The sequence below is a fragment of the Leuciscus leuciscus genome (assembly GCF_965113295.1).
Source record: "Leuciscus leuciscus genome assembly, chromosome: 3".
In the NCBI taxonomy this organism is placed as follows: domain Eukaryota; kingdom Metazoa; phylum Chordata; class Actinopteri; order Cypriniformes; family Leuciscidae; genus Leuciscus; species Leuciscus leuciscus.
Window position 1 is genome coordinate 19205855 of NC_138727.1, and position 570477 is coordinate 19776331.

Below are 570477 nucleotides of genomic sequence, written 5' to 3' on the forward strand. Positions count from 1 at the left end.
TGTCAATATGTGTGTACTGTATGTACAGTAAGGGAAGTATGGTCAAAATTTCACCTGTAGTAAGTCAGTCTGGTCCCTATGGAATTACTACAACCTTTGAAACTTGAAAAAAAAACATTATAGGTGAATTACAGTAATATTTTCATATCAATATGTATACTGTACATACAGTAAGGGAAGTATGGTCAAACTTTCACCTGTAGTAAGTCAGTCTGGTCCCTATGGAATTACTACAACTTTTGAAACTTGAAAAAACCCACTATAGGTGAAGTACAGTAATATTTTCATATCAATATGTGTACTGTACGTACAGTAAGGGAGGTATTGTCAAAATTGCACCTGTAGTAAGTCAGTCTGGTCCCTATGGAATTACTACAACCTTTGAAACTCAAAAAAACACTTTAAGGTGAATTACAGTAATATTTTATTGTCAATATGTGTGTACTGTATGTACAGTAAGGGAAGTATGGTCAAAATTTCACCTGTAGTAAGTCAGTCTGGTCCCTAGGGAATTACTACAACCTTTGAAACTTGAAAAAACACTTTAGGGTGAATTACAGTAATATTTTATTGTCAATATGTGTGTACTGTAAGTACAGTAAGGGAAGTATGGTCAAAATTTCACCTGTAGTAAGTCAGTCTGGTCCCTAGGGAATTACTACAACATTTGAAACATGAAAAAACACTTTAGGGTGAATTACAGTAATATTATATTGACAATATTTGTGTACTGTACATACAGTAAGGGAGGTATGGTCAAAATTTCACCTGTAGTAAGTCAATCTGGTCACTAGGGAATTACTACAACCTTTGAAACTTAAAAAAAAACACTTTAGGGTGAATTACAGTAATATTTTAATGTCAATCTGTGTGTACTGTACGTACAGTAAGGGAGGTATGGTCAAAATTGCACCTGTAGTAAGTCAGTCTGGTCCCTATGGAATTACTACAACCTTTGAAACTCAAAAAAAACACTTTAGGGTGAATTACAGTAATATTTATTGTCAATATGTGTGTACTGTACATACAGTAAGGGAAGTATGGTCAAAATTTCACCTGTAGTAAGTCAGTCTGGTCCCTAGGGAATTACTACAACCTTTGAAACTTGAAAAAACACTTTAGGGTGAATTACAGTAATATTTTATTGTCAATATGTGTGTACTGTAAGTACAGTAAGGGAAGTATGGTCAAAATTTCACCTGTAGTAAGTCAGTCTGGTCCCTAGGGAATTACTACAACATTTGAAACTTGAAAAAAACCCACTATAGGTGAGTTACAGTAATATTTTCATGTCAATATGTGTACTGTACGTACAGTAAGGGAGGTATGGTCAAAATTTCACCTGTAGTAAGTCAGTCTGGTCACTATGGAATTAGTATAACCTTTGAAACTTGAAAAAAACCCACTATAAGTGAGTTACAGTAATATTTTCATATCAATATGTGTACTGTACGTACAGTAAGGTAGGTATGGTCAAAATGTCACCTGTAGTAAGTCAGTCTGGTCCCTATGGAATTACTACAACCTTTGAAACTTGAAAAAAAAAAATTATAGGTGAATTACAGTAATATTTTCATATCAATATGTATACTGTACATACAGTAAGGGAAGTATGGTCAAACTTTCACCTGTAGTAAGTCAGTCTGGTCCCTATGGAATTACTACAACTTTTGAAACTTGAAAAAACCCACTATAGGTGAATTACAGTAATATTTTCATATCAATATTTGTACTGTACATACAGTAAGGGAGGTATGGTCAAAATTGCACCTGTAGTAAGTCAGTCTGGTCCCTATGGAATTACTACAACCTTTGAAACTCAAAAAAACACTTTAAGGTGAATTACAGTAATATTTTCAGATCAATATGTATACTGTACATACAGTAAGGGAAGTATGGTCAAACTTTCACCTGTAGTAAGTCAGTCTGGTCCCTATGGAATTACTACAACTTTTGAAACTTGAAAAAATCCACTATAGGTGAATTACAGTAATATTTTCATATCAATATGTGTACTGTACGTACAGTAAGGGAGGTATGGTCAAAATTGCACCTGTAGTAAGTCAGTCTGGTCCCTATGGAATTACTACAACTTTTGAAACTTGAAAAAATCCACTATAGGTGAATTACAGTAATATTTTCATATCAATATGTGTACTGTACGTACAGTAAGGGAGGTATGGTCAAAATTGCACCTGTAGTAAGTCAGTCTGGTCCCTATGGAATTACTACAACCTTTGAAACTCAAAAAAACACTTTAGGGTGAATTACAGTCATATTTTATTGTCAATATGTGTGTACTGTACATACAGTAAGGGAAGTATGGTCAAAATGTCACCTGTAGTAAGTCAGTCTGGTCCCTAGGGAATTACTACAACATTTGAAACTTGAAAAAACACTTTAGGGTGAATTACAGTAATATTTTATTGTCAATATGTGTGTACTGTAAGTACAGTAAGGGAAGTATGGTCAAAATTTCACCTGTAGTAAGTCAGTCTGGTCCCTATGGAATTACTACAACCTTTGAAACTTGAAAAAAAAACATTATAGGTGAATTACAGTAATATTTTCATATCAATATGTATACTGTACATACAGTAAGGGAAGTATGGTCAAACTTTCACCTGTAGTAAGTCAGTCTGGTCCCTATGGAATTACTACAACTTTTGAAACTTGAAAAAATCCACTATAGGTGAATTACAGTAATATTTTCATATCAATATGTGTACTGTATGTACAGTAAGGGAGGTATGGTCAAAATTTCACCTGTAGTAAGTCAGTCTGGTCCCTTTGGAATTACTACAACCTTTGAAACATGAAAAAAACACTTTAGGTTGAATTACAGTAATCTTTTATTGTCAATATGTTTGTACTGTATGTACAGTAAGGGAGGTATGGTCAAAATTTCACCTGTAGTAAGTCAGTCTGGTCCTTATGGAATTACTACAACCTTTGAAACTTAAAAAAAAACACTTTAGGTGAATTACAGTAATATTTTATTGTCAATCTGTGTGTACTGTATGTACAGTAAGGGAGGTATGGTCAAAATTTCACCTGTAGTAAGTCAGTCTGGTCACTAGGGAATTACTACAACCTTTGAAACTTAAAAAAACACTTTAGGGTGAATTACAGTAATATTTTATTGTCAATATCTGTGTACTGTATGTACAGTAAGGGAGGTATGGTCAAAATTCCACCTGTAGTAAGTCAGTCTGGTCCCTATGGAATTACTACAACCTTTGAAACTTGAAAAAAAACCACTATAGGTGAGTTACAGTAATATTTTCATATCAATATGTGTACTGTACATACAGTAAGGGAGGTATGGTCAAAATTTCACCTGTAGTAAGTCAGTCTGGTCCCTATGGAATTACTACAGCCTTTGAAACTTAAAAAAAAAAATCCACTATAGGTGAATTACAATAATATTTTCATGTCAATATGTGTACTGTACATACAGTAAGGGAGGTATGGTCAAAATTTCACCTAAAGTAAGTCAGTCTGGTCCCTAGGGAATTACTACAACCTTTGAAACATGAAAAAAAAAAAAAAACACTTTGGTGAATGACAGTAATATTTTATTGTCAATATTTGTGTACTGTTCAATTGTAATGTAGCCTACTAATTGTAATGTACTAATTCCTTAGTGACCAGACTGACTTACTAGAGTAAGAGAGGTATTGGCAAAATGTCACTGGTACATCGGTGTTAATAGTAACCAACTGTAAGCTTTGGAATTTGAACTTGTCTGTTTTTTAAGTGTTAAAAATTATACGTTTTAACGCGGTTGGTGTAATTTGCAGACGTTCCCTCGAGCATTATGAGCCGTGACAGCGCGTTGAAGCACTCTCATGTATAAATATGCAGCTATAATGCACGTAAGATAATTTTTAACGAATATTTCATGCCAACATAAATTGATTGACTACTGTTAAAAGTAATATTGTTCTTGAAATATCTGTAAGACTGCTGACTTTATAGAGCAGTGACATAGAAAAACGAATGTCTGGCGAATATCGAACCTAAAACTAACTTTACCCCGCTGAACGGAGCTAAAAAATAAAAAAGAAAAAAAAATCTAAATAACCAAGCTTCTTTAGCTTCAGTTTTGAAAATGAGCGCTCCGCTGCAGCACAGTAACCTCTCACACACCGTTTTCTTTTATTTTATTTGGCGCAGCGATGCAGCATGACTATTTCATGACATTCTATTTAAATGTGTTTTTAAGGAGGAATCGCATCTAGCCTTACCCTAGAGTTGCTTCACCCTCCGCCTATGCCTGCATGCTCAGATGCTACGCCACTGGTTGAAACACTGATCCCGATTACATGATATAGGTTTACATTTCAGTACGTTTTACTGGTTCTTTCAACATACCCTCTGATGTTCATTCATGATTATTTTTTACTGTAACTAGTAGTAAATAGGAAGAGATGATCTGTTCGCTAGAAATCAGGCTATGCATTATGAGCGCCAAAACGGAATTTCTTGTTTGAATTTCCTAATAAAACTTTTTCGTAATAAACCATTTGAAAGCTGATACTTTGTTTCATCAAAAGTAACTAGATTGTGTCTGTCTATGGCAAGCCGTTTAGCTTAAATCGTACCCAGCGTTACTCGTAGTAATTGCATTTTTACTAGTAAGAATTCAATTAGAGAGCTCTACAATTCAATTACAGAGCTCTGCAATTATACATATCTTTTCGTTTTTTTACTAGTAAGAATTACATTTACAGAGCTCTCTAATTGTAATTGTTACTAGTAATAATTGAATTGTAGAGCTCTCTAATTGGAATTGTTACTAATAATAATTGAATTAGAGAGCTCTCTAATTGTAATTCTTACTAATTCAATTGTAGAGCTCCGTAATTAAAAATGGAAGTCAATGGAGACATATGACCAGTAAAAATTCATTTGGAGAGCTCTCTAATTGTAATTGCTACTAGTAAGAAGTGAATTGTAGAGCTCTCAAATTTAATTCTTACCAGTAAAATGCAATTACGACAAGCAACGCTGGGTACAATTTAAGCTAAAATGGCTTGCCATATCTGTCTGCATGTTGTCCATGTCCTCATTGCTCAGTATGTCTTCACTGTGTGGCGAGAGCACGTGAGTATCACACTGAATCCAAGTGGCAGGGAGTCGAAATTGGGCACAACATTTTCTAAGGAAATTTGTACACAAGATGAACTTACACGTTTTATTTTATTTTTTTTACAAATGTTACCTTGACATCAGCGTCTTGAACTCGCTAATTAGCACAATCAGTAAAGATGAAGATAAACTGCACACAATTTGAATCTGTTAGCGAGTAGTCTACCGCTCTTGCAAACAAACCTATTTATGCTCTGTACAATGTCTTTCTTGACAGAGGTTATTCACTTGTGTAAATTTGTCAATCCCTGAATTTTTCTTTTCTTTTTCCAGTTATCATTGTATGCTTGCTTAAATATTTTAGCATGAAGTACAGAAAGCTACTTTAAGTACAGAAAGCTAAATTGTAATGTTGGTTTGCATACCCCAAATTGTCAATTGTGTCAGGGACACTCTGACATAAAAAATACAAAAACACTCCTTTTATGAATTTTGGCTACCATATCTATAAATAAAGTTTACCATACTTTTTATTTTTATTTTTTTATGTTCCCATCAAAGTCAAAATCAAACCTAGACCCTTGTGATACAGGCATACAATTTGACAATGTTCAGATTTCTTATGATCGCATCTCATTCACGTTTAGTGCATAAAACCGATTGAGCGGTCTCTAATTTAATAATGCGCTGATTCTCCCCAGCACTGCACATTTTGAGTGTCTGCTTTGTCTGAGCGTTGGAGTCTCTACTAAAGAGCTGATAAACTGAATCAGGTGTATTTGATTATTTATCCGAGCTGAGCTATAGTGACCTCTAGCGGACACGCAATATATTGCATGTGATTTGTTCATGCCAAATACATTTGCACCTAATTTTGAGTATTTTCAAGCTTGGTTCTCAACTAAAACAATTTAATAAATAATTAAAAATAAAATGAACTTTAACTGAAATACAGTTAATGTTTAATACATTGTTTCAATTGAGACTAGCCTACTTTAACCAAACTAAAACTAACTAAAATGAAAATGAAAACAAAAAATTAAAATTAAATCTAATTTAAAATATACACAAAAAGTATAATAGTATATAAATGACACAAAAATAACAGTTTTCAAGTTTCTTATATATTAATTCTTATATCTTAGCTTCCCTGGATTTGCACGCCTTTACAAAAAACAATTTTTTGAAACCTTTCTTTATTGGTACAAAATGCCATTTTATTGTTTGAGTTCATCACACACGTCATACGACACTCATTCCATTTTAGCTGAGATATAACATGATATTACAGAAATGATAGCATCAACTACTAAAACAAAACAAAACAAAACAACTGAATCAAACAGAATTTGTCTGTTTTTGAGTCTGTCTGTCTGTCACACTGTAGTTGACTCGAACCAAGAAATCAACTTTTCTTTGTATTTTCACTGCTTGCCCTGAGTGTAATCTATGGGGTAATGCTTTGAGCCGGCTTTTATGAATCATATATAGTGAATTCCCCCCAATTTCAGTTTTGAGCTCAGCTTAACACATCCTAGTAATTATCCATAATATTATTATAATATCCATATAAGTATTAAGTATTATATAAATATTATCCATAATAATATTACGCTCCGCCCACATTCAGATCTACATACACTAAGGTAAAGGGTAAAAGCACAATGGTGAAATCTCAACAACGCTTTTGATGACACTTTAAATGGAAATGAATATTTTTCCCTCCTCTATCTACTGTTATCTCTTGCATCTCCTAAAAGAAAAGAAAAATGTATTTAGTTCTGGAACACTTGATAGATATGGAGCTCACAATAAACAAACAAAAAGATAAAAAGATAGATACAAACACCCCAAAACACTTCTTTCCAACCAAAAGGATAATATAATTTCTAAATTACTCTCCCTTCATATGCAGATTCCGCCCCTTCAGTTTATAAAGTGACATCATTACATGATCACATAAGAGGTCCATTCATGTTTAACAATCACCGACAAAAAAGCTCTCATTAGAAAAGAAGCCACTTTTCCATTCATAAAGTGAACATTTAAAGTGGATGCCTTGATATGTCTGCAGGCAGCAATCTAATTTTATTTTGGAATATCATCGAATAGTTCCACTTGGAAGAGTAATTTATTTCTCCCATAGATGAGGCAGCTTCCTTTTAGCTTCAGGAACTGTGCTATTAAACTACAAAACATGAAGTTTAGAGACATCCTGTCAAAATAATCACTGCAACTGACAAAAACAAACAAACTCACCTGCCCAAAGTTACACACACACACAAAAAAATCATCTATCATAGACACTAGAAGTAAATATAGTCACTTAGCTATTGACCACTCAGACCAGTCTTTTTCACTAGAGCAAAGGTGAAAATTGACTATGACAGCTAAAAATAGATATTTCCCCCTCCAAATATTAGGTAAATAACCCCTCCCCTAGGATTTATATAGTAAGAAATTCCATAAGATCTACAAAATATAGCAATGCCATCTTTAAAAAATAGTTTTGCTTCTTTAAATATTTTGAATACATTCATGACTATTGGTAGTGCCTTTATGAACGGTGGCTTCGCTTGTTCCATTGTCATGGTTGCTGTCCTCTGTCGTCACTGGTCAGTATCTAGTTTGGTATTCGTGGTGCCATCTGTTGAAATCATTGTAGAACAGAACAATGCTACCAGACGCCATTCCAGTGATGATGCATCTGCAAAGGGTGATGAAGTCAAAGAGATTCAGGAAGAAAGAGACGTGTCAGTAAGAAACAGATAAATATTACTTAAATATATTGATTGCAGAGTTCATTTAGAGAAGAGCAAAGATAATTGTAACACATTTTGCTATTTTTTCCCCCCCCCATTTAGAATAGATCTTTGGCATTTTGTCTCAAACATCTTTGATATGTCAGCGATCATTACCCAATTATACAACATAATCAAGTCTGGTACAAAAAGCTGAAACTAAAAGTTCACAAAGGCAGACGAAACAGTAAATGAAAAGGCTTTCAAATGTCAGTGTATGTATTTTAATGTGTCATTCTATTCTCAATCAGTAGACACATCCAAGCTAGACTACATTCCAGACAGATGTTATTATTATAAGTATAATTTTTTTAAACTTTACTCAAGTTCCATTTTCTTTTTTACTGGAGCCTTTTTCTGGAGGAAGCTGTTACATTTATAAAAATGGGAACATTGTTGATTCTTTGAAATGTATCTACTGTACCAAATGAGACCAGAAAAAAAAAACATACACTAATATTCAAAAGTTTGGGGCCAGTAAGAAGGAGGATATATTATTCAGCAATAATGCATTAAATTGGTCACAAGTGACAGTAAAGACATTTAAATTCATTTTAAATAAAGTCTCATATATACATATATATACACATTTACATACATACACATATAAACACACACACACACACACACACACACACACACCTATACATCTATATCTATATATCTCTCTCTATATATATATATACACACACACACACACATATATATGTGTGTATGTGTATGTGTATATATATATATATATATACATATATATATATATATATATATATATATATATATATCTATATCTATCAAATTCAAAATAAACCGTGACATACTATACCCAAAAATTCTTCATAAAGTGGACTACCAGTAACATTTATAAAAGATTAGGACTATAATTTATTCAAACACTTTGACCTGACCATGTTTTGCTTAAAGGACAAGTTCGGTATTTTACACTTAAAGCCCTGTTTTCAGATTGTTTCTGATGAAATACAATGGTTAAGATTGAAATTTGGACAAGTGCTGCTGGCCCGAGAATTTTCGGTTTCTGTGGTAGCACCCCCCCACCTCCACAATGGTTGCATAGGTGCACTGGAAAAATCCTTCCTAAAACGCATTAAACTTTCGTTTACAAAGACGTGAAACTCACCGAGTGGTCAGGGGTGTTCACTGATATGCTCACACAAAGATCGCCGCAAAAGATGCTTTCCAACAGGTTTTATCGTAGTTTTTGTCCAACTCCATTGACTTGGAGTAGGACCAAAACTACGATAAAACCTGTTTTACAGATGTTCACCTGTTTTTTTTAAATACCAAACTTGTCCTTTAAGTGTTGTTTTTTTCTTTAATTGCTAATGCGACCTTTTTATGCCACAGACTGAACAAAATTAAGCATTGTTTGGTAATTGGTTGACCTAAATTGGTATAATCAAATTGTGTACTTAAATTTAACAGCTGACAGCTTCAACCTAATTCATTTGTGAGACAGTCTAACAGAAGGATGGCCAAAACCAGTGAAATATCAACTGATCTGATAACTGAGTTAGTCATATTTTATTACCATTTTCTAAACTATAGCGAAAAAAACTGTGATAATGTGAGAAATGTTGAAGGTGTCTGAATAAATTTTGGTTTGACTTTGACTAAGATTGAATTGTACATTTATAGACATAACACAGTATATTGAGTGTTACGATTATGCTTGCTCTCCCCAATGTCATGTATAGTCTAGTAAAGGAACAGGAACCAAGTTGGTGTCTATGTACAGTATGCTACCTTTGGTCATGTGACATAGCCATAGAGCGTATTCCAGCATCACATCCTGGGTAAGTGAAGAGTTGTTTGAGATCATGAATCTGCCACAAGCTGAGAACTCCTGAATCTCCTCCAGACAGCAGATACTGTCCGTCTTTACTTAGCAGCATCGCCTGGAGCACAAAACATAGAGGACACTCAGTGTGTTATATAAAAACAGTCTGTTTGTCACAGTCACTCACACACACACACACACACACACACACACACACACACACACACACACACACACACACACACACACACACACAGTCAGTATTACTATTTTCTGCTTTTCATTTTCCAAGTCAAAGTGGATGGTTCATGTATCCGAGTACGTTTTGCTTTGTTAAATTCCAGATGAAACAGAAGTCACGCAAAATGTTTTTTTCACAGATGATAGCTTCACAGTAAATATATTAAAAAAAATCTATCAGTCACAACAGCCTCACTTTAAAATGTATTAAAGGCAATTAAGCACTCAAAAGGACCCCTGACCTTTTAGCGGTCTTTCAAATTTCACGATGATAAATAACACTGATAAGCATTTGATGGGTGGTTTAAATATGCTTTTTTTTGTTTGTTCTCGGCTCAGTGAATAAGCTCTTTGTAGCCGATGATGAACGTCTGGAGCATCCGGCTGGCCGGTGATTACAGGGGTTTACTGACACCCCTGTGGACCTTAGAGTGAGTGTGCCCTGCCTCATCCAATCAAAAGCCACACAACCCCCGATCTTTCCCAGCATGCACGGGGCCAACCTGGCGAACAGTTTGTTTCTTAAACCGCTGTAGCGGTGGTATCCTGCGGCGAAGGGCAGACAGAGTATGAGATTTATTCTGTTCATCTGGTTTTCCTGTGTGCACATGGGCTATGTAACACTTTAGAGGTCCCACGAGAAACACAGATAATACAGAACAGCAAACACACTGGGCTCTTTCATTCCCCACACGTGCACGCACACGTCACACTCCTTAAGAGCAGTCTTAAATGAGTTCAATAAAATGGTGAGAAAATGGGAAGCGTGAGACGAGCAGCAGCGGCAGATCTTAAAGTGACAGCAGCCAATAATGCTGTCTGTCATTAATGTTGATCAAAGAACAAAGGTAACAGAAAACTACTCACTGCTCTTGACTAAAGAACTTTTGTAGCTTTAATAAGGATTCATCTACATTTAATTTAATTTATGCAGTGAAAACTGTTTAATAACTTTATTCAATTTCTGTATATTTCCTACCTGTTAGACAGGTAGGAAGGGCACAGGTAAATATGACATTTATTATGGGTTTATGTGAGGATTGTTTTGAGTCTACTTAAATTAAAAGTTGTTAATACATTTTTATTTTTTATTTTATTGGTAACTTTCAATTACACTGTAATGTTGAATGGCTATAATTAATGATAAAAAATAAAATAAAATAAAAATCAGTTTCATTGAGGCATCAGTAGCTGTATTTGTATCAGTGATACTGGCCTTCATTCATAAAAAAAGATGCCATTAAATGTTTGTACATTAATGTTTCTAAATTAATTAGGAGATTAACTGTACAATTATTTTGTTTTATTACATTATAAAATCTATTAAAAATGTATAAAAACTTAAGTGTGCGATTTGTGATTAATCTAGTTATTGACAGCATTAATATACACATATATATATATATATATATATATATATATATATATATATACATATATACACACACACATTATATAAACACAAACTTTTATGTTAGATGCGATAAATCGCAATTAATTGATTTGACAGCACTACTAAATATATAAGCTTGAATATTTACATTAACCAGTTATTTTCTTTTATGGGGTTTATGTACAGATCCAGATTTAATCGACCGGAGAACTTTGGCTTCCTGTAGTGCAGACCTAGTTGTCATAAGAGCTGTATTTCAGTAACTTTTCACTTAAAACTCAATTTACTCAAATGCTTGTTTTCTTCAGGAACAATTTTGTATATTGATTTCCACGGCCTAAGTTGAAACCATTTTTAAATTAGTTTTTTTGGTCAATTCAGTTATCCGAAGAAAAAAATTATCAATATCATCATCATTCGTAATGGCTGATGGTTAAATTATTATTATACAGTTACATAAATTATAATATAGCTAAAGTAAATTATAACTGAAAGGTTGAACTGTTCTTTGTTATTTTTCATAAAACTGAGGTTGGAGTTTCACGTTCAAAAATCTTTGACAAATCAACTCTGCTACTCCAAAAATTAAAGAGCCCTCTGCTGCACTTACTGGGGAATTTTTTTTAATTTTTTTTGGAATAATAATGTCAATGTACTAATGCTTTTTGTGCAGCAGTGGACATTTACTCCAAGTCTCATCAGACTTTTCTAGACCATGTTACAGTATACCCAGAGTTATATTAGTATGGGTTATATATACCCAATTATTATGATTTACAAGTTGTTTTCCTCATGGGGACAAAAACATGTCCCCATAAGGTCAAAATTGACTGGTATTACTATTGTTTTGGGACATTTGGTCCAAAAAAAAAAAAAAAAAACCCCACACACACAGACACAGAGACAGAGACAGAGACAGACACAGACACAGACACAGACACACACACACACACACACACACACACACACACACACACACACACACACACACACACACACACACACACACACACACACACACACACACACACACACACACACACACACACACACACACACACACACACACACACACACACACACACACACACACACACACACACAGTCCTGGGTGAAATACCCAGAATCAATCACAGAGACTGTTCTGCTAGATCGCTGTCCAGCAGACTTCAGACGTTACAGCAGCTGGGATCTGAGTGCATTTGCGTGCATGTGACCTCTTTTGATTTGTTTTGGATGTATCTGAGATGTGTGTAATTAGGTTTCAGGTTACACTGTGGCAAAACTTAAGCATTTTATTTCAGTCGTGGTATGAAGCAGAGGCTCAGGACAGACATATGGGATCGGAATTTTACATAAGGGAAGAATCACCAGAGACTGTCTCAACTATGTCTCAATTAATGACAGCCAGAGAATAAAGCGATTCTTCAAAGTTATGCACGCGTTTCGTTTTTCCTTTATTGTCCAAAAGTCCTTAATATGAATCATCCCAAAATCCTGCGATTTGAACAGATTCAAACTCCACCCTGTGACTCACTCTGAGATTGGATAATAATGTTGTCTGGTCACTGCTGCAACAGGAATTAAGTCTTCTGTTCTAATGTGCCTTATTACTTCAAAGATGTCTGAGAAAATATATAAGTACATAATCCAGCATCCACGGTGGTCCCTCTGGACCATGTCTGGAAAAGGATCTGTGAGAAGCAGAGATGTCCAGGTTGCAGAGCGGGCTGGGTCAGAATCATAAATCAGTGCTCTCCTCCAGGGCCGCCATTCCAGAATCCAAGATGGCTGCCGTGACTCAGATATCTGACTTAAAGTCAAGCTGTGATTTTAAACAACAGGGTTGTGTTGGATGATGCCCCACTGTTTTTTCTCTCTCTCCTGATCTGCTGATCTGTCTGTGTTAGGTCAGGATATGTCTGGCACAAGTAAAGACTGGATTTATGAAGACTTTAATGCAGCCTATTGCGTATGTGCAGACGGCTCGGGAAATGTCTGTTAAAATGGTTACTAACAGACATACGCTCAGTTGTGGGCTCCAGAGAGCCATTCATGTATTATTTCTACTTGTCCAAATTAATGTTCTGTCAGACCATCAGCATGAAGACTCACTTTAACCACAGCAACAAACTGTCCCAGCAACCCACTTACTCAAACACAAAACCACATACACCCTCTTCTCCACAAACACACACTGTCACAAAGATGACACTCCATCTGGCATGAGAGGAGCTTACTGTGTCACAGTGTGTGTGTTGAGGTCAGAGATGGGCAAGAGAAGTTGAGTACTTGAAAATGATGGTAATAATTGATCAGGGATAATATTTCTGTGACTTCATGTTTATTTTTTGATTCACTAAAACTAAAACTTGCCAAACTTTTTGACTGGTGACATTTAATACGATTTGTTAGAAGGGGACAGTGTTTGAATTGATTATCATTCTGTTTCAGTGAATGACAGAAATGGCAATTATTCCTGTGATGGCAAAGCCAATTTTTCAGTCTTCAGTGTCGCACGATCCTTCAGATTTGGTGCTCAAGAAACATTTCTTATATCATATCTTAACATTATTAATGTTGAAAACCGCGTCTTAATATTGTGGAAACAATGATAGCTTTTTTCAGGGTTCTTTGACGAACAGAAAGTTCAAAAGAACAGCATTTATTTGAAATAGAAATTTGAAACATTACAAATGTATTAACTGTCACTTCTGATAAACTGAATGTGTCCTTGCTGAATAAAAGCAGTCATTTCTTTAAAAAGCCCAAACCTTTGAACAGTAGTGTACAATGATCACTGCAAACCTTTGAACAGTAGTGTACAATGATCACTGCAAACCTTTGAACAGTAGTGTACAATGATCACTGCAAACCTTTGAACAGTAGTGTACAATGATCAATGCAAACCTTTGAACAGTAGTGTACAATGATCACTGCAAACCTTTGAACAGTAGTGTACAATGATCACTGCAAACCTTTGAACAGTAGTGTACAATGATCACTGCAAATTTATCTTTAAAATATTAGTACACACATGTACAAAATAAATCCAGGATCATGATTCTATAATATGACAGACTAATCCTCCATTATGTCATATTGGTTGAATAATAAAGAAGTGTGTTAAAGAGCAGAGCCACCCTTCTTCTCCGTCACTGCAGACTCTGTTTATTGAAAACAAATGGAACCTGGACACAATGAGGAAACTAATCAAGCTCGGAGCAGCAGAGAGCAGAGGAGCACGTAACAGAGCCGGCCTGTTAAATGGGATGCAGGTGTGGGTATGTGTGTGCAGGACAGAGAGAGAGAGAGAGAGAGAGAGAGAGAGAGAGAGAGAGAGAGAGAGAGAGAGAGAGAGAGAGAGAGAGAGAGAGAGAGAGAGAGAGAGAGAGAGAGGGAGGGAGAGGGAGGGGGAGGGGGGAGGGGGAGAGGGAGGGGGGGGGGGGGGGGAACGACGCAGAGCTCTGTGAATTTTCCCAGGCCCCGAGGAAAGAGAAAGTGATGGAGCGGGAATGAGAGCTGGCCGATTTTAGAAGCTCTGCCTGCCAATGACAAATGTGTCCTTTAATGTAGGAGGCCTTGCCATTGGCCCTTCCTCTCTCTTGCTCACTCTCATACACACATGCAAGTTGAGTGGCATTTCGTAGCCCTGCAGATCAAAGGGCAGATTCGGACCCTTAGGGTTCAGAAACCAAGAGAAAGAGAGATGGAGAGAGGAAAGAGCGAGGCCTATAGGCAGATCATGCCAGCGTTTAATCACATCCCCAGACAGCTGACATGATAAAACACAGAGGCTGAGAACAGAAATGGAAAGAGAGAAAGAAAGAGGGACAAATGGACATGCGAGAGCTGCCCAACTTGTTGGCCTTGCTTCCTATTACGCATAATTGTACAGAGTGGAGTTTATGCTCATGTTTACCTTGATGTTGTCTTCCACCTCCATATGTCCCAGTAGTTTCCCGTTGATGCTGAACACACAGAAGTGGCCCTTGTCATAATAAATGACACAGTGACCCTCAGTGGAGGACATAACCAAACGTGGCCGCACACAGCCGTCTGGACCCTCCAGAGTTCTCAACAGGTCACCGTTCATAGAGTGGACAAGACATGGACCCTCTGTTGTCACACACATACAGAAACATGAGGGTCAAATTAGACACAATTACAGTGTGTTGCTGCACCAAATTGTATATGTTATTTGGGACCTAAAAAGGTCTGTCGATTTTAACATTTTTAATATTTCTTCATCCCCTGACACATTTGTTATTTCTATCTGGGAAGCCATGTTTAGGATAGATATCTCAAGAATTATGATTGATAGCCTCATAGGAATGATACATATAGACAGTCATGTTCCTGTCAAGTACAAATGGTTAAGTGCCTACTCAAGGCACAAATATTTTCATAATTGGCCCCAAAAGTTGGAAGGAAGAAAACAATCTAGAGATTGTGGTACAGGGGCCTTAATTACACTCATAAAAACACTAAAGATAAATACTTATAAATGCGTTTTGAATTAACATCTTTAAGCGTCTTTAAATAACATTGTCAATTTTGTAATGCTCTGTCATGATCAAAATGTGAGACATTAACATTTTATTCAAGTATGGTATTATATTAAGCTAATTTTGAGGAACTCGTTTGAAAATGATGAATATGTAGGACAATTTTGTAAAGTGGCACTGAAGTAGATTTAAATGTGCACTGCTCCCATGCAAAAGACAACTTTCGTAGTAAAATAACTAAAAGCAAAATTAACTAATACATACATAAGATGAATTAACTATTTAAAATCAATACAATTTAAAATTGTATCGCAATAATTTTTTTTTAAAATTAATTACCAAATTAATTCTATAAGCAGCACTGTATCTGCTCAGTGTTTGCGTTTGCTTTACCTCTGCAGCCACTGATGACCAGTCCCAGCTCTGCACACACACTCGCACACGTCACCTCACAATCATGACCGGTCAGGATCGCCCGAGGAGTCACAAACTCTGCTGGAGAGACATACACAGAGTTAATCAAAAATAGTTCATAAAATCGCAAAAAGGAGCACAAATAATAATTACAATCAGAAAACTGTACTCTATATTAAAGAACATACAGTAATAACTTCACTTAGTAACACGACCGTCAATTTCAAAGTTTAAATTAGGTTTTTATTTGTTGTCTACCCTGTGATAATGTAATAAGAGTGTGTAATTACTGCAGTCAGACACTTATACTGTACCTGTGTTACAGTGTGTGCACACTCTTGCTCTCTTCTGCCATCTACGTGTCCTATTTCAATCAGTCTAATGAGCTCTGCTGGATTTAATTGTGCACTTTCTGTCTCTATCACTCACACAAACACCTGCCTTTCAGTGTGGTTCATGGTAATGTCAAAAATAAAAGTTAATGAACTAATGAATTGTCACTTTTTACCTGGACACAAAGAAGTTGTACATTTAATTTATTTAACTCAGTCTCTCTCTCTCTCTCACACACACACACACACACACACACACACACACACACACACACACACACACACACACACACACACACACACACACACACACACACACACACACAGAGTGTAGATGTATAGGTTTCATTAGGTGGCAAACTTCCTAAATGTCTCAGCTTTGAGTTATACCCTACAACTCTGGGGATTAAAGCCTGATGTCGGATTGTGCCCTGAAAAGATCAATAAAACTGATATATTGGTGTATCGTTTAACCTCCCCGTCATCGGCCACCATTTGGTTCGTATTAGGACAACATCTGATTACAATCTAATACCTATATACTGTATACTATTTATCTGTACTGCAAATATGCACTAGAGAGTATCATTTACTCATAGAAAGAAAGAGAGAAAATGAATACATAAACAGGAGACAATTCTAGAATTGCCTTTTTTTTGGGGGGGGATTTGCAAATGAAACAGCATCAGATTGGATTAGTTATAAAAAGCAGGCTTCATGACAGTGCTATGCATGATTTGGTCATTAGATGGCAGTGTGGTCAACAGAATCAATTCAACAATTCTTCACAGTACACTGCTTGGGAAAGCCTGGGTATGGATATAAACAACTCTGTGTTTGAAATCATACTGTAACTTCATTCCTGTCTGAAACGAAGAACTGTGTCAGAATGAAAGAAATGAACAAATAGCAAAAATAAAATGTCATTATTGCTGACCAGCAATTGCTATTTAGCTCTAAAAATCCACTGCAGAATCTACAGCACCACTGCAAAAGAAAATATATTTTACAGGAGTTGTGGGATTGCAGCATTGTCTTTGCTGGCTGCACACAAAAGCAGACATACAGACTTGTGAACAAATTACTCTTATGAGCGGATTCTTTTAATTAATTGCTCACAAACATTCACTTATGGTGGCTGATTGTTTTGAATCATTCTATCAAATCACTGACTGAATTAACATGACTCACTTACAGAACCACAAATCATGTTTGACTCAAAAAGTAACAAGAACTTGTGAAACTTGAATCCATATTATTACTGATGGGTTGATTAAAATGTAATATTTAAATTTTAAAAAATAAGTCATTAAACAAAATAATTAGTAAAAAAATTAAATATGTTACCAAAATCATAATAATAAATAGTAGTTTGGACCAATTATGGAAGTTTGAACAAATTCCTGCAAAGTTTATTGATCGTGACGTGACTGAATTTTTTTTATTTTATTTTTAGCTTTTGAACTTTCATTCCTTCACCCACATAATAACATTACTGGAAAATATGTCCTGCACCATTCTACATGTGATATCCAGAGATTCAGTTTGATTTCACTTTAGATGAAAGTCTGACTCGTAGGCTCTTTAATGTCACTGATGGCAACCATCTACTACAGTCATACTTATCTTTAGATGCTCATTACCTAAATCAAAATTAGTCATAAATCCTGCCCCATTTGTAAGAGAGCACTTAACAGCATGTAGAGCATCCAAAAACTCCAAATTAGCAAAGGGGAAGTGTGTGTTTTTGCGAGAGTGTGCGCGTAGAGGGCTTTGATCAGCACCGCAGCCATATGGCTAGTGTGCGCAGGGGAAGCCCATGGCATTTTTCACTTTTATTGAGTGTTCTCTTGCTCTCTCAGATAGATGGGACTGAACTCTCCTGAGCCGGAGACCTCCGAGTCACATTTACTGTCTCCCTCTGTGGCCCTCTGGCCTCCACTTTCACTCACTCACACACACACACACACACACACACACACAGTCAGGCCGATTCCATTTATGGTGTGATACTAGCCTGAAACTCAATCTTCTGAGCAGAGACCTGCTGTGGTCAGATGAAACTAGTTGTAGCTTCTGAGAGTGAGCCGTAAATCATTACACTGGCCTTGACAGAGACACACTGGAATGTGTGTGTATGAACAATGAGCTTTTAACACTGTTGCGTTGCATTGATATCATCACCTGCATGAAAGCTTTTCCTATGAGTGTTTTCTAAGCTCTGGTTGGGGATTTGGGTTCTGAACGTTACCCTGATCTTGACCTCTCTATGTGAGGAACATGAGGAACTCTAGAGACTCTTTTGAAATTATTTGCTCAGACATATTATGGAGCCTTCATTAAAAGAACCGTTCATCCAAAAATGAAAATGACATGTGGAACGCAAAAGGAGTTATCTAGCAGGATTGTCCAATTTGCTTGTTTCTAGACAATAAAACTGACACGAATGGTCAGTAAATTATGACATCATTTTCATTTTTGAATCACACACATCTGTACGTGACTAAACATTTAAAACTTACTCCCAGGGTTCTCTCCAATGCTGCTGTGCTTGCCGTTCCAGTACCAGAGCAGTAGTGTGGCGTCTCTGGAGCCGGAGAGAACGTAACAGTCTCCACCAATGTAGGACTCTGAGCGAGCCAGACAGGTCACCACATCAAGATGCCCAAACACAATCTGTGTCAGTTTACCTGTAAACACACAACACAGCAAGGTAAACCACTTATTGCATGTGTGTGGTGTTGGCTATGTACAAAGCACTATATAATAAAAAAATATATATATACACACAGATACAGTGGTGGCCAAAATGATTAGAACGGTAAGATTTTTTAATGTTTTAAAATAAGTCTCTTCTGCTCACCAAGGCTTCATTTATTTGATCCAAAATACAGCAAAAACAGTAATATTGTGATAAATGTTTAATATTTTTACAATTTAAAATAACTGTTTTTCTATTTGAATATATTTTAAAATGCAAATTATTTCTGTGTTGGTAAAGCTGAATTTTCAGCATAGTGTCGCATGTGTCGTATGTTTTTCCTTCAGAAATCATCCTAATATTATGATTTGATGCTCAAGAAACATTTATTATTATTATCATCAATGTTGAAAACAGAATGTTCAAAAGAACAGCATTTATCTGAAATAGAAAATGAAATTAATAATTTAATTCATTCATTAAAATGCATTAAATTGATCAAAAGTGACAGTATAGACATTTATTATGTTGCAAAAGCCTTCTATTTCAGATAAATGCTGTTTTTGTTTTGTTTTTTACATAATGATCCCAAAAATCATTTAAAACCACCATCTGAAGAGATCAAATTTAAATTAGAGAACCACCCTTAATATGGTGAAAGACTCTCAGCATTTCTTTCGGCTAGATTGATCTTTAATAAATAAAAAAAAACAAGAAGAGGCTGATAAATGGAGGTGGACAGGAAGCTGAATGCAAGGCAGAGGAAGTGTCACATTTGATCCAATTCAGTCTGAGATATCAATGTCTAAGGAGCTGATGATTATATACAACCAGAGTTTTCTTTTAAAACAATTTATATTATGACTTTGATCCTGGAGAATTTGTGTTCGTTTAGTTTGATCTTCATGAGGCCAGCAGTTTCCAGTGCAGTACTCCCTGCAGGGTGCGAGTGAATGACTCTACTGAGATGTTGCTGTCTGCTGAGCCGTTTACATACGCCAGATGAGCTCACACACTCCCCAGTTCTTACTGCACTTTAAATATTTGCTTTTGGAAAGCTGCATGTGCATGCTAACATCTGTGTGAATGCATAAGACAAACAAACATCAAGCATTTGAGGGACAAGGTGTGCAATTTCTGTCTGCTTGTCTGTCTGTCTGTCTATCTATCTATCTATCTATCTATCTATCTATCTATTAGGGCTGGGTATCGATTCAGATGTTACAATTCGATTCGATTTCGATTCGCAAGCTCTAATTCGATTCGATTTCGATTCTCGATTCGATTTTCGATTTCGATTCTCGATTCGATTTTTCCCATTTCGATTCTAAATTAATTTCGATTCGACTCACTCAATGAATATTAAATACAAATCCTATATTTATTAAAAAAAGAAAAAGAAAAGAAAAAAAAGTGAACAAGTTTTCAACTGTTTAATTAATAAAAAGAAATTAAGAGCTACAAACCTGTATATTAAACTCTTTTTATTTTAGGTACATTTGGGTACATTAAAACAGAACCCAACTCTATATTTCAAATGCATACAATGAATAGACAGGATTTTGATGCAAGATGAAAAATTGATGCTGAAAATTGGACAAGTCAGAACAGTCGCATGTCTTGATCAAACAGGTTAACAATCCTCACATAAACCCACATATAAAAACGTTGCATATAATATAATATGTGCCCTTCCTGTCTAACAGCTAGGCCATACAGAAATTGAATAAAATTATCAAACAGTCTGTGTTGCATTAATTATAAATTATATATTGACTAATCAAAGTTACAAAAGTTCTTTATTCAAGAGCAGTGAGTGTTTTTCTCTGTTCTCTTTGTTCTTTGATTAACTTAAATGACAGAGATAATTAGTGGCTACAGTGTACTGTCCCTTTAAGACCAGCCGCTGTTGACAGAGACGCGGAACTCACACGCGGACTCATTCTCTCACGAGGCACAACTCTTCACGTTCGTCATAAGACTGCTCTTATGTTATAAAGATACTCGACAAAAATACGTTTTGGCATAATTGTGTGTGTTCTTCGTTCAAGCGCAAAAGATAATTCTATTCTGTGCTGTCTTGTGCGCACGCACGATATCATCGCAAGTTTTTCTGTCACAGTCACGACAGCATTTTGGCAGCATTTTGGTCATATAGCCTAATTGCGTATAGGCTTGTCATAGCGATTGCGATATGATTAAACGTGCAGCACTAATTGAGGTTATTTTATGATTTAGATAAAACTACCATAAAATCTCACAGCATTAGCTATAAAATTGAGTTTGCAAGCCTATGAACAGTGGAGGAAAACTAATACATAAAGATGGAAAAAAATCGATTCTTGGCGTTTGAGAATCGATTTTGAATCGACCACATTTTAAAAAACGATTAATCGAAAAATCGATTTTTTTGCCCAGCCCTACTATCTATCTATCTATCTATCTATCTATCTATCTATCTATCTATCTATCTATCTATCTATCTATCTATCTATCTATCTATCTATCTATCTATCTATCTATCTATCTATCTATCTATCTATCTATCCATCTATCTATCCATCTATCTATCTATAAACCCATTTACTGTATGTGTTTGTGTGTGTAGAGCGTGTGAGTGTGGTGCGATTCTATTGAAATTCAAGTTCCGCTTGCGTGACTTGCGTTCTGAGCCTCATCTTCCCGCGAGACGGAGTCATGGTCCATCCGTGAGATGAGAAAGCTATCTGAGCCCCGGGGCAATGGAGTTGTAATGCAGTCTGCAGGCTCATTTGTGACTTTTGACCCTTTTCTTTTGTGTACTGCAGGGTGTCTCCATAGACAACCGAGGTGGTGGGGGGTCGTCACGGTTACCTGTATCAGTGGAGTATACGCGGAAGCTCTTGTCCCAGAAACCACACAGCAGGATGAAGCGGTTGTCAGCTGTGATGACGAAACACTGAGCGTTTACCTGGATGCTCTGATCTAACAGATCTGAGATCTGCCTTCTGTGAGTGCCCACATTATTGGCTGTAAAAAGATAAAGAGTCACTGGTTAAAGAGTCACTTTGTTATACAAGTACTAACATAACTTTGCTAGTTAGAGAATTACAGGGTAAGAAAGAGAGAAATAAAAACTTAGTAAAAGAAAGAGATTAACAAGGAAGTAAAGACAGCCACAGAATTGTGGAGACATTAACAGAGGGAGTCATATGGTGACCCTAAAGGTCTATTTCAATGTCTGGTAAGTGAATTTCTGACAACCTCTCCAGAGATTATAAAGATGTAAAGCCATTTGCATGAGAAAATATGACATTTATTGTTAACTGTGCGTGACCGAATGTAATTTGTGAATGAGTACATAAAACAGCAGAAGACAGAACAGTAAAATACCTGTCACATTTTCCTCTGCCATAAACGTTTGAAAAACAGACCCTTTTTGCAAAAGAAAGACTAAAATAATCATAAAGAAAATATGTGACCAAAATGCTGTAAATTACATGTATTTTCTTAAACACATAAGACAGAGACAGTGAGAGAGAGAGAGAGAGAGATGGAAGAGGCCAGACTACACAGAGTCAGGTGTGTGAGGCCCAGACACACTCGTGACACACACCAGCACGGCGTCTGTGCTGGAGCGAGCGGACAGATTATCAACAGCACAGTCATGCAGAATTTACTGTGTTTAAATGTGTGAGCTGTGTGGAATGCAGTCCATCTAAATACATACATGACGATGGGAGAAGGAGTGAAAGAAAATGAGCTATGAAAGAGGTCTCTCCCCACACAGAGAGACAGGAGGGAGAAGGGAGGGTGATTTGTTGTCTTTGATAAATCTTTTAAGTAAAAAAAAAAAAAAAAAAGTAAACATCCTGCTTTAGTAAAACATTTCCTACTATAGCTGTGCTAATTTCATATATCTTGTATCACTTTGATATAATTTAAATTTAAATCAATATTTATATATTTGGTAGGTAAAAATGCAAACAAGACCCTAAAGCCATGATCCAACACATAGTGGAAAACATTACCAGAAGAGTAAAAGCTGTTAAAGCAGCAATGATAAATAAGATGAACTATATGAAATTAAACGTTTTGGTGTCTACATACTTTACCTATGTATTGTATTGTTTTATATTATACATTCCTTACACACATACTTATAGTATATGTTATATTATAATATAGCTCTTATACATTTATAAAATTATTTATACTTATTTACTCAAAATATCTGTAAACAGAAATTGTGCATTAGAACTATTGACTACTTAGAATCTGTTGACTATTTGTAAAAAATTATTCTGGAAGCGGCCCAAGTGGACACATTATCAGATTCAGATCATTTCAAAACACTTTAATAATGGATGGTTAATTGCTCTGGTTGAAACTGAAATACAGTTGTTTCATATGAATTTCAAAGAATTTCAAAATGATTTTGGATTGCTGAAGGCTTAACTTCAGATTTAAAACCAACAGAGGTGGAGGTGTAGAGAAAGGTACAGGTGAGTGGAATGAGGACACACACCATGAAGTGACAAACAGATGAATTAGGCAAGATATATGTTACTGTATGATAATAAGAGCAGCAGGGGAGCTGCATCTTATATTCATATAAGATGAATAGGAGCAGGGAGAAAACCTTCAGAGAGGCTTCAGCCATATGTTATCACACATCTTCCCTCTCTCATCCCTCTCTCCTCTTTTTCTCCCTCATCAACAGGTCGGAGAGATGAGAGGAGGACATATTGTCCTGACAGCGTGTGCCACGCGGCTTCAATCAGACATTATTACACCATTCATATTCATTCAGTCTGACAGGACAGAGAGACAGAGAAAGAAAGAGAGAGAGAGCTGATGATGTACAGGCTAAGCCACAGCTCATTGCTTTCCAATTTGCATGCAAATGCTGAACTGAAGCTGAATGGCGGCTGGGTGAAAAACAGCACTCATCTCCTCTCAAGGGCCGGGCCCTCGCAACTCACAACAGCCTATCACAAATCATTTTACTGACGATTGACAAGCCACAGACCTATCAAAGGGTCAATCTCCACTGGTAACTGGTACTGCTGGTCCTGCACAGAAGAGCTTTGATGACCTGAGAGAAAGAGAGAGAACCAATGAAAAATAGATTTAATATTCATACCATCAGGATGGTAAATAATACACACAGTAGCTAGGACTACACCGAGTTTATTCACGTGTCTTTACATTGGGATGTGAAGAACAGAGGATTTTTTTTTTTTTTTGCATTTTCAGTTTATTGATATTCATGTTTGATACCCTGTTAAAAAGGGTTTTCTGGAAGTTAATAGCATTTTTTTGTACATAAAAACACTAATTTAAAATGAATCCATCCCAGAATACTGATCCCAAAAATCAATTAAAACCACCATCTGAAGAGATCAAGTTTAAATTAGAGAACCACCCTTTCTCTTAATATGGTGAAAGACCCTCAGCATTTCTTTCGGTTAGATTGATCTTTAATAAATAAAAAAAACAAGAAGAGGCTGATAAATGGAGGTGGACAGGAAGCTGAATGCAAGGCAGAGGAAGTGTCACATTTGATCCAATTCAGTCTGAGATATCAATGTCTAAGGAGCTGATGATTATATACAACCAGAGTTTAGAGGGATCAAACTACTGAAGTTTGCATTATAAGGGGCCCTATTTTAACGATCTGAAACGCAAGTATCAAACGCGAAACGCAAATACTTTGTGGGTGGATCTCGCTGCGGGCGAGAGTAAATTACTCTTGCGCCCGACGCAAATCTAAATCAGAGCGTCATCTCACATTCCCTTTAAAAGCAGGCACGCTTGTTCCGTGGCGGCTTGCTATTATAACGGCGGATTTGCCAGGCGCACGCCAGGAGCGGTTCACAGCCGAGGAGACTGACGTTCTCGTAAGGGCTGTAAAAGACAGAGAAGTGACATTGAATGGGGATGGGAGAAACCCACCCAAATTAGCTTCGGTTAAACAGGCGTATAATAATTTGGGTAAATGTGTAAGCTAGATTTCTGCCTATTTTTTCTCATCTTCATGGACACCACAATGATTTCCCTCGTGTGGAATATTTTTCCTTGTAATTATGTACGGTTTGCAAAAATGGCAACTGCTGCGTCTGTGTAGATTAGATAAGCAAAGTGTATAAGCGTTGTGCACACGCTACATTATGGCCAAGCATGCGCCCTTAAAATAGCATCTGAATTGTTTTCTGGAACTGCAAAATAGCACCAGGGAACGTTTGCACCAGAACACGCCTCCTCTTTTCGCTGAACCGCCCCTGGGAGCACAAGTTCATTCCCTAATTTACCGACGTGTGTCTGTGGAGGGAAAAGTCCGCTGCGCGTATGAGATAGGGTTGCGTAATCTGGTTAACATAATAACTAACCAGTATCAGGGGTGTAAATTAAATCATAGACTGATTCATTACTGTTCACCAAACACCTTGCTGTCTGATTGTTCTTACTCACCGGTGAGACCGTGCCACTTGTTGACGGCGAAGAGGCGGTTGGCAGTGACGGTGATGACCGCTGGGTTGGTCAGGCCTGACTGTGTGTTGGCGGCCACGTGGGTGACAGGCGAGTTGGACGGGAACTTGAGGACCATGATGACATCCTGCTGCATCTGCTCTGTGAACATCAGTGGGGTCTGCAGAAGGAGATACTGTTGAGTCCATTACCGCCATCATCAGCAGGGAGTGAGGGAGTGTAGAGGAAAAGAGAGTGATGGTGGGAGAGAGGAAGAGAGAGGAAGAGAGGAGAGGAAGAGAAGTAGGAAGAAAGGAAATTAGGCAGCGAAAGACAGAACGGTGTAAAAAAGCACAAAAGCTGAGATTGAGGACAGAGGTAATTAGAGTAAGGCAACACAATATAATAACTGGATTGTTATTAGGGTTGGGAATTGAGAATCTTGGTCAGAACAGGTAAAAAAAAAAAAAAAAAAAAACATTTTCATGATCCAGTTCAGGAATGTCTGTATTTTGTGGATGGAACAAAGCAAAATGATTTGCGAAATCGGCATCAATATTATTTATTTCAAACTTTTTTGTTGAAATCTAAAATTATCTCATGACTTAACAGTTTAGCAGGCTTATGAGGGTTGTGTATGTAATGATAATTATTTTCCAGAAATGTTTTATTTTCCCCTTAAAAGAGTAGTATTTTGCCACCGTGGGTAAAAAAATTAATAAAAATAATCTGATCATATCTATATGATTGCATCGGCACAGACCTAGAAGCTGATTATTACTCATATTAGTCATGTTCTGCTATATCATTCCCGATAAGCCATATTTTTTTGTACACTAATGAAGTGCATGAACAGTTCAAATATGATTCTGAAATAAGTAAAAGTCCCCCTGTGGTGAAAATCAAGTTTTTTTTTTAATGTTGTTTATATGTCTATGTGGTATTTAAACATTCTCTAAGAGAAACCATGTGCAAATTCATAACACCATTGCTGAGTATTTTCTCTTTAAAACTGCAGTGATCTAAAGACAGTCTCAAAAACGCGGTTTGAAATCGCTGGTTTTTCTTACGTCATAAACTACCTTGTAACCAATCACGCCAACATGCCGGCGGGCTTTAGCATATCATTAACTATGACCGCTCTGAAGCAGGGGAGTCTCAAGAAGAGCCAGATTATCCCCGTATAATTTTCTGTTGATATGAAAAATCGGGTACTTTTAGCAATATATCGGGTGAATTATGTAAATGATGTATATTACGATGTTAAGATGAACTATATGCCTTTCTCCATTGACGTTCTGAGTTATCAAAAGCCTTTCTAAGGATCCTGATTGTTAGAAGGCAGCTGTTTGGCTCTGAGGTGGCAAATAGGAACATGGTTTGTGTAACATTAGCAACACATTATTAGCTGTTTGATAAAGTAGTCAAGAAAAAGGCTAATCATATTAATTACTGTTATGTGTCCGACGTTGTAAAGAGCGATACTATCGTGCAGCATTTACTTCAGAAAAGTTGACAGAGCGAGTGGATCTCTGAGCTAGTGTGAGTGAGTGGAGGCGGGGCTAATTAGCATCTTCATGGTTCTGCATATACTAAATGAAGCAAGGGTGTAGAGTTACATTCGAATCGAGCTATTTAAAGGCATACTTATTTTTTTTCACAGAAAAAAAAAAAAACATTTAAATGTGTCATTTTGGTGATCAAAGATGAGTTTTAAGGGATACAATTATTGACTACAGGGGGACTTTAAAGCTAGAGAAAAGAGGTCAGACAGAGAGATCAAAGCAGATACACACTGTCGTTTCACAAAAAAATCAATGATAGATTTGACATTCTTGGACCTTAGAGAATTCCAAAAATGCTTCTGCCAGGCAAGTTACATTTCCCGGGTAATGAGTACAAGATAAACAGAAGGAAAACAGTTTGTAAAGACAAAGTTGCAAAAGATCAGAGCAGATTTCAAATTAATCTGAACTTTCCTTTAGACTGCCACAATGTATTGCAACCTCCATTAGTAACATTATAATCTGCTTTATCTCGCGTTCCATTCTACAATACAGCAGATGAAGAGAAGCTAAAAAAGGTATGATTACTTGGCAGCAAAGTCAACCAACCATCAAGTTGACTTCCTCAGTGAGGCAGGGCTGTGTTTGTAGAAGCAGGAGATAGTGCTCAGACTGGGCAGCTGCAATGTCACTCTCAGTGAGCAATCTGATTGGCTGCTGCTTTATGATATTTATTTACAGCACAGTTAAATCATACATTTTAGTATGTCTCTCACTCAATGTCACAATTAAATTGTACCCTATTCCAGTCCAACTGTTGTCATTATGTCTGTGATGTCTAATCCTGACGTGTGTGTGATTTTTAGACACAGTATGGAGACACGGGGCTAATTGGTGTGCCTGCAGTAAATTAGACAGACAGCTAGGGCCTTAAACAGTGTTCAGCCTGTGAGTGCCATTAAACAGAGGATCTACCCTCATTAACCTACTGGAGACACGGAAGAGGGAGAGAAAGAAGTGCAGGCAGAGAGTGAACGAGATAGATGAAAGGATTACCGAGAGTACATAAACAGGATCACATGAAAATTTAATGTTAATTTTCAAAAAAGAAGTGTCTTGTCATACCATCTCTCTTATTTCAGAATCCTGCTTTTGATGCCTTTTTTTTCTCCATTAAATTATTTCATTAGTAATTTTAAAGAACAAAAAAAAGATAATAAGCCTGTGCAAAAAATGCTTATTTGTAAAAAAAAAAAAAAAAAAAAGGTACAGTAAGCATTGGGTAAGATCATGTATAAGTATCATGTAAGATCACAGAAGCTTATAGAAACATTTACGATTTGAGCACTTCTGACATCAGAGAATTTTACCGGGTTCCCACACCTTTTGACCAATGAATTTCCATTGCTTGCATGATTGCACTCACAATCATAAACAAACAATTCTACCCTTTGCATCAGATCTCCAGTTCAGAGTGATGTTTATTTAGCCTTTCACAGTCAGTTTTAGACTCTTTGCGTGGGATTATTATGAAGTTGTGTGTTCAAAGGCTGTTCAAATTAAGTGTCAGCGTTATGTAAAGTCAGAAACCTGGTTCTGAGCCTATAACTATATCTGCATGCGGACATTTAAAGGAGAGTGTGTGAGTTTGTTTCCACACAGGCAGACAGGGGCTGTCATCGCCACAGAAACACACAGCTAATGGGGGCTTCTAGGCCGTCACCCACAGTCTCTCAGTTTCTAGACTAAAGACCCTATCACCTCAGAGCTCTCCGCTCAACTATAGGACTTTTCCCACTTCTGGGACCCTTTCTCACGCTGGGGGCACACTGAAAGAGGACAGGAGTGAGGAGAGGGGAAGTAAAGCACAAAACAATAAATGGGTCGATTTAAACAAGTCAAACTGTCTATATTTCTTCCTACCCAAACTAAAATGTATTATTTTATTTTAGATCAACATAAAAACAAAGTGGCTGGAGCTGCTAGTGCTAATACAGTAGCATTTATAAAGAATGGGATTTGTATCAACTGAAGAGATGTTATAGGGTGATTACAATGGGCACAATCTAGTTTTATGAAATCTAGAATTGCTTTGGCAGTTTTTCAAAATAAGTTGCTGTTTTAAACACAACTTGGTGTTTAGAAGGACATTATCCTGCCCTCCAGCCTCATAGTTTAGCTAGAATGTATCAGAGGCCAATGTGGAGTGTTTTTTTTTTTTTTTTACAAACCAGAAAACCTTTCCACCCTTCTGTGGTGGAAATGCATACCCTGGTAATCCAGAGTTTTCGTGAGAGCACAAGTTGAATTTTCTCAGCGAGTTTCTCTGGTGTCGAGTAATGATGCTCATTAAATATGCCCCTCGATCTGAGCTGTACCAATCACATCGGGTTATCTGATATAGGCGGGCCAGAGGCGAGCTAAACAGATGACAACAGCGCTGTGACATTGAAGTCACTAGTAAACATTGCAAGATGGCTATGGATGAACACCAGTTGTTTGAAACGGCTTTGGCCGCTACAATGAACGAGTTAGACATGGCTTTTTATCTAAAACAGGAACAGAAGACGCCGCTCAAATCGTTCCTTTGCAAGAAGGGCGTTTTTGATGTTTTGCTGACCGGATACGGTAAGAGTCTAATCTACCAGTTAGCTCCGCTGGTAGCTAAGCGTATGGGGTTTATTGTTGTGATTGGGCGTAGTGTTATCCAATTGCGTGCAGTGAGATTTTCAAATGCATGCTTGGTGCCGCCCCTCGAGCTGGGCAATTTTCATTAGTGACGCCAGACCATTAATCTTTTAGATTTAGGTCTGGATTTCCAGGCTAGGAAAGAGACTGTATGCAAATCTGTTTGTTATAGTGTTTTAAAAACATCAAAGAGAGAGAGAGAGAGAGAGAGACACAATGTTTTCATTGTTCCATGTAGCTTTTTTTTTTTTTACTGTTTTTAAATTAGTTTTTATTTTCATATTATCGATTTTGTCATTTTTATTATTTAAAAAAATATTTCTATATGACTTTTTATAAAAAAATTTAGACTATGTAAATGTCTGCTGCATAAACTTTTGTAGACAGGTTAATACATTTGTAATGGTCTGCATGTCAAATTAGACAGTGAGAGTATTTTTGTGTGTGTGTGTTACTCACCACCTGCATGGCAGAGCTGCGTGGCATGTGGGGCTCAATTAGCAGCTGGCAGGGTGTCTGTCCAAAACTTCTGATTTGAGACTCCACAGCCTGAGAAAGACAGAGAGTGAGCATTATGGAGGTTTGGTGGCACTAATGAAGAGATATAGGACTATAAACGTCACCTTGAGACAGTGGCTAACTTGCCCTGGACAATATCAACTAATACAGACCCAAAGTAATGTGTGTGTGTGTCTGTGTGCGAGTATGTGTGTCTGTGTGTGTGTGTGTGTGTGTGTGTGTGTGTGTGTGTGTGTGTGTGTGTGTGTGTGTGTGTGTGTGTGTATGTGTGTGTGTGGGGAAAAAAGTGAAAAAAAGAAATAATTTGGAAATAATGATCATAATAAGGGGAAAGGGCATTACAGGAGCTGGATAGAAGTACATTTCTCTTTGTGAGAGTGTTAAAGCAGATAAAAGTGTGTATGGAAGAAGAGAGAGAGAGAGAGAGAGAGAGAGAGAGACTAGAGAGGGGATCTTGACCATGAAAAGAGAGTGAGCACGACACTGACAAATAAAAGGCAGAAATAGAAGTTTCACATCTATCTTTTAGGGTTGCTTTGCTGTAGCTAAAAATATTTTACAGCATGTTTAACATCATTTTAACATTACTAAATGGACACAGTGAAGAACATTTAATTATTATTAAATTATTAAAGTAATTAAAAACATTAAAATTGCTGTGATATTCGTGAAATTACTTAATTTTCTATTGATGCCCAAATCATTGTTAATACATTGTGACTATTTGATAGCCCGGCCCTACTACATTAGTGCAAGTATCCCTCAAATGGGATTTCCATGAATCAATAGAGAAACTGTCCCGATCCGACGCTAAAGAGAGAGAGAGAGAGAGGTATGCCAGAAATGTCCCAGCTCTCGTCTGACTGCTCTGGCTCTAACTGTATTCATGAAAGCATCAGGAAGTCAGGAGGCTTTCCACGTCCCTCTCATTGTATTTCTTCCCTGTTCCACCTCTCTCTTTTTCCACTCTGCTCAGACTACCCTTCTTTACATCAATCCTTTCTGTCTGTTTCTAACTCTCATTCTGCTCTTCATCGCTCTTTCTTCATTCCGCTCTCCCGCTTTGATCTGGTTCGGCCCACTCTGCTGGTAACAATAGACTTCACCACACAAACTCTTCTTTATATAGTGTAAATCCACTAGTGATCTCATTAGAGGCACTGATGGAACACAGATGACAGGACTACTGTGTCTGGAAATACCATTGTAAAGAAGCGGGGTTCAGAGGAGGCCATGCAAGGGAAGACACCTCGTTTCAATTATATGATTGGTTGATTTCAACTTAAAAGCAATGGAATTTGACACACTGTGTGGCAACAGTTCTTCCTTTCTTGACCAAGTATTTGGTGCTAGGCAAAACCACATTGCGTACCCTATTCACAGTATAAGATCTTTCAGTCTTTTTGTCAGTCAGATCATTGTTTGTTTAAGGCTTTAATCTCACTAATGTTGATTCATAGTCCTTAGTAAGAGTAGATGGCATATTTAATTTGGGGAACAAAAACAAAGATATGAGGGATATTCCATATACAGTATACTGTTCTGCACCTAGTTGTCAATTGTTAAGAAAATGCACATACAATGGGGTCCAAAAGTCTACACTGGAAATCATCAGGGATTCAAAATCTAAACATTGAATATATTAAAATAATGTAATTTTACTATACAAATTATATTATGTTATTTTATTATTAATGAATTAAATTATATTATAAAAATAAAAAAATTGTGGGAGAATCGTGATCTCTTTTATAAAAAATATATAATTCTCAATTTATCCTGACTTTTTCGTCGAATAAAAGACATTTTCAAGTCATATATTTCATAATTGAGGATTTAATAGTGTTAAAATATCATCTTGTCTCGTTCTCGTGAACCCAATATCGTGAATCATCTCGTCTCGTGAACTAAGTGTATCGTCACACCCCTAGACTTTACTCCACATTAAAAAGTAAAGAATTTTCTACATATTTATCCATTCCATTCAATCCCTAAGTAAGTTTCTCAAACATACACCAAGATCTGAAACAGATCATCTAGGTTCATGTAACGCTGTGAACTAATGACATTCAGCAGTGTGGCATAGAAGTTAGCGTCGCAAACCAAATGAAGGTCGAGTGTGTCACACTGGGACAGTTTGTTTAAGCTAATATGAGGATGCGTCTTGCCCAGGCACCTGCCCCATCTTCATTAAATCCTCTCTTGACATTTACTACCACAGTAGAATGAGGCAGTTCTCAGGTCAGAGCGTCCAGCCAATGAGGAGAGAACGTTATATGGGTGCTAGCCATGCTAGAGGGGCCAATCTCTTTAGGGGCACTAGTGCGTATCTGATGAGGTCTCTTTATATTCTACACATTTAAATGGTGAAAATACCCCGTATGTATGCATTGGACACACACACACACACACACACACACACACACACACACACACACACACACACACACACACACACACACACACACACACACACACACACACACACACACACACACACACAGTCATGCTTCATGAGTCACCTGATTTACTCTAACCCTTGACAAGGTAATTTAGCTGTACAACAAGCTGTGGCCAAATTTCTTATTTTGCATAATGAGGTTCCTATGAATACTTAGAAGATTTTATCTAAGAAGGGGGGATTCTCCCAAAATGTAAGCCTTTTAAAGGTCAGATTAGTATCGGACTTAAGTACAGGGTTCGTACACATTTTTACCATTAAATTTCCATGACTTTTCCAAGACTTTTCCATGACTTAAAGGTAAATATTCATGACATAGTTTTCCATAAAACATCTGTGTATACATGTTAATTAACTCCTTGTGGGCGGGTAACGTTAGTAGCGGATGAAAAATCTAAATGTGCTTGAAGAGCTCTTTTCCAAAATGCGATAAACGCCATAAAAAAATAAATAAAAAAAAACGAGATTGTTAACAGATCATTAGAAGTCCTCAAAATTAGTCAAACTAATCTTATATTCTCTCTCTCTCTCAATTTTAATTGTTTATTAATAAACAAGTATTTTCTGTGTCGACTGCAAAGACGAAGTTGACTGACTCGCGATCTTCTTAGTAGTGAACACGCCGGAGAGAAATGCACATTTCATACGGATTAGGCTACATCGTTTTATTTTGTTTTGAATTGTTCTGTTTAAAAGTAGATATTTCTGTAGATAATAGATATAGGCCTATTTCAGTTTTGTTTAGGTCTGTGAGGCGAGTAGGCTACCTTTTACGCTGAGTTTCGGTTCATGGATGATCCAGTTCACTCCGGCGCCTCTGTGTCGTGATTATCTATTTTCTGCTATTTACTTTTTATTTAGGCTATTAAGCAATTGGTTAATGAAACATTTTAAAATCAAGATACAATTAATACAAAACGAAATTCGTTTAGGAAGGCTTTGTGCTTTCTGTTTGAGGTCTCTGTGTAAGTTTTAAAGTCTTTTGGTGCCGCTCTCAGAGGACTCATTACCGTAATGGAGAACGGTCACGTAACATTGTTTTTTCCTCATAAATGTGAACACGGAAAATAAAAGACCAAATAAATTTTTTAAAAGAAAAAAATCATATATATTTTAAATGTTTAACAAAGAGGCAAAAAGTCATAAACAAAAATCAGAAAATTTGTCGATATTTTTTTCTTTTTCGCACAGCATTTGGTGTAGCCTACAGTTCAAATTTAAATGTTGGCGTTCAACTTTGCGTTTTAAAAATAGCCTACTTACAACAACCCTTCATTTTTCGTTTGGGGGTTAAAGGAAAAACGAGTGGACACAAAAGAACACGGACCTTTTGGACAGAAAGAATACATGAAAGCCAGGGTTCCTTATTAAATTCATAAAAGAAACAATACAGGGATAGCCTACTCTCAAAGAAATGCCACAATCAAGGGAGAAACATGAAGAAACTTAGCATATAGCCTATGTGCCGTTCGCATAAGGGTCTTTCCCTGACATTAATACTTGGATAAGACATTAATAATAATAATTTGTAGGGCGGTGGGTGAGATATAAACCTACTAACGTCCTCCGTTGCCATGATTTTTGGAATGACTGATCGCAAAAAAAAAAAAAAAGTTTTAGTCGGTTAATGGAAACGCCATCCTTTTGCAATAGTTATTTATCGATATTTAGAAGAAAAAAAAAGTTTTGCTCAAATCTGTAATGGAAAGGCACATACGAAGCTATATGAAAATGCAAAGCAGCTTATTTTAATTTGAAGCACTGAGCTGATGACAGCAACACAAGAGCCACACAGGTGTGGCTACTTAGTCGCTGTCCTCAGTGCCGTAGAAAAGCGCTGAATGAGTTCCCCTTCATGTCCGTTTCAGCGCTTTTCTGCGGCACTGAGGACAGCGACTAAAACTAGATGGGCCAAAAGAAATGGGTCCCCTTTCATGTCCGTTTCAGCGCTTTTAGTTAATGGAAACGCGTCATTTCGCCTCTGACGCGCGTAAATTTCTAGACACGTCAGGCGCGAATTTGACGCGCTATTCGCGTCCGGTGTGAACGCACAGTAAAACGAAAAAAGTATTGCAATTTGTTTCCCCAATTTTATTAATTAAACAAATTCAAGTACACAGATATTTTGAAAAACAAATTTCCATGACTTTTCCAAAACTTTATGAGTTTATTCATTTTCCAAAACTTTTCCAGGCCTGGAAATTGCCATTTTAAAAATCCATGACTTTTCCAGGTTTTTCATGACCGTACGAACCCTGTAAGTAAAAGTGAGACTTGATTTGAAGGAAAAGGACTGTGTTTATGTGTGTGTATTTAATTCAGGTGCAAAGGGAGCTCTTTGTGCCTGTCATGTGTGTGTTGTGGCAGGGCAAAGACAGGAAGTAATCACCGTCTGAGTAAACATGGCCCAGTCTCCTGAATGACCCTAATCTGCCATGAGACATTCCACACGCCCCATGGTCTACACACAAACACACACACACACACACACACACACACACACACTGGGTTCAACATACATAGATCGACGCAATTACACACGCAGCTTGCCATCAAAAAACCCAAACTCAGCTGCTCAGACTGACAAATCCCAGTCCTGCCCAAACCAGACCTGATATGCAAGATACAAAACTAAAACTAGAATAAGAACCCAGCAGTTGGTTTCCCAACGACACAATTTGAGAAGATCCAGAGCCGGTGCCATACTTGCTGTTTCCAGACAAACACACACACACACACACGCTGTTCTAAGAGCCATGCTAAACTACACCCTGCTCGTTTATTTTCCTAATTTAGCTCTACAAACCGGCTTTGACGTGAGGTCAAGGTCCAAAAGGAACTTTTTGCCACAACTGCCAATGGTGACTGAATTGACAAAATGAATGTTTTTTTTTTTTTTACCATTTTTACCAGCCATGAATGTTTTTTTTCTTTTTTTTCTTGCATAATAGTGAGAAACAGCACATTGGCTGTGTCCAGACTTCAGGTAAAATTGGCCCAAATCTGATTATTTAAATTTTTTTGCTCATGTGAACAGCAGTGTTAGATCTTTTCAATTCTGATTTGTGGTTCTAAACTGAATACAGATCTGAATTTTTTACATGTGACCTCAGTGTGAGCAGTCATTTTGGGATTCATTGACTTTTACATCACTACAGATCAACATTCGTTGTAATTTCATGCTGGAATTCACATATTGGTTATTCTTTGGTTTAAGTTTTTGACTTTTTCAACTTTAATTCATTATATGCTGGAAATCTTGAGTTCATGAGAGATATATGATGTCCAATTTGTGAACAAACTGTTCTTTTGAATGAGATCTTGTCAATGAATCAGTTGATCCAGTTCAGAAAACAGGTATGAATGATTTGTTCAAGAACCAGACTGATTCATTTCTCAAGCAACTAATGCAATAATCCGGATGCAGCAGTTATAAACCCACTGGAGGCGAAGATTTTCATGGAATAATGATCTAAATTTTAGTTTATCACACAAAGCTGTCATATAGCCTATATCTTCAAAGAATGTATAGCTTAAAGTCAAGTCAAGTCAAGTTTATTTGTATAGCGCTTTTCACAATACAGATTGTATCAAAGCAGCTTCACAGTATTAAATTAAAATAATACAACAAAGTTTGTTTCTAGAGGAATTTATTGATTGATAAAATTAAATTAAATATCCCCAAAATATCCCCAACTGAGCAAGCCAAAGGCAACAGTGGCAAGGAACCGAAAAACTCCATCAAGTGACCTAATGGTGTCCTAAAACTCCATCAGGTGACCTAATGGAGAAAAAAAAACTTGGGAGAACCCAGGCTCAGTCGGGGGCCAGTTCTCAGGCTCTGGCATTTATGAGCTAGAGGCCGGATTGTAGTTTGAACTGTAGGATTATATGAATGCCTGGCTGAAGAGATGCGACTTTAATCTAGTTTTAAACTGGGAGAGCGAGTCTGAGCAACGAACAGTATCAGGAAGTCTATTCCAGAGTTTTGGAGCCAAATGTGAAAATGCTCTCCCTCCTTTGGTGGTTCTGGATATCCTAGGTATGACCAAAAGCCCTGAATTTAGTGATCTTAAAGAGCGCGATGGATTATAGGGCGATAGAAGATCCGTTAAATAGACTGGAGCTAAGCCGTTTAGGGCTTTATAAGTCAGTAGCAATACCTTGTAATTAATACGGAGCTTTATAGGTAACCAATGCAGTGATGATAAAATCGGTGTTATATGATCATATTTTCTTGATCTCGTAAGAACTCTAGCGGAGGCATTTTGGACTAACTGTAGCTTGTTTATTGAGGATGCAGGACAACCAGCTAATAAAGTATTACAGTAATCTAGTCTCAAGGTCATGAATGCATGAACTAACTTTTCTGCATCAGAAACTGATAGCATATTACGTAGCTTAGCAATGTTTCTAAGGTGGAAAAAGGCTGTTTTTGTAACATATGAAATATGATTTTCAAAAGACAGGTTGCAATCGAGTTTAACACCCAGGTCTTTTACTGTAGAGGATAAAGTAACAGGACATCCTATGATGTTAAAGTTGTATTGTGCGAGGTTTTGTGGGCGGTTTTTTGAACCGATAAGTATTACCTCTGTCTTGTCTGGATTTAATAAAAGAAAATTACGCGTCATCCAATCTTTTATATCTTTAACACACTCTGTCAATTTGGAAAATTTAGCCTTTTCATCCGGCCGTGATGAAATATATATTTGAGTGTCATCAGCATAACAATGGAAACTAATTCCATGTTTCCTTATAATATTTCCAAGTGGCATCATATATATTGAAAATAACAGAGGGCCTAACACAGATCCCTGCGGCACTCCATAGTTTACTGGAGTTATGATCGATTTTTCTCCATTTAAATAGACAAAATGGTAGCGGTCAGATAGGTATGATTTGAACCAGCTTAGTGCTTGTCCTTGAACACCAGTATAATTTTGTAGTCAATCTAAGAGTAATGTGTGATCTATAGTATCGAACGCAGCACTAAGATCAAGTAAAACTAGTATTGAGATACAGCCTTGGTCAGAAGCTAAAAGTAAATAACTTGTGATTTTAACGAGCGCAGTTTCAGTGCTATGATGCGGTCTGAATCCAGACTGAAACTTTTCATAGATATCATTTTGTTGCAAGAAAGAGCCCAGTTGAGCGGACACCACTTTTTCTAATATTTTAGTCATAAATGGAAGATTTGAAATGGGTCTATAATTTGCTAGATTATTATGATCTAATTGTGGTTTCTTAATGAGAGGTTTTATAACTGCCAGTTTAAATGTTCTTGGAACATGACCTAAAGATAAAGACGAGTTAATAATATTAAACAATGAGAAATATGAACAACTTTTACACCTTTATTTTTTGTGATCTATCGAAGATAGAAAGTCATACAGGTTTGAAATTGCATGAAGGTGAGGAAATGATGACAACTTTCACTACACTGTGAATTATCCCTATTATCTATGTACTGTATGTATGTATTGATTGATTTATTAATTTTACCACACAATATCTTTTTTGCGCAAAAAACAAAACAAACTATTTTTACTAATGCTTGGTGTATTAATTTTAGACCCTGCATGGGGTGCAGCTAAGAATAATGATGTCTTCAAGGTAAAATAATGAAATGGTGGCATATAAAATACAGCACAAAAAAATTATACATACTCATTCGAAGACTGTGTGGCTCACCAGTTCTGTTCTGAAATGCATTCTCTCTCTCTCTTCTCTTATGCCTTAGATCCTGTTATGTTTTTTCATTTTTTTTTTCAAGCGTGTTTATTACAGTTTGATTGCAGACACAGCCATGTGAATTTATCGATCTCCAAATGGCCTGTGAATGGTAGAGTGGCAGTCAGGCGTAAGGATTCCCATTTAACCTCTGCTTATTAAACAGGAAGTGTGCAGGGTAATGGCCTGAACTGGAGAGATGACTGGAGCAGATAGGCAATGAATCTGCATCAGATAGAGGGATGAAGAAACAGATAGAGGATTAAGGGCATAGAGGGTGGAAAGGAATGAAAGATGGACAGAATGAATGGCTAAAGGAATGTCTAGATGGGGAAGGATGAACATATAAAAGAAAGGAAGCATGCAGTGAAGGAAGGAAAGACCATTAAAGGGATAGCAAGAACACCTAGATGGGAATAAGGTGAGTCGAGTCATTAATCAGCCTCAGTCACTGAGCATGAAGGGCAGAAGACTAGAACCCACTCCGACACCGAGGACTGCCCCAGTGCACACATTCACACCCACACAACTGCTTCACTGCAGGAAAAGAATGGCACTGTGTGACCTCTGCAGCAGAGATGCTATATTAAGGCGGAGAACGTGTAAGGCTGAGGAGAACTTGATGTGTGGATATAGGCAGATTCGAGATCGAGGTGCAGTTAGCTGCTTAATTCACTGTATGATGCTTTCAATTGCTGCCCTGGGATAAAGCAACCTGTATCTGCTGGTCTAGAATCATTTTCTCCAAACAAAATTCAAATGGTCGTACATGTATTATTTACTCAAAGGTGTATTATTTATTCAACGGTGTAATTTAAAAAAGATTTTAAATTTAATTATGGTAGCATTAAAAAGTAGTCTGAAGTACTAGTACATTGCAAAAAACAAAAACAACAACAAAAAAAGAACACATATGCCTGCTCTTGAGTCGATTAAAAATAAGTGTAAAAATGAGTGTTGTTTTGTATAGGATGCTCAAGTTGCACGATCTAAATGTGAACCTTACTGACTTCACAGCTTTACTCTGCAGTTGACACGTATTCCACCTATGATGTCATACTTAATTTGACGAATGAAACTGAGGCTGTGAAGGGACGGAAGTCAAGTGCATTAATCTTAAGATCCTTGGTGTCTTTTAGCTGACAAAACAATTCAAATACATACACTGGAAATTTGTGCAGACACGTTGCACCACCTGAGCGATCAACACAGAGGCATACAACAGTACCACAATTGCTGTACTTTCGTTTCTTACATCAATGTTTTCATTTGCGTCCTAATAAATATGCCATCTACTTTGACCAAAGTCTATATAAATCAGGGGTTTAATACAATCTGGCTCAAAGTCCTATTAGGCTCACATCCAGGACAATAATGCAAGGAACAACCAACTAACAATGTCCTTTAATAATGGATTACAGACCACCATGCCAGGTTCAGTAACACCAACATCCTGCTCGTCTGGGATGATGTAAAGCAGATAGTCTTGAATGGTAAATGTTCTTTATGCTAGCACTGGATGCTGTGTGTACTGTGTACAATACATTTCACAGCTAAAGCAAATTAACACTTTTTTTGCTGTGGTACTGTAAATTCAGAAGCAGAGGAGAAAAGATTTCAAATATTTATAACAGTATTCTGGCAAGAGAATGTAGAGATTCAAGAGGAGTTATCCATCATGAAAGTCATTAATAAGAACTGGTCCTCGGTTCAGACCTACTGTCTAAGTCTCAGATCTCAGATCAGGTAGTGCTGTTCCTGAGGGAAAGGCAGTACCTGGACCTGTTTGAAGGACATCTGTAGCTGTCAGTGGGGCAGTTAGTGAGCTAGATCTGTCTGAACTGGTCTGTGCTTCTGTGTGGCAGCTCCCAGAGAGAAAGAGATGAATAATAAATGAGTGTGGGAGACAGAGAGGTAAGGAAACACAGAAAGAGAGATTCCTATTGAGTCTGTAGTATGTCTTCAGGTCTCACGGTAACAGCTAAACAAATGTTTTGTAAGTGTCTGTTGAAGCTCAAACCTGTTTACAATAGCTCTGTTCCAAAGCATATTGTGCTGACTCGCTGCCTACTGACTATAGAGGCAGCTGTCTTCTAAAGATGCTATCACATTAGCGAAATTTTGCACAAAAAAGGGTCAATTGTCTTTGTCAATGGTGTAGTGATGTATGAAGCACAGCTCTCACAGAATCACTATCAAACCAAGCAGCTTTCTTTTGGTCAATGGCAATGCTGCAAATTTGTGCAACCATCTTTAAATTGTTGAGTTGGAAAATGTTTCACCCTCACACGAAATTCACAATCATTCAGAATTCAGGATTCCTACTGATGACTGGATTTCGCCTGCAAAAAAATAGCCGTACAACTGTAAACGGGACCCTATCCTAACTGTCATGGTACCATATAAGCGCTTTACATAAGAAATAACACCAGAAATTCTATATTCACATTTAATTTTAATCGAGAAAGCATGTCGCATTAATCAGCATGAAATGAAAATTCACTATTTTGTGAATGCATGTTATAGATCTTACTGTAAGTGATTAATTCAAGTGTTTAATTTTTTTTCTTAAACTTGTAATGTATAAGAAAAGCTCATAACTTGATATTCTGTATTTAATTTGTCTAAAACTTGTCCCTCCACAATCAACTGCAAGCTTGTATTCATTTATGAGTGCAATGCCCACACCTCAATTACCAATCAAAAATTGATCAACAGAATCAAGTCCCGAACCAATATTTTTTTCTTTTTCTATAAACTGTTACACTTGTACATAATAATATGGAAGAAAAGATCTGTCACCACTTCGGTTTCATCACAACTTTAAATTACATTGTACACTCAAAAATATGTTAATTACACATAATTATTGTTTTCAATATATAATGAAATATAGGTTTTTTAATTTATAATAAAAATTTCTCCTGCTTTAGTCCTCTATCTTGGATTTATTTTTTCATGGAAGTCATTGCAATGCATTCTAGGATTGGCTCCTCGGCCAAAGTGAAGTAATCTTAGAATACAATTAAGACTACTTTTTGGAACATTCTATGAGTCAGGTGATGGTTTAAAAATGCAATAAAAATGGGTCAGAACAGAACAAATGTGTCAAGATGGCAATGAAGTAAACAGAGAGAGAGAGAGAGAGAGAGAGAGAGAGAGAGAGAGAGAGAGAGAGAGAGAGAGAGAGAGAGAGAGAGAGAGAGAGAGAGAGAGAGAGATGTGTCCACGTGTCTGAAAGAATATGTGTAAGAGAAAGAAACACACTCACCTCTCTGAGCATGGGGTCAGATATGGAGCTCAGGTTGACCGCTCCTTCATAAGTCAGGTAGTAGAAGACATTGAGAGCTCTGATGGCCTCAGGTCCCTGCTGCTTGTATCCGAATATCAGATCAATCCACTGATGCAGCTGACAGGACACAAACTCACTCTCCAGAGCCTATACAAACACACAGGAGATAAAACTAATGTCATTCAAGCTCAGTGAAACAACAAGATTGAGAAAACACACTGGCCAAAAGAACTAAAGCTAAATTGAGGGTAGTTAGTAGGGCTGCTCGATTATGGAAAAAATCATAATCACGATTATTTTGGTCAATATTGAAATCACGATTATGTAACACGATTATTTCACATGACTGGGAACGTGTTGCATTTATTAAAAAGACACTGTAACACTTTACAATAATGTTAATTAGTTAACATTAGTTAATGTATTAACTAACATGAACTAACAATGAGAAAAACATTTGTTACAGTATTTATTAATCTTTTTTAATGCTAGTTAATAAAAATACAGCTGTTCATTGTTTGTTCATGTTAGTTTACAGTGCATTAACTAATGTTAACAAATACAACCTTTCATTTTAATAACGTATTAGTAAATGGTGAAATTAATATTAACTAAGATGCTGTAGAATTATTGTTCATTATTAGTTAATCTTAACAAAGGTAAGTTAGTTATAATGCTAATTAATGAACCTTATTGTAAAGTGTCACCAAACACACCTTTCAACAATTCTTAAAAAATCGAAATTTGAACATTGATTGTACTTTTTGAACTATTAAAATAAATAATGTAACAGATAATAGGCTCCTTCAATGAGTATTTTAATAATTCCCGCAGATCTAGCACTTATAATGCGGGAAATTCCCCCACAAACATTGATTCACTTTAGCATGTAGATTGTATGAGTATCTTAAATGAATCCACAAAGATTATAAAATCAAATCAATAATTTAAAAACTTTCTCCAAGACGCAATTGTGTTCAGCGCGTGAGTGTTCAGCGGTGCTGCGTCTCTCTCTCTCTCTCTCTCTCTCTGTCTCTCAAAATGCGCTGGACAAGGCAAGCGTCGAAACTACACTCTCGCGTTTATGAGTCGGGACATGATGGAATTGTCACTTGTACAATCGGGCCAGCATTGCATCGTAACTAAAGTTTATCATTTTCACTTCTTTTTAAGTCTTATCAGTTTAAACATTCAAGCTGAGAGAGTTTACGGCATAGGGAAGGGCGGATGTGCGCGTGTCATTCAGAACACAAGACAAAATAAGAGCGTTCTTTCAAAACAGAAAATGGCAAAATAATCGTTTTTACTCGATTATACTATTTTGGTGATTGTTGGGAGCAAAAATCGAAATTGAAATCGAAATTCAATTAATTGCACAGCCCTAGTAGTTAGTGAATAAGACGCACTGAAATACCATGTGGCATGACTGCTTAGTGAATTCACCACAGATTGTGACATATTTGTTATTTGTTATATATATATTTTTTTTCACATGCCCAACAACTCATGGAGAGTTCCTCAGAGAACGTAACCAAGTAGCATGGGTAACGGGATCTGTCAAAATGTGCTTTCAACAGTCACAAATGACATAATACACACAAATTACAAGCATATGCTTCCAGGACAGAACCACTGGAGCAAAGCAGATCGTCTTACATGAGCAGGACGAGATATCTTTGCTCCTTTGTTTAGTCTCATCCTCTGCGTGCCATGGGGCGTCTGAGAGCGTTGTTGTTTTCAGAGCTATGATTGTTCTTCGACTGTCAAAACATCGAAACACAAGCTGTTTCTCTCTTCATTAGCCGCCAAAGGAGGGCCTCCGTTTATGACTGCTCATAAAAAACAGCAATTGTGTTAATTTGCTCAAAGCTGTGTGGGCACAAAGGCCTCTAAACGAGCCCAAATGAGTATGAGAAGAGCCTTGATTGTCATTGCTGCCTTGTGTCACATTAATTTCGAGACAAACATTAGGCTCTGCATTTAAACAGCAATTTATATTATTTAAACGCTTACCGGAAGGGTCTTAGCATCACTCATTTAAATGTGAATTCGCTGACAGCTAATTTCGCTTAATTTGCACTCCAAGCTTTCTTAATTAGAACTTTAAATCAGAAGGGCAATGAGAGATGCTGTAAAATGGGGCATTTTGCAATACGACAACAGGTTTGACAGCAGACTGGTTCAGCTCTTGTGCAGTAATAACTTCATGAGTGATATTACAAGATAGCAAAAAGTTCAGAGATGAAACCTAAAACCTAATTTCTTGAGAAATTAAATATTCTGTTTGTTTGTTTTTAGCTTGCACAGTGTGTATGCTATGGAAATTCACACAAAGGTGAGAAATAATTGCTTAGTTTATAATCAGGACGGTACTCACTACTGCTCACTCTATATGGAAATTCTATACTTTATACTACACTACTATTGTAAATAATTTTAAGGTTACATATTTTTAAATAAAAAAAGAAATATAATAAAATAAAATATAAACAAAACATTTAATACATGTAATATTTGATAAAGGGTTTAATATTTTTCTCTTTCATTGTCTTACTACCAATGCACAGCATCTATATCACAAGCACTTGCCTAAAACATGCAGATTTATTCCAGTTAATCTATTTGTCTACAATTTTATTAAAAAGAACCTGTTCCTCTGAGTCTTTGGATGGATTTATTTAGTTTATTATGTGGATGGATTGACCCCGCATTGTTCCACGACTTGTCTGTTTCCAAACTTAATACAGGGGTTGATGGGCATTTAATGTGGGCCTCCATCTTGTGTCAATCAGCGAGGGGAAACAAAGAGGGGGACAATGTTATTGGACACCAACTCTCCAGAGGACTACCTTTATGTTAATCAAGGAACTCTAAAATCAGGAATGAGATGGGAACCCCGCTCAGGGAGACCTGACCTCATCAGAGATGCAGAGAGCGTTTGGTAGGGTCTCCTGAGGCAGGGGTGTCACTCTGAACCCATGCTCTTTCATCAAAAAAGGAGGGGGAGATGTGTACCTACAACATTAGATTCCTTTTTAAAAATGACTACACCATTCACGTTAACCCAGAGGGCATGTCCGTATATAAAATAAATGTAAGTGTTTTTGCAGTAAAATGTCAGGTTAAGATGTTTAATATGACAGAAGACTCTTTTTTATAAATGTGTCTGTCTCTTACAAAGCCAAAGACAAGCAAACATTTTTTTTTTACCAGTTCACAAAACAAAAACAAAAAGCCCAAACCAAGCTTTTCTTTTTTCTTTTTCTTTTACTGATTGGCCAGTTTACAAAACAAAACACGTTTTAAAGATTTCTAAAGGATCGGAAACAATATTAATAAATGTGTGGCGTGTTCTGCCAGTGCAGGTTTTTAAAATAATAGTTTTAACAGGTATGACAATTCTGTAATTATTTACTCATTCCGCTGTCGTTTCAAAATTGTATATCTGTTGTAGAATAGACAAATATAAATATTTTTTATGAATTGTCATTCAGAACTTGCTATATAATGACAAAGAACACAAAACAGTCTCATAAAACTATTAAAAAAAAAACTTTTGGGATGACATGAAGATTATCAATGGACTTTTTTTTTTTACTGTTCATCATAAAATGCTATCTTATGCCTAACGCTTAAGCCTTTGACAACTTTTATAATATTTTTATGGTCCTTCTGGAGCTTGACAGCTTTGGTCACTATGAACTACTGTTCATATGATTATTAAAAAAAAAAATCCACACGGAAAAATATCAGTATACGGGTCTGGAATGACACGAGGGAGAGTAAATAATAAAAATCTTAATTTTTTTGGGTGAACTATTGCTTTAAATTCATGTATATGTACAAAAGAGGCCCAGGAGTGTGTAAGATGCAGCTCATTAAGACTGCTCATATCTGGAGAGCATTATTGATGTGCCAATTAGTAGATGCAGTATGTCCCATAAAATCCACTGGGAATCATCAGCATTATGGAAATGTGTGTGTATGTGTTTGTGTGTGTAGAGGTACTGCCGACTGTGGGGTGAGGTTTCACAGCTGCTGGATACAAAAAATGGATTACATTTTATTTCAGCACTGCTTTTGTACAAAGGAGAAATGCTACTGTAAACGCAACAAAGAATACATTTGAGCTTGGCTGAAAACAAAAAGCACTTTGAAAAAAATTGTTATGGAATAAATAAAGCAAATATCGTAAATTTAACGCAAACACAAATGACACCGGAAACTAGCAGATTTAGTAACTTATAATACCACCTCACATTTGGCAAAAACTGACAAACTGTAAAGGTAAAAAGCATATTTGTGTAATGGTACCATGATCTATTCTCTTCTCTGAAGGAACCAAATTACGACCAAGTCTCAACTCTGGGAGTATCTGAAAGTTATGGAAATGTCATTTCCAAAAACTACTTCAAACTTTAGTTTTATGTGCAAACTGACAAGCTCACAGAGACATAAAACAGGATTGAAGACTTTGTTATAACAGATCTTACATTTTTTCCCCTATTTTTATTTTTTACAGAGAAACCCTACAGTACACATAGTACTGTTGGACACTAATGATACTTTCAAACATGTCTTTTTACGAGATGGATCTTTCTGAGCTCTTTATGACTTTCATTGACCATTTCCCTGTCTTTAGCAGCCCTTTAAAAGCATTTTAAGGACTTAGAGGTAACCTGTCTGTGGCCATGTTAAAATGTCACATAACAAATCAATCTGGCTGTTTTGCATTAGAATACAGGGCTGTCAAGGGAGAAGGAGTGAGATGGCGAACACACGAGCAGACGGGATTATTTCATTGGCAGCTGGATCGTGCAGTATTGATTAAGAGAGATTATAGTGGCACTAATCACGCATGTGGACTGTGCAATGAGACTATGACACAGTGACAGACAATGCAAATGAAACCCATGAGTCTAATACGGAACAGATTGTGAAACTCAAACTGTGAAATGTTGTTTCAACTCAAATCAATATTTCATGTCTATTTATTTATTTATTTATTTGAGGAGTAGTCGGATAATAAGGATATCATACAGTTAGTTGATCTCTAACGCAAAAGTATTCCATTCTGGGCTAAGACAAGGGACCTGATGTATAAACCTTGTGTACGCACAAAAAAGGCATTGAAATGTGTGTACGCAATTTTCCACGCACATATTGGGATTTATAAAAAAATAAACTAGGTGTAAATGTGCGCACTGTACGGACACTCTAGACTGTGCGTACACACTCTTTTACTGGAGTGAGCGAAGTAATGAAGCAAAACAGTATGATTTAAACTCTGTTTTACATCTGATATGATCATATCATTATTGGAGTTAAGCACGGATATTTCATGAAATCTTTTTCCAGAAGTTACAATATTTTAATATGAATTTAAATAGAAATATTTGTAGTGGATGCACTGCTTTTGAACACTTTTCCTGTGGAATGCTGTGTTTTAATGTTTTAACTACAGCGAGGATTGCTTGGTGCATGATAATTCCGCTTTGAATTGTGTTCTAAATAGCAGAACTCATGTTCTGAGAAAATATTTGCGTGCGAATAATGATCAATGATGCGCAATAACTCCGTCTAAGCAGATGGCTTAGCAGCATAGACAGAAGGCCTATAACGACCGACACTGAAGGACTCGCTCGGTGATCGAACGGTCCATTGGCCAGTTTGAATAAATTCGAGTGTGCTGCTGGTGTCCTGCACAGACAGACAGTAGCCGAATGATAACCATTTTTGGGGTCTTCCCAATATTGTGAAAAATACTATTCTATTTGAAGGATAGAATTTGAAGGAAACTGTAAGATATGCACGTTAAAAACCATAAATAAGTAAACCATCTTAAAATGTATGTTTACCTTACAGAAAAAATTGCATACATTTGATTTAAATTTTAATTAAAATAGCCTCCTATTTGGCCAGTGGAAAAGATTCTGGCGTATACATGGTTTTATAAATCTGAAAAATGTTGTGCATACGCAAAATCTAGCTTTTGTGTGTACGCACACTTTTAGGATAAAATCTACGGAAAGTTTTATACATGAGTCCCCTGATCACATTGTCAGCATTTATTTTACAATAGCTACCAGGTGATTGTACTGACGACAGTATAAATAAACTTATACCGTTCTTTATCTACAAATGACTTTTTCCACAGTACACAAGCAAATTCCTGCAAACTGTAAACCGTAATTGTTATTGAGGACACCTGTAATGATAATCGTCCACCAAAGGGGATAAGCAATATCAGAAGAAATGGCGATATGGGTGTGACTATACTGCATTTCTGAAATACCATCACACATACCCGATCTATCGGGATGTTCCCAAAGCCGAATACCTCATTTGGAAAGGCATAAATAATTACTTTAAAATGAATAACGAATTCAATCGAATAATAGAAAATGCAGTCATTCCTTGTTCTTGCTAGAAAACAGGTGAGCATGACAGCAGCACACAATATTAATCAACTAAGATAATCAACTAAAATGACAATGTAATAGTTAGTGTGTAATAGTGAGTGAATGCGTAAAATCTATGAATGAAACAGTCCATCCTCACTGTCCATTCTCAGCCATTAGGCTGGTTATTCACAGCAAACCTGCGTACGTCAGTGGTTGTATGTACTGTGTTACCGGAACTGAAAATAAACCGGCTAACCGTTCAACAACCAAAATTAGATGTTTTTTCTAGAACGTGCAGTCTACAAAATGACTGACCTGGAACCCCTGATTCAAGATCAAAATCACGGATAAGCTCTGGAAGTTATTACTTCACCTCCCCATATAAAACTAATTCCGTCTGAATAGGCCTAAAAACGAACCTATAATTAGAGGTAGCAGAACAAGACCCTTCATCCCAGAATGCATCTGGCTGAGGTGCAGTGGAGAGGGAATTATTTGGATAGCTGTTCAAGAGTGGCAGGGCCTCTCAAATGACTGATTCACTCTGGTTAGAGTGTGAGACAAGCATGTGTGTGTGTGTCCATGGCACACAAAGAATGATTAGAATAGATGGCTGTGTTAATTAACTTCTACTCTGAGCTCCTTAAGTCTATAGAGAGTAACTGATCAGGTAATGATGTATTCTTATTCTGTGAGTGAGAGTGTAGGAGAGTGTGTGTGGTAAATATTACACTGGGAGAAATAAGAGTATAATTTCAGTACTCCTGTTTATTTCAAACAATGGTAAAGCTTTAAAATAAGGTTCAATTTGCATTAGTTAATACATTAAAAACTAACAATGAACAACACTTATTTGTATGTTAAATAAATATGTTAATTTATATTATTTCATAATACATCAACTGTTGTTAATGTAAACCTTGAAATGTTAAAAATGTATTAGCAAATTAAATTAAATTTAATTAGAAATTAACATTATCAATGAACAATGCTTTTGCAGCATTTATTAATTTAGGCTAGTTCATGATATCTATAGCATCTATAATCTTAACGAACCGAACCTTTAGCCAAACAGTCAATGGAACACTGAGCTCTACAAACTAATTAGAAACAAATAAATAATAAATAATACATAAATAGCTAAATAAGCAAATATATATACATTTATTATATAAGATTGGAAAGAGCACTTTTTAAGGACTAGTTATTTACGGTCTCATGACTATAATCCCAATAATTCAGTTTAAAACTAGATTCTGTTTGGGGTCAAACTGCTGCTAAAATATTTAACCATTTCAGTTCCACTTTCACTCATGAAAATTAATTTCCCTTTAAAGTTCAGTTACTGTCTTTGATCGGTCATCAATAAGCACATATACATTAAAAAAATAGAGACTGTACACTTTGATGACCTTTCCTATTTCCAGTGGAATGCATTATTAACCCTAGAAAAGCCCAGGCCAATGTCATACATGAGTATATCATTCTCTGCCTATTACGGCTGGGGTACATGTAAGGTGACCCTGAGAATCCCCAGAAGTTTAACAGGACAGAGTCATATGAAGCAGCAGTAAATTAAGATGCTCTGCTGTTGGTGTGAATGTTGATATCTAGGGTCAGTGATTTCCATGATGGATGCCCTAAACTTGTCGTCCTTGTCGGGGCTGGTTTGAAATGCAGACGGGGTGAGAGTGATTGTGTGTGTATGCTTGAGAGAGAGGCCAATGAGTTTCACCCATGCTGAAAATTAATTTCTCCATTTATTCACAGGACATGCTTGAGTGAATGACTGTGAAGGAGAAATCCAAGGCTAAGGTGCATTTCTTCCTATCCCACAACAAACAAACGTGCTAGCACGCACATCAACAGGCTGGTCTTTCAAACCGGAGAAGAGAGGAACTTCAGGAGTCTTGTAAAGTGGGTGAGTGTGTCAGCTGCAGTGGATCACAGTATTTCACAGGCTCCACTCTACTCCCTACATTACATCACACAAGAGGAGGAATCATCATGACAACACAAGCAGATACTGTGCAGACACATGCACTCTATTCCACTATCAGAAGCTGAAATGGTAAAGGAAACAAACATAGTGCGAAGCGGAGGGCAGATTCTGAGAAATATCTGTCTTCATGTCATCTATGCAAAACCGATTAGTAAGAAAGTAGTCATTTAGCTCACACCTTGATTTAAACTGTACACAGTGAAAGGTTTACACTTTATTTAAACACTAAAATGAGTATTTTATACTTGTGGTCAAGTGGATTTGGAGTCTCTGTCAGTGTTACTTTAGTAGTATTTATATTATATTATCGTGTTTATTAATATTTTGAATTAGCTTTTATTTTTATATTTTCAGGTTACACTTTAATTATTTTTATTCTAATATTCATAAAAAAAAAAGTATGTTCTTTTGTTATATTCTTTCTCATTTCTGTTAGTTATTCTATTATTTTTATATTGGTAATTCAGTTTTAGTTTTATTTCCTGTAGTAATTTTATGCATCATGTAAAGGCCAATCCAAGCTTGGTTGTTTACAACTGTGGTTGGTAGTTGGTAGGCAAAATAACCCAGCACTGAGGAAAAAATGCCCACATTTGGTTGGTGACATCATTTTCCCAGCCTGTTAGTATTGACAGTTAAGGTACAGTAGCCACATCAGCACTAGCGATGACAGCGTGAGCTGAGATGGATTAAGACATGGCTATAGATGTGTTTGAACAGAAAAGAATGCGTGAGGAGATGAGAGGAGAATGCAAACACTGATGACCTCTGACACAGCAGACGTCTGTGGTCTTCATATGGAGACATGCAGCCTGTAGACGGGCTGTGGGAAACACAGGAGTTTCGTGACAAAGTTCGCTATAAGACATGACTCAGACTCATCCTCTCAGTTTAGATGTCTGCTGCTACACGTGTTCGGCTCTTGTGATGAAACTTAAATCAAAGGCAGTACCAAACCTCAAGCTCAACTCAAAGATGGTCATGTGATATCACCATTATATTGAATATTAGAATATTATGTTGACCTTCAGTTCCCACACAAGGCAACAACACTTAATGGACTCACCCAAAATCCCAGCACACTTTAGTAAGTGCAAAAAGCTGTCATCATATAAATCTGACAAACTTCAGGACGCTGCGTTCACGGGTGTATGTCGGTCTTGTGCATGTTTTTGCTCAACTTAAAATGACACTTGTCTCTCAGCAAAGTGTGAGCTTGATTTAATGCCGAATCAGTTATCGGTCCCAGCTGGCATGCACAAAAAACTAAAAAACTAAATTGGTGTAGGACTTATTTTTAAAGTATTTTCACTCAGAAATTGCTAGTAAATTTCACAAATAATTACAAAGAAACAGCACGTAACACTATGAATTCAACTTCAAAAATAATTTTTATAGTGTAGACTTCAACATAGTCTAACACTAAAAAAGCTTGTAAAACACTAGACTGTTCATTTCACAAATGTTCTAACAGAATAATACAAATATTGTCATCCAAATAGTTAGCAAACACAAATACTTGACTATGTGACACAGTACCTCTGTTCCAAAACCTATTGAGCCAACACTGGCAGCATCCTAACTGTAAGAGAAACTCATATGTGACTGATGTGGACATTCTAAACAGAAAACAACTCTACATGCCACACAACTAACATTTACATATCAAGTAAGATGACATAAATATTAAGTTGTAACCAAGAGTAGACGTCGTTGTACCACAGCATCATGTCCTGGTTTTGGAGCATATCAAATTCTTTTCATCACTCCGCCAATTTCCTACACTCAGCAAATACACCCTGACATTTGTGAAAGCAAACATGCATGCATCTACAAGCTCTGTGATTCTTTACAACAGTCCCCTGTCACTGCCCCACTCTTCAGATCATAAGGGCATGTGCACATGCTCTCTGTGGATGATCAATTGTCATCAGCATTAATTTCCTCAGTATAATATGACTTGAGTCTGGTGGCGTGGAGCTCAGGAAAAAAACTAGGTAGGTTTCTTTGAGCGTCTTGGAGATGTTGCCGCAATTCTTCTGGATTTAGTCAGTCTCAGTTTTTTTCTGTTTCTTCATGTAATCGCAGACAGACTTGATGATAGTGAGATCAGATCTCTGTGTGGAGCATACCGGCTGTTGTCAGACTCCACTTGCATACAAAAATCGAACTGGATTATTACAATAAAGGGATACTTCACCTCTGGAAAGATGAATGTGTATTTAAAATAGGTCATTTATGTAGAAGAAATGTGAAGACATTTTTGAATTTGGAGCTTTCTAGATTGAGAAAAGCCAGAAAATGTGCTTCGCTGCCCTAGGAGGCCACTCCCAAGCCACGCCTCCCGGTTAGAGAGCGCAGTTGAAAACAACAAGGTTAGGCTACTAGTGAGTCTCCGTGACGAGTTTGCCCGGGATATCGAGATCGTCCAAAATGTCCGGGATTCGGCTTTTGTGTTCTACAGTCGCCATTCATCATGTTTACTGTGGCGAGCAGGACGAGGCTGAGAGCCGCGGGAGAAAGGCGCGAGGCCGGTGGCGTCATTACTGAGATGCGCCGGTCTCCTATCTCTCACGGAGGAGCGGGAATTTTCTTAGCAATGTTAAAACGCACATCAGCCGATCACTTGTTTAGCATTCATGTAAACACTACATTCAGATTCACCAATCGGAATGAATTCAGTTCGATTGAAACAAAAGGTGTGCATGTAAACAATTAATGGCGACTGCAGAAAGCAAAAGCCAAATCCCGGACATTTTGGACGATCTCGACGGCCGGACATGTCCGGGAAACAGAGGATGGTAACCCCTACTACTCAGCTTTCTCCTACTACTCAGCTTTCTCCACAGAACAAGAGCCTGCTAGCTTAGCTTCCAAAGAAAGACGGCTGAAACTATGTGTACATTCTGTGAGTGAGATCCCACCCTCTATGGGCGGGTTGAAAACATGCGGGGCAGCCCCTCCTACTGGCTGTAGTCTTTAGCCTCTTGCCAGAAAATCCTCCGATGACGCAAAATGACGATTTTTGCGTCATCGGAGGATTTTTTCCAGACAAAAAATACATAAATCTGTCATCTCAGGGGGATATGAGGGTGGAAAGCACGGTAATTCGAAAATACTACAGGTTTTCTACTAATACAAAGCTTATTGCTAAATCCTGAAGTATCCCTTTAATGGCAAAATGAATGTTTGGAAATGTAAACTGATATTTCCTTCTGACACACTAGAGCAAAAGATATAAATAACGCTTAAAACCATTTTTTTTTGTGAAAATACTAACGTGTACAGTACTGTATATATACAGACTGGGAAAATAAACTGGGAACTATTATTATGATGTAAAGTTTATGTTTGCAGACTTAATATCAGTTCAGTTACCAACTAGTTGCTCATATTTAAAATGTATACAGTTGTAATCAAAAAAAGTATGCAACCCCCACTGCAAATGTTATGACCTCCATCAAATGAGATTTATAATCAGACACCAGCTTCTGGCAGCGTTTCTGAGGAATCTTAACCCATTTGTCATGAGCAATGGCCTCCAGTTCAGTAATATTCTTGAGTTTGCGGGCTGCAACCGCCTCCTGTTCCTTGTTTGTGAACGGCGATGATATCTTCTCTTAAATTGTTGGACCATTCTTTTGATATCATTTGACATAATCTTTTGATGTCCATTCTGATATTTCTAACATGCATGATATTTCAAACGTGACACTCAACAAACCTAGCCAAATCAGATATTTTGTGTGTTCTAACTCAAGCACACCTGGTGCAACTAATGAAGCCCTTGATTAGTTGCATCAGGTGTGCTTGAGACGACACCTGTTTTGCAGATTTGTGCTGTTAATTTTGAGACTGCAGTAGTCATTAAAAGTTGCATTTTCAGTTGAATTTGAGGAAACCACTTGAAACATTTGTTGTGTTGAGCTATTTCAATTACTTTTGTTTGATTTGTTCATTGCAAACAGCTGAAAGTCTGTAAAGTATTTCGATTACAACTGTATGTCTGCTGCAATAAATGAATCAATTAACAATGACAAAAAGTAAAATAAGAAGATTTGCACTTAGTGAACTGAAGCGTATATTTGCTTCCTGTGTTTTGCAGTAGTGGTACACTATGTACTGTATGGCAACTACTTCTCATACTAGATGATCTTTTAATGACGGTGAAGCTTAAAATGACAGACAGTTTAATGCATATCCCACACTGGTTTGTGATAAAACATGAATATGAATGACATGCTTCTTAACATCTATGTTATTCGATTCTGTAATTTGCCAACTAACAAAAGGCATTTGGCAACTAAATGTTTTTAACGGTCTCAAGTCATTTTTAGTCTAAAGCCTTGGAGTGGTTACTAGCTGTGATATGAGTTTAGTTAAAAGGTATAAAACATGCAGTTTACACAATTTGTACTGCAATAAGACCAGTATGGTACTTTTCCAGTAAATGGTCATGCCTGTAAATAGCTGATGCAATACTAAACAGTTAAATCCAATATAACACAAATATTAACACCTTTCTCACTCTACTGCCACTTACAGTTAATCAACATCAATGTCAACACATGATAAGCAAGTACTAGTATGTTAGTTAGCATCACTAACCACAGTTGTCCTCTAGGCTGAAAACATCTCCCTTATAATTCTTGAGGATCTTTTTGAGGTTTATGGAGAGCAACCTGGTCCAAGGTCAATGCACAGTTAAGTCTACAATCACCTGCCACTGCTACGGTTATATCTGGGTGAATATGTGATGAAGGATTAGTCATGTATTGTGGAATGTTCTTTAGCATGACAGTGGCCAGAGCAGACTTGTTATCTGGCGGGTGGGATCAAGTTCTTAACCTCTCCCTCGACCCTGTGGTAAAAACAACAATCGCTGCTGATGTGAGTGTCGCGTGACATCAGAAAGGGAGGGAAGGCTATGAGAAGAGAGGGAAATATTTTTATTTCAGCAGGGGTCTGTTTAAAATACCCATTTAATCCAAAAGACATCCTTAAACTTATGTATTTACAATGCTCATGAATCCTGCCCAGTGTGAGCACCGTTTAACATAACAGGACCCAGGGAAAAGACAGCTTGTAGAGAGTAGGGGAAACACATCATTTGGGAAACTTGCTTAAAAACATTATTTTTCATTATATTTAATTATATTTACGATTAGTGCTTCAGAAATTACACATTACAGCTTCAAAGGTGCACTCAGTGTTTTGAGTTTTATGTTATGCTGGTCAATATGGTACTGTAGTAATCTTGGATCTATCTACTGACATCACATGACATGGATTCAGCATCAAGCAAAAGTAGAAAATAGTTTTCAGATATTGATGTAATTTTAACCAGCCATAATTAATTAATTCTGTGAGCAAAGGTGTCCAACAACATGGGGTTACTAAGTTAAAGTGAGTAGTGTTCAATTTGTCATATGATGTTAACATGTTGACCTGCTCCATGTAATACTGGAAATGACTAATCAGCAGTGGCATAAAAACGCTACTGAATTCACAGCATAAAATATACAGTATGACCACTGTTGAACAATTCTAGAATAAATGTATATTTTGACCTAAAGCTTTTTAGCGAATCAAAACCACATAGCACAACCAGTGTAGTCTGATTCCAGAACAAATTACTCTTATGACCAATGCATTAGCCAATGACAACAAATAAGACAGTTCAATAAATGAATAAGTGAATGAAGGAATTAATGAAAGATTCAAATTTTTTACTGTTTATTTATTTTTTGTTTTTTTATATATAGTAAGGGCTAGTTACTGGATTGCAATTATGACACCTCTAACATCTGTTAAAAGTAATTAAAAAGCTTTTAAAATTAATGAATTACATTTATTTATAATATTTATATCTGGTCCATTCTGATATCATACTTTGGCAACAGACAGCTGAGGACAATAAATGCAATACAAAATATATTTGCTTCTGAATCAATAATGGAACCAATAAGAAAGCAGAATTGTTAGGAAACTGAATCTTTAGGGACATATTTCTGGGATCATTTTAGGTTGAAGCATATTAAGACTAGATCAGTTATCTTTTATAGTTATTCAGTGGAACTGTTAACAACTTAAATGGATGGTTGCAATATACAAATTCTGATTTATTCATTTAATTAAACCTTTTAAGTTGCAAACATTATTTTGTTGAGTTCTGTCGAAGTAATATTGTTGATCATTAGATTAACTTAATATTGTGTGTGATGTAAACTCAAATTTCTGCGTTGATTTAAAAAAAAGTTGTAGCAACTTAATAAAATTGTCTTGATAACTTGAAATTGGGCAGTGGATTTCTAGTTCCAGCATGCTTTGCATAGGACTAGATATGGAGAATTAATGTTGAAATTAAGCGTTAAATTATTTTACATTTTGTTTTGTTTTAGTGAAAGGAAAGACCTGTTAGTGTTTAATGTTGTTTGACATTTAAATGAGTTTCTACTATATTGAAGTTTTGTGGTTACCATTGTGCTGAAAAATAGATACATGAATGTAAACTACATTGACCATAAGCAATGACTGCACTAATGCCAGTGACAAATAAACTTGTTCATTAAACTTACATGCAAAATAAGTTACGTTTAGCATGTTCTATACTTGCTGTGGATTTTAACTGAATGAAATTATTAAGAAATTATTAAGTTCCTCTAATGTAGTTTGTTGGTTGAAAGTAATTTCATTAAAAGTTGTCATAACTCGAAAAAATTTACGCAAAAAGTGTTATTTTTTAGTTTTTTTGTATGAGCCAACAGATTATTTTGCATTATGTTGAGGAAATTATTTAGCTGTTCAGAGGATACATAGGCGCTCACAAAAACAGTATGTACCAATGGTGAGTGCAGTTATTTCTGCAAGCATGCATTTAGCGTGACTTGTGCAGATTGCAGTTTAATTAGCTGTTAATCATCTATACAACATAAATGACCAAGTGTGTGCACCATGCTGTTTTCTGGCCATTAGTGACAGATGAGCTAAAGAGTGTAGCAGGCCATTAGCTCTCTGCTGCATGTGTCTGTCTCTGACTGAGTCTGCGCCCTCATTACAAATGTAGCCCATTGTAGCAGAGTAGAACAGCTGACATCCCCTAATGCCAGCTATAAGTCATCAGCGGTGCTCATGCCCACTTTACACACACACACACACACATAACACACACACACACACACACACACACACACACACACACACACACACACACACACACACACACACACACACACACACACACACACACACACACACACACACACACACACACGCACGCAAGCACGCACGCACACACAAGAGAGACGGAGAAGATCATGTTAATGAGAGGTTTCTGGGATGTAAATAACTGCTGACAGAGAGCGGTAAGAGATCAGAGCATTTTTTTGGATTATGAAAAGATCAACTGAAAAATCGAATTACTGGGAAAGAGGATAAAACCTGTGACTTTACTTGCAGAAGAGTGTCTGCTGAGCTTCACTAACAAGATTCAACACAACATTTGTAGACACCACAGCTAAGCGTAGAGCACATGGAACCTTATGATTCATACTTTTTTTCTTGCAAAAACAAACAGTCAATAACAAGGACTGTTCAAAAGAGAAAGATCAAATTGTCTTCATAAGTAACACAAGCGAAAACATATCATATGTAGACTGATACAAATGTACCTAGGTCAGAATTTATTCTCATGAGCACAAAACTCCTTAAAACTGCCCCTGCAATATCAACAATCCTTTTAACACTTCTATATTTTTGTATAATATTATCACATTGTGGACAATGATTTAATGGCTAACTTATTTTATAAAATGAGGATAAAATTAATAATACAGTAAATAATTAGTAGATGTGTCACTACTTTGGCCACTTTGAAGGGTGAGTTCACCCCAAAATTAATTCTGTCATCTTTTACTCACTTTTTATTTATCTTCAGAACAGAAATGAAGATAGTTTTAATATTTTCTCATTATTTTTGTCCATCCATTGAAAGTACAAAAATACACAATTTAAAGTAATTAATATGAGTCAAGCAGTTTAATGTAAGTTGCTTGACATGCAAGAAGAAACCTTGTGTGTTTTTGTGTGTCAGGTAAGCACCTTAGAACTTCTGTGTTTACTATATTTGATGTGCTTTATCTATGTGTGTTGATCAATATTGATTTATGAATAAAAACCTAAATTAAATCTGTTCAACACAGATTTGAAGTTATGCGTCACTTCAGCACACTTTGATCATACTGCTTGATTCATATGGAATACTTTTACAATGTCTATTTGTACTTTGGTTTTGGCAGTGTGAGGTTATATATTATTACAAAAATATAATATGATTTTTTTTTAATGTTTTGAAAGAAGTTGAATATGCTCATAAGCATTTACTTGAACAAAGTACTTTAAAAATGTAATAATTTGAAATATTGTTCCAATTTAGAATCACACTTTCTTTTTTTAATTTCTTGTAAAATGTAGTTTATTCTTGTGATAGCAAAGCTGAAGGATCTCATGTCATGTAGACATATTACAGGCTACAATCTGCCCCTGCATTTAGTTTAGATTGTGTCAGAAGATGTAATGCACTGTACAGAAGCACTTCCATGCACTTAGTTGGCAGGCAGAGTCTGTGATATAAGGCCAATTAATACAGTACGGGTGTTGCTCACAACAGTACAATTATTTTCCTATAGCACATTCACACATCAAATAGCATCTGATAGTGATCAAACAGCTAAAGTCTGTGCAACCCTACACGCAGAGTGTGTATATCTGTGTGCAAGTCAGAACAGTTTCATTGGATGAGGGGGTTTGTGTGTACTTGTTTAACTTACACTGTGAGGACCAAATGTCTCCACAAAAATAGTAAAACCTGAGATCACGTGACCAGCCAGCGGTCCCCATGAGGGAAATGGATTAATAAACATACTAAATTATGATTATTTGAAAATGTAAAAATGCAAAAAGGTTTCTGTGATTGGTAGGTTTAGGAGTAGGGTTAGTGTAAGGGGATAGAATATACAGTTTGTACAGTATAAAAATCATTATGTCTTTAGTCCCCATAAAGATACCGGAACCTAACGTGTGTGTGTGTGTGTGTGTGTGTGTGTGTGAGAGAGAGAGAGACAGAAAGAACTGAATGAAAGCATCAGACTAATATCAGTGTTGTAATTATCACCATAAAACAGGTCACAGGACTTTCAGTGGATGGACAAAAAAAGATAAGAGAATTTTGAAAATATCATAATTTGTGTTAAGACTGGGTTTAGATCAACATGAAAGTGAGTAAATGATCTCAGAATTGTAATTTTTTGGTAAACTAACCCTTCAAGTGTATCTGTTTGGAAAGTGGGAAAAAGTTGATTCAGCAAAAAGAAAAATTGTCAAGCTTTTAGAAGACAATTTTACAACACTAATAATGTTAGAACACTAATAATGAACTTTGCTTGTCAAGTTCATGTAATGTAATATGTTATAATGGTCAATGTACAGCACTGTAGGTTAACAGGGATGGTATTTCCATTACATGCCTGCCCATTTACTTCACTCGATTCCTGCTGTTCAGATCAATAGTAAATCTTCACACTGGACCAAGTCAATCAATCCGTGTTGTGTCTCTCTGTGTTGCTCTATACATTGAGCTTAATTGAGTGTTAGTAAAAATGATATAAATCCTGATACAGGAAAGTGAGGAAATGGAAGCTCATTACAGATGCATCAGCTGTATCACCTATCATTTGCATATTGTAAGGTACAGTGTATAACAGAAATTGATAGGATAATAGGTAGTACTGAGAAGTTGGTATCACACTGATCTAAGAGCAGTTTTGAGGTAAGAATAGTCAGAACAGTTGAACGCAGGGTGGGATTAGTGCTGGCTAGCTGTGGTAGTACAGTAGCTGCCCATACAGGAGAAATATTTTTTTTTACTAACTCTTTTGTTTGAATATACTGTCAAATATAATGCATTCCTGTGATGGCAAAGCTGAATATTCAGCATCATTTTCAGCATCATTACTCCAGTCTTCAGTGTCATGATCTTTCAGAAATCACTCTAATAGGCTGATTCATTGATTAAGTAACATATCTTATTATAATAAATGTTGAAACCAGCTGTGCCTCAATATTTTTGAGGAAAACATGATTTCCAGGATTCTATGATGAATAGAAAACTGTCAATAATATCCCTGCTAATATTTATTTCACTGAATTTTAAATGAAAATAATAATAATAATAATAATATTCAGAATATTGGCATCCAATGGTCTTCTTCACAGTCACACCCATATTTAAACGTAGCTGTCACTCCTAAAACTTTTCACTGTGTACATGACCTAATTTGCTAACATAGTGAAAGCAAAAGCAACACAATATCAAGACAGTAAAATAAACTAGAGCAGGGGAATGTACAGATACTGCTGAGGATGACAGCTTATCCTGAAGATATAAGAGCTTTGACAATAAAGGATCTCATGTCACCATTAATCTGCACTTATTAAAGGTTACAAGCTGCCCATGCAGTTAGTTTAGATTGAACACTTGACACACTGCACAGAAGCATTGGCATGCTATTTAAGTCTGTGATATAAAGCTAATTAATGCAGCACCGGTGCTGCTCAAAACAGTGCAATCAGTACGCCTGTGACTACTAATGTCCTATAGCACATACACACATCAAAGAGCAACCAGCACTTCACCTGATAGTGATCAAACAACTAAAGTCTGTGCAACCCAACACAAGGACTTAGTGAAAGTGTGTGAACATCTATGTGCATGTCAGAACAGTGACATTAGATGAGGGGGTTGTGGTTGTGTGTGCGACAGAGAGAGAGAGAGAGACACACACACACACAGAAAGAGATGATTAATGGGAGAGTCAGATTGATATCAGAGTTGTAATTATCAGCATAAAACAGGTCACAGCGTTAGCACACACACACACACACACACACACACACACACATATGGATACAAAGAGAAAGACACTCTGGCCATAGCAACTTGCAATCATCACTTTAACCGCAATTTAATAAGGGAGATAAAGAAAGATGGAGAGAGACAGAGAGAAAGAAAAGAGATGGAGACACAAAGAGTGAACGTACGAGTCGGTTGATGCGTACGAAATCCTCAGGACTCTTGGCCCAAGGCGGCAGCTCCACATCTGACACCACCGTCCCATCATCCATCACTCCCAGATTGTAATTATTGGAGTTGACAAACATCTCTGGGAGGTAATAGAACTCAGGGATCAATTCCTGTGAGAGAGACAAAAAAATATATATATATATATATATTTTTAACAACACATTTCACATTATTAAATTATGAAATAATTAGATTAGGGCTGGCAATCGATTAAAAAAATGTTATCTTAATTATTCTCAAAGGTTTTGGTAGCTGATGCATTAACTTTAGCTAATTTTTAAAGAAAGAATAAAATAAAATAAAAAACTGTAAATATGTATAAAAATATAATTAAAGTTGTTTTTATGTCTCAAAAAAAAAAAAAAAAAAAAGTGTCAGGGGATGACCCAAACTCAGAATAGTCTCTGTCTGTCAATCATTTAGCATGTTCGGGTTTTCTGACATCATATTTACAACGTATTTAATTAATTGCATGCCTTAATGCAATAATTTTAACAACCCTAAATTAGCTATACTTCACACACTTAAAAAATTTAAAAAATGTATTTATTAAATCAAATGTAATAATTCATTCCAAACAAGAAAGTAAACAGGAAAGAAATGTTGTTTACTGCCTAATACAGATGTATCCAGTTTCAAGTATTTCAAAACATACTAGATAGCTATACAATATAACATCAGGACTGGAGGAATCAGTTATTCCTTATTTGAATCTTTAGCCTTTAATCTGTGCCACGCTGCCACTCTGAATGAATGATCCGGTTGGAACTATTCCAGTTTTATATTTTAAAATCTTTACAGAAAGTGCGACTGCACGTCATCCTAATAAAGAACATCAAAACAGCAGTGCAGAGGTACACTGCAGTCAAAGCATGGCAAATATCACTAAACCGCTTTCTTCCTTTATGACAAGCTTGGGCGTCACATTGTTTTAAAAAGTGGTGAGGAAAGTTAGTGACATAATGAAATCACAAGGTTAAAGCTTTTGAATATTATTCAGGTTTTACAGAAAGAATTTAACAATCTTTTACTGTGTAACTAAAGTGTTTTCTGATCAATTCAAGTGCTCAAAAATAGCACGTCATTTAGCACGTCAACTTAATTCCAACATCTGACCCTGTCAATTCATAATAAGACAGAAATAGAGTTAAAGTTATGGGTAAAAATATCGGCCATCAAATTAAAATGGTTAACTTGTACTTGGTATCACCCTCAATTTCTATTTCATTCCACTCTTCTATTCATCTGTCTCTCTGCATCTTATTATACCTTATACATTCATATACACACTCACATATACACACTCGAGCTGAAAGTGTTAAGTTAGTACTAGGAGCATAAACAAGCTCTTGCTCTGCAGAAACACAAGTCCCCTGGGAGAACCATCTAACTGACAGTCTATCACACACTCTGTATCACAGACTGGTATCTGAACTTACTGAATCTACTGTTCTCTAGGATGGGTCCATGCAAAGGTTAGAGCAGTGGTTCTCAAACGTTTTTGGTCGCGCCCCCCTTTAAACCTTTAAAAAAATCTGGCGCATATATATATGAATAATATATATATATATATATATATATATATATATAAAAGCGGAAAGTTTTTTTTTTTTTACATTGAAAAACGTGCAATGAAAAACAGGAAAAGTTTCAATTTGTCATGTCATTGAATCATAACAGTAAGAGAGAATAATAGACCAGAACCTGAACTTTTAATTTAAATAAACAACAACATTTAAATAGTTAAGTGATGCTTTGGATGGTCACTATATAAAAGCGCCAATATATAGCAGCTTTGGAGAGTGCCTCACGAGCTCAGCTTCTTGTTGGTCTTCTCACCGGAACGCTCACAACGCGTTCACAATAGCAGCTTGTGATTCGGTCCGCTGAAGAGGTGTTTTTCTATGGCGAGCAACTTCTATGTTGGGCTTGTTCCAACGGTCTGAAGAAGAACGATTCAGTGTAATTGCCGTTCGTTGCCGCTTTATAAAGGCAGAGCACTAAGCGCTTTCACGCACTTGAACGGCATAGTAACGTAGCGACTGTTTTTTTTGCTGATCTCCCGTGCCCCCCCTGCAGTAACCTTGGGCCCCCCCTGGGGGGCGCGCCCCACACTTTGAGAACCACTGGGTTAGAGCATAACCACATGGTTAATGTTTCAATGTAGAAGAATAACATTTTAGGCCTAAATTTAAACATTCTTATAAGAACAAATTAAAATGTTTCTGCAAGCAGCAATTATCAGGGCCAAGCGCAAAGATGACAACAAACCAACATGACAAAGCCAACATGTCTGGGAGTGTCAGACCAACTGCAACAATGAGCAATTAAAGACATTTTAAGATGATTTTATGCATAATTATACAGTCACTAAAAATATGATTTAATGATTCATCACTTTTGACCAATAGGTGGCGCAGTTACGAAATTGATGTGGTGTGGTCAGAGTGAGGTGACAATGACACATACAAAGTTTGGTGTCAATATGTCAATGCATTGCAGAGATAAAGCCGGAATAGTCATTTTGGCATCATGCCTTAACTTTCATCTATCGACACAAAATCCATAACATTTTGTCGGCACGGTCTGGAGATGATACAATTCGATTTTGGTGAAAATCAGACAAACGGTCAAAAGTTAGAAAAAGTAGCTTTTAAAAGAAAATAAAGATGACGGACAGGAAGTTTGGCTGCCTATGGCAAAATTGGTATCTATGTTTTTGGCATAACCCACGTAATCTATTAAGAACACTGTCATTACAATAGGCACATTTATTCAAAAGTTATAAGCATTTTTGGAAAACTTTTTTTTGCCCGAAACTTTTTGAGTACCTTCAAGGCATGGTACCGATGACTCATACAGAGTTTCATAACGATATGCTAATGCATTCATAAAGTATAGCATTTTATATTACAATACTGTATTGAAGTCAAAGGCAATTTCATATTTTGGTCTATTATAGTGCCAACAAGAGGCACAGTCCCACTATTGTTTTTATGTGTCCTCAGAGTGAGCCCATACATGTATGTGTCAAATTTGTTGAAAATATCTCATTTCGTTTCTCATTCTCATTTCATTTCATGCGTTCATAAAATACAGCATTTTGGTACAAAATTCTAAATGGCCGACACCTAAAATGGTCGATATGGAAAAAAACGTTTGATTTTTGGACAAACTGTTCAGAAGTTATAAGCAAAAATAGTCATTTTTCATATATCCGGACCAGTAGGTGGCGCTGCACCAAAACGCAACATGTAGCCTCAGGTCATGCTTGTGAAAACATGTACCAAGCTTAGTCTGAATACGATAAAGTGTTGCGGAGATACAGACTTACGTCTGTTTTCGCAAGCACTACGTAAAATTAGTTTGCACAGTATTCGAGAACGGTTTGACGAATTGACATGAATTCCTTAACTTTTTGTCTGCATGGTGTGAAGATGATCTGGTTAAATTTTCATATCCGAGCAACCTCCTGGGAAGAGTTCGAAAAAGTAGGTTTTTCATGATGGAAAGAATTTCTAGCCCTAATGGTTCAAAAGTTATTAGCATAAACATGAGTGAAATTTTGGACAGTTGGTGGCGCTAGAGGGATTGGGTTAGAGACTCCAAATTTGCTATGGTGACTGTTCAGACTATCCTGTATCTGTGTGCCAAATTTCATAACTTTCCCGCAAGCGGTTCTATGGGCTGTCATAGACTCCCAGAGCGGAGGAATAAGAAGAAGAAGAAGAAGAACGCCAGCAATTACAATGTCAGTAAACTATACATATTTAATATAACATAATACAGATAGAGACCCTCAATTTGAATGCTATGTATCTACAACACAGCTCCTCAGTGCATTTCTAGTGGCCAATTAGGTGAGCAAAACAAATGGTGGAAGTTCAAAACTAGCCTCCTGCCTTGCTTCTTTTTGGTCCTCTCTTTAAAACCGAAGTCTTTAAAACAAAAAGGTCACAATTTTACAATGGCACCAGGCGCCCTAAGGTTCATGTATGGAGTCTGGCGTAAATTTGGCGTCTTCACTGGCGGCACAAAGACCCAAAGCCACTTAACCAGTGGTGGGGGAGAGAGAGAGCGAGATCGGGGGTACGGGAGGTGCTATTATGTGCAATGGCCCTTGAGCAGAACTGGTCAGAGGGCAAAACCTGTGATCCAAAATCCTGTCCTGCTGTGGGTCAATAGAGAAGGGTGCCCCTGGGCCCCCTCTGATTCCCCTGAGGGGAAACTTTCAGTGTCCGCATTGCTTTCAGCCTAGTGCACAGGGGTCAAGGGATGGAGGTTAAAGGTCAGGCCAGAGTTTGCCTGGCTAGAGACAGACAGGATCATGGCTTTACGCCATTATAGCTCTCTTTAGCCTGGACACAAAAACTGCTAAAGGCTTTTCACCCCTTAGTAGAATGAGGGGGTGTTTCTAAATGTGGGGGACTGCTGTGCTTTTTGTTTTGTTTTTTTAAGTAAAAGGGATAACAGCATGGCAAATTGATACATTATTACATTTGAAGGCCCTTTGCTTCTCATTTGCACCTATCAGACCTTTTTTGCAAGGTTGAGCAGGGTAACGCATGTTTGAAATGTTCCACAGCTTCAAAGTCAAATAAACTGGTGGTAATTTTGAGGTTTTTAGTCAAGTCCTTAACTCAGTTTTGATGTGTGCCAATCCTGTTACGCTGATCCACAGTGACAACCTTACGCAGAAACCAAACTGGGTTTCGAGTAAGCTTTCGATATCAAGTGTGACCATGTAATGTGAGCCACATGTCTTTTTATCAAATGAGTGCAATCAGCCCCCGAAAAAAGGCCAGCATGCAACGAGCGTGCTAACAAAATGGCTGTCTGTTGTAATGAATATTTCAAGAGGTCTGGACATTTGCTGAAGTCAATGCAGAGCACTTTGAGGGCCTCTGAGGGGCTACAGTGCGCAGTTGGGATTGCTGTCTGACTTTGGTTTGGGGCCGAACAACAAAAGGTTCAGCTGAGGGTTAGAGTGTTATGAAGGGTTTCGCAAGGGAGAGTGTAAGGGAGGAAAGGGGGGAAGTTTGAATTCAAGATTAGTTTAAAGCTTTGATCAAGGACCCTTGACGCTTTCATGGTAGCATGACAAGGATTGCTTGTGACCGTACATGTGCTAGGGCCAGTTTTTATGGAGAGGTGATGGGGGCAGCCGGGCAGAGAGCTGCAGTGTCTCCATGACAACTGCCCTCACACCAAGTCCCAGCAAGCTCCGGTTACCAAGAGGAAGTCAACTCACTAGAGAAACGTCTAATCATGTAATAGTCTCCACATTTGTGAAAAAACTAAATATCAGTGGAAGACGAAAACCAAATCCAGGCCAGGGACCGGCTGATCCCCGGCTGAGAAGAAATAAGCACAGCTTTGTGCATGTGTATAAATATGGATGAGTTAACAATAAAATTACACTTAAAGTAAAAATGTGAAGCATTTCTATGGTAATATGACAATTCATCCATACTGTATGCATGTGCGTCGACATGCACATACATGGACGTACCTTCACGTCAGATGTGTCCCTCTGGCAGTTTCTCCAGGCTCTGGACACTGAGGAGAAAGTGCGATCTGCATGGTCAAATTTCCCACCTTGGAAATTCAGGAAGAATGTTGTGAAAGGCTCCTGAGAATAAGAGAGAGAAAAAAAAAAATCTTACTTTCCACACACATTAATGCTAAAACGAGTATTAAAAACTCATGTTAGGACCTAAAACAACTACAGGGCAAATTCCACTGAACAAAGATCATGTATTTAATAACTACGAGTCTACTTTGATCAATATTTAGCCTACAATTTGAACATTTTTCAATGTGCAACCCAGTCAGTATCTCCTACTTAGCATAGATTCCTGCTGTTCATAACAAAGCCCTATACAATATGATCCTAATTTGTGTGCACTAAATGACGACATCCTCTCCAAAAAAAAAGGACCTGAATGCTAAAGAAACCTGTTATTAACCCCAGGCAGACAGTAAAGCCTTTACAAGTGCATTATTTGTTCTTTTCTAATCATGCTTAATCTTGTTTGTGCAGAATCAATAGGTGGTTCTTTTGAAACAATACCTCCCCGATGAGAAGGACGCAATTAGAGTGAATAGCACCCCGGTAGGCTACACCATGAAAGAAAAATATCCTAATTACGCAGAAGCTTTTGGGTGTTTGACTGAATTTAACGCCCTCCTTTTCTCTGTCAAGAGCCTCGATATCATGAGGTTGCTGATTTGTGCTATGGTACATGAATTAGGGTGTTTGGTGAAGTGGATTTGGGATAAGCCTGATAATAATGAGATGGGATCAATACAATGGGCCAACAGGGAATGGCAATGAAAGTGAAAAACTGTAACAATTACAGAGATGGCCAGAAATGGGTTAGTGACCTCTAGCCCTCTCTCTTTGTGTGCAGAATTTATAAGGAATATGTGAATAGACTATATATTAAAAATAAATGTGAAAAATAAAACACAGACATAATTAAAATGAAGAGTAACTGACACTGTACAAAGGCTTTGAGAGTTGTAGAAGATTATGGGACTTCATTAATGTAAAACTAATATACTGTAGAACTGCTTGTATTGTACTAAACTATGCTTGCTCAAAATATTGTTATAAACCATGAAGTATTTTTCCTCCAGAGTGTCATGTCTTTGTTCTTTGCAGATATTAGAACACAAAAGATGAAGGGAAGATGAGCGATGTGTTCTGAGTTTGTTAGTATGCAGATAAGGCCTACATTTCAATATAACAATAAATCAACCTGACTGAGCACACACACATGCCCAATTATAAACAACAATTAGTTGCAATGTGTTTCACAACCGATCACATGATGAATGTTTAGCATTTTACTGCAGCATGAAGAGCACAGAGTCGCTGTCTGTTTTAAAACCCTTTAAAAGTGGCAAATCATTTGGACGATTATGATCATGTCCCATTTATTCGTCCTACACAAACAGATTATGAACGTTAAAGGAACGTTAAAATAAACGTTAAAGGAAGTCAAATAATGCACTGACAAATGGGACACTGACAGGCTTTTCTCTCTGATGCTATAAAAAAAGATTTAAAAACTGTTACTGGAGCATTTTGTTTTGTGCAGTTTGGTTTTTGTTAGTTGGAAAAACGGTTGTGCTTGATATCTGCATGTGACAGTGTGTGTGTGTGTGTGTGTGTGTGTGTGTGTGTGTGTGTGTGTGTGTGTGTGTGTGTGTGTGTGTGTGTGTGTGTGTGTGTGTGTGTGTGTGTGTGTGAGAGAGAGAGATCGGGTGTGCTTGTTTTTCTATCCTGGTGGGGACTTCAACCTGAAAGCACACTGACTCATGGGGACCATTGAGGTCCCCATAAGCAAACAAGCTTATAAATCAATGGAATATGATATAAATCATATGTTTTTGTTTTTTTGAAAATGTAAAAATGCAGAAAGGTTTCTGTGATGGGTAGGTTTAGGGTTAGTGTAAGGGGATAGAATATACAGTTTGTACAGTATAAAAGACAATACGTATATGGAAAGTCCCCACAAAGATAGCGAACCAGACTGTCTGTGTGTATGTTGTGTGTGCAACTTACAGTCCTGAGTAGCCACATCTGAGTAAAGCTGGAGGTGGAATAGTGTGTGCCGTAGTGGAATTTGGGCACCTGATCATCCTCCCATGATTCAAAACGTTCTGAGAAGAATGCAGCTCTCTTTGGGTTGAGTGCACCAATGGGCTGTAATGAGAAAAGACAACATTCAAGAAACAAAGCAATATACTGAGAAGTTGTATGTAAGAACAAGGACTTCAGGCATTAAATATGAGAAAATTAATGTTGGCGTGGGGGTAAAATAATAATTGAATAATGACAATAATTTATGTAAATTAATTTACTGCAGCTGTTAAGTTTAATCAATAATAGATTAATAAATAATAGGTTATTTTAAAGATCAATATCTGTGTGAAGCTGTGAATAATTACCTATATACACCTTTACACATTACCTATATTTACTATATTTCAAACAGTAAATGATGCATAATTACAAGCAACTAATCCAAACTAAACCCTAATCCCAACTCTACAGTAAGTACATGTTGCTAATAAATATTACTCAGTTATACTTAGCTGTATAATTAAACTGTAACAAAGAAACCTTAAAATAAAGTGTGACCAAAAGAATTGTGCCCATTTCCATTTCCATTGAGGGCAAAGCAGAATTGCGTCAGTGTCACGTGATCCTTTGGAAATTACTCTAATATGCTGATTTGGCTCTCAGAAAACATTTCTTATTATTTTTAATGTTGAATACGGATGTACTGCTTAATATTTCTATGTAAACAGTGATAAAAAAATAATAAAGAGAAATGAGAAATAGAAAGTTCAAAAGAAAAAAAAAATCTGTGTGATTTTATGCATCCTTGCTAAATAATTAATTTTGAAAAGTAAGTGTACATTTGTGAATTCTTAATGGTGTTAACCATTAATAATAAAAGTTATTTTCATAGTAAGGCAAGGGAGTTCATGAGGAAGTATGTGGCATTCCTATATGACTAATACTAATATAATCCTGTCCTGCATTGGGTTGTATCAAAAGTATTGATTAGCTAGTTTAATTTATTATTGATCTGAAGAAACCCAGCATATGGAAGCAGGCCATTATTTAAATGCTCATTTATATGTATTGTTAATACCCTGCTGAGTCTTTATTACTCTTGAAAATGACTGCAGCTCTCTGTCCGTCTCTCATTCCTTAGTTTGATCAATAGTAACGGAATGATGAAGCTCCTTGAAATGAGAGTGGGCAGGACAGATTGACCATCTCAATCTCTTTCTCATATCATAGCTCTATAATGAGGGCCCTCAGCTGGTTTTCTATTGATCACAATGGTGTTAGGACAATATGGGTGTGAAACCTGCGGTTGTATCTTTTAATGCTCCACTGTGCATATGTGTCCATGTGTGCCGGCATTTATGTGAGATTTACCACTGTGCAACAAGGCCAAGGGCTGTGGGTCTCATTTAAAAATAGAGGTTAATTATATTCCACTAATTCTAATATAATCGTGATTAAACTATGTCTTGGATTTAATTGGGATTTAAAAAGGAGCACGGTTTAATCAACATTTGATTGTAAATCATTAAAGCTTGTAATAATTGCCACTGAAATGTAATAGACTCATGCTGCATGGACTCAAATGCAATCCGTGTGTGTCTGTGTGTGTGTGCGTTAAAGTGGAATGCAGCCCTGGGCTGACAATGACACACGGTCTGCTCTCTTGTGGCAACTACGGTGAGAACACATACTGAATTAAACATTGCGCGATTTAACTGATTGATTGCGGTAATAACAGGACCCTCATTAAAGAAAGAAAAGGGTGAGCGGGATAAAAAACATCTCTGTCATAGCTCAGAGTGTGCGTGAGTGAGAGTGTGTTTCTATGTGAATGTGTAAATTTGTGTGCATGTATATGAGTGTGTGTTCGTGCGAGCCCCTCGTGTTGTTTACGGCAGTAAATTACCGTCGGAGGCTCTCCAGTACAATAGGGTTTCATGACAGTGTCGTTCATCAGGGTTATCCCCATACCCCAGCGCAGTGTGATGGAGTGAACGCACACCACCGATCCTAATACGCTCTGGCAGCACTGCTGAATATTTCTCTAGTGACGGCTCAAATAAATGAGCTGCCCCAATGTTTTTAATTAGACTGCAAATCTGAACAGACTGCCAGTAGCTATCAGTATGCGGACTTCACCGGGCTGATCAAAATTCAGGCTTTCGAGGGGAATTCATGAATTGCGACTGATAGCTTTGTTTATTTGCGAACAATTTATTCAAATCAGGTAATAGCACAAACAAATTAGACAAAATAGGCCAAAAAAATGTGCACCCACTGTGATGTAAGCACCTATATCGGCTCTTTAAATGCCAGAAGTGTGCTTCACTACATGGGTGTATCCAGGGTTCTAACATTTCTCAATCATTGGTAAAAAATTACTACTGCAATGATGAAAATGTATACAAACCATTCTTTTAAACTTCCGCAGGTTGTAACAGTGCCGGGTAAATTGCGGAAGGCAAACATCACAGATATTTCCAAATAAATCCCAATATTTCATAGAAATAATGATAGTGACTTAACTTAAGCACTGAATATTAAAATATATATATATAACAAAAAAATTTTTTTATCACTGAAAGTGTTTTTTTGTACTGAAACAGCATTTAAAAGTGCCATAATATGCTATAATACTAGATTAACCAATCCACTATGCTAAATGGCTAAACAAGCAGTTTATCATCTACTTTCTCAATAAAATAAATGTGAGTGAATAAATAAATAAACAAATGAAACTTTGGCATCAGAATTAGTAAGTTTCTATATATGGAGGAAAGCCTGAAGCATGTATTAGAGAAGGTGTGAATGTGTATCTAGAGCTCAGTTGAAAGGGTGTAAATGCTATGATGCAAATCAATATGCCATTAACTACATCACTGTGAGGGTGTAGAAACAGGTCAATATATTCAGGTGTTATTTATGTTAATGTACAAATATAAAATTATGCCTTAGCCAGGACACCTTTTCTTTTTTTTCTGTTACTCCACTAGTATAGGATGTTACCCATGATATATTTCTTAATATACTGGATTAAATAATACATTTACAATTTAACAATGGAAATCATATTATTTAAGTTTTCTGTTATCACAATATCACAATTAAAGTCGGCATTAAATGGAAATTCACCCTATTTTCTAAATGCATCTGAATGTTCTCATTGTGAACGATTCAGCCATGCATGTTTAATTTTTTTAACTTGTTATTTTTAATCAGTCATAACTTCTCCAATCATTTAGTCCACTTAAATCAAGTTCCTTTCTCACAATCAACTGCAAATTCGAATTCAGATCTGCCTCCATCCAATCGACAACTGATGAACAGAGCCAAGTCTCCACCCTACCTTTTTTTCTTCACGATAGTACGTTTCACTTGGATGTACATAAGGTTGGGTAAAAAAACGCAGTTACTTCCGTAACACACACGACTTTAAGTGAACAAGGGAGTGCTATTTTTGTTGCCATTTACTATCTATTCCATTAGGTGAGCAGCTCACTCAGTTGTGTCAGTTTTGTTCTTTCTGGCTGCAGTGATAACTCCAGCTGTACCAGATGTCATGAAAAGGTTAGAGTTTATGATAAGAAAGCCAGCAGGGTCACAACGATGAGACAAAAGGAACATAAATTCATGAAGCACATTCTTCTGCCCGCAGGAAAGACAGTGCGTGTCACACAGCGTCTATGGCAATTTCACCCCGCTATGTAAAAGGTCCCACATGACCTGTTTCTATCAAAGCAGAGCTGGGATGTGGCATACGCAGACGACAAGCGAGAGCGGGAGGGGTTAAGGACAAAAAGAGCAAAGACGCACAGCTTATACAAGGTTCAGATGGCCTTCACAGGCGAGGCTGTGATGTCATGGTCCACTGGCCATACACTGATATTGCCTGTGTCAACAGCATGAATAAAGCAGTTGTAATAAAGATTGTTGAGATTTGCTGTTGTTCGCTACAGAGGGAGGGGTGGCAGATGAGGGGGCTGCTCTTGCTCGGCCTCCGTTTCTCCCTAAGGCTTGAAAGCTTGACTGAACATAAAGGCAAGGCTGTCAAAACTCGAGAGAGAGTTTGAGGGAGGGAGGGAAAGAGAGAGAAACAAAGGCGAGGGTGATGTATGATGGTTTATAGGTCTGTTGTCTTTTAACCTAGTGGGTAGAAGCCATTGCAAAGAAACGGCACAGGGGAAGAACAAATTAATAAAAAAATAAAAAGATATGCTCCAAGCTGTGTGCTGGCCATTTTTATATCAATATGGTACAAAATTATCCTATTCAAATCAATATGATAAACGAGGTAGGTCAAAAGTAATCAAAAAGTAATCAAAAAGTAGTCCGATTCTATTACCTTAAATGTGTAAATGTAATGAATTATGTTACTAAAAACTAATTTTACTAAAACTAAAATTCGTGTAATGTAATTTGGAATCAGTAACCAATTTATAATATACTCAGCCTTGCATATGAACACCAGTAAAACGCAAATTATTTACATATGAACAACTTTACAGATGTACAAATGTGTATGAATCCTTATTTATGAATATTAAAATAGTGGCATTATGATTCTATTGTATTTAACTGTCATAGCAATGGTATTATGTTTTCAGTCGCATTTATTAAACGCAGTTTACTCATCTATTTAATATGAAATGTTACAATTTTGTTCTGTTCTGTGTAACTTCTGCTGCAAACTTGTTTCGAATGATTTACATAATGTTAAACAACACTACACTTTAAAACCTTAAAACGAATAGCATTACAATATACCATTTAATGGCAATTGTTTAACCATTATTTATCATGAATTATTTATTTCTTAACACTAAGGGCATTTTCTCAGTATAGTATAAAACCATAAAATGCAACATAAATTTCACAAATCACTCAATCACACAATCACTCTATCACACTATTCTGTGTTCTGGAACAGACCCAAATTCAAGCCTTTATTCAGTGATCTTTATCTCCATTCTCAGCAGCGACCGTAAATGTCAAATCCCGCACTCCTTGTAAATTAAAAAATTGCTGCCTCAAGAAGCTTTACGATATGTTTTACGACAGTGATATCAAACGCTCACTGGCTCTCATCGTCTTCGTCACAGATTGCGACATGTTTTGATTGATGTGCATTTAAATGAGAAATGCGAGCCTTCACAGAGTGGATCGGGATAAGATTTTCAGCAATTAATAACTTAAATTCTGCTCTGTACCTCACACAAAACTATTGTATACCGCCAGAGAGGACTGCGACTGTAACACATCGTCATTTTGGCTACTTTTGTTACCGCTTTTGACATTTTTGCACTAAACGAATTATTGTGATTAAATTTGTCTGTTATGCTTCTCTTTATAACTGTACATATTTTTAAGAAATGGTTATGGGTAGGTTTAGAGAGATAGGAGTGGGATTAGCAGTTCAAAATATATTTTAAATGCTGTTTTGTTACTGAAATTTTCATTTTCCTACACATTTCTGTCCATTACATTTTTTATATTCTTTATATAGTCTCTATAAAATGGTTATGTTTTGGGGTAGGGTTACGGGATGAATCTATAAAATGGTAGAAGGGAAATTAAACAAATATTTATGATATTAAAGATTAGTAAATATTTTGTTTCTTTAGCTGTAAGTACACAATAACGCTTAAGTTTAAATACTGTCAATACATAAATATTGTACGTTTCAGAATCTATCCAAACGTACAAAAATTTATGTTTTGTTCCTGTAAAAGTTGTGTATTAATACCTACGTATTAACAATGAGCCCAGGCTGCCACTCTAACAGAGGAAAACTTAGCTTACTACACATACACATATATTTTATACGATAGATGGATATGAGATAGATTAGTCTATTCACAAAGTTGATTAATTTTTATACTATCCACTAGACAATATTGAAAATATTATAATTCTATATATTAAATATTGCAATATATATATATATATATATATATATATATATATATATATATATATATATATATATAGTATAGTATAGTATAGTATAGTATAGCCTAGTATAGTATAGTATAGTATAGTACCATATAGTACCTGAAAGAAACATGGTGCTTGCCGGATCTGAATTGGTAAAACAACGCAGAAGATACAGATAGCATCATACATATAAACCTCCACTGTAGAGCAATACGTGAGCAATGATCTCAGACTGAAGACAGTAAGGGTGACTTCTGAAACATCACGGTTGTTTTTCCACAGAAATGTATCTTCCATTATCTCTCAGTCCTTTGTTTTCCTGCCTCTTATAACTGATTTATTCTGCCATTTTGGGTCAGAGTGGACACTCGTTCGATCATCTGAGCTCTAAAAGTAATCCTCTGTCCTCCCTCCATTGGCCACCATTACATGAAATTGATGGTCATTTTTGAGGCAGTGACTGGCAAGATTTCACAAGCACTTTTAAAGTGGAGTTTGAGGCGTTTTAAAACACAACTTTTGTCCTACAACTCAATTACCCAAATGGTGTAATGCAAGTAAAGAGCATTCTTTTGGAGGAGTGCCCCCCAGCACTTGACATGAAATATTTATCAGGTCTAAACTGAGAAAGGAGCTCTTGTAGACACTGCTTTAAGATACAAACATAAGTGAAATGCATTTAATTAAAATGATAATAACCATCATCATCAGGACAAAACAGATCAGACTGAAATAGCATGTTCTGACTAATCCTGGTTAATCACTGTCACTTCAGCAAAGCAGCTATTAGTAGTTCAGAGGTAAACCCGCTACACAACAATCGATTGCAATTAGACCAAGGTCAGGACCACGGAATGATCAACCAGGGGAACAACCTCGATTCACTGGCACAAGAATTTTAGTCTGAGTCCTGATTCAGGAGAACACTGTACTTGTTTGAATAGCTGCAATGTGGATTAGGGGAAAGGCAACCAAAATTTAGGCCGGGACACACCAAGCGAGTGTGCGTCGGCGAGCATCTGTCGGGCTAGTTTTCGAAGTGTGTTCCACACATCGGCGGCAGTTTGCCTGATTCAGCATGTTGAATCTGCGTTGGGGCCGTCGGTGAGAGTGGGACCTGATTGGTTGTTCAGTTTAGCGAACGAGTCAGTGCACGAGAATTAAAGCGAACGTAATGAAAGAGAGCAAGTAAGTCAAGACGTTCTAATGTTATGTTATCCAACCCAACCCAGACATTCCAGAAGGTGAATATTTTTTTTAACAACATGAGAAGCTTAAAATGAAGAAAATGATCAACATTACTGATATTCAAAATGGTAAGCAAGCGCTGATCCTTTTTTCGGTTTCTCCTTTTGAATGACGAATATAGACTATTGATACCAGATATAGACAGTTAATTCCTTACACGCAGGTTCAGAATGCACGTACTAGTTTGCTTTGCAGTCAGTTGTAGTCTATGTTGTTTGTTCAAGCGCAGCTTTTTGGTCCAGATGCAGTCGACGCGAGGCGACAACATCGTCGGTTTTCGTTGCCGCTAGTTCTTTGAAGATGGCTTGGTGTGTCCCAGGCTATAGATTTACAGTGTTGTATTATAATGTAAGACACAGCATATCTAATCTTATGTATCATATGTATGATTACACATTTATTATACAGTGGGGTCCATACTAAACCTCTGGAATACAAAAAAGGATTTTGAAGTATTTAAAACTAATTTTATGACAAAATATATATATTAAGAGAGATTAATGCAAGTAGACACTTTAGTCGAATTAAAAACAAAATCTGTTTCAAAATCTGTCAATATCCTTGCCAATATAACAATTTATTTTTCTTTTTTTAATTAAAGTAAACACTACTGGGTAAAATAAGCAGCAATTCAAAAATATATAATTTTATTCATTTAAACAAATTTTTTTTTTACTTTAAATTAATCAAAGAATCCTGAAATAAATGTATCTCAGTTTCCACAAAAATATTAGGCAACCATTTTCAATATCGATAATCAGAAATATTACTTGAACACCATATCAGCATATTATAATGATTTCTGAAAGATCATGTAACACTGAGACTGGAGAAAGGATGCTGAAAATGAAAATTGAAAACTGAAAAATAATAGTCTTGGTGATAGTAATAGTCTTGGTCATCCTTGGTGAGCACAAGATACTTACCGACTAGATAAGATACTAAGAACACTTACTGACTCCAAACTTTTGAACGTTAGTGTACATCTCATTTGCAGTCATTGAATTGTAGCAATTTTACTATATATGTATATCAGGATTATATCAAACATTGAGCCACCCTACTCTTCAGTATAAGCATCGACGTGTCTGGCCACTAAATCTCTGTATTTAAAAGAAATTAGTGTAAGAACAGTGCGTGTAATTGATACTGTTGAATCAGGAAGAAAAAAAGAAAAGAAAAAAAAACGTTAGCGGCCAAGGATATAAATCCTCCTGAGCTGCCTTCAAATGGTGTGATACAATTTAAGATACCTATGTATTGAGCGAGAGACTGAGAGAGACAAAGGCAGGTCTGGTGTTCCCAGCAGCGAGCTGTGTCAGTCTGTCTGTGTGGTTAGCTCAAGTACTACTATGCTCATTAATTAGCTCCTTAGGGAGGCTGGCTGGCTAACGGGAATGGGGGAGGAGGTGAGAGGCGGGATGTAGGGGGCTTCTGAGGGCTTGATTGAGGGGGAGAGGGGAGGAGGAGAGACACGGACCCATTATCTGACTTGTCTGCGGTTGAGGGTGCCTGGCATGAGGTGACGCGCACGCGGCCGCAAACGCTTTACTACATGTACGGTCAGACTCACAGCGATGAGTCTACAGCGGCAGTCATTCCCTCCCTCGCTAGACAGTTACGTCTGTCTATCAGGCTCAGCTTCATCGTTAAAGCTGCCGGACGGGGTTTTCACTCAAATACTCCCGTGTATTTGTGTTTTCAAAACTTTACTTCAGACATGTCCTTCAGTCTACAGGAGTTCTCTGAGGTTTGGGTTGTTGGCTTAGACTGTTTGTGTGTGTGTCTATGTGGTCATGTGTTTACCTTGGACAGATCTCTGTAGTTACTGGGCAGGGTGAGATCGAGATCTTCACTGTCGTAGTTGGTGATTACCCAGGGGAACACAGGATACTGGTTCAGATCATTAAATGTACGACCTGAAACACAAGGAGTGTCAAAACACATTTCCTTGAGTCTTGTTACCTTTATCATGACCATGATTTCACTTCGTCATCATGTCCCTTAATTACAGTCCTTTAAATAGAATCACTGAAACACTAAATTATTATGCGAAGTTGTAAATGATACAAAGATTATTTTACGTTTTACAAGAAAAACTATTTCATATTTTCTACTTTAAAATTTCACATTTAATTAAATGCGTTACTTGTCGTTTCTTTGTAATTGTCAATTATAATTAATTTACTAGCAATTTCTAAATGTGAAAATTGTTTCTACACCCATTATTTTTCAGTGTACCATGACTGGAGAAACGGGGCTTTTAGAGACGGGGCCTTTAGTATTTGTCCAAATTCCTTTCCAGTCTTTATTAGTTGTCTAACTCTTTGTCCTAAAGACATGAGGATATTCCATTTGCAGGGCTTTGGTCCAATGAGGTTTCAGTGGGGGTGAGACAATGTGGCCCAACACAGCAAAACAGAAACTCAGATTAACATGGAAGAGTTCCCTTTTGTTGCTTGTTGTGTCATACGGAGGTGTTATTCATTCATTAGTACATTAGCTGAGTTGATGTTTGGAGAATGTATGATGGTTAGCATTCAGATATCATTGATTTTTACCTGAAATGGTGTTGAGGAACATGAGGTACTCAAAGTTGGAGATCTCTCGTCTTTGCCAACGCTGGGTCATGTTGGAGGCCTTGTAGAGCTGTTTCGGACTGGCCAGAGAAATCCGTCTATCAGAGAAAGAAAAAACACATTCAGAAATTCAAAGAGTAATCTGAAATGTACACATCTTTGCCAATCAGTTGATTTACAATATACCATTTAATGGCATTACAATACATTTCAACTAAGAAATCAAAATAAAGTATTTGTTTAAAAAAAAATTATTTTGTTGTTTATATTGAATCCCATGTCACAGGCTTACAAAAAAATGGCACAGAGTAATTGTGTCAGTTACTTCAGAATTTTGTGATTGGCTTAAACATTTTTTACATGTACTTCACAGCAATGTAACCTTGTTCGTGCTCAAACAGTTATGAAACACTTCTCAAATCCTATGGCTATGTTCCCACAATACATCAATTCGGGACTTTTACAGCATTTTGCTGGATTAAGAAGATGTAACACAGCTAGAAAAGTTTCATTTCAACAACGGATTCCATTCACATAAAACCTCTAAATAGAAAAATACCTTTAAATCTATGGGAAATGGCTTTCATACAACATTAGCATAAATAATAGACACAATATGATTAGATTTTTTGCTCCTATGAAAATACCTACCATAAGAAGCCAATATTCAAATTCTACAGGACTGATACAAACAGTGAAACATTCCAGTACTGTTATATGAAATACCGCTGAGCCAATCAGAATAAAAAAAAAAAAAAAAAAAAAACTCTTCTAGAATTCTGAATGCAGTATATCCTACATCCAAATTCAGACATGAACACAGACACACAATGGCATCATGGGTAATGTGGGAACCTGTTAAATGAACATGCACAGTGCAAGCAAATATGTGGACACTAAAATAAATGACTCTCCATCCAATTAAAACAAAGCGAAATTAGAGAATTCATCACTGTCACCCAGCGTGATTACAGTCATTAGGCCTCTCTGAAGTTTCCACTGCCCTTTGCCCCTCCTAACACAGAGCGAAAGGGAAATGCCACACGAATGTTAGCAGAAGGGTATAAGTGAATTCATGGCGGGAGAGGGCGGTTTGTAATGGTCAATAGCCACACAAAAACCTCTGACCAGTTAAGAGCCACCGAGAGACATGTGAGGAATCAATATCCACTATATAATGTTACCCATTATGTTACCCTATAGTTATGTAGTTTCAGTGAATGTTAATAAGAACACTGATTTAGAAGGATATTGTTATGGAATTTCATAAATCTAAATCAACTTTTCTTTGGCTGAACTACAACAGCAGCAGTGTGTGTGTGTCTGTGTGTGTGTGTGTGTGTGTGTGTGTTTGTGTGCGTTTCCTGTGTTCCCAGTCTGCCCTGCAGGCTCTGCACTGGCCCCTGTATTTATTTCTCAGTTGGGGAGATAAATAAATGATGTGAATTGTGTTTGTGTGGAGGTAATTAGGCAGTGTTACAGCCACCCCCACACCATACACACATTAACACACAAACAAGCAGTGTTAGGCCAGATACATACTAAAGTCCGCAAACGTTGAAGCAAATGCTTGGCCAACAGATTTGCAAGTGCAGAACTGAGCGACCATGAGCAAAGATGGCAGAAAGTAGGGCTGTGTGGTAATTCAAAATCACAAAAGTGTGAGCACACGCAATTTCTAAACTGCAGAAAACATGATTTTTCCACTAGCTCCCTCAATGTACAACATCAATAGAGTGGGTTTAGCGTTACGACTTCGAAGAAAGCACAGAAACAGGGAAGGTGAATTCAAGGAAGGATAAGGACTTGGATTTTGGATACAGGAGAGATGATGTATCATGGAGCCAGGTAATTTGCAAGGCCTGTTAAACTATAGTTACGGCAAAACTGAGAAAACGCTATTCATATAGAATGCTTTTTTGCGGTTAAAAAATACAAGGCGCAGGGGTCTAGAGACAAGTTGAACGCATGTCAAAAGACGCAAGCGCAACGGTTAAAGACATCCGTCTAGAGCATGTTTAAAAACACATTCTGAACCAGGGGAACACAAATATAGCATAATACAGGCATTTGCAAACTGCACAACATATGAAAAGAGTTCAAAATGGCATAAAGAAATAACTGATGCTGTCACATATTATGTATGCAAAGATATGATGCACACAAATATCGTCAATAAAGCCGGATTCCAAATAAAATGATACAGTGCTGGTCAGAATTATTTGCCCCCTTGGTAAATATGATCAAAAATGGCTGTAAAAAATAAATCTGCATTGTTAATCCTTTTGATATTTTATTAGAAAAGTTTAGCAAAAATCTAACCTTTCATTGAAGTAAAAGAATTGAAAGTGGGGGGAAATCACATTATGAAATAAATGTTTTTCTCCAAAACACATTGGGAACAATTATTTACCCCCTTTTATTAAATACTTTTTGCAACCTCCTTTTTCCAAGATAACAGCTCTGAGTCTTCTCCTATAATGCCTGATGAGTTTGGAGAACACCTGACAAGAGATCACAGACCATTCCTCCATACAGAATCTCTCCAGATCCTTCAGATTCCCAGATCCATGTTGGCGCTTCTTCTCTTCAGTTCAGCCCACTCATTTTCTATAGGGTTCAGTGTTTGCTCTGTCTGTTCAGTGTCTTTCATCTAATCATAGAATCCGTCCTGTTTGAAGTTTCAGTAGAGTCAGTTACTTTTAAAACATTCTATGGACAGATAAAAAAATTAAAATAAAATAAAAACACTTGGCAGCAAACACTTAAGATGGGTTTGGTGCACTCAGGGATAAAAAAGTACCCCATGTGTAAAATGAAATACTCTCTATCTTTAATGCTGTGGGCCTAATTTTCTGCCAGAGGTCCAGGACATCTTGTTCAGATACATGGCTTCATGGATTCGATCAAATACCAACAGATAAAAAATAATAACCTGACAACCTCTGCTAGAAATCTTATAATGGGCTATGTTTGGATCTTCCAACAGGGCAGTGATCCAAAAACAAACATCAAAATCAAAACAAAAATGTGTCACTGAGCACAAAACCAAGCATCTGCAATGAACATCCCAGTCTCTGACCTGAACCCTACAGAAAATGAGGGGGCTGAACTCAAGAGAAGAAGCGCCAACATGGATCTGGGAATCTAAAGGATCTGGAGAGATTCTGTATGGAGGAATGGTCTCTGATCTCTTGTCAGGTGTTCTCCAAACTCATCAGGCATTATAGGAGAAGACTATAAAAGACTATAGGAAAAAGGAGGTTGCAAAAAGTATTTCATAAAAGGGGGTAAATAATTGTCCCCAATGTGTTATGGAGAAAAACCTTTATTTCATAATGTGATCCCCCCCCCCCGCCCCGCTTTCAATTCTTTTACTTCAATAAAAGGATTTTTGCATTTTTTCTAAATAAAATATCAAAAGGATAAACAATGCAGATTTATTTTTTACAGCCATCTTTGATCATATTTACCAAGGGGGCAAACAATTCTGACCAGCACTGTACATACAAGTATGTAAGGAAATACTGTTTCAAAATCGTGGTTAAAATTGAAATCGCAATTTTGATCAAAACATCATGATAGTATTTTTTGTCCATATCGCACAGCTTATCACATACGTCCGGGAGGTCCCGCACAAGTTGTGCAAGTGTCAGTGAGATGAATGTGAATGGATAGCTTTCAGCAGGTATTATAAAAGAGCTGAAATACAGAACATACCTGGTCTGAGGAAGGCCAAAATTCGTGCCGACTCCAACTCTGGGGAGACAGTGTACCACCTTTTTCACTGTAGCCGCATCTGGGAAGTTGAACATGATCGCCGCTGTAGGGAGGAGTGAGAATTTAACACACTTCATTCACTGTGTGTAAATAAATAGTAGAATTTCTGTTGAACTGTTTTAAAGGAGTCATGTTAAAAAAAAATATATATATATTTTAAGAGGTCAACTTAATGTTAGAAAAGTTTTTAGTTTTTTCAATAAATTAATTGTTTTTTGGAACTCTGGAGTTTTAAAACATGTTTTCTATAGTGTAATGATCTCCTCAAAAAATACATTTTGATGAGCCCTTTAAGATTTTCCAGAACAGCAAGTGATCAGAGCTTACTCCTGTTGGCCATGAAGACTTCCAGCGCTGTGTTCTGTAGCAGATAGCGGCGAGAGAAAATCGCTCTGATCTCTGTGAACTGCCATTTCCCATGCAAACCCTCTGTGTAGGCTAAAATCTGTTTAGGAGACACAAAGACAATTGATCAAAGAAATATAAAAAATAAAGGGAATATGAGCAAGAAAACAGCAGGGCAGAGGGAAGGTTTTAGTTCATTTATCACCCACAGCTCATGCTCAGGGTTGCAGTGCAGGATTAATGTGTATTATTGATCAGTCCTCATGAAAAAGAGATGCTTTAAGCGCTAAAATGAGCCCCATTCAGACACACACTAAAGAGGAGCAGGAAGGCCACAGTTCACTAAAAGGTAATCAGTACCAAGAGAACTGGAAATCTATCAGTATTTGCCCTTCAAGTTGGTGTGAGCCAGAAATGGTTTTATCATGTGTTGCTGCTCCACAATCATCATACTTCATTGTTCAGAAAATAAAAGAAATGTTCAAAACAATTGTTCAGAAAGCACAAGAAATGTTGAAAACAAAATGCTAGAAAAATATTATTATTAATTTATACATTTCTACATATAAATTGTACATTCATTTATATAAAAAATACAAATGCATAAATAGTGTTCAGTTCGATTTTTAAAAATCAGGGACAGATAATACACTTATTTTTTCTTTTTGCTGACGTCACGTTACAATATGTTACTGCAGATTTGTTCTGGTTCTTGGTGGAAGCAACCAAATTAGGCTTCCAACTATCACAGATAGCCCTGATCCTGGTTATTTGCTGAGACGATAGAGAGAAAGACGACTGTAGTGTAATTTTGCATTCACAGATGCTCAGCTGTGCCAAACACTCTAGTCTTATCTTAAGACTCTACTTATCTGTTTCTTTACCTCCACATGCTCAATATTTTCTCACATTTCTAATTTAGCTTTATTACAGACTGGTTGTTAGGACAGAAGAGGATAAAGAGACCACCACACCTGATCTGTGGGGCTCTGATTAGGGCGGATAAACAGCTGAGTTTATCAGGCATTCAGATCTTCCAGTAGCAAGGCTAACACTGATATGCACTCATTAATGAGAGAAAGGGAAGAGGATGGAAGAAGAGAGAAAGAGAGGGCATCAGCTGTGCTGTGTGCTGAGAGCAATGTCACTGCTCCTGTCTGCTCTGCAGACTCACTTCAAAGTCTCCGGAGTTCAATTAAATGTGGATTAAGGTCGTTCCACCGCCCCGGTAACGCTGCCGTTCGCCACCGCAAACTCCCTGACAAGCGGCATGCGAGACGGCCCTGCTCTCCTATTTATCTTCCTCATCTCCCCTCTGTCAGGCAGTTGGTATGGAAACCGCACCATTAATGTGATATCTGATGCACTACCTAACCAAGGTATCATGGAGAAGTTTGAGCATGGAGGAGTTTATTACAGCTGAGAGATTACGTACAGGGTCATAAAGATGTAATCCACTTGCACAAGTCTAATCGAGGAACTTCATCTGAAGGATCTGTCTGTTTGCATTGTGTATTAGCAGCAGCTGCAATGGACTGGTAATGAAATTAACCCCATGTAAGGAGTGTTAATGCTGCAAGAGTCCCCCAACCACCCACACACCCACACACCACTCAACACAACAGCATAATATAACACACACTTCACGACCTGATCATTACCTGCCATTCTAAATGGAAGGAGTGAAAAGAGTCAAAGAAAATATAAACTATTAAGCATGGGTATTAAGTGGTTGTTTAGAGGCCTAGGTCAAAAGAGCCCACCTTCAAGTAGGGATGGACCAGTATTCAAATTCTAGCCAATACAGCTGACAAATATTCAGAGAATTCGGAAAAATAGTTTCCACAAAATTCTAAACCGTTTTTAACATTGATTATAATAATTATATATACCAAATCAGCAGTTACTGATTGCTGGTTTCAAATCAGTGTTGTGATGCTTTAATTTATAATAGTGTACTTAAAAGGTTAAATCTTTGTCATAGTCTTGTTTGTCTTGTATTTTTTAAAGTAGCTCATTGCTAATTATTTTCAGATGAAAGTCACTTGAAAGGGGCATCTGGAGATGAACATCAGCCCATAAAATCTTGCTGACTAAAAAGATGACCTTTAACCTGTGCTTCATTCCATCTCTATAGCAGAAGAACTTCAATAGTTCACACTTTATCTTACTCCTGTCTACTCAAACCCAAAGGAATAAAGCATTGATGCAGTGCCTTGGCTTGACATGACATGCTGTAGATTGATATGACAGTCTGTTGTGCATCTAATATCATATTTTGTCTTCTTGTACCTTGTACCTCATGTACTAGCCTTGTAATTAACTCTCTCGGTTTTCTTGATTGTTGACCGAAAATCTCCCTCTCCAAAAAAGTTGCACACTATAATATTTAGTTGGAACGCCTTTAGCTTTGATTACAGTGTCCATTTCTGGTGGCATTGATGCATAAGGTTGTCGAAACATCATATCATCTATTTCAATCAAGAGTTGCATTAAGCTTTGGCCAAGATGTTGCATTGACAATGGGAGAGGTCTAACCACTCTGTAAAGTCTACTCCAGCACATCCCAAAGACTTTCAATGGAGTTATGGCCTCTGTGGTGGCCAAATCATGTGTGAAAATGATTCCTCTTGCTCCCTGTGAAAACCACTTTCACAATTTGAGCCCATTGAATCTTGGCATTGTCCTCCTGGAATATGGCAAGTAAATACATCTTCCAAAAGGGCTGTTTAAGAAATGAAAAGCTACACACTGCATCAGTTAGGGTTAAAAGAATTGTTGCCAAACATATGCAAACAGTGCCTTTTTTTGTCATTTAGATGTTTAAAGCCACTTTAAAAGACTTTTCTACAGATATAAATTAATTGTTTATTCCATTTTGTCTATAGTCTATACTATACTGTCTATACTCCCATTTATGCCAAAACACATAAAAACTAAAATAATTCTAATTTCAAGGCCATGATACTGACGCCAAACGGACAACAAAAGGTTGAAGTCGAAATGGGAATGTGTATGTATGTGTGTGTCATTTCAAACCGCTCAACCTGTTAGGATCAAGAGGCAGCAAGTCATTTCTGAGTGCTGTCATTTGTCTCTGTCAGCCGCTGAAACGAGTCTGAGATGAAGAGGGACACATCTCTCAAACAGACATTCTGCCCTCTGCCAAAGGACCCTGTGCGCGCAAACGACATCCTCCAAGCGACACACACACCAGGGACCAGCGCTCGAGAGCATGTGCTCCGTCTCTGACAGAATTGAATGAAATCTAATTGAAAATACCCCCCCACCCCACGCCAAAAAAAGAAGGGGGGGGGGGGGGTAGTGGGAGAGAAAAAAGCTAAGATAGCAAGTGTGAGACAGAGAGCGAGTGAACTATCCAGCGCTCTCTCAGAAAGATAAATGAGTCTCTGAATAGCAGTCTCTGTTGGGCAAAGTGTGCACTTGTGTTTGAGCCGTGATAAGGGCGTTCGCAGTGAGGAAAAGGAAACGGCTCTCCTGCCGCTGACAGAATCCCCATCCTCACTTATAAAATGTGTAATAAACGAGCATTATAACGCTCAATTTGAAGCTTGGCAACCGATGGCATACAATTACATGTGTGTGAGAGAGTGCACTCATACTCTCAGATGTTGGCTTTTAATGTGCCAATGCATCTGCAGAGCAAAATGAGATGATTGAAGTTCAATTTGTATGCTGTTATTAAGTGTTTCCGCCTGGCTGAGTGTGTTAAAGATTGCGAATGGGACATTTATTATTACCTTTTGGTCAAATGAAGTGGCCTGGGCGATAAGGTGATGAAATTAATGAGGAGGAGGAAGTGGGTGATCCATCAACATCAACATTCAAAGCCGAGTGCACTGCAGATGCAATATTGGAAAACTTGATAGAATTCATGGGAATAAAAGGGAGGAGATATTGGAGAGGGCCTGCTGTTTCTAACACATCTGACCATGTAAATAAGAAGCTGTAGTGTGGACGCGCACACACACACACACACACACACACACACACACACACACACACACACACACACACACACACACACACACACACACACACACACACACACACGTATAGCATCAAGCTTACATCACTCACAGAACACAATCACAATCTGAGAGATATAGAAAATAACTTTAAGGTATTTGTATGAGACCGAGGGCAAATGTAACACTCAAAATGTCGTCAGTCACAGATAAGCTAAAGTGATGACACTTATTCAGCACATGCAAGTTCTCAAGTATATATTATTGGTTTCACTTTGTGAGAAATTATATGCAAAAAAAGAAAAAGAAAAGCGATTTTGGAGATTCCCAGTATTTTCTTCTATCTAACATTTTGATGCCTTTCAATATAAACTATTTTATATTTTATCTCAAGGTTGCTGTAGACAATTCAACTCTAAACTAGTAACCGTACTGATGTTATTGTGGATTTGATGTTACAGACAATTTTCAATTATGAAATAGAAGTTGCATGGCTAAATTAAAAGACTGAATCTAATTTACATTTTTCAATCTATTTGAAGACTGTTCTTGACTTTTCAGCTGTTCTTGAGTAATGAGACTAAGCACTACATCACTGTTTAAAATATCTGATCTGAGGGAATTATAAACCATGCTAATTGGTCCTCTCTTAGAAAATCCAATTCATTCGAGTGAACTGGTTCATTCAATAGATTACCAAAATATCACTGATTCATGTCCCTGTACTAGGTCTAATGTTTTTGATTTGGTTATGTAAATTGAGTGTATGTTTTATTTTATTTTTTAAAATAAATTTACCTGCACCATTTTGATACTGTCATCCTATTTAAGATTAATTCAAAACTCACAATTTTTTCGCGCCAGTAAAAATAGAGCTCCGATGAAAACAAATTATATAATTTTGTTACATATTTACATAATTACATTATTTCGAAAAACAGACTGTTCCTTAAATAACTTCAGTATATTTAGCTGTTCTTTGTTTGTTGCTAATTTCATATTTTACGGTTGCAACATACCTATACCAAACATAGCATGTAAAATTGTATCCCATCAATCCCAATAATCTTGTCCCATCAGTGAATAAGCTGATTTCATCCATAGGACTACATGGGGCTGCAATAGAGTTTTTAAAAGCCAAGGCATATGGATAGCGCCACGTGATTAGGTGGTTCAAGAATGTGCCCCTACGATGAGATCTGAGAATCATGGGATTGTACAAGCACGGTTTCTCTTTCAAAGTATAACACAAATCTGAAAACATCAGTGAAGCTGCTTACAAGCTGTATTTTTTTAACCATATATCAAAGATTAGCTGTTGTTATCTTCAAAACATTGTAAAATCAACGTGCAGTGTCAAATATTCCACTGAGAGAACATAAATTCCATGTTATCCTCCTACTTAAATCCTCAAGTCAACTCATAGAAGGAAAGTAATAGCAAACTGACAATATTAAAATGTCCTTGACATGTTACACCAGTAAATCAGCTCAAGGGATAACAAAAATACTATAAACTATAAACCAGTAAAACATTAGCAGTCAGCCACTTAAGATTTATAGAAAAGTATTTAGCAAATACACATACATATTTATATGTGTGGTAGCTGAAGTATTTAGTTCTTAAAGTATTCAGGCTTAAAGTCAAATAAGGATTAGAACTTCCTTTGTTCCTCACCACTCCGTTTGCCAACAGGTTAGCCTTTTAACTTGCTGAGAGAGAGAAAGAAAGAGAGAGTGAGGGAGGAAATCTTGTGTGGATTTAGAAAAATGTCAAGAGCTATGGGGTTAATTGGAGGAGAAGTGAATCCTTTAGTGCACTTACTCATTAAACATTTGGCCTTTATGTAGAAGCTTGTGGGGGGTGACGGGGAGGACACACAAAACGCACTGTAGGGACTCCAGTAAGGTGAAAGTTAACACCCATTTAATGGTTTAAATGGACAAATTAGGGTGTTTTCGGTTCATAAAAATACAGTAGGACTGTTTCAGAGGTAAAATGCAAAATTGCTGAAATGCTGAATCGCTCCAAATGGCAAATGGGCATACAGCTTCAAACAGGCCATTTTCAAGACGGTTTAATAACAAAGACAGAAAAGTCTGACCATCAACTGATGGAAGGTAGATATGCTATATTTTGAGGAAATTTTTTTGAAATATGATCAAGAGGAGAGGGATTGGATCCCTCCTCCTTTTCTAACTGACATCCATTCAAAGACTTTCTCCATCCTCAGAGATTTAAAGCGCTTTAACCCCAGGGCAAAGGAGGGCAGCTTGGCTCACCAAGGAGCTAGATGGAAGAAAGACAGGATAAGGGTGACATAAGTGTGAAGAAGAGGAGCGTGAAATTTGGCAGACATTCACAAACCAACTGTTTCGCTCCAAGCGCCTATCTGATGCTGAAGACTGAAGCAACCAGAGAGAGAGAACAGCTATGTTGAAGAGCTGTTGATGAAGGGTACTGCTAACAGACTCCAATTATTTGTAGAGTCATGTCAGGGAACAGTGGGCCGGGGGTACTGCAAACACTGCATTTGTGAACACTAAGTTGGAGAGTGTTGTGAACTAACATCCCAAACACCTCTGACAAGCATGAAGAAAATCATGTCGACAGACTTCCCTGTGGTTCAGTCCTTTTTCGAACTCCAAAGCATTCATACAGAGGAGAAACAGCCAGGCCAGGTTTAGATCCCGCCGCATCGTCCACCACTTTCACTCCAGTCCGTTGTCACGCCGTTCCTTACTGTGTCTAAGCCAGGATGGCAGAGAAGTGAAGTCCCCCTAATCCTTCTATTGTCCCGGGCCTAATTGGATTTAGAGGAGTAAGGTGGGGTAGAGGGTAAAATATGTGAACCCTTTTTAGGGTGCCTAAAGGGGGACTTTCGTTTTTTCATGGCCTGAAAAGGAGGAATCCTCCAGGGATTTAAGGGATTGAAAGGTGACAGAAGCTGGATTATGTTTTTTATGACTGTGTCTTTAAGCAGGTAAACAGGGAAGCCCATTACATGGGAAAAGTGCAGGCAGGGGTTAATGTTGGGATAGCCAATTCCTAAGTATCTGTAATAAGTTGGTCATTTCAGTGGGTTTTGTTGCTGTGAGATCTCTCCAGAGAAAACTCCTGATGCTTATGACGAAAAATGCATTTCAACAAGTAATACAGGTATACCTAAACATGGAGCCTACAAAGCAACAGCAACGTGGTCTTCTTGCTGCTGGTTCCTGATTCCGAGTGAGCTCTAAACATTTATACTCTTCTATCTAAAGTATACTGTGGCTTAGGCTTTATTTGGAAAATGTTACTAAAACATTGTTTATTTTCTTCACTTAAGAAGTATCTATATATCTATATCTACAGTATATCTATATATCTCTTTCTATCTCTTTCTCTCTATACTGTATATTTCTCTATAAATATCAAATATGTCAAATATCTGCACTTTTGAAATCTGTGATTAATCGCAATTAACTCTGAAATTGCAATTAATTGTTGTTAAATATTTTACTTGACTGACAGCACTACAAAAACATACAAACGTCCAATAATAAATGCATTCACTGAGATCCAAGAAAAACTTGCTAGAGAAAAAAAAATGTCAACGAGAGGATATGACAAGAAATAGAATAAAAGAAATGATGAAATCTGGGGGGGAAATGGGACACAAACAATATAACACGGCATATATTATTAATGGGATGATTACATTGTCACGTAAACATGACAATTACATTGTCACGTAAACATGACAATTACATTGTCACCATTCGTTTCACAATTCGCTGAAAAAACGAGCACCGGCTTCCGAAAAATGTTGGTCAAAAAGACGTATATATGTGCTGTCTTGAAGTCAAATTGGCTGTTCCATGTCAATCCATTCAAAACAGAAAGTTGCAATGAATGTCCTCATGACTCATGGCAACAGATCTGGAAAGGCCAAGCCAAAAAGCCTACAACTAGATTATTTGACCTTTGTCTTTATCGTCAAATGTTATTGGTGTGGAGCACAGTAATTCAGACTCATTTACACTGCTAGTAAACTGAATCAGATGATGCTTGATCGAACTGTCACCTAAAAGAACCTGTCATGGACGACTGGCCTTATTGGGTCCCCATGGAGACGCCATTTCAACCAGACTGGATGCATCATTAACCAAGACTGAGGAGGCGACAAGAGTGGAATTCAAGAGTTCTGGATCTTATAAAAAAAAAAATATATATATATAGGATAACCCTATGTATGGTATTTAAACTTGATTTATTAACATGGACAGCTATACCATAGTTAGGGAGAGTAAACATGCAACAACAACAACAAAAAAGTGAAAAACAAATTCATAATATTAATAATAATCAGCAGTAGGAGAGGACAAAGGTGTGTGGCTCTAATCTCAGACAAACATGCTCACTCCATAAGGAGTCTCATCCATCTGGCTAGCAGCATATTCAGTGACATTTGTCAGTGACTGCTCTGCTGAGTAAATGATGGAGAGCAGATCAATCAGGGGACTGGGAGGCCCCAAACCTTCACCCTGTCGGCAGAGGAAGATGGAGCAGCTAGACTCAGGTGCAGGAAACCCACCTTCCGTCTGGTGAAAAGGGGCCACTGATAATGGGCTGCTATTGTATAATATACCCAGTCTGCTGGTACTTGTGCTCAGTTAATCTGCTGGTACTTTATGCTTTTGGTAGGGTCATGTATTTGTATATTTCAAGTCTAAGTAACACTTGATATTTATTCTTTAGCTATCAAGACAGGTTCACAAGTCTTTTTAAAGCATCCATATCAAGTCTCTGGTCAAGTGCCAAGTCAAGTCTAAAGATTTTCAAGTCCAAGTCAGGTCTCAAAACTCTTTTGTTAATAGTTCTATATATGCTGAAGTTGATAAGTCAAATAATTTCACTCTGACTTGAAATATATTCACACACTACCATTCTTTTGAAAGAAGTCTCTTATGCTCACCAAGGATGCATTTATTTGATCAAATACAGCTGAAATAGTAATATTGTGAAATATTATTACAATTTAAAATAATTGTTTTCTACTGTAATATATAATAATATATTCCTGTGATGGACAAACTGAATTTTCAGCAGCTAATACTCCAGTCTTCAGTGTCACATGATCCTCCAGATATCATTCTGATTTGTTGATTTCAATGTTGAAAACATTTTGCTACTTAATATTTGTATGGGAACCGTGGTGAATTTTTTTTCAGGATTCTGTAATAAATAAATAAAAAGTTTTTCAAAACTGCATTTGTTTGAAATAGGAATCTTTTGTAACATTGTAAATGTCTTAACCATCAATTTAATGTGTCCTTGCAGAATAAAAGTATTCATTTCTTATTAAAGTCTTATTAAAGTATTAAAGTCTTCAGTCAATTCTTATAAGTCTGACAAGTCTTAAGTCAATTTTTGCCAATGGAGTCAGAAGTTCCATGATTACGCCCCAATTCTCAGACTATACATAAGGAATGAATATTAAAATAATTGTTCTATAATCAACAACATGCCACACACACTATCAAAACATCTTAACTCAGAATATCCTTTCAACTAAAAGTCAAACCCAAATCACAGACCAACGTATCTTTTGCAGGACACAGTCAGTGTAAAACTCATCCTGACCTTCACCAGTAGCTCTAGAGTAGCACAATACATCTCTCTGAAACATCTCTTTAGAATGATGTCCATCCCAGATCATAAAAGTGCCACCAGGGAAAGAAGGCCACAATAGAAACAGACAATAAATTCAATGAAGGATGCAAGTTGAAAGCATGAGGGCAGCTCTCCTTGACTTTGAGATCCTTCTGTCACAAATCTGTTTCTTCCCTGTTCTTAGCATTCAATTATCATTGCTGTATCAGTAGACAGAATCAGTGAACTGTTTCATACCAGATGACTTCATTGCAGGAGTAACCTCAGAGAGACTGGGAGGTATCAGTCCCATGGAATGGGACAGGAAAGAGCAGCTTCTGTTTAAATCACTCATAAGAGATGAGAACTAGTGATATCCAGGTCATGATGTGCAATTCTTGATTATTTTAGTGTGATTCGAAACTTTTTCATTCATCTGCACTGGACCTCAGTGCTTTGTACAATTTTATTCTTGGAATTTGGTCAATTAGATAATGTTCAAAGTTATTTGGTCAATAACTTAATTCAAACTTGCTTTGAATGATGGTAAAAACACATCCAAATATAATTTCAGTATTTTGAAAACTGTGAAGAAGAGGAGACCTAAACGTGCTTCTATTTAGCATTTTTCTAAATTAAAACATTTTCCCCATTACAAATTATATCAGAATAACTCAAGCTAACACACAAAGATGAATATTTCTCACAAATTTAACATCACACCTTTTTTTCAACATCTTATCTCCAGGCTTTAATTGGGATACAGAATCCCAGATTTTCAAAGTGGTCTCAGACTTTTGGTAACTACTGTGTAGATGGGCATAAGGCACTCTATACACACACACAGAGAGAGAGAGAGAGAGAGAGAGAGAGAGAGAGATCCCCTCATCATTCAACTCACTGTACGACTCATTAATTTATCGACTCCAGCAGGACACCGTGTGCAAATGCTGATATGAGCAACAGTCATGGCTGCTCTCCTCCAGCTCATTGATAGTGACAGAGGTGCTATGGTTGGCTGTTTGCCTCTGTGCAAACTACTTGCGCCTAACTGAAAAATCAATAAAATCTCTGGACAACCTGACACTGATCAGCAGCAGTCGAAGGTCGTCTGTGGCAACCAAATGAGGAGGGAGGGTGTGTGTGTGGAGCGATGAGCCACTCCAGGATGTTTGTAGGACAAGCGTAACAATACTTTCACTACGTAACACCCCTCCCACCTTCCCTCCTCTCCTCCTACCCAATTAGGTGTGAACGGAGCTTGTCCTTCAGAAGAAACTCGACTGCCTGAAGCGAAAAGCAATGTACGAATCTGGGAGGATGTTTTATATAAAGCAAACATGTGGGAAGTCAAGGATTAAACAATATAAAACATGGAATTCATTACTGTTCAATCTGGTGGCATTTCAAGTGAAACATATACTCATGAAATTGGCTCCAAAAAGTATGCATAAACACACTTTGAACGTATGGATTACACTGTACTATAAAACAAAATATCAAACCAACTGGTGTCAAGGTGATTTTTATCAAGTCAGTTCTCCTTCAGTTCACACAGGTGTCCTGATTTGTATAAATATATCTAGTATAACAATACTGATTTAAATGTATTGTTTTTCAACAATACTTCTAATACAATTTATTTTTTTATTTTTTGTAAAATCTTTTACTTGAAAAATATGTCTGTGCTATCATTACAAACAATAAAAACTGATATTTTGTCATAGAATGAAGTGACATTCATACATGCAAAAGTTAAAGCACCCTAGAAAATTTTACTTCAGAGTACCACACATTCATTTTTACTATTCCTGCGGATGCATACTGTGTTTAGTAAATGTTCAGTATTCCAGCAGCACTGGATACTGCATCCTACAGTGCCACACACACTCGATTTAGCATCCCATTTCTAGGTTGATTAATGAACCGGGATTAATAATTTGATCATTATACAAAAATTGAATTATAAATGCTAAATAGCTGCTATTTCCAAGATGATAACTGGACTCACGCAACAGAAATGTAGCGCAGTACTATTGGGAAAACATTTACTGCAGATTCAGTTTAGAGCTTGACTGAAAAACTCTTTTTCCAAATAAATTTGGTTCTAGAAAAAATTTATTGGGGTGTGGGGGGGTGGGGGCCCAGCAATATATTACACTGAGAGCAGTAGAGAACCATTGGTACAACATAGAGGAGTGTCTGATCAGGAAAATCCTAAAACACATCAAATGCAGACGGTGAATGTGAGGGGCACAGAGAGACACCCATCTGCTCCATGACCTCACCAGATCTCCCTGGCAGATGCGGAAAGGCCTGCCAAGCAATTAGTACCACTGGTTGACTTGTTTGGGGCCGTCTCCTAGGGGCAAATGCAGCTGGGGCCGTCTGTATGTGTGTGAAACGCGGGTAAGACGGTGTGCCTTTTTGGCCTGCTGCCTCTCACGTTTCCATTGTGGGGCAGAAAAAGACTACAGGCTAAAAGCATCTGTAACTGACATCCTAGCCCTCTTATCATTGACATGAAAGAGCAAAACATGCTAACTTCAGCCGAGAAGGAATGAAAAAATGCTGCACTTTTTTTCTCTTTTCTCCTAAATGAGCCTGGAGGACAATGTAGTCATGTTTTTATTCACCAAGGATGTCTTTACACTTTACGGCACAGGAATACTACATCTTTAAGGATATACCAGAACTGCAGAGTAAATTTGACCAGAGTAAATTTGACAAAGCATGATGGGACGACAGGGAGATGAACGTTTTGGCTCTGTGTGGACAGTATCTGCCACCCCAACATTTTTCCTGTTTAAATATGCCCTGAAATCTATACTTTGTGGAAAAACCAAAAGAGCTTGTCTTAGTTTTGAAGGTGCCCCTGAAGTTATCCGGATCAGTGTTTTTCTTTTTTCTTTGATCAGCCAACACTATCTGTCTCTTTTCTAACTAGGTCAGATGACCTGGAAATCACGTTAGCCTCTTCAAGATGTAGAGACACAAGGAATGAGAAAAAGAGAGTCTTATCAGACACTGTCCAGTGTTGTAGAGAGGATCAGAGTGGAGTCATCAGATCAAAGAGGAGTGGCTCCACTCTACCGTGCCTCTCTCATCTTCTCGTTCAGTCTGCTCACTAAGACCAAAGCTCTTTTGGTCTCCAGATAATACGGAATGTTTTCAAAAAAAGAGATAAAGAGCCCAAAAGCATTTCTTCTTGTGTTGGAGCTTATTTAAACGGTTCTATTCAGATCTGCTAAGTGTACATTAGGTTCAAGAACACTTTTCGGCACTTTAGCGTTAGCAGAATCAGAAATTCTACCACTTGCTGAGCTTTCAGTGAATCAAAGCCTTGCTAAGATATATAAGTGCCTTTGACATGTATAAAACGATTCAAAGGAAGGAAAGGAAGTTAAATGAAAATCATAAAAAAGAAAAGTCTTGAATCATTTCATGGTATTTACGCTAAAATTTGCTTAGCTATTTAATAAACAATCATTTGTTTAATGCATAATTAAATAAAGGAAAATAGTAAGGGCAATTCAAATTTTCTGTGTGAATGGGTGCAACAACTAGTCAATCAAATATGTAATGTTGAAGATGATATAAATGTTTGTAAAATAGAAATAGAAATAAGATCGGTGTCAATTTTTTGCAGTTTATGTAAATAAAACCAATGCGTCCACATGCCAAACTCTGATTAATGAAATTATAGGAAACTATTACTATAATAATAGCCTCTCACCTTCAGACAGAAAAGATCACCTTGAATTTAATTGTTTATCACTTTAATTGTTGAATTGGCCAAAACACTTTTTCAAAAGACGAGATAAACAAATCCATTAAAAAAAGTAATTAAGGAAAGTGATTAATTTGCTTAATTCTTGAATAAGCAAAATTGCACTGCACTAAGGTAAGTTCATTTCAAAGTATGTAAAAGTGTGTTAACCCAGTTAACCCCAATTGATTTTAGACAAACATTTAATTTCACGATTAGCCTATTTAGAGCAGAAATTGGGAGCAAGTATTCACTTTTTTTTTTTTGTAAAAAAATGTAGCCTACAGTACAGGTTACAAAACTGAAATTAGACGTCACATGATTTATTTAACATGTAGCATTCTACAATTCCACTTATTTAACTGCTAAAGTTGTTTCTTTACCATTACAGAACAAGGGGATTTACGAAAGAATGAACGATATGGTGACTGGAGAATCAATTACTTGTTGCACATTATTTTATTCCAACATAAAGGTCTATAGGCCTAAGAACTAAACTTATAAAAATGATGTAAAATCCACTAGCCTGCATTCACGTCGCTGTAGAAATATTAATAATCATCCCCTGGCGTCTGATTTCGTGATGTTGTTTCACTTGGTTAAGGAGCAAAAACAATGTTTGTGTAATTAAATAAAACACCGTGAAGTTTCTTTAACGAAAGAACATTCGCTCAGCGTGACTCTAACAAACAGTGTTTTACTCGAGCGAAAAATAAAACACCCCGCGGGCTTTCAGATGGGCTTAACAACACAAACTCTTGACATTCGCTTCTCTCACTGTAAAAACACACTCAGTCGCGACGGATCGATAGTTTGAATGGCATCATTTAGTGCGTTGCATCCTACAGCACGCAGCGCTGTATCTGCAGACTTCCTCGTAAGCCTGTCGTTAAGACAACTGTGATGAGAGCTGAACTCATACAACATGAAGTCTGGCTTGATAAGAGACTTCAATTACCACGCCAAACAATCTCTCCTCTCTAAATTATTCATCTTAACACGCTATGCTTTGGAAGAGATGCTGCTCAGATTCACTTGACTCCTGAGAAAAGAGCAACGGTGGAGATAAACAGATGGAAACAAAACAGTTATTTTTAAAGTTATTTTAATGACAGCAATGAATATAGCGAGCGAACGGAAAGCCGCGGCAATGAAGGTAATTAAATGCAAAACGAATAGAGAGATACTACGCACAAAAAAAAGAAAAATGACACAAAATTTCTTGCATAAAAAAATACAGAGAAAAACTAAGTAAAGAAATTTGTTTCTTTAAAAAAGTTAAAAAGTAGGCTACGAACCCAGCTTTAACTGCAAGCCATATTTTTTTATTTCTTTTAATTTAATTTTCTTTGTTCCTTTCTGTTCTAAAAACGTGCTTTTATTCTCCTTATATCAAGTGCATGTAGAAGTTAAATCGTAAATATATTCTGTAAATAACACATGTGCAGGTTGCTTATAGCCTACATCCGCACTGGAGCGTTTCTAAACCCCAATTCATTACAGCAGCTCACTGTCATCTAATTACAATAACACTGAATAACCCGAACGACACATCAAACGCTAAAAACGTTATATTATGTTTATTATATTTTACTGACCATAGTCGCTAATCGAGAAATTAAAAAAATAGTTTTAAAACAGAGTCTATAACACCCGCATAAAATGTTGCAATTATAAATATGAACATACCGGAGAATTAGAAAAGTTAACCAATCTAGATCATTGTGCTATCGGCATTATTACAATATTACAGAAGCTACACCTCAACGACCATGCGACCATGAGCACACACACATGCATATTTGATCTTTCTGAGAATAGGGTGAAATGGCGGTGGACGAATGCAACAGCAGTGCGCGGTCAACAACCTTACAGTGGCAAAAACAAGCTCTCTCTCTCTCTCTCTTTTACACAAATCTTTCAGCAGCCAAATCTTAAAGACCAAAATTGAATTCAAAGAAATCAAAAATAAATAACAATCGCACCAAACAAGCAAGCAAGCATTCAAAATGTAGCATATTTTCAGCCAATATACTACGATCAAATGTAGGCTACATACGGTGAGATAACAATCACCAAACATGTAAAATCGTTGTAATGTAGGTTAAAGTAAGTAAAAGGTGAAATGTGTGCTCTTAATGTTGTCTGTGTAGCCTAACCTGGAGGCGCCGTATCTCGAGCGCTGGATGTTCAGGAGGAGAGAGTCTCTCCAGCGCACCGAGGCTGTGATTGGCCAACAGCACTGACAGCTCCCCCGCTGATTGGCCAGGAACAGATGCCCGTCCCCCTTTCACTCCAGCTAGAGGACCATTCATAAACTAAACAATTCCAACACTCACGGCTGAGTCTGGACAACTGCACACTGGCGCACAGTTTTCATGCGCAAACACAAGTGAAAAAGATGATGACATGACGCGCGGAGATTTATACTTCAACTGATACTGGCAACAACTTGAACCTTAAAACCTTTTCAAGTCGAGTTGGAAAAGTCGCACTGCGTTGCATCCATCCGTTTCCTGGTCCACATTTGACGTCTATCCGCTGTGGGCGCAAACTTCATCACTTCGTCCTTTTTTTCTTTTTGCTGGGAGTTGTGCCTCTGGCTCCACCGGTAAGCATTGGATCCATCGGCGTACTGCGAAACTCCGGTCTACAGTCCGGATCTGTGCCCCAATATGATTGCAACGCAAGCAAAGCTGGTTTACCAGCTCAATAAATATTACAACGAAAGATGCCAGACGCGCAAAGCGGCCATCGCCAAGACCATACGAGAGGTGTGTAAGGTGGTGTCGGATGTGCTGAAGGAGGTGGAGGTCCAGGAGCCCCGTTTCATCAGCTCCTTGAGCGAGATAGACGCGCGTTATGAGGGCATGGAGGTCATCGCACCCAACGAGTTTGAAGTCGTGCTTTACTTGAACCAGATGGGAGTCTTCAACTTCGTGGATGACGGCTCTCTGCCGGGCTGCGCGGTTCTCAAACTCAGCGACGGCCGTAAGAGGAGCATGTCCCTGTGGGTGGAGTTCATCACCGCCTCCGGTTATCTGTCGGCGCGAAAGATCCGCTCCCGCTTCCAAACGCTTGTGGCCCAGGCCGTGGATAAATGCAGCTACCGGGACGTGGTTAAGATGGTGGCGGACACGAGCGAAGTGAAACTGCGCATTCGGGAGAGATACGTGGTGCAAATCACCCCGGCCTTCAAGTGCACGGGCATCTGGCCTAGAAGTGCAGCTCAGTGGCCCATGCCTCACATCCCGTGGCCCGGGCCGAACCGGGTGGCGGAGGTGAAAGCGGAGGGTTTTAACCTCCTCTCTAAAGAGTGCTACTCGTTAACGGGGAAACAGAGCTCGGCGGAAAGCGACGCCTGGGTTTTGCAGTTCGCCGAGGCCGAGAACAGGCTTCTGATGTCGGGCTGTAGAAAGAAATGCCTCTCTGTTCTAAAGACTCTCCGTGACCGACACCTCGAGCTGCCGGGACAGCCGCTCAATAACTACCACATGAAGACCCTGCTGCTGTACGAGTGCGAGAAACACCCGCGGGAGACTGACTGGGACGAGTCGTGCCTCGGCGACCGTCTGAACGGTATTCTGCTGCAGCTCATCTCCTGTCTGCAGTGCCGCCGGTGCCCACATTACTTCTTACCCAATCTAGACCTGTTTCAGGGTAAACCACACTCAGCCCTGGAGACAGCGGCCAAACAGACCTGGAGACTGGCCAGAGAAATCCTTACCAACGCTAAAAGTTTGGATAAACTGTAAGATGCAAAAGGAGGACATTTATTGTTGGTGAATATTAACGGACGTTTGAGATCACAACACTGAAAGTGGAGAGAATGTGATCGTGGTGCTCCCTGAATAATGAAACCAAGAAAATGAAAGATTAAAATAAAACTTAAGATGGCAAAACTTAGCATTTGCTTTTGCCAACGGGACATTACAGGAGAGAGAAATGAAGGTACATTTTAAACTAAGTGTAATGATTTTGTTGTTTGTTTGAACTGTTTTCACATAGTGAAAATTTTATTTAAATATATGCACAAGATCTTTAATTGCGAATTACAAAATGTAGCGTGCCAAGTTCAATTTTTTTCATGATGTGATCAAAAATTGAAACGTGTAATAAAATCATGACACGATGAAATTTAAACTTGGCAATTTGTCATTACTTAATTCAAAAACAAAAACTCTTGTCATTAATGGGACTGCAATACATAAGCATAAGACGAATGCATAATTAAGCGTATAGTTTTGTGATTTGTCTTCGCTATAAACAAAAGTAATATTAGGACAGTGTGTATTTGTGAACTGGCCTTTCAATTTAACTCGTAGAAAACGAAACTGAGAAAATACGCGTGGCCTGTTGCTCTGAGATAAACCGGAGATTTATTAAATAGACACTAGCAACAAAATAAAGATTAGTTTAGCGTAAAAAATGGAAATAACGGAGAGCAATTTGTAAAACAGCCAAGACCACGTAAACTGCTAAATAAAATGTACAAAATAAAACGTAAACAACCGATCTCTCACTATACAACAACAGTAGGCCTACTTAATTTCACTGATTAAAAACCAAATATGCATCACATACAATATAAAAAGGTTTAAATAAAGACTGCTTTTTTTAAAAACTTTTTTTCCTCGACTGAATTAATAATAATAATAATAATAGGCTCATTCTTGGGAGTTAATTAGTTCACTCTGGAAATCCCTGGAGGGAAAAAAATAAACTTATATTTTATTATTGATTATAAAAATAACAGCAGCTTATTAAAATTAAAAAGCCTTCTGGAAGAAATACTTAGACAATGTTTGCAACAAACAAACAAATAAATAAATAATCTACTAAAACAGATATGCTGTTTAATTTTGGAAAAGTAACTATTTTAGCTCACAATTCTGTTAAACAACAAATTCTTATTAAATCTATTTTTTAAGAAAACAACTTTATTGAAAACAATATATTTGAAGTACATAAACATAAAAGGACATTAAGGAAATACTGAAAGTTGATATAGCCTACTTTGTTCATAAACAGGCAAAACAAAAGTCCAAGCAAATACAGCATTCAGAATAATTTATTCCTCTTCAAGCATTCAGTATAGTAAGAATTTTCGTTGGCACAACACAGTTATAAGCCAATGGTGATGGCAAGTAAAACTTCAATAGCCTTGACCCATGTTATGAACAGTTGAAACATGCAACATGCTATGAGGAAAGAGAGCACTCTTTTCTGTCTTTGTGTTATGATAAATGATAAGATGACCACAAATAGCCAATACTCACAAACTCTGCATGGAAAAGGTACAGTAGTTTAACCACTGATGTTGCGAATACACATTAAAGGACCTTGGTTATACTATGGCTGGTCACACATTTTTAGTGTGCACATCTCATGGGACATTTGGAGTCATTTTGGATGAGAAACCTCTTACCTTGGGATCAATGTCCTTAAAACTTGGGTCTTCTTCATCCACCTCAAAGTATAACTCTAGTGCCGTGATGGACAGTGTGCCTTTTACCACTACAGCGGGTGCAACCAGCTGTGCGCTGGTGCTCAGGTTAACAGGCCCTACAGATCACAGAAGAGCACAGCGGTTAGTGTGTGTGTGTGTGTGTGTGTGTGTGTGTGCGCCTCCCCCACCCTCTACATGCCCTTGGCATAGAAACCATTTCAAAGGAGTACAAAGTGTTTACTTGAACACATAAACTCAACAAGGGCGCATATTGACTTCCTGATAGAACATCTTTAGTTTTAATAAGCTTGGTGGGAAAAGTCTCCAAAGTAAAGCTACAGTCATTTTAGAATAATAAGGCTGAAGTCAAATGATAACTTCAAAAGCACTGTAAGACATGATTTAGGGTGATTTAGGCTCAATCTTTTTTAGCATGCACAATTTTAAATAATAATAATGATAATAATAATAATGAATAATAATAATAATATTAATAATAATAATAAAATCTTACCAATGTAAATTAAGTAATGCTGCCTATATAACTTCATAATATTACAACTTTCTTAATACAGTTTAGCAACTGAACCATGAAAAGAACAATGAAGATTTATTAAATGTAAACTAATAGCTAAAGCATTCATTATTAATTTAGACTATTTAACAATTAATCAAGAACGATTTAATTAAAATATATTTTTAAAAAGCAGACTCATTTAAAAAAAAAAAAAAAAAAAAAAAAAAAAAGGATTATCCCGCACAATGACATATTTAAGCGCTTCATCTGTCATTGAAATAGTAGCCTATAGTCTAGATGTCAAAAAAGCGCTGAAATCCGCTGTCAATCAGCGCTCATTGATTGCGGGCTTTGGGTTTAATCTGTCATCAATCTTAATTTATGCCAGCATGACAATGTTGAAGGGTTGCTCTGGGGAATTTCTGCCTCTCTGCATGCGCAAAGCATCGGATTTGCGCTTGCAAACTGCCGTTGCAGTCAGCACGACCAGAAGCCCGTGTTTGATTTCCCCAAGCACCCTTCAATTCACAGACGCATGGCATGATCAGATAAGTTCATCAGTATGTAATACGGCTGAGAAATAACATGTTTTTTCCTCCCTTCGAAACCGGAACACGTTTCAATTAGCCTACACCGGAATCAAACAGCTTGCTAAGTAGATGATCGGCAACGACGCGAATCTCCACGATTATTTGCACTTTATTTGATAGAGATGTCTTTTATTAGGCATATAGGGCAGACAAACAGCCCAAATGAGATCAAACATTTATAAACGCGTTACTGACGAAAACAACACGAGTCAAAATAGATAAAATAAAATCCGATTTAGGCTATGCTCGGATGAACAGATTATTAATGTGTAGGCTAGCTACACTTTTGCAATTTTGCAAGTTCCGCATCAAACCACTTAGGGCCTAACCAACTAAAAAATATAATTGTATTAATATAGCCTAATTAAATCTCATGCTTTTCGTACTTTAAATTCAACAATGTTAAAAGCTTAAAGTAGTAATTAAAATCTTTTTTTTGTCTTTTTTTGTTGTTGTTGAGATATCTATTTTTACTTCACCATTGAAAAATATAAGCGTGTTTTTTTTTTTTTCTTTCGGAAGAAACACAATTTCTGCGTTTGGCCGACAGCGAGAAGACACAAATACAAGTGTGTTGTTTGGCTAATAATGTAGAACAAATTTAAGCATAATTTTCGTTTATATTTTAACACATCTATTTAAACCAGCGTAGTCCAAATAATTTGATTATTAGTTGTTTTAAAGCAGGGATTTATACCCTAGCTCACAGCAGACTCCTGTCATGACTGTGGGCCTTCGAGCGCTGTTCAGCCCTCACTCAAATCTAACCCGATCACAGGCAGCTAATGAGAGGACTGCCTCAGATAATGGTGTGATCCCCCTATTAACGGTTGAAGAGAAGGGGGGTGACACTGCTGGAGCGCAACGAAACAAACCAGAACGCTGCCGTTATCAACGGTGCTGGCTAAGAGCGCGCGCCCAGCATAGAGAACTTCATTTATTTGACCAGGATCGTTCTATAACGTGCGCATGCCGTTGATGACAGGAGCGTTCTAGTTTGTGCGTCGCTAGGCGGCTGTTCTTTACCTGTGAGGTTCTCCAACTCTTTCTCCTCCAAGGATGAGAGAGTGTCGTCGTCCTCCAACAGCAGCTCACTCTCTGAGTTCTGCTTCCCCAGCACTGAACTCCTGATGGACTGTTTGCCTTTCAGCACGTCCTCCTCTGGAGCTGCACAAAACAAAACATCACATTCCTTCAAGCGTAACCGCGCAAAAACTTTAAACGACTGTCAGTTTACGTGTACTCAGGTAAGTTGACGGCACAAAAGCTTAAAATTGCCTATAGGCATATGATTATTTTATATTTTATATCAAAACTCTAAACACTGAATAAATAGCCTATACGTTTTAAACACTATTAATAGGGTGTAATATATATATATATATATATATATTCTTCTGTCCTAAATGGCATCAAGTTAACATGACAACAACACCATATACGAGCCGCTATTTTAATTTATTTGTAATTTTTTTGTGTGGATGATGGATCTGATAACATTTAACATATAACATCACTTGCATTATTTTAATAGTCAGAATATTAAAACAGCTCATTTGCATAATGACGGTGAATTGTCATGGAGAAATTCATAGTGTAGGCCTATTTGATTAAAATAAGTCGATTTGCATAAACGATGTAGCTGAAATTTCACAATATCAGACGGTTATTTAGAACACAGTTCTTTTTCTTTCAAAATAGTCATTTTACCTGACAATTAAGACATAAAAAAAAAATGTCATGATATACTTTATGATTCAATTAGTAAAGAAAATTTACAAAGGATGTGCTTGATTATGTTATAGAATCTAATAACTAATATCTGATAAGAGATCTAATTGTTAACATTAAGTCGTTTTGAATTGCAATTAAACTGAAAGCCCATTTCCAGACATATATTCTGCTCCATATGCCAAGCTTCCCCCTGACAAAAATCAGGAGAGGCCCTGACTGATTTCAACAGAACATGACTTGAGGTTCCGCATAGATTATTTAAGAAAAATTGTAATCTGTAAACATTTACAGAACACTGCATTCCCAAGTGAGGGGCAAAAATGGGTCTACAGTAGAAACAAAGGCAATCCTTCATCTATGTAAACAGAGAGAGGTGACGGCCTACTGGAGCTACACAGAGTCCAGTCCAGAACTGTGTGGATGCAGAGCCATGTGACCTCTGACCCCTGTCTCCAGATACATCACCTGAGGGGGTTTGCATTTGCACTTGAAGCAAAACCCTGAGACAACTCTTTATAAATAGAGCCCTAAACCATTAGAAAAGCAGAGCAAAGAAATCTCTTGTCATGGAAAGTATGCTGGCGCACTGATATTTAGAACGGTCTTCCTGTAATTAACTCTCCCCAGAGAATTTGTAGTTAGCAGCAGTGAAATTACTACCAGCTTCCTAATACATACCACATGCCCGTGTGCTCACAGCAGACCGAGTGGACACAAGGATGTGACAGAAAAAAAAAATGGTGTTACTTCTGTGCATTCAGCCACAATAACATTTAATCATATTTACTATTGTGTCTGAAGCTAGTTGAAATGCAGTCACTTCTTCCCAATTCTTTCTTTGTGAGACAGTACAGGCCAAACTGCTAAAAATGTTGAATACACATAACCCAAAATAAAACTATACAGTATATATTATTTCAAATCACAATTTTCAAGGAAACGTTGTTTTAATGTAATAACTTGATGAGTGCTACTAACACTGATGAGAAGCATAGGTAAGAAAGCGTAGAGAGAAGAACAAATATTAGCATGAAGATATCAGACAGTAAAAGAATAAAGAAAGAAAAAACATGAAAATGAATCACAATAATAAGATAAGTAGATTTGGAAGTCTAGCAATTATTTTAAAACAAATCTGTCTTTTTTTAAGCATTTCCTTTGAAGTCTACTTTTGACTTTGAAATTATACGAGACCTCTGTTGTCGCATTATCCATGCATTCTGCACATCCACTTAAATAATGCTGTCCAATCAAACTTTGGATCCCTAGTAGACAAAAAAAAAAGTTAAAAAAAAAAAGTTAAAAAAAAAATGGACTGAAGAACAAATTTACCAGTGCCCTGAACGAGTCAAAAACCCATGTTGTAAGATTACATTCATACATCAGCTTTACTTAAATAGCTCATTCATTCCCCTCATTCAGCAAATGCTAATGTAAATACGTGCAGTTGCGTTACACTTTTAAGCTCTGTTTCCCTTTTCCGTGCAGGTTCAAATGCTCATTTATATGCAACTACGGAGGCAAAGCAATTAAATTGTCAGAATTAACAAATTTGTTTTTAACACAAGTGCAGCCAGGAGTGAAGTCAGGAGGTGCTTATTGATCACAGGAACAGAGACATTAGTCTTCAGGTATTTACACTCGCCCAACACCGTAGGCCCCACCTGGCCAAATCAATCTCCAGAAAAGATGGTGCTTTCCAGCCATAAATACATATCTTACCAAACTACCACTGTTTCCTGGCTGGCGATGAATGATCGCAATTGTGCGTGCCAAAAGGAGAAGTTTAGATATGATGATATATTCTGAGTGATGAAAACGAAAATAATTTGCAAGCAAGCCTTTCTATATTCATCAAGAAGAAATGCTGTTTCTTTCAAATGCTCGGGCATGTCTGTTATAAAATAAAATAAAATAAAATAAAAGATTATATACTGCTATGCCTTACAAGTCCAAATGTTACATTTTTATACCAACTAAATTCTAAGTATAGAGCAAAACCCCTATCAGAATACCGGATTGCTGAAAATGACTTAAAATAGTTTCTTAAAAAATAAATAAATAAATCATGACTTTCTTCCACATGTCATGAAGATAATCACAGCCAGATATGACCCTTGTGCACTGTTTGAAAACTTGAGATCTTGCCCGAGACTTTCATTTCACTTCCGCAACAAATTTAGGGTCAGCAGAAAAGACACAAGCTTTCTATGGAGGAGAGGGGCAGACAAACATCAATGTTATGAGCAGCAATGCTATTTAACTGCTAAAGTATCTTACAGTTGTCCATTCCCTTTCCCACACTCCCAACTTATTATGATTTTAGAATCATTTACTTTGTTAAAATACTAAATTATTTAGGAAATATGCTCTTGAGTCATAATAGCTGTTTTTGTGTTTGTCCAGTATAGGTTTTTAGGTAAAGTTAAAGACAATTAATATATGCACATAAATACTTGATGGACGGATTGATTGTTTCCTGTGGTGGATGGACACTGGGGAAGAGTATAATGAAGGGTTTTAAGAGCTCAAAGTTTTAGGTTCCATTTCAAAGACGATTCAAAGTGTTCCTTAAGGAACACTTGAACTTAACCAAGTCCGAAGTTAGCGAAAGAAAAAGGGAAGAATACAGAGAAGAAAACGTAGAGGACGAAGCAAAAAGAGAGAAATCATTGGTTCCCCTCAGGGCCCTCCATCCAGCTGCATATTATGACCATTAGGGCGGCACATCGGTCTCCGAGGATGCTGGGATTCTGAGCACTTATTGCTTTTAGATCACATTCTTATTGACTTCTGTCACATTGGTCGTTTGTCTTGAGGACCTGTGTCATTCTAAGGGGGGACTAAGCAGTGACATATTGGAGACATTTTTTTTTCCTCAGAAATGGCCCCGTTTCCGAGGGGTGCAATAGGTTAAGCTGCTCAAGTCTAAGTACTGAATAGCAATGATTGTAAAGCCTGCTATCGCTAGGTGTGGCTAAAAACTCATCAAGAAAAAAAAAAGAAAAAATTGTTAAGGAGTCTGTAAAACATTTTAACTCTCATATGCTGTATGCATTGCTGCAGTGAATGAAGGGACATGGCAGGGCTCCTTTTTAACAACCAAAAATCAGATGCACTTACTGAACATTTAAATACGAGGTGAATGTGTTGTACAGAGAAGCAATAATAACAACATTAAATGAGGCTAGGAAAGGGAACACGAGCCCCTGATGAGTTTAATAACCTCAACTTTACTTTTGATAGCATGGTAAACACCAATCTAAAATGAATATCTCATTAAATTGTTATCAATATGTGGAGTTCATTATGGATTAAGATGCATATTTCAAATGAGATGACTTATTAAACAAAGAAAATATAATGAGAAATATATTATGAATAAATTATGCACATTTCATATAAATCTAGTCATTTCAGTGTGGAAAACTAAAGGCACTTGTTTTTAATTCCTTTTCTTAAACAAGAGAATAATTAAAGATGCATTCATCTATTTTTTCTGTATTAGATGCAAAAGGAAACTACATTTGCAACAATATTTTGCCTACATATGCATGTTCTGCAGTTAACAAATATCTTTTCATGCTAAAAATGATATCTTTTATCTAAATATTTTTTCTTTTAGTCCACCAAGTTTATCCTATTTATCCCTAGTGCAATTTAACTCAGACATTCAAAAAGTGTTTTTCAACATTAATAACAAAAAATTTTTTTTTTTTTTTCTTCATAATTTGTCCCTTGCTGTCATGTAAACTATAGCTGTAATACGTCTCAGATTTTATGATGCATTTTACTAGATACTGTCTGCGACAATCGACAAAAAGAGTACAAACCAGTGTTGGGGAGTCACTAACTATACCTGGTGACGCAACAAACTTGCTAGTTTCTTAACAGTATAGCTTTTCCAGTAACAAGCTTTACTTTATCCTAAGTTACTTTACACATGTTAGTGGAGTAGCATGATAAAACACTACATAATGTTTTCACATTGTTTTGCTCTTTATTTAGCTTTTATTTTGAACCAGTAGAAATGGTTCATTGATTCATATCTCTGCACAAAAGTAATTTTGTGTCTCCCATGCTGTCACCCCAATTCTAATACATTTGTTAATCAATCTAAAAAACAAAACAAAAAAAAACAACCTTGTTTTTGAACCAGAGAAATACAGCTATGAATTATATAATACTTATGTATTTTAGGGCAATCCCCCCTTAAATAGATTAAACATAATTCATTATTTGCTGTTGGTAGCACATAGTGCAAAATAAACTACAAACTACTACTCTTTTGAAATAGTTAACTTCATTAAAAGATGAGTAGCTTGTAACACTGCTGCACACACATCTAACCCAAGCCCTTTGCCACTAGCTCTCCCATTAACTTCACAACTTCACTTACCTATAATACCAGCAGCTGACATGCATGGGAAGGAAGGAACACAGTGACAATTTAAGAACAATTAGCGATACTTAAATATCCAAGCTAATGAGAGGAACTGCACGTGGAAAATAAACAAATTAGTAGCAAATTACTGTCATAATATCTGAGAGACAAATGCCTCAGGACAGTGGGAGAATGTAATGTAATTGTGTCTCTTTTTTAAAGAGGCTTGTTGCACTATAAAGGTTTTACGGTGATTTTAGCTTTAATTTTTACAGCCGTGTACCTGTTATCACGGGTTAAAGCATTACAGCTCGACAGACTGGGCTGCATTTGTGTGTGAAATAGTGTAAGCGCATGATACTATGTGACTATGCATCACCCACCATGCTCTGCTGCAGCCTTGAGCGTGGCCTCAGAGTGTGTGGAACCAAACGGGTTCCTGATGAAGCGCCGACGTCTCCTCAGGTCATCCTCCCAGTAGTCCAGGCGCCAGAACTCCCGTGGTCTGCTGCCGAGAGGAAGAGAGAGAGGGAAAAAGAGAGAGAGAGAGAGAGAGAGAGAGAGAGAGAGAGAGAGAGAGAGAGAGAGAGAGAGAGAGAGAGAGAGAGAGAGAGGGGCACATATGTTAGCAATTAGCCAATGCAGTGAGAAGTGGCACAGGCAGCGCTGCATAATACCGGCCTTGTTTTGCTGCAACATTCTTCAGCGCAAAGTGCACAAACTAGAGAATTGCTATGATTAGATTCTAATAATTATGGTTAATAATAAAAATATACCTGGACTTTGAAAATATTTGTTGCCAAATACCAAAAATGTGTATTCTTCATTCAGTTTTTAGAGATTGTTTTAAGGGTCTATTTTGTTTAAATTGTCATACTGTACATATTAAAAGAACATTAATGTCCACCATTTTATTAAATATCTAAACTTTTTAGAATTTTTTTTTTTTTTTTTTATTGCTTGTGTATACTATTGTATTTGGGTGTGCTATGGTCTATTGTTAACTATCCCAGCAACATTAACATTATGTGATCAGATAGATACATATAGTGGGCCCCAAAACATTTAAAATATATTTTGATGTAAAAGTATTTTAATGTAAAATAAAAGAATCATGGTGTAAGACAACAAAACAAAATGTAAAATAATATAATGAATCCTAATAATAATATTATTATATTATATAATATTTTAACCTAGAGGCAATTATTCATATATATATATATGAATGATATAATGAATATGGGGGGGGGGAGATGCAGACAAACTCCAGAAATGTTTGTCCTTGGGAGTAACACTGAAGAGGAGACCCAGATTTTTGCCTCAAGAAGGTGAGATGAGAGCTAAATACATCACAATGAGAATCAGCCTGCTGACACAGCAATCCAGCACACTCACAGAGAGAGAGAGAGAGAGAGAGAGAGAGAGAGAGAGAGAGAGAGAGAGAGAGAGAGAGAGAGAGAGAGAATAAGGCAGTGCTGTGTTTCCAGCCTCATTTTTGAGCCCAGCAGGACACCTTAAAGCAGGACTGCAGAGAAGAGGGAGCACATTTGACTCAATGTCCTTCGCCTTCAGACATTTTTCTCTCCAATTTGCACCTCTTACTACTGTAAAGAAAAATTCGGTTCATCCTTCCTCTCCATCTCTTTCTTTTTTCCCCCATCATCTGCTTTTGTGTTTTCTCTCGGTGTGTGTGAACAGGTTCACTTTTAATGAGTCAGGCGAACAGTTATAACATATTACCCCATTTAGATTCAAAGGACTTTAATTAAAATAATCTCTTCAAATATTCATTATGTTTAGCCCCCTGAGATACAAGGAAAATACATTTCCCGTACCATAAATGAGTTTAATCTTCAAAAGCTTGTTTAATTTGAAATAGAAATAACTAATTTCAGGTTAGGGGAGGGAGTGTAATTTGTTAGATCAAATTAAAGTCTTTTTTCTGCTTTAATGCACAACGGCGTGATAAATTAATTACACGCATGCACACAAAAGAAAAACTGATTTTGAACATAAAGAAAAAACGATGTGTGATTAAGGTAGAATGCGATAAAATAATGCTACAGTGAATCTTATTGGGCTCAAAAATGAAGATCAATGATCATATGCCATCCACAGATCCAAGAGCGGGCTGGCGGATCCTCAGAGATCCAGCGAGCGATAGGGGCTTGGTGGGGGAACGACAGCAAATGGCTTTAGCAGTGGCTCTGTAGCCGTCCTCCGGCTGATTTACTGTAGGAGCGGTGAAATATAACTCTCTAAGTCCATTCTGTTCTGTGGAAGTGAGAAGAAGTTTTATCGTGCAACAGGGCCTCCACACCCAGGCCAAATAAATCAGGATAACGGCCACTTAAGAGTCCTCCCCAGTGCTCACCTTCTTTTTTTATGCCCGCATACTTTAACAATCGCCAGAAAACAAGCTATTATGACCTAAAATACCAAAGAACTGGAAAAAAGGAGAGAAAGAAAGTATTGAAAGAAGGAGTTGAGAAAATAGATAAATCATTTAGTGGTATTGCAAGTCTTCTCAGAATTAATGATTCTAGGAGAAATAAAAACAGACAGAAATACTTCTGGAAATAGTTATGGCATGCAAAATACACATTTTAAAATCCCATTTAAAATGACTTCTCCGGTGTATGGGGCCAAGAAGGTTTGGTGTACCCGAGCAGTGCAGGTTTTTTCTCAGAAGTGTGATCGATCCGCTCCACTGCAAGAGGCTCAAAACAAATCCCATCTCGTAAAACTGAAGAGAGCGCTTAAAACGCGAAAATAAAAACAAGTCTACACTTCGCTTGAAAAGCTCACCGGCTCGCCTAATAAGAGACATTAATAACTGATTTATTTAAGACAGGAAAGGAGATGTAATGCAAAGGGAGATGTGAGTTTTCCAGGAGAAGCACAGCTCCTTAGAGACCATTTACGGCTCAGGCAGACAGCAGTGCCTTTCTGTTAAATGTTTCAAAGGAAATGTTTACACACAGACATGAGTACAACCCAAAAAAAAAAAAAAAAAGTCCTTAGAGTCACAACGGATATGTGGGCAAGGAATGAGGATCTACTGTAGCAAGTACAGGCACAAAACACCCAGAAAATGCTGTCAAAATATTGCATGACTCCAGTCTCAACGGTCCACCTCATCACTAATGAATGAGATTGAAGTACAAATAGCAGAATTACAACATATAACAGCAATACAATAACCAGGGCCTGAACATTTCCCCCCTTAAAAGTGTATCCAACAGACCTGTTTTTCTCAATTCTGACCACTAATTCTGTTCTGATGGAACTAAATATATATTATGTTCCTACTTTGCTTTATATTATGTTCCCAGTGTGATGCAGTTAAGTGTTGGACTATATTTATATTATTGTTCTATGCAATTATACTTTTAACTTATAGAACATGTTGTAAAGTATATCAAGAACTAAAACATCATAAATAAAACTTTTATTTAAATATATTTATTCTGAACCATTGAAAGGATTTCAGTTTTACTATGTCAATCACTATTTGCGGATACCATAAAAAAAATTAAAAATAAAAACAATTTTGTGACCTCTTATTAAAAAAAGACAAACAATGATTTATTTCATTAGGTATGTTTCCATCCACCTATTGTGATGCACATTTTGGGATATCGCATCAAAAAATGCTGGATGAAAATGCCCAAATGCCCCAAAAAAAAGGTGGAAAAAAGTGAATTAAAAACGTATGTGCTCGTTTGAGTCAGATACATTTTTTATCCGATAAGAAAACATGCACATAAACAACGATGGAAACACATTTACCGAATAAATTCCTTGATGCGCATAAAAAAAAAGTGACTTTGCGCGATGGGATGACATAACTGGACTAACCAGCAGAACAATCTTTTTGCACAGTATCTGAAATGCCAGAGAAAAGTCTGTCGTCAAAGTAGTTCAGTGTAATTCCCTACGAGAACTCTCTTACATGACTGTGTTGCCAAACAGCAGCATCTGCTTCCAAAAGCAAAATAACACGTTTATTGTATATCGTCTGTGCACTTTGAGAAACAAGTAATTTATTATATACAAAAAAATATTACATACAGTGGCTTCTCCTACTTTTCTTGGTGATATTTAGCGCAAGTTTATCAGGAAGTGACGATTTTGTTCTCTTCGACTCACTGGATGGAAACAGTGCTTTATTCACAAATGTTTTATGCGATATTCCAATTCTGAGCATTAGGTTAAATTCGCAACTTTGGATGGAAACATAGCTATTGTAATTTACAAATACAGCGCACTCCTAAATTAATGTTTACTAGTAAACACGTTGAAGATTAGCTGAAAGGAAATTTTTACCTCCATAAAAAAAATAAAAAAAAATGGCCTCGTATCATAGGGCTCCAGTCGCACACTGGACGAAAAGCATTGTGCCGCACCCCAGACGTCTCACAGGTTATCACACACAGGGTGCGTCATTCCCTTGTGTTCTCAAGTTCAAGACAGCAGTCTGATCTAATCACTAGGGTTTAGAATCGAAAATCGAATCGGATACTTGTTATACAATTAAAATTTTCGATTCCACTTATCGATTACTGTGTGCACATTTTAATGTGGTTTCAACCATTCAAGCACAATAAGACACAAAAAAGAACTCAACTGTTTTCATCCAGAGCGCGTGCACAAAAAGCTACATCTCATATAGTGCATGAATACTGAATTGGATTCTCTTTTGTGTCTCTTGCATTTGAAAGCACAAATACACACAAAATGATGTCAAAATATCCTCGTAAACACAGTTGGTTATGACTGTTGTAATGTAAACAGTTGAGAAAGAAAACGTGTAACAGTATACTGCATCTGTACATTAGGTATTAAAGTGACAGTAGCCTAATAAACCTGCTGCTGTGTTTCATTACTGTTAATCAAAAAACAAAAGAAAAATCCCTCTCTGATCTTGACTAAATAAATTGTGTAACTTTAAGGATTCATCTATATTTTATTTATAAAAAGAAAACTATGCAGTGTTATTTTACATTTGATTTCAATTCCTGAAATATGTTCAGTTGTATTTATTCAGTTGCGTTTACAGTTGTTTTAAATTCATATTAGTTAGTCTAGTTTATTAGTTAGTTGTTCTTTAGGCTGCTGATTTTTGTTCATGGTATGCAGCTGCAACAGAATGTTTTGCAAACAGACAAAATAATTATGTTTGATATCTAAATGTTGGACTTTTTTTTACCATATTTGAAATCAAAACTGGGAATCGATATGAATCGGAATAGCTAAGCAGAATCGGAATTGGAATCGAAATTGCTAAAATTCAAATGATACCAAACTCTACTAATCACTAGTATACAGGCAAAAGTTCACTTCAAGAATTAACAACGTGCAGTCTTCCAGCCTAGGGTTAAGTCAGTTTGTACAAATATTTTGAACAGGCTCCCAAGTCTCGAGTGGTGGGACCGGTGTGCGTACCCTCAGAGGAATCAATGTGAACTCATAAAACCATTGTGGTGTTTCGTTTCTGAACGAATCAGCGTTTTTTTTTTATGATCCAATAATTCAATGATCCATACAGAAATTCAGTCACTTGCTTCATTCCCGAATGAATAAGCCATCTGAACAAATCGGATGAATTAAGTGAGTGAGTTGCCGCCACCTTAATTTTATATTTAAAGTAGCATTTCATAAAAAAATAAAATAAAAATCTTTTAACATTAATCTCAGCATTATTTAGGCAGTTGTAATTGCATTGTAAATTCATCTAAATAGATGCAGCTTCTGTGCCACTTCTGCATTGCAAAAATGGAAAGGTAAAATGCCACTGGAAATAAATTTAAGGTAGCAAATATCACACATTATTGAAAAAGTTAATTTATGTCACTGCTGTGAAATAACCACCACACAGAATATGAAGTATATGAAAAGCTTTGGGAGTCAGCTGACCACCGCACAAAAACACACAATTATTGTTTTCGACAAAAACATTTTGTTATCAAAATCGCACACCCCTTGTTGGGAAGTGAGAAAAATGGCAAATATTGGTAATATTCAAATGCTTTAAAAATATTGCTGCAATTTTCTACAGTGATAACAAAAAATTTGGAACCTTTTAACCGTGGGAACAATAATAATTTATATAATTATAATTTATATAATTTACCTACATGTTATAGTGAATAATTCGGCTCAGGAATTATTACAAGTATACGCAATATTCACAATCCCATGGCAAAATTCAGGCCTGACTAACTCTGCAGACACATTTCCATTAAACAACAGGAAGAAACAGTGGTAAGAGAGAGACAGAAAGTTGGGTTCACTCCATATTGTCCCGTCTGTCTGAGAACAGATTTCCCTCTATCTAAGTAGCAGCGAGGTGTTTGCATGTGATAGTTTCCTCCATGTAAATAGCCACTCCATCATTCTGGCTTCCAGTGTTCATTAATTAAAATGATTACCGAAGGCACAGAGCAGATCCAAGGAGCTCCTATCCTGTCAGTCTCTGAGAGAGCAGAGATACAGAGAGGATCAATCTGTCTGCAATACAACACCATGCCGGCCACTGCAATTAGTCGAGCAGCTGGAAACGCATTCACAGCCTCCACTGCCGCCCAGACACTGTGACAATAGAGCCCTAATGAAGGCCAAGGAAGTGTGTGCGTGTGTGTAATTCAACCACTATCAATCCCAGCAGCAGAATCAGCTGCACATTCCACGCAGCAAGTGTTTTCACAGCATTAATGAATTATTCATCCATCCTCCCCATCCATCCATCCCTCCTTCCAAAAGGGGTTTCTAACAGGAATTACGACAGCGCCTTCTCAAGACAACGACAATTACAAAACACAATAGGCCTCTAGAACCGGGCACGTATCCGCGCCGCACGGGCGCAATTAGTAATTAGTACGCTCGTAAAACAACCATGACGGAAACAGACCTGTAAATGGCAGCGGGGACTTGAAATGTCTTATTGCATATGCTGAAAGCAACACTTGAGACCCTTCTCCAAACGTGCTTAATGTAAACCACATTTGGCGAGAATTTAACACAAGCAGGGACTTTTATAAGCGCCTGTTAGGTGTAATTGAGGTCTTTCTTCTCACCCAGTACCAGAATAAGTGCTGGGTCGCTGGCAGTAAATCTGAACCGGTTTACCAACAGAGATGATGAACGGGGGACGAATCGTAATGCAGTTTAATACAGATGGCGACCCATTGAGTTAATGAATAAGGGAAATAGAATGGAGAGCGAGCAGTAAACAGTGGGACAGAGAGAATCAACAGAGAAGAGGGTCATGTTTTATAATCTCCTCTTTAAAGCTTCAATTGCGCTCCTAAATTGTAGGTTTGCATAAAACAAGCCACACTTCAAGTCTACTTGACTCGAGGGAGGTGTCATAATAAACAAAGCATTTAATTGGGCCATGTGTTGAGAATTTCAGAGTGTGTGTGTGTGTGCGTGTGGGATTAATGAGGTGTTTTTTGGAAGTTGCTGAAACAGAGAGGCTGGCTTGTGCCGCCACACTTCAGAGAGGCATCAGTCTCACACTCCAGCAGCGTTATAAAAGCCTGCGAGGGTTTCGCTGCAAACACAGGCTCTAAATTACACACAGGAACAAGTATACCCACATATGCCCACTCAAGAACAACAGGCCTGGAGGCTTGAAAATACTTTTTCAGCACATGGCCGAGAACACACAATATTACCAGGTCTTTTTACGGTATTGTACACACACACACATCACATTGTTTGTTTGGAAACATGGGGAATATATATATAATTCCTTGACAATATAATGATGCATAATCCTTATGTAGATTTGTTAGAGCTTCTTGAATGTAACAGAAGAAAAAGAATAGAAAAAGAATAGTCATTGCATTCAATGCAGAACAATGCATTCTTTGGGATGAAAATGACTCACACCAAAATGGCATTGATTAAATACTTGACAGTGAATAATGAAATTAGACTCCAGATCACCTTCCATGCATCCAGAAATTCTTCAAAATGTCATTTCTCTATGAGGTCCATGCTGCTTATCTTTACTGGAAAAGCATCCAGACGCTCGATAACAAAATGCTGCTTTTGTCAGTGTGCCTGTGAAAGTTTGACTGCACTCCTATGATGATATCATATTGTTCTTTTTTTGACAATGACAAATGATTGCCATCTATCAGCATGAAGAAAAACACATCAATCACTAATCTATTTGTACCTGTGTGGCCTGTTATGAGTTTAAACCCATTAAAAATATTGAAAGCTGCCGCAAGATGCAAGATTATTTACATAAAGGGCAAAATGATCCTGCAAGAGTGATGATGGTTTCTTAACCGTCTATCTGTTCAAAAGCAATACATATGTGCAGGCGTGTGTATTCTGGGCAGATATTACATTGGAGTTCATTTCTGGCATGGAGATTATGTAAATGGCAATGATGTGACCTTTAGCATAACAAACGGGCCAGATGGAGCACAAGTTTCATACATCACTCCTGCATGGGGCATTTTAGAGACAACTTGCAGTCATTTATAACCTTTTCCTGTGGATTAATGCAGTTACAGTCAGTGTGAACACATCTCTCTATGTGCCTTTTTCATTAATGCCTGCAATTGCCACTGCTCAAATTGCTCTGTATCGCTGAGATTATTTCATACGATTTGCATAAGCCATGTGTTTATGAAAACTGAATGGATGAATTGAATATTTGTCATGCAGAAGAAGGGCAAGTGCAGGTCTCTCCGTCAAAGGACAGGCAATCGGTAGTTGTGTGGCCGCCTGGAGTCTCAAATTAAACTGAGAGAGGAAATCAGGTTGACTGTGTCTGATTAAGGTGGCCATGTCTATGCAGAGCAAGGGAAATCATCTGTGTTCCTCGGTGGCATTGATGTTGACTTTGTGCAGTATATGCTAATGTCTCTTCTAAAGGTAGACAAGGTCAAGAGCAGCACATGATAATGACATCAGTGACAGCATCTGTGCTACACGTTAAGTGAGAACAAATGGCTTTTTTACTGCATTTTACTGGTTTGTATTTATTCATGTATTGCTTACTATGTGGTATTTTAATTTGCATTTCATACATTTATCAGGGCCCAAGCTTCTTTCAACAATAATTAAAAGTAGATAGATTTATAAAAATAAAATCCCAGACCAAAGAGGGAGTGATAATGAAACGTTCAAACTTTAATCAATTTACTCTATTGCAAATTCTTTAATACTAATGGTTCATTCAACAATTGTGGTGGCAATATGCATGTATACAAAACAAATTCATTAGTTATATCTTATTATATTGTGTGTGTATATATATATATATATATATATATATATATATATATATATATATCTCAATATTTCATTTATATTTAAGTACTGAATGCAATACGCAATGAATTTAACAATGATTAACAAATATTACAAATAAACAGTATTAATTTTGTTGACAAATAATGTCATTTTCGTCAACGACTTTTTCACTGATGAAAACGAGACAATAACTAAAAACTAGTTTTTGATGACAAACTATAAAGAAAATTCTATTGACTAACAGGATCTACTGACTTTTCCGTCAATGAATAAGTATGAGATGAAAATGTTAGGGAGGGATTATTTGGGTAGAGATTCAATCACAATGAGTCTGCGTGGCAGGGAGGTTAGATGCGCACATTTGAATGGTAACGTACTGATCTACCCAGAGAGTTAATAGCATACAACTGCTGCATGTATTATAAAACGTTTAAAAAAGCCAACATATGTGAGAAAGAGAAAAACAGACGTGTATAAATTTCACATTTTAAGTAAAGGAAAACAAGACCTTTTGTAAAAATTAAGACTGCACAATGGTCCTGGACAGCGGAAGAAATTGACAAAAGTTTATCATGCATTTGCACGTGTTTTGCCAAATTAAACAATAAAGCAGTTTTAAACTATTTAAGTGCAGGAAGACGCGAAAGAGAACTCAATTTGGGACGCACACATCTGATACAGATAGCCGCCTCTCTGACGAGAGCTGAATTGAGTTCTCTTTCGCATCTTCTTGCTTCAAAGGAAGATCTGCCTGTTTTGGCGAGTATTCGCTTAAACAGTCGGTTATGTCTTAAAGGCACAATATGTAAGTTGCTCCGCTAGAGGCTACTTATTCAAAACAATAACAAAGGCATAGCTTGATGACACCGTGAATGAGCGTGGAATCATGGGAGGTGTCGTCTTCACCTCCACAGCAGATAGAAAGCAATTCGAAGGGACCCAGGCAGAAATCATATTCACGGATAAGCTAATGTATTAAAGTTTTATTAACGTTACTGTGGTATGAAGCAGAGCCTGGGACATTTTGCGTTGCTGTTTTTATTATGTGTTGCCGCAGTCGGTCGTTGCCACTTCTTTTGTTTTGTTGTTTGTTTATTTTACGATTAAAGATACGTTTACGTTACGTCTTCTTCCCTGAACTTGAACTTGATATTAGAATATCATATTAATAAAAGCTGGATGACTTGTGTTGCTAAATGGCATGCAGTTCATTTTAAAATATATTGTATGGTGGAGAGAATGCTGCATTACTGGTACTACAAATATAGCTCTTTCTGATTATGCTATGTTAGCCACTTGGCAAAATAATGTGGTCTCTGAGGCATGGTACAAACATGTTACTCGCAGTAAATCAAGAAAACAAGAAATTCAATCAATAAGACTAACCTGTTAAAGGTATCCAAACAGTTTCTCATCTGTCTAATATAACACACAATATATTTAAGCTTCTTTGGTGTTTTCGGTTTATACGGTAGTAAAACCGGAAATCGAGGGTAACAGAGATATGATGTCATTGACAGGCGACGCAATGACACGGGCTTCTACACTGGTTAAAATGGCTGATTTCTCTGAATTTAAACGTTATTGGGAACATTTGGATTAATGCAAGTACAAAGCCAACAAAACATTTAACATTGTTCTAGTGGGATTTGGATTTTAAAAGTGACAGTAGCTTAATTCTGCTGCTCTCTGGGTCCTTCATGTTAATTCGAACAACAAAAGACAGAGAAAATCACTCACTGCTCTTGACTGAATAACTTTAGAAGCTTTAATAAGGGTTTATACATGGAAGACTATGCACTGTTATTTTACATTTGATTACTTTATTCACTTTCTGTAGGTAGTTTTTCTTACCTGATAACTACTGTTAGACCTACCTGACAAACTTAAAGCACTGTTAATTTAAATAGTATCTTTGTCCTATTGTATGTATTTGTTATTATTTATTTATTTATTTATTTACTGACTGATTTTATTTACAATAGATTTAGTCGATTAAGACTAGACATACAATTCAGATGACTAAAATAAGACTAAAACTAAATGGCAATTTAATCATAATTCTATAACAAAAAATACACCACAATTTGCTGTAAAATGAACACTGAAGCTAACTGGTAGTACAACATACCATTCAAAGGTTTGGGGTCTTTCTGGATGTCTTTCAAAAATACAGTACAACTATATATTCTTACAATTTAAAAAAAACGTTTTTCTAGTTTTCTATTTTAAAATATTTTAACATTAAAATATAATATAATTTATTCATGATTTTAAAAAGCAAGAGTGGAGAAGTCAGAAAACTGTAAAAGAAAGAAGAAAAAAGAGAACGTCAGAGAAGGAGGGAATAAAAAGGGGAGACTACAGAGTGAAAGCAGAAAGAGAAAGAAAGTGAGAGAGAAATATATGGGTGAGATGGGTAACGGATGCCCCATCGTGCTCCAGGGCGGGAGTGAGAATTTTATGTGTCCCTCTTTCTGCTTTCGCTGCAAAAACAAACTGCTGGGTCACAAAGATAAAGGAGATTTTTTTGGTAAATGGTGAAAATGTTGAAATAAATGACCCGACTGGAGCTGCGTGTAATTACTGTGGCCCAGAGAGTAACAATCTATCACAGTGGTGAGGGGGTGACAGAGTGCTAAGGGGTTAGTCAAAGGAGATAGCCTCTGACTAACTACTGGACCCCAGCAATCGATACTTTCCTGATGTTGTTCCCTGGGAGAGAGCGAGACAGAAAGAAGGAGAGGGGGAGAAAAGGCCTTAAAAATTTCCCAAATGGCTTTTCATTCAAATATTGATCAGGGCCTCCTATCGTGACCTTGCTCTGTCACGGCAGTATACTTTCTTAAGGGCATTTGAAACTCATAAATCTGAGTTGTTACAGAGGAAAAGTGCACATGGTGCTGTGTGTAATGGCTCTTGCTGCAGCAGAGGCGCATTCAGTACTTTATGTAGGGACATTCCATTATAAGGTCTCCTCAGAGATGAGGATGATGGGAAGGGCTGAGGGACAGATTAGAGCCCCTGAGTGTCCAGCATCACTGTCTCAATAGCCAACAATTCTGGTCAATACACACAAGCATTTTTTTTCACTCCTGAATATTTAATCGAAAAATATATTTTTCCAGATATGCATTTCTTTGAATTGCAAGGACACCTAAACTGAGTGGATGTCAAAGTATTATACAGTAACCGTAAAATAGCCTGGACAATATGATCTGCACCCTAGATATTTAGTAGCACAACTTTTAGACGACAGATCTATAATTAAGCGCTTCCTGTTGTTATGGTTATGTTATGTTTCATTGTATTTCCTTTGCGACCTAATTTTCCAGTGTGTTTGATTTAGTCATTAGATTCACCTGTTGCCCATCTATTAGCTCATTAGTTCATTTTGTTAGCTCTGTGTATTTATACCCAGTGTTCTCCCTCATTCTCTGTCTGTTCTTGTCTATGTTATGTGTTAGTGGATGTTTCCTGTCTGATCTCCAGAGTTTGTCATTAAATACCATTATTACTATTCTCCTTCGTCTTCGTGAGTTTTACACTACCAACCCGTGACACCTGTAGCTATCAATGACATTCCCAGACCTTTCTACTGGCATTTAGTTTGGTCAAAGACAGAAGGCAGAGACAGTCCACTCATACATATATGAATGACAGAAATTCAAACACTCCATATGGCAGCTATAAGAATGCAAGTCCTGCATTCCAATAGATTTTGGTCGTTCCCCATTCATGTAGATAAAGCCTGTACTTGCATGGCTGAAAATGGGCATTACAAATATGGTTGTCAAGTGAACTAATTTGCCATAAAGCAGAGGCTGGTAACCTATGACACATGTGCCAACATTGGCTCGTGGAGGTGTACGCCACTTATATTCGTGACGCAGACCAAGTCTGCAACGCTGTACTTTCAATTAATCACGTTGTCCCGCTGCACAATCTAGTGGATGACAGCTTATTCTGCTGTATTTACTTTTAGAACAAGTAGGTGCCGTTATTATTATATTCAACTTAATATCAAGGGTCTCTAATATTCCAAACACAAGGACAGTGATGTGCAAACTACCACATTCAGTGGAGTGGGTCATATTGGCTATTTAAAATCTAATTTAAACCTGAAAATAAAACTTTTTCAATGTAAAAAAAAGTTCAAAACAAATATTACGAAAAATGAATCCAAAATATTAAAGATTCTAAATCAAGTTTGTAATTTATCATGGTATGCTTGGATAACATGGATTATCAGGTTTCAGCTATGATGTTTCTTATACAGTATATTACATTTCTTCAGATTTGAAAAAAATAGAGTGTGAATCATTTTCATATTAAAATAAATTTTAATATTCATGAATATCCCAAAAATGATAGTAATTATAATTATTTACAATTACAATCATTGAGAGTACTTTGGACACTGGTTCACAAAATGATGTTAAACGGCAGGGGCCGAATTCTCAAATCTTTGAAAGTTAAGCAATTCATAAGAAAAATTCAAAGTTTGTAATAATGTTCCTAAGTGCAATTCCTGAAAAATAAATAAATAATCACTAAAGTAGTTCTCAAATATTTTTGTTTTTTTTGTTTATTATTTTCATAAGAGGAAAATGGCTGGTTTTGTGGTTATCTGATTGTATGCTGGTTCTTGCCAAAAATTAACTTATGAACTCCATAAGTAAACAAGAAAAAATACTTAAAGGCCATCTTTGTGCACTGCCTGCAGATTAATAATAATAATAATAATAAGCATACACATTATTTTTATTTTTTTTGTAACGACTAGCTTGACAAGAGTTCAGCACTCTGCATTGCTTCACGCATACTAATAATCTTTGTTTACATTATCGATCACTGGTGTCACTATAGAGTACTCTTGCACATCCCTAGTAATAGTAATATGTATAATACTGATATGTAGCTAGTGTTATATTGTAATGTTTACTTACAACTATTAATTTGAAACAACCCAATAAATTCATTAAACATCTTACCTTCATGGATTTAAGACAAGTTAGAGGTTATCCTAACCATTAAGAAGCCATTTATTATGATTTTAAAGAAGAATTTGAGTCTAAACAATCTTCAGAAAAAAAAAGAACAGTCAGGAGGAATTTTATTCTTAAGAATGTTTTCTGAATCTGGCCCCAGAATGTATAACTAGCTTAACCAGAAAAAATTACTTTGTCAACCTACTTGACCAAAAAAGATTCATTGGTGAACTGCAATGACTAGATAGACTAGCACTAACCAGCAGGGTAAAATAGCACTACTTCTTCATTTCCAGTGGAACACTGATGTGACTGCTGAACTCTGGGAATTCTGGAGTATGTGGAGTGTCATGCTAACATATGGACAACATCAGCGCTACGGGAGCCGTTAATATGTCCTTCTTTGACACTTTGTTACTATTTCTTACAGTCTGGGCCACTGTTGTGTATAAACAGTCAGAGCTAAATGTTTTCATTAGGACATATTTTAATCCATTTCCATAACGCAAAAGAGGAGAGCTAGTAGAAGCCATTTTTGCATAATTTATATGATATATCCCGTGGAATCTGTAGCTGTCAAACCTTTACATGCTCTCTGGAGATTTACAGATATACTGAGAAGACATTGCAAGCTGTCAAGCTTAAGGCATGGAAATGGCGCCAATTCATTGGCTTAGAAAAGCTCTGCATGTGAAAAACTTGCATGTGTTAAGAGTCACACACAGATGATAGATATTCTACATAGCTAATCCATGTTTACAGATAACATCTCAAATAAGAGGTTGTATGTCTAGGTGTATCATGCCAGTTTTGTTTGAAAGGGTTTCAGATTCCTTCGGAAGAAAGACTAATTTGTTTCCATCATAGATGAGGAAGGGAGGATAAGAAGGGAGAAAAGAGAGTGGAACAGCTGCTCTCTCTCTCTATCTGGCCCACAGTCATGTGGGATGTTTGTACATGGCTTCTCAAGTGTTTATAGCCAAACCGAGCCATTAATGGTACTTGTTAAACAGCTTATGAAGAAATGTAAATAAAAGCAGGACATGTATATGTTATGACATACTGTAATCTGCTAAGCATTTTGCCTTATCTTTGCCAGGACCACGCAGGCCAAGTTGATAAAATCATTTATAGTTTGTCACCAGGAGTCTCTGTAGATTATTTATTGTGGACAAGATACTGACATTGGCAAATTTTCTCATGATACTCTGAATTCCGCTTGTATAACGAATTTTCTGTGTTCAAGGAATAGTTCACCTAAAAATGAAATTTCAGTTACCCTCACGTTGTCAAACCCATATTCATCTTGCATGGAACACAACATTTTGAAGTATGCACCAGTTAATTTGGATGGATGGATGGATGGATGGATGACCACTGCACAGCTTTATACATAAACTTATAATCCACATCTTCAAGAACATGCATTGGTTAAAAAAAAAATGATCTGAGCCCTATGAACCCTGGTACATGCACTTACTCTTGTCTTGACTAAACGCAGTTGAAGAGAAAGTGATGGTCAGACAAAACTGAGGCCCTCACAGCTAAAAATGAAACTAACAGGGTACTCGAGATCACTCTGCTCTGATGTACACACACAGTCTATTACTACAAAGAACCAGTGCATTTAGCATCCATTTCCTTCTTTGTATAGCTCTGGTAACATTAGGAAGTAAACAGAGGAAATAATAAGACTTTACTGAGCGCCCTGATCCGATCTTTGGAAGACAGGGCAAGAGGATAATCACAGTAAAATATACACGGCAGCACTATTACTCTACAGCTGCATTAAGCATATACTGGTAAAGAGATTGAACTTCTAAAAGGCCCAATAAACCAGGACAAATGCAGTTGTAAAATGGTTGTAATCTTAGTGGGTGGGAACAAACAGTGTGTCATACATTCGGGACCTAGATAGGGAGATATTATGGAAGATACATCATATGGGATGAAACCATGCTGCAGCTGTAGCATATGACATTGCAGCATGACATTCTGTACTTTATCTAAAACTATTTTAAATAATAATGATTATTATACTTATAGTTATTATAAAAATTTTAACTAGTACTGTTACCATTTACTAAGCATTTAAATGAAGGGAATTAATATATATTTTTAAATTAAAAAAGAAAGAAAAGCTGAAAAGTCACAGTACCTGCAGTAAAATATACTTTCCTTTACACAGACATTAGAATGTTTACTGAAGTAACTTGTGACTCTGAATGGTGGAGTAATAACTGCTGAAAATTCAGCTTTACCACCACAGGGATAAATTACATTTAAAATGTTTTAATATTGAAAATGCCAACTCTGAATCTATATATTGTAATCATTATGATCACAACTTGTAATAATTGTTTAAATGAGATAATTTTTTCATGCCTAATTTAATACATGATGTTAGCTAACTGTATGATTTGTACTGTACATTTTTGACATATGGACATTACTTATTTGACACAGTCACCTCTGATAACCGATTACTATTAATTGTACTGTAGAAACATGAATTTTTCTGTAAAGCTGCTTGGAAATATGTATTGTGAAATACGCTGTAAAAATAAATGTCAATTGAATTAAAATTGTAATAATATTTTACAATACTACTATTTTTACTGTATTTTTTATCAATAAAATTAGAGGCATTATTAGAGCCTCTTTCAAAAAAAATCTTACCAAACCCAAAACATTTGTACGGTAGTTTATATGAATCATTTTGATTAATTCAAATCATTAATCAGCATTTAATGTAATTATTTTTTTAAATTATTACTTTTATTTAAATTTATTTATTTAAATTAATTGATTGACAGACCTGATTTAGTGCTCTGGAAAAAAGAAATCACATTAAAAACGTTAAAAAAAAAGTTGTGTTGCTTAATATTTTTGTGGAAACTGTGATTCTTAGGGCGCTTTCACACTGGCAGTTTAGTGCGGACCGGGGCACGGTTCGCATGAAAAATCGCTAATGTGAACGCTGTCATCGGACCCGGGTGCGCACTAGAGTACCGAACCCGAGACTACCTGGAGGGTCTCTCACTATGTTGTGCATAATAGCACCAAAAAAACAGACAAATTACAGCTATGCTCAGTCGAGTTGTATTATCCATGCATTTTCCGTGTGCGTTTGCGATGACGTAAGATCACTGCAAACGCACCTGGGTACGATACAACTAATTGAGTGTGAAACCAGACCAATGCTGCGGGGGGCGCCGGGAACTAGCACACTCGGGTTCGGACCGCAGCAAACGAACCCAGTGGAAAAACGCCCTTAAATGGATAGAAAGCATTCACTGAGAACAAACTGACCGCCAAAACAGTAGTGCACAGTCGTTTTGAATGGTAGTGCATAACAATATTTACTGAGAAAAACCTCTAAATGAACATAATTCAAAGACATTATTCTGGCAAACAAGTGAAACATTGCAGAAATGATAAAAAAATTGCTTTAAAAGTAAATTGTGATTCAACTTCCAGGTACACCTACCAGCTGGGAGGGACCCAATCAGATTCCTGACCTCAACTCAATTGAGATGCTTTGGCATTTACACCAGGTGCAGGTTTGTGTCCAGTTGAAACAACCATTAAGTCAAGACATTAATTGTATATGGTATATATAATATAGTCTCCACTGTTACACAATAGTAATTAGAGATAACCCTGTTTAGAATAAAAGGTTGAGTGAATCCACCCAATATTTTGTTAACCGCACTGATTCTCCTCTCTTTTTAGCGTGTATCTTCTGTAAAATGTGATTCGTGGATGAAAGCCAGAGCGCGGCGGGCTACATGCGTGATGGCGTGTGGTGGGAGAGAGGTGACGGAGTGCTTGTGTAGTTTTGGCGAGCAGGACAGCAGGGTGCTTTCATAGCAGCCTGAGCATCATTAACCAGTAGGGATGATGTATGACTTGCATTACCTACACCAAATGTGATGACATTAATGAAGCATCTCAAACAGCACCAAATGAGAACCTAAGGTGTGTGTGTGCGTGTGTGTGTGTGCGTGTGTGTGTGTGTGTGAGAGAGAGAGAGAGAGAGAGAGAGAGAGAGAGAGAGAGAGAGAGAGAGAGAGAGACTTGTATATGATTAAAGGGGCGGTCACACTACACATTTCGTACCATTGACTTCCATTCATACGCATGCAAATGCGTCAGACCGGAAACGCAAGCGAATGTGAAAAGTTTCGCATTTCACTGCATTCCAAAGCACAAGTTTGGTGAACTCTGACCTGCGAATTCGCATCACATGAAGAATTAAAAGCTGAATTAAAAGAACGACATTTTGCAGTTTAGTCGAGTAGTCTGTATATTTTGTACATTGTGGGTGTATGACTATTATTTGTTGAATACTATTATATGATGAATTCATGTTTATAAAAAATTATGCTTTTCAAAGCAGCTTTAGAGTGATAACAGGAAATTAATGTTTTGGCTGTACAGGAGCTCTAGAAGAAGTACGTTTTTAATTGATTCATTTCCGTTGTAAAAATCTTTAGTTATTAACTTAGGGGCCGCTTACACGGCACCGTTTTCAACTGAAAACAGAAAACTTTTAATGCGTTCTGGTTGTGATGTCATATCACGACCGCTGTCATGTCCAAAGAAATTTTGCATGCTCAAAGTCTAGTATGACCACGGCTTGAAGGGGCAGAATCATATTGCATGTGATAGAATTCAGCACTCCCATGAGAACACGATTATTTGTGTTCATGGGACAGAGAATGAGGAAGATAAGTAGAATGTTCCTTAATATTATATATTTAATATAGTGGTCCTCAAATGGTTTTGTTTCAGGACTCAAAATTTGGACATCAAGTGTTGGCCCAACACACTACCATTTTTTTTTCATACAAAACGTCAGACATAAAATGTATTAATATATGAATGAATGAACCGCATAGGTCAAACAATATGCCAAATTACTAACATTTACCAAATGACAGCTACATTTGGTGATATAAACCAAATTTAGAGTTTAATAGTCATTAACATCAACAATAAAATTAGAAATGGCCCAATCCTGTCACTAGCTACAGATTTACAGATTCACTTAAGGTTTTAACTAAGAAAGATACTGAATCACTTTTTGGGTTTTGCCCCAAAAAAGACAGAAATGTCTTGGATGTTAAAAATGTGTGTTAAAATACCTTACCTAAAAATATATAAATAGCCACACAGTTTGCCATTTTACCTAGAGTATCTGCTGAGCAAACAAGCCTTTGTGAGCATGTTACAATGTCCATGTGTTCCTCTGCTCCTGATAGGCTAGGCATGAAATGACAAAGCACAGGATAAAATAGTAATGGTAATATTGATAGTTTGTCCATTACAGGTCAGCTAACTGTCCTCCGGAACAGTTACAAAGCTGTTAGTTTCGATTTCACAAGGCCGATCAATACGTGGGCATACTGTTTCAATTTTGCCTGCATTGATTTTCTCTATAACACCACAACCCTGCCGCATTCATCTCTTTGAAAGAAGGGAAGATTTGATTTACTGAAGAAAAATTGGAGCGCACATCACAAAGGTTTCTGCCGGCGTGGGCTCCTGACACAGAAAAGATGGATGTCCCCAGGCAGGGGTGCCTCCAGCCCCGAGGAGCTCCATTAGAGATCACTGGAGCTGCTGCTGGAAATGACTCGCATTAGAGGAGAGAGAAAGAATGAGAGCGAGAGAGAGGGTGTGATGGTGGGAAAAGATGAGAAAGGAAAGTGAGAAAAAATATTAAGAAAAGAGAGAGTGTGAAAGAAAGAAGAAAATAAGCAGGAATCTCAAAAACAACTGCCGCTTTTCACAAAGAGAATACAAAACGGAGTGAAACACTTACAATTATGTTATTTTTGGTCTTTTTCAACAAATGCTCAGGAAATGTGGCACAAAATAGATGAAGTTTTGCATTCTATATGAAGTTCCCCATTTGTGCAACCCATGTATTTAATGTGTACATTGTTAAAAGCACTAATTGTTGAGGTTGTTATCTTCAGGCAAAATGTATATATAAAAAAAAAATATATATTGGGGAGCAAATGTTGGTTTGTCATTACTGACCCACTTATCTTTACTATAAAGTAAAGAAAAATAATATTCGTACAATAACTTGGATAACAGGGTAGAAAAGTTTGAGTTGAGTTTGATGAATGCAGAAAACACCACAATTTGTGTAAAAAATAAGAAAATAATGTTACTTCTTGGGTGCATTAATGTTAATAAAAATCATAAAAAATGTTCATGGATAATGCTGTAACAGGATTGTACACAGCTAAACTATGCATTCTCTAAATGTTTGAGAAAAAAAAAGAGACACCAAAGTTTACCTTATTTGTTGAAAAGTGTCAACTATTAAACCATAGATTGTGTTTCATATCTGTGATAAACACTGCAGAAATATTCCCTTCCTTCACGCTGTCTATTCTGTACTTCATTTGCTTCTATCTTCCTCATCTTCTCCCTGACAGTGTTTGAGGGCGTGGAACTGCTCTGAGCGCAGTAGCAGAGTGAATTTCCATGCTACATTAGTCCTACTATCAGAATGCAATGAAGGAGAATATGAGAGGAAGACTCATCTGTCCTGCGAGACTCCCACTCCCACTCCTCCTCCTCTTCCTCCTCTCGATCATCTCTCTTTCGGCCAGCCACTTTACTGGTGTGTCATCTACATGAGAGATCATCTGTCTTTTGACCCAAATAAACATGACCACAAGAAAAAGAAAAAAAGAGAGGGAGAGAGAAAGAGCGGAATGACAGGCGGCCAAAAGAAAGAAAAAAAATGAATGCTGTCAGCAGCCTCATTTGTGGGCACCGTGTTCATTTTGTCTGGTTTTGGCAGACGCTAGCGCCACATGTTCACCTGCGTCACCAGACAAGAGGGTGGTAATAGATGGACAGGTGGATGCAGCTGTCTGTCAATCTGAGATCCAATCAAAAAAAATCAAAAGGACCATGGACAGTGCAGAATGGGACCGTCCCAGATCAGCAAGTGGAATTTATGTGAATGTGTGTTGGTATATATGTGCCTATTCCTTTGTTTGCCGAAGTGCAAAGCCCCATGGACCTCTCTGACAATGCCTCCACGAACGAGAGAGGGAGGGAGCACGTGAGGAATGAGAGCAGGAGAGAGAGAAAATCACCTAACACCTCAACTCTCCTGAGGACGGGGCTGCTGTAAGCTGGATATTAAGACACAAATTGCATTCAGGCGGGTCAGTAGGTGTCAGATGATATTAGATGCCTGCCATGAGGAAACAACAACTACCATCAGCCAGGGAGGAAAATAATATTTTCATTTTCAGCCTTTTATTGAATGGAAACTTTGGGGAATACGTCTTTATAGGGGGGAGCTAGCGGGCTTGCAAATTTAACACTCCCAACAAAAGGGTGTAATCATGGCAGCTGAGTGCCCTTTGAGGGATCTGATTTCATTTTCATGAAGGTGAAAAACAAGATTTCGCTATGTCTATGTGTGTGTCTGTGTGTGTGTGTGTGTGTGTGTGTGTGTGTGTGTTGTCTCAACGCTTCAATGCTGTTGTTTTCTTTTGGTATCTATAACAGTGAAAGTGTGTCATTTCTAATGGTTTTACAGCAAAACCAATACAAACAAGTGGCGATCTCTAAATATGGTAAACGTTGGTGTCCCATGACTTTAAAAAAAGCATTAGAAGCACAAATCCTATGGCTTTATTGTGGGATATCCTCTAGCAGAATATCATCTGAATTTGGCCTGTTCTTCCAAGGTCTTGATGTTCTTGACATCCTGTATCCAACAACTAATATTACACCGCATCATTTTGACACAATCTGTGGAAATTACATTTACTTTATTGTTGTAAAAATTTGGAAAAAGTTTATTCATTTAAAAAATGTATCTGTATTCCACATCTTGCATAAACGTTTTTTTGTTGTTGTTGCAAAAACAAAACAAAAATTAACATCTGCTTCGAAATGCTATACCCCCCCCCCCCCCTTACAAACTAAATTGTTTAATGTATACAAATTTTGCAAACCTGTTATCCATTGCAGTTTTTTTTTTTTTTTTTACAAACATTGTGTAATTCTAGTGATTATTCAATGTTGATCACAATAAATATTTAACAGTTTTAATAGCTTTTTTTGTGGTAATTTCCAAGTGAATTACTCCCTCCCACCTTTAGAAACCATGATAGGAACAGAAATTAACTAAATGTAGACGTGCAGCTGCAAGTTGCATTGTGTGTGTGTGTGTGTGTCCCTTCTTTTACTTCCAGATGTTGTTCTCTCTTCTGTAGTTACCGATCCCCAGCTCTCCAGCATTTTTGCCCATGACCTTCTGGGTAATTGAGCAGAAGTATTGATGTAACAGCAGGGTCTGATTGTGATTTATTAAACACACTCTGAGACTGTGCCAGCGTCACCATGCGCCCATCGCATGCTATTACAAAAGTCATCAATAGCCAAGCTACATAAAGGCTAGTAATGGGGAGAGAGCCAAGAGAGAGAACAGAGCACTCTGCCATTACATGACTGCAGAATACTGAGAAGAGAGAGAGAGAGAGAGAGAGAGAGAGAGAGAGAGAGAGAGAGAGAGAGAGAGAGAGAGAGAGAGAGAGAGAGAACAGAATCTCAATACAAAAAAACACAGACAGGTCTCCAAATCTCCAGAGAACACATTTTGTTAGGAACACAAAGGACAAAAAGAAAGAAAGAAAGAAAGAAAGAAAGAAAGAAAGAAAGAAAGAAAGAAAGAAAGAAAGAAAGAAAGAAAGAAAGAAAGAAAGAAAGAAAGAAAGAAAGAAATTGACCTACAGAGCCAATGAGCCTCTCAGGCAAGCAAACTGGATTAGAGAAAACCAGTGCATGTCGGCATCATTAACGGATATTTCTGTGTTTACAGAAATAAATATGGCTCCTTATGTTTCCTTCAGTAATGGCCAGGTAAAATATGCTGGCTTTCATCCCATTCCAACAGCAATGCATCATACACAGAAACTGAAGCAATAAGACATAACCCAGGCTCAGAACCATGACTATAGGACTCCATTAGAGCCCATAATGGGCGGAAACATCGGTTTAGCCTATCATGAGAGAGGTAAATACTACAAGGTCTAATGATTATGGATGATTTGGTGTGGGGTACAGTAGGATGCAGGTATACTATAAAACAGAGGTGAGCTGGAAAAAAAAGGAAAGAAAGACGACACCCATCACTATAGACAGACCAAAGTCTGTTCAATGACTGTTTGGTGCATGCACAAAAAAAGGATATATCATGATATATTGACAATAACCGTGATACCTTAACGCTGTTTGATACCCGTTATAAAACGAGAAAAGTAGTAGTAGTTGTTTTTTGGATTCCGTGAAAAAGTCTGCATGAATAGCAAATTAATTGTATCGTTATGTTCTGCTTTCCTACAGTCAATTTGAGTGTGATTTACTGGCCAAAAAAAGACAACAAAAAAATAAAGTTAAAGAAAACTATGTCTGATAGCATGTTTTATTTATTTATTAAAATGTTCTATAGATATCATAATAATATCATTAGTGTGAATTCTTTTGACCATGATAATTGCATAGTGAAAATCTGATATAGTGACAGCCCTAGTGCTGACAGAAATCAGCAGTTCCAATCTGATTAGTTGGCTTTACTCCAAGTTCTGATAAGGAAGTCAGTCCGGTTGGAAAGTCATGTTAATCAGAGTGATATAAATATGCTTTTGAGGAAAAACTAAGCACTAGATCATTGGTGGTCTACATTGGTAATCTATTTCAGATAATCCCACCCCGAAACAGCAGGTAAAAACTGTGTTTGGTCGCTGTGACAAGTGTGCTATCAGACTTGCAACTAAAAGTCAAGCTAGACAAGTCTAGTTTCATATACTTCTGTAGAATTACAAGTGTAATTTTGAGACAATGAAGAGTAAGGTTGGGAATAAATATATATAAATAAAGTGTGGGAAGTTTAAACATCCGAAGTGCGTGCACAGAAAGCCATGTCTCAGACAGTGTGAATACTCTTTCTCTCTACTTCTCTTCAAAAAGATTATGGAGGAGGAAATGGTTGGGGAGACGCGGGGAGCAAGGTTTGTGTGTTCTGCAAAGAGAGTTGGAGGTAAATAAATAATTTGGCAATGTGTTGCTAATAAAGCAAAGGTTTGTGCTTTGTTTCTGTTTGATATAATTGTAAAGCTGAAATTTCTTGCTGATATTCTGGTCTATAACTCCTCCCCAAACTTGCCCTGTATCTTGCTCTCATTGGCTGTAGGTCTTCACCAATGTCATTTTCAGTCAGAACACACATTTCACACAGCAGGATTTTGAATCGCAGACAGGTCCAGATATTTAGCATGCCAAATATCTCACGGGTCTATCGCGTCTTTGATAATGTAGGCTACACTGCGTGATTGTCACTCGCGTGAACAAGCACAGATTTGCCTCCCATTTCGGGTTTTGTCTGCGATATCGCAAAATCTGCCAGCGAGTGAAAATCGGGGCTAAAATCGTGCAGCGTTAACATAGCATTAAGTGAATGTAAACTAAACAGTTAAGAAAGAAAACGCATGTGTACAGTATCAGTATATTGGATCTGTGCATTATTCTTAAAGTGACAGCATCCTAATAATCCTGCTGTTGTTTGTGAATTTTGAAATTTTGTTGTCATAACTTTCATGGTCGGTAAAAAATATGTGGCAAAAAGATAGTTTTAGGCCCTGTATAAACAGTATATTCACAACTTTAGTCTTCTTTGTCTCAAAAATGAAGTAAAAGCTATAGTGTCATCAAAGCTGTTAGAAGAAAATTTGGTTCATCAAAGTTAAATGACTGAGATTGTACCTGAAAGCAGAGCAGCCCCAAGCACCGTGCTTGTCTGTGAGGATGTTTACAATCTTCTGTATGAGCTGGGTGGACGTGACGTGATCCCGGTACTTGGCGGCCCTGATCAGGTGATCGCACATCTTCTCCTCATCACGTTTCTCAGCGGCATACTGAGCACATTGAGACTGCAGACAGAAGAAAACAGCCCTTGTGAGTCATCACGCTCTTATATGCATTCATTCTTTTTATCAGTGAACATATTAAACCTTTAATTCAAATGATGTATCCTTCTTTAAAAGCTACTATACATAAAATGTACAGTATAATACCCATCACATACAAACATACAAAAGTTACTTGGAGGCACAAGTGTACTCCTGTGCTACATTTACCTGAGAAGAATACTGTCCATCTGACCGGGTGTAGAAAACAAAGCACACTATATCATTAGAGTGTGTGTTGACGCCTGAGTGTGTGAACGTGCGTGTGTGTGTGTGTGTGTGTGGTAACTCCATACACACAGGAAACAAATGGAACTCTGGGTCATTTCCAGCCCGTTGTCACAGTGATTAATAACACTGGACATGTATTTGCTAATGCCTTTGGGCTACGCTAAAAAATGTAGAAACTACCCATAATACACGAGGAGACATTTTTCTTTGTCAGAATTTGTTATCAGAAAGCCCTTTGAACTCAAATGCAATCCTTAAACAAAGCACCTCACACTGTAAATATCACGTTGATAAAACTTAAGTTATTTTTTATCTCTTCCTACCAAAGTAGAAAGAGTAAATGAATAAGCCATCCTTTGTGAAAACCAATGTCCCAATCAGAATCAATAAATCACGAGATCAGCAACAAAACTGGTGAAATGCTGGTACAAATTCAACCCAGAATAATGAAAACGGCCCACAAAGCACAAAACAACACAGCTTCATTTTTCCTCTGTGCCTCTTATCTGATTCTGATGCAACGTCTAGCAAACAGCAATCAAGTGGAAAGGTTACAGCACCCACTAGAGCTTGTTTTAATGTAATTCCCTTTGCTTCATCCATTGCGTGTTATGGCCCTAAATTAAATTAGCCTTGGACAGCACCCATCTCAGACAACAAATACAGTAAAGGCAGCGGTCTGGTGTGGCAGTGGCGGCATACGCAGAAGCCTGCCTCTGCAAAGTTAGCGGTAAACGCTCCAAAGTGCCTTCTAATGGGCCCTCCTCTCCAATTTGAGCATCGACTCTTCATGTATGACAGAAAATCCATAGAGATAAATCACATTAGGGAGGCTTCCCTCTCCTAATTATCAATCTGTGTCTCATTTCGCTGTTCTTAACTCTGCAGTGACCTTAAAGCCACGAGAAGAGGATGGCAGCATAAAAGAGAGATAAAAGGTAAAGGGTGAATGTTTAAATGTGAACCTATTTGGATGTCTGGCGTAACAAAAGAGTGTGAATAAAAGAACGGAAAGAAAGACAACGATTTGTCTCTGCTCAGCGTAGAAGGTCACGTCTGGGTAAGAAATGGAGAATTCTAGATGGGTAACATTCGTTTTGATGAAAGAAAAAGAATAAGAGTGCACAATAAAACATGTTTTGAACACAATAAAAAGTGCACAGAGATTATCAATGACTATTATGCAACTGAGAACTTTTTTTAAATATTATAATTGTAATATTATATTATAATATTATTTTTGAGACATTCTTAAATTTAATCTCTGAAGCACATGTGTGAAATTTGTAGTATTAATCGAAATATAAGTTTGATCTAAATGTGCTTTCTGAGCCTTATCAGAATAGTTTCAGAGACAAAAAGAGCAATCATCCATATTTGTTTCAGTGTTCCCTTCAACTAGTGATTAACACATTATTAATTAGCTGTCATGAGTTCAAACACTTTGGCATAAACAGGCACTTTATCAACTAGTGTCAACGGCACCAAATCCCTGAGCTCCATAATGGGCTTTGTAATTTTCATGAACTTCCTGACAAATGGTTTCCTTGCAGCTGAAATTACAGGCTGAATTATAGGAAACATTCAGGTGAAATACATAGCGGTGACATTATCATCACGTTTGGGGCTGTAATTCTGTAGTGACATCATAAGACTTTGGAAACCCTACAAGGTGAACTTAATTCAAAAGGTCTTGCAGATGTTTGGCACTCTACTGAAGGGGGAACCACAATCTCCAGTCACAGTGCAGTTGAAGTACAAACCATAGCGGCAGAAACAAAACCATGAAAGTAATGTGTTTATGACTTCAGACAGAGTAATAATCCACATCTCCAAATGTTCTGTGTTCTGGGGAACTGAATCGGACAGGGTCAGCACTCATTTCCTTCAATGGACTACACCCACGACATACCCATTAGAGCCATATTATTACAAAGAAAAAAACTGTATTGTCTACAATAGTCTCAAACTATTTAGTCAGCATTACAATAAAGGTCAAAATAAAGTGTAACAAAAGTAAGCCACTGATTATATTATAAAATGATATATATTATAAAATATTTAAATGTATTTATTCCAAATACATACAAAAATATTTTCAATTAAAAAATGTATAATGAAATTTAACATGATTATGTTTAACAGTTTTTTTTTTGTTTGTTTTTTATCTGTGTGATTTTTTTAAACTTACACACACAAGTCATTATACAGTAGCAGATCATCTATTTACTGTATATCATGGGTGATTTATTATTAAACCAATCCTGGTCATGACATTTAACAAAAATAGTAATTTAAGTTTACTTGCATGTTAAATTTGAAATTATAATCGTGGGTATAATCGAGGAAGTTGAACTTTTAGGGTAGGGTATGTAGGTAAGTAGGGTATTGCCCCCTCATGTCTTCAGAGAAAAGTTAATTGGTTTCTGAAATATTCTGAATGTGTGTGTTGCTGCATCAATGGCAATAAGTGACGGTATAAAGTCCAGGCCTATTGTGGTATAGTCCAGTGGAACAAAAATCACTCTTAAATAATCTCTTCTATTCAGATTCTATTCTATAGCTAACCAAAGCACAATGAAATAATGACGACTCTCCTATTTGCCAATGTAAGCAGATCCCAGCATTTCTCTGTAACAACATATGAACAATCATGGACGGCAGACTTAAACAGGGTAGCAAGGTTAAACAAAATAATCATCATCTGCCAGGGACCAGAACTCATTATGTTCCATCAGCCATGTGAATTAGTTAGTGTGACACAACATGGCCAGGCGTGCATGTAAGTCCACACATTACATTCACTGTGAAGGGTTTGTGGTGTTCTTCGAGAGCGGGTCTAAGCAGTGAAAACAGTGGGGATCTTGTTAAACTGCTTGATTTGCACTCTGTTGACAGTGAAGTACACAGCACCGTGGCTATCATCTTTCTCTCCTCGCCAGTCCCTCCCTCAGGGTTTCATTTACACCAGGAAACTGTCCTACTGATGCCTCTGTCCTTGCAGCAGCTGAGGGAATGCAAATACAGTGCGGAGGATATGCACGCATCGTTCAGAGAAACAAAATGAAAAATGAAAAAAGTGCGTGTACCATGTCATTCGGCCAATCAAATCCGAGAGATTTTCATTGCACTTGATCTTTTGACCCACTTTCTTTCAGAATTTAAAGTCACCACATAAAAATTATAGCCAGGGGAATTCAGACAAAAGCAACCCAGGAAAGCAAAAAGTGACAACCAAGAAAAATGAAGGCTTAAAAGTACAATAGCGAACAAAAGTCACAGAATGACAAAGGCTGACAGGCACTTCAATTCCGGAGCGATACTGCTGTCAGCCAACGCCTCTCTGTATTGATTTCCCTCCATCCCTTGTTCCCTCAGCGATAGATGGAGCAGGAATCTAGTGTGAAGCAACTATAGAGAGAGAGAGAACAAATGTTGCCACCACCACCCCCTCCTTTTCCAGAGTCAGGGTGACCATCAAGGTTAACACAGGTGCAACAACTTATCAAAGTATCTCTGGCTTCTCTCTTCCCCTTTTCTCCTTCCTTCATTTCGTGCTTTTAATGGACTAGTCACAATGTGTAGATGGCAGATTCTTCATCTTTCCTCCCACCCCCTCTCTAAAAAAAAAAAAAGCATTTCTTTGGTTCCATTACTCTACACGGGCCACGGGCAGCTGACTCCTGCAACTTCAAGGTCACGGCGTGTGAGAAATTGTAGGAATTAACTGTCCTTTTGAGGTGAAAAATAGTCAAATGAAGGAGATGTGCAGCGAGTGAAAAATGAACATGTCTGCTGGCAGTCGGCGAGGAGGAGGTGTGGATGAATGTGAATACAGGATAATGTTTTTACTTCTGGTAAATAAAGGAAATGCATATGGTCCTGAACCCATTGAACAACAGACTATAAACAGAGTGCCACTGTTGGGAAGGTGATAACAGGTCAAATAAACAGTCTGAAATGATATCTTCACAAGCATGAAAAAATAAATATACATTAATATTATTAGTAAGATTTGGGATTTTGCTCATATAATAATAATGTGTTTAAAGAAAGGCAACAAATGAATTATTGAACTCATACTAGTAAAACCTATGATGTTGACTTTGTTAAATAATGTTCTTGGTGTTTCCTTTCTGTGACAGGGCGACCCAGAAAGAAGCTATGAGGGTTTACGCTGAATTAAATACCAGATACAGCTTCTTGTGTAACCAAAACACCAATAATATCCAGGAGATAATAATAATTATAATTCATAATATGGGACTTTTAATTATAAACAAGCCTGAAATACACAGTAACTCTTATTTTGAAATGTCTTTACTACTTCCAGTTGCTAATTCAAACAGATGAGGGAGATAAAATACGCACCCTTACAACCATCTGCAACATTGTAATGCAACATTACAAAATATACTCCGTGAAGTGAATATTGTCACAATTCATTAGCAGTAGATCATAAGCAATCACTTGGAATAAGTGTGCAGTATTCATTGATTGTGAACTGCTCCAAAACTGTGAGCCTGTAGAAAGTGCAACAACACAGTGTTTTTAATTGGAACTTGCAGTGCTCACATTTATTTAAATCAAAGTCATCTGAATTTTAATAATCACATTAGGCCGTATTACGATTCCTTTTTTCGTCCACAAATTTAAGACCTCTTAAAATGACAATTAAGACTTTTGTTGTTCCAGTTAATATATTTAAGACTGTTTATGACCTTAAATTTGATCAAACTGAACTTAAGCATCACAATAATGCAATGTCTGAATGATCTTTTCTCAGCAAATATTGATTAATCAATCAATCAAACTGCATATCAATTAATTCATTTTATTAGAAATTCTGTGTGTCTAAGCCCTCAGTGTTCTCAGTGTGAGAGTGTAGTGAGAACTACTGGAAGCAGAAGGGCTCAATTCATGAGTGTGTCATACACGACATACAGTATAATGACCTGCTGCACTGCTATCACCTGGGGAATTAATTAAAGAAAAAAGGAAAGAAAGAGGGAAAGAGAGAAGTAGTATGTACGTTGAGTGTATTCCACAAAGCCATTATTTGAGGTGAAGAAAGCATTTAAGGAGAAGCTAAAGGATAGCTGCTGTCTTATCAAAGGGCACAAGTGTAAGCTTATTGAAGCTCTAAGTACACATAATTTAGATTTGCTTTTGTTTGGCTAGTACAGATAACTGTCAGAGGCTGGAGGATTAGTGAACATGCACGCTGGAATAATACGAGGTCATGAGTCTCATTTCGAAGTTGATGTCATTAACTCCTGTTCTCCTCTTACAGGAACACAGACACTAAACGCTAATGAAGTGACCCATCACCTCTTTTCACACACACTTCAGTCGGGAGTCAACTCAATTACACTGCATCACTTCAAGATCAAGTCAAAGCTAACAAAAAAAAAAAAAAAAAAAAAAAAAAAAAAAAGAGCAAGAGAGTGAAAGAGAAAACAATGACCTCGTTCTATCACATCTGAAAGATCTGGCCTTGTGGCCCAGTATCCTCCACATTTCATTTCTAATAAAGAAAGACTCTCATTAAAAAAGGAAGTCACTCTCTCTCTCTAAATCTGTCCTTTCTTTTCTCCCTCGCAGGTATCGGCCGCCATCGTACAGTTGTTACCGGAAAAATCTTTTCCGTATTAGAGATCCTATTAGAAAGAGAACACTAAAAGATAATTGGATTTCCAGCGGTTATCTCTGTGTCCGTCAGGACCCTGCTGTCCCTGTAATCTCACTCTCAAGGGGTAAAGATAACTCAATCCCAGAGAGGATGGATGAGTGTGTATGTGTGTGTGTGTGACACAGAGACATGAGGGGAGCGGGGGAGTGTATAAAGGCATATGTTATCCATCTAAGTAATAAAAATGTGTCTAAATCACTGGTATCCACCATCATCTCTTCTGGTGGATTTGAACCCTGACAGAGAACAAACATAAATTTATTTTTATTTCCTAAATAATTCAAAGGCTACAGAATGCACTGGAACAAAGGCTGTCTTCAATGCTGCCACCTTTTTCCAAAGACCCATTCCTCAAGTGAACAATACACTATACATAGAAGTCCATGCTTCACATACAAGCATGCTATTATTGAGTAATGTTCAATAAAATTGACTGTTTTCAGACCTGTAGTTTGTTTGCTTTGTTCTGAAACAGATATTAAACTGTCTTAATATTGCATTTTCTCCATGGTTCAGTTTACGTGAACCATAGATTCCCTATCAATTTATCCATGTATGTTTATCATAGGAATATTGGTAATATTTGGTCCCTGAATGAACTGAAATGGAACCGGATCCGAGTGTGGTGTTCAAATATGCCTAGTAAGGGAGAAAACACATCTGAATCAAATCCCCCATGAAAATTAAGTGTGAAAACACTAATACATTATCTAGATGGGACTCATTTTCTAAATGATGTTTGAGTTACATTTATTAACAGAGGAACTGTGATTTCATGTACTGATTCAGACAAGATTGGGATTTACATAGCTTTTAGTAAAATGGAAGTGTCCACTGTCTGGATGTGGCCATTACAGAGACTCGTGTGCTCTGGATGCATAACGAAACCCAATGAAATAAATCAAAATTATTCAACCCCCATTGCAAATCAGGTTTATTGACAAAATTTACAGACTTTCAGCTGTTTGCAATGAACAAATCAAACAAAAGTAATTTAAATAGCTCAATACAACAAATGTTTCAAGTGGTTTCCACAAATTAAACTGAAAATGCAAAATTATTCAACCCCCTGAATAGAATCCCTCACAACAGCACAAATCTGCAAAACAGGTGTTGTCTCATTCTCGAGCACCTGATGATACTAATCACGGGCTTCATTAGTTCCACCAGGTGTGCTTGAGCTAGAACACATGAAATATCTGAACTGGCTAGGTTTGTTGAGTGTCACGTTTGACTGCATGTTAGAAATATGGCTAAGTCAAAAAAAGGAAGCTATCAACGACTGCAACCAGATTTCTGAGAAGGAAGGTTCAGAAAAACCCTTGAGTGACTGCAAAAGACCAGCAGCAAGACTTGGTGGCAACAGGCACTGAGGTTTCAGCTTGCACAGTAAGGCGCGTACTAAACGCAGATGGCTTCCATGACAGAACTCCAAGACTACACCACTACTGACCCAAAAGAACAAGAAAAGTCAGCACCAATTTGCTCAAAATCATATAAATAAGACAGAAGTTTTGGGATTCTGTTCTGTGGAGCGATGAAACTAACACTGGAACTTTTTGGCCCTATGGATCAGCGGTATGTCTGGAGGAAGAAGAATGAAGCAGATAAGCATGGCGGTGGCTCGGTGATGCTCTGGGGCTGCTTTGCATCCTCTGGCACTGGAAACCTGCAGCTGGTAGAAGGCAAGATGGATTCATTGAAGTATATCAGGAAATCCTAGGAGAAAACGTCATGCCGTCAAGTGAGAAAGTTGAAGCTTGGGCATCATTGGACCTTCCAACAGGACAATGATCCCAAGCATACCTCAAATTCCACCAAGGCTTGGTTGCGGAAGAAGTCCTGGAAGATTCTACAGTGGCCATCAAGTCAACTGACTTGAACCCCATAGAATATATCTGGTGGGATTTGAAGGCGGCGGTTGCACCACGTAAACCCAACAATATTACTGAACTGGTGGCCATTGCTCATTAGAAATTAAGTTAAGATTCCTCAGAAACGCTGCCAGAAGTTGGTGTCTGGTTATAAATCTCGTTTGCAGCAAGTCAGGATACAAACAGCAAAATGGTGTTCTACTAAGAACTAATGATGCTTACTAATTTTGAGATTGAAGAAGTCATTAAACGTTGCATTTTCAGTTGAATTTGGGGAAAACACTTGAAACATTTGTTGTGTTAAGCTATTTCAATTACTTTTGTTTGATTTGTTCATTGCAAACAGCCGAAGGTCTGTCAATTTTACAAATAAACCTGATTTGCAATGGGGGTTGAATAATTTTGATTACAACTATACAGGATTCATTATAACATTAGGTATATAACAAAGGGAAGGAATTTTGACAGAGTTCAAACCTGTCACTAATATAACAGTGGTAAAGCTGAGTAGTTTGTGATAGTCGGTCAGTCCTTCCATTCATGTTTTTGTTTTTTTACAGATGCTATCATTACCTGAATTTTTATTTTACTCAAAGTTGTAAATCATGAAAGAAGGTATACAATGCAGTAAATCTTAACATAAATTTGTATTCCACAAATGAAATTTAAAATAAATGAGAAGCGACGTGGAAAAAAATAATACACCATAAATGAAGACATTTCTACCGGGCAGGATTAGATTTCTCAGAGGACCCCTGAGTTAGCCAAAAAAACAAAAAAACAAAAAAAAACATGCAATTTTCTTTGTTATTTTTACCTATGTTGAATGGGAAAAAAACAGATGTGAAACACAAATTTCCCTAAATTACTCAAGGAATTAACAAGCCCTGTTCAAATATTGCTGAAGTGGCATAACTGTTGATCACCGTCAACTAACAGGTAGCCTAAATTATCCTCATTCTGAATGTAGTCAAGGCTGCAGCATTAGACACAGTAATTCATGAATGAAACCATGTTAAGAACAAAAAAACAAAACTTTCCAACCATTCTGGTTCTCATATGTCTCATATTTCATGTTGTTCCCTTAAACATCCAAATCCTGTGTAAACTACTCTTCAGGATGGAGAAGCAGTGCTATTCCCCCAGGGGCATCTTTCACTGGCCTGTTATTTTTATTGTGGCTGTGCAAAATGAAACCAGTGGCCCAGGGAAGATGGCAAGAGCCGGAATGGAGGAAAATCAATACAGCAATATCAGTGCTGCACTTATCAGAGGCTTACTGCTTTTCAGGGGTCACAGAGGAGCAACTAGATCTAAGTGAAGGGTTTCAATACTGAGATAGATTCTTGAGAAATTTGTCCTATTTACAGACTGAGAAGACATGCAGTAAGAAAAAAAAAGAAGAAAAAATTAATGAATAATCAAACTTTGACAACTTTCTCCAGATGTATCCACTTTTCAGAGAAATTTTGGTACACAATTTAGGATTTTTCTACAGACACCCTGCAGTGTTTCCCCTACCATTGTTTTGGGGGGGACGGCCCGTGTTTAACTTGACAAATATATTAATGTTGATTTCGATACGTCTCAATGTAATAATAATACTAACACTAATACAAATAAATTATGATCAAAACTTTATTTTTTAAGGAATAAAAAAAAAAATTCTTACATGTTTTAATTTTAACAGTAAAGCTCATTGTGCAGCACGTTGTTTGACAAAAAGTTTGTTTGATTTCATGATTAAAAGATATTTCATTAATGTTTTATATCTTATTAGATTACCAGAAAAAACACAACACGGAATTTGTGTAAAAAAACATTTCATAGAATTTTTTAAAAATGTTGTACAAGTTTAATAATAGTTTATAATAAAAGTTTCTTAATTTTAATTAATTAGACATGATTTTTGATCACAAAAAATTTGACACTATTCGTAACACGCTCGCTCCGCAACACTAATTTCGGGGGATCGACCACCACCCACCCCCCCTTAAAAAAAATCCTAGGGGAAACACTGCCCTGGATATACGTATGAGACAGACCTACAGTTTGGGAAGCACTTAAAAAAAAAAATATATATATATATATATCCATCACATTTAACTCTGACCCAACTAACCGTGCCCTACAGTAATTTGCCCTTCCCTCCACAAATTACTGTACATGTAGCCAATGTTCTCCTTTAGAAAATTCCCAGTTATCTGCCTGCCTCTCCAACAACAACTTCTCTTATTAAAGCAGAGTTTGGGTCAATGGAGCTCCACAGTGTATGGTTTTCGTCATGGAACGCTTCTGACTTTAGACTCTGAGTGACAAAATATGGCATAATTGCACCTGACAGTGCTGGCCAAGTCATGTGAAACAGTCTGATTGAATAACCCTGCTCCACAGAGAACAACATTATGGGAGATTTCAGGTGGAGAATTAAATAATACCATGGCCTTTTATTCATGTAATGTTGAGGGAATATTTTTTTTACCTCATTTTAAAATGGATAGATTTAGCTGAAGAGTGTAACATCTCAATGTATTTTTAGCATTTTTTTATTAGCATCCAACTAATGTGCCTGACATTGATCACTTGTGCGCCCCCCCCACCCACTTTGGCAGAATATACAGCAGTATTTCTGAGAATAATACATTCTCCACCGTGCGGTGAGTGAGGCTGGAAAAGCAGAAAGAATCGGACCAGAGGGGCCAATTAGAGTAAAAAAGGAAAGCCAAGCATGTCCCCAGAGTGCGGCCGTCTTCCACTGAGCGTCTGGGAGAATTTGGCCAATCCTGGGAATTTGGGGCAGCGGGAATGATGAGAAAGGGTGTTCCGAGGTTCCTTCTAAATGTCACTGTGATGTAAGGAATCTTGTTTAGGGCAGGGTATATTCAACCAATACTGCCAGCTCTCAGCTGTTGTACAAGGCACATGCCTGCAGGCACTTTGTAGTGTTGAGTGTTACTGCTGTAATGGCTGTGTCATTAAATCTGTTGTCATTTGTGAGATTCCAGCCCATATGAACACATGGATACCAGCAGCACAAATAATCTAAAAACATTGATAAGATTTTTTTTTGACCCAATCAAATCATCATATTAGAATGATTTCTGAAGGATCATGCGACACTACTGTAAACCCCAATGTTGTCATTAATAAATAAATCAAGTTATCATAACTTAACATTACTTAAAATAGCAAGTAATGCAAAAAATAGGCAGTAATTTTTTTGTTCATCGTGAATTTGCTGATGCAGGCAGCAGGCCAGATGCACTGACACTGCAAAAAAAACAGTAGTTTCGGGTTTAAATCTGAGATTAGACATTTCAGTGAAACTAATGGTGTATCACCAGAGCCGGCCCGTCCATCACGTATGGACATTTCAGGCCTCGCATTTGGAGTTGAATCACACGAGACTTTCAATTCCTGAAAGTCCCGCTCCTGCTCCATTCAAATCTTGGATTTCAAATCCGGTATTTTCTGTGAGATTTACATCAGACGAAGGTAAGTGTGAATTTTCATAAAATCAGTGTAAATAACATGTTTACCATAACACAACGGCAACGTTTTTCAATGTCATATTTTTTATGAACCGTATTTTCTAGCCCACTGCCTTCAGTTACTGCATGCGCTGACAGCGTCCTGTGTTTTCTTTTCAGACATTTATATCAGACGACGGTAAGTGCAAATTCATAAAACCTTTTTAAATAGAGTATTTACCAAAACATAAGATTAAGTGTTGTCGATTTAAATTGAGTGTGCTTATGTTGTAAAATTAGTCTAGCTATCTTAGCTAGTTTGGTAACTGCCTACTGGTACGTTACTTAGTAATTGCTACATACATTTCTAAGAAGTTAGTCATTAGTTATTCATGTTTATTAATTAATGTTAGCCTAGCTAGCGTGCTTGAGTTGTTAACGTATTCTCCTTTGACAAATCAGCAGACACTTCTCAACTGTCCTCAGAGGCTGCAAATACAGCACTGAAAGAAGAACTACAGCTGACTTTTGATTCATGTGAGGCAGACAAGGCAGAAAAGGTGTGTTTTAAGTCAAGTCAAGTCAAGTTTATTTGTATAGCGCTTTTCACAATACAGATTGTATCAAAGCAGCTTCACAGTATTAAATTAAAATAATACAACAAAGTTTGTTTCAAGAGGAATTTATTGATTGATAAAATTAAATTAAATATCCCCAAAATATCCCCAACTGAGCAAGCCAAAGGCAACAGTGGCAAGGAACCGAAAAACTCCATCAAGTGACCTAATGGTGTCCTAAAACTCCATCAGGTGACCTAATGGAGAAAAAAAAACCTTGGGAGAACCCAGGCTCAGTCGGGGGCCAGTTCTCCTCTGGCATTTATGAGCTAGAGGCCGGATTGTAGTTTGAACTGTAGGATTATATGAATGCCTGGCTGAAGAGATGCGACTTTAATCTAGTTTTCAACTGGGAGAGCGAGTCTGAGCAACGAACAGTATCAGGAAGACTATTCCAGAGTTTTGGAGCCAAATGTGAAAATGCTCTCCCTCCTTTGGTGGTTCTGGATATCCTAGGTATGACCAAAAGCCCTGAATTTAGTGATCTTAAAGAGCGCGATGGATTATAGGGCGATAGAAGATCCGTTAACTAGACTGGAGCTAAGCCGTTTAGGGCTTTATAAGTCAGTAGCAATACCTTGTAATTAATATGGAACTTTATAGGTAACCAATGCAGTGATGATAAAATCAGTGTTATATGATCATATTTTCTTGATCTCGTAAGAACTCTAGCGGCGGCATTTTGGACTAACTGTAGCTTGTTTATTGAGGATGCAGGACAACCAGCTAATAAAGCATTACAGTAATCCAGTCTCGAGGTCATGAATGCATGAACTAACTTTTCTGCATCAGAAACTGATAGCATATTACGTAGCTTAGCAATGGTGGAAAAAGGCTGTTTTTGTATATCACACACACACACACACACACACACACACACACACACACACACACACACACACACACACACACACACACACACACACACACACACAAATAAAAAAATAAAAAAATAAAAAATTCATGGACATGATTTGAAAAGGTTAAATAAAAAGAAATAGTCACACTTGTGCTCCTCGTGGTCAAAAACGTCCACATTGGAAATGAATGGGAGACAAATTTCATCTAGTGAAAACTTTTGGTACTGCGGCCAAACAAAATCTTACTGAAAGTAATTTTTTTGAGATTCAATCTCAAATATGGAACACAACTTGTTTAGATTTATGGCTTTGATTTTCTTTTGCAGTTTTAGAGTAAAACATGTTTTTGAATATATATATTTCAATCATTTTTTGGGGGGAAAATGGTATTTTTGTGCATTTTTCACAACAATAAATGTATAATTCTGTAACATTTTTAAGTTCACCTTTTTTTTACCATTTTCATTTCAGCAATAATCTGCCAAGTGTTGTCTTTGAAAAGAGATCAAACATAAGTCGGTGGTCAAATGCATTCAAGATTTAAGTTGGAAATTTAATTTTCAGGTCTATGCTCAAAGTAAATAAATGGATTATAAATACAGCGTAAATATAATTTAGTACCATTAAATCCCCTAAAAAAGAAAACAATATTAAATAAACATTATCGAACTAAAATATAGTACATTAATTTCATTGAAATAAAAAAGAAATTTTTTGTCATTTTTGACCAAAAGAGCACCACAGGTTTTAAAATATATTAAAATAGAAAACTGTTATATGAAATTGTAATAATTGTTATATGAAATTGTAATAATATTACTGTTTTTGCTATATTTGCCTTGGTAAATAATTTGTCTTAATAATGTATTATATATTATACTATCAAAAAATAAACAAGCAGTCAGTACATCAAATAAGGATTTTTCTCAAAATTAACATTCCAAAAATGTTCCGGTTCTCGGCTCATTTCGAGTTGGACAAAACCTGTGGTTTATTGAGTGAGTCATTAAAAAAATTCAGTGAGTAAATCAGTCTGATTCACAATGATTTGCCTATTGGCTCAACTGATTCATTAGAAAGTATTGATGAAATTAAGCAGTTTGTTCGCAACTGTACTGTTTGGTTTTTTTTTTTTTTTTTTGCTTATTCGGTGAGGACAATGTAATAAAGTTGTAATGGTCCAAGATTCAGCAGATTTAGCAGTGGGACAATGCCTCTTTTGAATAACGGTGCAAGAAACACTGAATTGTTTTGTGCTATCTAGTATCTAGTCCAGTGTTTCTCAACTGTTGGGTCACAAGACCGCTTTGAGCGGGACACGGAGTGTGCAGACAAAGAAACAACATCATCATATTTTTTTCTTAATCGAGACATTTATTTTGAAAGACATCCATGAAAGCTGTTGACACATTTAAGTAAAGCGTGCCTGAGAAAAACGCGTTGTCCTGATTCAGTATCTGTGGTCCGATGAGATGTTGTCAGGCTATATGTCAGTTTAATTTTTCTAACGTTTTTTTATTTAATTTTGTATGACTGGTGGCTAACTAACTTTATTGTATTAACACAAACTAGTTTGGGACTGCTATTTAATAGCCTTACCTTATACTGTTTAATCATCATTCAGTATTAGTCATATTCTTACAATTTATGCGTATGTTAAGTAAAGTGGAACAGTACTTGTCGGTGTCAACCATTCTTGTGAAATAAATTTGCTTAGTTTTAAAAGCAAATTGAATATAATTTGTATAATTGTATACAGTTTATATTTGAATTAGGTCAAATAAAAACAAAATGGATCCCGGCCTAATGACCATGGGAAAATGTGGGTCCCATGGTCAAACCAGTTGAGAACCACTGATCTAGTGCTCACAACTAGAAAAAAAAAAAAATCAACTCCTGTTCCTGCAGTGTCGAATAATGTGATTCTGATTCTTTGAGCTGATAATGACAACTGGAGGATCACGTGTGGGAGTCAGAACTCTTGTTTTCTAAAAACAATGAGAAGTTGGGCACAGCTGCCAAAATTTGTGTATAGGCCAATCACATACAAAACATGACCCTAACAAAGCAGACTACTGCAGAACCTCTCACAGACATGATACATGATCGCTTTCCCCGATTTTACATGTTTACTTTTAATACTGTACTTCAAATGTTTTCCTCTTATAGTTTCAGTTCAGAGACCCTGCCTTGAACCTTTCTGAAAGCATAACGTTTTACAACTGGAGGGTAGGAGATGTTGAACAGAGCAGAGCCCACTCCGCCTTTACACTGTCACATCCTGCCCCCAGTGCCAGACAGAACCAGAGGGAGGGATGGGAAACGAAAGGAAGATAGAAATGAAGGTGCTGTGTTCCTGTCACTGGTGAAATTCTCCCACAAAGGGAGCACAACAGGCAGAACATGAGTCCAAGGGGAATCGTGGGGGGAAAAGGAGCAGGTAGACCGAAATGGAGAATGATGGAAGGAATGAGAAAGCGAGACTGCAGTGATAAAAGAGGTGATGTGTGTGCGTGTTTGGCGGGGCAGCGGTGGAGGAATGCCCCATGGCTGTGCTATAAGGAATAAATCAACTGTGCTGCTATGTTTTGGTAAGATACATGCCAAACGCAATCTCTCTAGCCAAAGCTTGAAACCTTCTTGCATATAAGTTGTGTTTGAAAAGAAAACATTTGTACTCCCTCACGTTGGCAGCTTTTCAGTTCTGACAGACAAAACTTTCTTTTTTTAATATCCTCACAGGGGCTTAACAATTTCATTAAATCTTACAACAGTTTTTTAAAATTGTAAATCAACCCTGAAAACAGAATACACCAGCATGAAGTGAAAGTGGCTTGTTTGTACAATATGTCAAGAAAATTTAGTAATTGCTTCACTCAGCTGCAGCAGAAGTCTTCAAGATCCCATGAAATGAATTGACTTGCATTTTTTTTTTTTTTTACAATTTTTTCTTTTTTCCTGAGTTGATGTATTTCCCGTTGAAACAGTAAGTTGGGGCAGAACATATTGAAGGGATTGTCATTTTTATACACTACCATTCAAAAGTTTGGAAGCAAAGTAAAAGTTTAAAGACTTTTACTGTGTTTCCAAAAAAAAAACCATTTCAAATAAATGTTGTTCTTTTGAATATTTCTATTAATCAAAGAATCATGAACTAAATGTATCAAGTTTTCCACAAAATATTATGAAGAACAACTGTTTTCAACATTGATAAAAATAAGAAATGCCTCAAATCTGCATATTAGAATGATTTCTGGAGGATCATGTGGAGTAAAAATTTTGCTTTGCCATCACAGGAATAAATTACATTTTAAAATATAGTAAAAAATTCTTTTTATAAAATACATCATTTAAAATATAATATTTCACAATATTAGTGCTTTTAATGTATTTAATGTAAACCATCCTCAAACTTTTGAACAGTAGTGTACATAGCCAATAGTTCACACTAATTGCTATTGCTAGTCAGAGGAAAGTGGTATTAGAAGGGAGAGAAAATATCATTTTAGACATAATTTGATTGGATAAAAGCTTCACAAATACAACATGAGTCATCAGTATTTTTGGCCCATTTAAAGGACAAGTTCGGTATTTTACACTTAAAGCCCTGTTTTCAGATCGTTTCTGATGAAATACAATGGTTAAGATTGAACTTTGGACAAATGCTGCTGTCCCGAGAATTTTAGGTTTCTGTGGTAGCACCCCCCCACCTCCACAATGGTTGCATAGGTGCACTGGAATAATCCTTCCTAAAACGCATTAAACTTTCGTTTACAAAGATGTGAAACTCACCGAGTGGTCAGGGGTGTTCACTGATATGCTCACACAAAAATCGCTGCAAAAGATGCTTTCCAACAGGTTTTATCGTAGTTTTTCATCCTATACAAGTCAATGGAGTTGGACAAAAACTACGATAAAACCTGTTGGAAAGCATCTTTTGCAGCGATTTTTGTGTGAGCATATCAGTGAACACCCCTGACCACTCGGTGAGTTTCACGTCTTTGTAAACGAAAGTTTAATGGAGCATTTGTCCAAATTTCAATCTTAACCATTGTATTTCATCAGAAACGATCTGAAAACAGGGCTTTAAGTGTAAAATACCGAACTTGTCCTTTAATAGTGTAGGAAGCATGGGCAATATTTAGTGGTGTGTCCATCAAGTCATTTCATGGGGTCTTTAACTATTCGAAAATTTCATTGACTGCAGACAGGAACATATGTAGAGAGAGAGAGAGAGTGTGAGTGTGTGTGTGTGTGTGTGTGTGTGTGTGTGTGTGTGTGTGTGTGTGTGTGTGTGTGTGTGTGTGTGTGTGTGTGTGTGTGTGTGTGTGTGTTTTCACCTCAAACTCAGCATGTTTGTGGATGTCCTCTGCTCTCTGGCGGCTCAGAATGAACTCGGCCTCATTAGCTACACGCACCAGATGGTCCTTCATGGTGTGGCTCAGCAGTCTGCACATCAAAAACACATTGAACATTAAGAACATCACAGGATTCTGTCTGAATTATTTTCAATAATTATGCAGTTTGTGTTGGTAGGATAACTGAATCCAAGTTAGGATTTCATACAGATACGAGCAAACTAAATTGGAAAACAAATCACAGATGAATTTTTCCATTTATTAAAAAATGTGCTGATCGAGAGATGCAACAGACGCATTTACAGACCTATAATGAAATTATGATACAAATAAGCCAATAACTATTTTCATATTATGGCTGATATTATAAATATATAAATTATAGTTAATTGAGGCATTAGATTATAATGTACAGCATGTAAATATAAGATGATAAACAACCAATATTGGCCGATACAATAAATATTAATAATAATAATAATCTCTGCCAATATTGGTGATAAATGATGTTGTATTGGTGTATCGTGCATCCATAATAAAGAATACTGTATATAAATTCCAATGTATAATGATGTTCACATCAAATGAAAGATAGTAAAAATATCCTACAAAATAGTGAAAGGATATCTTCCACATCTCTCAACTGTTAATCTGTGAAATAAATGTTGCTGATTTAATAACACAGTTGTTAGTCCATCAAAGTGTAAATAGTAAGCTAAACCAACTTAACTACACCATGTAAAACAAGCAGAAAATCATATTTAGCACGGCAGCTAAAAACCACCCCCACTAAAACAACCAGCGATTGATTTGTAAATGATACGCATCTAACAAGATACGGATGTAGGGGGTGTGGAGAAGGGGCACGTCTCACCCCAGCTCATGTTTCTACATATGTAAGAACAGCCTTCTTTGGATAAACACAAACACACACACACACAGTTTCTTATCACAGGACATCTGATGATTATAGGGGCTGATGGGAGATCAGATGTATCCTGCTTTTACTGCTACTGTTTGTCAACCCTCATCAAAACCTGAAGCTGTTCTTTCCATCTCAGAGTCTTGTTTGTGAATCAGCTTAGTTTTTTCTGTCCACGGTGCCCTGGGTTAGCACAGACAGGGAGGAACCTGATCTTGAAACAGCACATTTACACCCCGGGCAGATTTGTGAACAACACAAGCCATGGCCTAATAAAACATTCCCCCCAGGGACAGAGATGAGTATCTCAGCAGGTCAGGAGGCTCAGGCCTCTGCAAAGTGGAAGAATAACAGGCGGAGGGTGGAGGGCTGAAACTCGAGCCTGGTGTGTCAGCGGCGGGCAGCGGGGGAGCGGACGTGCCAGGGACTCGGCAGTGACCCTCTCCCACCCCTCTCACCCCGACTGCCATCAATAACACAGTCCACTCTCTGTGACTGCCCTTCATTCTATCACCCTTTTGCTTTCCTTTCTTTCTTTATCTGTTTTCACTTACTTTATGGTATGACAATCTAGAGAAACAAACAAAAGATTAGATTATCGATTATACAATGGTAATATCATGGCGTGAGACACGCTTTCACGTTGCCCAAGTAAATCTCACGCCAAATGAAACCGTTTTAAATTAGACCGGTTGGAGTATGACTTTAAGAGTCGTGATAGCGATACGAAAGCTGTGTTTTCAAATCGCTCTTGAGGTATTTTGATGTCATATGCCATTCGGTCTGCGCAGCACTGCATGAAGTCGAATACACGTATTGACAAGGTAAGGGATTTAATTAAACCAATGAAGACCTGCAACCTCTTGATTGGACCAGTCTGTACCAATCACATTTTCTCCACACCGTGCAAGGTCACTGCTGACCCCAACCTGTGCGACGATCACTGATGTTTAGGCGGCATTGTGAAACGTAGTATTTGTGCACACAAAGCAGATTTACACCTCTAAGAACTATTATACTGGAGTTGTTCATTTTAACCGTTAATAATAACACCAGCTGACAACTGTTAACAATCTCCCTGTATGTTTACAGCATTGGTTGAGATTTTTTTTCCATGAGAAAAAATAATGTAGCTATTGTACCTGATATTTATCCAAATGAACTGATATTGAATAAAGATCGTAATCCTATCGCAAGCTTATGAATTGAAATCGTTCCCAGAAAGCCGCATCTCAGACAGTGCGCGAATACTGAATTGAGCTCTCTTTCACGTCTTCTTGAACGAACAAATTTGTACAAAATTGTTTTAAAAAAAAGTTATTCAGTCAAGAACAGTGAGTGATATTCTTGTCATTTGTTATTTGATTCACATTAACGGGTTAGTTCATCCAAAAATGAACATTCTGTCGTTAATTGCTCACCCTCATGTCGTTCCAAACCCGTAAGCCTTAGTTTATCTTCGGAACACAAATTAAGGCATTTTTGATCAAATCTGAGAGCTTTCCGACGCTGTTCACGTTGCAACTAAAGTGCATCGCTTCCGGGTTCTACATCAGAAAGCCGTCTTCTGCGTCAGAACCACATCCATGCGTCGTGGTACTCACGTGAACAGCGTCAGAGACTTTAAGGGTCACTTTAAGGCTGGATGCACGGACCGAATATACTGATACACATCTGGTTTTCACTCAGCTGTTTACGTTCATTTAACACATAACTGACTGTGTTTATGTGAATACTCCACACAATGGGCATTTTGACAATTATGTGCATAATGTGACCATTCAAGCACAAATAGCAGCAAAAGAGAACTCAATTTGGGATGCTGTCTGAGAGAGGTGGCTTTCTGTGTGAGCGCCTTGAATCTGTGTCAGTCAACATGAGCAATGCATTGAGATCTTTTTTCATGACTTACTACGCTTAACATGACGCACGTCCTGCTTTTCTTCTGCTACGCTGATATATTTACACACCAAGATATGAACGATATAGCAAAATCTCTAACGACAGACATTTTATATCGTCGCCATGATATATATCGTCATATCGTCCAGCCCATAGACTGTAAAAAAAGATGGACAACACATTCACTCTCTTCCATTGTAGTAAGTGAAGCCGCCTGTGTCCCAACATGGCGCTGACATCTTGAGTCTCGAGTCTTCACAGTAGTGAGCGCGAAGTGGGGCCGCGATATCAAGGCCCCGCCCACACTCCCGTAGGATCGGTTTGCACCGGTTAGTACAGTTTATGTAGGTGTTAAATAAACAGTTATGGAAATGCAATCTCCTCCCCAAGATCCCGAAAAAAGTCAGTTGGAGCCTCAGTGACTACTTCACTTAGAGAAGCTGTCAATCATGACGTCACATCCCCGTTGTTATAGCATCAAATAACTAACTAAAACCAAACTTATTTAAAGAATGAACACTTGAACTAACATCAGTGTGATAAAAACTGCCTAAAATGAAAGAAACCATCTTTGGAAAAAAATTATTTAAAGTGTAATTTGATTGTTTAGTTTGTCTCACGTTTATTACATTACATAGAGAGGGCGGGGTTTATGACCTATACTGCATCCAGCCACCTAGGGGCGATCGAGGAAGGACTATGCTTGGTCCAGCCCTAACTGTATGTATGATTTGATAATTGGTGGTAGTGTCACTGTTTTCTGAATCAAAAAGCTTTTCAGTAGCGAAGCTCTTTTGTTAATCAAGTAGTGCGGTAGCATCCACACAAGCTATATTTTCCCAAGCATTTCTGAAGCTCAAGCTCAAATCGGAAATACAACTGCTAAGGATCACTGATCCTGGATCAGTAAGTGACGCCACCACTATACACGGACCTCTGTTGGCTGTGTAGCCGACGGATGTACTTCCGTATGACGGTGACTACTACTTCGTATTTTACGGCAGTTGACAACCAGCTTTTTGGTACATTTCCGCCACCCTCTGCTCCCGACGGTGACATCACGTAACAATCCAGGTGCTGACATGTGAGAAATGTACTTGATGGAAAGATGCACAAACTGTCGACACCAAGTTTTGTTATAGTTATGGTTTTATATAGCTATATGGATTTATATAGTTATAGTTTTGTTATTGTTTTTGTAGCCAAATTGGTTTGGAACAGTTGTTGAATAAACAATTGAACTGAACAATTATGCCTGCCTATCTGTTTGACTGAGTTTTATTGATCACTGAGATAGCATTGACTTGGAATGAAGTTGGTTGGTACTTTTGCCATGTTGCTGTAGCTTAGCTTGCTACGTTTCTCAGGGGGGTAGCTTCAGTGCAGAGAAGCTTTCTTTAATGTAGAGTAACTGCTAGCTTAGCTCACTACATTTTCCAAGTAGCTTGCCCAACACTGGTATTTGTTTACAGTAATTTCTTTTCTTTGGGCTTCAAGAATTCAACTTGACTTTGGGAAAGCACTGTGACTAAATCAGTATTGATCATTATAATTTTAGTGCAGTAGGCATTATAATGACATATTTGATGTGCACTTTAGAGCTAGGATTACAGTGATATATCCATGACAGGGGCTGGTGTGCCAGATGTTGTCTAAACCTTGACCCTACTTTCCAAAAGAAAAGCGTATGTTTGAAAAAGAGCTGTAAAGATGGCCAGCAGTTAAGGTGGAAGAGCCTCAGTGCATCACAGCATTCATTAACATTTCTGGAGAGCTCATCAGCACGGCAGCATTCATTAACATTAATTTCCATTGCTAAGTTAGAAATGAGAGCCATCTGAAAGATCTAAGGGCTTGAAATTGAAGACAGATCCTTCCATCCCAAAGGGAGTCTGAGTAAAAGAGTCCAAAAGATGAGACATAAACCTGTCTGAAAACAGCAAGATACAAGAAAGATTTCCCAAGAGGTGGACAAGAAACTAAGGCGCTGCTGCCCTCTCAGAAACACATGGGAACAAGCCAAGTTATTGACAGACGCCTCGAACTCCAGGTCACCCTGTTGATCCCCTTTCCACATTACATTGATTACCTCCAAAACAAGATCGGATCGTACACACTCAACATAGCGTTGTAGGCCAGAAGATAATGAGGAGGTGGCTAAGAAAGGGTCAGAGGATGGGTTTAGATAATTACCTGCCCTCGTTCACAAGCTCGATGAAGGCCAAACCCGCATTCTTTTGGATGGAATTCTGCCACTCCTGTGGAGAGAAATAAAAAAGACTTTACACACAGTGTATACAACAAGCAGAGATAGGAAGGTTGGGTTTAGTCAGAATAAACATCAGCATAATGCTATTAATATGTAAGGATTAAAATGAACCCCGACATCATCAACAAACTTCATACAGAGGAAGTGATCACTGGGAAGGATGGAAGAAAGCAAAACGGGCATCTAACATGTTTATAATGTATCTTCAATGTTCAAGATTGCCTTTAACATTGCACAGTCCTCAAAAACTTTAACAGGTCTCAGCCGGTTGTTGTAAAAGGTGTTAGTCTAAACAACTCCTAAAACCACAGCTTTCAGTGATGTTTAATAGCCTAGGAGCGAGACCAAATCATTGACATTTTTCACAGCTGCGCCAACCTTTCAACACTTCCCTGTGATCGTCTCAAGAATAATAATAACAACCAGGTCATGAGTATGTACAAAGTCGCTTGTGTATTCTCGAGGGCTCTTTTCAAGACTGTATCATGGAGACAGGAGGGTAACGGTCCGACTCTAATGTCTCATTTGTTTCGGCCAACAGAGAGTGCTTCTAAGTAGAGGTGCAACACAAGCAATCATATCATAATGATGATGATTTATTTTTTAATACCCTGCAATATTTCTGAGGTCATAAATGAAAATGAAACCGGGCAAATCTACTTGCTTATTAAGAAGGAAATGTTTCACCATCCTCTGAGAGAATAAAAGTGAGCCTGAAACCAAAATAAACAAAAATTTTAAATGGCAATATGTGTACGCCTTTATATATTGCAGAGGCTTTGTTCACTATAACAGCTGTTAATACCCAGATTATATGCATTTTACTTTGTAATCTCCAGCATAAATATTTGAGGAAGCATATTCAAGTAAATCTTACATCAGTTTTCCGACAGCAAGCTAAGTTTGGTTACTCATTACTCACCATTAATTTACCAAACCATCTACAGTATATACATAATTTCAACAGAGCCAATACAGCAAACCAATAATAAAGTTGAAGGAAAAGATTGTAAATTCTGTACCACTCACATTACCAAATAGAATTGCTAAATTATTTTCAAACAGGAACTATTGGACACTCTCCCCATCTACAATTGGCCAAGTCCAGTCTCAACCAAACAGCATTGAGCAAACCAACAGAAGTTCTGAGAGTACCACAGTTAAAATTTTCGGAGAAATTTGGGTAAAAACGGAATAATTGTTTTTATTTATTTTAATTCCATATCGACTGATTCAATTTTGGGTGTTACTGTGTACATTGTATAAGATGGAAAGACAGGGAAAATAAAAAAGTTGAAGGGTGAAAGGAAAATTGGGCAGGATGAAGGGAAAACGGGAAGGTGTTTTTTCAGACCAAACAGCCAACTAAAGTTCATTAGATACATTTTTTGGGAGAAACAGCATATGTACTAGGATCTTTTGTTAGGAAAAAACACACTTTAGCGGCTGTCATCAACCAAGCACACAAATACATTTTCACTACAAAGATAAATGAATGTTCGATGGGTGAGGGAAAGGCATTATTCTTTAATTAAAGGAAGCAATGACCCCAATCAAAAAGCCTTAACGATCAGTGCTGTGCGTTAGGGACAAGGCTGACAGTTATTGGATTTCAACCAGTCATTGTGATAGGACCCTGATACGGTTTTATGGTATCCAATGCTGTTTCCATTCTGACCTGATGAGTGGATACAGGCAGCCATTTGTGACCTTTCAACTCTGACCCTGAACTAAGAGAGGTGCTTCTACAACCCAGCCACCTCTGTCCCGGTCCTGTCGTTACAGCAACCACTCACGCTAGATTCATGTCATCAAGACCAGGATTGTGTCCTAAGATAGAACATGACTTTATCAGCCACACAAACAGTGCCTGGGAAAGTTTGTATTGTAAAGATAAACTTGTAATGATAGCCACTGTGATTCAGACCAGTCATAAGACACTTCATCAAGAACATTTATAATTGACCCGTTTCCTCCAGTCTTGATAAAACAACAAAGACTAGCATATAGGGAACACTTGATCAAGGTCAAATCTATCCAAACACACTTGTGTTTCACTTTTATTGATGCTCATGTATATAAACAAGCTATCCAAGATTGAGACTTCTGGTACACTGATTCTGGACGTGCAACTCAAAACGTCTAACATAGTGCAAAAACTCAATAACATTAACTGAATAACATCAACTATTCAAATAAAAATTATCTAAACATCCCTTAAACATCCTTATTTATTTTTATATAAAATAGTATAATAAATTATTATCATAATCATCATCAAGAAATATTAAGTAGATAAATGATGAAAAAATATGAACAGTCAATTCTGACAAACCCTGCACATAATATGCATACAAATTAATGTGTTGACATAATGCTGCATGAGCCATTATTTTTTATTACATTATATTATTAGTCAAATTGATTAATCATGATTAATAGCATCTAATATAAAAGTTTTTGTTCAATTAATGTGTGTATAATTTATATATACTAAATATATTATGTATATGCACATATATTATATAAACAAAAACGTTTGTTAGATACAATTAATAGTCATTTGTATTATATTATATTATATTATATTATATTTAGTTATATTACATATATCAGTTATATCGTCCTTATTTTTGAGCGATGAAGAGATCTATGTTATGCGAGTCTGTGATGAAAACAGAAGTTTGTAATACAGAGTGAAGGGAATGCTGAAGGGAGAGAGACGCTATTACAAAGAACTTGGTGGCATCTGTGTCAGGATAGTGTGAGCATGTGAACACATTCGTAAACAAAATCAGTGTAATCTGTGCTCATAAAAAACATATTACATAACATTTCCCTTATACTTTAAATGAATAGATTTTTTTTTTTATAAAAAAAACAAAAGTAATTTTCTTCTGAGACACACAAACATGTTTTAGATTTCCATAGAGAAGTCATCCAATGAGGCATTCTTTTGTTTAGTTTTGCCATGATAATTACCGTGGCGCTGCATTCCTAATCACTGCTGATTAAGAGAACGCAATTACCCTCAAACTAAAACACAACTGAAACACAAATGAAACAACGCAGACCTACAATGTAATGTTTTGCCTCATCCACAATGGCAAGACAAGGAAATGTGCATGGCGTTTGGCTTCGTTCATTGAAAATAAACAAGTCGCTCTACAGTTTCCAACCCATCAGTTATAATCACAAGTATTTGTTTGTTTTCTGCCGGCTGGGGGATTGAGGCTCAGATGAAACAAAAAAATTATCCGTCACATGTAAGAGCGCTGTTTCAGATCATAACGAGCAGAAGTTTACGTTACGGCTTGTCCACAGAGCACAGGGCGATTTATAACAGAAAAGTGGCTACTGTACAGCTTTGAACGACGGAAAGAGATTCTAGATTTAAAATGTCAGTGTTGTATTACTTACAGGGAAAACACTTAACTTTCCAAACAAAAAAATTATGTTTCCACAAAGTATCTATTTTTGCAATGTTATGTGGTCTTAAAATCAACACTGACAAACTCCAGCATGTTCAGAATTATGCAGCTAGAATCCTGATAGACAAGTAATCTCGTTAGGTTTTGTGCGTATTTTAAGATACATTTACTTGCATATAAGGTTTTGTGTGGTTGGCTCCACAGTATCTGTCTTTTAATTTAATATTGTAACCTAGGCTATATGTTCCTATCTATCCATTGCACTTGCATCTATTAGGAAAAGGACATTTTCTTTTAAATTTACTACCTACATTTTTTTTTAATTGACCTCTGTGTTCTTTAAAATCTGATCTTAAAGCTTCATTTTATAGTTTTGTATTTTATCATTAAAATTTTTGTAGATTTGATTTAATTATTGTTATTATTTGTGGAATAGTTGTGTTTGTTGTTTTGTATTTGTTTTTTATTATAATTGGTTACACCTTACATTATTATAACATTATTGTATGTCAGCATATACTTAAAATTATTATTTTAAAAGACAAAATATCCTCCTTTGTATCTTCAGAAAACCATTTTGTGTAATTAATCATTTTAATATTATAGATTTTTTTTATTATATTTTTATTATTATTGATTTTTTTAATATTGCCCTTCAATGAGGTGTATTATTATTATTATTGACATTTTCTTGATTATCTCTTATTATTTTTACTTTCAATTTTAATATTGTCCTTCAAGGTAGCTTAATGTTGCAGTGCTAAAACTTCCACTTGTTAAGGTCCACTTCAATCAACTCATCGTAATATCAAAATGGCATCTGACAGCAGGTCCAGACAGCTTAATTTACTGATGTGACAAGCAGAACGCTCTACAAGTCCTGTGCATGTTCTCAGATGTTATCTCTTCTAAAGCAAACACACAATCCCAAACGGCCAAGGGCCTGTGTTTCTGTGAGGACACTCCACACAAGGAGACTTTACAAGGGGAGCAAATATTTACTCTGACTACATTTAAAGACCATAGAGGATTGTGGTTAAACAGATGTGATTAGAAGCTTCCTTACAATGAGCTGGGCTTGGAGGTGTCAAAAGATTTCTAAAAACATTTATAAAAAAAAAAGTTAAAGTGCTTTTTTCCCCTTCTCTCTATTGAAGGTTTAGGAGGAGGGTGATGACTGAAATAATCTGACTTGACAGGAATGATAATAGCATACATAAATCTTGTTGCTTTCCTTTCTGGGCTATAGAAACAATGATTATTATATATTCGGCACATGGTGAGAATGCACACAGTGATAATATGATTTTGATTTTGTAAATACACATATCCATGTATGTAAATAGTGACACAAAGAGAGTATGTTAGGAAGGAGATTCTGAATGAGGTATACCAGATCAACATCAAGCTACTATAAGGATCTTCAACAGTTAAAGGAAAAAGCTAGCATGAAGGACCGTTAGTCCATCGGTACCATTTAAAAGAAAAAAACAATTTGCCTCAATAACATGTCTCTTTCCCAGCCAACTATATTGCAGTCAGAGAGTGAATTAAAAGTCACTCAAGTCGTAAGCTTTCCTCATGCCGTTCCCTCTCACTTCCTGTCAGGAAGAGCCCCGTCTCCGGACGCATAGCTCGCATCGGCAGGGCGCCGGCAGAATTAAGTGCCAGTTGGTGTTAGTGTGTTTTCTCTGGGCCTCAACGGAACCCTGTGTTCAAAGAATGCTGAGAGCAATGTTATCCACCGGCACGGAGACCCTCGTGGGTCGTTGTCTGGGGTGGAGGAGGGAGGAGGAGGGAGAGGGGGAAAGACAACACGTGGCCTGGGCCTGCGCTTGAACCTTACGTACATGTTATGCCTCTCAGCGGGGTCCAGGTTTGACTGTGAGATGGGGAGGGAGAAAGATTCAACCTCAGGTTCAACCACATTCCTCTTCAGTTCTGCGACGTTTATGGAACTTGCAAAGTTAAAAATGGCAGGACTAAACGAGACGAAACAGTCTGCACTGAACTTCAAGCGCCTATGTCCCTGAATAGCTTTTCATTTTAAAAGGCCAGTTTTAAGTCCTAAACCAATTCTTTGAAGTAGTCAATCATGGTCACTTGGTCAGAAAGCCTGCTGGCCTGAGCTCACTAACTTGCACCCTGATGTGTGCAGATGTTTTTACTGTGGTGTTTATACATTTATATTTGTTTCTTGTTCTGTTCGAAAGGTAACAATATAATGTGACAGTGTTTTTCTCTAATATTTTCCCTGAAAAAAAAAAAAAAGAAGGTAATTCTGCTTTATTGGGCATCATTTGTTAAAAGGAGCAAAACCAATGCCTCTTAGTGGTGCACCGGTCAGGAAATTTAAGGCAGATACTGATGACAGATATTTTAACACTAATATCAGCACTGACACAAATATTTAACACTAAGATTGTTCTTATTCAAAAATTTGAGAAATATTACAAGTTCCAAAACTGCTCAAGTGAGAAATCATTAGTGTCTATGAATTGTTTTTAGTCTTAGTCTTGTTTTTAGTGTGTGTGTGTGTGTGTGTGTGTGTGTGTGTGTGCGTGCAATGTAAGCCACTAATTAGTAAGAGACAGTGTAAAGAGTCAGTGCAGGTATCGAAGGTCTGTTATTGCTCTACATAAATATAGCTCTGTATATAAACATACATCTCAATTAACATGAATCTCTGTAGATCTATGAAAAAAAAATGAAAAAAAATCAGAATAGCGCTGGGCTGAGAGACACAAAGTGAGCATGAGCTGTTTGCCTGTGCCGACTGACTTTACATCAAGTATAGTTTGATTTAAATATTCTTCTTTTTTTTTTTTTTCATCAATTTGCAGTATGTTTATCCTCTCCATCTCTAACTGTGCAGCGAGTAAGAAGAATTACGGCAATGACTCTTAAAAACAGTCACTTTCCAATTCATACTCATTAATAGCTATATTTTCAAAACAAACTGGCATAATCAAATGAATTACAGTCTCATATGAATCTATAAAGTAGAGAATGCTTACAGTTGCCAATTATTTACCCTTAATAAACCTTTGCGGTATAAAAAAAAACATTTGCCCAGAATTTAAGCAGGATGGGCTGAACGCGATCACAGGATTAAGACACATATCTGTTTTATAATACTCAAAGCTAATAAAAAAAAATATATAATAATTCACTGCAACAATTACATTAGAACTATTATAAGAACTTTTACACTGAAGCTTCTTGGCCTGGAGTTAGTGCGCAGTTGAGAAATGATGAAGAGATCCAGTGAACAGTCACTGCTGAGGCCTTCACTGGACAGTCGACCGATCGATTCCTCTTACTTTCGCTCTCCCTGTGAGTATTGATCCCAGAGTCACTGTGACTCCAGGGGGTTAAACTCTTGAGCCACTGGCCACTCTCCATCCTCTTCCTAAAGGTCAGAGGTTAAGAAATGCCAAGTGCTCAGGGGGAAGTCAGTGTCTCCAGTACGTATTGACTGACGAAGGTGCCCATCTGTTTAACAGGTTAACTCTACATTAAAGACTCCCTGGTCAGGATCATCAACAATATCAGGACAGCAGATGTGAAATGCTGAAGATCAAAGTATAGAGAGAACCAAATGATTTCTTTAAACAGCTTATGATAAAAAAAAAAAAAAAAAGAGAACCCAGGAAATAGGGAATACCAAAGCAGGCCCAGCCTTTCGCAAACATGCACATGAATATACTGTTTCTTGCTCTTGCACCTTAGCCCTTCCATCGTGTGAGGCATTCAGAAGATAAATGTCTTAAAGAATAGATGACCTGACACAAGGTCTGAGCGGTAATGGGTGATATAGGGAAACACGGCTGCCTGAGTCCCATATATATCTGACAGACACACAGCTATCAGGAGGCCACTGTCAAGCAGATGGATGAGATGATTTCCAAACCAACGCCGATCTGAGAGCAGTTTGCAATTGCTTCTCTGATGCTTATATAAAGTATCATTTAACAAAAGATTCTTTTTATGTATATTTTTAGCTGGACAAGCTTATTTACAATCAAATCCACAAGCTTCTACTCCTCGTCAGAGTGTTTCAATGCAGGCAGCATTATTTATTGAAAAGCTGAAACCTTTTTAAGTGATATTCTCCAGTACAACAGCAGGTGGTATATCTTCTTCAGTGAAGCGGTGTGTATGTGTGATCGTTGTCAAAGAGAATTAGGTCGAGTGAAACATAAGGCTTTTACGTGGATGCCTTGAATGGCAAGATGAGGACACTCAAAGATGATCTTCATGTAATATGCAGGGCCTAATCTGAAGCCCTATCACTCGCAATTTCCTGAACGGAGTGGATGCTTTGATAGCTGTTGTTTTACGCTCATCCTTCCTCTCTCATCCCAGCCACATTCATTCTTCTGTAGCCTTCTGCTCTCCTCTCTCTGCTCGAAAGTATTTAAGGAATATTCTGGGTTCAATGCAATTTGAGCTTAATCAACAGCATTTGTAGCATAATTTTACCACACAAAATAATTTATTCATAATTAATACTACCAATAAAATATGAATGGTAAACTGTCAATTTGTAAAGGGTATAAAGAACTTGGTTAAACATAACTTGGTACACGTCATGTCTTTTGCATGCTCAATTTCGTTATTTTAAATGTAGACACGCGACAAGCGTGCTCAAATAGAGAGTGACGCAGTCTCGACGCTCATGCGTTGTAACACACTTGTTTTTCCCAGGTGCATATACACCGCAGCAAGACGGAAAAATCTCAACTTTTCAGAATGCCGCAAGTGCACCGCAGGTCATGTGACAAGAACCAACCAATCAGCTTCGGCCTTTCCGTAACAACATCGAAACCTCGGCCAAGATGGATGAACATCTGGTCATAGTGCAGCTGGCGAGTTTTTTATTTCTCATCTCCATAAATATTAACTAGTAGTAGAGCTAATGCAAGGGGCGGAAATCCATTTATCCTTTGCTGAAACTTCTTCGTCTTCATGATTACTTAGCAACAGCAGACACCACGGGAGTGCAAGCGTTTTTAGACAAGACGTGAACAGCCACTAAAGCAGTTTTCGCACATAAATTTAAAAAATATATAAAAATGTGTATTATTTCGGCTGTAAAGATGTTGTGGCAAACTAAGTGATTCTATTACTTCATTTCATTGTTAACACAAGTCTTGTTGCAATATTACACTTGTGACTATAAACATATATTGCCTTGCATTTTATTTTTTTCATTGAGCACTTATTGTAACCATGATTCCTGTAACATGTTGATTCCTCAACATTCTTATTATTTACTTTTAACTAAGGAATAAATCAAAATGATTTTCTGTTAACTGACATTATGCCACAAATGTCACTGACTGAACATTAATTTAAATAACACAAGAGTTTGAAAAACACCCTCACTGCTTTTGCTCCTGCTTTTTAATAGCAAAAGGACAGACAGAAAAATAAATGCTGGCAAAAATGATTTGCTTGCATTAATCATTAATAATAATAAAGCAAAATATTATAGTATCATCCATTATAGCATTATATATATTTATTTATATATATATATATATATATATACACAGTATTATTAGAGGATTTCAGATAATATGCTGGACCTAATCAATATATAGCCTATATATACACGCACACACATCCATCCATCCATATTATTATAAGCATTACCAGAACAATAATACAGAAATAACGAGGATGTCAACACTTATTCATTACAGTCATTGTGATGTGTTTGCAGTATTAGATACTTTTTCACATGCATATTTTAAAAGAACAAAGGGCTGAAAGAATGGGAAAAAATTACAATAAAAAAATCAATTAAAAGTCGCATGTTTAATACAGCTTTATATAACAACTATCAATAACACAGACAAGTGAAAAGCAATAAACCACAACAGGCTTATAGAAGATGATGAAAATTGATCCTGTGTTGAGGATAAAGGGATTCATTTCAGAGAGATGCAATAAAATTGCAGTTAAGGATCGCTATCTAACAGAAGAGCAACCCTCCTGATCCTGAGTGATTAAAAACTAGTCTGTGACCCCAACCTTTGACCTCTAGCCCCAAACCTACTCCATCTTATACCATAGATATTAATTAGAAAATGTGTGCAGACGGTACCATATCCGGCTGGATTCTATTTTGGGATAAGAAGGAAATGTAAGCAAAAGTAAACGAATCCATCAACATCCTCCCTTTCTCATTGCCTATTCAGTCAACAAAAGGACTGCTTCACTTCCTGTCTACAACAGCACTTCCTGTGCAGGGATGTCGTGTCCTCATTAAACACAGGATCAATCAGAGACCCTAAAGTTCCTCTTGATTCTTCTTCCAAATAAGAGAAAGAAAAAAATCTGCCACGTTCATAAAACAAAATTATTCCCCTACAAAAGACTGTGTAATTACCTGTGGGGTAAACAGGGCTCACGACCTCATTTGAGCTTTGCCGCCTTTTCCCACCATTTCTCCCCCACAATAAAAGTACATTTGCATCATTTGAAAGAATTTAGTTCAGATGATTTATTGAAGTAATCAGCAGCAACGCAGCCCTTTCATTGCAGCACAGGGCCTGCAATGCGCCGCCACTGGAACGGGTTTTGGGCCAGAGGCTTTTTTTCAGTGGAGGCAGGCAGAACCCAAATTCTCCCCTTTGATTAGATTAGCATTACACAACAGCGTGACAGATATGACAAATAGGTGCATTAGAGCGTGTCATTTATTCCCTCTTTTCTAGATGCTTGGGTTCACGGAGGGACCCCCACCTCACGCCTCACTTCTGCAAATATATGCGGCCCCTGACGCCCCGGCTGATGCCTGATCTCTCTGGATTACCTTTAGGGAGGGTTATAGGAGGACGAGAAGTGCTTTATTTTTGTAAATAAAAGCAATACAAAACGATACAAGGAGTGCTTGTGTATGTGTGCTACTCATTTGTATGTAAACACCATGATACATTCTCACCTTGCTAATACTGAATAATTCAACAATCGCTTTACTTGAGAAAAATTATAGTCACTGAAAATCTGTAGTAGCCCTGTCTTAATGTGAGTGTCTGTGTGTGTCTGAGTGTGTGTGTGTGTGTGTGTGTGTGTGTGTGTGTGTGTGTGTGTGTGTGTGTGTGTGTGTGTGTGTGTGTGTGTGCGTGTGTGTGTGTGTGTGTGTGTGTGTCAACAGAATATCACACACTTCAGTGACTCTCCTCCTCTAAGGGCACCCTATGGCTACCTCCATTAGCCCCAATCATAAACACTCAATCGGGTGCATATTATGCACACATGCTCAATCTCTCACCACAAACGCAATTCTATAACCACATCACTGATTTCCTCTTAATAAAGACTGACAAATGCACCAACAAGTGAAGCTGTGGGTTTTAGTTTTTAAGAAACATGCCTATATGCTAGAACTTTTCAGATTTTAAGCTATTTTATTGATAAATTACAGAACAGTGTTGACAATACATTTCTGTGCTACTGAATGTTTGTGTGTGTGCGATCTGCACATGATGTGTGAGCTACTGTCTATGTGTGTGTGTTACAATGCAGAAGCTCATTAGTTGAGAAAGGCGATTAATGTGTGTCCAATAATCGGTTTCAAAACCTGGATTTACCTGTTCAATTTTGAGCTTCCAGATGGTATAATCAAACATATCTTGTGGAGTGCTCTCGGACTATGCATTTATTTGTCATTTTAACTGGTGGAAATGGAGCGTAAAAGTGGACTTCAAAGATTTCTCATCCTGTTGCGCCATCTATAGCCCATGACCAGCGACTAGTCGTGGCAGAGCATTAAAGTCAACTAGTCTGTGTAACCCCTAATATATACACAATTGTATTTATTCATAAATACTTTTCCTGAAGTACAGATGTCTTCGAATATCTCCAAAGGGAGGATTCAGATCATTTTGGGACAAAAACACACACAAACGAACGAACAGAGCTCTGCTATCAATCCTTCATCCTACCTGCCTTAAAAAACCCGATGGGGAGGCAGATCGATCACAAAACACTATCAATGTTGCATTATCCTCTGTGACTGGCTATATGACCAAGACCTTTACACTGGGTCAAGACCCCTGACCTTTGAACTCACATCAACAGCATTAAGAAGGGAACCGTGGCCATTTTTCTGGACTTTTGTCTATACTCAGAGCTTAGTAAGACAGGATTCGGGCTGGCAGTGTGAAGATAACACTGCAACGATGGATTTATTAACAGTAAAGAGAAAGACAGAGAGGGGAAGGTGGAAAAACCTTGAAGAGAGATGGAGGAATGACTTACCTGGGAACACAGCAGCATGACCAGTTCAACCACAGAACTGCTGGACTTCATACACACAAGACCTGCAAACAAATCAAATAAACATTTCATTTTTTTGTTTCAGCAGGCAAAACTTTTAACCATTAATGATGAAGATTTTGGAACTCAACATTACTGATCTTAAATTTTGATTGGTTGAAATATGTCTGTAGATAAATAGCAGAGAAAATAAATCACAAATAAGCTACAAATATGTTTTATTGATTCCATAGCAGTCCTCCTGTGGTCTCAGTAATTTTAGTATTATAGCCAGAGATTTATTTTTCTTATACAGTAGGTTTCAGAATATTTTAGACTTGAGTGCTGAATGAGGAATAACGTCAGCCAGTCATTATCACAAAATAAACCACAACAGGGAGACCTCCACCCTGACACAGGAGGATAATGACTATCTAATGGTACAGTATCCTTATTAATCAGCACAGTAAGCTTATTAATCAGCTACAAAACACATGGATATTGAAGGAGGGACAGAATACATGTTTCTAAGATGAGTGGTTAGTTATACACTGCTGCCATGGTAATGGTTATTATTCAGAAATATTTGATGGCTAAATACTGCAACTGACCAAGATTATAATCAAGAATATAATGATAATTGCATGCCACTGTAAAAAGACTGCTAATAATTAAAAAAAATTATTCAGTTCTATACGATTTCTAATTTCTAATTAAGTACTATTACGGGAAATGTTTTATTTATTTAATTCTTCACACCGGTGACTATTTTGCTGACACATGAACATTTGTGAGTAGCCTAATTCTGCACCATCTTGCGGGGTCAAAGAGTATTGATGAACTTAATGAACCTACATGATGCTACTGTAAACTAATACATGTTTGAGCTTGTATTACATGAGACTAAATATGGTGAGCATATGTTCTATTGATCTGAAATACAGCTTTAAAGAACTACATACACGAGAGAGAGAGATTTAACATGAAAGCTAAAGGTGAGAACAAACAGGAAGCTGGAGGAAGAGGAAGGAAGGAAGCATTTTTTGTTTGAATTGGCTCTCTAAAGTCACCCCGCAGCTATTAATCAGCGTTTCATTTCTCTGGGTGGCAGTGGACAGTCCAACACTAGTATGAGTGTGCTGACCTCTGACCCTGTGCTCTATAAAAGAACACAGCTATTATAATCAGTGAGTTAAAAGATACTTTCAGCCCCCATTTACAGCTTAAATCTGGTTAGAGGTGAGAGAGGGGGTGTGGGTGCTTTTTTAATATATTGGGAGTGATGAGATCTCTCTGTGTTAGTATGTGGTGTTGTGAACCTCACTTCAAACCGTAACAAGAGTGCAGGCCTTTAGTGGTACTGAAACTATTAATACAACTGAGATGCATTTGTGTGAAATATTCTGCAAATATCAGTAAAAAGAGCAGAAGAGTCGCTCACTGGTGCCCTCGATGAGTAGCTCCTGTCCGTGACTGCCCAGCAGTGTTCGAGAGAGGAACGGTGCGAAATCCACAAAAATTTCTCGGAGTAAAGGAGCTGCCTTCTCCAGAGCATGTTCCAATCTCTCTGAGATACTGAAAACACATACACAAACACACTTTAAAAAAGTGAACAGACTATGAAATACCAGATAAATATCAAATAAAATATATATTTCTGGAGAAAAAACGAAAAAAAGACCTCATGCTGGGGGCGGAGCTCTGGGTCACTGGGGGTAAGGCAGGGACAGATGGCAGGTTGGAGCTTGTGGAGGTTCCTCCTGCAGAGAATACAACCAGTAAAATACGCATTACAAATACATACACACTAAACAATACAGAGATCCAATAAGCTAGAACAAGCACATCTTCCATGAATAAATCTTCACTAATTCTACAGATTAAAGCTGGGTGATATGACAGACAGATAATCGTTTTGACATTTATTATTTATTATTATTATTATATACTATATGCCACTGTAGCCAATTGCAGTAGAAATACAGTAAAATCTAAGAATTACAGTAAATCTAATGTTTCTTTTTTTAAAAGGACACAACAACAACAAGAATGCATTACATTTATCAAAAGCAACATTTATAATGTTACAAAAGATTACTATTTCAGCTATTTTTTACTTTCAACTCAAAGAATCTGGGGTAAAAATGTATAAAGGTTCCCGCAAAAGTATTAAGCAGCAAAAACAACATTGATAACAATTAAAAATGTTTATTGAGCACCAAATCTGCATTAGAATGGTTTTTGAAAGATCATGTGACACTGAAGACTGAAGTTAAGGCTGCTGAAAATTCAGCTTTCCCATTACGGAAATAAATTACATTTTAAAATCTATTAAACTAGAAACCAGTTATTTTAAATTGTAATAATGTTTCACAATATTACTGTTTTACTGTGTGTTTGATCAGATAAATGCAACCTTGGCGAGACTTCTAAAAAAAAAAACAACAAAAAAAAACTTTTGAACATGACCAATTCTGAGTGATAATGCACTCAGAGTTCAAATGAGATCAGAGTTGAATCATAAATGTATCACTCGATACCGACAGTTTGAAGTGATGACCTTAGAAATAAGCTCAGCAAACATCTAATACCATTTAGGCTACTGAAGTTTATATAGCAAAAACACTTTATATAGCAACTTTATAGAGCAACTTAAGCAAAATCATTGTGAATGTACTGATAATTTTCATATTGTCCATCCCAACTAACAACCTAGTAAAAATCACCCTTTCCTGCAGCTATCTACACGGTCATATAAAGGAAAAGAGAGAAGATATGCGTTGAAGCCCTGAAACCATGTGAAATGAGCTTTAGCTGAATGATTGCTCTGCTTTGGTTAGCATTCATGTAAAATAAGCATTAGAGCAGCTCTTACACTCCCCCTGATAAAACAGCCCATAAATTCATTAGCCCTGTGTGTGGCTGTGATTAGTGTACGAGTAATTATATGTCAATAAATTTAATCTTGCCCTGCAAGTGTCACATTTTGGGCTAGTAAAGGTCTTGGCACGATCACCCTTTCTCTCACAGGATATCACACCACAATAAATCTGCATGCACTAATAACGCTATACACACACACACACACACACACACACACACACACACACACACACGTGGAGTCTCAGGGCAGGGATAACTCTAGCAGGATGACAGGCAGCATCGTGGAATGTTTCTGGCTGTGGGGACAGCGGCTCTTAAAGCACCAACATGTGCTTGTGCGGAGATGAAGTAGCCACTTCAAACAGCCCGGAGAAAATTAGCTTATCACTATTCAGCTGGGACCTGCCCCTATCCTCGTACACACATACACATGAGAACCATAAAGACACAGACAAGCTTACAACCTCAAGCATGAGATATAGGCCCATGAGTGCGCTAGTTCAAAGACAAGAAAAGCAAAAGGGAGCTAAAAACAATCCCTTCATGCACAAAGGATCATGTGTGCATGCAGATGTTGATTTCACTATATTAGAAAGGACATAGATGCAATGGTTTTAGACAGAGGTGATGACGTTGGCTACAATTCAAATCCAACCTTTAATCATTACACAAACTTGTTGATATGATTAGATTTACTGAAAAACATGATTTGGACGATGTATCAGGATTTTAAATTGTGAAGACCACTTCAGATGACCTTAAGTTGGTCTAACTAAATCTGTGAGGGCTGTTTTTTTTTTCTGATCATTCAATGCATTAACTAACACAATGAGCAATACATTTATTAATCTTTGTTAGCCTTAGTTAATAAAAATACAATGGTTCGTTGTTAGTCCATGTTAGCTCAGGTCCATGAAATAATATAAACAGATACACTTTTGATTTTAACAATGTACTGTATTAGTAAATGTTGAAATTATCATCAGCTAAGATTAATAAAAAAATAAAAAAATGTAAAAGCATTTTTCATTGTTACTTCATATTAACTAATGTTAACAAATTGAACCTTATTATAAAGGGTTACCAATTACATTTTAAAAGATATTAAAATAGAAAACAGTTATTTTAAATTGTAACTATTTCACAATATTACTGTTTTTACTGTATTATGATTAAATAAATGCTTGGTGAGCATAAGACTTTTCTTGAACAATAGTGTATATTTATACTTTATTTATAGAGGATTTGTTTTGCTCTAGAAACTTTCCAGATATCACAAAACCATCCAAAAAAAGAAGAAATGAGAAAATCTGGTCCTGGAACATCTTTAAATCATTAAAACGACTAAATTAGTAGTTGGGTTATAATCTCATGTCTGATTAATTGTAATATACAGTACAGTGATTGTAAAGGACAATCACAAACACAGAACTGATTCATATTAATATCCTATACTGGGATTGAGATATACATTTCTATAACTGAGGAAACAGCACTTGGTTAATGTGTAGGTAACAGTGTAGACATGATCATTGATGAAGACGTCCCCTCTTACCTGGGGCGGACTCTGTGCTTTGAACAGTATCTCCTGCGGACACCACCGACACACTGTCGACTGGAGTTCCACCTGAGGATGCAGCAGTGGCTGATGGGACGGATGCGGCTGTGGAGACTGTGCTCATTCCTGGTGAGGGAACCCCGCCCGCTTTCTTGGGTGCAACAACAACACTCCTGTGAAAGAAGACAAAAGATTGCCATATCAAATAAATGCTGTCTTTTTTAAAACTTTCTATTCACAAAAAAAAAATCCTTTACTGTCAATAAAATAATCTAATAAATGCCGCCTTGGTGAGCATTAAATACTTCTTTCAAAAACATAAAAAAAATTAAAAACCTCTAACTTTTGAACATTAATATTATATATATATATATATATATATATATATGTATGTAAAAAAAATATATTCTTAATTTTTTCTTTTTTGTGGGTAGAATGGAATAGTTTTAAAGAATTTGATCCTTAGATTAGTCTTTTTTAATGTTTCACAAACAGCAGTGGAAAATTGACTCTGCTCTGGTAAATACACAGAGCAAGAGAATCAAGTACTCAGTCAAAAAACCATTAGCTCTTGTTCCATCGTCGGCCCTGTAACGATGAGACTGATGATGTCGGCTAAATATGCCGCACATAATGTGATTTAGTATAAAAAGCCGCCCAGCTCACAGAACACAAGAAGCCCATTTACCGTGTTAGTGTAATTAGAGCCCTGTTTCCCTGACATAGAATATTCCATAATGGCAGCATCTATCTTCCGACCAATCAATGGCCTCCCAGCTCCTGTCACTCAGAGCTCTAAACTTTGTGATTGATTAAAGTTGGCGGTGTGTTATGGTCTAGTAGCTCCTGCGTGTCGCTGTACAGTGTCATATCTTATGATAATCCCATAAACAAGTTGATTTGTGGTTAGGTGAAGACTGAATAATACAAAATACAGGTTCATCCTAAAGTTGTGGAGTGTGCACACAGTCTCAGTCAAACAATTGGACACACTTGACTGAATGTATAATTTCCCATCATCTTAAAAATGATATGATCTCATTATTTATGCTTACATGCTTGAAATTATTTTTCTAGACATGTATAATATTCAGTTATATTTTGATATGATTCTCATCTGGACCAGAGTTTCTACTGAGATATTAGAGCATGTTACAAGAGAAAAGTGAAAAAAGTGCAGCCAGAAACCTTATTTATTAGGTGTGCAATTGTGAAAAATATTTTCCATTCACAATTCAGACATTGAGTTGTTTTGAACTATGAATAGTACTGTACATGTGATTTAATAATAACAAAAATAAGTCAAATGAAACATAAAAGCTCATTTATTATAGTTGCTTTTCCATGCTTCCCAAAACAACATGGGGCATTCATGGAATTTGTTCTTGGAAAGCATTCTTTCGTCCCATACTTACACAGTGGGAGCAAGCATTCTGGTATCTTAGCTATGGACATTTCCATTTGGGTCTAAATTTATGCCTCTTTTGCAGGTGAAGTGATGCTATCAGAAGGCTATCGTGGCTATCTATCTATAAGGATATCCATCGTGCTCCTCATCCTGCCGTTTACCAATTGGCTGGATAGGATTTTTAAATTAACAAAGTTGTTTACTAGGACATATACGGTTGTTGCCCTATTGCATACTAGATTGTCTTGTAATGTTTTAGCACAACATACGCACACATCCAAACAATGCAAGTATCAAGGACGTAATAGCAAACAAATTAGAATGCATTAAAAGAGAAACTTGAAGAAAAAACAGCATAGCCAGAAACCTTATTTAAGTGTGCAATTGCAAACATTGTGTGTTCACAATCCAGACATTTTTGATTTGACATTGGGAATTCCTAAGTCAAAAAACTGTATTTACCAGCAGTTTTTTTGAATACATGTATTGTTTTATGTGGGCAAGAAAGTGAAGGAAATCAGCCAACAAGTAACTAGCATACATAGATAGGCCTATTCAAGACATTAGATAGGCCTATACGACCAAGGTTTCTTCACATGAGGCTGGTTAAGAAATTGTCTCTAGACTAAAATATGAAATGGTTTTGATTTGTTTGTCTATTTGTGTTATAACACAATTGTGTTTTCACAATTATTCAAAAATGTTACATAAATAATAGGGTGTGTCCAAAGATTTAACTACTGTACCTCCAATGACAAATTATTTTGTTAAAAAATGAAAAGTCTCATTAAAGAAAAGAATGCATGTTGATGTAAACCAGGGTGGAAACTTAAGTAACCACGGTAACACTTCCATAATAACATATGGTAAAAAGTTATAATACAAAGAACGCATCCGTATTTAAGAGCTTTCATAATGATGTCATGGCTCTCTGTTGCACTCTACATTGTCTAGAGGTAAAAATGGAAATGGTTCATATCAGCTGAAAGCCCTGACAGTGCTCTGGCCTTTCACAGCGGCTAGTGTTCAGTTTATCAGTGCTGACAGAAGGGGTAATGCTACGCAGTCACCAGCTCCTCTCCAGAACACATCCATAGAGACGCTACAGACTGAGGAGGCACGCTAGCATCAGATAAGAGCCGTCTAGGACAGACTGCTTCAAACGTACCGCTGGAAGTTGCCTAGAAGCTAAAGCACAGGAATGAGAGTTCTCACACCATTTCTACACTTCTGATGTCTCCTTGACTTGAAAATAGTCCAAGAAAACGAAAGAGGAATTTGTAAACTGGAAGGCTTGCGGTATCATGCTCATGACATCAGCATTTGCTCTACAACAGTTCACTGTTCCAAAAACTCTATTAGAGCACATTCCTGTTCTCTCTCAAGTGCATGTTTAGCGCTGACCGCTGGTGGGATGGTGGGGGTGGACGGCTGCTGACGGAGGGGGGGTGAGCGGCTGCAGATCCATCTGCTCAAAGGCGCAGGTTTTAAATTATTCAGCACACCATTAGCCACACTTAGCCCCAACTCACTACTGCTGTCAATTAATCAGAGCTGCCAGGTGTATACCACCAGACGAGAGGCCAGTGCTGACCAGCGTCCATGGAGTTTGGATTCCAGATGCTGAATTATTTAGCAGTTTTAACCAACACTCTTGGAGACGACATGTAAACAGCATGTTTCCCGTAATCTGCCCGAATGTGAGATCGGGTGTGAGGAAATGTGTGCGAGAACCTGATCTTACAGGACATGAATCAACATTTTGTGCTGATGTTCAACAAGGGCTGAACAATCAGCTTCCTCACGCAGAATAAAAATAAAATGCTGCTTTAAATTAGCCCTGCTGGTTGTAAGCTTAATACTGTGTTGTTTTATTGTTTAAGGAAAATAAAGTACCTACAAAGAGGTCCCACTTTATATTAAGTGGCTTTAACTACTATGTGCTAACATTGAAATTAATCATTTGTTTTTACATTGTACTTTTATTTAAAAAGTACCTGAATATAATTACAGCTGTAATTAATTTATGTAATTACATTTGTAAATTACACTGTTGACCCTTCCCTTACACCTTAACCCACCCTTAAACCTACCCATACCACCACACCTGTCCCTAACCTTACCCGTATTCCACCTCAATAGCAGCAAAAGCGTTTTAAAATACAACATGAACACAATAAGTACATTGTACCTACTTTTCAATGTAAGTACATAGTACTTAAAGCCACTTAATATAAAGTGGGAGCCAAACGGATAAATAACCATGTTAGTTAGACATCCAATGTGGTGACAATCTAGTTATAACTGGATTACCTTGAGAGTGTACGTTTTAATTAAAATATAAAAATATCATAATTTTTCATCTAATTTTTATAGTTGGAAAAAAAACTGTTGTCAAGAACATCAGTAATTTTCGCTATCTCTGTGACATCCTAACCCTTTCTCCACCCATATTTATTTGGTGATGTGTAAATCAAATTTTGTCCAACAAGTCATTATGACACCATTCACTGGTTTCTGGATCCTATCAGCAAATATTTGCAGACTTCATGTCAAAACAAAAGCGGGGTAAGAAAGACGTATGATGAAATCAGGATGTCGTTGATAGTAAATAAATGTAACGTCTGTTTTACCCTTGACCCCAGTCCTGTTTTATCTGGGAGACCCTGTATTTTTTCCATATATAACACTCGTAAATCCCCAGGGATTCAATCACACCATCCTGGGTGTTCTGACATACACTCTGTTAAGCAAGCATGCATGCATGCTGGCACAGAGTATAACTTCAGTGAAGCTCTGTGTACATAGTATGAATGGAGTTAAATGCAGCAACACTAATCACACTTCTGTAGAGGGAACAGCGGGAGAATTAATCGCTCTGGGTTTGAAATATTTGGTTTGTATTTTTTTGGTAACTTATTCATATGTGTGGTGGAAGAGTGCAATGGAAAACATCTCAAAATAGTAAAATCAAAAAAAAAAAAAAAACCTTGCCTCAAAATGATATAGAGAGAGCTGTAACTAGAGAGAGAAGCGAGAATGGAGAACAGGACAAGTGAGTGTGTGTTGAAGAGGGAAAGTGTGTAAATGGACTTGGAGAACAGCAGACTCAGATCTGGAGTCATCCAGATAACTCGGCACCTCTCTGCTGGGGGGAATCCTAAGAGGAGATAAGACTTTCTCTTGCACTCTGGAGTAAAATAACTGGGAAGAAGCAGATGAGCATGGCCCAGTTGGATCAAAGGCAGGTGTTGGGAAAAGCCCAGGGTATATTGTTAGATGATTCTCACCCCATGCACCATGAGTTTCACCTCCTCCCCTCTGGTTTTCATTAATTTTTATGTGTGTGTGTGTGTGTGTGTGTGTGAAGATCTTAGGTTGTTTTATATGTTGGTATTGTTTGTATGTGATTGTTTTATGCTTGTATGCTGCAACCCAATTGCCCTTGGGAAATTAAAAAAGATGAACTGAACTGAACACTCAGGTAAATGGGAAGTTGACATGTCCTATCATTACACTACATTTAAAATAATTTTAAACAGCATTTTGATCATTATTTTATTATGCAGACAGATTTAATAACTTCTCTAATAACTTAGCTACATATGTGAACAAAAAAATGTGTCATTTAAATTATTACACATATATTAATTCAATTAATTACATTTAATTTAAATACTTTTCAAATGTAATTTTTCATCTTAGTAGTATTTAAAGTGAATTCTTAGAAGCAAAAAGTTGCAAGCAAGCCAAAGCACCTAGAACATACACATACTGTACTTTCAGATCGATTTAAATTATTTTGAATCTAAAATACAGATGTTGAAAAAAAGCAAAAGAATGGAAAAAGGAACACAGGTGTTGAACTAGAACAAAATTATTAACTGAATTGGTGTTAGACCAAAAAAAAAAAAAAAAAAAAAAGTATGAGTAAAGGCTTGTTCACACCAAGACAAATACTCAGTAGAAAATTCGGTATAACATTTTAATCTGAATCAATGGATGTCAATGCATCCATTTACATTCCGTCAATAATACAGAATTTCTTTTTATAGAGGTTTTCTAATTTATTTTCCATCGCACTACGAAAAAACCGACCAACCAATAAGATTGACACTTTTGGTCACATGTTCAGAGCTGCTGCTGTTAGATAGAACTATGACTAACGACAGTAAATAGCAGGGGGAGAATATGGAACCTGCATAAAATGTTTAAAAAACTGTTTTAAAAAAATCTGTTTTTTATTTAAGTCAAGTAAACTTATTTTACTGTGTTTTTACAATTTATTTGTCCAATTTATTTGAATAGACAAAATTTTAAGTTACCTCAACTTTTGGGAGTAAGTAAAACAAAACAAAAAACATGCTAAAAAGAAACTAAATATAATGAATTGAGTTTTTTTTTTTTTTTTTTTACAGTGTACAATAAACCATAAACACCACAGCAAATCCAAAAATCCGGATGGCTGTTTGAAAACGTAAATAATGTTTGACTTTCTTCTCTGTGACAAGCAGAAATACAACTTTTGGTTTGTCAACAACAACTGCTTGTCTATATTCACCACCTACTGTCAGAGAGTGAATTTGCATTTTCCGCATTCAGAAATTATTTGTGTTGTTGTGAACAGGACTTGGTTTGACCAAAGACCTGATGGAGGACCAAGTCCTTTCAAAATGTCTTTATTTCTCAGAGGTGGTGGCAGAAGCGAGCTGCAGTGAATGCTGGGAGCTTTGAGCTCATCCTCTGCGGGAGCCAGCATAATCCCTGTCCTGATACCAGCAGCGCTGTGATACCTGACAGTGCATTCCTCAGATAAAACACAAGGCCAGATCAGAGGGATGTCTCACAGATGCCCAGAGCAAAAAGAAAAGAGAAGAGATGTGAGAGAGTAGGTGGTAAACAGAAAGAAGATGGCATGGCATACTGCTGTCTATTTCCAACACAAAAGCAAAATCTCCCTTTTGTATTTCTTCAGTCTCTCCTTTTTTCTTTTTTGTAATAAACCCTCTCTGGTTATGTCAGACTTACACACAGACAATGCAGCAAATAAAAACCAGACACTGTAGACGTCCGCCAACACATAGCAATGGATCTGGTTTCCCAAAGCACCCCACCCTCCCCATAGAGCAGCAGTTACACTAAACTCTTTAAAAAACAGACAAGAGATGCAAAGGAAGAAAGAAAAAAACCTCACAAAACCACTTATATACAATACCGTTCAAAATGTTGGTGCAAAATACTATTTTTAAAGAAATGAATACTTATATTTAGCAAGAATTCGTTAAATTGAAATTGAAAAGTTATAGTAACAGTTATCTACTGTTCATTGATAATAATAAGAAATGTTTCTTGAGCAGCAAATCAGTATATTAGACTGATTTTGAAGTATCATGTGACACTGAAGACTGGAGTAATGGCTTTGCCAGTCTTCCAGCTTTGCCATCACAAGAATAAATTATATATTAAATTATATTAAAACAGAAAGTTATGTAAATTATAAAACATTTCATAATATATCTGTTTTACTCTATTTTTGATCAAATAAATTCAGCCTTGGTGAAAATAAGAGACTTCTTTCACCCAAAAAAACATTGTACCAACCATGAACAGCGGTGTATACTCAGAATTCCTCTAAAAATTAACACCTTACAATTCGTTAGGCAAGAGAATTATGAGGAATTTAATTATTCCGGGACAGATGGCTGGGTAATTTGAAAATCGGACTACACAGTTCATGCTATATGTTCACTGCAGATTTAGCTAAAATATTTTATATAATACAAGTTTCAGAACTGTTGACAGAACTGAAAGTCATGATATTAAAGAGAGAGAGAGAGAGAGAGAGAGAGAGAGAGAGAGAGAGAGAGAGAGAGAGAGAGAGAGACGTACTGAATAAAATTCAATTCTGTTTATAAAACTACACGTCACGAAAATGTAATATTCATATTTTCAGTCTTGTTAAATATGAGACAAACAGTAGCATAACTGTAGTGTTTTTGTTGTTGTTCTTTTAACAATAACCATTTCTGCCCTAACATACAGACACAAATCCACTGGTGGAGGAATGGACAAGTGGATGTGTATGTGTCTCCTGAGGCCCATTTTGATGGGCTCTGCTCTTGTAAGGCTGTTTGTTTGTGTGTAAAACGGCACACTTTCCCAGCAGAAGTCAGACACTCTGTGAGGGTGTCCATCATAAAATACACACAGACCGCTGCCACAGCACACTCTGAGAGAAAACACCTTTTTTTCTTCTTTTTTTTACATGAACGCAGAACAAAATGTGTGGACAAAGAACAACGGATATAAAATAAATAAATAAATAAATTAAACCGGAGTAGAAGCTTTTGTGCCTATAGCAAAGCATTTACATCAGTGTGCACAGATTGGCCAGTGAGCATTCATTCTGATGGCCACTCACCTGTCAAAGGAGTGGAACTGGACGGACGGGTCACGGGTGGCATCACCCACTGCACCCAGAAACCCAGGCGGTATAAGGCTGGGGTCCACCATAATGTCGCCAGAGGGTGCACTAACGAGACTTCTCAAAATATCCTTGACATTGACGTTTTTTCCTTTGCTGTCTCTATTAGTGACCTCAGAGCCTCTCCTGACTTCAGAGGACAAAGTAGACAAGGCTTCAGATACAGCGTCCGGGCCGGTTCGTGTCTCAGCATCACTGGGGATGGCTGAAGTCTTCTCACCCTCAATGCTAGAGTCTCGACGATGAGGAGACAAACCGTTCTCGAGATCAGACTGAACACTCTCTGAAATAAAAAGTAAAAACACACTAGTCCACTCATCAAAACACAGAAAACATGTGTATCTGTTCTGTAGGTTCTCTGGGTTTAATCTTGCAGCAGTGATGTGTGTGGGTTCAGGTGGTCACCTGTGCTCCTGATAGACTGTGAGCGCTGGGCATTTCTTTTGTCATTGTGTGGCTCCAGTATATCTCGATATTTGGATACCATGAGTACAGAGATGAAGTAGACCACTGCCAGGGCCAAGAACTGAGCCTGTTTACTGTCCTCCTAAAGTACAGCACACAGCAAAACAAATTAAAATTAATTTAGAATATTTAAAAAATGAGCTAAACTAGCAATGCATGAAAGCATTAGCATTAAAGCATTAGCAAAAATGAAGTATTAGCTGAATTGAAGAGATGTTGAATATAAGTACTGTGTGAAGAGACTCACTATGTCTCTGAACACTACAGCACGGAGACGATTGATGTCCATGTCCTGCAGAAGACGGTCTAAATCACTGATAGGAGACATCCCTCCTGTCACAATGTCCACAGGACTCTGCAACACACACAAACTCAGTTCACACAGTCTCATTCAGTCTGTCAGCTAGGGCTGGGTATCGTTCAAAAAATGTTGATATCCATACCGATACCGATACAATGACTTCGATACCAGTTCCTAAACAATACTTTTTTCGATACCAATTTTATGAACAGATAATGGTTATAGCAGAGGCTGTACCATTAATGTGAAGAGGGGGGGAAAAAACAAGAACTGAACTGTAAACTGTCAATCCAGCTAACCTTAAAGGAGAACTCCGGTCAATTTGAACATTGAGCTCATTTTTTTGTAAATTTGGAGTGCTGTCAGTACAGAGAACAACGACAAAAATCGGTGTTGCCTACACCGTGTTATCCTCTTTTTAAAATTTGCACCCTGTTGACTTCAATGGGGCAAATTTTAAACCTGCTTTTAGCCTCTTAACATCCTTGATGTGTCATTACAAGTGCCCAGCCATTGTGAGTGATTCCTTCAGAGTGAACGCGGTGAATCTGACTGCAGTAGATATGAAAGATATTAATAAAAATGATATTAATTCAGCCAGCGCACATACCTGTATTTACATCCTGTTTTCGGTCGAAGTCCACAGTAGTCGATTGTCGAGTTCACGCGCGTGATAACCTATGCGCGTGAACTCGACAATCGACTACTGTGGACTTTTTTTTTTATACTCGATGGTATCGAGGTAATTCGGTCGGTGCCTAAAAAGTATCGAACTCGATACCCAGCTCTACTGTCAGCTCAGCACAAATACATTTTCCCACTGCTCTAATATTTGATATCAGTTGGATTTTATAAAAATAGGGAGTCTTTTGTTTTGCTGTTCCACATTTAGACAGCGCTGAGGCACAGGGGCATTAATGCAACAGTTTCGGAAAGATTCTAAATAATAGATGAGCTGTGAGTGTGGAGTGTAGTTTTTTTTTTTTTTTTTTTTACTGGAACTGTAAGAAATCAAACCTATTTAAAATTACCATCTAGACAGTAGAGAAAGAGAGAGGTATCCGTGGCATGATGTTGAACTTGCCTGTGCTGGTATAGACTTGGCGGCTCCCAGAAGGCTTTGCTGTCCACGGCTGCTCTCTGCACCAGACTTACCCAGAGTGTGCTGCTGACATTCCAGACAGTTTCTCACAGCCATCGCACACACTGAGGTGGAGAAAGAGTGTATGAGAGAGGGACAGACAGAGAGAGACTGTGAGAGAGCGGCAACTGAGAAGTAGAAATACAGGGAAAAAGACAACCTCGTAGAGATGAAAGGGTACCAGAATGAAAAGATATATAGACTAAAAGAAACATGACATATCAGAAGGTCATAGCATGACGATGAAAAGGGGCTTAAAACACCACCTTATGAGTGAACCACTGAAAACTGGAGCCATAAGTATATGAAGAAAATGTACATTTTTAAGAAGCTAACAGTGTTTTGTGTGTTGCTATGTCGTAGCTTGGGTGTTCTGGATGGTTTCTAGGGAGTCGCATGATGGTTGAAAGGAGGTTGCTTACTGTCAGAGTCAAAAAAGCCCAAGTCTCTATGATATTTTAGATGCTAGATATGGCTCGGGTTCCTCCTTTAATGTGCAAGTCTAAGGGATGTTTTAACGTCCACCTGGAAGATCGTCGTAAATCTGACCGCTTAGAAAAGTAATGGCTCACCTCTCCTCAACAAGCTGCATGATTTTAGGTATCATGCATGTCTGCAGCACAAATGCTGTACGACACTAGTGTTCAAAGGTTTGGGTCAGCAAGATCTTTTTCTTTATTTAATTTTTTTAAGAAAATATAACTTAGATTCAGCAAGGACACATAAATTGATCAAAAGTGACAATAAAACAATATTTTAAATAAATGCTACTTTTTCAAACTTTGTATTCGTCATGAAATCCTGAAAAATTGCATTACAGTTTCCACAAATATATTAGGCAGCATAACTGTTTTTAACATAGATAATAAGAAATCAACATATTAGAATGATTTCAAAAGGATCATATGACACTGACGAGTCTGGATTAATGGCTGCTGAGAATTCAGCTTTGCCATCAGGAATAAATTACATTTAAAATATTAAAATAGAAAACAGTTATTTTAAATCCTAATAATATTTAACAATATTAAAAAAAAATCTGTATTTTTGGTCAAATAAATGCACAAGAGTGGTGAGCAAACTTTTGAATGCTAGAATGCTAGAGGTTTGTTCAAAAACATATATGAGCATAAAAGTGATGTTTCCCTAAGCAATAGAGATGCATCAATATAAAAATGATTTAATATACAGATAAGCAATAATTACTTTCAAGTATGGATGACAATTGATAAATTGCCAGTATTTAAATGTATAATTTTATTATAACTATTTTGTCTAAATAGACTAAGTAAAACACTAATATATATAATGAATAATGGATATTCATTTTTAATTACAGATAACATGTGTTTTAAATTTTTTATTAGTGTTTTCAAAGAGTGTTAGATAATGCCAAAGGTAATCTAAATGAACATGCACAATTAAATATTAAATACTGGCCAATAAATAACCAATATTTACTAAATAAAAAATAAATTAAAACATCTCTAGTATTGGCTGATAACTAATATGATACCAATATATCATGCATCCCTACTTAACAAGCAGCATTAAAAATAAACAAACAATGAACAAAGATACAAAATATATATATATATATATATATATATATTAATAATTCTTCTCCAAGACATAACAGTCGTGTAGAGTTAAAAAAGAAAAACACATTAAACTGTATGAGGTTTGCTAAACAGATGAAGTTGCTTATTCTGTTTAATCATTTTGGCCGGCTTCCCACCACCATGGTGCAGAAAAATCCTGTTACTGAATTTAATTTGATGTATTGCATGCTATATGTAAGATCAGTATGGTGCATGCGTGTGTGTTTTCGTTTTAATGTACTGCACATGAGTTTGAGTTTGTACTGCACAATGTGTGTGCGTGACTGTGCATGTGTATGACTCTATTCAACCCTCTGTCCTCTCATACCTTGACAACTGACAAATGTAAACTCCAAAACGCTTAGATTAAAGGTATTATTCCAGCGCTGGAACCAACCAGCTTTTTCCATTAGACGTTCTAGTCATTTGAACGAAAGAGCAAGCGAAAGAGAGCTATAGAAGGAGAGATGGCGGGCAAAACCTTGTTACAGATCCCAAATCTGATTACACACAGGCAGACCTCATCAAATATTCATTTTATACTTTAGCCCTCCTAAAAACAGGCTTCGGTTTCTCTCTCACTCCACCAATCGGGAGGCTCCACCCTGCCTTTGCTGCACAGTGTCGAGTCGATTTAACACACCGGCCATTTTGTTCAGTGGGTTTGGGGGTTACATGGGAGAGAGAGCCGATGTGGCAAAGCGGAGGGGTAGTAGAGTGGAAAAGTGTTATATTTAGAGGAGAGGGAGTTTGATGGTGTCTAGATAGCTTCAAGGAGAATCGTGTGTGTGTGTGTGTGCGTGTATATGAGAGAGAGAGAGAGAGAGAGAGAGAGAGAGAGAGAGAGAGAGAGAGAGAGAGAGAGAGAGAGAGAGAGAGAGAGATGAATAATGTAATCAATCTGAACGGCTGGATTTCTGTTATGTGGTCTATAACGGTGCAGTACAGTTTGTGATACATAGACACATAAAGAAGGAGGTGCCTCAGGCTACAAAACAGCCATTAGAGTCAATGGCCATTTTAGAACACTGCAGTGTGGAGAGCTTATAATAACACTATCAGACAACTCACACAGACGGGTGGGGATGGTAGGTAAAAACCGTTATTACCTCTACTCCAAATGAACCAATAGAGAGAATCCAATGCGCAAAAAGGGCTGTGCTCCAAAACCTAGTGAGCTGCTCCAGACGTTTAGCTTATCAACATGCTAACATCAAACTCTATTAAAATCAATTGAAAGTCGATTTCCCATGAACCAGTGAGGGTGATTTTAAGTGAAAAGCATCATTTTAAAATTATGGAGGGATGAAAAAGGAGGAACAACAAACATGAGTGAGCAGAGCAAGAAAAGAGATCAGATATTTTAATATAATTTAAAATGTAATTTATTTTATAGTTAAAAACTAAATTTTCAGCAGCCATTACTCCAGTCTTTAGAGTCACATGATCCTTCAGAAATTATTCTAATATGCTGATTTGGTGTTCAAGTAACATTTCTTTGTATTATCAGTGTTGAAAACAGTTGGAAACTATGATATTTTTGTAATATTATAAATTGTCACTTTTGATTAATTTTGTGTGTCCTTGCTAAATAAAAGTATTTTTTTTCCTTTATACATGTTTTTTTTCTTTTTTTTCTTTAAAAAATCTTCCTGACCCCAAACTTTTGAATAGTAGTGTAGAGAAAATGAGAAACAGCTAGAAAGAATTTGAATTTGAACACATAGAATTTGATATTTCAGAATGTTATGATTACTTGCTGATTCAAGTCCCTATACATATACCTATGTATGTCTCGGGTCCCACCTTCAATTTAAGTCTTTGGGGTATTGTTCAACTGTCTCCAATTGTAAAAGTAATAGCACACCTCCCCACAACAAGCCACACAACTTGAACAAATCTGTGTCTGTAGAACAAACAGTGCAGGGCGGGTTACATGGCAAAGTTTACTGATTGCTCAAGTACCTAACCACAATTATGTGCAATAGCTAATTAGCCTTAATATAAAAACATATACTTTGTTTTCTGTGTTTCCTCCGTCTCCACTCCTAATGTGCAAGCATTTCAAAGTATACTCCATTGAAGGCGAGTGGGGATGCACACACACGGCGTGTGCACACTACCTACAGTATTGGAGCTTTCAAGCGCTCAAATAACTTGTATATATGCTTCTGTCCGTGCAGACAATGTGGACAATGTGCGCAGACATCAGTGGACTGTGGTGCTGATAATGAAAATTATGTCACACAGACTGTCTGCGAGCTAGAGCAGAACACAGACAAGTATACTTTTGGCTTTAGCAAACACCACTAAAGAAAAAGTCTGAAATAAGAGATTTACCCAAACGCAGGCATTGTCTTAGGATTCCTCCAGAAGACATGTTCTTCTCTGCTTCGATTTCAGTGAAGTTGAGTGAACTAGCGAAGATAAGCACGTCCACGAGACTGATCAGCCTCTGCAAGAACATCAGTGATGCCTCCACAGCCAAACCGTGAGATGGCTCGATATTCTCCAACTCATGCTGCAAGACAGTGTAACCATCATCATCATCATCATCATCATTTCTGTAACTGTAGCCTTCATCATCAGCACTATCTTCAATCAGATCTCCATAATGCACTGATGGTCACCTTTATCATCACCTTCACATTTCATAATTACAGCTATTGTAATCCAATTACTCACCACCATCATTAAAGTAAATAAATGATAAACAATAAGAAGGGTCAGCACACTCTCTTCTATCTAAAGAGATCTGTGTTCATTTGTATGTACACTGTGTCACGCCATGCGTTAATGACTTTTAAAGTCAGACTTTTACTTTGATGTTGATTGTGAGGCAAAATCTGCTGAAATTAGGTCCGATTTTCACATGTGATTTGTCTGTTTAGACCATTGCACAAAAAAACAGCAGCAATACCCCAGTCACTCCAGAGTACAAAGCGCTGTGCAACTTTCTGTTTCTGACAGCTGCTTGAAACAGAGAAGGAAAGTCAAACAGTATTTACATGTTACAGCCGTTCTGATTTTTGTGTGCTTCATGAGTTTGTGAGCGCGATTTTTTTAGCAGCGGATTTGCCCATGTGACCAAAAGTGTGAATCTTATTGGTTGTCCAACTTTTTTTGCAGTGCGATAGAAGAGATTAGAACACCTCTCTGTAAAAAAAAATCTGTCACATGGACTGCATGCAAATGTCTGTGATAGTCTGAACAGACACATTTACAGCCATTCATTCAAATTAAAATGTTTATTGCACCGAATATTTGTCATGATGTGAATAGGTTACTCAGATTAGTCAAATATTAAATAAAGTAATAGAGAAAGGGAAGGGAATGCAGAATTTCATGAATGGAAGGCGGAACAAGGCGGAATTCTGCTGTGCTTTCTGCAAACTTCTACAGGTGCAGATTCCATGCAGGCTTGAAAATTGTCAAACTGATGTCCAACAAATAAAGCAAGTCGTCAGACAGGTACGGTGGACTGACTTGATTATCCTAACATTCTAGCTGTTCTTAAGTGTGACTGAAATAAGTCGAGGGAGTACAATGGACGTGACCACGCCACACCGGAAAAGCATGAGGTTACTGTGTGCAACTTAAGTGGAGTTGGATAAAGTTTCCCATATAGACAGTATCACAGATTATAATTGGTTCAATTTGCTTTTGACGCAAAGCAACATACCGCTCGCTTCGGGTGTAGACGGGGTTCTGAGACACACACACACACACACACACTAACCGAAGAGGAGGTGGCTGCAGACAGCAGAGGAAGGATTCCTCCACAGGCCATGATGAGGTTGTCCACCACCTGAGAAACGAGATGGATGGTGTTGTGCACAAAAACCACATTCTCACTGCTGTTCACAAAGTCCATAACTGTCTTAGTCGAATGACTGTGGGGAGAAGTGAGAAAATCAGTTATGCAACAACTTGCTACTGAGGCAGCAGAAGGGTAATTACAAACAATACCATATTTGACTTAATGATGACAAATAGATTTATTCAAAAAGCACCTTTCCCAAGCTCAAAGTCGCTGAATAAGAGCATGATATTGTATTTCAATGTTCCAGGTTAACGTAATGTCTATAAACAACTGTTGAATAGCACAAACAATTATTTCTAGTCACCCCTTAAAATGCTGTCACATTGGTGAAATTTCAGCAAAATTTCACAGGAAAAAAAGCTCCATTGTCTATTGTCAATGTATGAAGCATATATGAAGTTCTGTTGGTCAATGCATGAATTCATGTCACCAACCTGAAACCAATGTGAAATCTGTGTGTGGAAATCTTTTTGCCCTCACAAGAAATTCCTGATCGTGTGGATTACTAGATTAAATGTGACTGCACCTTACTTTTTTTTTTTTTTTTTTTTTATAAAAATCTATAAACAGATACTGATATATTATTCCTTTGCCTATTTGATCTTTGGTTCTTGGTGTTCCTCTCACCTTCTCCACATCTGCACATCTGTCTCGATGGAGAACAGCAGGTCGGTTAGAAGACGCTGGTGCATATGAGACCACTTGAACTCTGGGATACGGAACATGGTGGACCGTGCAGAAGACGAGCCCTCATTGCCCTGACCTGTGGGGCTTGAAGCAGCTGCTTGATCTGAGCTCAGGTTCTGCAAAAGAGCCATTTATTATTCTAACATTTGTTTTATATGACCAAATGAAATAGTCATTTTGTTGCCCCATCAAACAGCAAACATTTTTATATAATCAATACATTTAGTGAATTACTGTAAGCATCAACCTGGGTCAAGTTCCTCTGTTTTTAATATTGCAAAACTTACTGTTGTTGAGGTGTGCTTCAGCTCTAGTCTCTCCGTGTCTGAGGCCACACTCGACACATCCAGTCTAGCAATTTTAATCTCTTTGGTTTTAGTTGCTGAGATCTCAGTCCCTGCTGACTTCAGAGTGTCTTGGTTAGTTCCTGGATCCTGTGAGATACTCTCAGTGCTAGGGCTAACCTCTGCCGTAGATGTGTCGGCTACATCTGAAGGATGTACTTCTGCAGCTTGTTCTGCATCAACAGCACCATGACTCTCTGTAGTCTCTGTGCGAAGCTTGGTCTCATCGGTGGAGGTGCTTTGGTTTAAATCAACCTCCACCATGGGAGCCGGTGGATTCTTGGTTTCCTCTGCCTTCTCATTTTCTATTGGCTTCTCATCTTTTTCGGTTTCTAGTTCGTTATCTTTCTTCTTTCCATCATCTTCCTTTTCAACACCATGGTCATCCGTCTCACCAGCAGTAGCTGAAACAAATGAGGACTCCTCTATGCTGTCATCGCTGACCTTAATGAAGTTGCTGACGGAGGAAACATCAGGGCTATCTTCATTCATGACTGAGGCACCAGTCATGCTAGCCTCCTGGTAGGCTGAAACCTCAGAAGCAGCATCAGTGATTTCTTCCACTTTGGCTTCCTTTAAAGCTTCAGGAGAAGAATCCTCAGGTCCTTTATCTTTATCTTCTACCTGAGTATTTAGTTCAGTTTCAGTATTGCTTGTTTTACCATCATCTTCATTTGACATCTTCACAGCTTCAGTTTCACCTTTGGCATCCTTGTCATTTGCAGTATGTGCACTCAGATCTGATCTCTCAGATTGTCCATCCATGTTAGCCTCCATTGTATGATTGTCTTCCATATTTTTCATTTCATTATCCTTTCCTGGTTCTCTCAGAGTGTCCTGTTCATCTTTATTCACTTCCTTTGTCTCTAGTGAGGTGGCAACAGTGTCTGCCTGTCTCTCTTCCTCATCTCTGGCCAGAATGTTGGACACTGTGACAGGGATCTGGGTCCGCATCTCCTCATCATCTCTAGGCTGATCGTTGACCTGGTCCTCCACGCGTAGCTCAATTACAGTTGATGGAGCGGTCTCCTCTGCATGCAGCTCACCATTGGCCGAGGCAAGGAACTGAGAACCGTTACTGGCACCAGAGATTGTTCTGATTCTGCTTTCAGATCCTCCCTCAGAACCCAAACGCTGGTACTCAAGAAACATGCGGGCCAGATTATCTTTGTGTTGCTCATAGGTGACCTGATGAAAGAGTGTTGGGAGGAATGTTAATTATGTAGAGCAGCAGACATAATACTGTCATCAGGATAAACTAAAAAGATATTAGCTGCAATCAAGAACTTTAGAAGATCAAGTCTTGTCTGTTTAAATCTACCTTACCGATGTAAATATTTTTTCCGTTTATTATTATCAATTAATATTTACCTCTCAATTCAGATTTGACCATTCAGATTAATATAATATAATATAATATAATATAATATAATATAATATAATATAATATAATATAATATAATATAATATAATATAATATAATATAATATAATATAATATAGTGGTTGGACAATGAAACTAAAACACTGGCCAATATAGTGTTGAAGGTTTCACATATATTTATAGTTCTATGCAAAAGTCTTAGACATGTTAGTATTTTCAATCCACACAACATAACGGGAGACATATCAGTTCAAATGTTTAATTGTTGGTGTGCGTCTCGCTGACTCATCTGTGGCCAGGACAGCAAGTCGTTGTGGTGTATCCAGGGTAATGTCAGCATATCACCACGTAGGACTGACCACATCTAACAGGAGTAACTGTTGACGCAAGAGGAAGCTGTCTGAAAGGGATGTCCAGGTACTATCCCAGATTGTATCCAAAAAGCATAAAACCACAGCTGCACAATTCACTGCAGAATTAAATCTGCACCTTGACTTTCCTGTTTCCTCCAAAACTGTTTGTCGGGAGCTCCAGAGGGTCAATATTCATGGTCGAGATGCTATAGCCAAACCTTAGGTCACTCATGCTGTTGCCAAATGTCAGTTTCATTGGTGCCAACAGTGCAAATCTTGGACTGTGGACAATGTGAAACATGTATTGTTCTCTGATGATTGTCCACCTTTACTGTCTTTCCACACATCCGTGGGAGATACAGTGTGGAGAAGCCCCAAAGAGGCTTAACACCCGGACTGTTATTGCCCAGAGTGAAGCACGGGGTGGATCAGTGATGGTTTGGGCTGCAGTATCATGCCATTCCATACTGTGCTTGATGGGCACGTCACTGCCAAGGACTACCGAACCATTCTGGAGGACCATGTGAACCTAATGTTTCAAACACTGTACCCTGAAGGGGGTGCTGTGTATCAGCATGATAATGCACCAATACACACAGCAAGACTTGTGACAGAAAGTTGAACATCTCCCATGGCCTGCAGAGTCACCAGATCAAAATATTTTTTGAGGCACTTTGGGGTATTTTGGAGGAGAAAATCTGATTTGGTGACCTGGGGTCTATACCATGAAGCCGGTTTAAGTGGCGAGCCAGGTATGTTTCAGATTAGTTTGCGATTAACTTTGCTTTAAAGCACCACAAAAGTGGCTTGGCTTTTAGAAGTGTTCATCGCCATAGTAACAGGTCATGTTCCAGGTAAGAGATCTCAAACAAAAATGTAACCAATCAGCTGTGAGCAAAGTGACACGTCTAATGCAATAATGCATCCAAATTAAACTACATCATCACTACATAGCATTTTTTTATATTTTTAGATCATCTGGCTTATAGCAATGCTTATTTATTTATAACAATAATTTTGTATGATTTAGATTTTATGTAATTCTACCCTCATTACACATGTACAATTTTAGTTGATCAAGTATTATTAAGCACTTAGTTTAAATTAATATAAAAAGGTAATATAAATAAGCTTTAGAATCAATAGATAAAGCTATAAAAAATGACTACGTGAGCTTAAATGTTCAATTCTCTCTATACCTATTTCAACTATATAGACTAGCTTCATTAATTTTATTTGCACTGATATAGCAACAACAACAAAAAAAATTTGTTGTCCTCTTTCATAGACAGCTCTTTTCTTCTTGCTGTGTAAATTTGTTTAAATTCGTAATATTTTTCAATCTCATAATATTCTGCCGAAGAGAGAAATCTCGCTGCTCAGTTTCACTGTTCTACAGCATGTGATTGGCTGTTTGCTACTGATGCCAAACCTAAAATCCTAAACTCCGGATCAAAGCCTTAGTTAACAAAGAAAGTTGATGATCAGCGTTATGGTAGCAACAAAGACTAATTGGACTGGTTTGGTTTGGTTTGGTTTGGTTGTCAACTCGAAACTAAACTTGTAACCATGAGTTTTCAACTACCATCATGGCCACTGTTCTGGAAGAAGAATGACTCAAAATCTCTCTGGCCACTGTGCAGGACTTGTATCTGTCATTCCCAAGACAAATTAAATCTCTATTGGCCGCAAAAGGAGGCCCTACACCATGTGTCATGTACTGTGTGTTGATAAACATTATAGGTTATGAATATTTATTACTGCAAATTATAAACCTTATTTCTAAAAATATTTACCTTTCAAGGTTATTTATCTTTCAATATGTTATTTGTTATACATTTCTCATATAAAAATAAATACGAATAATAATAATAATAATAATAATCTGGTTCTGGCACTTAATTTAAAAAGTGACAATTTTTGTTCGGTTTTTCTGCCCTTAAGGCCAGTAAAAATGTCAATAGGGCAGGTCAAAATCTGAAAAACTAGCCTGACAAAAAATACTCTGAAAAGAGAGATGGTCATGTGTGTTTAGGACTGCAATTAGCAGCAGACAGTGCACAGCATCTGCAGAAATACATCAGAAGTCTGAACACAGCAAAACACACCTCAATTTATCAATAGAACACAACAGACAGAAAGTCAAACACACCACTGGGGAAACGAGAAACAACTTGCAGCTTCCACACCAATGCCAGCATTTGCATTTAGGCAAGAAAGCCTTATTATACGTAATTAATTGGCCGTTATTGTTCTAAATTAGCCTGCTACAAGCCTGGCCATTAATCTTCCATGTGGTCTGACTGGTAATCCATGGCTGTTTGCTCGGAACGGACAGCTTTAAAATGCATTGCTGGTTTTCTTTCTCTCTTGACTCTCTTCTTTGGAATAGCAAGATCACTAGTTTCGGCTCAATTCAGCATTTAACATTTTGCTATTAAACCCACACGTTGTATTTTCAGAAAAACGTTGCCCTCCTTTGTGGCTGGATAAGCATGGTATAAATAGCCAAACTTATCTGGAAGGCCTGCGAGGCATTTAAGGATTTGAAAAATTTAAGTTAAACTCATGTAAACCACTAAGGGTTTAAAAAGCTGCACATGAGGCCCCATATTATCCTGTTAGGTATTATCTTCAAGAATCAGTAAGTATACCATATGCAGTTAAATGTTTTAAAAAATCTTCATATGCACACTAAAGCACCTCATTGTCTGGCAGCCTGCTACAATGCATATCGTACCAATAAAGTATTACGTCATGTGAAAAGCATTTCTTACCTTACTATAACCGGCATTCGGTACATGGAGATAAAGTTACTCTGGAAAGGGGGTAACTATAGAAATGTGGTTTTGAAATGTAGTGTGTATGCCACCGGGTGGGCCAGACATCAGTTTTAATCTGATCTAATTTAAATACGGTCAGCTCTTTAGACATGGGATATGGAAAAAGCTACAATTCATCTAAGAATACAGTGCAGGTTTCATAATGTGACTGCGAGCTTTGTGTGAGCAGGGTGTCTGGTTGCCAAATCTACAACTTAATGCAAATCCATTTTCAAGTGGTCTGTTAAAAATATCAATAATTCATTGTATTTCTATATAGATTTAAATCTGAACTTTACCTGTAAGCACAAATCCTTAAGTAATAAACAAAGTATATGATAGAGTATTACAATATTACAAAAAATGATCTAGGGTAGAAAAAGTCCAATACTTGCATTTCTATTTAATCAAATTTGCACTTTACTTTTGAAAAAAAGAGAGTTTAAATAAAATAAAAATACATAAATATATACATACATAAAATACATACGTACATATACTACCTAAATCTATAGGGAAGAATCATCCAGCATCAGACAGTTATGATCCAGCTGAACTTGCAGCAATCAGACTGCAAGCTCAGCAACAGACCATAACAGTGCTAAAATCACTGATCTTGGATCAGCAGGGAGCAGTCGGCTACAGACTCTCACAGTAGGCCCAGTAGGGAGCCCCATTTAGATCAATAGATAGTGAGTAACCGCAAAACAAAGGGGAAATAGGGACCCTGAGAATGCTCTAATTGGATTAGCTAAATGCGATTCCATTCCTGCAAAAATCAATGTGGTCAGCAGACTGAATCTCTTCTGTCCAAAAGACACTGTTAGTTTTCTTTTCCCCCCCTTCGATACTCTCACAGCTGTCTGCATTGAGTGTGGTATAAAGGTACACAGAGAGACTCAAGACAAACAGACAAGCAGAACCACTCTCTTGTTTTCCAGTTAGAACAATATTTTTAAAAAGCACCTGAGATGCAAAACTGCATAATGTACAAAGACTGTGTGTGTATTTTATCTCGATCCATTAGCAGATTTTTTATACATTTATTTTTTACTTTTTCTCTTTGCTTATTCTTAAAACAATAAAAAATTAACTAAAACAATGTCATTTTCCAAAAATACTAGGAGAAAAAGGATTGTCATCTTGGAAATTTTTAAGACAGCTAAATAAAACAATCAGGTCGATCATAACATTTTTCTACCTCCAAAAATTCGTTAAACTTTGCTTTTGTGACGGTATGAAAAGCATGCAAAATGAATGTCAAGAAAGTGATTGGTTTATCAATGTCAATGTATTTAAACAGTCAATGCTATCCATGTCCTAAAGTCAGTTTGCTTGCCAGCCTATGAGTTAATTCAATACAGACTGTCTGCAAGTGTGCCTCTATCTTTACAAGCAATGTCCCAATACTGGAAACCATTGTCTTCTAAATCCATAGTATTGCTGTTGACCAGCACGATAAGCAACTTCATGACACCACAGAATAGGCTTTATGTTCTTAGGCAGGTTTTTTCTTCCAACATCTCCATTAGGCCCAGAATCTAACTACTGTCAACAAAGACAAACTTCATTGTCTTGTTGGCTAACAGGATTTTAGTGTTAAGAAAGTTTAGGAAATAAACTCCTGGTAATGTCAAAAGGAAGGAGCAGACAATAATTGCTATATTATATTTTAATATTATATTCTATTTTAATTGCTAGAAGCCAAAAATGAGGGAGAGATATTAAAGGTACAATATGTAAGAATTTTGCATCAAAATATCCCAAAATCTCAAGGCCAGTGTTATATATTTTGTTAAGTTGATTACTTACAATATCCCAAATGTTTCCAACTATTTTTAAATCGTGAGAAAATTGCGATTTTAACCAAGGAAACGGGGCGTTAGAGCAGGGGGGAGCTGGGAGTCGCCAGTCAATTGCGTCATATCCGCGTCACCCTCGGTTTCCGCTCGTACTGCGTGGAGTCCTGGACAAATGCGGAAGTTGTAGTTGTAGCGTCTATCAAGCTACAAACTTTAGCTTGTTTCTTGCAGTCGTTATGGTACACAATTATTCTTTACCGATTGCAGCTGGTTCTGTCGACAAAGCATGCTTAATTTTATATTTTCCAAATGTAGCATTCGGTAATAGTTATGTTTATGTAAGGAAAGTATTATTGCTTTAGATTTGTGTTTAGTTTATTGACATTGTTTATCACGTCTGGTGTTTATGGCCATGTAAATAAACATAGCATGTGTTATACATAAAGATTAATCAGTATTTTGGCAAATGATGTGGGCATGTTCGAATGTACTTTTACAACAATTGTTTAGAACATGTAAAACTGCGCAGCGTTATCACAACAATGAATTCAACAAATACAGTAACATCTATGAAGTATTAAACCTTACTTTTCTTGCGGTTAATTAATTTTAATGAAATAAAAGTGTGATGAGGTTTAAGAGTCAGGAAGGAAGAAGACAGGGATCGGCGTGACTGGGACTCGTACTTTATTAAAATAAAGCAAAACAAACAAAAGCCGCGCACAACGCGCATTCACTGTGGCAACCGCGACGGCACAAAACAGTTCAAAAATGAGAGCTCGGATCCACCGGTTCTCTTTCTCTGCGTCCACTTTTCTCTCCAGTCTCTCTCTCGTTCCAGCGCGGCTTATAAGCGGTCTCTCCACGCCGATCACTGCAATAAGACACAGGTGCATTTGCACTTGACCTACTTGCTCGTCTCTTTTCTCTCCCATCACAGACCGCGCTGAACCACGCCCCCCTCGCCACAAAAAGCATGTCATTAAACGCAACATTTATAAAAAAAGAACTTAGCCTCATCCATGAACATGATTTTTCGATTCCCGTCTGACTGATTTACATCCACGGTGGAGTTTAAAACGACAGTTCCCATCATTCCACGCTCCTTCACATCGTCATCAAGCTACGCCGTTGTTGTTGTTTGGAATGTAGCGCCCTCTAGCGGCAAAAATTCTTGCATATTGTACCTTTAATATAGGAGGCATACAGTATAGGTTAAGTTAACTACAAAATACAATCCTCACTCATGGAATCATATGAATCCTTATTTTTAAAGGGGTCATGAACTGGATTGTTTTATTATTTTATAATGTTGCCTGGGGTGCCCTTATAATGTTAGTATGATTTTTACATCAAAAATTGTCATAATTTATAAATAAAAGCCATTTTTCCAAGCCTGATTTCAGCCTCAGATTTGAACGCTCTGTTTTAAGGGGCGTGTCTGCTGTGAGACTGCAGTGCAAACGCCCACTGCTGTGATTGGCTGACATGCATATGAAATAGCTAGTATTACATGAACTCTCTCGAAAACTTTTACTACGTTTTTACTATTACAGCTATTGAGATTAACAAATCGTGAAAAGTATCGTTTAAAGCATTATATTTAAATCTATTCCATCACATGAAAGGTTGCAGCATGATGAGCACTGACTGAGCAGATGACAGACAGTCTGTTGATCGCGTGAATAAAGATCTTATCATTGCAACGCAATTTTTGCACTCTCACAAATGCTTACACCAAATCACAATGCAAACACGATGTGAATACACAGTAAGAGCTTCGTTGTGTAGTGTAACAGTGTCATTATTTCATCACGAGTTTGGTCCAGATAAGTGTCCAGATAAGCTCTCACGGCTCGCGCTGTGCTGTGCTGTTTGATTGACAGCTTGGGCGATTGGAAAGGGATCGTTCTTTGATCGCTTCTGTATATAATTTAATAACAGTTTAAAAAAGATTATTTTCATAATACTACGAGAAATTATGTGAAGTTGATCGTTTAGTCACTGATGCATAAACAGTATTGAACGATTTTAAGAGAAATATCTGAACTTGAATAATTACACAGAAATCACTGATCGCAGATCAGGCATTAGAATACACATGGTTACTTACATGTTGCTGGCAGATCCGTGTCGGGAAATTGTGATTGACTGATTTAATAAAGTTTAACCATGCTGGAATCCGAAGGAAGCTTATGCAGACTGTCTTCTTCCACAAACAGGCACTGCACAATATTTAGTAAACAGCATGTTTATTGCTTGGAAGTAGCTCGATCCGGTTTAGCAATTATCATGTCGTCCTATGTTATTTAGCATGTTTGGGCGAATCGGTGGGCGGGGCTAAACAGGCCGTGTTGAAGTAGGCGTTGATCTTCTTTTGTGGAGGCGGTGTTTTATCCTCTTTGACGTCATAGTTCCCCACTTTGAAAAACGAGTCGTTTGCTGAGCCTGATGTCTATAAAAGCTTTTATTGGACTAACAAGGTAGTTTTAAGTTCTGAAACTTACAGGATATTATTATAGTATGATGATCTCTTATATGTCAAAAGCTAAAGGAATTTTTGATTTCTCAGTTCATCACCCCTTTAAGGTATAAATATTATTTATTTCATTATTTACTTTAAATACAATTTTTTTAGGGGTATTGCTTTTCTTCACAGAGTTTTGTAAACAAAAGTGGGAGATGCTGAAATAATGTACTGTACTCAAAATTTCAAGAAATAAATACATTATCTTAAATGCTTGTAACTAATTCCTGACATTTCTCCAGGACACTTTCTCCTTCCCTTGGAGGACACAAAAGCATAGTGTGATGACCCAGAGGAGGTCACAGGACTCTCATTCTAGGAAAAAACTAAAGGCTCCAGGGGAGCAGCCACTTTTTCAGGACCATTACAACATCTCCTTCACCCATTAAGATGTTTCTTACAGTGGAACAGAAGAGTGCTGACTAGGAAAACATGAAGGGCACCCAAGTCTTTCACAAGGTGATCACTTCCAACAGAAAACTGTCCCTTCAGTAACTGTGTGGAGCTGAGTCTCATTTATGTGCAGTGCTGGGACAGGGGCACCTTGGGTAAGCTGTGGTGTCAGCAGGCCCATCTGCAGAAACATCTGTCTGCCTACAATGAGCTGGCTGGAAAGGAAACTTCATCTCCTTTGAATACACACATGCTCGGTAAAACGCAACCAAGCAACAATCAGATAACAGCACACTTGCTAAAGTCTGTATGTAGATCTCCTAAGATTGAAAAAAAATTAAATGAATATATATATATATATATATATATCAGAGTATATATATATATATATGAGGCAGAACTGAGGCAGAAAAATAAACAAACTGGTAAAAATACATGTTTTATAGACTGGAAAGACTTTGAGAGTTCATTTATATATATGTGTATGTGTGTGCGTGTATGTATGTATATGTGTGTGTGTGTGTGTGTGTGTGTGTGTGTGTGTGTGTGTGTGTGTGTGTGTGTGTGTGTGTGTGTGTGTGTGTGTGTGTGTGTGTGTGTGTGTGTGTGTGTGTGTGTGTGTGTGTGTGTGTGTGTGTGTGTGCGCGCATATATTTATTTATATATTTACTCAATTAATTTAAATTATATATTCAAGAAATATGAAATGTTTATGTTATAATAACAAATTTACTCAATGAAAGACGGCATTCTATAGTGAGCTGGAAAAACAATTGAATTGTGAAGAAAAGAGGGGAAAAATGTTGCACACTTGTCTAAATGTATGTCTGCCCAAGAGCATGTATTTATTTACCAGGGGGGTTCCCAAAAGGCTGGTTGAATTTATGAGGACTTGTCCTAATGATTGCCAAGGCCATTTGAGATGAATATTAAATGTGTTCAAACATGGGGATCAGGAGATCTTGTAAACTACAACCTGAAAAGCTCACATATCTCTAATATGCAAACACGCACACTTTCTATTTCACACACAATGTATCTCGCTCTCTCTCTCCCCCACACAGAGTCAGCCAGCCCCTGCAGCTGAAAGGGAGAGCTACAGTGACAAACAGCTCTCCTACTCCAGAGTTGGCAGGAAATCTATCACACTGGACAATAAAATTGCAATTGAGTTTCTTTAGATTTTTTTTTTTTCTCAGCAGATGCACGTATCTCTCTAGCTCTGCACTGCTACACCTTTCCAGTTCATTCGCACGACCCCCTTTTCTGTTTTTAGATCAGACCAGAGACGCTGTAAACAGAACAGGGCCTTACCTGCATTAATCTTGTGCAATTATAGCGCAAAAAAGCAATTACAGGCTTGACCCATAGGAAGGGGAATGATCAATTTGTGTGCACTTGCCTCAGCAGTGAGCTACTTTAGGAATGCAAGCAGACTCAAAGAAAACGTGTCTGCATGAAAAAGAGGGAAAGCAAAGCACGCTGCAATCCTTTAACGCTGCTCGATCCACTCACAGATTACATTTTATTTTACTGTTTATCATGTATGACACCATTAACTGCGGGGGTTTGAGTGAGAAGAATTAACTTTATTTTAATGTTTATTTTAAAGAGGTATCTCTACATGCATTACTATCATCATAAGAATTTGTATCTGCATTTCAGCATGCTTTTGAATTAAGTTCGGTAGCATAACTTCTGTTTTTTTTTTTTGTTTTTGTTTTTATATCACTTCCGCTGGTATTATTTTCATTTGTATGTCATTATGGATAAAACAACCGAAATTAATAAACATAGATGTAATCAACCTGTTTGTTTCATTTTTTAGGACTGTTTTATATGAAATTAATATATTACAAAAAATTACAAATAATGTTTTTGTTTTCTGTGAGTGTGCCTCTTTCTCACCTTTAAAGTTGAAATATATTTGCAATAAAAAGTTTAATAAATAAAATGACTTCTATCCTATTTATGAGTGCTTAATATGCAGAGACAACTGTCAATAAACCATTTATAACAGAGGTGTCGAAACTTTTACTATATGATGGGTAAAAAAAAATCTAACTACATTCTATTAAAATGTATATATTTTTCAAATTCAAATTCACTTTTCTATACATTTCATTGCAAAAATGCAAAAAAATGCAAAAAAAACTAGAAACTAGAAATGAAGATACGACAAGGCAGGCCAAATCAAAAAGGTTCAGATCACAGGCATATTTTAACATGCTTTGGCCATCTCTGATTTATAGTATATTTTGTATAATTTAAATTGATTATCCTGAAAATTTCCTTTAACCACTGCTGCTCTGCAGTGCTAGAAAGACACACATTTCAAGATGTTTATTTGAGCATTCTGACCACCCTGACCTACAGTAGCAACACTGGCCTAAGTCTGTCATGGCTATTTGTCCAACCAACGGAAGAAGAGAAGTGTTTGGGGAACCTGTTTGAAAACAATATTTTTGTGATTCCATTTGGTGACACTAGTACAACAGAAATGACACGCTTGAAGTGAATCTGAGGCTATAATAAGGCTACATATTCTGATGAATAAGAAGTGCACTCTGAGCACTACAGATCTTCTTATTCTTACATATCTCACTGCATAGCACAGCTGCGCCCCCAAGTGGCCAAGGACAAGAACACAAGCAAAGTGTATAAATGGAGGAGTGCCAAAATCTGGTGCCCAAAACCACAGTCTGACACCAAATGACTTCACTACGCTTGGAACCGTGTCCATATTACAATGTCAATAGAGCATCTTAAAATAGACATTTCTGAAGCTAGAAAGCGCAGAAAACTGAGAGCTCTCAAAAACATTAAGGAGGCAATTCAATCTGTAAATAAAAGTATGAACAGAGGGTTTGGCATTGGAGGAAAATAAAGATTCTAATCTGAGAAGTGAAGTTGATTATAGAGTGCAATAACAGTCAGGTTTCTGCAGTGAGAAGCCAGTGGATGAATGCTGAGAGTCTGAGCGCAGGAGAGAAAGAGGCAATGAGAAAATGAACCAAATACAAGAGAATGGTCAGTGCTGAAAAAAAAGAGAGACAGATTGATGGCAAGAGACACCAGAGAGAGAAAAGCAAAAGAATAATAGGTGTAAATCAGACTTTTGAAATGAGGCAAAGTCCTAACTTTATTATCATTTCAATATGATGTCTGCATGGTTTCTGGATTAAATGCATATGGAACACTACACTAATAACAAGCATCCAATACTATAATATATTTTCAAATATTTTTGCTATATAGCTTATTATATAGCATATTCAAAAGTTTGGGGTCAGTAAGTTATTTTTTATGAAATAAAGCGATACTATTATTCAGTAAGGAAGCATGCAACTGATCAAAATTGATAGTTGAGATGTTTAAATTGTTAAATTGTAAAACAAATGTGTCGAGTAACCGGCAAAACACCGGAAGTGGCGCAGCCCACGGATGGGAACCCATTACCCGCATTATTAGACTGTTTTCTTAGGCAGCATGATGTATTAAAACCATTTAAAAAACATACTATAGCATAGTGCTATTATGAATTCACAAAGGTTGCGATTCAATTAAATAAATATATGCCCTGCAGGTTTAATATGCGCTTTAATTATTTATATGTGCGCAGGTTATGTGCGTCTCAGAGCGGCTCCGTTCACAGAACATCCTGCTCCAAAAGAACTATCATTTACATGCGTGGAGTGCGTCTGATATGCTGTGAGTTTAGGTTGCTTATAACGTTCATCTGGGAACGCTATGTGCACTATTTCATCAGATTTGCAAGGTAAATCATTTATAACCCCACACCAACACAGGAGAATACATCAATATGTTTCTAGATATGCGAACTGTTCATCACAATTTCAAAACAAAAGAAAACCCTAGCTCTGAGTTTGCATGTTTTGATGTCCACATGTTCTTGTTCAAGAAATTAGTGGCTTTAGCACTTCTATCGTAAAGAAGTGGCCAAATATTAAAGATGAAGTGGACATTTTAATTAAATGTAATTTGGCCAATATTAAACAAGGATTTGATCTACTGTAAAGTGTAACAACTTGGCGCCTCTGCAGGCATTTGTTATAATACATAAATTAATTGTTTATATTATGTAATATTATATTATGTATTAACAGTGTTGTTCTATAAAAACATGTAATTACTTGCTTTTGATACTTTATTTGAACCAAATATTATTGCCTCATTGTTATTATATATGTATTTTAAGTTATTTTAAAGGCTATTTTTATTACCACAAAAAAATCTGATTACTCGATTAATCATCTAAATAATCGACTGATCACTCAATTACCAAAATAATCGTTAGTGACAGCCCTAATGTTACTTTAGCACCAAATCAGCATATTAGTTTGATTTCTGAAGGATCATGTGACACTGAAGACTGGGGTAATGACGCTGAAAATTCAGCTTTTTCATCACAGGAATAAATTACATTTGAAACTATATTCAAATAGAAAACATTTCTTTTAAATTATAACAACACTTCACAACATCACTGTTTTTACTGTATTTTTGACCAAATAAGTGCAGCCTGGGTGAGCATGAGAGACTTCCTTCAAAAACATTTCAAAAATAATTTAAACTGTAGTGTATATGAAATATGAAGCAATATGTTTGTTAATGCATACTATTAGCAATAGTTTTGTAATAATAATAATGATGTTCATTGTGATAATATTTATATTTATTTGTCATTTTTTAGCCATTAGTGAAAAAAAACTCAGTAAACACTGCAGGAGTCATGAAGAACAAAAGACACACTTTAGAAAATCAATGGTAACACAAATGAGCACAAGGGAGGCAAAAAGAACCCTTTGTTTGGTGGTGTAGAAACTGGACAGTGTTTCTTCAAAAAGAAGAGGTTTATACACTATTTAATCACTGATTTCATAATGTTTGTTTTGTCAGAAGTGCAAAATGGGTACTCTTTGATGAAATTAAATTAGGGAAATATTTTTAAAGACATAAATCCTTTACTGTGTTGTATGAAAGATTACTAAGCTTTGTAAATTTGTGTGAATACTCATAACTGAGTATAATGTGTACCGCATACATTCATCCGTGTGTTGTTTTGTGTGTGCATTTGGGTCCTGACCTTGGAGTGTGTGATGGAGAGCGTGTCCACCCACACGCGCCAGCCGCCCCACTCGTACTTAATGGCGTGATAAAGAAGGATGCGAAAGATGGCGTACACCATCTCTGTGATCTTCTGCTCCTCACTGTTCTTGGGGTTAATAAAGCACAGAGACAGCATCCACTCCTGCCACACAGAGCACTGCAACAGACTCCTACACAAAAGAATGAGTGCGTAAAAAAATAAATAAAAACACTTTACTCATTTCAGAAAAAAAGCTCATGATGATGAAGAGTGTTGGACTGTGTGTGTGTGTGTGTGTGTGTGTGTGTGTGTGTGTGTGTGTGTGTGTGTGTGTGTGTGTGTGTGTGTGTGTGTGTGTGTGTGTGTGTGTGTGTGTGTGTGTGTGTGTGTGTGTGTGTTTCAACAGTACCCACCTGCGGTTCTCTCGGCTGTTGTTGAAGAGTTTGATCATATCTGAGAGAAAGATACGTCGTACTTCCATGCTTTCTGCTCCTGGAGGAGCATTCTTTAAAAGAGCAGCTATCACTTTTAGGATCTCTGATAAAAAAATAAAAAAATAAAAAAGCCTTTAAATGCACATGAATGTAGATTTCCATACTGTATCTGAATGTCTAGTTATCACATTAGTTTTTGTTTTTAAACACTATAATATTGATTGCAAATTTTTATGATTTCCTTTTTTTTTACTGGTTATCTAATACACCGCAAATGGTGTAAATTAAAATGTATATGGAAAACAAAGTAAACAGCATGTCCAAACATTATACTGCTATACAGCTGCAAAAACATTTATAACATATTTAAATGGGAAACAAATTTACATTATCATTTAAAGTTGTGGGTCAGTTAGACTTTTTTTTTTTTTTTTATTCAGTAAGGATGCATTAAATTTATCAACGGTGACAATAAAGACATTTATAATGTTACAAAATCTGTTCTTTCGAACTTTCTGTTCTATTAAAAAAATCCTGAACATTTTTTTTTTTTTATCCACAAACATATATTAAGCATTTCAAATGTTTTTTGAGCACCAAATCAGCATAATGGAATTATTTCTAAAAGTTGATGTGACACTGAAGACTGGAGTAATAATGATGTTAAAAATTCAGCATTGCCATCACATGAATAAATTACATTTCAACTATATTCAAATAGAAAAAAAATATTTTAAATAATATTAATAATTCACGACATTACTGTTTTTACCGTATTCTTGATCTTCTTTCAAGAACATTAAAAACATATTTCTTATTCAAAACTTTTGAACGGTAGTGTAAATAACGTTAGTTATTTTACGTTTTAATTACATAAAAAAATATAAATAAAAAGAGGGATAATGAAATGTGCACCCCTTTAATAAAACAGACATATCAGACATATTTTTGCCCAAACACTTTTGCACATAGTGAGAATAACTCACAGATATTGTGGAGGGAGTAAAAGTATGTCTACATCATAAGGTCAGTATTGTCTAAACTCTGCAGCTAAAGTCGTGGCTTCCTGGAACTGAGCGTCAGCTTAAACTGGAAAGATTGGTTGTTTAGATGAATTATCTAGACAATGTCAGCATGCATTAAGTTGAGAAGAGCAGCTCAAGTTTCAGCCGTCACAGGGAGTTTAGAGCACGACAGCATCTGTAACCAATGCTCTCACTCGTTCCAGCAGAATTGTGTTGTTTCTACGCCTTACTCACTCAAATTAGAGTCACTGAACCTTACCAGTAGAAAATTACCTTTGCATGTATCTCTGCACTTTTCTGTTTTTTTCGCTCTCCAATCACCATTTGGTCCTGGTTTGTCCCGGAGTTTAATTTAAAAGAAACTTTTGCTTCCTCAGTTTGTTTGATTGGGTCTGACATTGCTAAAGACTGCAATCAGAGCCATTTAGAGGCTTCAACACAGATCAAATCAAGGAGAGACAGAAGAAAGCTGAAACTCTGCTGTGCTCGCTCTCTCATACTCTATGAGATGGCCTTGAATCAGACTCTGTTGGTTTACCATCTCCATCTGAACATTTTAGAACCGACCCAGGATCTGTGATTGACTGTCATTCTTCTGACTGGCAAGTGGTTTGTGTACATGGTCACATCTCCATGGAAATACAGCTCTAATCAGCTGCCTCCAGTACCTCAGAATTAAGCTTCATTAGGGAAAGGTCTGGATCAATATACAATATTAGTTTCACTTACATTACATTAAAACCAGAGCATCTGATTGCTGCCTAATCCTGTACTGGATTTAAAGGAGACATGCAAAATAGAGCATAAACTGAGGCTGGAAATAAGGGATCTCATTATAAGAGAATTCAGCCATCTAATATTGAGAAACTAGCTGGTTGCGAATGAAACCGATGCAGTGAAAACTCTATACTATAGCTACAGGGGGAAGTTAATTATTTTTTAATGTGTTTATCATCTGAGTAATGGTGACCATCAAATGAGCTCCATTTGTCTGAGGTAACTGTACACTTCACCATTAGACACAAGGAAAAACCGGTGACTGTTTGATTTGCACCGCAGCAGGAACAAAAATATGAAATGAGACTCAATACTATTATTGTAAATCACGAGTAAAAATGTTACAATAGGAGGTAGGTTTTGCTTGTGATCTTGCTGTCTTTCATGTATGGACATTTTCCACACACACGAGAGGTGGTGTAGAATGTGTTAGCATTATGTTGACCCCTATCAACATAGGGGTATCTCTGAATATGGTGATTACTGTAAATATTGTTTTCTGTGTTGCATGTAAGTAAACTAAATAACCTTGTATTTATTTCTTCATACCATTTTTTATTTGACATTTCGCTGAGAAATACAGGTGTGTATATAGTACAACCTGAACGTAGTGTAAATAAATATGACCGTTAATACTGAAAAAAAGTAGGGGAAAAAAGAATTTATAATTGCCCATTAAGTGGCTGAAAAGAAACTTCCTTATATAAATAAAAATGCCTGTATTAATTTTATTAAACACAATTTCGTTTTATTATTTAAAGTAAAAATGTGTCTTTTTAATCTATTAACAGCTATTTAATACAGAGTGCATTTGCATAAGCAGAGTGCATAATCACTGGTGCTACAGGAGAAGGGATTGTGTTTCATATTCACTCACGTGGGTTTTGAATCTTCACAGTGGAGTCAGGGTCTGGGTGCTGTTTGTGAATGACCTGAGTACAGATCTGCTCTGTAAGAATCTGGTGAGAATGTTCTGGTTAGTCACTGATAGATAGTACAGCACAAAAACATTTCACAATGATCAGGTGACAGCATGAAGAAAGAAAATCCATAAGTAAGTAAATAAATCTGCTAAAAAAGTCAGAAACTAGAGCTGTGTTATATTAAATATAGGTCAACAGCATTCGCCAGGTTAGCTTTTTCAGTTAAAGTAGTTGAATACTGGAACTCTCTGCTGTAAGACATTTGAGTATGTGGCACCCTAAAAAATTTGTTTTAAAAAATGGAAGGTTACCACACCAAAAAAAATGTAACCTGCTCTTACCTAAAAATGTCGCTGACGTTTGCATAATACTATGGTCAAAAACAAAGTGCTACAAGCAGCTATAAAAAAATAAATAAATGGTATCAATGTAGGAGACTGACCTCAAAGAGCACGTTGTACGTTGTGACTGTGATCTGGTTCGAGTGGAGCAACAATCGTTCAGTGAGCAGAGAGAACAGGCCGTGAGCCAGCATGACTTCTGATTTTGTCCTGAAACACATGCCATCCAAAACGTCAGCACCAAGCCCACACTATGATCTACTCCCCAACAGGGCATAACTGCAGCCCAGAGCTTTTGAAAAATATCTTCATAGTCACGGAATGAAGCTGCATCTATTTTAAAAGCACTTGGCGGTCAGATTCCTTCTGGGGGAAACTCACATAAAGCAAATGGGATTATAAATGAAACTGAGCTTTATCTATCAAACACCACAGAAACATTTGGAAAAATACTCACACACAATTACAGACTTTGACTACATTAACGCATAAATATTTCCATGCTGCATGAATTAATAGTGGAGTGAGAGTAATTTGTTATCAAAGTAACCTAGCTGAAGTCACTCAGGGAAAATACCTAGTTGCTTATTTTAAATCATTCATTTTAAGAAAAAAATTTAATAATCAGCCTTCAACTCACTTGATGGTATGCTGGGAGCTTTTTCTGCTAAATATTTATAGCTAAACCATCCACTACCGACTCATTTTGTAAAATAAACAGTCGGAGTGAATCATGTATATGCATCACATATTAAAAACAGGGTTAACGTGTTATTGTTACTAATATGATCAACAGTATTATTACAAGCCTTAATTCCAAATAATAAAAAAGTAACTCACTTTGGAGACAAATATTTGAGAAAGTATCCCAAGACTTTGAGTCCCTGCACACGAATCCCTTCACTTTTGGATGCAAGCAGCTTAAAGATGACCCTGTGTTATTGACAAAAAAGAAAAAGTGTTTTAAAAAAAAAAAGTATGCATAACAAATGTAAGAGAGAAAGTTCAAAACAAACATATTATTTTATCTATATTTAAAATGCATGTCCCATCAGAGTCAAGCTTAAATATATGAAGAATTTTTGTTTTAACTGTTTTCAATGTTTCTTTCCGACAAAAGGAAATTGCGATGCAGTCTGATGTGTACACAGATCTCACAAGAGCTGACATGTACATTCATATGTAACTGAGACTATTACACAGTCTACATTAAATAGAATCGGCCTATATCCTTCTGGAGTAGGATCTGATGGAAGTGTGATTTGAATAAGGTTGTCAGATCTAAAATGAAAGTGAGGCCCTCTGTTTTATCGTGACGAGCTGTCCAGATGCACATTTAACCCCATGGCTGTCAGTGGAACTAGCATATCTATAAAGGCTTTGGAAATGTAAATGCCTCCATTTTAGTAGCCCGTATGAGCGCTCAGTAGAGCAGCATAGGTATCATATGAACCTATGAAAGTGTTTTTATAGGTTTTGTTGAGCAGGACTCAGATGTCTCTGCTAAGAATGAAGAATTGTGGCCATTATTCCACAGAGATTGATTCAAATTCATCCGTCAGTTATTATTTATTTATTTTTCAGTTTAATTTATAGTTTTTAATAAAAAAAATGGGTTAAAGAATGTAATGTCTGGTTGCAAAGGGCAACCACAGTTCTCACCGTATTCCATTCCGCTGATCAAAGGCTTGAACCATTGAGCCAGGATGCTCAGACATCAGTGCCACCAGAAGCTGGAGAACATCCATCAGATTATCATCCTGGAAAAATATTTACAATAAATAAGCATAACATGTCAGAGAAAGGAGTCCTTCAAGACACACTTAAAAAAAAAAAAAGATCTATGTTTTAAAATGCAGATGATTATAGAGTTAAGTAGGGGATTGTACATTGTAAGTTACTGTCTAGTTAATATACTGCAAATTGTGTCTGCATAAACTTGTTGCAGGATTAACATTAGATATCATTACATATACATTTGACGGGAAATTATTAGGGAGTAAATGGCACTTTCTGCAAAAAGCAAACATATTACATAGAATATAAAATTCATGAGTATATTGTGGGAAGTGGCATAATGGTAAAATGCAATTAATTTTTTTAATGCCAGATTACAGTTACGCACAAGAGAGAGACAGCTGTGGGGACCAAGCGCCATCTGGTGGCAGTTACACCACAGAATGTCCAGTGTAACAACAAATGACAGCATTAATAATCTGCATTGATTTTGTCACATAACTGAAAGTGGTCAGACATCTGATACTGGTTTAAAAGACTGTGATGTATTGAGAACTGTTTGAAATGATAGTAGATGCATAAGGGTACCTCGTGCATTGTGAGCAGGTAGTTCAGAATGCTCTGCAGTTCGTCTTCCTTTACGCCATGATCCTACATTGACAGGACACACAAGTATTACCTGTACCGCACTCCTCATGATGGAGTTGATTAATTCAGATTGTATTTATGTTATAGCCACTCTACTGCACCTTCATGATAAGCTGTTTGACAAACAGCAACAGGAACGCTCGGAGAGAGTGAATCTCCTTTTGATTGGGTCTCGGCCCATCTGAACACAAACAGATACAGGATATCAACCAAAAAAAAAGGTCATGAAATATCAAATCAAATGTAATATTCCATAGCCCTATGCAATTGGTGATAATACTAATGCTTTTCATTGTGTTGTTTACATCAGTTTAGAACCACAATTTTAGATTATTTTCCTTTATATTTCATTCATTTATTGTAACCTTGATTCTGTTTAATGAGATTTGAATGAGACAAGCGAGGAAGCCGTCTACTGTGGAAATTACACAGAAAACACTGAAAGACAAATTGCTCTGTTATTGTGGGATGGGATGTTTTCCCACAGCATCTTTAGTGCAAACCTGCAGTGCCCTTTTATTTGGAAACATCATGCATTATCAAGACAGGATATTCACAATAACAGTGTGTTTTAAAACCCATATAATTAAATATGATATTCAGATGAGACTCTATTCCACCAAATGAAAGTCATATTGATACTTTATATAGCAGGGCTCAAAAGTTTATTTAACCATGAAAAAAATAACTTTTCATTCAAACTATTATGCTGATAATATAATTTGCAACAAAAATAAATTGTACTAAATGTGAAAACAAATATTATTGTTCTCAAACTTTTGGACAGCATTATAGCTACATATGGACCTTTTTTTTTTACCCTTATTCACTTTACTCAGCATGTGTTGAGAAGTTGGTTTAGTTCTGCACTCTTACCAAGGCCCTTGGGCGTGATTCCGCTGCGGTCCAGTGGGTTTACAACCCAGTAGAAATACTTGAGTGTGTGCATGACCTGCAGTACAGTTCCAACTCTGCGGATGGCATTGTAGATATTGACGGTGCTAATGAATTCTGTGGCCAGGTAGGTGTAGAGAACCAGCTGTACCTGTTGGGGGCAGCAAATCAATTTCAAGCAACAATCAAAAGTCACATTTAAGAAAACAAAGAATTGGAACTATTAAGCTAGCATGATGCAACAGCATCAGCTTATGTAAATGTCTGTGTAAGATACCTTAGCTGGGGCATGAATCCAGATGGCAGGGTTGAAGAGGATGTGGTCACACAGCTGTTTCAAGAGCAAAACCCCGTTGGGAAGGTTGCTAAGGTAACGGGCGAAGGCGAGGACGATGTCCAGCACAGATCGTGTCACATGTACTTTGGAAGACTGAGAAGAAAATACAAACATGAAATCAAACATCAATAAAAGTAAGTTAATAAAAAAAAATAATAAAAGATAAATTGCGTTTTATTCATCAGAAACGTGCAGTGAAGAGAAATAGAATACAATTAATGTCAAGCACGCAAAGCGCACAAAAAACATTAGTTCTAACATTACTTACTTGACATTGCAGCCTATTCATCATCAAACAAAAATGCAGTCATGCAAACATAAAAAAGTTACATGACTCAATTTGAATTGTCAGCATCATTCCAAGATCATTTTAGACTTCGATTTTAGTCCTACATGTTTTTTTTTTGTTGTTTTTGTTTTTAAGACTACTGTGGTGCTGAGGCCAGATGAGACCTTCAGTGTCAAGGAACTTTACTCTATTCTGAGATATGAGTAACAAGTTAAAAGACAAGAAAAAAAGTGAGTGTGCACAGAGTAAAGGAGAGAAAGACTTTCAAAACAAAAATAAACATGGTGTATATATAAAGGCAAAGGACAAGTTGAGCACTTAAAGTGTTTCTCTAGGTTTTAAAAAATATGAACGTGAGACATTCAGTTAGGTACGGTAACAAGTATTCTTAAGCATTCCACTTTTTTCCACCCAGCAATTTCTGCAGGCATATGCCAATATGTTTTAAAGGGGTCATGAACTGGCTTTTTAAAAAATGTTATATTGTTGTCTGAGGTCAACTTATGACGTTTGCTTCGACAAAACCCGTCGTTCGCTGTGCCTGGTGTCAATAAAAGCTTTTATTGAACTAACAAGGAAGTTTTCAGGTCTGAAACCTTTCAGATATGAAAGGATATTCATATAGTATGATGACCTCTTATGTCAAAAGCTCAAGGAAAATCTGAAAATCATCACCCCTTTAATAAGGACTCCCTCTCATCCATTTTAAGAAAATAAGCTTTCTTCAAACATTAAAGAAGACCTTTTCTTCTCTTGTCTTGTTTTAACATTAGTAAGATTTAAATTAAATCTTTTAATTTAAAGACATCAAAGTTCCTTTGGATGCACGTTCCACATGCACACAACTGTTTGTGTTCGGCACTCACCTTCTCCAGTGAGTAACCGATGACGAGAAAGCCCTTGCAGGCCAGCACCTGCTCTTGCATAGCTACAGAGCCCTTCAGCAGCTCCATCACAAATGACAGTAGTGTGCAACTGAAAAAAACATATGACAGGTAAGATTCAGTAGAGAAAGACAACCAAACTAACAAAAAAAAAAAAAGTCAGATAACATTTAGTCCTGATTTAGTTCCAAGAATGAAAACTGAAATTCTGTTACCATTTACTTATTTTACAAACCATTATGACTTTCTTTCTTCTGTGGAATACAAAACAGAAATTTTGAAGAATGTCCAAGATGATCTCTTCCATACAATTAAAGAAAGACAGTGACTAGGGGCTGTCAAGATCAACAACAAAAAAAGTCTTCTGAAGTAACATGATAGCATTGTGTGATGAACAGACTGAAATCTTAAGTTTGAACGCACTCAAACCTGCCATTTCATTATTGACGTCAAAATGACAATCACCTTTGGTTTTCGTGCATCTTGTGAATCTTGATGCATCAAGTTTGAATCTATGCAGGATTTGAGTGATATTTGAGATATGGCAGAGAAGATTTCACACAGGGAAAATCACACAGCTTTTGAAAGACATGATGGTCAGTAAATGAAAAACAGATTTTTACAATCTACTTGAATTAGATTTACAACATTCATTATGATAAACAGTTCTTTCAAAGTGATAAAGCAAAGATATCTTGCCATTACTTCAATGGTCATTTTGATAATGTGGAGCAGAAACACTATTCAAGACTGTTCGTGGCCGATGCAGGTAACACTCATTTGTTAGTACTAAAGCCAATCATGGTTAAATGTTTAACTTTGTATTGGCTGCTATTCAATGGTGTGTCCACACACTGAGTACTGCCCCCTTGAGCGCCAAACCCTAGAGCCTAAAACAGACTAATGGTTAGAATACCAAGAGTACCAACTCTAGGAGAGAAAACATTAACTTAATTTTCAGTTTTTCCTGGCCAGGATAAAACTGAGAAGAGCTCAATCTTGTTTTCCCACTGAGAATCCCTTTAGTAGTTTTTTCAATCCGCCCCCAGGCAGACTTGATGTGTTCTCACCAGACCGAGGTGTCCAGCTCGTCACCGCTGTGCTGGAGGAAATCCAGCTGTGCAAACAGGGGGAAAAGGACTTGAACTCCTCCTATAGAATGAATGGCACTCTGGACCGAGTGTGTCACCACAGCTTTAACATCCTGAAACACAGAAAGACTTGATTATTATGTTTTAATCAAGTTATAATTTTAAGTTGTATTATGTCATTATGTTGTGCAACACAGAGACTCTCAGATCAAAACAATTTATAAATGTAAATCCCTATTGTTCTGCAACAACTACTCCTGAAATGTGAAGGTTATTTCCTAAATCTGTGCTCTGTATGCATGATGAAGTGGCGGGGGGATAATTAAATACAGAAAGACAGCTGTGAGGTCCTTCTTAATGTCCCTTTAATCAGACTAGTGCTCTCCCAGATGACACATGATGGCACATCCATAAAATCCTTGTCAAAGAGAGTACTTCATCTGTTCAGCATGTTGAGGTGCCATCAGAACTTATGAAGCCTTTATGAACTAAAATAAAAATCTGAGAATCATGCTAAATTATTGCTCCAATTATTAATTTAAAAGAATTTATCCTATTATTAGATTATCAAGTCCAAGGGTTTTGATGCGTTTTATACTCGGCATCATTTCTTATTCAAATGTGGTAAGACAAATTCAATTTAGACAAAACCTCATTTATGTTATTCTTTTAGATAACTAAATTAGGAGAGTTTGCTTCAAATGTTGAATACATCATACAAAACAAATGTTTATGTTTTCAGGGCATAAAAGCACATGCACAAGATTAACAAAGCCATAGAAACACTTCTATTAACTGCCCCAAAACTCTTTCATGCTGGCCCGGGCCATCAGGACACCCCTATAAGTCAAAAAAGGATATTTTATAAATAAATAAACGTTAAAAAGATAGTAGCCTCCCTTGATAACAATGAAGACCAGATTAGATTAAGTGCTTTAGAACTCATGGAGTGCTGGATGCAGCACAGGTGTGGGCCTTGTTTTGCTGAGCGAGATGATAAAATGCTCATATTGTTAATTACGTTAACGAATGATGATGAGCTAGTTTCATTCGCCCACAGACAGCAGTCCACCTGGCAGGGCAGGTCTTTTCAGACAGCTGTGCAGGGCTGGTGAACCAGGTGTGATGAAGAGAGAAAGAGAAAGAGCATACCTGCAGCATGAGGGCGTGTGGTGAGTGCACAAAGATGGAGGCATTGTCCTTGGGGGAGGACTCCAGACACAGCTGAGCGTCAGTGGCTCGGGGATTATAGGTGAAGGCGATACTGGCAGACAGCTTTCCATCATACAGCAGCATCTTGTGATGCTCTGCAAACAGCAGGTCACTCTCTGCCTTGTGCTTAAAAGTGCCCTGGATCAATCAGAGAGAGAGATGCTTAAAGCAGAGCTACGTATGCTGCACATTCTCAAGTGTGTGTGAAAAGCATAAAATTAAATTTACTTAATCATAGCACTTGATAAAAGCATAAGTGTTTAAGTGCAACAGACAGACTGTGAGATGATGTGAATGATAAAGCTTCCCGATGTGTTCCAGTCAATTATCATATCATTGAACAGCAAACACCAAAAATCTTGGATCAAATGACATTTCAAACTCAACTCTTGAGACCACCGCGAAAAATTATTATGCTTAGCACACTATTAAATAAATACTTTTCCTAAATAATTACTTATTAATAATAAGCTATTTCTATTTAAGATACTCTTAAAATACACTAAAAATAAATTAATTTCAATCTGCTGAATATTATGACTTTATCTTATTTTAAATAATTGCTTATATATATATAAATAAGCCAATTAAATTAAACCAATGGTATTCAAATACGGAATTTTTTTTTTTAAGAAATTAAGATGAGTAAAACAGCAGCTCTATTCAACCTTTAAAACCTGACGTACAGATATATCTGTACATATATGTGATTTGACTACATTATTACATCATCAAGAAAGGATTTTGACCAAGACCTTAAAAATAAATCCGTAATAGACAGCAATTTGGGCAGAGAAAAAGATCTACCTTGTATCCAGGTCCCAACTGATAGATGGCTAAGATCTGAGCAGCACTGAGAGCTTCACCGAAGAGATACACTGCCCCCATTTGACCGCAGAACACACGGTTAGCGTCTGCTGTCTCTGATGAGCCCAGAAAACACTTGTCGAACGTCTGTGAGAGGGAACAAAGTTTGCTTAGTTCAGTTTTTTAATTTTTTTATTTGTCACAATGTTTTAAGTATAGTATAAACTGTTAAAAAGTGATGGTGCTTTTTTAAGTATCTTATGCTCACCAAGGCTGCATTTATTTGATAAAAAAATGCAGTAAAAAAATAATAATGTAAAATATTATTACAATTTAAAATAACCGCTTTCTATTTTAGTATATTTTAAAAGAAAAACAATTCTATGATTGCAAAGACGTTTACAGCAGCCATTGCTTCAGTCTTTAGTGTCACATGATCCTTTAGAAAGATTCTTAATATTTGTGGAATTGTTTTTTTCTCTCTCTCAGGATTCTTTCATGAATAGAAATTTTAAAAGAACAGCATTTATTTGAAATAGAACTCTTCTCAGTTCTTCCCAAAATTTTAAACACTAATGTAAAAACAAATTCATGATTGAACTCAGTGTAATTTATATATATATATATATATATATATAAATGATAGTCCATGTGTGTTAGTATGTCCACATGCATAAGAGAGAAATAAACCATATCAGCATAATTTCGTTAGCCCATGTGAATCAACATAAGAAACAAACAACTTGCTGTAGCTAAATGCTGCTGTTTAAATGTTATAAATAGAAAGTAACTATATCACTCTGACATCACCTTGAACAGTGCTGTTTCAGTGTAATAATGTTGATCTTTGATATTTAATTTCAAAAGGAAAGCCTATGTGCAATGCACACTCAATGGGCAAACTCCAAATTACTATGCTAATCATAGAATGTTAATGAAAAATAGAAAACTTTTCAGATTCTGGAACTCATAGTTAAAAAAAAAGAAAAAGAAATATAACATGGCTGAATAATCACATTTAATATCATCAAATGTATTTAAAATATTTTGTTTTTGCTATTGTTCAGCTGTCAAAGCAGTTTAAATATAAAAAAGGACTTTTAAGTTTAACAAATGCAGGCCGCTTTGTTTCATCTTTTGAAGTTTGTGGGTATTTTGGGCTTTGTAGCTGCCAAAATATTGACAAGCTTTGAACTGAAACCCTACTGGAGGAAAAAGCAGGGCCTCAAGCTTAACTGCTGTTAAAAAAAAACAGAACACAGAGATAACAGAACCTTTTGAAACCACTTACATCGCTTGTGTTAACAAACCAGGTGATCTCGCCATACGACGCCAACTCTCCATTGACATAGCAGCTGATTTCACTGTTCTTCCAGCGATTATAGATGTGCACTATGGTCACCATATACCACTGCAGAATAAAAACAAAATTAACAACTATAAACAGGAAAGAATGTCATTATTCATTTAATATCAATATCAATGTTTGAGAGCACTGAGAGTTTAACACTTAGAAATAAGAAATATCTATGTCTATTTAGTATATATTTTAATATATAGTAAAATTAGTGAATAAAATAAATCACAACTAATCTCATGATTTCGGATCAGTCCCTAGAAAGCAGAATGAAATAGTAATATTATCAAATTTGTTATTACTATTAATTTGTATTTTGTTATTACTTTAAACATATTTCCTCATATTCCTTAAGGGAAGGTTAACTTTGACAGACCTAACAATACTTTTTTTCTTTCTCTAGCACCTTCTTGCACCTCCTTATGATCCCCTGGGAGTCCTTGGACTTTAGTTTGAAAACCCCAGGTCTATAGAAGTCCATCAGCAAACTTTGTTACAGTTATGAGACTGTGGTCCATTTACACCCTCTGCCAACAAATCTCACCTAGATCTTCTTGAATTTCCATTAAATGGAGGGAAAAGCCAATGAAGGTACTTATCCCTGAGGTAAGACCTCTCCAGAGGGAATGTAATGAACTCTAAAAATAGGCCAAATACACCCTATAAAAGGTTTTTAGAGCGCTTGTGAGCTTCTTGATTTTAGAAATATTAATTTGAGTAAATCAGCCTTCTAAGTACCACACGTTTCTTAATAATAATAATTTTTAAAAAGACTTTCAATTGAAAAAAAAATTTCCTAAATAAAATAAAACAAAATGGAAACTTTTTATAGCACAAATGACTGCATGTCTTGTTGGATCATCCTTCACTGTGGTTGTCCAGCTGTAGTCTAAAGGTTGTTAGCTGAGGATGCCTGCCCATTCCAGGGGGCATATGGGATGAGGATTTGCAAGAAGAAACCAAATCCCTTCCCCGCTCAGATATGGCCACAGCAGAAAACCCTTCTTATATGTCAACTTTGCTATCGTTGTACATTGTAGAGGTAAAGATAAAGACTTTGGAAAGTGTACATGATAAGAGTACAAACAAGTAAGCTTAAAAAAAAAAAGACTGAGGTAATTCAAACCTTCTGGGGTTTAAAGTCGTATTTCACACAGTGCTGGAAGCCTTTGGCTTTGGATTTTAGAGAGGTCACAATCAGACATCCACCCACAAAGTGTGCAGAGTAGCCCAAACTTTTGCTGGTACGGAAACTAGAGATGAGAGAAAACACATGCCTCAGTTAATTCAGGATACATTTCATATGAGGGGTGCTCACATTTAAACAGCTCTACTCTCGACAGAAAGAGTAGTAAAGTTTGCTTGGTGATGTTGTATCGATACAAGGACGCCAAATATTGATATTTTCAGGGCCTGAATTTCAGTTGTGATTACAAGTATTGCATCATCATCACCAAGCTCTGTGCTTATAATGCAGAAAAATAATAATTTGAAATATTTCTTTCAGACAATATCACATACAACGTATCTCTCTTTCTACCGCATCACTCTCTCTCACACACATGCGCGCAGTGAGCTGTGTGTACAGGAAGTGCATTTCAGCATATTTCTGAATGTTTAAAATCGTAACAATATTGTAACGTGCCTTAAGTATCGTGATAATAACGTATCGTGGTGCCTCTGGCGATTCCCACCCCTAGTATACATCTATCCACTGTGATTTTAATAGAATGTAAGACAATGGCAATTTGTAGGTAATCAAAGAATAGACCCATTTTTCATCATTAACACAAAAATATTTCATATTACACCAGTATCTCAGGTGTTTGAAGAACAATAGGTTACTGTTCGTAACCCTGGTTCTCTGAAACATAGAGTGAAGAGATCCAACTATGGGAAGGCCATCATCTGTGCCGGACCTCTGCAGAAGCATCAAGTCTGGCTTGAAAGACAGGAGCGCGTGGTCAATGCCAGGTAAGGGACCACCCCTTACCAGAGTACATAAAGCACCTGCACGTGCTATCTTTCCTCAGTGAGCATATTCCCTTCTCGTGCAGCAAGCTGGCAAGCATCATCCTTAGAGTGGGTTCCCCTCGACAAGAGTTAAGTGGGTTCCCCCTGGACTTTTTAGTAAGTCAGGTCTAACTGTCCATCATTTCCTAGCATTCTCAGAACATGTTAATTATAAATGATAAATTGCCTTGAATTTGTGAAATGTGGGTCTAGGGAACTGTGTGGTGACACTTCTTGTGCATACTTTTTCACAGTTTTTTCCTTTAGAACACGTAAAATCCCCCAACGCGTGTTGAAAGGGCCACTAGGCAACGCTGGGAACGGTGAAGCTTCTTTGAACATTAGGTGGGCACCCACTAGCAAGGGGGGTTGACCTCGCCAACAGAAACTCTCCTTTTTTCTCACAGTGTAAATAGAAGGGCAAGAGCAGGCATCTGGCAGGCTGTAGACCAGATAACACGGAGTCATCACGGACCCCTGTTGCCATGCATCAGGCCAGCTTCTTAAGTTTGGGATCAGAGGGAGTGGAATTAGGGGGTTTCTTGGTCATGGCTGTGGCAAATTATGTTTTCCCCAAAGGAGGGGGGTTACCGTGCTGCGCTGGCGATCTGCTGCGGGGTTTGGCTCTGCCTGGACCCTGGAAATTACGACCCGGGATGGCTGTAAAGGGGGAACAAGGCGTGGCGCTGATTTTTAGAACATAACTTACATGCCTCGTCCTCTTTCTTTTTATCATAACAACCTTGCTGCATCAGGGCAACAGCAGAGCCTAAGAAGGTCAGCCCAACTGAAAGCTGACGCTCCCCGGGAGTCCCCCGGGTGCACAACATCACTGTTTCACCCCATTGGAGTCAGACTGTTCAAAGTCCACGCTTTGAGTGGCGGCCACCTTATGCCTGCGGCGCCAGGCAGTGGCTACAAATTTTAGGGAATTCCAGAGCTTTCTCCGCGTGCTTGAGGCACATGCAGACTACGCAGAATGGGTGTGAATCCCTAGTGGCAATGAATGCGTCGCAAGCAGGCACGCAACAGGTTATCGCCAGAGGAAGCCGCAGATTTGGAGAGTGCCATGGTGGAATGGACAGTAAAATCCAGGTGGCTGGCAGCCATGCGACAGAGAAAACAAGCAAGAAGAAAGGCGAACAGCCTGAAGTGCAAGCGTCGAGGATGACACAGCTGGAATTGTGAGCGAGACAATCACGTCTCGCTCACACGTCTCACGTCTCATTTTTCAGGCTAATCTGAAAAATAATCCACAGCTCGCAAAAAGCGAATGACAACTAAGAAAATGTAACGCGTGCATGTTTTTGTATGGACTCTGGTAAAGGGCGATCCCCCTTACTTTGCATTGGGCAAGCGCTCTTGTCTGTCAAGCCAGACTTGGTGGAATTTGATGCTTCTGCAGAGTTCAGGTACAGATGACCTTCCCATAGGTGGATCTCGAACACGAGATGATGAAAGAGAACTGAAGACAAGCTGAATGTGCATTTTCCAGCCTTCCTATTGCCACATATTGTGTGATTATACTAAATATCCATTCCACTGCTCCTTGTACCTGTACTTCTATGAAATACAGGGAATGATATTTACAATAAGTTTATAATAGGGCTGTCAACGTTAATGCATGTGATTGATTCAAAATCCTTAAAGGATTGGTTCACTTCAAAATTAAAACTCTGTCATCATTTACACAGCCTCAAGTTGTTTCAAACCTGTATGAATTTCTTTCTTCTGCTGAACACAAAAGAAGATATTTTGAAGAATGTCGGTAACCAGACAGTGGATGTACCCCATTGACTTCCATAGTATTTTCTTTCCTACAATGGAAGTCAATGGGGTACATCAACTGTGATAAAAAATTTGTTAAATTTTTTTTTATGCAAATAAATTACTAAAACATGTGAAATTGTGTCAATAGCGTAATTTACGTCACGTGGTTAGATTATCTTATAAATCAGGCGATTATTACACTGAGCATCTACAATGACGCAAACACCTGTAACCCTAGTATGCAGAAATTTATATTCTAACCCTTTAACCTAATTTTGCTTCTCTGTTTACGATCAGATCATTTTAAGTCACTAAACTCCAGAAAAGTTTTCGATCCAATGATCCAGTAAGATTATTCATTCAAACAAAGAGTCCAAAACAGTGCTAATGTAAAGAAAACCAGGCTGATAACATCAGAGATGGCAGAGAGAATACAGACTTGCATAGCATTTTTTTGTGAATTATTCCAGTGTGTTTCACTTTAAAACACGAGGTCCGTCATATTCTGTGATTATTTTTTAAGAGTGTGAGCCTTCACGAATCATGCTGTGTGAAATACAGCCTAAACGAATCATCAAAACATCCCACTGTTGTATGGCCAGATGATACGCAAACTACGTTTCTCGGCTGAATAAAGCAAACCAGCATCTCACTAGTAAAATTTTTATGGATGAGGACTGCAATCAAGGTAAAGATGATTGCGGTGATGTACAGGATTCATACAGTAAGCATGCGTGAGTCCGTTATATTGATGCGCAAACAAACTGTGTATGTGCGCTCTCAATGCATGGATCGCACATTGTTTTTTGGCATCACCATGTGGTCCTGTTCGGTATCGCAACTTGACTTTTCTAAAATGTAAACAAGCTCTTTGCTGTTGCACTGTACACATACTACACACTCTCTGAAATCTGAAAAATGTTGCTCTGTAATGTTTTTTTGTTTTTTTTAAATGGGTGCTTTGGTGTGCAAAAAGAATATGCATTATATGGACTCCTTATATGATTTGGTTATTTGGTGTCCTTTAAAAAATATATATATAATACATTTAAAAAAAAACACAAATTTTACCTTGAAATGTGACCCATTGACTTCCATCGTAGGAAAAAAAAATACATCAACTGTTTGGTTACCGACATTCTTCAAAATATCTTCTTTTGTGTTTAGCAGAGGAAAGTAAGTCATGGAGGTTTGAAACAACTTGAGGGTGAGTAAACGATGACAGAATTTTCATTTGTAAGTGAACTTTTCCTTTAAGTGTAATGGCAATTCTGAAATGAATGCCCATTTATATATATGTAAATACATAAATGATAAGAGTGGGCCTGTTATGTAGAGAACTAATTTCAGTAAAGTGAAGAGTGTAAATCCTACAGTTCTTTCAACAGGGCAATTATCTTTTGGTGAGTCAAAATAGCTCCATTTGCATAAATTACATTTTTGACAGAAATTAATTATAAGCTGAAAATAGGACAAGAAGGCTGTAAAATGCTGCCCTTGAGAAGAGTAAACGCTAGACCGAGAGAAAGAGGAAAACACATCCTTCTCTACAAAAATAGTAGTCAGCTAAACTTCCTCTATGTACTGCAGGGGCATCTTGAATTAAAAAAATATATATATTTTTACATCATAGGTTTGTGTGATCAGTGTTTGTGTGCGACCCACCAGTAGAGATAAGGCTTGTCCTTGTCAACGTTTATGTTATTGATGGGGTCCAGGCGCAGCCAGGTGTGGAAGGTGAAGCCATTCTGGTATGGCCACTTTGCAATAGGTGGAAGAGCAATAGCCTGATGATACATAAACAAAAACAGTTTTTCCAGTTAGGTTCCTTTATTTTAGAAAGTAGAGCATATAGGGGGGGGGGGGGGGGGACGACAGTGACAGTTAGTAGCATCCTTGGAGGGATGTGTCCAAAATGGCTGTGTATGTTTTTACACTGAAAACTGTCATATTTGTGGGTTACAGATGAAAAATGAAGGCAAGTGTAATGTTATTTTCTCCAGAACCTAGTATCCTATTTGGGCTGGAATAACATATAAACTAAACAACATCCAACCAAAGTATTTCCAGAGAGGACGGAATTCATTTGGCACCGTTTCAAGTGGACACTGACAACACAGGAAGGGTTCCATAAACATGCCCTCTACAACATCCAAGACCCCCATGCTGATGATGGTTTGATTTTTAATAAAAGCATGCAAAATACACAGGCAGTTGGAGCATGTCAAATGCATCTGCATCACATACGAAAATAATACATATGCATTTCACTCCAATCCCCTCGATGCACAGAAAAACATGTAAATATAAGCACCAAACTAGAATATTTTTCTCTAAAAACTCTGGGTGTTAGACATTCCTGTAAACTTCCATCTGTCACATGACTGAAGGAAAGCCTGGGTAACTAAGTGAAAGACTGGGTGAAGAAATCTGAAGCTTTTGGAGACAGAGAGAAAATAAATTCAGATTATTTTCTTAAAATTTTAACGTCTCCTAATCCTAAATAAAGCAACAAGACAATGAGTGATATAGGAGGGACTCTCTTTACTGTCTTCATTTTCTATTCAATCTTGCTGACTTTGTGCCTCACAACTGGATCATTCTAGGTTTGAGCAAATTTGGAGAAATGAGCCTAAACGTTTACAGTGAAAATATTTTGTTGCAGCTCTCATGCTATTTTCACATAAACATAAGGGTGATTATTCACTTAGGGTCAGGTTTAAATGTTTTACTTTAATCTGTTTCATCTATACCATTCAAAAGTTTGCGTCATTATGATAAAAAAAAAAAAAAAATAGTTAAGGCTTTATTGTTCTTTTGAACTTTCTATTCATCAAAGAATTAAATAAATAAATCAGATTCCACAAAAATATTAAGCAGCACAACCGTTTTCTACTGTGATAAGAAGATGTTTTCTTTGAGCATCAAATTTAAAAAGATTTCTGATGGATCATGTCACTGGAGTATTGGCTGCTGAAAATCTAACTTTGACATCACGGGAATAAATTATATTTTGAAATATATTAAAATATAAAACAGTTTGATCAAATAAATCAATAAACCTTGGTGAGCAGGGATGTAGTGGAGGGTAAACGCACGTAAACGCCGTTTATGCACCTCCCAAAATTTGGAAATAGCGTTTGCCCACCTCCAAAGTGCGTTTATCCACCTCTACATTGCGTTTATCCACCTCTAAATTTCACGTTATTTGAGCGGACTTTGCTTTTCCAGTGCGTGATCGCCGATCGGCACATGATTCGAGCATTTGGGCCGTTAACTACAGAGCAGAACGCGCAGCGCGCAAACACGGAGCAGAGAGCGCAGCGAGCCGACACACACACACACACACGGAACAAAGAAAACGGAGCACACACGTAGCAGAAAACACACGCTCGTGAAGTTACTATAAACAAGCTGCGCGAGAATGAAACTTGATCGCAGCCGCAACAGGAAATCATTAAAACGATGCAAAAAGAAAAGTGATTTTTTTAAATTCATTACAGGCAGCTGGTTTAATGTAGGGAGCATGTCAAAACCCAACTGTATAAGAGATTCAGAGGGAATCAAGCCTGCACCAGGTTAAAGACTTTTCCCTCTACAGGGAAACACTGATCCACATTTTTCTGATAGACCAAACAACTAATCAATTAATCGAGGAAATATTCAACAGATTAATGAACTATGAAAATAATCCCAAATCCCTAATCATTATGCACAAGTGCATTGCATTGGAAGCCCTGGATATAAGCCTCCCTCTCGATCTCTCTTAAATATTTTTGTTCTCTCTGTTTTGTCATTTAGTAAACTTTATAGATTTCAACCATATTATTCCTTTTTGAGTCTCTTTAACAAGAACTTAGATTAATGTATGAATTGAATAGTGATTGTGTGACCTATGATGAGGGAACAACCAGTGATACCCTTGGTAGTACCATCAAATGATAGCCTATAGCGATGTCATCAGGATACACATACACCGGTAGGCAGTGGCCCACCTTACCGGGTGATCAAGTTGTGGTCCACCAGAATTTATAGTTTACCCACCTCTTTTTTTACCACTACACCACTGTTGGTGAGCATAAGAGACTTCAAAAACATAAAAAAAATGTTAAGTCAATTAACTTTCTGATCTTTAAACTGTACATTTCTGTTGTCCTGACAAAGATTCTCATTTCCAAAGTAATCAAATACATTGCAATTCCCATATATCGACTTGTGTTAGTTCTGATAACAGTTTGATAACAGTAACAGTTTTGATTCACAATAAATAAAAAATATGTTTATTATAGAGAGAAAGTTAAAATGTCTGGGTAGTGGACTAGCCCATAATAGAGAAACTCTGGCATATATATTTTGCATCACCGTGGGGACCAGAAAAGTTCCACAGATTAAAATATCACAATAAATGTTTTCACAGTGTATAGAGGTAGACGTTATGATGTTATGATAAGTCAAGGTTAAGGCAGTGCAGTTAGACTGATGTTTGGGTCAGGGTCTCACCGCAGCACTCTTCCCAGGGAAGCTGAAAAATGAATCTGGGCCATTTCTTTGAGCCATGGACTTCAACACGGAGAGCAGCTTGACAGCATGAGGTGGCTAATAGATAGAAGAAGAAAAAAAAAAACTGTATTTAGACAACTTGAACATTCAATGAACTCACACAAGCACTCACACAAATAAATAATTGTAGCTTGACTGCAGTATTGTTCTTGTACATACATAAAATATACTGCACTCTACAACTATACAGAATATACAGAGACAAACCATTTTGGTTAGTTACTTTGAACCTTATTAATGTTGTTAAATCCTGAGCAAGATTTAGAAATTGATTTCATTTCTGAATTAACTATCCCAAAAAAAATTCCCAACCCGAGACGTATTTGGTCCATCAGTAACAAGTACATCAGACAACACAGTCACAATAATGGCTTCCTTCTGCCTGCAGGTTATTAGATAGAGACACACATAGATGTGCCCTCTCCTTGCTCTGACGTGTTCATTTGGCGCTCTGATCAATGGCACTGCCCCAGTCCTCCAGAAACACAGCATAATGCATCAAAACCACCTGCCTTTCCACTGTCTCAACATCATCTTTATCTACTAAAGATTGAAGACACTCTCAGAATGGAGGACAAGGACAAAATTGTGTGCATTTTTTTATATTTAAAAAAAAAAGGTAAATTATTGCAAATTGTTTTATACAGAGAATGTCATGACAAAAAAATTAAATTAAATGGAAGCTTATTCATTAATTAAGCAACAGCTCTAGTACTTCATAAAATATATTATCTATTTCTTGGAGATCACAGCATCATGACTCTGCGTGAGGTGGAGAGAGGAGATTTATTCAAACCATTACCCATTGGCCTTGTTCGCCTTTCAGATTACTGAAGAACAGTTTCAGTTCCTTCACTGTGATACTGTAGCTGGCCAGCACACCCAGCATGTCCACCATCAGATCTGAAATACACCACACACAAACACAAGGGGAATGCTACGTTACAACTGAAGAGATATTTATAAAAGGCTTTGGATTTAGAGACAGCTACTGAACTCAGTTTGTATTTAAGATCAGATTTGTATTTCCACAAAACCAAAATTAATTTTGTCCCCTACATCTTCCACATGTGATGAAATATGCAAAGTAATTATACTTGTATAAGAATGTCGTCCATGTTTATACAGCATCATAAGTAGCATTTAGTATTTCAAGTCAACAAGCTTGATTTATCTTCTTTTCTTTCTTTTTTTTAAGAACAGAAACCTTTTACTCAGCAGTGAAGCCATTTACAATGTTACAAATATTTTTATTTCAAATAATTAATGTTTTTTAACTTTCAATTCATCAAAGAATCCTGAAAAAAGGAATCATGTTATCATGCATAGAGAATGATTTCTGAAGGATCATGTGACACTGAAGAATGAAGTCATCATGATTGCTGAAAATGCAGCTTTGCCATCACAGGAATAAATTACATTTTAAAATATATTAAAATATATAGCAAATCTATAGAAAATAACAGTATTACTGCAATTTAATATAAAATATAAGAAAATAAAATATAACAGTATTACTACTATTTAATATAATATAATATAATATAATATAATATAAAATAAATGTATCAAATGTACAACGAATACTGTCAAAATGATAAGGAAAGAGTGTCCTAAAATAGGATAGGCAGCAAATAAGGTTTCTCCACTTTTCTGCTATATGACTTCCATAACATAGTAAAACAGCAACTATTAGAGTGACACACATCATCCCCTGCTTTACACACCTGCAACTATGGTGTCAGCTCGGTCTATACACTGGAGCACCAGCTGGATGAGGCCGATATCAGTGCAGGCCTGCAGGTTTCGCAAACTCTTCTTCAGCACGGCGGTGAACATACTCCACACCTCCGCCTGGCAAGTGGAGTCACATTTTTCCAGCAGCTCTACCATGCAGATGATGCTCTCCGTCTCCTGGATGATGAAGTTCATCTCCAGGTCAAACTGTCCCCCGACCAGCTGCACAGATACAATTTGAGCATAAAGTCACAAATGGAGTCAAAGCCCCTCAAAAATAATATTAATCATTCAAAATATGAGTATTTTTCTGAGGCTAAATGCAAACAGAATACGACAGCAGAGGAAAAGCACGTTTTAACATTGCAGAAACAAGTCATCTTAAATTCAAATTAAAACACAAAAAAGTTAAATGAATGGTGTAATAGCTAGAATATTTAAAGTTGCTCTCTATGTTGGCATCCTTTTAGTTTATGCTGGCTTCATTCCTGATATTAAATCCGGATAACCAAATCACAGGGCTGCAATTCATGCCAATCCCATTGTAAAACATCTGTCAGCATCTGGCTGTAAAAAGCCTCTCCACAACTAGATTACTGAGACAGGATTTCTATCTTGCCCCAACAATGGCTCACTTTTAACCCTTGACCATAAGACGGTATGACCCCTGGTCTAGAAAGCGCAACTGTAATCTCCCATTTTCATGACGACGGCAGATGCTCTGCAGACATTAACCGTAAACCTAGATTAACCTTGAAATAATGACATCATGAATGAGTGCCATACACTGTACATAATCAAAAGCCAGACTGCATATTTTGAAAATGAATATTTATTTAGGGATACATCAATTCATTTGTGGGTAATATAAAAAAAAAATATATATATTTACTTTATATTATATATTATATTAACAATTACATAATTATCTAACATACATAATTGATCATAATTTAAGTACAACCCTACAAAGAAATTTAGTATTGTGACCATAGAAATGTAGACTGTTAAAAAAATATTAAATAAATAACAACAACAATCAATAATCTCCCTTTTACACGCAGTCATTATGCTGTGAAAAATAATTATATACATTTATTGTCTTATATTACAACTTATATATCTCTGTGTGACTGTAAGATTAAAGCATACCCCAAGTGTTTACATTATTTGGCAGTGCAAGATGTGAATAGTTAATGTTCTTCTTAAGGATGTGCACCACAATTTAATTCCCAGCAAAACCGCAAGATATTATTCCGTTTGCCCTTAAAGACCGTTAGTTTGATTTCATGAAGGTAAGGGGTAAAAAGCTGTCAGCTTTTGACCAAATTCAGCAGTCATTCAGCACCCAAAGGAGGTGCTTGGCCTAAAAAGTTAGAGAACCACTGTAGTAAAGTACTTGGATGCCTTTCTTTTACTATATTCACGTCGACTGCGTGATTAAAGGGGTGGCATAATGCCCCTTTTCACAAGATGTAGGCTAACATAAGTCTCTGTTGTCCCAAGAGTGTGTATGTGAAGTTTCAGCTCAAAATGTAGCTAAAATTTAAAGAGAGACAGCTTGAGCAGACTCACAAATGTGCTCTACTACAACAACTCTTCCTCTTCTCAACATGGGCTGTGTGTTCCCAGGGGAAGGGTTTATGTAAATTTTAGGGTTAGTGATGTCACTAACCCGGGAGGAATGTCGTGTAGTCCCTATCAGCCGTTTGTTGTAGTCCTTAAAAAACGATTTCTTTAAAAGAAAATATCTTCCTTTGCTTTGAACTTTGAGCATTGTAACTTTGCAGATGTTGTTTATGCTCAAACAGCAACATTACACACTAACTAAAGTAAGAAAAGTGAAATCACAATCAACCACCCCTTAAAAAAAAATAAAAAAAAACAGCAAAGATCAAACTAATGTAATACTGAAACAATATCAACATGTGACAAAACGGCCAACAACGGTTCTTACTTAACCAATAATCAGCAGATATATCAGCACATTTATATATGCATGGCCTATACCAAGATTTTTGCTAGGGCAGAAAACTAGCTTGCAAATGAAACCAGGGCTCATGTGATGTTCACTGTTTTGTTGCTAACGTGAGGCATTCATTTATCACAGCATGAAAAGGACCTCTGTATGAGGGTGCACGGGTCTTTCAAACACCACAAATAATATCCTTTGTGTCTGTAAATAAATCGTGCAACTCATAAAATGCAATCATTTGTCAGAACTTAATAGTTGATGAGACATTTTTACTATTGAACAGTTCTTTACAGCACATGATAAGAAAAACAATGCAGATGTCAGGAGTAATATTGCTGAGGTGGAAGCGGTTATCTCACAGTCATAAGGGTCTAAAGAGATCGCTGTCATTTGCCAGCAGACAAGCCATGACCACAATTTGATCAAGGACTGGAGGGAAGTATAAATCGACAGCCTATTGGGTAGAAACTGTCCCATTAAAATGACTGAAGGTGGATTAAAGGAAAGGGAGGAAAGGGGGTATCACTGTCAGTCTACAGCAACAAAGGCTAACAAGGCAGGAGATAAAAGCCATGATCAGTCACACACACACATACATTGCAGCCTCCCCATTGAGATTCTTTCTTCAAACCCACTGAATGATAGATCGCTCAGACTGTGCGAACGGAGAAATATAAAAATGAATGAAAAAGTCAAATAAATTGACTCATATGATTGGCGGTCCTGCATTTCGCCTCCCGTTTAGCCTGTCAAATAACCCTCCCTTCACCACCACACGGTAATAGATCACCACCCCCGTTTAAATTTGCATTCTTGGAAGAGGAGCTGATTGCGTTGTGTGGCAGGCAGCATGGAGGACGGCACCCAAATAGATCTGCGGCCACCGTGCAAGTGATTAATGGACCTGACAACCACCCAGACTGAACGGTTGTGAATGTGACTTTGGGGTGAAGATGGTATCAGCTCACACAGAGGACACAGTGAATAGTGAAAAACAGTAAAACGATATTCTTCTTACTCAAATTCATTATGTGGCTCTCTGTGTTGCCACCATTATTATTATGGAAGTTATCAATGCATTTTAAGATAAAAGGCAGATTTTGGTAGTTTGGTACATATTAACATCATACCACTTAATGAAATACATTTTTGTAAGTTGTAAAATATACAGGTACCAATATGACATCCCGTATAACTGAAGCATTGCCACCATATTTTTTATGGCCAATTTATGGCAACCAAAGTTGCCATTAATAATTATTATTTAAATTTTGGTTGACAAGATCGTTAGTGTGGTTGTTGTGCAAAATGAAATCCGCCTCTCACAGTAAAGATCTCTTGAGAACTCTGAGGTTAATACATATCTAAAACCTCATCTCTTGCTGTGGTTTCTTGTCTTGTTTTTTTCTTCAGTATAAGTTTATCAAGTAGCAATGAACTGTATGACAGTTTTTTGTATGACAAAATATGCAAAAAAGCCCTCTAAATTTATATTATACATACAGACTTTATTACAGATAAAATAAAGAAGACAAGACATACCTGCAAAATTCTTTAGCAGAACAGGTTGCATGGCCTATATCAGGGGTCGGCAACCTTTTTATCATGAAGTACCATTTTAAAAATCGCAGTGAGCCTATAGGCAACTTTGGTCAAGTAAATTCATTGTTTACTAAGTTGAGAAAAACATACCAATTAGTAGTAACTGTAGTATTAATTCAGTTGTCTTTGAATGCAGATTTTACTTGGTGAATTCATTATTATCTGCGACTGCTCTGGAGCCCTCCTGGGGAAGGTGGGTGGCTCACTCTATGCTGCACAATATATTGTTTTAGCATTAATATCGCAATATGCACATCTGCTGTCATCTGTGTCATTAAATGTAAATCAAACAGAAAAAAAACAGAAAATCACTTTTGAATCTTTAACTAAGATTAATTATGTTTAATTTATACAGTCAAGACTATGCAGTGTTTTTTTTTTTTACATAATTTGACTACCGGGTATTTAATTTCTGTACCTGAATACTGTTAGACTTACCTGAAAAACAAAGCACTGTTTATTTAATTTGTATCCTTTTTCTATTGTATTTATCTATGCTTGTCATTTGTTTATTTTCTATGCAGATTCACTTCCTTAAAAAAATAACCAGATATTCTAGAATAATTCATTCTTTCCAAATAGCTATTCTAGTGACCTGGTGAAATTGTTTTCTTATCGCAAAACATATCGCAGAAAAACAAATCGCAATGTCAGTTTTCTCCAATATCTTGCAGCCCTGGCTAACACTTTGAAGACTACTGTCCTATATCCTCCTATAGCTCTTTATAGTGATCAGAAACCACAGGTTCTCTTACGAGAGGTACTCTCGTACTGCGTAATATCTTACGCTAGGGGAAATCTCTTTTCCGCGAGATACTGAAGCCAAAAAATTATCCTTAATTTTGAAATAATGTAAAACGCGTTGCGGCAGCATGCAGACATAGGCGAGACAGCTCGCGCGCCTATTGGCTGCCCTGCGGCAACTGCAGCAGCCTATCGATAAGGCCCTATCGTGACGTCATCACCAATGGGGGCGCTTCGCGCCCCATACGTCACGTCCCGCCGAAACGGGCGTGGCCTGGGGCTATAAATATAGCATCGAAAGGCTAGCTTACCGATTTTTCATCTCTTCAGCGGAGCTCACGCATCGCTGGATCCAGAGAGAAGAAGCCGCGCCGTGGAAACAGCATTTCAGCGGGACGAGTTCGGTACCTGGAGTCGCTGGCCGCGCCGCCTTCAACCACCGTTCCTGCTACGCTATCCGGCGTTATATCCTTTTATTGCTTTGTGTGTGTTCGCCGCCGCGACTCACACTCCTTCTCTAAAAGAGCAGAGCGTCTTTTTCAAGATGTCTCGTCCATCCTGTGGCTCGTGCCGAGCCCCACTCAGCGACGGGGACCGCCATGTCATCTGCGTTTCCTGCCTGGGTGAAGGACATGCGGCTCTAGCGCTCGCTGACGGCGGATGCCCTCACTGCGAGCTTATGCCTATGGCGACTCTGAGGACTCGCATGGCAACTTTCCACGAGCCTGCACCTCCAGCTTCGACGCCGCGCCGTAAAAAGCGCCGTGCTCAGCGGATCCCTGAGCCTCCCACCGAGAAAAGCTCGCCGGTGCGCCTGCCAGCTTCGCCGTCTGCTTCTCTCGAGTCTCTCACTCCCGGACAGTGGCCGCCGCTGGCCGCCGCTTCCGCCGGAGATGACAAGGAAGAAGCGGCAGTTTTCGAGGAGGACAACTGCTCTATCCTGGCTTCGGACAGCGAGGATTGGGCGAGCTCTGTGGACCTCGCCCCTTCTTCTGCCCGCGAGTCGTCAGGAAAACGGGCCAGCATTGAAGCTGAGCTGATGCGTCTGCTCACACAGGCCACAGAGAGCCTCGGCCTCGAGTGGTCCGCGCCCGCCGAGCCTACACGCAACCGTCTGGACGGCTGTTTTCTACAAGGGGACCGCGTTTCCACGCCCTCAAGACCCGCCCCGTTTCTTCCTGAGCTTCATGAAGAACTGGCAAAGTCTTGGAGCGCCCCTTTTTCAGCCAGGCTACGTTCCTCTGCTTCGGCGGCATTCTCCGTGGTGGACGGTGCCAAAGACAGAGGATACCTCGCTCTCCCTCTAGTGGAGGAGGCAGTAGCAGCCCATCTTTGCCCGCCCTCTGCTGGACGGCGGACTAAGACGGCGCTACCTTCAAAAGCCTGCCGCGCTACTTCCACCCTGCACAGTCGCGCTTACACCGCCGCTGGGCAGGCTGCATCAGCGCTACACACTATGGCCACTCTCCAGATCTTCCAAGCTAACCTTCTCCGAAAGCTGGACGAGGAAGGCACGGAAGCAGTCAACGTGGCGGATTTAAGGAGCGCTACGGACCTCGCTCTCCGCGCTACGAAATCCGCGGCACAGGCCATAGGGCGGAACATGGCCTCTCTCACCGTTTCTGAGAGACACCTCTGGCTGACGCTTTCAGAAATGCCGGACTCGGAGCGCTCTGTGTTCCTCGACGCCCCCGTTTCTGCTACTGGCCTCTTTGGATCGTCCGTCAAAGATTTCGCGGACAGATTCGCTGAGGTACAAAAGACGTCGCAGGCCATGAAGCACTTTCTGCCAAAGCGCTCTAGCTCCGCATCAGGCCGCTCTAAACAGCCGTCTGCTCGCAGCTCGCAGCCACCGCCCCCCGCCGCCGCTTCACAGCGTCGACAGGCCCGGGACCAGAGACCACGCTCTCGCTCTGCCGGCCGCCGCCCCCCACAGCGTGGGACTCGGCCGAAGGTTGAGATGAAGCCCGAGGCCTCAAAGTCTTCCTAGCCAGCTTAGGAAAACGACGGTGTTCAAGCCCCGCTGCGGCCGGGTTTCCACCAAAACTTCCCGCTCGTCCAGTTCCATTACATGCGACTGTTCCAGTGTACTCTGCAGTAAACAAGTCGGTTACATTACCCGCTTGCCTGTACACAAACGCCGTTTTCACGGCGACCCAGATAAATCCTGTAAAGAGTGTATTTTCTGGTATTCCGGCCACGGCCGACGGTGTTATGAGTGTAGTAAAAATGCCCACTGCCCAGTGCCCATTCCTACACACAGACACAGCCCGCCCCACAGGGCTCGCGCACATAAAATCGACTCATGTCGATTGCGCACAGAATGTAGTGAACGTGCCCACGTCCCAGTGCCCACAAACACTACACGCTGCATGTCTCTCGGTTTCTGTAAAAACGAAACCAACACACATACAACCGACTCAGGTCGATGGTGTTTTCAGTGCAAATGTGCCCGCTGTCCTGCGCCCACATTCACTCACAGACATGACGAATCCCTCGGTTTCCCCCACGCTCGCCGTCTCTCAGCTACCTGCCGTGAGAGAGCCGAGCGCGGGCGAACCGCCCGCTGTGATCAAAACACTCCCCGCCTCGAGCGCTGCAAATGCGGTGTCTATAATACAGCATACCGAAGCTCCCCGGTCGCCACTATGTCACGACCAGAGCTCCGATCTCATTCAACCCTTAGCTATGCACGCACATGCGTGGGCAAAGCTTCCCGGTGTATCAGAATGGGTGCTGAACATTATAGAGAGAGGCTATTCGCTACAGTTCGCTCGACGTCCCCGCCGTTGTGAGGTGCGAGTCGAAACCACGGTAGAAAAGGAAGTAGCAAGTGTACTTCGTACCGAAATTGCGAAACTGTTGAGCAAAGGGGCAATAGAGCCTTTATCTCAAGCTCAGAGCGAAGGGGGGCTATACAGCAGATATTTTCTGGTTCCGAAAAAAGACGGGGGTCTCAGACCCATTCTAGATCTAAGACAACTGAACGTAGCGCTTTCAAAACGCCGGTTCAGAATGCTCACAACCAAGAAAATCCTCGCGCAAATTCGCCACGGGGACTGGTTTGTGTCAATAGATCTGAAAGACGCGTATTTCCAAATACAAATAGCGTCACGTCACAGGCGATTTTTGAGATTCGCCTTCGAGGGCCAGGCTTATCAATACACAGTCCTACCGTTTGGCCTGTCCCTAGCACCCCGTACATTCACAAAGTGCATGGACGCAGCCCTCGCTCCCCTGAAACTTCGGGGAATGCGAGTTTTGAACTACTTGGACGATTGGCTGGTTCTAGCTCAGTCACATACGGAGCTCATAGAACACAGAACCATTTTACTCGAACATCTCGAGAATCTGGGTCTCAAAGTCAACTGGGCGAAAAGTTCACTGTCTCCCAGTCAGAGAATATCTTTTCTGGGCACAGAACTGGACTCGCTGTCAATGACAGCTCAAATATCGCTACAGCGCAGATTGACTATTCAGCGCATGACAGAATCCTTCCGCCGCGGCACTATAGTCCCGCTAAAGAAGTTTCAAAGGATGCTCGGTCTCATGGCAGCAGCATCCACAGTTCTCCAGCTGGGTCTGCTTCGCATGCGCCCACTGCAGTTCTGGCTACAAGCACGAGTACCGCGTCGAGCATGGACTTCAGGTCACTTTCGTCTCAAGGTCGATCAGGAATGCGTCTCAGCACTGATACCCTGGAGAGCGACCGACTGGTACCAGTCAGGTGTAAGCCTGGGGACTTCCTCGAGTGTGAAGGTGGTGTCCACGGACGCCTCCACCTCGGGATGGGGAGCACTGCTCGAGGGCAGACCGTTTTTCGGCCAGTGGTCAGAACGGGAAAAGCTTCTGCACATAAACTGCCTGGAAATGATGGCAGTCGACAACGCGCTGAGGCGCTTTCGTCCCCAAATAGCAGGACACCACGTCTTGGTCCGCTCGGACAACATGTCAGTGGTAGCCTACATAAATCGCCAGGGAGGCATCACATCCCGAAACCTATACAGGTTAGCGAAACGCCTCCTGGTATGGGCTCAGCACAATTTGCGCTCGCTCAGAGCAGCGCATGTGCCTGGCCACCTGAATGTGAGACCAGACAGACTGTCGAGGAACAATGTTCCAACAGGAGAATGGTCACTGCATCCGCAGACAGTCCAACTGCTGTGGCAGACATTCGGCAGAGCAAAGATAGACCTGTTTGCGTCTCAAGAAAACGCTCACTGCCCGGAATTTTTCTCAAAGAGCAGGGATGCGCTGGCCCACGTCTGGCCCCGCTGCCCGCTCTATGCCTTTCCCCCCATCACGCTCCTACCTCAGGTATTAGAGCGGATCAGGGAAAGCAGATGCTCAGTGTTACTGGTTGCTCCGTTCTGGAAGAACCAGGCTTGGTTCCCAGTTCTTATGCAGCTGACGAGCACTGCCCCATGGCCAATACCAGTGAGGAGGGACCTCCTCTCTCAAGCCAGGGGCTCGATCTGGCATCCTCGCCCGGAGCTTTGGTCCCTACATGCGTGGGCCATCAACGGGTACCCTCTGATATCCCAGAGGGAGTGTTAAACACGATCATGCAGGCTAGAGCTCCCTCTACGAGACGGCTCTATTCCTCAAAATGGTCAGTGTTCTCCAGCTGGTGCACAGCACGCGGCTTTTCACCCCTGGACTGTGGAGTGACGGAGGTTCTCTCCTTCCTACAAGAGCTACTGGATGAAGGCAGAGCCCCATCCACGCTCAAAGTCTATGTGGCGGCTATAGCAGCGTTTTCCAAACCAACGCTTGGTCAGTCACTAGGAAGGAACGATCTGGTCATTCGGTTCCTTAGAGGAGCTAAGAGGTTAAATCCTCCCAGACCTCCCTCAGTCCCCATATGGGACCTTTCTACGGTCTTGGAGGCCATGAAGGGTGCCCCATTTGAGCCTATCCAGTCAGTAGATATCAAACACTTGTCTTTCAAAACGGTGTTTCTTCTGGCTCTCGCTTCAGTGAAGCGCATAGGGGACTTACAAGCGCTCTCAGTGAGCGCGACGTGTATGGAGTTTGGGCCAAATGACTCGAAAGTCATACTCAAACCAAGGCACGGGTACGTCCCTAAATCCCTCAATACACCGTTCAGGGCCCAGGTAATTTCCCTGTCTGCCCTGCCGGTCTCTAACGAGGAGAAGGACGCCAGCTTCCTTTGCCCAGTCAGGGCGCTAAGGGCTTATGTGTCCCGCACGTCTGTTTTCAGACAGACGGAGCAGCTCTTTGTTTCACTCTACGGACGTTCTAAGGGACTCGCCGTTTCGAAACAGAGCCTATCCAGATGGATAGTCGATGCTATAGCGCTGGCTTACACCTCTAAGGGCTTGCAGTGCCCATTAGGTGTCAGAGCGCACTCCACGAGAGGCGTGGCCTCGTCGTGGGCTTGGTCTAGTGGGATTGCCTTGCAAGATATCTGTATGGCGGCAGGCTGGGCCTCCCCGTCTACATTTATAAGGTTTTATAACCTAGAGGTTCCCGCTCTGCAAGCTAAGCTGCTTTCAGTCTAAAAAACGGTACTGTCTGCCCCGAGTACGTCCGGCCCAGAATACCGAAATAGCGCGAGCAACGCTCGTTTAGATCGCGCAGCTCTATGGGCAATGTGTAAGACCCACTATATTCATCAGTCCAGGCCGGGGTCGCCCTGACTGAGTAAATACCATCACTATAACTGTTCTTATAGGATGCTGCATTACAGGAATGATGCTATTCTAGCCACTCTTCCTGGGCTCTCTGTGAGTCACTTATGATCATGTACTACATGAGCCCGGGCACCTGCCCTTGGGACTTTGGTGCTGGATCATAGCATGCACGGCGTTTTACACTGTTTCCCCTAGCGTAAGATATTACGCAGTACGAGAGTACCTCTCGTAAGAGAACGTACTCGGTTACTAACGTAACCTCGGTTCTCTCTAGAGAGGAAACGAGTACTGCGTATCTTGCCGTGCCTGCGCACGCTCCGGTTCGCTCCGGCGATGAAAAACCGGTAAGCTAGCCTTTCGATGCTATATTTATAGCCCCAGGCCACGCCCGTTTCGGCGGGACGTGACGTATGGGGCGCGAAGCGCCCCCATTGGTGATGACGTCACGATAGGGCCTTATCGATAGGCTGCTGCAGTTGCCGCAGGGCAGCCAATAGGCGCGCGAGCTGTCTCGCCTATGTCTGCATGCTGCCGCAACGCGTTTTACATTATTTCAAAATTAAGGATAATTTTTTGGCTTCAGTATCTCGCGGAAAAGAGATTTCCCCTAGCGTAAGATATTACGCAGTACTCGTTTCCTCTCTAGAGAGAACCGAGGTTACGTTAGTAACCGAGTACGATTTATTTTGGTTTCTTTACCATATCCGTTTTTCTCACTCTGTTTCTCTTACAAAGACTCTGCTCTAGCTGATGATGCAGTCACCAGATCCCTCAGAGGCAAACCGAGCCCTGCGTTTCACCTCTGAGGACCCATTGAATTAATAATGGGTGAACAGCTCTTGGTCCAGGGCTGACAATAACAAGAACTTTTCTCCATGGTGAGGAGGACAACACCAGGGACAGCCACGCACACTTTACGTACAGCCCCTGGTTGCTGGCTAGCATCTTATTTTAGCACTAAACAAATGACATTATACAGAGGAAGACTTAAGCTCACTGCTGGGGAATATAATGAAATAGAAAACAGCAGTATCATTCAAAATTGAAAGTCAGACTTTATCTTAAACACTTCTTGAAAGGTAAAGTCTTCAATAAACAAATTTTCTCAGCAGTCAGGCAGCATTTGCTGTTTTTAGCACAGGGTTTGTAATGAAAAGACAACAAATGACTAAACTACTTGCACTAGCTCCACCCCCAAGCCAAGAACAATGCATTTTCATTCATCCATTAATCATTATCTGTTGCAGCCCATCAAGTAATCTGAAGAGGAAGGCAGATATACACTTCAGGTCAGCATGAATAAAACCATTACAAAGAATTTAATTAGTCACTAGAACTGAAACTCTCTTTCCCTCTCTCTCTCTCTCTCTCTCTCTCTCTCTCTCTCTCTCTCTCATTAGCCAATGTTTATTTTCTTTTGACAACTCAGACTTGATTAGGGTCAGTTAAAAAGATACCCAAAATGTAAAATTCTCTCATCATTTACCCTCATACCATCCTAGATGTATGCCATTTTTCTTCAGATGATCACAAATGAAGAGCTGACACTTCAAAAACCACACAAAGCGAACACAATGGTAAACCATACAACCTCAGGGGCACTTACATTACATGGACAGAGATTTTTTTTATGAAAAATCTTTATTTGTGTCCATCTGAAGAAAGAAAGTCACATACATCTGGGATGACATGAGGATGAGTAAAGGACAAGAGAAGTTAAATTTTTGGGTGGAGCATGTGACCACGGCTATCGCTGAATGTGAGCCAGAGCAGTAAGAAACCACAGAGATGACAGAAAAGAGAGAGATGGGGAAATGAGCAAATGGAAAACAAATTTATGAGAAAATCTATTTAGGCTGAAAATGTGAGGGCATAATCTCCAACATACACCAGACAATTTCCAGAGATACATTTACATTTTTTTCAAATTTGCAAGTCTAATGAGTTTAACGTTCAAGTCTCTGCCCTTGCTTTTCCCAAACACAAGTGAAAGCACCATCAGTTTCCCTGAAGTAAATATGTACATCCTGCTGTTTTCTAATAGTGATTTATGTTCAAAGAAGAGGGGAAAGAAGTCTATCATCACTGATCAGAACAAAGTGTAGCAACTTTAATCTAATGTACAAAGTGTGCAAATTATTAAATAAATGCATTTTATATGAAAGGACCAATGATCTGACCGGACTGGCTATATTAATATTAGTTCCAGCACACTTTGTTTTCATTTAGCCTAATTTTAAACAAACACAAATACACAACCATAAATGAAATGTTCGTTTACTAGTTCTAGCAGACCTAATGGATGAAATTCTGCTAATTCTCTAAAAGATTATGAACAAAGACATTAGAAATTTTTAATAATTTAGAATCATTTCTAAAAACAATTGCAATTTAATGCATAACAAACGTATTCATAGTGTCCACTGTCCACAAATGTTACCTTTCAAATCAGAAATGTACTGTGGTGTAAATTTCAGTCACAGGGACAACCCTTAAAAAGTATTTGTAATGTTTTTGTTTGTTTTAATCTATTTCACAAAAAAATTCGACATTACAGAGATAGTTTACCCCAAAATGAAAATTGTGTCATCATTTACTTACCTTTATGATTAATTGTGTTACATTTTTACATTTTGGTCACTATAATTGTCACGAAATTTTGGTCACTATAATCGTGATATGAAATTTTCATACCGTTTCATCTCTAATCAGCCTACAGCAGTACTAATGGGTCAGTGAGGCTTATTTTGATTGGTCAACCAAGCATATCCATAGTCAGTCAACTAACTTTATACATTCAAACATTTTCTTTATTAATTTCCCCATAGCTAGCATCAACTTTTAATGTCCAGCTTCTTTTGAAAGCTTCTACAATCTTTTGTCTTTCACCAAACAGATGTGCATTCCTCCATCACAGAAGCAGAGGATTTCTGACCATAATCACTGTTCATTCCTCAGATGGGTTGATGGACTTCCTATCCTCTAATCATTACTCAGACTGACCCTGCTATCCGCTGAGGCAGAACACTCAACTCCTCATCCCTTGCTTGCACTGATAATGTTAAAGTGTGTATATAACAGTCACTATCTAATAGAGAAATCAGCCTCCAGTCTCTGTGCGGCTGCTAAATCAAGCACTGGAGAGGAAGCAGAGAACAGCCAACAGGAAACTTCCCTCATTAGTAGGGCGTAGACACATGTCCAGTTGATGGGAAAGGCAGAGTTTTACATTCCTCTGTATAGTTCTAGGAGTTCATTTAAAATAGTTTATTGTGATTTATGTTTATTAGTTTGAATCAATGAAGAATCAGATCAGCAGCGCAGAGAGAGAGTATCGAATGGGGTTTGGCATGTAGATTTAGTAGGTCACATTTGGATAGCAGAGCTCATATTATATTTGGGTATAATGAAAGTCTTTGTGCTGCATGTGGAGCTAAACATAGCATTTCAAAACTGCAGAGGACAACAGCAAGGAGGTGGTCCAAGTTGTTTTGGAGCTTGTATACATAGCACATAAGCCACATACACACAACGGACGAGGCCACATAATGACCAGAGTGGCACTGGCTCACATTGCATGATACAGGGCTGTACAGTGCGACATACAGTAACTGAACAAAAGTCTTACTATTTTCACCAAGAAAAAGAGGTTTTCAGCCAGTTATTTATATATTTTGCGGTAGTGTGTCATTAGAAAATGTAAGTGTACATATAAAAACATTCCTTTTGACACTGACATTTGAGATTTTTGTAAAACAAATAAAAACTGCAAAAACTATTTAATAGGGATCGGTTCGGTTTTTATCACGGTGTAGGGTCACAGTTTCGGTACGGTTCGGTGCTATGTTCTAAATGTAAAAAAGGTAAATGTTCTAGAAATGTTATGTGCTATGTTCAGGTAAAAAAAGGACAACTGTCAAATAAAAACAACAAAAATACAATAGAGCAAAGATACAAATAAAATAAACAGTGTTTATCAGGTTATTTAGGTATCTAACAGTAGGGTTTTTTTTTTTTTTTGGTACATAAATAAATTAGTAATCAAATAACATTGCATATAATCTTTACTGTGTAAATTAAAGATGCTTCAGATGAGTGCTCACATAAATCACCCAGGTGATGGCGGCGTAAATGACTGGGTCATATTAAAGCATACAGCACTCCTATTTAACAAAGTTTATAAAGAGTGACTGTTTTGTCAACTTTTTTTTTTTTAACTGTTGTATTTTGTGAAGCCAGAATATGTATCCATCGACAGAAACATACATTAGCGGAACTCTGTCTGTCTGTTTTACACGTTGTTATTTTCAACAAACCATATTATAGATGCGTCGTCAGATGAACTGGTGCGGTGCAAGTGCGTGCCAAACCATAGGCTGAGAACGGTACGGTTAAATTTTTTACAGAGAACTGTAACACCCCTACTATTTAAATATAAAGTCTGTATGTGCTGTGTGTCTCTGTGTGAAGGAATGCCGCCGTTTCATCAACTACACTTACTCATGCAAATATGACGCTCATGATGTTTTAAATGTCTGCCATCTCACCATATGAGGACACTTCACCTGAATTTCATCTCCAGAGCTGTTCTGAAAGCTCACTTCATGAGCTTTTCATTTCACAACAAACTATCGTCAAAGGGTCAAACCCAAACTCAAAGGTCTTCACTAAATCCTGCCAAAATAAAAGTTCAGTTTAACTTGACAAAATTGTGACAGAAATATTTTACTGCTGTACAGTAGAATGTACTGTACCTCTCATAGTAATAATACATTAAAACGTTTTAAAAATGGAAAAATTTAAATGGAAAAAAATATATACATTTTTTAATTAATAAAAAATTAAAAAAAAATTCAGGACATTCTGGAGGAAATTTTAGGCAAATTCTAGAAAGTTGTAGAAAATTCTACATATGAAACAACAGAACTTTTCTAAAAGCTTGTCACTGCTCTTCAATACACTGAAAACTTCAGGCATTGCTGGGCATCTGATACTGTGAACTGCTGTGTACAGTGAGAAAAGATAACAGTGAAAATCAAATCAGCCAAGCAGTTCCTTCAACACCATCTGCTCTCTAAATATAGAACACAGACTGCACACAACGTTTTATTTTCAGCCAAATCAGAAAGCGATCTGATAATTCGAAGTGGCTGGCACCGCTAGCACACATTTACGTTTCTGTAATTTCATTCAAAGACTCGTAATTACAACTAGGATTTGTGGTGCCTCACAATCAGAAAGTTGTTCTCTACAGCTATTGAAGACGAACCCATGGAATGGAAAGCTAACACCACAGTCCAGCGTATCGTAAACCAGAACTTGTTGTGGGGATTTCTGACATTTCCCAAGGATACACAAGCTCTATTGTTTTGTTAAGATGGTTTGCTCTGTTTCTACTTCCTGAAATAAAGAGAGTATGGTGTGTTGTTGCTACGGTTTCCTTTATCCCAAGAGTCGTGTTCCACAGCCGGTTGCTGTTTTAATCACCAATGCACCACAGTCACACCCTGAAAAGTTGCTTAAAGCATTGCTTTTACAGGCACTGATGCGATTTTAACTACACAAAGCAGGGGAGTATTATGCTTCCAAGTAGGGGTACCCAATTAATCACATAAGAATTGAAACCGCAATACAGTCAAAAGTGAGTTTTAAAAGTCTGCAGTTTCATTAAAAAATGCAGTTTGCATGCGCTGCGTGCTTCAAAGTGAAATGGCGCCTCTTTGTTCTGTCCTACTGCTTGCACACATGGGGCTAGTGATACAGTGTTTTCAGCAGCTTTCGAGCAGATCACAGTATGTGCACGTTACACACATAGAGTTTTGAAGGTTTTTGAAGTTTGGTCAAAGTCCCTTTGCTCAATGTCCGTGATGTGGTTTATTTTCAGTGTGCACTGAAATCGCATAGCCCTTTAGTTTTACTTCATTTACCCAACTCAAGCTCCAGCTACTGTCGACTCAAGTTACTGTCAAATATGCATTTCCAAGAGACAAAATATGTAATATTACTAATCCCTGCCATCCCAGTGCTACCAAATCAGGTGCTGGTGCCACCATGTATCAGCAGCCATGTCACCCCGTAGCCCAAGACCGGTTGCCCACTGAAGCTAAGCAGGGCTGAGCCTGGTTAGTACCTGGATGGGAGACCTCCTGAGAAAACCAGGTTGCTGCTGGAAGAGGTGTTAGTGAGGCCAGCAGGGGGTGGTCACCCTGTGGTCTGTGTGGGTCCTAACGCCCCAGTATAGTGATGGGGACACTATACTGTCAAAGAGCACCGTCCTTCGGGTGAGACGTAAAACCGAGGTCCTGACTCTCTGTGGTCATTAAAAATCCCAGGATGTCTTTCGAAAGAGTAGGGGTGTAACCCCGGCATCCAGGCCAAATTTGCCCAGTGGCCTCTGTCCATCATGGCCTCCTAATCATCCTCATATACTGATTGGCTTCATCACTCTGTCTCCTCTCCACCAGTAAGCTGGTGTGTGGTGGGCGTTCTGGCGCAATATGGCTGCCGTCGCATCATCCAAGTGGATGCTGCACATTGGTGGCGGTTGAGGAGATTCCCCCCTTCTATGTAAAGCGCTTTGAGTGCCGAGAAAAGCGCTATATAAATGTAATGAATTATTATTAAATTATTATTATAAGTTCTACAGATGGTGGAAGTTCTACACCTGATTTGGAACTATTGCTCTCAAATGTTAGTCTGGTGCCCTGCATATTATTGTTAACTTTGAGAAGGGGTTCTTACCTCTGGTCTTTGAGGTCCACTTTTCTGAAGAGTTTAGCTCTTGATCGAACTCACCTGCCTGTAACTTTCTAGTAAAGCCAGGCAAACAAACACTGTGCAATTTTCGTCTGATTTTGAGCCGATTTCTTACCAGAAATTGAGTCGTACTCGCACACTTTGTTTGCAGCTTTGCAAAGATTTCAGCTTTTTCGTGCAGTGACCACCGGGGGGGGGAGAGGCGATTAACGTCTCCCAACTGGCAATCGGATGAACGGATGAAATTCTGAATTTCAGAAATTTTGGTAGCCCCTCGTAAGGGTATCGCACAGTTGAAGCAGAGATACGCACAAATTGTTTTTTCATTCACTGCGCCTGCGCGAAAACAGAAATTAAACCATTTCATCTTTAATGCAGAAAGTAAGAAATCGAAAAGAGGGAGATCTTTAAGTTCTGTAGTTATCAAACTAGCTACAATTTAACAACCTGTTGCTTACCTCCAGTTCATGTTGCAAAATAGATAATCTATTACCCACGTCTTCCAAACCACCTGCATTACATATACACACTAATATTTACTTAATTTTATTATCACAGAAATGTGAATCGTTGTCTATCATTTAACAATTGGTGATAAAGAAAAATGCCACGTCGCAATTTTTCCCATTTTAAAAGGCAAAAATTGGTGCTAAATTGGTGCGAGAGTTATGCCAGTGAAGAAGTCTCAAACCCCAGTCAATTATTCACTACAGAAAGTGAAAGTAAACTGACGAGCTTTCGCCATCTGACGCTGCATTAATGGTGCATATTCTCTCAGAGACAACGAGAGATGGATCTACTTAAGCATAAGCTGATAACAGTATATAAATGCCTTAATTTAATTTCTTAAAGCAACACCAAAGCACTTTTCCTCTTCAGTTTCCCTTACAGGTTGGAAGCGGAATTGTCCATTACCGCTGTCATAAATAATTTAGCCTACCATCGCACGCACGCTATTTGTTTATCCAGCACCGGCTTTGGAAATAACGATGTCCACAGACAAGGTAGAGTATGTTGCATGATTTTATGAAAGTATGATGTACTGCGACATCAGAAACAAAGAAAAACTAAATAATGACATTGCTTGCTATTTTTATTAGATTGTGTGAAACGGTAAATTTGAAATTTGAAACGGTCTAACAATAGCAAGATTGAAAAATAAAAACGTATTGCCTAACAGTTTAGCATGTAATAGCCATTTGCATTGTCTGTGAAAATCTTGAGCATTTTATTGGAAAAAAAGTTGCAGAGACAGGTGACACCATTTTAGTCCAATGTTTATTCCAATGAGCTCTTTCTCTATCATGCTCCCGTTTTCTTTTCTTCGCCTCCTCCGACATCATACCCTTCCTTTTATTTGCAGACTCCGTCATGATGACAATTCAAAAGCTACCTGGCTTCTAGGCATCTTCCATTTATATGTACCTGCCAAGTACACTCCAACCAGAGCCTTGCTCCACCTATCGGCTATTGTAACGCTTGCCGTAAAGCAAGTCAAATTTGTATTTTCTTAATAGGTCTCATTCGAACTACAGATCCGCTACCCAATCTGGCAAACATGCATAGTGCAGTTATAGCGGATAGAGGGCCGCAAAGCGAATGCAGAAGTGCTGTTCACCCTGTTACGAGTTGATGAACCACTGAAACGATTTTGGAAACATTATTTTAAGGTACAAAATAATCTTTGGTGTTGCTTTAATATTAATCTTGTGGCCCATAGTTACATAGTGAAAATATAAGAAGAGAAGTATTTTGTGTTAAACAGGTTGTTTTTGAAAGTCAGTGTTAGAAGTAAAGCTGCTCTTAATTTTCATTGATGACTGATTATTGCAGTGTTCGGACATATTATACAGACTGTTAATCATTTTAATTATAGGCCTATAATTCATTGAATAACAGACCTAAAAAATGTTTTTAAATCATTTACAATGAGTAAGTTAATCTATCTAATCTCAATCTATTATCCTTGCAGCACGTCGGTTATGTGGTTATGCGCTATGAACTTACAAAATTTGCGAGGCAAATTCATTGTAATATCAATTTACTAATAAAAGCACCATAATAATCATATTAATAATAATAATAATAATAATAATACAATAGGCTATATCAATTGGAAATGCCAAATGCCAATATCTGGTTATAGTGCAAGTTCCACACGTATAGTGTGAGCAGTCAAGTCACAGCTCAACGATCGGACCGTATAGTATGAACACATAAATCGTGAGATTTGGCTTTACATCGTATGCGATTTACTCACAAAGTGAGAGTTGGAATTTAACAAAAACATTAATGAAATCGCACTGTACGCCCAGTTTAAGCCTGGAGACCTTGGTTAGCTCAGGTGTGTTTGATTAAGGTTAGAGCTAAACTCTGCAGGAAAGTGGACCTTGAGGGGAGAACTCTTGACGTAGAGGATTGTAGTTGGAGAAAATAATACCATGGTAGATGATTCAAATATTCTGTTTTCACCTGTAGGTAACGCATTGATAAGGTCTAACCAATGTTTATTATCTTGTTGATAACTTGATTACTACTTTATAGACAGATGAGGACACAATATCGCATAAGCAGATCTGCCCATGTCCATTTCTCTTCTGAGAAATGCCCTTCATAATGCATAAGTGCTCAGTTTGTGTTTGATAATCTCTTTCTCTAACCAAACCCTAACATTAGAGTCTGAGAAGTGCAGACGACAGAGACAGGTGCGCACACACCAGCTTAGACAATGAAATACAACCGAGGACAGTGGAGTGAACCTTTGTCATAATAGAAAACCAGACATCATTTAGAAGTAGGGATGGGACGATTACCGGTTTCACTATAAACCACGATAAAATGTACTGACGGTTAGTATTATCGTTTAAAATTTAATTATCATTAAAACCGTGTTTGATTATCGCGATTTTAATAACTCACTGTAAATCCTGTCCAGCCAGCAACAGGCTGACGCCGGCGCAGGAGAAGGAATGGCGGAAGTCAAGTCAAGTCAAGTCAAGTCAAGTTTATTTGTATAGCGCTTTTCACAATACAGATTGCATCAAAGCAGCTTCACAGTATTAAATTAAAATAATACAACAAAGTTTGTTTCAAGAGGAATTTATTGATTGATAAAATTAAATTAAATATCCCCAAAATATCCCCAACTGAGCAAGCCAAAGGCAACAGTGGCAAGGAACCGAAAAACTCCATCAAGTGACCTAATGGTGTCCTAAAACTCCATCAGGTGCCTTAATGGAGAAAAAAAAACCTTGGGAGAACCCAGGCTCAGTCGGGGGCCAGTTCTCCTCTGGCATTGGATAGAGGCCGGATTGTAGTTTGAACTGTAGGATTATATGAATGCCTGGCTGAAGAGATGCGACTTTAATCTAGTTTTAAACTGGGAGAGCGAGTCTGAGCAACGAACAGTATCAGGAAGACTATTCCAGAGTTTTGGAGCCAAATGTGAAAATGCTCTCCCTCCTTTGGTGGTTCTGGATATCCTAGGTATGACCAAAAGCCTTGAATTTAGTGATCTCAAAGAGCGCGATGGATTATAGGGCGATAGAAGATCCGTTAAATAGACTGGAGCTAAGCCGTTTAGGGCTTTATAAGTCAGTAGCAATACCTTGTAATTAATACGGAACTTTATAGGTAACCAATGCAGTGATGATAAAATCGGTGTTATATGATCATATTTTCTTGATCTCGTAAGAACTCTAGCGGAAGGCAGGCAAATAATGTTTTAAATCTTACATGATCACAGAAATATGATCAAACTCAGTAAACAATAAATCAACTCTGATTTCATTTTCAATCCAATCGAAAACGGAGACGCAAGACGGCAAGTTGTATTTGAATGAAACGAGAGATCGCGTCCGTGATGTGCGCGGTGTTATAATGCGTTGCTATTGACGATGGTCATTTTAAGGAAGGAAATGCTACAGAATATAATCTTGCTTAAAAAAAGTGCATAGAGCTGCTTGTTTTATTTGTTGTTTGTTGATTGTCAAATATAAAACGTGTTGAAATGTTTTCAGTGTGAGCATCAGTTCTTTTTGAACACTTTCATCTCGTTTTTAAAAAAACGTGATAATATTGATAATCACGATAATTTTGGTCACTATTATCGTGATATGAAATTTTCATACCGTCCCATCCCTATTTAGAAGTGAATAAGCTTCCTGCACAGGGGGGGCCTCAGCAGCTCGCTTGGATGCTTGTTGAGTTTAGTGTAAATGAGCAATGAATTGCAACACACTGTATGCATATTCATATATTGTAGAATATTATTCTCTTTCATCACAAAGTAAATGATCAAATAACTGATTTAACAGTAAGATTCTCTCTTTCAGGATTTTTGTTCTGTGCAGATATTTAGCTAAATCAATGGTTTAATGAACACAGTCTATTTTTCTTCAGAAAACATCTGTGATGTTTTAAACGATCATATTCCAGTCATTCTGAGAAACAAGTCAACATATAATGCATGCAATACATTAAGTAATAAAATGAATTTAACAAGTTAATTAATGTGATCAGTTGACTTGGCTGACTTGACAGTCTAGTTGGTATGAGTTTGTTTGTGTAAGGAAAAAGGACACATCCTGCTGCGCATGCTAATCTGATGTTTACCAACGAGAGACAGCGACTCTTGCGAGGGTTGGTTTGTTCATGAAAAACACGGCTGAACGGATATGTTGCCTCGAGCAAAGGCGAACAGTGCCATGGTACACACCGCCAGCATCCCCACAGAAACATCACATGGTGACTTGGCTTCCACTAACAGATGTCTTTCTCTTTATCTCTCTCTCTCACTCACTCTCTACTAGTGTACAACTATCCGAGACACTTTCATTAAAGGGATAGTACATCCGAAAATAAAATTATATTATTAATTATTCACCCTAATGTCATTCCAAACCGTATTCATTCATCTTCAGAACACAAATGAAGATCTTTTTAATGACATCTGGGAGATTTCTGTCCCTCCATCGACAGCTACTCAAATGACACTTTGACGCTTAAAAAAAAGTTCATAAAGAGATCATAATCCATATGAATTGAGCAGCTTAGTCCAAATTTTCTGAGACATGATCACTTTAAACTTAGTTTTTTATTCACATATCAACCTTCATCAACTCATACATCAGTTGTGGTCAACAGAAGCTCAAGCATGTTTACTTTTGCAAGAACCAAAGAGGTTTATTCTCGTGTTACGCAGCGCCGTTGAGCTTCTACAAGAACCAATGAGGTTTGTTCTCGTACGTCAAACCGGGTCGGTTCAGCTTCTGTTTATGTTCACGGATTAATGTTTATATGTGAATAAAAAATTAAGAAAATGTGGATAAACAACTCAGATGGGTTAGATTTACTTGCGTAGCTGTCAACGGAGGGACAGGAAGCGCTCAGATTTCATCAAAAAGATCTTCATTTGTGTTCCGAATATGAATGAAAGTCTTACGGGTTTGGAACGACATGAGGGTCAGAGAGTAATGACATAATTTACATTTTTGGGTGAACTAGCACTTTAAAGAATGCCAGTATTCATGTGGCTATACACAACTGCAAAATATAAGGCAAATAAATAAAAATTAAGCAATATGCAAAGCAAAAAATATATACTGCCAGTTATTTTTACCATTTATACAAAGATGTACTAAGACCGTGATATTAAAAGACCAAACTCAGCATACACCACATTAATGATGCATACTATGGTAAGCAGATGTGTCCAGAATATGAACGCAATGTGCTGTATTGCACATTAAGCATTTTCCTATAGAAAACCATTATTAAAAAAAAAATGCTTAAATGTGATTTAATGCTTTTATGCAGTGATACTGGAAGACCAAATTCAGTACACACCTTATTAATAAAACAAACGATGTACAGGCAAGCAGTAAAACCCAGAATATGAACGTAATGCACAAAGTTTCACGTTAAGTGTTTTTCCATTGAAAACCACTATAAAGAAAACATGATCTAAATATTCGTGGCTTGAAACAGATGGTAAATTGAGAGGGCCTGCGCTGCAGTTCTATGGATGTTTTGCCCTCCAGTTCTTAAAATTATGAATTGTTATCGTTTTACACATATTGCTTTTTTTATTATTATTTTTTTTAATGCACATTAGCTTCTTTTCCTTTGACAGGTTAAAATTTACAACACTGCATGTACTGTATGCTGAACTGCAGGATGAATGAAAATGCTGATTCAATCTCTTACAGTAGGTGGTGCTTATTGATAAGTGGAAATACCCACTTTTTCTTTTTCGCGGTTTCCTGCTTTCCCTGAGTAAACAATGCACAGTTTTTGGTTTCTTTTAGGTTCTGCTTGTCATGGAGAAGAAAGAAACTCCTTGATTAAAAAAAAATCCTGCTAGCAACAAACAGAACTACGCTTTCATTGCTGTTGTCAATCTCACATAGGCTACTGCACCTTTAAATGACATTTAGCGGGAAAGACTTTGTCAGACTTTTTTTTTTTTTTTGCAAGTTTGTGTCACCATTTCTGAACAAGCTTAGGATTAGGCAATATACACAACAAACTTATGTTATATCTTAAGATTTTCTTTTAGTTGAAAACATTTCATGAGCTGAAAAAATATGTAAACAAAAAATATAAAGAACAAAAGCATTTAAGCTCAAACCAAAGAGCAGAGGCAATCCACCGGTCACTTAAGTGATCACACCCTTAAATATGCAGAACTTTAAGGCTTAAATTTAGACATGAGTTATAAAAAAAAATCTCAAACGTTGTTGCTAGCTATGCCAGTGCGATAAAGAAACTTTTAAAAAATTATACAGGAAATGATACTATATCTTCTGTGTGCATCATGTGATTTACTTCTCATTGGACACATATGTTTGGCTTTGCGGCCTGATCACATTAATGTAGCTAGCGTGGGTCACTGTTGTAGCGCCCCCAACTGACGCAAGAAAGTAAGACATTAACTAAAGTACAGATTTAAAATGATAGATTTTTGATCTCTTAAATACTGTTGCCATGGCAACACATTAAACATTTTTGACTTTTTAACATTAAACTTTTATGTTTATTTGTGTCCTTTTGTGGTACTTGTCATGCTTTAATTTCCACAATCGTTTGCACAGTCGTCAGAGTCATCTCCCATTATGGCTTGGCCAAGGTTCATACATGGGCGTGTAGAGAAGACTCTATAGCGCCACCAAGAAAATGGGCATTTTCAGGGAAATATGTAGCACATCCCTTTTCAGCTACGGTCACAAAACTTTGCACCTATATAGATCTCATCAAGCCAGACATCTTTCACACCATAGATATTAGCTTTGCCCAACAAGAGGTCGGCCATTTTGGATTGGTAAACAGGAAGTGTCTCATATCTTGTGTATAAATTGTGTTATTTTCAGACATCTATAACCTTATGACATGTAGCCTAATATCACAGCTTTCACTTTTCCACCAGAATGGTTCGCTTTCTCGAATAATGGCCGCTTGCTATGTGTTGTTTACCTGAGTATAACCATAGCATACATTTTAATTCACAACAAATGTGCCTACACTGTGCCTCAAAAGCACTGATGCCAAGCCCCCTTTTACAAAGTTGAGCAGTTTGCCCTGGCTACGGATTGCAATATAGTCCCTCGTTTGAATGGTTATCTTATAACAGCGGAAACAACTTAAAATACTCTGTCATTTATGGTCATACTGATAAGAGCAAGACATTATTCAAAACTGTAAACCGTTTTATTTGTTGTAAAACTTTAATTCGTCTACACTCACAACAAAAACAAAACATTGTGCTTTTCGTAAAATCTATAAATTGGTTTCCTTTCTGTGAACTTGTTTTTGGAGTGTCACAAAAATTAACCAAAAAATAATTTTGCCTATAATGTGTCGCACAGTTTTTTTTCTTTCATTTCAGTTTTTTCTTTCATTCAAATATTTAGGTGAAATATAATTTGCATATAGGCCTAATAATTCCTTTTATATAGAGAGAGGCCAGGCCTGGATTTTATGCTGTGTTTCTGTTTTATTATATCCGTTTCTTTTACGCTTGTTTTGTATTTGTTTATTTTTATTATTAAAGTTGTTGAATGTTCGCCGGTTCCCGCCTCCTCCTTCCAATAACAACGAACTTTGCTACACTATGATTTGATTATGTTTTTCTCAGTTCATAGAAGCGCTGCAGGTGTGTGATGTGACGATGTGTGAATCCTCATGTTCTGTTGTTTATGCTGCTATTTATGCATGTAAAACTAAAACCTTGAAAAAACAAGTTTTTCATTTTAATGGGTCACAGACACATCCATTCTAATTGAATTGAATTCTAATTTAAAAAATCTTGTTGGTTGTCGGTTAAGGAAAAATAATGAACATCTCTAATGCAGACACTAAGGCATTTTTGAAGATGATTTCTACAACACCCCACATTCAAAGCCACTTCCCTCCTGTCCACCCAGCTTTTGTCTGCTGAGTTTCCTGTAGCAGTATGTTTCTCACTACTGTGCACGGCTTTAGTAATCACTGCTTAAGTTCAAGAAGGGTAGGCCTGTATCACAATTACTATTACTCAGTGAGCTACTTTTGGACCTGGCAGCCTTTTCCAATTCAGCCCATTGTCTCATTTCCAGTGGAGTCAGGAGGAAATTAACTTCAACACCTTTAAGTGTCCAACACATTATGAGACTGTGTGCTACAGTTACAGTCATGAACTCAACTAAAAGATATGAGGAATGAGCCAAATTAGTTAAAGAGAAGATCATTAAAGCACTCGGAAACCTTTTTAAAGCACTATCGCAAAAAACTGTTTATAGCATAACCTCACAGGAAATCAACAATGGCTTTTGTATCCTGACATATTCCATTCCACAGGGCAGAAAGGAGAAGCTTGTATGATACACAACGCTCTAGTTGGTCTGTTTGTTATTAAAAGCCATGTCAGCATCCATGTATGTTTTCATCGGGACTGAGATTAAAGAATATAAGTGTTTATTATTATTATTATATCTCTGATAAAATTTGAAAAAGGAATCTGGACTTCAAACGTCTAAAAATAATAAAATAGTTCAATTAAATAGGCTATGCTTTAAAATGACATTACTCAAATGCATAACCCACACCTACAAACTGACCAGCAATTATATAGCTTAAAGAGGCTTATTTCAAAGGTTTTTTTTGGGGGGGGTTTTTTGTCCTGGTAAAAAGGCTATTAGCTCTCATGCATGCCGATCAGAAAGTAGGAAATAGGAAGCTTTTATCCCATACTAAAATGTCTTCATCTGAATATTTTATTTGATATTTTTTGCAAACAAAGTTTTAAATTTATACATTTTTGTATGAATATACAAAATTGTACAAATTTATGAAAATGGTAAGTTTGAAATTATGCAGTTAAACAGTCTCACAGACAGAGAGAGAGAGAGAGAGAGAGAGAGAGAGAGAGAGAGAGAGAGAGAGAGAGAGAGAGAGAGAGAGCAAGAGCGAGAGAGAGAGAGAGAGAGAGAGAGAGAGAGAGAGAGCAAGAGCGAGAGAGAGAGAGAGAGAGAGAGAGAGAGAGAGAGAGAGAGAGAGTGAGAGAGCTTTAGTTGGTGGCATCAGAGCACCAGACTTTGATGTTCTTGGCAAACAAACCCAAAGAGAACGCATTTCTCATGTATTTTTTCTATCACTGTGCTGCAGGAAACACACAAAACAGAAACATAACGGCACAGATATCATCTAGTCTGGAGAGTAGAGAGTGAAATAAAATGTTGTCAGTGTGACATAACATTTTTATAAGGGATCATTTCTGAGACACTGTCATTTGCCAATGCCTCTTCCTACAGAGCCATAATCTTTGGATGTGTACTGAAATATAACAGCATTTTACTGCATATTCTTTCCCGTTTTTTTAACAAGAGGCACCTGCAGGAACCGGATATGGTGGCACACTCAGGTGAACAAAGCATTCATTCTGTGAAAGCAGACAGACGGGCTTTCATGACTGTCCTTCAACACTCAATTTCATCCCTTCCAGTACAGTTCTCAAGTGCACATTCCAGCCAAACTTCCCACAATTATCTGGCACTTCATCTCTAGGGTTACCACTGTTGTAATAATTTTTTTTTTAAAGTCCTTAAGTCTACCAGTCTATCTGCCAGTGACAAAAGTATGTCAGGCCTGGCCTGGCCTGTGTCTTGACTAATATTTAGGCTATATTTTATGTGCACAGGAAGCTTCTCACTATATCCTTCCTTACTCTGACAAACAGAGAAGGGGAACAACTGTTTACAGAACAGACAACACAAAGAGACATCAGTTACAAGCAAACATTTAAAATGAAACAGCAGTGTAAAGTTGTGCCACCTAATTACTGCAAATATGCATTGCCATCTCCAAACTAATTAAACACTTAATTGTTTTATATGTGTCCAATTTCCATTCTTCTTTAAAAGTCTAACTGAGTCAATGTGAATAACAGTCTAATACACCGTTTTCAACTGCAGTGGGACATTTTTATTCTACATTTGAAGATTTGTCAGATGCTATTTTTTGCAGTTATGTGAACATCTAATCTGTGCACACTGTTAAAAAAAACAACTACATATTTTCCAGTTTACAGGACTTTTAGAGTCACAAGCACTAGGAAATGTTAGACCAACAGAATTCCCCCAAATGTACATTGTAGCATGAATTATACATTTACTGTCACAGGATTATTGTTTTGCAGTTTGTTTGTCATTATTGTTAGTTATTTGTTGTGATGTTGAGAGCTCATCTTTTGTCATTTGTTGATTATCACTGTCTTGAGCTTAGTGGGTCCATGTACAACCTTACTGCATTTGGGTTCATCTTGACCGGGAAAAGGTACAATGTGAAAAAAAATCCATAGTTTTTAGTACAAAGATTAAACTTTGCAAGTGCCTTGATACATTTCTTGGCAAAATGAGGCATAGTGCATTTTATGAATGAACAAATTTACTGACAAGTATTAAGACAATAGTTAATAGAACTTAAAAATCGGAAAGCATCACATTGCAATTCCTTTTTTTACAGCGTCAATTGCAGAGTTACATTTGCTGAACTATACCTAAACTATAGGCAAAAAAGTACAAATGCACTTTCTCTGCTTTGATCTGAACAACAACTTGCTAATTGTTGGCTGGAGTGCTCACTGCTTAGTGTGCAAAGAATCCACTCATGTATCAGGCAACTCAAAAACAATTGCTGTGTCAATTCAATGGCCAAAGTAGATGTTCGCCACAAAGAGTGCTATATGAAATGTATTGAGAGGAGACCCCTAGTGCATACCCTACCTTTAGAGTAACAAAGACAAATCAAAGTTTGTGTATTTGAGAGAGAGAGAGTAACAAAGAGACAGATCGACTCAGCGCGTGTGATTACCTGCATCTGTTAGAGCTTTCAACATATACATGAAAAAAATAAAAGTTTGCCATGTCCAATGAGGACAGTGGTATATTTCTTGTAGTATCCTTTCATGGTTAAGGGGATTTCAGATGATAGCATCAACGCTGACCAATATTTTCATCTCTATGAGGTGATACATCAACTTCAGCATTACCCCGGAGACACATTGCTCATCAGTTGAGTCTTGTAAGGTGGTGTTCAAAGTTCATATAATAAACCTTTGTTTTCGATTATTAAGCGAATCAGTGTTTTTTGAATGAACTGGTTGAATGACTTGCACTCATAAAGTCACTCGCAAGCTACTTGTAGTATAGTATACTGTACTACAAGTAGTAGAGATTGTAATGCCATGTCAGCATCTGAGACTATCTTCAAGGCAAAAACTGAAATCACAAATAATACAAGAGTTGCATAATTAACAATTAAAATAAAAACCAAACAAAAAGAACAATACAGCAGTTAACTCTTTCCCCGCCAGCGTTTTTGAAAAAAGTTGCCATGCAGCCAGAGCCAGCATTTTTGATAATTTAATGGCCCCCAGAATATTTTGTTTTATGAATTTCTAAACATGCAATATATCAAAAGAACAGACCCTCTGCTTTAAAACATTTTTATAATAATAAATAAATAAAAAAACGTTTATTCTAGCTTCATGTATCCTTTCTTATGACGATTGAATGTGGGAAAGTTTCATAAAAAAGCAACATTGTGCAAAAAGCTAAGAAAATAAATTTTTTGTCAAAGACTACATCTGGATCGGATTCAGAACGATGATCAAAACATAGATGGAGTAGATCGAGTCCATCAACACCCCCAAAGCTTCCACATTCCCATCTCTCATCCTGGGTCGACATTTCATTCGGTAACATGAAGCAGCTTTGATTTATACGTTTAATGTTAATGATGATAGCGTTATTTTACATATCAATCTGCTTACATCGCTTGTTTCTGCTTCTTCTTCACATGTCTTTTGATCTGGAGATTCTGTACTCTTTCAGAAGATGCCTAATAGCACCTGGCTGCCAGAGGTGGGAGTAAGTCACACATGTGCAAGTCACAAGCAAGTCTCAAGTCTTAACCTTCAAGTCTCAAGCAAGTCCAAGTCAATTTTTGTGAAAAGCAAGTCAAGTCAAGTCAAGTCACTGCTTTATGTCAAGCAATTCAAGTCAAGTTGTAGCTTGGGTCAAGCAAGTCACTGGCAAGTCACACAAATGTTTGATGATTTAACTGAAGATATATATTAAAATAAGTTAAAACTACAGTAGTTATGGACTATGGCAGTTTTATTTGCAACAAAAAAATTAGCAAAATGCATTTCTACACAAAAGGAGTCCACATACAGCTGAGTTGTTAATACAATAAAAATCCAAAAATGTTAAAACTACATATAGCCTAAAATGTAAATGTAAGTGAAATTAGGCCAACATAAAAGCATGAAAAGTATTAAAACAGCTGTACCTAAATATGCCTCAAACATTGCAGAAGACCATTAAATGGTTTCTATGCCACCAAATGGCCTTCTACAGGCATCCCGTTTATGAAACATGAACACATCCTTAAGTTAGATCTTTCCTTTTTAACAAAAGAATAACAAGAAGAAAAAACAATAATAATAATTGAATCACACAAACCTTGCACCTGTTTATCCGGTGGATTGACTATTGTACATTATTAATCTGTGTGAGGGAGTGAGTGAGTGAGTGAGTGAGTGAGTGAGTGAGTGAGTGAGTGAGTGAGTGAGTGAGTGAGTGAGTGAGTGAGTGAGTGAGTGTGAGTGTGTGTGTGTGTGTGTGTGTGTGTGTGTGTGTGTGTGTGTGTGTGTGTGTGTGTGTGTGTGTGTGTGTGTGTGTGAGTGAAAAGTGTATTGTTTGCATGTGCATGGTTGTGTTTGACTTTTTTCCTTTTTATTTATTTGTGCGTGCGCGTGCGCGTGCGAGAGAGAGAGAGAGAGAGAGAGAGAGAGAGAGAGAGAGTGAGATATGTTTGATTTTTTTTCTTTATTTGTGTGTGTGTAGGAGTATACAATCTTTTATGTACATCCCCAAAAACTATCCATAGGCTTTTCACTCAAAGTCTAACACTGAAGACCAATTACTATTGCAAAAAAAAAAAACCTGGCATTTCCTCATAAACAGTGAATAACTATTTACAATGCATTGCACTTAAAAAAAAAAAAAATTGATAGAACTTTGTCACTCAATTGTGAGCGATGTGGTCGCATTATCACCCCACCAAGACATTAGCGACAGCGGGACTGACTTCGTCACTTACAATTTTTGTGGGATTTGAAGTGTCGAATGAAATTCGAAGTGGTGGTGGCTGTATCACATATCTTCGTGTTGCAGGCCTTGCATACTGCTGTTCTTCTCTTCTTATCACCGTCTTGCACATAATCCTTGTAGCCGAACTTAATTATATTTTGGTGTAGCGCCTTCCATGTTCAGTCACGACTGCTCTTACGTTAACTCTCTCTCAAGAGTATAGAAGTACCAAGAGGCAAAACTCTGTTGCAGTTTTGACAACAATCGCTAGATGGTGCTGCTGTCGCGCTGTCGCCATTTTGGACTGAACCAACGGCTTTACCGTTAACACAACTACATACAGCATTAACATTATGTCTGGAAATAATTGGAAACAAAGAAAACAGTGTTCTGCCATCAACTGCAACAACTATCAGTGTATAACCAATCAACTAGCATTTCATAGATTCCCCAAAGATCCAGAGAGGTAAAGTAGAAAAGATTTTTATTAACGTTAAAGTGAGCTAACGTCAACGATAACAAGTGCTGTAACGTTAATGTAAGCTATCCCATAACCGCAGTAACAGTTTGCTAACGTTATGTATTTGGTCGAAATTGAGTCAAGACTCGAAATGGGCTTTTTAAATTGCATATTTTCAGAGATATATGAACACCTAACCTGGCAAATGACCGTTTTATTAATTCATTGTTATCACTAAATTAACCCTTTAACTGTCAAGTTATTGGGGTAAATAAGTAGCCCATTTGACAGCTTCATGCTCTATGACGAAATTGTTTAATTATAAACCGATCCATAAGCATTATTTTGTTGTACATTATTCAACACGCCGTTTTAGTTTAGGCTATAGAGATATTAAAAACTAGAAACTACTATTTAGTTCCCTTAACCGCGTTTGAATTGGAACCGGTATCGTTCAATTCTATGACAGATGTGTTGTGTTCAGTCCAAGATGGCGGAGCTGCGGCTCTGCGCATGGGTGCGTTTGTTGCAATGGAACGTTCTATTGAGTTTCGCCTCTTGGTACTTCTATACTCTTTGTCTCTCTGCTTGCCTGCTGCGTCACGTGGTTAGGTTGCGGTGCGTTCAAAAACAGATATTTATTAAACAAAAGACAAGTTATTTCGAGTCATTTAACTCAAGTCTGAGTCAAGTCATGAATAAAAGTAAAGACAAGTCTTTTATTAATATTTGTCAAGCAAGTCTCAAGTCCTAACATTTGCGACTTAAGTCTGACTCGAGTCAAGTCATGTGACTCGAGTCCCCCAACTCTGGCACCTCTGAAAATTCAGCCAATGGCAGGGAAGCGTTGTCTCATAAATGACTGAAAGTTCTGTTAATGGCATGGAAAGAGTTAAGATTATTCAAGAAGTTTTACATTTACATATGATAAAAATTCTAAAAACTTCACATGTATCCCATTCTTCTTGCCACTTGTTTAATATATAATGATTGAGAGCAGGTCTAAGGTCTGAAGGAGGAATTTGAAAAATCTGCTAGCTAGCATGTTGCATAAAACTAGGGCTGCCCTCAACTAAACATTTTTCTTGTCGACTAGTAGCCGTTCATTTAAGCGATTAGTCGACTATACGAACGTGTATATTAATACGCCACATAAATCATAAAAATGAGCCCATAAAGCTTGCCACAGCACATTGGCAAAAGTAATGATTATGAATGTGTCATGGAAAAACAGCAAGGAGACTGTCCAAACATTTTAAGAAATTATTGAAAATGTTTTCTGTGGTTTCGGCTGCAGAGATTAAGTTGACGATGCGGACTCATCATCTCTGCAGTAGTGGACGTGCCTATATGCACATTTCATAAACATCATTACATAATCTGAGAATATTTGTTTTCCACTTAAATTGTTTGACAATCGTTTGACATTTCAAGCTTTCTATAGATATTTCTCATGTCTGTAAGGGAAGTTTTTTTCTGTGACTAACCAACTAATACAATTTTTGGATGACTAAGCCTCTTCAGCTCGACTAACGATTGATCAAATTTTAGGGAGCAGCCCTACATAAAACAGTCTGTTTATACTAATCAAAGCTTTCAGTATGACACTACAATGTTTTTATATTCTATGTACTTCTAACAATAAAATAAGCTACTATAAACTATACATGCGAAGAAAAGCGATATACCATGACAGTCAGAATCTTAAAAAATACCATGATAAAAGGTTTTTGGTCATACCGACCAGCACTAATTTAAATTAATTTTTATTTTCTTAAAACAGTAACATAACTGTGCAATGTTTCTTCAGTTATAGTTAAAGGGGTGGTTGATTATGATTTCTCTTTTCTAACTTTAGTGTGTAATGTTGCTGTTTGAGCATAAACAACATCTGCAAAGTTACAACGCTCAAAGTTCAAAGCAAAGGAAGATATTTGTTTTAAAGAAATTGTTTTTTTTTTAAGAACTACAACATAAGGCTGGTAGGGACTCCATGACATTCCTCCCGGGTTAGTGACATCACTAACCGTAAAATTTACATAAACCCTTCCCCTGGGAACACGCAGTCCATGTTGAGAAGAGGAAGAGTTGTTGTGGTAGAGCACATTTGCAAGTGCTCAAGCTGTCGCATCAGTCTTTTCACATGCAATACAGTACATAACACAAATTCAATAGCATGTCACTTTGTAGGCATCTTACAACAGTTCCCACAAGAGTGATTTTATAGATTATCATGACAGAATATGCCAATTGAAGATAGTTAACTCCACATCAGCAACATAAATTCAAAAACGAACCATTCAGAAACGTTGCATTCTACATGTTGTCACTTCTTGAGTCTCTTCATCATTGTCCAACTCCAGTTTAAACATAAAATGCAGAACAGTTTCTGACATTTTAGTGTGTGTCTGCGTGAGGTAATCGGAGCTACTAACACACAAGCTCTTAAAGCTCTGCCCTCTGTGCCAGGATTTGCATTTAAAGAGACACACACGAAACACCGCGTTTTTACTGACCCTCAAAAAGGGACAATTTTAACATGCTGTAAAGTTATCTGTGGGGTATTTTGAGCTAAAAACTTCACATACACACTTTGGGGACAACAGATACTAATTTTACATATTGTAAAAAGGGGCATACAGTTTAGTGAAACAGGCTTGCAGTTGGCAAAAGCTCTAGCATAAGCTAATCCAACAGAATGAACTATATAGGCATTACTACTGTTGTTTATTGAGCTGGTAAGTGCTGTCATTTATTTTACATATGAGAAACATTAAACAACAAACGCGCCAAAAGCAGATGTTGTTTATTGTGCTTTTAAGTACCACTGAGTTGCCTGCTGTCAGGTTGAGGACCTCTGTATTAGTGAGATAAATTCTGCTGAGAAAAGAAAGGTTAGTGCTCACTGTCCACAGAGTCGTTTTCATTGTAAATTAAAATAAGAACAGCTCACTTTCATTTAGTGCAATAAGTCACACACACAATGTGTCACATACAAACATCCTTTAGTCAAGCAGACAATCAGAAAACACAAAGCAGCTGATGGACACTCAATCCTCAGGAGTGTGTGTGTTTGTCAGTACACATTAAGGTTGAAGCTCTAAGACTGCAGTATCTGATCAACCACTGGCCATATAAAGGAACAGACTGGAAAGGCAAGCAGAAAGAAGACACCTCCATCCACCTCCACAGCAACAGAAAACCCACTGGCCTATTCAGTCTATGTTCAGAGCACTCCTGACTTGCTTTTATGGAGCTTTCATTTACACTTTACACAACCTTTTTTTTTTATATAAAAGTGGTGAGGTCAATGTGGACAGACTCCTTAAAACCCACTCAAATCTTTTGTAACATTTAAATGGTAGTGATGGGCTATAAAACCAAAGATCAGAGGTGGAGTCTGGTTTTTGTGGGTGCTTTTAGTAAACTTGATCACTGATGTGAATAATTGTGCACTGCTACATGCTATTTAGGCCACATTTATGTATCATCTACTGTATGATTGTGACACACATAACCATAACTGCATATTTACACCCTGCCAAGACTCATAAATCCAGGCATTACCCCCGTGTCCTTTCTGCGTCATTCTATGGGACACTGTGGGAATAATGATTCAGATGATTTCCACCACGTGCTTTAGCAGAGAGCTTTTAACATAGAGCAAAAACATTAAATATAACTTGTCCGAAAAGCTCAGTGTGGTTATGCTTTTTTTCAGCACAGGGATGGGTCTTGAATGTCAACTAGTTGTCCAACAACTAGCTAGTCAATCTGACTAGTTTATCAAGATTTTCTTTTATATGAATGATTAGTTGACTCATTGTTCAGGCAACCCACTGACTATTCAATTCATAAAAATGTTTCATATACTCTAGCAAAGCCAGCTGAGAGTTGATGGCAGAGATAGGAAAATATATTGTGTACTGACTGAGTGAGGGAGATACAGTACCGTATGTATGCGTACATTGCAAGTGAGGTAAGGGGAAATATGTGATGTTTCAATTTAAAGCCGACACCCCACGTTGCAGAACCTCATTTCATTACTGATACCCCACCAAAGGAAGACCCTTTCCATCCATGAAATCCACATATGAGCAAGAAGCAGAGGGGAAATAAATGTAATCAAAGTGGTGAGATTAATTCCATGTCTAGCAGTGAAAACAACATAACAACCTCGTTTTAAAAGAACCACAGTCTAGAAACACAGCCTGCACTGATCTGAGGCCAGTTCAATTAAGCCTCACCATTACCGAAACCTTAAAAGCACTATTCCAACCAGCACCCGACATTTGGATGAAGGTGGTTTCAGTTACAAGCTTCTGCATCTATATCTGCTGAGGTAACAAAATCCGGGGAGGAGTGATAAAATATTCATTAGAAAACAGAGAGGGATGTGTTGTACTTGAATAAAGCAAACAAATGAGACAGAAAGGGTGCAACAGACAAATGAATCCATCCAATCCAATATGAGGCAGATAGTTGTCACACCAAAATTTCAGTAGTCAATAGTTCAATGTCAATGTTCTCTGTAACCAATTTCAATACCACAGCAAAAACTATTTGAAAGTAAAATAAATAAAATATTAACAATAATAATAATTATAGTAAATAATGAACGCAGCTTCAGTCTGCGTTTAAGTCCTCGGTACCGAAGTACCGGTTCTTTTGACAACACTAGCATCATAATACCAGTGTTTTAGACACTCAGTCCAATCCACTGACTAGTATCACTTTCAAACTACAAAATAAGCTCCAGGACTCTAGACTGTGAATAAATAACTTTTTTTCCTGATGGTGTAAATTTTGTTAAAGGTTGCACTCATGCCACTACCAATTTGATGGTAATTTGATGGTACCAATTTCATATAACATATGAGAAACATTAAAGAGCAAATGCGCCAAAAGCAGAGCGAAACAGTGCTACTCGTTTGATCTGTGCAACACTGACTATTTAACAGCTCAGCCCAAAAGACAGCGCAGCGCGAACTTTGAGCAAATGTGTTCACTCACCGACCATCTCGATCACGCAACCACTAAACAGCGCTGTGAGAAGCATTCGAGTTTGGCACAGCGTTCTTCGATACAAACCACAAATGTCTCAGTGATTTAAACTAGTTTAAAGCCAGATGAAACAGTGCTGACTTTTTCATCAACATTGACATAAAAAAAAGAGAAACATTGTGCCACAACAAACCAGCTAGAAGGCTTTTCAATCCACAAATCACCAACATTTACAACGGATTTACTGTAGTAACACTAACTGTAACCATGGTATTGTGGCAGAAATGTGGGATATGAGTAAAATACTACTTACTATATAGGCTGTCAGTTTCATTAATGTTAATCAAACAATTGTAGTATCGTGGGAAAGAAAAGTAGATTTTTTTCCTATAGATAAATAGGAAATATAGAACCTTTATTTAACCAGGAGAGAAAACCAAATATTTGGTTTTGACTTGGTGTGTGCCAAATTTGGTGGTATTACCAGGGATTTCAAGGTATGGTTGACTTTAGGTGACTTTGTTTTGGAATCTTCAGAAAACTTTAACTTGATTTTTCAAAAAATTTACTTTGCTGACTCTATCGACTTCAAACAGGTGCAGCTCAGTAATTTTCTGTTTGATTTAACAAATCATACATCATTTTGAAGATTCTTTTAATAGAGAATGTAAAAATAACAATACCTCCTTTTTGAAAATGTTCTTATTGCGACTCATTTTGCCCGCACGGTTCACATATAATTACTTTTTACCATGCAATGAGGTGCCACTCATAGTTTTACCCGTGGTTATCGTGATCTGCAAATGTATGACACTATTTAAGACCAATGGTTAATTTTCATAAGAGTAGTCATACAGTCAGAATATTTAAATTTGACTTTATAAAAATCAGGATAATAATTTTTTTACAGATGTTACCGTTTTTGTGAATGAAATACATTTATATCTGCATCCCAACTCAAGCACAAGCTGAAGCTAATATCAACTTCAGCTTCTGTCAAATGTGCATTTCTAAGACACAAAACATGTAATATTTTTAAAGGCCTATAACATGGAGCTGGTGCCACCATCTGCAGAACTCAAATGTTAGTCTAGAGCCCTGAGTTCTGTAAAACAAAAGCTAGAAATACTCTGACCATACAGTCACAAATGAGCCAGAATTGGGAATCACTTCCTACAAGTCATGGACCTGTACAGACAGGTGAGAGTAGGCTGGTCACCTGCTCTTATGGTAACCATGGTAGCAAAGACATGTCCCATGCTTGTTTGTTCAGCCCTCACCTCAGGCTAACCCAGGTGCTGTGCTACCAAACCACCTCCAGTCCCCAGAGACTGATGGAGATACAAGAGATCATACTGTTTCAATGAGCTTCTAAAGTGTGTTTGAACAAGAATAAGTGGATTTTAATGAGGCGAATACACATTTATGCTTTAATAAACCTCGTGCAGATTTACAAATGACATATTGTCAAAACAAGAGCGCTGCTCTCTTCGCTTTGTACTTTTTTTCTGTTGAAGAAGATTATTCAGGCAGTGATCTCTGATCTGAGTCCAAGACTCACCCAACAGCAAATGAACTATAAAGAAAGCAAGATAGACAGATATAAAATAGATGGAGTGCGAGTGTTAATTAGATTAATTAGCTTCCAGTTCTACGTGAATAAAAAAGGAGGAACGACGACAGTGTAGGACGAGAGAGGACCAGGGGCATGTACCATGATGGTAGTTGAACAAACTCAGGGTTGCAGGATTAGTTTTGACTGAGTTGATAAAACCAAACCAGTCTAACCAGGCTTTGTTGGTACCATGATGCTGATCATCAACTTTCTCTGTCAACTCAGGCTTTGATCCTGAGTTTAGGAGTTTAGGTGTGACATCAGTAGTGAACAGCCAATCACATGCTGAGAAAGAGTGAAACTCATTCAGTACTTACTGAAATTAATTTCTCGTGAGAGAAGCAGCGCAATTCAAAATATTAAAATATTAAGAATTTAAACAAATTTACACAACAAGAAGAAAATAGCCGTCTATGAAAGAGGACAACTAAAAGAAAATGTCTCGCTACTGTATATCAGTGCAAGTAAAAGTTGTGATACGGTTGATAAAGGTATAGAGAGAATTGAACATTTAAGCTCACATGTAGTCATTTTATACTGTAGCTTCATCTATTGATTCTAAAGCGTATTTATATTACCTTTATATATTTATTCATTTAAACTCTGCGTAATAATTGATGAACTAAAATTGTACATGTGTGATCGATTAAGGGTATAATAATTAGGCTACATAAATAATATCTAAATCATACAAATTTGTTATTCTAAATAAGCATTACTAAAAGCCAGATGATTTTGACTAATCATTTGCGATCATAACAATAATTTGCTATGTAGTGACCTTTCATTTGGAGTAGAAACAGGTGGAGTAACTTCATCGCATCAGACATGTGTCACTTTGCTCACAGCTGATTGGTCTAAGTTCGTTTTGCAACCTCTTACCTGGAACATAGCCTGCCCCGGACCAGGTTAGCCGTGGAGCGCAAGTTACTATGGCGATGAACACTGCTAAAAGCCAAACCACTTTCATGGTGCCTAAAACCCAGGCTTGGCGCAAACTAAACTGAAACATACCTGGCTAGCCACCTAAACCGGCTTCATGGTATAGGCCCAAGGCCTGGACTATTTACGTTATGTTTTGTTTATGTGTGTGCAGCAGTTGACCATGAGGGGCAGCCGCTTTTTCTTTAGTTTTATGTTTATTTTTTTAAAGTGTGATGAATGTTAGCCGGTTCCTGCTTCTTCCATGAACGCTAATCTCGTTACAGACACAATGACATGCAAAGTACCAGCAACAAAAAAACTGAAGTGACACCGTTTTACTAGATGATAAAATGGCCACAACCACAACTCTGTTAGTTCCTGTGCACTATTCATTCATGCTGTAGAGATGGTACTGCCTTACACTACAGTTGAAGACAGAGTGAGTTTATTTATATTCATTTATTGCACTCCTGAATGATTTAGTCAATCAGCACTCAATTATTTTACACACTGTCCTTCTCATGCTAAAACCCCTCTAAATCCCTTGAAATTCTTCATGTGACTAACACTAAATGAGTGCACTCTGACTGCATGACGCATCCATTGCTGAGTTGTAAGCAATGCATTTCACTGTGCTTCTTATCTATGTGCTGGACATCTCAAACAGCAAATCAAACTAACCCTGGCACAACAACCTATTATTTTGCTTCCATGCTCCAATACACAATTTTATGAAGATGGAGATGAATCAAAGACCTAGTTTTGTTTGGTCCGGCAGATTATCATGTTCAATAGGTTAAACGGGTCATATCATGCATTTTTTATATATTTGTTTGCACCAAAAATGAGCAAAACAATTTCTTGAGCACCCTCTCATAAGTTTATTTAATAAGTTATAAAAATGAAATGGTCCATTTTGTGTTGCTGCAGCTTTAAGAAAGGTCCCCTTTGCATGTGAAGTGATCAACAGTGCTGACTGAGTGATGTCTTATGGTACTCTCCCAACAGTTTGCTGTCATGTCAAATATAGTTTTTAACTACTACATCCTTTATAAGCAGCCACAACATAGTGACAGATTCATTAAACATTCTGCATTGAAAACTGAAAAGTGCCTTTAAACTGGTAAGATCAGACCTTGTTAAAAAATTTACTTCAGTGCATAAACATGAGCAGTTGTGCGTTGTTGAATTCATCCCTATGCAATTGTGACGTCACAAAGCTGCAGAAGTTATTAACGGGGCACTTCTGTAATTTTGTTTTAAATGTTAAGTCATAATGTTTTGAGCCTAAAAACAATGTTTTACAGTCCAAATATATCAGGCACTTCTTAAAAGATGAAAGAATATTTGATTCCTCATAATATTTCGACTTTAAAATGTCATTCAAGATTAAAATTTCATGGTTTAAATACCAGTCTATTTCTCATACAAAACCATCATATGGCTTCAAAATACTTGGAATAATGTTTATGATGGTTTCATGGTAGTTTTTTGTTCTTTTTTGGGCCTGACAGCCTCTGGTCCCCTTCCACTTTCACCGTATGACTGAGAGCAGTTCATACATTCTGCTAAACATATCAAAATTCATACAGATTTTAAACAACATAAGGGTAAGTTAGTGATGACAGAATTTTCATTTTGCACTTTACAGTAGGTGAACTATCCCTTTAAGAGCACGCACTGGATTCAATTATAAAGCCCTGATCTTAGAGACAAGGTTAGAGCAACATAACTGCATGTAGGCTACATATCACCTATGATGTCTAGTGTGCCTTCTGTCTCTCAGCATTATTACATCATCGTAGAGCGCACGGTTGCATCACGTTTCTTACTTCCTTATTGCACTCATTCATTCATTTTTCAATGTCATTTCACAACACTACAGGACCTGCAAACAAAATCTCTCCCAATCTGATTCAGCTACCTACAATGTGGGTCACATACAGGCCTTCACTCATGCTTGAAACTCAGCTAATGTATAACAGGGGCTTTCAACTCGCTTGTGGACGTGGGAGGAGGGAAAAAAAAAGTGTGCAATTTCCAGAAAGTGCTAACTGACTTCCTCGTGTCTGGGGCTGGTCAAAAGAAATGTGCTGTTATTACATCATGGAGCTGTGCTGAGGTGATCTGTGAACTCTGACTGCTTTTGTATCATACATAATCTATGAAAAATGTAAGACAAGTTAAAAGCTGACAGAGGACTGACAAAATTTCAAGGAGGTTGAACATTAGGTCACTGCTGAAAAATTAAACCAGGTTCCTGGATTAATGGATTAATGGATAATAGCTTCACATAAGGTCTGTCTACAATGACAGGAGCAGGGAGAAACAATCTAAAACAACCAGTGTGCAAATAAACAAAGACATCACCACAAACCTAGAAACACAACAGAGAATAATGTAGCGGAACCATTAGACTGTAAAAAAAGAACACAGAGTCCATTATATGTATGTTTTCAGATGCAAAGTATTACAAATACCTCCACACACCTTTGGCTTGTACTGGTATTTGGGAGTTAACACTACTGACTGTCAGAAAAAAGAAAGTGTGTCTTTAGCTTGACACTGGGGCAGTACCATTTAAGGGACAACGTTGTACCAAAAAGGTGCATATTGGTACGTACTACTATGAAGATTTTAGGGTAAAGTACAAAGATGTTCCTTTAACCTTGTAAAGCATGACATATGAAATAACAGGCAGACAAATCACATTTTTGAAATGGGAGAGATTAATGAACCTTTAGACAAAATACAAAAGAATATCTAAAAAAGTTTGCATTTGTGTTTTATGTTTTGTGTCATAATTGATACATGAGGTCTTCATGGCCCATGAGTTGCTTCAGTCCAGCAATTGTTCATCTTGAAATATTAACAACAATATAAAAGTTACTCGCATTTACTTTATAAAATCAGTAAAGCTTTCACAACAAAAAGATGTGTACTACAACCTGAATATGTATTTTTGTACATATAGGCTAATGCATTTTATTTAAAATTATATAGCCTACTGTAAGGTATTTTACTTGCTATAAAAGTATAGGCTAAACTATCAATCAGAGGGCAGAAGGCATAGAAGATTCAACAGATTTTTCAGCAAACTTTTGATCATGGGCTATTGATAATTTAGATGCCTTAGAATTCATGTAGGCTATAAAAAAACAGTCTTTAGAGTTAAAATTGTTATTTTTGCACTTTTTTCTGAGAGTGTACAGTCTCTCCAAATCTCGCTTCTATCCACGTGGACTTGCATGTCACTTAGCTATAACAGGTTCAGTCCCCTTGATGCAACCTGACGTTATAGTGTCTTGATCAAGGACACACAATGGGGGCACCACTTACATCAAACATCAGCCTTACTAGGATTCAAGCCAAACAGCAGAATTTTAAACATTAAACCACAACACTGCAACCAGCTTCGGTGTCCTTAGTTCTCTATTTAAAGGCTTTAATCAGCTTACCAGATTGAAGATCGTCTCCACAATGTCCCGATTGGAGACTTCACCAGCCTCCAGGAGCCCCGCCAGCACGGCGAACTTCATGCGGATTCCTCTGATGGGGATCCCAACAGCGCTGTCACCTGCGCTCGCCATGACGGAGTCAGGTGAGAGGGGAACAGGTGAAACACCTGTTTGACCCTACCGCCGAATTAAATCTATGGGAAAATACACGGAATATATCGCTCTCGTTAAGTTGACAGCTGTGAAGAACTGGTCCTGGTCTCCATTCACAGCCAGGTTATCCTTTAGTTTCTCGCGCTCTCGGCGGGAAGTGTCGGTTGATGTCACTACACCTGACTAACAAGAATTATTCTACGGTAGAGAGGGACAGCAGCATTAAACTTGACAAAAGAATGACGAAATCGCGTTGTGGTGAGCGCAGATAAGAAACCCAAAGCTTGCCAATCTCCGCCGGACTAATAAAGGAAAGACATTTAAACAAAAATGTCATTTAAGTGTTTGCGAGTGTTTGTCAAACAGGAAACAGCGGTGATGAAGAGATTCCGCGCAGGTAGACGTACCGATTAGAACAAGACGCAAAAAACTACAAAATATAAAGCAAGGAACGTCCGACATTGACTCTCGGCGGGCCCTCCAAAGAGAAGACAATCCTCTTGCTCCCTGTGGGAACTGTTGGAGTGAAGTTTCAGCGGTAACCCACTTTACAGCGCCATCTCTTCCTGAATCAGGTCCTAGTCCGCTCCGTCTCCGTCTCCGCCATGACAGTGGAGCTGCGTGAGAGAGAGCTGCGCATGCGCAGTGCGCACATAGAGCTGCGAAGGGGGGCTCAGGTGTGACAGGTACAAAGAACCTATAAGGACAAAGTGACACTTTATACTGAAGATCTCGAGTCATGGAAGCTCTGTTGTGGTTTACGATAGTGCTCTGCTGCGAGAATAACATGGAGACATCTGCAGGAGAGAATAATGGCGCGTTTCCACTGAGCAGTACAGTACGGTACGGTACAGTACGGTACGGTTCGGGTCTGTTAACCATGATCTGGCTAGCGTTTCCACTGCCAACAGTACCCTTACTTGATGGGCGTGGTGTTTCGATCGACGTCATTTTCGCGCGAAGAAGAACATAGTAAACTACAATGGATGACATATACAGCAGATCTTGTTCTTGCTCCTCGACATGTTTGTCACAAGAAGACAAGCGCCGACATTAGGCTTTTCTCAATATTAAGTACGCAAAGTTTGTACTTGCCATGTGCGACTCCTACATGCAAATGGTACAGCGCGTTCTTAAAAGGTCACCCAGCTCGCTCTGCTACTCCGGTTATCTCTGTTACTCTGTATGTACATTTTAAGCAACAATAAAACGAAATATGTTATAAAACACTACTCTGCCTCTTTTCGTTTTCATTTAAATAAATTAAACATTATAGGGACACAAATGTGGTTCATGCACAACGCATATTGATTATTCACTGCACGTTATACGTTATTCTATTTAACGTTATAACAAAACGAAATTTAAAACACAACCCTAACGTTACCTCTTTTCGTTTAAATAATACAAATAATTACACATATTACAGGCAATATATGCATTTGTACAAATGTTGCAATAAACATCAGTGTTAATCTTGTAATAAGAAAATGACAAGAAACCATATTTCTTTTTGTAAAATTTCAGTTTTATCAATAATAGCCAATATAAAAGTTTAAGTAAAAGGTACAAGAAGCTATACAATAAGAAATAAAGCAAACAATTCAGTCAAATGTCCAAATGCTGCGCTCTAATCTAACATTACAACAGTAAAGTTAAATACAAATAGCCTATAATATGAAACTAAACTTAGCCCTCGGCCAAAACGATTGACAGGGAACGAATTATATATTCACGAGACCAAAGATCGCCCGTTAGGTCTGCACAAGACGAATTATTATATCTCATGTTTAACCACTACCGTCGGAGTCATCGGCGAACGTCAGAAGAACTTAGCCGAGGAAAGGCTCATCCAGCCGGGAAACATGAGCGCCGAGCGCCCGCTGATCGCATGGATCTCACAACCGGGGAAAAACAAATAATCTTTATAAATAAACCACAGATTTGAGCTTTAAACAACTACATTCTCGCCTGAAAAACTCTTAAAATTACATTTCGTGACACAGTAACAGTAGTATTATATTAAACTGTATATTAAAAAATGGCGCTTCTTATGTTGTCATTCCCCTCGTCGTAGCACGCGCAAGTGACGATTCTCTGTCAACCAATCAACGTCCTGCAGTGAGTCTAGCTCCACCTTTTAGTACCGTACCACTGTGCTAGGTACCCCAACGGAAGGGTACCCAAAAAGTGGTACGGTACGGTTCGGCTTTTTGGTACCATTCTCAACTTTTGGCAGTGGAAACGCAAATAAAAGGGTACCGACCCGTACCGTACCGTACTGTACCGCTCGGTGGAAACGCGCCATAATACTAGCATATTCATCAGAAACGAGGTTTATACCAAGATTTTTAGCCACTAAGATTTTAATGTTGATTGTTTATAATCAAAAGCATACATGCACAATATAATCTTTTCTGCTCTTCGCTTGCCTAACAAACAATTTACAAATAAATTCAAAGATTGCGAGTGATATTTGCATGATATTTTCTACTTAAAAATATAATTATTTATTCACCCTCATGTTGCTATATTATATTATATATATATATATATATATATATATATATATATATATATATATATATATATATATATATATATATTATATTAAACATTTCTCAGTCTCATACAATAAAAACCAGTGGTGTTGTTTGGGCCTCAATATTCTTCAAAATGTCTTTGTGTTTTGCAGAAGAAAGAAATGCATACAGGTTTGGAACGACATGAAGGTGAGTAAATTATGACAGAATTGGGTGAATTATTCTTTAAAGTCAGCATGAAATGAAAATGCACTCTATTCACCTTCATCTACTTTGTAAATGCATGTTATAGATCTTATTGTGAACTATTTATCCATATATATAAATGTGTATTTAGTCTGCTTAAATCCCGTCCTTACACTAGGCTACTTACTGCAAGCTTACATTCACATCTCAAAATCCCATCAACAATCAATAAATATAACTAAGTCCCCGCCCTACATTTTTTTCTTTTTTGATAATGCGTTACATCCATATGTATGTCACAATAAAGACAAAAAAAAAAATCTGTTACTACATCCGTTTCACTGCAATAATAATAATTTTTTCCTCCTATTTAAATAGATGTGTGATATACTTTAAGGTAGTTTAGATTTACAATGTACAATTCTTTAATATTTCACTTACAGAGGGTTAAAGCACATAACAAAGCACATATAGTATATCATTATTGAGTTGCATTATTGAGTTGCATGTAAACTTTAATAATTACTCTACTCTGACAGACCATTAGCCTATTATGGGGTCTTGAATTTTAAGAAATTTCTTAGCCTTAGCTTTAAGAATAAATGTGCTCACTGTATCATTGAATTCAAAGTGTGGTTTCATGGCCCCTTTGAGTCGTTGCCAAGGAGTCAGCAGCACATTGACTTTGTTGACTCTATATACAGTCCCTCAGGGGCACAGAATTAAAGGTCTAGATTTTGTAGCAACAAAGATCAATTTATCTCACAGACATTGAACTTTATACTGACATCCTGAAGGCCACCACACAGACACATACATGAAAATGCTTATGTTTTTATGTTCTTATGGTTATCACCATTTTCCTTCTTCCAAATGTTTTCTTATAACAAAAAAACGTCTATAGTGTTTGTGGTAGGTATAAGAAAGCCATATAGTGCAAAGAAAGCCTTATGCTGATGCAAAATGTCAGTTTTAATTATGCAGCTATTATGAGTGAGGGAAGTGTTAGCTTTTGCTATTGGTCTATAAAGAATGGTGAGAAAGATTATGTTTTGAAATAATAATGGAACTCAGTCATCTGAGCAGTTCACTCAGATTTAATAGAGTGGAATGTTCCTGTTGCCATTAGGGGATTGATGTCATAACTTGCTCTCAGCCACCTCTGAATATTATCTGCTACAGTTTGGCCCTTTCATTTGACGCTATGTTGTTTTTAAAGTGTATTTAGACTTATGACACGCTAACTATAAAATACGTAGGCTAATTCACATTGTAGGCTATAGTAAAAATTGTATGGGCACTAAAGTAATAGGTCTAGACTAAACTTCCTTTTTCACCCATTATTGATAAGCGGTTTTCAAATTCTGTATAAATAATAGTTTGGCAGATGGTGAATTAAAGAGGACAATGTGAAACAGAAGTTTTTTATTGTCAAATAAGCATGTAAATATCGAAAGTAGTTTAACAATGCGTCAAAACACTAGATGGCGCACGTGTGCTTTACAGAAACAACAGTGAAATATCGCGAGATATGTATATTCTCGCTGTGGCTTTAATTCTCGCGGTATTTCCTCACTTCCTCCTCTTTCACTCCCTGTGTTCAACATGGCAGTCGGCAAGAATAAGAGGCTGACCAAAGGTGGCAAAAAAGGTGCCAAAAAGAAGATGTAAGTCACAAATGAAGCTCTCGACTTTGTCGTTATACTGTTATAAGATAATCTGTTGGATATTTGATGTTTGTGGGTTAAGGATGAGATCGATATATAGAGGATTGTATGTAGCGGTCCTGCTAGTCCGGCTGGCTTACTGGTGGCCTGCGCTGTGTAATGTGTGCTCTGTTAACTTTCGGTCAGAGCTTGGTAGGTCCTAGTACTGTTTTCTTATGTACTAGTCCTACAAGTTCCATAATGTGTTTATATTCAGCAAAAATTAGGAAGTTAAACTGACAATGCTAACATAATGGGGCGCTAGCTAGTTTTCCAAACACTCTACTGACCTAACGTAAGACTTGCAGTGTGACACATGTGTTAGATTCTTACATTTCATTTAGAGCTTTCATATTTCTAGACACCACATCCGAAATAAATTTAAGACAACGTTAGCATTTGCATTATAAAAATAAGCTTGTACCTCTCCTAAAGTATTTACATGCGTGTTTTGTCTTTCAGTGTGGATCCATTCTCCAAGAAGGACTGGTACGATGTCAAAGCACCAGCCATGTTCAACATTCGCAACCTGGGCAAGACTTTGGTCACCAGGACTCAGGGAACCAGTAAGTGCTTTTATGTCCATGGTGTCTGTTTCCACACAGATTTTAGCATGAGTAGTTAACCCTACTGGGAAAGGGCAGATCTTGCTGTACAATAAATGCCATGCATCCCAATAGTTTGATACAAATCAATATGTGTGCCTTATTGCAGTGGGAATACATGATGACAGTAGTTTCAGCCCCAGATGAAAAATTATTACTGTTGTGACATCACTTGGCATTCCCATAAAATCCATGTTCATTAGAACACTACAAACCGCAGCAAATTTAACACTGTGTCACTGTAATCTAGGAATTGCCTCTGATGGTCTGAAGGGACGTGTTTTCGAGGTCAGTCTGGCTGATCTTCAGAACGATGAGGTTGCCTTTCGCAAGTTCAAGCTAGTCACAGAAGACGTACAGGGCAAGAACTGCCTCACCAACTTCCATGGCATGGACCTCACCCGTGACAAGATGTGCTCTATGGTCAAGAAGTGGCAGGTAAAAGCATACTTGCCACACAGAAAGGCTTCATTGCTAAGGCACTACACTTTTCATTTCATTCTGTTCCATTCATACGCACGCAAATGCTAAAGACCAGAAATCAAGCTCATGTGAAGAAGTGTGCAAATTTGCTGTAGTCCACTTCCAAAGTTCAAATTTGTATCACTGGAAGGCGTGTGACTGTTGAAAGATCGATACATTCCAGTGTGACATCTTAACTGAATTAAAAGAACAAACTTTAAAGGGATAGTTCACCCTAAAATTTAAGTTAATTCATAAATTACTCACTTTGGTTGCATTCTAATGCTGCCTTTCTTTCATGGCCACAAAAGGATAAAAGAAAAAGTCCAGCTTGTTCAAATAATAGTGACCAGCATCAACTTTTTAATTGTTTTCATCACAATTAGACATGTTGACAATTCATCAATGAAAACAGTTAAAGGAGAACTTGGTAACTTTTAACTTAATAAAACTGTCTAGAAATCATTTGGATGGTTAGACAACCTGTTCTGGTGATATTGGTGACTTTCCCAGCTCCCCCCAGCGTTCCCAGGCGGAAAACCAACCTTGCAACTTGGGGACTACCGTCCCGGCAAGATAGAAATGGGAAGTCTCGTGAGAAACGAGAACGAGCGCGAAACACGAATTGCTTTACGGCAATTCGACATAAACACACACGCATGTATGATGTATCACCAGATTACCCACCTCGGTAGACATAGCTCCACGCGATACAGTTGGCTTGCTCCGATCAAAACAAACGCATATGAGAAGCGGTAGAGAGGGGGAGGAGGCCGCCGCAAGTGAGTTTTTACGACCTTGTGAAATATACGCCCCCCCCACAGCTGTAGGGGGAGCTCGTGGGGAAAACATGCGACAACAAAAGGGAAAATCAGCGAAGAAGTGACGTTCGCTAGAGTTGCCGAGTTCTGCTTTAAGACAAGAAAATAATCCGACCACATGATGGCAAACCTGATTAACCGCTCTTGTGTGACGTTGAACACATCGCTAGTAGGGGAAAAAATCGATTCTTAAATGCACCCCGATGCGGACGTGGACAATTCTGAATCGAATCGCAAATGTCAAAAATCGATTTTCTAAATGTTAATTGTTAACGGAATGTTGACGGAAGGCTAAAGGTGCCTGGACAGTGGCGTGCAGCTGTGCACATAACAGAGACACATGATGGTTGAGCGAGAAATCTGACTGGCGCCCTCTGTGTTAAAATCTAGCATAACTTTGGCTTCTATGAAGTTGAAGGGAAAAAGGACCTGGACAAGAGCCACACTTTATGCAAGTGAGGCTTGGGTGACGAGGTCGCACTGGTTGATAAGAGCTGCAACTTTTTGTTACATACGAGAAACATCAAATGGCAAATGAAACGAAAGTTAAACTAAACTGAGCTATTCGTTTGAAACGTTTTGCACAGCGCAAGCTCAGAACAGGTTTACTCGTAGGCCGATCTCAATCATGCGACACAGTTATTACACAGCGCTGGGAGATCCAGTGAGAAAGCGTTTGAATTCACCGCAGAATTAATAACATCGCAGTGAGCAGCATTCAAATTCGGCACAGAATTCTGTTATAAACAACACATGTCAGATCAAACAGCGCTGACGTGGAAACCAGGATGACCTTAAAAGCTTCCACCCAACTCAGAAAAGGCAAAGCGAATTACAAACTCTATCGCAACATTTATTGCCAAGTCAATTCCCAATATTTGTAATAATTAAACAAATGGAAGTAAATGCATTATGGATCATTACAAATACTTTGCTTTAAAAGTACCAAATAGTCACACTGTGAGAAAGAAAATGTGATTGGCAGTAGAATGGTGGGGGAAAAAAGCAAAGTTATTAGATGCGAATTGAACTTTTTTTTATTACTTTTTTTTTTTTACTTGAGCTGCACATTTTTTAGAATGCCGTTTCATGTGTGTGACACGACATGTCTGCCAAAACATAAAAACAATAGGAAAAATAATGCAATAACCTGTAAAGAACTACTACTGTATGTTTGATATTTCACATTTGCCTGATGGTGACAGGCTCAACGGTGCTGTTATTTTCTGTACCCCTTTGGTATTGTGTTGTAGAATTGTGTTCTAAGATCTTGATGCACAATTTTTTTACATCTTACATTTTTGGGATTAATTACTTGTCTAATTGGAAAAAGCTGTTTGTACTGCAGCTATTTTTGTGCAGGCAGTTTTAAAATTCTAATTGGTTCCTTCCCATTAGACAATGATTGAGGCCCATGTTGATGTGAAGACCACCGATGGCTATCTTCTCCGTCTTTTCTGCGTGGGCTTCACCAAGAAGCGCACCAACCAGATTAGAAAGACCTCCTACGCTCAGCACCAGCAGGTCCGTCAGATCCGCAAGAAGATGATGGAAATCATGACCCGTGAGGTTCAGACCAATGACCTCAAGGAGGTGGTCAACAAACTGTACGTATAATGTTTTCCATCTTTTTTTATGGCATTACAATTTTGTGTTAGATAGGAATATGGACCTCCAGGGCCCGACTCCCCTGTGTAATTCAACTTGCAGCCCTTATTTATTGAACCAGCTAGTTAAGGTCTTCAGTATAAGTGGGATATTTACTCTGGTTGAAATACTTGATTGACAATTTTATAGGTTGTGGTCAAATGATTTCTTAATGTTTTTCAGTTGTGGTTTGTGTAGATGACTTATATTTTGGAACTTGTTACGAATAAAGTATCTTTAGCATAATTTTGAGTGCTGAGGTCATGGAGATTAAGCAGGGGGTGGAGTAACTCTCTTTACCTGGGTTTAAACCTGAAAGTTTTGTTGGCTGTCATGATCTATAACTGTTAAGCAGCTGTGTGTAAGTAATGGTTCTCTCTCCTATTGTTGCGCAGGATTCCTGACAGTGTAGGCAAGGACATTGAAAAGGCCTGCCAATCCATCTACCCTCTACATGACGTCTATGTCAGGAAGGTTAAGATGCTGAAAAAGCCCAAGTTTGAGCGTAAGTGAAGTTGTATGATAAACAACTTAATTTTCAGACTTAAGCCTCTTCTTTTCTTTTTTTCTTTTACTTTTCTTTTTTTTTACATTTATGCTCATGATGACTGACACTTAAATGTAGTTGTCAGTTGTTGTAGCACAACTTCATGGTCAGGGTACCATGCATTGATGCTTTTTTTGTTGGACATTACAAAAGTTGTTTTAATTACATGAAACTTCCCCTCCTAAACTGACCAAATTAGTTTAGCATAAATCTTTAAATCTCTGGACTTTGTACAAAATATTTTCTTAGGTTTAGCATGAGTCGAGGGGAGAAGTGAATATCCACTTGTGAATGTAGTATGAATGAGTTAATGTATTTATTATCGTACAGTTGGTAAGCTGATGGAGCTGCACGGTGAGGGTGGAACCAGCAGTACTGCTGCTAAACCAGCAGAGGGTGACACTGGGGCCAAGGTGGAGAGAGCTGACGGATATGAGCCCCCCATCCAGGAGTCTGTCTAAAACTTCCAACACAAGCAGCTGGTCAATAAACATGTAAATTTGACTCTTTGCATACTGTTATTTTTTTTCAGTAGATATCACATCAAACCTGCTGAACATCATGGTCATGCTTTTGTATTTCCGGTCAGAAATATCACCATCTATTTTGACATGCTAGAATTGAGACAGTGGTGCCATATTTGATGGAATTGGTAGTATTGCAGTAAAATTTTCATTTTCAAATCAGACAAGCTTTTGCACATCAACTTTTGATTTTGCTCAATTTTAATGTATGTACTATAGCGTTCTTAGCAAACTTTCAGGGTTCCTACACTATGGAATTTGATATTTGTAATTTCCAGGTCTGGTCGTATGGGGGGGGGGAACAAAGAAACCGCACTGAGTAGAAGAGAGAACACCGGTGGTGCTATTCATCAACATAACTTGCACACTTTTCAAACTACACATCCTCAGCATGATTACGTTCATTGTTTTGCTTTAGTGAAAGTTACATATCAAATATAAAAGGGGGATCTATTAAACTGGCTGTCAAATGAGGCTTTACTGAGCTCTCCAGCTTTGGCTAAATTGTAATATAAACAAAATGCTATTGGCTATTTAAAAAAAAAAAGGGAGAGCTGTTGTGTCCCATCCTGTTTCAGTGAGTTACGTCAACGCATTGAATAATGCTGCATGTTTCAAGGCACTTCTGTGGGCCTTGAAGTATACAAACATGTTGAATTTCAGACCCTAAAAATGCAAGCCCTGAAAATTCTAGAACTGTTAATGCAATGGATATTATAATTATTTATCTTCAATTAGGGCAATTCAACATGAGCTTTTTTCAAATGCATTTGTCTTTATTTTACATCCATAGACATAAACAATGTGCAGGTGCTGGGGGTGCTCCAGGACAGGTTGGAAAACCCCTGCACTAATGTTGTGCTGTAATACTACAAAATCATTATCCTAACCTTTATCTTCGGCGCAAAATCTCAGCTGGCCAGACAGCGATTCTTATATATATATATAAATATATACAGTGCCTAACTGAATCACTGTATACACAATAAACAGTGATTAACTTATTAAATATTGGTGCCTAGGACGCAGTATACCATGTGTCACAATTTCAGCGGATAGCCCTGTCAGAAATTTTAGACAATAAGATGAAGCAAAAAAAATCCTACAGAAACAGCAGATTTTTATTTAGGTTGATCAGCATCACGTAAATGATGACCAAAGGATTATAGTTACTTATCAGTAAGAGTTTGAAGGTGATTTGATAAACAATTCCGAGCAGAGTAGCATGACCCATTGTAAAAGGCTCTGCACGGAGAATTTTAAATGTGGTCTAAAAAATTACAGAGAAGTCTGGTACTTTGAGTCTGGAAAATGTCCAGGAACCCTGAACTTTATAGTTAATAATCTGATCTTTCTAATGTCAATAACACATGACAGAAGACAGAACTGGTGAAATACTCTACGGTTCGCAACCTTTTTGACTCAGAGGTACCTGGTTGTCCAGCACAACATTTGAAGTTAGATTATTTTTAATATTATAATTATCTTATCACTTTAAATACTTTAGTAATCCTGGAAGTTTGCCTTTGTCCCCTGGTTGAGAACCACTGCTCTATTCGCCAAGAAAATGTGTCAGTCAGTGTGGACACAAGATGGCACTGGACATTTGTCTCTAGTAGTGTTTAAAAATGCTTCAATCTAAATGACACATAATATTTCTTAATGTAAAAAACTATTAATACTGTATATAGAAAAATAAGCAGAAATACAGTAAAGATCGGACAAGTAACACCCATATAGCAGTTCATGAATATATTTTTAGGATACAATGGATATAGAATATTAACATTTATAAATACATTAGACAAAACCACAATTAAAATAAACTGGAAACAAGTCACACAAAAAAACTTTCTTCTGAGGCTGCCTCTGATGAATCATTCTATTACCACTTCCTCCCACCTGCACAGAAAGAAAAAGACAAAATATATTTTAAAAAAAGCTAATAATTATGTAGTGAATAAAAACTTATTCTGAAAAAGAAAAAAAAGAAGAAAAAAATCTGAAAGTATATTTCCTTCTCCTGTCCACTTACCTGTAATAACCTCTACAAAGGCTTTGGGGAAGAAGCCTTCTCTGCCATTCATCCTTCCACTCCACCATTCATCATCTATGTGATCCGTGACCAGGATCCTGTCTCCCTGCTGGAAGGGCAGGTCCCCCTCTGTCTCCGCTGTGAAGTCATACAGTGCCACAGCCCACTCTTCAGCCTATAGAGATACATCAGACATCTCACAGATAGAACACTTCATATTAGAGGTCTTCACGGGTCCACTTCTATCTGAAAACCCGAGGTACGACCCAAGCGGGTTCAGGTTCAAAACGTCGATGAGTGCCTCACAAACCAGTGGGGTCTGATATTAGTAGCCTCTGGTCTTGGGTAATTTTAAATAAATATGCTTTTAAGAAAATGGACCTGTATTAATTAAAAATATTATTTTAAATGTTTAGTAATTAAACAAATATATATTCTATGACAACTTTGTTATCCCACTTTCTCTATCCGCACTCTGCAATAGAGAATGTGAAGATGCATCACATCGTGTTGCATGCTGGGACGGCGGCGCCATCTTGTGAGGATCACTCACTGCTACTGATACTGAAATTGATACTGATACCTGCTTATCTTTTGTTTTGTTTGTTTAAATTGTTGAAATATAGTGGGGAAAAGAATGATATGGAGATGATATCACATTAATAATAGAAAACATTTGCTATGATCTTGGACCTTGTTAAAAAGTGTAGGTTTTTTATTTGCAGTGGGCAGATGTTTAGTATTAGGTTATGTTGAGTAGAAATCAATAAAAACATGATTTTAAAGGTTAGTCATATGCACATAAAATAATCCTTTAGGAACAATAGCAGAAAAACAGCAGGATCCTCATTCATAACAATATGGCGCATGAACAAAACAGTTACCCAAAATTCAACATGGCGTGATGTCAACTTTACATTCTCTATATCGAGGCTTTCGAGAGAAAGAAATCTGGGATTTTCTCATTAATATTAACATTAATATAAATGTTCATGTCATTTCAAGTGCAACATAAAGCTTATGAGTGGTTTGTCATGTTTGTACTCAAACAAAACAATTGTGAAAATCCACGGAAAACACATTCTTTTTGACATTCACAAAGTAGATATAAGCTACATTATCTGGCAACAGGGCTTAACAGCGCACAGTCGTGGCCAAAAGTACTGGCAGTGATATAATGTTGTGTTTGGCAAAGTTTGCTGCTTCCGTTGCTGTTGTGGTGTTGATTCACATTGTTTTCAGATTATTGTGCAGGGTGATCAGATGCATTTAAAATAATTGCAAAAAAATGGCAAAAAAAAAGAAAAGAAAAAAACTTTACCATAACCCGAATTTCACAGTTTTTTGGCCCTGGGACAAAACAACCAGCTAATATCAGTTCACTAATCATATCAGCACATGTGAAAGTGTGAACAAGTACTAGTCAGGTGAAATCACATATCATTCTGATTGGATTATAAGAGCAGACTGATTGTTATAAAAGGAGGCAAGAAGTGCTTCCGATCATTATGTTCTTGTATTAGCGATTGTTACCTCCAAAGAAAGACGTTCAGCCATCATTGCTTTGCAATCAAAATGGCCTCACATGCTGCAAAGAATAAAGCACCTGAAAGAACCATTAACTGGATCATCAAGAACTTCAAAGAGATAGGTTCAACTGCACTGGAGAAGGCTTCAGGACTTCAGTGTCCAGCAAGCGACAGGACCTTCTCCTCCTGAGAATTCAGCAACAGAATCGTGTCACCACCTGTGCAGAGCTTGCTCATTATTGGCAGCAGGTGGGTGCGAGAGAGGACAAGACTTTTGGACAACGGCCTGGTGTCAAGAAGGGCAGCAACGAAGTTGGACTTGTGGAAAGTTATTTTCTCTGATGAAGCCCCCTTCCAACTTTTTGGGACATCTGGAAAAACACTACCTGTCCTGTGTCATGCTAACAATAAAGCATCCTGAAACCATCCATGTGTGGGGTTCCTTTTCATCCAAGGGAGTGGGCTCTCTCACAATTCTGTCCAAAAGCACTGCCATGAATAAAGAATGGTATCAAACGTCCTACAAAAGCAACTTTTCCCAACGATCCAAGAGCAATTTGGTGATGATCTGTGCATTTTCCAGCATGATGGAAACAAGGGTGATTATTGTGAAAGTGATCATGATAATGAGTGATAATGAAGTGGCTCAGAGATCATTAAATTAAAATCTTGGATACGTGGCCAGGCAATTCCCCGGATCTTAATCCCATAGAAAAAGCTGTGGTCAATCCTCAAAAGGCGACTGGACAAGCAGAAGACCACAAATTGTGAATGTATCGCCATCAGTCAGGATTTGGCCTAGAAGCTGATATCCTCCATGCCAGAGAGAATTGCAGAGGTTATGAAGAAAAAGGGTCAACACTGTAAATATTGACACTTTGCATCTATTGAATGTTTTTGCCAATAAAAGCCTTTAAAACTTATGAAATGCTTATCACTGTTTTTCAGTATTCAAAAGAAACATGTGAAAATATAATCTACAAATACTGAAGCAGAAAACTTTGCAAAATGTATGTCACTGCCAATACTTTTGGCCATTCTGTAGCTAACATAAATGTTATGAAGAAGGATTAGAGAGTGAATTTCATCTACAAATAAAGTAGGAAGATTGGGGATAATCTTTAAATCTAAACCTGCTGTGGTGTTTCTTATTTGCCATCAGGCCGGGTCGGACCTGGGTCTAATTTTATCGTGTCTGTCTTGTCAGGCTTTTATTTTTATATTTTTTTATTAATTCATGCACGTCAGCTTTGGGTAAGAAGTGTTCAAGTACGGTTCGAGTACAGATCTTAGGACCAGAGAAGACCTTTACTTCATATTATGAAAAAATGTGAAGTGAATGTTGGATGTAGAAGTGTTTGTTTTAAAAAAAAGTACACACAAAAATAAGTTTTTTTTTTTTTTGTGCCTTTTTTTTCTTCTCTGTTTTTGTTTTCCCTTTAAATTAAGTGTATTTTTCCAACCCCATTGGCAGATTTTTTGTTGTTGTAATTTTAAGCATACACTTTTTACAGGAAACAAGACTCAATATCTTATGTAAATTTTGCTTCTCAAGTAAATGTATCTTGATCTAAGTCAAGGAAAACAAGACAAAAATACTGAGAAAGAAAATCAGTTTTTGCAGTGAGTGTAACAGATTATCACAAAACAAAAAATATAGGGTGGGGACTTTCCATGTATTAGTTGTTGATTGGATTTTAAGATGTGGGTGTTGCACTTAAAAGTGCAAGGGGGTGGGGTTGTATAAGTCACCGGAAAGTCCAGTTATGACATTTTAATTAAAAATTGCGAGGTCAAAAAAATGTTTTTTACATTTTTCACAATAAGATCTATAACAGTTAGTTTTCATTTCATCCCAACTTTAAGTGCTATTCACCACTACAGAAAAGAGATAATGTGACAGATGGGGGAATGATACCTCACTGGCGTTGTAAGACGTTTGTGTTTTAAACGAACCAGCCTTTCCTGAGAAATAAAACACAATATATTAGATCTATAGCCCAGAACAGAATATTATGTAACCAAACACATGCAATAAAAGTACAATTCATAACAAAATGCTGTGCAATTTTACATGTACACTAAAGATTGTCCCAAGTCCTTAAATTAGATATATTCTAGCCCAATTCAGCCAAATATTTCAATTCGCTTTGTTAACTCGACTGATTCTCAAAGAGCCTGCACTAAAATCTATTTTACGAATGAATTTGACTTTATTACTATACAGTATATGGCTGTAAATTTGCACCATGAGCCAGAGAGAAGAGGAGCAGCTGTCCTCAAGAGGTGAATCTCCCTGTGCACTGCAGTGTAATGAATAATATGGAGGTCACAGTTTCATACAGCCCATAATGATACACAAACAGAAGGGCGAACTGTTCAGATTCCCGCCATAGGGAGAACGGTCCACTCATTGAGTCATTGGGACACTGATGCTGATACTGATCTACTGGTGTTATATGTAGATTAGCAATATACAAATGGCTGGATTATGGACAGTTCTAGAGCAAACAATGTGCTGCTGTTTTATGAAACTGGAGTGGCAAATTGAATATCCTGGTTCAGGGCATTTCAGAATTGCATCATTTGGGTTTACAGTATTAGTATATACAGTATGAGCCATGAATGCTCAGCAGTATCTAGATCAAAATGTTTAAACATTAAATGAAATGTGCATAATTTATGGATATATTGTTTGGGGTCTTACCACGCAGCGCAAACTTATTTTGAGCAGGTTTCTGCACTGTGGCTGGAGGAAGATCCTCAAGCACTTCCACATAGTTGAGAGGGAAAATGCCAACATGGCCATTCACTTCCCCACGAGCCCACTCCTCTCCCACATATTCTTTGAGCCAAATCATATCACCTTCAGAAAATGAGAGCTCATCGCTCCGCTCTCCGTCAAAGTCAAACCTTGCAACACACCTTGGGCTTCTGAGGAAAACACAGGGACATAAAATATGACTGGAATATTTTGAAGGTAATCAGATTAATTGTCTACTTGTGTTTGTCAATCTAGCATAGCAAAAGATCTGATTTAAAATGAAATCTGTTCATTTATTTTGGGATTGGGATTGGGAAAATAATTTATTTTGTGATTCTCACAATCGATTCCTGCGAGAATGACTTACCCGACAGGCTCAGGAGATGGTTTGGTTTTCCACTCACTTCTGGATGCTGGTGCAGATGTATCAGGCTTGTTCTGGAAAACAAAATTATTGGAACTGGAAGATACGAATGACTTTAATCAGTCCTACACAAACAAATTGTAAACACAATAGGACCTTTTTTTCTCAACAAATGGTCAGTAAAAATACTGCAGAATAAATAGCAAGATTGTCAGTTAAGATATCACTCAGTAGGGAATAGTTCATTTTAAACAAAATATTTGTTAAAGTGTGCTAAATTGATTACAAAAAAAAAAACCTTTGTAAAAACTGAAAATGTTATCAGATTATATATACTTGCTGTAGAAAGGGTCCAAATAATATCAATATTCAATTCAATATCAATATTTTTTTAATGTTTTAAATCTACTAGATGGGATTTGTCCCACTAATGCTTTAAAATAAGTCACAGGACATCATCTACTGTACTAAAATTCCCTATATACAATATTTACCAGTGTCTTGACGTAGTTAATGGGGAAGAACCCAGACACATTTCTGCATGTTCCCGTGTACCAGTCACTGTCCAGCTGTTCTACATTAGACACCACATCTCCAGCCTTTAAAGTCAGCTCTCCCGGCCCCTCTGAAACACAAACACATAACCATGTATGATTATTTTATGAGCTGCCTCACAATTGCGATTTTAAAAGAGATGTGTTTAATGAATGATTTTACAGAAACATAATTAAACAGTACTGTATGTGGTGATTACACTTTGCAAAAAAGCACTATGCATAAATATACTTGCTTGGAAAATAGACCCTTGTTTTCTTACACAGAACAGAACTGTCTCACCTGGAGTGAAGTCATACAGGGCTTGCACTTGTAGTGATCCAGTATTTTCCACCATGCCACTAAAAGAACTATTTTTCTGTAGAAACACATTGAGAGCCAAGATAGTACGCTGACATTACAAGACAGGATAGTAAACATAAAATATTTCAGGGATAATACACTTACTTACTATTACAAACAATATTAAACACTGATTCAACAATTGATTACCCGTGGTACTGGATTGTTGGGTAAATCTGTTAAGGGTGTGATAATCTTCATATGTGTTTTCTGCACTGTGCCCTTAGCGTTTCCTACTTGACATTCAAAGTTTTTGCTGTCTAATTCTTCAAGTAAGACAAGGACTTCATTTTTCTGTAGGGAATAAAGAATAGAAATGCTTACATTTCAAATAACTGAAACTCACTGACACGGACAAACCCATCAGTAACTTAAGAAGACGGCACTATGGGGCTAATGTAAATGTATTGACTTTGAGGTCACCTGAAAGGAGAGCTCCCCAGTGTTAGTGCCATTGTAGTCAAAGTCAGCAATGCCGTGGGGGATCTCAAGCTGTGTAAAGAGTGCAGAATTGCATAATTTTTTTCAGTTCTTCTGTAATTAAAGCTACTCTATGTAACTTTTTTGATAAAAAAAACAAAACAACAATTATATTAATGAGAGTGCAAAAAGAATCCATCTTCCAAAGCATGTCTTTACTTTATCCAGATACACCGATAAAAAATATAAATAAATCATATTTTAGAGCGGTCGGGACAAATTGCATATACGTCATTCACCTGTGTAATAAAACCTGAACCAACATTGCCTTGGCTTTTCAGAGGTGGCAAGAACTCTGAGATTTGAAGATCAAAAGCGACCCAGAGATGCTTTTTTACTCAACAGGTAAGATATTTTACTGAACTGATAGATATCCATGTAGCTCTCTTAGTAACATGAGCTCCTTCTAACATTTGACCACATTATACTAGCAATCAATATGTCTGCTGTTAAAGTCACCATGAAATCTAAGTTGACAATTTTGTATGTTTTTTAGGGAATATATTGCTTCTTATAAATGATTTACCCGTGCACACCATTATTATTTTTTTAATTCATGTTCCCAAAGAACACCACTTTCTCATATAACGCAGTGAAGCAGCCCCTGCACGAGTGAATAATTGATTCTCGAGTCATCGATATCAACAAATTCAGCACCATCGCCACGGACAACACCTGGTAACATCACACGTAAGAAGGTATATCTTAAGCAACTTCCTAAGCTATGTTTTGAGAAACACGCCTAGAAATGGTATACCTTTTAGTTAAGTTATACCTTTTGAGTTTTCGTAGCGCGCTAAGAGACAACAGCCCAGGTCAAGTCTCGCACTAAGCACTAAATTTTTTCTTGTTTGAGAAGCTGTTTCACTCACATAATACATCACTGTAAGGAAAAATATAGTATTGCAATTTCCATTTCATGATGACTTTAAGGTCTTTAAATGTAGACTTTTGTTGCTTGAGTTATTTATCAAGACTTTATTAAGTCAAAAACACGAGTGTAAAATATGGCACCTGCTCAGATTACATCTCTTTTAGATTTCCATGTGTACACTAGTGCCGTGAACCACATTCCTCTGCGCAGAGGAGCAGAGGCGAAGCACAACCAAAACAATGTTTTATTTTTTTAACCATTAGAAGGCAAACATTTACATAGTGTGACTTTCAATCAAGAAAATATGCAAGTAAAATAACATCTCACTGTGTATTTGTTGTAAAGACGATGTCCAGGGTTTGGTCTAGGCGGTAGAGCAGGTCCCTTTTTAGAAGCTCTGCGGTTTTGTTGCTGCCATTGAGGTTGTTGTTGTTTTGCTGGGACTATTTGTGAAAGTCCCGGATCTGAGGGCTTACGTTGGGAGCCATCTTTTCGTGGAGGAGGCGGTCTTCCCGGGCCTGTTTTAGCTGGTGGTGGGCGAGGAGGCAGAACCTTTCCTCCACTGGGCCTGAAATATTATTTACACGGAATTTAAGGGCACAGTACCAGAAGTGTCCACATGTTATCAGCATTGAAACTCTTTATTCACTGGCTCATACTGCCAACCCATATATCCATTGAAAAGAAAAACACATAAAGGCACATTTATAAGGTTGAGAAACCGATATTAGGACAGCTGTGAATAAATACAGGATTCAGTTACCGTGGTGGAAGAGACATGTCAGATGAGAAACTCAAGTCCTGAGGAAAAAAATAAATCAAGAACAAAAATATTCAATGTTTAAGAGAAGTCACTGTTTTCTTTCAAGACATATTTTATACAGTAACGATGTAAATACAGAATACATCAGAGAATAAGATAATATTGTTCATGGTTTGTCACAATTGTTTAAGACAGAAATACAATATTTGGAAAATATCACATTTGGAAGGTAGCAGTAGATTATTATTATTAGTATTATTACAGTATATATTATTATAAAGGCAGACATGAATACTTGTCCAACATATCACAAGTGCATGTTATTGTGGCAACCTAAGTACTAAACATGATGTTATTATTATTCCGGTAGATAGATGTAAACATTACTTTGTTCGAATTTGTTCAGCAAGATTCTTTTTAAACTGTTGCTTCTTAATGACAATAGCTGACTTGGAGGAAACTTTTTTACACTTATGTCCATTATAGAGTCCATACTTGGCAATGAGAATGTAACACATAATACCCAAAATCGAGCATACACTACATAGCTAGAAGCATCTGTATTCACATACTTGCAGAATATGTTTCAGACCTGAGGAAAAAGTGGACAAGAAAAACAAAGAAAAGTCCCTATTATTACGTTTAAAACAGCATTTTATCCTAATCGCCCACTGCTTTAGTGCTTGTTGCACAGCTGTTGCAGGTTTATAAGGTCTTACTTTGCGAGCGGGTTTAGCAGGTGGAGGTGGGCCGCCCACAGGTTTTTGTACAGGTAAAGCAGGAGGAAAATCTGCCGTTTCTTCAGGGTCTGAAAAGCAGAAATCCATTCACTTACCATGCAATAATGCATCATATTTTTATAGAGAATATTAAGTTTGGGGGGGACATAATACTTTTATACAGCATGGATGCATTAAAGTGACAGTACGTTCTTTTAAATGACATACATACAATGTATCATGGTTTTCACAATTCTTGAGCTGCACAACTGTTTTCAACACTGATAATAATTAGAGATGTTTCTTGATCACCAAATGAGCATATTAGAATGATCTGTGGGGCATCATGTGACATTAAAGAGTTTGACTAATTATGACTACTTAAAATTCACTTTTGTCATCACATAAATAAATTACATTTTAAAATATTTTTGATCAAATAAATGCAGCCTTAATGAGCATTCAAAACTTTTAAAAAGAATCTTACTTACCCAAAACTTTTGAACTATTAGTACATCTACTTAGGGTATAGGCTAAGCAAGCTGTCTAAGGCAAAATTGATTCAATGGCCAATTGGAATTGTTCATGACAGGGACATCGTTTACATGAAGAAAACCATCCTAAAAAAAACAAAAAAAAAACAAAAACAAAACAAAACAAAAAAAACCAAAGAGATCTCAAACGTTTTTTTGTTTGTTTTTTTTTAACTGAGGAATTCATGTAATAGAATACAAGCTTCACATTTATACATACACCTGTGCACGTCTAGCATGCTGGGCTTCCATGCCTATTAAGTACAACTGAACATTGCATAATTAGTGGTTCTGTTTTGGGGAGCGTTTCCTGTACAACGATGTACTCACTGCTTAACTACCATAGTACGATGCATTGTAGAATAAATCATCTAGCTAGTCACGACTGTTTCCTGAAACCGTACTGTCGCAAGTTTGTTTAATCCATTAATCCATTTGAGATTTAATTAATGCTAGATTTGTTTTGCAATAAATTACGGACATGGCATCTTTTTCTTAGTTATTTTGCTTTATTTCAAGATTCAATCATAGGCTCATTCTTACATGTCCGCACATGCACACTCTTAAAAAACGGTGCTTTAAATATCTTGACAAACTAAAAGAAGTAAATGACATTTGTATATTAATATTATTAAAAATAAAAGATATGTCATGCAAACAAAAAACTATGCTTCTAACCTCAGCTGTAGTTCCAACCACAAAACTTTGCGATGATGTTCCTTGTAACTATGTTTTTGGGAAACACCGACTCGTCGAACTATGCCAACAATGAAAACTATGACAACAACAGAACTTGCGACCATATTTGGCTAACGATGCTTTCGGGAAACGCACCCCTATATATTTCTGTTTTACTGTCATTGTGTTCTGTTTTCCCTGTTCTTATAAGTTTCCATAGCTCCTAATTAATTACACACCTGTTTCTGTTCAGTTCATTAGCTCTCCCTTGTATTTAAGTCCTTATTTTCCTTTGGTCAGTGTTCCGTCGCATTTGCTTTACGTGATTATGGATTACTCTAGCTCCTGAGTTTTCCTACATGTTTCTGTTGGATTTATTAAAAGACTGCTACTGCTCTGAATCTCCTGTGGCGTGTGCTTACAGCCACACACCTTACAATAATGGAATGGGTAAGATTTGAGATTTAAGAGCTGCATCAAAGGGGAAGATTATGACTGTATAACGACTTAAAGTTTTGTCTTTTCTTCACACAAAGCTATCATATGTCTTCAGAAGACTCTGAATATATGACCTACAAACAGTACTACACAAGGAGTTTTGGAGCTTGACAGCCATGGTCACTATGTGGTATGGTTCAATCATTGGCTCATTCATATATATATGAATGTGTATTAAAAGCTATTTTAAATAGCTCCTCACATATAAATACAATGGCTATTAATGACTCACTTTTTTCTGTTTTACTGGGGACTCTGATGACTGTGGGTCTCCTGGTCACTCCCTGCATGCTTGATCCTATGTAGGCGAATCCCCCTTGATAGGCAGTTTTAGTGGGAGAGTGGTCTGTGACAGAGATATAGCCTATTAATTATCTGCATGACTCAATTTATGTATACACACAATGGGTCTCATTCATGAAACATTCGTATATATACGTGTAAATATGTGAGTGATTTGCGCGTAAAGAGACCTTCCCGAAAACTTTTCTCCTGATTCACAAATACTTCGTAAACGTGCACGCTCATTCTCAATTACCATAAATCCCGCCCATTAAATCCGACTGACAACTATATATGGGCATCATATTATGACACCAAACGAAGGATTTCAACATGTCTTCTCAAAAGCGAATGAAAAAGAGAAATTTCTCAGATGCAGAAATTTAAGTTTTATTATCAGAAGTTCATTCAAAACGCCACATTTTATTTTCAAGCGTACATAGTGGCGTATCAGGTCCTAAAAAAAGGAAGCTTGGCAGCATATTACAGATGCAGTTAATGGAGTTTCATCTGTTAATCGAACAGTCCCAGAAGTGAAAAGAAAATAGTTCGACATGAAGCTTGACTGCAAAAAACGAATTAGTTCACTTCGAAAAAGAGGAGGACCACCATCATCATCGAGCATATCTACATAATAAAAGTAAAAAGAAAAAACTTATGTAATTACTATATATAATATTTTTTCAAAATGCTGTGTAAATATGTACCCGATTAAGATGAATTAAAATGCAGCCTTATTAATGAGCAAAACGTTCGGATGTTAAACGCACTATTTACGCGTGGCTGGGAGCAGGTGTAGATTTCTTTCGTACCAACTAACATATGGAAAATACGAACATTTTAATGAATCCGAAAATTTACGCCAGAACCACTTTACAGACGATTTACACAAAAATTAGTTCTGCTTTGTGTTTCATGAATGAGACCCCATACCTGTATTGTGGTCCTTAAAACTTACTAATGGCAGCATCCACATTGTCATTGTTTAGCATGTTCGCTGTAGATGTGATGTTAGACAGAAGTGCAGAGGAGTTGTGGTTGTTGAGGTTCAACAGGTCTTTGCTGGGCTTAAGTGGCGGGGGAGGTCCTTTCAATACTACTTCCTCATCCTGGGAACTTACATTCTTAACTTTGACCAATGAAGGTCGCGATGAAGGAATGAGGGCCATCCTGAAGGGAGGCTGAGAGTCAGACTCAACTCTTGAGTTGAAGGATGGTTTTTTGAAAAGCTGAGGTCTTGGAGCTGGCATAGGTGGTGCATTGACTTCTTCATATAAGTGACTGTCAAATTGTGAAAACTCCTCTTCTTTGGGCTCTTTGAAAGAGGGCCGAGGGGCAATGGAAGGTTTTGGTGCCAGCACAGGTGGTTTGCTGTAAATATTTCGAGGACGGGGGGAAGGCACGGAGGTTTCATTATTCTCTGTGTTAGATTGACTTTCAAAGGCCTGGATTCTTGATCGAATGTTGCGGTCGCTGTGGAGGGAGGTCATGTTCTCACTTTGGTTCTCTTCAGTTTGGTTCGTTTGCTCTCTTTGAATGTTGACAGGGTTACTCAGTTCACTTTGAGGTTCGGAGCTGAAGACATCTAAGAGATCCTTCAGATACTTTCCTGAATGGGCATCAGAATTCTCCAAAGGGGTTATAGGACAAACTTCCCAGCTGTCTTGCAGTGATATCAGAGGTTGCACATTGGTTGGTTGGTTGGTTGGGCACAGGGGTTTAGTTTTGGAGCGAGGCTGAGGAACCGGGCGTGGGGCTGGGGCTATATCGACGGCGGGTTGGGAGTTGGGAGTGGATGTTGGGGACCTGGTTCGAGTTTCTTGCGGAATTGGTTTGGGTTTAGGCAATGATGGCCGAGGTGGTTTTATTGGCTGCTTTGCTGAAACAGTAAAGACCAAACATTGAGTATCAGTTTATGGTTCACATTGATTTGTGCACTCCAAATCTTGTCAGTACAAACTAACCTCCACTAAGCTGTTGGTTCAGCTGCAGGGACGTGCCAGAATCTGGACCTGTGGCATTCTCCTCTAGTGAGTCAGTCTGTGTGGCAATAGTTGTTGTGTATAAGTGTTGTGGAGGTGGTGAAGGAGTGGTAACCTGCTCCTGGGTCTTCTCCTTGATCACCTGCTCATAGGATGGTGGGAGCTGAAGCACGAGAGAGGGGAATCACTCTTACGCAAGCATCAAACCAAGCAAACACGTCACGAGTGTGCAGAAACCATACAGTCCAGAGTAGGGATGCACAATATATCTGGCACATTGATTTGGGCTTTGTTTGTGTTCATGTCATTTATTTTGAAATTATCATAGTCATGGTTCCGGTTTGTCATGTGATTCCCTTGCCATCATGTGATCATGCCTTGAGCTTCCCTAGTCTTATGTGTCATGTTCTGATTGGTTGTTTGAGGTCATGTGTTTCTGTGTTCTGTGATTGATTTATTGTTTGAATGTTCCTTGTTTAATAATCAGTCCTTGTGTATAAATAGCCCTCATGTTACCATTGTCTTTTGTCTAGTTTTGATCAATGTAACCTGCTGTTAGTTGAGTTTGTTTCATGGTCAGGTCAAGTCTAGTCTCTGTTTATCTTGTATTCATTCATGTTTTTGGATTTAATTAAACTGCACATGGGTTCACTTCAACTCGCCTCCAGTGGACATTAGTTAAAATATCAGCACTATATTGGTATTTTATTTATCAGTATTAGCCAATACTGAATATATACATACTGTACATTATAATGTTGGGAAATACAGCATACAGCACAAACTATTTATTTACGTTTGAGTGTGTTTTTGATTTGCTTATAGACCGTAGTAAAGCTTTAGAATATTTTATGAAAATGTATTGGTTATCAGCAATAACATGAAAATAATTGTATTGAATATTCATGCATCTCTAAAATGCCTTCTAATATAACAACCTTTAAAAATGCCCTTGAATCCTGACTGAAACTTCCTTGTACAAAAATTATATTTAAAAATGCTATATGTGCAGATATCCCCCAGTGTTATTTTAGTATTATTTTTGTGAAGTTTCAAAATGTAATTTCGGGAGGAGTGAACCCATCTAATCTTTCAATTAACTGCCGGAGCATATAAGCACCCACTCGCTTTACAGCTGTTTTGGCATCCCTCCAGCTCCACCAACATAATTTAGGCATTTTGCTACCACACTCATCATCCACGCATTAGTAGTCCCACCGGGCGGGATATCTAACCTCGAGTTGAAGCTGCTTCCTCAAGCCCCTCCACTGCCAACAGCAAGCCATATTAGTTTAACCTTAATAGCTTAAATTTTATATGGGCAAATTAACTCGTGAAATACTATAATAATTAGGGTTGGGTAACGTTTTTTTTTCTCGATACCGGTGCCAAATCGATACTTTTAAAACGGTACTGGTGCCTAAACGATGCCTGAACTGATACTTTAAAAAAAAAGAGAGCCTCGAAACGATGGTGAATGACATTTAAAGAACTTTTCTTTTTTTTTTTTTGGAAAAGAAAAAAATCTATATAGGCTATTAACATTTTTGAGTACATATACAGACCCTTTCCAAAAAATTAGAATATCATGTAAAAGTTTATTTATTTCCATAATTCCATTCAAAACGTTAAACTTCCATAGATTATAGATTCAGGGCCCACAACTTAAACGATTTCAAGTATTTAGTTGTTTATTTGTACATAATTTGGCCTTCCAGCTCATAAAACCCACGAAAACAGGATTTAAAAAAATTAGAATATTACATGAAATCACACAGTAATTACACAGTAATACCATGGTCATTGAACCAGGTTTTGGTTCTTTTGGCAGTGTGGGCAGGTGCAAATCCTGCTGGAAAATGAAGGAAGCATGAAGTGCTCTGAAAATGTCCTGGTAGACGGCTGCGTTGACTCTGGATTTAATATAGCACAGTGGACCAAAGTCCTCTTTTTTGATGAGAGCAAATTTTGCATCTCATTTGGAAACGAAGGTCCCAGAGTCTGGAGGAAGAATGGAGAGGCACACAATCCAAGATGCTTGAAGTCCAGTGTGAAGTTTCCACAGTCTGTGTTGGTTTGGGGAGCCATGTCATCGGCTGGTGTTGGTCCACTGTGCTGTCCACTCAACGCAGCCATCTACCAGGACATTTTCAGAGCACTTCATGCTTCCTTCAGCAGACAAGCTTTATGGAGATGCTGACTTCATTTTCCAGCAGGATTTGCACCTGCCCACACTGCCAAAATAACCAAAACCTGGTATCACTGTGTAATTACTGTGTGATTCTATGTAATATTCAAATTTTTTGAAATCCTGTTTTCGTGGGTTTTATGAGCTGGAAGCCCAAATTATGTACAAATAAACAACTAAATACTTGAAATCGTTTAAATACAAAACACAACAAATTTACATAACAAATTCACAATAAAATCTAAGTCACCTAACCCAAATACAATAATTTAACACTAAATAACACTACAGTACTAATAAAGTACTTCCATAGACATCAGTGTGTATTTTACAAACTATAAATGTTGTTTTGCTAGTAGGCTACTTATGTGTATTTAAATGTCTGAAACCTAAAATAAAGCTTGTGTGGATTGAAACACTGAATAGTTGTGGGGACTCATTGCGTCTGTCTCTCTGGCTCAGCGCCAGCCAACGCACGAACACAAATTTAGAAGTTGATGATCACGCAATTTGAACGTGAACGATTGTACGCGTCAAAGGGTTAAGTAGCAATCACATGCAGTGATGATGTTTCTTACGTCCGTTTCAGAGAACCAGAGGGCAGATATTTCAACCGACAGCTGAGGCATTTAAGTGGCACCGAAATCTGCGTTTTGGTTCAGTCCGGTTACATACCGGTAACTTAGGTACCGGTTCCATATCGGTGCCGGTTTCGGTTCCCAACCCTAATAATATTTATGAATTAGCTTTTATTTTTTTATAGCTTTACTTTATTTAGGTTTTAGTACTTGTACTTGTAGTAGTTCAAATTATTTTACGTCATTTAGTTCATCTTTATTTCAAATGTTCATTTTAAGTTTTTTATTTTTTTTATTTTATCAAATATTTATATTTCATTTCAGTTCTGTTTAAATTTTTTTAACAGTTTCAGTTTTAGTTACCATAACAACACAGTAGGCCAGTTCAAACTGCACCGATAGACGCAGACCAACAGGGACAATCACCAGATTACAGTTTGCCCCTTCTCAGACATTCCATGACCAGACAAGTGCCAATTCAATATGTTCAATCTGTGAAAACAAGCTCTGACAGACGGTAACAGACGTCAACAGGGGTAACACACTGATCCAACAAAACCCGACAAAGCATCTGTTGCCGTCTGTCGGTGCAGTGTGAATTGGCCTATACTACATTGTTCTATAGACTCGTTCTATAATGACAATGGTTTATTGGTAAGTTAGTAATCCATGTGTTAGTCTGTCAAACACAGGGACAAAGTAGCCATGCTTTGAAAAGTTAAAGTAAAGACATGCTGAGTAAACAAAGAGAATCCACACACCTGTCTGGCACAACTGTCTGTTAATGACAGCTGTTGAACTGGATATAGTGCTATAAATCACTGTACCTGAACAGAGGTCAGAACACTCTCATTCCAGATTGGTTGTGTTGTGAAAGCTGTGGATGAAAATTGGCCAGACGCCCCTGGATACCAAGAAGTGGCTACTAACGGCTCTGCTGATAGGATGGTTATCTCTGAATGCCTAAAAACAACAGAATGTATTATACACAATTTTCAAAGCACAGCTATATATCCGGGGCTTGTGGTTTTGTATAAAACACATGAGGTGGTTCAATATTCTGTGGTCCTAAATCAGCCGGCCACTTTTTTTTTATGCAGAAGTATTTTTTAAAGGAATATTACCTTGTCTAAAGATTGTCTAAAGAATCATCTTTAGACAAAAAAAAAAAAAGACTATTTACTAATTTTCACTTTTTTTCCCCTTTTTTTTAAAAACTAATGGCTAGTTTATTTATATAGCACATTTCATACACAATGGCAATTCAAAGTGCTTTACATAGAAGAAAAAAAAAAGAAATAAGAATAATTAAAACATAAAATGAAATACAGTACAGTACAAACAGTCGGACGAACAGTGGCACAGTGCTCATTCAGTAAATGCATAGCTAAACAGAAGTGTTTTGAGTCTGGATTTGAAAGTGACTACTGTAGGAGCACATCTGATCTCTTCTGGAAGCTGGTTCCAGCTGCGGCTGGCATAATAGCTAAAAGCGGACTCGCCATGCTTAGAGTGAACCCTTGGTATTTCTAGTTGATATGATCCTAATGATCTGAGAGATCTGTTGGGTTTATATTCAGTGAGCATATCTGCAATGTATTGAGGTCCTAGGCCATTGAATGATTTATATACCAGTAATAATACTTTAAAATCAATCCTAAATCTAACTGGGAGCCAGTGTAAAGACCTGAGGACTGGTGTGATATGTTCATATTTTCTGGTTCTGCTCAGAATCCTGGCGGCAGCGTTCTGTATGAGCTGCAACTGTCTTATGGTCTTTTTGGGAAGGCCAGTGAGGAGTCCACTACAATAATCCACCCTGCTGGTGATGAAAGCATGCACAAGTTTCTCTAAGTCTTGTCTGGAAACAAAGCATCTAATTCTTGCAATATTTTTGAGATGATAGTATGCTGATTTAGTTATTGCTTTGACATGACTACTGAAACTAAGGTCTGAACTTCATCTTTATTTCCAAACGCAATGACTTCAGTTTTGTCTTTGTTTAACTGAAGAAAGTTTTGGCACATCCAACTGTTGACTTCATCAATGCATTGGCACAGGGAGTCAATGGGGCTGTGTCAATGGGGCTGTAATCGTCAGGCGATAGGGCTAAGTAGAGCTGTGTGTCGTCTGCATAGCTGTGGTAAGCAATTTGGTTCTTTCTCATTATTTGGCTCATTGGGAGCATATACAGGTTGAACAGGAGTGGCGCAAGAATTGAGCCTTGAGGGACTCCGCATGTCATGGATGTCCACTCAGACTTATGGTCTCCTATACTCACATAATAACCTCTCCCATCTAAGTATGACCTGAACCATTTTAGGACTATCCCAGAAAGCCCCACCCAGTTTTCCAGCCTGTCAAGAAGTATGTTGTGATCGACAGTGTCAAATGAGGCACTGAGGTCGAGTAGTACCAGCACTGATAATTTGCCTGAATCAGTATTTAAGCGAATATCGTTTATTATCTTTATGAGCGCTGTCTCTGTGCTGTGGTGCGGTCGGAAACCAGATTGAAAATTGTCAAAGTATCCATTCGAGCATAAGAATTTGTTCAGCTGATTGAAAACAACTTTTTCAATGATCTTGCCTATGAAAGGAAGATTTGAGATCGGTCTATAGTTGCTTAATATGGTCTTATCCAGATTGCTCTTTTTCAGGAGGGACTTGACAACTGCAGTTTTCAGGGAGTTTGGAAAACTCCCAGAGAGAAGTGAGGCCTTTACCACTTCTAGAAGATCTGCTTCTAAACTGTTTAACACACTTTTGAAAAAAGATGTGGGAAGTGTGTCAAGAGCGCGGGTTGATGTTTTAAGGTGCTGTACGGTTTCTTCCAAAATTTTTGCCATCAATTTCTTTGAAATCAGACATAGTAACTACTTTCTCAGATGGTCTGATCCGTCTGACCCCAGCGCAACTCAAGGATGTGCTGATCACCTTTCTGATATTATTGATTTTCTCAGAGAAGAAAGAAGCAAACTCACTGCACTTGCTGTCTGAGAGCATTTCACTGGGAATATAATCTAATCTAATCTAATACTCTAAATTGTAACCACATATTTTAATGGATTATTGTCTATGGTGGCAACTCTATCCAGGACAAGAATGTACGAGCAGAGCATGGCTGCGTCCAAAATCGCATACTCTCTTGAGTAGGTACTTATTTTGAATAAGTACTTACTTTGTGACTGCTAAGTATGTTTAAATAGTATGAATGTGTGTAGTATGAATGTAATCTGGACATAATACATTCATGTTGTCATTATCATGTGACCTACACCTACCAGCATCAGTTCACTGCAATTCATAAATCCTCTCCTGTGGCCTTATGGGATAGTACAGTGTTCATTGTATGCACACTTCAGAATCTTGCTGGAAGTAGTAGGACATCCAGGTACTTTTTGCCTACTCTTTTATGAGTATACTGTGAATTTTGACATACTACTCGTCACATACTGTTTTTCACCTACTGTATAGTAGAGAAGTATGAGATTTCGGGTGCAGCCCATATGTTTCAGGGTTCTGTCCTGTTTTATCTGTGTTTGAGTTTTCTATGAGTTTCCTTAGTTCCTTTTCTCTGCTTCTAGTTAGTCTCCTAGGTTACTCATTGTTTGATTATTGTTTGCACCTGATGTTCATTTAGTTGATTGGTTTGTTTAGTGTATTTAGGCTCTGTTTTCCCTTCTGTTTATTGTCAGTTCTCATCACTCTGTTCATGTTCTCAGTTCATTGTAAATAAACTTTTTAACTGCTTTCGATTAGATCCTGCACCCACCAGTTCACACATGTTCTCCAAAATATTGAACCATGTTGGTCACACAAGAGATGCGAGTATAAATCTGGATTTTGGCATATGAGCCTCCAATCACTTCCTTTACACAAGTCACTGTACCTATAAATAAAAGTGTAGAAATGGAAAAAATAGTACAATAAGCTCACCTTCTTTCCCTGGAGTAGTCTGGTCGTGAGAGAGCTCTTGCAGAAGCTGGAAGATTTGACAGTATTCAGCATTTTATAACACATTTGACCATGTATATTGTTAAAACATGACATTACTACAATGTGTCCTGTAATTATTCTACTATGTATGAAAGTAAAATAAACCTAGATTTACGTCACAACCTACTCACTTCTCTTAAAGGCTGCTTTGATTGAAGAAAGGGGTCCTAAACTAAAAACGTGAACAGAAACAAAAACAAAAAAAGATATTGACAAGATACATCGCCATGGATTCTTTTAGCTCACATTAACATATGACAGAGCGAATTAACACAGTAACAACAAAAAATATACACTACCATTTAAAAGTGTGGTCTGATTTATATGGGGGTTGAAAGATATTAATACTTTTTTTCAACAATGATGCATTCAATTAAATCAAAATGACAGCAAAGGCATTTACAATATAACAAAAGACTTCTATTTCAAATAAATTCTGTTATTTTCTATAACTTTAATGTCCTCATTCCTTTATGTCCCCCAGGACTCGCATGTGGTGCAGATATCTGTCTCTCATTAGCAATCGCGCCCTGCTTCATACCACAGTCATGTTAAAAAAACATGAATGCATTCACTCATCCATAAACATTATTTCCCCATAAACATTATTAGATCCATTGGCATGACTCACTGCATCATCAATATCTGCCTTTCTTATTGTTTTGAAGAGGTTAGCGACCCCCTAGCGGTGAAAAATTACATATTGTGCCTTTAATGGCTGCTGAAAATTCAGCTTTGCCATCAGAGGAATAAATTACATTTTAAAAACATATTAAAAGTGAAAACAGTTATTTTAATATTAAAGGTAATATTAAAGGTAAATGTAAAATGTTACAATATTTTTTATCAAATAAAAGCAGCATTGGTGAGTATGAGACATTTTTCAAAAACATTAAATACAATTTTACTGACCCCAAACCTTTGAACGGTAGTGTAGCAAGTTCGACACATACATCCAATTACTACTAACTAGCATTTGTATAACCACAATATCTTCAACAGATAACGGTGACAGTTATTTCTCACATAATGTTAACTTTTATTGCATTATTACTTGATAAAACTTGTTTTAATTACTCTACATCTAAATTAATGTATTTTTTTTACAACTTGTTGCTCATTTCCCCTTTATATCCTCCCTTAACCAGGTCAAACAGCACAGTGAAATGGATCTAACAATAATACTGTATCATAGAAACTACGGTGTCAGACACAGAGCAAACAAAAGACAATTGAACATTCACACTGTACAAAGCTTTAGCATTAAATGCAAATGAAGAGACATCAAAGATATGAAGTCATGCGGTTCATACCTTACATTAGTAGATATATGAAGTGTTAAAGGAATCCATTACATCAAACTACGCCATACCGATACACACCAGTGTTCATCATTAGTAAAAGCTCTTTGATCATTCATGTTCAAGACTTGCATTCACTTCCTGACTATGTGGACGTTTTAAAGCTGCTGCTTTCTGCATAGCTGAAGTGATGTGTCATAAGCACAGAGTGAGAGTGAGAGAGAGAGTCAGGCCAGTCCAGCATACCAGCAGGCTCTCAGAGGCAGCTTTAGCTCTGTTTCAAATGAGAACCAGCTGACATGTTCGATTCACACCCTTGATGTCTCTCACTGTACAGGCATGATTAGCTCAGCAAGAAACAAGCACAACTATCCATTAGTTCTGATTTATGTCACAGGCCTTTCACTGTTAAACAGTCATTTTAAAAATGTTTAAATAAAAAGGGTTTGTTTATTAAGACTGTTAAAAATTGAACACCGTTGTTAAATGAAGCAACACTATTATGTAAACACCATGTTAGAGTACTCAAAATTAATTGTCCATATGTGGGTGTTTTGTCATCCACTTTTACCTCCCAGGGTTTGATTTTCATTAAAGGGAGTAAGGGACAGTTCTCCCCAAATATCAAAATTATCGTAATTTAATAACCCTCATGTCCTTCCAAACCTGCATGGCTTTTTTTCTTCTGTCAAAAATATTATTTTGTTTTTTTTGTACAATGTAAAAAACTGTTTGGTTACAAACATTCTTTAAAATATATTCTTTAATGTTCTGTAGAAGAAAGAAAGTCATTCAGGTTTGGAACGACATGAGGGAGAGTAAATGATCACAGAATTTTCATTTTTATAGGTGAACTATTCCTTTAAGAACACACAGGTTTAGTGCAATATATTTCTTATTACTGCAATATTTAAAACTTACTACAAATTGATTATTTTTGTATTATATGTTTAATATTTGTGTCGTATGTAACATTGTTTGTGTTGTTGTATAATCTAATTATCAATAACCTAATTTCGTTATACATGTTTATAATGACAATAAAGGTTATCTAATCTAACAAACTTATTTCTTATTTCTTTTTTTTCTTTTCAAATGCCTTTTATGTATAGATTTATTGTTTTATTATTGTCCCAAGATGCAGACTTTCAATCTTAAAATATGAAAATCCATCATAAAAGTATCAATGAAATTGTGGTGAAAATGTTTCAGAACAATGTTGTCCTGTGATGCCTGTTTACTGAACATCATTGGAAGACAAGTTAAATTAAATAAAGTTTATTTTAAGACAGTTTATTGTCTGAAATTCCACAGGTTGTGAAGTCCCCATAGTTGAAGAAACACCCATAATGCTCTTGGGTCTAAAAGTGAGCAAATTCCATGTTCTAACATCAAAAATGTTCAAAGCAGAAGCAGTTATAGTGTCAAAGGACTGACCGCCTCACTATGAAGTTAAAGTTCAACAAGCACATGGGAATGTGATGTTTAAGTCTCCACATAATTTGGGCCTTGTAATGCACACTGTGAGAGGTCAAAATTTAATTTGTAAACTTCAATGACTGGTTAATATTTCTAACAATACACTCATTATGAATATTCAAAGTATCACCAAACCAGACAAGATTTCAGAGATGTTGAATCAGCTTATTCTGACAGCAGCAAATTCACAAATACTTTCTCTACTTTCTCTTTTTCTCCCTCTATCAGTGCATCAGTGTAAAGAGCATAATTCAAAGAGGCTATTAGAGCCTCAAGTTTTTCCCTAAAGAGATCTTACCTTATATGTAAGTGTTCTTGTTTATTTCTTTCTGAGCGGTCTGCAAAACATAAAACACAAAGCATGAGCTACATTTTTTTGTAGCACAAATTTGATTTAACTGCATGACATTTGCAACTTTCAGTGACTAGGCCACAGGCACAGCTGGCAGTGTGACATTGTCTGTTTGGCTGGTTAAACTGTATGGTATGTTCCTGATAAACCTGTTTTAAAGAGCAGAGCTTATGTGAGAACTGGAGGCGGCCACAACAGCGCAGTTTTTCATGAAACCACGCTCCGTATTCACATCACTCAGGCCCAGTTGAGCAGCAGGTTATGGTTTCAGTAAAGCAGGTTCATTTGGTGCCTCCTTTTTAATGTTTGAACACATTTTGAGTATATATTAACTTTTAACACCTTATTAAAGCTTATATGAAACTACAAATAGAACAAGACCAGCATTATTTGACTACACTATACAAAAGTAGGATCCTTGTTTCTCCCGACAACATCAAGCATTCATAGAGAATGTTTAACTTTCCTCAGGTAATGAGAGTGAAGTTATAAAACATAATGACTGCTTTGGCAAAGGGGTCTTTGTGTGTCTTTGTTGCAGTTGTCTACTGACTCATCACTGTCCCCAGACACACCTGCTGGATCCAGTTTCTGCTCTTGTGTGTTTAAGTATGATAAAGTGAAATACCCTACCTCATTCATAATAGCATTGGTGAAGTCATTTGATTTGAGTTTGTCAAATCATTTCAATCACTGCATTATTTACAAGTTAAGTTTAAACATTTAAATAATACATATAGCTGCAATCTGAAACATTACTTATCAGCAAGCTTTAATTGGAAATATACAGTCCTACCTGCATATGTTGCAGAGAATATAAGTAACTCAGACAGAGTCCTTTTCCCACCTTCTGAATAAAATGTGTCTGTGAGGAAGCACAACTCCCGGTAAAAGTGACGTCTCTTTTTTTCATTTGGTATGTTGACACAGCCAGTGTGCCATGCAGGAATGCGGCCAATCAGGAAGTATTTATTTTTTGACATTAACAATAGTCAAATATTTCTGCCTGCTATCCTTGAGCGGTTCATTGGTTTAACAAACTACATCGTGATATCAGAAAAAACCATCAGCTTTATCACGGTTATAGAAGATTATACGGATTTCATCCAAATCTAGGACCAGCTTTCACTTTCAAAAGAGTCTTGAAACCACTACAAAGGTACAAAACTGATCTTAGATCAGACAGAAGTTCCAAATGGAATTTCTGGCACAAAAAAAATGTTCACGTTCAACAAGTTGCTGATTGGTGGTTACTACAATAAGCAAAGATAAATGACAGATTCCATTCAAATGCAGGTTATGTGGTTTTGACTGGTTCTAGAAAAGAATCTTAACCAGTTCTTAAAAAATGCTATTAAACAAGTATAGCAACTGAAATAGTTACCTTTACGCATAAATGACAACTTAGACCTATCTATCAATCTATCTATCTATAGAGAATTTTTTTTAGATTTTTTGCTTTGCCTGAGTTCTGTTTGCTAGTTAGTTTCTCTGGTTTCTGATTGGATTACGTTCACCTGTTGTTCATTGTGGGGTTTTAAACTAAAAACGTAAAACTTTTATGCATTTTGGCCATTCGTTTACACAACAATGGCGTTTTGGGTGCCTAAATAAAGGAAACTTTTGAAAACGGGTTTCAAAGTGCAAGTTTTTGAAAACAGTCTCCGTGTAATCAACAAAAACGCAAATCTCTGAAGACGATGACATCATGCACATGCGTATTACATCTTCAGTCAATAGTATTTCATCGCCATCTAATGGCCTGGCAGCAGAATACAGCGTTTTTAGTCGTTTTTGTGGATTCGTGTGAATGGGGATCATTTTGACAATGGTGTCTACAAACGGTGTATTCTGCTGCCAGGGTTTTTGTGACTAAAAATGCAGTATTCTGCTGCCAGGCCATTAGATGGCGATGAAATACAATAGACTGAACACGTAATACACATGTGCATGATGTCATCGTCCTCAGAGATTTGCGTTTTTGTTGTTTACACGGAGACTTTGAAACCTGTTTTCAAAAGTTTCCTTTTTTTTTTTTTTTTACCCAAAACGCCATTGTCGTGTAAACGAACAGTCAAAACGCATAAAACGTTTTTAGTTGAAAATGGTGTCGTGTAAACAGCACCTTAGTCACTTTGTTATCACTGTTCATTGTTCTGTGTCTTAGATGGACGGACAGACGGACTGACAGATAGATAGATGCTATTATTATTTTTGTTGTTAAACTCAAAATAGTATTTTATTTAGTTATTATTTTAACCATAACATAAAAAAATATTATTGTAATAATATTATAGGATCATTCCGTGTCAAATCAACTACATTTCGGAAACTTCCCCGGCTTATATTTTAGATTTTTTTTTTGAAGAAAGACAAAGATAAACAGTGATGAAAGCCAAAATATTAAATGTCATAGATATGTACTCTGAGTAATCCACTATTTTGTAGAGGGGGGTTAAAATGATAATTTTCACCTTAGATTTCGAGCCAAATTACAGGGGGGTAAAAATGACTCTAGAAAGATGGCAACATCATTATTTTATTTTTAAACAGAGATTGGTAGATCTATTAGTAAAATCTGTTGATTTAAGCAATCTTTGTTGCATTATATTGCAAAAAGGCAATTATTGTGTTTTGTCGGAGTGCCATCATTTTCTTTTTCCAAAGTTTGTATGCCTGTAAATAAACTATTAAAGATATCTTAATATCCTTCTAATTCTTAATAAACTTTTTTTTTGCAATCTTAATTTTTAAGGCGCTATATGGTTAAATCCCATAGATATGGGGATCTCAATGCAGCTCCATGTTTATTTTGTTGTATTTTACCCATTTGCAAATGGTCAAAAACCAAATGTGGTTCACTTTGCACACAGCTGATACTTATTGTGTTTAAAGAGGAATGTCTGAAGAATAAACAATGTTGAAACTAGAAATGTATCTTGTTTCCCTCTATCAAAACAACTGCATACAACATTTCCAAATACAAAAATCCGCTGAAATGGTCAAGTTGAGGCACTTTACCGTGTTCTCAAATTTGAATCAGTTTCAAGGATATTTGAAATAAATATTTGTTCAAATATCAAGGATATTTGTTCATTTTAACATCATCTGAACATCCCAATATCTCTGGGATTGAACCGTATAGGGCCTTAAAAAATTTAGATTCCAAATAAGGAAAGTTTTGTAGCAACAAGAATCACAATTCACAATCAAGAATCACAAAAAAGAATTAAGATATCCTTAACACTTCTTGACATGTAAACTTCAGAATTTTTTTTTTTTTGCACTCAGATGCTATATGCAATTATTTTGATAAGGGAAACAAGATACAGAATCAGCTATTTGAAAAGTTAGCTACATTTGTTTTTTGACCATTGAAAATGGAAATGAAATTGTGTTTTGATAATCGCATTTGATAATCACAAATCCATATTGCATTCTTACAACCACACATTGTTAAAATTAATGAAATTAACACCTTTTTACTTGCATTTGGCGCTTGACGAATGTTAATTTTGGAGCCTTGCTGAGATGTTAAGGCTGTTCCACATACAGCCACTAGATGATGTCACTACCTTGCACAGTACTGTCAAAAGCTACAGTATCTATGTATGAAATACCTCTTTTTATGTATTTGAAAATGCAGCAATTTTTTCCCCCTCAAATTTATGCAATCCATATGGGCCATATTCCTCTGAAACATTGTATATTATGAGATCACAGCAATAGCAACCAACAATGATCCAACGATACACTCAATTCCACCCAACACTTTTTCTTGTTTGAGAAGCCGTTTTACTCCGATATAGGCCTACATCACAATAGGGAAGAAAAGACTATCGTAACTTCCCTTTCATGACAATTTTGAAGGGGAGTAATTATGCTTTATTTTTTATTTTATTTAACCTTTAGTGTGTAATATAGTTGCTTGTGCATGTAAACAATCTGAAAAAGTAACAAAGCAGAACATCCACGAAAAATGGAGTGAATCTCTCTAACATAAAACACCTGCCTCAAACCCCTTGTTTGTAGCACTGCCATTACTTCCATAACGTAGCTACGTCCCCATGTCACATATTTGCACAATGCCCACCTGCTGGCTACTTTGCCTCACCCTCAAACAAGAATGGGTATAAGGCCAGGAAGAGTTTATCTCTTTGTTGAGGAAAGTTTTTTTTTTCCCACAGCGATGGCAAAACATTATTGCATGGACTTGCAAAGGCAGAGGAATTGAAGAATCAGTGGTTGAATTTGATTTTTAACACTATTCCTCAGCAGTACAGAACCTTTTGTTCTGTTCTACCATTTAAGAATTACCACTGTGAAACGTCCTGCGCAAGTTGTTCTTGCAAATGTTTTTTCGGGTCGGTTAGCTTGTTCTTCCTGACTGTCCTTATCGGACTCGGCTTGAACTGATATGGCAAAACTGAAGCTATAGTTAGCGTAGTTAGAGTAAAATTTACAGTGCCTTTGGAAGCTTCGGGACTCCCTGGTTATTGTGGGGCATTACATTTTTCGATACACACTCTAAGCGGTAGACCAATCACAACAGACTGGGGCAAGATCACCAATCAGAGCATACCATTTAAGAAGGTGGATTTTAAAGAAACGTTCAGACAGAGGGTGAAAACAGCTGCTGCAACAATGTTGGGTCACCAGTTGCAAATTCCTCCTTTAGTCAATAATTTGATCCCTTAAAACTCATCTTTGATCACCAAAATGACATATTTAAGTGTTTTGTCCTTGAAAAAAATGTCTTCATGCCTTAAAATAACTTGAAGCCTACACCCTTGCCTCATTTAGTATACGCTGTTCTATGTATATGCAAATTAGCCTCACCTCCACTCACTCACACCAGCTCAGAGAATCACTCGCTGAGGATCACACATAGACGTGATTGGCTACAAGGTAGTTTGTGACGTCAGAAACACCAGCGATTTCAAACCATGTTTTTGAGACTGTCTTTGGTTCACTGCAGTTTTAAGGAGAAAATACTCAGCAATGGTTTTGACTTACACATGGTTGGTCTTTAAGCATATTAAACTCCATAGACATATAAACAATATTAAAACCTTGATTTCCAGCACAGGGGGACTTTAAGACTGTGTCTTAAGAACATCTGAACACCTAACATCTAGTTAGACAAAGTGGTAATCTTACTTTTCAGATTCAAATTAGACCAATCTACATTTTTATGTAAAAAATGGCTTTAAAACAATAAGATGACTAATTTATCGTCAACTAATCGTCAAGTGTTTTATGTTACCGGCCTTAAGTGTAAACAGGGCCTTTGGGAGAAATAAAAAGCGGGGGAGAACTAGAGTTTGTGGAGGAAAAAAGAAAGCTCTCATCAATCTAAACATCAAGTGATTTCCATTCTCAGCTGAAAACAGACATTTTTGTGAGACAATTTTTTGGATACTGATCTGTGTTTAGACAAGTTGGAAGGCCTTATGAACAGACTATAGGATACATTTGTGCTGACAGAGTGTCTCTGAGCCTGTCTGTGTAGGCCAACACTTTCACACATTGTACTGAGAGACAAAACCTTTTCACACTGACCTGAAATCAGATTGCACCAAACAGCACAGGTTAGAAACTTAATCCACTTTGAACAGCTCTTTCCAAATCATGGAGAAAACAAGAGACTAGCACACCTTAAAGGAGTTGTTCTCAATCTTTTTTGGCCACACCCCCCTTTAGACCTTTTTAAAAAATCATCTTTGTTTATTTCCCTGAAAGTTCGAGTTATAAAGTTTGCATGATCATGATTATCAACACAACAAGGCCGTGAAAGCGGACTAGTGAGTAAGCCTAGATGAGTTTAGCAGATGACAGATGACATTTAATGTGTCCCCGACAACCTAAAATCTATGAGTAAAAATTATGACAGAATTTTCATTTTGGATGAACTATCCCTTTAATACAGAAAGTAACATAGTGTGCCGTGTGCACAGTGATATTTCTGAATAGAAAGCTAACTACATAGGCCTATATATAAACATAAATATATACATTTGTATTACTTGTAAGTGCAATTTCTTTTTTTTGTACAACATAAATATTAAATAAAAGATCATACTGACATAAAAGTCTGAGAGAAGCCAGCAAGCAAAAGCACAGATCAGTCAGTCCTCTAAATGTGAAATGCCACTGACACAGCGGCTGATGAGGTCACTGATGACTAAACAACATGTCAAAGTAAGAGTCACACTGCACTCTTATATCTCACAGAACATTCCCAAAAGACAAAACAAGCAATGCATGCTCTAACAGTCAGTGCAACACTGGAAAAGTTGTAAAAATATAAATGCATGCTTTCACACCCACTATATTATTTACAGCACATTTACCCATATTTACTTATGTAAGTTGGGTTAATGATTATCTATGAGCTACAACAAAATGCACTGGCACAAAACTACAATATGTAAACTTGCAGTCAAATTAAACACAGCACGACTTCCCTGTTAGAAAAACAGGCCACAATTAAAAAAACATCAAAAACATCATAAGATGCAAAAAGGCATAAGATGATTGGCAAGGTGACTGATTTTGTTGGAGAAACAGATGTGATTTATTGTGTTCATGTTTGTATGTGTTAAAGAAAGTAGGTAAAACTCCTGTATGATAGTTCACATCTCTGAAAAACACACAGTAGTAGTTAAATTAAACACTGTTCAACTAATTGGCTGAATTGGTTAAGTGAAAAATCAATGGTTTACTCAAAGACAGTTACTTGTCACCATCTACTGGAATAATAATGTAACGTGCAGAAAGATAACAAAATCACCACCACTAGCAGTGCATATCAGAACACTCAACCAATCAAATTCAAGGGACAGAACTAATATTGTGTAATGCTGAACTGTATGGTTAAAGAATTTTAATGAAAACAGGACTTTCCAGGTGCTGCCCAATGCAGAGCGTAGATAATGCTATGATAACAGTCTGCTGGAACATGTTGAAACTGGAGCATTTCATCATGACTTCAACATACATTTTTTAAAGTCGGCATGAAACGGAAGTTGCAATCGCCTTTTCTTCCCTATTGTGTTGTATATCCAGGTGAAACCCCCAAAAATGTATGACCGGACTTGATTTTGTCCATCGGGAAATGACTGGCTCGTTGGATGGTTGTCTTTTGCTATTGATTTGAGTGACAGGTTGTCTCGCATTGCGCCGCTGAATCATCAGAGAAGAGAACAAATGTTGTTGCAAGAGAGAGGGAAAGTTCTTTTTATTTAAGATAAGGAGGGCAGGGCACATGATTAAAAAAAATTAAAATAATGATGTGCACGGATAAATACTTCATAATAAATACTGCAACATTCCATATCAAATAAGAATGGTTCATTTTGATTTTATGGTGCCTTTGAGTAGATGAGATTAGGGGTAGGCAGGAGACATGTACCCACTGACACCAATTTCATATTTTCCTCTATAAACAATGCTTCAAGGTTCCAAACTAAGCCTATGTTTTTGTACCATAAAAAAAAATCATATGAAAGACTGAACAACATGTGAGACAGTTTAATATGTTGAGTATGCCAACTGTCCAGACACACATATGACGCTGCACAGGTGGTATGCTTTCACACAGGCTGCTGCAAGCACAACTGCTGCCTCATGTTTCCTCAGTTGTGTCACCTGTTGTGTGTCAACATAGGGGAAAAGCTGTAACCTGCTGTTTTTCCTCCCACTCACAGCTGACTCACCGATATACACCCATGTTGAGGAGGAACTTTCCACAGATTAGTTTTTACTTTCTGATATTTTTCAATGTGATTAACAAATTGCCTATGCTAAATAATAATACATTAAAAAAAATCTTGAATATTGTGAACCAGAGGTATAGGCCAATAATGTTTGGGTGCAATTCCTTCAATTTTCTCACAGAATGTGTTTTCCTTTTCCTCATTATATGGGTCAGCAGCACCATTGGATAAATAAACAATGTGACAAATATTTTTTATTAATATTGTCAAAAGATGCATTCACTTTAAATTAATTGGAAGTTTTTAAATAGTAGTGTTAACAAATTATTTCAGACATGCAGAAGCCAATTTTTATATTTTCTGGTGTAGCCTATACTACTAGGATTTGAAAATTAGAGAAATTGTCTTAAAACCGCAAATAGACTAAGTTAATAGCCGATGTAAATAAACAACCAAAATATGGAAAGATGACTATCAGGATGATGGATGATTTTGATATGTATTGATTGTATAATGTTTCATGTAGGCATAGCCTATCTAAGAGAGTGTTGACAAAAAGTAGGGACCAAGCATAGGGACCAAGTTGCAAAAACAAAAAAGTTTTTTTTTTTTACTTTTTAAGTGAATGATAATGCAATGCCATCATTTTAATAAAATAAAGACAAAATTAAATGTAATGGTACATTTGCGTGAAGAATATTATATTGATAATATCTGATTAATAAAGTGGACTTTTTTCAAAAGTAATGGTAGGTGACTGTGTGACATTTTTGTCCGATGTCTGCAAAATCCGTGAACCACGCTGATTTTAAACAGTCACAAAACATAACAGTCTTGTGATGTGAAACTACAGAATCTTAAATCTGTCACAGAGAAGTAATTGTAACAGTAATAATTGTCCTACCTGTTGAATCTTTTCTCCTCGTAATAGAAACATTTGGAAATTCTTCATCTCCATCATTCCGTGCTTCAGCCATTAGTTTAACGGCTATGTCCGTGTTTAAAATCCAGACCTTTAACTTGCGTAAATTAAACAAAACTGAGAAGATGTCTGAATTCTCTTTAGAAACTCTAACGGTATGTTTTGTTTAAATAAAAAAGTCAGTTGTATAGTTTGAGTTATCGCAGACCTGTGTGTGTCTGTTAAACAGGAACTGTTGATGAACTGAACACTGCGCTTGGCGCTTTTGCGCGAGCATCATGTCATGACAAGCTGTGTGTGTGTGTGTGTGTGTGTGTGTGTGTGTGTGTGTGTGTGTGTGTGTGTGTGAGAGAGTGTGCTGTGCACGCGCGTCTGTACATGCTGTTCAGCAGAGGGCGGAAAAGACAAAAAAAAGGTAATAATGATACGATTAAAGAAGATTTATAAGATTAAATAAGAAATTAGAAAACACTTAAAATAAGATTAATATTTATTTGTGTACCTGTAGCCTATGTGACTCCATACCATGACATGACTGCAGTAGCCTATTAAATGAAAGGAAAGAAAACTTTAATGTTGTCCACCAGAGGCCAGGATAAGAAATCCATTATGGTCTCTCTGTGGAAGGTTGAATGTACCACTAGAAATGTAGGCTACTAAAAATGCATAGAAATTCATCTGTAATACCATTGGTTGTGGTACACACTGGTTTTATATAATTAGTCTGTAAAGAAATCTGTGATCTCCAAAATTCTTGTAGATTATTAAATATAGCCTAATTTTTGTCCTGATGATATTGAATAGCCAACATACTGTATTTGCCAGTTGTCAGATATATTGAATATTGGTGTCTAATTAAAATGAGGAAACAATGAGATAATCAATCTTATTTAAAATACTAGCTATAGTCTATATAGTGTACAATATTTTTTAAAGATAGCCTACACTTAAAGATAGGCTACATCTTTTGAAAAGATACATGGAAATTGTATCACTGTACATGAGACATTCTCTGATCCCGATGATTAGCCTAGCCCTAGTGCATGAGGCTATAAGTCTTTTTTAATTTTACATTTTTGCTTTACTTATTGTTAAACAGTTATTGTTATAATATTATTATTATTATAGTATTTTTTAACATTATTTCAAACAAAAGTTTTGGAGTTCTAAGGACTTTTTTTCACCGAAGAGCGCAGTGATGCTCTTCTGCCCTCTTGTGTTTGGATGGAAAATTTTAGCCAGAATATTTTTGCTATGAGCTTGAAAATGCTGACGTGAAAAAAAAAAAGACAGAAACGTCGCTAGACTGATTTAAGAAAATAAGTAGGGGAGACCGGGGATGGTTGTAACATGGGGAGAGTTGTAACACCATCAATTCCATTGACGGCGTGATCACTTCAGTATTTTCCTCCCCGATCCAGCATGGTGATTGTCAAGGCTGGAACAGGCACATGCAGAATGTAGAGTAACATTTTGTGGTCAAAAAGTAAAAATTTTGACCAATACTATATTTTGTTTAGTATCTGTACTATTGCAGATCATTTGTATGACTGATATATTAGATTAAATAGTTTCTTAGGCAATATGTGATGCATTTCCCCCCTGCTAATTTCAAACCACCATGCTAATACTAGCTAAACATTGGCTGACGGCAATCATCCCCTTACTAAGAATATAACTAAGAATTTTATTGATTTTAATGTTTTTAAAGAATAACTAGGGTATGGAAAAGAAAGACTGATATAGGTGTCTCTGCCAGTGTTTTAAATAAAGTGGTTTGCATGGAGCCATTTAACAACTCAAAGCCAAAGAAGGTTTGGGTGAAATGGGCCCTATGCTTTTTCTGGGCCCATTAAGCCTGGACTCCAGGGTGACCAGCATCATTCATCTGTCAGAACTGTGACTTTGATTAAGAATATACACACACTCACACGCACATTGACATGCTATTTTTTGTTAGACTTAAAGATGTACAAAGATGTTATTTAATTAGGTACATTGTAGTAGCCTAGTGTTATTATTAAGTGTACTGTTAAGTAAGTTTGTTCTAGTAGACAAATTTAAACACACACACGTGAGTCAAACAGACATAGTCTGTTAATGAGAGAGAGAGAGAGACATTGTTATTTTATTTCAATTAATCTGTTTTTGAACAATATATGGTATGGCATCCAATTTTACTTCTTTTGTCTATTGTTACAACTTACCCCAGCGTTACAACCTACACCGGTAGGGTTGAATTGGTTCCATTTATAGTAAACAAATGTGGGTAATTTGTATAAGGGTTTGAGAACTCAAGCTAAAAATTTCAGCGAGTTATAGAAGCAAAAAGTGTTACAACCATCCCCGGTCTCCCTAATATAACATTTATGCTTATTATCTGTTTAACTATTGTTAACGTAATCGAATGACGTTTTTTTAATTTTTTTTTATCAGATCCCCCTGAAAATGGAGAAAGTTCACGTTCTGGAGAAATGTTCGCATTTTAAGAAGTTTTTATTATTATTAGAGAATTATATTTAGCAGCTGTTTGTTTTAACTTGTATGTGTTGCCATTGTTTTTAAACCAACCAGATGAGACAAATTGAATGCACACATTCAAATTCACTTCAAAAAGGCAGTTGAATGTGGTTTGAATGTCTTGAGTTATATGCTAATATAAGGTGGCAAGAAATAGTATTCGTCGTAGTCCATTTGGAATTAGTTGGTTTTCTGCATGATTTCTGTGATGAAGACGAGCCCACCAGCTCGCCTTCGGGGATCTAATGTGAGTCCGTAAAGTAAGGGATGTAGAATGATGGCGCACTCGCAGAAGCACTTCGTGCAAGGAGGAATTTATTTACATTGTCAGAGGTTTGTCCATGCACAGTGTAGAAAGTGCCCACAAAAATGACAAAAAATCCAAAGTACCAAAGAAACAACAAAAGGGAAAAATAAACCAGAAAATACTCAAAAAAAAAAAAAAAAAAAACTCTCTCCATATATGTGTGTGTGTGTATATATTACAGTACATTACCACTCTCTGATTTTCAAAATCATTTAGATGTTTGTAAATGCAAGCAGCGTCCCACATCATGCATAATGCTGTAAGTCACCAGTGCAACATTTACCATCCCAGGGGTCGCAACCATGCCAGTGATTACTTGGACCCCATCAGCAGCACAGTAGCCTACTTAACATGCCAGCGACTACTGGGATCCCATCAGCCACCAGCACATAAGGTACATTCAGCACAGTAAGGAATGATGGCCCTCCTATCTCCCCGTCCCTATCCACTCCCGCCTCGTCCCCGCTATTTATCTATCTTCGTTGCCCCTAACCCTAACCGACCCTGAACAACACCTCCCTCCCGACAATGTGAGTGCCGCCGTCATATTTCCTCTTATAATTTAACCGTAACCGAGCCCCTGTCCATTGCCTTTTGCGCTCTTGCGTCTCTGAATACACAGCTCCTGCCCCAGTGTTTCTCATTCCCCAATCAGTCCCATTAAATTGTTGCCAAGGCAATATTCCAAAATGCAACACACATTACACTATTAGCTCAACTGGCCCCCAAAGGAAGATCTAACTGGTCAACCACCCTCTGACTTGAGCACTGGGACTCAGCTCCCTCTTGCGGTAGGACCAAGGGTGCAGCTGTTTCTGAGAGAGAAGACAGAACATAATTTGGTTTGAGTCTATTATAATGTACCACCCAGGCCCCACCTTGTAAGGTGTAAATTCTGTACTGTTAAGGTGTAAAAACTTTACTTATAAGACACAGGTTTTCAACAACAGGGGTTTTATGCTCTTGCAGTTTTTTTTTGTCTTTTGTAATGGTTACAATTGAATGCTAGGGAATGGATGTGTTGGCAGCGGATTCCTAAGTTACCTGGCTACTACCACCACTTGATTTGGACACATAATTTTACAAATTGCATTCATTTCTAATTAAACTGATTATTATAGCATGATATTAAAATTAAAAGTGATTTTATGAAGCAATACAATAACAACTGTATTAACAAGCCTAAAAACAAAACTATGTATTTTCTTGATTCAAATCATCAATAAGGGATTGGTGATACACAATATGTGACTGTCTTCAGATTGCACTAATATAGATTTTATATTCACAGGTCAAAGTTCACGGTTCGTTTGTTCTTGTATGATGTAGTAGCCTGACGTCGTCATACTCAGACTCTAGTCAGAATGTGAGTCTGATATTGCTCCATTGGGCTGTGATTATGGGGCGTGTTTCAACCGAACCAGGAAAGAAAATTAGGTTTGTGTGAATTTCATAGACAGTATTTAAACGGTGAATTTGGGTTGTTCTCGTTGGTCGTCACATTTACGTCTTACTCTTAACCAACAGATGTCGCCAGCGTGCGGTGTTTCTAGTCAATTATGTTGCGAAGCAATTTGTTTATTGATTCGTTCGAAAACTAAGCCTCGTTTGTCCCATGAGACCATCACTGCTACACAATCTTCCTTTTTTTTATAAAACACTGGTGTTTTATTTAGTTTTCTTCATAATTTCTTCCCAGAGAGTTCCAAGCATACACTTTCATAATTTCATGACTTTCATTTTCACTGTCAAATTTGTTACCAGAACCAAAAACCGAATTACATCGACAAACCCACTAATTAACTAGATATTTTGTTAAATACCTTCTTCGTGAGACATTATCTAATGTTACATTAACCTCCATCATGTTTCCCGAAGCCAAAATGTTTGTTTACAAAAGTTTTATAACAAACTGAGACACGTTTATGGCGCAAGTGATGACAGGTCTTCCTATGCTTCTTCTCCCTTCTTGTTCTTCTTCTTTCTTCTTCGTTTATTCGCAGTTGGTATTTGGTTTAGGCCTACTAGCGCCACTAACTGGGCAGGAGTGGGGAAAAGTTAGGCTAAAGTTGTATGTTCTTAAATTTGGGTAGCCTTAGCCTGTATAAATGTGTTACTCTGAGATACTTTAATGTGGCATAGCCTACCTTTTCTTGTCGTGGACCATTTTAAGAAGATTTAGCATTGTAAGGCTGACTTCCCCCATATAGCTTGTAATAACATTACCAGTTTGAGCACAAACGAGCACAATTGGACAATGCAAATTGACAACTCATCTGTCTCTAGCCAACTTAATTGCAATAAACATACATTCTCTTGATTTATGTTTATCTATAGTAAATAGTGAATGATATAAACGAGTGTCCTGTTCTGATAATAATACTATAATATTTTCTATTATTAGCCTATAACGACCCTCTACTAATTGCTTATGAATAGGCTACTATTTAAATTAATTCTTACCACTTTAGTGTTAATGTTTATGTTCCTTTTGCTTCTGACTTAATCAAAGGTATTGTTGGGGTGCCATAAAGCTTTTTTATCCGATGTATCAGCAATTTTATACCCCCACCCTGGTACCCATAGAAAAGACATAGGCCTATATATATAGGCATATATTTGTATTTTTTTTTTTTTGACAATATTGTCCACTTGAAATGTTTATTAAAGTTGAAAACGAGACAGTACATTACCACATTTAATGCCTGAACATCCTCCACCCAGTGAAGGGTAACAAAACTGATTTTAATTCAGTTGAAATACAGATGACATTAAAAAATGGGAATATGTATTGCTGTAGCTGTGTGAGAGACCTGCTACAGGATCAAACAAGAGTGTGTTAGAATCAGGTCAGAATACATTATACTCAATTATTATCAAGGCATTAGGCTTCTTTTATTTGTATGGCGACATTATAAAGCCTATGCAAAAAGAAATGTATTAAAACATTTAGGCTACTCATGTAGATATTGTTACTGTTTGTGACTGGCTATACGCCATTGCTTGTGATGTCTCTACGCACGCAGTATTATGAATGTTATTTACCGGTATTTATTTGTTTATTTATTTTAAGACGCACTGTGAGAGACGAATAAATTATTCAAATAGGAGTGAGCAATCGCCCAAGCAGCCAATCCGGGTCGGTGTAGAAAGTAGGGGCGGGGCTTGTGTTGGAGCTCACCTTTCTAATCCACACTCAGGTGACCGAGCAAGAACCGTGGCGTCAGAGCTCTCTGGATCTTTAAAGTGAGATCTGACAGATAAATAGAACCGTCGCGGCGAATTGCACTGAGCCACGATTATGAAATATGAAAAAGAGACGGTATTATGATTGGTTCAACGACAGAGGAATATAACACAGGGACACGCAGCTGCTTAGTCGAAGTTGTGACAGGTGTCGAAGAAAAAAAGCGTTTGGACATTAAAGGCGAAGTATGTGCTATTTTACAATGCTGTCTATGTTGGTGCTGTTTTATTCTTATATGTTTTATGATTTTTTAAAAAGAATATTCTACCGGGTTATTGTGTTGTTCTGCTCGAAATCGGAGTTGTACCTTGTTTCTAATCCAGCCCGAACATGAGCAGATTGATCTAGGTTAAAAACATGCGTGGACTCTTCATGGAGCCATGACTACTAAACAAAACTTTAGTTATTTACATAACCACATAGTTAATAACCTACCTAGTTATTTATACACATACTCAGTCCATTGTCCATTCTAAAGATCTTCCTCTTGTGTAGTGTAGCCTACCAAGTTTGGCTTCTTTGTTGACATGACATGAAAAATGCAACAGATGTTTTGTTTGAATTTAGTCATACAGGAAACACCTATATTTTACACATGGATCATTTTTATTTAAAATGTAATGCAGTGTGCATGCTGAGATTGACTCAACGAAGTTGGAATTCAAACGTTTACACTGATAATGAGACAGTCAAGAAAACTTTACAAGGGTGGGGATAAAAATTAAAGGGGAGCTGAGCAGAAATGTAAGTTAAGGGTGAAGAAACGGAATATATGACAGATCAGTGGGAGGGTCTGAGAAAATCACTGCTAGATTTAGTAAGAAAGTGTGAGAATTCCAAGAATGCTCTGTAGGAAGGGCTCTTCGTACACATGAGAAGATCCCTCTGTGTGATGTTATTCTTCAGCAACAAGTGAAGAAGTTGCACATCTGAAGCTTTTTTTCTGGTTGCACCTGTGATGGAAGTTGGAACCATGTGACTTTATGGCTGTATGTTTTTACCAAGTTGAAATAGATAAGTAATTTTATAAAAAATTAATTTTATTTGTGCTTACAGCAGCAAAAAAGCAGTTCCCAACCCAGTTCCTGGAGGCACACCAACACTACACATTTTCAAACTCTTCCTAATCAAATACACCTGAATCAACTCCGCTTGTTTATAGAGACTCCAAGACCAGAAATATATTGATCGGATAAGGGAGACATCCAAAAATGTGCACTGTTGGCGTGCCTCCGGATACAGGGTTGGGAAACACTGACGTATGCTATCATCCCCACAGACATAGATATAGTCTCAATAACTCTGAAATGCGTCATCTCAAAGCTTGTCCATGATGCTTTCCAGTAGCTGCCAAGCTGAATATAATGGATTGTATGGTTTTTGAAAGGAGAAACCCTTCAGGTTGATTTTATGCTACTTTTATGTGGAGTTGCAGTAGAAGACAGATTAACAGCTTTAACTTGTTTCTAAACTTCAGTATAGCCTACAATTCCAGCCGTAGCTCCTCCCCTCTGCTTGCCCCTGTCTGGTTCAGCCTTGTCTTGTGTTGAAGATTAAATCTCACACACACACACACACACACACACACACACACACACACACACACACACACACACACACACACACACACACACACACACACACACACACACACACACACTCACACTCACACACAGACACAGACACACACACACACACACACACACACCAACCAACCTTCAGTACTGCATAACTGTGACATTAGACTCACTATAGGGAATGCTGGGGGAATAGTGACTGATTAGTACATCACTTTAACTATGAATGTCACGATGTTGGGCAAACAAAAATGTTAATCCCTGCCTCCAGTTATTTCACTAATTTCTGGTTTATTATGTTCTATTCATAAATCGTGTTGACTGAATCATCAGAGACTCCTGGTGAAAAAGTGGCATTGAATGCTTACAGGAAAAAATGGCTCAATGGGACTGCAAAGAGCGTTCAGACTTCAAAAAGCACTTTGTGTCTCTCTCATCTCTGCGTTTGATCTGACTTGTGTAACTGGAGCATGCGTGCATCTCTTTTGCTTTGTGAGACAAACCACGTCGTGAGGGTTTTCTGTGTGCAAACATTCCCTCTTCTTTCTATCATTTTTTACGATCTGCCTCATTTTGTTTGCCCTTCCCCTTTGAATCATACACAAACAGTCTTTGCTCATTATGTAAACATCTCACACGTTTTGATAAATGCTAGCAAACCAACAATGATGTAGCATGCCTGTTATATCAGAATCATGTCAGGACAGTGTTTATGTTGTTTCCTTAGGCATTTTCAGAAGATGATTTAATTACGAGATTGGTACTCATGAACACATCCTGAACTCGAATAGCCTTTTTAAAGCCTAAAGAAGTTTAACGCCAAGAGAAGGCCAATAATCATTTTAAAGGTGCCTTCAATAAGCCTTTGTTTGCCTTCTCTTCTTCATCCTATGGTGTTGGGCTTTATATATAGTCAAGTCACCTTCATTTATATAGCGCTTTTTACAATACAGATTATTTCAAAGCAGCTTAACTGTGATAATAGGAAATTAATACAACAAAGATAGTTTTGGCTGTACAGTAGCTCTAGAAGAAAGTCATTGTCTAGCTTAAGTAAGTTTTTGATTGATTAATTTCCATTGTAAAAATCATTAGTTATTTGGGGCCACTTACACAACACCATTTTCAACAGAAAACATTTAATATTCTAGCCATTCATTTACACGACAACACCCATTGGCTTGGATGCATGAAACTTATCAACTGCTGTGGCTTGGTAGGCTATCGTTTATTTTATTTTATTTTATTACATTTAGTTTTTACCCTTTTTTGCCTCTTTTTCTGCTTTCACACAAAATTACATTTTGTTTTTGTTGTTTTTCTCTTTTTACCCTTTCCCTCAAATGGGGTTATGTGTTTGCTTTTGGGTTTTGTTCCCACCCATAAATGTTTTTCTCCATTTGATAAATTACATTTTCAGATTCAATCGCAACAAATGTATATTCTTGATGGTTAATGCAGTTGGCTGCTGCATTTCACTGTAGCTGTCCTGTTTGTGCTTGATGTTTTGCTGTTTATCCTCAATCTGTAGCTTGGGAGCTATGAATTTTCTCAGTTTCATCTCTCCAGCAGGCACTGCTTGTTTGTAGGCTACATTTTATTTTGTACTTACACTTATTCTGTTTGGACAGGTGAATGGCACTCATACAGGCCCATGCCATCCCGCTAGATTACGCTGTTGAATTGGGTGTGTCTTATGAGGATTTGTAACCATTTGTTTTTTTTATTGTTTAAATATGCATTTATTAGGGGTGTGACAATACTCTTCACTCACAAGATGAGACGATACACAATATTGGGTTCACAAGAACACAATTAACACTATTTTTAAGAACTCTTCAATGACTAAATATAATACTGGAAAAATACAATGCAGGTGCACTTTGAAATGTTTTTTTCTTAATCTATGGCTGTGACGATTATTTTGACAATTAATCGAGTAATCTGATATTTTTTTGTGGTACTAAAAATAGACCCATGCAAACAATAATAGCCTTTAAAATGACTTAAAATAGATTTATATTAAAAATGAGGCAATAGTAATTCATTCAAACACAGTATCAAAAGAAAGTAATCATATGATTTTGTTGAACAACACTGTTAAACTGCATAATGTAATATACATAATATAAACACAATCATATTATGTACATTACAAATTATAACAAATGCCTGAAGAGGCGCCAACGGCCTGATAATTGTTGTTACACTTTACAGCAGATCAAATCCTTGTTTAATATTGGCCAAACATTTAATTAAAATGTCCACTTAGTCTTTAATATTTGGTCACTTCTTAAATGCTACAGCATTACAAAGAACATGTGGACATCAAAACATGCAAACTGGCAATGAACAGTTTGCATATTTAGAAACCTATTGATCGTATTCTCCTGTGTTGGCGTAGGTTTGTAAATTATTTACGTAACAAATCTGGTGAAATGGCGCACATTGCGTTCCCAGATGAACGTTATAAGCAACCCAAACTCACAGAATATGCAGAGATGGAGTTTGAGACGCGCTCTCTCCACACATGTAAATGATAACGGAGTAACACTTCGCTATGAAACACAAAACACGTCAGACTTTAGATGCATTCCTACACAGATTAACTTAAATCATAAACCTAAACTTTTGTCAAATACTCACACAGCCACTGGTCTACGTGATATCTTCCTTTTTTCAATGAGTAGTTCTTAATACAGTATTTTATACAGTTTTAAAACATTTAAGAAGTAAAAATTAAACATTAAAAGTAATGTAAATCAGGTGTAATCAATCAGTCTCTGTTATCCCGTTTCCACTGTGTTCGGCTGGAGAACTGCTAACTTCAGACCGCCACCCCGCGTTTCACTCATAGCTGAAATATGCTGTGACTGAATCTATAATTTGCCCCTAAACAAACAGTACCCAGTTAGATTCAGTATCTTTGCGCATAAAATCATTTATTTTATGCAAGGAATCAGGTGTTTCAATTCTGGTGCGACTCTCGTTTAGGTGACTTGCATACAGGGTATGTTGCTTTGCATAAGATTAAATGGTTTACAGCACAGTAACAATTTTATAAATGAAATAAAACATACGCAAACATGTAAAAACACCAAAGAAATTCACCAATTTGGTGGCGCTGAGAACTGCTCTCTGAAGAGAATGCAAAAAGCCTGTGCTCTATAACCAACACAAAAACTACCCAAACACTGAAAAAATGGTTTGGGTAGAAAAAATAACCTAGCATTTTTTAGAGAATTGTGAGTCGCCCAGTCAATTGCGTGACACAGTTGGTCATGTGATCTTAAAGTCGGCATGAAACAGAAGTTGTGATGTATATCCGAGTGAAACAGCAAGAAAAAAAAAAGTATATATAGGGTAGGACTTGATTTGGTCTATTGCGAATTGATTGGATGATTGGATGGCTGAGGTTTGCTATTGCTGTGATCTCATGTGAGTGACAGGATGTCCCACCCTCGTGCCAGTAAACACATCATCAAAGAAAAGAAGAGATGTTGTTTTAAGAGGGAGGGGAAGTTATTTAGATTAAAGATTACGAGGGCACATGAATTAAAAAAAAAAGTAAAATAATTTAAAATAAATGCTGTAATATTCCATAAATAGGAATTGTAAATGTTATTGCTAGCTCCCATGAGAGCACAACCCACTCTGTGTAGCATAAAACTACTTTTAAATAGTGAGCACACCTTTAAGCCTGCAGGATTTCATAATGGTGTACTTTATCACAAAAGGCAAACACCTGACTGCTGTTCCTTTGTTTGACTTAATGGGGCCACCATAGTTTTGTTTTATCTCAGTGTAACAGGCAGCATCATAAAATCCTTTCATTTTGAAAAGCTTTCTTCTGTGGGAACTGGGAAGGATTGCCTTGCTTGGTGTCATAGATTTTCTGTTTCTCTCTGTGTGTGTTTAGTCAGGATTGTTGTGTCAGATTTTCTTTACTACTTGTAAGTGTGGAAACAGTCACGCTCTGTAAACACAAGATGAACACCAACCATGTTTTGTATGAAAACATGCAAACATGCCATATTTGCATGGGTTCTTGCATTATGTAAAGTCGTTGTCTCCCCAGCCTACTTCCCTGTTTGCAAGTAACACTCGGGTTGCGAATGTCCCCATAGTTACTGGTCCCAAGTTGTCTCCAGGCCTGTGCAGTTCCCAACAATCAGGAGATAGAGACAGGTGGTGTGTTAATAATATTTATGCAGATCAGGTGCTTTGAACTCTGGGTAGGGAACAGACAGTATAGTATAACACACAGCACGTGTTTGAATCTAGCTTGCATACAGTAAAACCTTCACAGGCCATAAAATTATGATAAGGGTTCTGGTTATCTGCTGCATTTTGCAAAACAATAACTAATCATTTAAAGATCTTAATGCATTGCTGCCCTTTATGATTCCATGGGCAGATGTAACTTTTGAAAATGTTTTTTCATGTGTGGGTTTGCTTTCAGGTCAGAAATCGTGACCTGAGCCGGGATCAGTACCTGAGGCAGTAGTTGTCTCATTGCATCCATTGTAAATTTTTCAGTAGTCTCTGTCACTGTAATCGCCCTCACGTCACCCAGTCACCATGGGCACCATGCAGGACTCCTGGTGAATTCCCTTGTGTGTCTTCAGACAGCGCTTGATCATGACAAATGTCCCTGCTTTGATTTGCTTGGGCGTCCTTCATGTGTACGTGCATCACTGTGTGTGTGACAGAAAGAGAGAGAGTGAAAGAGAAAAGAGGAAGGGCCAGGTGTTCCCATCTTCAAAGTCATACGAGATCAAAAACCATGCATTACTGTCTATTGGTAATGTGGTAATGTGGTAATTTTGTGATATTGGTAATTTTTACTTATAGATTTTTGTTTTAGTGGTTTTATTTTATTTTTCTGAAATTGTCATGCCTATGGCTATCAGTCTATTTAAACATTTAATCAAATGAATTGCAAGAGCTAATTAATTATGAAATGATTGGATATTGAATATTTAATTATCCTTGCTCATTTGCCCCTATTTTCATTTCAAATTACATTTGCCATCATTTACCACTCATTTAAATTTAATCTTTAAAAAAAAAGTAACTTGTTAAATGTATTCTTTCTTTAGCAAATCCCAGTGAATACCCATTTTCACACTATGCAACGCTTAATTTGCATGTAGCATTTAAAATGAGTCATTTTAGTTTTCAATACACTAAGAATAGAATTTAAAGTGTAGTTTTATAGAATAGATTATTTACTCAGTATGTTTTCTTGTTCCGTTTCATTATTTAACCCTAATGCCAAATTTCAATGACTTGTAAAAGTCTACATCTTAATGAGTTGTTTTTCTGAGTAATGCTGCAATGCTGCTGTTCATTTAACCGACCTCATTTCAACCTTGCTTCAAATGAATGTTCTGAGCTACTGATCTGACATATGGCAGTCGAACATATGGCGTGGAATGTGTCAGGCAAGTGCTAGTAAATGAATGCGCACAGAACAATCTCCAACACAAGTTACGACAGCCCTGTGATAGGGTGGGACTGTCTTACTCAACCTCTCGCTTCAGCATGAAAAGCTCCAAGGACACTCCTTTTGGCCTGCGGGGCGTGAAACCCAACCCATTCTCAAAGGAGAGTCAATCACAAAGGGACTCCAAACAAATAGTCCAGCCCTGACCACTATCACATTACTTTTTAAAGTGATTATTTTTTTTCTCATTTGGGAACAGGTGCTCTTATGAGGTCCTGTGGGTTTTGGCGTGACTACAAACACATGAAACCTGTTTTTCAGTGGTGTGGCATGACATTTAAAGGGTGATGTCATTTCATACCTGCTTTATAGGATGTGACCAGCATTGGTGATCAGATAAAATTCAGTTTCTCAGTCCTAAGCAGGCAAAAATGGAGAAGTGTTGTGAGACTGTCTTTTTGGATTATACATTTACCTTAAAATGATTCTTTTTTTGTGGTTTGTAATTTCTCAGGAATTGGAAAGTATCTAATTAACATGCTTAACTAAATGACCTTAATTGGATAAGTGCTGTTAATCTGAGGTAAACTCAGATCCTGTGTGCTCATCATGAGTGACCTCATTCTCATACACCCACACGTTAGACCATTACTAAGATAAGGCATCTGTGCTGCTCTGTCAGGAAAGTCATTTCCTAATATCTGTAGTGCCTCTGTCCCAGTTTTGTCCCAGTATCTCCTGTGATCTCTTTGAAGAAGTAGAACAAGATCAAGAATCCAGTGTAGTTTCCTCTCCAGTGGTTTACTCTGTCCACCCCTCTCTCACACTGATTAATGAGTGTATGTGCAATTTGGGTCACGTTTTTCTGATAACAGAATGCTTACCCTGGTCATTTCCTGTGAGCGTACTGCATCTGGACCTCCTCTGATTTGTTTTGAGTCCAGGCATTACTTTGAGAAGTGGCAAGTAAGCTGCATTTATTGCAATAAATGAGCAAGTTTTATCAGAAGCTCATATTACATAGCATTCAGACAATATAACTGAATTTGATTTGTGTCTAGTCAACTGAATCGCTCAGTAAAGGTCAGGCATGTGGTGTAATGCTGCTGAATAATCACTAGCCAGGTTCATATGCTAACAGTAGATGTACTTGTCCACTTGTCACACTGGTACATTGTTTGGGCATTGATGCACAGTTGCAGTATGTGTCTGAAACTAAAGATGGTTGCAGTCAACGATTTAAGTGAATGTTTTTGTATGAAAGCATTATGTAAGGAAACTTCCGAAGGCATCATAACCTAATGTATAATGATCTACAACAAATTTAAGTGAACTTAAAGGAATGGTTCCCTTAAAAAAAAAAAAAAAATTCTGTCATCATTTACTCACCCTCAAGTTGTTTCAAACCTGTATGAATTTCTGTCTTCTGCTGAACATTGACATTCTTCAAAATACTTTCCCGTTCATAACTTTTTTCCTGGTCCTGGAGTAGGCTACTCCCAACACTTCACATTTTTGGTGTCTCTCTTATCTTACACACATATTTAAGGTCTTGGGCTACTTTCACACTGTCAGTCCAAATCTAAATATTTGTGTATCCAATTGTAATTTGATATAAAATTATTGACTGTCGACATTGTGTATCGCAGCTGTTCAGATCCGATTTGTGTGTCCCATGCCTCTCTTTCGTTCCCTGGAATATCTGCATTGATTTCTATGGCAATGACGTTGCGTTGGCAGGTACGCCAAAAATAACAGCAATAACCGCAACATGGAGGGGTTTGCAAGATGTTGTCTTATTTACAACATGACAATGTTTAGCCGCCGTGCTGGACTACTGCGTCTTAGGAGGCAGCGGCAGAACTGTAGGAGGCTGGCAATGATCTGTCAAACGCAGTCCTTGTAACTAAGGGTGTTCCACAGGGTTCTGTTTTGGGTCCCTTGCTTTTCCTAGTTTATATTAATAATGCTTGTGATAATTTTAATTTTTGTAAATATCACCTATATGCAGATGATACAATTCTGTATTCCTGTGCCCCCACAGCTAAATTAGCCTTTTCAAATCTACAGGCAGATTTCAATACCCTGCAACATGCCCTACTAGATTTGAAGCTGTTGTTAAACCCACATAAAACTAAAGTTATGGTTTTTCAAACTGGGCGAACAAAACTACCATCCTTCTCCATCAAGTCACTAGATGGAATTTGTATCCAGTCTGTAGATAATTACAAATATCTGGGATTTTGGATGGATAAAAACCTAAATTTTAAATATCATGTTGATTTTCTTGCAAAGAAACTAAAATTCACATTGGGTTTTCTGTATAGACTAAAGTCCTGTTTTTCCTTGGCTTCAAGAAAACGTTTAGTTGTTAGCCTTTTTCTGTCACAGATTGATTATGGGGATACTATTTACAGATTTGCCTCTCTGTCCACCTTGTCCAAACTTGACCCCCTTTATCACTCTGCTCTCAGATATATCACAAATTCTAGTTTTAGGACACATCATTGTTTACTTTACAGTTTGGTAGGATGGCCATCTCTGCATTTGCGCAGGCTTGAACATTGGTATATTTTAATTTATAAAGTTATTTTAGGAAAACTTCCAAAATATTTATATAGGAAATTTTTATCATTTCAAAGTTCCTACAATCTCAGGTCACATAACTGGTTACAGTTTAAAGTGCCGGCTATTAGAACAGAGGCTGGAAAGCTAAGCCTGTTCTATTATGGTCCCTGGTCCTGGAATGACGTGCAGACTAAACTTAAGCTACAATCCCTCATCTCTTTAAATGATTTTAAACATAGAATAAAAGAATTGGTCATTGCTAAGTGCATATGTTTTGATAATTCCACTTAAATTCATTATCAATATGATTTTATTAATGTCGTTTCTGTGAACAGTATTATATAGGGTATTAGGTAATACCTAAATGTTTATGCTGCTGTATTCTTTGTTGTATTTATTGATGATGTTGGTTTTGTCTGTGGTTTGTTATTTGTTTAATCCTGCTATCTGACCCTGTCTTGACTAGGTCTCACTTGTAAAAGAGGTTTTAACCTCAATGTGACTTTCCTAGTTAAATAAAGGTAAAAAAAACAAAAAAAAACAAAAAAAAAATGTGTGGCTCTTTTCCACATTTCAAGGGATTATTATAATTTTTTATTTTCTTTATTTTTTTGCCATTCACACTTGCTAAATCTGATTGGATTTCAAACAGATATGCACAAAAATCTGATTTATATTGACAGTCTGAACAAGGCTTTGGAGTATTTACTAATGAGCCGATGAGTTAAATCAGATGTGTTTGATTGGGGAGGCCCCTAAAAGTGCTGGGGGTGCTCCTAGACCAGGATTTGGAACCACTGCTGACAAATTTTCAGGCTGGATCAAGCTAATGCGCAGTAGAAGTGCGCATCTGACTAACCGGAGCTTCTAACGGCAGCTGCAGTGATGCGATGACTTTACCAATTGGTGATTGGCTCTTATTTAGAAGGCGAGACCTACTCCGCCATATTGAGCTTTGCACTTTTCCATTTTCAAAACAATAAGAGTGACTCGTCCTGTGTTATTCTATAGTCTTTGGCCACAGTCCTCAATGTCACTTGATCCTTGAGAATTAATTCAAATAGTAAGATATGTAACTTGCCCTATGGGAACCTGGATTTTTTTGGCAGGGCTGGTCCTGACAAAGGAAGGGAAAAATTATCCCCAGCAGTTTAAACATTATCTCCTGAAGCTGCAGTGGCTCATGGGATCAGTATTGTCATGCTCTTTGTGTCTGTCCATTTATTGAATGGGATTTAAGAGTAACTTTATTTGAGGATTTTATGCAGTTGCACTTTGGAATTTCTCACAGACACTAGTTCCCTCTCTCCCCTTCTCCCGCTCTCTGCGTTTCTGAATTCCCACCTCTTCTGGTGTCTTCCTCATTCTCATTCCCGCTCTTCTGCAGTACTGTTCTAAAGCTCTTTGTCACTGCTCTGATCCATCTAGTCATTTCCTGACCCTGCTTGTCTCACTCTCATTAGCACAGCTAAGCTGGTTTTTCCAATTTTTTAAAAATCTTTTTCAGAGCCCCCTTTGACTAGATCTCAGTCTACATGTCTCAGGAGAGACTCCTGAACCCTCTGAAGATGTGGATGTTTTATGCCTTGCGAAATACTTTATCCCCGGCAGCAGCTTTCAGCAGTAGTCTGACTGAGGTAGGTGGAAATTCACAATCCACAAAAATTGACTATCTCCCTTCTGTTTCTGTGCTTTAGTGAGAGTGGATAGCCCCACGTGTATCTCTGCTTATTTCTGTCACATTTATGTTCGAGATAGATTGAGCTTTCTGCACTGATTGGTTCTAATTCAGGCATGGGTAATGGTTTCTGGCTACCGATTGGCTGGTTCGTGTAGTGTAAAGATTCAGTTGTGGTGTGTGATGCACTCATTTAGGGTCCTGTTTGAAGAGGTGTACTGTACACATGCTTATGCTGAGAACGCTTCTTAAACTTGAATCTAATGTAGAGAGAGACTGACTAGTTTGACCATTGTTAATAAGAAGAATGAGAATAAAATATGCATATTATGTTTTTAATATAGTGTTTTATTTATTATTATTATAGTGTTGTATTTAGCATTGCATCATTATATATTTATTTAAAGGAAAAAATATTAATTATGGTCTCTTCATTAAAAAAAAAAATCGGTTTCTCAATTCTCAAATCTCAATTCATAAAATCTAAAGGTCAATATAAAATACATAACTGCTTGAAATATTTTTTTAGACAAACAGTTTGTGCCTACATATTAATGACTTTATAAAAGAAACTTTTTTTTTTTTTTTTTTTAAGAATTTTTTAATTGATGAATGTGAAGGAAAAACAGCCAAACATCCTACATGGAAATGTTTAACATATGTTATATGTTTAAACGGCATCCCAGCATGCATCTCATGAAGCTTGAGAGAATACCCTGAGCGTGCAATAATATATATCAAATATATACGATTTTTGGTCACAACTTAATTTTCACAACTGCATTCTTGGAGGTGTGATCTTTCTTTAGAAAGAACTCTAGACGACATGGATTGTGGAGAATGCCATTGTTTATGCTTTTGCTCATCTTTTAGAAAACACACACCATGAATCTATAGCCTAGATAATTCTCCCCTCATGCATTTTTGACTAGAGACAAAGGTTATCTTTGTGTCCATCTAGAGTCATTAGTGCACACACATTTGGTTTAAGCCAATAGCTGTTATCTAAATGCTTAAGGCTGTGGGTCTGCCTATTGATTTGATAAAAATAGCTTGGCATATACAGTAGAGAGAAAGCTATGCGGTATTGCTAAATTTTTTTTTTTTTAGAAAGCATTACATAAGCCGTAACATGTAGGCTACGATATTGCATAACACTCACATCCACATGCTGTTAATTAACATCTAGAAGTGATGGCAGTGCATTCATTCACTTGCATAAAGAGGTCCCTCTATGTGTAGGGTTTAGGCAGCTACATTATCCCAGCAAATCCTGCATGGAAGGCTTTGATTTTCTAAAGATGACACAATGCTGTTGCCAAGACATCTACTGAAAGCGATGCACATTTGAAACAGAAACAGACCACAACCTAATGGTTCTCTGATGTTACTATTAGTGTTTGGTTTGTGCTGTGCAAGTATAGGTGTTTATATTTTATTTTTATGTGTGTATGGTGTGTATTTATGCGTGTATGTATGTGTGTATGATTTAATACATTAGTTAGTTAATTCTTTTTTTATTTTTTTATTTCAGATTTATTGAAACTGTTCATTAAATTTTTCCTATTTTTTTAAATAGGCTTTTCTGTGATTATTCATCTGCAGGTGATCAGTGTCTAATGCTACCGTACCGTGCAGTTGTCCACATTGAAATTTGGCATCCTCGCCACGCTTCAACCTGAACATGATGGTTTAGTGAGGGCACAACAATGACATCCATGGTTGCTGATGGGAACCGAGATGGCCAGTCACTGGTCCTGACAGGAGTGGACCCTGAAACATGCATGATTGTGTTCAAAAACCACTGGGCGCAGGTACACAATATCTTTCCAGTATCTTGCTCTTCATAAATATAAACAACACTCTCTTCAACTATGCAGTGCTATTTCTCTTCTGTTTTATGTACACATGTTGCTATTGTTGGCAAAATAAGAAAATAAAACACACAATCATTGTGATGACCTCAAAATGAGAATTACATGTTTTCTTAAAATTCTCTGCTAAGGAACTCTCAAGAAAGATTTTTTTTGTTTTCGTACGGCAAATATTGTTTTATGCAGTATATAACTGGCAGACAGAAGATAATCGTTACTACATGCAACCTGCTTGCTACTTTTGTTTTGTATATAATTAGATGAATTGTGAATATACAGCATATATACAGGTCTTATACAAATAAGTTGCTTGGTTGAAAAGTGTACAAACCAAATTTTATACAAGTAGTGTTTTTTTATTTACTTTTTATACAAGTTTTGAAGCGTCATGATAAAACAATTAAAATAAAATATTTACATTTAAATGGTATTATTTTGAGGATAATAAAATGTACAATTTTCGATAATTAAAATAAGTAAATTAAACTGGATTGAACTGGTCTAGGACAGGCTATCCTGTTGTAATGCTACACTGTGAATAAGGCTCCTGACCTCTCCTGTTGATTCAGCAGAATGCTCCAGAACATAGGAGGCATTGTTTGGGTACAGAAGACAAGTTCAGGCCATTAGAGAAACTCTAAAGACAGAAATTAGGGTGGTTTTCTGAAAGCAAGCTAGTATGTTTGGTAACAGCATATCAAATCATTTGAATAGTTTAGTACTCCGTTGCATTCGTTAACACTTTCACTCTTTCACCTCTTCCTGCTTACTTTGCATTGATGAATGATACACTTTAAGAGCATTATGCCATTTGCCCTTGCTTGCACTTCCTCTTCCTTGGCTCTGTAAATAACAAAATCTTAGTCTGACACACCTGACTGGGAGTTTTGTCGCAATGTTAATGGATCAGCACAAGGACAGGGGGCTCATTGTTTCAGATGATCAGGATTAGCAGCTTTCACCTACTTCTGATTTAATTAGCATAATATATTACAGAATTAATAATAACTATTAACTATAATAATAACAACTATATTCATCTAATTATTTTTAAGAACACTTTGGGCGACTTCATACTGTAAAGAGAGAACTTTTCGTAATTTTCTATAGCATTAGCATGTTAAAATGTTAACTTTGACCGTTCTCTCCAGCTTGAACTATCTCTGATCTCTTGACATTTTCTCAGGTGGTAAAGATTCTAGAGAAGCATGATCCACTGCGCAGTAATGTTGGTGGCCTGGGTGGAGGTCACGGTCTTGGTGGGGGCGGAGGAATCGGCAGCTTCCGTTTTGGTCCAGTCCCTGGCGATGAGGCCAGCGCTGTGCAGAACTATGTAGAGCACATGCTCTTCCTTCTCATGGAGGAGGAGTGTGGTCAAAATGGAGCCATGGGGCCCATCCTGGAGTTTGTGGTTATGGAGAACGTGTTGGAGAGACTGTTTATCTGGAGCCTGAGGCGAGAGTTCACCGATGATATGAAAATGGAGCAACTGAAGATGTATGAGATGCTGATCGGACAAGCCAGGCAGCCATTACTTCATCATAAACCTGTACTGAAGCCCTTGATGATGCTCCTGTCATCCTGCTCTGGCTCCCCGTCGGGTCCGAGCTCTTCCACTGTGGAGACAGAACTTGTACTGCTCCTGAACCAGCTGTGCTGTGTCCTGGCTAAAGACCCATCGGTCCTGGAGCTGTTTTTCCATACAAGTGAGGACCAAGGAGCAGCTAATTTCCTCATCTTTTCCTTACTCATCCCTTTCATACACAGGGAAGGGTCAGTCGGACAGCAGGCCAGGGATGCACTTCTGCTTATTATGGCTCTCTCTGCTGAGAACAATGTTGTGGCCAAACACATTGCGGAGAACACCTATTTCTGTCCGGTATGAGTCTCTTATTGTAGGTCGTCCTCTTTTATTTATAGTCTTTCTCTATTTGTTTTCCTCTCTATATAAGCTACTTGGATAATCTTGAGCACTTCTGGACAGAATCCAAGTTACTGCTGTGGTAGGCTTACTTTATTTAATGCTGTGCATTGCCTAAATTACCATTTAATTAAATAGTCTCTAGGGACCTTTGTGCTTTCTGAAGTGTTGAGTGCATAAAAAGGAATTTCCATTTGGCTTGCATTCCCATTTCACTTGTTCAAAATACTGTATTGAATCCCAGTGTAATCAAAGCCTTGTTCATACTGTCAAACCAATTTGAATCCAATTATATTTAGCCTATGTGAACGACAAAAAAATCACATAAAATACAGTTTTTACAAATCTGTTTTTAAGCTACAGATATGTGATTTGAATCATCTGATTGGATTTCACATAGCTTTTCTGCCTGACTTTGAATTACTTTTAAGACACATAAAACGTAATCATGTAAGAAACATGCTGAAAGTAATTGCAGAAACAAAGTTGTTGTGAAGTGCAGGTCGAGCAAAATATTACAATATACTGCTAGTCAGCCTGGTCTACACACTTCACAGTAGCAGCAGGGAAAAAAAGCCACACATGCCAGCCTCCTGTGTTTCTGCTGCTGCCTCATAAAACGTTATGGTCTTGTTATATACACATTGTTGTCATGTTGTAAGACAACATTCATTTGTAGTTGGTGGCTTACGCAGAATTAGGGATGCAATGGATCACAGTTGATCCGTGAGAGCCGCACACACAGAGACAGGCACGTTTTAGATAGTGTGCCAACACGGAATTGATTCCTCTTTCACATCTCATTTTGCTGACACATACACTCAAAATTATGGTAAAAAAAAAACATCTCAGCGAGGATTCTTGTAAACAGTCGGTTATGTCTTAAGTGAACGTAAACAGTTGAGAAAGAAATAGGATGTGTATCATTATATTTGATCTGTGCAGTCGGTCTTAGACAGCTGCAGGTATTCATAGGCTGCTGTCACTTTGTCATTAATGTTACTCAAACAAAACACAGTTTTGTACCATTTCTGTACCTGAATGCTACTGTTAGACTTTATTTTGAATGTTGAATTATTTATTTAAGGCTAGGCTAGTAGTTTTTGCTGTGGTATCAAAGAACTTAAAGTGGGCTTTGAGTAATAAATGAAAAGCAAAGTTATTACATTTATATTATTATATTAGGTATATATATATATATATATATATATATATATATATATATAGATAGATAGATAGATAGATAGATAGATAGATAGATAGATATACACATGCGCGCACACACACAGACACACACACACATACACATGCGATTAATTGCGATTTGCTGTCGATTTCACCATTATTAATGTCCTTTTCTGTGATTGGCTACTTTGTTGTGATTTGTTTCAGTTATTTACAGAATTGAATAACTTACAAAGGATTCAATTAAATTAAATAATTTGTGACAATTATTTAATAAACTATGCGCACAAAAAAGTATGAGAAATCCTTAAAACAGACAATTCATCATCAAAATCTTCAAAGCCATAAAATTGACTAATTATTCTCATAATCATAATTTCTTAGACAATTAGGCCAAATCGTCACCTCTGCTTATTAGAATGCTTATTAGTATTGTATGAAATGTTTTAATCCATAAAGACAGCTCATTAATTTGGGCCAAGTAATGTTAAATGTGACAGAACAAAACAAAAAAATACAAAACCAGAATTGAATGTACAGATACTGTACAATACATCATAATTAATCATCATTATATGAACTATCAAACCCTAAAGAAATATGCTCATTGTAACTTAGCCTTTGAGCATAAATAACGCTTTGGAGTCATTTTATCTGGCTGTTTATGAAATCACAATGAAATCCAGTCAATAAAGCCAACTGGACAGTCAAACTGCTTTAGTGAATGCCTGAATTTGTTTCTGAATTTGTTTCGAATATCTGTCACTGTGGGCCTCCAGCAGCACAGTATGTGCTTATGTAAAGTAATTAGAGATAATTGCATAATCCGTTACACCATAGATGAGTACCCTTCTTACTAAGATGACATCACCCTCAACTTCAATAGAGTCTGGCAGCAGACATGGACTCTCAGCCTCACATGCACTCTCAGCCCTAGGTGACCTCACATGCATCTGCCAGTGAATAAAGCCAGGAAGCATGTAACTAAAGATTGTTGTGCTATTACATAATGATTGTCTTTCTTCAAATGTGCACACGTTGCATTTTGAGTTATTTGGCTATTACATTTACTCAATATTCATACATTATAAACCTGGCATCCACAGCAGTGCTCATCCATAATTCATCCAGTTTGTTTTCTCATTGATTTCAAAGCCACCAGAAGAAAATCCTGTCAGGTTGTTCCCAGGTGAAGATTTTAATGTTTGCAGATGAATGAAATGGAGTAACACATGTCATTTGTTTTGATTAAAGGTTTTGGCTACAGGTCTGAGTGGGCTTTACTCGTCTTTGCCTACCAAGTTAGATGTACCAAGTGAGGAGTGGCACTGTTTGCACCGTGAAGACTGGCAGCAGCTGCCCGCTCTTGTACAGTTTCTTAACTCCCTGGAGTTCTGCAACGCCGTCATACAGGTTTGTGCTATTGCTACTTCATTTCTACTGCACTACTGAGTTTTTGTCCATAGCAGAGGTGTCCAGTCTTGCTCCTGGTCTATTTCCTGCTGAGTTTAGCTCCAGCACACCTTCCTGGAAAATTCTAGTGATCCTGAAGTCCTTATTCAGCTGGTGGGTTCAGTTAGGCTAGAGCTAAAATTAGCTTGAAGATAGCCCTACAGAAAGAGTACTGGACACCCCTGGTCTATAGCAAAAATGATCAATCATTTACAATCAAACACAAGACTTCAGGAAGAATGTTTAAAAATGTGCAGAGGAAGTTTATGTCAGGAGACAAAGGTTGAGCTTTTAAATAAACATTATTGTTGGTCCCTTATCTTTATGTGCCAAGTTGATAAAAGGAAGTGAAAACACATTTATATAGTGTGAATGTGTCTCAGTTTAGCTTTGCTTTGTGTGCAGGTGGCCCATCCTTCCATCAGAAACCAGCTGGTTGGCTACATCCATAATGGTTTTCTGGTACCTGTTCTAGCACCGGCATTACACAAGGTTAGAGAGCTATGAGACATTTTTTTTTCTAGATCCAACAGCTGATATAAAAAAGATGTAATTTCAAGCAACCTAATCTTCTGTAGCTGACACTTGAAGAGGTGATGACCACAACAGCATACCTGGACCTGTTTATACGCAGTGTTTCTGAACCTGCATTACTGCACACCTTCCTCAGCTTCATTCTGCTCCATCGCCATGACAGTGTACATATTTTGGACACACTAGTCAGCCGCATCAATACTCCCTTTCAGGTAATCACAATTTTATTCTGAATGTCAGTCATTTATATTAAACAATCTAAAAAAAGTTCATATTTGAGAATGGGCAACTGAACAACTGTTAGTAACACTACTGTATTACTATACTTCAAATAAAGGGTGAAGACAGGCTACGAAAGTATTTAAGGGTTGGTTCACCCCAAAATAAAGATTCTGTCAATTACACACCCTCATGTTATTCCAAACCCGAAAGACTTTTGTTCATCTTTGAAACTGAAATGAAGATTTTTTTTGTATAAAACCTGAGAGATTTCTGTCCCACCATTAAAAGTTCATTCCACCAAAACTTTCACGTTTCAAAGGCTTCATGAGACATAATAAAAGTGATCCATATGAATTAAGCTGTTTAATCAAAGTCTACTGAAGAGACAATCAATATATATGATAAACAGGTTTAAGTTATGCTTTCATACACTTATAAGAATTGATCAATGCACATACATGGAGCACATCAAATAGGTAAATGACAGGTACCGTACTTGTATGTCTTGCGAGAACAAATCTCATCAGTTATTGCAGAAGCCCAAACATGATTTTGTGACACACAAAAACAAACTTCATTGGTTCTCACGCTCATTGATTCTTTCATTGGTGCCATATAAAGTCTAATGTCATAAGTTTGGAATGACATGAGGATGACTAATTGATGATTTTTGGGTGAACTATCCCTGTAAGAAGTGGTTGGTATATTGGGTAGAGGGATGAAGGTAAAGGTTCTCCAATTGCAGACTCTTAATTGTTCTCCAATTGCAGACTCTACTACATGAGACTAATATTTGAAGTCAAATATTAGTTTTCACAGCATGTGTATTCAAACAAAACGCCCTACAGCACTGAGCCTCAAGCATCCTGTTATCCACGAGAAAGTCAACTTTGTTTTATCCAAGATTAATATGGAATAATGTTTTACATCAACTAGGTTTATTATTTTTTTAAATATTCAGTGTCTTCATTAAGCTGTTTTTGTTTGTAGTAGTGTGTTTTATAGGCTGTGCTTATGTTACAGCTTGGCACTGTATCTCTGGCTCTGTTCCGCACTCTCATTGGCTTATATTGTGAGGATGTCATGCTCCAGTTGATTTTCAAGTGAGTATACTTCTGCTGCCTCGTCATGTTTATTTACACATTTGTTCTATTTCTGACAAGATTTTCATCATATGTATTTAAAATATTCTCAAAGGCTGCAGTGTGAACTTAACCATAGTCTCTGTTCTGTAAACCACAGTCTCACAGTATCAGTTGTTCATTGTGACATGCTAATCACTTTCCCTTTTGGGTGTAGAAGTGCATATCTTTGGGCACTATAAGTTGTCTCTCTCCTCCCCCTACAGGTACCTGATCCCCTGTAACCATATGATGTTGAGTCAGCGTAGAGTCCTGAGAGAAAGAGACTGTTACTCTGTATCGGCTGCCAAGTTTCTAGCCCTTACACCCTCTTGCTGCTCTCCAGATATCATCCCCCCGCCACTTAGAAAACTGGACTCCATCTTGTGGTCAAAAGTCAATGATGGCTTCCATACAGGAACAATAGGTATCATGTAGTTTCATTACTTCCTGTGGAACTGTTTGCCATATTATGTCATTTGAGGTTGCAGTGTGCATAATGTATGATTGTAATAACAAGACTTTTAAAATCTTATAAGGACCTAGATCATTAGTGTCCAATCTTGCTCATTGAGGGCCACTGTCCTGTGATTTAGCTTCAACCCCAATTGAATACACCTGAACCAGCTAATTTAAGGTCTTCAGGCTGACTAGAAAGTTCCAGGCATGTGTGTTTGGGCAAGTTGAAGTTGAAGCTGAACTGTCCATGGCATTAGTTCTCCAGGGGCAAGAAGTGGACACTCCTGTCCTAGATTATTGCATAGCCTAGAAGTGGTAAGCCCTGAAGTTTGACAGAGATCAAACTTGATCAAAATTGGTTCAGATGACCGGACTCCAGTTGCTCTGTGGGCTGTTTGTAGACTGAAATTCCATTCACGTCTTAGTGACTTCCGTCTTATGGATTAAATCTGCAACATACTTCACTGCATCAACTTCATTTCTTCATTCCAGACATGTAATCCGCTTAATGTCTGTGCCTGTTATTAAAGTGTTTACAAGCTGATACAAATTCCAGAGAACTGCTTTTGTTAGGATCAGTATTTGTGAAAAAGAGGTCATGAAATGTAATGAGATGTGTGTCAAAAACAGTTTTAAAATTGCTTGTATATCTTCCTTTAGAATCAGAGGAGGTCCTATCAGAGGAGGACGACTGTGGTAACTCCTGTGTCATTGGCTCAGAGATCTACCTGGATGTCAGTTACCTGCACTACTTGTACGATGCACAAAACGGCATCAGTCACTGTATGCGAGCATGCCGTGTGTGGTCCGCCCCATACGACGGTGAGAACCCTCCTCCAGAGGAATACCAGCGTAGTACCTTGGAAGAAGCAGGTAGGACACGGCAACCAATTGCCAGCAGGAAAACCCCAAATCAGATGCATCGCTCCGGTCCACCCGTCAAAGATCTCACTGCTACTCCCAGAATGCTGGAGCTGGAGTGGGATGATAGCTATGATGCTTGTCCAACACAATTGCATCCAGAGGAAGATCAGGAGACTCGTCCCATCCCTGAAGAACCCCCAAAGCACATTCAAGAACTAAGGAGAACTGCTATTATGATTGTGAAGGGCTCTTACATTGAAGAGTCTGAGTTTCAGAATGATGTAATGGTCTATGACCTGGTAGCTCAGAAGGATGCCAATGACTCTGGTAGCAACTATCATGTCTCATCCAGACCTACTGAACCAGCAGAGCAGGAGGTGTTAGATGGACCAGTAACTGATCAAAAGACTACAAATTCTGAATCTTCAATGAGCAATGGCTTGAGCTCCTCAGTAAATGAAATGGACAGTCAAAAAAGAGGGTCACAATCAGACCACAAGTCAATGGGTCCAGAAGGGGAGGACCTCATGGCCCAGTATGAGGAACTGATTAGAACTCTGGGTGCACAGCCTAGTAGTCCAGCAAAAGCAGACAGTGAACTCAAGAGTCCTACAGACCTCATGAATGATGAGGAAGATGAGATAGACTTTAACTCTTTCTCACCTGAGACACCAGAGGCAGAAACATCGCTGTCTCCTTTTGGGACCAAACCTCGCAGTGGGAGCAAGGGTCATTCTGTGCCTTTTACAGGTCATACACAACATATTTTGATATGGACTCATAATGAGAGGCTTATGGGGTGATTTCAGATACAGCCAGAGTCACATTTTTTGTTCTATACCTGAAACAGCTAATCAAATGTTGTATTAGACATGGAATACTAGCATACTGCATTTCCCAACCCTGTTCCTGGAGGCACACCAAATCTACACATTTTCCAACTCTTCCTAATCAAACACAAATGATTAAACTCATCAGCTTGTTAGTAGAGACTCTAAGACCAGAATACTGTATATGGGTCAGATAAAGGACATCCAAAAATGTGCACTGTTGGTGTGCCTCCAGGAACATGGTTGGGAAACACTGCATTAATGTATATTGTAAAAAATATTGTTGTAAAACAGTATGCAGTATGCTATAATTTCAGCAGTACTACGCTTCTGATGTCACATGGCTTGTTTAACTCAACAATTTGCATCTATACACCATTTGGGCAATCATTTTACATTTGCATGGCAATTAAATCAAAGCACGAGTCAAGCCGAGTGCATTGCATTATGGGGCCCAATATCTCATGAAGTGTGACTTCAGTTCTGGCCCCCATAAACTACTATGCAGAGTTTTGGAGTTATTTAGTGTTAATTTCAGTTTAATATTCTGTATGATATTTGGGTTTGTGTTGTTCTATTTATTTGAGTTCTACTCTTCTTGTCTCTTTTAGGGCCGTTTGTGAGTGTACTGCTGTCTCGCCTAGAAAACATGCCGAGTAACGCGCTCCATGTGAACTTGCTTCTGACCGGCATCCTGGCTCAGTTAGCTTCTTATCCTCAGCCTCTACTGCGCTCCTTCCTTCTCAACACAAACATGGTGTTCCAGCCCAGCGTCCGCTCACTATACCAGGTACTGAAGTACATGCAGTATCTGATCTACTTGCATACATATCTCTGTTCTTCTACAGTGCCCTCCACAATTATTGAACCCCCTGGTAAATATGATCAAAATTGGCTGTAAAAAATAAATCTGCATCGATTATCCTTGTGATCTTTCATTCAAAAAATGTGAAAAATTCTAACCTTTCATTGAAGTAAAAGAATTGAAAGTGGGGGGAAATCACATTATGAAATAAATGTTTTTCTCCAAAACACGTTGGCCACAATTATTGAAACCCTTTTATTAAATACTTTTTGCAATCTCCTTTTGCCAAGATAACAGCTCTGAGTCTTCTTCTATAATGCCTGATGAGTTTGGAGAATAACTGACAAGAGATCAGAGACCATTCCTCCATACAGAATCTCTCCAGATCCTTCAGATTCCCAGATCCATGTTGGTGCTTCTCCTCTTCAGTTCAGCCCACTCATCAGGTCAGGGGACTGAGACGGTCATGGCAGAAGCTTCATTTTGTGCTCCACAACAAATTTTTGTTTTGATTTTGATGTTTGTTTTGGATCGTTGTCCTGATGGAAGATCCAACCACGGCATATTATAAGATTTCTAGCAGAAGGCGTCAGGTTTAGATTTTTTATCTGTTGATATTTGATAGAATCCACAATGCCATGTATCTGAACAAGAAGTCCAGGACCTCCAGCAGAAAAATATGCCCACAACATTAAAGATCCAATGGTATATTAAATTGTACACATGGGGTACTTTTTATCCTTGTGTTCACCAAACCCATCTAGTGTGTTTGCTGCCAAAAAGCTCTGTTTTAGTCTCATCTGACCACAGAACCCTGTGTTGTTTGAAGATCCAGTCGTGTCTGACAATTAAATTTGCTGGAATTTGTTTTTGGATGAGCGAGGAGGTTTTTTTTTAAACCCTCCCAAACAACATGTGGGGATGTAGGGGTTGTTTGATAATTTTTTTTTTTAGGCTTTCTGACCCTAAGACTCAACTAATCTCTGCAATTCTCCATCTGTGATCCTTGGAGAGTCTTTGGCCAGTCAAACTTTCATACTCGCCGTGCATTAAGACAGTATAGACACACGTCCTTTTCCTGTCAGATTCATAACATCTTTAGTTGGTTATAACTTCTTAATTATTGCCCTGATGGTCAAAATGGGGATTTTCAATTCTTTAGCTATTGTCTTACAGCCACTTTCTAGTTTGTGATGCTCAACAATCTTTTGCTACGCATCAGAACTATATTCTGTGGTTTTACTCATTGTGATGGATGATTAAGGGGATTTGGCCTTTGTGTTTCCTCATATTTAAACTTCTGTGAAACACGAAGTCATAGCTGGACAGTTTCATGTTCCTAGTCACCCTGGTGTACTAAAAAAGGTAAATATTAATGGGAATATACTTCAGAGATATTTTACTCGTAAAAAATTCTAGGGGTTTCAATAATTGTGGCCAACATGTTTTGGAGAAAAACATTTATTTCATAATGTGATTTCCCCCCACTTTCAATTCTTTTACTTCAATGAAAGGTTAGAATTTTGCACATTTTTTGAATGAAAGATCACAAGGATAATCGATGCAGATTTATTTTTTACAGCCAATTTTGATCATATTTACCAGGGGGTTCAATAATTGTGGAGGGCACTGTATGTTTTGACATGGACAGTAAGGTGATATTGGTTGCCGAAATACAATTTGTTTTTTAATTAATATATTTTCAATTAGGATTTGTCCCACTTTCACTTTTTAAGTCATACTAACTCGTATTAATGTAGAAAATAGAGTCCCTAGAATGTCACTAAACATCAGGTTCAATAGGTTCATTGCCTCGGATTTGGGGGATAATTTTTTTTATTTGGACCACATTCAGCTGTGGTGTGAATATTGCATTTGTCTCTATAACTCTAATATTATTCAGATGCACAGTACTCAGTGGCACTTCTCAGAAGGACAGTGTCAATGCAAGTTTTTGTACTCAATACTTATGGTATTATTTAGATTTCCCCTTTGTCAGTAAAAGAGTGGAAAAGTCTCTCCAAAATGGGCATGTAGCCCTCAAAAACTCAGTGAAGCTTGGTCATTAATACATGGTATCAGTAGGAATGAGGAATCTGTTTATTCATTAATTTCTCTCTCCCTTCTTGCCTTTCCATTTTGAATTTTGTAGGTACTGGCCTCAGTGAAGAACCAGATAGAGCAGTGGTCCGCGAATAATAAAGACTTCCCTGAGCTCCTCACAGCTGCTCAGCACTGCTTATTGGCCAGAGAGAGTTCACTAAGAGGTCAGAGAATGTTCATATCCTTTTAGTCATGTTGTTTTATATTTAAGAGGCTATGTATCAAAGCTTAATAAACACAAAACTGTTTTAAGAATGAACATTATGTACGTGTTTCATAAACATGACCCACCGTGAGCGTCTGCTCCTGTGTCAGCAGAATGTTTTCTGAAGAAGACTGTTGCACACAACAGGTGTACTGTAGTTTGTCCACAGGGTCTGTAATTATGAAAATAATCGAGAGAACACAATTTTTTCAGCAATATAATATAATATAATATAATATAATATAATATAATATAATATAATATAATATAGACCTGTGGAAGAAATTGTCCTCTGATTTACACATTTTGTTTTACTCTGAATCTAATTTATTTGATATTGAAGTTATTTTTCTCAGTTTCAGGGGTACATAGCTGCTGTTTTTTGTATTACAATATAAACTGCTTCATCTACTTTATTTGACTTGTTCAGTTACTCATCCTTTTATTGGTTTGAATGATAGACGTTATGAAAATGCTTAAATGTTGCACAATGACTAGGTTTTTCTTCCATTTCAATCTAGACTCTCAGAGTCCACAGACTGGAGATTGGCTCCATGGTTCTGAAGCAGACAGAATCAAGAAGAACCAAATCCAACCTAAAACTGTGGTTCCCTTAGACAAAACGGAGGTATATGCCACAGTTCTTTTCACAGAGTTCCTAAAAGAACTGGCAGCCATTGCACAAGAACACTCCATTCTTTCTCATTTTCCCACAGACCAGTAGCCTTTGATTCTGTGTTTATTTGTTGTTAATGTTTCCAGGAAACTTTTGACATTTTGAATGAATTTTAGTTGAAAGTACTAAACCTCTAAATTAATGTGGGATTTTTTGGACAATTTTTTAATATATATTTTTGATGGGGGATTCTTTCAGCATGTTTTTGTCTGCCTATGTGAAACAGTCTTTTGTACTTCCATCATTTATTTATGCATTACCAAGCCTCATTTCCCAGCAAATACAGTTACAGCACAAATCATCACTCATAAAACCAGTGTGTCCTGCCATAAGGCAATTAATTGATGTGCCTTCACTTCATAAATGCTGGATAAAGCCTGCCTAACTTCAGGCCAAAACCAAAGAGTGGCGGTCATACAGCCATGAGCATTAAGAGGTGGCGGGGCATTAGACATTAATAACAACACTTGACGACTGAATGTTTTGCAGATTGTTCAGTGATGCTGATGTCTCTTGCTGCATTGTTCTCCTGATGGCCTTATACTAAAAGTGCCTATTCCTTTAGTACTTAATTTTCAACATGTCTGTACAGTTTTCTATACAGTAAAAATACTTTGTAAACCTGGACACTGGTCAACGTTTTATACAACTGACCAAGTGACCTGATACCAATCTTTCATTTGAAAGTCACGTATCTAGTATCTGTAAAACCGCATTCTTCCATCTTAAAAATATATCTTAATTATGTCATATGCTCTCATAGCAATTGACAAATGTGGAACAATTAGTTCATGCGGTCATGACATCAAGGCTAGATTATTGTAATGCTCTTATGGGTGGTTGCCCTGCACGCTTAATAAATAAACTACAGCTGGTCCAAAACGCAGCAGCTAGAGTTCTTACCAGAACCAGGAAGTATGACCATATTAGCCCGGTTCTATCAACACTGCATTGGCTCCCTATTAAACATTGTATAAATTAAAAAATATTGCTGATTACTTACAAAGCACTAAATGGTTTAGCTCCCCAGTACTTGAGCGAGCTCTTAACGCATTATAGTCCTTCACGTCTATTGCGATCTCAAAATTCCGGCCAGTTGATAATACCTAGAATATCAAAATCGACTGCTGGCGGTAGATCCTTTTCCTATTTAGCACCAAAACTCTGGAACAGTCTTCCTAACATTGACCGGGAAGCAGACACACTCTGTCAGTTCAAATCTAGACTAAAAACACATCATACACATAACACATTATAAACTTCTATAATTCAATGTTAGGCTGCATAGATTAGGTCAGCCGGAACCGGGAACGCTTTCCATAAATCCTGATGTACTCGTTACATCATAAGAAGAATGGCGTCTACGCTAATATTAGTCTCTCTGTTTATCCCGTGGTTTACCGCATGAAGGACATGCGCCTGGACACGACGACAATGCAGTCCTGAAGTGTCAACTAGGCTCTCCCATGTGAAGACCTCCTTTCCATCCCTTCCCTACCCTTTAACTCTGCACAGATAAAACGTTGTCAAAATAATTCCGGTTCACATGGCTACGCGGATGTGATACAAAATTCTGTATTATAATCTTTTAAGGCCAGATAAGTAATTTATTGAGGTCAATTTGTAAAGAAAGACTACACGCCTGCGCACATATATATTCAAATGCGCATATCTATAGACTAAACGCGTAATGCACATGTGCACGCCGTCAGCGTTTTCACAGGTTCGCGTTTTGTAAAACATTTTTTAAATGTTTCAAGGCTTGCACCTTGGAACCTATTTCAAGGTTTGCGTTCTCGAGCCACCAGGCACTGTAGTTGTGCGAATGAGCGGGCCGGAGCGCGTTAAGGTGTGTGTAAGTGTTGTGTAAGCGGCCCCTAAGTTAATAACTAATCATCTTTGCAACGGAAGTGAATCAATCAAAACTAACTTTAGCTGGACAATAACTTTATTCTAGAGCTGATGTGAAGCCAAAACAATCTCTGTTAATTGAATTTCCTATTATCACTGTAAAGCTGCTTTAAAACAATCTAAATTGTTAAAAGCGCTATATAAATGAAGGTGACTTGACTTGACCTGTAGAATTGCTGGATTTTGAGAAACACAGTTGTTCTGGTTCCTTGTAGAGCATCACTGATATTAACTTAGTACAATGTGAAAGGAATTAAGTTGGTAACAAACATGTTTGAAAGTAGCAACACGCTACACGCTTGTAAATCAGGATGAGGTGTCTTTTTTTAGCAAGACATTCACTACCGTTCAAATGTTTGTGGTCGTAAGATTTTTTTTGTTTGTTTAGAAATAAATATATACTTTTATTCAGCAAGATTGAATTAAATTAATCAAAATTGACAGTAAATACTTAAAAAAAAATAAAAAAAATAAAGTATATAAATTCCAAATAAATGCTGTTCAATGCTTTCAATTCATCAAATAATCCTGAAAAAATACATCACAGTTTCCACAAAAATATTAAGCGGAGCAACCATTTTTAACATTGATAATGATTTATGAAGGATCATGTGACACTGAAGTCTGGAGCAATGATGCTGAAAATTCAGCTTTGCCTTCACAGGAATAACTTGCATTTTACAAATGTAATTAAAATAAACAATTAAATGATTTAAAAAACAATTGTAATAATATTTCACAATGCTGCTGATTTTGTGTCTTTATTTTTGATCAAATAAATTCAGCATTGTTGAGAATTTTTCAAAATAAAAAAAAACATACCAACACCAAACTTTTGACCGATAGTGTATTAAAAGCATTGTAGAGTTACATAAAATCTTCACAAAAATGATTTAAGACATAATTTTGTTTGCAATGGTCATGAATGGCATTAATTTAGCTGAAACACAATCATAGAGACTATGCATACTGTACATCACATATTTTAAATGTATAAAAGAAAGCAAATGATATAATTCCTGTGTAAACACCCCATATGCAAAAGAGAAAGTGTCCTTTAGTATAAAAGTTGCCTTGATTTGAAAGTATTTTTACTATCTCCAGGTGTCTTGTTATATGTATGTATATTGAAACTCTGGAAGTTCACCTGATTCCTGAGCACATTTGTTTTTAGTGCAAACTGATAGTTACATGGAATTTGTAAACGCACCATAAGTGGGTGATCATGAACATTGGTGGTTATGCTTTAAATAGTTTTACGAGAAAAAAAAAAAAATTATGTATATTTTTGACATATTTGATTAAATGTCTTCAACATATTCAGTGGTCATTTTTTGAAGGTGGATGTTTTACTTTCCCCCTTGTACAAATTATGTCAATCAAAACCTGATCACCAAACATCCGGAGGCCACAATGTAGCTTGTCAGTCCAAAGATATTTATATGCAGTTTTATGTAATGAAAGTGACTTTTTTTTGTAAGGGGGGTGAACAAGGGATAGATTAGAAATTCTAGATTAAATTGCCTTTACTGGTGGTAAGCATTACTTAAATTGTACAGTTCTGTATGCCTTGGTTGTAAAAAGAAATGCTGAATCTGTAGATATGTCACCAGCTCATATTTTCACATTCAAATGGCAATAGTTTCTATGTCAGAAATGTAAAGCAGGATGACTTGAATAAAGACATCTCTTGTCCACTAACAGAAGTGTCATAAGAGTTAGTGGGCAATAACATTGTCAATCTTCTGTGCTTTAACTGATATGAACATCCCTTTTCTGCTGCTTGTTTAATATACTTGTTTTTACAGCTCCAATACATAATGCATATATAATCACAGTACACAAATTCTCTCCTTTGTTAGGTTGCTCGGTGTGTAATTTTTGTATATATACTGTATATAAATAAACAGATAGGGGGTTTTATACCTAAATAAAACATTATAGAATTGCCTGAAGTGCCTACTCCCAAATAATGCTATTGTAAATATGATCTTAAGGGCTGGTAGTGGCATCAAATGTTTGTATTGTAATTTATTGTTAACATTAGCCTACTACATGTACAGCTCTGGGTGAAGTTGAATCTGTATGTTTGGTAATGTTAACTCATGGATACTCGTATATGCACATGCACTGTTGACACAATTTAACTCCTGTTCCCCAGATAGTCCTTTCAGCCGAAGGGGTTTTTTGTTTAAAACTGGGTCCTTCCTCAATTCATTTTCACTAATGGCAGCAGCAATAGTCTCTATCATCAAACCTTTTTCTAAAGGGCTATCTATCCATCACGATTAACTTTTATTGAATGGGTAAGACGACTTTATTCAAAATATCTTGTCTCTTAAGAGTCATACTGCTTTTTAGCACATTTCTTAGCATGGGTAGACATTTGTATTAAAATAAAAAGTAACATAAACTGAACAAATTTCACAGACATTTCAAATTCAGTTGATTAAAAAATTTAAAGTATGTTGACCATGGTAACAGCATTGACTCACAGGTCTTGACATAATGGTATTCATACTCCACCAGAGGGCGCTAGTTAATCATATGACACAAGTATACAGACCACCATCAAGTTATCATATACATATAAAACTTTTTTTGCTGTCTTAAATACTTTGGGTCTGACAAAAAGCAAGTCTTAGTATTACACAAAAACATTAATTTTATTTCAATCACTCATGCCAGCAGACATCGGCTGTGTTAGCAATGGCTAATGGCGATTACACACCAGAAATTTCAGGCAACCTTGGCCTGACCTGCTAAATTCTAAAAGTGACGAATAATCCCACAAAACCCAATTATAATAGAAAATCCATACAGAGCTGCAAACAACTTAAAGCAGCACAAAAATATTCTGTGCACACAACAGATTTTCTCACAAGGCTTGACTATTAAGGAATCGATGATCATTGAGTGATAAATGTCTCAGAGCCCAGACTTAAATGAGCTGTGATTAATTAATTACTGAAATCCTTAGAAGTAAAACAACACAAAGTAATGTTGCATGAAACACCTTTGTTTATCAAAATGTTTGATGAATAGATTTTACAGTGGAGACACCTTTCTGGAACGTACAGAGGCTATTAAATGTTAATTCCATTAAGCTGCTTGTCCAGAACACAGCATTAACCCACAAAATAGGCATGCTGGGCAGTTCATGAGATCATTTCCTCTAGAATGGCTTTGACTTGGACCGGATCAGTTCTGCCTTTAGTTTCTCTCTGAACTTCACCCATTAATTTGTTCAGTACTTTCTTATTACCCCCTCTGATAATCTGAACCTGCAACAAAATTCATTTGCAAAAATTAGTGTGCAAAATATTAGGTTTTGGCAAATAGTTTATCTTTAAATAAACTAATTGTTTTATGTTTTATATTTCACAATAATATCACATGTTTTTACAAAATAAAGTTTTTCTGATAATCTGAAGCTGCAAAAACAAAATAAATGTGAAAAAAAAATAGCGTACAGATTATCGCTGGCTAGAAGTTAATCCTATAAACAAACAAATAAATAAATAGTTTTATATGTTTTTATTTCTACTAGCTGAAAATAGTTGAAGACAAACTGAGTTTTTTAGGTGGATTAATGTCTGGATTTACCTCCTCAGTGTAACGGTCCACAATCCTCTGACAGATCTTTCGTAGTTCCTCTTTGTCATTTATCATCCACAAATCCTGCTCCTTCACTATCTGGCCCACTGTCTTCTCTGGAGCCTTCCACATCTCCTGGAAAACCTGCGCTCACCACATACAAACACAAACAGGCCTGTGGTTTAAGGAGAACCTCACATAATATGGCTTGTACGCCTGTCAATTAGCCAAGTTAAGGATTGTTTTTCTCTCTTACTTGTTTGGCAGTCGAGGATGAGATGTGACCAGATTCCACAAGATTGATCAGCTCAGCAAGAGCACATGGAGAGATTGGACTAAGAAAGAAAGGGAGAGATTAGTTAGAAAGAACAGATTTCACACTCACAAAACATAATTCGATGAGCAAGACTTAGAAACATTATGACCAAGGAGACCAACTCATTACTGGATGGGTTAAACATGGCTTATTTCTTACAATTTGGCCCCACTCGCATATTAGTGAACTCAAGAAAACAAGAGATGATCATTGAGGCAGTTTCTGATCACTGAGCTGGAGGAGTCCCAGAAAAACACTCCCGTATATATATCCCTAGGCATGGAGTGAACACAACCGCCATTATTTATTATTTACTGACAGGAAACAATATTGGAGAGAAGGAATAACAAACAGACTGGAAAAAAGCCTACGGCGCACACACGCACACTTCCTCTCTCCCTATTTCTTGGAATTATTTATTCTAATTTATTTTCCAGTGTTTTGGATGTATTGGAGCTGTTGAATGATTGTTTTCAGTGCTGGCTCACCTCTGAGAGACTTTCAGACTCTGAAGATTCAGATTTCCCATCAGCTCATTCATCACCCAGCCAATCACCTTCCTCGGTTCTACCTTGGTCATCTGAACAACACTCTCAAAGAAGTCCATAAGCCCGTCCTCATTCTGAAACAGAATAGTTATCATATCAATACAAAGCTTAATGCTAATCGGTGAAGTATCCCTTTAATATTAAATATCTGTGATGAAAAAAAGTAAAAGTAAAAATAAATAAAAAGTATAACAAATGACAAGATTAACCCAAAACTATGGAAGCCTGTTTCCAACTCAGAGTAAAAAAAATAAGTCTGTGAGATAAAGCAAGTATGCAATTGTGAGATAAATTTTAAGAAATTAAGTAACATTGTGAGACATGAAGTGACAATTATCAAATAAAGTTGCAATTATGAGAAATAAAGTCACTATTGTGAAAAATAAAGACAAATTAGAAGTCACAATTGTGAGATAGTCGCAGTTACAGGAAATACACAATTACGAGGAATAGTCACAATTGTTAGGAATTAAGACAATTATGAGAAGTTGTGATTAAAAATACTTGAAGTTAAAACAAATAAATATGCAATCACGAAGAATAAAGTTGCTATTCCAAGAAATAGTTGCAGTTGTAAGCTGAAGTCGGAATTACAATAAATATTTGCCATTGTGAGATAAACTGACAATAATGAGAAGCTGCAACTGTGAGTCACAGTTACAAGAAATAGTTGCAATTACAAGGAATAAAGTCACAATTATGAGAAATAGTCACAATTGTAAGATATAAAAACAATTATGAGTTGCAATTGTAAGATAGTCACAGTTAAAATAAAGTTGCAATTACTAAGAAAAAATGTGCAATTACAAGAAATAGTTGCCATTGTGAGATATTAATTCTCAATTAAAAGAAATAATGACGCAATTGCAAGAATTAAAGTCACAATTATGAGATATGATGATACGATTCACAATTTTAAGAAATAATATTGCAACTGTAAGAATTTTTTTATTTATTTTTTCAGTTTTCATCACCACAGACATGGCCATATGAATGTAAAATCATAGTGCTTACTACTTGACAAAGTAAAAAATTTAATTGGAATTAATTATCTTAAAAGAATCAGAGTGCCTGATGGGAAATGTGTGCCATAAAACAAGCACGCACAGCTTGAATGTGAACTTTCTCACCACCAGCGTCAAGCTGTGCTCTCGCAGAATGCCGTACGTCTCCACAAGCCTCGTTCTCCTCACAGACGGCAGCTCTGGCAACTGGGCACTCAGCCTGTCAATCACCACAATCTGGGCGGAGTCAACACCAGCAGGCACTGAAGCTTCACTCTCATAAACAAACAGTGGCGGCAAGTTGGGCTCTGGCATGAACCTGGGAGATAATGAGAGAATGTATGTACATACAACACAACAGAAGGCGTGATTCAAGCAGGTCATGTGGGGGAACACAAGAGCGTGTTCTTATCAGGTGCAAAGATAAGCCAGTGTTTGTAGTGTTCAGACAGCGTGTGTCATCTCAAGGCCTAATCTCCAGCCCTCTCTGTCTCTCTGTCACACCCTCCTCATATCTCATTGACCTGAACCGGCCACACATGTCCAGCCTTCCGTGTGTCTGAGAGCGTCCTCTCCAGTGGCAGACCATCAGAGGCAATGGAGGCTGAGCGTACTGTAGCTGAGTTCTGATCGTTGCATGAATGTCAGAGAACACATCTCAGATGAATAAAATGACCAATCAGAATGGATATTCACATTTACATTTGTTTCTCTCAAAGAATGCAGCTGAAAAGGCAAAACTGAGAAATGACTTCCTTCTGCATAGTTAACCAATCATAAATACTATACGAGTCTGAGATTTTTTTAAATGTTTTTGAAAGACTGCATTTATTTGATTGAAAATACAGTAAAATAGTCATATTGTGAAATATTATTACAATTTAAACTAACTGTTTTCAATTTTAACATATTTAAAAGTTTTATTTATTCAACAGAATTTTCAGTAGCCATTTCTTCAGTCTTCAGTGTCACATGATCCTTAATCACGATCCTTAAGAAATCATTCTAATATGGTGATTTGCTGCTCAAAAAAAATAAATAAAATTGTTGTTGTTATTATCAGTGTTAAAACAGTGTTGTGCTGCTTAGTATTTTTTGTGGAAACCGTGATATAAAATTTCAGGACTCTTTGATGAATAGAAAGTTCAAATGAACAGCATTTATTTTATATATTAGCATTTATTACAAACTGAATTTTGTGTGCAATGTGTTTACTGTCACTTTTGATCAATTTAATGCATCCTTGCTGAATAAAAAAATTACTGACCCTAAAATTGTGTGTGTGTGTGTATATATATATATAGTTAAAATATGTGTGTAGATGGAAAGTGGCTTTCAATGATTTATAAATGTTTCTTTTTGGTCTCAGTCTGTAGATGGCACTGCATGATTTGCTCCATTTCTTTAGTACATCCACCCACTCTTCTCTCTCTCCTCCTTTATGTGGATCTACAGCCGCATTATCACAGCACAGCTGATGCATATTCAGTCCTTCATATCACCACTTGTCTAGTCTTCCTGTCCTCTTTCTCCTGTTTTGTCTGCCCAATCACTCTCTTTCCTCTACAGCACCATTTCATCCATCTCCATGCTACTCCCTTGTTGTCTATAGAAACAGTATTTTCTGCTGCTTTCCTTTTACCTGTTTTCTTTTTATCCTGCACTGTCCAGGTTCCCTTTACGCCATCACTCTTTCCAATGTCCTCTCCTGTTTTTCTTTATCTTTACTCCCTGTAGTACTCCACAGGAAGGAGCAGATTTCATTTACCTGCAGGGTTCAATGGAGCATTACACTCACCTGTAGTCCTGTAGGCCTTCCTTATCCCTCATCGGAATTGTGTTACTGGCGAGAGAGAGAGATGGTAATAAATAAGTTATAGCTTAAAATAAAATAAAAAGTTACAAGCAAAGTATGTTCTGATAGAAGGTTCTTACAGAGAATTTAGAGTTTACATGTTCAGTCAGATGGTCATTATTACCATGCAGGAGTTGTGATGCGCTCAGCATGTCATAATTAGAGTAATTACTAGATGACAACCAGGACTTAAAGGACACTATTAATGCCAAAATTAATATGTAATTTCAGTAATCAACAGACAAAAGCACAATAACAAGTAACAGTCATTATGCCAATGCCTTTTTGATAAACTTTTAAAGTTTATTTAGCAGGACATTAGTTATCCAACTGTGCAAGCTACGTTAAACTGTATTGTATGTCTTTCATTTATTTTCAGATGAATCTTGCATTAAGACATTAACAATAGTCAGTTATAGGAATTATTATTAAATAACTGCTAATAACAACATTTTAATTCTGAAACTGCTGCCATTTTGAGTGATTATGAATGACGTTGCAGTGGTCAGGTGGTACAAGTTGAGGCTCTTTTTACAATAATTATCCTGTATCATGTAAATTGAATGACTACAAACCAAATAAAACATAAATGGATAAAAATTTTTGTTGAAATTATGTGAGAAGAGACCCAAAGTAAATTATAGTTTTGCGGCCATTTTAGAAAGATATTTGACGACAGACTGCCACGACTGACCAATTAGAATAAAAAAAAAAAATATATATATATATCTTATATATTGGTGGTTTGTGCTAGCAGATCATATCCAAGAGCAGGAGGACACAGCTGTGAGATGAGGCTTTTATTTCATGGGCAGATGCTCACAATAATACTGCTCTGTCATCTGTAGAGAGCATGAGTTAGTGTGTGTGTGTGTGTGTGTGTGTGTGTGTGTGTGTGTGTGTCTGGTGCTGCCATGTGTACAAGTCAACACATGACAGAACTACTGAGGTCAAATGACCACATTCATCTTTGGTCACAGATGGACAGGAAAAAGACCAAGGGAAAAGTATGCTGCCCATGACTAAACACAATATTTCCAGAATCACTATTTGCCAGCGCTGCAGAACCTACAGCGCCACAAAAGAAAACCGTTTGCAGTTTGAATTGAAAATGAGATAAAAGACAGTGTATCACAAAAAAATGACAAGACAACATTGTGCTGTCTTCACTGGCAAACAGCATGACAAGCGTAGCTCGATTCACGAACAAATGAACCTTATTGGTTTGAATAAGTATGACGGATCCTTTTCCTGACTTGCACAATTGTTCCAAAGTGCTGATTTGGTGCTTAGGAAATATTTCTAATTTTAACCACAGTTGTGCTGCTTAATATTTTTATGAAAACTTGATTTTCTTTCTTATCCAACATTTATTCAGGATTAATAGAATGTTCAGAAGAACAGCATTTATTTGAAATAGCATTTTTATGTAAAAGTATTTACCGTTAATTTTGATTAAAAAAATCGTACAGACCCCAAACTTTTAAACGATAGTGTACTTACTGAAGCACAAGTCTTGACTTTAAGTGAAGTCCAGCTCGAATCAAAGCAATAACTTTTGAAACTTTAAATAGCAGCATTATGACTGGTTGTTCATATGACAATGTGTTGATTTTTAAGTTTTCGGTTATAAATTGTGCTTTTTGGCATTGTATTACAATATGTTCTTATATGGTTGGTTTGCAAAAATAGAATTCTGTCAGAAACACTGACTAAACCTGAAGCAGAAGCTCAATGTGTTCAACGTAAAGCTCAATGTGTGTGATCAGCCATGAGACGCTAATCATTTAATCTGACATGAATAATTTAAAGTGGCAGTGGGTTTAAAATTCAAAAAGAAACCAATATAGAATCTGAGACTCAAACCATGTAAAACTCAGATCGTCTAATTGCATTGCTCTGTTCCAGTTGATATCACAGGAGAATGCAGCTCTTGTAGAAATCTGCCTGTTCTGGGCCCCCTTACCCAGATTTGCTGTCAAATGCTCGGGTCTCATTAAGAACCGTCCCACCGCTCTGCAGAACCTCCATCTGTCTCTGGATCTCGTAGTCTATGGAACATGTACCAAGAGAGGACCAATCAAACTCTAACCACAACCTTCTGCCAAAAAAAGACCCTAAAGTACTTTCGAAATGGCTGCACATCAGCATTTTTCCTCATGACTGCTTAAATGTGCTTTTGGGGGAATTTGTACTAGTGTAGAAAACCACTGGTAGTCCTTTAGTTTTAGGACAATGTGCAGTATTAAACAAGTATAATAAGTGACTTTTCAAGACATCAAAACAAAATGCATTATAAATATTAATTAAATTGCACAACTTTCTCTCAGGGGGAACAGTGTAAAACATCATGTCACATTCAGCGATTAAATATTTTCATGTTTTCAATGTTTATTCTTGCTTTCATTGACAGCACTATTTAATCTTCTCGTCCTTGACAGGCATGTTTATGTGGGTCTTCAACACTCATTATTTTCTTGGATTAAATCAGTCAGATTTCCTTTTGAGTGAAACTCCTCGTTTCAAAAACACAACTTTGTGATTGTGTGTGTGTGTGTGTGTGTGTGTGTGTGTGTGTGTGTGTGTGTGTGTTAATGCAGCAGAGATGATTGCTTCTGCAGCCTGCAACCAACGGTGCACATCTTGACAGAGCATTTAACACGAGACAGAGATGGAGTGAGGTGAAAATGCTTATTGTTCGTGTTTCTTATCTGGAGTTTGCAGTCTGACTTTCAGTTCTGGCATAATTACACACAGACACTCATTCCCTCCAACTGATGCTGGGCTAAATGTGACAACCACACAAGAAAAGTGACTTCCAGCTATTACTAAAGTGCATGTGTGTGTGAATATGAATGCAGCATGATTAAAAGATTTCTGAAACCCACTGGCTGAAAGTCTATTTCATTCCCTCGACACGTCTTGCTGTACTGAGGAGCGGCAAAGAGATTTTACTGTATGCTTGTGCTTAAACCAGAAAAACCTTCTCCAAACCAACAGGCAGATCTTGACATCCATAAAATTCTTTCTCAGAATCAGTTAGACATATCCTCACCTATGGCTTTGGCCATGTGCCTGACACTGTTGATGTTTTTGACCTCTGTCCTCACTCCCATAGGTTCTCCAGGTCGATGCACGGACACATTGGCATCAACCCTAAGCTGCCCCTCTGTGAGAGGAGAGAAAGAGGGATCAAATGAGAATCACTCTGAACAGTCATTACAATTCAACCATCCACAGCTCTCAAAACCCCTGCTTAACAAACAGTGCATACATTTGAATTTGAATGATTTATTTGCATGAAATACTGTATTCTGGAGAGCACCGTTGAATAGTCTGCAACAAATAAACAATTTGCTGTATTTTGCTTCAAGGGGTTTTGATTAAACAAGAGCTATTGAATTTTTCATTACAGGAAGACAACAGGTTTATTTATCAGTGACACATTAAAAACGGTTGAGGAACAGGTCAGTTATTTTCTTATTTGAATTTGTGTATCTTACACAAACACTACATTTCCTTAATGTTCTTACTTAAAGTGTGTAACTGAAACTATGATTTACTCATATTAAGATACAAGAACATCTCAGTGCATCCGAAGCACACATTCTAGTGAAGTCGGAAAGGGGGAAAGATGTTTACAAATTGGTTGGGAAAAGAGGGTCATTGATGCGGGGGGCCACCTATAATCCTTTTATGCTATATAGGCTATTAATTTAGCCCTGAAAAAATGCGTTACAATGCCAAGACATTCTATTTATGTGTGCATTTTTCAGTTTTTAAGATGATTTTTAGATTTGTAAAAAAACATCATTTTGTGAACATTTTCTCATCAACAATACATCTTAAGATGACAGAATGGTATTCAGCAGACATTTCTGCAATATTCATGATTTAAGACGTATGCGAGTGTTTATCGGATGTTTGAACACAAAAATTAGCGTTAGTGGCTTTCCACCTGATGTGCTCTTTAATAGACATCTTGGTGACGTATGGAACACTATGTACTGGGCTGGTCGGTTTACTGAATATTAACACTATATCTGCAATGATTTTGCTGCCGATATAAAATTCAGTAGCATTATGATTATTGTGATCATTTTAACAATCTTTTTTAGCCATTATGTTTTATAAACACTGTGTCATTGGACTACTTTTGCAATCTTTACCGGTCTTATTAAAAGCAAATCTTTAATTTAAAGTTCAGGGACTAAATCAAGTCGGTAGGTTCAATTAATCTCTGTGAATTAGTTGAAATTGTCCTTTTCAGTGAATTAGTTCTGATTCAACAACTCGTTTGCCTACTCACAAATGTTTGCATGGCAAATTAATGTATTAAAAGGATAGTTCACCAAAAATGAAACCCTCAAGTTGTTCCAAACCTGTATGAATTTCTCTCTTCTGCTGAACACAAAAGAAGATATTTTGAAGAATATGGGTAACCAAACATTTGATGTACCCCATTGACATCCATAGTATGAATACTATGGAAGTCAATGGGTCCCATCAACTGTTTGGTTACCCATACTATCCCTTTAAATGGTTAAAATATTAATTTAATATTAGCACGATTTAGTTTTAGTTTTCCTGTATTTCACATCTTGCATTAAATATTTTCTACAACATAAGTCTCTCTAGTGACAGGGGCTGTTTGGTCAAAATTATGGTTCTTCTGATATAAGAGTATGACATCGATTTTTAGCCATATGGCCCATCCTTATGGGTACTGGGTGGATTACTAACTCAGATAACATTGGTGCAAGCAATGCGATTTGTGCCTGAGACCAATTCATGGGAATAAATGTGTGTAGACATTAAAGGTTGTGATCAATGTTAGCTGTAGGGGGTGTATTAAATCACCAGCCATGTTGCCCTGGCAGGTGCCCAGAGCCTGCAGGATGAGTTGAAGCTCTCTGACGGCAGCTGCTGCCTCCTCTCCACAACACATCTCAGGCTCCATCACCAGCTCCATCAGACCTACACCTACAGACAGAGAGACACAGCCTTCATATCAGACACTGTCCACAAAGATACAGTCATTGGGTCTCATTCATGAAACATTCGTAAATATACGAGTAAATATGTGAGTGATTTGCGCGTAAAGAGACCTTCCCGAAAACTCTTCTCCTGATTCACAAATACTTCGTAAACGTCAGATGTGATAGTGAAATGTGTGTGTGTGTTAATGAATTCCAATCAGTCGTAAATGGGACGCGCGTGCACGCTCATTCTCAATTACCATAAATCCCGCCCATTAAATCCGACTGACAACTATATCTGGGCATCATATTATGACACCAAACGAAGGATTTCAACATGTCTTCTCAAAAGCGAATTAAAAAGATACATTTCTCAGATGCAGAAATTGAAGTTTTATTATCAGAAGTTCATTCAAAACGCCACATTTTATTTTCAAGTGTACATAGTGGCGTATCAGGTCCTAAAAAAAGGAAGCTTGGCAGCATATTACAGATGCAGTTAATGGAGTTTCATCTGTTAATCGAACAGTCCCAGAAGTGAAAAGAAAATGGTTCGACATATAACCCCGTCAAATAAACCCGATTAAGGTGAATTAAAATGCAGCCTTATTAATGAGCAAAACGTTTGGATGTTAAACACACTATTTACGCGTGGCTGGGAGCAGGTGTAGAGCAGGTGTCTTTCGTACCAACTAACATTTGGAAAATACGAACATTTTAATGAATCCGAAAATTTACGCCAGAACCACTTTACACACGATTTACACAAAAATTTGTTCTGCTCGTGTTTCATGAATGAGACCCAATATGTTTCTGTATAAGAGTAAAGAAGCAGCACCTGCTCTGTTGAGATCTATTAGAGTCTGGCTCTGTTCATTATCATGGAGACTCTTTCCACTGTCTTGCTCAAGCTGGATCTGTTTGATTTTCACACTCTTGGTTACCACTTGATTCCTTCTGCGACCTTCAAAAAGACTATAGACCAGTGTTCCATCCACTGCTATGGGAAGCCTCTGCTGAGTGATCTGGTAGCCTGCCTGAAAACACACATAAAAAAAACTGTTACAAAACTAAGCAACGGTATGTGTCGAGACCATTTGAATTGCTACACAGAAGTTTATCTAGACCTAAATAGATATGTTACAGTAATGTACTTCTGTTTCAGACAGGGGTTTCCAAACAGCAGGAGAGTCCTAGAAGAGCCATGTATAAAAACAAATGCAATATAATAAAACAATGATAGATTTTGTCATTGTTACAATTTCATTCTGCATTTTAAATACTGGTCAGAAATTATATTAAATCACAATTATTTTATAGAACTTAATATAAACTAATAAATATTTTCTAGACAATATTTTACACATACACTACAGTTAAATTTTTTGGGGGTCGTTTACTTTTTTTTTTTTAAAGTGGTCCTATCATGCTTTTCCACTTTTTCAACTTTAATTAGTGTGTAATGTTGCTGTTTGAGCATAAAAAAATCTGCAAGGTTACAAAGCTCAAATTCCACTCCAAAGGGAGATATTTTATATAACAGAATCCACTTTCCAAGAACTACAACGAACAGCTCGTTTGAACTACAATGCGATTTTACAGATTTTATGAAGTCACAATGGTACTCATTTAAATAATCCGTGCCCACGGAATATGCAAAAAAGTGGACGAGACCTGGTTGAGCTGCATTAGAAAAGTCGCTATGTCAAAGAGAGACACAACATTTCCAAAACTCATTTGTTTAACCTTCCTAAGGCTGATGAACTTAGAGTGGTAAAAATGTATCCTTTTCCTGAACATTATAACCCCAACATTTAACTGTGCGCTGCACATTTTATGGAGAACAGCTTGTTTTCCGTTGCTTTTGTAAGCTCTCGCTTTTATAAGAGGTTTCACTGCTTATTAGGAAAATTAAACATGGTTTTGTGATCAAATAATGTTTGTATCACCTTAGTTTTCCAACAAATGGCATGATTAAATGGTGGAAACATCTATATTTAATGTATAACAAAATTACAAAAAACACTACTCTGAAACATCCTGTGAAATCTGTACTTGCAAAGTCTGTGCATGAAATCCGTTCTGGACGATCCTCTTGTTTGTTAACATTGTCAGGGTCTGAATCGGGCTCAAATAGGTTTGAAATAACCTTAATATTTACACTAGAGAAGAACGCGCAGTTATGGAGGGGCGGGACATTTCTCGAACACATGCAAAGCGGTGCCAATCACAACACACTGGGCCAGCTAACCAATCACAGGACATTACGTATTTTGGAAGGAATTTGTCGAAATTGCCGTATTTGAGCCAGACTGGGGAGAGAGGAGCTGTATAATGCAAAATATGTGAAAAATAATGAGTTTTTTTAACAATCAAGCATGAAAACATATTCTAGTACACCCCAAAAACAAAATCAAGACTTCGTAAAAGGTAGCCTAATAATAGGACCCCTTTAATAAGTTAATACTTTTATTCAGCAAGGATGCATTAAATGGATCAAAAGTGACAGTAAAGACTTTTACATTGTTACCAAATAAATGCTGTTCTTTTAAAGTTTCTATAATTCTATTCATCACGAGTAATTTTTTTTAATCACGGTTTCCAGAAAAATATTAAAGGGATAGTTCACTATCGTTTTTACCACTTATACACAGCCGAGTCCAAGTGATCTGATCTGACGTGTACGCAGACTGGTGCATAGATATATACACACAAGATGTCGCCTTGTCTACGGCAGTTCATTGGAACGAATGTCTTTAAGGCGACATCTAGTGTATATATCTATGCACCAGTCTGCGTACACGTCAGATCAGATCACTTGGACTCGGCTGTGTATAAGTGGTAAAAACGATATAAATACTGTTCGTTTTCTCACACAAACCGCTCGTTTCGTGTCTTAGGCCATCAATGTGTACCTACGATGGGGAATTGTTTAATTTGGACGACGGGGAATTGTTTTCATTTGGACTCTGTGCATGCTCTTTGAGACAGTGACCATAGACCTGCATTATATGACTGACAGACAAGAACAGTTTGACCTAAAAATATCAAAATTGAAACTACTGCGGAAAAAAAGACACCTACATCTTGGATGCCCTTGAGGTAAGCTAAAACATACCAAAAATTAATTTCAAAGTGAACTATCCCTTTAAGCAGCACAGCTGTTTTCAACATTGATAATGAAAAGAAATCCTTTTTGAGCAGCAAATCAGCATACTGGAATGATTTCTGAAGGATCATGTACACTGAAGACTGGAGTAATGATGCTGAAAAATAAGCTTTACCATCACAGATTAAATAAAAGCATAAGAGACTTCTTTCAAAAATATTTCAAAAATCAGATCAACCCCAAACTTTTGAAGGGTAATGTATTTATAATATTTTTTACACAGTATAAATGAGGTCTTTCTTTAAACATTAAATTATAATTGCCTTTTGTATTTTAGGGGACTGTCATATTTTGGTGACTGTAGCATCAAAGCCACTACTGTGCTTTGGGTCAGACCTCTTTCAGACTTGACTTGAAATCTAATTGAATGACCTTAAAATATCAATATTGTATAATCACAGTAGTCTTTTGTGAAGAGCCATCATCAGGATCAAATATGGGGTTGAATAGGGTTAAAAGGCCAGGATTAGGGTTATGACTAAATTAAACCACATACAGATATTTGTGATCTGGCTACATTTTCAACCTCCTTCCGTTTAACTGTGAAGCAAAACAGAGCACTTGTAACTGTTGCTATGGCAACACCATGACCAAAAAGCCACTAGAAATGTATCATAGTTATTGGCATGCAAAAGAGTAAAGGAAAGGGGGGAAAGCAATTATCCATTACCATCTGTGTGTTGTACCTGATCAACTACTTCATCACTAGCACAAAAACAAACAAATGTAAGCACTTAAGAAATTATATTAGCACTAATGAAGAGTGACAGATTCCTCAGAAGTCAAAGTTTCCCTCCTCCATTTCAATATCTGAGCTTTCTCAATGTCAACTCGATTTTGATTTTTCAAGCAAGTCCTTGATTAACTTTGATTATTTTGGCTTAAAATTGGTTTAGCAGTCCATTTGGTAATGTAGACACAATGCATAATTCAAGAAAAAAGGACATGGCTCACAAATCATTCGTATAACTGTTCAAATATATGTATGAATTCAAAACAGAATTCAATATTTTGTCTTGCGGTTATTTTGTGTCGGAACTAAAATGACATTTGCACTTAGTCTAATAATGCTATTTAATTACAAGTTCATTTTAAACACTGTGTCTTTACACAAGAGATATCGGTGTATCTGGTCTTCAATTATGATGCGCTGATACAACAAAAATCAATCTGTAAAGGGACTTTAGCCAAAGAATCGTTGAAAAGACTTGTGAGCACAACAGAACACGACTGGGGGGAAAAAATCCAATTTATTATTAGGTTTTTAATGATGATAAAATATATAACCTTTCAAGACAGAGCATCTTAAGTTCCAGGGTTGTTCAGAGATAGCTTCAAAACGAGCTACACAATTTCATTTTAAGAGCATCATATTCTGTTACAGAATTCCCAATGGAGAACTACATTACCCACACTGCTCAAAAGAGATCTACCAATAAGAGAAGGCGTTGTTACCATGGTAATCCACCACTTCCACCACTTGAAAATCTCTCTACATTTAAAATCAACTAATTTATTTGTATATACTGCATATTGTACTGTAGACTTATAGCTAATTGTTTGTAGGTTTTATTTTTTGTAGGCCAAAACATGAAAACTAGTTCGCATTTTAGCACTTCCATCGTCTTGAAATCAATGTTTGTTAAAAAAAATAAAATAAAAATATGCTTTTAGGTTAAATGCCTGAAATAAGGTCTGTGGTTTACACAAGCTGAACAAATTTGCATGTTTTATTCTAGAGCATAAAATAAATCAGTAATAATACCCCCCTCATGATTTTTTATAGCTTTTGCTTGTCTTGAAAAAAAAAAGTGCCTAAATAGGACTACAGATGATGTCAGGGACATTAAATGTCATCACCCCGAACAGGAAAACTCATCTACTCACTAGTTTGCTTTCACAGCCTCACTGTTTATAATTGTGCTCCTGCAAACTATTCTAACTAAAATTTTATAAACGTTTTTCAAAAAAAGCACTCGATAATACTTACAAGAGGTGGGTTTGTAGTGCTTGTTTGGTGGTGACAGTATTAAGAACATATTTATGTTCCTAAATGTATACAAAAACTGAACCCCCCACCCCACTCGTACAACTATATGGCCTCACAAGTCTGAATACCAGAGCTGAAACATTGCTCAAACCAGAGCTTGAATGTTTTAAGCTTTTAAGAGCGGACACTTGTTATTCATCTACATTAGTGGCAGCTGTTCTGTTTCCTGCCTGTTCAGCATGGACAGCCATCACTTCTTCATTAAAGCTCAGGAAAAGAGATGTACTGGATATATGTGCACGTCTCTTTGACAAACGATGAATCTATAAAGCAGCTAATCAAAAATAACAACCACATAGAGTTGGAAGCATAAGAAAGATGTTCTTGTTTATTGCATTTGTATCATCAGCACTTCTACGCTTTGGAATACGAAGATAAAACTACAGACAAATTGATTAAGCACCCAGATGTGTGTGCAGCTAAGGGAACTCACAGGCATGTCTGCATAAAAGTAGTGCTTCCTGTCGAACAGTGACTTCCTGTTGATGGTACAGTTTAAAGCAAGGCCTGTCAATACAGCAGCCTCCACACATCTTCTGTTCAACACCTTAGGAAATGAAGCAGCAAGACATTCAATAGCATTTATAAATGCAATGAAACGACATATATAGTGTAGATTTATATTAATATATAATTGAGAATCCAATTTTTTTTCTTTTTCTTTTTATGTTAATTCAATTGATTTACTTACTGGCAGTGTTCCTGGTAACGAAGCATCAAAATATGAGACAAGCGAGTTCGGTGGAGCCAAGAATCTAACATGAGATCCAGAAAAGAGCTTTGATGTGGACTGAATCTGAGCGTGGATTTCCAGACCCACAACACCAACCATTTGAGGAAGACTAGAAAACATAGCACAAGGGTTGAAGAGTTGGTGAGAACTGGTGACTCTATACAGTTACTTTAATACATAGGATATTAAAAGACAATTATATAATGCTTTAAAAATCAGCAACTCAATTCCATTAAATTATGAGTTTATATGAAGATATATAAATCAAAGTTTAAATAAAAGGTAGACTGGTCTAATTTGAATTATTATCATAAGTCTTATGATTATTATCCCTCGGCTAAGTGCTAGTTGGTCAAACTAGTTAAGAGAGAGTTATGTTTTAATTTTTTTTAAATGCAATTAAAAATATGTAATTATAAAAAAGTAAAAGGACTAGTAAAAATGTGTAGTAAGACATTTTTATAATGAAATTAATATTTTAACTCAGCAACAACACATTAAATTGATCAAAAGTGACAGTAAAGACATTTAATATTACAAAAGATTTATATTTCGAATAAATGCTGTTCTTTTGAACTTTCTATACATCAGAGAATCTTGAAAAAAATCTATCATGTTCTCATAAAAATAATAAACAGCACAAATGTTTTCAACATTGATAATAATAAGAAATGTCACTTGAGAACCAAATCAGCCTATTAGAATGATTTCTGAAGGATCATGTAACACTGTCATCACAAGAATAAATTACATTTTCAAATATATTAAAATAGAAAACAGGTATTTTAAATTGTAATAATATTTCACAATATTGCTGTTATTCATATTTTTAATCAAATAAATGAGCATAAGGGACTTCTTCTAAAATATATATAAACTAATATAAGCTTTTGAACAGTAGTGTAGTTTAAAGCCCTCTTAAAATAGAATGTGTTAGTAAATTCTGTCACCCAAACTAAAATTCCATTATTGTTATATTTTTGCTTACACAATAAACTGTTGAACTGTGTTCTCAGGACAATGCTGTTTTTCCATAAATGTCAGGATGTGGCTATAAATCATTATAACTGACTTGCTGGTTTTACTGATTAAATTTGATCAATACCAATTTTTTGCATTGAAGATTTTATGTGCCTATTGAGAAAAATACACCTACCCTAATAATTATTAATGGGAGTAAAAAATGTGAGAACTAGCCAGGATGGACTCACCTGTAATAATTTCTAAGTACAGTACTTTAATTCATTTGAATTACTATTATCCGTTTGTTTTATTTTGTTTCGTATAATTTATTTTTATTTTTTTACAAACACACTATCAAACACCATCTGTTCTTCTTTGTAATATCTGTTAATGGGATTTACATTTTGTACATTTTTCAGAGCACACATGTAAAGTCAAGGTCAGCAATCAAGTGTGGACTTGCAGTCTGTCAGCACACCTATACTCCATTCATTAATTCGATTAAACCAGAGAAAGACTACTATTCAAATTCAGTGTGTCATGTTGATGACAAATGTCAGAATGCCTGTATCTCCGTCTCCAAATATATGAACCTCCTATTTACAGTAGACAGCATTTTGGGGGGTATTTGATGCCTACCTTTTTGTCTGTACTTTGGGCTTAAGTTGTTTTTTTGATCCGGATGTCCATATTGTCCTTATCACGAGATTAGTATCAATATGATACAAACTTTGTGATTTATTAGTATATTTTCTCAGGCTAAAGAGCATTCTGCTGTATCCTGAAGAGGAGGCTGCCATGCTTGTGTTTGTGTAGCTGGTGCATGTAGTTTTACAGAGCCACCAGGAACCCGCTGGTGTACCGTAGGATAATGAAGAAAAAACTTCAACTCCCACAATGCCAGTGGTTTAACGGCAACGTTTCCGGCGATTTCTTGTGACGGCATTCACAAACCGCGAAATCTCATAACTGTGGGGTAGTTGGTGGCGGGAGATTCACGCATGGTCCTGCATGATCATTGATGATCACCCCTCTATTTTCAGTACTAACCTTTCGCTCGTCTCAGTTACAATGGCACTTCAACAAAACGGAACCGCATCCGAAATGCCCAAACACAACGGCGAAACTTCCAGTCATCACCCAGCTATAAATGGGAACGGAGAAATCAAGAGCGATCAGGCCGAGCGTTTCACTTTCACCCCCGAACCGACACTTGAAGATATCCGCCACATGCAGGCTGAGTTCACGGACGAGAGGAACTGGAACCAATTCCACAAGCCGAGGAACCTGCTGCTTGCGCTGGTCGGAGAGGTCGGGGAAGTGTCGGAGCTGTTCCAGTGGCGCGGGGAGGTGGCGGAAGGTCTACCGGACTGGACCGAGCCGGAGCGGGAACACCTGGCTCAGGAACTCAGCGACGTATTGATCTATCTGGTTGAACTGGCCGAGAAATGCCACGTTGATTTACCTCAAGCTGTTCTGCGCAAAATGGCTCTCAATCGACTCAAGTACCCGGCCAGCAAAGTTCATGGATCAGCCAAGAAATACACGGAATACAAGGACTGATGTGGGTGATTTCGTGCTGTAGCCAAAGACGATCGTTACTGAACAGTGTATATATACTATACGAGGGAACTGATGTTGTTGAGTGCCTTAAGTTCCAAACTGTAAAATTCCACTGGGCTCTTAAGTTGCTGATTTTATTTTTTCTCCTGCGTTTGGCTCTATTATCCTTGGTTTTACAATAAGCTGTTGTATGCAAGAATCTGTATGTAAGAAACAATGTTTGCACATGTAAGCAACTTAGTTTTAAAGTTCTTCTGTTTTTATTTTACCAAACAACAGCTGATATAGTTTGTGCTTTTGTAGTGTTTTTGCATCACAGTAAACTGTTTTGCCGCACACGTGGTCTCTGTGCAACTGTTCACTCTGGAAACATCCAAACTGACATTTTCAAGCTCAGCTGCACTGATACATCATTCTTTGATTATGGCCCTCAAGGTCCTGATCAAACACGCCTGAACAGGCAAATCAAGGTCTTCAAGTCAAAGATTACAAAAAAAAAGTTAAAAACATTAACATTTAAAAACATTTGCTATTTTTAGTTTCAGACATTGCAAAATGGGTATAATTAAGAAAAATCTGGCTTTTGAAAATGAGTCAAGTGTTCAGTAACACTTTTTTTTTTTTATACTGCTTGTCATCATTTGCTGGAATTATCCATAAATGCCCTGTTCATCCTCCTGCACACTTGACATTACAACCAAAACCAACTGAGCACTGCAGTGTTGGCATATTTTTGTAGGCCAACCCACAAGTTTGTATCACCCTGGTTCTCTCAACAAAAGCCCAATATGGTTTATTGCCACTGGCTTTTGGATTATTGCAGAAAAAAATCTGAAGCCAATAGTGATTCTTAGATTTTTTGTTAATCTTCACAAATGAACAACTTTTATAAACTTTTAACCTTCACAAAGCCTCTGACAACATTTTCAGTCAATTCAGTTCAGAAAAATCATTTTCAATTAGAATTAAAATACTGTGGAAGAGCTTGATGATAAGGGTAAATGATATGACATGCATTTTCTGTGTCCAAGTGCATTATTTCCTTATAAAATAATTTGATAAATTCATGACATGTATCACTTTATTCTATAAAACCTATTTAGTTTGAGTTCATTTTCAGCACATTAAAATTAGAAATATTATTTTACGTTTTGGTTTCTTAAACCCCCAAAATGTCAGATGGTGCAACTGTTGGTGCAACTGTTCGCACAAATGAACCGAAAACTAAGATAGTGTTTTAATAAGAAATTCAAAATAAAATACTTTGGCATAAACCTTTTCCATAAATTGTATAAATATCAGTAGTTTTAAAGCTGTTGAGATCATTGAAAAACTTTTGTCTGGCAATTTGTAAATTCTCAAATGTCAGGGTGGCATAACAGCAAACATGGGTCTTTTATTTTGAATTTGAAAGGTAATAGCAGTAAGCATGGTAATGCAGCATCCAGAGGATCCCATCCTGAAAAGGTTTGTAGTTCACTTAAATAAAAATAGCTACTTCAAAGTATATGTAGGTTGGTACACTCTCCATGTCAGGTGATACAACCTGACATGGAGGTGGTGGTGGCGCAATGGATAAGATCCGATAATCCACTGTGTGAGACACCAATATGTCCCTGAGCAAGACACTTAACCCCTAGTTGCTTCTGAGGCGTGCGACCTCTGACATATATAGCAATTGTAAGTCGCTTTGGATAAAAGCGTCAGCTAAATGAATAAATGTAAATGTAAATACAACCTGTAAATAAAAAAATGTAAATAGAACTAGGAAAATGCTATTTCATCATAAACTTCTTTGTTATATTTAAAAAGTCTGGCTCCGTCCGAAATCGCATACTCTTTTATACTTATTTTGAATTTGGTAAAGTAATTACTTCTCGACTGCTAAAAAAAAGTAGGTTCTATATAGTATGAAAGTGTGTAGTATGAATGTAATCTGGACGTATACTACATTCGGCATGTTGTCATTAGGTGTGTTCGACATCGGCTGCGGCTGGATGTAACCGATCGGCGAGAGTAGCCGCGTGCAGGCGGGGAGGAGCTACTATGGCGGCAAATCAATGCCAATAATAAACGAGCGCACAACTGATGCGGGCGCGCGCGGTAAATGACATACGCGAGAGGATAACAGATCTACACGCGAAGAAACGGGAACTCGCGAGCTCATTCAAACCCTGCGCGCGCGCATGACATCATCTCTGCACGCAATACAAGCCCTAGCGTGCGCGCATGATCATTCCCCACGCGCTCGCGCTTGATCTGCTCTCGCCTGCTGCTTTTGCTCGCTCGAACACTTTTATTTTTGGCAGTCGAGGGGCGGGACTTACTGTTTTAATAACCTCAAATGTCATTGGTTACTTTTCCCCTTTTCCAGAAGTCAGTTGCGATTGGACGCCTGTCCAATGACTCGTAATTCACTTGACTTGAGACATGAGACATCACTTCATTTGTTTTATTTATTGTGTGTAATGTGATTTAATGCATTGTTAATATAGAATAGATTCTTACCAGATACTTTATTAACAGAAAGTCGTATTGCATTGTGTCGTTAAAAGATATTTAGGCTACAGACTATGACGCATTTCCATGGTTATTAGGATTGCAAATTGACCAAATCTTTTATAAATTTTTAGGTAATATAAGTGGTTAATTATGTTTTCTATTAAATGCAAAAGGGGTTCTGGCTTCTCAAAGTTAAGATACAGTACACAGCATGAATTAGCTTACAAATGCCTTTTCAGAATTTGCTACAAAATATAGAGGAACAAAATTAAACCCAGCAAATTAGATATTAAAATATTATATAGTGATCTTAACCATCTAACTTTTTGTAAGCTAATAACCTAATAAGAGAAAGTATGAGGCAAGTACAGTACACCGTATAAATGATTACACCCCATCTGAACATAACATATCTTCAAAAAAAAAAAAAGCCCTAGATAAAGAAAAAAATCTGAATTTGTTTGGGTTTCAGAGGGGTGTAATCATTTATGCTGTGTACCAGAGATGGGGGACTCGAGTCATATGACTTGACTCGAGTCAGACTTAAGTCGCAAATTTTAGGACTTGAGACTTGCTTGACAAATATTAATAAAAGACTTGACTTGACTTTGACTTGATATTCATGACTTGAGACTTGACTCGGACTTGAGGTAAATGACTCGAAATAACTTGTCTTTTTAAAAATAAATATCTGTATTTGAACGCACCGCAACAATCACGTGACGCAGCAGGTGATGACGCTGAAGCGCGGGATCGTTCGGTCCGCCAGCTGTGAAACGGTACGTAATGCGCAAGTTTATGATCGAATCAGAGAAAAAAAAAAAATGCACAAGCGTGGTTTCTCGAGAGAGAGAGAGAGATCGCAGCTCATAAGCAAACTTAAGACGCTGCTAAGACATTACATGTCTTTAGGGGTTGTGTGTGAACGCAATCTCTGATTCCGGGAAATCACTGGCACTGCCAGAATGGCAGTGTGAATGAACCTAAATCAAACGAACCCGGGTCAAATCTTGGGTCACTTTATCCGTGTATTTTCCGGAATCTCCGTGTGAAAGGGGCTTTGGTCACACACCCTGACAAAGGCTCATTAGCCACAACGCATAGTTGTGCAAGTACTTGTCACCGGATTTTAAAATATTAAAGCCATGATGAAATAAAGGCTTTCTATATATTTTTTAATAATATTCGAGTGCCTTGGATTAATGATTTTTTTTATGATCTGAATAATCCCTTACATACAAAAGCACAGAGAAAAATTTTTTTCTTGAAAATGAAAATGAAAATCGGGTTAAAATACGTTAAAATATGCCATATTCCAGTTTTTCTTACCTGCATGCATCCCTTTGTACTGTCTAGTTCTATGCTACCAATATAGTCTGCTATCCCAGGGTTGACTTGAATGTTAAAAGAAATATAAAAAAAATGTAACTGTAATTTAATAATAATTAATAATGCATTGGTACAGTTTACCGTTCTCTGGGATTTGTTTTCATGATAATCGAATGTAAAGAGTTTTATCTCTAAAAACTGTTTAGCTTATAACACTAGTATATAGGGCATAGAGTAAGTAAAAAGAAATCGCTAGTAAATACCACTAAAAGATTGTAAAAAGACACCGACACACAAAGAAAAAAAACATACAGACTTTCGAACCGAACCATGCATACACAAATACACAAAACAAAAATTCAAACTTGCAAGCACAACCATGCACACATGCAAACAAACAATACACTCTTCACTCATACACACGCACACAAATATTAATGAATCAATCAATCAATCAATCACACTCAATCAAATCATATCTCTCTCTCTCTCTCTCTCTCTCTCTCTCTCTCTCTCTCTCTCTCTCTCTCTCTCTCTCTCTCTCTCTCTCCCTCTCTCTCTCTCTCACACACACAGTCAAACACAACCATGGACATGCAAACAATACACTCTTCACTCATACACACGCACACACATTCACTCACAAATATTAATGAATCAATCACACTCAATCAAATCACCTCTCTCTCTCTCTCTCTCTCTCTCTCACACACACACACACACACACACACAGTCAAACACAACCATGGACATGCAAACAATACACTTTTCACACATACACATGCACACACATTCATTCACAAATATTAATAAATCACTCACTCACACAGATTAATAATGTACAATAGTCAATCCACCTGATTGACAGGTGTAAGTTTTTTGTCAATTCAATTATTACAGTTTTTTTCATGTTATTCTTTTGTTAAAAAGGAAAGATCTAACTTGTTGGGATGTGTTCATGTTCCATAAAGGGGATGCCAGTTTGAAGAATGCCATTTGGTGGCATAGGAACCATTATACTTGAATTGTGAATTGTTTAATACCTTTTAATGGTCTTCTGCAATGTTTGAGGCATATTTATTTTTCATGCTTTAATGTTGGCCTAATTTCAGTTACATTTACATTTTAGGCTATGTAGTTTGAAATTTTTATTTTTTTTATTGTAGTAACCACTCAGCTGTATGTGGAAATGCATATTTAAAAAAAAAAAATTGCAAATAAAACCATAGTCCACAACTTCTGTAGTTTTAACTTATTTTAATATATAAATTCAGTGAAATCATCAAACGTTTGTATGACTTGCCAGTGACTTGTGACCCAAGCTACGACTTGACTTGACTTGCTTGACATAAAGCAGTGACTTGACTTGACTTGACTTGCTTTTCACAAAATTGACTCGGACTTGCTTGAGACTTGAAGGTTAAGACTTGAGACTTACTTGTGACTTGCACATGTGTGACTTACTCCCACCTCTGCTGTGTACTGTATCTTAACTTGAGAAGCCAGAATCCCTTTTACATTTAATAGAAAATATAATAAACCACTCAAAATTGACATAATAGTAATACACAGGATGATAACAAAAGCTTACACAACAACTCTTGAATATTGATAAACAAGTAATGTATCTTTCACCCAAAGCCCTTGTTATATTTGCAACTATTTAATGGACACGTTTTACATTTCTGAGGTTCTCAGAACCAATATAATTTTGGTTGGGTAAACGTAAATAGTGGTGAATGAGAGTATAGTGGTAATGTAGTGGTGATATACAGCAAATACAGGTGAAACTCGAAAAGTTAGAACATCGTGCAAAAGTTCAAAAATAGAAACAAATTCAAAATTAGAATATTGTGAAAAGGTTTTCATAAACTGTAAGCCATAATCATCAAAATTATAACAAATAAAGGCTTGAAATATCTCACTTTGCATGTAACAAGTCTATATATTAGTTTCACCTTGTAAGTTGAATTACTGAAATAAATAAACTTTTGCACATGAACTTATTCTAATTTTTCGAGTTTCACCTGTATGACTTTATATTCCCATTTTTCTCCAATTTATTTTAGATATTTTAATGCCAATATCACAAATCACAGTGTTATAAATATAAAATGTAAAAATTTATACAAATTTGGGTCAATTTGCAATGCTAATAACCATGGAAATGCGTCATAGTCTGTAGCCTAAATATCTCTTAACAACACAATGCAATAAGACTTTCTGTTAATAAAGTATCTGGTAAGAATCTATTCTATATTAACAATGCATTAAATCACATTACACACAATAAATAAAACAAATGAAGTGATGTCTCATGTCTCAAGTCAAGTGAATTACGAGTCATTGGACAGGCGTCCAATCGCAACTGACTTCTGGAAAAGGGGAAAAGTAACCAATGACATTTGAGGTTATTAAAACAGTAAGTCCCGCCCCTCGACTGCCAAAAATAAAAGTGTTCGAGCGAGCAAAAGCAGCAGGCGAGAGCAGATCAAGCGCGAGCGCGTGGGGAATGATCATGCGCGCACGCGAGGGCTTGTATTGCGTGCAGAGATGATGTCATGCGCGCGCGCAGGGTTTGAATGAGCTCGCGAGTTCCCGTTTCTTCGCGTGTAGATCTGTTATCCTCTCGCGTATGTCATTTACCGCGCGCGCCCGCATCAGTTGTGCGCTCGTTTATTATTGGCATTGATTTGCCGCCATAGTATTACGTTATAATTTCCCAGCAGTGGAACAAATCCAAGTGATGGCGCCAGCGCATCGCGCTCTCACACAACATAGTAGGATCAGTTCTGGCGTTGCTTCATATCGCAGACTGCCGCACACAGTCCTACTCCAAACATTTCCCTTGCTGTGAAGACGCTGATTTAGCCTATACGTGTATTTTTGGGACTCGACTGAAGTAGCTGAAGCCTTTTTTATATTAATAGCATCCACATGTTACATTGCAAATATGAAAACTTTTGACTGAATTAATGAGAGATGCGCGACCGTTTCGATTTAAATAAATTTGTTTAGGCTTGGCGTTTAAAATAGGCTAAATGTTGTTTGTAATAAAGGGCACAATATAGGCTATTTTTATAGGCTATGTTGCCTATCTTATTTTATTAGGCCTATACATGGCTACTTATTTTTCATTCTTGTTGTTTTCTGCATTCATTTAAGGATTTGTCGTAGCCTACAGTAAGGGAAAGTAAAATAGGCAACACATAGCCTACGTGTTAATAGTGTTTATCGTGTAAATGCTGTATTTTATTTACAGGTCTTATACACTATTGCTGAATACGAATAGGCTAATATTAAAATGCGTTTTTTATGACGATTTGACTCGCGCGCGTTTCTCTCTCAACATGATCCGGTCCGGTGTGACTTGCACTCATGTGCATGCGACTTATTTTCTGGCAAATACGGTCAGTTAAAAATGTTGCTGTATTATTACAAAATGCACAGAGTAGAGACCATTTGAAAAAACAAAAAACAACAACAACAAAAAAACATTGTGTTCATTACCCCCTCCCACATTTGGGCTTAATCACTGTTATTATTGTAACGGTCACCAGCTGGAGTGCCCTTGAGAGCCACCAGAGGGCACTCCACATAAGACTATTATCACTCACAAACTACATTTCCCATAACTCACTGCTCGGACTCATCATCACTTGTCACTGATCACATTCACCTGTACCTCATTCACTGATTGCATTCACCTGTGTCACATCATCCTGTTAGTCTCAGTCTATTTATACCATGTTTATTCAGTCACTCACCGTGAAGTCTTGTTAAGTGTTACACTGCATTTCTGAGCGTTTCCCTGGTTTTCTTGTTTCTTGGTTTTTGATATCTTGCCCTGTTCCCTGGATTACTCTCTTGCCTCTGGTCCCTGCCTGTTTGTTTGTTTTGTTTCTTTCTTTGTTATGACTGCCTGCCTGTGTATGACCCTAGCCTGTACATTGGATTATGCCTCTGGATTTCCCCAGCCAATAAAGCTGCATTTGGATCTAACCTTCATGTCTTGGAGCAGTTCGTGACAGAAGACTTCGCCACACCCAGATCCAGCAGCTATGACCTCCAGAAATCCAGCAGTACGGATCTCGCCTGATCTTCCCAGCATGAGCCGGGAGTTCGCTGGACAGATCGCGGCCTTGGCCCTGGATAGCCTCGATCTGTTCCAGTACACCTGGGGGTTTGTTCCTCTCGCTACCTCTTGCTCTCTGGGTGACGAGGCTATTAAGTTGTGTTACCGGCTGGGGGCTAAGGAGGTCGACCCGAGGGAGCTCCCTGATCTCTCCGGTCTGGATTGGAGAGAGGCACTCTCCAGATGTCTGGAGAGCTTCCTTCCGTGGCACGCCATGTCACCGTCTGCACTTCACGCCAGTCCAGCCGAGCCCGCACTTCACGCCAGTCCAGCCGAGCCCGCACTTCACGCCAGTCCAGCCGAGCCCACACTTCACGCCAGTCCAGCCGAGCCTGCACTTCACGCCAAATCTGCCGAAGCCAAGGCAGTATGCGTCATGCCCGCCGCCCCTGAGACTGAGAGCGTCATGCCCGCCGCACCTGAGACAGCAAGCGACATGCCCGCCAAGCTAGAGCCCTCTTCACCACTGGTCCCGTCCAGCTCAGAGCCCTCTTCATCGCTGGTCCTGTCCAGCTCAAAGTCCTCTTCGCCGCAGGTCCTACCCAGCTCAAAGCCCTCGCTGATGCTGGTCCCGTCAAGCTCAGAGCGCGCTGAGCCAGAGCCAGAGCTTCACGTCAGTCCTGCCGAGCCAGAGCTTCACGTCAGTCCTGCCGAGCCAGAGCCAGAGCTTCACGTCAGTCCTGCCGAGCCAGAGCCAGAGCTTCACGTCAGTCCTGCCGAGCCAGAGCCAGAGCTTCACGTCAGTCCTGCCGAGCCAGAGCCAGAGCTTCACGTCAGTCCTGCCGAGCCAGAGCCAGAGCTTCACGTCAGTCCTGCCGAGCCAGAGCCAGAGCTTCACGTCAGTCCTGCCGAGCCAGAGCCAGAGCTTCACGTCAGTCCTGCCGAGCCAGAGCCAGAGCTTCACGTCAGTCCTGCCGAGCCAGAGCCAGAGCTTCACGTCAGTCCTGCCGAGCCAGAGCCAGAGCTTCACGTCAGTCCTGCCGAGCCAGAGCCAGAGCTTCACGTCAGTCCTGCCGAGCCAGAGCCAGAGCTTCACGTCAGTCCTGCCGAGCCAGAGCCAGAGCTTCACGTCAGTCCTGCCGAGCCAGAGCCAGAGCTTCACGTCAGTCCTGCCGAGCCAGAGCCAGAGCTTCACGTCAGTCCTGCCGAGCCAGAGCCAGAGCTTCACGTCAGTCCTGCCGAGCCAGAGCCAGAGCTTCACGTCAGTCCTGCCGAGCCAGAGCCAGAGCTTCACGTCAGTCCTGCCGAGCCAGAGCCAGAGTTCCACGTCACGTCCGCCCGTCCAGAGTCTCGTCCCGCTGAGACCGAATCTGATCCTGAGCCTGAATCCGTTCCTCTTCCTCTTTCTACGCCTGTGTCTTCGGACAAGATGGCCGACTCCACGCCTGTGTCTTCGGACAAGATGGCCGACTCCACGCCTGTGTCTTCGGACAAGATGGCCGGCTCCACGCCTGTGTCTTCGGACAAGATGGCCAACTCCACGCCTGTGTCTTCGGACAAGATGGCCGAATCCACGCCTGTGTCTCCGGACAAGATGGCCGCCGCCGAGCCAGTGTCTCCGGACAAGATGGCCGCCGCCGAGCCAGTGTCTCCGGACAAGATGGCCTCCACCGATCCAGTGTCTGTTCAAGTCACGTCTGCCGAGCCAGTGTCTCCGGACAAGATGGCCGCCGCCGTGCCAGTGACTCCAGACAAGATGGTCGCCGCCGATCCAAAGTCTGTTCAAGTCACGTATGCTGAACCAGTGTCTCCGGACAAGATGGCCGCCGCCAAACCAGTGTCTCCAGACAAGATGGCCGCCACCGAGCCAGTGTCTCTGGTCAAAATGGCCGCTGCCACGTCGACTGAGCCCTCTGCAGAGATAGCCGCTGACATGCCTGAACCTGAGCCCTCAACAGAGATGGCCGCTGTCACGCTGTCTGTTCCTGAGCTGGTGTCTGTTCCTGTACCTGAGCCGGTGTCTGTTCCTGTCCTTGAGCCGGTGTCTGTTCCTGTCCCTGTGTCTGTTCCTGTTCCTGAGCCGGTGTCTGTTCCTGTGCCATGGCCGCCTGAAGGGTCGTCTCCGCCCTGGCCGCCTGAAGGGTCGTCTCCGCCCTGGCCGCCTGAAGGGCAGCCTGCACAGCCTGCTCCGCCCTGGTCGCCTGCACAGCCTGCTCCGCCCTGGTCGCCTGCACAGCCTGCTCCGCCCTGGTCGCTTGCACAGCCTGCTCCGCCCTGGCCTTCCGCCCTGCCGGAGTCTTCAGGTCCTCTTCCGCTGCACGGGCCTGGCCCTCCATCCCGCCCCCGGGTCCGCCTCCGCTCCACCTCCCTCCTGGACAGTTTTAGGAGCGTCTGGAATCCGCTCCTTAAAGGGGGGGCTATGTAACGGTCACCAGCTGGAGTGCCCTTGAGAGCCACCAGAGGGCACTCCACATAAGACTATTATCACTCACAAACTACATTTCCCATAACTCACTGCTCGGACTCATCATCACTTATCACTGATCACATTCACCTGTACCTCATTCACTGATTGCATTCACCTGTGTCACATCATCCTGTTAGTCTCAGTCTATTTATACCATGTTTATTCAGTCACTCACCGCGAAGTCTTGTTAAGTGTTACACTGCATTTCTGAGCGTTTCCCTGGTTTTCTTGTTTCTTGGTTTTTGATATCTTGCCCTGTTCCCTGGATTACTCTCTTGCCTCTGGTCCCTGCCTGTTTGTTTGTTTTGTTTCTTTCTTTGTTTTGACTGCCTGCCTGTGTATGACCCTAGCCTGTACATTGGATTATGCCTCTGGATTTCCCCAGCCAATAAAGCTGCATTTGGATCTAACCTTCGTGTCTTGGAGCAGTTCGTGACAATTATTAGGGGTTCCTTGGAAATGTATAGGTGTAGACAAAATCAGTTATGTTTATTTCATAAATATGAACACATCTCCCGGACACTAGCCGTTAGTCTACTTCCTTGGCCTATTTTTTTAGCCGGCCAATTATCAAAATCTGTGTGGAAAAGCTGCAGAGCTTTTTTTTATTATTCTTTTTTATTATTATTTATTTTGGAAGTTTAGTTGCCATATAAAATAACACAGTTTTGTTTAACATCAATTGATACTCAATATTAATGAAATAAATAAATGTAATGTCAGAGAATGCACAAAGCGCATCCTTTTGAGATGTAAATTACAATACATTTTAATTCAAATAAAACACAAAAGGCCTACATCATAAAACTCAGAAGATTATGTATTTTAATATATTATATTATAATACAAATAAAAAGGCGTCATACTTCAGTCGAGTCCCAAAATACACATAGCCTAGGCTATAGGCTAAATCAGGGTCTTCACAGCAAGGGAAATGTTTGGAGTGTACTGTGTGCGGCACAGCTTGCCCTTTATATTGTACAACAGACCAATTCAATTAGGCAGAATAACTTTTTATATGTTTGGTTGACTGTGTTTCATTTTGATAATGAGCAGTCTGCAATATGAAGCAACGCCAGAACTGATACTATGTTGTGTGAGAGCGTGATGCGCTGGCGCCATCACTGGATTTGTTCCACTGCTGGGAAATAACTTAATACTCTGTTATTTATAGTCAATTTGTGTACATTCAAAATTACTACAACATATCATGCCATTGAAAAATAAATAAAACAACATGATGCGCTGCTTTAGCGCGTCTCGGTCTCTTTAGATCTTTCTGGCACACACCAAAAATGAACCAAAATACAGAGAATAGCCTTCTTGGCGCGCCTACTTTTGAAAGTCAACATTTATATTATTTAATGTTAAATGCATTATATATGCCCGAGTCACTTTGGAATAAATCACAGCGTGTGTCATGATAAAACGTGACTTAGCCTATACAGTCCAGAAAATAGGCTATAGGTTATAGCAAATTCAGACCAACTGCTGGTCTACACAGAGAAAAAGCCCTGTCTAAGCTCTTCTGTTGTACCGAGCCATTCGTTAGTCTAGTTGTTTGATGAGGAAATGAAATATAGCCTATAGTTGCAATACACGCGTTTTGTAAGCTCCGTGCAACAGCGGACTATTATTACTAGATATTAGTAATAATATTTTTACTCATTTTTCTACTCTTAATATTAAATAAAAAAACGACTGAACGAAAGATACACGGATTCTCTTGAACCACCACCGCGTTTGCGGCAGAAAACTACTGCAGTGCAGCCCAAATGCTCTGTTCGACTTATCTGAGATCCTTTACTCTTCCCTGTGGATGACCTGTGACCTACTTTCTGTAAGATCTGAATTTTTGAACTTGAATTTTTGAGATTGAATTTTAGAAAACTGAATTTGAAGTTCCGAATTTCTTCATCTTGAAAACTTGAATCTGTATTTTTTTAAACTGAATATTTTTCAGTATACGAATTCAGAACAAAAAAACTAGCTGTTTGAAAATACATGTTTATAAAATTCAGCCATAAAAACATTTCAATTTGTTAAATTTCAAATGTTCAATATTCGTTTAAAAAAATCAAATTCAGAACTATTTAAACTACCACCTAAAATTCAATTTTGTTAGATTACACTTGCAAATAATTCAAATTTACACAATTCAAATTCAAATCGTTTTGTCATATTATAAGCTCCATATTAAAGGAGGAGCGACGACAGTGGTGATCGAGAGAGGAACAGGCAAATCTGGACTTTTGTTTTGTTTTGTTTTGTTTTGTTTTGTTTTGTTTTGTTTTGTTTTGTTTTGTTTTATTGTATTGTAACAGCAGTCCGTGAGGGGCTGGGGCTGCTGTCTTTTACTTTCGTTTTGTATTTGTTTTATTTTTTATCATTAAAGTCTTTAAATGTTTGCCGGTTCCCGCCTCCTTCTTCCCATAACATCTAAACTGCGTTACATTGTTATTCAATCAAAATAGATTACAGTGTACAGTGTAGATTACCATATATTGCACTGTAACCTATTCTAGTTCCGAATGTGATGTCATGTGATTTATTTGTTTTTGATCAATTTACTACTTCAATAGAGACTGTTGACTAAAACACTTGTTTTTGTATTTTGTTTTTATAATTGAAATTAAGAATCTAGCATTCAGCATATTCCATGTAATTATTAATGTTGTCAATTATTAATGTTAAATATTAATGTTGGCTCAACTATCATCAGGTAGCACAACCATCTACATTCTTGATTTAAACTATCGAATAATAGTCAAAGTGAAAGATAAATAACTGGCCACTAGACTGCATAATTGTAATATATTTGGTTGCACCACCTGACAAAAAATAAAAGAAAATAAAAAAGTCAATTAATACATTTTTTTTGAAATGTTATTTAACAATTGAAACTTGTTTAAACACATTATTCCTAGCTCAAAAATATGCATTACATCAATTTTTTTTTTTTTTTTTTTTTTTTTTTTTTAAGCTTTATTTTTTCATTGACCCATAAGCACAACGAGGGTGTGAAAATGAACTAGGGAGATGAGTTTTCCAATTCGGTGTGTGATGTTAAATGCCCCTGAAACTCATTTAAATACATTTTATTTGTTAGAAACATTCTTTTTTTAGTGGACTCAAATGAAATAAGATCACAGTATAAACATGAAATGGCAATTGACCAACTTAAGATAATCGGTTTCCTCAAATGAAAAGAGTTTACGCAGGTTTTAATTAATTCTGTAAAGAACTGTAAATTCACAGCTGCTCTTGTTTTGCTGCTTTTACAGGTGTGCTGTATTTTTACAGTTTAATTGTAGTTGATGATTTACTGTAATCTTTTTTTAAATGTACAGGCTTACTGGCAACCAAAATTGGCAGTAAGTTGCTGTAAATTTTACAGTAAATTTTTTACAGTGTACAAAAATACATAATCCCTGCAACACCCTTCAGATAATTATGGAATGACATTTGGCTTTCTGGTTATAATCCTGTAATGTTTGTTTTTCTGATGGTATGTACACCTCTAATTAGCTAAGTAAAGGTTTGGACACCTGATTCAATTCATCAGCTTATTAAGTAGCGTGTTTCATCTCCTGAGCTAAGTGTAAGATGCCTTAACACTGCAGTGCTGAGGGAGGGACCTTCAGGAAAGATACACTATTATAGAAAGTGTCTGATAGAAGCAAAGTAGACTTCTGTGGCAAATAGATATTAGAGAGTACCTTAGATTATTTAAAATGTTCATATTTATTGAATTTTTCCAGGAAAACATTTTCTTTTCAGAACTACACTCTCTCACTACACTGTTACTGAGAATAGTATGTGATCAATATATTTGATCTTATTCCAACTCAGTGCTGGCGGTCGAAGAAGGCCAACTGCAGCTTTTCATTGTTTCCGGATTTAAAAGATTTGAGGTCTATTTACCAAAGTCTGTTTTAGCAGAGGTTTTTTATCTTTGACTGCTGTTTAAACCCTTAGCAAATAAGTTGTTTTTATTGCAATATCAAAACAGCAAAAGCATAATAAAGAAGATACAAACAGAAGTTGAATCTCCCTGACATTGTTGATCTATCTCTCTCTCTGCGTCTGCCATAGTGGGGGGCAGAGTGAGCTGTCAGCGTCCTGCACCAAAGGGGATGGCGTACTGCTGCTTTCCCCCTCGCTCAGTGATTTCTCATGCCACTCAGTCTTTAGTAGCCAGACAGTGATTTTCCCAGCATCTGTTTTTCATTTGATGTCATCCAGACCTGAGTGTATGTATGGAAGACCCACCACCTTTGTCACTCTTTGATTTCTGCATGAAAATGTCAATATTCAACATGTTTTCTGGCCTGTCTATCTTGAAAGCTGTAAACAGTCTCAGAATTAGAAATTGGTGAAATGTTGATTTTAATTTGGAGATGTAAGGCCTAGTGTTTAGAGATTTATCCAAATCCACAACAATTTTCCTCAAATGGGACAATTTTGAACCATATCATCAAGGCTTATTTTGTCCCCGAATGAGGCGTCCACAGGGAATGAAAACACTAACTTCCTCTGCCCCTTAAAGAAGACTTTTCATTCTCTCAAATTTCTCCCAATTTCCCTGAATCACATACATTTAAACAGATGATTGAGCAGCCACAGAATAGATACGGATTTATTTGATCAGACTTTAATTCAGTTCACCACTGAAGAAGATAAGTGTAACAGGTTTAAAGTTCAGGGAAGAAGGAGGCAGGAACTGGAATACAATACTTTAATTCCCAAAATAAACAAACAACAAAACGAAATTAAAGTGGCAGTCCCTACAGACGACTGCCGCATATAAACATCATAAAAAAAACACAACATAAATGTCCCAGGCCTGGTCCTCTCTCCTCCTTCACTGTCATCGCTCCTCCTTTTATCCTCCCGGAGCTCCTCCGTGAGAAACTCGAGGCACTCGCGCCACCGGCCTCCGTTCCCACGGCTCTCTGCCCCTCCCTGCTTGCCACAATAAGCATTTCAGAATCCCACTGAAATGTTGCTGAAATATCAATGTGACAATAGTGCTTTATAGTAGAGCATCTCCAAAAACAAACCTTAAAGTGGAATGGCTACTGAAACAGAAGACCATAGAAGACTGGGAAAATGCTGTCTGGTCTGGATTGTAGGATGGCCTTTAAAAATAATAATATGAGATTTAAATTAAAATAAAAAAAATATTCACTTTTTTTTAGTTTTATTCTGGGTCACACTTTATTTCAATATCCACTTTAGATATTCTACTAAGTAACTTTGCAACTACAGGTCAACTGTAAGGTTAGGATTAGGGTTAGGGTTACTAGAATAACTTGACTTGTACTTGCAAATTTATTTCTAGTCAGTAGAATGTCTGTTGGGGGAGCATCAAAATAAGTGACAGCAGATATTAAGCAGACAGTCTACTAATACTCTAATGACTGGTAGTTGACATGCAGTTGCAAAGTTTTATAGTTAGTAAGTGTATAGTGTCACCTTTTTTGTCTAAAACCGTTTGCACATGCTCAATAGGTTGTATTTTACATGAAAGCAGTTGTCAGGCTATAAAATCTGACTGAAAAGCTACACTTGACCCTAGTTTGAACCTCAAACTTTAATTATTTTTTATAGATATTCTGAATATTCAAGTCAGCTACTGGCTTACATTATATTCAGTTCCATGCCTCTCTTCAGACACGACTAATCCCTGTGCAGATCTGAATCTGTTGTTCTGGGGTGCCGTCTGTATAGATCCAATAGAAGAACCTTTTCCCACAGGATAAAAATGAAAGACAAAAGTGCACTTTGTAACATCCAGTCAGTTAAATCAAAGTGCTATACTGTGGAGATGGAACAGTGCTGCATGGGGAAAGAGTTAGGGAATTTCTCACAATGACACTAAAGTGCCACACATTCCCACAGCAATAACATCAGCACATTTTGAGTAATGGGTCTGATGACTCCAGCCTCTGTATAAGTGGACCAGAGTGTGGATGAGTGCACGCGAAACTCAGATTCCATCACTTATTTCCTGCAAAACCTTCAAGGGTGAGGTGAAAAGAGGGTCAGAGAGAAGAAAGTATAAGAGCGTACTGCAGTGTTTTTATCAGAGATTGAAGTAATACAAGACCATTCACCTATAAAGGTCCTGTTTCTCAAAGTTTTTTTTTTTCTAGAACCCCCACTTCACCTGGCCTCCCTGCAACCCCCTATTTCTAACAAACCAACAGCACCTAAAGTCACCCAACCAACCTAATGAAAGCAAACTGGTTGAAACTTAAAGGGATAGTTGTTCACCCAAAAATCAAAGTTCTTTTTTACTCACCCTCTGTCATTTTTAGTCACCCTTAAAAAAAAAAAAAAATTTGTACAAAAGAAGAAAAAGAAAAAGATCCAAACACTCAGGCGCAGAATAGCTGTGAAGGGTTTTTTTATTAACAAGACTGTAGACAGGGCACAACAAGGAGAGTGAGGTGTGAAACAGTTCGAACAGTAGGGCTGACGACACAATGACAGGCAAGGAGGATGACCACTGAAACCAGTCCTGGATAACAACGGGCTTGAGGACTGTAGAAGAAGAGGCAGCACCAGGTGGAATGAGGAAGACCAGGCAGGAACACAAGGGACCAGAGGCTTGATCTCTTAGCTGTAGCACCAGTCTAGCTGCCAGGCTATACTGAGTGAATGTCAGTGGTCAGGAAATCTTAGGATGTAGGGCAGGGACAAACACAAGACTCACAATGAACAAGACAAGACACAACAACACTGTTAGACTTTTCTGTAATTTCTACAGTTATTTACTTTAAATCCCCCAGTATTATACTGCTATTTCTCTTTACAGTAAATAACTGTGATTCCAATTGCATCATGGGAATTTTCTGTGACGTCTAACACCACATACAGAGACTTACTGTATTTTTTAAATTTGCTGTATACTACTGTATTTGACGTAACTGCCTCTCTGGCTGGCACCATTCCACCGTGCTTTTTATTTCCTAATTTTTGCCTTACACCACGTGTCTACAACGCTATAATAGCCAGAGGCTGTCTATATTGGACACATTGAAGCGACCGGACCTTTAAATGCAAACCTGTTTATCCCTTGTAAGAACTAGTGCGAGCGCTTGGACTCGTATCGGACTACGTCTGAAATATAACGGCCGCGGCGCATCACTACACTGTCTGGGATTTGTCGTGTCGCGTCAGACAGACATCCAGTGTAGGTAATGGGGTCTGTCTTTTGTTGGATCGCGACGTTCGTGTCTGGCCCGGGGAAGAGACGGAATTCACTTCACCGAGAGAGAGAGATCAGCAAGCAAGGTAAAAAACAACAACAACAAAAAAACAAAAACAAAAAAAAAACATTCTGTGAATGTTGACAGGATTGTGCCCAGTTTAACGTATGTTATAACGTTAACGTTAGCCTAACGTTACTCGTCGTCAACATGGCGGTAACGAACTTTACCATGGTAAACTGAGCTAACGTTTCATTTTACACACTTTGTTAGATTATTGAATTGTCGAGTTAAAATATGCCAACGAGCAACGCGTTTACATTAACAATAAATGTGAATAAACTAATGTGAAATTCTGTTTATATCTTAATGTTGGCCTACTGATGAGAACCTTTATAGTTTTAGCATTAGTTTGCAAACTATACCATATTATAGTTTTTTTTATTTTTTATGGAATTTAATATTTACTTCCATTTTTGTGTTTAAAGGCAACTGCAACAAAGCGCCAATTCGCGCCAGTGACTTAGCAAGATTCCAGAGGTAGGCCAGCCCATTTGTGATATATTTTGAGAAGTTTGCTGAAATTATTAGCATACACTATGTGAAAATTGCTTTTGAGCCACTGGTGCAGACTAGGTAGCTAACAATATCTTATAAAATCTCTATAAAATTGTCTAACTTTATATCAAATAAGTGACCTTTGCATTATGTCTAACTTTATTACACAGCAAATGAACCAATCAGAAGATGGACCATTGTCTTTGTTCAGTCTCACCAGATTAAATGTATCCAGGTAAGCACTGCAGTAAAACTCTCACTAAGACCAAATCTAGCATTCTAAACAACTTAAGTTTATATTTTTTGCATTATTTTTATATTTTATTAGCCAGCGACTCTACCGTTGCAGTTCCACCTGACTAGGAAGGTCCTAATATCAGCGCACAGGTGGGTTAACTACTGTAGGAAGGAGAACGATCATCACACAGTGATTTCTTGCATGTATCTTACTGTGTATTTGTCTCAAACAGGTACTCCTTCACTGCAGACAAGCTGAAATGGGCTAAAATCATCGATTTCAGTCGTTTAACTTCTTTCTATGCATCTCAGCATTTTTGGACAGAATTTAGGATTTGTAAGTATTAAAATTTAATCTGGCATAATTTAATTTAGTTCTTTTGTATGCTATTTATTGACAAAAGCTGTTTACAAATATATATTCTTAAGTTTTTGTGAAAATAATAATAAAAATTAACAAAAAAGGAGGTTAAAAATAATGTGACACTAATATTCTCTCTCTCTCTCTCTCTCTCTCTCTCTCTCTCTCTCTCTCTCTCTCTCATATAGTTTTGGAACCGGGATCTCCTCTGAAGGACTGAGTACATTTGTGTTTGTGGGCACGCATGCAGACCAGGGAACACTCTGATGTTGTCAATCAAGTTCTGAACAGGAACCAATCTTTGGAGAAGTTCATTTATTCACAAAGGTGGACAAAAACATTGTGCTGGCTTTTTAAAGATTATTTTGATGATGACTTTTACTCCTATGCTGTAGAAAAGATGGAGTAGACAGTCAGACATTGATAATAATAATAAATGTTTCTTGAGCATCAAAGAGACTTCTTTCAAAAACATTACGCCACTTAAATACTTCTTTTGGCCACCAGTGTACATGAATCCAACACATTTTTGGAAATAAGTGAAATTATTTTTAAGGTGGGGTTATGTGTCTTGTATTGTGAAAAGAACTGTGTTTTGTCCTGTTTTGGACATTTCCTTTTTGAATGCTTAAAAATGTATTTATATTCTGCAGTTTTATGAATGTAATGGTTGATATTTCATTATAATACTTGTATAAGCTAAACAACCAATGACTCTACATTCATTTAGTCAAATGCTAATGTTTTGTTTATGATTTTATGTATGTTTTCAAAAATGTTTGCAGTGAAGGACAGCACATAATGTGTTAATTTAACACGTTTACACATCTTTGTGCTAACCTCTCTGACATATTTACTTTGTTAAAATCATTAACACAATGAATGAGTTAAAATTAACACAAAAAATGTTGTCTCTAAACTTACCCATTAATGTGTAAAAATTTCACACATCATTTCCAGCATTGGCATGTTTATTTTGTGATATATATGAAATTTTTTTAATTAAAAAATGGTATTTTGTGGTAACTTTGTCTAATTGGTTTGTATGAAAGTAGTACTTATGTAGGATAAAAATTAAATTAATCATATATCAAAATTATCAAATCTAATTTATATTTAGTACAAATAAAAATAATTACAGTAGTGTACTGATTAGCTTAGTTTTTACAGTAATGCACTGTACTGATTAGCTTCGTTTTTACAGTAATGCACTGTATTACACAAAACTGAAATACGGTTTGGTACTGTAACTCTTAATTACAGTAACTTACTGGCAACAGTGTTGCCAGTAAGTTACTGTAAAAAACCCTTGAAAAGTCTAACAGTGAAGATAACAGAGCAAGACAAGAGAGAATATAATAAATCAAACAAGAGGCAAACTAAAATCTGATGTAAATAACTATGGCTAGATAAATAAATAAAACTATGAACAACTGGAACTTACAAACAAATAAAATTAAACAAAAGAACAAACTTGCAGGCAACTAGATACTGGAGAAGAAAGTCTTAAGTAAAATTTAAATCAAAATATAAAAACAAAACAAAATAGCAACAAGGATACACTAGAACTAATCAAACACTTTACTGGACCAAGAGCAGAGATAAACCTGACACTAATAGGACATTCCTGAACTTTTGAATGGGAATAAAATAAAAAGTGTCAGGGTGACACAACTGTCCTGACATCATAATGAAGAAAATTGTTTCATTAAAATGATAAAATTCATAATATTTTATTATTATTATTATTTTATTTTAATATTTCAACAAAACATTCACTTATTAATATATGAAAAACTTTTTGTACACAAAATCAAATATGACTCTCCAATCAACATAAAAAAAAAAGAATTATAATAATAATAATTAATAAATAAATATAAAATAAACCAGGAAATTATATCACAGAGAGGACACCTGCTGACCCTCATGTGTGTAGTTCAAAAGTCTCTTTAAATATCACACAATTTGAACTTTTTATTACAAGGCAAGGTTATTTTACATTGGAAGTAATTCATAATTATACATAAAAATACCTGTCATCTAAAAAATATTTAAAAAAATATTTCCATTTTCTTAAAAAAATTATTAAGCTTTCATGTCCACTCACATTTATTTAAGTTGTTAAGAAAATGGTTTTTTTTTATTGTTTTAAAAATGTTTTTACCTGATGGTAACTTCTCTTTAAAATGGTATAAATGTTTTTCGAAAACCAAATGAAACCAACATGAATACAAAGGGTTCATTTCTAAGAACTCGACACAATTACTTTTAAAATTAAAATGATTATTTTTTTACTTTTCTTTATCATAAATACTCATTATATGTCATTGACAGATTTTCCTGTTTATTTATTATTTTTAGTCATTCCTTTGTATTGTCTAAATTTCCTGCCATATCTTATTTCTTTTGAGATTTTATTATTATGGTTCTGTCTGTGAAATGAAAAATAAAAAAATAAAAATAAAATAATCTCTGAAATTGTTAATATGTGTGATGCATATACAGAGAGCTGCTTTTTTATCTATTACTGCTGTTTCCCTCTCAGGATGAAAGACTCTAACTGATGTCTCTCTTGAGAGGGCGGAAGACCATAATGGCAATCTTGTATTCAAGATAGTTGTTGCCATGTAGGACTGTTGCTATGGAAGAGATTCCAATTGACTTGCTGTACTAGCAATCAGAATAGACCAATGCTGTCTGAAAAACTACCACCAGAGGGCATTTTTCACACGTGACATTTTGCTTGTGACATATGACTGAAATGAATTGAGTTTGTGATTCATATTATGCACTTTGCTTGCAGATATTTTCTTTACTCATGTGAGTGAATATTGCATTTCTACATTAAGACACTTGTTTGAATACACACACAGAAACATACAAATCCAATGACTTTGTTAACACACACACATGCCTGATTTGCAAAGATCTATCACACACATTAGATCAACCGAGAGGTAAAACCTGTTATTGCAGCTTTCTATGGCATAGTATCTTGTCAGTGAGAGTGCACTGTATCAGTAACAAAACAGCTGAATCACAGATGGTGCATTTTCCCTTTTAAATAAAGGATTGTGCTCATTTCTCTTGTGGAGGCTTGAGGATGGTTTGGGATGAATTTTAAGGTTGCGCGTGTTAAATAGTCTGTCGCTCCAGAGAGGCAACCTCTACAATGTCATCATCACCATAAAAAATGCAGCTGTCAAAAACAGATGTCCTCTACACACTTCATCCAAGTATTGACTGATCATGCATCTGTGGTGTGTGTGTATGTGTGTGTGTGTGTGTGTGTGTGTGTGTGTGTGTGTGTGTGTGTGTGTGTGTGTGTGTGTGTGTGTGTGTGTGTGTGTGTGTGTGTGTGTGTGTGTGTGAACAACTGAGGGTGTGCATTGCGCAAATTCTCGTAACACTCAGGTAGTAGGGCCTGAAGGCAGAATTTATGCTACTCGAGACTAAAGATGAATACAGATGAAAAATGGACACCCTCACATTAAATACACTCTAGAACTGCAGTTCATGTGCTTGAAGTGATCAATACCAAAGTATATAGGCAGCACAGTTTTATACAGTAGATGTCAACCATGTAAGTATAGAGCAGAACACAGAAGAATGCAGAATGCAATAGACAATCAGATTTTATTAAATTATCTTTTGCATTGCAAATACTATAATTGGGGGAAGCATATCCCTCCACTCTCAGAAATGATTAAACTGGTCCCCCAAATTCCCCAATCATTTTTTGAGAGATCAGATCATTATATCTTAAAGATGATTATTTCTCTTGATTGCGATTAAACGAAGAGAAAATAATGTAGCTGTCTGTGAAATAAATAAACCGCATCCACAAGTACAGAATTGAACAGTAGAGCACAATTGTAAAAATGTTTAGTAGTGTACAAATACTGACCAGCATAAACATGGGATCCCCCGTCCACCCCACCCCCCCCTACCCCACCCCACCCCACCCCACCCCAGTGAGATGCCTTTATCTGTATAATAAAATAAATGTTAAATACTGTACCTGCATAAGAAATTTCTATTTTTCACAATTAATAGCTGCAATAAAGGAGTGCATGTCAGTTACAGTTGTAACACTCATTTTAAATGTGGTAAGTTTGACATTAGGCCACATTTAAGTGAAAAATACGGACACATTTTATACTCTGATTATTTTCAAATATTTTTTTATGTATGCAAGTGTCAGTTTTAAATTAATTTATATCTTTGGCTTGGCCCCATATCTTTTCAAATATATGAACTATATTAACAGACTGACATTTAATTGATTAAGAATTACAAAACATTAGAATTTTAAATGTATTTTTAGGCTTTTATCCACGTATAAAAATTCATCAAGAAATGGATGCTCAAGCATGTTCGCTTGATGTGTGAAAACAATGAGGTTCATTCTCGTGTTACGCAGCACCTTTGAGCTTCCGCAAGAACCAATTAGGTTTGTTCTCGCACGTCAAAAAGGTTCGTTTGAGCTTCTGTTTATGTTCACTGATCAATGTTTAAATGTGAATAAAAGACTCAATTAAATCTGTTCATTATATAAAGCGACTGAGTCCCTTCAGAAAATTTGGACTAAACCGCTGTCTATGGAGGGGGAGAAAGCACTCAGATTTCATCAAAAAGATCTTTATTTGTGTTCCGAAGATGAACAAAAGTCTTACAGGTTTGGTAAGGTGAGGGTGAGTAATTAATGACAGAATTTAAATTTTTGGGTGAACTATCACTTTAATGTTTTATGACAAAAAGAATGATTGACGTTTTTGGAAAGATTCCTTTTAAGCTTTCAACAGGTATTTAATATAAATGTATTTGTGTCAACTAGGTATTTGAAAACGTGTCATAGACCCTACTTGTGAAAAGATGAGATTTATAATGTGTCCCTCCACTTTCAGATCTGTCCACTGTCCCTGAATAGACCCATATTTTCTTTAAAAAATCCTCCATCTCAACATCAAATCTGATGCAATTCGTGGAGGAGTCTCCTCAGCTGTTTTGTCCTCCTCCCTATCTGTCTGTTGTATCACACCTCCATGTTTTATTTTTCGCTCTGGCCACATCCTTTCCTGGCTGCCTCATCTTTCTCCTGATCTGACAGGTCATTGCTCATGCCATATCGGGGCAGGAAACCTCGCACATCTTCCTGCAGACACGAACAGTGCAATGAAGAAGCAGCATGGCTTTGATTACCTGAACAAGTTTCCTCTTCTCAGCTTTAAGATATTGGCAATGCATGCAATTTAACCTACTGCCTAATTGCAGCTTGGTGCGATTATGTCTTCTCACCACAGCATGTGCAATTCCTTGAGGGGCAATGAGTAATGCTGTTTTTCCAGCATGCTATTTCCAGGGATAAAAAAAGAGGTCCCATGTCAATTTAAACTTGATAGGGAAGTTAAAACTCCCATATATCTGCTGGAGATTTGGCCACTTTGCCAGACGTAAAGAGCTTAGCTTGAGAACTTGGTGTGGGAGGGATTCACTGAGATTGCAGATGAAATGGGAAACCATAGACCGTGACAATAACTTTCGCTGTGGAACTTTATCTGCAGATGCTAAAGGGTGGAAACTGTGAGCTCAATCTTTATTAAAGTAAGGCAACAAAATTTTGCTAATTGCAATTAACCACCCCGGTGTCCAATTCTAGTGTGCATAAATCTTTAACTTATTTTATTCCAGTTAGTTGCCAACGCAGCCTTTCTATTTTTTTAAGTTCAAGTTTTTTATTTTTCTTAAAATATTTTCTTTTATATTTCTTATTTTATTCCAGCTAACTATAATAATTTTTGTAGTTTTTTTTTTTAGCCTTAGTAACACTGGCTAGTACACATCATTTCCCAGAATACATTATGCGTAAATTTTCTTTGCATAGGAATTCAGTAAATTCCTCTTCTTGTCATTTCAATCGAAATACTACTTCAACTTCCTGTGTGGTGTGGCCAGTTCAATTCAAATTCCAACGTAGGCCAATTCTGAATTAAATTCTGAATTAAATTCTGAATTTTGACCAACCATGCTATTTACATTATTCTTCTGTATGGAATTGCTACTTCAACAGGCTGTGATCCTCATAATGTGATATACTGTACACTGTAAAAAAATTATCATGATTTTAACGGTCAAAGACTGTAAAAATGCTACAGTGAAAAACTGTTAATTGGTTAAGAGAAAGTTTCCTTACTACAGTATATACGGTAAACAACTGTGATAGATCTAAGTTAGATCATCTAACTGTCACGACACGCACACACAGGGAATAAGAGATCCAAAAGCAGTGTTTTATTAGGGAAATCCGTTCTCACAACCAGTCCAGGCAAAGGTCATAATCCAAAAGGCAATCCAAAACATAAAAGATAAACACTAGAAATAACAACAGAAGTGTGGGGACAATATACAAGGACTCCGTGACAAACACTGAAACAGACAGGGTATATATACACAAGTGCTAACAAGGTGACGAGAAACAGCTGTAAGGCAATGAACAATCAGTGACAGACAGGATCATGGGAATTGTAGTGAGAATGCATAGACACCGTGAAAACTGAGGACCTCTAGTGTTTAACCCAGGGAACCACCAGACACTGTGACATAACCCCCCCTCTACGGAGCGGCTACCAGACGCTCCACGACAGAAAACAAAACTCGACAAAAGTCCAGGAGGGAGGTGGAACTGTGGGGGATTAGGGGGAGGGACGGAGGGCCAGGACCATGGGAGGGAATGAACACGGGATGACAGTTCATCGGGCGGCCTGGGCGGAGACGACCCTTCAGGCGACCAGGGCGGAACAGATAGTCCATCGGGCGGTCTGGGCGGAGACGACCCTTCAGGTGGCCAGGGTGGAGCAGGTAGTCCATCGGGCGGCCAGGGTGGAGAAGTCCCCTCGAGCGACCACAGCGAAGACGACCCATCAGGTGGCCACGGCGGAGACAACCCTTCAGGTGGCCAGGGCGGAAACGACCCATCAGGCGGCCATGGCGGAGACAATCCTTCGGGTGGCCAGGGCGGAAACGTCCCTTCGGGCGGCCATGGCGGAGACTTCCACTCGGGCGGCCATGGCGGAGACTTCCCTTCGGGCGGCCATGGCGGAGACCTCCCTTCGGGCGGCCATGGCGGAGACCTCCCTTCGGGCGGCCATGGCGGAGACCTCCCTTCGGGCGGCCATGGCGGAGACCTCCCTTCGGGCGGCCATGGCGGAGACCTCCCTTCGGGCGGCCATGGCGGAGACCTCCCTTCGGGCGGCCATGGCGGAGACCTCCCTTCGGGCGGCCACGGAACAGGAGCAGGCATCCACCCAGGAACAGACATCGGTTGCTCTGGAACAGACCCCGGCTCAGGACTAGGAACTGATACCTGCTCAGAAACAGAAACTGGCTCCGGCACAGGAACAGACACCGGAGCAGACACCGGCTCAGGAACGGGAACAGACACCGGCTCAGGTACGGAAACAGACACCGGCTCAGGAACAGACACCGGCTCAGGAACGGGAACAGACACCGGAGTAGACACCGGCTCAGGAACGGGAACAGACCCCGGCTCAGGAACAGACCCCGGCTCGGCAGCATCCCTTTTGTCTGAAGATCCTGAAACTGACTCAGAAACATGAACAGTCTCAAGATCAACAACCGTGACCTGAGCATTCTCTGGGTCAACAGACGTGACGTGAACCGTTTCTGGGTCAACCAGCTTGACATGAACAGTCTCTGGATCTGCAGACGTGACTTTAACCGTCTCCGAATCGGCAGACGTGACATGAACAGTCTCTGGGTCAACAGGCGTGACGTGAACAGTCTCCGAATCGGCAGACGTGACGTGAACAGTCTCAGGATCAGCAGAACTCATCTGCTTCCTCCATGCCTGCAGAACTGCCACTACATAAAAAAGGAACACAGCCTTCCTGGCCATGGCAGGACTGATGATGGGGAGTTCTGGGACAACCTCCGGGAAGACAGCGGGCTGTTCGGGGACGACCTCCAGGGAGACAGCGGGCTGTTCGGGGACGACCTCCAGGGAGACAGTGGGCTGTTCGGGGACGACCTCCAGGGAGACAGCGGGCTGTTCGGGGACGACCTCCAGGGAGACAGCGGGCTGCTCGGGAACGTCAGGAGTGCAAGAAGCTCTCCCTTTCCTTCTCCTCTGCCGCCTCTGATAGCGACAGTCAGGCTCTGGACTGGATGGGATCGGTGGCGGATGGAAGTCTGGGCTGGATCTCACCACCTCAGGTTCCATGAAGGATCGAGGTGGAGAGTGATACCTGGACTCCCCTCTAGTACCTCCTCTCCTATGACCTCCGCGGGTCCCAGAAAATTTTGCCAGCCGGGTTCCCTCGAACGACTCTCTGGGATGATCTGAAGGGTGTGTGGAAGCTTTCTTCAAATCAGCTTCCTCAGTCAATCGGGCCCACAGTGCAAAACACTCGAAGATGTTCATACGAGGAGGAATCTCTTTAGATTGAGAATTCCCCCTCTGCTGTTTCTTCCCCTTCTCAGTGGCTGGAGATTTTGGAGACCCCATACCGCTGGATCTCTGCATGACGGAGTCCTTCTGTCACGACACGCACACACAGGGAATTAGAGATCCAAAAGCAGTGTTTTATTAGGGAAATCCATTCTCACAACCAGTCCAGGCAAAGGTCATAATCCAAAAGGCAATCCAAAACATAAAAGATAAACACTAGAAACAGGCTCAAAATAACAACAGAAGTGTGGGGACAATATACAAGGACTCCGTGACAAACACTGAAACAGACAGGGTATATATACACAAGTGCTAACAAGGTGACGAGAAACAGCTGTAAGGCAATGAACAATCAGTGACAGACAGGATCATGGGAATTGTAGTGAGAATGCATAGACACCGTGAAAACTGAGGACCTCTAGTGTTTAACCCAGGGAACCACCAGACACTGTGACACTAACGGTACATTTAATGTTAAATTACCGTTAAATTTATAGTTTTTGGAAGTGAAAAAGAACAAGTCATTGTATAATTTACAGTGAAAAAACGTAAATTGACATTCCCACAATTCCCTGCGTGACACTTCACATTTGATGTATTTTTGTTGAAATAACTGTTTCTTCATAGTTTTCTTAGTTTTTTCTAATCAGTTATGTACATTAGGGTTTTATGTTACATTTAATGTTGTTAAATTAATGCTTATTGCATTTCTAAATTTCACGTGTGTTACCATGATGGTGTTTAGTGTTTGTATGAATGACACTGTGCAGCTTCTACATATTAGAATTATTTTTCTTGTGAAAGAACTGCTTGTGATGATCTTTAATTCATCATGTGATTCTCATCTCCACTGTGATTGATGGTCGTCAGTGTATTACTATGGTACAAAACAGATATAAATACTTGAAGTCAGTAAATTAACATTATATCAGATAATTAAATACGGTTTATTACTGTAAATTTAAGTAAAGTCTGTTAAATCTAAAATGTTGCTACCATATTTTTTGCAGTCAATTTCTGGCAACCACAGCTGCCGGTATTTTACCGTAAATTGAACAGATTTTTTAGGCATCCCTGTTTAGGGGAAACTTGGCCCAGAACAATATAAGACGCCATCTATGCCAGCTTTAGCGCGGCTCTTATCCAATGTGGCGTCAGGCAGCAATGACTGAGTCATGGCTGGGCGCTGGTTTATGTGTGTGAGGTCATAGATTATGTATGGCGCCTGTGGCATGGGCTATGTCTGCTTGCATATTTCATTGGCATGCTGAGAAGCTTCAAATCTCTTCATAATGTTTGTTAATTAAAGTTTAGGTAACACTTTAGTTTAGGGTCCAATTCTCACTATTAACTAGTTTCTTATTAGCATGCATATTACCAGGATATTGGCTGTTTAGTAGAACCTATTGAGCACATATCAATGCCTTATTCTACGTGACCATATTCTAAATCCCATACCGAAACTCAACAACTACCTTACTAACTATCAATAAGCATTAATTAGGTGTTTATTTAGGCAAAAGTCTTAGTTAATAGTGAGAACTGGACCCTAACATAAAGTGTGACCAAAGTTTATATTAATTTTAAAACAGAAGGATCATATTCACTCTTATGAGTTGCTGAAAGTAGTCCAAATTCTCATGGAGAATAGTGCTTTCTTGCACTGTGCACTGGTGGAAGTGATTGATATTCAGCTGTCATCTGAATCAATTCTTGGATGTTTGCAGGTTATAATGCAGATACAGATCAAATATTCTACTGTTAATATCTTTTTAAAGTTTCAATGTAAAGTAGGCTATTTGGTCTTCAGTATCTATTAGTAACAAATAGTTTTTAATTTCGCTCTCCCCCTTAGGTGTTTAACTAGATGTTTACATAAGGAAATTACAGGAGAAGGATTAACAGCGAACTGAATCCTGAAATGAGTCTCTCTGAGCATATTTGACCTACTTTCCATGCATGCTGCTGAATGCTGCTTGCCCGCCTTCATTTCATGCTTGCTTTACATTCCTATTCTGCTTAATACAAGATTCGGCAGAACATTCCTCTTGCTGCAAGGTTGTTTTTATTCATTTACTCCCCAGCCTTCTGGCCCATTAGTCATTTCATCAGTGTAAAATGAATTTGTGATGAGTGTGGCTGGTCTCTGATATGTGTGAGGAGCGGAGATATCCCTCTGACTTATATTCTGTCTGAAGTTTTTTGGTCCTCACTAAAGTTTTTGGACATTGGTGCTTGTTTTGAGTTAAAGAAACGGATTTTAAGTGTGTTCTTAGAGGAGAATAATTTGGGAAAGTTGGAAAATAGGAAGTCTTTAAGTAGTATTTAATCATTTTAAATAAATTAAGGCAATACATTAAATCAAATCTTTTCTGGACAGTTGTTTAAAGCTGCAATATTTAGAAACATCATTGATCTGATAATGACTTTTATACTTTTATACTATTTGAGGTTATTATATAAGAGCAGTTTTGGGCTGTTGTTGTTGTCATTAGCTATTCTTAGTTTGGTATATTCATTCCTCTCGGTTCCTCATTTTGAGTCTCACCTGCTTGCAGTTTACTCTTTGATTTTCTTTGTAATACAACCCCATTACCAGAAAAGTTGGGACATTTTGTAAAATGCAATACAATTCACAATCTGTGATTTGTTAATTCTCTTGAAACTTTTTTTAACTTTTTAACCCACTTGCTCTTAGGCTGAATAACATACAGTTATCATGTACATTTACATCACACCAAAAATAAAACACACAAATCTATCAAGCATGGCTTTGGTTACAGGTTTGGTCAGAATATCTGCAACCATGGCTGCTGTAGGACAATATTCAATAGTTATCTTTCCATCTTCAAGTGCAGATCGAACAAAATGATACTTAATATCAACATGTTTACACCTTTGACGGCATATAGGGTTCTTGGACAAAGCAATTGCCCCTTGATTGTCCTCATAAATTGTCACTGGTGTGTAAATACATTCATTGTCCATTTTGTTTAATAACTGGACAAGATACAGGCTTTCCTGTGCAGTAGCTGCCAAAGCCATATACTCAGCCTCACATGTGGAAAGAGCAACTGTGGATTGTTTCTTAGACCTCCAAGAAATAACAGGACCAGTGGCAGACAAACTAAAACAGTAACCAGTTGTACTTCTTCTATCATTTTGGTCTGCTGCCCAATCAGCATCACTAAATGCAAAGAGATTAAGATTTACATAATTTCTCCTATAACACAATTCCTTGTTCACAGTTCCCATTAAATATCGCAATACATGCTTAGCAGCTACCCAGTGTTGGTTCTTTGGTTCAGAAAAGTGTTGTGACAGCTTACTGACAATGAAACAATTCTTGTTCTGTTTGTATGCCAAGCACTTTGACCCAAATATTTTCATTCTTGAAAGATCAGGCTTCTTTCCAGTCAGCATATAGTATGGGGTCTGTCCTACACGTCTGTTATAACATCTGTTACGAATAACAGCTGCAGTCTGGATTGCATACGTCCATAACATTTTTGGTAAGGTACTCTCGATTAACATACACCTTGCCATGTCAAGCAAAGTTCTCCAGCTCCTCTCAGCTGTCCCATTCTGATGGGGTGAATAGGGAGCTGAGGTTTCGTGTCTAATTGCATTTTTACTGAGCAGGGACTGAAATTCCCTGGATGTAAACTCGGTGCCATTATCAGATCTCATACATTTAATTTGACCATAAGGTGAAACATCAGCAATGAACTTCTCTGTTCCTTTGACTGTATCACTCTTTGCTCTCAAAAAATATGTAAATATTGCACCTGAATAGTCATCAGTAAATGCCAAGATATATCTGAAACCATCTTTTGCTATCGGCTCCATAGGTCAAGCTAAGTCTGTGTGCACAAGTCCAAGGGGAACTTTTGCTTTTTCACCCTGTTCCTACTCTGAACAAATTGACCCTGTGTGCACACTTCACATTTTAGATTAGACATTTCAGTTCTACCTTTGATTTTCATCCCCTTTGTAACATTTTCCAGCTTCAATACATCCTCATAATTACAGTGACCGAGAATTTCATGCCATGTGCGGATATCATAACATACATGACATTGATCAACATCATCTGTAACAGTGCTTAAATAGAACAGTCTATCATACACCTGGATTTCAAATGTTACACCGTTCTTATGAACAAGTCTGTTCTGACCTTCCCTTGAAAATGACCGTCGCTCCCTGGGACGTCGCTGCCTTGACTGAGAAGATGTCCTGTGGAAAAGATGGGACGTACAGCGCCCCCATCAACATCGTTTCCACCACTCGACCTTTGTTGTCTCTCAGGCGAACTTTGGCCGTACCTTTCCTCAAGGCGATACCGCTGGTCTTCTCTCCATCAGCCAGCTCTAGGATGTGCTTGTGTGGCTCAAAACTGTTGTCAAAGTCCTTGAACTGTGTGATGTCCCGGATGATATGCGACGTGGCTCCTGTATCAACCATGAGGTCTTTTTCCTTCACTCCGCTGACCAGAACGGCATCCACTTGGCCCACCTTAAAAGCAAAGGTGTGGTCCTCCTCATCCACCATCATGCTACAGTGTTAAATACAGTCACATGTGCTCAGGAGTACTTTGGAAAACCATTTTCACTTAACACAGTCTGACGCTGCATCAAGAAATGGCACTTGAATCTCTGTTACGCAAGGAGAAAACTATACATCAGTTCTATGCAGAAATGCCACTGAGTTCTCTGGGCCCGAGCTCATCTCAGATGGTCTAAAAGACAGTGGAAATGTGTGCTGCTGTGAGATGAGTCCATGTTTCAGCTTGTTTTGGGAAAAACAGACATCGAGTTCTCAGTCCCAAAGACGAAAGGGGCCATCCAGACTTTCATCAGCGACAGGGGCAAAAGCAAACATCTGTCCTGGTATTATCAGTGCAAGCGGTATGGGTGACTTGCATTTGTGTGAAGGTATCACTGACATGGAGGCATATATTTGGATTTACAGAGACATAAACTGCCATCAAGATGACATCTTTCCTGGGAAGCAAGACAATGCCAGGCCTCATTCTGCACATGCTAAAACTGAGTGGTTTCTAGACACTCTGCACCATAGAAGGGATGTGCCTGACTGCCTGCCTGCAGTCCAGATCTGCCTCTTATTGAAAATGTGTGACCCATCATGAAAAGGAAGGAGACAATCTTCGGACAATAATGACCAGAGACTGTTGAGCAGCTGTCTTGTATCAGACAAGATTGGGCAAATATTCCACTTGCAAAACTGCAAAAAATAGTATCCTCAATTTTCAAATGATTGAAAAGTGTAATTAAAAGGAAAGGTGATGTGACACAGTGGTAAACATGCCTCTGGTTAGATGTTGGTCAGTGAAAAAAAAGGAAATATTTTCTTTGTACATTTGTTAGTTTAATAGAGGTTCAAGAGAATGAACAAATCACAGATTCTTGATTTTATTGCATTTTACAAAATGTCCCAACTATTCTGGAAATGGGGTTGTAGTATATATAGTGTATATACAGTATGTATAATAGTACGTAATAAGTGTGACCAACATATTTTCACCAGAAAATGTCATCTGTTTTGTTCTGACCAACTAAAGGAAAGAAAGCATTGCAGTAAATTGCGCTGATTAAATCTAACAATCGTTTATCATATCACGTCAAACCGTGCAAATTATACTTTGTTCTCAAATTGTTAATGTTAACAACATCAGCATTGCGTGACTACATTTAATGCCCTTCCGATATTATCCTTGTTTTCGCATGGGCCCGGTTGCAGTCTCTTTTTTTCTGTAACCACTCCGAAGTCCAAACGAAGTCTTTTGCATTTTACAACGGGTGAATCTCCAGTTGTCACTGGTGATTGTCGTTTGAACCTTTCTGGATCCGCCATCAAATTGATAAGTTTAATTATATCAAGTGCTGTGAGAAAAGGCTATAAATCTCCGCCTCCAACATCCTCACACGCAATATAGCCTACTAGCCGAAACATCTTCTTTATGTGAACAGATGTGACGTAATGAGGCAAAGACATGCTCGAATTTCCCATGGAAATCCACCAGTACCACTGGAATTAAAAACATCATTACATGCTTACCGTTTTGAATCGAGCTAAGGCAAGCAGATAGTTTTGAACACTGGCTGGTTATGTACTTGCTCAAAAATGTATTTTGGATCATTTTTAACCTAAAAAAGTTACGGATTGCAGCTTTATTTGTGTAAAATTGAATAGTTGATTTAGAGTAGCCGTGCGATATGGCTCTATATCAGCGCGGCTGTGATCCGGCCATATCGCACGGCTACGAGTGTGATATTGTGTTTATACAACAGTTCAACGGCACAATGTAGATAAATAAGAAACAACAACAGAGTGTATTAAAATAAACAATATTAGCCATTAAGTAATTGTAAGAAGTTTGTACAATAGGAAATAAACACAATCAAATAGTTCAGTCAAAAGTACAAAAGCAGCTAGCTATAGTACAGGATTTCAATTAAATAAAAATATGAGACTATGAAACATAACTTTGCCCTTAGCCAAATCGATTTGCTCTGGAACAAGTAATAGATTAATAAGACCAAAGATTGTCCATTTGATATACCCAAAATGAATTATACCTCATGTTTTAACAATATCTATATAAGAGCCAGCGGCAAATTCCTGAAGGACTGGCCAAGAGAAAGCTGTTCTCTGCGGGTACATGAGCGCTAAACGGCTGCAGTCGGCCTGGAGCTCACATATCGAAAACATCTAAACAAATTGTCAAATAGGCACTATGTTTATATATAAGTCACACATTTGAGTTCTAAATAACAACATTCTCGCCTAAAAACTCTTAAAACTATATTCCATGACACAACAACAGTAGTATTTGTGAAATTATGGTGGGTTTGCTCATCCGTCATAAAATGGTGCAAGCGGAGTGATACAAACGGTGAAATGGTTCCTGTTGCATGGCTGGAAATAGCTCTCAGCCAATCTGATTCGAGAACCAGAACAAACTGTTGTATAATATTTTATTTTAATGTCACCTTAAACTGATCCACACTCCGGAGCAGAAGGTGGCGGTAATGCACCAATAAGCTGGATGCCAACCGCCGTAAAACAAGAAAGAAGAAGAAGAAGAAGAAGAAGAGAGGAGGGAGAGGAGAAAGTGCTGAAAAAGACATGTAGATTGTGGTTATAAGTGCGCATCAACGAGGTGAGAACCGAAAAGTATGTAAATATGTAAGACGAATGCCAACTCAGCACCCAAATAAAAAGAACTGCTGGTAATTTGACGAAGGAACAGTAAACAAGAAGGAAGGTGAACATATTTTAACCTACCTGGGAGGCGGTGACGTAGTCATCAGTGGTAGAACGTTGTGCCACTGCTGGAGCGGATGCAAGAGAGTATACAGCTTTCCACAACGTCGTCTTCAGCGCTGAACATTTAAAAACCACGAGCTGGGTTAACGACCATCTGGATCTTCTCTATTGAAGCTGTTGCTGTTTCCATTCACCATTGCTGAAGGTGGTGGCTTTGCTGGTTACGTGGCTGGTCTTTCCCCAAACACTCACACAATTCACCTCTGCACTTCCACACACGCCTTTATCCCGTAGTATGGTTCCTCTCAAAATAAACAGTAACATATATATATATATATATATATATATATATATATATATATATATATTTTTTTTTTTTACTCATTTTTTGTTTTGTTTTTCCTTGCCCCAAAACAAAAATTTGCATTTCTGTTTTTTCCTTTGCAAAAATCTGATCTTGTTCATGGGAGTATGGAACTCCCAAATCTGTGGTCTTTGAAATGGAAATATATTCAGCATTAACCGTACTTCAAAGATTTGTCATATTGTTGCGCTTTTTGTTTGTTTGTGCTTATTAACCAAGAGTGAGAATTTAAAGTGGTTGTTTTTTTCATTGGTTCTTGCTTGTATGACGATGTCCTTTGTGATTATTTCTTATGGATTTGAGTTGATGTATGTAACTGGTGGTATTTATGCTATCTGGGTTATATTTCTTAAAATATTGACAGGGTTACTCCTGTCTGGCGCCCAAATTTACGCCCAAAACTGTCGGGCACCCAAATCTACACTAAATCATTTGTTGATTTTTTTAAATGTATTATCGGGTCACCACCGTTACAGAAGTGGCGCCCGAACAGGGACCTGAAACTTGTAACCTGAAAATTTGAATATATTACTGTATCTCTTTGAACTGATTTGTTTTTAATTGTTGTTTGAATATGTGATCTTTGAATATTTGCTCTCGGGAACTGTTTCATTATCAGATGTGACATTTAACACTTTTATGATCCTTTGAACTTTGGTGAATTGAACTGGTCTATCCAGCAGCATTTTAAGGAAGGTTGGGTCAAATTGTGTGGAATCTAAAAAAAAATTATAAAAAATAAAAAGGGGAAAAGTTACTTTTGTGAAAGTAACCACTCTGTAGTTTGTTATTTTGGTGCCCTATTTGCCCAAAAGAAATGGACACAGGCCCAATAGTATTTTCTTTTCTGAATTGTGAAAGTGTAACCACTCTGTAGTTTGTTATTTTGGTGCCCCATTTGCCCAAAATAAATTGAGACCGGCCAAATAGTGTTCTCATTACTGATTTAATTGTATTTAATTTTTTTTTACAACATTTCACAATTGACCATTGCCACTTCCACACATACACTCCAACCATGGCCGATAGCCCTTTACCACAATCTACTTTTGTGGCAATTGATCCTCCAGACATTGCAACACCCAACTGGCCCCTGGTGCAACAAACCCCACAGCAACCCAGACAACCACCTCCTGTTCCCACTTTCTACTCAACCCCCACACAGTTTTGCAGTCTTACTTCAAGAACCCATGTGCGGTTTTCCACTCCACCACCAGGGGAAAGGGCTCCTCCACTGACTGTTGACATGCAGTTGTGCACTTCCACGGAACTTACACCTCCTTCAGGAACACAGCATGACTTGCCTGGATTCTCCCGACCCCTGGCAGAGGAATATATCAATTATCAGAGCATGTACAAGGGAACTGGGATATCCTGTTTAATTGTCTCAAACAGCAGGACACAACTTTGAAAGTACTCACCCAGGAACGTACCACTTCACAGCATGATGCCAAGATTGAAACCTTGACTGCTAAGATGAAATTCAACCATAAGGAGCTTCAGACCACGATCACTGCTCAAAAACAACATGATGAAGAGGACACTGATCAACTGACAAAAGCAATAAAGGTGATGGTAACAGGAGAACTGCAGTGAGTGCACCTCAGTCTCTGAAGTCCGATTCATGGTGGAACAATTGGAACTAGAGGTGCAGAAAGACATCCAGGAAATGCAGCAAAGTACTCGAAAGGATTGTGGCCAACTTTTCCAGGAGATCAGTCAATGTAGCGTCCAGTTGAATACTGTAAGCGACTCCTTGAAAGAGCTGAAATCAGAAATAAGCAGTTATTTCAAAATCTCTGGGAAAACAGTGACTGACTTTTCACCGATGACACCCAAATCACCCCCTCACACCACTGCTGCAGAAGGTGAAACGTCAAAACCCCAAACCTCCTCGTCTGTACTTCCACCTCCTTCGCACCCAACATATGTGGTCAAGAGTGATCATTTGAAACTAACCTTCCCCACTTTTGGCAGACCATCAGATGACAGTGACCCTCTGTTATATTTAACCAGATGTCACGACTTTCTGGCATTACACCCCTAGGATGATGCAGACATTCTGGCAACCTTTCGCACTGTCCTTTATGGAACAGCACGGGACTGGTGAGAAGTGGCTAGATCCTCTGTTAGCACCTGGAACGAGTTTGAAACAGCCTTCCTCGCAGCATTTCTCTCTGAGGATTATGAAGACGAGCTAGCATTTGGTCTGCACCCAAATTCAAGGGGAAAAGGAGTCCATTAGAGATTTCGCTTTCACTTACAGAGCTCTATGGAAGCGCTGGAAACCTTCACTGACAGAGTATGAGTTAGTCAAAATGATACTAAAGAATATTAAACCATACCTTGCCACTCAACTTCGCAGCAGAGTAAGTACAGTGGATGAACTGGTAAAACTTGAGCGTCAACTCGAAAAAGTTCAACAGCTGCATTATGAGGGGTGGACAATAACTTCACCTGTACCACAAAAACCTTCCTCCAACCGCCAAGCTGAAAGACCCGCCGTCCAATGCTGGAGATGTATAGGTCAGCATCCGCCTGGTAACTGTCCACAATACTCCACTTCATCTTTCACATCGCCTGAAAGATGGCAGCTTGAGATTCTGTGTGGACTATAGGAGGGTCAATGCTATCACTGAGAGAGATGCCTATCCTATACCTAATATCACAGAGATCTTGGAATCCCTCTCCGATGCAGGTATTTTCTCCGGCATCGACCTCAACAGTGGGTACTGGCAGGTGTCCAAGACTGCATTCACCGCTCCATCTAGATTATACCAATTTGTCATGCCGTTTGGGCTGAAGAATGCTCCAGCGACATTTCAGCGATTAATGGAGACTGTCCTAGGTGAACTGCGAGGAAGACTGTGTTTCGTGTATTTTGATTTTATTATCATTTACTCAGCCTCTGTCACCCAACACTTCCATGATCTTCAGACTGTCTTCGACTGATTGCACACAGCTGGTTTAACCATAAACCTAAAAAAAAGAGTAAATTCTACCTTCATGAGTCGACATTTCTGGGATATGTGGTAAACACAAAAGGCATCTCGGCTGACCCCAGCAAAGTAGAGGCCATTTGTTCCTACCCTGTACCCAAGATTCTTAAAGAAGTTCAACGATTTCTCGGGTTGGTGGGATGGTACCATAGGTTTGTGCCCAATTTTTCTCGGATAGCTGGACCTATAAATGCCTTGAAGAAAAAGGGACATACATTCCAGTGGTCACCACAGTGTCAACAATCCTTTGAGAAGTTGAAGACATGTCTCACCTCACCCCACCCCCCATCCTGGGTCATCCTGACCTTCAACTTCATTTTGTTGTCTACACTGATGCCAGTGACTCAGGACTCAGGAAAACGCATGGCTTGGAAGAAGTCATAGCCTATGGCAGCCGAACATTAACCAAAGCTGAGATTAACTATTTGGCTACGGAGAAAGAGTGTCTGGCAATAGTATGGGCGCTAGAAAATATTACCTTGAACCGAAACTCTTCATAGTAGTCACGGATCATTCAGCTCTGCAGTGGGTCATGAATTCCACAAAAACCACGGGACGTCTAAACCGTTGGGCTCTCCGTCTGCAAAAATTCAACTTTGTGGTTGAGTATCGGAAGGGAAAACTCAATGAAGCCCCAGATGCATTATCCCGAATGTACTCCGTACCTGGATGCCATTTGTACTCCACTCAGAAGGAGGATTCTGGATTTCCAATTTCGGCAGTAGACATCTGGGTAGAATAGCACAAAGATCCGGGAATTACCAAGCTATTTCAGTCACTAGCAGACAATGATTCCTCTATGCAAGACCAATATGAAGTAGTTGAAGACAAACTGTATCATTTAACAATGGACAAGTACATTATATAATCTATGTCCCTGCCACCCTTGTCCCAAACATTAATAATAATAATAATAATAATAATAATAATAAGTTTAATTTATATAGCGCCTTTCCCAAGCTCAAGGACGCTTCACAATGACAGTAAGTAACAAGCAGTTTACACATAAACGGACAATGGACATTTGCCCAGTCCAAGTAATGAGCGATTGCAGTTGCAAATTACATTACATATGTAATACAAACATAAAAACAGAGGCAACAAACATTAATTACAGACAGCATGGTGGGCAGTTGGAGTAAAGATGCAATTGATTATTGGTACCTAAGTTAACATTGTGACTGTGTTATGTCAAATTAACATTTTCATGACTGATAATACTGATTAAACAAATGTGTTTTGAGTTTATGCTTAAATTCATAAAATGTGGTTGTTGTCCTGAGAGCCAACGGAAGAGAGTTCCATAGCTTAGGGGCTATACGCTGATTTCACGCAGCCGCCATTTTGAAATCGAAAGTGAGGCTCCGGTGGGAAGAACCCCGGAAGTAAAGATAAACAACAATGCCTTGGATTACCAACCTGAAGCTGCTGCCGCGATTTACACTATTGGATGTTAATATTCAATATAGGATATGTATATAGTTCATTCCTGCTTCTTTTTTTACATTCTGAATTATATATAAAAAATATATTTTATTTATAAATGAATTTCACTGTATATAGTCTAAAGTATGAAAGAAATGTATGTACATTTTTAGAATTGACAGAACATCATTAAACACAACAATACGCCATCGCATTCACAACTCTCCTGTGATTAAAGGCGACACTTCCGGTTTTCTTCCCACCGGAGCCTCGCTTTCGATTTCAAAATAACGGCTGCGTGAAATCAGCGTATATAACAGAGAAAGACCTGCCATCCATAGACGGTAGACGAAATCTCCGCTCACATAGTAGTTCACAGCCAGAAGATCGGAGAGTTCGAGGGGGAATATAAGGAGAAAGTAAGTCAGAGAGATAGGCTGGAGCAAGACCATTGAGTGACTTAAAGGTAAGCAGAAGAATTTTGTAAGTTATACAGGATGGCACGGGTAGCCAGTGCAGTTTAAACAGAATTGGAGTGATAAGGGCAGTTTTTTTAGTGTAAGTCAGTAGTCTTGCGGCAGAGTTTTGAATATATTGCAAACGTGAGATAGAGTGTGCTTGCAGTCCAGAAAAAAGAACATTACAGTAATCGAGGCGAGATGTGATGAACGCATGTACTAGTGCTTCAGCGTCTTTTGGGCTGACATAGGGACGGAGTTTGGCAATATGGCGCAGATGAAAAAAGGACGGTTTACAAAGTTGACTAATGTAAGCATCAAACGTCAGTGCAGGGTCAAGAATAATACCCACATTTTTGACAGTGGCAGATGGAATTATTGATGTAGCTTCGAGGTCAAGTCTGGGAATATTACTTACATTTTTTGTTAGAGATGGAGGGCCAGTGATTAATATTTCTGTTTTAGTCAGATTCAGACTGAGAAAATTGGAGTTGAGCCAGGCCTTTAGTTCATTAATACATTAATGATGATAGTGATGTGGTCTGGTGAATAGAATCCGGTCGGCAAGCAGTATATAGGCTATTTGGATATCGTCAGTGTAGCAGTGATATTGAAAACCGTGGCGGCGAATAATTTGTCCGAGTGGCAAAACTTAAATAATAAATAGTAACGGGCCGAGAACTGATCCCTGTGGAACACCTTGTTTGAGAGTGACAGTGGGAGATTTGTAATTGTGCATAGTGATGTAGTATTTCCTATCTGTCAGATAGGAGGAAAACCAGGATAACGCGGCTCCTGAGATACCAATCTCTGAGAGGCGCATGAGTAGGACTTTATGGCAGACAGTATCGAAAGCTGAGCTGAGGTCAAGTAGTAAAAGTAAGGAAATGTTTCCAGAAGTAAGGAAATAATTCTACAGCATTGCCATGCGCATCCCTTAAGTGGTCATTTAGGGATTTACAAAACTTACCAGAGAGCGCATCAGGTCGCTTTCTGGCCATCCATGTGGACATCTGTAAAACAAAATGTAAAAAGGTGCATGAAATGCCAAACCTTGAAAAATGAGAACCGCAAACCTGCTGGGAAAATTCAACAGACCTCCACCAGTCGTCCAAACGAGATGTTGGGAGTAGATATCATGGGTCCACTGCCTCACAGCCCCCACCAACATGAATATCTACTAGTGATTGTGGATTACTATTCCCAGTGGGTTGAACTGATCCCCTTGCGAAAGGCCACTGCTCAGACGGTCGCTTCACACCTCAGAGAAGAAATCCTCACTCGGTGGGGGATTTGAGTATGAGTATGGGTGAAAAATTTCCCGCTGTCAAGTGCTACACCATTTTTGTGCTAAACTTGCCAACAAATGGAAAGGTCCCTACAGAATAATAAAACAGCTGGGACCACTGAATTATCGTGTGGCATTAGAAGACACTGGTGAGGATGAGCGTAACGTTCATGTATGTAACTTGAAGCCATGTTATCCTACCGCTGAGGAGTTAAACCACCTGGGAAAATCAAAACTTTTGGAGATTTTCCATGAATCCACTGACGAAGATGAGGAGTTTATTGGTTTCTGACAACGGAGCGTTTAAAAACCATGAGCTGGGTTAACGACCGTCTGGATCTTCCCTATCGAAGCTGTTGCTGTTTCCATTCACCATTGCTGAAGGTGGTGGCTTTGCTGGTTACGTGGCTGGTCACGTGGCTGGTCTTTCTCCAATCACTCACACAATTCACCTCTGCACTTTCCACACACGCCTTTTATCCCGTAGTATGGTTCCCCTCAAAATAAACAGTGAGTAACAAATATCATTTTTATTTACTCGGTTTTCTTTTTTGCCCCAAAACAAAAATGTACATTTCTGAATTTTCTGATCTGATCTTGTTCATGCGAGTATGGAACTCCCGAATCTGTGGTCTTTGAAATGGAAATGTATGCAGCATCAGAATCAGAATCAGAATCAGAAAGAGCTTTATTGCCAAGTATGCTTGCGCATACGAGGAATTTGTCTTGGTGACAGTAGCTTCCAGTACACATACAATATAAAGTGACAAGACAAGTGACAAGTAACATAAGTATAAATAAAAAATAGAAAAAAATAAAAATAAAATAGAAATAAAAGATTATAAATTATAAATATATATAAAGTTATAAGGTGCTATAATGAAATGTCTGAGGGAAGTATTGCACATGTTTGTTCCACAGTAGGGGAACATTTAAGTGTTCATGAGGTAGATGGCCTGGGGAAAGAAACTGTTCCTGTGTCTGGTGGTTTTTGTGCTCGGTGCTCTGTAGCGTCGACCAGACGGTAACAGTTCAAACAGAAAGTGTGCTGGGTGTGACGGGTCCAGAGTGATTTTGCGAGCCCTTTTACTCACTCTGGATGAGTGCAGTACTTTGAGTGTGGGAAGGGTAGTGCCAGTGATTCGCTCAGCAGTCCGAACTATCCGCTGTAGTCTACGGAGGTCGGTTTTGGTAGCAGAGCCGAACCAGACGGTGATGGAAGTGCAGAGGATGGACTGGATGACAGCTGAGTAGAACTGTACGAGCAGCTCCTGTGGCAGGTTGAATTTCCTCAGCTGACGCAGGAAGTACAGTCTCTGTTGGGCTTTCTTCACAATAGAGTCTATGTGAGTGTCCCACTTCAGATCCTGAGAGATGGTGGTGCCCAGGAACCTGAATGACTCTACTGCAGTCACAGTGCTGTCCATGATGGTGAGTGAAGGGAGTGCAGGGGGGTTTCTCCTGAAGTCCACGATCATCTCCACTGTTTTGAGCGTGTTCAGCTCCAGGTTGTTATAACTGCACCAAAGAGCCAGCTGCTCCACCTCCTGTCTGTACGCAGACTCGTTCACGAGTCCGATAACAGTAGTGTCGTCCGCAAACTTCAGGAGCTTGACAGAGGTGTCTTTAGAGGTGCAGTCATTTGTGTACAGGGAGAAGAGCAGTGGTGAGAGAACACATCCCTGTGGAGCACCGGTGCTGATGGTGCGGCTGTCGGACGTGATTTTGCCCATTCTGACTAGCTGTTGTCTGTCTGTCAGAAAGCTGGTGATCCATTGACAGATGGAGCTAGGGACAGAGAGCTGGGTCAGTTTGGTCTGGAGCAGTGATGGGACGATGGTGTTGAAGGCAGAACTAAAGTCCACGAACAGAATCCTTGCATAGGTCCCTGGTTTGTCCAGATGTTGTAGGGTGTAATGCAGTCCCATATTGACCACATCATCCACAGACCGGTTTGCTCTGTAGGCAAACTGCAGGGGGTCCAGCAAGGGTCCAGTGATGTCCTTCAGATATGCTAACACCAGTCTTTCGAATGACTTCATGGCCACAGATGTTAAGGCAACAGGTCTGTAGTCATTGAGTCCTGTGATCTTTGGTTTCTTCGGGATTGGGATGATGGTGGAGCGTTTAAAGCAGAAAGGGACTTTGCACTGCTCCAGTGATCTGTTGAAGATCAGTGAGAAGATAGAGGCCAGCTGGTCAGCGCAGGTTTTCAGACAGGCTGGTGAAACACCGTCTGGGCCTGGTGCTTTCCTTCTCTTCTGTTTCCTGAAGATCTGACGCACATTATCCTCACTGATCTGAAGTGCAGGGGGGGAGGGGAGGGGGATGGCTGGAGGTGTTGATGGCTGTGTAGAGAGATGGTCAGGGCGGGTATGGGGTGTCTGATCGGGGGTCTCAAATCTACAGTAAAAGACATTCAGCTCGTTCGCAAGATGCTTGTTGCTGTCGATGCTGGGGGATGGTGTCTTGTAGTTGGTAATGTCTTTCAGGCCTTTCCACACTGATGCAGGGTCGTTGGAGGAAAACTGGTTTTCCAGCTTTTTGGCATAGCTCTTCTTAGCCACTTCAATCTCCTTTGTCAATGTGTTCCTGGCCTGATTATACAAGATCCTATCCCCACTCCTGTAGGCATCTTCTTTGACCTGACGAAGCTGTCTGAGTTTTGGTGTGAACCATGGTTTATCATTGTTGAATGATAAGTAAGTCCTGGTAGGGATGCATAAATCCTCACAGAAACTGATGTATGATGTTACAGTCTCTGTGAGCTCGTCCAGATCGCTGGCAGCAGCTTCAAAAACACTCCAGTCAGTGCATTCAAAACAGGCTTGTAAGACCTGCTCTGTGTCGTTGGTCCATCTCTTTACAGTCCTTATTACTGGCTTAGCAGTTTTAAGTTTTTGCCTGTAAGTTGGTAGAAGATGAACCAGGCAGTGATCGGAAAGTCCTAGAGCTGCTCTGGCGACGGAGCGATATGCATCCTTTGTTGTGGTGTAGCAATGGTCCAAAATATTATTGTCTCTGGTGGGGCATGTAATGTGCTGTTTGAATTTAGGCAGTTCACGTGTGAGTTTTGCCTGATTAAAGTCTCCGAGAATGATAAGAACAGAGTCCGGGTGTTGTTGTTCTGTTTCTGTGATCAGATCAGCCAGCTGTTGCAGCGCCGTACTCACGTGTGCTTGCGGTGGAATGTAAACACTGATGAGAACGAGCGAGGAAAACTCCCGCGGCGAGTAGAACGGCTTACAGTTAATGAAAAGCACTTCCACATCAGGACAGCACATCTTCCTTAACACAGTTACATCAGTACACCACCTTCTGTTGATGTAAAAGCATGTCCCACCACCGCGCGTTTTCCCCGTTGACTCCATATCGCGATCCGCTCTGAACAGCTGAAAGTCCGGTAGATGTAACGCGCTGTCCGGAATGGCTTCGTTCAGCCAGGTTTCCGTGAAACACAGAGCAGCAGAGTTGATAAAGTCCTTGTTTTTGCGTGAGAGCAGAAGTAGTTCGTCCATTTTGTTAGGGAGAGAGCGGACATTCGCCAGATGGATGCTAGGCAGCGCCGTTCTGAATCCGCGCTGCCTGAGCTTCACGAGTGTGCCGGCTCGCTTCCCACGCCTGCGCGTCTTATACTGTTTCCACAGTGCAGCGGCGCAACCGACGACAATGTTCCGCAAAACGCCAGAAGAATCAAAAACTGGTTGGTGATCAGTTGGTGTGCACTGCCGAATGTTCAGCAGTTCGTCCCTGGTATAACTGATAGCGAATGACAAACATAAAACAGGACAAACTAACAAAAACAGTGTAACAACTGGAGAGCTCAACACCGAGGCAGCCATCCGCGGCGCCATCTTGGATCATTCACCGCAATTCAAAGCGGACACCGCGGATCATTGACCGCAATTCAAAGATTTGTCATATTGTTGCGGTTTTTGTTTGTTTGTGGTTATTAACCAAGAGTGAGAATTTAAAGTGGTTGTTTTTTTCATTGATTCTTGTCTGAAAAAAACCCAAAATGTCCTTTGTGATTATTTCTTTTGGATTTGAGTTGATGAATGTAACTGGTGGTATTTATGCTATCTGGGTTATTTTTCTTAAAATATTGACAGGGCTACTCCTGTCTGGCGCCTGAATTTATTAACTTTAATCTACACTAAATCATTTGTTGATTTTTTTAAATGTATTATCGGGACACCACCGTTACAGTATATATCTTACAATTTAAAGTAGCTGCACAAATGGCACATAAGGTTGGCATCTTCCCTCATTCATCTTTCACTATTATGATAAAATGAAATGAATATCTATATTATGCTAAATCTATGTTACAACATTTGGCAGAAAGAGCTGTAACTGTATGTTAACCAGCAAATTTTCATCTCTTGAAGGAAATACATACAATGTACTGGCATGTAATATAGTGTGGCATCCACTTGAGGGCGCACACCACAGAAGACCCCGATGACTGTCAGTGCTCTAAATAGCGATTAAATCCTGCCTTATTAAGACACAAATAAGCCCATCGAGGGTCTGTGCTGATTCCTCTCAGGGATGGTACAAATGAGAGAAGAATTAGTGAATCTCTATGCCACATCTGAACTACACTCAATAGAAAGTGCACTGTGAGCAAGAGGGTTGCCAGGTAAAAAGATAACTAATTACAGTAGGGCCCCATTGATGGGTCCTCTCTTGTTCGTGGGATCTGTTTTCGTTTTTTCCATTCAGAGTCATAGTGAAAGCTCTTTTTGGCTCCGCTCCCTGTAGAAGAGGGCTGCTCGGAGCACCAGAGAGTGAAGGCCACCTATTCAGAACCCTGCTGTTCCCACAACTCTTCACAAATCCAAGGCCTCCATGTTCAAAGGGCTGAGAGAAAAAGAAGGGGGTAGAAAAGAGAGAGCGGGATAGGCAGAAAAAAGTGGAGTGAACTAAAGTGCTGTCCTCACACATGAAGCTTGTTTATCAGCCTCCACCCCTCGCCCTACACAAAACACACACACACACTACCCCACTTCACTGGAAACCATGGATACCGTAATGTCTTTTCTGATTAAACAGAACAAAACATGACCTCCATCTATAATTCAAACACTGAATGCTGAAACAATGGTGCATGAATGAAACAAATTCAACCAGTGGAAGGCCATTGAGACAAAGAGCCTGATCTGGTCACATGATCACAATTAATCTAAAGAAGTAAAAAACAACAACAACAACAACAACAACAACAAAAACCTTCTAGTTTGTAAAACACACACACACACACACACACACACACACACACACACACACACACACACACACACACACACACACACACACACACACACACACACACACTGTTTGAATTTCTGTTCTAGCTTATATGTTTATTAATATCTGCATTTTGCAATCATTTTCACACACTGTAAGCAGTTCAACTGTTTTGCTATATTTTGTTTTATGGCACAAAAGGAAATATAACTGTAAATGATTGAATGAGATTAGCATAATTTTTCTTATGTGAGCACAAATCAGTAGACTTCAACAGCTTCTCAACCATCTCCAATTACACTGCTAATGCTAAATTAATTCCCTTAGAATGTTATTAAAACAGATCTAAAGATTTTTCTGTGGTACATATGTAAAATGGGAGTTGTTGCAGTGGGAAAAATACAATAAAATTGTATTTAAAAGTATAGCCTTGGCTAGCTGCTAAATTATGTAGCAGCAATTAATAAGAAAAAAAGGAGAAACACTGGAAATTATTATTTTTGAGTGGTTGAGATGTGAATATACTTGAAAATAGGACATCTCTACCGACTAAACAAGAATAGAAACAAACAAACACACAATTTGGGAACACTCTTGACACATTCTCTTGTTTTTCCAAGCTCTCTGATTTGGAATGGAGAAAGTAATCTCAAGAGAACAAACAAAAACCCACACATGGACTTTCAGTGTTGTGTTACTACTTTATTTTAGACTTCACTTATTCTGCACTTCTGAGCATTTTTTGGAGAAGTTTATTTATTTTATATAACAACATCAATTCGACCACTAATAATACAAATAATTCTATTATTATTTTAATAATAACCTTTTTTTTCTTTCAGTAACTAGCTATACAGCAAAACTGTTTCTCCTAATTACTTGAATCAGTGGGCAAAGTCCCAGAGAAATAATGTAAATATTGGGAATTCTTATCCGTGTAAAAAACCCATCACAGTAAAATATAGGTGTCAGAAAGTAATCCTCCCAATAATCATTCATGCTTCTAGCTCAGTTTATACATTTCTCTGTGACGAGAACAATCCTCTTACCAATGGGTTTTTAAAGATGTAACCTCACAGTTTTCTCTGAGGAGACATTTTACAGTGGTCATCAAAGCCTTCTAAGTGGTGAAAACCTGTTTGGCTCCTGCTTCAGGCTGCCAGTGAAATTTAATACTTGTTTTACATCCTCTTGTTGTCTATCAGTTTTAAGTGAGGCCAGCATTTGCTTGTTTTGATGGTTCATGCTGGAATATGGGTAAAGGCCATTTTCAGTGATTGTATGCCATAGGTATGTGTCCATAATATTAATTCAACATGGATGGAGCATACATTTGTCACTATTCAAAATCCAATGCTTCGATCTAGTAAAAGCTCTCAGGGAATTATTTATTTTGAGTTGATACTTGGGAAATGCTGCAAATTTCCACTTTCCACTACCCAAAAACAAGACACAACAATAGTAATAACAGTATTTTCATTTAGTTTCTTTTTAAAAGAATTAAAAAACCAATCTTAGCGCTAATCTCTTGGCACACACAGGCATTTGTTTGCCTGAAACGCACCGTTACTCCTCTAACTCATTAATTTCTTTAATTTTATTTATCCAGATTTATTCTCATCAAAATAGCAATTACAAACCAGTAGCTCGCTGGCACAGAAGATAGTAGATCACTGATGCCAGAGAAAATAGAGCGACAGCTGCATCCTCAACCCAGGAGGGGGTCCCTCTTGAAGCTGTTCCTCAAGGCTTGGGGTCTAAAATTCGCCTTATATAATAAGTGGAATAATCATTCCGATTGCTTAAAAGATTGTTGCGTTCATGCATCAACCTACATGGAAGAAAAGGTTCATGGTGCGTGAATAAATGTCAAAGCTGTTGAGCTGAGAATCTTCAGCACAAGCTACATTGAGACAGCAGAAGATGAGCATCTTAAGTTGGGGTTCAATTGGTAAACACACTTCTTATTCTTCATAGAATCCATCTAGAAACACAGAAACAAAACCACTGTTTCATTGCTGAACTATAGAAAGGAAAAGTGCTGAAAGTGTGCTGATTTATTTCAAATACCAAAGATATTTTGGGTAACACTTTAGAATACTGTTCCGTCATTAATTAATAATTACACAGGAACATATGAGTAACACACTATTAACATTCTAGTCACTACTTTTAACTAACAAGAAACTCTGATTAATGAATTAGTAAGTAGTGCTATATAGCTAATCTGTAACTACTTTTTTTCCCCTCCCAGAGGACTACTAATAACTACTATATGCAGGTTCATAATTAATGTGAATAATGCATTGTGTATAAATTCCCCATTGACTTCCATAGTAGAAAAATAAATACTATGGAAGTCAATGGGGTTGATCAACTGTTTGGTCACCGACATTCTTCAAAACATCTTCTTTTGCGTTCAACAGAATAGAGAAATTCATCCAGGTTTGAAACAACTTGAGGGTGAGTAAATGATGACAGAATTAAAAAAATTTAGTGAACTACTCCTTTAATGACTTCAGTCATTACTGAGGAGTTTTCATGCTCTTCATTTTAGAATACTGATCGAGAGCACTCTTGACCGAAGCCTTCACAGGGGAAGGCAAATCTGAGGACCATCATTCGCTCTAAGAAGACTTCGGGAAAGAGATCCTGATGCCAGAGGGCTCAGGCCTCTGAGGGCAGGCCCCTCCAGGGAGAAGTGGTCCACACCAGCTCTAAGTGTGCCCGCTTCTTCTCTGTGCCCTCAGAGAATCGTTCTACCACTCCTGCCACCTCCAGTGCTTCAGGGCGCAGTGATTTCCAGCAAATTCATTGCTCAGTGTCCAACTGGAAACATTGTGGTACTGGGAGGCACGGCCCCTCCAAGGAGGGTCCTGGAGGAGTGTTTTCGGTTGTTACCTGCTGGTCATCCACTCAGGTGCAGGAGCAGGAAATTCAGTCTCCGTTGGCAAAAGAGACCATAGAATGTGTTCCTCTTCCAGGTTTGAGACTCCATGTTTTACAGCTGGTACTTCATAGTTCCAAAGAAGGATGGTGGGTTGCGTCCAATTTTAGATCTGCATCAGTAAAAAATGTTTATGCATGTTTATTGAAAAAAATAAATAATAAGTTTCTGAAATAAGTCCACAAAACACATACTAAATATGTGTCCACAAGACTTTTGACTAGTGGATATTGTCACCTAGAGTTTTTGCTTCAAAGTAATGTGAAAATCACCCTGCCTACTCATTCACATAAAACAATACATTGATTTAAATTTTTTAAGACACTTTTTGTTTAGAAAGACAATATGCGTGGGGGCGTGAATGATCATGAATAATGCTCAGATTCACATCTGAGAAGACAATGACCTGCATAATGAGCTGCGTAATGAGTCTTTCAGTAAGGTATGTCACTGAGAGGGAACTACAAGAAAGAATGCGAGGACAAAAGAATATATATATATTGCTTTTAATTTATTTAGAATATAGTTAACAATATAATTCAAATATAAATGAAAGTCAAAAGCACATTTTGAGTACACAGTCATACCTGGAAACAAATCCTGTTCAAATAGGCTATATGGGCCATTCTAGAGAATTGGTTTAAGATTAGAGTTGGAAATATCTTGAAATGTTTTTGTCTTTTTCCACAAATTTTGTATGCATGCAAATTGTATAATATCCAAGCTAAACATTTCTAGTAATTGTGCAGTTAATTCTCATACTGTATTTTCAGAAAGTTTTGGAATGTTTATCCTCTCCCCAAATTTGTCACTAATAAAACTGTTATGATGGTGCAAGGAGATGAACCCAAATGCAGACAGTATTCAAGTGAACTACGTTTATTACAGAAAAACCAAAACCCACGAGGGGGTAAAACAAGACAGGATCGACTATATAAGACTAACAAGACTAGATTAAGGGCGTTTTTCCACTGGGTTCGTTTGCTGCGGTCCGAACCCAAGTGCGCTAGTTCCCGGCGCCCCCCGCAGCGTTGGTCTGGTTTCACACTCAATTAGTTGTATCGAACCCAGGTGCGTTTGCAGTGATCTTACGTCATCGCAAACACACACAGAAAACGCATGGAGAATACAACTCGTGTGAGGAAACAATGATATTCGACAGTGATACGCATGCGCGGGATACTATACTTCCTGAACAAGCGCGCACCCGAGTCCGTGTTGCTTGCACATTAACGCGAACCGCACCACGGTTCGGGAGCAACCGAGCTCAGACCACCTCCTCCAGCTAGTCTCGGGTTCGGTACTCTAGTGCGCACCCGGGTCCGATGACAGCGTTCACATTAGCGATTTTTCATGCGAACCGTGCCCCGGTCCGCACAAAACTGCCAGTGTGAAAGCACCCTTAGACTCAGACAGAAAACTGAACAATAAACTAACAGCAAGACAGGATCAAACTCTTCACAAGACTTTCAACAGATTTTCTCACGGTAGGTTTCACATAATGAATGACAATGAACCGGCCCAGGACAGCAAACACAAGGGGATTAAATAGGTAGAAACTAATGAGGGAAACAGGTGACAAGGGTAAAGCAATGATGACTAAACGAGGGTAACAAGTGGGCGGGGTTACGTGACGAGACAACGCAAGCACACAGCCCAAACAAATGGCCATGTGCTTACACATAAAACATGGGTCTGTCATGATCCTGCCTCAAGACCAGGGAAAATTAAAGACTAGATGGCAGAATCATGACAAAAACACAATAATAAATAACTTAATGAGAAGGCTTATATTGACCTATTACAATTTTGTTTACATCTACCATGTACATATATGTTTTGCTATTTTATTAAATAGTTTTCACATGTAAATCAACAACAATGACAAATTTAACAATATTTCAAGTGTAATCTTTCTTTGTAAAAAGCATACATTATATCATACGTATTTCAAAGTTAAGGATTCATTAGTTTGAATTGGAACAAACACTCAAACATCTTAGTTGATAATTCAATATACCTACTTTATTTTTGACAAAACATCCCATACTTTATATTTAACATATGAACAGAAATTGGTGAACAAAAGCTCATTTGATGTGGCAGTCTATTTTACTGTAAAAACTTTATAATCTATCCAAAACCAGTCAACGAAATCTTGTCTTAACATTCATATTTCGTCTGTAACATGTCGTTTTTATGATATATTTAATATAGGGCATATAAATGTTAATTTGCAGTTTAATACGTTGCTTATACAAAGACATTTTATTTCAACATATTTCAGTAGATTAAACTCATCTCAGTACTGCAAAATAATTTGGGAAAAGCTAAACTAGTAGATGTGTTCATGTTCATGTAAAAATAGCATGTTGTAAGTGCCTGTAGTAAACAACAGCACATAGATGCGTGATTCATATAAAACAGTCAAAGCACTTAAGAATAAAGAAATGAAGCCAAGCGCAAGTTCTGCCAGGAAGACTCAATCGTTCTCGTCACTTATTACCTTCTCATCTATCCAATCATATCTTAAGCCCAGTATAAAAGGGTGGTACTTACTCATGTCTGAGTTCGCAGATGCTGTCGCTTCAACCACCTCCATCCTCCCCAACCACCACTAAGACGGGAACTTTCCTCCATCCCCCCCAACACCCCCATGTCGGGTCCTCCCCTCCATCCTCCCCAACACCTCCAGACGGGCTCTCCCCTCCATCCTGAAGACGCCAGGATGTCCTCTTCCTCCTTCCACCCCACCACCACCAGATGGCCCCCTTCCTTACTTCGCAGGGGGTGGGCTGCGCCCCTGCTGTCACAGTGTCTGTTTGTGTATCACTGGTGTCCACTAGAGGTCCTCGTCTCCACGGTGTCATGCTGTTCATGAACTGCATTCCCCACAATCCCTGTCTGTACCAATCACTGTTCATTGCACTCAGCTGTTCCCCGTCATCATTGTACCCAGCTGTTCCCTGTTATTCATTGTTAGTTCTTGTTATATATACCCTGCCAGTCTAGTGTTTGTCACGGATTCCTTGTCTTATATCACGCCACTTCCGTTCCCTGTATTTCCTGTTTGTGTTCTTGTTAGTGATGGGCAGATCGAGGCTTCATGAAGCAATGAAACAGTTGAACCAAATGGGCCATATTGTTTCGAGGCTTCGAATCAATCTGACACCCGTCTCAACGGTGACACCTAGTGGTCACTTGCAGGTGTTGAACTGAAACAACCTTGACGAGCCATTAATTTTTTTGTTTTTTTATTATTGTAATTTTCTAATATGTGAAGCTTGTAACCTGTAGGCTCCTCACAGTGCATAATGTTATTTTGGTCCTGCAAAATGAATATTAATAATAGAAATCAAGCCACAATGTCTCACTTTTTTAGAGATTTTTATAAAAAAATATAAATTTCTCTGCTTTGGAAGGACTTAGCCTACTTCTTTTTTTACAGTTAATTTCTCCAGCCTTTGAAAAAATCCTCTCACAAGAGACACTTGTTGCTGGCATGCAAATATATTTTTTAGCTAGAACATACAAATGAGGAAAGATTACTGCTCTCTCTTTCCAGTAAGTTAGTGGATCATGAGTTCTGGGCAAATACGCAAATTTCAAATTCTCCTCAAATGGCGCATCATGGATGATGTATTGTTGCAGTAGGCTATCTGCCGATCACAATACACACATCTCACTTTATTTAGGGTTTCTAAACGGAAATGCTCCCACACCACAGATGTACGGTGTGGTGACCCACAAATAAGACTGAAAGAGACATTCACCAACTGTACCTTTAAGGGAGAGTTGTTTTTGATATACGGGTTCCGGGTTAACGTTGTGTGTCTGTTTTGACCTCACTCGCTGTACAGTTATTTTAGTGATATTGAAGTGGAGAGTAAAGCTGACTCGACGCATCTCCGTCTCTTGTCTCCTCACTTATTGCACTCCACAATGGCATCTCTTCTGGGGAGCCTCCATTTTATCGATCTATCCAAATCTATCTATGTATCTATCTATATGAATCTATCCATGTATCTATAATCTATCTATGTATCTAGATATAATCTATCTATGCATTTATATATGTATCTATAATCTATCTATATATGTTTCTATCTATTAATCTAGCTGTCTATATATTTTTTTTATCTATGCATCTATTAATGTGTCTTATGTACTCTGTCTGTCTCTAGCCTATCAGTCAATGTGTTGTGTAAATTTAAATGTAAGCCTATAGCCTATAACTAATCAAATCGCACTATGTCACTATATATATATCACCAAAAATCCGCTATCTCAAAATCAAACTCCTCTCACAAAAACCCACAAGGTCAATATGCGTTGATTTCACTTTTATACAGATGTGTGGTCTGTTCCCGACCGTGTCAATCAAACGCTGATTCGGCGGACCACACCTGATGAAACACTAGTGAAACACTTCGAGGCTTCGTTTGGCCATAGTCACGTGACATGGGTGTTTTGAATCACGCTTCGGATCAGTGTTTCGAAACATCTGCGCTTCGGGATCTCGCAAAGCTTCGGAACGACTGTTTCGCGTCAGCCATCCCTAGTTCTTGTTTCTTGGATTGATTATTTGGATTTTGACCTCTGCCTGGAAGACTACGATTTTCGATTTACCCTAATAAACCTTTACTGCACTTGGATCTTTCCTTTTCGTGTGTGGATCGGGACAGAAGAAATCCGTCAACTTCAAGATCCAGCAGTATGGATGTTCGCAGGTTTTCCTCAACCACGAGATCAGAGAGGAGGCAGCAGAGGGGGAGTTCAAGAATTGAAGAAGTTCCCCCTCGAATGAACATCTTTCAGTGTCTGGCGTTTTGGGCACGCCAGACGGAGGAGGCCATGGCGGTCAAGTCCCCTGAGCAGCCTTCCACCTGGGACAGAGAGACTTTTAGGGGAACCCGTCTGGTCAAGTTTAGGGGAACTCGTGGAGGACGTAGGGGAGGAGATACTAGAGGTGAGCACCGACAGCATTCTCCAGTTCGGTCATTCTCTGACCATGGGCCGGTGAGGTTCAGCCCCGAGCGTCCTCCGGTTCCGGTAGTTCCTGCTCAGGTGGTTCCGAGTCCGGTGGTCCCAGTTCCGGTGGTCCCGAGTCCGGTGGTAGGTTATAGACTTCCTACTGATATCAACTGTCTTTCACTTTAATTAGATAGTCCTAAAATATATCTACTAACACTTAGTGGATAATGTCTATTAATAGTCAACTGATCATAAACAATATATTAATCTGTTGATAGGTTATAGACTTTCTACTGATATAAACTCTTTTTCACTTTAATTAGATAGTCCTAAAATATATCTACTAATGCTTAGTTGAGAATGTCTATTAATAGTCTACTGATCATAAACAATTTCTTTGTTGACAAGCAACAAATAAGCAACTACATGTAATCTTTAGTTGACTATCAACAGAGTATCTACAAATGGTTAAAACATTTTTAAAAACATTTTTAAATCAGCTAAAATAATTATTAATTTGATGCACATGAGACCCCTTGAGTAGGATATGCAGTACTTCATATGCTGACATGACTGTTGACATTTAACTGACAGATTGATCTTGAGTTGTTGGTACTCAATCTACAGAAAGATAGTTGACAATTGGTTAATAACCTGTTGCAAAATAACATTGACAGTCAACAGGCACTTTTTCGTAAAATCTGTAGATTAACACTTGAATTGTACCTTATAGTCTATAGGCAGTCAGTTGAACGTATGTTACTTGTCAGTTGGAACAGTGTTGTTGAATGTCAAATGATGCACTGTTGACAAGCTACTGAATGGTTACTAATAACTAGTATAGTCTCAACGAACGGACTATCAAAATAAAGTGTTACTGAACCCTGAATGTGGATGAGTACTCTAAAGTGACACTGATCAATTATTTACGCGTATATGATGCGCTCACTCAAGCTAGAACTAGTGAGGCAGCACAACACACAAAGATACCGGAAACGCTGCCCCCAAGATCTTAACATTCACACCATCCTTGTAAAACCGCTGGGTTGTGGTATTCGACATTGCTCCCCCACTCTGACGCTCTGCATCAGATGTCTACACGCCGAAGAGATCTCTTTTCTGGTGCTGGAAGGGTCCACTGCAGATATCATCCTGGGACGCCCCTGGTTAAACTATCAGTCCACAAATCAACTGGACCACTGGGGAAGTCCAGCGATGGGGAGAGATGCCACGAAACCTGTATCCCCTCCACTGTCAAGAAACCTCATCCAGCTCGTTCATCCAATAACTCTCAAACCATCTTCTCGCTGAACTCAACCTCCATTGAGAGTCCCAACATGATCAACCAGGTGGAGATTCCTCCAGAATACGGAGCGTTCCAGGATGTTTTCAGTAAACGACTGGCAACCAAGCTACCACCTCACCGGCCATGGGACTGTGCCATCGACCTGCTACCTGGGGCCACTCTTCCTAAGGGTAAAATCTACCATTTGTCCATCCCGGAGAAGAAGGCCATGGAGGAATACATCAAGGAGGTGTTGCAACAACAGTTCATAAAACCATCAACCTCACCTGCCGCTTCCATCTTCTTTGTCGGCAAGAAGGACGGAGGCTTGAAGCCATCGATTATCGCACCCTAAACTCCCAGATGGTGAAATTCAGTTATCCTCTGGCCCCCTCTGCCCTGGAACAACTGCGTGGAGCTCGTATCTTCTCGAAGCTGGACCTGGATTGGCCTCATCCTACCTTGGTAAAAAACGTCAACGTTTCCTTGGTTTCGCTAACTTCTACCGCCGCTTCATCAAGAATTACAGTCTCCTAAGCTTACCTCTCTGCTCAAGCATTGGCCCAAGTATCTGTTCTGGATACCATCAGCCATGGAAGCTTTCAACCACCTACGAGAAGCATTCAGTACTCACCCAAACCCCAACCTTCCTTTCGTCTTGAGGTGGATGCCTCATCCATCGGAGTTGGAGTGCTTTCGCAGCAGCAGCGTGAGCAACAACGCCTCCATCCATGTGCCTTCTCTTCTAAGAAGCTGTCCCCGGCGGAGCAAAACTACGATGTGGGAAATCATAAGCTCCAGGCGATCCAGCATTGGAAGAATGGTGCCACTGGCTGGAGGGAGCCAATCACAGATTTGAAGTCATTATGGATCACCGGAACCTGGAATACCTTCGAGAAGCTAAGAGATTCAATGCTCGTCAGGCCTGTTGGCACTTTTCTTCACTTGTTTTGACTTTTTAGTCACCTACCAACCTGGAAGTGAGAACTGCAAAGTTGATGCCTTATCGCGTCTCTATCACACTGATCCCGAAACCCAACCTCCGGAGACCATCCTCCCTCCAGCCATGGTGATAAGCCCCATTCAGTGGACCCTTGACGAACAGATTAGCCACGCCATGCTCGCCGAACAAGTTCCGCCGGGAGGTCCAAAGGAAGGGTGTATGTACTTACCAGCTGTAGATCTTTCCTTCTGGACTCAGCACATTCCTCTTTGGGCTCTGGACACCCAGGTAGCCAGAGAACCCTCTCGCTCATCTGTCAATGCTACTGGTGCCCGTCCATGACCCAGAACGTCTCCCGGTTCATCCAGGGATGTTCAGTCTGTGCCGTTGCCACAACACCTCGTCACCTCCCCGAAGGAAAGCTGGTACCACTACCTATCCCCAAACGTCCATGGTCTCACATTGGGATTGATTTTATGACTGACCTGCCACCTTCAAATGCCATGACCTGTGTCTTCATTGTGGTTGACAGATTCTCCAAGGCATGCAAACTAATCCTGTTGAAAGGCCTTCCTACGGCCTTTGAAGCGGCTGAAGCATTATTTACCCATGTATCTAGTCATTTTGGTCTGCCCACATAGACCTTGGACCCCAGTTCATCTCCTGTGTCTGGCAAGCTGCCTTCTAGGAGTCACTATCAGCCTGACATCCGGATACCACCCTCAATCCGATGGCCAGACTGAACGTAAAATACAGGAAATTGGGAGATACCTGAGGTCATACTGCCACCAAAATCCGAACTGCTGGAACCAGTTCCTACCCTGGGCTGAATATGCCCAAAACTCTCTCTATCAGTCAACCACCATTTAACCCATTTTCAATGTATTCCAGGCTATCAACTACCGTTGTTTCTCTAGTCCAGGGAACCATCAGATGTCCCAGCTGTTGATCACTGGTTCCAGCAGAGCGAGAGGGTGTGGGACTCAGCTCATGTCCATCTACAGCAGGCAGTACGTAGACACAAAGCCGAAGCTGACACCCGAAGAGCCAACAGAGGTTCCTGTCTCTGTCCAGTCTGCCGTTCGTCTTCCTCCATCTTCAACCAGCACCGTCCTCTATCATCACCAGCTCGGATCCCTTCCACTACCAGCACGGATAAGTCCCATTCACGCAAACTAATTGAACAGCCTACCATTTCAACGATCCCCTCCTGTACATATTACATCCTGCAAATAAACTGTGTTGATTGTTGAATGTCCTTGTCTGTTCCTATCTGCGAGTGTGACAAAAGTCTAACACAAAGATTCCTTTCAGCATATAAATGGAAAAAAATTCTTGGACCTTGTTAATATTACATCTCCATTGTGCCATCCTTGGGGCCAAATTCTATTATTAATTTCTCAATCTACACAATGTCAAAGAAGTAAACCAATGTAAACTCAATTATCCCAATACAGCTCAAAGCATTGCGGGAGTTCTCCAATCAGCAGTTTGTCAGCAAAATGACATGACTGAATTGCATTAAAATGCATATCCTTCATAACCACAGGTTTAAAGACTCTCATCGGGGACCAGGAGCTGCATGTGCAACAAACAAGTAGTGTCTGTGGTTCAGTAGTGGCACAGAGGCCCAGACTGAATAATCAGCCTCTCTGTTAATATCCTGCCAGACAGAGCATTGAGCCAGAACCAAACTCCCTTGCACATCTCACAGGGAGGGAGCTTTTCCAATTATTTGCGTTCAGGGCCATGCCTGATCTCTCTTTTTGGATGATCTATTGTGCAGTTTGAAAATGTATTGTCGAGGGGGAAAACTTTTATATGATTTCTTTTATAACATGAAACTATTCAAATCCTGAAGAAAATCCTGTTTAAATTTTAACAGTAACATTTTAACTTTGAGATGTTATATAACCTTTAATCCTGTAAAGAATGCTACTTACTTCCATAAGTAAAGGTGTTCTGTAATATTTATAGCCTGACAGAGCCGAGTTTTTACTCTGAGTTGTCCTTATTGTAGTTCCTAAATGTGACAGTTGTGAAAAATGTGAAAATTTGGTATCAATAGTAGATTTTAAAAGGAATTTAGGAGTTTACATTTTTATTGTCATAACTTGTTGAAATTTGAGATAATGCCCGACTGGATAATGCATTATCCCACTTATTACATGATTACACACCAAATAAATAAATGCATGGACACTAAATATTGAATTGTTTGACATTATTAATTTACATTTGTTTGAAACGAGAGGGAATAGGGTTCACAGGACAGGAGATCACTGGAGTATCATAGGTAGATATTAGGAGTCTTCCTTGTAGATTGCTGGACTTTCACAAGGAGATCACTGAAGTATCACAAGGAGAGTTCTCAGGTGAGTATAGCAGGTAAGGAGTTGGTAATCCACGTTGGAAACCAGACAAAAGCTGTGTCCCAATTCAGGGGCTGCATCCCTGAAGGCCATATTTGAAGGCTGATTGCGTCACAGCTGCGCGGCGAAGGCTGTCCCAAGTCGAAGGATCCTTCTAATGCGGCCTACTGTCGGTGTTGCCAAGTCCAAGGTTTTCCCTTTTTTTTCCTTTTTTTTTTTTACGTACCTTGTACCTTGTGATCGGCAATGTCCAAAATTGGATGGCCGGACTGGCATCAGCATTGAGGAATGGGTTGAGGAAGTACAGGCGTATATACATGCGCGGCATGTTTCTACTGCTGATCAAGCATTTTTTTTATTTGACCATTTGGAGGGGGAAGCGCGGGAGGAGATTAGGCATCGCCCTAGTGTTGAACGGGGGGGGGATTGTACTAACATTATTTCAGCATTGAGGGAATTATATGGCTGTTCTCAGTCATATGTGGCTCTGCAAGAGGCATTTTTTTTCTCATAAACAGCATGAGGGGGAGACCCTATTAGAGTTTTTATTAGCTTTGATTGGCCATTGGAAGTGTGTTGAAGTAAATTCCTCTTATGCTTTGCTAAATTCAGAAACCCTTGTGCATGATCAATTTGTGGAACATGTGATAGATAGCTCTTTACGTCGTGAGTTGAAACAATTGGTGCGTCGCTTGCCCTCCTCGTTTGCTGGAAATCCGTCGTGAGGCTCTTAGATGGAAGAAGGAGGGGTTGCCGGGGGTTGATCGCCGTCGAAGCCAGTCAGTTTCTTTAGTTCCCGTCATGCAGTATGGGGTACAGGGGGGATCATCGTTAGATGCCCGCAGTGGCTCAACGTTTGAGCTAAGTGAGTTAAGGGATCTGATGAAATCGCAGCAAGCCCAATTGAATCAGCTCTCTAAAAGTGTGGCTCGAATCAAGCCAGATTGTTGCTGAGTGTAGTCAAGCCCCTCGTGCACGTAGTCATTCTCCATTCCCGTGGAATCAATCTTCTCGTGGCAATACCATAATTTGTCGAAGATGTCAGCAACCTGGCCATTTTGCCAGGGAGTGTAATGGGGAACGTGTTCCTCCTTACCCTCCATCTTCTCGTATGGTCCCTCCTGTGGCTGGAAGTCAGCAACCTTTTGCACAGCAGTCGTCAGAAAAATAGCACCCGCCGGGCTGCAGAGTCACAGCTCGGTTGGGGTAGATGACGGCTCAAATATTCTTCAGGGTTCTCATTCAGTATCGTCTTTGATGTCATCGTGCCCCCATTTGGTAGTTTGCATTGGTTGGGTTCAGGTGCCCTGCCTTATAGACACGGGCTCCATGGTTTCTACAATAACAGAGAGTTGTTTCTTACAAAACTTTGAACCATGGGGTCAGGATCGTCTTCGGTCATGCCAATGGTTGCAACTTCATGCTGCCAATGGGTTGGACATCCCCTACATTGGATATATGGAGTTGGATGTCGAACTCTGTGGCAGGTTAGTGCCGAAATGTGGGGTGCTGGTTGTCTGAGATCCTCCTGGTGGTTTGTGTTCCAAGGCACCGGGAGTTCTGGGAATGAATGTTTTCAGCTGGTGCTACCAGGAGCTCTTTGGGCAGCATGGCTCTTCTCTTTTTGATCCCCCTTGTTAGTGCAGGTGCCAAGTATTGTAACAAAGGTATTTCAACTTTGTCATGAGGTATGTTCCCAGCCTCGTTCTACTGGGGTGGGTTCAGTTAACCCTCTGGGGTCTGAGGTGTTTTCTGGGCCCTGGAGGTGTTCTGACATGCGCTGACATTTGTTCTTATTTCTGTTATTGTGACATTTTCATGGCTAAAATCTGATTACACTGTATTCAGCACAAACTCTGCTACAATAATATATCAGCAGCATGTATGTAAAAGTTTGTAGTTTTGAGATAATGACATTTATGCGTGGTTTGTGAAAAAAAACTAAAACAATTGTCACTGAAATAAGGCCATGAAACCCATACTGATTATTTCTTCACACGACTTTTGAAAATTGAATCACGTAGCCTAGAATAATTGCTCCAAAACTATGTGAAAATCATCCTGACAACTCATTCAGATAAAACAATATATAGATTTTAAATTTGTAAGACATGTTTTGTGTAAGAAAGCTTTATGCAAGGAGGCGTGAACACATCATTAATATTGATGGCTTTCACACCTGAGAAAGACAAAGACCCTCCCATAATGGCCCTATTAGGTGCTATCAGGCCCTATCATTCTGAGCAACCTTGCACAAAGAATGAGGAGATTTAAAAAAGAATGGCTTTTTGATTGTTTGGATTTATTTACAACACAACATAATCCAAAGATACACAACAAATGACAAAAAATCACATTATTTAACACACTGAACTAAAGACACAGACTTGAACAGTCACACACCTTTGTGCCATTCATGAAACATAGTGCATACCAAGTGTCATTTCCAAGGTGTTTGATTTTTCACTTTACCATGTTCATGTACAGAGACTCATGTGAATGTTGAAGTCAGAAGGACTCATCAGTGGCATCTGGTCCCTGTAAAAACAACAACAACAACAACAACAACAACAACAACAACAACAACAACAAAAAACAGCTGTGAACATGCTGATATCAAGAGAAACTATAGGGCTGCATGATTTTGGGAGTACATTTTAGATTTTTCTGGTTAATATTGCTTTTTAAAAATCACAAAACACACACACACACACACACACACACATATATATATATATATATATATATATATATATAAAATGAACACCAGGTTTGTTGTGCCTTGTAAGCATAGACTGCAGTGCTGCATAAAATAATAATAACAATAACCTATTGCAGGCAGCCTATCAATTGTTAAAAAGGAAAACTTCAGTAACACTACACTAGAGAAAAATATATTGATTATCATATGTCACTTCAAATGTTTCCATTCATTATGACGTTATGAAATGAGATTGGAGTAAAAACATGAAGCCTAATGTTTGGTGCGTTTTGTTTGTGCGCACAGCGCGTTATTTACTGAAGCGATCGAGCCGCTCCAAACTATGAAACATTATTGTTACCATATACATATCTACGTTTGAGCAGATATCCACAAACACAGTATTTAACAGTGAACACGGGTCTAAAAATTTAAATATTCAGCATATATCTAGAAACAGTTCAACTGCAATGTGAAGTTTATGCAACAATAACATTAACTAATATAATTCAGAATACATTTCTTACCATACATCTTTCTTGTCTTCAAATCGCGTTCTTCTTCTTCTGAGGTAAAGCCAATGTAAGCTGACTAAGCTCACAGCGTGTCTTCCAAACTCGACGAAAAGCGGAGGAATGATGAAGTTTGGGGCTTTGTTTTTGAGGTAATGAGCGCATTCTCGTTCCTTCACGTGGAGATTTGCATGTCAATCTTTTTTGCTCACGTGGGCGTGGTCACATTAACCCCCTGGGGTCGGCTGTATCGCCGGCGATACCAGCTCGCTTTTTTTTTTATCAGTTCAAAAGAGATTAATTTTGCTCTGTTGACTTTGATATTACAAACAAGTTTCATACATCAATCGATTTAGTCTAGATGGGATGTACCCAAAAAGTGAAAGTGAGGAGCATTTATGGGTACAAGTCGGGAACCGGCCTACTTTACATATTTCAAGGGTGCTGAATCCCAAAAACTGGTTCCCAAGCGAAATTGTGAGTTTTTGACCTTCTAATTTGCATATCAAAATGGCCGCCAAATTGCCTATCTTGCTCAGTCGTTGGACCATTTTCCCCTATTTTTTTTTGTAAGTAGGCAATCAAGATGAGGAAATTAAGTTTCTAGATCGATAGTCAAGGGTCAGAGCAAAGATATAATGGAGGCTCACTGCCTTTTTTATGTATATATATATGCAAAATACCAACTTTTAAGGTGAAATTAAGCAATATTTGTGTCATTTTTTAAGGCCTACATACATATTCAATCAATATCACTCTTAAATGTTCCCAGTGTATATATGATATGTGATGTATTCCATATTACATAATAACTATGAAAAACACCATTGCAAGTTGTCTGAGATTTATTTTATTTTATGCAAATTAAGCATTTGTCCTCTAAATTCTAAGACGGGGAAAAACCCAGGTGAATAGGGAAAAAAAAACACCTTGTAACTTCCTCCGGGACATCGTGCGTAAAACAGCCAACCATCGCTGTCTGCGAGCCGCCGTATTCAAGCACCGAGAGTGCACACACTGCGCCCGCGCCTCCGAATCAGGTTCTCGAGCCCGCAGAATGCGGCAATCGGAGCCCGGAGGCCATTCTGCCCCTAGCCGTACATGCGAAAGTGTGGGAAGCTATTCCAGGTGCGTCAGAATGGGTGCTGAGCACAGTAAGAGAGGGCTATTCATTGCAGTTCGCTCGCCGTCCCCCGCGCTTTCGAACGCGAACCGAGACGAGAGTGAATGGGGAAGTAGCACACCTACTTTGTGCAGGAATAGCGAAACTTCTGTGCAAAGGGGCCATAGAACCGGTACACCCTTCTCTGAGTGAGTCAGGCTTTTACAGCGGTTACTTCCTCGTGCCCAAGAAGGACGGAGCTCTCAGAACGATTTTAGATCTGAGATATTTGAACAAAGCTCTTCTGAAAAGACCGTTCAAAATGCTCACAACCAGACAGATCCTCGCGCAGATTCGCCCGAGGGACTGGTTTATTTCCCCTCGATCTGAAAGACGCTTACTTTCAGATTCAGATAATACCCTGTCACAGGCCATTCTTGAGATTCGCCTTCAACGGTCAGGTATATCAGTACACCGTTCTGCCGTTCGGCCTGTCTTTAGCACCCTGTACATTCACGAAGTGCATGGACACGGCTTTCTGTCCCCTGAGAGGTCAGGGCATGCAGATTTTGAACTATTTGGACGATTGGCTGATTCTAGCACAGTCAGAGGAAGAACTTATCTCTCACAGAACAGTGCTTCTCAGCCACCTGGAAAGCCTGGGTCTCACGGTCAACTGGACCAAAAGCTCATTACTGCCCAGTCAGTCAACCTCTTTTCTGGGTTTGGAACTGGACTCTGTGGCAATGACGGCCCGGCTGTCGACACTATCCGACGCCTGGCCGCGTCTTTCCAGTTGGGCAGCGCCACACCTCTAAAAACATTTCAGAGGATGCTGGGTTGTATGGCATCAGCTGCAGCAGTGCTTCAGCTGGGTCTACTGCGTATGCGCCCACTACAACGCTGGTTGAACGCTCGAGTGCCTCACCGAGCCTGGGCATCCGGCGGCATTCGACTGCAGGGGGGAGTGACAATGGGAGCCGTCTCGCACCGAAAAGTTATCTCGACGGAAGCATCCAACTTAGATTGGGGCGCTCTTTTCGAGGGCAAACCGGTCTTTGGTCTGTGGTCAGACCAGGAGAAATGCCTCCACATAAACTGTTTGGAGATAATAGTGATCGAGAACGCGCTCAAGCGCTTCCTCCCACATATACGGGACCACCATGTGCTAGTCCGCTCAGACAACATGTCCATGGTGTCCTACGTGAACCGACAGGGTGGTGTCAGATCCAGGAATCTGGGAGCCGTGCACGTGCCAGGCCACCTGAATGTCGGTCCAGACAGACTGTCCAGAGACAACATTCCCCTACTGTGGCACCTGTTTGGCAGGGCGGAAGTCAACCTTTTTGGGTCAAAAGACAACGCTCACTGCCCGACGTTTTTCTCAAAGAGCGAGGACGTGCTGGCCCAAACCTGGCCCAGCCGCCCGCTGTATGCTTTCCCTCCGATCTCGCTGTTACCACAGGTAATCAAGAGGATCAGGGAAACGCGCCACTCAGTGCTCCTCATAGCCCCGTGATGGGAGAACCAAATCTGGTACCCAGAGCTAGTTAGGCTGTCGCACTCAGCCCCATGGCCGATCCCAGTGAGGAAAGATCTTCTCTATCAAGCATGCATGCCTGGATAATTAACGGATACCCGTTGATTTGCCAGAAGGGGTCGTAAACACGATCACGCAGTCTAGAGCTCCTTCCACGTGAAGGCTCTATGCGTCTAAATGGTCAGTGTTCTCCAAATGGTGCGCTACTAAGAGCCTGGATCCACACACACGTGGGGTTTCATGGGTGCTCTCCTTCCTACAAGAGCTGTTGAAGTGCGGGTCCCCCTCCACGCTCAAAGTGTATGTGCGTTCGCGCAATAGGAAGGAGCGAGCTTATCATTCGCTTCCTTAGAGGAGCCAGGATGGTGAACCCCCCGCTGCACTAAGGAATGAGATTCTCTATATACAGACCGTTGGAGCCACTCTGTATTTTCCCCATCACGCGCTTGTGCACTGGTGCTGGCCTGTGTTGCTGGCCGCCTATTCTCCACTCAGCTGCGCTAGGGGTTATACTCTCTATACATAGACCAGGTGAAGCCGCTCTATATTCTCCCTATGATGTGCTTATGTACTGTGCCGGCCCGCGCTGCTGGCCACATTCTCCATGCTTATACATAGACCGGCAGAGCTGCTCTGTATTCCTATGAAGTGCTTATGACATGTGCTGGCCCGCGTTGCTGGCCGCCTGTTCCCGCATGTTGTGTTCCCCGGGCTCCACTGGGACTCATGCAGTGGATGCTCGGCGCGCACGGCATTGACAAGGGGTTCCCGTAGCGTAAGCAACTTACGCAATACGAGAGAACCTCTCGTAAGAGAACGTACTCGGTTACCTAACGTGGCCTCAGTTCTCTCTAGAAGAGGGAACGAGTATTGCGTAACCTGCCGTGTCGCGCCATGAGCTTATTCGCTTCAGTCTATGAAAACCAGAATTTCAGCCGTTCAGCCTCTTTTATACACGCTAGCCACACCCATTCTGGTGGGCTGAGGCGCATGGAGCTCACTAGTAGGCTGCTGCAGTTGCCACTCAGAGACATGGAAGCGTCTGAGAGCAGCCGAGCCTATAAACGTTAGTGAGTACCGGTACTCCATTACAAATATGTACAATTCTGCGAAATTCCATGTTAAAACTAGATTCCGCCTCCGCAATTCCGTGATCGCGGAAATCATATGGCCCTAAATTTTGACCCACTATGGTTGAAAAAGTATAATTTTGGATAAATAGGGTAAGAAGTTCAATCAATAACTAAGGAATATTGACATTGTTTGTCTAAAAATTTTTTAAAAAACAGGAAATTTACCAAAGCGTGTGAAACTGTTATGATCCTCTTTAAATATTCAACTTGGGAAGTTTCATGGTGGTCTCTTTTTGATTATTTTTCCCTATTCACCTGGGTTTTTCCCGTCAATTTAGAGAACAAATGCTTAATTTGCATAAAAAAATTCAATATCAGACAACTTGCAATGGTGTTTTTCTTAGTTATTATGTAATATGGAATACATCACATATCATATATACACTGGGAACATTTAAGAGTGATATTGATTGAATATGTATGTCGGCCTTAAAAAAATTACACAAATAATGCTTAATTTCACCTTAAAAGTTGGTATTTTGCATATATATACATAAAAAAGGCAGTGAGCCTCCATTATATCTTTGCTCTGACCCTTGACTATCGATCTAGAAACTTAATTTCCTCATCTTGATTGCCTACTTACAAAAAAAATAGGGGAAAATGGTCCAACGACTGATAGGCAATTTTGCGGCCATTTTGATATGCAAATTAGGTCAAAAACAAAAAATTTCACTTGGGAACCAGTTTTTTTTGGACTCAGCACCCTTGAAATATGTAAGGTAGGCCTGTACCCATTATGTACCCATAAATGCTCCTCACTTCTTATAGAAGGCCATTTTTCTGAAATCCGTCTAGTCTAATTCTGTTAAATGTGTATTATTTTTGTGCATACTTACAATAAAAACAAAGTGTTGTGCTTTTCGCCAAATAAAGAAAAATAAACACGAAGCGAGTTCTGCCTTCTCTCTGTCAGTGAAGTCCATTCTGAAACGCGTCCGAAAATGAACAATAACTCAGCGAATACTCAGTCAAACAGGCACACAGACACACTGGCATGAAGCTTGAAATCTCTTCTTTTAAATGAAGTAATTTATATATATAAAAAAAATATTCTCTGTTTATGTAATCTTTATGAAAAGAGAGAGATGTCAGTCCTTCTGATCTCAGCTCATTACGTTTTAATCTGCCCCGCCCACGGAGAGCGCGCTATTCAAACGCAAATGACTGAGGCAATCCCATACAAACTGTGAACGCCCACATATCAGCTCGAGAAAACACATCAAGTTTATTCAGATCATCGCACTTGTTTACACTGTCTCGCAGCGCTGTGAGGAATAATAATAATGGAAAATGTAACTCAGAAGTGCTGGTATTTCGAGGAGCAACGGATGGAATACTGTAGTACGTTTTTTTTCATTCTCAAGTAAATCGCGTTTCTGTGTGAATGAATGAACGGCAGAGATGCGCTGTTTACCACAACTCGCAAAAAGACGGTTTAAATTTGAATTGCGTTTCTGTGTGTGAATGAATGATCTGCTTTTAGCAAACTATTTTGCTATACTGAGTAAAAATCGACTGAAATATGTTGAAATAAAATGTATTTGTATAAGCAACGTATTAAACTGCAAATTAACATTTATATTCCTTATAATAAAAACGAAAGACCTATGTTACAGACAAATGAAAGACAACATTTCGTTGATTAGTTTTGGATAGATTACACATTTTTACTGTAAAATATCTGCCACCTCAAATAAGCTTTTGTTTGCCAATTTTTGCTAATATGTTAAATATAGTATGTTTCGTCAATGTAGGCTATATTCGAAGTAATGAATCCTTAAATTCAATATGTAAAAAAAAAATATGTATGATAAAATGTATACTTTAGTTTTTACAAAGAAAGATTACACTTCAATTGTTGTTGTAATTGTAACCTTTTTAATAAAAAATATATATTTACAAGGTAGATGTAAACAAAATTTAAAAGGTAAATACAAGCCTTTTCTTTAAATAATTTTTATTGTGTTTTATTATTGACAAATTTGGGGAGAGGATACATATTCCAAAACTGAAAATACAGTATGAGAATTAACTGCACAATTGCTAGACATGTTTTCCTTGGATATTATACAATTTGCAAGCACAATTTGTGAAAAAAAAAAAAAAAATGACATGCTTCCAACTGTGAACAAATTTGGTAGAATATATATATATATATATATATATATATTGCTCTTGCATTCTTTCTTGTGGCTATAGGTGACACACCTGAATGAATGGCTCATTAAGTATGCGGGCCCCATTGTCTCCTCAGGTGTGAATCACTAAATATGCATGATGCTGTTGAATTGTTGACGCCCCTTGCGCATATTGTCTTTACAAACAAAAAGTGTTTTACAAGATTTAAATCAATGTATTGTGTTATGTGAATGAAAAAACTCTAGGCAACGACATCCATTAGTCAAAAGTCTTATTGTCACATATTTAGTATGTGTTTTGTGGCCTTATTTCCGAAACTTTAGTTTTTAGTTTTTTCAATAACCATGCATAAACATTATTCTCTCAAAAATACAAACATGTACATGCATGTTGCTCACATATTATGGCAGCCCTGTTTGTGCTAAATAGAGTGTAATTATACCTTTGCCATTAATATGTTTATAAGCAACTGAAAAAAGCACAAATGTCAGGGCATGTCAGAACATCTCAAGGACCCCAAAAACCACTCAGACCCCAGAGGGTTAAAAATAATGAGCAAGGGTTTGAGAAACTGGACATCTTGTTGGTTTTATACAAATTACTTAAACAGAGAATATTTGTTTTCATTTTGAATCTGATCATTTAAATGTGCACACTTAAATGTTTATAAAGCTATATTAACATAAATTTGTGGCAAGTATTCGCTGAGTTTTGTTTCAGTTTATAGACGTGCTCAAGAAAAAAAAGTTCACCGAGATGGAGAGGCAGAAAGCACACCCTGTTTATTTTCTTTATTTTACCAAAGCACAATGTTTTGTTTTGATTGTAAGTGGACACATACAAAAGTAGACATCTCACAGATTCTTTTTTCATATTTCTTTTTTCTGTATGACCATAAATGATGGAGTAATTTAAGTTTATTGTGCTACTATGTGAAGAAAATCCAGCAAAACGCGCCAGTGCATTTACTGACCCCAGAGGGTTAAGGTACGTGGTAGTAGGGTATGGCGGATCCCAGGTGGCATGTTACAACTAGTTACGGCGACTTGTTCAGAGCAGTTTTTGCATGACACTCTGCTTTTTGAGCCCCCTGAATCTGGCCTGCCAGCTGGATTGTTGGCTTCGCCATCATTGGTGCAGGTAAATCGAGGTATTGTTTCGGTGCCGGTGGTGAATGTGGGAAAAACTGACATTGTGCTTTACCCACACACCCATTTAGGCACTTTAACTAGTGTTTATGTTGTCAGTTTACTGTCAGGGGTCACAGAGGTTAAAACCGTTGCGGCTACCGTTAACGTGCAGGTCTCCCAGGAGTTACCTACGGTCAAAGAACAGATAAAGACTACTGATTTGTCTGTGTTGTCACTTGATGATCAATAACGTGTTAGGGCTCTGCTCTGGCAGTACCAATCTGTGTTTTCTGTACACGAAGGGGGTTTGGGGTGTACTACCCTGTTGTCGCATGACATCCCACTGTTGGATGATACCCCAGTTAGGCGGCAGTACCGTCGGATACCCCCGTCAGAGTATGAGGTAGTGAAGGCCCATATCAACATGTTGGAGGCTAAGGTGATACGGGAGAGTTGTAGCCCTGACGCATCCCCTATAGTTCTTGTCAAGAAAAAGGACGGTAGTCTGTGCATGTGCGTAGACTACCGTCAGTTGAACGCTAGAACCAGGAAGGATACGTTTCCTCTTCCTCATATTGAAGAGTCATTAGATTCACTGACAGGAGCCCGTTGGTTTTCAACTATGGATTTAGCTAGCGGATACAATCAGGTCCCTGTCAGTGAACAAGACCAGCCTAAGACTGCGTTTTGTACGCCATTCGGCTTATTTTGAATGGAATCGCATGCCTTTTGGCCTTTGCAATGTACCTAGTACGTTTCAGCGTTTAATGCAGCGTTTATTCTGTGCTCAACAGTGTCAGTCATTATTACTGTATCTTGACGATATTGTAATTTTTTTCATCTTTGGTCGTACAACATCTGGAACGACTGGAGCTTGTCTTGAGTAGGTTGCAGTGCGAAGGTCTTATGGTGCGTTCACACCGGACGCGAATAGCGCGTCAGGCGCGAGTGATTTCAATGTTAAGTCAATGCAAAGACGCGTTACGCACGTAAAAAATTCCTGCGGCGCGAATGAGGCGTAGAGCGCGGCGCGGTAGACGCGAATACGCCTCATTCGCGCGTCAAGTTCGCGCGAATTGAGCGTCTGGCGCGCTAAGCGCGGTACGCGCGAATATTTTATGTAGTGTTTTTGGTGCATTCTCGCGTTTGACGCGAATTCGCGTCTGCGCGCCAAAGTTAAAAAATCTGAACTTCTGCGTCAATTCGCGCCGCGTTAACCAATCAGGAGCCTGCTTGCTGCTGTCACGTGGTGAAGTGACAGTTTATAATGTTATTTTAAGTTTGGCCTCAATAAATTATTTTGTAATATGACTAAAATGCTTGGTGTGCAAAGCAAATCTTTCACATAAAAACTCGATTTCAATATATGAGAGATACTCATTTTGTATTGAATGCTATTTATTCCATATCTATTCTAGATTATATGGAACATTATTATTCTAATGTAAAGACAACAAACACAATTTAGTGTATAAAAACTTTTTAAAAAATCACAGGACAGGTTTCACTTTTGGAGGCTGGCTCCATTTATTATCAAAACAAAAATAAATGACAGATTAGGTGGGTGTGGGCGAGGGTGAACCTCGCGCCGGGCTGTAGAGCGCGGGCTCGACAGGCATAGACCACTCGAGGCCGAGGCCTTATACGGCCTACACTGTCCTCGTCAGCGTCCTCATCGTTAGGTCCATCAAACCTAGCTCCTGGAGCAAATTGTGAATTGAAACTCCTGAAACCCTCCGGAGGGTCTGGTGGACCCGAGTACAGCGACGATGTCCCCTACGCAGCTGTTTCTGCTCTCCAGAGCATATACGAGCGGTGACTCTCTCGATTAATGCTAATGCTCGATAAACATCTAAAAAAGATGGCCGCCAACGGGTTTCGAAACTTTCGCCTCCGGATTTCGCCTCTGACACGCGTAAATTTCGCTTCAAACTTTTGTTTTTACGTGCGTCAATTTTGCTCTTGACACGCGAATTAACACAAAGTGGTCAAGCGTCAAACTAGACGTGGCAGGCGCAAATTTGACGCGCTATTCGTGTCCGGTGTGAACGCAGCATTATGGCAAAGTTAGAGAAATGCACTTTCTTTTGTTCGAAAGTCACATATTTGAGTCATGTGATTTCAGCCGATTGTGTCTCTACAGACCCCAAGAAGATTGAGGCGGTGACCCAGAAGCCACAACCTACTAGTGTGTCAGGGCTTCGTTCCTTCTTGGGCTTTGCGAGTTATTACCGCCGTTTTGTGGAGGGGTTTGCTAAGTTGGCAGCCCCTCGACATCGACTGGTTACAGAGTTTGGGAGCACAAAGTCTCGGAAGAGAGCAGAGCCGGGTTTTGCCAGTGGCTGGACTACCCACTGTCAGATAAGTTTTGAGGGCTTGAAAGGTAAGCTAATTTCTGCCCCAGTGCTCATTTATGCAAATTTTCCCCTCCCTTTTATCTTGGAGGTGGACGCTAGCCTGGGTGGGTTAGGTGCGGTTATTTCGCAGGAGCAGGGTGGCAAAGTGAGACCTGTGGTGTATGCAAGTCGTGGCCTAAGACCCACAGAACGTAATATGTCAAACTATAGTTCCATGAAACTAGAGTTCTATGCATTAAAGTGGGCCATGGGCCGAGAAATTTAGGGAATATTTATTAGGCCATAAATGCATGGTGTACACTGATAACAATCCCCTCAGCCACCTGACTTCGGCTAAATTGGGGGCTACAGAGCAGCGCTGGGCAGCACAGCTTGCTTGCTTTGATTTTGAAGTTAAGTATCGGCCTGAGAGGTGTAATAAGAAGGCAGACGCTTTGTCTCGCCAGAATCCACCTGTGCTGGGAGTGGCAGACAACCTGTTTCCAGGTACAGTTGTTCCCGCTTCAGTACAGCAGGCTGTTGTTATAACATCTGCTCCTCTTGCTATTCAGGCTGTTGTGAATGCCTTACCGGGTCATTCAGTTGATCATATTGGGGGCCTACAGGAGGCTGACCCAGTGATCGGCGAGATTTGGAGTTTTGGAGAGGGTGAGAGTTCCCTGGGCTTCTCGAGGGGTGCACTGTCATCCGTACTGCCCCTTTACGGAAGTTCGCCATTTATGAATGGGGTAGTATTTGGAGTGTTGTCTCTGCTTTGTGCTGCTGTGTGCAGGCTGGCCCGGGTTTTGAGGTTGGTACGTCTGTTTTAAGGAGGATTTTTGTCAATGGAATGTTTATTTATTATTCTGAGTCTTTGACAAGTTATGGTCTTCGACCACGCATAGTACCGCGCTGTGAACATCTCCTGGTATGTACGAGAGCCATTCGTGTTTTTTTTATTAGTAATTCTGCTGTTTCATGTTTGACAGGTTGAGTTACACGATCAAGGGTTTCATCGCTGTATTATGGGACGGGATGCACGTCTATTGATGTAACGCACTGCTGTCTTGCCTGGGTCTTATTCCAGTCAACTTTTTGTCTGAGTAAAGTTTGTGTGTGTGCGTTTATAACTTCAGGCCCAGATAATTGCTCGCCGAGGAGTGAGAGCAAAAGTGTAAAAGTGTGAAGCGTGGCTGTTTTCTGGCCAACTTGTTCCTCGAGTGTGTGGGCGATTGTGGCCCTGTTTTTTTGGGGGGTTTGTTCCTTGTTTGTGTTGTGAATTGTAATTGTTATTTCTCTTTTCACTTCATTTTGTGCTTGTTTTTGTGTGTACTGGATGTAATGTCATTTATTTTGTAGGTTTAAATTTAATTTGAGTTACAAAGGTGATTGATTGGAATATTGTTTTTGTGTATTTTTCCTTTGTTTTGTGAACTGTTGATTTTCATTTGGAGCAGGCTAGTATCAGCTAATTATTGGTGTTTATTGTTGTGTTTGTCCTTTTCTCCTTTGTATTTGGAGGGGTGGGGAAGGTGTATAGGGCTGCTGTTATTTAATGGTGTCCACATTAAGTGCCGTGCTTCTTTGGGTTGACCTCACCAGAGTGGCTGTGTGGGTATTAAGGGTGGTGTGTGATTTGAGGGTCACAGCAGGCCATCTCCCTCCCTTTAAACTTTCTTTTTTATCTGTTTTTTTGTATTTATCATTTTTGTATATCGTAGTTTTGTAAAGTGTTGTTTTTTTTTTTCGATATGTGAATATTGCGCCCTTGAAATGTTAATGTATTGATTGTTTTAAATGTTTGTATATTAATAAAGTTGCCTCATCTTTTGTACTCCCTGGCCTATTTTTCTCTGCTCACCCACTTCTGTTAACGAACCTGTGCGTCCCCTGTGTAGGGCTGGTAGTTCCCGGTATACTCCGGGTGGCGTAGTCGAACGTTAGTATAATTATTGGTGCTTTTCTATCATTCCCTCCATTACCAGATGCCTCACCACATATAGGTAAAAATGCACTGTGAAAATCAATTTAAGGCGGCAAATATTGTCCCTTAAAGAAAAAAGGTGATCAGGTGAGTATAGAAGGTAAGGAGTTGGTAATCCACGTTGGAAACCAGTCAAATATACAGCATTCCAATGGTGAATATTAATAAATATTAGGATGGCACAACTGACCAATCTGAATGAAGTATTCAAGAGACCTGAGTAATAATTATTGTTACATGTATATGAACCCCTACACACAAGCACTGTTCCCACAGTCTCAAACACTCCCCCAGCTCAGGCTGGAAGTTTCATAAATGTAGTGCGCGTGCCTACTGTCATGTACGCACCCCTACACACAAGCACTGTTCCCACAGTCCCAAACACTCCCCCAGCTCATGCTGGAAGTTTAATAAAGGTAGCGAGTATGCCTGGTATACAACACGCACCCCTACACACAAACACTGTCAACTCGATACTCACTCTCCCCCCAGCCAGCGCGGGAGAGACAATAAACGTAGATTGTGTGTCCACTGTGCAGTACGCACCTCTACGCACAAAAACTGTTCACACATCAGTTTTCCCTCTAGCTCACGCTGGAACTGTGACAATGGGTTCACCCGCTGTGCAGCACGCGCTGCTTATGAGTGCTGTTCACACGGCATTAAAAGCTCAAGACAGCCTGATAGCCGGGTCCCTATCTCACAGCGGCCTGTCTCCAGCCTTTATTCAACCCCTAGCTATACGGGCCAAAGCCTGGGAGGCTATCCCTGACATATCAGAATGGGTGTTGAACATAATAAAACCCCCGCGCTTTTCAGCCGTGGTCGAGATGAGAGTGAGAAAAGACGTTTCACATGTTCTCCGCACCAAGGTGCTCTAACTGCTGGAGAAGGGAGCTGTCGAAACAGTTTCCCCCTTGCAAAGTGAGTCAGGTTTCTACAGCCGCTATTTCCTCGTCCCGAAGAAGGATGGCGGTCTCCGACCCATCCTAGATCTCAGACATTTGAACAAAGCGCTGATGAGGCTCCCGTTCAGAATGCTGACTACCAAACAAATCCTCGTGCAAATTCGTCCGGGAGATTGGTTTTTCTCAGTGGATCTGAAAGATGCTTATTTTCATATCCAAATATCGCCTCATCACAGGCCATTTCTGAGATTCGCTTTCAAGGGACAGGCTTACCAGTACACGGTACTACCGTTCGGCCTATCGTTGGCACCCCGTACATTTACAAAGTGTATGGATGAGGCACTTTCCCCCCTGAGACAGCGGGGAGTGCGAATACTGAACTACCTCGATGATTGGCTGGTTATAGCTCAATCAGAGGCACAGTTAATAACTCACAGATCCTGGATCCTCAGCCATCTAGAATGCCTGGGTCTAAGGATCAACTTTTCCAAGAGTACACTATCTCCCAGCCAGAATATTTCCTTTCTGGGTATAGTGATAGACTCTACACAAATGAAGGCGCGCCTCTCTTCGGAGCACGCGCTCTCTATTCGGCGCCTGGCGGCATCTTTCAGAGCGGGCGCCCGCGCCCCCCTCAAAAGATTTCAGAGGATGTTGGGTCTCATGGCCTCAGCATCAGCGGTACTCCAGCTCGGATTACTGCACATGCGTCCTCTCCAGCGCTGGCTAAAAGACCGTATCCCAGCTCACGAGTGGCGCTCCGGCCACTTATTAATCAGAGTGAATCGTGGCTGCATCAAAGCCCTGACTCCCTGGAAAGTGATCGACTGGTACCAGTCCGGCGTGAGTTTGGGTGTGATTTCAAGGAGAAAGGTGATCACGAGAGATGCCTCCAACCTAGGTTGGGGAGCCCTCTACGAGGGCAGGCCCGTCTCTGGCCTTTGGTCAAGCCCAGACAAGCGCCTACACATAAACTGTCTGGAGATGAGAGTGATCGCTCTATCACTGAAAGCCTTTCTCCCATAACTAAAAGGCGACCACGTCCTTGTCCGAACGGACAACATGGCAGTGGTGTCTTACATAAATCGCCAGGGCGGCTTCAGGTCGAACACCTTGCACGCCATAGCCAAGAGTCTCATTCTATAGGCTCAGCACAGCCTGCGCTCGCTGAGAGCAGCGCACGTGCCAGGCATTCTGAACCAGGGTGCGGATATGCTATCCAGAGACAATTTTCCCCCAGGGGAATGGTCTCTCAACCCTCTGACGGTTCAACTAATATGGAGCATCTTCGGCGAGGCAGAGGTCAACCTCTTCGCCTCAGAAGACAACGCTCATTGCCGAATATTTTTCTCAAAGAACACGGATGGGCGAGTCGTCCGCTGTATACTTTTCCTCCGGTCACGATGCTGCCTCAGGTCATCGAACGGATCAGGGAAAGCAAATGTGCAGTGCTTCTTATAGCCCCTCTCTGGAAGACCCAGCTTTGGTTCTCCGAGTTAACACAAATGCTGAAATCAGCCCCATGGCCGATTCCGCTGAGGAGAGATCTCCTCACGCAGGCGAACGGGAAAATCTGGCAACCCCGTCCCGACTTGTGGGCCCTTTATGTATGGCCCCTCAATGGGTACCCGGGTGTCTCCCGGATAAGGTGCTGAAAACCATCACTGAAGCAAGAGCGCCCTCAACCAGGCGCCTCTACGCTCAGAAATGGAGGCTGTTTTCTGGCTGGTGCGCTGCTCGGAGCCTGAACCCCCACTCTTGCGAGATACAGAGTGTACTCGCCTTTTTACAAGAGCTTTTGGACGAGGGTCGCACCCCCTCCACGCTCAAAGTATATGTGGCGGCCATAACAGCATCTCACGCTCTTGTGGCCAGACAATCACTTGGAAGAAACGACCTCGTTGTCCACTTCCTTAAAGGGGCAAGGAGGCTTAACCCTCCGCGACCCCCCTCTGTGCCAATCTGGCACCTCTCCACGGTCCTAGAAGCACTGAAGGGTGCCCCATTTGAGACGCTTCAGTCTGCCGACATGAAGCACCTCTCGCTCAAAACCGCTCTTTTACTGGCGCTCGCCTCAGTTAAAAGAGTGGGCGATTTACACGCACTGTCTTCAAGCGTCCTGTCTTGAGTTTGGGCCTAACGACTCCAGAGCCGTCCTTAAGCCAAGACATGGTTATATTCCTAAAGTGCTCTCCACTCCCTTCAGAGCACAGGTTATTTCCCTAGCAACTCTTTCCTCACTAGAGGACGAAAGAGACGCAAATTTACTCTGTCCCGTCAGGGCTGTCAGAGTGTATCTAGAGCGTTCTGCCTCGTTCAGACAGTCAGAACAGCTTTGTGTGTGCTTTGGTGGCCGCACCAAAGGTTTCGCCGTCTCAAAGCAGAGATTATCGCGCTGGATGGTTGACGCTATAGCGCTGGCTTATGAATCTAAGGGCCTTCACTGCCCCTTAGGCATCAGAGCTCATTCCACAAGAGGCATGGCCTCGTCTTGGGCTTGGTCAAGTGGAATACCCATTGAAGATATCTGTGCGGCGGCCCGCTGGGCCTCGCCGTCCACATTAACTGTCCACAGGTTTTATAACCTACAAGTCCCTGCTCTGCATTCAAGGGTACTTTCGATATGAAATGTGTAAGCACAAAACCCCCTTAAAACTTGGGCCCGATACTTATCCAGTCCTGTTTTACACGAACTACGGTACCCATATATATATACATTTATATATGTCATTATTAGGGTTTGGCCCTCATTAGGCCCACTCCTTGTCTTTTCCCTTATGAAGCCCGTCACTGACCGGCTTATTGGGTTATACTTTACTCTTTACGGCCTCAGACATCTTGCCTCGGGCTAATATTAGAGTGAAGTTAAGCACACATGGCGTTTTGAAGGGGGTTCCCATAGCGTAAGCTACTTACGCAATAGGAGAGACCTCTCTAAAGGGAACGTCTCGGTTACTAATGTAACCTCGGTTCCCTGAGATGAGGGAACGAGTATTGCGTAACTCTCCGTGCTTGTGCTTTGATCAGGGGATCGCTTCAGTCGATTTTAACCTAAGGCCCCTGACAGACAATGGGCTCAGTTAATAGCCTCTGGCCATGCCCATTCTGGCGGGCTCTGACGTGTCAGGGCGCGAAATCCCCTGATTGGTTTACACAAATTTTAAAGGGTTTATTGCATGAAAAACAGACTATATTCTTAATAAATAAACAAGTGAGCAATGCATAGTAAACAAATGTGAAAAAAAATCATACTTTGACATTTAAATTCCAACATTGTTTGTGAAAGTCCAACAAAGTTAAATGTGGCAAAATAAACATATCAATAAATTCTCAAACCTGAAAAGTTGTGTGGCTCCATGTTTTCATTTCATTATCGTTGTACACTTGGCGGCTTAGTTGTAACACTGTGCTACAACTAACCCCGCTGTGTAAAAAATATTTTAAGCCTAGCTAACAGTTGTTGACATGTTTAAAAATGGTGCTATGTTTTAGCCAACAAGACAGTGATTAAGGTAATATAAAGTTAGATTTGGTGACGTACACACACAAATCAGAAACCGAAAAAAACGTATGATGAAAAAATTTACTTGCATGGTGTCAAAACACTCTTTTGTCCAGGATCTTCACAAAATCTTTAACAAAACTGTCCACAAATCAGCGGGAGACGGTCTTCTGGCAGCAAGAGAAAAAGAGCGGAAACACAACCTTTGTGGTTGTTTTTGGAGCTCTATCGATTTGATTTATAATTCTTGATTTTTCTCGCTGCCTGCTGTGAGTGTGTCTGCTTCGGTGCTGTAAGCTCCGTCTTAGCCTCGTATTTCCTTGTTTTGAACCATCATTTACTACAATTTCTAGTTGTTTATATTACTACGAAATACAGCTTACCCAACCCTGACATCGCTAGCTTACGTTACTACTAGCACAACACGCTAGTAATTCGCTAGCCTGTAAACACGCCACCCGTGTGCGCTCAGCTATTTTTATTTATTTATTTTCTCTCGCGCGCTCGCGCCTTTGAGTTCAGAAAAGCTCAGGTGAGTAAGAAACACTCAACAAACACGGTGAGTAATGTCTTGTCCTGTTATTATCATGCGTTGCGTCTGAATGCGTTGTTGATTTTTGGAGCTCTATCGATTTGATTTATAATTCTTGATTTTTCTCTTTAAACTCGCTTACAACGAACATTTTCTACTTTTCCTCACTGAGAAGCACTAATGTTACTGCTCAAACCTCATTGTTACAACGCGGACTGTTGAGCAGACGCGTCTCAAGCCTATTAGTGATCCAACGCTGCATACTCTTAAAGGTTACGTCCGTGGATCACGGCTGAACGCGTCTTCTCCACACTCACTTATAAACAAACATTTTTTTTTCGCCTATCGTGCGTCTACTCTACACCCCTACCACTAAAAAACCTAAAAAACCTCATAGTTACAACGCGGACTGTTGAGCAGACGCGTCTCAAGCCTATTAGTGATCCAACGCTGCATACTCTTAAAGGTTACGTCCATGGATCACGGCTGAACGCGTCTTCTCCACACTCACTTACAAACAAACTTATAATATAAATTAGTATTAATATTGATAGCATCACTGGTAGCTTCGTTGCTAACTCACTGTCCATCTGTTAAAATGGCGAATATATCAGATGTAAGTAGTCTACCGCTTGGTGCAGGTGAGGACACATTTGAGCTTCACGCACTGCAGTCTGAGCTGGAAGCTGTTGAGAAACAGATCCACAACCTTTTATTGAGACAGGCCGAGCTGAGAGACCGGTGTTTGGCTCTTGAAACATCACGCGCCGATGCACACAAATCAGTGTTTAACGTTACTAACCCGCTGACTCCGACCGCGTCTACTCCGTGCGTTCCTCAGCATCGGTCGAAATCAGCCATGGTCTCGTTCACTCCGGCTCCAACACGCCACCACGAAGCCTGGGTGGTTCCGCAGCGGAAGACGCGAGTCAGGTTTAGACCAAGACTTTCTCCGACCCTCCCGGTTTTCGAGTTATCGACACAAAACCGCTTCTCCCCTCTACGCGAAACAGAACGCGATGCTGTGATCATCGGCGATTCCATCGTTCGGCATGTACACGCTACGTTAGGTAAAAGTAAGGTGCAAAGTCACTGCTTTCCTGGTGCTCGTGTTTCTGAAATCGCTGCTCGCGTTCCCGAGATCCTGAACGGTGACGAGCGCGTCGGAACTGTGGTCCTGCACGCGGGAGTGAACGACATCAGGCTGCGCCAGACGGAGATTCTGAAGAAAGACTTCAGGAATCTAATCGATACGGTACGCAGCACATCGCCTGAAACAACGATCATTGTGTCAGGACCGCTTCCCACGTACCGACTAGGGCATGAAAAATTCAGCAGATTATTGGCGCTAAATGAATGGTTAATGTCATGGTGCAATGAGCAGAAACTGCTCTTTGTAAATAATTGGAATCTGTTTTGGGAGCGTCCTAGGCTTTTCCGTGCTGATGGCTTACACCCAAGCAGATTCGGAGCGGATCTTCTGTCAGATAACATCTCCAAAATGTTAAATACCCTTTGACTAGTAACCAAAAGTCCAAATCATAGTCTCTGCTGCACCAATTCAACTGATATAAATACTAGTGTAGAACATTGCATAGAAACCGTGTCTATTCCTCGTTTAGTGAGATCAAATAATAAATCTAATGCAGGATCTAGGAAAAATCTAATTGTTATTAAAACAGAAAATGTTGCTATTAGTAAACAAAAACTATTTCTAAAGCTAGGTCTTCTAAACATTAGATCACTCACACCTAAGGCAGTTATTGTAAATGAAATAGTCACAGATAATAGCTTCGATATACTTTGCCTTACTGAAACCTGGCTTAAACCAAATGATTATTTCGGTATTAATGAGTCTACTCCTCCTGGATACTGTTATAAGCATGAGCCCCGTCTGATTGGTCGTGGCGGAGGTGTTGCAACCATTTATAAAGATATTCTAAATGTTACCCAGAAAACGGGTTATAAGTTTATTTCATTTGAAGTACTTGTACTAAATGTTACGCTCTTAGATGTTAGAAAAACATCCCTATTATCTCTAGCCTTGGCTACCGTATATAGACCGCCAGGGCCTTACGCTGATTTCCTAAAAGAGTTTGCAGATTTTCTCTCAGACCTATTAGTCAATGTCGATAAAGCACTAATTGTTGGAGATTTTAACATACACGTAGATAATCCAAATGATGCGTTAGGAGCTGCGTTTACAGATTTATTAAATTCATTTGGGGTCAAGCAAAACGTCACCGGACCAACACATCGTCTTAATCATACACTCGATTTAATTATATCACATGGAACCGATCCAACCGATATAGATATCATTCCACAAAGTGATGAAGTCACTGATCACTACATGGTAACTTGCATATTACGTACTGCTGTAATATGTCATGCGGCGTCGCGTTATCAACCAGGCAGAACAATCCTCCCATCCACCATAGATAATTTCTCAAATTGCTTATCTAATCTGTCTCAGCTGCTGCCTGAACCCAAACAAACAGATGAACTAGAAGAACTAACTAGCACTATGAGCACCATTCTCTCTAGAACATTGGATGAGGTTGCACCTATTAAATTAAAAAAGGTCAGAGAGAAAAATAAAGCACCATGGTATAACAATACTACGCATGTTTTAAAGAGAGAAACGCGTATTTTAGAGCGTAAATGGAAACAAACTAATTTAGAGGTCTTTAGAATCGCTTGGAAAGACAGTATGTCACGTTATAAAAAGGCCCTAAAAGCGGCCAGGGCTGAGCACCTCCGCAAACTAATAGAAAACAACCAAAACAATCCAAGGTTTTTATTTAACACCGTGGCTAGACTAACAAATAAACAGACGTCACCCGAACAAAATATCCCGTTACAGTTCAGTAGTAATGATTTCATGAACTTCTTCACTGAGAAAATAGAAAGCATCAGAACCACAATTGTAAACGTTCAATCTTCAATCGCGCCTTATAATTCAGCTTCAATTATCACCCCGAAAGAACAATTACAGTGCTTTACAACTATAGAACAAAAAGAGTTAAATAAACTTATCACTTCATCTAAAACAACAACATGTTTATTAGATCCTATACCAACTAAACTACTGAAAGAAGTGTTACCTGTAGTGGAAGATCCTCTCCTCAATATTATTAACTCGTCTTTATCTTTAGGTCATGTTCCAAGAACATTTAAACTGGCAGTTATAAAACTTCTCATTAAGAAACCACAATTAGATCATAATAATCTAGCAAATTATAGACCCATTTCAAATCTTCCATTTATGTCTAAAATATTAGAAAAAGTGGTGGCCGCTCAACTGGGCTCTTTCTTGCAACAAAATGAGATCTATGAAAAGTTTCAGTCTGGATTCAGACCGCATCATAGCACTGAAACTGCGCTCGTTAAAATCACAAATGATTTACTTTTAGCTTCTGACCAAGGCTGTATCTCAATACTAGTTTTACTTGATCTTAGTGCTGCGTTCGATACTATAGATCATACATTACTCTTAGATCGACTACAAAATTATACTGGTGTTCAAGGACAAGCACTAAGCTGGTTCAAATCATACCTATCTGACCGCTACCATTTTGTCTATTTAAATGGAGAAAAATCGATCATAACTCCAGTAAACTATGGAGTGCCGCAGGGATCTGTATTAGGCCCTCTGTTATTTTCAATATATATGATGCCACTTGGAAATATTATAAGGAAACATGGAATTAGTTTCCATTGTTATGCTGATGACACTCAAATATATATTTCATCACGGCCGGATGAAAACGCAAAATTTTCCAAATTGACAGAGTGTGTTAAAGATATAAAAGATTGGATGACCCGTAATTTTCTTTTATTAAATCCAGACAAGACAGAGGTAATACTTATCGGTTCAAAAAACCGCCCACAAAACCTCGCACAATACAACTTTAACATCATAGGATGTCCTGTTACTTTATCCTCTACAGTAAAAGACCTGGGTGTTATACTCGATTGCAACCTGTCTTTTGAAAATCATATTTCATGTTACAAAAACAGCATTTTTCCACCTTAGAAACATTGCTAAGCTACGTAATATGCTATCAGTTTCTGATGCAGAAAAGTTAGTTCATGCATTCATGACCTCGAGACTGGATTACTGTAATGCTTTACTAGCTGGTTGTCCTGCATCCTCAATAAACAAGCTACAGTTAGTCCAAAATGCCGCCGCTAGAGTTCTTACTAGATCAAGAAAATATGATCATATAACACCGATTTTATCATCACTGCATTGGTTACCTATAAAGTTCCGTATTAATTATAAGGTATTGCTACTGACTTATAAAGCCCTAAACGGCTTAGCTCCAGTCTATTTAACGGATCTTTTATCACCCTATAATCCATCGCGCTCTTTAAGATCACTAAATTCAAGGCTTTTGGTCATACCTAGGATATCCAGAACCACCAAAGGAGGGAGAGCATTCTCACATTTGGCTCCAAAACTCTGGAATAGTCTTCCTGATACTGTTCGTTGCTCAGACTCGCTCTCCCAGTTTAAAACTAGATTAAAGTCGCATCTCTTCAGCCAGGCATTCATATAATCCTACAGTTCAAACTACAATCCGGCCTCTAGCTCATAAATGCCAGAGGAGAACTGGCCCCCGACTGAGCCTGGGTTCTCCCAAGGTTTTTTTTTTCTCCATTAGGTCACCTGATGGAGTTTTAGGACACCATTAGGTCACTTGATGAAGTTTTTCGGTTCCTTGCCACTGTTGCCTTTGGCTTGCTCAGTTGGGGATATTTTGGGGATATTTAATTTAATTTTATCAATCAATAAATTCCTCTTGAAACAAACTTTGTTGTATTATTTTAATTTAATACTGTGAAGCTGCTTTGATACAATCTGTATTGTGAAAAGCGCTATACAAATAGACTTACAAGACTTACAGACTTACAACCTGCTTGACCCTGACTAACTATGTAAAAGGTCCGTGTTACATTTAACCCGCGTTAGGTTGTGCCCCACGCTCCCCTATACTCAAAAAAGAACAAGTACCTAAAAAAACGACTTAATTACAGTAACGTGAGTAGTTGTAATTCGTTACTTTCCCCTCTGGATAAATGACATCAGTGAATATAAAATTTTTTTTGTGTTCTGCATGTGCATTTATGTATCATACCCTATGGGTCTTCCTGCATATTTATGTCTATCTATCCAAGTCCATTTTGTTTTGGCTTTGAGTCATATTTCTCTGAAGTGTATTGTCCTGGCGCACCAGAGGCTGTGGATGAAATCTTGGCTCTCTGCTGAGTTCTCTCCTCTGCTGTGTTCCCATAACTCTGTGTGATTTACAGCGGCTCTGCCACACTGAGGGGTAATAAGCAGTGTAATTTGCTGGAAGGTGTGACTGGACTGAGTAACCAAAGCTGCAGTCTCTACGACACGTCCATGTGTCTCGCACATGCAGGTGAGTGAGAAATAAACACAATCAAGCTGCCACATTTCTATTTCTTTCTCTAGCTTGCTCTGTAGTAAGCGCTCATCCGTGACCCCGTTCACTTTCCATGTCTCTCTCCCTAATTGTGTTCCTCGAAATTAAATACTTCAAATGAGCACTCTCTGTGGTGTTGAGATCTATTACAAATGGCATTTTGAGGTGGTTATTGTAGATGTCCAGCAGCAATAAATCTACAATAATAAATTATGTAAAGATTAGAATGCCTTCTGTTACGAACACCTAAATTTGGCAGTAAGGGGAATATAACATAAAGGACACGTGAAACCAAAATACAATGCATAACATTTATTTAAATAACAAAACTATCCATAACATGAAGGAAACACGTATCAAAACAAGGACAACTCCAAAGTATTGAAAGAACAAATATTAACAAAACCAAAATTTAAAAGGACCCTGAGAAAAGGGAAAACACCACAAACACAAAGCTTGTTTGCTGGTGAATCTCCTCTCTCCTGCCATGCTCCACTTCAGTGTCGTTAATATACTGTAGTTAAAGGCCCACTGAAGTGCCTTGGAATGAATAGCTTTGTATGATGCGTTGATATAATTTCCACTGAAACAGGAAGCTAAGGCGGGACATTTTGAATGGCTCCTTCCCCTTTTCAAATAACCGTTTACCTCACAGACTGCAAGTCGTACTTGACAGCACAGTGCTGATGATACGTTGGATTCAATATTAGAGGTGTGAATAAATTCTAGCCATTTAATTCTTAACCAACGTACTGTTAGAAAACGGAATAAAACTTGAGCGTTTGAGCAACCGAACACACATCTCCAACCTATATTGCTCCGTGACGTTTCAACGGTTGCTTTGGCCAGGTGGTATTTATAGCATAGGGGGTGGGACGCTTTAGATTCTAGAGAGCATTTGATTGGACAGAAGATGTGATGAGAAGCTGAAGTCCGCGGCGATGTCATAAAAATCTGCGATTCATTTTAGTGGAAGTGAGAGACTAAGTTTTGAATGCTTATAAATGTGAAAAATATTTTGTCCATCAATTTTGTCAAGGCAATCATTATTTTCAAGCTTCAAAAAGCACAAAACTCATTGTAACAGTAATCCATCTGAAACAGAGGATAAACAATGTAAGCAGGTAGTAATGGAGATGTCTATGAAGACATGGGCAGATGAATTCAGAAAAAACATAGTTTTTATTTCTTCACCAGGTTTCAGATATATTGACTGTGACTGGAGCGGGAGAGCACTCACCTCTTCAATGACAGCGGTAAGATTCTAGGTGAGTAAACAGGCCAGTTGGATTCACAGGACAGGAGATCACTGGAGTATCACAGGTACATTAGGAGTCTTAAGCCCTATTCGGACGGGATTAGTTTTACAAGGGTAGATGGAGTAATGCAATTTTACCACAGGACGTCTGTAATAATAATGGCCAATTCGCACGGGATAAGATATCTCAGTAAAACTAACAGAAGTGGGGGGGGGGGTCGATTTATGCACCGCCGTCACCTTCCTGTCGTCATAGTGTAAAGCCTTGTGAGTCTGTTTTCTTGACATCATCAATTGAACCGATTAAAAATAGTTACAGGGATGAAATCATTCTCATACATGACCACAACACTCCTGAAAGTTTTTCGAAGCTGTATTATTGGACTGCGATTTACAAGAAAATAATATTTTTCTACTTCAAAATTTCATGTTTAATTCAACGTGTTACTTGCAATTTCTTTGTAATTACTTGTGAAATTTACAAGCAATTTCTGACAGGAAATTATTTTGTCACGATACCTGAAGTAAATCCAACAGACTTGGATGACACAGAATGAACAAAATCATCACTTTTAAAACACAGAAAACAATAAACACTACGCACAATACATAACGTTAACCTAAGACCATGAACTGAATAATACTGAGGGCTTAAATACACAAGAAAAGATAAGTAACAAAACAGGGAACAGGTGAAGACTAATCAGAAACCATGTCAACGAATGATGAATTAGAACTCAGGCAAAAACAGTGACTAGAAATTATACAGATATAACTAAACATGACATATTTGGTGTAGTAAATCCTACACCAATTTCTTTTTCAGTGCAGAACTTTTTCAGTGCAGAAGATACAGTGATAGGAGCCGGTCCTCGGGCATGGATGGGTCTGCTGCATAATCCATGTTTTTGGTTCTGGTATTCTGTTATGTATAAAGACTCACCCAAATGAAGAATGAAACAGAATACTTATTTTTTTAACCAAAGGAGAAACACTAGAAGATTGTTTGTCAAGAGCTTTCCACAATAACATAAACAATATCGAGTGAAGAACATAACTAAAACTAAGGCCTTGTGAACTAGTATCTTAAATACACAGGGGATTAATCAAAGTGTGAACAGGTGAATTAAATCAGCAACTATGGAAACTAATTAGGGCACAAAGAACACAGGCAAATCAGGACAGGAAACACAGTAAAAACCAAAACCAAAACAGAACATACATGCTATCACCATTTTGTTCAGAGACCAACTTTACAAACTATACTAATGATTCCAACAAAAGTTGGTGTCTTTATTTTAGTTTGAAGCTGAATTTCTACCCAGGGGGCTCGGTTTCATCTGACGGCATAAGCAGAAGACCACTGTTAGTGACACTTACACTTCAGAATCATCTGTGAATAGTGGCTCTACCTAGACTGGGTAAGCCCAGCCCGGTGTGCTGGCGATTTGATTTCGCCCTGCAGCTCAGGTTGGAAACCTGTACATTCTTCTATCCTGCTTCCGTTACAAATCTGCGGGTACCAATCACAAACTGGCTCATCCACCTGGCGCGCTATTGGCGGGTTTAATTCAATCCAATTCCTTTTAACCTCTCGACAATGCTTAATGGCTTCTTTAGTTTAGCAAACAAATCGCTTGAGTGGGTGTACATTTTTGTAAATTTTTTTTTTGCACAACCTGCAAAAATCGCTCGATGCCATTGCTGCTTCTGCAAACCGCTGATCAATGCTACAAACCAAAACGTTTGTTGACACATTTCCTGCCTGGAATTTTCGCTGCAAAGTACGTCACCTGGATCGTTGGTCTGATTGGTTGAAGGACTATCCAATTGCGTACAGAGTCATTTGAACTATGCCTGTTGATCACGTCTCTTGTGCAGTAGAAAATACAGAGCAGACTCCCCAGACTAATGTTCAATCTTAAAAGATTGAGCTTGGTCTGGTGATAGCCAGAGGCTCTACCCACAGCCCCCTATCAGAATTTTCCTTTCTTTTTTCCTCTTTTTGTTCTCAATGACATCTGCCTGTCCTCTGTCCATTTAGTGAAAGAACACATTGACACACACAACATTCTTCCTCCTAACACTGCATGGTCTCTAAGTGCTTTTAACTTGGTGTTTTTGGCTCCCTTAAAGAATTGTGACATGCAATAAAGCTGTCAGCACACAAATTAATGATGGAAAGACAGGCAGGGGAAACAGCCGCTCTCCCATCAAAAATCTTTCTCTTCTGGGTATGTGAAGTCTTTGCGGTGACGTCCTTTTCGCTGGAAGTTACTTTATGGCTGTATCAAGACTGTACAAGCATTTAAAGTTGTGAACTATACAGGAAAAAAAGATTTTCAAGGCTGAATGCTTTTTGCTGATGGAATTTAGATTTGACACTGGTGTGTGTGTGTGTGTGTGTGTGTGTGTGTGTGTGTTTTCTTTTTATTTTATCAGTAGTCAAACTTTTGAAAGTATTTTTCAGACTGAAGCTGATGAGGAAATCTGTGGTACTTATAAGAACAGTTCTTCCCACAATAAAAATTCTGTCATAGTTTATTCACCTTCATGTCATTCCAAACTGCATGGCTTTGAATAAATTATATGGAACGCAAAAGACGATATTTTGAAGAATGTTTCAGCTATTATTGTAATTTTTAAATTCAGTCTCTTCACTCGTCACTTCAGAAGTCTTGGATTAAATTGACACTATACATATATACTTTTTGAAGCTTGGAAGGTTTGGATCCAATTTCATAATATGGATAAAATGTTTTGTCATATGTGTTTTGCAGATAGAAAAAAGTCATACAGGTTTGTATTGACATGAGAGTGACTATATGTGAAATATGCTTCTCTTTCAAAGTGGAACTTCAACACTGCATCTTGCATTGACACTATGAGAAACGCATCAGCGTGACCGGAGTCTGAAGCATGTGTAACAAACTTGCCAATTCTTTTGGGCAACGCCAGTTCATGACGTCATTAGCGGAGTGACCGTGACTTAAGGAGTTACGTCATCAGCTTTTTTTTTGTCTTCAGGAGCTTTTTTGTAAGCACATGTAAGATAGACATGAATCATGCACTCATTGCGTTGCTTTCATAGTAAGCTCTGTGCTTGCTTTATTCTCTCCCGAGAGATAAGAACATAGCATTTGCACTGAGCACATTCGGCTCGAGGAAATAGGAGGCACTCATGACGATGCATTCACGGTATGAAACTCTGTTATTTCTTGATTCTCTCTAGCGCTGGGGTTCCCAAACCTGTTCCTTGAAATCTACCTACATGGAGAGTTCAGATCCAACCCTGATCCAACACACCTGTCTGTAATTATCCCTGAAGATCTTAATTAGCTGCTTCAGTTGTGCTTAAATAGGATTGGAGCTGAACTTTGCAGGAAGATATCCCAGGACAAGGATTGACACTTGATCATGTGCATATACAGTGACGCATCTGGTGTAACACATTCAGCAGCCTTTATATTTTACTACACTTTACGGCCAATGTATTATACACTCAGTAAGATGTTTAATAAAAATAGGTAATCAGTTAAATAGGTCTAGCAACGTCCCTGGTATTTAGTGAATTGTTTAACACATAAAATATTGATCATTATTACATGGCTTGGTTGAATTCTAATTTAGAATGCGGTCTGTTATTTCTTGATAACAGGCCGCTGCTAAGTATAACACACCGTTGCCATGAAAAACAGAGCGTTGCTATGGACGCAGATTTCTAACCGTAGAGACGTAACAAACTATTTTCTTTAGCGGAAGAAATACAATAGTTTTTAAATCAATAAACTCCTTTTTAAATCAATATTTTGTGTCAGATTATTGATTTATTTGGTAGGTAGCCATGTAATAAGCGGGATAATGTAGTGCGAGGCGGTTGTCATAGCGAATACAACCTCTTCAGGCTGATTCAAGACTGATCAGCCTGGTCCTGATAAGCCTGTCGGGGTTGTATTCGCTAAAACAACCGTCTAGCTCTACATTATCCCTTACTTAGTTACACACACACACACACACACACACACACACACACACACACACACACACACACACACACACACACACACACACACACACACACACACACACACACACACACACACACACACACAGATATTTTACAATGATCAAGAAAAACAACAACACTGGGATTGGGATTGGTATCAGGCGATATTCAGTATTTTGTGTATCAGAATCGGAACGTAAAAAAAAAAAAAGGGTAACGTGCATCCCTAGACATTGTGGAATTCGGATCCGATTTGCCAAATTCACATCTAATCATATTTTGGTATGCATAATGGTATGCTAATCATAATGTATTTTTCAGCCCTAAAATGTCTCTTTAGCGTGGCAGGTGTTCTAACAGGCTTTAATACTCTTACGTAGTAAGCTACGTAATATGCTATCAGTTTCTGATGCAGAAAAGTTAGTTCATGCATTCATGACCTCGAGACTGGATTACTGTAATGCTTTATTAGCTGGTTGTCCTGCATCCTCAATAAACAAGCTACAGTTAGTCCAAAATGCCGCCGCTAGAGTTCTTACGAGATCAAGAAAATATGATCATATAACACCGATTTTATCATCACTGCATTGGTTACCTATAAAGTTCCGTATTAATTACAAGGTATTGCTACTGACTTATAAAGCCCTAAACGGCTTAGCTCCAGTCTATTTAACGGATCTTCTATCGCCCTATAATCCATTGCGCTCTTTAAGATCACTAAATTCAAGGCTTATGGTCATACCTAGGATATCCAGAACCACCAAAGGAGGGAGAGCGTTTTCACATTTGGCTCCAAAACTCTGGAATAGTCTTCCTGATACTGTTCGTTGCTCAGACTCGCTCTCCCAGTTTAAAACTAGATTACGCATTAGAAGTCGCATTTCTTCAGCCAGGCATTCATATAATCCTACAGTTCAAACTACAATCCGGCCTCTAGCTCATAAATGCCAGAGGAGAACTGGCCCCCGACTGAGCCTGGGTTCTCCCAAGGTTTTTTTTTTCTCCATTAGGTCACCTGATGGAGTTTTAGGACACCATTAGGTCACTTGATGGAGTTTTTCGGTTCCTTGCCACTGTTGCCTTTGGCTTGCTCAGTTGGGGATATTTTGGGGATATTTAATTTAATTTTATCAATCAATAAATTCCTCTTGAAACAAACTTTGTTGTATTATTTTAATTTAATACTGTGAAGCTGCTTTGATACAATCTGTATTGTGAAAAGCGCTATACAAATAAACTTGACTTGACTTGACTTGACTTGACTCTTGAAGGACTGAATGAGCCTCTGGATATCATATTTTACCACCCGCAGCTGTGGTTGTGTGTTTCTTATTTTTCTCTGCTAAAGCACACGAAGAGGCCAAGTCCCCTGCATATTTTAAAACTCACCTCAATCATCTAGCAGCACCTTATCAAAAGCAGGGCTAGATGGGGGAGGGGGGAGCATGTCAGGTGATGGCCTTCACTGTTTGAGGAAAGACTCATGGCAACCACATCATGTGTCACAAAGCTTGTCAGTGCATGTGGTATATATTGCACTTATGTTTAGAAAGGGATTATTCTTTTAATCATATGTAAACACATTTTTAAAGAAAATAATGTTGTATGCATGCTACTTTTACAATGGATTTTGTTTTTATTTTGCCCTCACAATATTTTCATGTGTCATTTATATATTGTATATACAGTTTTACCCTTGAGAATATTACACTATAAAGGGTAAATCTAAACAAAGACTGAAATAATCATAAATATTTTCTAATGTAGCCTATACATTTTTACAAATTGTAGACAACTATCAGTCAGCTGTGGTGTCCTTTCAGTCACAATTTTGTCAATAATATAGTTTTTGTTCTCGGTTTACAATTAAAGGAGAGATTTACAATTTACAACTTGGGAGATGGATGCCGGCGTATGACGTAGGACGTACGCTATGTACGACGGTTCCTACGGTACGTCCTACGTCATACGCTGGCATCCATCTCCCGTGCACGCGCGTCGACCGTTGCCGGAAGCCAGTTATTTTCATTTATAAAGTTTTAGATATGTATATTTTTACGACAAAATCGCACGGATTACCCTCAGAAGGCCTTCGTTTATCCCCCTGGAGCCGGATGGATTACTTTTGTGAAGGATGCATTTTGGGACTTGAAGGAGGTGGACCCCATAACTTGACATTATAACCACTGAAAGATCTAAGACATTTTCTAAAATAACTGAAAATGTGTTCGTCTGAAAAATGATTGACATATGCATCTCGAACGGCTTGAGGGTGAGTAAATCATGGGTTTAATATCATTTTTGGCCAAACTATCCCTTTAAGAACAGAAAAGTCTCAAAAGAGCGTGCTTGAAAAAAAAATTGAATAGTGTGAAAATAATTAAGGTAAACATCAGAATATATTTATTGTGTGCTATTTCCAATCAAGCTGTAATTTTGTCAAATGATATGTGAAAATGCACATAAAATGTTGCATATGAAATTAGCCTTTGCATAACAAAGAAGTCTGCCAATTTGATTCAGTTGAATATAATTTCCTCCACAGAATCTTGTCAACAAAATACAGAATTTGACATAAATGTACAGTATATGAGCAGTATATGCTTATAATACAGCAGAGGTCATACAGTGTCATTTCTTATTAAATTCCGAAGAGAGAAAGAGGCACGAAGAGAGATGAAAATGGGATGTCATTGACTTTTCTAGCCTGTTTGGCACATCAGTTGTGTGTGCAAGAAAACATCCCTCAGAATGAGATCTTAATTAGTGTCCTCCATCATATCACTCTGCCAACACACAGGAAAAACACAAAGGATATAAAAATCTGTTTCACAGTATTATTTATCAGCTGTGACAATTTATCCAGAGCAATCACAGCCTGTTAAAAGAAGAAAGAAGAGGGGCAACATCAAATTCTTCTCTGACCTTCTTCTCAACAGAATGTGAACACTTGGAAATGAAGATGGAAGGCCAGACTACTGAGAGAAAGAAAATGTGAGCTTTTTGTTGATCCTTAGATAAATTGGTCTCCATTTTTATGGGAACATTTCCAGCCATTACGGCTTTAAGTAACTAGCAGTTTCTCATCTTTAGTTCTTGCTGTGCTATGTTTTGGAAATTCAACTAAAGTTAATTTGGAGAACATTCTAAAAAGATTAGTAGACTACACTTTGTATGTGATGATGTGATTTCAAACTGCATTAATCGCTCTGACATGTTTGAGGATTTTTTAATTGTTTATTTTTATGCCATTTCGTTTAGACATTCCTTAAACAGCCAGAAAAAAGAACAAAAATTTGAAAAACTGTTGTAATGCACAATTAAAACTCTTTCCTTTTTCATAATGTTCAGGTTCAGCCTCTAAATCAGAAAAAAATGAAAATCTGCATAAGTATGTGATGATATTGCAGGATTCGCTACTTATAAATTAAATCTTTTAATCTCCTGTTTTGGCTTTTTAAAATGTTTCTCACTGTCCATAAATTTGCATGATTATCTTGATTTCTACAGAATTGTAATAGAGTTTTACATTTACAAACAGATCATTCTGAATAATAAACATTTGTGGTTCAATATATATCTTTAATACAATAAGAGTAAGCATAGCCAAAAATGTGGAATGGGAAATAAATAAAATGAATGAATGAATGAATGAGTGAATGAGTGAACGAACGAACCAACCAACCAACCAACCAACCACAGGTTACTCAACCCCTTGACATTGTTCAAGACAAGTTATATGCCACATATACAATGCTATAGATGCTGTAGCATTGAGCTGACATTAGACATCTTAAAATAGATCTTCTTATTGTCTTGAGATACATTTTGCCCACTCTTCTTTACAAGGTTTTTCTGTTAACAAGATTGTAGAAGATGGTATGCTGAAAACTGATTTCTTTTTGTGTCAGAAGATCAGAATCAGAATCAGAAAGAGCTTTATTGCCAAGTGTGCTTGCACCCACAAGGAATTTGTCTTGGTACTGAAGCTTCCAGTGCACATAAACAAATACAAATACAAATACAACTACAACAAGAAACATGGTAATACAAATTCTAAGAATAAAATATATTAAAAAAATTAAAATAGTATAAAAGTAAAAAATAGGGTCACAGTTGGGTTTAGTCCGAATAAACATTTACAGATTATGAACATATTTACAGTATTTTGAGTAGTATGAATAATATAAATATAAATATCAGCTGAGTTAGAGAATATTGCACTAGACAGTGGGAGTATTGCACTTACAGGCATATACCTTGGGGGGCATGTTAAGTGTTCAGAAGGGAAATGGCCTGTGGAAAGAAACTGTTCCTGTGCCTGGATGTTCTTGTGGCCAGTGATCTGTGTCGCCGTCCTGACGGTAACAGTTCAAACAGGGGGTGTCCAGGGTGAGTGGAGTCTGTGATGATTTTACCTGCTCTCTTCCTCACTCTGGAAGAGTACAGGTCCTGGGGTTGGCAGGGGGGCACCAATAATCCTCTCTGCAGTCCGGACTGTCCGTTGTAGTCTCCTGATGTCCGATTTGGTAGCTGAACCAAACCAGACAGTGATGGAAGTGCTTAAAACATACTCAATGACGGCTGAGTAGAACTGGATCAGCAGCTCCTGTGGCAGATTGAACTTCTTCAGCTGGCGAAGGAAGTACAGTCTCTGCTGGGCCTTTTTCACAATGGAGTCAATGTGATTTGCCCACTTCAGGTCCTGAGAGATGGTAGAGCCCAGGAACCTGAATGACTCCACTGCTTCCACAGTGCTGTTCATGATGGTGAGAGGGGGAGTGCTGGGGATTTTCTCCTGAAGTCCACAATCATCTCCACTGTTTTGAGCGTGTTCAGCTCAAGGTTGTTATAGCTGCACCAGACAGCCAGCTGTTCAACCCCCAGTCTGTAAGCAGACTCGTCACCATTTTGGATGAGACCGATGACGGTGGTGTCGTCTGCAAATTTCAGGAGCTTGACAGAGGGGTCTTTAGAAGTGCAGTCATTAGTGTACAGGGAGAAGAGCAGTGGGGAGAGAACGCACCCTTGGGGGGCACCAGTGCTGATGGTGAGGGTCCTGGATGTGAGCTTCCCCAGTCTCACTCGCTGCTGCCGGTCCGTCAGGAAGCTGGAGATCCACTGACAGATTGAGGATGGCATGGAGAGCTGAGTCAGTTTGGCTGTGAGAAGATCAGGGATGATGGTATTGAAGGCCGAACTGAAGTCCACAAATAAGATCCGTGCATAAGTCCCAGGTCTGTCAAGATGTTGCAGGATATAGTGCAGTCCCATGTTGACTGCATCATCCACAGACCTGTTTGCTCTGTAAGCAAACTGAAAGGGATCCAGCAGGGGTCCAGTGATGTCCTTCAGATAGGCCAACACCAGTCTTTCAAACGACTTCATGACCACAGACGTGAGAGCGACAGGTCTGTAGTCATTAAGTCCAGTGATTTTAGGTTTTTTGGGAACCGGAATGATAGTGGAGCGTTTGAAGCAGCAGGGAACTTCACACTGCTCCAATGATCTGTTGAAGATCTGCGTGAAGACTGGGGCCAGTTGGTCAGCGCAGGCTTTTAGACAAGCAGATGAGATACCGTCTGGGCCTGAAGCTTTCCTAGTCTTCTGTTTTTTGAAGACTCGGCTCACGTCCTCCACACAGACCTTAAGCTCAGGTTGGATGGCAGAAGGGGGGAGGAGAGGGGTTGCAGGAGGTGATGGTGGATGTGTGAAGTGCACATCAGAGCAGTTGTGAGGTGTGAGTCTGGGCTTCTCAAACCTGCAATAGAATGCATTGAGAGTGTCAGCCAGTTGTTGATTCTCCACAGATCGGGGGGATGGTGATTTGTAGTTGGTGATGTTCCTCAGGCCTCTCCAGACTGATGCCGGGTCGTTGGCTGAAAACTGGTTTTTCAGCTTTTCAGAGTAGCCTCTTTTAGCAACTCTGATCTCCTTTGTCAGTCTGTTTCTGGCCTGGTTATACAAGATTTTATCCCCACTTCTGTAAGCATCCTCTTTGGCATGACGAAGCTGTTTGAGTTTCCCAGTAAACCATGGTTTATCATTAGTGAATGATAAGAATGTCCTGGTAGGAATGCATGTATCCTCACAGAAACTGATGATGTTACAGTATCTGTGAGCTCATCCAGATCGGTGGCTGCAACTTCAAAAACAGTCCAATCAGTGCAATCGAAGCAGGCCTGTAGATCCTGCTCTGCTTCGTTGGTCCATTTTTTTACAGTCCTTATTACAGGTTTAGCTGATTTCAGTTTCTGCCTGTAGGTCGGTATAAGATGAACCAAACAGTAATCAGAGAGCCCCAAAGCTGCCCGTGGGACGGAGTGATACACATTCTTTATCGTGGTGTAACAGTGGTCCAATATATTACTGTCTCTGGTAGGACATGTAACATGCTGTCTGTATTTTGGCAGTTCACGGGAGAGATTTGCTTTGTTAAAATCCCCAAGAATGATTAAAAGAGAGTCTGGATACCTTTGTTCCATTTCAGCTATATGTTCAGCCAGCTGTTGTAGCGCCACGCTCACACACGTGTCTGGAGGAATGTAAACATTCGCGAGAATGAATGAGGAAAACTCCCGCGGCGAGTAGAAAGGTTTACAGTTTATGAAATGCGCCTCTAAATTAGGAGAGCACATCTTCTTCAGTGTTGTTACATCTGAACACCAACTTTCGTTAATGTAGAAACACAATCCACCACCTCTCGTTTTCCCCGTTAGTTCCGCGATGCGATCCGCTCGGAACAGCTGGAAGCCCGGCAGATGTAGTGCGTTGTCCGGTATGGCTTCACTCAGCCAGGTTTCAGTGAAGCACAGAGCAGCGGAGTTGAAAAAATCCTTGTTAGTGCGGGTGAGGAGAAGAAGTTCGTCCATTTTGTTAGGAAGAGATCGGAGATTCGCAAGATGAATACTGGGGAGTGCAGTGCGGAGGCCGCGCTCGCGGAGTTTAACCACGAGCTTCCCGCGTTTGCGTCTGACCGCGCGTTTGAACAACACCGCTGCCCCTCCGACGAGAATGTCCAGTAAAACGTCTGAGAAATCAAAATCTGTAAAAAAGTTGTCTGGTGTGTGTTTCCTAATGTCCAGTAGATCGTCTTTGGTGAAACTGATAGGAAAAGAATGACTAAACGCAGAACAAACCAACAAAAACAACACAATAACTGGAGAGCTCCACACCGAGGCAGCCATCCACGGCGCCATCTTGTAGATCAGTAGATCAAGATTAAAGCAGACGTGAAATGTTCTCTGATGTGGTGGTGTGTGAGGTTAATGGCTTTCAAGCACTGTGGTACTAACTTCTTAATCAGTCTCTTCACAATTCTGCAGAGTACCATTGTTCTTCCAACTGAACAGTAAAGGTTTACAAGGTTTATACGGAAGATTCTGAAATCCTTATAGTTGGCTCGGTTTTGAAAGTGTCCTTGACCCTACATTTTTCTGCCTTTCTTTGCTCTCCTTTCAGAGAAAACTCTAACCTCAAAATAGTGCTCTGAAAAAATTTAACAGTGTTCATTCCAGCCATGCCACATTGATCATGTTCATCCATTGCTTTTGTAGGAATGACCTCCTATGACCTCCTATTCATAGCACACAGAGATATAGCTCATGATGAATCACACCATTACCAAGGATTAGAGGAGGATTCTTCAATAGAATCTGATTTCAAAATTTAGATAACATGGAATGTAGCTGATTGTCTAACACAGACTTAAACAATCTCTCAGTGATCCTACACATTCTGTATTTGCATATTGTGAACCAAAAGAGCAGTGTGTTATTGAATGTTGAAGATGAAACAGAAAGGCCTTCTCTATTCATTCTTCTTTGAAGTATCCAGGTACTATACATAATGCATCATATTCTGTTCTCTCCGCAGACAATATTATCTTTGGCAAGGTTTTCTCTCAGACACATATTGAGAAGACTCTTCCCAGGTTCAATAAGGAATTGCTCTGAGGAATGATGTCAGAGTTCCACAATTATTACCTTAGCCTTTTCCTTTTGTAAAGCCTCATCTTGTCAGATCAAAGCTTCTTTTTGAAGCTTTTATTTTCCAACTACCAACCAACATTTTTTTTTTTTTTGTAGAACGTTTCCAATGCATGATTTAAAAAAAAACTTTTTTCTGAAGTTTAAAGAGACCCAGCTGTATATTGTTGACTGCGGTTGCGCAATATGTCTTCAGGGGTCAGACCTTTAATTTTCCTGTTGACCATTTCACTAAATCTCATATCAATACATTTTTGAATGGCTATGCTCTTCTTAATTTTGTCATTCTGGAAATCAACATTTGTGAGATTTTTTCCACTGGAACAATTTTGAGGTTAATTAGTATTATTTTCCTCTACAGCAAAATAAGTTTACTTGCTGTCACAATATTCTCAGAGTTTTAAGACAATCATCATGTGGAAATAAAATATGCATGACTAATGAAAGCACAAGATCAAGTTTTAAAAATATAGCTGCGTTCCAAGTGTGAACAATTCAGAGTTTAAACGATTTTGAAGATGCACCACTTTTTTTGTGAAATAGCAAAGCAAATAAAAAAAAAACTGTAAAGCTGTAAACAAGTTTCACAGTGGCTCAATCCAACATATCCATTTGACATCTGATGTGGCTTTAATAATAGGCTTGTTCGACTTGAACCGTCGCTGCACAGACCGATCGGTGAATGACATCAAAGTACCACGAGAGCGAATAGAGAGCAGACGGGCTTGTATGCTTTTGAATCGCTCTCATGGTACTTTGATGTCATAAACTGATCGGTCTGCAGCGCCGGTTCAAGTCGAACAGGCCTAATGTTTTTAGCTCATCAAAACATGTCAGTTAACAGGACTGTGTTGCTTCCTGCCTTGTTAGAAAAATTCTCTTCATGCCTAATTCACTTGCCTTTCATAGTTTTCTCCATTAGTGGGGACATTATACTCTTTCAGGCTGCACTATTAATGGCAAAGTCCTTGCAACTTGCAAGGTTCAGAATAAAGATTTTTTTCTTTCTTACACTTAGTAACAGTTCAGTCTAAATCAGGCTTCAAAATCTTTTTCCTCCAAGAGTAAAGGAGGCCATGTCCAAAAATCAGTATGTGTGATCTCCTGAGAATCACTGCACAGATATTGCACTTTGGCAGGAATTAAATGGATGAATTCAGAAAAGCATACACACTTCTCTTATTTCTCTTTATGGCAGAAATAGTAAGAGGCATGCTAGTGTGCTATTTCAAATTCATACAATAATCTCAATTAATCTGTAAATGTAAACTGGTTGCAAGAATTGGACACCTTATATGAAAATCATGTAAAAAGCCTATATAATATTTAACTTCGAGGTTGGTATTCAACATTTTCTGAAAGCAAAATGGCTGACAATTTGTTAAAGACTTATTCTGAACATTCATGTAAATGGCCATAATCCTGAGGCAGATATGAAATACCTGTTCGTGTACATATTTCAGAGTATACCATATGTCTACTATCTGGGAATACAAATGTTTACCAGAAATTGTTAATAAATGCACAAGAAAAAAGGTTTAGTAGTATGGCCCTATAAGTCAAACTGAGAGAAGTCATGAAACATCCAACTCCACTTAGAAATTAATACCAAAGAGAACAAATGTTGAGTTTCATGAGGTTTATTAAAACAAAATTTACATGACCAGGTTAATTTCACCACTAGACACCACAGTTTGCCCACTAGCGATGGTCTTGACGTGCACATCTCTTCCTGTAAAAAGTGGTAGAAGCATGAGGGGCATTTAAATAAATTCTCAGTTCCTAAAGTCAACTAACTTTTCCTAAAGCAGCTTTGCTCACAGGAGCCAGAAGACGGATGGCACACTGCTGTACTACAGTGGATGAAGATCTAACAGAGGGAAAGGGTTAAGCCATAGAATTCACTATAAAAAGCACTAATATTAAGAGTTTGAAGCAAGGCTGTGGAGCATACAGTTTCCTGCAGAGGAGCCAGTGATGCTGGATCTACAAATGTGAACATCTTCACAACAAAGCGCTTGTAGTGGGTTGGAAACTGAAGACCAGATGATCCAGCCACCGGAACCAATGTGGTCAGGTAACGATCATCCTGGTAAGGGCATCTGAAAGGCAAAGAGGCAGTCAGAAAGGCCTTACAGCACACTATGGATAAAGACTGGCCTTACTCACCCATCAACCAGAAGGTCCCATTGGGGTAGAATGAGTGGACTGGGGGTAGATGTCGCCCAGCAACGTCCCAGCATCAGGACAATGTTGGGGTCTGTCCTCTCCAAAATATGCACCTCAACATACACAGGCTCCCGCAGGACTTTTGTTACTGGATAATCAGGATCACTGTAATAGGAAGTGTACGCCTCATCCCCTGAGGAAGAATACAGTGTTTAACTAGAAACTGATGCAACCCAGAGTTTTAGAAAGGTTTTAGGCATACTTGGGACCAAAACCTACCTTCTGCACAGCCTTTGGTGACACATTGACAATTTGCTAGTCTAAGCTCCACCCTGAGGGGTCCAGGAGCAGCTACTGGTGGAGGTGGAGGAACAGTGTTAACCTCCACAACCAGAGCTTCCACAGAAGTACCTACACTGGAAGAGAAGCCTGAGCAACAAACAGTGAGCTTGTAGCATGTCAATGATTAACATTTATGATAAAGCATACACAAAGCTTACTCAAAATGGCTGTCTCTTGTGATGGAACCAAGTGGTCCCATACCCACTTCATACAAGGAGGTCATTCTGTTTTCATAAACCACATATCCACCGTCCTCCTGCAAATAGTAACACTGTTGGCATCTAGCCCATTCTAAGCCATGCAGAACAAAACCACAAGCAGCTACTCACCATCATGCTTGTGCCACATGCAGTCCCTTACGAAAAAGAAGTTTATTCAAGTGTTCTATTAGTATACTTCTTTTAAACTAAAAATAAGAAAGTATACTTTCAGTCTACTTTTTATATACTTCTCAGAAATATACTTTATGTACTTCTCAGAAATATACTTCAAATTGCACTTAAGTATACTTGACTTATACTGACAGAAAAGTCTAAGTATATTTAGCCTATACTTGTTGATCGAGATATACTTAAAAGTATAATTAAGTATTCTAAGTATTCCTGGCTTGTACTTGTGTTTACTATTTTGATTGAGTAGCTTATTAAATACTTTTTTAAAAACATAATATTACACACCGTCTTTTAAACTAACATGTTCAGCTTTATATAGTAACAAACTTTCGGGTGGAATAGCTTAGAGTAAATAAAATAAGCATGGAAAATAAGTTTATTCAAGTGTTCTATTATACTTCTTTTCAACTAAAAAGAAGAAAGCATACTTTCAGTCTACATTTTATATACTTCTCAAAAATATACTTAATTACACTTAAGTGTACTTGACTTATACTGAGAGAAAAGTCCAAGTATATTTGGCCTATTCTTGTACTCAATCTTTTGATCGAGATACTGCCATATAGGAGAGGATCTGCCACGCCGGCAATGCTGCTAAACCGCCTGCGAACTGGGGTTGGACGTTACAAAGCATCGATGAGGAAGTGGGGCCTGGAGGACAGAGCAGTGTGTGAGTGTGGGGAGCCAGAGCAGACCGCTGAGCACATAATCACCACCTGTCCACTGTATAAACCACCCTCGGAGGCCGGCCTCTTCGACGTGGGACCTGAGATGAGAACGTGGCTGAGTTCTACTGAGCTGGACATTTGATGACGACACACGAAAGAAGAAGAAGAGATATACTTAAAATTTTAATTATTCAAAGTATACTTGGCTTGTAGTTGTGTTAACTCTTTTGATTGAGTAGCCTATTAAATATACTTTTTTTTTACATCGTTTTTCATATACAGTCTTATGAAACTTTGTTTGAAAATATTGATTGAAATATTGATATAAAACAGATATGTTTCTAATTCTGTATCTGAATTTTTGTGTAGGCTAGTCCACTGGTAGTGTACATATTTACTTTAATTAAACTTTTCCCCACCATTGACTGAATTTTCCAGCTATCCATGTTTTCACTGGTATACGGTAGGGGGCGCTATGACACATCTTCTAGTACAGATTCTCCGGATCAAAACACAGGAGAAGAAGAAGCTGAAACAAGTGATTGCTCACTCAAATGTAAAATAATGTGATATCAAACATTAAACAGCTTGTAAATCAAAACTGCTTAATGTTTCCAAATGAAATGAAGCGTGGGCCTAACCCATGAAGAGAAAACGACTGTGAAGCTTTGGAGGTGTTGGACTCGATCTACTCCACCTGTGTTTTGATCATCGTTCTGGATCTGATCAAGGCGTAGTCTTTGACAAAAATTTGATTTTCTCAACTATTTTGTTTAAAATGTTGCCTTTCTTTATGAAACTTACTGACATTCAAGTGTTGATAAAAAGGATGCATGAAGCTAATAAAATGTTTTTAAAATTAAAGTAGAGTTAAAGGTATTTTTCAAGTATAAAAAACTAGTAGTTTACTGAGAGTACATTAAAAGAAAACTTGTAGTATAAAACTAGTAAACTACTAGTATACTCATAAGTTCACTTGCAGTACAAATGAGAATCATAATTATGAACTAGTTGTGCACTTAAAGTTTACTACTGTTATAGTACACTTAAACATATACTTTTATATACTTCAAGTGGGCCAATTTAGTCCCAAGCGGTATTAAAATAGTACACTTACAAGTTTACTACTAGTACATATTGACATTAGTATACTTACTACATAAAATATACTTAAAAATATACTTGAACATTACTCAAGTATACTTCATAAAATGAACTTGAAGTATACTTTTTTTCGTAAGGGGTGACAGGGAACTGGTATATAGTAAAGAAAGGTGTGGATCCCACAGGACTGCAAGGTGGGTCAATTCCACCCAGGAGACGAACTGAATCCAGGCTCAGTCGAGGCAGCGTAACATCTCTAGCCACCACCACCACAAACTGACCATCTCTTATACACTGGACAGTCACTAGAATGAGTTACAAGAGCAGGTTATTGCTGAAGATAACTTTAACATGAACACTTTTACATTGACTCAACACTCTTACCTGCCTTCCCATAGTAGCACTGCTGTCCATTAAAGCAGCAGTTGATAGCTACACTAGGGTGACCATATTCCAGGACATGTCCGGCGGGGTTTCGAGATCGCCCAAAATATCCGGGATACGGCTTTTGCTTTCTCGTTGCCATTCTTTTTGTTTACATGCACACCTTTTGATTCAGTAGGACTGAATTAATTCCGATTGGTGAATCTAAATGTAGTGTTTACATGAACGGTAAACAAGTGATCGGTTGATGTGCGTTCTAGCATTGCTAAGAAAATTCCTGTGTTTTCGTCTCGATCGGGATCCGTGTGAAGCAGAATGCATGACCTGCAAAGCTGGCACGTACGTGTCAGTGTCAAATAATGTAATAATGTAAACATAATGAATGGTGACTGTAGAAAGCAAAAGCCGAATCCCGGGCATTTTGGGCGATCTCGAAATCCTGGCCAGATATGTCCTGGTTAAACAGGACGTATGGTCACCCTAAGCTACACACTCAGCACCACTGATACCAGGTGGTCCACATTGGATCTGCTCATAATCAGCTACAGCACATTTGTCAAGGAGCTCTGCCTGTGCCACTGGCTGCTTAGGCTGAAACTGTTGACTAGCTTGCTGTTGAACTGACTGTGGAAACTGTTGACCAGCTTGTTGTTGAACTGACTGTTGAAACTGCTGAGGAAACCATTGACTAGCTTGCTGTTGAACTGGCTGTTGAAACCGCTGGTCAGTTTGCTGGAACATCAGAGTTTGAGGATTCTGGGGCAGATTCCATTTTGGAACAGCATGACAGATCCAAACACAAAGTGCCAGAAACTGAACAGCACACCAACTTCCAGCCATTGTTCAACAGCTAGTCACACTGTTTAGATGCTACCCCTTGGTCATTTTGTACTCTACAGACTTTGGCTAATTAATGATAATCCCTCCCTCTTCATTAACAGTCATGATTCTCCAGACTTGCATGAGTGGGAGTTTATGCAACTGGGTGATTCTATTGGTTCTTAAATTAAAAAAAAATCTTGTTTTTCCACAATTTTTGAACATACATAAAACCAGGGGTGTATTCCAGAAAGCAGGTTATGTGACTTACCCGGGTAAGTTTAGGAGTAAGTAAGCAGATAACCTCTGCTTTCGGTTCCAAAAACGGAGGTAACTTTCGGATTATGTAAGTAACCATAGCAACTGACTCTCTGAGGATAACCTGCTCCGGAGCAGGTTATGTTGCAGGTTTAGTTTGTTTCAGAGAGGTTTCCGAGCATGGCGTGCCTGTGGACGTAGAGGCTACGATCCTGTGGACGTAGAGGCACAGATTATATGGGTTTTTTTTCGCCGTGAGAGGGTGATAAGACCACGTATCGATGTCTTTTCTTATCCTAACGAATATTTTCAGGAGCGCTATCGTTTTTCTAGGGAGTCGTTAATTTATTTAACAAACCTACTAAAACCACACATCTCAAACGTGACAAACCGCGGGTCAGCGCCTAGCGCCGAACAAATTCTTTGCATTGCTCTGCGCTTTTTTGCTACGGGGAGTTTTCTCTACAATGTGGGTGATGCAGAGCATGTGGGAAAGGCAACAGTGTGTAGAGCCGTTCGTACAGTATGCATGGCACTGAAATGGTTTCTACACACTTTTGTACAGTTCCCTGGCCATAAACCTGTGCGCTTTATTAAAGGGATACTTCACCTCTGGAAAGATGAATGTGTATTTAAAATAGGTCATTTATGTAGAAGAAATGTGAAATTATTTTTGAATTTGGAGCTTTCTAGACTGAGAAAAGCCAGAACATTTATTTTTGGCTTATGTGGATGAAAGACAACAACTCCCAGAATGCACTTGCGCAAGGAGGCCACTCCCGAGCCACGCCTACCGGTTAGAGAGTGCAGTTGAAAACAAGAAGGCTAGGCTACTATTGAGACTCTGATGAGTTTGCCCGGGTTTTCGAGATCGCCCAAAATGTCCGGGATTCGGCTTTTGCGTTCTACAGTCGCCATTCATTATGTTTACTGTGGCGAGCAGGACGAGACTGAGGAGCGCGGGAGAATGGCGCGAGGCCGGTTGCGTGATTACTGATGAGCGTGTGAGACGCACCGGTCTCGTATCTCTCACGGAGGAGCGGGAATTTTCTTAGCAATGTTAAAACGCACATCAACCAATCACTTGTTTAGCGTTCATGTAAACACTACATTCAGATTCACCAATCGGAATGAATTCAGTTAGATTGAAACAAAAGGTTTGCATGTAAACAATGAATGGCGACTGCAGAAAGCAAAAGCCGAATCCCGGACATTTTGGACGATCTCGGCGGCCGGACATGTCCGGGAAAAAGAGGATGGTAACCCCTAATACTCAGCTTTCTCCTACTACTCAGCTTTCTCCTACTCAGCTTTCTCCTACTACTCAGCTTTCTCCACAGAACAAGAGCCTGTTAGCTTAGCTTCCAAAGAAAGACGGCTGATACTATGTGTACATTCTGTGAGTGAGATCCCACCCTCTATGGGCGGGTTGAGGACATGCGGGACAGCTCCTCCTACTGGCTGTAGTCTTCAGCCTCTGGCCAAAAAATCCTCCGATGACGCAAAATGACGATTTTTGCGTCATCGGAGGATTTTTTCCAGACAATAAATACATAAATCTCTCATCTCAGGGGGATATGAGGGTAGAAAGCACGGTAATTCGAAAATACTACAGGTTTTCTACTAATACAAAGCTTAATGCTACATCCTGAAATATCCCTTTAAAGAAGAATTCCACAGGGTGGCAGGTTTGCTCTCAGAAATTCTGTCATCTACTTCAATTAAATGACATTTCTTAATAGGTTTATTTTGACTACACACACACACACACACACACACACACACACACACACACACACACACACACACACACACACACACACACGTAAAGGCTACACAGACTTCTTAAACTTGTAATTAATCTTAATTTCAGGGTTCCCAAACGTGATTGGGTGCATTGATGGCACCCACATTCCTATTAAAGCTCCATCTATCAATGAGGGAGACTATGTTAATAGGAAGTCTGTGCATAGCATCAATGTGCAGGTAATAGCTATATTTTGTCTCCTTAATATTGGTGTTACAAATAATAAACTTTTTGTTTTCCACAGGTAATATGTGATGCAACCCACCCCTTTTGTTAGACAAATGCTTGTAGTCTTTATTACATTTACAAATCGCCTCAAACATTACAGGACACTTCTATGGTTACTTGCTCGGGGACAGAGGATACCCTTGCCTCCCCTATATGATGACACCCTACCCTGATCCTGAGCCCGGACCACTGACACGCTTCAACCTGTCTCACAGCAGAACACGGGCCAAGGTGGAGATGACAATAGGCATTCTGAAGGCGAGGTTTCAGTGTCTGCGTGGGCTCAGGGTCACTCCAAATAGGGCATGTGACATCACAGTTGCTTGTGTGGTACTTCAATAAGAGGAGAGAGGCATCCCCCTTTCCTGATGAAGATGACCTAGAACAACACCTATTGAATCTAGCAGACAATAACACAGTCTCACCCCAAAACGTCACATACTGACGGGTCTTGACCATAGGGCAACATACGACGAAAAGGGTACCCCTTTAACGTCCATGTGTGACGATTCGGGTTATGGGTAGGTTTAGGTATGCGTTAGGGTACCGCTAGGAGGCGCTGCTGGTGCGCTTATGTCTTCGTCTCATATGGACGTTATAGGGGTACCCTTTTCGTCGTATGTTGACGTATGGTCAAGACCCGTCAGTATATGACGTTTTGGGGTGAGACCGGGCTGCAGACAACAGAGATGGCAGAATGCTTAGAGACATGATTTGTCAAAATCACTTTATTTAATGTGTTCTATTTCTTCATATCCTGAAATAAAAGAGACATGACAGATTTGTATTTATTGCTTTATACACACACACACAAAAAAATACAAAAAAATAACAGATAAATGTTCACATATGATTCTCACCTTAAGGCGATGCTCCAGTAGTTCTATTTCAAGTCCATCAGCAACTGCAAGAAAAAAAGACACTCAATGTGTAAATTACTAAAGTATGACAGACACTGAATAAAGGCATTAGGAACATGCAAGAATAAAAAACCAGATTACTGTATACAGCATATGCTGTAAAATAGAATATGTATGCATAATGCACAAGTGAAACAATGACTGCATTTGGGAAGCATTTAGCCTTCTTCCTAATGACAAGAGTTAATGATCGTTTTGTCCAAACGTATGACTAAATAATCATAAGTACTAATATGGTATACCTACATTGTACCAAGTCACTTGAGTTGTTGTGGGAGGTAGCAAAGTCTGACGAAGTGCCCTCTGGAATACCATCGACCACAGGGCGACCTTTATTAAGTGAAAGAGCCAACTCCTCAGATGGGGTGAGAGGAGGTGGAGGTGGACCCCCGCCAGTTAGACGGGCCTCAGCCTTCTTTCTATTAGCTATATAGGAAGAATACTGTAAAAGTAACTTAAGACATTGATCTTTCAACAGTTAAAATAAAATATTACCTTTTTGGAGAATGTTTTTGTGTTTCATTTTGACTTGGGAAAGAGTTCTTTTGGCTCCAGAAGGATTACACCTTATAAAACAAGAGGCCTAAATATTTCTTGTCAATATACATTGCACTGTATTCTTAAGAAACTGATGTAGAGAAAAGTAAATGCTTGTCGAGTCATGCCACATGCTCAAAAAGACAATTGTTCAACTTTGCAAATTAACAAAAGAAAGGCAAGCATATTTAAAATGTAATAAAAAAAACGTACGCATTTACTCTGTCAGTTATTTTTTGCCAAGCCAATTGTCTTTCCCTCGCATATGCAGCTGTATTGCTTTTTTTCATTATAATGGGCTTGAACTCCTCATAAGTCAACATTAAAACTTCTAACTCCGCTTCGGAGAAGTACGCGGCACGTAACTTTTCACCCTTAGTTTCCATGGTGACTCCTGAATTCCGCGTTCCATTGAAAAAGCCTTTATATGTTCGCCGTGCGCGCGCATTAACTCGAGGTTATTAGCAGTTGATTAAACTAACTCGACACAGGTGTTTTGGAACCGACATACCCAGAGTAAGCAGGTTTTGGGTTAATCAACCCAGAGTTCAGGGTTAATCTGATGGTAAGTTAACCCAGCTTTCTGGAATACACCCCAGCTGAATTCAGAATAGTATGCTAATACTACGGCCCCGTTTACACGAAGGGAAGACGCAGATATTTCCCTGCGGTTTGGCCTCTCATTTACACGAAAACCCTGTTTTTATCACAGAAAACGATTATTTCTAAAAACTCCGGCCAAAGTGGAGATTTCTGATAACGCTGGTTATGTGTTGCTGTGTCAACTGGGAGAAATGGGGTTTTAGGTTCTCAAACATCACATTATGCGCCAGAAAATGCTTAACGTCATGTGAGTGCCCTAAATAACTCGTGTTATTCGTTGTTATTCTAATTGGCTTGCATGGCTTTATTCTTCTCCCTACACTGCCACCCATAGGTTTGGTATAGTTATGATGGCGATCGACGGCGTATTTATGCGGGTTGATGTAAATGACAACTTTTTTGAAAACGATGTTGTGTGCAATATGTTTCTCTGCAATATGCCCTGCGCTGATTGGACCAGAAGAACCGGGAGCGGTGGATTTTTGCAAAACAAATAACAGGCTCTAGGTGGAGGTAGAAGCGCGGGTTTTTAGTGAATGCCCGCCTGAATCGTGTAACAAGACTGGCACGTCCGAATCGTCCCCAGCACGGCGCGGAGGACCACCAGCCCAGTGGTATGAGCGCGGTCAGCCCTGTTTTCGACCACGAGCCCATGCAGGTAGGGAGAGCTCGGCTTTCCCGGGAGGAGAGGGAAAGGCGGAGATCCCAAGGACTCTGCCTGTACTGTGGCCGGGCTGGTCACTTTATCCACTCTTGTCCAGTAAAAGAGCAAGCCCGATAGTAAGTATGAGGCTACTATCGGGTGGGATCTCCGCCGAAAAGACCTCATCACCATCATCGACCCTCCTCCCGGTAAGACTGAGATGGCCAACGTCCACACACTGCACTCAAGCACTACTGGATTCGGGAGCGGAAGGTAATTTCATGGACTTCAAACTTGCACTCAAGCTTCAGATTTCCATCACTCCCCTCCCGCACAAGATAACCGTCAACGCACTCAATGGACAGGAACTTCCCCGGATTACTCATTCTACTGAAACCATTACACTCATCACTTCTGGCAATCACACTTAACTCATATCATTTCTCCTCATGGACTCACCACTTGCCTCAGTGGTTCTGGGACACCCGTGGCTCACTCAGCACAATCCACGTGTCGATTGGTGCACTAACACTATTTCCACATGGAGTAACCACTGTCATGAGTCCTGTTTGGTGTCTGCTTGTTCTTCTGTGTCTGGTTCTGTGTTTCAGAGTGAGGCAACGGATTTGTCTAACGTGCCCGCGGAGTACCTCGACCTGAAGGAGGTGTTCAGTAAGTCTCGTGCTGCTTCTCTTCCTCCGCATCGTCCCTATGACTGTGCTATAGATTTACTGCCAGGTAGGTCTCCGCCTAAAGGCAAACTTTACTCTCTTTCTGTCCCGGAGAGGGAGGCCATGGATAAATATATTTCTGATTCTCTAGCCTCTGGGTTCATTCAGCCTTCCTCTTCTCCTGCGGGGGCGGGGTTCTTTTTTGTTGGGAAGAAGGATGGTTCTCTGCGACCTTGTATTGATTACCGAGAGCTGAACAACATCACGGTAAAGAATACTTATCCTTTGCCGTTGATGTCTTCAGCTTTCGAGAGGTTACAGGGAGCATCCATTTTCACAAAATTGGACTTACGTTTCGCCTATCATTTGGTTCGCATCAGGAAGGGGGATGAATGGAAAACCGCTTTTAATACCCCTAGGGGGCACTTTGAATATTTGGTTATGCCTTTCGGACTTTCCAACTCCCCAGCGGTTTTCCAAGCACTCGTTAATGACGTGTTGAGAGACATGGTAGATCAGTTCATATATGTTTACCTGGATGACATATTGATATTTTCTTCGTCTCTCCAGGAACACGTTCAACACGTCAGATGAGTGCTGCAGAGATTGTTAGAGAATGGGCTTTTTGTCAAGGCGGAAAAATGCGCTTTTCACGCACAGTCTGTTCCCTTCCTAGGGTACATCATCTCTTCTGAGGGAGTGCGCATGGATCCTGACAAGGTTAAGGCTGTGGTGGATTGGCCAAGCCCAGATTCCCGTTAGGCCCTACAGCGGTTTCTGGGGTTCGCCAATTTCTATCGGCGGTTCATCCGCAACTTCAGCCAACTAGCCGCGCCTCTGACTGCCTTGACCTCCCCCCGAACGACGTTCAGGTAGTCGAACACTGCTGAGGCAGTGTTCGTCAACCTCAAGAGCCGCTTTGTTTCGGCCCCCATTCTTGTCACCCCTGATCCCACACGTCAGTTCGTGGTGGAGGTCGACGCGTCAGAGGTGGGGGTAGGAGCAGTTCTTTCACAACGCGCTTCCTCAGACGACAAGATGCATCCCTGCGCGTTTTTTTCTCATCGATTATCGCCTGCCGAACGAAACTATGACATTGGTAACAGAGAGTTGTTGCGTTAGCACCACCGGTCAAGGCCTCCCGTATACGTCGTGGGTCAAAAAGTGTGGCTTTCTACCAGAAATATTCCGCTCCGTTCTGTTTCTAACAAGTTAGCTCCCAAATTTATCAGCCCGTTCCCTGTCACCAAAATTATTAGTCCGGTGACAGACCGACTCAAACTTCCTCCAGCGTACAGGAGAATTCACCCCGCCTTTCACGTATCAAAGATCAAGCCCGTGTTTTATTCTCGCATTAATCCACCCGCCCCGGTCCCCCCCCCCCCGCCGCGACTCGTAGATGGGGAACTTACTTATTCGGTACGTCGTATTCTGGACTCGAGACGGAGGGGATGCGGATTTCAGTACTTGGTGGACTGGGAAGGTTACGGTCTGGAGGAGAGAAGTTGGGTACCTGCTAGAGACATTCTGGATCACTCCCTTATCGATGATTACAATCGACAGGTAAGGTTGTCTGGGAACGCCAGGAGGCGTTCCTAGGGGAGGGGGTACTGTCACGGTTCATGAATCGGCTGTCTCATTTCCGATGTGTGTATGTGTGTCTGTGTGTGGGGTGGGAGTGGCGCAATGGATAAGACACATGCCTTTGGTGTGAGAGACCCGGGTTCGAATCCACTCTGAGACACCAATGTGTCCCTGAGCAAGACACTTAACCCCTAGTTGCTCCAGAGGCGTGCGACCTCTGACATATATAGCAATTGTAAGTCGCTTTGGATAAAAACGTCAGCTAAATGAATAAATGTAAATGTAAAAATGTGTGTGGGTGTGGTTACTCATTGTGTTGATTAGTGTCGCCAGCTGTGATCAATCCTCGTTCCCTTTATATGTGCAGTAATTCCCATCTCATGTTGTCAGATCGTTGTGGTTTCCCCGGTGTCGTGTCCTGTTCCCGTGTGGCTCTCTGTTCCCTGCTGTGGATTATTCGTCGTGTGGATTCGTTGTTGTTCGTCACCTCGTCTGGATGTTACACTGGTTCCTGGTTTCCCGAACACGCCAATCACTTCACCACCACCGGATGCCATCAAAGTCCCTGCGCCACAATCATCATCTGAGTGTTTGTTTTCCCCGACCTGTGTTGTGCATTTCTGACCACCTCAATAAACGCCTTTTACTTGCTATTGTAAACGTTCTGATTTCCTCACAAGGGTTCAAGCTGGATGGAGAGCTTGCCACATTTCTTCTCGACAGGTAATTGTGCTTTATCAACCATTGACTGGTGCACACGCACTGACGAGCACAAACTCGATGGGAGGGTTCTCGGTGGTAGTGGGGGAGGGGCATGAGAGTTGTAAACATTAAACATTTTGGCTAAGTCCCCTCAATCTGCAGACTTGCCGACTGCAGCTTTAACCTCGTCACTGCTTTTTTCCCCTGTGTATATAATCTTATATTATGATGTATTGTACACACACCCATTTATGTTTTCTTTTTTTTTTTTTTTTTTTTACAATATGATCTTTCCCTGATCTGATTTTAGTTAAACAAGCAAAATGTAATTTGTTTTGTTAAATGACATAGCTATGCATGACTACACTATATAATTGCAGTGGACACATCTCAATTTTCAGTCAAGCAATGAATTAATGCATTATTTAATGAAATTAATTATATTTTATTTACTGACAACAATAAGAAACATGAATAAATGAATAAAAGAAGTAGAAACCATCACAATATACAGTGAGGAAAATAAGTATTTGAACACCCTGCTATTTTGCAAGTTCTCCCACTTAGAAATCATGGAAGGGTCTGAAATTGTCATCGTAGGTGCATGTCCACTGTGAGAGACATAATCTAAAAAAAAAAAAAATCCAGAAATCACAATATATGATTTTTTAACTATTTATTTGTATGATACAGCTGCAAATAAGTATTTGAACACCTGTCTATCAGCTAGAATTCTGACCCTCAAAGACCTGTTAGTCTGCCTTTAAAATGTCCACCTCCACTCCATTTATTATCCTAAATTAGATGCACCCTGTTTGAGGTCGTTAGCTGCATAAAGACACCTGTCTACCCATACAATCAGTAAGAATCCAACTACTAACATGGCCAAGACCAAAGAGCTGTCCAAAGACACTAGAGACAAAATTGTACACCTCCACAAGGCTGGAAAGGGCTACGGGGAAATTGCCAAGCAGCTTGGTGAAAAAAGGTCCACTGTTGGAGCAATCATTAGAAAATGGAAGAAGCTAAACATGACTGTCAATCTCCCTCGGACTGGGGCTCCATGCAAGATCTCACCTCGTGGGGTCTCAATGATCCTAAGAAAGATGAGAAATCAGCCCAGAACTACACGGGAGGAGCTGGTCAATGACCTGAAAAGAGCTGGGACCACCGTTTCCAAGGTTACTGTTGGTAATACACTAAGACGTCATGGTTTGAAATCATGCATGGCACGGAAGGTTCCCCTGCTTAAACCAGCAAATGTCAAGGCCTGTCTTAAGTTTGCCAATGACCATTTGGATGATCCAGAGGAGTCATGGGAGAAAGTCATGTGGTCAGATGAGACCAAAATATTACTTTTTGGTCATAATTCCACTAACCGTGTTTGGAGGAAGAAGAATGATGAGTACCATCCCAAGAACACCATCCCTACTGTGAAGCATGGGGGTGGTAGCATCATGCTTTGGGGGTGTTTTTCTGCACATGGGACAGGGCGACTGCACTGTATTAAGGAGAGGATGACCGGGGCCATGTATTGCGAGATTTTGGGGAACAACCTCCTTCCCTCTGTTAGAGCATTGAAGATGGGTCGAGGCTGGGTCTTCCAACATGGCAATGACCCGAAGCACACAGCTAGGATAACCAAGGAGTGGCTCTGTAAGAAGCATATCAAGGTTCTGGCGTGGCCTAGCCAGTCTCCAGACCTAAACCCAATAGAGAATCTTTGGAGGGAGCTCAAACTCCGTGTTTCTCAGCGACAGCCCAGAAACCTGACTGATCTAGAGATGATCTGTGTGGAGGAGTGGGCCAAAATCCCTCCTGCAGTGTGTGCAAACCTGGTGAAAAACTACAGGAAACGTTTGACCTCTGTAATTGCAAACAAAGGCTACTGTACCAAATATTAACATTGATTTTCTCAGGTGTTGAAATACTTATTTGCAGCTGTATCATACAAATAAATAGTTAAAAAATCATACATTGTGATTTCTGGATTTTTTTTTTAGATTATGTCTCTCACAGTGGACATGCACCAACGATGACAATTTCAGACCCCTCCATGATTTCTAAGTGGGAGAACTTGCAAAATAGCTCAAATATTTATTTTCCTCACTGTATATATATATATATATATATATACATATATATATATATATACATATATATATACACACCATAGCTGTCAACCCTCCCGTTTTTTCTGGGTTTCTCTCGTATTTTCCCGTAAAATATCCCGTATTTTTACGCTCTGATTGTGTTAACTCAGAACACGCAACTACTGTATCTGTGTCTGTGAAGTGGCTTGCACTTGGGTTGCTAGACCTCCAGTAAAGCAGGTGGCAGTATACAGACAGTAGCTTAGGCTACTATCGAAGAAGAAGAAGACAGTTGCAGCGGCAGGCGGGAGGAAGAGGGAAAAAGTAGCGGGAAGTGAACTTCAAGGAGAGTAGAGTAGATGAGTGTGATGTGCGATGATGGATCAGGACGACGACGGCCAAAATCACAGAATTAACCACCAACCAAAACCTAGGACATTATGCCGATATTTGAGTAAATGGGAGACCACCTTCCACTACCTGAAAAGCAGCCATGTAGGTCGTTGTAATTTCAGTGTTGGTCATGGAGGGAAAAACGACGTTTCGCAGCACGACAAATCACTGAAGCACAAGTGCGCGAGTGAGTCAGCTAGGCACACAACATCTTTATCATCATTCGTGGTGAACCGTGCCTCGTCTGAAGCTGACCAAATATTGAAAGCTGAGGTGAAAATGTCGATGCTAATTGGCAAAAATAACGTTGCGTTCAGTTTTTTGGACGACTTCAACCGTAGTGTGGCTGACATGTTCCCGGATTCAGCGATTGCCAAGAAATACACTCTGGGGAAAACGAAGGCTACACAAATCATTAAAGGTAAGACTACATACTAAGCTAAGCTAAGCTTACTAAGCTAAGCTCTTCTAACGTTAACGTTACTACGGGTACACCATTTGAGGGGTTTTCACGAATCACAACTTATTTATGCTACCCATACATCAGAAGACTGACAAGATTTCGGAAAGATTCTTGAAAGATTGCAGTCTTTTAACTAATGTCCCACATTCACGCTTTACTGTCTTTCTTTCATATATATTGTGTAGTTATAAACTCTTTAGACCCATTAATGATTAGTGCTTTTTTTATTTATTTGTGGGTAAGAATCGTGTAAAAAAAACAACCTTATTTTGGGGATGAATTCCGGGAAATCTCCCTTATTTTCAATGTTCAATGTTGACAGCTATGACACACACACAAGAGATGAAACAAAGCTTTATTAATACTTATTGTTCTAACAATCACATATTTATTCTTTATTCTGATGAGTCAGCTGACCACCGTTCCCACCTTCACCTGTCTCTGCCGTCCATCATGTCCCTTTCATTGCTGCAGTCAGACTAGAATCTGATCATGGGTGGGAAAGGGACATGGAGGCTATATTTGCCTTGAGAGCATCATCTGCCTCATCACCTCATACAGAGAGCCTGTACAGAACCTATGAGACTCATCTCAACAGCAAACATTCCCATGAGAGAAGCATAGAGCGAGCCTTTAACATGCTGAAAACACACTGGTGCTCTATTTTCTTCATGGCCAGAGGTGAGCCATGCCTTTGTGCCTGAGGTTGTTGCTTGCTGCGCTGTGCTTCACAATCTGAGGCAATAAGGGCCGGTGGAGTGATGGAGGGTCTCATCCATGGCACCATTTCCAGGATTCAGCTCTGGGCTCCTCATCCTCAGTGATGATGATAAACCAGTCTGCAGAAATGTCAGAATCCTACAAAAATGCACAAAACATAATACAAAACAGACATGTTAACAGCACAATGTCATTTGATTTCTTTATTACAAGTAACAAAATTATCTTACTTTTTATTTTTATTTCAGGTCAGGTCAGATGTTAATAGACATTTAAAATGAGCGTCTTTAAGATATGGTTTTTAGGTAAATCCAATTTAGAGACGTACGTGTGTTTACTGGAGCTCCCCTGTTAGCTATACATAATAAAAAGTGTTTTTACAGCAAAATCACAACTATACTATACTATACTGTCTAACATCTTTACACATTCAACAGTTCAACAGATTACAGTAGTTCAACAAGGAACCGTGTTTACTCACATTTAAAAACACCCATGTCGCTTATCTCCGCGATGTTTGATAATGACGTATTCTCTCCCGTGGCCTCCTGGGATAAAAGTATCGATCTACAAGCTCTTCAGAATCTGGCCTGAAGCAGGAAGCCATCCGGGAACTTCTCGCCTACTCTTTTATGAGAACTGAGGTTTCGGACATACTACTCCTTTCACGTACTGTTTTCTCATACTATATAGAAGGAAAGTAGGAATATTTGGACCACTTAGTATACGCACGTCTGACGACGTGACGACTGATTGGGATCACGCTAGGGAGCCTGTCATCTTCGAGTATTGTAAAAACGAGCCAATGCACATTGGCTTGCGAGATTTGCATCTCACGCTCCACCCCGCAGCGCAGGTATAACTACGGAAGCGGATACACGCACCACTTGTCTTTCGGAGCCGATCGGTCTTCATGTCGATGTCTCTGAAGAGTCTGTTGTATTACAACGAGCTAGTGTGTTGGTGCTTCTTCAGGAAGTCTTTCCCGGTGCTAGTGTTTACAGTGCGTGACAGCGGTAATCGCAAGCTTTCTAAGCTCTCAACTGCTGTTTTAACAGCAAAGCAAATCTCTGTTTGTGTTTTTTTGTCTGACGGCCGGTTGAGGGCGAAGAGAGTGAGTGCTTCACTGGTACAGGCTGCACCATCCCTGTCAGTGTTGCCGCGATTATTCCCCTGTGTGCTCCGGCACTGGTGAGAGTATTTATTTCCTGAAAGAGCAACACGGGTGCGTTTGCGTCTTTTTCAAGATGTCATTCCGCCAGTGCGTTTCTGGATGCGTTGTTCCCTGTCCACCTGTGACGGCCACAATTGTTTCATCACGTGTTTGGGCTCACAGCACGCTGAAGCAGCTTTTGTGGATAGTTCGTGTTCTCATTGCGGGAACATGACTGTCTCTGTGTTGAGATCTACTCGCCTTCGTCTGCGAAGGTGGAGTCCCCATTTCTACACCCCACCCTCGGGTGCTATGTGATTTGGGTGATCGTGGGATAGTGATGGAGGTTCTGCCCGGTAACCATTCCCCGTGGACTCCTCACGATTCCATCACACCGATACCAATGGATTCCTTTGTTGAGCGCGCTGGCCTGTCTGTAATGGACGGGCCAGAGGTTCCATTGGAGGTTCCCCAGGAGGATAGGATGCCGATTGCAACATTGGAGGGTGAGCTGGGCTCTGGAGATGATGACTCAGCTGCGTTGTCCCCTTCGGGGAGTACAACGTTGCCTGAGCCGGATCCACAGTTATCAGCTATGCTGAAACGGGCCACCGCGGCTGTCGGGCTCGAGTGGAACCCTCCACCGTGTCCCGCTCAGTCGCAGTTGGATGATTGGTTTCTCGGGGTGGGCCGTGCTGGTTCTCAGCCCACCACCCCAGTGCCTTTCTTTCCCGAGGTGCATGGAGAGCTGACTAGATCATGGATGGCACCTTTTACTGCTGGAAACGATCTGGATAGTTTCTCCCCCCTCACTACCCTTGAAGGAGGAGCAGTGAGAGGTTACGTGGCTGTCCCTCCAGTGTTGCGGTCTGTCGCGGCACACCTGTGTCCGGCAGCCGCTGCATCTGGCTTGGGGAGCCTTATTGCGCACTCAGACTCCGCTCTGGACCGCCCCCGGGCCCTCCGAGCCCGGTCCCTGCGAGCCCGGTCCCTGCTCTCCACTTCGCTGCCCCAGCCCGGGTACATCTGTGGTACCTCTGGTTCCCCTGGAGCAGTTTTTGGAAGCATGGAAAGTGCTTTCCAATCCGTCCAGCTGGATTCTTTGCACCATCAGACTCGGCTACACGATTCAGTTCGGCCGGCGTCCGCCCGTGTTCAGAGGCATTCGTTTCACTTCGGTGTCGAGCAAAAGAGCCCCTGTCATGCGTGCAAAAACTTGCAGTCCTACTGGCAAAGGATGCAATAGAGCCGGATCCACTAGCCGAAATGAGGTATGGCTTCTACAGCCCCGTCTTCATTGTACCCAAGAAACGTGGTGGGTTAAGACCAATCTCGGACCTGCGGGTCTTGAATCGGGCCCTTTACAAGATTTCGTTCAAGATGCTAACACAGAATTGCATTTTCGAATGCATTCGTTCTGGAGATTGGTTCGCAGCGATCGACCTGAAGGACGCGTACTTTCATGTCTCCATCCTGCCACGACACAGGCCATTCCTGCTTTTCGCGTTTGAGGGTCGAGCGTGTCAGTACAAAGTCCTACCCTTCGAGCTATCCCTGTCGCCCCGCGTCTTTACGAAGATCGCAGAGGTGGCCATTGCTCCCATGAGAGAGCGTGGTGTTCGTGTCCTCAACTACCTCGACGATTGGCTGATACTAGCTCAGTCTCGGGAACAGTTGTGCGAACACAGGGACTTGTTGCTCCAACATATCAGCCAGTTGGGTCTTCGGGTCAACTGGGAAAAGAGCAAACTCACCCCCAGGCAGAGGATCTCTTTTCTCGGTATGGAACTCGGTCAAACAGACGGCACGCCTCACAGAGGAACGTGTCCAGTCTGTGTTGAACTGCCTGAACACGTTCAAGGGCAGGATGGTGGTCCCACTGAAATTTTTTTAGAGGCTCCTGGGGCATATGGCAGCCGCAGTAATGCCGCTCGGATTGCTTCATATGGGACCACTTCAGCACTGGCTTCATGGCCGAGTCCTGAGGTGGGCGTGGCAGAGTGGCACGCTACGGGTGACAATCACTCGAGCCTGCCGCCGATCCTTGAGCCTGTGGTTGGACCCTTCGTTTCTCCAGGCCAGAGTGCCCCTAGAACAAGTGTCCTGGCATGCTGTGGTCTTCACCGATGCCTCCAACACCGGCTTGGGCACCACGTACAACGGGCATGCAGTAGCGGGGTTCTGGACAGACCCCCATCTGCATTGGCATATCAATTGCCTCGAGTTGTTGGCAGTACACCTTGCTTTGAGACGCTTTAAAACGCCGCTGCTCGGCAAGCATGTATTGGTCCATATGGACAAATCTCCGACCGTTGTGTACATCAACCATCAAGCATGTTTGCCTCTTCGGACTTGTCCCATTGCCAGTTGTTTTATTCCCTGACCGAGGGCACTCTCGGCACGGATGCACTGGCACACAGCTGGCCCGGGGCTTTCACCAATATGCGTTTCCCCCAGTGAGCCTTCTTGCACAGACACTGTGCAAGGTCAGGGAGGAAGAGGAGCAGGTCTTGCTAGTTGCCCCTTATTGGCCCAACCGGACCTGGTTCCCCAAACTTGTGCTCCTTTGTCAGCCCCTCCCTGGCCCATTCCTCTAAGGTAGGACCTTCTCTCTCAGGGACGGGGCACCATATGACACCCGCACCCAGACCTCTGGAAACTTCGTGTTTGGTCCCTGGATGGGACACAGAGATTCTAGGTGAGCTACCACAATCAGTCGTAGACACCATCGCTTCTGTGAGAACCCCCTCTACGAGGCAGGCTTACGCATTGAGGTGGAACCTGTTGGTTGTTTGGTGTCCTTCTCACAGGGAAGACCCCCGAAGATGCTCGATCGGAACCGTGCTTTCTTTCCTGCAAGAGGGGTTGGAGCGAAGGCTGTCTCCCTCCACCCTCAAAGTGTATGTTGCCTCTATTGCCGCACATCACGATGCAGTGGATGGGAAATCCGTGGGAAGGCACGACCTAGTCGTCAGGTTCCTCAGGCGAGCGAGGAGATTGAATCCGCCTCGCATCCCCTCCATACCCTCTTGGGACTTATCTCTGGTGCCGACCGCACTTCAGAGACCTCCCTTTGAGCCTCTGCAGTCAGTTGAGTTAAAAACTCTGTCGTTAAAGACAGTTCTCCTGCTTGCATTGGCCTCCATCAAGAGGGTAGGGGACCTGCATGCATTTTCGGTCGACGAATCATGCCTGGAATTTGGGCCGGCTAACTCTCACGTTATTCTGAGACCCAGGCCTGGATATGTGTCCAAGGTTCCTACCACTCCCTTTCGGGACCAGGTGGTGAACCTGCAAGCGCTGCCCCTGGAGGTGGCAGACCCAGCCCTGGCTTTTCTCTGTCCCGTCTGTTCCACACGGGATATATGGACAGAACGCAAAGCCTCAGGACCTCAGATCAGCTCTTCATCTGTTACGGAGGCCAGCAGAAAGGAAAGGCTGTCTCCAAGCAGAGGTTGGCCCACTGGATAGTGGATGCCATCATCTTGGCGTATGAATCCCAAGATGCACCTTGTCCCCCGGGACTGCGAGCTTACTCCACAAGAGGTGTAGCCGCTTCCTGGGCATTGGCCCAGGGTGCCTCGCTGACAGATGTATGTAGAGCTGCGGGCTGGGCGACACATAACACGTTCGCTAGATTCTATAGCCTACGTGTCGAGCCAATTGCTTCCCGTGTGCTCTCTTCGCATAGAAGCCAGTTAACACAGTAAGCACGCTCGATGTGTCGGCTTGCTGCGCCATTCCCCTCCTTGGACCGGATACGTGCACCATTCTTGCTCCAGTTGAATTCGTATTAGAAATCTGTGAGTTCCTCCACAACCCCTTCAGCATTGGACGTGGCGGAGCGTCCGATGCTAGGCCTACCACTTGTAAGCTAGTGAACTTGTGCTAGGCTGGGTCCATATGTTGTATCCCTACGGAGATCCATATGTGTGTTTCCACGGTGCGGCTCCCTAAAATTCGAGCCTGTGTCTTTCCCTCTGCAGTGTTTGCCCTGCCATTTTCTGATGGTTCGGTCTCCCCCCTGTTATGGCTGGAGCCACCTCAGTGACATTCCCTATGTTGTACTGCCCGATAATTCGCTCAGGCCATATGTGTATTCTCCACTTTTCCTCCCCTTCTTGGGCTAGTAGTGGGTTCCGTTACGTCTCTCCTTCCTTCGAAAGGGCATGCTTTCCCAGTGTTATCCAAGTCTACTGAATGGGTTTTTTGGAACAGCAGTGACTTCCTGGTCTAAAGCCCTGTCCTTTCCGCCCAAAAAAGCTGCGGAAGGATTAGGTGGCTTTTTTTTTAGGCACTGGAAGGTGGCAGCAATAGTGGCGACTTAGTAGGATCCCAATCAGTCGACACGTCGACTACGTCGAACGTGCCCGACTAACCCTCGTTCCCTGAAGGAGGGAACGGAGACGTAGTCCCCAAGCCACTATTGCTGTACCACCACTGACCGGATTCCGCTCGGCTCCTCAGCGAAAAACAAGTGGTGCGTGCCTCCGCTTCCGTTTTTATAACCGCGCTGCGGGGCGGAGATGCAAATCTGTTTTTGAAGAGTGCGCATGTGCGAACGTGCTCTACTATGTAAGAACGAACCTATGATTGAATCTGGAAATAAAGTAAAAATGAGAAAATGTGAAATAGTGAAAAATAGACCCTTATGACGTCATTCAGGACCATACTCGAAAAAAACTTGACGAAGTGTATTTGGCACAGAAATACTCCATCATACGTCCAACTCGTTTTTTGAAACGATGGCTATGTTTAGCATGAGAATCCAACTCTTTAACAGTGTAAATAAGTCAGAATGCATGAAATAGCATTAGACATCCCCTTTAAGGGAAAATTCTTTGGCTTGCATGTGTCTAAAGGAAACATATTGAGTATAATAATATAATTTGTGATCTACACAACAAAATTGTGTTTCTCTTTCAAACTTGATTTCCCGATTAATCTAATTCTCTAAAATGTAGATTCAATTATATAACGCAAATGTGAACCAATCAAGTACACAAAAATTATTTTTGATGTTGAATTAACAGAAATGGAAGTGTGTATCATGTTTTTCAGTGTATTGTGTAGTTTTTGTGTTTTAGTTCATGATGTACAGGTCTTTTTTGTCTTTTGATGAACAGTGAAGTATCTCTCTGATCAGACCTGTAAATTTAAAACAGGATAATAAAGAGAATGTGTAATCACACCACACTGCATCGTCTTCATGGCTAGCCTTTAGATCTCTTTTTGTGCCATAATGTTATTCACTTCAAATGCTCTAACAGACATCGATTGGCATACCTTACACAATCCAGCCCTGCATAATGGCTATCTCATCCACTCCGAGATATTGTGCTTTGATCTATGAAGGATAATGCCTGTTAATGGAGGAGCAGATGATCTGTTCTTCCTCAGTCTATGGAACGTAATGGGGCACTGAGGAAGAGCTTAAATCTGAACCCTGACAACACTGTAATCATTCATAATGTGCTGCCTGATTGGAATGTATTGCTCTATGGTAGTTTGAACTGTTAAAGGTCTATGGAAGAACAAGATTGTAAACTCAAATTTCACTGCATATCCAAACCAAATGACCTTTACTTTAAAGAAATAAAGCACAAACACAAGTAAAGAAAGAAAGAAAGAAAGAGAAAATGAAGACATAATTGTGACACTGTGGTTGTGAAATTGTCACAGCTTGTGTTGTATAAAGTGCACAAAGACGAAGGTTCAGAGCTAAAATAGGGTTTAATAGTATCCACAGGTAAATCCAAGAGAACAAAGCAACACAGCATATCTGACAACAATGGACACTGAACTGAAACAGAACTGAACATACATATAGGTGATGATGATGGTGATTGATGAGTGCACAGCTGAACATAATTAGTGTCCGTGACAACAAATCAATGATAAAGGCAGACTATGACGAAACACAAAGAATCAAAACAAATGTGATTGTGACAGAAATGTTAGTGGTTAGTGATACCTGTGTGAGTTTGAGAACTGATTACTAAAATCCATTAAAAATCACATTGACACCAGTTGACACTAATAGAAAAAAAGTATCAGAAAGTGTAGTTAGTTTTGAAGAATAGTCTAATAAAGTGTGCTACAATTACTTTAGGTGTCAGATAGAGACTAATGATCAATTATTATTGGCTTAAATCAGAAGTTTTTAGAGCTGTGTGATATTTAATTATTTTTACGTAAGAAACCACTTTTCAGTAAATGTATGTTTGGGACTAATGGAAGTAAAAAAATTACTTGAAAATCACACATTATGATTCACCATGGTAGTATTATGCAGAATACCAGAAATTATCATATTCTTTGGTTGAACTATGGCTTGGGAAAATGAATAGTTTGTAGTAAGAATAGTTTGGATAAAGTAACTAATTTCATCATTTTAATATGATTTAATAAATAGAACATACTTCACTTATTTTATGTGCTTACATAATGTGTACTCTGCTTACTATTCAGTCTGCCAGCAGTTTAATACCTTAGTACATGATGTGCATAGCCAAATAAGATTCCTGCTGTACTAAGATAATGCTGACACCCCCCTGACCTCTGAGTCAACGTTAATTTAATCCAGAACTGATACGTATAAGAATAATAATTAAATTGTTATATCTGGATGTCAGTTGGGTGCTTTAATTTAATTAAGAAACACAAAGAAAATCCTTCCTGCAGATAAGTGTAGTGTCTTTCTTGTCTAATAAACGAAAGCACACATAGACAGGAAGAGTTGCCCTCAAACGTGCAGTTTACTTTTTTTTTTGCATTCACTTGTACCACATGTCAAACACGTACACTTTCTTTTGTACTAATACGTGCTTACATCACAGTCTGATGTTGAACAGAAAACATGGAACAGGAGTTACATGTGAACACTACATTCCTCCCTTATTCAAAAATGAAGATGTAATTACAGCACAGGATTTTAAAGAATAGACCATATTGTGTATAATCAAACGAAAAAAACAACAACAACCTAAGATTAAGGTCCTTAAGGTACCTCAGGCTATCATTGTAAGACCATGTCAAAACCTGAAAGCAGGAACATTTAACAAAACAAATTAATACTTTGTGGACCACGGATAGAAGCATGTTGAAAACAACATTTTACATTTCCTCAATCAAATATCTTGGTGCCCTGCGATTTGGTCTCAGGTAGTATCGAGGGGAATGTGAAAAGTCAGAGTGTTTTAGGTCGGCGATAGTGTACCGTGTGCTTCGTCATCAGAGGTTTCGTTCTGCTCAACTGTGAGATGAGATGGGAGTCTTTTGAAAAATTAGGAATTTCTTGTAATGCATCTTCCTGAACGACTTGCTGACACCATTGACCCTCTGACCTTGATTACTTTGTAGGGTTTTATCTCATATGGAGCCGTCAACTTTCCTGTCGAGGGTTGTCGGCAGAGTACAACATCACCTGCCTTGATACTAGATTATTTTGCTCTGTTCTGAAGATCTGCATACCTTTTCATTCGTTGCTTTGCAACGTGATCAATGTCTCTGAGGTCAGTTTTTTGCATGTCCTGTGGATTTTAAGGTAATGTGGTGTTAATCTTTCTTCCGAACAGTAGTTCTGCTGGTGGTTTTTGGGTGGTCCCATGTGGTGTTGCTCTGTAATTTCTCAGGAAACTATACAGGCACTGCTTCCATGGTTTACCTTCTGCATTGGTGGTCATGACTGTCTTTTTGAGCATTCTCATGAACCGTTCTACTTCTCTGTTCGCTTTAGGCCAGTACGGGGTTATCTTTCTGTGTTTGAAACCAATATAGGAATTGAAATCCGCAAAAACAGTGACTATTGAATGGTGGGCCATTATCAGTTTTGACTGTGCTGGTTATGCCAAAAGTTGAGAATATCTTGTCCAGTTTGGGAATCACAGCAGTGGCTGCTGTAGACTTGACTATTTCCACTTCTGGATATCTGGAATGAGCGTCAACTACTACCAGCAAGTAGTCACCAGAAGGAAACGGACCAGTAAAATCCACAGAGACTTCTGACCATGGTTCTATTGGCATATCAGATATTTTGAGGGGTTCCGAGTGATGCTGGAGCATGGCTGCTTGACATGGAACGCATCCTTGCACAGCTTTTTCCACTTCTCCATTTTCCATTTTCTCTTACCAGCTGTTTAGTCTTCACAATTACCATGTGTCCTAAATGTGCAAGTTGGATGGCTTTTTGATACAAAGAGGCAGGTAAAACAAGTCTATTCCCTCTGAGGACAATGTCTTGTGATGCTCATGTCTCAGCTTATGAAATGCCTTCAGTTTAGCATGGCATGCGTCTGACATGGTCTGTTTCAAGTGTGTCCACGCTTTACCTTTCATCTCTTTTATCACTGTTTGTAGGACAGAGTCTTTTGTTGTTTCGTGTCGTACTTCATCTAAAGTGATCGCTTTTGGGACTGTGTTGTCAATTATGAAGTTGACATGTCTTCCTGCGTTTTCTGAACAGTCTGTGTGTTGTCCATCCACAGGATCACTTGACATGTAATTGGCAGGATTGTCTTTCCCGGGTTTGTATTGGACTGTGAATGTGTATTGTTGCAATCTCAGTCTCCAGCGTTCGAGTCTGGCTGGTGAGGATGCTCGAGGGTTATTGAAAATGAGCTCTAGTGGTTTGTGATCCGTAATGACTGTAATGTAAAGTGTGAACCATACAGATACTGTATACTGTAAGTGGAAATGTTCACATGCCCAGATTATTGCTACGTAGAGCTTCCCTCTCTGTTTGCGAGTAGCGTTGTTCTACAGCTGTGAGCGCTCTACTGGCATACGCAATTGCTTTGTTACCAGAACCGTCGGTGTTTGGCTGACTTAGTATCGCACCAAGACCATCCAGGCTTGCATCAACAAGTAGTGTGGACTTCTTCTTTTGATCAAAGTATGCCATTGTAGCATTCTGAATTAGTTGAGATTTTAGCTTGTCCAGTGCTGCTTGATGTTCTGGCCCCCAATTCCATGAGTGGTCTTTCCTAATGAGTTCACACAGTGGCTGTGTGGTTGTTGCATAATCTTGAATGAAACGTGAACAGTATGTTGTCATTCCGAGCAGACTGCGTAATTCGGACATATTCTGTGGAGCTGGGAGGTTCTTAATGGCTATTATCTTCTTCGGATCTGCAGAAATTCCGTTGTCTGAAAACACATATCCAAAGAAGTCTAGTTTCATCTTGCTGTACTCACACTTGTCTTTGTTGAGGGTGAGGTTTTTCTCTCTAAGTCTCTTGAATACAGCTTGTAGACAGGCGTTGTGCTCGTCTCGTGATTTACCAAAAACTATGATATCGTCACTCATGTTTCTGACGTTTGGGATGCCATGAAGGACCTGTTGAATTGTGTTTTGAAACACCTCGACAGCTGAACTAATCCCAAAATTCAAACGAGGGTACCTCCAGAGCCCTGCATGAGTCGTGAATGTTGTTATGTGCCTGGAATCAGGATTTAGTTCAAGCTGATGATATCTAGCATTCAGATCCAGTTTTGTGAAGAGTACAGCTCCGTTTAAGTCATGTATCAGATCATCCACCGTCAGGGTGACATGACGTTCTCTTTGAATGGCGCAATTGGGCATTCGCATGTCCACCCATATGCACACACTGTCAGGATTTTGGGGTTTTGGTGCAACAACTATAGGTGATACCCAGGGTGTCGGACCACTGACTTTTTCAATGATACCTTGTTGTTCAAGTTTTTCGAGTTCTTGCTCCACTTTCTTTCTGAAATGGAATTAGTCTGTGTGGTTGCACTGTAGGCTTTTACGGACTCATCTATGTGTAACTTCACCTGAAAATCTTTAAGCTTTCCAATGCCTTGAAAAAGGTCTTTATACTCTTCAAGTAATTGATTCACAATGGGAACCTCAGCTGGTTGGTCAGAAACTGCGCTGACTATTTGAAGAATTCAAAGTTCTGTTGCAGTGTTGCAGCTCAGCAGAGAACCTGAGTGACCATCAATCACATAGAACGTGGTTGCTGTGTCTGTGTTGTTGAAATGGATTCTGGCTTGAAATGTTCCTTTTTCCTTGACCTTCACTGGCACTCCTGCGATCTCCACTTGTGACTGGGGTTGTTGTTGCAAATGTTGAACTGTGTGAATGACATATACATAGTCTTCATCTGAACTTGTTGACGCTTCAGGGTGTGTTTTACATGCTATATCATCTGTATGCACACACAGTATTAACTTTTTGTTTCACCTTTTGAAAGTTGGGCTTTGCTGGATTTGGGAAATTGGTTGTATAGCGTGTTGACCAGCAGCATTTTTGAAAATGATTCAGCTTTCCGCATCCTTTACAGGTTTTTCCTTTTGCAGGACAGTTTTTCTGACCTCCATCATGTAGAAAATGTCCTCCACAATTGTTGCATGTCAAAATGTCTCTGCTTGTCTCTGTTCAGAATTTTCTTATTTATTGTATGTGTTACGAATGATTTGGATGATTTTGCATGTATCTCTTCTATGCCAGCTGCTTGTTTATCTGCTGTTTCTTGAGCTCTACCTGCGTCTAATAATTGTTGAAGTGTCATTGTTCGTGGAGTGCTATCTTGCGGAGACGCGATGAACTGCAGCTTAGAATTATTTGTGATTTGATTTCTTTGTCCACTAGTGTGATACGCATCCAATGTTTCGTCTTCACGCTGTCTTTTTTGTCTGAATAAATATGTTTCATATTCAGGATTGGCTTTTGGACAGAAATATGCGTCTAGCTTTCTCACCGCTGTAGCGTAGGCTAGTCTCCTCCAGTTTCTGGCAGCTTATCAAAAATGTCGAACACAACGGGTCCCGCGTGATGTAGTAAGAGCGCTCGTTTCTGCTTGTCCTCCTCAATATTGAATGCTTGTAGATAGTTCTCGAACCGATTCTGCCATTTTTTCCATCTCGAGCTGACTGAGCTGGGTTCGGAGTGAAAATCGAACATAGGAAAATGAGGGAGAGTCGTCATCTCGCGATCCGTGCGATTCAAGCAGCAGTTTTTGTTTTGTTTTTCGTGTTAAACTCACACCGCTCATCACTCGTCGCCAAAATGTAGTGTCTTTCTTGTCTAATAAACGAAAGCACACATAGACAGGAAGAGTTGCTCTCAAACGTGCAGTTTACTTTTTTTTGCATTCACTTGTACAATACAATTCAATGCAAGGTTTTTTTTATAAAGCACAATTTAAAAACAACCGAAGTTGACCAAAGTACTGTACACAAAAAAGAATAAAATAAATAAAATAAACAAAATAAATAAAATAAATAAAATAAAGTAATAATAATAATCTAAGAATAAAACACAAGCTGTAAAATAGGTGTAACACACGAAAGTAAAATCATAAAACAGCAAGTCAAGATATATTAAACGCCAAAGAAAATAAACGAGTCTTAAGAGTAGACTTAAAAGTAGATAAAGTTGGGGCAGTTCTGATATGAACCGGGAGACTATTCCATAGTTTAGGGCCGATGACAGAAAAGGCACGATCACCTCTATTTTTTAGTCTTGTCCTGGGAACTTGCAATAGTCCAGAATTAGCAGATCTAAGTGACCTTGACTGAGTGTAGGGATGTAGCAGATCTGACAAGTACTGTGGTGCCTCATTATGAATAGATTTAAAAACAAACAATAGAATTTTAAATGTTAAAAATAGACCCTAGTGGAAGCATATAAAGGGAAAACAGTATAGGACTAAGAATTGAACCCTGGGGAACACCAGAATTTAAGGTTATTTCAGAGGAGGAATGGTGTCCAATATTGACAACATACCTCCTGTCAGAGAGATATGACCGAAACCACTGTAATACTGTGCCACGAAGACAAACACATGTTTCAAGACGTGATATAAGAATATCATGGTTGACTAAATCAAAGGCAGAACTGAGGTCTAACAGAACCAGAGCCATAGACTGCCCAGAGTCAGTGGTTAACATGATGTCATTTAAAACTCTTAAAAGAGCTGTCTCAGTACTGTGACGAGATTTAAAACCAGATTGAAATTTTTCGTGAACAGAATTGATAGTCAGATAAGTCAAGTCAAGTCAAGTTTATTTGTATAGCGCTTTTCACAATACAGATTGTATCAAAGCAGATTCACAGTATTAAATTAAAATAATACAACAAAGTTTGTTTCAAGAGGAATTTATTGATTGATAAAATTAAATTAAATATCCCCCAAATATCCCCAACTGAGCAAGCCAAAGGCAACAGTGGCAAGGAACCAAAAAACTCCATCAAGTGACCAAATGGTGTCCTAAAACTCCATCAGGTGACCTAATGGAGAAAAAAAACCTTGGGAGAACCCAGGCTCAGTCGGGGCCCAGTTCTCCTCTGGCATTTATGAGCTAGAGGCCGGATTGTAGTTTGAACTATAGGATTATATGAATGCCTGGCTGAAGAAATGCGACTTTAATCTAGTTTTAAACTGGGAGAGCGAGTCTGAGCAACGAACAGTATCAGGAAGACTATTCCAGAGTTTTGGAGCCAAATGTGAAAATGCTCTCCCTCCTTTGGTGGTTTTGGATATCCTAGGTATGACCAAAAGCCTTGAATTTAGTGATCTTAAAGAGCGCGATGGATTATAGGGCGATAGAAGATCCATTAAATAGACTGGAGCTAAGCCGTTTAGGGCTTTATAAGTCAGTAGCAATACCTTGTAATTAATACGGAACTTTATAGGTAACCAATGCAGTGATGATAAAATCGGTGTTATATGATCATATTTTCTTGATCTCGTAAGAACTCTAGCGGCGGCATTTTGGACTAACTGTAGTTTGTTTATTGAGGATGCAGGACAACCAGCTAATAAAGCATTACAGTAATCCAGTCTCGAGGTCATGAATGCATGAACTAACTTTTCTGCATCAGAAACTGATAGCATATTACGTAGCTTAGCAATGTTTCTAAGGTGGAAAAAGGCTGTTTTTGTAACATATGAAATATGATTTTCAAAAGACAGTTTGCAATCGAGTATAACACCCAGGTCTTTTACTGTAGAGGATAAAGTAACAGGACATCCTATGATGTTAAAGTTGTATTGTGCGAGGTTTTGTGGGCGTTTTTTTGAACCGATAAGTATTACCTCTGTCTTGTCTGGATTTAATAAAAGAAAATTACGCGTCATCCAATCTTTTATATCTTTAACACACTCTGTCAATTTGGAAAATTTAGCGGTTTCATCCGGCCGTGATGAAATATATATTTGAGTATCATCAGCATAACAATGGAAACTAATTCCATGTTTCCTTATAATATTTCCGAGTGGCATCATATATATTGAGAATAACAGAGGGCCTAACACAGATCCCTGCGGCACTCCATAGTTTACTGGAGTTATGATCGATTTTTCTCCATTTAAATAGACAAAATGGTAGCGGTCAGATAGGTATGATTTGAACCAGCTTAATGCTTGTCCTTGAACACCAGTATAATTTTGTAGTCGATCTAAGAGTAATGTGTGATCTATAGTATTGAACGCAGCACTAAGATCAAGTAAAACTAGTATTGAGATACAGCCTTGGTCAGAAGCTAAAAGTAAATCATTTGTGATTTTAACGAGCGCAGTTTCAGTGCTATGATGCGGTCTGAATCCAGACTGAAACTTTTCATAGATATCATTTTGTTGCAAGAAAGAGCCCAGTTGAGCGGACAATATTAATTAATATTAATATTTTAGACATAAATGGAAGATTTGAAATGGGTCTATAATTTGCTAGATTATTATGATCTAATTGTGGTTTCTTAATGAGAGGTTTTATAACTGCCAGTTTAAATGTTCTTGGAACATGACCTAAAGATAAAGACGAGTTAATAATATTGAGGAGAGGCTCTTCCACTACAGGTAACACTTCTTTCAGTAGTTTAGTTGGTATAGGGTCTAATAAACATGTTGTTGTTTTAGATGAAGTGATAAGTTTATTTAACTCTTTTTGTTCTATAGTTGTAAAGCACTGTAATTGTTCTTGCGGGGTGATAATTGAAGCTGAATTATAAGGCACAATTGAAGATTGAACGTTTACAATTGTGGTTCTGATGCTTTCTATTTTCTCAGTGAAGAAGTTCATGAAATCATTACTACTGAACTGTAACGGGATATTTTGTTCGGGTGACGTCTGTTTATTTGTTAGTCTAGCCACGGTGTTAAATAAAAACCTTGGATTGTTTTGGTTGTTTTCTATTAGTTTGCGGAGGTGCTCAGCCCTGGCCGCTTTTAGGGCCTTTTTATAACGTGACATACTGTCTTTCCACGCGATTCTAAAGACCTCTAAATTTGTTTGTTTCCATTTACGCTCTAAAATACGGGTTTCTCTCTTTAAAACATGCGTAGTATTGTTGTACCATGGTGCTTTATTTTTCTCTCTGACCTTTTTTAATTGAATAGGTGCAACCACATCCAATGTTCTAGAGAGAATGGTGCTCATAGTGCTAGTTAGTTCTTCTAGTTCATCTGTTTGTTTGGGTTCAGGCAGCAGCTGAGACAGATTAGATAAGCAATTTGAGAAATTATCTATGGTGGATGGGAGGATTGTTCTGCCTGGTTGATAACGCGGCGCCGCATGACATATTACAGCAGTATGTAATATGCAAGTTACCATGTAATGGTCAGTGACATCATCACTTTGTGGAATGATATCTATATCGGTTGGATCGGTTCCATGTGATATAATTAAATCGAGTGTATGATTAAGACGATGAGTTGGTCCGGTGACGTTTTGCTTGACCCCAAATGAATTTAATAAATCTGTAAACGCAGCCCCTAACGCATCATTTTGATTATCTACGTGTATGTTAAAATCTCCAACAATTAATGCTTTATCGACATTGACTAATAGGTCTGAGAGAAAATCTGCAAACTCTTTTAGGAAATCAGCGTAAGGCCCTGGCGGTCTATATACGGTAGCCAAGGCTAGAGATAATAGGGATGTTTTTCTAACATCTAAGAGCGTAACATTTAGTACAAGTACTTCAAATGAAATAAACTTATAACCCGTTTTCTGAGTAACATTGAGAATATCTCTATAGATGGTTGCAACACCGCTGCCACGACCAATCAGACGGGGCTCATGCTTATAACAATATCCAGGAGGAGTAGACTCATTAATACCGAAATAATCATTTGGTTTAAGCCAGGTTTCAGTAAGGCAAAGTACATCGAAGCTATTATCTGTGACTATTTCATTTACAATAACTGCCTTAGGTGTGAGTGATCTAATGTTTAGAAGACCTAGCTTTAGAAATAGTTTTTGTTTACTAATAGCAACATTTTCTGTTTTAATAACAATTAGATTTTTCCTAGATCCTGCAGTAGATTTATTATTTGATCTCACTAAACAAGGAATAGACACGGTTTCTATGCAATGTTATACACTAGTATTTTTATTAGTTAAATTGGTGCAGCAGAGACTATGATTTGGACTTTTGGTTACTAGTCAAAGGGTATTTAACATTTTGGAGATGTTATCGGACAGAATATCCGCTCCGAATCTGCTTGGGTGTAAGCCATCAGCACGGAAAAGTCTAGGACGCTCCCAAAACAGATTCCAATTATTTACAAAGAGCAGTTTCTGCTCATTGCACCATGACATTAACCATTCATTTAGCGCAAATAATCTGCTGAACTTTTCATGCCCTTGTCGGTACGTGGGAAGCGGTCCTGACACAATGATCGTTGTTTCAGAAGATGTGCTGCATACCGTATCGATCAGATTCCTGAAGTCTTTTTTCAGAATCTCCGTCTGGCGCAGCCTGATGTCGTTCACTCCCGCGTGCAGGACCACAGTTTCGACGCGCTCGTCACCGTTCAGGATCTCGGGAACACGAGCAGCGATTTCAGAAACACGAGCACCAGGAAAGCAGTGACTGTGCACCTTACTTTTACCTAACGTAGCGTGTACGTGCCGAACGATGGAATCGCCGATAATCACAGCATCGCGTTCTGTTTCGCGAAGAGGGGAGAAGCGGTTTTGTGTGGATAACTCGAAAACCGGGAGGGTCGGAGAAAGTCTTGGTCTAAACCTGACTCGCGTCTTCCGCTGCGGAACCACCCAGGCTTCGTGGTGGCGTGTTGGAGCCGGAGTGAACGAGACCATGGCTGATCGCGACCGATGCTGAGGAACGCACGGAGTAGACGCGGTCGGAGTCAGCGGGTTAGTAACGTTAAACACTGATTTGTGTGCATCGGCGCGTGATGTTTCAAGAGCCAAACACCGGTCTCTCAGCTCGGCCTGTCTCAATAAAAGGTCGTGGATCTGTTTCTCAACAGCTTCCAGCTCAGACTGCAGTGCGTGCAGCTCAAATGTGTCCTCACCTGCACCAAAAGGTAGACTACTTACATCTGATATAGTCGCCATTTTAACAGATGGACAGTGAGTTAGCAACGAAGCTACCAGCAGTGATGGGAATAACGGCGTTATAAATAAATGGCATTATAACGGCGTTATTTTTTTCAGTAACGAGTAATCTAACTAATTACTGCTTCCTCCATTACAACGCCGTTACCGTTACTGTCAATAAAAATGCGGCGTTACTTTAATTGAGCCAGAGACAGTTTATATAAGATTGAGCTCACTGAAGCGGTTTTCATCCGAGTAGGCTCTCTCTCAGCCATAGGAGCTGCAAAGTTTTTTCTCTGGTGTGAGTGTTTATGAGGCGCGGGACTCGCCGCGAGCGTGCTCGACAGTGCACGAGAGAGACCGAGTGTGTCCGAGAACGCGCTCGACAGTGCGCGAGAGAGACCGAGTGTGTCCGAGAACGCGCTCGACAGTGCGCGACAGAGACCGAATGTGTCCGAGCATAAATACTTTATTTATAAATAAATTACACATATCAGCATTTGAATAATAATCTCTGTAGCATATTGGTATCATATGCAATGTTTTAATTAGTTTATATAACATAAACTCCAAAATAACCTGCAGGGAACGTTCAAACATATTTGTTTGAAGGTTGTGAGCACGTGCGGCAAACACGACTAGAAGTTGGCTAAAATAACCTCTGATAATGACGTTCTCTGTAGGTTATAAAAATAAACCCCCAAAAGATTATATTGTATTATTATTATTTATGTTGATACATTGTTCAGTATTATATTGAAAGCACTTTTTGTTAAACTTACTATTGTGAGGAAGAAAATACTTCAAGTAGGCTATACAGAATGTCTACCAGTTGTAAAGGTGTGTGAGTTTTATCATTTTAATTATATGCACTAGTGTATGTGTATGTATATTTTTATTAGGCTACTATTTATTTATTTTTGGTACATTTCTTAAGAAGCATAATTTATTTTTAGACTTATTTGTTGGCCAGTTGTGGTCTGTGCAATAAATATTAAAAGTTCTAAACCATCTATTGTTTTATTGTTGCACTATAGTAATGATACTATTTTAATATTTAAGTTAGGTGTCTCTCACATTGTCCCACAGCAACATTAAAATAGTGTAGATTAGTGTACAATGTTTTATAATAATAAGATGTTCTATTTAGTGTCAATTTCATTCATTTAACATTTCATATTGGGGGTATCCAAGAAATTTCTTATATTTAAACTTTTTTTTTTTTTTTTTTTAAGTAACGCAATAGTTACTTTCCCTGGTAATTAGTTACTTTTGTAATGATGTAATTCAGTTACTAACGCAGTTACTTTTTGTGAGAAGTAACTAGTAACTATAACTAATTACTTTTTTTAAGTAACTTGCCCAACACTGGCTACCAGTGATGCTATCAATATTAATACTAATTTATGACTGAAGTCTTGGATATAATCCTTTTTTTTTTTTTTTTTTGTGGTAGCGGTGTAGAGTAGACGACGATAGGCGAAAAAAAAAAAAATGTTTGTTTGTAAATGAGTGTGGAGAAGACGCGTTCAGCCATGATCCACGGACGTAACCTTTAAGAGTATGCAGATAAGACTGAAGTTGATTTAAGACAATTTTCTCTACAATTTTAGAGAGAAAAGGTAAATTTAAAATGGGACGAAAGTTAGCCAACAATGTGGAGTCCAAACTTGTTTTTTTTAAGATGAGGCCGCACTGTGGCGAGTTTAAAGTCAAAAGGTACAGTACCAGTATGGAGACATTTATTGATTACAGACAACAGGTCAGGGCCAACAGTCTCAATAACTTGCCCAAGGAAACGTGATGGAATGACATCGTTGGGACACATAGTGGGTTTCAAATGAGACATGGTCTCGAGTATTCAGGTTAACAGACTCAAAGACAGACCAAGTGGAAGAGGAGAGTGGAACATCAGACAGTTTATACGCCGAAATATACAATGTAGATGTAATTTTGGAGATCTGGTCATTAAAATATATTGCAAAGTCCTCACATAGAGAAACAGATGCTTCAGGGAATAGATTAACCTTTGGATGGAGAACAGACTCGATAGTGGAAAATAGAATATTTGGCTTATGACTATTCCGTAAGATTAACTCTGAAAGGTATCTACTCTTAGCAACCTTAGCAGCTCGTTGAAAGGCAGAAAGAGAATCCCTTAAAATTTCATATGAAACTTGTAATCTGTCTTTTTTCCATTTACGTTCTGCCCTTCGACAGGTCTGTCTGAGAGAACGAGTGATATCATTATGCCAAGGTATTGAATTATGCTTGCTTTTTTTTCTCTTTGCCTTGTACCACATGACAAACACGTACGCTTTCTTTTGTACCTACAGTATACGTGCTTACATCACAGTCTGATGTTGAGCGTACAGAAAACATGGAACAGGAGTTACATGTGAACACCACAATAAGATGACACAGTTTAGTAGACTAATGGAATGCTTATCATTGCTGTTTTAAAGAACCTTTAGGGGGAATTAATGTGACATTTAATTTGCGTGTCTCTCTACATGTCACGTACTTCGTAGTTTTAATAAGATACATGATGCAAGTAATAACAAACACGGATACTTTAATAAACTCTATAATGCACGAAGAATAGCTATCACATTACATAGACCCGAACAGGCAAGGGGCTGAACAGAACAGGGGGAATACATACACAGGCTTAACAAGGCTTAACAAGGGAACACAGGTGAACGTAATCAGTAATCAAGGAGACAAACTATTAGGGCTGGGTAAAAAATATTGATTTCTCGATTTTAATCAATTCTCATCTTTACGAAACGATATCGATTCTTAAATCCCAAGAATCGATTAGTCATCCTGTTTTCAGTTGATGAATGAATGGAACATTGTAGCGCGCATCCCATCCAATAAATCGCAATAATCTTTGTGCTTTGTTACTATTGATATGAAACAAAGTCTCAGATTTCAAATTACGTCCATTTTCTTACGAAATTCCAAAACATAAATACTGTTTTGGCGCTGCGGCGTGAGATCGCTCTGGCGCAGCTCAGCTCTAAAGAAGCAGCAGTGCACACATGATCTTCTCTTCCGCATTAATAATACCAGTTAGGCCTACAGCGCAGAAATAAACATGAATGAGCTTCTGAAAGTGTGTTAAAAGATAGAGTACAACTTATCGAAATCCGTATCATGTCACATGGAATCGCTCAATCAGTGTTTCAACCGTGGAAAGATGTCCTTAAAACGGCTTGTAAACAATGTCATGTAACGTCTCAGAAAAAAACATATCCAGTGACCATAAACTCGTTAGTCAGCAAGAAAAATTAACTCTAGAGAGGAGCATTTTGCTAAATATATGCACCATATTACATATTTATTATTATTTTTAATGTTCTTCAATATTTAATGCATGTTTGAATAAATCTAGCAAGTTTTTATGACATTAAATGTATTGTACCTGATATCCAAAATAATCAATATCGAATCGAAACGGAATTGAAATCGAATCGAATTGCAAGCTTGTGAATCGAAATCGAATCGAATTATGAAATTTGTGTCAATACCCAGCCCTACCAACTATGGCATAATGAAGACTAAACTGAAAGGGTAAACATGAAGCCAAGATATGTGAACAAAAACACAACTAAACAAGACAAACTATATTACATAATGTATTCTGTTGAATTTTAAATGTTTTAAACAAATGTGTCAAGAATAAACTACTTGCCAACTGTAATGTGGTGGACTGCCAACATACATTATATACAAGTTATATACTGTATATATATATATATATATATATATATATATATATATATATATATATATATATATATATATATATATATATATATATATATATATATAAACATTCATTTTAAGGATGAAAATGTGACACAATATTTACATTGAAGCATTATTCGATCACATTGGTAGGGATTATTTATCAGTAGTCTCATTACTTTGATAGGGTTACTACCATCCATTAGCACCCATGGATGTGGATGAATTAATTCTAATTCTAAAAATAATAATTCTTAGTTTGCCTTGTCTCTCTTTCATTTCTTTTCTCTTCCAGTTTATGAGTGTTGGGGGGTATTAGAGTTTGAATCAGCTATTATTACCATAGTCTCCATCACTCCAAACACCTTTTAGAGTGGTAAAAGAATGTGTGACAGTTTGGTTTCTGGCCCCATGCTCAGAATGATGCAAAAAATAAACTATACTGGGACCTGTTGACTAAACCCTAGTGCATTAACTCTCCATAATTAACTAATTGTGAAACTAATATGTTTAAAAACAGAGTTTACACATAAAACATACCCCATCGCAAGCCCATACTGACACCACAGATAGATGACCCAACTACACAGTAGCACAGTAGTTCACTGGGTACTAATCTTCTGAAGGCTCATTTGGGTGGATTTCTTTGATATCAAATCGATCTGAAATTGTAAAAATGTGACAATACCAAACATTTTGCAGTACCACTAGTACAGAGTACCATCTTTCAAATTGTCCCATTCATATTTGTGTTTTGCGCTCTGAAGAGTGTCAAAGATTTTTTATTTACAACAGTATTTGTTTATTTACAATTTTAATTATTGTAGTCATTCATGGACATGTCTGTAGGGTGCGTGCCGTGAACGCATTTATGTTAGTCAAAATCCACTCAATACCACTCGAAAGAGAGTTTTCCTACAACACTAATTCACTTTGAATTTTTCAAATAGATACTTATATAGTTATATAGTTAAAGAGAGAGTGTTCTCATCGTTTTTGCTATCAAAATTTCATGAGAACCATGAAATTTTACTGGTACCGACTACTGAAATTTTAATTGTGTGACAACACTAAACAAGCACATTAAAATAAATTTTTACAATGATACCACAGCAGTTTAAGTCCAACCTAGGTCTCATCTACAACATATGACAAACTTAATAATAACTTAACACTTAGAAACATCCTGCTGAAGACATTATTGCGATGGTGTTTCAGTTCGATCAGCTACTTCTTCCAATGTTTCGGTAAGAGTTATTCTGTTATCTGTGAGTTTAGTTACATTTTTATTGACTTTTAATTTGCATTCTTTAGTTCCTGTTTTCCTTTGTTCAGTTTTCCGGCCTTTCCTTTTTTATCATGGTAACTAATATGATTTGCCATCACGTTCAGCTGTGTCGTCGTTGATCATCTCGTTTACCTGTGTATTTAAGTGCCTGTGTTTTGAGTTCTCATTTGTCTGGTCACGTTAATGTTAAGTTGTGTTTGCTCGCCTGCCTGCCTTTTGGATTGTTTACTCATATGGATTATTAAAGCCTTTTAGAACTCGATCTTCATCTTTTTTTTCCTACAGCCCAAACGTGACCATTTCATTATCTGACTCAGACTTGAGTTGATACTGTAAAACTGCTACTATCATTACTGTTCATATCACTATGTAGCCTATACAAGTGCTGAGAAAGCCTCCAGAGATGAAATTCAGACATGGTAGAGGGTGTTTTGTTTCTGACTTGAGCCAATCACAACAGACTGGGCAATCTAACCAACCAGAGCAGAGAAGACTCTCAGAAATGAGGGGTTTAGAGTGACTGGATCCTTGATTTAGACACTGTGAGAAAAGAGGTGATGCTGCAATGTTTATTGAGATAAAATGAATGTGTTTGGATGACCTTGGATGCATGTAAACCTATTGTAGGAGACCTCCAAAAAAATGAAGAGCCTTTAAAAAAGCATAATAAAGGCACTTTAAATAGCACAATCATTTAGGGAAAACAACGTGTGCCCCTTGCTCCTGTTGGCGTTTCCTCTCCCAGCTGGTAGCCTCCCTGCACACTTCGAACAAAACTTTAGGTCAGCAATATATTAAGCTGGGCTGCTAAGTCCCAGAGCTGCTACATTTCTTCTTCCATCTCAAAACAAAAACAACTTAAGAGGAGAGCATAGCTAATATTCAGGTTCACCAGCTGACCTGCAGGGCAATTATGCAGATCCTGGACCCAGCAGTGCACCTGAGATTTTATTGCAGATTGCAGTTTTAACACTGGACACCAGCCAGTACTTCCACTGACCATGAGAAAATAAGAAATTGGATGCATTCAAATAAAGTAGGGCCTGTGGATCAGCTGGTGAGTCATATTCGACCGAGTGCAGGAATGTACTTATGTTACTTTTTAGCTACAATATTATTGGCAGAATCTTCCAAGTTATGGATTAAGACATTCTATTTGGATTTATCCAAATCGACTTACAAATGAGGAAGATCACAAACAATAACTACATGTTAGACTGATATCGATATTGAGATGTTGACAGACTAGCAGTCAAAGGTGCTGTTTTTGTGTTCAAATCCCAGATAAATCTATTATAAATGTTGACAAATACCAAGAACTTCTGCAGTTCCTTCACAGATTTTTGTTGTATTCAACTGGTTACTAACTGGACCTAAACAGATCAATATGAATTCCCTGGGGACTGAGAACATACCTTAATGAATGAAATGGTGGTGGTGTAGAAGTCATACTTGGTATTGACACATAACTGATTCCCATAGACCCAAACAAACACAGAACATTGACACAACTTTTTAACAAGGTTGATACAACATACCAAAAAGATTGACATTTCTTCATTGTGTAGTGAAGACTGCCACAACCCTGTCACAATATTTTTGTTTGACTAAGGTTTAGAACCATTGATTACGGTTCTGCTCACAATCTGATTTGAATTTTAACCCTTTTTAAATTTCAACACTATTTTGATGGCTGGTCTATCTGGAGAGAATCTGCTGGGGATTAATGAATGTTGAGTAATTGCATATGTTTAATTTTCAAAAATCAGGTTAGTAAATAATGACACAAAACGCCTCGGTTACAACTGTAACCTCGGTTCCCTGAAGAGGAACCATGTTCATCTCAGACACAATTCTCAATTCAACTTTAATGCCATGTTTTGTTTTTCTCCCTTGTGACACTGTTCTTATAATAATTAGCTTTATTAATACACTACTATATGTTACAGTATTACACTAGTATTATAATAATATTGGTAATTGCATCAAGTTATGTATGCATCTTACAAATGTCAAAAGCTGTGGGTTCCCTTTCAAGGGAACTCGCGTTGCGTCGAATTGACGCTATGGGGAACGCTTTGCGTGATGACGTCTTGAAGCACATGTAAAATCAGTCCAATGGTGTGGCGGAACGTCAGAGGCGGGTGACGTCACGTACCAGGAAGCTATAAAAGCCGGCCCGAAACAGAAAACGAAAGCTTCGTAGAGTCTGAAGTCGTGCTGACAGGCATGAAGGAGATATGGCAAGGTGACGCAACGCTCGTTCCCTCTTCAGGGAACCGAGGTTACAGTCGTAACCGAGGCGTTCCCTTTCAAGGGAACTCGCGTTGCATCGAATTGACGCTATGGGGAACGTCTATACCAACGCCACCATAGCTACAAATGTCTGTCCTGTGTGAAATCAATTGCGCAGCACTAGGAAGACAAAACCTGAGACCATGGAGTAGAGTCTAGGTCTAAAGAGTAGAACCTGACGAAGGTGTGCGGTGAGGACCAGCCTGCCGCATCACAAACGTCCTGTAAAGATACTCCTGATATAAGGGCCTTAGAGGCCGCCATACTCCTAGTAGAGTGCGACCGGACAGCCCAAGGAGAAGGCTGTCCAGCCGCCTCATAAGCAAGTGAGATAGCCTCAACCACCCACTTGCTCATCCTTTGCTTAGACACTGGACCTCCTTTGTTAGGGGGCCCAAAGCGAACAAACAATTGATCACTCTTACGCCACAGGGCAGCTCTGTGGACATATGCGTCTGACGCCCGAACAGGGCAAAGCAAATTATTCGCCTCCTGGTCCGATTTCGAAAGGGAAACGAGATACCAAAGGGTCTTTCCCCACAGACATTCCACCCAAAGGAATGTGGTAAGCACCTATGGCCGCCACATAAACCTTTAAAGTGGACGGGGTTAGACCTGCAGTGAACCGGTCCTGCAGGAACTCCAGAACTGTACCAATTGGGCAGTTGACTGGATCCAACCGACGGTCACTACACAAAGAAGTGAATACTCTCCACTTCAGGGCATAAAGTTTCCTCGTGGAGGGAGCTCTGGACTGTAGAATGGTCTCAGCAACCTCAGTTGAGAGACCTGACTCTATGAGCTGGGCCCCCTCAGAAGCCAAGCCCACAGGTTCCACAGTTCTGGCGGGTGTGAAATATTGAGCCCCCTGCTTGGGACAGAAGGCCCCTCCTGACAGGAAGCTCCAGAGGATGCCCGTCGAGGAGGGACACAAGATCGGGAAACCATACTCTGCCCGGCAGCGCGGGGCTATAAGAAGCAGGCAAACCCGGTCCCTGCGAACTCTCTCCAGAACTCCCGGGAGCAGAGCCACTGGGGGAAAAGCGTACAGACGTAGCCTCGGCCACGTCTGTACCATAGCATCCAGTCCCAGAGGAGCTGGATGCGTGAGGGAGACCAAAGTCCCTCCATATCAGCTCCACCACCTCGGGGTGGAGCTTCCATCCCCCGGGCCTCGGCCCCTGTCTCGACAGAGTGTCTGCTCCTATATTCTGAACCCCGGGGAGGTAGGCTGCCCTGAGTGACAGCAACTTCCCCTGGGACCACAAGAGGATATGGCGTGCCAGATTGGATAATGGGCGCGAGCGCAAACCCCCTTGGTGGTTGATATAGGCGACTACCGACGTGTTGTCCGTATGTACTAACACATGGTGTCCCCTGAGACCTGTGACAAAGCTCCTCAGAGCCCGGAAGACAGCTAACATCTCTAGGCTATAAAATGCCAGGAACGATGATGGTCTTCCCACAGACCTTGAGATGAGCGACCAGGTTAGCAGTTTGCGACGACAAGGAGCTCCCAGCACTGGGCCCTGGGACAGGAACCAAGGTTTCTTCCACATAACCAAGGCACGTAGGCATCGCCGCGTGACCTTGATTGTGCGAAATGGGTTGCCCCTCGGGGAAAGCCCTCTGGTCCTGAGCCACCACTGCAGGGGCCTCATGTGCAGTAGTCCAAAAGGTATCCCGTTGGAAGCTGCTGCCATGAGACCCAACAGTCTCTGGAACTGTTTGACAGTGAGTAGCTGGCCTAGCTTTACACTTTTCACAGCTGCAAGGATGGAATCTACACGTGGCGGTGACAGGCGCGCCTGCATCGACACTGAATCCCAAACCACGCCTAAAAAAGTGGTCCTCTGAAGTGGAGAAAGCACACTCTTCTTGGCGTTCAGCCGTAACCCCAGCTCTTTCATTTGGGCGAGAACAACATCTCGATGTTGAACCGCCAACTGATGCGACTGAGCTAAAATCAACCAATCGTCGATGTAGTTCATGATGCGAATACCCTGGAGGCGCCGAGGCGCCAGAGCTGCATCCACGCATTTGGTGAAAGTGCGGGGTGATAAAGCCAGGCCGAATGGAAGAACTCGATATTGGTATGCTCTGCCCCCGAAAGCAAACCTCAGGAACTTCCAATGACAAGGACGGATGGAAATATGGAAATATGCGTCCTTGAGGTCTATCGTGACAAACCAGTCCTCGGATCTGATCTGTGACACGATTTGTCTCAATGTTAACATTTTGAACTTGAGCTGAATGAATGACTCGTTCAGAACTCAAAGCTCTAAAATGGGACGCAATCCCCCGTCCTTCTTTGGAAATATGAAGTACCGGCTGTAGAACCCGGTTTCCCTGTCGGAGGGAGGTACATATTCTATGGCCCCTTTCTCTAACAGAGTGTTTACTTCCTGTTCCATAACCAGAACCTGCTCGGGGCCCACCACTGTGGGCAGGACCCCCATAAACCGAGTTGGGCGTTTCTAGAATTGTATCTGATACCCTTTTGCCACGGTCTGCAGGACCCAACGAGAAACATTTGACAGTAGCTTCCACGCTGTCAAAGATTCTACTAGAGGTACCAGCCTCTCGAGACTGGTTTCTGGATTGTGGTGCTGTTGAGTAGTCGGTTCGTCGCCCTGTAACGGCGCACCGGCAGGGAACGACCGAACAGACTGCTCTAGCACCCTCCTCAGAGGGGGCGGGCATCCCGAGGCCACTACGTTTCCGGGTGGACCTTGAGATATGTGCTCGCCGGAGACCGCTGCGCCCTGTAACACCGGAGGCGGCAGGGTTGGCAGAACGGTCCCCTGAGGGCACCGAAAAGAGACGGCACCGTATTTTTCTCCTGCTGTTGAGTAGTCGGTTCATCGCCCTGTAACGGCGCACCGGCAGGGAACGACCGAACAGACTGCTCTAGCACCCTCCTCAGAGGGGGCGGGCATCCCGAGGCCACTACGTTTCCGGGTGGACCTTGAGATATGTGCTCGCCGGAGGCGGCAGGGTTGGCAGAACGGTCCCCTGAGGGCACCGAAGAGAGACGGGCACCGTGACAAGAGGTGTTAACCGCTCTGCTTCGGGGGGACTACCCTCATTTGTCCTGAGCCCTCAGACATCAGGACTTTTTCCCAGCAGCCTTCTTGGCGGTAATAACGGTCCGCAGATCCGTTTTACCCCTCGAAGACTGCTGGGTTTGAGAGCGCCCTCCGTGTCCCCGAGATTTTTGTGGGGGAGCACGGGAGGAAACGCTCTGTTTCTGAGTGGCGCGGTGCTCAGCGCTCTTTTTAGAGGAGTGAGGCTGCTCCCGCTCAGCAGCCTCATAGAAAGAACGGCGGGGGAGAAGTTTCTGAAGTGCAGCTGCCTGTTTTGAAGCTTCTTGTGACTTCGCTACAGCACTATTAACTGCGTCTCCAAATAACCCTTGCGTGGATACTGGTGCATCTAAAAGAACATGTTTTTCTTTGTCCTTTATGTCACTTAAGTTGAGCCACAGATGCCTCTCAGTGGCCACCAGGGCTGCCATAGAGCGGCCGATGGATTTAGCCGTCTCCTTGGTGGCCCTGAGAGACAAATCTGTGGCTCTACGCAGTTCAGACACCGTATCAGCACTAATACCCCCGCCATCCTCAGAATCACCCAATAACTCAGCCTGGTAAGCCTGCATTATGGACATTGTATGTAAACACGCTGCAGCTTGACCGGCGGCGGCATAAGCTTTATGAACCAGGGAAGATGTAACTTTAACTGGCTTGGATGGAAGTGCAGGAGCCTTCAGAGAAGATGCCGTTGCTGGAGAGAGATAGCTCGCGAGCGTCTCTTCCACCCTCGGCATCTCCCCATAACCATGCTCTTTATAATTGTGAATGGATGAATAGTGTGATGTTTGTGCAGTATACACTCGATATGACACTGGTTTCCCCCACGATCTCGACACCTCGGTGTGGAGATCGGGGAAAAACGGAAGGCTTCTGCACTGAGGCTGTGCACGAGATGGCAGGAAACGTTCGTCGAGCTTGCTTTTCGAACGAGCGCCCTGCCTATCTTCTGGCCACTCAATAGATAATCGCTCGACAGCTCTAGTGATAACATCAAGCAATTCTTCAAACGCATGAGACTGAGGTGGCGAATCCTCAGACTCAGCGTCAATACTAACAACGTCCAACTCCTCAGAGCTGGACAATTGCAGTATTGGTGCCTCCATCGGGGGGGGGGAAGAAACCGCAACGCGTGCTTCCACACCCTGATGAGAGGCACTGGCAAGGGCGTAGGTTTGGCCTCAGCTTTGGTGGGGACATCCCCCTCCCCCTCCCCCTGGAATGAGTTTTCTATATGTAATTAAATAATGAACAAATGAATAAAATACACACGTATCATAGTATACATTCAACACAACAAATCCATTATTATTATCTATTATTATTATCCATGATTACAGTATTCCATTAATACTAAAATTGTATCTACTATTCTATATCAAATTCTATTGATATATTCTATTCTTAAATATTAAATTCTTAGGCTACACTCACTCACAAATACATTACATAAATAGAATGTAGAAACGAAAAATGTCTCAGATCCACTGTTTATGTTGACTGCAAGATTCTAAGTTAAAGGGATAGTTCACTTTGAAATTAAATTTTGGTATGTTTTAGCTTACCTCAAGTGCATCCAAGATGTAGGTGTCTTTTTTTCCGCAGTAGTTTCAATTTTGATATTTTTAGGTCAAACCGTTCTTGTCTGTCAGTCATATAATGCAGGTCTATGGTCACTATCTCAAAGAGCATGCACAGAGTCCAAATTAAAACAAATCCCCGTCGTCCAAATTAAACATTTCCCCATCGTAAGTACACATTGATGGCCTAAGACACGAAACGAGCGGTTTGTGTGAGAAAACGAACATGCACCAGTCTGCGTACACATCAGATCAGATCACTTCGACATGGCTGTGTATAAGTGGTAAAAACGATATAAATACTGTTCGTTTTCTCACACAAACCGCTCGTTTCGTGTCTTAGGCCATCAATGTGTACTTACGATGGGGAATTGTTTAATTTGGACGACGGGGAATTGTGCATGCTCTTTGAGACAGTGACCATAGACCTGCATTATATGACTGACAGACAAGAACGGTTTGACCTAAAAATATCAAAATTGAAACTACTGCGGAAAAAAAGACACCTACATCTTGGATGCCCTTGAGGTAAGCTAAAACATACCAAAAATTAATTTCAAAGTGAACTATCCCTTTAAGGTCAGCTAATTAACATTCATTGACTTGCTAACGTAGCATTCTATCATGATAGCGTGACTTCTATGAGGCTATCAGTGCTGCACAGCCTAATCAATACTCTTAACCTTAGTTGAAAGATTGCTGCTGCTAGGTTTAACTGTAACAACATGGTAACACATACTATCACCAATCAATACTATTTTCCACAGTAGAATCTGCATTTGAAAGCCTGGTCAGTCACTACTACTGCTAGTTTATTTGTGTGGCTAGTTATTTTGCCTACTTACACTCTGCTTTATGAAAAAGCTTCGTATGTCCCCTTTCTTCTTCTTGGGTGGCATAGCTGATCTATCTACAAAGTACAAAAAGTGGCAAAAAACGGAATATTAAAATGTTTTACTCTGGCCTTTGTATGTGGCAGAGAGACAGCCCTGGTAACTTACCGTCGGCGTCGTCGACGCGCGCACACGCGCACACGCGCACGCGCACACGCGCACACGCACACACGCACACGCACACGCACACGCACACGCACACGCACACACACACACACACACACACACACACACACACACACACACACCACCCGCTCGCTGCCAGTGCAAGCACAAAAGTAGTCCCGGCCCGCGCGTGTAGCCTGTCAGATACACCGCCGCCAATCAAATTACGGCGTTTCTTGTACTGTCGTTGTTTTGGCCGATGGAATCGATCCAAATAGCAGCGCAAAGATCCAAATAGCAGTTCAAAGGAGCTTGCTAAATATTGGTGGGGACAAATTTGTCATCTCAAAATATTGATTGGGACTATTACCTAGCGTCCCCCCCTAAACCTACGCCCATGGGCACTGGATCTATCAGAAGGAGGCTGAGATAAGGCAGAGCCCGTCTCAACATCCACTGATAGATCCATTTGCGAACCCCAGGTCTGTGATTGCCGCCGTGCCTCGGCAGCGGCGGGACCAGAGCCCTGGGGAACGCGATCGGGATTGAACCGAGCCAAGCGGGATCGGAGCGAACGCAATGGACACAGTCACCACCCTCGAGTGCTGACTGGGCATGCTCCTCACCCAAACAAACAATACAAAGAGCGTGAGTATCACCTCCCGTTAAATAACGCGGGCAGGGATGGACACACACTCTAAACTGCTGCTTGCTCGCCATACTGAATATATATATATATATGATATAGACAGACAACACCAAATATACAGACAGATTTCACACAGAGCGCAACTGAAGACTCAGAAAGCTTTCGTTTTCTGTTTCGGGCCGGCTTTTATAGCTTCCTGGTACGTGACGTCACCCGCCTCTGACGTTCCGCCACACCATTGGACTGATTTTACATGTGCTTCAAGACGTCATCACGCAAAGCGTTCCCCATAGCGTCAATTCGACGCAACGCGAGTTCCCTTGAAAGGGAACCCACAGCTTTTGACATTTGTAAGATGCATACATAACTTGATGCAATTACCAATATTATTATAATACTAGTGTAATACTTTAACATATAGTAGTGTATTAATAAAGCTAATTATTATAAGAACAGTGTCACAAGGGAGAAAAACAAAACATGGCATTAAAGTTGAATTGAGAATTGTGTCTGAGATGAACATGGTCCAGAAATCATTCACCTGACCTTAATTCAAATTCAGTTATAGACAAGTTAAACAGATAATTTTTTTAATACCCAAGCCTCATCTATCTTTTATAAACCAGAGAACACTAAAGGCAAAGTGATATTTGTCTGTAATTGCATTCAGGCCCTTATAATCAATAAAAGGTCCAAGTCCCCATTTGTCAACTCAAAGCAAAAACGTGCAGTCTTTAGGGGAAGTTGATGGTCTGGTGTACCTTAATCGGGATTGTGTGATGTGCCTGCCACTATTTCAAACATACACTCCCAAGGGTTTGTATATTGGAAACTGGGCAGCTTCTCACTTCACTGAATGCTTCAGCCAGATCACTATATTGAATAGCGATATAAAGGTCAGAATTAACTTTTCTGGGTTTTCTGGGTAGAGCGACAAACCAAGGCAGCAATGAAAATAGCAGGAACTCTAACTGGTAACTTGACCATCAGACCAAGAAATCCATTGAGCTTCAGCTGCCATGACTAGCTGAGTAGGCTACTAAGGGGTTCTGTGGAGAACATATTAAAAAAACAGGGAGAAACAGGGAGATATTAGTTTTCACAGGCCATAGGACTGAATCTGTCTCTGTTTCTCTGAAGACAATGATCAGTTCATACGAAGAGCTAAATAAACATTGAAGGGTATCATCTTCAAGTTTACAAGTTTCTAATGCTTTATTATTTCTAATGCATTATTACAAACGTGATTATTAATAATTTAATGTCAGCAATTCAAAAGAGCAAGCCTATACCTAGACAGCAACAACAATACTGACATTTACTCTTACCTCTCTTAATATACTCTTAATATTATACTATACCTATTGTTTAATAATATAGTGTACTGATATTCTCAAGCATCTCCCTTGATGCTAATCATGGTATTCCAAATTTAACAAGCTGAATTGGACTATTTTCCAAATATTTACTTGATTACTGTAGGTGTGAAAGTTATCAACTCATTTCAGCTATTCCATTACAATAAAGTCACAAATATTTACAGAGTTAAAGTAATGTTAAATGTTACAGTATGCGTGTCTGTTCCCTGTAGCTCAAATGGCCCACATTACCATGTTTCCAGTCTGGTGTACATCTTTTCTAGCCAACGTTTGTTGCTGGTTTCTTGAAATAGGATGCATGGTTATGGCATTATTGAATCGAAGGGGTTAGTGCTATATTAATAAGATTCCCTGTCATGAATGTCAGAGAATCCTGCTGACAGTGGCTGAGAGAAGAAAAATCATTTAAATCCCATTTCACATCCTGAACTAAAAAGTTTCGTCAACGGTAATAAAGTTGATGCTAAAATGCGGCCAGGTTTGAGGTTTATATCTGTATTCATTATTCATGTGTATATATACATGCCCAGCAGTTTTTAAATCCTTTATGATGTGTTCATTTCAAGGGCTGACAGTAAGTCTCATAAACATTATCTTATATAAACCTTTAGTGTTTCATACACTACTTATACATGTAATATACTGTAATCTCTCTGTCAACCACAATATTGATCTTTTGTGGGCATTTAGTCATGCACTAGTACTAACACTAACAGTTGAATGATATATCCACTAAGACCAAATTAGCATGATTAGGTTAATGTATAAATGTTCAATAGTTGTTTTCTCAATCATTGTCACCCCGATCACGTTGTCTAGCAGAGATGATCAACAGAGCAGCATGCTGACCAAATTCCCAGTCCTTCAGTGTGTCATAATTACATTCACTGACACTTAGGGAACTCACTCGCTTCTCTCTGCTCTATTTTTCTCTCTGGTCTTCCTCTACTCTGGTCATTCCAGTCAGTTTGGCTCTGTATAAGTAACTCATCCCCACGGTTACCATAACAACAAGATTACTCAGTCATCATGCAAGAGAAATGTAACATTGTGCACTTAGTCTATATCTGTGCTAAAATTTAAACCTTGTAGATAGGTTCATTATCATGTATGGAAATTCAAACATCTTTGAAAACTGTACTGTTGGGATCCGAGAATCTCACAAATTGAAAGATTTGAATCATTTGATGTTTATTTGATGTTTATTGGCCCTTTCTGATGCAACACATCAATGGGAAGGAGGCAAACTGCCTGCTGGCTTCATTTTGCTGTGTGTTTCTCTCAGTGGCAGCGCTAGACCGGGGCTTGCTGGGGCTGTAGCCCCACCAAAAATCAGCTTAGCACTGGCGCACCGTCATACATTGTCGAGTGTTACTCTTTTGGCGTAAGTCCGCTTGCGTACAGCCGTCTGTCGGAAACTAGTTATTTTAGTCGATAAAGTTTTAAATAAAAAACTTCAAAACTTCCAGTCAAAATGGAATTTTTGTTTTGTTTTAGATCTAAACATATAGATTAATGCGTTAAACAAGTGTATTTGACCGTTATTGCATCTCTTCTGCTTTTTCAGTTTCTCGCTCAAGTTAAAAGTTCAACTTTTGAAAACACATCTTGACACCCATACTCTTTTCCATTTTGCTTGCGTTTTAAAAGCACAAGCGCGTTCCTTAATTTAGCTTACTGCAGTTTTAAAGTCCTCAGTATCTGTTATATATACATGGACATAATAAATACGTAGCTACGCCTATAGGCTATATGTCTATGGGACTGCAAGCCGACACGTTTCGATAAACTGTTATTGATTCAAAGAGCTGATAAGGTAATAATAAAAGTGTTAAGCAAAATGTATAGTTCTGTGTACACTTTACAATTTGACCTTATGATAAAATGGAAAATTAAATAAGTAAAATGCAGGGTATTGAAGTAATTGATGTAATGAATCCCTGGTGAAAAAAATAATATGCTAAGTATACTTGCGACTTATTCAGATACTTCAAGTGTGTTAATGATTAGTTAACTTGAAGTGTGCTATTTTGGAACAACTAATTTTGTACTAAGTATATTTTAGTTGTAATTAAATTGTAGTAAAGCATAACTTTAAGTTTATTGAGTGTACTTTTGTATTACTGTTTTATTAGCTCATGTAAAGAGTAAAAAAAAAAGTATATTCTATCTACATCTATCTATCTACAGGGCTTGACATTAACTTTTTTGCTCACCATCCACTGTGGCAGGTGGTTTTCTCTGGCCATAATTTTGATGTTGTTACCATGGTACCAAAACTGCCATATAGATATTTTTATAAATTAATATAATAATCTTGTAAATTAGGCTGCTGTCACTTTATACTGCTACACATGCATTTTCTTTCTCAACTATTTGCGTTCACTTAAAACATAAATTAATATGTTTATGTGAATACTCACCAAGACTGGCATTTTGACCTTTTTTATGTGTATTTGACTATTTAAGCTCAATAAGCTGTGGAAAAGTACTCAACTTAGTACTGAGAGGCAGTTTTATGTGCATGCACTTTGGGTGTGAGCACAAAATCTGCAGGAATGAGTAAAATTATACACAATACGCACAATCCCACGCCGAAATTCAAGCCCTGTAACACCAACAATATTCATCTGGACCAAATGAAACGAGTGAGGGGAAGCGGGTTTGTGTCAACTCACTGTCGGAGAGATGAGAGAGCGAAAAAAAACACAGCTGGTATCGTGTATCTATTCTGCAGAAAATTAGTATTGGAGGTGTTTCAGATATTTCAGTGTCGAAATGTATTGAAAAATCGATGTTTTTGACAACACATTGCAGTTAGTTTATTGTTTAAGATGCGTTTTTAAAAGACTGTGTGTATGTGTGTGTACCTGGTAAACCCTATTTTTCATAAATATGCCAGGTCCAAAATGCCCACATAAAGGTGTTATACCAATATATATATATATATATATTTTTTCTGTTTTCTATGATGAGTAGTTTAGGGTTAGGGGATATAATATGCAATTTGTAAAGTATAAAAATTATTATGTCTATGGAAAGTCTTAATGCAATTATTGTCCAATAAAGGTTTGTTTAAAGCACTTAATTAATGAAATTTTATATCATTTTTAATCCTAAACCTTTCTGTTCATTTCAGGTTTAAAAGAGAAAAACAAAAACAGGTTTTTACTGCGGTTTTAATACAGTTTACTTAGTTTTATACTTAGTTTTATGGTAAGTGAACACGCGTTGCCTGCTCCACTTCGATTTGAAGTATTCTGTGTCTACTTCACACGTGTGTGTAATTTAATTTATTGATTAGTGTTATGTGTCACCTAATGGATGCTGATAGAAGCCAGCCACATTGGACATTATCTATCAGCCCTGTCTATATGTCTCTAAAGTTAATTGAATGACCTTTCATAATGAACACAATTATCTCTATTTAGTCCTTGGAGGCCTGGATCAACACGGAGACAAATACTGTGTCCCTGAAGCATGGCTAGTTTATCTTTTCAAAGACTGTTCTTATCTTAATTGGTTTGCATGTGGGGGAAAATATAAAAAAATGTAAGCTTTTTGATGATACCTACAGACAGTTTCTTCCCATATAAAAACAGAAAAGACATGCAACAAGAGAGTAATCAGTTGTTTTTAAGAATTGCATTAGGTGCAAAATTGTTAGTATTATAGATTTGCCATTAAAAGAGAAGTCTTTTATTGTTACTTTCTTATTGCAGCAATAATCCATATTCCCTCACTGAGTTTGGACTTAAATTACCCAGACTGCACATTTTCTGTCAATGTTTCTTCCTGCATTGTCTATATTTAATAAGCTAATATTGTTACATGTCATAATGGATGCCTCTATCCATTAATCACTTTTAGAAATCAGTCTAGGACGGTCATATGTTTGAAGTTGAAATATATTTGTATGACAGCCTTTGAAAGTCTTTGAAGGAATGGAAGCTTATAATTACTCTCAAAAAACATACAGAACTGTTTTATATCTTCTGGTTTATTGGACTGCATTTGTGCTGAGATTCATTCTAAACCCTGCCTGAAAGTTTAGACCCCGGCAGTTAATGCAGCACTAAAAATCACCTCAGATGACATTTTCTCTTGATCATGTTTTTTGAACTCCCTTAAGTCAAATTTGACACGCCCCGTAATTATGACTGTGAAAAGACATTCAAACAGCATATGCGTTTGATGATCATATAGAATCCATTAGAAACTTTCTTCTCAGGCAGTTTGTGGTAAATGATTCAGGATCAATCAAACACATTTGTCTAGCTTTTCGATTGGAGTTATTATAGAGAATCGCCATCTCTATATTGTGTTTACAGCTGACCAACTGAGATATCTGTTCTCTGCTGGACTCTCGGAAGCCAATATAGAGAGAAAGTTACATTATTCTTACTATTGACTTTCTTTTGCTTGGTGATTTATTTTATTTTTTTTAACAATTATAGTTGAGGAAAAGAAAAATAATGATGTGTTGGATTTCAGTCAGAGACCATTATGGTTTCTTTCCTTCATTTGGTTTGTGTGTGCTCGTTACCAAAATTATACTTTTAATGAGATTGTCCTAGAATAGAGAGAGAGAGAGAGAGAGAGAGAGAGAGAGAGAGAGAGAGAGAGAGAGAGAGAGAGTTGAATTTTAAAATCAAGTCAAGTATATTTGTATAGCGCTTTTCACAATACAGATTGTATCAAAGCAGCTTCACAGTATTAAATTAAATGAATACAACAAAGTTTGTTTCAAGAGGAATTTATTGATTGATAAAATTAAATTAAATATCCCCAAAATATCCATAAAAATGCCTTTTATTCCAATAAATCACTCTTCATTAAACACTTGTTTCAACAAATTACAAAGTTACCTTGTATCAGATAAGTACCAAAGAAAAATGAATCATTAAAACAAATACATTTCACCAAATATGAAAAAAAATAAAAATAAATCATCTTCAACAACAGGGCACAACGCTCCATTACCTAACCATTTCATTTCAAACGTTAATAGATCCTAGACTTATAAAAACAAAAATCTATCAATACTCGTGATTTCATTCAATTTTAAAACAGTATCTTCAATTTTTCAACCATATTTTTCTGCTCATGTAAATGGCCAGTTTTGCCTGACCTAAAACAAAATTCAAAAGCTGACAAGTAAACCTCTTACTTCGAACAAATTTAAAACCAGAAATAAAAATCCTCATGGAAAACATTTCGCTAAAGGAAATAAAAACATTTTTGTAACTCAGGTTTCACATTCTCTTTAACACCCAATACTCTGCGCCATGGCGTGTTAACTTTATCACTTAGTACCTCTTTATTAAAAACTTTAACAGATATTTTATAAAAACACAAAGGTCTTTCAGCATCTAAAAAAGGTCCACTACAACCATCCAATTTAGGTAACATGGTAAAGACAGGAAAAGAGTCTTCTGTACTGGGAGTGTTTACTCCTCCATGACTGTCCATCAGTAAATATTTTTCTTCATTACTGACAAAAGATTTCCAGTTCTTTAGCATCTGTTCAACAGTCCGCAAAGACCTGACCTTTAAACAAGAGGCCACTTCTTCTGTTATTTCAAAGTCCAGTCCAGCTACATGAATCAAACATCCAAATGTGAAGATCTGTGAATTCTGCAAAAGTACATTAAGTCCATGAAAGGAGCAACTCTCATTTGATAAATCGAAACGAGCTCCGTTTATTAGCGGCTCCTCCAGAAGCCAATGAAGAGAAAGTGTTGTCTCATTTCTCTGTGAGTCAAAGAGACTCCAAACCTTAAAAAGATTGCAATAAAACACTGACAGTCCATTCACTTTCACTTTAAAGGGGTCCATTAGAAACAAGGATTTGTCCAGCCCCAGTCCTTCAGTTCTGTGTAAAATGGCGCATGTAACAGCCCGCCACCCATTAACTGATGATTTATACAGAAATCTTTGTAAAAATTGCAAATGAAAAGCTGCTATTCTACTTTTCAAATGTATCAAACCATGACCAACCTGGTGAAAAAAAAATAGCTAAGTATACTTGCAGCCAGACTCAGTATACTTCAAGTGTATTAAATGGGTGGTAAAACACCTTTTTTTGAAGGCTTGATTGTGTTTGTTGTAACACGTGTTCATGCTTCGTTTTTAAAAAATGTCATTAATTTTCACATATTTAACCATTATTCTACACTGCTTTGTCCCTCCTTGTAAAAACGGTCAGATAATTTCCGGGTTAAATATCTGTCGCCAGAACTATTAATAATAAACAATACATAAAAGGGAACGGGGGATCCATATAGTTATCTAAGTCAGTCACACCTCAACTTTCTTCCAAATAACACACATTTCATTCATAATATTATAAATACAGGCCTCTATATTTCCTGCACATTTTTGTTTTTCTGAATGGCTAGTAAAAATAGGTAATACAAAACGATTACTTGGTCACCACCACCAAGGTGAATTGGTTTAGTCTTGACTTCTGGTCGTGACTCGTCGTGAGTGACAGTTGGTATGGGGGGGATAAATCTGTTGATTGTCGATGTCGAGTGCCAAATAAGAGATGGACAAGAAAGGTCAAAGCCATCAGGTGCCCAATTTAGAAACGAGCGAAAGATAAAGGTATGCAACTATGTTTTCTCTGTATGATTACGGTATCCATGTCATGAATGAAGGGGCAATATTAATTGGTGGGTATAACTCTTATTTGTTAGCCTTTTTGCTATGATTCTTGCTATGCTTAACAATAATTCAGTTTTAACTCAAACACGAGATCTAATTTCACCATAATATTGTGCTTTGCAACAAAACTGTTACAAGTTCAGTTATTACACTGCAAAAAATGCTTTTCTTACTTAGTATTTTTGTCTTGTTTCCAGTCCAGATATCAAACATTTCTTAAATAAAGATGCATAACGTTATTTTACTAAAGTAGTAAAATGACATAAGATATTAAGTCTTTTCTCTCTCCTCTCAATACTCTGAGACTATTGGGAGAGTAACCCCGGATTTGACATTAACAGTTTATGTATAACGTAATTGTATGTTATACCCCTAGTGACCTGTTTGTTCTGTTCTTTTGTGTTCTACTAAAAAACATGTAAAACAATAAAAAAGAAGAGTTAAAAAAAAAAAAGATATTAAGTCTTGTTTTCTGGGGCGCTCAAAGGGGGTCTCGCCCAGGGTGTAGAACCGCCACTGCTTGTAGTCCCTACCGGCTGTTTGCTGTAGTCCTTAGAAATTGATTTCTTTAAAAGCAAATATCTCCCTTTGTATTGAACTTTGAGCGTTGTAACTTTGCAGATGTTGTTTATGCTCAAACAGCAACATTACACACTAGCTAACGTTGGTATACTTGGTATACTTTATGCCTGTGTAGGGACTAATTACATGCTTGATTAGTGATATTAAAGTGTACTTTATTTGTGTTACAAGTACATTACAAATTCATTATGAGTGTCATCGAAACATACAAGCAATATACCCAGGTGAAAAAGAAATATATTAAAATTTTACTATACTAAGTGCGTATTAAATGTATTATTTTGAAACAACTTCAAGTATATTAAGTGTATTTCAAGATATGAGATATACATTTTAAGCTATTTGCTCTATATTTTAATATATTAAATTGTGCTAAAAGGGAACCACTTCAAGTACATTTAGTGCATTTAAGTGTATTAATTTACAGTTCATTTAAAATATAATTTCATATGTCTTAAACTACAGTTATATTTGAAGCTTAATTTTAATGTAGGCCTACTTCAAGAATATTTCAATCGCATTTCAGCTCATTAAAAATGTATTAGCATTACACTAATAGTTTATTATAAAGCTGCTTTATTCAGTTTTCAAAATTGTATATTAAAAGATATATTATTATTATTATAAAAAAATATTAAATATAAATGTTAAGACATACACAGACTTTGAAATCAACAAAACTTTAATATAGTATCTTGTGTACATTGCAAAATAAATACATAAGTGTACATTAAAAAAGTACAGCAGCACATATAATCTCTTGAACAAAATACATTATAACAAAGATCAGTGAAATGCTATGGCAGAGCCATATTTATAAAAAATGTGTAGAACGTTTCAGTTATACCTGTATTACTGAAAAGTACACTATGAATATTACATCACTAAATAAATAAGCATCACAATGTCATTTTCTGAAAAAAAATTAAAATAAAAGTTATGGAAAAAACAATGTCCGGAACTGAATAATGTTCTAAATAATTTACAAACTTAGGCCTACAAATGGCTGAACCAAAGAAACAAGAGTTTGAATGTCACATCTTCATCTTCAAGTGGACGATCACTTCTTTGAGTACGACTCATTTTCTGCAACTGAGGGCTTGTGGTTCAGACACTGTAGTATTTGAAGACTGCTTTATCACAGGATCTGTGAAAGGGAAGAATTTATATACAATTAACCAATGATTAACATTTTTGTATCCATGTTGGAATATATGTATAATAATTTGCATAGAAATGCATTTGAATTCCGTTGCCTTCTCAGTTTACCTTTCAAAGCTTTGACTATATCCTCATCAAGCTGGACATGAGTGTCCATTTTTATCCTCTTGTCTGTTGTCACTCTACAGCACTCTGAGTTACATTGAACATGAGATTAGAAGAAGCCCAACACAATTTACAGTGAGCAAAGTTCAATCAAAAAGTCGCTGATATAGTTATTTGCAGCAATAAAGCAACCTGTGAGTATTAGAGGGTATGTTGTATATTGATCATTGTTTTTGTTTTTTTAATAGGGTATTTCCCATGAACGTGTCTTTTCAAACTTTTTAAAGATCATTTACATCATAACAATGAAGCCAAACAGTTCAGGAAATCAGAAATAAATACACAGCTTCATTTTTCAAATAAAAATAATGTTAATGTAATTTTGTACATGTTATAATGACTAATTCTGTTTATTGCAGATGCATTGGACAATATTTTATAGTTGTTTTAAGACGGTGTTACGGTCGGTGTCTTGGTCTGTGTCTTTGTTTTCTTTGTTTTGTCCCTCCCTTGTTCTTCTTGGCGTCGCTCTATCCTTTTGGAGCGTGTACGCCCTCTATCTCTCTCTTAGGTGGACGCACCTGTTCATGATTTGAGTGGCTGATTGATGGAGCTGATTGATATACGAGGAGGAGAAAGAAGAGAAACGACAGATCTTGTGGGCTAGCCAGCAAACAAGTGTCTTTATATCTGTATTTAGTTTTTTTCTTTGTTAGTTGTTGTCTGTTTTGTATAATTTCGATCCCTGGTTGGTATGTTCGTTATTATTGTGACGTCTGTTGTGAGTGAGTGAATAAATAGATTTGAGCGATTTCGCTATTTACTCGTTCTTGTTTATGTTACGTAGATCTCTTCTCTTAGAGCTCTCTTATGAGAGGTCGTAACACCCAGTGCTGAAGTTGCTAGAAATCAGTGTCAGCATGTTACAGTGGTTAACGTCAGTATTCCACATGTAAGTCATATTAGCAAATGCATAGCAGACCTATCCACCTAGGAAAAAAACGAAACATTGAGCTATTTATTTGTACAAACAGCAACTAAAACTTACCAGTAACTTCTGAGGGCAGTATCTTCAACTCTTCGAGTCTGCTTCGACTTCGACTTGAAAAGCTTGGATCTGATTGGTCAAATTGAATGAAGCTGAACTGAAAAAGATGTGCTGTTACACTTTGTCAAAAATACGACTGACACAGACAAGTAACGTTAATGTAATACAAATCTTACCTAGAATCACAATATAATGAGGTTCCAAATGTCACACGACATGCAAACTTGAAGAAGCTAGGTAAAATTAAAAACACTACGTTTTCTATTAAATAGTCCAACCAAAATAAAAATCTAAATTCTGTCATGATCACTCACCCTTGAGTAGTTCCAAACCATTTGAGAGTTTTGTTCATCTTCGAAAGAAAAACTGACGCATTTTAATGAAACCTGAGAGATTTACATCCCTCCAATAAACGATTCACCAAATCTATTCATGTTTCAAAAAGTGAATCGCAAAAAAATCACCTAATCCATATGAATCGCGTGGTTTCCTCCTAGTCCTCTACAGAGACATGATCGCTCTATTTTTAACAGTTTAAATTTAGACTTCTAAATCTAATCACATTCAAGTAACATACGCATACGCATGCATTTATCTGATAAATGGAAGCTCTGAGTGAGGTGCGAGCTCATTATCATAAGAACCAATCACAACCGTTCAACGGCTCTGGAACCAATCAGGACTAGTACAAACATTTTTAAACATCTTTAAATCAGATGCATTTCAAATAATATGATGTTGAATTTCAGTAGTACAAACGTATCATGTAATGGACAACATTAATTTTAAGTATGCTTATTGCAATGCAATGTACTCTAATGGCACTTTTCCATTACCAGTACCAGCTCAACTCGCCTCGACTCGCCTCGGCTCGGCTCGCTTTTCGCTCCGTTTTCCATTGGAGATAGTACCTCCACAATAGTACCTGGTCGTCATAGCGACGCCGCAGGAAACTGCCGTGACTTCTTCTACGCGACACACACCTGCTACCCACACACACAGGACAATGGAGGAAATCGAGTGTATGCTGTTTTTGGATGTTTTTGTTTTTGCTGTTTTTTATTCAGGATACTCCGTCTGGCGCGTGCAATGATGAAGCAGTGAATAGTGACGATTCTCTCTGACCAATCAGCAGTCTGCTGTGTTTACACGTCACATTTTAGTATCGCCTCAGCTTGCCTCAGCTCGCTCAGAACCTCGCCGGATGTGGTACGAAAAAAAGTACCTGGAAGCAGGTACAGGTACAACTTTTACACAGTGGAAAACCAAACAAAGGCGAGTCGAGTCGAGTCGAGCCGAGCCGAGGCAAGGTGGTACTGTGTAGTGGAAAAGCGCCATTAGTAAGAGCAACATAAGTATGTTTTCTTTAAATACTCTAAAACTTCACTAAAAGTATGCTTGTGTTTAGCATATTTCTTAAAAATTTAACTAAGCATATATTTATTACCAAAGTACTTATAGTATACTTTTTAGAAATATATTAAAAGTATGCTTGTCTTTAGCATATTTCTTAAGTGTAACTAAGCATATATTTATTACCAATGTACTTATAGTGCACTTTTTAGAAATATATTAAAAGTATGCTTGTTTTTAGCATATTTCTTACAAGTATAATTAAGCATATATTTATTATCAATGTACTTCTAGTGCACTTGTTAAAAATATATTAAAAGTATGCTTGTGTTTGGCATATTTCTTAAAAGTGTAACTAAAGCATATATTTATTACCAATGTACTTCTAGTATACTTTTTTAGAAATATATTAAAATGCAATTCAATGTAAGTAAGTAAGTAAAGTTTATTTATAAAGCGCTTTTCACAGATAAAATCACAAAGTGCTGTACAAGAGAATAGGTAAAACAAACAATAAAAAAATTTATATACTGTACATATGTAAAATTAAAGTGACACTAGTGAAAACCCATCAACCAAAAGCTTTCCTAAATAAACATGTTTTCAGATACTTTTTAAAAGAGACAACAGAGTCTGCCAGACGCATGTAAAGGGGCAGGGCGTTCCACAGTCTGGGAGCAACAGACTGAAAAGACAGGTCCCCTCGGGTCTTATAACGAGTCTTAGGGACTACAAGCAAGTTCTGGCCAGAGGACCGAAGAGTGCGGCCAGAGGAATACGGCTTCAAAAGGTCCAGGATGTACTGTGGGGCCTGACCGTTTAAGGCTCTGAAAGTTAGCACTAAAATCTTAAAATTAATCCTGAATTTTACAGGGAGCCAATGGAGAGCCGACAAGACTGGAGTGATATGAGACCTTCGAGGGGCACCTGTTAAAAGTCTAGCAGCAGAATTTTGAACAATTTGCTGTTTGTTCAGAGCAGACTTATTCAGACAGGTGAAAACAGAGTTGCAGTAGTCAAGTCTTGTTGATATGAAAGCGTGAATTATCATTTCCAGATCCTTCTTTGACAACATTTTGCTGTAGGGGTAAAATCTTTGCGTGGCAGGGGGAGCTGCCACTCGACCAGTCACGGATATATGCGCCTGCCACTGCGTTATATGCGCCCGCCACTCGACCAGTCACGGATATATGCGCCTGCCACTGCGTTATACGCGCCCGCCACTCGACCAGTCACGGATATATGCGCCTGCCACTGCGTTATACGCGCCCGCCACTCGACCAGTCACGGATATATGCGCCCGCCACTCGACCAGTCACGGATATATGCGCCGGCCACTCGACCAGTCACGGATATATGCGCCGGCCACTCGACCAGTCACGGATATATGCGCCGGCCACTCGAACTTACACAATATGTAAGGTTTAAAAAACAAAACAAATGCAGCGCGCGTCTCGTGGCTCTATTAGCATCGCGCCGGCCACACCAGCCACACAATCTCTCACTGTTTACATCCATCAGACACTCCTTTTGATACACAAAAGCACACATACAGTGCAATACATATCTTATTGACCTATTTCTCATCTTACCTGTTTTTTTATTTGCTCTTTTTACCCGTATGGGAGCGCGCTCGTGGCTCTATAGCATCGCGCCGGCCATACCAGCCACACCAGCCACACAATCTCTCGCTGTTTACGGCCACTACCAGCCACACGATCTCTCACTGTTTACAGCTTTCAGACACTCCTAATGATACACGAGAGCACAAAGACAGTGCAATACAGATCTTATTTACCTATTTCTCAACTAAATCTTATTTTTTTATTCGCTCTTTTTACCCGTATATGGGAGTGCGCGCTCGTGGCTCTATTAGCATGATCGCGCCAGCCACTACCGGCCACTACCAGCCACACAATCTCTCACTGTTTACATCCATCAGACACTCCTTATGATACACAAAAGCACACATACAGTGCAATACATATCTTATTTACCTATTTCTCATCTTATCTTGTTTTTTTTAATTGCTCTTTTTGCCCGTATGGGAGTGCGCGCTCGTGGCTCGATAGCATCGCGCCGGCCACAACCAGCCACACAATCTCTCACTGTTTACGGCCACTACCAGCCACACAATCTCTCACTGTTTACATCCATCAGACACTCCTTATGATACACAAAAGCACACATACAGTGCAATACATCTTATTTACCTATTTCTCATCTTATCTTACATTTACATTTACATTTAGTCATTTAGCAGACGCCCTTATCCAAAGCGACTTACAAATTAGGACTAAGTTCAGCGAGTCATCATAAAGAGGCAAAAGCAACAACAACGCAGGAAGTGCTCAAAATACGAAGTTCAGGTATTATTCAGAGTAGCATAAGCCTGATAAGTGATGTTTCAAAGGGAAAGGATTTTTTTTTATTTTTTTTATTTATTTATTTATTTTTCTATTTATTTTTTTTTCTATAAGGTTAAGTGCTCGCGGAAGAGATTGGTTTTCAGCTGTTTTTTGAATGTTGTCAGGGATTCTGCATTCCGGATGAGGGTGGGGAGAGCGTTCCACCAGCATGGAACTGTAAATGAGAATGTTCTGGAAAGTGATTTTGTGGCTTTCTGTGATGGAACCACGAGACGTCGCTCGTTGACCGATCGTAGGTGTCTGGTAGGGATGTAGACTCGTAGGAGTGAGTGAAAGTAGGAGGGAGCTGAGCCTGTGATAGTTCTGTAAGCAAGCGTCAGTGCCTTGAACTTGATGCGAGCAGCTAGAGGTAGCCAGTGCAGAGAGATGAACAGAGGAGTGACGTGGGCCCTCTTGGGCTCGTTGAAGACAAGACGAGCTGCAGCATTCTGGATCATCTGTAGGGGTTTGGTCGCACATGCTGGGAGTCCAGCCAGAAGGGCATTGCAGTAGTCAAGCCTAGAGATGACCAGGGCCTGGACGATAAGTTGTGTTGCATGCTCAGTTAGGAAAGGCCTGATCTTCCTGATGTTGTGCAGTGCAAACCTGCATGATCGAGCTGTCTTTGAAATGTGATCTGTGAAGGTCAGCTGGTCATCAAACGTTACTCCAAGATTTCTGACCGATCTTGATGGGGTGATTAATGATGACTCTAGCTGGATGGTGAAGTCGTGCTGTAGAGACGGATTGGCAGGGAGGACGAGAAGCTCAGTCTTTGCCAGGTTGAGCTGCAGGTGGTGTTCCTTCATCCATGTGGAGATGTCTGCCAGACAGCTTGAGACCCGTGCAGCTACTGTGGGATCATCTGGTTGAAAGGAGAGGAAGAGCTGTGTGTCATCAGCATAGCAGTGGTAGGAAAAACCGTGTGCCTGTATGATGTGTCCCAGTGATGTGGTGTAGATGGAGAAGAGGAGGGGACCAAGAACTGAACCCTGGGGAACCCCTGTGGTCAGCTGATGTGCTCTGGATATCTCGCCTCTCCATGCGACCTTGAAGGACCTACCTGTGAGATAGGACTCAAACCAGTGGAGTGAAGTTCCTGTGATGCCCAGTGATGAGAGGGTGGACAGAAGGATCTGATGATTCACCGTGTCGAAGGCAGCAGACAGATCCAGGAGAATGAGGACTGAAGATTTGGAAGCAGCTTTTGCATCTTGTTTTTTTTAATTGCTCTTTTTGCCCGTATGGGAGTGCGCGCTCGTGGCTCGATAGCATCGCGCCGGCCACAACCAGCCACACAATCTCTCACTGTTTACGGCCACTACCAGCCACACAATCTCTCACTGTTTACATCCATCAGACACTCCTTATGATACACAAAAGCACACATACAGTGCAATACATATCTTATTTACCTATTTCTCATCTTATCTTGTTTTTTTTATTTGCTCTTTTTACCCGTATATGGGAGTGCGCGCTCGTGGCTCTATAGCATCGCGCCGGCCATACCAGCCACACAATCTCTCACTGTTTACATCTATCAGACACTCCTAATCATACACGAGAGCACATAGACAGTGCAATACAGATCTTATTTGCCTATTTCTCACCTTATCTTGTTTTTTATTCGCTCTTTTGACCTGTGCCGCGCCAGCCACACGATCTCTGACTGTTGCAGCTGCCTGATACTCAGATAGACATTCTGAAGAATGATTTTTTGACCACTCCATTAAGTTTTGTATAAAGTCTTTTTTTAAAGTCTGATTCATTTTGTGTAATTGTATATTAATTTTAATCAATGTTTGACCAAACAATTCCCTTGATTTAATAAATAAGAAGCATATAGAAGACATATATAGCTAGCCTCTGATATAGATTTTATTATAGCAATAAAATCGTGGCATGGTTTCTGTGCGATCACTTGCATTGCACGTTCCTCACATGCACAATAAATATATATAGGGTGTGATTTGCCGGGGGGATGAGTGGGATTTCCCCCTTTCTGGTCAATGTATCCCTGCCTCTGCTTACTTATCACGGATCCGTGGTTTGATTAAAGTCAATTTTATTTTAAAATGCGCTACTTAGATATAGCTGCCGCAGCCTCTGCAGACTTGCTCAATGTCCCGCCCACGGCGCTATCTGATTGGTTACACCTCACGAGTAATAGCCTATCAACACTTGCGAGACGGTTGCAGGTCCTGGGTGGGCAGTGTGTCGTGTTTCGAAAGGAAGGCATCTTATTCCTCAATGGCCTAGGACCTCAATACATTGCAGATATGCTCACTGAATATAAACCCAACAGATCACTCAGATCATTAGGATCATATATCAGCTAGAAATACCAAGGGTTCACTCTAAACATGGTGAGTCTGCTTTTAGCTATTATGCCAGCCACAGCTGGAACCAGCTTCCAGAAGAGATCAGATGTGCTCCTACAGTGGTCACATTCAAATCCAGACTCAAAACACTTCTGTTTAGCTGTGCATTTACTGAATGAGCACTGTGCCACTGTTCGTCCGACTGTACTGTACTGTATTTCATTTTATTTTTCTAAACTGTTTTAATTATTCTTATTTCTTTTTATTATTTTAATTTCTTCTATGTAAAGCACTTTGAATTGCCATTGTGTATGAAATGTGCTATATAAATAAACTTGCCTTGCCTTGCCTTGCCTATTCAGCATATTACTGAAGCGGGAATAAACATCACAATCTGATTATCTGTTTCTATGATGACAAGCAGATTAGTGTCCCAGTCATGAGTCACACCACTGAGAATGGCCAAAGTTACACACGGTGTTTCACTCAATTGAGGCTAAAGCAAAGGTTTTTTGATTACTCACTCACTCTTGAGCGTCTGGCGCGAGTGATTTAAATTTCAATGTAAAGACGCATTTACGCGCGCCTAGAGGTCCTGCGGCGCGAGGAGTTTAGCGCGGCGCGGGCGCGTCCAGTTCGCGCGAATGAGGCGAATTGACTAACACAGATAATGCATCTGTCTTTTCTATCATTTCACTGTAGCTCAGCATCGCGATGTAAAGTTAACGTTATTACTTTTAACAGCAGTAAAACTGTTTCTACCGTGATGGTTTAACTTTGCAATCAATCCGTGGTTCAGCAGAGGCTGATATAGAAGTAGCCTAGCCTATTAAACTATGCACTGTAATGTGAACCGTCAGTGCGATAGAACAATAAAATGAATATTAATAAAAATGTTTTATTAATATAAAAAAATAATAATAAAAAAAAATCACAAATCCTACCCTGGTATATAAGCTAGAAATGTCTAGCCTACTCTTGAAACAATTCAAAACGAAAAGAAATAGGCTATTCTCAAATTATGGAATCCATATTCAACGAGCATTTCTCTCCGCGCGTTCTGTAGTGAGAGATGAACTGGCGAAGAAGATGGCGTCCTCAACTTGTCCACTGACACAGAAATCATTTTGGGAATGGGTGGGGGTGGGGGTTGTGCCACCCCGTTACTTTGAAATCAGCCACCCGGCCCGTTACTTTTAAAACAGCCACCCCCACCTAGTCAACACAGGTAGCATCGACGACCCCCACCTAGATGCTACATCTGAGTTTTTTATTGGTTGAATTGGATTGGCATTACATCCAACAATCTAACTGGTTGACAGCAACAAACAATGACGATGCATTTCAAGGCTCACGGTGATTTTCCATCCACCAGTTTTGCCGTAAGTACACCTGTTTTTGATACAGCTAGATGTTTTGCATGCAAATTCGTTATTTACACATTTTATAGACGCCATATATTTAAACTTGCCACTGATTATCGTTAGTTGCTTTAGTTAGTCGCTACTAAATACAAAGTTATTTTTTTTTTAAAGGTTTTAATGACTGAAGTGTTGATCGTTGACGCCATGGAAGGTATGCAAACTAATTCAACATTTGTTGTTAACCGAGGGAGGGGTTCTAGCAGACCAATCACAGCGCTTGCGTCCGCGTAGAATTGACCGCCTCATATCAGATCTGCACAAACTCTGTCACTTTTTAAATCCTCTTTGAAAACGCATTTATTTTCATTAGCTTTTAATATATCTTGATAGGCTATGTGTGTTCTTCCTGTTTCCTGTGTATTATGTTGCTGTTGTGCTTGTATTGTATATCTTTTGTCCTTGTTAAGCACTTTGGTCAACGCCAGTTGTTTTTAAATGTGCTATACAAATAAAATTGTATTGTATTGTTAAATTTTTGGAGAGGTGCACGTCAGGGTACGCGCGCAACACACAGCTACGGCGGCAGTTCGACGCAAAAGTATAAATTGGGCTATATAGTTCTATAATACTTAAAGTATAAATATTTTTTTTATTCTCCTGGTTGTTAACGTTACCCCTTTATTCCCCAAAATGTACATTGACTATCTGTGTTAGTCAATTCGCCTCATTCGCGCGAACTGGACGCGCCCGCGCCGCGCTAAACTCCTCGCGCCGCAGGACCTCTAGGCGCGCGTAAATGCGTCTTTACATTGAAATTTAAATCACTCGCGCCAGACGCTCAAGAGTGAGTGAGTAATCAAAAAACCTTTGCTTTAGCCTCAATTGAGTGAAACACCGTGTGTAACTTTGGCCATTCTCAGTGGTGTGACTCATGACTGGGACACTAATCTGCTTGTCATCATAGAAACAGATAATCAGATTGTGATGTTTATTCCCGCTTCAGTAATATGCTGAATAGGCAAGGCAAGGCAAGGCAAGTTTATTTATATAGCACATTTCATACACAATGGCAATTCAAAGTGCTTTACATAGAAGAAATTAAAATAATAAAAAGAAATAAGAATAATTAAAACAGTTTAGAAAAATAAAATGAAATACAGTACAGTACAGTCGGACGAACAGTGGCACAGTGCTCATTCAGTAAATGCACAGCTAAACAGAAGTGTTTTGAGTCTGGATTTGAATGTGACCACTGTAGGAGCACATCTGATCTCTTCTGGAAGCTGGTTCCAGCTGTGGCTGGCATAATAGCTAAAAGCAGACTCACCATGTTTAGAGTGAACCCTTGGTATTTCTAGCTGATATATGATCCTAATGATCTGAGTGATCTGTTGGGTTTATATTCAGTGAGCATATCTGCAATGTATTGAGGTCCTAGGCCATTGAGGAATAAGATGCCTTCCTTTCGAAACACGACACACTGCCCACCCAGGACCTGCAACCGTCTCGCAAGTGTTGATAGGCTACTCGTGAGGTGTAACCAATCAGATAGCGCCGTGGGCGGGACATTGAGCAAGTCTGCAGAGGCTGCGGCAGCTATATCTAAGTAGCGCATTTTAAAATAAAATTGACTTTAATCAAACCACGGATCCGTGATAAGTAAGCAGAGGCAGGGATACATTGACCAGAAAGGGGGAAATCCCACTCATCCCCCCGGCAAATCACACCCTATATACATTTATTGTGCATGTGAGGAACGTGCAATGCAAGTGATCGCACAGAAACCATGCCACGATTTTATTGCTATAATAAAATCTATATCAGAGGCTAGCTATATATGTCTTCTATATGCTTCTTATTTATTAAATCAAGGGAATTGTTTGGTCAAACATTGATTAAAATTAATATACAATTACACAAAATGAATCAGACTTTAAAAAAAGACTTTATACAAAACTTAATGGAGTGGTCAAAAAATTTTCTTCAGAATGTCTATCTGAGTATCAGGCAGCTGCAACAGTCAGAGATCGTGTGGCTGGCGCGGCACAGGTCAAAAGAGCGAATAAAAAACAAGATAAGGTGAGAAATAGGCAAATAAGATCTGTATTGCACTGTCTATGTGCTCTCGTGTATGATTAGGAGTGTCTGATAGATGTAAACAGTGAGAGATTGTGTGGCTGGTATGGCCGGCGCGATGCTATAGAGCCACGAGCGCGCACTCCCATATACGGGTAAAAAGAGCAAATAAAAAAAACAAGATAAGATGAGAAATAGGTAAATAAGATATGTATTGCACTGTATGTGTGCTTTTGTGTATCATAAGGAGTGTCTGATGGATGTAAACAGTGAGAGATTGTGTGGCTGGTAGTGGCCGTAAACAGTGAGAGATTGTGTGGCTGGTTGTGGCCGGCGCGATGCTATCGAGCCACGAGCGCGCACTCCCATACGGGCAAAAAGAGCAATTAAAAAAAACAAGATAAGATGAGAAATAGGTAAATAAGATATGTATTGCACTGTATGTGTGCTTTTGTGTATCATAAGGAGTGTCTGATGGATGTAAACAGTGAGAGATTGTGTGGCTGGTAGTGGCCGGTAGTGGCTGGCGCGATCATGCTAATAGAGCCACGAGCGCGCACTCCCATATACGGGTAAAAAGAGCGAATAAAAAAATAAGATTTAGTTGAGAAATAGGTAAATAAGATCTGTATTGCACTGTCTTTGTGCTCTCGTGTATCATTAGGAGTGTCTGAAAGCTGTAAACAGTGAGAGATCGTGTGGCTGGTAGTGGCCGTAAACAGCGAGAGATTGTGTGGCTGGTGTGGCTGGTATGGCCGGCGCGATGCTATAGAGCCACGAGCGCGCTCCCATACGGGTAAAAAGAGCAAATAAAAAAACAGGTAAGATGAGAAATAGGTCAATAAGATATACTGCACTGTATGTGTGCTTTTGTGTATCATAAGGAGTGTCTGATGGATGTAAACAGTGAGAGATTGTGTGGCTGGTATGGCCGGCGCGATGCTATAGAGCCACGAGCGCGCACTCCCATATACGGGTAAAAAGAGCAAATAAAAAAAACAAGATAAGATGAGAAATAGGTAAATAAGATATGTATTGCACTGTATGTGTGCTTTTGTGTGTCATAAGGAGTGTCTGATGGATGTAAACAGTGAGAGATTGTGTGGCTGGTAGTGGCCGGTAGTGGCTGGCGCGATCATGCTAATAGAGCCACGAGCGCGCACTCCCATATACGGGTAAAAAGAGCGAATAAAAAAATAAGATTTAGTTGAGAAATAGGTAAATAAGATCTGTATTGCACTGTCTTTGTGCTCTCGTGTATCATTAGGAGTGTCTGAAAGCTGTAAACAGTGAGAGATCGTGTGGCTGGTAGTGGCCGTAAACAGCGAGAGATTGTGTGGCTGGTGTGGCTGGTATGGCCGGCGCGATGCTATAGAGCCACGAGCGCGCTCCCATACGGGTAAAAAGAGCAAATAAAAAAACAGGTAAGATGAGAAATAGGTCAATAAGATATGTATTGCACTGTATGTGTGCTTTTGTGTATCATAAGGAGTGTCTGATGGATGTAAACAGTGAGAGATTGTGTGGCTGGTGTGGCCGGCGCGATGCTAATAGAGCCACGAGACGCGCGCTGCATTTGTTTTGTTTTTTAAACCTTACATATTGTGTAAGTTCGAGTGGCCGGCGCATATATCCGTGACTGGTCGAGTGGCCGGCGCATATATCCGTGACTGGTCGAGTGGCCGGCGCATATATCCGTGACTGGTCGAGTGGCGGGCGCATATATCCGTGACTGGTCGAGTGGCGGGCGCGTATAACGCAGTGGCAGGCGCATATATCCGTGACTGGTCGAGTGGCGGGCGCGTATAACGCAGTGGCAGGCGCATATATCCGTGACTGGTCGAGTGGCGGGCGCGTATAACGCAGTGGCAGGCGCATATATCCGTGACTGGTCGGGTGGCAGCTCCCCCTGCCACGCAAAGATTTTACCCCCTCTCACATTTTGCGAATTTTAGAGATGTTCCTAAGATGATAAAAGCAATTTCGGACGAGCTGTTTTGAGTGTGTCTCCAAAGACATGGCCTGGTCAAACACAACCCCCAGGTTTCTGAGGCTGGATTTGACAGAGGAGCCCAGAGAGCCAAGGTGCTGTTTGATCAGCGGGATCTTATGGTCTGGAGCAAAGATCAGCGTTTCAGCCTTGTTTGAATTTATCTGCAAGTAGTTAGTGGCCAGCCAGTCTTTGATGGAGGACACACACTCTAGGAACAGAGACAAACGATGAAACTCAGCATCATTAAAAGAACAAAACAACTGGACATCGTCAGCATAGAAATGATATGATACATCCTTGAAACAACCGATAATTTGACCAAGTGGCAAAATGTACAGTAAAAACAAAATAGGACCCAAAACTGACCCTAGTGCCACTCCGCAGGACAAATTGTTCACATCAGACTGTACATTGTTTACAGCAACATTAAAGGTTCTGTCATGAATATAGGAAGAGAACCACTGAAGGACAGATCCTGAAAGTCCCATCTCATTATGAAGCCAATTGATCAGTATACTGTGATCCACAGTGTCAAAAGCAGAAGTCAAATCAAGAAGTAGAAGTACAGTGTAGCAGCCAGAGTCTGCTGCCATCATCACATCACTAGAGACTTTGATAAGGGCTGTTTCAGTGGAGTGTAATTTTCAAAAACCAGACTGAAAAGTATCAAACAAGTTGTGCTGCTCCATAAAGGAGGTCAGCTGGCATGCCACTACTTTTTCCAAAATTTTTTAGATAAATGGAAGTTTAGATATGGGCCAATAGTTTTTAGGTTCTGAAGGGTCAAGATTGGGCTTTTTAAGGATTGGGTTTACCACAGTGTGTTTGATAGCTGGGGACTGAGCCAGATCTAAGTGACAGATTAATTATTTTTACCACACAGGGGTCGACAATATCAAACATTTTCAACAATAGAGTTGTTGGGACAATGTCAGCGGGGCTCGAAGACGGTTTCATATTTCCTGTTATGGTCTTCACATCCTGTAGGCTGACAGGAGTGAAGGACGACCAAGACGACACCGGTGAGAACTCAGTAGAACAAACACTAATGAGTGGAGGATTAACACTGGCCCTAATGTCATGTACTTTGTTAAAAAAAAAAAAAACGACAAAAAGTTGTTACAGTCCTCATGTGTGTACACAGGCACAAGAGGAGCCGAAGGTGCAGTAAGATTTTCAATGGTGTCAAACAAGACTTTTGGATTTTTCTTATTTCCTGACACAAGATTAGAAAAATAAGCTGAGCGATCCTGCTTTATCAATTCATTCAGATCCAGCATCATGTCTTTTAAATGGAGTCTGTGTACCTCTAATTTAGTGGCTTTTCCACAGACGCTCTGTCATTTTCTCCTAAAACAACAAATGTTATCATCTTTTTAACAGCCGCTACCATATCCAAAACCGACAGACAGTGGTTGTTGAAACTTTGCACAAATGAATCAACATCATCACATTCAACAAAGGAGCGAGAGTCAAAAGAGGCAGAGAAATCACTAAGTGTTGTCTTACTAATGATGCGTTTTTGTGTTACAACATTACAGACAGTAGGCATCATGGTAAGTGACAAATTAAAAGAAATACAACAATGGTCACTAATTTGAAATTCTTCAACACTCAGTTTATCAATGTTTAGGCCACAAGAGAAAACCAAACCTAACGTGTGGCCTTTTTTATGCGTGGGGCCAGAAACATGCTGTACAAATTGAAAGAGTCCATAACAGTCAACAGTTCAGCTGCAGTCGAACAAGAGGGATCGTCAATATGCAAATTAAAGTCCCCAAGGACTAAAACGCGATCTAGTTTGATGATAGACGTTAAAAACTCAGAGAAATCATCAAGAAATGTACGTGCACCAGGAGGTCGGTAAACTAAAACACAGTAAAAGGGGTGTGTTTTCCCAACCTTACACATCTGCAGCTCAAAGGAGTCGAACGAAGCGGTGTCCATCAAACTGCAGCAGAAAGAATCCCGAAAGACCAGCGCAAGTCCGCCTCCATGGTGCGCGAGCCGAGGAGTCCCAAACACGGAGCAGTCCGGGGGGCATAGTTCTTTAAGATGAAAGTGCTCGTTCTCCCGCTGCCACGTCTCCGTAATGAACAGAAAATCCAAGTTCTCCTTAGTGAAATGGTCGTTCAGGGTAAAAGCCTTGCTCGCAATGGAGCGCGCATTGAGAAGTGCAATCCTGGTAGAGCTCGTGCATGACAAGGGCTGGCCTGGGACAGGCTGGATGGCATGATCCGTCCGACGGGTAACCGGGCACAGGACACGCTGGCGGGGCGCACGATGGCAAGCATTGTTGATGCACTTCAAATAAGCATGTTGGGAATACAAATGTATTATAAACATACTACTTGAATTCCAAGTATATTTTTAATACATTTAATACCACGTCTTTTTCACCTAGGCACCCTCCTCTTTAGGTAAATGCAACACACTCTGAGGGACCCAGTGTAATTTATCCCCCCCAAAAATCAACCAAAATCCATTGAATTTTTCCTAGAAGTTTTGCGGGAGGATCCAAACATGCTAGCCTATGCCAAAGGCAGGAAGCTACTAAATTATTCACAATTAATGTCCTCCCTTTATATGTCAACTTTGGTATTAACCATTTTCATTTGTCAAGCCTGCCTTTCACCTTATCAACAACCCCTTCCCAATTTTTTCTGAATACACATTTCATCTCCCAAATAAAACCTCCTGTTCCCCAGGTTAAACCATCAGGAAGGCTTGGTTTCCCTTTTGACCAATTTCCAATTAAAAGTGTTTCACTCTTGTTCCAATTAACTTTTGCTGATGACAAAACTCTAAAATCTTCCAAAACTTTCATTAAAACCTGCACATCATTTTGTCCATTAATTAAAACTACCACATCATCAGCATAGGCAGACAAAGAAATGCTGCTTTTACAAATAGGTAAATTCCAGCCACAAATATTTTCTCTTAATTGTTGCAACAAAGGTTCTATAGCAAGTGCATATAACATTCCAGACAAAGAACAGCCCTGTCTAATACCCCTACGTAACTTAAAAGGAGTGCATAAGCCACCATTTATCGTAAGACACTCTCAATAGACACACTCTCATAGAGCACTTTCACTTTATCAATAAAATCCTGACAGAACCCAAAAGCTTCTAAAGTTCTCCACAAGTAAAGGTGTTTGACCCTATCAAACGCCTTTTCTTGATCTAATGAAATATGTCCAATATTAATGTTGAGCAACTTGGAGACATCAAAAATATCCCAAATAAGGGTAATATTGTCAAAAATGTACCTACCAGGGACACAATAGGTCTGATCTGGATGTACCACCTGATCTATAATTTTAGCTAACCTATTAGCTAAAGCCTTCAAGAGTATTTTATAATCTGAACAAAGGAGTGAAACAGGGCACCAGTTCTTGATTTCTAAAAGATCTCCTTTTTTGGGGAGGAGAGTGATGACCGCTCTACGGCTACTCAAAGGCAACCTACCTGAGCCCAAACTATCATTAAGCACCCGCAAAAGGTCCTCCCCTACCTCTGTCCAAAAATATTTATAAAATTTTTGACGGAAGGCCGTCAATTCCTGGCACTTTCCCAGAATTCATGCCTTGAAGGGCCTTAACTCCCCCAGGCTTAATGCTCCTGAGAGCTCTGCATTGGCACCGTCTGACACTTGGGTCAATCTTTAAAAAAAAAAGAAAAAACTTTCAGAATCCCATCCTGTTCCCAACTCATTCTTGTACAAGTTTTCATAAAACCCGCAAACTCTTGTTCGTATTTCAGCATGACTAGATAAAATCACTCCTGCCTCAGAGCACAAAGCATGCAAAAAACTTTTTGCCCATTTTTCTTTTCAAGGCCAAAAAATTTTTTTGATGGTACATCCATCTGTTCAATACTTAAAAAACGAGAACGGACCAGAGCTCCTTGTGTTTTCACCCCCAGAAGGTCAGCTAGCTGGGTGTTCTTATTTGAGATCATCTCTGTATAAACTTTGATTACTTGTTGATTCAGCTCAACTCTATAATTTAATTATTTCTGCCTCCAAGGCCTTCATATAACTATTTAACTCTCTGGTGACATTACAAGTGTACTGTTGGCAAAACTGTTTTATTTGGACCGTTCCAAAATCCCACCATTGCTGTAGGTCTTGAAATGAATCTTTTGTCTTTTTTAAATCTTCCCAAAATCCTTTAAATACATCCTTAAAATCCTTCCTACACAATACATTTGTATTGCAGTGCCAGTATGCACTGTGGGGTTTAATTTGATTTAAAAAGAAAAAAAAACAATACCATATGATGATCAGAAAAACTGACCGGTGAAATGACACAACTTTTAGAAATACCCAACTGATGTTTGAAACCATAGAAACGATCTAATCTTGCAAGAGAAAGAACATTGTCACGAGCATGAGCCCATGTATACTGTCTCTGACCATCATGAAAATGCCTCCAAATATCACATAGATCATTCACATTTATGATCTTATTGAAACGTTCACGTGAAGGCATATGGGGCTCAATGTGATTTCTGTCAATATTATTTTCAGTAGAGTTAAAATCTCCTCCTAAAAACAAATATTATTCAGTACTGCAACTTTGTAACGTGGAACTAAGTGCATCTAAAAACCAGGGGGGCAGTGTTTCGGAAAACATTGAAGCTTCCCCGGCCACCGCCATTGATTAGCGGACCCCCACCTGCTGTTAGCATTCAATTGACTCCCATTCATTTTGGCGTCACTTTGACAGCGAATAACTTTACATCTGAGGCGTTTAAAGACTCCATTTGTCCATTATTTATTTCTAAAGAAACACGAAAATGTATAAAAGGCTCCATTACCTTGTATCTTACGTTATGGCCCCGTAGATGCAGTTTTTGTAAAAATAGGCTAACGATTGCGTCATAACCACGCGACTCTCTGTCGCACAGTAGATAAATTACCGTATGGACAGGAGGAGAAGCTCGCGGGCAATTGGGGGGACGTGGAGGCAAAATGACAAAGTAATTAATCAGAATACTTAGCAAAAGTTGCTCCTGTTCCTAGCTCATGGACACCTCCTACTCACACTCTCCGTCTCTGCAAGTTTCGGAAGGGACTGATTCAGATTTCTCTTGGCACAGCTACTAGAAGACAGACGGGTTGCTCACGTCACATCTACGTCGTCAAGCTCAGTTTGAGTCTGCGCAGTACGCTCAGCCATCAGGAAGTGAGAGCTTCTAATTGACTTCACTTTTCTCCGTTGAAACTGTCTATGCTAAAAACACCAATCTTTCCATTGCTGATGTTGGAGCATAAACACAAACAAAAACAAAGACAAAGACATATTTTTCAAAAATAGCTCTTATTTTTAAAAGTCTTCCTTTCACAATCTAATCAACTTGATAAGAGACTAGACTAAAACTCTTAGTAAATAAAATACCCACACCAACACTAAGTGTGGTATTGTGAATGAGGACAGAAATGCCATCCCCTCAGGATCGCTCGCCCGCACCACCGCTGATTCCGCCTCGGCTGAGACTTCACCGGCTTCACCGGTCTCACTGGCCGGCTGCACGTTACCTACACCTTCCTGAACGATTGTCTTCCTCTTGTTTGCTGGGACAAGCTCGAACCAAATGGGCGACTTTACCACAGCCGATGCATTTGATCTTGTCAGTGGTGATGAAAACCAAATAATCAAAATCATCCACTCAGAAATTCAGTGCAAGCTCTAGATCAGCGTCGTTGTTTACAATCATGTAAACTGAGCGTCTGAAAGACACAACATGTTTCAGTAAAGGAGAAACGCGGCCAATTGGATTTTTTTTTTTATCGAGGAGACCATTTTTCCATAGCGAGATAGTGCTTGTATTAAAACAACATCACTAATAAACGGCGGAACATTCGAGAGGGTGACTCTTTTAGACGGTAATGAAAGTGGCAAAACGGGGGTGAGAACACCATCGAGAATAATTCTGAATTATTCTGAACTACTTCATTTGCCTTTTCTATTGATACTTTGACTTTAAAAGGTCTATTTATTTACAAAAAACAAAACAAAAAACATTAACTTCTCACATTAACAATGTTTCCAGAAGAAGAGAATCTCAATATCAATTTATTTATATAGCACATTTAAAAGCAACTATAGTTGACCAAAGTGCTTAACAAGGTCCAAGAGAAGAAGAGAAGAAAGATAATAATAAATAACAAAAAAATATAAATAATCCTTTTCCAACACAGCTACACTTAAATATACATTTCCAAGCAGCCATCATCAACATCACAAATGCATTGATTTGTTCCCCATTTATATTTAAACATTTCCATGTCTCTGACCAGTTTATAGAAAGTAAATTCAATTTTAATGCGAGATTTTAGTAAATCTTTTAAATTGGACACCACATCAGTTGATCCATCACCAATCAAAAGCTTTTTTCGTGACAACCATATTGCCCGTTTTGCCTGCCCAAATAAAAATGTATTAAAACATGAACTTCCCTTCTATTACTACTATATTTTAGTCCATAAATGAAAAAAATCGCTGTAAAAACTTCACCCAGAGTATTACACCATTCTTCCAATCTATAAAAAAGTGGTTGAAGCCTTTCACATTCTAAAAAAAATGAAAAACGTTTTCCTGCTCTCCACATAAAGGACAACCCCTCCCTGTCTGTGGGTCAAAGTGTTCTCTGTATCTGTTCGTAGCTATAATCCCGTGTACAATTCTCCACTGAAGATCTCCAGATCTTTTCTCAAGAGCTGGTTTGTACACAGACCGCCAGCTACCTTTAGGGGAAGTGCCCAGCCCAAACATCTCCTGCCATTTTGACTCTTTTGACACTCTCTAGTGTTTTAAGGTGCCATATCGTAACACAGTATAAAAGTCTTTCTTTCCAGCATCTCGAAGCAAAAACAGCTGTGATGTCTTAAAAGATAGCAAGCAACCCTCCTTTTTTTGCCTTGTCCCAGTCTCAGCAGAGACACTCAGCTCTGGAAACACACATTTCCAGTGTGTCCACTTTTTTATTGAATCAGATTTTAGAGTCTCTGCCACAGGACTATAGACTGGCACTAGAAACTTTTGAAGAGGAGGTGGACAAATGTGTGTTTCCAGAGCTGAGTGTACCAGTCTGATTGATCTTAGTCCCAATTTTAAAGCCAAACTTTCAGCAGTTATCCATTCTTTTGTTTCCATTAAATGTCCAATCTTTAAAATTTTCGCTTTCCACATGGCTTTTCTGAGCGTGTCTGATTTAGAAATGTCCAAATCTAATTCAAGATTAAAAAGTAGCGGTTCTTCTTTCAGCCGTAATGTCTGTGTCCCATTTCCACTCTGTGAAAACTTAAAAAGTGTCCATGATTAATTTCCGTAAGGAAGAGATGGCGCTCTAGACCCATGTTTCCCACTCTCCTCAGGAGGGCACAGGCAACTCCAGCCCAGCTCACCTCTTCTCCATACAGCAGTCTCTGTGCCACCTGGATTCTGAAGGCCTTTATTCTTAATGTGACATCGATCAGCCCCTGGCCTCCTTTCTGTGTAGGCAGATACAGAACCGCCGCCTTCAACCAATGATGTCCCGTCCAGAAAAACTCCACCAGTTGCTGCTGGATTTCTCTCACCAGCTCTTCAGGAGGGTCAAATATTGCCATTTTGTGCCATAACGAAGATGCAACCAAATTATTACAAACCAGTACCCTCCCCCTGTAGGACAGCTGGGGTAGCAACCATTTCCAATTAGACAACAGAGCACACACTTTCACCACTAGGCCCTCCCAGTTTTTTCTTTTGTAGGCTACTCCTCTGTCCCTATAATACCCCTAAGTATTTGAAACCTGCTATTCCCCACTGTAAGCCACCAGGAAGTACAAGACCTTTAAAATCTTTTCCACACCACAAACCATCACATTTACCCCAATTAACAACTGCAGAGGAGGCTTTACCATAACACTCTAAGGCCACCTTAAGCATCTGAATGTCATTTTGTTCCCGTATTATGACTGTGACATCATCAGCATATGCAAAAAAACTAATAATAATATTAGAAGATATAGTGTTAACCTTTAGACCCATTAGCTCTTTCTTCAACTTACACAGAAAACGTTCAATTACAATACTGTACAGTTGACCTGAGAGAGGACAGCCCTGTCTGATACCTCTTTTTACACTTATGGGGATACTCAATCCACCGTCCATTTTAATCATACATTTTGCCTCAGTATATAAGTTTAATTTTTTAATTAAAATATCCCCAAAACCAAAAGCCTTCAAAGTAAAAAACATGGTCAACCCTGTCGAAAGCCTTTTCTTGATCTAAAGATAACAAACCCAAATTAACATCATTACAATGAGTAAAATCAAAGACATCCCTTATTACGTGAAGATTATCTGTAATGGATCTGTTCTTTATACAATAAGATTGATCCTAATGCACAATTTCTTGAAATCTAAAACATTTAGAAAGTATCTTATATTCAGTGCATAAAATCGCTACTGGCCTCCAGTTCTTTAAAAGTGTCAAATCACCCTTTTTTGGGAGCAACGATAAAAAAGCACGTTAACGACTTGGAATAATCCCCTCAAGAAAGCATTTTTTAAGTATTTTAAAATAGTCCTCACCAATAGTGTCCCAAAAGAACTTATAGAATTCACCAGGAAGTCCATCGAGTCCTGGAGTACGACTTGAAGAAAGACCCATTACGGCCGAGGTAACTTCATCGAAAGTAAGCTCAGTCTCTAAAGAAGCCTTGTGTTCTTCAGTTAAAACAGGAAGATCCTTAAGCAGCTCATTCCTACAGTGTTCATCTGAGCTTTCACAGAGTACAAACTTGAATAAAAAGCCACAGCAAGTCTATGCATCTCCATCGGATCTGAGGTGACATGTCCTTTATCATCCTTCAACGAGTACATCTGTTTTTGTTGGCCCTTTTTTTGCTCCAAATTAAAGTAGGTAGTAGGAGCATCCATGTATTTTACAGTCAGAAAGGCTTCTTATGAGAGCTCCTTTAACTCCTTAATTTAAAATTGTGCTTAGTTGATTTGTTTTCTCAGTCCACAGTTCTTTTAGATTATCAGCATCATTATCAGTATTTTTTTTTCCAATGTCACAAATCTCTCTTTCCAGCCACTCCAAAGTTTTTTTTTAATTGAAAAGAGGAATGAGATGCATATTTTTGGCTAAAGTCTCTTGGGGCCTATTCAGATGGGACTAGTTTAAAATGGAGAGGTGGGGTAAAGTAATAATTACCAGAGCTTCTCTGTGATTTTAGTCCCATCCGAATGTGCCATCTCAGTAATCATTACGTACAATGTCAATAAAGATTACGGCGACTTTTACCTACAGTAAAAAGGTCCGGAAAATTACCTCAGGTAATACGAATCCTGTGCGAATAGACCCGCTGTAAATATGTATGTAAATACATTTCGTAATTTCCTCTTTAAAAGTAGTTTTCCGTGGTTTTTCAAGAATGGAGATGCTTGAAAAAGCATTCAGTTGCGTTCTAGATGCTGGGACGAGTCTGTGGCAAAACTCCCACATACCATTCAGATCAGAAAGAAGATCGAAAGCACTTGTTAGAGGCACAAAATATCTTTTAGCGTTAGGTAAGTGCCTATTACCAACACAATCCAATCTGAAGTTAATTAATACATCGAGAGAGAGAGAGAGAGAGAGAGAGAGAGAGAGAGAGAGAGAGAGATGCCTCTCTCTCTTCACTTTGAAAGACAGTTGGATCACAGAGGTGCCACCTACTGTGTGAGAAGAGGAGAGTGAAGGATGGGTGGAACTGTGCATCGTTTAGCCTTCAGCATGGTGCTTTGCCAGATATATTGGAAAGGTTTTACATTGTATTTATGAAAATGATAAATGACACATGTAAGCATGTAAAAGTCTCAGCTGAAAAATAAAAGTTCACCCAAAAAATGTAATTCTGTCATTATTTTCTGAGCTCATGCATGTTGTTCCATGACAGTAATATAATGACATTTGCCATCAATGGCATTGAAAAGGTGTTAAAGCATTATTTTCATAGTCCATGTGGCTTGTCCATTTCAGAACTTTGGCAGAGGGAATTTTCAGTGAATAATGACTTTAAGGTTTAGTTCAACCAAAAATGAAAATGTCATCCTTTACTCATACCATTCCAAACTCATAAGACAAACATGTGTGATGCCCAATAACCAATGAGGGTTTGATGTGCTCTGTGTATGTGTGTAGATCAACATTTATATGTGAATAATAACATGCATATAAAGTGATCATGTCTTTTCAAAAGACTTGCATTAAACCTCTTAATTCATGTATTACATTTATGGTGTTTGTATGTACTTTTTGAAGCTTGAAAATGTTGATTACCTAGACTTTCAATAAATGGACAAAAGGGACAAGATAATATTAAAAATATCTTTATTTGTGTCCCCAAGATGAATGGAAGTCTTATGGGTTTGGAACGACATGAGGGTTAGTAAAGGCTGACAGAATTTTCATTTTTGGGTGAACTAACACTCTGTTCATCAAACTACCTGTATGGCTTCATAAGGCCTTGAAAACAACATAATTTTATTTATAAGAAGTATTTTATACTTTTTTTTTTCTGTTTGACAGCCCCTGCCCCATCTCGCATTATGTAAAAAAAAAAATTTAAAAAAAATGGCCAGGATATTCTTCCGATTTTTTTCTTTCTTATTCCACAGAACACATACATCTTGAGGGTGAGTAAATTATTTTAAACTTGTGTGTGTGTGTGTGTGTGTGTATGTATGTGTGTGTGTGTATATATATATATATATATATATACATTGAAAATTCCTTCAAGTTTCAGGTGAACTTCAGTCAGCTTACTTTTAGAGCTGGCCATGGTTCTGAAACAGAAAGTGTGAACTGAGAGTGAACCAAACAGTGTGGGTGTTGTCCATGGTGCTAGAAGTCAACAGTCACAGTTCACACAGTGCAGTTCCCCTAGCAAAACAAATACATATTTTTCTTCAGACATTGATCTTGCATTTATATATTGATCTCTCAGCAGAAATGTCTCTTTAGAGATCCTCTCTATTGTATTACACAAATTTTTTTCTAAAGCATCTTTATCATCTCACATGGTTCCCTTTCAATCGCTCATGTTCAACGTAGTCGACATGTCGACTGATTGGGATCACGCTAGGGAGCCTGTCATCTTCGAGTATTGTAAAAACGAGCCAATGGACATTGGCGTGCGTGAATCGCATCACACGCCCCGCCCCGCCCCGCCCCGTAGCACGGGTATAAATACGGAAGTGGATGCACGCACCAGTTGTCTTTCATTTCGGAGACGATCAGTCTTCATGTCGATGTCTCTGAAGAGTGTGTTGTATTACAACAAGCGAGTGTGTCAGTGCTTCTTCAGGAAGTCTCTCCCGGTGCTGGTGGTTTTACAGCACGTGACAGCAGTGGTTGCAGGCTTTCTGAACTTTTTCAAGATGTCATTCCACCCATCCGTTTCTGCGGTTGTTCCCTGTCCCCCTTTGACGGTCACAATTGTTGCATCACGTGTTTGGGCTTACAGCACACTGAAGCAGCTTTTGTGGATAGTTTGTGCTCCCATTGCGGGAACATGACTGTCTCGGTGTTGAGATCAAGACTTGCCTTCGCCCGCGAAGCTGGAGTCCCCATTTCCACACCCCACCCTCGGGTGCCGTATGAGTTGGGTGATCGTAGGATAGTGATGGAGTTTCCGCCTGGTAACTCAGTCTCGGTTGGATGATTGGTCTATCAGGCCAAGACACTCATGGACATGCACGAGGGTAGCCTAGACCGTATGCTCATGAGTGAGCTTCGCTCTGCAACTGACTTGGTCTCCGGAGCGGGAAAGTGGCAGCTTGTGCAGTTCGGCGACGCGGTGGATAACTGCACCTAACAGTTCTCTGCTGTCCAGGCGCAGATGGAGGCTGTCCGACACATCCTGCCCTGGCGGCCCGCTGCTGCCATCACCCCGCCGCCGGTGGCAGTTCCTCCACCTGCACCTCACCGCTCAGGCTCTCGCTGGGCCACCGCAGCAGCCTTCACTCAGGCCTCAGCTGAGAGCTAGCCGCAGGCAGGCCGCCCAGCCTGTATCAAACGCTGCCAAACCAGGTGGCAAGAGCGAGACTAAGCATCCCTGATACAGGCCACCCAGGGATGGTGGAGGATGCCCTTGGAGTTGGTCTGATACACTCCCTCCCCCCGGTGGAGGGCCGGGTGGAGGCTTGTTGTGTGCGCGTGTCTGTTCCGCCACTGGCTCCCAAAAACAGCGGAGCCAGCGGTACCCACACTTCAAAGAAAGAGCAGTTTCCTCTGTTCCTGGGTCCAAAGAGGGCCAGACTGGTGGTGTGCAATCCTGTAAAGCCTTGCACCCCTTAGCTATGTATCGCCAGCCGGCAGTTGGGTGTGGTTTGAGGACCCAGTCACGCCTTCTCATGCACTTTCTGCCGCCATGAAGAGATGGGTAAAAGTCACACTACACACTCAGACCGGGCCATCCGAGCTGGGTCCCTGTTTTTTGCCTAGAAGTCTTTGCTCCGTTGTAGCACTACACGGTGCTCCTGGCTGATCCAGTTGGTTCCTCCGTACCAGCAGTCTCGGCTTCACTAGCTGGCAATTGAGTGCGTTTGAGGACCCGGTCACGCCGCCTCACGCACTCTCTGCCGCTACCTAGAGACAGGTGTTAAACACTCAGACCCTGCTTCGGGCCGCCTTCGGGCCTTCCGAGTTGGGTCCCTGTTTTCTAGCCCGCTGCCTCACTCTGAGTACATCTCTGATACCTCGGCCCCCCTGTGTCGGTCTGTTGTAGCACTGAAAGGTGCTCCCGACCGACTCAGCCGGTCCCTTGTATCTTCAGACTCGGCTACACTATTCAGTTCGTTCGGCACCCGCCCATGTTCAGCGCTATTTGTTACACCTCAGTGTTTCGAATTGTGCCTGTCGTGTGTGCAGTCGTCGCTTCCTACTGGCGAAGGTTGCGATCAAGCCGTTCCTCCAGCCGATATGAAGATAGACTTCTAAAAAAGGCCCAGACTACCCAGACTATAGTGAGTTAGAACGTCAGGGATCTGTGTTCTTGATTTCGGGCCCTTTTTCAAGCTTCCGTTCAAGTTACAAACACAGTACGCATTACCACTGCTCCATCCCCCTGAATGGTCTGCAGTGTGGGACCTGAAGGACGCATACTTCAGATCTCTACCCTTCCGCAAACACAGGCCATCCTGTAGTCTTGCGTTGAGGGGTCGAAGTCTCAGTACAAGTCCCTCCCTTTGAGTGCTACAGTACATAGCCAGTTGGGTCTTCAGGTCAGAAGCTTTTGAGGTTGCTGCTTCCACTTAAGTTCCGGCCTGCTCAATCATGCCGCCCAGGTGGCCTCATGACAGCCTGTTGCTGAAGAGAGTGGAGATTCCATCCCCAGGCGGTCCAGCTGTCCGGGATTTTCCGGGGACCGCAGTAGTTATATCTGTTGCAGACGCTCTGATACCATTCCCTTCCAGTTGTTTACTCCCTGAAACACGGAGACACTGGCTTACAGCTGACGCTGGGGCCTATCCCCAATGAGCCCTCCTGCACATCACTGTTAAGTCAGGTAGAGAGGGAGCAGGTTCTTTAAGTTGCCCCGTAATGGCCCAACTAGGACCTCGTTCTCCAGACAGCCCTTCCTGACTCTTTCCTCTGAGACTTCTCAGGGATGGGGCACTGTTGGCACCTGCACTGAACCTGAGAATCCAGGTTCCGTTGCGGTGGTTCAGTTATCTATCTTTAAAAAGAACGTAGATACTATCACTTCTGCCAGAGCTCCCTCTAGAAGATGAGATCTGAAGTGGAACCTGTTCGTTGTTCTTCTCACGGGAAGAACCCCGAAAGTGTTCAATCACTTCTATGCTTCCTTCCTGCAGAAGATGGGTCGGAGCATGGCTGTTCCGCTCCACCCTCAAATGATGTTGCCCATATATTAATGCACAACATGATGCAGTAGAGATATAGGAAGTACGACTTGATCGTCAAGTTCCTGAGCGGTGCAAGGAGATGAATCTTCCTTGCGCCCCCTCTGTACCTTCTTGGGACCTATCTCCAGTGCTACTGCCTCTGAGACCTCCCCTGAGCACTGCAGACAGTTGAGTTAAAAATTCTGTTTTTAAAGAAACAGTTCTCCTGCTTACTTGCTCTATCAAGAAGCCTACACACATTTTCGGTCAACAAATCGTGCCTGGATTCAAGCCGGCTAACTCTTACTAATATGAGACCCCGGCCTGGATATGTGCCCTAAGCTTCCTACCTCTCCCTTAAGATGGGACCAGGTGGTGGGCCTGCAAGCGCTGCCCCGGAGGAGGCAGACCCAGCCCTGACTTTTCTCTGTTCCTCCCGAGATGCGGTAATTCAGGACAGAATGCAAAGTCTCAGGACCTCTCCAGCTCTCGTCGGTATCGGAAACCAGCAGAAGGGAAGGCGGTTTCCATGCAGAGGTTGGCCCACAAAAAAAAAAATTGTGCTTGCCATCATCTTGGTGAGTTTTTCCCCAGATGCACCATGCCCACCTGGGTAGTGAGCTCCTCCAAAAAGAGAGTGTAGCTCCTTCCTGGGCGTTGACAGATTAAGAGCTGTGGGCTGGGCGACACCAGCACATTTGCTAGGAAATTAGCCTATGTGTCAAGCCGGTTGCTTTCCATGGGCTCCCTTCACACGAAGCCGGCTTCACCTTAGCCCGGTTTGAAGTGTCGGCTTGCTGCACCATTCCCCTCCTATGGATTGGATAAGTGCACCTTTTTTGCTCCAGTTGAGTTCCCTCTTCTGAACCCTGTTGAGTTCCACCTCACCCCTTCGGTGTTGGAGGTGGCGGAGCGTCCAATGCTAGACCTATGACTTGTATGCTTGTGTAACTTGTGTTAAGTGGGGTCCATATGTTGTGATCCCTACGGCGATCCAATATGTGTATTCTTCCACAGTGTGACTCCCTGCGGTGAGCCCGTGTCTTCCCTTGGCAGAGCCTGCACTGCTGTCACTGACCGGTTGCGTCTCCCCCGTTATCGGCTGGAGCTACCTAAGGGACATGCCATATGTTGTACTGCCCGCTAAGTTCGCTCAGTCCATATGTGTATTCTCTACATGTTACCTCCTTTGGGTAGGATGTGGCTTCCGCAGCGAATGCCTTCCAACGAAAGGTAAGCTTTCCCAGTGGTCCTGTGGAACAGCAGTGACTTTCCTGGCCTAAGCCCTGTCCTATATCCACCTCAATATGTGGGAGGATCTGGAGGCTTTTGTCTAGGCACTGGAAGGTGGCAGCACTAGTCAAGTTTTAATAGGATCCCAATCAGTTGACTATGTCGAACGTGAGCGACTGAAAGGGAACGGGTTACGTATGTAACCCTCGTTCCCTGAAGGAGGGAACGGAGACGTAGTCCCCTAGCCACTATTGCTGTACCACCGCTGACTGGGTTCCGCTTGGCTCCTCAGTGAAAAACAACTGGTGTGTGCATCCGCTTCCGTATTTATACCCGTGCTGCGGATTCCAATCAGCGTGATCCCAATCAGTCGACTACGTCTCCGTTCCCTCCTTCAGGGAACAAGGGTTACATACGTAACAGAGACGTTCTACAGAATTCTTGCAATACACAAACACCAGTATTGATCAATTCATCACTGGAGAATTTTTATAGAGGATATTTGCTCCACAGACAAGGCAAATAAATAACTACTTGAAAATTGGGTTTTATTTTTGTTCCCTCCAAGAACAGCAAATTTTTTTATGTTCCTTTCCATTTTTTTTCATGCCCTGTTTATGAAAGCCCCATGCTTGATGTCTTATTAGGACACTTTTGAGTGACAAGTGTACAGCATTTTGTTAAAGCTAGAAAACATCCCAGCAGATTTGTATAGCCACATGATGAGTTGGAGAGAGAGTAAGTAAGGACCTCTGTGAGTTTTGTATTAAGCCCAAAGCTTTCACCTTAGTAACTCGGCGGGTGATTTTGAAAAGAGTGAATATAATTGATATTCTGAGGAAAGGCTGGTACAGAACTGTCTAGCGAGCTTGTGGACAGCAGCCAGAAGATGAGTTGAAGGTCCATGCCCAGCACTGTCTTGGTGGTGATAGACAGCTTCTCTCCATATCAGTGTATGTTTTTAAGGTATAGGTTTTAGCAGTCTGCCTGAACAGTCTACATTTAGATTAAATTACCTGCTGGTGAGCTGATTGGCTGAAAGGAAACAATAAATGCTTGAGAAGGGAGTCTGAAAATTGTAATCTGATATACTAGATAAATGTGAAGAATTATTTCTAAAGAGTTTCTTTATGAAATTTATGTAATATTCAAAGGAATATGTGTACTTTATTGGAATTAGGTGTCTGGTTGTTTCCTGAGGCTATGTCACTTTGTATAGCAATTCCAAGAGCTCTGAAGTTAAAATATGAAAATCATTGTGGAGTAATGAATAACTTTAAGGTAATTCAGGCCCAAACTCAGGCTGTGCCCAAAATCGCATTCTCTCTTGAGGTACTTATTTTGAATAAGTAATTAAATAAAAAAAAGTACATTCTATATAGTATGCATATGTGTAGTAGTATGAATGTAATCTGGATGTACTACAGTACACTCGGCATGTTGTCATTATCACGTGACCTTCCAATGTAAATTGTGTCACTTCACTGCCATTCAGAAATCCTCTCCCATGGCCTCATGGGATAGTAAAGTGTCCATTAAATGCAAACTTCAGAATCTCGATAGAATTAGTACATCATCCGGGTACCTTTTGCCTACTCTTACACTGTGAATTTGGACATACTTTTGTCACATAGTGTTTCACCTACTATATAGTAGGAAAGTATGCCATTTCAGATGCAGCCTATATCAAACATGGCCACCAATCTTTAAGATCTGCAAAAGTTTTAAGAGATAGTTCATAAAAAATGTTTTATTCCAGCATAACTTGCATTGTTTAAACTTGTTTGGCAATGTGTTTCTTCTGTGAAACACAAAGTTACTTAGCAGAATGTTCATGCTGCTCATTTCCAAACAATGAAAATTTATGGGGACCACAGCTGTGAATCTTTAAAAAGATTTTTCGAGTTTGACAGACTGTCACAATTGCTGTGTATATATATTCCAAAAGACAAGAGGAAATGAAACAAAAGGAGTATTAATGAACACGGGAACAGAGTAAAACACTAGCATTACACTATCAACAACTATTTTTTTAGTTCATTGTCTGGTATTGTTGTGTTCTACACACTGTTTCATATGTATCTTACCATTGGATAACCTGAGTTTACTTTGTTTTACTTTATTTAAATAAAATGACTTGTATATTATATGATATTTTTTGTCTCTGCTCATCGTCACAAAATTCAATTATAAGGTTTTAGTTGGCTGTTTCGTCTATTTAGTTAACTAACATGAACTAACAATAAACTTCAGCATTTGTTAATCTTATGCCGAGTTCAGGGGCGATTCTCTGATTTTTTCAACTGGGGGCAAAGGAGGGACCACAATTAATACAGAGGGGCCATTCTTATGTTGTGTATTTATATGTAGAACTGTAGATATCCAAATAATTTCAAGTTTAGTAAGCTTTAAAATCAGTAATAAACAGTGATACCCTATTATCTTTTAATGGCATTTATTCACTGCTGTAAATCAACACAATTAAATACAATTTGTATTAACTTTTCACTTTTCAAGTGAAAGAAAAACTGTAATAAAAGAATCCAATGTATGAATATTGTACAACTCACAAATAATAATATAACAGCCTTATTTATATAAATGCAGAATTATATTAATCATTCATATAATAAATACATAATTAATTAACTAATATACATTTTATAAAAAAAATATTTTCATTTTATCCACATCCAATTCAATTTGCATAGCAGCAGTTGCAGTAAATTTGCATTGACAAATAGACAAAATCTACATATGTCAAGGCTAATTAGTCTTGAGCATATTGATTGTATCCATACTTTGTTAGATAGCTACTTTTTCAAAAAGGTAGCTTTAGTTTAACATGCAAATTATGTGGATCCTATAGAAACAGTTTAGAATAGCTTAATTAGTCCAGTGTTATTTTAGTATTAGTTATGTATTTTGCTATGTAATCATGCATTTATATTTATGTATGATATTTGTATTTGATAATGTTTCTGGATGTCATCAAAGGACGTTTTGTCCCTAACTTCTGTGAATACATACACACTAAATTTAAAACTCATTTTATTCACTTTGCTTGACACAAAATTCAAGAAATTAGCCAGATTGTGCCACACAGCATTGCAATACTACAATATATTGTAGCAAGAAAACTAAACATCAAGTTATAAATTATGTACAACTCCTTTTATCCTCACAGCTGTAAATACTGACAAAACAAAAAAACAACAACAACAAAACCACTGTCCTTCTGCAAACTAAATACAGTGGGTGTAGTTTATTTTCTAAGTAAAATGTGGCTTATAATAGGTATAGCCTATGTATCTGGTTCTGTCACCGTCCCGTATACGGGACGCCTACGTTTACGTCACTATATTACAATTAAATCCTAATTTAATCATGACAAACTATATATTGTTGGAAAGGTCTAAGACTCCTTAATAGATATTTCAGCACTGTTTTTTGTTACAATTTATGCAGGAACAGTAATAGATGAATTTATGACAAGAGTGCACCTCAAAAAATCGACATCATAACAGGAGTTCTGGCGTTTGTCACAAAAAGTCGACGCACACACTTTTAATAATTGAAACTTTGGTTTTCATGCTAAAAGTTCATAATAAAACATTTAATCTAGTATTTGTCAATAAAAAAATATAAAATAATGTTATCTTCTAAAAATTATGACATATATATTATCCTCTAAAATATTATATTATATTTTTTTATCGCCTTTTTTTATTACATTACACATTTTAGTAGTTATCATAAATTAGGTATCATTTGAAAGCTTATGATCTTGGAATTCATCCTGTGAAAACTGTTTTGAAATTGGACATTGTGTTACCATAGAAACGGTACTCTAAATTATTTTATCAGGCTCCTCCCCTTTTGGGCATCATTATGTTTCATAATTTATGATAAAAATATGTTCTAATCTTGACAAAACACATATTGTCAGAAAGGTCTGAGTCTCAAGGTTCTATATTTTGTGACAGAAGTGATATTCGGACAGAAATGTATTAATTTGTTATGTTAGAATGCATACAGTTAAATTCGATGGAATTCAATGACACCCGGTGGCTATTTTTGGTAATACGCCTAAACAAAAACTTCAATTTTTGTGATATCAACTTCAAATTTGGAACACAACTTGGTTAGATATATGGCTTTCATTTTATAGTAAATTTTTTGTAAAACATATTTTGTAAAATATATATTTTATATAAAATAAAAATATAAAATAAATTATATTTGATTTAATGTAAATTTAAACTTCCATAACTTTTTCATACTTTAATTTTTTGAAGTGCTTTCACTTCAGCAATAATCTGCTATTTTTCCCCTTTAAAACAAGACCAAACTTGTTTATAGGTTTATAGGTCTATACTCCAAAGCATTCTTGAATTACAACCATTTAAGCTTGAATAGTGCATTTTAATGTACATTTTCAAAAAGGGGGGTGACAGCTAAGGGGTTAAAAAAAAAGTACAATTCTGCGATTTTTATGGTTGCTGCTAAAACGTTTTATAAACTCATCCATATTTAATGATTTTGATTCAATGCTCAAAACCCCTAGATGGCTTAGTCTCTCATTCCCCATTGTTGTTCTGAGATGGTTTTTGATCAATGTAAGTGCTGAAAAGCTACGTTCACATGCAGCACAAGGCTACTTACAGGTATTACAATGGCTATCTTATGCCGGGTGCACACTGTGCGATTTTGGCCGCGTTTTTGCCTTCTGAGACAAATTGTACAAATCCTAAAAGAATCCTCTGATCCTAGACTAAAATCTGAAGTCTTTGAGCGTTAGTTTGGCATGTTCACCGACAGGCAATAAAATTTTACCTCAGACGACCCAGTGAACAATTACCGTCTTTCAACGTTGAAATATGGTTGAAAATAAGTCAGACCACCTTGGACTGGTTTACGACGTGATTTCAACTAAGTAGTTTCGGCCGGACTGTTTGACTACGTGTTTTCAACTGATCATTAAGACAGTCAAATATACCACATGTTTTCAACTGATAAAACCGAAAGAAGCAGCAATGAAAAGGCGCACGTGCGACCCTGAATTTTTTTATCGATATAAGGATTAAGGTGAGCATTTTCCCTGTCTCACACAGCACAGTGCTTGCATGGATTTATAGGTACTGTTGTGGTAGCTAGGTAAACCTGTCTTAACTGGCAGTTTATCAACAAAGGGATGTTAGCTATGTAAGAGAGATATCCTTTCAAAACTTTGGCAGTCCTTGAGAGAATCCAGGAATAAAGCATCATCATGATGTCTGCACAGAAATGTACCTCCTATAATTATTGAGACGTTGATTAACCAATTTCTGTGTTTTGGATTCCAGTTTCTTTGCAATCACTATTAAGCTTTTTGTTTATACGTTTAAAAAAAAAATTTATATTACAGTAATATATATTACTGTTGCAGATATGACATACTTAAGAAGTTGGAGAAAAAGAAAAGCAGAAGTTAATGCCATTGCTCAGTTGGATAGTGATGACAACCTTGATATTCATTCAGAACCAATTGATAGAAGTGATGGTGATGGACTTCAAGAACTTGTAAAAGATAACACATCTGATTATGGATACACAGAGCATGTAGAATCCTCTGCCTCTGAGCCTGAAATCCTGACTTTACACCTTGACAGTGATAATGATACACCAGATCTTGGCTGTGATTTAAGGATTTGGTCAAGTAATTCAACCACTCAAACGTCATTGAATGAGCTACTAGGCATCCTACGTAGACATGGGCACCAGCTGCCCCCAAAACCGTTGAATGTGTCCCGTGTTTCTTTAGGATCTAGGCCTTCTCGCACACCTCAGCGTGGAGTAGGAATAGGTTCCGGCTAACCTACTGTAATCTATGCAGCCTAACATTGAATTATAGAATTCTATAATGTGTTATGTCTATGCTAGGTCAAAGAGATGTGTTCTTAGTCTAGATTTGAACTGACAGAGTGTGTCTGCTTCCCGGACAATATTAGGAAGACTGTTCCAAAGTTTTGCTGCTAAATAGGAAAAGGATCTACCGCCAGCAGTCGATTTTTATATTTAATAAACAAGGAGTTAATATCGTGTTATATATTAGACAAAATGGGGTTAGGGTTACCACAAACCGCATCATCCTAACTTACCTCATATTCCTCACTGCTTTCTTATTCAGAAAGTATTCTGCTATATTTCTGCAATGCCCTCTCCCTAATTCTTCATTCCATTCAGGTCTGGATATTTTGATGGACTGATTTTTCTCAATAGAATGAAGCTGCTTAAGCATGGCAGATCTAGTTCCTGAAATGATACATAATAATTATCACAATATGCATCCATTTTATCACAGTAATGCACAGACATATTACAAAAACATACATACCAAAGTTAAAAAGTTTTTGCAGGGCTGGATTCTTCTTTGTACTGTACATTTTTTTTGTTGAAAGCACATCCCATTTTGGGGGATTTTTAATCCATTGGATCAACATAAACCTAATTTTCTAAATAGGATTTTAAAAAAATTTATAAAAAAAAATCATATGCTAGTGGTGTATGGGCGAAACAAATAGCATGTATCCTAATATATATGCTTTGATGTTTAATGTAAAAAGACATGAATGTTTTATAGGTGTATTAATCTTGGTTAAGGTTTTGTTCGATCTGGACCTCAATTCAGACATAGCTTCGCACCAGCCGGTGGATCTAGTATTTTTAAGTTATTGTTTTTGCCACCATAAAATAACGTTCCCAGAACGTTGCAGGGTGGTTACTTTTAAATAACCTAAAATAACTTATAAAGAATCTTCCCTAATGGGTATTTTTAAGTTCTTTTTTTTTTTTTTTTTTTTTTTTTACCATAAAACAACGTTCCCAGAACGTTGCTGGAAGGTTATTTGATAGGTGGCTGGAAGGTTATGGGAACGTTAAGAAAACTTTCCTGGCTAACCAAAAACAAACCATAAAAAAATAATGTTCTGGGAACCAAAAACTAATATTGTTAGCTGGGACACAAGTGAAGTCTTAATGTTAAGAAAAAACAAAACATTTTACGCAGGTTTACACAAATATTTCTAGATTGTGTCAAATGTTAATATAAAGAAACTTTTAAATATGTTACTTACAATTGTTTGTAACAGCTCGTCTTCCAGAAAGTTGTAGGATATCGTCTCTCCTCCAACCGTTGTGCTGCAGTGAGCAAGGATGCGCATGCGCAATTGAATGTTCATGCCTACATTGTGAGTTGTGGGCGGTGTTCTTTGTATGAATGAATATACAAATTATTTTCCGTTCAGTTTTTATTATGTTCACTTTCTAACGCCAATATTTTGTATTATAATTATTATTATTAGGCTATTATTTACATATGCCGTACGTTATACATATTTAATCTTTCCACAACACTGACCACAAATGATTCCTCTAAACAAGAAGATATCCCTACATTGAAATGAATGAAAAACAACGAGGCCCTTACAAAAGGTACCCTATTTTTACAGCTTGAAGCTAAGTATAGATAAGCATTTCAATTCAATACATTTTAAATAATTAATTAGTCAATTTAAAATATTAATAATGCAAATTATTTTTCATATTGGCCTATTGACATTGTACATCTAATACAATGTTCACTGTTATTTATATAATTATTTGTTTTTGTTGGAAAGAAAGTTTTTAACCCTCTAGTATTGTTCATTTATATTGTAGCCATACTTGTATGGTTTACAATCAAAACAGACCCGAGATTATATTTGTATAATTATTTTCTTTTTAATAAAAGAATGTTCTACATTTCATTTCAGTAATGTTTATTTAATATTAGAAAATTTGGAGGAAATAACATGTTACTAAACAATATTATAAATATCTAAATTATTATTATTATTTAAAATTATATATTTTTTTTTACAAATCTATTGGTGGCATCAGATGGAAAGAAATAAAGAAAATCATCTATAAAACTATAGTGTAGCCACTAGATACCATCCATCCATCCATCCATCCATCCATCCATCCATCGTGCATCTAGGTACACCCTACATTATGAGGACAAATTGTCCCTACAAAGCTGGCAATATCCGAAATCCTTGTGGGGATAATGAAAAGTGATTTTTTTTTTTTTTTTTTTTTTAAATGTAAAAATTCTGAGAATTTTCTGATTTGTAGGTTTAGCTGTATAGGGTTGAAGTTAAGAGACAGAATATACAGTTTGTAAAGTATAAAAATAAAAATAAACTTGAGGGTTTGGTTAGGGTTAAAGTAGGGTTAGGGTTAGATGTCCTCACTTATAAAGTGAAATATTATGACAACTGAGTTCTGAGGCAATTTTGCTGGTTATCACTTAGTTAGAAAAGGGTTATAAATCTGCCAAAACATGTTTTTATTATATTATTTAGCTCATGTTTCTGTGATGGGTAAGCAATGGGTGTTGGGTTAGGTGATAGAAAATTGTTTTAGCTTGAAATCAAATCCTCACTATAGTCAAATAAGTGTGTTTACTGCAGCAAGTGCAAAAAAACAAACAAAAAAATCACAAAGCTTAGTACCATTTTGATTAAGTAAAAAATGGAACAACTTCAAAACACGAAAATGATTGAACAGTACCAGAAGGAATAAATAAACTGTATATCTTTATCATACTGGAAAGCACTGTCACATGTTAAAATAGTCTTTGATCATATTACTAGATTTATGGATCCAGAATCGAGTTGCTCCCTTCCAAAGACAAGTCGATGGCGGACAAACAACACTCCTCAATACAATTGGGATGATCTTACCCATTAGAATGAATCCTCTGTAGACAGTGAGGAAGACGAGGAGGAATTGTATGATTCTGTTGATGAAATGGACCATGGTGAAGATGAGTGGCGTGACACTAAGGGAGAATTAGACTATACTATGGATGACACTGCGGTCACAAATTCTGATTCAAATTCCAAGTCCACTACTATGGAACTGTGATGGCATTCCAATGTTTACATCTTCACCTTTCTCATTGTGGCCCATCAGATGTGTAATAAATGAACTCCAATCAAATGTTTGTTTCAAAAATAGGTGACTGGTTTGGGCGTCCACCTACCTTAAGCAATTTGTGGATGACATCTTAAAAGGTCTGGAATTGAGGCACCCACATACAAGAACAACTGTGGTGTCTAAAGTGTTCCCTATCGTATGCTCAAGTGACGCAGTAGCCCGATGTGTGCTTCAAGGTATATATCAGTTCAATGGTGCATATGGATGTGGACATTGCTTAAATGATGGGAAAACAGTGCCAAAGGGAAGAGGATATGCCAGAGTATATCCACCCACTGAGGCACAGAAAATAACCCATGACCATGTCATTGAATGTGGGCAGAGGGCCATTGAGAATGATGTTGACCATGTGTTTGGGGTGAAAACAGTATCACCATTAGTCCTCCTGAATCCCTCCACTGGTTTTGACATTGTGAACAGCTTTCCAATTGACTACATGCACTGTGTTCTCTTGGGAGTGACAAAGCAATTCTTGGACTTGTGGTTCAATAGCAAGTACCATGACAACCCATGGTACATTGGGACATCACATAAGCTTATTGATCAAAGGCTGCTTACCATCAAACCTCCATCTGATATACCAAGAATACCACAGACTGTAAAAGTTGCGCAAATGTGGAAGGCTGCAATCTGAAAATGATGAGTACTCTGCAGAGACATATGACAGAGCAATTATGAATGGACAACTGTTAACGACCGAGAAATATGGAAAGGAGTACAAACACAACAGTTTTACTGTTCAGCTAAATAATGGTTGCATTGAAAAGATTGAGTCAATTGTAAATATCATACATGATCACAAAAACAAAGAATTTAGATCCATTCCCATCACATAAAAGGTTGCAGTGATGAGCATTGAGCAGATGGCAGCCTGTTGATCGCGTGAATGAAGATCTTATTCATTGCAATGCAGTTTCTGCTCTCTCATTAATGATTTCACCAATGCAAACATGAGGTAAGTACAGTAAGAGCTTCGTTGTGCAGTGTAATAGCGTCATTGATTTCATAACGAGTTTTGGCAAGTGTCCAGATAAACTCATGCTGTGTGATTGACAGCTTGGGCGATTGGAAAGGGATTGTTCTTTGATCGCTTTCTGTATATATTAATCACAGTTTAAGTAAGATTATTTTCATCCTACAAATAGAAACGACGTGAAGTTGATCATTTAGTCACTGGCTTGATTTACTGATGCATAAACAGTATTGAACGACTTTGAGAGAAAGATTATCTGTCTGAACTTGAACAATTACACATCAGAAATTCACATAACCCACTGGTTCTTCAGAGGCTCGGATGAAGGAACTAAAAAAATATTTTTGTGTTAATTTGTACATCCAAACACTGAGCAACTGCCATGCTTCGCTTGTTTGCAAGCCATGATGTCTCTCGAGGAAAAAACAATTATTGTGCTCGCGCAGCTCATTTTCTCATGGGCGGGCCAAATTCTTTTTGCGGGCAAAGAAGAGAAAGGGGAGGTAACCTTCCCCCTTATGACGACATTAGGGGAAGATATCTAGATTCGCCCGTCTGAGCTTTAATTTTCTCAAAAATACCAAGGGCTTGGTTTACACCCATCAAAACGTCTAGCCACTGGGGGACCATAGGCAGGCTAGGGAAACTCATATTAAGGTTAAAAAACCTCATAAAGTGAAATTTTCATGCAATGGGACCTTTAAACTGGTGGCAAATTGGTAGAATAAGATTTGCACAGAAAGATTTAATAAATAAATAAAAATAAAGTAAGCATAAAGGAACATCCCTAAACTGAAACATCAATTGGGTGTAAGCAGATCAAGAAAATATGCAAATGAGATTAACCAAATTAACACAAATTCACCACCAAGGATGAAATAGTTACACATTAATAAAGGTGGTTTGGAAGAGCGGCAACAGGCTTCCACTGAGGGGTGCGAATTTCTTTTACATTTTTAAAGAGCTCTGGTATTTCATTTTTTTCTGGTCTTTGTTCATTTGCAATTGACAGGATAAATTATTTTTTGCTACAGAAAAAAAACTCTGTGTCCTTTATCTAAACAGTTTATGACTCCTCACGTCTCTCCTGTTCCCCAGGTTCTCTCCTGCCTCTCTCTCTCACACACACACTCATAAACCCATAGAGCATCTCAAGTGTGTGCGTTTGTGCACATAAGATATTTGCCACCCTCACCATGGATATCACAGATAGACACTGAAGAGGTCTTTTATCAACCACTCTTTGACTCTAGATTATTTTAAAACAATGTATCAGGTGTGTCAGCCAGTGCCTCCTATCGCTTTCCATTTTTAAAATCAAGACGCAAAATTCATGATATGGCGACAGGCTACGCTGTGCATCATCTGAGTGCATGTGCGTCAGAAGATTCTGTCTCTGTTGTATTTCATTGTAAAGAATTTCTAGAATCTCTCTTTAGATTTAACTCAGTGTCAGATAAGAGAGGAGAGCTGCTGTATGTTTCCATAGCAACCACATCCTACTTCACTGTGTTGCAGTCTCTACTAAATCAATTGTTGCTTATATGCAGTCATTTGAAAATGGTTTACTCTTTGTGATTTGTTTAATGCTTGTACAAAGAGGGTAGGGAGGAAAATAGTACCAACATTTTGAAAGTCTACTTATATCAAATATGGACCTCAGTTAGATCCCCAATGCAGACATAAGCCAAATAATCAGATATTCCATAAATGTTTAACTATTTATTTATTTATTTATTTATTTATTTGCACAAGTCATACATAAATTCATTCATTCATTCATTACATGCATGAATGAATAAAAAAATAAAAACAAATAAAATAAAAGAAACAGGAAGAAGAAAATCTTATAATACCTGTCACTTATTTGTGCACATCAGAAAAAAATAATAAAAAACAGCTACTTTATAAATAGATCAACCCCAATCCTCACCCCAAACACCAAATATTTTCAGTTATACCTATCTTTACACTTAATTATCATCATTTTAAGCATATTAGTCATCATTTTTCTTGTAACATTCCTGTATTTTTTTCTTATACAAATTCTTAAATTTACAAACACTTTTGCAGCTCTTCAGTTCATAGTCCAAGGTGTTCCATAGTTTAACTCCGTAAATAGACAAACACATCTGTTTTTGTGAGGTACGTGCAAAAAGAGTTTTAAAATGATATTGCCTTCTATGGCCAACTTCCTCTGAGACAAGAGTAAATCAATTTTGTAAGACCATAGGCAAAACTCTCTGCTTAGCTTTCCACATAAAAATCAAAATCTTCAAGTCAACCAAATCTTTAAATTTTAGAATTCCAGAATTTACATATAAACTATTAGTGTGTTCTCTGTAGCCTGTCTTGTTGATAATCCTTAATGCTTTTTTCTGTAACAAAAATAGAGATCTTGTGTTACTAGGGTATGTATTACCCCAGAATTCTGTGCAGTATCCAAAATATGGGAGTATTAGGGAATTGTACAACATATGCAATGAAAAACAGTCTAAAACATCTTTAACTTTATACAAGACCCCAATACTTTTACAAACTTTACTCTTAATATAAATTATGTGATCTTTCCAATTCAATTTATCATTCAAAATAACACCTAAGAATTTTATCTCAGTAACTCTTTCAATTGCATTTCCTTCAATTGCTATTCTTACATTTTCATTCTTTTTACGATTACCAAAAATCATGTATTTAGTTTTTTCCCAATTTAAACATAATTTGTTTTTGTCAAACCACTTCTTAACTTTTTCCATTTCTGAATTTATATTTTCTGTAATTTCTGACAAATTATTTCCAGAATAAAAAAAGTTGGTATCATCGGCAAACATCAAAAAATGTAATACTTTAGAAACTTCGCAGAGGTCATTAATGAACAAAAGAAATAGTAATGGGCCTAAAACAGACCCTTGTGGAACTCCACATATTATATTTTTTAAATCAGATCTTTGACCATTAATTTGAACAAACTGCTGTCGATTGTTGAGATGACTTTTAAGCCATTGATGAGCTGGACCCCTAATGCCATAGTTGTATGATTTTGACAATAGCAAACTGTGATTTATGGTGTCGAATGCTTTGCTTAAGTCGATGAAGACCCCCACTGTGCAGATGTTATTTTTTCTATGAGTTCAATTAATGCCAAAAGCTGTTGCTCTTTTTGTTCTAAAGCCATATTGTTTTTCAGTAATTAATTTATGTTTTTCTAAAAAAATATTTAGTTTTTGAGCAAACCACTTTTCAAGGATTTTAGAAAACTGAGAGAGCAATGACACTGGTCTTTAGTTGTTAAAATGATGTACATCTCCATTTTTGAATAGTGGAACGACTTTAGCGACCTTCATCTTCTCAGGAAAGACACCCGAATGTATAGACAAATTAAAAATAAAAGTCAGTGGGTTAATAATACAGTCAATGGTCCTTTTTACAATGGTCATGTCAAGTCCATCACTATCAGTAGAAGTTTTATTTTCACATTTGCTAACAATAGACGCAATTTCATTTTCCTGAACCTCACCCAGGAACATAGACTGCATTATTCTACTTTCCATTCTACAGGTAACATTTTGACTTTGGTTAGATAAATCAATTGATTTGGCAATATTTTCCACAATATTGATAAAAAACGAGTTAAAATTCATTGGCCACATCTATGCTATTGTTCATAACAATTTCATTGTACACAAAGTATTCAGGTAAATTAATATGTTGTGAGTTTGGTTTTATTATATTATTTAATATTTTCCATGTTATTTTCATATTTCCTTTATTATCTTTCAATCGTTTATTGTAATAATCCCTTTTAGTTTCCCTTAAAATTGTCGTCAATTTATTTTTGTATGCTTTGTATTTAGCCTCACAATTAGATGTCCTATTTTTTACAAAGTCTTTATACAATCTATTTTTCTTTTTACATGCTTTAATTAATCCTAATGTCATCCAAGGTTTATCACTTTTAGGGGTTTTCTTTGACAGCTTTAGTGGACAGCATTTATCATAGCTAGATATATATATGTTTAAGAAAGTTTCATATGCTGCATTCACATCATTCACATAAACACCTGACCAGTTCTGTTGTGAAAGCACACTCCTAGTCATTTAACTCACAACATATGAAAATCATAATTTAGAATGACACAACTAAAAAATATGGTATAGATGATAATCTGCAGCCTTTCAAATTTTCTACCCAGTAACAGAACGTTTCAGTCACATTATTCCCCTGGAACTGTTCAACAAAATAATCATAAGCAATAGGGAGGGAAAAAATCTGTGGTCCTATTTCAAGGAAGTTTCTTTTCCTTGCATGCTGTCTTGAGGATTTTGCTCATCTATAATTGAAGCACTCAAAATGAGGCTTTCTCAAGTGCCGGGAATCCAGCTGTCCTATCTTCCTCTGAAAACAAACTGTCATGTAAAATGTGACAAGACCTCACTGCTGTGCGTGTCATGGAGGAGATTCAACCTATATGAGGTTCATTCAGAAACCGGCAGAGTTGGGTAGAATGCGTTACAAAGTAGGCTAATGTACTTTGATTACAGTTACTGTTGTCAATAAAATTAAGTTACTTGCGTTACAAATGTATTGTTAAGAAAAAATATGAAGTAAAATGCATTTCTAATCATGTTTGGTGCGATTGCGTCAGTTAATGATTATGGCTTTAGTGAATCAACGGTGAACAGAGTGCTGCTAAAATGGATGCAGACGAGTGTGGTGGTTGTTTCTTCAAGTTGAAATATAAACATTTAGATTTTATTGAGCGTAAATACAAAAATATAACTGTTAAATGCATGCAAACTGCTCAATTTCTAATTTCTAACCATAGCAAAAGTAAAATTTCTTAAGTTAAGTTTTCATATATATTTTTTGTTTATTTAATATTAGACAAATCGGATATTATTTTAATCTCCAATATGTTATTTAACAGTTGAGCTAGTTCTTTAATGCTTCGCTAACTAGCAGAAGACACTAGCCGGGTTTAAATCCCATTTGTGCAGGTGGGGCATGTTGTCACACTGCGTTACAATGTGCCCCTATTAGAAATATGCTTTTCTATTCTATACTTTTATTAATTCTATTGAGAAAACATGAGAAAAAGGTGAATAAAGACTGAGAGTCAATGTTCAGAAATTAGCCTACAAATTTTTTATTTGTTTTGAACTATGTTGTATAGCTGTGTTTTAATACTTATTTATTTTCTTTGGCTTTTAATACTCCTTGACTCAGATACGATTATTGCTTATTTATTGTTTTGTGTTACCTTATTGGTTGTTTTATTATTATTTTTTATTATTATTATTTTTCCCCTTCTGTTCTGTACAGCACTTTGGTCAGCCTTGGCTGTTTTTAAATGTGCTTTATAAATAAATATTGTATTGTATTGTATTGTATTGTATTGTACTTTACAGTCACATTGTTAGGCAGGTTTATGTTAAGAATGTTAATTTTAAGTTCTAGAAAGGCATTGAATCTTTTAGTCAAGTTGCTGTTTTCATACTTCTGTAATATTTTTCAGTCAGTAATAAATTACGGAAATTACTGTTTCACTTTGTAGTGTATTCTTGTAGGTTTGATAGGTTTTCAAAGTAACTTGAAAGTAAAGTAACTAGTAATCTGATTACTTTTTACATGCAATTAAAAAAGTAGTAATTACTAATTAGTAATTTGTAGTGGATTACTTTTTTTGAGTAACTTACCCAACACTAACCGGTCTTACAGATTCAACCATTAATTCATTCGAGTTTGTGAGTCTTTTTGAGTGATTTATGAAGATTCTAAAGAGTTTATAAGACCTAATCTGCAGGAGGAATCTAACATTAAAGAAGGTGAAAAGAAAAAAAGAAAGAAAAAGGTAGCCAATTATTTGTTTGCAGTTGTGGTAGCTAGAATTGTACTGTAAAAAGAAAGGAATTTTGATGTATATTTTAAGTTCCTAGCTGTACATGTCATTAAATAATATATTGTTTGTCAGGGTTCTGTCACTTCTGTCTAGTTCATTTCTTGGTTTTGTGACAGAGCTCTGACACTCCTGGTTTTGTCTCATCTTTGTCAGAGTGCGCGGTTTCGAGCACTTGTCTTCGTGCCTTGTTACATGGTGCATGGTGGTGTTGTGTTCTGTGTAGCACGCGGTTCGTGTTTTCATCGGCCGCGTGCTTTCATGTCATGTTTTGTCTTGTACTGTGTAGCACGCAGCTTGTGTTTTTCACTAGCTGTGTGCTTTCATGTTGTCATGTTTTGTGTGAACACGTGGCTTATGAGTGTTCTCATTGGCTGCGTGTTCATGCCTCGTTTTGTGTCAAGCGAATAACACGGCTTGTGATGTTTTACTGGCCATGAGCTTGTGTTTTTTGTCATGTTTGGTGTGAGCACATGGCTTGTCATGTGTTTCCTTGTGCCGTGCTCTCCTGTCATTGTCTAACCTCGCCCACCTTGTTGCCTGATTATTGATTCATTTGCCCCACCTGTCCTCCCTCATTACCTGCTTTGTTTGCTCTCCCTATTTATTCTCCCTGTGTTTGCAGTCCTGTGCTGGTTTGTTGTCATTTGTGGTATGTTTACCCCTGTGTGTGTCTAGTCTAGTCTAGTCTAGTCTTCCCTGCTATCAAGATAACACGTGCCACTATAATAATGTGAAAAAATATTAACTAAAAGTATTTTGTAGCATTAAACACTGTAATATAGAGTGTTTGAAAACACAAGGAATTTCACACAAGGAATTTTGGGAATGCCCCTTTTCACATAAATTCTAAGGTATTTCACAATTTTTACTTTTCTAAAAGCAGAAAAGCAGTACATACTTTTTAACATATATTTATTTATTCTACCATAAATTATGATGAAACTAATACTTTTTAATCTTTAAAACCATAACTTTAAAATAACTTAATTGTAAAAAAAAAGTTGCTGTCTTACATTTTTTAGTACAATCAACTTCAAGTCATTTAAACTTAAATTACATTAAACAGACTTAAAAACATGGGTTGAATCTTGTATAACTTATATTAAAAAAGTTGAAAATTGCTTAACTTATGTTGATGAGATAAAGCAATGTAAAAACATATGTTGTCATAACTTATTTATCTTTTTTTTTTAACAGTTAATCAAATAACAGGATTTTATTGAAGCTTTTTTACAGTTTTATTTAAACAAAAAATATTTTACAAGGCTCAGGGAAGAAGGGGAAGGGAACCGGCAAACAGTAACTGTAAATTTAATTACCAAATAAACATAAACAACAAAACAAAATTTAAGAAGCAACCCCTCACGGACGACTGCTGCATAAACTAAAACAAAACCACAGTTCCTGGTCCTCTCTCGTCTTCCCGTTTTCACTCCTCCTTTTATCCTTCCGGAGCTCCTCTGTTCACATGGCTCTCAGCCCCACCCTGCTTGCCAAAGCCATAAATACAAAATTACATAGCAAAGCAAATTGATGATATTTTTAAAACCTTTTTTTCATTTCTTTCTTTTTTTTTACTTTATACACTACTGGTAGTACCGGAACACCATACAGGGTATGACAACAAAACTTCAAACAATACCCCATAGATGTGCTATTACTTTACAGGAATGCTTTACCTATTTCACAGTTCTTTGAAATGCCGTGAGGATGGTCTGTGAAATTCGAAGGACAAAGAACTGCTAGCATGGACATCACTGCAAGGACATTTACAAAATGAAATTACCACCTCCATTTACTGCACTGCCTTTATAATCACACAGCCTGATTACGTAACATTCAATGTGGATGTGAACCACAATGCGAAACATTATTTGGAATATACACATTGCATAATAATGACAACCCTCAGTATTACAAAGAATATATTACCATGGTTTTATAGGCTTCATTCTCTCCAGTGTGTGTATAAAAGCATTATATGTTGTTCTGAAGTCATGAAATACATAAGACACATTTCTCTGTCTTTACTCTTTCATTATATTGATCAAACAACACTAATATGGTTGCTGTTCTATCTGGACCCCTTTGACCTTAAATCCCATTAAATATAAAGTATAGTATTATAAAATTGATTCACAAATCCTCAAAACTATTTTGACACTTACCCAAGCATTTCCAACTTAAAACGAAAGCATTTTGTTTGGATGTAATCTTGATATAAGGTGATGTAGACAGACACTCTCAGTCTGTCTGCCTGACAAAAGAATGATATTGTAAACTGAGTGAGCATGGGTTGGCACGGCAGAGCTTCCACTGACAGAGGAAGCCTATCTTAAGCTCTTCAACATAAGCTGTTACAGCTTCAGGTACATTAGCTGATTGTGTGCCATCACTCTAAGGCTGGCTAACAGTGGCTGGCAGGTCAGGTCTAATTGGACAGGACTTAACACCAGCAGGCACAGCTATGGAATGTGGGCAGCTGTTCTCCCAGCTGTCAAATAGCTGCTCTGATCAACTGATCACTGCTTCATCCATCACATTCCCACACGTCTGAACTCAGTGCACTGAAATTGCCAGTTCATTTATCTCACCTGTCAGTTCCAACATGTACAAACTCCCTATCAGTTGTTTATCAGTTTATCCAAGGTCTGGGAAAATGCATACTGGAGTTCTGTATTTGGATAATAATAATGACTGTAGTGGAGAATGTCATTCCCTAGTTCAAGCTATCCTGTGGTCTCTTCAGATAAAGTTAAGCTAAAGGGCTCCAAAAAGCTGTGGAATCCAAAGCATTCAGAATATTTGTCCCTCTTAATCTGTCTGAGAATGTGAGCTTTGAACATGAATGTGTGATAACTACAGAAAGCACAGACTCCTCAACAACCACCTAATCCAATCTAACAAAACAGATTTACAGACCTTTTATTTTATTTTATTTTATTTTAGCATGGCTGTGATAAATAATGCCCTTTTACAAGGCCATCAGAAATCTTTTGTGAATTTCTATACTGATGGTTAAAAATGTAGCTTTGGGTCGACGAAGCTGGTCTTGGATCAGTATGAAAGGACAGATTTCTCTCAGAGCATGTGACTCAATTCTCTATGATAATCGCATCTGCTGTATTATGCACTAAACGGCACATTTGTAGCATATATTAGTCAACTGATTTAATTTTGAATGCCAATGAGTGTAAATGCTATTAACTAAAAGCTTACAGTTTTCCAAACAGTATGTGCTCAATGAGTAAATGAGGTAAAACGATGATTAACTTCTTTATTATCACTGCTTAATGTAAAATCAAGAGTTTATTTTTATTTACAGCAAAAAGGCAATTATTTGCCTAAGCTGTCATTAAATGTAATTAATCATATTCTTTCTAAATTTGCATGTTCCATGAAAATGACAACAGCTTGTGGATGTTTCTGTCAGTCAGAAAAAAAGCTATCAAATAAGCCTGGCCAATGTTTATATAGCATAATTATGGTATAATATATAATATCTGTCTGTTGACGTCTACATGTTGAACCGTATTACTTTCTGAGCTCCATTCAGAAGTGCAAACACAAACAACAGGATTTTTATATCCAACAATTTTATAAGATCAAAGTGCTGAATAAGTGTGTGTGTTTTGACTCACTCCATTAGACTCATTTTCTATTTCACCACATTTTTCATGACCTTGACGAAATGCTACAGGCCCACACATCTGGTCTCTTCTGGTTGGCATGCCAACAAACTAAATCTATGCAAGAGCTTTAAGTAAATGTGGCATTCTGTCGAAGCAACAGAAAATTGAATCTAGGCAAGCAAATGTAGTCATTTCCCAGGCCAGTCTGCAACTAGTACTCGATGAACTGTAGTGTTTTACAACATCAAAGATGTCTGTAAGTTTAATAACAACATCAAAGATGTCTGTAAGTTTAATAACAATTAACCAAATCAAAAAATATTATTGGCTACTGTATGTTGTTGTGTAAATGAGTGACTTCCAAAATGTACAGTGCTTGGGGACCTGCGACTCATGAACAGGATTTAGAAACACTGGTGTAATGTATTACAATTTTAGCTAAAAATAAATGGTTACTTCTTAGTTAATTTATGACCTTTTGGATTGAAGACAGTGTCTTTTTTTATTTCCATGCCTGTAAATAATTAGAAAAAGCCTTTTCCTGTCATGTTGGAAACTGGATATTGATGCACCACCCGTGACCTCCTCTGTTTGGTTTTATGGCAGTCTGACGTGCTTTGATTTGCCTCCTGCTTATCACAGTCTAAACACTTGCCCACCTTGCTAACAGATGACAGGAGGTGAGATTGTGTCAAATACTGGGTAAATGCTTATTGCTAGTGGCAACAGATTAATAACTGATTCTGTTCAAATGTATTTTATACAGTATATCAATTAGAGAACGTACGAACAGGTGAGCCTTAAAAAAAAAAAAAAAAAAAAAAATTATATATATATATATATATATAGATATAGATAGATAGATAGATAGATAGATAGATAGATAGATAATTATATTGCCTATCAGAAAGATTCACTACTAAATAAACTCTGATTTCATTGACTGTTTAAACTTGCATGAACTCTGGTGTTCCACATATTCTAATATATTTTCTGTTTGTAACAAAACAACAACAAACCTACATTCAGTCACACAGTAAATTTGGTCTGTGGGTGTGGAGCTCTTCTAGATGAAGGTCTAACTGAGACTCGCTGACTCATGTTCTCTTCTCTTCTCTTCTCTTCTCTTCTCTTCTCTTCTCTTCTCTTCTCTTCTCTTCTCTTCTCTCCTCTCCTCTCCTCTCCTCTCCTCTCCTCTCCTCTCCTCTCCTCTCCTCTCCTCGGACAAATGGATAACTAATAAGTTATCATTACTAAACGAGATCAGCCTCATTAATTACTAATAACTCATTAATAACTCAATTAACTATAACAAATGATAAAGAATGACCAATAAATTGCTAATCATAACATTGTGTTGTTGAGACGTAATCAATTTTCTTTTTTACTCTGAACATGGTCATAAAATGCGTCACTAATTATTCAAGTCAGTGTTACCTAGTCAAAAGAACTAGTGATCCGGATCATTATTTTTAAGTAAAAAAAAAAAAGATGTTTTCACTTTAAAATAATGGTCCAGACCTCTAGTATTTTCTGCAGTGGGACTAAACACTGCGGTAATTAGTGATGCAATGTATGACCATCTTCAGGACAATTGATTACGTCTCAGACACACATATTGTGATAGAAATAATTGGTCATTCTTTATCGTTTGTCAGTTAGTTGATAGTTATTAATGAGGCTAATCTCATTGTTACAGATTCAAATCCATATTGTAGTCATTTATCGCCCCCCAGGTCAGCTGGGTAACTTTGTAGATGAGCTGGATGTGCTGCTGTCCACTTTCCCTGAGGACGGCACCCCACTTCTAGTCTTCGGTGACTTCAACATTCATCTCGAAAAGCCACATGCAACAGACTTCACCTCTCTCCTAGCCTCTTTCGATCTCAAACGTCTCATCACCACAGGTACTCACAAATCAGGCAACCAACTGGACCTGGTTTACACACGCAACTGCACCACAGAAAACATCCTGGTGACACCTCTCCATGTCTCAGATCATTTCCTCATTACTTTCAGTCTACTACTCTCTACCCCTGCACCACCACCCCCACCACCAGTCACTTTCAGACGAAACCTGCGTCACTTTCCCCCTCCCATCTTTCCTCTGCCGTGTCATCCTCTCTTCCCCCACCCTCACAATTCGCATCTCTGGATGTGAATACCACAACGGACACCTTATGCTCCACTCTAACCTCTTCTCTAGACATTATCTGCCCTCTCTCCTCCAGGCCAGCACGCGCTACTCCCTCTAATCCCTGGTTATCTGAGGTTCTTCGGGAACACCGGACCGATCTCAGGGCAGCGGAGAGGAAATGGCACAAATCAAAAGACGCATCTGACCTGAGTATGTATCAATCTCCTCTCATCCTTTTCTGTTGATGTTCATGCAGCAAAATCTTCATACTTCCACAACAAGATCAACACCTCCTCCAACACACGATTCCTCTTCAAGACATTCAACACTCTCCTCTGTCCACCTCCACACCACCCGCCCCTTCCTTAACTGCTGACGATTTTGCGAACTTCTTCACCAACAAAACAACAGCTATCAACGGTCAGTTCTCAGCTCCACGCACACAGGAACCCAGACCGACCCACTCCACAGCCAATATCCCTCTGTCCTCCTTTTCTTCGCTAATCGAGGAATAAGTATCTACACTTCTCCTCTCCAGTCACCCTACCACCTGCCCACTTGACCCCATCCCCTCACACCTTCTACAAGCCATCTCTCCCACAATTCTACCATCACTCACACACATCATAAACTCTTCCCTCCATACTGGCACTTTCCCTACAACATTCAAGCAGGCTCGGGTTACCCCACTGCTAAAAAAACCAACACTAAACACATCATTTGTAGAGAATTACAGACCTATCTCTCTCCTACCATTCATTGCGAAGACACTTGAAAGAGCTGTTTTCAACCAAGTAACATCCTTCTTGTCTCAAAACAACCAGCTGGATGTCAACCAATCCGGCTTCAAGAAAGGGCATTCAACTGAGACTGCATTACTGTCAGTCACAGAAGCCCTACGGATCGCAAAAGCTGCTTCCAAATCTTCAGTCCTCATTCTCCTGGATCTGTCTGCTGCCTTCGACACTGTGAATCATCAGATCCTTCTGTCCACCCTCTCATCACTGGGCATCACAGGAACTTCACTCCACTGGTTTGAGTCCTATCTCACAGGTAGGTCCTTCAAGGTCGCATGGAGAGGCGAGGTATCCAGGGCACATCAGCTGACCACAGGGGTTCCCCAGGGTTCAGTTCTTGGTCCCCTCCTCTTCTCCATCTACACCACATCACTGGGACACATCATACAGGCACACGGTTTTTTC

General features: G+C 38.6%; 7 protein-coding genes, 5 long non-coding RNA genes and 1 pseudogene across 17 annotated transcripts; 9 read left to right on the forward strand and 4 right to left on the reverse strand.

Annotated features, from left to right (window-relative positions):
* Window positions 1-6271: 6271 nt before the first annotated feature.
* On the reverse strand, window positions 6272-268712 carry lrba (LPS-responsive vesicle trafficking, beach and anchor containing). 2 transcript variants are annotated; one of them, XM_082164352.1, is made up of 56 exons: window positions 267951-268712; window positions 226115-226346; window positions 225190-225290; window positions 224328-224423; window positions 221493-221614; window positions 217171-217297; window positions 215979-216098; window positions 214688-214834; window positions 213821-214018; window positions 212648-212781; window positions 211560-211668; window positions 210345-210497; window positions 210050-210218; window positions 209275-209354; window positions 209114-209176; window positions 208451-208548; window positions 207629-207721; window positions 206890-206998; window positions 206402-206483; window positions 203702-203825; window positions 203286-203478; window positions 188842-190086; window positions 188495-188670; window positions 187784-187937; window positions 186385-186565; window positions 182387-182508; window positions 181249-181356; window positions 180942-181083; window positions 180474-180819; window positions 172642-172817; window positions 169885-169963; window positions 169645-169778; window positions 168207-168268; window positions 156426-156490; window positions 151391-151499; window positions 134104-134270; window positions 109402-109523; window positions 103927-104067; window positions 101773-101909; window positions 82935-83052; window positions 82548-82650; window positions 78810-78925; window positions 78055-78167; window positions 69046-69186; window positions 66985-67104; window positions 61430-61582; window positions 41906-42073; window positions 30381-30470; window positions 25732-25909; window positions 24290-24355; window positions 22132-22287; window positions 19100-19267; window positions 16225-16326; window positions 15246-15442; window positions 9657-9808; window positions 6272-7801 (listed from the first exon to the last, which is right to left on the reverse strand). In XM_082164352.1, exons 1-56 carry the CDS (start codon window positions 268080-268082, stop codon window positions 7711-7713), a joined length of 8580 nt encoding a protein of 2859 aa, XP_082020478.1. In that variant the 5' UTR covers window positions 268083-268712; the 3' UTR covers window positions 6272-7710. The 2 variants fall into 2 exon arrangements, with proteins under 2 accessions (XP_082020478.1, XP_082020477.1); XM_082164351.1 differs by having other exon boundaries at window positions 109402-109526.
* LOC309494922 lies at window positions 38230-42042 on the forward strand. The gene is made up of 2 exons (XR_014204482.1): window positions 38230-41758; window positions 41831-42042. It is a non-coding gene; the product is annotated as an uncharacterized lncRNA (long non-coding RNA).
* On the forward strand, window positions 95296-101760 carry mab21l2 (mab-21-like 2). Its single transcript, XM_082164379.1, has one exon. The coding sequence runs from the start codon at window positions 99020-99022 to the stop codon at window positions 100097-100099; it is 1080 nt and encodes a 359-aa protein (XP_082020505.1). The 5' UTR covers window positions 95296-99019; the 3' UTR covers window positions 100100-101760.
* On the forward strand, window positions 239867-245654 carry LOC309494921. The gene is made up of 4 exons (XR_014204481.1): window positions 239867-241537; window positions 241570-243001; window positions 243059-245332; window positions 245579-245654. It is a non-coding gene; the product is annotated as an uncharacterized lncRNA (long non-coding RNA).
* Window positions 256213-267015, forward strand: LOC309494923. Its single transcript, XR_014204483.1, has 2 exons — window positions 256213-261430; window positions 261841-267015. It is a non-coding gene; the product is annotated as an uncharacterized lncRNA (long non-coding RNA).
* A 3652-nt stretch (window positions 268713-272364) lies between the features above and the next one.
* rps3a (ribosomal protein S3A) lies at window positions 272365-277124 on the forward strand. The gene is made up of 6 exons (XM_082164380.1): window positions 272365-272499; window positions 273001-273104; window positions 273394-273581; window positions 275825-276033; window positions 276469-276578; window positions 276951-277124. The coding sequence occupies exons 1-6, from the start codon at window positions 272438-272440 to the stop codon at window positions 277079-277081; spliced, it is 804 nt and encodes a 267-aa protein (XP_082020506.1). The 5' UTR covers window positions 272365-272437; the 3' UTR covers window positions 277082-277124.
* Window positions 277125-277138: 14 nt separating this feature from the next.
* sh3d19 (SH3 domain containing 19) lies at window positions 277139-310348 on the reverse strand. 3 transcript variants are annotated; one of them, XM_082164369.1, is made up of 20 exons: window positions 310061-310348; window positions 301385-301424; window positions 298438-298478; window positions 298247-298292; window positions 295136-295271; window positions 291525-291705; window positions 290519-291439; window positions 289511-289624; window positions 287570-287658; window positions 286851-286888; window positions 286415-286655; window positions 285157-285225; window positions 284884-285027; window positions 284674-284749; window positions 284331-284461; window positions 283840-283910; window positions 283416-283642; window positions 282627-282673; window positions 279180-279354; window positions 277139-279046 (listed from the first exon to the last, which is right to left on the reverse strand). In XM_082164369.1, the coding sequence occupies exons 1-20, from the start codon at window positions 310131-310133 to the stop codon at window positions 279030-279032; spliced, it is 2877 nt and encodes a 958-aa protein (XP_082020495.1). In that variant the 5' UTR covers window positions 310134-310348; the 3' UTR covers window positions 277139-279029. The 3 variants fall into 3 exon arrangements, with proteins under 3 accessions (XP_082020495.1, XP_082020494.1, XP_082020493.1); XM_082164368.1 differs by lacking the exon at window positions 310061-310348 and adding an exon at window positions 302235-303222 and having other exon boundaries at window positions 283416-283639; XM_082164367.1 differs by lacking the exon at window positions 310061-310348 and adding an exon at window positions 302235-303218.
* Window positions 279362-282206, forward strand: LOC309494927. The gene is made up of 2 exons (XR_014204487.1): window positions 279362-282056; window positions 282099-282206. It is a non-coding gene; the product is annotated as an uncharacterized lncRNA (long non-coding RNA).
* A 5735-nt stretch (window positions 310349-316083) lies between the features above and the next one.
* fhip1aa (FHF complex subunit HOOK interacting protein 1Aa) lies at window positions 316084-344905 on the forward strand. Of its 2 annotated transcripts, XM_082164370.1 has the most exons (13): window positions 316123-316337; window positions 327254-327383; window positions 329030-329238; window positions 330485-331177; window positions 333659-333817; window positions 334262-334348; window positions 334435-334602; window positions 335636-335715; window positions 335961-336160; window positions 336853-337806; window positions 338498-338676; window positions 340844-340958; window positions 341521-344905. In XM_082164370.1, exons 3-13 carry the CDS (start codon window positions 329134-329136, stop codon window positions 341721-341723), a joined length of 2943 nt encoding a protein of 980 aa, XP_082020496.1. In that variant the 5' UTR covers window positions 316123-316337; window positions 327254-327383; window positions 329030-329133; the 3' UTR covers window positions 341724-344905. The 2 variants fall into 2 exon arrangements, with proteins under 2 accessions (XP_082020497.1, XP_082020496.1); XM_082164371.1 differs by lacking the exons at window positions 340844-340958; window positions 341521-344905 and adding an exon at window positions 340317-340463 and having other exon boundaries at window positions 316084-316337; window positions 338498-338722.
* On the reverse strand, window positions 343630-363604 carry gatb (glutamyl-tRNA(Gln) amidotransferase, subunit B). Its single transcript, XM_082164376.1, has 13 exons — window positions 363440-363604; window positions 361796-361946; window positions 361538-361651; window positions 356724-356922; window positions 355767-355889; window positions 353962-354075; window positions 352873-352957; window positions 350850-350894; window positions 349178-349370; window positions 347988-348121; window positions 347440-347518; window positions 347193-347327; window positions 343630-346870 (listed from the first exon to the last, which is right to left on the reverse strand). The coding sequence occupies exons 1-13, from the start codon at window positions 363598-363600 to the stop codon at window positions 346745-346747; spliced, it is 1659 nt and encodes a 552-aa protein (XP_082020502.1). The 5' UTR covers window positions 363601-363604; the 3' UTR covers window positions 343630-346744.
* A 207-nt stretch (window positions 363605-363811) lies between these two features.
* On the forward strand, window positions 363812-365430 carry dctpp1 (dCTP pyrophosphatase 1; the record flags this gene model as incomplete). Its single annotated transcript, XM_082164386.1, has 1 exon — window positions 363812-365430. The coding sequence occupies one exon, from the start codon at window positions 363812-363814 to the stop codon at window positions 364361-364363; it is 552 nt and encodes a 183-aa protein (XP_082020512.1). The 3' UTR covers window positions 364364-365430.
* A 16052-nt stretch (window positions 365431-381482) lies between these two features.
* Window positions 381483-382746, forward strand: LOC309494095. The gene is made up of 3 exons (XR_014204223.1): window positions 381483-382038; window positions 382442-382493; window positions 382682-382746. It is a non-coding gene; the product is annotated as an uncharacterized lncRNA (long non-coding RNA).
* An 80316-nt stretch (window positions 382747-463062) lies between these two features.
* On the reverse strand, window positions 463063-467306 carry LOC309494673 (zona pellucida sperm-binding protein 4-like; annotated as a pseudogene). The gene is made up of 10 exons (XR_014211765.1): window positions 467293-467306; window positions 467037-467198; window positions 466467-466519; window positions 466266-466387; window positions 464077-464174; window positions 463856-464005; window positions 463577-463769; window positions 463362-463509; window positions 463205-463277; window positions 463063-463139 (listed from the first exon to the last, which is right to left on the reverse strand). The product of XR_014211765.1 is annotated as a zona pellucida sperm-binding protein 4-like (transcript).
* Window positions 467307-570477: the final 103171 nt, after the last annotated feature.

What these genes read in the sequence shown, in the direction of transcription:
- mab21l2 (XM_082164379.1), top strand. Translation starts at nt 99,020, where the DNA reads ATGATTGCAACGCAAGCAAAGCTGGTTTACCAGCTCAATAAATATTAC.
- lrba (XM_082164351.1), bottom strand. Translation starts at nt 268,082, where the DNA reads ATGGCGAGCGCAGGTGACAGCGCTGTTGGGATCCCCATCAGAGGAATC. An exon ending in ACCTGCTCACAATGCACGAG is followed by an intron (nt 208,549 to 209,113) that starts GTACCCTTATGC and finishes ATATTTTTCCAG; the next exon opens with GATGATAATCTGATGGATGT. An exon ending in CAGTTCCACTCCTTTGACAG is followed by an intron (nt 172,818 to 180,473) that starts GTGAGTGGCCAT and finishes CTTCTTTCACAG; the next exon opens with GAGTGTTGTTGTTGCACCCA.
- rps3a (XM_082164380.1), top strand. Translation starts at nt 272,438, where the DNA reads ATGGCAGTCGGCAAGAATAAGAGGCTGACCAAAGGTGGCAAAAAAGGT. An exon ending in CTATGGTCAAGAAGTGGCAG is followed by an intron (nt 273,582 to 275,824) that starts GTAAAAGCATAC and finishes CCTTCCCATTAG; the next exon opens with ACAATGATTGAGGCCCATGT. An exon ending in GAAAAAGCCCAAGTTTGAGC is followed by an intron (nt 276,579 to 276,950) that starts GTAAGTGAAGTT and finishes ATTATCGTACAG; the next exon opens with TTGGTAAGCTGATGGAGCTG.
- sh3d19 (XM_082164367.1), bottom strand. Translation starts at nt 302,421, where the DNA reads ATGTCAAAAAATAAATACTTCCTGATTGGCCGCATTCCTGCATGGCAC. An exon ending in ATTCTCTGCAACATATGCAG is followed by an intron (nt 301,425 to 302,234) that starts GTAGGACTGTAT and finishes TATGTTTTGCAG; the next exon opens with ACCGCTCAGAAAGAAATAAA. An exon ending in CCCCAGTAAAACAGAAAAAA is followed by an intron (nt 287,659 to 289,510) that starts GTGAGTCATTAA and finishes TCTGCTTTTCAG; the next exon opens with ACCCTGAAGAAACGGCAGAT.
- fhip1aa (XM_082164370.1), top strand. Translation starts at nt 329,134, where the DNA reads ATGACATCCATGGTTGCTGATGGGAACCGAGATGGCCAGTCACTGGTC. An exon ending in GCATCAATACTCCCTTTCAG is followed by an intron (nt 334,603 to 335,635) that starts GTAATCACAATT and finishes CTTATGTTACAG; the next exon opens with CTTGGCACTGTATCTCTGGC. An exon ending in TCATTCTGTGCCTTTTACAG is followed by an intron (nt 337,807 to 338,497) that starts GTCATACACAAC and finishes TGTCTCTTTTAG; the next exon opens with GGCCGTTTGTGAGTGTACTG.
- gatb (XM_082164376.1), bottom strand. Translation starts at nt 363,600, where the DNA reads ATGGCAGCCTCCTCTTCAGGATACAGCAGAATGCTCTTTAGCCTGAGA. An exon ending in ACTTTTATGCAGACATGCCT is followed by an intron (nt 356,923 to 361,537) that starts GTGAGTTCCCTT and finishes GTGTGTTTTCAG; the next exon opens with GCAGGCTACCAGATCACTCA. An exon ending in AATAGATCTCAACAGAGCAG is followed by an intron (nt 355,890 to 356,723) that starts GTGCTGCTTCTT and finishes CTCTGTCTGTAG; the next exon opens with GTGTAGGTCTGATGGAGCTG.